General features: G+C 40.3%; 17 protein-coding genes across 40 annotated transcripts; 11 read left to right on the forward strand and 6 right to left on the reverse strand.

The window, feature by feature from the left end:
• The first annotated feature begins 365 nt into the window (after nucleotides 1–365).
• On the forward strand, nucleotides 366–157122 carry slc8a1b (solute carrier family 8 member 1b). 2 transcript variants are annotated; one of them, XM_061745620.1, is made up of 11 exons: nucleotides 366–860; nucleotides 15384–16307; nucleotides 19028–19192; nucleotides 20041–20831; nucleotides 104886–104992; nucleotides 120838–120989; nucleotides 126198–126297; nucleotides 143256–143441; nucleotides 143641–143730; nucleotides 149581–149684; nucleotides 149882–157122. In XM_061745620.1, the coding sequence occupies exons 2-11, from the start codon at nucleotides 15432–15434 to the stop codon at nucleotides 150152–150154; spliced, it is 2844 nt and encodes a 947-aa protein (XP_061601604.1). In that variant the 5' UTR covers nucleotides 366–860; nucleotides 15384–15431; the 3' UTR covers nucleotides 150155–157122. The 2 variants fall into 2 exon arrangements, with proteins under 2 accessions (XP_061601604.1, XP_061601602.1); XM_061745618.1 differs by lacking the exon at nucleotides 104886–104992 and adding an exon at nucleotides 105332–105441.
• Nucleotides 157123–162425: 5303 nt separating this feature from the next.
• Nucleotides 162426–164096, forward strand: LOC133463558 (serine/threonine-protein kinase pim-2-like). Its single transcript, XM_061745153.1, has 7 exons — nucleotides 162426–162693; nucleotides 162822–162916; nucleotides 162992–163039; nucleotides 163151–163372; nucleotides 163474–163651; nucleotides 163731–163904; nucleotides 163996–164096. Exons 1-7 carry the CDS (start codon nucleotides 162426–162428, stop codon nucleotides 164094–164096), a joined length of 1086 nt encoding a protein of 361 aa, XP_061601137.1.
• A 23233-nt stretch (nucleotides 164097–187329) lies between these two features.
• On the reverse strand, nucleotides 187330–192092 carry LOC133463473 (uncharacterized). Its single transcript, XM_061745028.1, has 7 exons — nucleotides 192025–192092; nucleotides 191642–191884; nucleotides 191056–191250; nucleotides 189800–189969; nucleotides 189513–189662; nucleotides 188084–188247; nucleotides 187330–187995 (listed from the first exon to the last, which is right to left on the reverse strand). Exons 2-7 carry the CDS (start codon nucleotides 191825–191827, stop codon nucleotides 187562–187564), a joined length of 1299 nt encoding a protein of 432 aa, XP_061601012.1. The 5' UTR covers nucleotides 191828–191884; nucleotides 192025–192092; the 3' UTR covers nucleotides 187330–187561.
• A 10596-nt stretch (nucleotides 192093–202688) lies between these two features.
• On the forward strand, nucleotides 202689–209439 carry thumpd2 (THUMP domain containing 2). Its single transcript, XM_061744901.1, has 11 exons — nucleotides 202689–202875; nucleotides 205364–205502; nucleotides 205669–206193; nucleotides 206302–206360; nucleotides 206568–206645; nucleotides 206819–206871; nucleotides 207251–207338; nucleotides 207623–207694; nucleotides 208058–208172; nucleotides 208475–208595; nucleotides 208755–209439. Exons 1-11 carry the CDS (start codon nucleotides 202765–202767, stop codon nucleotides 209077–209079), a joined length of 1686 nt encoding a protein of 561 aa, XP_061600885.1. The 5' UTR covers nucleotides 202689–202764; the 3' UTR covers nucleotides 209080–209439.
• Nucleotides 209440–212145: 2706 nt separating this feature from the next.
• Nucleotides 212146–265363, forward strand: LOC133463936 (mitogen-activated protein kinase kinase kinase kinase 3-like). 13 transcript variants are annotated; one of them, XM_061745744.1, is made up of 36 exons: nucleotides 212146–212369; nucleotides 233717–233774; nucleotides 234113–234203; nucleotides 234401–234465; nucleotides 234625–234680; nucleotides 235683–235730; nucleotides 235900–235942; nucleotides 236066–236138; nucleotides 236353–236484; nucleotides 236861–236923; nucleotides 237082–237163; nucleotides 238858–238974; nucleotides 240901–240979; nucleotides 241076–241134; nucleotides 242926–242988; nucleotides 243610–243633; nucleotides 245021–245073; nucleotides 246003–246041; nucleotides 249331–249405; nucleotides 251276–251327; nucleotides 251431–251794; nucleotides 255037–255146; nucleotides 255314–255355; nucleotides 255448–255532; nucleotides 255912–255991; nucleotides 256173–256233; nucleotides 256452–256569; nucleotides 256733–256791; nucleotides 256947–257050; nucleotides 258758–258929; nucleotides 259024–259092; nucleotides 259222–259314; nucleotides 259437–259507; nucleotides 260408–260463; nucleotides 260589–260642; nucleotides 261329–265363. In XM_061745744.1, the coding sequence occupies exons 1-36, from the start codon at nucleotides 212271–212273 to the stop codon at nucleotides 261414–261416; spliced, it is 2997 nt and encodes a 998-aa protein (XP_061601728.1). In that variant the 5' UTR covers nucleotides 212146–212270; the 3' UTR covers nucleotides 261417–265363. The 13 variants fall into 13 exon arrangements, with proteins under 13 accessions (XP_061601728.1, XP_061601729.1, XP_061601737.1 ...); XM_061745745.1 differs by having other exon boundaries at nucleotides 255317–255355; XM_061745753.1 differs by having other exon boundaries at nucleotides 251431–251629.
• Nucleotides 265364–265639: 276 nt separating this feature from the next.
• On the reverse strand, nucleotides 265640–290533 carry arhgef33 (Rho guanine nucleotide exchange factor (GEF) 33). Of its 3 annotated transcripts, none has more exons than XM_061744930.1 (19): nucleotides 290365–290533; nucleotides 289675–289774; nucleotides 285419–285657; nucleotides 278959–279002; nucleotides 277106–277264; nucleotides 276566–276687; nucleotides 276311–276453; nucleotides 276104–276226; nucleotides 274273–274399; nucleotides 273520–273652; nucleotides 271737–271844; nucleotides 271526–271618; nucleotides 270705–270853; nucleotides 270512–270601; nucleotides 270172–270350; nucleotides 268718–269178; nucleotides 267364–267576; nucleotides 267065–267207; nucleotides 265640–266971 (listed from the first exon to the last, which is right to left on the reverse strand). In XM_061744930.1, exons 3-19 carry the CDS (start codon nucleotides 285456–285458, stop codon nucleotides 266845–266847), a joined length of 2454 nt encoding a protein of 817 aa, XP_061600914.1. In that variant the 5' UTR covers nucleotides 285459–285657; nucleotides 289675–289774; nucleotides 290365–290533; the 3' UTR covers nucleotides 265640–266844. The 3 variants fall into 3 exon arrangements, with proteins under 3 accessions (XP_061600914.1, XP_061600916.1, XP_061600913.1); XM_061744932.1 differs by having other exon boundaries at nucleotides 267065–267204; nucleotides 270512–270604; XM_061744929.1 differs by having other exon boundaries at nucleotides 270512–270604.
• On the forward strand, nucleotides 290398–298003 carry slc17a5 (solute carrier family 17 member 5). The gene is made up of 11 exons (XM_061744933.1): nucleotides 290398–290596; nucleotides 291706–291902; nucleotides 292466–292699; nucleotides 293008–293095; nucleotides 293335–293421; nucleotides 293608–293726; nucleotides 294581–294742; nucleotides 294944–295076; nucleotides 295163–295310; nucleotides 295559–295649; nucleotides 296415–298003. The coding sequence occupies exons 1-11, from the start codon at nucleotides 290512–290514 to the stop codon at nucleotides 296547–296549; spliced, it is 1479 nt and encodes a 492-aa protein (XP_061600917.1). The 5' UTR covers nucleotides 290398–290511; the 3' UTR covers nucleotides 296550–298003.
• Nucleotides 298004–298419: 416 nt separating this feature from the next.
• On the forward strand, nucleotides 298420–303330 carry LOC133463965 (elongation factor 1-alpha 1). 2 transcript variants are annotated; one of them, XM_061745807.1, is made up of 8 exons: nucleotides 298420–298725; nucleotides 299857–300043; nucleotides 300238–300417; nucleotides 300635–300931; nucleotides 301144–301294; nucleotides 301697–301953; nucleotides 302230–302464; nucleotides 302552–303330. In XM_061745807.1, exons 2-8 carry the CDS (start codon nucleotides 299900–299902, stop codon nucleotides 302674–302676), a joined length of 1389 nt encoding a protein of 462 aa, XP_061601791.1. In that variant the 5' UTR covers nucleotides 298420–298725; nucleotides 299857–299899; the 3' UTR covers nucleotides 302677–303330. The 2 variants fall into 2 exon arrangements, with proteins under 2 accessions (XP_061601791.1, XP_061601793.1); XM_061745809.1 differs by having other exon boundaries at nucleotides 298420–298690.
• Nucleotides 303331–303640: 310 nt separating this feature from the next.
• cgasa (cyclic GMP-AMP synthase a) lies at nucleotides 303641–307908 on the forward strand. Its single transcript, XM_061745389.1, has 5 exons — nucleotides 303641–304444; nucleotides 304569–304794; nucleotides 306056–306313; nucleotides 306614–306713; nucleotides 307264–307908. Exons 1-5 carry the CDS (start codon nucleotides 303650–303652, stop codon nucleotides 307610–307612), a joined length of 1728 nt encoding a protein of 575 aa, XP_061601373.1. The 5' UTR covers nucleotides 303641–303649; the 3' UTR covers nucleotides 307613–307908.
• A 975-nt stretch (nucleotides 307909–308883) lies between these two features.
• ddx43 (DEAD (Asp-Glu-Ala-Asp) box polypeptide 43) lies at nucleotides 308884–322870 on the reverse strand. Its single transcript, XM_061745154.1, has 16 exons — nucleotides 322546–322870; nucleotides 320770–320825; nucleotides 320095–320212; nucleotides 318634–318759; nucleotides 318066–318147; nucleotides 316267–316426; nucleotides 313483–313601; nucleotides 313250–313360; nucleotides 313033–313174; nucleotides 312710–312810; nucleotides 311954–312041; nucleotides 311644–311771; nucleotides 311386–311495; nucleotides 311109–311247; nucleotides 309371–309458; nucleotides 308884–309039 (listed from the first exon to the last, which is right to left on the reverse strand). The coding sequence occupies exons 1-16, from the start codon at nucleotides 322868–322870 to the stop codon at nucleotides 308884–308886; spliced, it is 2049 nt and encodes a 682-aa protein (XP_061601138.1).
• Nucleotides 322871–324759: 1889 nt separating this feature from the next.
• On the reverse strand, nucleotides 324760–446447 carry kcnq5a (potassium voltage-gated channel, KQT-like subfamily, member 5a). 7 transcript variants are annotated; one of them, XM_061744568.1, is made up of 17 exons: nucleotides 445949–446447; nucleotides 358330–358420; nucleotides 356083–356209; nucleotides 355276–355451; nucleotides 353448–353573; nucleotides 351342–351452; nucleotides 351145–351240; nucleotides 347498–347592; nucleotides 346586–346612; nucleotides 344055–344108; nucleotides 341985–342226; nucleotides 338463–338571; nucleotides 333904–334035; nucleotides 333428–333544; nucleotides 330363–330476; nucleotides 329037–329163; nucleotides 324760–328111 (listed from the first exon to the last, which is right to left on the reverse strand). In XM_061744568.1, exons 1-17 carry the CDS (start codon nucleotides 446230–446232, stop codon nucleotides 327065–327067), a joined length of 3075 nt encoding a protein of 1024 aa, XP_061600552.1. In that variant the 5' UTR covers nucleotides 446233–446447; the 3' UTR covers nucleotides 324760–327064. The 7 variants fall into 7 exon arrangements, with proteins under 7 accessions (XP_061600552.1, XP_061600553.1, XP_061600555.1 ...); XM_061744569.1 differs by lacking the exons at nucleotides 344055–344108; nucleotides 347498–347592 and adding an exon at nucleotides 347858–347946; XM_061744571.1 differs by lacking the exons at nucleotides 330363–330476; nucleotides 344055–344108.
• A 7126-nt stretch (nucleotides 446448–453573) lies between these two features.
• Nucleotides 453574–460921, forward strand: cnrip1b (cannabinoid receptor interacting protein 1b). Its single transcript, XM_061744907.1, has 3 exons — nucleotides 453574–453855; nucleotides 456184–456328; nucleotides 459445–460921. Exons 1-3 carry the CDS (start codon nucleotides 453677–453679, stop codon nucleotides 459607–459609), a joined length of 489 nt encoding a protein of 162 aa, XP_061600891.1. The 5' UTR covers nucleotides 453574–453676; the 3' UTR covers nucleotides 459610–460921.
• Nucleotides 460922–461835: 914 nt separating this feature from the next.
• On the forward strand, nucleotides 461836–495046 carry LOC133463362 (calcineurin subunit B type 1). Its single transcript, XM_061744865.1, has 6 exons — nucleotides 461836–462033; nucleotides 478651–478690; nucleotides 489720–489896; nucleotides 490963–491022; nucleotides 491259–491443; nucleotides 492681–495046. The coding sequence occupies exons 1-6, from the start codon at nucleotides 462031–462033 to the stop codon at nucleotides 492726–492728; spliced, it is 513 nt and encodes a 170-aa protein (XP_061600849.1). The 5' UTR covers nucleotides 461836–462030; the 3' UTR covers nucleotides 492729–495046.
• Nucleotides 495047–495852: 806 nt separating this feature from the next.
• On the reverse strand, nucleotides 495853–498759 carry pno1 (partner of NOB1 homolog). The gene is made up of 7 exons (XM_061744856.1): nucleotides 498473–498759; nucleotides 497233–497379; nucleotides 497056–497139; nucleotides 496705–496765; nucleotides 496478–496595; nucleotides 496255–496325; nucleotides 495853–496136 (listed from the first exon to the last, which is right to left on the reverse strand). The coding sequence occupies exons 1-7, from the start codon at nucleotides 498668–498670 to the stop codon at nucleotides 496069–496071; spliced, it is 747 nt and encodes a 248-aa protein (XP_061600840.1). The 5' UTR covers nucleotides 498671–498759; the 3' UTR covers nucleotides 495853–496068.
• Nucleotides 498760–499007: 248 nt separating this feature from the next.
• dnaaf10 (dynein axonemal assembly factor 10) lies at nucleotides 499008–505018 on the forward strand. 2 transcript variants are annotated; one of them, XR_009784382.1, is made up of 9 exons: nucleotides 499008–499274; nucleotides 500458–500558; nucleotides 500732–500862; nucleotides 500985–501086; nucleotides 501449–501564; nucleotides 502082–502216; nucleotides 503055–503152; nucleotides 503240–503524; nucleotides 504847–505018. XR_009784382.1 is itself a non-coding variant. In XM_061745642.1 (8 exons), the coding sequence occupies exons 1-8, from the start codon at nucleotides 499017–499019 to the stop codon at nucleotides 503445–503447; spliced, it is 1149 nt and encodes a 382-aa protein (XP_061601626.1). In that variant the 5' UTR covers nucleotides 499008–499016; the 3' UTR covers nucleotides 503448–504587. The 2 variants fall into 2 exon arrangements, 1 of the variants encoding a protein (XP_061601626.1); XM_061745642.1 differs by lacking the exon at nucleotides 504847–505018 and having other exon boundaries at nucleotides 503240–504587.
• Nucleotides 501930–518137, reverse strand: LOC133463560 (uncharacterized). The gene is made up of 17 exons (XM_061745155.1): nucleotides 518007–518137; nucleotides 517234–517400; nucleotides 516442–516527; nucleotides 514912–515026; nucleotides 513315–513490; nucleotides 512624–512845; nucleotides 512149–512351; nucleotides 510948–511070; nucleotides 509346–509483; nucleotides 508950–509199; nucleotides 507694–507895; nucleotides 507371–507614; nucleotides 506878–507005; nucleotides 505456–505610; nucleotides 504843–505065; nucleotides 504162–504309; nucleotides 501930–502624 (listed from the first exon to the last, which is right to left on the reverse strand). Exons 1-16 carry the CDS (start codon nucleotides 518135–518137, stop codon nucleotides 504170–504172), a joined length of 2703 nt encoding a protein of 900 aa, XP_061601139.1. The 3' UTR covers nucleotides 501930–502624; nucleotides 504162–504169.
• Nucleotides 518138–520296: 2159 nt separating this feature from the next.
• c1d (C1D nuclear receptor corepressor) lies at nucleotides 520297–524687 on the forward strand. The gene is made up of 5 exons (XM_061744761.1): nucleotides 520297–520350; nucleotides 520604–520745; nucleotides 522625–522691; nucleotides 522931–522986; nucleotides 523074–524687. The coding sequence occupies exons 2-5, from the start codon at nucleotides 520608–520610 to the stop codon at nucleotides 523278–523280; spliced, it is 468 nt and encodes a 155-aa protein (XP_061600745.1). The 5' UTR covers nucleotides 520297–520350; nucleotides 520604–520607; the 3' UTR covers nucleotides 523281–524687.
• Nucleotides 524688–576716: the final 52029 nt, after the last annotated feature.

The raw sequence follows: 576716 nt of genomic DNA on the forward strand, positions 1-576716 counted from the left end.
GCCTTGGATTCACATAAATACTGCTTGTTAAGGAAAAAATACACAATGTCTTGTTTTTTGAACAAATGCAGATAAGTTCAAAACTAGATGTATTCATGTAAAGCACCAAACTTCATTTTTAATTGTTAATATCACAGATTCAAATATGTTATATTTACATGCGCTTATATGTATTGTTTTCAGTGCAGTGAAGGGACATGGTGGACATGAGGGTGTGATGGTCGAGGGTCTCATGCGCCGAGACGAGGAGAGACGCGCTCCGGCAGCAGGGAGGGGGGGGGGGGGGGGGGGGCTGGGGGGACGCAGGGCTGAGGAGGGGGGGATCCTCGGTCGGTGTGTGAGGGGAACAGAAGGAGAGACCTGCACACACTCGCGGACGCTCTCTCACTCGCTCGCTCTCTCTTGCGCTTGCACGGAGCGAGGGGGGAACCGGGCAGGAAGAATGAGGAAGAGGTCGCCGCGCTGCGCGCCTCGTCTCAGCTAGTGCGGGTCTGCTGATGAAGCAGCGCTCCCGGTCATCCGATCATACAGGTCACCCAGGTCGCGCTGCGTGGAAAGCAGGAGTCGGCAAGCAGCAGAGCGTAACAGCAACAAATAAAAAACTGCCTGTGCATGGGAATCTGGACTTCTCTTCCCTCCTTTTGTGCGTCTCGGTCGGTGGATACGCCGTCTTGGCTGGCGTATAAGACCTCCCTGCGTCTCCATTGCCATTCCCTTCACTACTGGCTTACCTCTACTACCACTCCTCCTATTACTCCTACTTGCTCTCCGACTTGCTGCTATTACAAGAAGAATAGTGCCGATTTTCACTACAGACTCATCTCCGGATTGAGCACACTCGCACGATTAAAAAAAAAAAGGTAGGACATTCTGCTGTTGCACTGCTTTTAATCATATTTATGATTGGGTGATATAGCTTATGTTTCAGGGCATTGTGTCTGGTGCAAGCAAGTTGTTTCTGTTGGAGAGGTGAATGGGGTGCATGCAGAGGGATTGCCTCCTCTCCGGCCCGGGGGGGGGACATGTGGAAGCACCCTGCAGAGGGATTGCCTCCTCTGTGGAAGCACCATGCATGCGTCCGATGGTCTGGATGTGGAGACTATCCTCGCCCTCCGCGCTGCCACACTGCGCTTTTCATCCTCCGTGATTTGAAGACGCACAAAGAGTTGATCATTTATGAATCAGTGGCCAGGAGGTGTTAATCACTTTTTTTTTTGTTTTGTTATAAGAAGCAACCAGCGTAGACACGAGGCTGCTTCTTTTCTTTATAGGATTTTTTTTTTACGCCCGTCGCCACCCTCCATTCCTCCCCATTCACTTCTCCAATCCTCGCATGTTTAAATCCTGCCGCCTGCCTCATCTATTTATAGCGGAGTGATGGTTAAGGATTCAGAACACGTCTGGAGAACCACGCTCTTACCTTTTTCTTTTTTTTATTTGCATTCATTGTGGAAGTTGGGAGACAAATATGCGCAGTGGCCCGGATACATTTTCCTTTGAGTTAACCCATGGCAGGCTCCGATGCGCATAGAGAGGCATGTGCGCAATTGTGCAGGCCCTCCATCCTTTGCGCCAAACTATACAGCTGAGTTGATGGGTTGCCTCAGGAACGTCAGTGCAGAGCAGGTTTGGGTTGATATGATCAACTCCGTGCTGGAGTTTGAATGAGTTTCAAAACTGGAAACTGTTAAGTCGGATTTTTGTCTCAGAATATGAAACCATGGGTACAAAGCCTCACTTATTTCCAAATAATGAAGCAAATGGAGCAGTAGCAGTGCTTCACACACACCGGTTCACAGTGCCTGTAAACCTGGTACGCACAGCAGTAGATGAAGCAGGCAGGGGCTTTTCATTTTCCTGATATGGCACTACAAACACTTTATCTTATGAGAAGTCATTGGCACATGAAGCAGGTTCCATCCAGGCTTTTCATGCAGTTCTCTTCTGGCTGACTTCATTCAGGGTTTTATGAGCATGACGCAGAAGTGGAGAATATTCACTGTGGAGTATGAAATATTCATTTATGACAATGATGAAAATGAAGCGCAGCCAGTGGTCTTTACTGCTTTATTTACCCTCCAGCAGTGAGGCTTTTGATGAAATTTAAGATCTGATGGTGGAGTGGTGATGCTTCATTTCAGGCATGGCAGTGAGATGGATTTGAATTAGTACCTGATTAGTAAGTGCATGTTTTATTTTTTTTAAACTGGACTCATTCCAAATATGAGTTCAGATTTAAGTGCCTTGTCATTTGCTCTATATCAAGCTTTAGTTTACCCTGTCTGTAACCTAGTTAAGGATGTAATCCACAAGAAGAAGCACAACTTTCTCTGGGTGTGCAACCACTGCAGTGCAACAACTGCTGGGTCAGTGTTAGAAATGCATTACATTTACATTACATAAGAAGAGATGAGAGGAGGCTGAGCATCCTTGTCGGATGGTGAACAGTGTTTATACAGTATACTCTTACTAATTTGGTTATAAGACAAATAAATTACAAATGCAAATTTGAGTTTTTGTCTCCCTTGCTGCACTTCAGGATGCTTCAAGGAGTATTTCTTTCCATCGTAACATAGGCCGTCTGACATCTGTTAGGCTGGGCATCAGCTTATAGGGTGTTGGTGGTTTTAGGTCGAGTGGCCCCCTCCCACTCCCAACAAAAAGAGGAAAAAATGCAAATACTATGTTCCCACACGCTAGAGTTCTGCGTCTTCAGATGAGAGACCCTATTTGTTACAGTTTACAGTAAACACCATCCTCTGATAACGAAGACGGTGCAGGTTCCTAAAACAAGGTCGAGCAGAAATGAAAAAAAAAAAAAACTGCAAAGTGGGTATGACCATGAACCAGATTAACTTTTTTCCCACCTTAAATACACAGTACTGTCAAGGTCTTAGGCAGCCCAAGTCTTGTTGTTTTTATGAAATATATCAACTTGCATCCATATTTATTTTTTAGTCTTTTTATAAAGATATAAATGGGAAATACAGTAATTTTAGTCAGATTAATAATTTTTTTAGTTACTTTTAATCAGTCATTGAAATAAAACATATATTAAACTCAACATTACATGTACACAATAAAAAAATATTTTTTACAACAAAATGACTCAAGTCAATATTCAGTGTAACAAGCACAGATTTAGCCCTTTAAAGAAACTACCTCATGCAAATGTTTGCAACACTTTTATCTATTTGGTGTCTTAAAGAGGTGGAAAATAAGCATTATTTGCATTAAAACATGCATGCACTTTTTATACATTTTTTATAAATCATCATGATTAGGGGTTTATAAGAAATTTTCACAGTACTGCATATTTAAATATTTGTAAGTTACAGTGATGAGAGAAGCAAAATGAGTGATGTTCATTGCCTTGTGACTGGAAAACGTCACATGTCTTATTCTGAGATACTGTGGCTACTTAGGTAGAAGGCTCATCGGGGGATAATTGATTCAAATTCAGAGGCAGAGTTCTTAGATGAGGGGGGGGGGAAATCAATGAGTATTGGTGAGTTCACTGCAAACTCATCATCCCTTGTATTGAACTCTTTGTGACAGTTAACATGCCCGCACGTCATAAATGGCCACTGAAATAAAATCTATATGTATACATTGTATACAGCTGGGTTATATGGACTTTCAATGGGACAAAATCAGCCCTTTTTGTCTCGGTAAAAGAATTGTGAACAAATGAAGTAATCACTGTGAACATCTGCAGCCTTTAGTGACCAGTATGATTACTGCAGGACCAGTTTTCTGGCAGAAATGCTAGATTTTCTCATAGCACCAAAACACTCTGCCCTCTTTCACCAGCAAGGAGGAAATCTGTACGTGTCAAGTGTCTTATCCCTGATAAACAGAATTGGTGGTAATTTATCCCTCATGTAAGGGAGAACAGTGTTTACAGAAAATATGGGTGAGTTCTGCCCAATGGCAGGTTTCTGTGTGATAGAAACCATCCATGAGAAAACCCACTGAGTTTTTATGATAATAGACTCTCCACCTTGGTATGGAGGCAGGGAAAATTACCATTATTCAGGCACTTTTTTTGTGTTGTGTGTTCCACAAGAACTAAAAAAGGCCTTAAAAAACCGGATTGATGATTACATTATATCCCCCCATATTGTTAATATTACATAATAAATACAATGTCCTCAATTAAAATGACATTTTAGTCCTTAATGAACAATAACCACCCAGTTTCAAGAATAAATGCTACTTTAATGGTGCTAGAAATGACAGACATGCTGGCATCATCTGCTACGGATACATAGAAGTATAATCATCTGATGCTGTGTTCTCCATTTTGAAGGTTTGTGAGAATGTTCAGGGTTTCAAATGGATGTATTTTACTCTAAACCAAGATTGTGTCTTTATTTAGTTGCCTGAACATGACCAAATTGTAATAATGGTAGTCAACGAAAGTACTGCTGAACATACTGGAATTAAGGTGTAAAATACAAAGTTAATGCGTAGCGATCCCTGGGCAATCTGTATATGCAAATTCTGCTCGGATGAACAAAATTTGGGGTGAAAAAACAAACAAAATTGAAAGTCAGAAAATGCCTTATACTGTATAGGGGCCTTTTTAAATAACTTGAGCCCGACCTCTGGTCTTGACGTATTTAATTAACCTTGTACTCATGCACAGAGCATTTGAGGGAAAAGTAAGATGTAATTGAGAAATGTTTAAGCTATAGGTATGTGTGGTTTTGCTTAAGCCCTTTCTCACAGGTGCATGTTAGAAGTATCAACAACATTTTCAGTTTACTTGGAAAGGGGTGACGTCAGGCATTGTTCCAACTGGATTATGGCAGAAGAATTGCTCCTATCAGAAGTGAAGAGGTTCAACTTTTCAGGTGCTGATGACGATCAAATCATGTCTACACAGTCGAGTGCTAGTGAAGTTAAAACCCTGGACCTATTGAGTGTTGCGAGCTTTTTCCTGCACCCCGGGTTAAAAGCATCCTCCATAAACTTGCAGCGTGTTGGAGTTTTTCAGTTCATCTTTGAGACCAAACTGCTTCATCTTTTAATGATCGTAGGTAAACAGGACAAGCGCTCATGTGGTTTAGGTAAAGAGCCATATAAATGTGGGAACTCTCATTAACAACTGTGTATGCAAATATATACGGCTAAGGGAAGAGTTTCTGCCTCTGGTCAGCTCTGCCTTCAAATGACTAGACAGCTGTCGAGAAGTGATTTGACTTTTCTGCTCTTATCGATTTTTCTTTCTATTTTTTTGCTCATCATTGTCTTCTCATGTTATTGTCCGTCTTGTCAGGTTCTGGGTAGAGGCGTGCAGCTGGTGTCAATAGAGTGGTAAGAAATGCTTACAGCATGTGTATTAGTTGTCCAGTTTAATAAGTCCCTTTTCTCCATGTGTAATAATATGAGAAGACATCAATGTTTGAGGAATGGCTGCTGAGTAGATCCAGGCTAAAAGGGCTCCAAACCACTTTAGTGACAGTAAATGTGGATCATTAATCTTTGTTTGTTTGTAGGGGCCATTGGTGTGTCCCTGTGGGCATTCTCTTCTTTTTTTACTCAATTTTTTTTTTTAAAAGGTGAGGTTTTATTGTATTAGCCCTGTATTTTCTCTTATTCTAAATTTGTATTGATTTTTCAGCATTTACATTTCTCTCCCTTAGTTTTTCTCCACTTCGTCCTGTTTTATTTCCGGTACCCCCAAATTTAGATATTTCATTGTCCTTGTGCCATTTGCAAGAAATGTTTTTCAGGTAGGCTGCAAATCAGCCCAGCAGGCTGAGACATTTCTTATTGCTTTGCAACACATCGGAAATGTTCACAGAAATGCTGCTTGCAGTGTTGGTAATTTTCAAGCAGCGTTCATTGGTTCAGTTGAACATCAGAGGTGTATGCAGAAAACAAGTTCATGTTTTGTGTGCTGCTGTAGTCTCATTTCTCTCTCCCTGTTTGCTGTTTGTTCTCATCAGTGGTGATTTTTTGACACGTTAGGGTTCTGCCTTCGGAGGTTTCTGAAGAATTACGGTGCTGCAGCTGAGAGGAAGTGGCATTGCAGGACATGATTTTTAGTTTCAACTGTATGTGATGTGAATTTAGTTTGGGAATTTGATTCATTGGTCTCCTGTCAACCCCCCATATTTAATCTGGATGGACTTTTCTTTTATATCTTCCTTTTGAAATGGAACCAAATTTCTGAGCTCACAATGCCTGTAAACTGTAGTTGGTCTTCTGAAAACTAATGTTTCAATTACAAAATTTTAAAATTCCAGCTACTGTTCAGCGACAACCCTTGTTTGTGCCAGCAGCATTAGTATAACCACCCACCCTTTGAATTTAGTGCTGATACCTCTGAAGGAATTCATTTTTCTGCAGTTGATCATTATTGTACCGTATGATGGTTGGTTTATCCAAAGTTACTGTATGCCACAAGCAGAGGTGGACAGAGTACTCGACCCCAGTACTTGAGTAAGAGTACAAATACTACTGGTCAAAATTTACTCCGTTACAAGTAAAAGTAGCTCAGTCAAAATATTACTCGAGTAAGAGTAGAAAAGTACTTGCTTTTAAAGGTACTTAAGTATCCAAAAGTAAATGCTTTTAAATTTACTTTACGTAAAAGTAAGAGTAAGAGTAAATTTCTTATTTTCCACATCAGTAAATTAATATATTTTTTCTAAATTAATTTAAGGATCTTTTAACTCTTGTTTCTGAGAATTAACTCTTTGAAACCAGCTGCACTGATGTGCTGCTTTTAGAACCACAATGTTAAATAAAACCTGCAGAAACACCAAAAACAAATCAAATGAATGAAATTAGTTTATTAACAATCATGAACTGAAACCAAATGAACCTGCACCATCCAACTAAGTCTGGATCCCCCTCAAAGACCACTGCTTTACAAAAAACTACATCTCTGCTTTCAATAACTCAATGTTGAAGTCACTTAACTTTACAGGAAGGACATGTACCAGTGCAATATAGCAATATAGAGCATAGACATAGGATTTTAGGGAAGAAGAAAAAAGAGCAGACCTGAAAGTAACAAGTACTTTCCAGCCTTCCTAGAAATTTACTCGAGTAAAAGTAAAAATATTTGTCTTGGAAATGTATTCAAGTAAGAGTAATAAGTACCAAAGAAATCCAATACTCAAGTAAAGTACAAATCCTCTGGATATGTACTTAAGTACAGTACTCAAGTAAATTTACTCCGTTACTGTCCACCACTGGCCACAAGTAATCTGCTAAACTGCGATGCAACAAAAAAACATGTAAACAAGTTAAATCGAGGATTTCTGTGTGGAGAAAGTGAATTTCAAGCAATTCAAGGAAAAGAAGGATGTTAAACACCAAGGATTGGGAATTTTTTGTATTTATTTATTGTATTTATTTGGATCTGTGGTGTGACATGCAGGCTTTAAGATTTCTTCATGGTTTGAATTTTGAAATCTAGATATTTGTGGTTGTTTTCGATTTAACACATTTGCAATCCAGCTTAATGCAGTAGCACAACAGCTGTAAAAAAAAATACCTGGATGCTGTAAGTTCAATATGATCAATCAATTACTTAGCAAAAGGTTGAGACAATACAAATAAACAGCTAGCCGCTAGTACACTGAGCTGATGTTATTGCAATTATGTACAAGGCCTCTTTAAGTACTCGGAAGTGTTGCACATAACACAAAAATAGTAAAGCTATTAAATGCTTTTGCCTTTGCGATGCAGTCAAGAGCCCCTTTTACGTTCACTGATTCCCCATTTTTGTTACCCTAATTTAGCGTGTCGCCTGTTTTTTTTAACATTAACTGACACAGGGATTAGATGTCCCTGTGTCCCCCCCCCTCCACACACACACATACACACACACAAACAGGCCTCTGAGGATGCACTTAAAACACAGATCTGATGTTGTAAAAAGATTGATGCTGGATGGCAAGCCGGTCCGCAAACTTCTCAGCCTGTGAGTCGAAGACGCTATGATCCAGTAAATTACAGCAGCCGTAAAAGATGGTTCACTGATGGAGCAACTGGCTACTAAATTGACAGCCCGAAGTTTTGCAAGAAACAAAACTCAGGTCATTAACAAATTAAAGAGCTTAAAAGAGAAGTTCTATGCGGTCAAGGACCACAGCGGCAGGAGTGGAAGAGGAAGACTGAACTGGCCATATTTCAATTTGTGCTGCATCTGCCAGCTCTTCCGATGTGGGGGAAGCCAGCCAAACACAGTGGCTGGCATGTTACTCAATAGCACTCTATAATGCCTCCTGACTCTTCCCTCCCCTCAACTCAGTTTTTAATACAGGGCCAATAACATTGCTTGCAGGTACACTGTCTAGTTTATGTTAAAATGTTAAATAGGCGTTCTTCGTCCAGCGAAAGTAACGGGATCTAATCTAAAAACCCCTCGAGCCTGATGAGACAATTGATGATTCAGCAGGAAATGCCGAACACTTGTAATGGTGGACTGGCTGGTTGAACTGGACAAACCTGCTATTATCAACCTCCAGCTAACTTGTTTTTTTTTACCCAAATACAACCACGTTTGAGTGACGAGTGACGAGTCAGCAGTTCCACCTTTTTTGTCATGCCTTCCAGTTTCATCCATTTACTTTTTCTATTCATCATATTAGATGCGTCAGTAGCATAAAAAAGTGAGCAGATTCTGATTTCCATTAAGATTTTTACAGAAGAAAAGAGCAATAAAGCATGAATTTGTTCTTTAAATGTTTTCATGAGTGTTTATGTACTTTTTAGCTTTTTGCAACCTCTTAAAATGTAGAATTTATACATGCACATTGAATGAAGCATCAAGAAGCAACACTTTTCACCAGGTCAATAAAGAACATCTGGTACATGTAAATGTATGAAAAACATACAAGTTGCATTTTATTTGATTGTGACTAGGGGTGGGTATTACCAATGACCTCACGATACACATCACAATACTTGAGTCACCTTACGATATTGCGATATCCAAATTTTGCGATATATTGCAATGTAATACATAATTCACTGAAAACTGTAAAAGGCATTGTGCATCTTAAAATCCCATTTGCACGTACATCACAATATAGTGATAATTCATGGAACAAACTGAGTCAAAACAATGAAATTCAAATTATCCATGCAGTTTTTATGTAACTATACAAGCCAAAGTTACAACATATTTGCATATATTTTTCCAACCCGTCTGAAACATGATTTATTATTTGAACAAAAAAAGAATGAAGAAAATAAATTGATATTCAAATTTATATTATCAATATCGAATTGGCCGGGAAAGTATTGCGATATATTGCCATATCGATATTTTTGCCAACCCCTAATTATGACGTCTGTTATAACTTTTAAAGACTTTTATGTCACATTTTGTATCTTATAATTTAGTTTATGTAATTGCCTTTAATAATTTACTTTTCTTTTTCTTTTTAAACAGTGTTCAATAAAGCTCAGCACATCCTGCCAGAGGTCTGAGCTCTTCCCAGAAGCTTTGGATAAATATAGACACAACTTTAAAGGCCAATATTACAATATATACTGCTTCCTGAGAATAAATCTGTGATCATTTGTAACAAAACATGCAGCAGTTTATTGGCTGGTGATCAGAATTGGACAATTTATTTATTTTTTGTTGTTGGACCTGATTGGTACTGGCCAATATTTGTTGCAGATACTGCTTTACAGCCTTTAAGGCAAAAAAAACCCCAAACTTGTAGAGTAACAATAACCAAAGAGACAACTAACTTACCCCAACACTTACCATCAGCATAGAGCCATTAGAGCATAAAAATTAAGAGCTCAAGGTTACTGAATAGGAGTATTTATTGAAGGAGTTCTAGGATATCCTGCTCTATACATCAGATTATAGATCCTTGACATTTCTTGTTTCTCACATCTCAGTGCTTACGTGCACTAAATAAATAATTGTGCATATGTGGATATTTTTGAACAGGATTTACTTGGTAAAATGAGACAAATAAAACCTTCAACATTGCCAGCAGAGGCGTATTTATCCTCAGTTCACTTAGATCAGAGGTGTAGTGCCTGGCTACTCCCCCCCCAGGAATGACAAAAGATGCTGTTATACTTTAAAATACTAAAGTTCTGCTTATCACAATCATCATTATCTGTGAGTAAAACCACATACAGTTGGATTGGCTGAATTTACGGGTGTCTTGCAAGCAGATGTTAGTCCAGGTTTTTGTGTGGGATGTTACTTCCACATGGATGGCACAGCTTTAAGGCGATTGTGTGTGTGTATGCACGCTGCTTCCTAAGAAAATGTATGCAGTAATAGATTCTCCCATCCAACTCCCTCCCCCACTTCAGCATGGACCCTCCTCCTGTTTCTAATTGGCTGTACACTGTAAATACTCATTCGTAAGTAAAAAAAAAAAGGAAGCCTTATTTCAAGAAAAATAGTCCTACTTTGTGTCTAGAGGCTAGACAGTTTTGCTAGTTTTAAGATTTCTTGTCAATTTTCTTTTTTACCTGGCAGTTATTTTTGCTTACTATAGACAGTTTGAATATATTTGGAAATATTAGGCTTATTTTCAGAGGGAGGCTGTTTTTGCAGTGCAGCAGTGTCTATTATGATTTTGAGGAAATGCTGCCACCGCTCTTAATTTACAGAACCAGCAGTGTGTATGAAGACCGTTGTGTACTTTTACACACAGCCTGTCATAATGTGTAAATATTGAATCCTAAACAGATCAGCCACCTAATTCTTCCTACTTTTAGTGTTATTTTATAGATTGAATTTTATAGATTTTGTGTGTTATTTTATGCTAATTACAATAACAGGGCAAATAAGTGCCTGCCATATAAAATGCTGTAACATTGTGCAGCATAATAGGACAGGTAAAACGATAAAATGTGCTGCAATGAGATGCACCATGATTTGGGATGCTACAATGATGCTGTTTCTTCAGACCAGGCTGCCACTGACATTAAAAATACCAGAAAGTGTACTAAAAATGACTCTATTGCAGAAACAGCTGCAAAGGGGATTCTGTGTAACCATAACTGTTGAAAAAGTACTTAACTGACCAAATCAGTCACTTAGAAATGCTACATGAAGCCTTGTGAGAGGAAGCTGGGCAGCAGTAGAAGCCTAGGAACTATTGTCCTTCCTTAAATGGAAGGAAAATGTGTCGTTGTGTGACCCATTCACGTAATAAACACACTCACTCACTCACACATATATATATGAGTGAGTATACATATATATACTGTGGCGTACTTAACGTTCATGCATGGATTCTGCTTTCATTCAGCTTTCAAATGGCATTAGTAACCAACTGCTTCTGAGCCTTGGAGCTTTTGATGTTTTAAAAAAAGAGAAAAATGCAAGTCTTGCTTTCCAGGAGGATTTAAGAGCTTAACGTATCGGGATTCTTGTGGTCGGAAAGTACTGATATAAGTATTGATGCCTGGTAAATTGTGCTGCGTCTGCATGTAAGGGTGTGAACAGTTAATTACTGGAGAACGTATAGTATGAGGATGTCTTTCTTTAGGGTCTTGGATCCTGTTCAAGCCTTGAAAGCATTACTGCTTGTGTGTATGCTGTACTGCTCAAGTTCTGCATTTAGGGGAAGTTTATTCCTTCGTAACTTTCAATTGACACAAGAGGGTGAGTCTGACTGTGTTGGTCAGAGTAAAGCCGCAGTAATGCCAGTCTGCATCTGCTTTGTTCAGGTGGTCATGGTTTTGTTTTGTTTTTTAAATTTGAAACTCATGATTCATTGGTGTGTGTAAGTTAGGGCTGCACGATTCTGGACAGAATGAGAATCACGATTTTTTTGCTTAGAATTGAGATCACGATTCTCTCACGATTTTTTTCCAATATAAAATTTATTTCACTTATTACTTTAACTTTGCAACAGCTGAACAAAAATATAATAACAATAAACATCTCTTGTCTTCTTTACACAAACCTTTGAATAATTTAAACAATAATAACAATTTTGAACAATATTTGTTCCTCCCTGAGTTGAACACCCTTTCAGAAAGGGGACTTGTAACAGATCCTGTAGTTCTGAGGCAACAAATTATTCCTCTGGCTGCTTTTTGCTGTAACAGCTGACATTGAACATAAAAACAATAAACATCTCTCTTGTCTTTAAATAATTTTAACAATAACCATTTTAACAATATTTATGTGCAATATGTGTCAGGTGATGAGAAAGGTAGATGTTTCTCCAAATGTAATCCACAATCATTAACAAAATATAACAAACATGACAACATGATAGTTGACCATGACAGGACTACAACAACCTAGAACATAGGCCTAGTCCTTTTTTATGCAGCCATCTTTAAAATTTTTTTTTTTTTTTTTTTTTTTTAAATCGTCGTCATTTGGAAATGAGATCGCGTTCAAGCATGAATCGAGATCGCGATTTTTTAACGATTAATCGTGCAGCCCTAGTGTAAGTTGAAAACATGTTGAAATGAAAAACGTTAATTTAAAAAAAAACTAAACAAATACCGGTAGCAATCCTAAAGAGGTGCAGTAAGAGCTCTGATATCGTCCATCCGTCCATCCATCCATCCATCCATCCATCCATCCATCCATCCATCCATCCATCCATCCATCCATCCATCCATCCATCCATCCATCCATCCATCCATCCATCCATCCATCCATCCATTCATCCATTTTCTGCCGCTTATCCGTTTCCGGGTCGTGGGGGCAGCAGTCTCAACAGAGATGCCCAGACTTCCTTCACCCCAGACACTTCCTCCAGCTCTTCCGAGGGGAGTCCGAGGCGTTCCCAGGCCAGCCGAGAGACATAGGTTCTCCAGCGTGTCCTGGGTCTTCCCCGGGGTCTCCTCCCGGAGGGACATGCCTGGAACACCTCCCTAGGGAGGGGGGACATGCCTGGAACTCCTCCCTAGGGAGTGCGTCCAGGAGGATCCAGTACAGATGCCCAAGCCACCTCAGCTGACTCTTCTCAATGTGAAGGAGCAGCGGCTCGACTCCGAGCTCTTCCCGGGTGACCGAACTCCTCACCCTATCTCTAAGGGAGTGTCCAGCCACCCTGCGGAGGAAACTAATCTCGGCCGCTTGTATCCGCGATCTTGTCCTTTCGGTCACTACCCAAAGTTCATGACCATAGGTGAGGGTAGGTGCGTAGATTGACCGGTAAATCGAGAGCTTCGCCTTTCGACTCAGCTCTTTCTTCACCACCACGGTCCGGTACACCGACCGCATAACTGAGAACCGTGGCCTTGGTTTTGGAGGTGATGATTCTCATCCCTGCCACGTCGCACTTGGCCTCAAACCGCCCCAGCACATGCTGAAGGTCCCGGTCCGATGAAGCCAACAGGACAACATCAGCCGCAAAAAGCAGAGATGAAATCCTGAGGTTCCCAAACCGGATCCCCTCCGGCCCCTGGCTACACCTGGGAGGGCGCCTGGTGGCCGGGTCTTTGCCCGTGGGACCCGGCCGGGCTCAGCCCGAAATGGCGACGTGGGCCCGCCTTCCCGTAGGCCCACCACCCACAAGAAGGACCGTGATAAGCTGGTGCCATGTGGGCTGGGTAGCAGTCGTGGCAGGGTGCCCCGACGACCCAATCCCTGAACCAAAACCCTCTCAGTAGGGACATGGAATGTCACCTCGCTGTAGGGGAAGGAGCCGGAGCTTGTGCGTGAGGTTGAGAGGTACTGTCTAGAGATAGTCGGGCTCACCTCCACACATAGCTTGGGCTCTGGAACACCAGCTCCTTCTGATAGCGTATTAATTAATATTGATTTATTTTAGGTTAATTTCTTAGGCTTTCTTTTTGTCAGTGACACAGTGGGATACATGTCAACGAGCTTGATCAATTACAAGGTTCATATGACTTCATTGTGAGGCAATGCCCACACACCATGACTGTTTGGACCACCACTATTAAATAAATGGTCAGTGGTAAAGTGGTAAATGGTAAATTACTTATAAGGTGTATATGTTATGTTGAACTGGTGACGTATGCAACCATAGATCCCACGCCTGATCCTTCACCACATTGCATATGTCATCAAAAGCAGTACCTATCCATATAGTGAGACAAATGTAGATTGAAAGCCTTCATTATTTTGGGATTCTGTATACCAAGAGTCTACAATAGATGTGTGATAACTAGCTCCTGGATAAATCTAACAGGTTTTGTATGTTTTTATTGGCTATATGTTACTATAAGGGCTGACCGATATCAAGAAAACATTTGATATGTGATATCATAGTTGAAAATTATGACAGTATGACTTGCAATATTAACAACCAATACTTAAGGGTATGGTGTTTACCTTTCTGCTGTCCAGCTAAAATTTACCTTTGGCGGTAAATAATAAACCCTGTGACAACAATGCTCTTTATGTAAATTAGATCTAAATTAGCATCTCCGACTGTACTGTACCACCTGATTGGGGTTTTGGTCTGAATATTGATATTTGGTTTGAATGCAAGACATCATGTATTGCAATTTTTTGTTTTTTTCTATATTAATATTGAGAATGTCAATTTGTGACATACTGTATTGTGCAGCTTGTGTTACAATTAATGACACAGGCTCATTTATCAGTAGAGTCTTATCCTGTATGATGGAGGGGAAAAAATACATTTGAAGGTAATGAAACCGAAGAGTGAATTCTGACGAGACTTATAAAGGATTGATTTGCTGTTGGGAGACTGAAATATGCACTCACCGGCCACTTTTAACAGGTCAGTGTTGGTGGATAGATGTTAAGAAGGCTGTTGGGAGGAAATGCCTCTCCTGGTTGTGTAACATTAGAGGAGCATGAATTGTTGCTTCAGAACTGAGGCAGGAAGACTGCTCATCGGAAATTGTTATTGCTTAGTTTCAGAGCTAAGGGTTGTCTTTGGTGTGGTTATTTGAACTTGCAGCCTCCACACAGCTATGCAAACATCCTACCTGAAACATATGTTTTTATTTTTTGTGGTGTTGTATTTCCATGGTCTTTCATGTCTCCAGGTGTGCTGAGCTATTGTAAGAGTTGTGTTGTGTTCTGATTAAACTTGGTACTCGTGAACTTGTGGATCTGACAGCAGTAGGCCTGACCTTTCTTTTTTTTTCTTTTTTTTTTTTTTACCTTGTCTGCACACATATTAATGATTGATACCATGACGGTAGAAACCAAAGGTAAATATATGTGCATTATTACTATATTTAATATATATACATATATATACGCATACATAGGTCGGCCTGACCTTTCTGAGCATTCAGTGTTTGTTTACCTGAAGTTGAACAAATGCAGAAACCATGTTGCCAAGGGACAGTTTTATGTTACAAGAGCACCTCTAAGTGAAGACAAAATTGGAAAAACAAAACCCAAACTTTTTTTTAATTTGGTTTTTGATTAATCTGAATTCTCTCTTTCTTCTCTAAAGGTTGAACGTCCTCATCAATCGTGAGCTCGGATCCCTGATCTGGTCAACATGGGCTGCTGGGGCCACTCCTCCCTCCTGTCCCCTGCCCTGAGGCTAATAGTCGTTACAGTGATCCTCCTCATCGAACTCCACCCTTCACTGGCTGGCGCTCCCCCTGAGCCCAACTTGGGTGACTCTGTTTCTGCAGTGTCCAAAAACAAAACTGAATGCAGCAAACCTGAACAGTGTGAAAAGGGGGTGCTCTTACCTATATGGGAACCCCGAAATCCATCCTTCGGTGACAAGGTCGCGCGGGCAACCGTGTACTTCGTGGCTCTGGTCTACATGTTCCTGGGCGTGTCGATTATCGCAGACCGTTTCATGGCATCAATAGAGGTCATCACGTCACAAGAGAAAGAGATCACTATCAAGAAGCCCAATGGAGAAACCACCACGACTACTGTCCGGATCTGGAACGAGACGGTCTCCAATCTCACCCTGATGGCTCTGGGCTCCTCTGCTCCTGAAATCCTTCTGTCCGTCATCGAAGTCATCGGTCATGGGTTTGAAGCTGGCTCTCTGGGCCCCTCCACTATTGTGGGTTCTGCAGCGTTCAACATGTTTGTCATCATTGGGCTCTGTGTGTATGTGGTGCCTGATGGCGAGGTCAGGAGAGTCAAGCACCTCCGCGTCTTCTTTGTCACGGCCACCTGGAGTATCTTCGCCTACATTTGGCTCTACCTGATCCTGTCGGTGATCTCTCCTGGAGTCGTGCAGGTGTGGGAGGGCCTCCTCACGTTCTTCTTCTTTCCCGTCTGCGTCCTGTTCGCCTGGGTGGCTGACCGCCGCTTGCTGTTTTACAAGTACGTCTACAAGCGCTACCGCACTGGCAAGCAGCGTGGGATGATCATTGAGACCGAGGGTGACCGTCCACTTCCTTCCAAGGTGAGATCATAGAAGATGTTAATTTCACGCAGTTCTAAACTCTTTCTACAGTAATAAACATCAGAGATGTTTTTTATTATAGATTTGGTATTACATTCTTGCATTCTCTTGCATTTATAAAAATAGGAAAAATCTAATCTTAATCACTTGGAATCTACGCAAGTAAGAAAAGGTAGAGACTGGGCTAATTTTAAAAAGTTGACTGCACTTTTTCAACATTTAATTTAATATACATTATACTAAACTCATTATCTTTAAGATTGCAACACAATCCAAAACAAATTGTGAAAATAAAACTTCTATTATTTATAATCATGTCATAATGCTCCATTCCCTCCCAACACTTAGAAGAAAAAACATGTCATTTCGAAATTCTCCACATTTTCTCTCTTGGACCATGCTCGCCCAGTGTCTGTGGCATCTTCTTTTTCATTCTTTTTATCATGTGCAGAATGTGATTTTTGCATTGTCTTGAAAAATGCAAGAGTGTCCCTGAAAATCATGTTGTCCTAAAGGGAGAAATTATTTCTTTCATTTGTGAATCATTTTTTCCAAGAGACAGCACTGTACTATGATGGAGCCTGGCTTTGGCAGTTGGTGCAATTTGGTGCAACTTTTTTTTGACCAACCTACTAGTCAGCAAGTATTTGTCATGCCCTCCATGTGGCCTAAAGTAATTTTGCTGTGAAATGACGGTTGTATATTGTAACTCATGCATTGTAACTTCATGGCTGATGTTTAAGTAGACGTCATCAAAGGGGCCACTGAAAAGCTGCAGGACATCCAGCGTCTGGTGCTGCTGCTTGTCTGCTCTCTCCCCATTTCCCCTCATCCGTTTTATAAGTTAAATCATGGTGACTCTCAAAGGCTTAAATCAAGGCAACTGGACTTCTTTTACTCCCTTTACTCTCAACTGATGAAATCTTCAGGATAGAAGGTGAGTTGTCTAAAGAAGTCCACATGCCTTGTTGCCCTGAGATTCACCTGTGCTTCTCCTTTTAATGCTGCACATTTAAAATCCAGGAAGGGATATATGGTGACAAACTTAGTTCATGAAAAATCTTGAGTTCATACTGTTGACAATGAATTCAAAATTTTAAGAAAAAGGGGAAAAAGGATTTCAGTTTAATTAGCATTTCTCAAATAATGTTAATGCTATTATATATACGATATATATAATAATATTTTCTGAATTACGAATGTAAGTAAAAAAACAAAACAAAAAACCCTGTTTTTAATGTTATGTGAAAGATGCTTTCTTTTTGAAAGCTTACTCAAACATCTCACCGCATCTCACACCGCATGTCACTCATCTCTTGCCGTGCTGGGATGTGTCAGTACAGAGTCTCCTCTGATTTTCCTTCCCTGACAGCCAGCCAATAAAAGTAAATGAAGCTGGGTTCATTTAAATAAATGGTGGAAAAGTGAAGGTGCTCTATGTAGGCTGAACTGAGTTCACGAGTAATGCTTATAATTTATAACAATTATCGGCATTACTGAATGGAATTATGTCAAAGTTAAAGGAGCTTGAGGCTCCTTTTAAGAAATGAGACTCTCTAGCGCCACCCTTCACCATGACGGCCGTTGGGGGTACTGCAGCCAACAGTGAAGCCGGCACGGGAGAACGGGGAGAACGCACATGCAGCGTCATGTGACGTCACATCCACAGGACAGCGCGGGAAATTCGGGAACCGAATTGCAGCACATTTTGCAGCACACAGCCTGTTCAAGGCAAAGGAGAGATACACTAGAGGGCTCATTCTTTTGAGTTTGGAACGCTTCATCTGACATTATTACTAGAAAACTTAAAATGTATACAGATTTTTTTCATAAATCTTGCCACAATCCGGCCTCAAGCTCCTTTAAGTGACGCTCTCAAACATGTGACTGTAAACACAAACTTTTGAAGTAATTTCGCCTTTTAATTTCCTGTTTTTCATGTTATCTGATGTTTTGTGTAATGATGCAGTGCACTGCTTTCATCCAATTAACATTATCATCATTATTGCACGGTTTGTTTGTTCCCCTCTTGTTATGGGGCCTCGTTGTCTCTTCTTCTCCAAATTTAGAAACTGCTCATGTTATAGTTGGGCTGTTTTAATTCAAAAAACAAACAAACACAATAGAACAAAAAACAAGTTTATGAGCACTTTAATTTTGGGTTATCATGAAGAGAAATCTTTGAATTAAATCCAACATTAGTCCTGAAGTAAGAGCTGCATTATAGCCATTTTTCTCAGAGAGCCCAATGCCATTTAATTAATAAATCCTTTTCAGATAAAAAGATGTAAATGAAGAGCCGGAGCAGCCTTTACTATGACAGCTACAAATATCCATATTGCGCATTCTTTCATTAGAATCAGATTATGTAGTCTATCTATTTTTGGAAACTTAAAAGCAGAAGATGATGCAAGAACACGCCCACTTTTACCTAAATTTAATTGAATCCTCTCAAACTACATCTTCGGCTATAGACAACATGATCTTGTTGCAATATTCTCATTACAAACACAATTTTTAACCATTTCACTCAATTTCAGTACAATAGTCTACGATTGAGGGTATTATATGGCACTTTAATATCAATTCATTGTTTTGAATATTCAATACAAAAGCTATTATTTTAGATGTCAGTGATGTCACACACATGTATTACACAGTTAAAATGGTTGTTTCTCAATTGCTTTAACTTATTTGCTTTTTTTTTAATCATTTTTAAGGTGGACATTGAAATGGATGGAAAGATGTTGAACTCTCATGGTGTTGACTTCCTGGATGGTCCACTTGGCTTGGATCTAGATGAGAAGGATCTGGATGAAGAGGAAACCCGTAGAGACATGGCCAAGATCCTGAAGGAGCTCAAACAGAAACACCCTGACAAGGAGGTTAGTAGCAAACTCAAAATGGTAGTGTGTTACTGCTCCCTCTGTTGGGTCTGTCTCCTCCGCATTGTTGTCTTCATGGTAGGGGGCTTAAATATTTCTTCAGGTGGACATATTTCTTTTAAGTTTCAACTATCCAGTTTCATCTCTGGTACTTGCAATCCTGCAATTATTTCAGAATAATCACAAGAAAAGGCTCCTCCTGTAAAAGCAACACTATAATCTCTTGGCCACTGGACTGTGTGTGCATTTTAGTGCAGAAATTGTGGGCACATAACATCAATTTATGTGCCACTTGTGGTTCAGAATCACAAGTTTTCAACCCTTTAACAACACTGATTTTAAATTGTATTCTGTCTTTTAATCCAGCGACCTATCGGCTCTTGTTTATAAAACAGTTACTTGTGAAGTACTGTAAAAAACACAAATGCATTAGTTTGTTTGTTGGCTCAGACAAAGAAACGGCATCCACTGAGCCATGATTGGCCATCTTTCCCTCACAACCATAAGTGCATTTCTTTGCAGACATCTTGACGACAAAAGCAATTTGTTTAGTAAGAATTACTAGGGGAACCACCATGATAGAAAACACATTTTTGCTGTGCAGCTGTAAACCTCCACTTTTAAAACCGTTGAAGGTCTTGCTCCTATAGATGTTCACTTCCCGGATATTACGACCATATAAGGAATGTTTACCCTCTAAGATGTCTCAGAGCCAACATAAGAAAAAGAAACTTGTGTGTGAAGAGTTGGGGCACCTTGAAAACAGATTATTTTACACATAGGAATACTTCATCATACCTACTGTAGTTCAGCCAAGTGTATCTTATCTTTTTTCTTTTTCATACCAGGTGGAACAACTTATTGAGCTTGCCAACTACCAAGTCTTGAGCCAGCAGCAGAAGAGTCGAGCTTTCTATCGCTGCCAGGCCACACGGTTGATGACGGGCGCCGGCAACATCCTGAAGAAACATGCTGCAGATCAGGCACGAAAAGCAGTCAGCATGCATGAAGTTCGCTCTGACGCTGGCGACAACGATCCCATCTCCAAGATCTTTTTTGAGCCTGGCTCTTACCAGTGTCTTGAGAACTGTGGCACAGTGGCTGTGAATGTGGTGCGGCGAGGCGGCGACCTGGGCAAGACGGTTTCCGTGGAGTACCGGACAGAAGATGGCACTGCCAACGCCGGCTCCGACTACGAGTTCACAGAGGGCGTCGTGGTGTTCAAGCCCGGCGAGAGTCTGAAGGAGATCCGTGTGGGCATCATTGATGACGACATCTTTGAAGAAGATGAAAACTTCCTTATTCACATCTCTAATGTCAAGGTGTTGACATCAGAAGGGGAGGAGCAAGAGGAAGCCGAATCTGCGAATCACATGGACTCCGTAGCTTGTCTCGGCTTGCCGTCCACAGCGACCGTGACCATTTTCGATGATGACCATGCCGGTATCTTTACGTTTGAGGAGCCAGTTTGCCATGTCAGCGAGAGCGTTGGCATCATGGAGGTGAAGGTGCTGAGAACATCTGGGGCTCGCGGTGTGGTCATGCTGCCATACAAGACAATGGAGGGAACGGCACGTGGCGGCGGAGAGGACTTTGAAGACACTCATGGCGTCCTTGAGTTTCAAAACGATGAAATCTTGTGAGTACCTCTCTTCAGTTTTTGTGTATTTGAATGATGCAGTCTTAACCGACACATATGCATAGATTTGTCAGCTTTATTGTCATTGTTTTAAGTTTTTTTAGAGCTGTTTTCAAGTTTTTCTCAGTTTAATGTTGTAAAATGTACGGCAGATGTTGTGAGAAGACAAATGTGTTGGTGTGATGGGGTGGTCACAAGGAGCGGTGTGGTGGACTGCTCAATCAACAGTCAAAGTCAACAATCCTGTTTCAGCTTTTTACCTTCTCTTTTTTTCTCCTTCAGTTCTTTTTCTCCTGATCTATGTTCATCAATCTGTACATTCCAGTTATTTGTGATTTTTGTCATGCTGCTGTTTATTCCTCTGGGTTTTCATTGATTTACACCTTCGGCCTTCATGCAAACTCAGCACAATCGTTTGATCACAGGAGCTAGTGTATTGGGGAACCTGAGCTGTCGGTCGGATGGGTGATCATTTCAGTTGTAAGTAAATTGAATGCCAAGATATGGAAACAGAATGACAAGTGCTGAATTTTCTTTGAGTACAGGGTGTAATGGAAAACGGGGAGTTGCTGGAAGCTGTTCAAGAATTTAAACGGCAGGGGATCAGGGAAATGTTAGGAAAGACCGTCTGTTTAGACAACTTAATTTGGACGCACAAAAGCTTTTTAAAAGAGAGATGTAGTTGCCCTTTTAGCAGAACGGAAACTGTGTGAGAACATCTTAAGCCGCCACTGAAAGCCAGCGAGAGGCTTTTTGTTGTCTCTTGTAGGTGAAAAGGGCTTGGAACTTAATTTAGGTCCCTGCTGTGAAATGATGTAGCCTGAATTCAAAGTTGCTCATACTTATCTCTTGGTTACTAATGGTGAGGGTAATGATTGCTATTTGACCACATTTCAGTAGGCCTTTTTCATTAGTGGTGGTGTTTCCCAGAGGTAGCACTTATACCCTTCATCCTACCTAGTCAGCTCCAGCTGTTAGCCTGATGTTTGGACAGTGTGTATAAAGTGTCACTATTCTTGCCACTGCTTCAAATGTTGACTTTCAGATGAATGTAGGTATAGATTTACGTGTTACTGTTACCATACTAGAACAGTAATAGGTTTGTAATGTGTTACTCAATCAGGCTTTAAGCTCATAGCCATGTGTAGTATCTGAGGTATTCATTTTATTTATTTTATTAGTTGTCGGATAGATTTGTTCTTTTTTCCGTACAAGCTGTGTTCACCTCTGAAGCAGCTGAAATGCTTTGAACCTGGATTTGTGTGCACTTGCTCACACAGTCTTCCTGTGGTGATGCTCTCACAATGAGAGGAATTGTTATTACCAAAAACCCTCAGTGAGGTGGAGGCATTTGGCTTTGAGCAGGTTTGTTATCTGGGAACTCCTTAACAAGGTGGGGTACAAGTTTCTCTTGTACCTTCTCTCTCTCTCTCGTTTTCCCTCTTGAATATAGTGGGTGTTTCACAAATGACCTCCAATTACTGTTTTTGCTGTGAAGTGTTCTTGTTGTGCCGTGTAGGTTTGCTGAGCTTGTAGTTTCAGCAAGAATACACTAAACTTCAAAGCATTTACCCCTTTGTCGTCTTATTGCTTAGGCCCCATGCTTGTTTGCAAAAGATGCAGGCAACTCTGGGCCACTTGACTCATTAAAATTCTCAGAAAGCGGGATTCATATAGATTTGTTCATTTCATTTGACTCCCTTGCAAGTGTGGAGAAGCTGTCCAATTGGGTAGTGAGTTTATTTGCCTTATCAGAAATTCGTCAATTTGATATTAAACATAACAAAGCGTACCAGGAGCATTTTTCTAGAGGTCTGAAGCAGGAAAGTAAACGTCAAGTGCTAACAGACCCCTAAAGACTTGAAACACATCTGCAGGGCAAGCATGTAGTTCAGCTTGTGGCATATTGCATATTTTCCGTGGCCTACAGTTCTTACAGTTGGGACTAAGTGGGTTTTAATAACACTTTGTCCAAATCGAATGATGGATTGTCCTTCTAGCTATAACGGTTAATGTGGTTATGCTTGTGAGTGCATGTGTTTCTTTGAGAAAGGCCCACTTGTGGCGACAATCTTGCCTGCAGTTAAATACATTTCAGTCACGACAGCACAAGTCAAGATGGGCCATTTAGTTTATTCAGAAAACAAAAGATTCTTACACAATGTCCTTGAATTACTTGAATAATGACTGTACATGCAGATCATATCATTCCTCAGGTTAGCTTTTGCATCAGCAGTCCCCTAATGGTTGATTATAAAATAAAACAATCTGGGAACATATCAGCTTTTGTCTGCAGACTTTCCCTCTGGGGGCAACCGCCAATGTTCTGTGGCTGCCATGCAGCCACATAATGGATATCTGTGGTAAGGCCACATATTAGTGCAGATACGTTTTTATAAAACCAATTTGTTGTCACACAATAGCCTGTAATTTTGAGATTGTTTTTAGCCGCTGTGTTTCGCCTCATGCACTCCAGATGAACCGTTGTATTTGCATGAAACCAAAGAGAACTAAAGCCTGATTTGTCATCACTTCAGCTGCCAACAAGATCAGAAACCAGATGGCTCGTGGTACCGGAACGCGTTGCTCTTTAACAGATTCTTCATATAGATATGCAAATGTTCATTTACAGAGATGCCAATAGACTGCATTGACATGAAGTCACATCATGTGTAATCACTTTTACAGCATTCAGTCCTTGGTGTCCTGATCTGCTCACAAGCCTTTCACACATTTAGACTTAACTCCTCTAATAAGACATGACATTGGCCTAGTACATATCTATTGCTGATGACACATAGGATTTGCTCATTTCTGCCAAAATTACAACTGTTTGTGTTTTTTTCCTTTGAAAACTTGAGATCATGTAAACATGCATGACCATGTTCATCAAGTTATGCAGAGGACTATGCTCTAAGTTTCAATTCTTTGAATAAAAAGATAAAGATGTTGATTTTTGATATTTTGGATAATTCTTGTCCCTGTGCAAGATAACATACCACAGCATTTCCATTTGTTTATTTTCCATACTTGCCTCATCATTGTCAGTGAAATGATTAGCATGGAGCTCTTCCTAGCTGTCATTTTGGGCGGGAGGTGGTATAAAACCCAGCCCGGTCCCCAGTCCATCCTCTGGCAGCATAACAATTCATGTCACCCCCTTTACCCTTTATAGATAACTTGCTTCTGAGCTGCTAAACAGCTGTGCTTTCTGCTGAATAAAGTGAAACTAGACATCCTTTAAAACAGTCCTCTAGTTTTGAGGGATATTTTGTTTTCATCTCATGTCTTCAGATATGTAAAATAACACATCTTCAGAGGTGTACAGTTGGTACACATGAAACGTGTGCTTTGCCCTCCGGATAAAACTCCACACCTGTGAGATAAAAATAACTGCTGTTGAAATGGAACCGGAAACCTGGTCATGTTTTTGTAAAGTGCAGAAAATGAACAAAACATTATTAGTGCGTACGTATTAAAGAGTATGCTTATAATTTAAAGCTGTCATTGCTGATTTTGCAAAGCTTGGGCTCTCATGGACTCTTTACATTTAGAATTTTTATCATGTATGTTTACTCCTAGAAATATGAACAGAAGTATCAGTATTTCACTGCTTTTCTGAAGCAGGAAAAATTTAACTGATTAAATGGTTTGTCTGATCAATTTAAGACATTATTGGGCAAATTTAATAACTGTATATTGTCATGAGCTAATTATTGCTTCCCACTAATTAATTAATGGAGCTGTTGCTCACTTGTTGTGTTTGCCTGAATGCTTGTTGTTCAAACATTTGAAACGGTTGCCACTGCAGCAGCATGCAAAACCTATTTACCGACATAAAAACTAAAATGTTAAATTTCCAGATATTAACCACTAATCACCCGGCAACCGTTAGGGCTGAAGATAGTTCAGAGTAAAAAAAAAAAAAGAGTCCAAAGCTCTCGTTCACTAAAAGCATTTACAACATACCTGATAAGACTTCAAATATGGATGCTTTTTTTTTCTTCAGTAAAGGAGTGGGAGAGAATAATACGATGAAAGATTTGTGTGAATGGAGGTGGAGATGGGATGAGTGTGCAGCTTCAGACAGAATCTAAGAACAAAAAATAAATCTAGTCACTGAAAAGTTTTATATATTTTCATTTTGTTTACTTACTTTCTCAACTCTTATTTTCTCCCCTTATGCTATGCTGTCGTAGAAAGCCCCTTCGCCGTGTGTTTCTACGAAGACTTGTCTGGCACACTGATAACTACTTTTTGTCTTGTTGGACTTGGACTGCATGGCGCTGCAAAACCATGTTTAGAAGTGGATATTGTACATTTTCAGTCTAAAAGGAGCCGTACTATGTCAATATTTCAAAAGCTGATTGTTTCCTGAGGTCTTTTATGAAATGTCTGGTTTATTCAAAGTACCACAGATGTAGTACAACTGCTCCCTTTTCAACCATGTCTTCACAGCTTTGTTCACAGCAGCTGGTGTTGGGGGGATATGCAGTCAGCCTCTTAACTTAAGTTCATGTTCTTTTTCTGCAAAGCTGTGTCTCTTTATGAATAGGTCTTGCAACTTTGTTTGCTTTGTCTCAGGTGCAGCAGATGAAGCTTGATGTTGAGCGGGGTGGAGAGATTTCTGATCTGGATTTGTGATGTCACAAGTTCGGTGCAAATCTGAGTATGCAACATCTTCAGTCCCATGCAAAGTGACACAGTTGTGCTATGTTCCTTTTGGAAGTAACTTAAAACAGGTCGCCTTTAAATTAACAAGAGTCAAAAATAAATCGTGCCCAGCAGCAGCATTGCAACAACTAAATAGTAAATTCAATTCTATTAGAGCCTAATATTTTCTTTTTTCTTTTTCTTCCGTGGCTGTTGCGCCACCTTGATTTGCCAGCTCCTTCTGCCCAGAACTTCATGTTTCTACTTCCAGTTAAGCTCCACTACTACAAACTAGTTGAATCTGTTTTGTACTTCTATCCAGAGCACCTAATATCCCCTTAAGTGGCTCTATTTTTGTTATGGGCGGTCCAGATGGAATTAGAAGACCACTTACTACAAAATGGGCCAGCAATTCAATCCTTTTTTCCTTTTTTTTTTCCCCCCCCAAGCTGTTTAGTTGGAACGCTGTCTCTAGACGGTGAGAGGACGGCCAAGTGGACTATTCACTGGATGAAATGATCTGGCTGGATGTCAAACACAAAAAGGAAAGTGAACAGATATTAGTATTAGCTATGGATGAAGCAGCTCTTTAAGAAGAAAGTAGATATATTAAGGGTCAAAGTCAACCAATCAGCAAAGTGGATGTTGGCTACAAGATAAATAGATAGATAGATAGATAGATAGATAGATAGATAGATAGATAGATAGATAGATAGATAGATAGATAGATAGATAGATAGATAGATAGATAGATAGATAGATAGATAGATAGATAGATAGATAGATAGATAGATAGATAGATAGATAGATAGATAGATAGACACATGCATGTATTTGGATGTGTATCTGTGTGGAAGCTGGCACACATGTAGAAGCTGATGTAATCCACATCCTGCATACTCTATTCTTCACATGCACTTAGTCAGTTTTTGACCCCGTGAGGTAGTAAATATGCACAAGCCCACACCAAATTTGCAATTTCCACAAACACGCAGCAAGTGGAGAAACATGGTACAGTTGAGGATCAAATTAGGCTCACTCCTACACACAAACACACACATACACACTTGTACGTGCCTGTGTACCGCAAGCAGACTGGGACTTCACACTCCAGTAACCAGCACAGATTGGCTGTTCAAGATGTTTGCGTATAGCAGCTATAGGGAGTGCAGGATTTTTCCGTTTTTGAGCACTCTTTAATATCAATTCATGCTCTGTTTCAGCGCTCAGTTATATGGCAGCAACTGCCTGATAGATTCAGAGTTTGTTACTGATCACCTGCTACTCAATACCAGGATTATGATCATAACTTAAGAGGAGGTTGAGGAGATGGCCATCACTGGGGCGGGCAGGCTTAACATAATGGTTTCATGTTGGGATAATAATAGACAACTTTAATCTCTGTGGAAGGCCTTCTCACTACTGTACTTAGTTTGTTTTTTAAATCTAAAGTGACAGGAGGTGGGAGGAAAAAAATAACCTGACAAAGCAATTTAAACCAAGCTCCCATTCACACCTCCAAACTGTTCACCAGTCGCCGCATGAACCGGGGTGTGAATGTTGGATTGTCTGTTTAAAGGTGGAAATACTGTCAGATGCAGGCTCTCCATTTCTGAAGCTGGAGAGGCTCGGTCTCAGCGGACGCATTCATGAAAAGAAAAAGTCAGTGGAAGAATTAAAGAGAGGCTTTAAAAATGTACACAGTGGGTGGAAAAACACTTTCAGCGTGAGATCAAAGCGTTACCAACTTTCCCCTGACTCTTTGAACCGACTAATTCTAACTAGTGTGGCGTAATTTCTTTTCAAACACTGATAACAATAACGTACACTCACAGAATCAAGTGAATCCCTTTTGTCAAAACACACCTGAACACTCCGGTACACACTCGGATTAGCATTTAGTGGTAATGAGGCTTGAGGTTTGTAGGTCACATACACACTCCCAGACACACGGTACCTCTGTGTGACAGCGCTATCACTCCGAAAAAACGCTGAATTAATTAGAAGAGGAGAATAACAAGTGTAGTGGGAGAGTTACATCTTTTTTTTTGTTCTAATTAAAAGGTTGAGCTTTAGTCCTTGTTTGTGTAGCGCTCTGATTTCTATTTGTTTTGGTAAATTTTGCGGCGCAGAAGAACGAGGCCGACCGTAAGACAATATCTGCTCCAAGTGCAGCCGCACAAACCCACGCAGGCCGGGCTTTATGAGGTGTGAAGGTTGTGTTCTCATGTTACACAGAACATTGTAATAGCACCTCTCTTGGCAGGAGACCTGCACCTGTTACTGAGAGAGTGTGTGTGCGAGGGTGACGGAGGCCACGGGAGCAACTGTTTTCCTGCCGAAATGACTCGAACAGTCAGTTGGCTGAAACAGATCAGCTCTCACTCCGATGACTGAATAATTTCCTTGGTTGTGTCTCGTAACGTTTTGGTCAGAATGAAATCGGTGTAACAAGATACTAATGGAGAGGGACCGTGGTGAGAGCCATGTGAACAACCAGAAGGTATGTTGAAGTCGTGGTGCCAAGTGGAAAAAAGAGAGTCTTGATTGATGTTCAGTCTCTGCGTTTTCTCACTCCAATAAGGGAAAAAGAAAAGTTTTCATATCCTACAAGCAATCACTCTTCTCATTTCTTTCTGAATGACAGCACAATCATAAGACAAACTCAGAAGCAGGTGTTGTACATCGCTAAGTTGTTGCCAGCTTATTGCTCAGAGGAACGCAAAAAATGTAAAATAAGAACACATTTCTCTGCATACTCTTAGTCCCACGGTGTGATTGTTACATGAGTTTGGGAGGAAAAAGCCAAAGTATAAATAAAGAAAAGTTGGGGGGGGGGTCAATGGGAAAGAGAAGGGAAGGGGCAGGTCAGCAGACTGACAAATGAGCCCTAACCAGCTGCCTCCACAAAACACCATCACCTTGGCAACCGCTGGGATGGAGGGAGAGAGTCGCTCAGGAAGCAACACACAAGGATACAGTGGGAACGAGTGATGAAAGACAAAAGTGAGGAGGAAAAGAAAAAGGTGGCATGGGTTAAAGAGATGCAGAGGAAGAGACTGAGAAAGCAGATGGGAGGCTAAATTCTCTTTATAATGAAATAAGGTCGCTTATTGCTGCTGAACAAGCGTCAAAAGCACTGTTTCAAGAGAGGAAAAGTGATGAGTCTGACAATTTTTTGCATATTTTATTTGGTATTCTCCAAAGTTTTATCAAAGAAGCCGTTTCTGAGTAAAATTCAATAGCACTGGTTCTGATTTACTGGAGCAAAATGATTACTCTGCCTTCCCTCTGACTTGTTCATTAAACCCTCTGGCCAAGACAACGCTGATACATTTCAGTAACTGATTGTGTAATTTTTCAGTCACAAGTTTGCCTTCTAGTCAAGTCAGCCGCCCCGTTAAAAGGCCACACACAGGACTCTCGGGCTCTGAACATGCAAGAGGCCGAGCTCGAGGGTTTTTCCTTCTCTTTTTCCCCCCTCTGTTCTTTGGCCGGAGGTACAGTATATTGTTAGTACAGTGTGTCTTGAGATCCTTGTCGGAAATTTCATTTTTCTTTTTCTTTTTCCATTCACATTTTGCACAAATATTCATACAAACAGGATCAAGTAAGTCAAATTTGGTTATCGAAAGTCAAGTTATACTGACTTATAATGCACATTTTAGTTGTTCATTTCTCATAAATGTATTTTTTTTGCACTTTACGTGCAAATTGAGACACTCCAGCTTCACTGTGACTTAGCATGCTTTTCAAAAATCACTCTTCTGGCTTTACGGCTGAGTATCACCTCTTACATCCTAAATCAATCCAGTTTTTAATCTACAGGGCCTGAATTCAGTGCAGTATCAAATGTAATATTTATTCTAATTTCCAAGTGTGGCTTGGATCTGAAATGGAACAGAACAGCTCTCACAGCCACATGGTAAATATAGGTGAAATATAAACATCGAGTGAGTGTGTTGAGTTTTTGATTGTATTTAAATGCAAAGTGTGTTGAAAGTTATGTCTTCCATCTGCTCTTTTACCGTTTGCCCACTCTGGTTCTCCCTGAATTAGACTGGAGCCAAACCTTCCACAACTGGAAGAGCTGCAACATGCTCTAAAATTTGGAGCACGCCTATACTCTGACCTTTATGGTATATTAGACTTAAAATGAGGTCTTCTTATCAGTGCCTGCAGCAAGAAGGGGCTGCACTGCAGCACACAATTCCACAAGGAAGATTTAAATTCAGGCTGCACAATATATGATGCATCGTCATTGCTTAAGACATTGGACTTGGACTGCAGTAAAGTGTAATCCATTATATATGTGCCTTGCATTGAGGCTCTGAATGTTAAAATATTTCAGCATTCTGACTACCTGTACATCTAATATTCAGATACCAATCACTAGAGCACTCAGTTTAAATACATTTTGTAGGTTGTTTCCTGGTCCAAGATCAATGCAAGTAAGAAAAGGTATGCAAAGGTATATTTTGATTTAATTTATCATTTTTTTTCCTCAATTTGTTGGTTGAGCACTTTTTACTGATACCCTAATGGTGTGGTGCCCTCACATCTCCTATCTTAAAAAAGGAAAAGTTTTAAGAGACATTACGGGGTTCTGAAAGGATCAAGAGACTGTATTGTGGTGCAGATAAGTTGATTCATTGCCAGAATAACAGCTGTTTCCAGGTACTTTTTTTTCTTTTCCCATAAAAGCATGTTTTAGAAAAAAAAGAAAAGATTATTTCATTTTTCCCCCCAGTGTCTGGAGAGTGTTTTCTTTCTTTGATATATAGTGGCACTGAAATAGACATTAACACCATATATTGAAGAATTTTCCACATCACAAGCCATTATTGCAACATTCACCAATGATAGATCACATGTGTTCCCACAGCTTTAGTTTAAATGAGGAAAAAAAAGAAATGTGTGAATGAGTCACCAAATGTACTTGGTCTGCTCGTTGATGAATCTCGGTGGTCTGCACAGGTAACGTCTGCATGGAGAAAATGCTGCTCTGCTCGATGAAAGGATCCAGCCTGGGATTATATGAATCAATATTGCATCGTTCACTTCAAGATTAATGTGACTGAGAAAAGACAGCCCAGCTTCTGTGGGCGGGGGTGTTCTTTGAAGCATCATCAATGTTTGACGCATCTCCTACCTGCATGGCACCAGTGCTATCAGAATATTTGCCAAACATGGATCGATTTTGCATCTTCTATTGAATTCCTTCCAAGTCTTTAATTTCTGTATTTTCATTTTGGACAAATATGTCCACCGTGACTAAACTAGTCCGTGGAGGCATTGATTCTCCGGAGGGTAATCTGACTCAAACCATGGCTCGTTCTCACCGAGCTTCCCAGACGGGAAGGTCGGATTGATGAAAACCAGTCTGGTAGTATAAATCTCTGATGGGCTTTTAAAATGGGACAAAAGACAGATGGGCGAGCGTTACTTCTCACACACACATGCATGTGAGTGCTAATTTTAAAAAGACTTTAAGGAGGTCATCCTTAATGAAGTGTCTCCTTGTGCAGTTTAGTAAGGGGACCCTTGTTACAAGGAGCAAACTTGAAAGATTATGCTGTGGCTTTACACCACCAGACTCTTATTTGCTGTTAGACGTATTTACATAGTTGAAAGTAATTTGTAAAGGCAGAATGAGTCAGACATAAACATGTGTGTATCTGTTAGCTTATCAAAGGTAGTGCTCTAATAAGAGTTCTGATGTGTTTCCTGCCCTGCTTGGCCCGGGTGGTTTTGATAGATGACTAAAGGGAGGCTAGTGCCATTATGCTGATGGTAATAAGTACAGTAATACATCTGGTTAGCTGGATCTGTGATGTTGGATCTAAATTTGGCTGAGTTATCTTCCACGTTTGCCACAAAGTCTCGATGGCAGCCAAATGTGTGTTTATACCAAACTGACGGGTAAAGTGAAACAGGTCTTTGTTGTTTATGCTCTGTATTATTTCAGTTGTATGTGTTTAGCTTTTTGTCTGCTACTTGAAATGTGTTGCTTTTTCAGGCGCCGTCACACTCATGTTTAGTTTGTTTAAAGCTCGGTGCTTGACTCTTGTTTGGACTTGTTATATTTGTACTATTGTTCTATCCGTTTACATCAGCTGGTGAGATTACTGAACTCGCATAGGCCAAAGTTAGTTTAGCTGCATTTTTGGTCAGAACTGGGATGGAAGAACGCTTGAAGACAGCGAGACGATGCTTCCTAAAAGTAGGAAAATATTCTTCAAATGCAACTGAGGCTGACATTTTAACATGAAAGAGTCTTTTATGTTGCTTTAAGGTGCTGTAAGTAATATTGGCAGCACCGAGGTGATCAAGGAGCCACAAAGCCGAGGTCTTCAGCATGTCGCCTTCGTTTTTAACAACCAAAGTGAACTGTAACATAACTGTGTGTGATGTTCACAGCCGCCAGTAAATGAGAGCGCTGTCTGTCTGTGGCCAGGCGGAGATTGTTTTATATTTTATTTCCACATTTAAATGGTCCAATAAAAGTTAATACATGCTTACAAATGTATGGTTCTGCCCAAAACTGAAAACTGGATGTCCTCCCAACAAACAATTATAAGGAAATCTGAATATTTGCATCCAGCCCTGATTTTATTGGACATGATTTGCCACATAAATGCAACCGAATGGTTGAGCCAACTGGGAAAATGTTGACTTTTGCATAACAGAGACCTCAAATAAACCAAAAACGTGTGAGGGAATTCCCAATAAATTTGACTGGAGTTTGCCAGCAGTATTTTATTCAAATTTGGTTAAATTTCTATTTAATAAACAACAGCTAACAATGGATTATAACACATAATCTAATTGTGAGAAATACCCTGGGGTCGTTAAAAGCGGGCGGATGTGTATCAGGTGTGGCTGAAGTCTTAGTTTTAACAAATAAATAGACTTTGTATAAAACTGTACACAGTGCAGCTGAGAGGAAAACAAATCTTAGTTTTTTTTTGTCTTTGCAAACTTGGAACCCCATTTCCTGTGGACAAACTGGGACGTGTCTGAGTAAATCCACACATGTTTCTGATTATCTCATTAACACATGCAGGATTCTCTGCCTTGACTCCTGTTTAGTTTTTTTTCTCCTCAGAATGCCTTTCTATTAGCACACCGTTGCTGTGGGTAACCGCAGCCGTGGCTGGGGCAGTATGCGGTCAAACACTGGCAGTACTAGTAAAAGCTCAGACTATTTCATGCTCGGATGGGCCTCTCTATTGCTCTCTTTTTGTCTGCCACTTATTGTGCTGCGCAGAGAGGGGGAGTGAAGTGTGAAGAGCAAAGGAGAGCGAGAACTCAAATCAATGGATGCAAAGGAGAATTTCACTAATAAAAGAAAAGGCAGTGACAAAATGAATGGAGGTGTAAAAAAAAGAAAGAGAGGGAAGTAAGAGACTAAAGTGAAAAAAGGAGGCCACAGAGAGTAAAACAAATATTTCAAGGCAACTAGGGGGAAAAAAAATGTTCTTTTTTTTGCTTTGAGAAAAAACGTTTTTCCTTTTGGCTTTAATTTTAATCTGTCTTTAGCATCTATCTAATCAGATATATTACGATGCAATTATTTATGAGCTAATCAAATTACACCTGAAGGTAACTGCTCTAATGCTAGAAATCCATCGATTGATTGGGTGGTGAGTGCAATGCCAATATCAGTGCTGATGCTGAGATTTCCATCCTGATGAGCCTTGTAAAACCGCCTTTTCAGAAAGTCCAACATAACTCATGGAAACACAAAAACCACAAGCTTAATGTTATGAAGCTAACAAAGAAGCTAAGAAGCTAAAAATAAAGATAGTAGAGTAGTGAATGTGTATATGAGTATTGGTGTGTAGTTGGATGTGAATGTCTATCTGGATGTGAATTTACAACTGTAAAATTTAGCATTAAAAATAATATACAGTAAGATTGCTTTTTTCATTAATTTATATATATATATATATATATATATATATATATATATATATATATATATATATATATATATATATATATATATATATATATATATATATGTTATGTTGGAGAGGCTGCTGAAGCCAAAGCACGTGAATCCTGGGTGTTTGGAGAAAATAAAGTGGTGTGTATATGTGTATATGTATGTGTGTGTTGTTGGTCTTTTTGTTTTTGTTTTTGTTTTTTTTATAAATTCACAAGACTCAGAACATCGGATGGATATAAAGTGAATACGTTTTACTTCTTCCTACCCCTTTTCAGACAAGTTAGGCAGGATTTGTGTGTTACTGTATGTATATTGCTATGCGTGTGCATGTATATAGGCATGTATATATAGACAGATTTATTCTATAGATTTATTTATTTGTGTACATCCAGTCAAAATAGATTCATTTATTTATATAGATTTGTTACAAGGGGTTCTTTATGTTCAAAATGTGTGTGTATGCATTAGTGTATATGTGTATCTATTTATAAAAGATACATAAATTCATACTAGTGTTAATGTTGTTGCGCTCTATACGACGGTTTTGACATGTTTGAAATGAATCAATAAATGAAATGAAAAGAACCCTAAAGGGATACTTTAATTTTAAATGATCAATTTCACTTTCACATGAAGGAATATTTGATCATTTTCTTTAAGCTAGTATTGAGTCGCTCTGGCGGCCTCTGGTCCCTACTATCAATCAAAACTCACCCAGAGTAACTTTGGACTTCCATCCTAGACGGTTGCCGCTACAACTTTGTATTGCTTGACAGCACTCTGTCACACATCGTTGGTCATTAATGGCTCTAAGATGAGGTTAGCTCACAGAGCTACAGCTCACATGTCGGAGGCAACAAAGACGCATAGGAAAGCAAAGAATTTAAAATAAAACTGACCCTCTGAGCTAAAAATGAATAAAGCTGTGTCATTTTAACTCTATTGTTACGATAGAACCATATGATAGATTTCAACAACCTCATGGTACCTAGAGGGTGAATTACAACCATCTTGGCTTCCATGTTTCATAACAACAATTGTGTGATTGATATTTTGAACTGTCAATCAGTGAGCCCAGTGAAATAACTTTGATTTTTAACCCCTTTTTACGTCATTATGCTCTTTTCACTCGTTGTGATAAATGTAGCTGTGAGCTTCCAGTGAGATCCAGCAGCACTAATGCGTCTGCTGCAATGTAATCCCACATGATAAACGATGGAGTGGACTACTTGGCTGGAATTCTACTTTGGCTGACTTTGTATACATTACCCATCTTTGTCTTTGAAGGCTGTCATGTCCTGTGTGTGGTTTGAGTATATAAGTGGTCCTGATGTCACTGGTTGAGAGCGGTCTTTTGTCTTTCGCCTCCCGCTCATGCTTGCTCTGTGACCATTTTCTGTTAACAACATGTAAACATAGCCAGCATAGTTTTGGTCAGATGGCAACAAGAGGGAAATTTATCCAAAAAAGGATTCAACTAAGTTTAACCATGTAGATGTAAGGAGCGCAGGCTGAGCCACTTGGTATCTTTTACAGACTGTTAGTGGAGAAATTTTGACAAATTTCAAAATCATAGCAAGATAGGCTAGAATCAAGATTGAAAATGGATAATAAGATATGGAACAATCCTTAGGGCGCTAAATTTGCTCAAAATTCAAAGGGCAAGTTCAGCATTTTAAGTTTTGACTGGTATAAAGTGGGCATGTATTTATGTTGATGGTATAACATTTGTTTTCAGGATATATTTGTAGCAAATTATGGAACTATTTTGTTTAAGAAAAAACTCACATGAAGCCAGCAATATCATACTTATTAGATCAGTCAACATTAAATATAGTCAACAACACATCTTTTATTGTATATTACTGTGCACTTGGAAGATAACATTGAACATTTAAATGGTTTGCGATTCAGGTGGATTATAACTTCTGTCTGTTGATAAACTGCAGCTTGAGCTGAGATAACCAAATAGAAATGACTGATTTGTGGTGCTTGGTAGCTCATATGCCTGCAGTGGATTTGATGTAAGGGAGTGTCTTGGCTGGAGATTATAGCTGCAATATCTGATAGCAGGCGCACTGTGGATACTCATGCATGCACACACAGTCACAATCCCTGCTCCCCGGATAGCTGCAGTGCTTGCTGCAGAGAGAAAATACCCTGAACATGCCTCCTGGTCAAGTACAGTGCTGGACACATCACGCACGCTTGCTGCAGCAACTGCAGCAAAGAGCTAATCTAGATCCTCTCTCGCTGTAGTTTTCAAAGCTGGGAATGCACGATATCCGCATGCTCTCTTGTGGAAACAGGCTGATAAGGAAAATCCAGGCTCTGATCTGTAATAGATTCACCTATTTAATCCGTTTTGGTTGTGTGGGGTGTGTGTTGGGGGGAGTGGGGGGTGGATTTGGAGTTTGGAGAAAGCTTGCAGATTTTTTTCAAAGCCGCAGGGAAGCAAAATCTTTTTTTCTTTTTTTTTTTCCTCCTCTTATGTTACCGTTTTAAGCTTTTATGCTCAGGTTTACAATGAAAACATGGCATTATTTCCAGAAGGTCTTGAAGATGTCCGTTTGAATAAAAACACCAGCTGTTGTGGTTTGGCAGGAGCGTTGTTGTTCATCAGTCTTGGATTACAGGTTTGATAAGTAATATTCTTCATGGTGTTAAAGCCTTGTTATACCTTGAGATGAATTTTCCATGTAATCTTTGATGACTAGATGTCCCAGTTTGCCAGAGACGGTGTCTGGATTTAGTGCTCAGTCACTGCCTTGGACATAAATATACACAATCATGCAATTTCCTTTTTCCCTTCTTTGGCGGCGCCCAAAGATTTTTCCAGTCACTCATAAAAATCCAAAACTTTAACACATGATCTAACAGAAAACAGTCCTTAGAAGTTTTTGACCTATGTGGTCTTCAAATTTAACAATTTTTTTTCTTTGCAAAAATTAGATGTCCAGTATTACTGTATACTTTTGTCATTATAATATTAGCTATCCTTTAACATGAACATCCATGTGTAATGTCATTGGACATGCAAATAGTCACAAGTCCGTGGCATGATGCTGTGCACCACAGCGTGAAGGCAGTGGGAGCGTGATTAAGTGGAGTGTCATCGCCTTCGAGGTCAGCAGTGCCTGTACTTATTATCCATTGATTGTCAAGGCTGATAACTTTGCTTTCTGATGACAAAGGAATCCCATAAAAGCAGTGTACCGACTCTGTAGTAGCTGATAAAGGATGGTTGTTGGCGCCACTATTGAAGCAATGCTTACAAATGTTGCAGGGTTCCTAAAATGTTGCGCTTGTATAGATAATGGATGGTAATGGAGCAAACATCCCTCACATCCTGGCCTGTTGTCTTTTTCTCACAATTACATTTAGTCTGCCACAAGTTGGGTTTCTCCTAACCAGAGCTTTGGTTTGAGCTGCGGTTTCGGATCTAGTGCACTGCACCAGTGTTAATTATGTAATTGTGTGGAAGGAGTCAAAGCAGCCAAACAAATAGGTAGATATGTGCCAGAATGTCAGGAAACTTCAGCTGGACTCTATACCCACCGGTCAGAACACCAGCTTCCCTCTCCACCAACTTCCTGCTTGTCTGGAAGCTGACATATGCCTTGATGTGTGGGTGTTCTTTTTTATGTTAATAAAACAAGATGACATCTCTCTGATCTGCTAATGGGTCATCTCTATGTAGTTGGCAGTGTGCATAGCTGATGATCCTTCTGCATCCCTTTTTTCCTACAAAACTTGTTCGGCCACCAAGCGAGAACATCAGATATAGTAATGTTAAAAGTACATTAAACTGGAAATAATTTTGGAAATTGTTGAAAAGGGACTCTATTTTTTGGAGTGCAGAAGTGTTGATGATTGTGATTGAGAATATGACCGCTGTTTATCATTTGTAAAGAAACGTCTTGTGTCTTTGAACTACGCTTCTGTTCTGCAGTTTGAGTCGCGTAGTTGAAGCTGGGTGTTAGAAGCTCATCTGCAAGATTTGGGGAACAGAGACAATTTAATTTTGCCTGAAAGCACTCGTGGAAATTTGTGGCTTTGCATGCCTTTTTATATTATAGAAAAGGGTTGAAATATTTACTAATGCATCTGTTAGCATCCCATGATGACAAAGAACAAATGCTGGGGCTGGGTTGTGGAATGCCCTTGCTAGTTTATTCCTGTCCTATAAAACACAATAGGTTATTTGGCAAGGTTCAACTATGGCTTTTCATTGTCACCAAACTGGTTCTTTCCAAGTTGCATCACTGACGACCTTTAATGAAAACTTCTCCTGCGGCACAGTTGGAATTATCATGTGACTTTGAACAGAAGGTTGGCTGTTTATGTAGCTGCAGTGCTTTTTACTTGGCTACGATTGTGCCTAAAAGAAGAAGCAGCACCAACTGTTGGTGGCTGAACCACAAAGAAAGAAAATGCAAGGATCTGCTGATAGATGGCCAGTCGAGTAATTCTCTTTCAGTTTGGTGAACTCCAAGGTTGTATTCCGCATCCTTCCTCTCGCTGTACCACAGACTTCAAGGAATAAGTGTCATTTGTTTCAGATGTGCATTTGCATGGTAGCAAAAGCTGTAGGATGGATCTCAAGAGGCACAATGCGTGTGTGAGTCAGGTGAGTAAAGTGGCTTACTGGAGCCTCTACCCCCGGATGATATGAACACATCTGTGAGGACATGGATGGAAAGGAAGCTGTTGTACTGTACTGTAGCTCTGTGGTTGTTATTGGCACTTTCTTAGTCTCATTGAAATCTTTGCAATTTCTGAAAAATTTTAAGTAACCATTAAATTATTCCATTATTTCTTCTCCCGTAAATCTCAGTGCAGCCAACTGTGGCTTTTTTGCTGCAAGTTCTTTCTCATGTGTGTTTTTATGCATTGAATTCAGGTTCCTCACTGTTGCCCTTTAGCTGGGTCTTCAAATTGCAGAGAGAACTTGACTATAAAACCAATCTTTCTTGCTCGACCACCACATACTTCCCACAGCCTTTGCTCCTCTGTTGCCAAACATCTTGTCTGCCACTCAGCACCAAACACATGATCTGATGCAGCAGAGCAATCTCTGTCACTGTCCACTCTGTCCAAAAACATCTCTTTCAATGTATTTGAGACTGATAAGACTAGACCAGGTTCAAATCCCTCCTAAAATCCTTGTAAAATAGCTTTCATGTTAAGTGTCTAATGTCACATGTCATTTTTTTTAAGCTCACTGGATGAATACCAAAATGCATAAAACATGTCATTGTTCAGAGGGAGTGAATATCGCAGCCTGCTAGATTTGAAATCTTTCACAAAGACTTGATAGAAGTCTGTGTGGCTGTCTGTGTCAGTATAAAGTGTAAAGCGTAAAGTATAAAGTGTACATACATCGTGTGTCTGTGAGTACTAGAGCACCAGATAAAGTATACATCACTCTTGATGTCATCTGCGGTCCTGTGGGACCTGATCCCTGTGGCTTCCCCGTGATTCCAGGAATCAAAGTGCAATGTGGGAATTCTATCTTTGCAATTTCTTGCCTTCAGTGGGAGAAATTCATCGGATAGTTTTGTTGCATGCATGTTAGTGAGATTTGCCTTCATTTTCTCATGTCACGGAGTTGTCAGTTACCCTTGTGCGGTCGCTGCAGGAGCTGAGCCAAAGTCTTAGGATCACAGTTTATCATTCAGACAGCGCTTCATTTGTCGCCTTAAATGTGGATGTTCAAGTACGACTGTCTTCCAGAGTGAAATTAGATGGTATTAGGATGGCTCTGTAGTTCTGGGTCGCAGTTTGACAGACTGACATTTGACAAATCATTTGACTGGAGCAGAAGGTTGTTGGATAATTGGTGGTCCCAGGGTGGTTTGGCTCAGTATGAATATTAAAGGTGTCACAACCATAGTGGTGCTGTAGAATTAAGTTAACCTCTAGAAACGACTTCTGACTATATAATCTTGACACAAATGTTTTTAGTTTTGAAGTAAAATACATCATCACTGGAGACATTTCTCTCAATAATGGGATATTTTCAATAGAGGTAGCTTTTTTTGTTATTCATCCATTTATGTGTTCATAATGATTCTCGTTATTCCTTGTTTCCTATCCTCACTGCTCCCTCTGTTGAAGAGAAGGCTGACACTTGTTAGGACTGATTTGCAGGTATTCACTAAAGTCAGTGGTAATTGATATAGAGCTCAGTGATTGGCTGGGGGCAGCTTACTTGATTAAAAAGGACAAGGTTACGGGGAGTTTGAGTATAAATTATCCACATGAAAGAGAAGCTGCCAACCCTTTCTTTTTCCTTGTCAGGGTGGAAAAACCTGGTAATGGCAATAAAACCCTTACCAAACCTCTCCATGGAAATGTTGTCTACTAAAATTCTTTTTGCATAAGCTCCTCTTGGGTCAAAAACACCAACTTATTACATAATCATGGGAAACTATTGGATAATATGTTCAGAGTAAAACACTGAATGAACATAATGAGGAGTATAACTTGTGTTTACTGCCAGTACTGAAAATCTCCCTTAATATCTCCCTCTGAAAGTAATGATATAATAAAATCAAACCCAAAATGGAGAGTGAAGTGGTCAGAAGAGCAACGGACAAGTTTCAGGAGGCAGCTGGAAAACAAGTTGAATATTGTGAGGTGGAGAGGGAGCGGAAAAATAAATTCCCTCGCCCATTTATCAGCAATGGCAGCGTGCCCATATGTTTGAGGACTGGACTATCCTGCAGAGCCCCGGTGGCCCTGCTGCCTGTCTCCGTGGTGACAAGCATCTCCTGGCTGAGCCATGATTGGGTGAACGGACTGACAGTGTGGAAAGGGACTGAAGATGTGTGTAGCACAATTTATGACTTGACATATTAACTGTGAGAAATACACTCATGCATACTTCATGTGGTTTCTCCTTTTCATACAAGGACACACACATAAAATGTTTTACACCAAACGTTTTATAAGTTTGAAACATGACTGTAGTGGAAAGTGTTGATGTTATTCATGTGGAGTGGAAAGAAGCCAACCGTTGCAAGGGTGTAATTTGTGTATTAATGGTGCATGTTATATACTTGATGTACTTGCGAATACCAAACTGGCAGAGCAGCGGGCCTCGAAGTTGTATAAGGACTTTTTGCCTAAGTGTGGTGTATAGTACTGGGCAATGTTTGTGCGGTTTCCTGTTGTTAGATGCAGTATTTACTGACCCTGTGTGAGGTACAGACGTCCCCTGCCTAAAAGAGCTGCCTTCTGAAAAGGCATGGAAACAAGATCATCTGTAAACTAATACAATGGCACTCGTTTTGATTTCCAAAGGAGGAAGGTGTGACGCAGCATGAGAATTTTTTGGAACCTATATATTTGGAGTTGAAAGCTATTGTTGTTGTTGGATTGTGATTTCCCACTATTTTCAATTGTTTTGTTTTTTGTTTTGCTTTGTAAATAACGTCAATTTCCCGTCAGGAATTGTGATTATTTTTTAATTTGAAGGATAAAGTGCTCTCAAAGTATGATTTTATATTCTGACTGGAAAGCTTTCTTGACTTCTTGTTGACCTTTCTTTTAGATGTTATTTTTCGCAGTCAGGAGTTGAAAAAGCCAGGCCTCCAGTTTGTAATTAAACACATCGGCTGAAGTGCACCAGCAGTTCTGGGATTACTGTCAAATGTTGGTCATTATCAAGTTTGTGACTGGTGTTTCACCCACTTCACCCCAGTTTGGTTACTTTTCTGCCATGTGCCATTTTTACATCCCGGGTCAGTACAGCCTTTGATTGGTGACAATTTTGTGCCCGAAAGAGAGATAAATATCAACTGAAAGAGGCTGAAAGTTGCTCAGAGCTGTAGGACTGATCTCAAATAAAGCACACACTACCTAAGAAGGGCGTGAATTAAGTCACCCGCTCTGAACAAAGTCTCAACCACTTGGCTGATGTTGGGGGGGGGGGGGGTAATGGGTCTTCTTTAAACTTCACCAGGCAAATAGTTTTTACAAAGTCAGGCCATCTCTGAATGTGGGATAGCAGCTGATCCTGTTTCTAATGTAGCACACTTACTCCCATGACGCCGTGGAGAAGGAGAGAGGAAGCGGGACGGAGGCCTCCAGCTCTTATTCATTGTTCCTCTCTCATAGCGTGTCCTTCTGCGCCACACTTTTACCCTCATTTCAACTTCTTCTTTGGAATGTTTCCATCCTTTCCTCACTTAGCTCTGTTCATGTGATGTCTTTGAACTTTCGTCTCCCTTTCTCTCCGATTTAGTGCCTGTTTGGCTGTAATCCTCACTGACACCTGAATACGGGCAGATTTAATTTTTGAACTAAATAAATTACGTTGTTAGGACATTGTCCAAAGACCAATTATTAAATTAGTCTTGACCACTAGCAATTTTCCGTAACACATCACTCGCATCTGCCAAAGCCGTGAAGTAAACTGCTTGCATAAAAACAATCCTTTTTCGATGACTGTGCAATTGTAGTTAATTTTAATGTAGCTTAAACGATTATCCATATATTTATATGAAGTAATCAAGAATGCTTTTTAATGCTGAAAGGAAATATTCCCCAAAGTAATGACATACCCCCTCTCAAGTCTCTTCCAAACTATTGTTTTTGAGTCTTCTTTCAACTGTTTTTAACTTTAACATTTAACGTACTCAATGAGGCCTAAGGATCTGAATGTAGCTTGCTGTTCTTCTTCTTCTTTTTGTATGGTGTGACCTTGGGGGCAACTTAGCTGGGATATCTACTCCTGGGAAGCTTGGCAACTGTTTTGAATGCTTTCCACTTGTGAATAATCTTTCTTGCTGTAGCAAATTGAACTCCAGATGGTTTGGAAATGGGTTTTATAACTCTTTCCCAATTGATGTGCAGCAAGTATTTTCTCTAAGACCATTGCTGCTGTCTTTCCTCTTAACATTGAAATAGCACATGCAAGAATACTTTAGATGAGGAGGGGAAAAAGGCAAAATATCTGCTTTTACAGAGGTCTGTACACTTAGGGCCTGATTTACTAAAGTGCCAGCTGATCTACTAACAGCGTGCAAAGAGGACTGCGCCTCTCAAATGAGCAAAATAGCACACGCTGTTCATTTAGTACTTTTGCCCTGATGAATAATCAATATGGGGCGTACGCGGCAGAAAGCGCTAAATACTGGGAGGGGAAAATGCAAATAGGTCCATTTACCACACGCAATGAGATTTACCAAGCCTAAAAGTTTTTGCGGGGATTGTGATTGCGTCTGTATTTAATACATTCGAAAAGAAGGTGCTAATCTGCCCAGCATTACGCAGGGATTCTTGTTGGTGCCTGATTTGAGGACTGGGGTGGGGATGGCTCAACTTGTGGTGAGGATTCTCCACATGCAAAAGGAGAAATATTTTATTTGAATGTTAAATCGAGTATTATTCAGCAAAAGGTTGCCACAGGAGGCACATTCATTTTTTTATTATTATTATTTGTGATAATAAATAAATCACGTGTTTTCATGGAGAAATAGTGTTTCTTATTGTGCGCCTAACTTGTTCTGCAGTTGTCATACCCCGGTGTTGTGCCGTATTCAGCACCCCTGCCGTGAAAAGCACCCCCTCGTCTGACAAAAATTATATTCTCATTCCGTGTCACGTTCTGTTTAGCGTCCAGTTTTGTGTTAATGATTCATGTTTAAATGCGCTCATGGATTCCACAATAGTCATACTTTGCCACAATCACAGTCACAGATAACAAAAATCGGGTAAATGGTTATTGATGTCATCAATTAATAGCCTGCTTACTGTGTTGTCTTCCATAATATTTGTAAATATATATAATATCAACTCCTAAGTATGTGTTTATGTGAGTGTGTATATATAAATATATTGAAGTGTCAGTGTGTTGTTTTTTTTCTTGGTCTACTTATCATTGAATATACGAGGGGGTGCTTTTCACGGCAGGGGTGCTGAATGCGGCACACAATTTGCCTCTTCCACTAATATCTCTAACTCCAACTTGTCAAATTTCATTTTGCGCTCGCAAACCGTAAGACACGCAACACCTCATTTAAATACTGCGGTTTGCACCTGTTATCAATTGCGCACGCAATCTTAGTTGATCACCCGCAAAACACACAACAACAGCACGTGCAAACTTTTTCAGTGCACACGCAATTTAGTACTCTTTATTTAGGATCTTAGTAAATCGGGCCCTTAGTGATGATCATTTTATCAAGGGCTGATGTTGAGAAGCATTTCATTGCAACTCGTTCTCTTAAATCCTATGAACACAGTAAGGGGGTACTTAGTATTACCCAGATTACAATTATTTATTCATTTATTACTTTTGTCCTTTCGTCTTGGTGTAAACGTTATGTTCATCTGAGCTTGTTCTTGCCTGATGCTAAATCCCACGATGATCAGATTGTTTTTGTTAAACACAAAAGCCAAAGCATTAAAAGAGGGGGCACTTCCCTTTGCACATGTGTGATGGAGTGCGAACGTGTAGTTTTTACTTAGCAATGTGGTTGTTAGCGGTATTTCTTTTCTTTAAAAAAGTTTATGTTGGATTAATGCCCCATTTACACGTAGCAAAAACAGTGGTGTTTTCATGTGTTTTGGCGTCACATTATGCGACAGAAACGTCACCAGCATCATGTGTGCGACCTGTGTTTACAATTTGTTTGGCCACGTGTCATTTGTTGATGTTTTTTTCCAGGATTCCGATTGGCTAGCATGACTTTATGCTTCTCGTTACACTGCCACCTGTTTGGCTCATAGCACCCCTTAACAGCGTATTTATGCGGGTTTGTGTAAATGATGGTATTTTTCAAAACGTAGAAGGGGAAATATCCATTTTGTAAATACCCGGTTATGTGTAAACGTGGCCTGTCTTATTTATACATACAGGGCTCACTCAATTGAACAGCGTGTGGATATCACTCTGGGGTGCACCTATGGGAGAACCTCAGCCCTACTGCCTCATCCTCCACTCACCCCAGTCCGGTGCTAAGTGGTAAGGGCATGAGGTGAAATGGGGTTGTGCCTACTCTTGCAGGGTTCAGAGTTGTTTACTGAAATGAGTTGCAGCTGTGGGATAAACAAAAATATGATCTTATTCAATCCACTGTATGATTGAAGTAATTGCTGTCTAACAGCATGTGGAAATAGTAGGATATTAGATGCAAAGAACACAGTTATAAAGTCAGGAAATGCATGTCAAATTAAAACTGAGTGGGCTGATATTACTGATATTCAAGCTCACACTTTTTACTTTTTTATCCTCGGACATTTTATTTCCCTCTGTCAGCTGGACTTCTGTCCCGCGTGGGTCAGTGTAGGCGGTTTGTGGGAGTCATTTTTACATGTTGATGTTTTTATGTTCAGCCTTTGAATTTTGCTCAAATTTAATTCTCAACCAACCAGCCTGAAGCAGTTGGAATTGTTGGCTCCAGTCGGCGAGCAGGTGGGAGTAAATGACAATCAATACAAACCACTGCATCAACAAAAGATAAAACAACCGGCATGTTTATTAAAAGAAGTGAATGAAGGAGAGGAAGAATAAGTGGCTGAGGACAGACTTGTGAAAAGCCTGCTGACAATATACAGCAATGGAAAATGGAAATGGAAAATACATTCTTACTAAATTTAGTGCTTGGAGAGTTTAGAAGCCTGTTTTTCATGCAAATATATTAGCTGAAGTGCATGTTCATATTCTGTAAGCAAGATTTTTCCCCGAAGGTTTTTTATCGTCCAACATTTTCCCCATATATTCAGCAGTCACTTGCAGCTCAGTCGGTTGTTGATATGCTAACAGGCCAAACATGTGATAGCCAGGGAGTAGGTAATGTCTGGCTGAAAATTGTTGACATATCAGCAATAATGTGGACGCGCAGCACTGATTGGCTACGAGCTGGCGTTCTGTGTCTGCTCTCTGTCTCTCAGAGAACAAACAGGCCCATGCAGACACTAGCCATGCCCCGCTGTTGAGACACAGATCTGTGCGTGTGCTGCATCCTCTGCTGTTTGGCAAGTCTCATTAATGGTATCTAAAGTGCATCGGATATTTTGTTTTTTCCTTTGACACATTTGGACTAAAGACATTAATATGTTGAGTCTGTTTGCGTCCCTCTGTCACGTTATGTCACTTGCAAGCCTTTAAAACAAATCTGCATTACTCTTCCTGCCTACTCTTTTAGTGTAAAAATCAAACTTATGACCATCCCACATGCACACACTGTACTGCCAGCCTCTTCCTCTTTTAAAGGTCATGGGCTGTGGTACTTCATACTAATCAAATAATTATTGAAATGTGCTCTAGAATCATGTTTGTACCTTTTACTGTACATGTATTCATTAGTCTGAGATCAGGCATTGGGCATGCGCTTTTTAGTATGATGTATTGCGTGGGTTTTTTTTGTAAACTTGCATCAAAGCTCCAGAGCAGAAACTAGTATTCATGCCAGTTTAAAGGCAACACAAGTTTTTTTTGTTTTTTTTCCCCTGTATGTGCATATAAAGTAATAACTCAGTTAGATCCCATTCACTGCTCAAAACTCTGCAGGTGTCTGAATGTGCTGCTGCCAATCAATCGAAGAAGAGGTATGTTGAAGAAAACGCTTGTCTTTTCCATGGGGCTACATCCAGCTTGCTAGTCTGAGGCTGAACCAGTAGTGCAGAAAATTACAGTTCAACTGGCTCTAAAAACGTGTCGATCTCCTCTTAGCCTGGTTAGAAAAACTGTTTCTGGTCTCCATAGCTACATCTTACATCCATACCTACTGTACAGGAGCTGGACTTTTATGTGCAACTTCTGGAAAAATGATATAAAACCACAAATCTATGTATGATTAGAAGCATGGTCTTTTGATTGACTGCTGGCATAACCAATGAGTAGCTGTCATCACTTTTGCTACTTAGCACTTAGAGCTGCATTGTCTTGACCTCTGAGCTGTGACTGAAGGCATAATGTAGCATATTGATTTTGATTTTAAAGATAATATGGCTTGTCGTGCTGTCATGTACTATGAGACCTCTGCTCTTGATTTTGGGTTGGCCTGAGGGGTTGAAACAGCATCGCTTAAGTTTGGAGGCTCCTTGCCAGGGCAGACCAGAGGATATGAGTACGACTATCTCTATCTCATCAGCCTCTACCTTTTGCAGCAGCAAAGTCCAGTCAAGTGGCTTTTGCCTCATATCATTTCAGGACACTTCTAAGTGGATGTCTTCTGGGACCGGCTGTCACTTGCCCTGCGAAGGTAGGCTTGCCCAACCCCCAGGCAACTGCAACAGGCCTAAGCCCGCAGGCAACAGGGCCAGCAACAGCTGGCATTCTACTAGTCTTTGTTTCGTTCTGGCAACTCTCTTTTCAGATGTCGTTTCGCAGCACATAAAATGAGGATAACTGGACAAATTTGATTAGAATCAGCGTAAAGTAATATGTATTAGTGTCATACATTTGCATAATCTAAGCCAGACAAGTTAACTTGCAGTGAACTAAGTGGAAAGCAAGGTGGATATGTCACAAGTGGTTTCTGGGCCTGCTCTTTATTTCCATTTGTAGGGGTGGTTGTTTTAACTGGCCATCCTCATCAACTGATGGTTGGTATAGTTTGTCCATAAAGTCACTAGATTGGATGCTTGGGGCTTTTAAAAATTTGAGATGACAAAGTTATCTGTCCACGAGAACAAGTCTGCAGCACACTGGGTTTGCAAACACGGACAGACAGAGGGCGGGGCCACACTGTGAGTGACAGGGAAGATACAAACACCACAAAGCTGGGGATCAATTCGCCAACCGTACAGCTGAAGGACGACCAGCTAGGGTTCCAGTTTACAGTTTAAACCCAAACCAACACACCTCCAAATGTGATTGATTTTGTTTGCACAAAAAATATACAGTAAGACTTGTAATTCGGGTCCCTCAGAGCATTTGTGTGCATGCCAAGGCTGCAGTCAAGCTCTGTACCCTCTGAATTATTGAGTTTTATCCTTACAGGATGTGCACATTCATGCGTTTCATACGTCACACTCTAACACTAAAAATACATTGCACACAAACAATGAGTGCCACATTTGGCACGCTTGTTCCCATTGGACCACTTCTGGCTCCACGTTTTATTTAGCTGCACACATGTGCGAGTACATTGTACTCTACAAAAACATGCTTTTTCAGAAATGATTGGGTAAGCAAATGAAAAAGAAGTGGAAAGAAAGACCAAACAGAGAAATCCTGTTTCCATTGCTTCACACTGAGGGAAGGAGAGGAAGCCATAAGGAGGATGGCAAAGTGACAAATGTCTGGCCATAAAATGAAGCCAAAAGGAGACGGGTCTAAAGAGGGAGGGATGTAGGAAGAGTGGGAGAGAGAGAGGAAGAACAGAATAGGGAGTTGAAGCTGTGATTACTGGAGTCTGAAATCATTTCTCCCAGTTGACTCTGTTGGACTTGGCCTTTCCTGCATCTCTGGAAACTCCAAATGACATCAGTTACTTCATTACATGTGTGTACATATGTGTGTGTTTGTGTCTACTTTGAGAGCACTGATACATGCATTATCATGCAATATGTTTTAAATGTTTTTATTTAGATTAAAATGTCAAGTATTTACAGCTTTAGAGAGCTCATTGTGTGAATTTGTGCACAGGTGTGCTGTTCAGTTAAGGCTTCCTCGGCGTTATATCATAAAAATGTATTGTGGATCAATAGAAACCGCTGACCCTCTGGGGTCGGGGGAGAAAGCGAGGATGAAAACGGGGTTGGTGGTAACTGCTGATGTGAGACGAGACACTGCACAGTTCAATGAGCTGATCCCGGACCAGCTGCTGCAAGGCTGTCCAGCCTCTGTGGAACTTAATGCAGCTCTGTCAGTGCAGCTGGGTGGTTATTGGTGACCGTTGGTGTACGAAAATGAATCAGGGTATGTGTGCAAGGAATACTTTAATGATACTTTAATGATAATTTGATAAAAGATGAGCAGCCAGCCCTTGAAAAGCACCTTTAGCCATGGCTAGGTTCCATAACGTTTGAGTGTACAGTTTGTGATTCTTTTAATCACATCTGGCTGTAGTGTTATTCACTGAGCACAGATAATGGACCGTTTCATTTTAGTCTTATTGACGAAGGTAGTTTGGTCGTCTTAAAATGCCAGAGAAGCTTCACGGAAAAAAAGATGCTCTATCATAAAACCAACTTCATCTATCCATCCATTGACTTCCACTTACTCAGAATCGGTAAGTGAGGATAAAAACCTAAGCAGAGAGGTCCAGATCTTCCTCTGCATGACCACCTAAGCCAGTGAAATACAGAGGCATTCCCAGACTAGCCAAGAAGTATAATGTCCCTAGCATGTCCTGGGTTTTCCCGGGGGACCCCTCCCGACTGGACATGCCCAAAACCCTTTCCTGTGGAAAGAACCCATGGGAAATCCTCGCCAGGTGTCCAAACCACCTCAACCTCCCGATGTGCAGGAGCAGCCACTTTACTTCCACCTCCTCCCAGATGACTGAACTTCTCACCCTATGTCTAAAGGAGAGTCATCCCGACAGAGAAAATGTATTCATCACCATGTATTGAGCCCACCCTTCACAGGAGGGGCGATGAGTCTGGTGCAGTGTGTCATGGGTGGCAGCCTGAGGCGTTGTCCTTGGCGTGCTGATCCTCGGCTTCCATAACTAGCTCCGGGGACATGGAATGTCACTTCTCTTGAAAGGAACCTTTGAGTGTGTAAATCAGGCTGACATATAATCTCAAATGTCTGAGAGGGATTAGTCGTTCACCATCTTAGTACTTGCTGATTATGCTAACTTGCTAATTAACTGGTGTAACTGCAAACGCAGGGAATTTCTAGTAAAGCTGTACTTTCACATCAGTTCGCTTTTTATTCCAGCAAACTGCACCACTCTGGATGGTGGAATATTTCCGTTCTTTCCTCCTCCTCCTCTTCTTTTTGCTCATTCTCTCTGCTTCCTCTATTCTGTTTCCATCCACTATCCTCCCCTCACTCGCCCGTGCATTCAATCAACCCCCTTTGTGTTTCACTTGCATCTGGTGTGGATTGATGTCTCAGTAAACAGAGAGGGCTACACTTTCCTCTGCTTCCATTACTGTCAATGACAAAAGATGGTCATAAAACACACCCGTACTCCCATAGGGCCACATACCACAAGCTCATGCAAATATTTAATCAGTAAAACAAATGATTATTGCTCTAACTTGCCACAAAAAAACATAACAGTCTTTACTGAGCGCTGGTTCCTTGTGTGTGCTTGGGTGTATGTGTGTGTGTGGGGGTGTGTGTGTGTTTTAGTATTTGCATGCAAGTAGTTTCCACTGTACCAGCTCTATTTTAAGCCAAGTGAAGAAAAGATGCTGAAGAAAAAACACGAGTGATACAACTGTATCGAATGACAGGAGAGAAACGAGGAGGAGGTGGAGTAGAAATTAAGTCATAATTGCTCTGCCATGAGAACGCGGAGAGCGTATTGGTAATGTAAATCCCATGTCTTAGATTGTGTTGGATCATCTTTAATTGCCACCTCACTCCCCTTTTTGCTCTGCCTTTTCTACCCTGCTTTCCCTCTACGTCTCTGGGGACTCTGTCGCAGGAATGTTTCCATTCCCAGGCGTTCAAAAAAAGACCAAGTTGCAGGGGTCACTCTGTCTCTGTATATGCGTGTGTCTGTCTCCCTGCATGAGTGAGAGCCGGACTGAGAACGGCTTGTGTGTGTGTGTGCGCGAGTGGCATTGATCAGGTCTCTACTCCATCATTGGTTATCGGAGACGGCAGCAGACCCTGCGCACCGCTTCACATTACTCAGTGTCCACACAGAAATACACACACACACTGCCTATATATCCTCTGTGGTCCATCGGCAGATAATGTATTCAAATTAAAGCCACACGATTAAAAGTTTGGAGATTTTTATATTGAAAGAGAGCTCATTTTTAAGCCAACCCATCCAAATCCACCAGCCACTCTAATACAGTATAACAATCTTTTATCCTACATCCTATATATATGCTTTGCCTCTGCTAAGAGGGGTGGATAATGTTATGAAATGGTTCTGCAAAGCAGTACCTTAATTTAATGTCTTAACTAATACATGCACATTGGAATAGATGATTATTCTAAAGTATTTATTTAAGCATATGCACGTTACCTATCAGGCCATGGAATCAAAAATCACTCCACACATCTTCACTGCATCTTTAGTTTTATAATTCTGCCAAATGTTTCACATCTCCACATTTGTTCCACATGTCAATCATGCGCATTGTTGAGCCTTTCAATTCCCCTGGAGATATGAAGTGGGTCTGAAGGGGAAATCAATGCCGGGCAGCTGCATCATTCTTCTGCATTCCCCTCTAGTGATTACCACATCAAGAGCAACACTCAGTGTGCTGTTTCTCACTGACCAGAGAAAGAAATCAAACCAAACTTGGGCATAACTCTGCAGAACCATGCCCATTGTGTAAAGGTGAACCATCTCAAGAGGCTAAGACCCCGTCCACACGTAGCCGGATATCTGCGGATATCTGCTAAACCGGAGATATTTTCCTACGTTTTGACCTGTCATCCACACGAAAACGCAAATAAACGAAGGTTTAAAAAAACTCCGGGCAAAGTGAAGATTTTTGAAAACTAAGTTTATGTAGATGCGTGTTGACACACACAACCGGAGTTTTGCGTTTTCGAACGTCACATTATGCGCCAAAACAACAACAAATCTGCTCTGACGTGCGCCTTTTGTTCACTACAGAACTACAGATGATCCACCATCTGTTCTCTATTTATTAAATAAATGGTCTCTGCTCTTGACCATCACTTACTGCGTTACACCGACACAGAGGCTACGCCGTAGGGTACGCGGCGATGCGCACCCTACGGCGTAGGGACCGCGGAGCCCCCGCGGAGCCCCCGCGGAGCCCCCGCGGAGCCCCCGCGGAGCCCCCGGAGCCGCGGAGGTGCAGCTTCCCCGGGAGCCGCAGATGATCTACAGGTTAGAATGCTTATGAATGTGGTCGAAAACGCAGATCTTCGGTTATGTGTGGAAGGGGTTTTTTTTTAAAACGATGTAACGTGGATGCAAATTTTTTTATAAACGGAGGGGGGAAATATTCGTTTTTAAAAATACCCGGCTACGTGTGGACGGGGTCTAAATGTTGGGCGTTATTCGTGTTTTTTTTCATGGTCGGATGTCACCAAATGTAGCAAGAACTTCTGTTTTGATACGACAGGCAGGCAAAGTGTCTTTTTAACGATGGCTACAAGAGGAGAGTCAACCTTTTTAGAGGTTCTTTGGAGAAAGCTTTTGACTGGATGGGAGCAGCAGGGGGTTGTCCTGCTCTCTGAAGGCAGCAGGAGGTTCTCATCTTTAGTTGCCACTATTAAGACAGCAGGTGGTTCTCATTTCTAATATAATATCATATCATATCATATCTCAACATATGGAAACAACAAGGGGTACTTACGCTTGATAGAGTACATGCAGACGGAAGACAGTCTGACTTAACGGATCTGTGGATAAACCAGAGGCTCAACTGTTCATCGGATTTTAAGGAAAACAGTGGCGCTTAAGAAGAGTCTGTGGAAAGAGAAGGATGTTTTAACATTGAAGCACAGCCTTTGAAGATGAGGAGAGATTCTAATGTTCGGTGTCCTTTCCAGAAATAGGATTACATTGCAGAGTTTGAGGAAACATAATACCAGAAGCTGAAGCTACTACTTTTTTAAGAGCCCCTTTGGAGACAGTTACTCCTCGCCGGTGAAGCACAAGAAGAGATCGTTCTTGTTTCATAAATTGACATGAAGCAGCAGGAGGTTGAAGCTTTTACAGGAACAGCAGGATGTTGCCTCTTTGTGTGATTGCGGGAGGTTCTGTCTTGCACTAGGCTCTTTTGAGACTGCAAAGAGCAGTGCAAATTACTTTGTATCTACCCTCAGATGTTACTGTAGCAATTTAAGCAAACGTGATGTTTATGCATTGGTTAAGTTCATAACTGCAGCATTTGAAGATGGAACCACACAACCAGTTTGGGCCGGTTTATTGTGGTCATATGAGACCAGCTGAGTGTTTAATGCTGAGGGGTATATTCATTCAGACATATGGGGATCATGAGGAGAAAGCAGGGTCTTATGGTGAGCAGACTCCATGGAGACACGAGGTTTTAGTAGACTGTCCATATGGTTCATACGGGTCTTCAGAGACTTTATGAGTTTCTAATATCGAGTCTATGGAGACAGTAGAAGGTTCTGCTCTTCAGTAAACCTGACTTGTGCTTTAATGAGTTCATGTCCCGGGACATCAGAACTCGGTTCTCACGTCGGCGCTGATTTACCGTATGAAAGAGGGTTACTATGAGTTTTGCCTCATTATAATGCAGTCAGCGGGTCCTTGCTGGTCTCTCAGGTGGCTTTAATAGGAATTAGAGAGACACTTCCATTAAATACAAGAGTTCACGGGCTAACATTAAATACACATTATCTACAGTTGCTTTGTGTCTCTCGTTCTTCTTTAGTCATGCAGGTCATTTTAATTTGTGCGAGAATACATTAAAGAACACTTGCACAGTTTTACTTCATGGAAATACTTATAAAATATCTAAGAGCCTTGAATGAAACATAATCCAAGTATTTCCAAGCTGTAATAATGAAATATCAACATTGGTGATTGTTTCCTCCTTCAGACATGCTAAATGTTTGACATTTCAGAATGAAAACGGGTAATAGATGTGTATTCAGTTGGTCTTTCAGTTTGGCTTTCATCTGACTTGGTCAAACAAGTCACGAATACAGGCATTGGGTTTGTATTTATTATTCTACCAGCAGTCCCTAGTGTTTTAGAAGTGTCTTGTATCAGAGGCTGAATGTCAAGTGGCCCTCTAATGAACTTTAAGCCTGTCGTCTGCTGAGAAGCAGCATGGTACAACATCTGTCAAAACACCCACTCTCACACATGCAGCAGTCACACGGAGAGTTGGAAAGAGCAGGGCAACAGGTGTGTTTTCTGTGGTAGTTATTGAAATCCACCGTTCTTTTACAAAGTTATCCTCTCTCCCTCCTGATTCGCACGTTTGTGCCCTTTTCCATTTCTTTTAATGTGAACGTTTTATTTCCCTTTATCCCCAAAATTATTTTGCACTTGGTCCTCCCTCTTCAAGTGTAAATGCTGCCTAAACGGCCTGCGACGTTTAACCAGTCCAACTTTTTATGTAAGAATGCCAGTATTACAGCAGAAACGACCGTGTTTGTTTATACTGTGTGGGACACTAGTAACTTTCTCTTTAAAAACTACAAAAGGCACTTGCTAAAACTATGTTGTTTCAGGAAGGACTGCTTTGAGAGACAGTTGCATGGTTGTCCACAATAGTCCTCGCACCAGCCGATCACTTCAGTTACGACGTTTATGGCGTTTATATTATTGTACTGACAGCAGGATTGCCAAAATGTCTTCACTCTTGATCCCTCAGTCACTTTTAAGTCTTGTCATTGACGCGCAGATCAATGGCAGGTTGTTCCACTATGACGTGACCGCAAGAATTGTTGGTTTGGAGGGTGTTTTTCGTTCTTCAGTGGTAGTGTCAGATTAGTGGAAATGCTCCTTGCCTCATATGTCTAGGTCACAGATTTTCTCAAAGAATGAGCAGTCTTCCCATTTGTAATTCCCTCAGGTTATTCCCGTTGACGATCCCAGCGGGATTCTAGTTAATATGGGGGCAGTTCTCTCTTTCCCAGTGGATCCCGACCTGCTTCCATTCCCCACTTCCACTGTCCTGGTTCAGCCACATAATAATAGCATGCAATGATGTCTGTGGGTGTGGGTGACATCCGTGACATCCTTTTTAATTCGAGCAGCTGTTTTGAACTGGGAATTTTTTTTTTTATGTCATCAGGCAATATTCTGTATGATTTACTACTTTTTCATAGCTGGAAAACTAAAAAAACATAATTCAAAACAGTTGTTTTTTTCATTTTTTTTTTTTTTTTTTAGGTTTATATCCTTAAGCCTGTTTGGCTTGTGACATTTTTAGGGAAAATAGCCAGTAAAACACTTCCTGTTTCTAGCTTAAAAGCTTTTTGGCTGCTGAATATGAATATTTGATGTAATAGTCTTGTCTTTAATAACATGTCTTTAATAACACCTAGTTTGGTGATTAACATTCCTCTGCAAAACAGTGGATCTTGTTAGTCACATGCCAATAGCCTCATAACTGACTGAAGATCTGCGCTGTCACTTTAAAAGCGCATTTTCCATAACAGCTGGTAGGAATTCCTCAGGGACGTAATGGTTTACTGTGGGTGTGTATATGTGTGTGTAAGAGAGAATTCATTTCATATTAGTGTGTATGCCTGATGCAATAGGTGTGTTATCAACAAGGGACTAGGCATCACGGTTGCACACAGACACACACTCCGTTTCCTGCAGGCCTGAATCTTGAGAGCACGGTTTGTGTATCAGGAGGGGCTAAGAAAGCAGCGCACACTCGAGCACATGCACACAAACACCCTCCAGGTTCCTTAATGTGTTATGGATTTGACCTCAAATATGCTAATTCTCAGGGTTTGGTGGGTGTTTACTAGAGATGCACACAGTTTCAACGACTGCAATGCAGAGACGGATCTTAATCAGGAAGTGTGTTGGTGAGCTGCTGTTCAAAAGTGTGGTGTTGTGTGTGTGTGTGTGTGTGTGTGTGTGTGTGTGTGTGTGCGTGCGTGCGTGCGTGCGTGCGTGCGTGCGCGTGTGCGTGTGCGTGTGCGTGTGCGTGTGCGTGTGCGTGTGCGTGTGTGTGTGTGTGTGCACATTCCCAAGTCTTTTTTTTTTTTAACCAACAGGGATAGTTTTTTTTCCTAAAGACAAAAAACCGGAAGTGTAGACTACAATCTCTGCCCTACATAGAAAATATCAGCGTAAACACACATACTCGTGACATTTACTGCAGTTTGCACTTTAATGTGACTTCAAAGCTAGTGACTAGCAAGACTGGTCCCTCTCTTGTTCCTTAACAAAAGTGTCCGGCCGACTATACTTGGGTCTGCCCTGTTAAACAAAATGAAAACAAAGAAAACAAAATAAATTGCCACGTAGTAGTCTAATTTCCTCATCAGTGACTTGTTTAAGGTTTATTTTACACAACAGTTTAGGTCATTCCCAAAAGTACCCTGCACATCTTCTTTGCATATTAGTTTTGATCGAGTTAAATGGAAAACCTATTTATATGTTTAATTTAAGAATAATCCACATTATTCATCTCCAGGGCTTCCATTTGCCTCCTGCAGTGACTCCATCTTTAAGCATTAAGTGATAATGACAATTAGCTACATTGAATTACTTGCGAACTTTCCTTAATCACGCTACAAAACAATTTGCCTTCAACAGTTAAACACTCATTTGGTTCAACCTGTATTTATAAAGACTTAATTAAGCAAGTACAAAGAGAGGTTATAAGTAGACAATGCACTTTGATGCGCGGCAAGACCGCGCAATTTAATTTTCCACATATTCTTTGTTCACACAGTTGGTGGACAAATGAAATCGTCCATGTACAGTACAGCATGCTACTTGATGAAAAAGATCAAGATTTCCGAGGAGTGAAATTAATACCAGCTGTTGCAGAATGAAAAAAATATTTTCACTTAAAGAGGGGAGGAATATGTGGAGAGACTGAAAGGATGAACAATCCAACCGGGTGGAGTCTCGTGGGGACCTTTTCAGTGTCTGTTATCGGCCTTTAGCCCAAATATTGTTACATGAGTGATTCCAAGTTCTCAGTGACTTTTCAGAACATCATGACTGACTTCCACCGCTCTTTTTTCAGTCAAGTAAGCAAACTGTTTCCTTCCCTTCTCTTTTAACCTTCTCCTTTTCTGTCATTGACTCTATGATCCAGCAACCCTAAAAGTTTAAGCCACGGCCTCTTTTTAATGTCATCTTTCTCTCACTCGCTCTCTCTCTCTTTGTAAAAGTGTTTCTCACTCTCAAGCAGCATTTTCTCTGAGATATACCGGGGTCATAACAATGCCGGAGGGCCCCTGTCATCTACACGTGGGCACGTTTGAAATATGAACTGGAAACACACACAGACACTTCTGCAGGGTGTATCAGCTTACCCCTGAACTATGGCAGGTGTGGGTTTGTGTGTCTCTCCTACTTACCATCAGTCCTGACAGCCATTGTGATTAGTGTTCTGTTTTAGCTCTTCATTTTCTCTTCATTCTCTCCCCGCATGTGCAAAGACGCTCATTGTATTGTATGCATGTGGGACACTTTTGATCGGCCAAAGGCAGAAGATCTCTTTTGTATATTTGCTCATGAGGTGACAATGAACACGTAAGCATCGGCTGGTTGTGTTGGGAAACTTTGCAGTCGTGAGCCGTTAACATGCTCCACTGTGTGCAGTTACAAAGTGGAGTTAATAAGCATCCGTCCTCTTTGGCTGTTGTGCTTTGTCCCTACAGAGGAGCATGTTTTATCAAAGCTTAATGAGGAGTGCTTGGTTGTATATTGCAATCCAAGTTCAAGCTAACATGAGTAGGGGCCCTGGATAGCTCAGTAGGTTTAGTGGGAGCACTGTATACAGAGGCTATTGCCCCAGTGCAGGCGCCTGGGGCGAGAGAGGCCGATAGAGCCACCAAAAAATAAACTGTTTAAGGACATTAAAGTAAAGCTCCCTGTGGTCTTGTTGTGCAAACAAGCCCGAGATCCAATCTTCTGGCACTTACAGTTGGTCTAATGTTTACATACGGGCATATAAGTGGATGTTGGTGAGCTTTGTTTGGTTGTGGAGTTTAACCAATTCCAAACCAAGTCCAGTGAGAAAGAAATGAATGAAGATTTGGTCAGATTTTTGTCTGAAAAATAGCCATGCATGCATGGAACCAAGAAAATGTGTGTGTGTGTGTAATGTGAGGTGATGATTTAGACGTAGGTCAGTGGACCAGCTGTCTTGTATGCCTTTTGTGTGAGGAGTGCTTGGCATGTTTGCAAACATATGTCATTTCCCCAAAGTAAAAGTTAACGGACCATAGCTGCAGCAAAGTAATTGGTGTAATTGAGTAGCTTCCCTGAGTGTGTGTGTGTGTGTGTGTGTGTGTGTGTGTGTGTGTGTGTGTGTGTGTGTGTGTGTGTGTGTGTGTGTGTGTGTGTGTGTGTGTGTGTGTGTGTGTGTGTGTGTGTGTGTGCGTGTGCGTGTGTGTGTGCTTATATGGATGTGAAATTTGTGCATGGACATAAATAACCATGTTTGAACTGAGAGCATGATTGTGTAGACTGCAAGACGAACCAAAACACACATGCACTGATGTAAGAGGCCCACAGTTTCCACTCACTGATCCTTGACACACTCATTAGCTTCTCACTGCCTTTGTAGTCTGATTTTGTGTGTGTGTGTGTGTGTGTGTGTGTGTGTGCACGCGCGTGTGTGCGTGTTGTAACCAAAAAATCCTGCATCAGACTTGCCAAGACCACTTCAGACAAATGAGTAATCATCACTGAAATGACAAACTCCATTTCCCTTTTGTTTTCCCAACAGAAACTGAAATCTGCGATTTGTCGTATGATGATGGATGAAATGAATCCAAATGTATTTTTCAGGCTTTTAGAGAACAGCTTGAATTTATTTAGAATGTTAGAAAAATAGGCACCTTGTGTTACACCAACCTTCCTTTTAATTGGACTTTTAGTAGTTAGTAAATATTGCAGATTAACATCAGAGAAGTCTTCTTTGTTCTTATGGAAGACGAGATTGGAGGTGCTTAACTGCGCTCACTGCATGATTCTTCTCTTCACCCATACATCATCAGTGGAAGACGGATCTGAACTTCAGAACAGTTGAAAAATGAGCAAAATGCGGTTTGTTTGTCCTGCAGACCCTTCAAGATAAACATATTGCCTCAGTGGTAGCCTGTTTCTCCAAAAGTCTTACGGTCCCTGTGATGTTGCTTCCATGTGGTCGCCCAAACCACGGGAACCGATGCACCTTCATACCATCACAAGTTTCTGTCCATCTCAGATGATTTCCTGCTCACAGAACTCAGGTTTCTGATAATATACCGGAGCTGATACATAGCTTCCTCTTTGCTTAATGAGGTTTCAGGTTGCATTTCAGGATGTAGCATTGGCTATATTGATCCCAGTGACAAGATATTTTCATATGCAGAGGGCTCAAAGGTTGTGTGCATCCAGTAGAGATTTCTCAAATAACTTTCAGACATAACACCCACCCTAGGAGCTAGTTCAGGTAGATTTCTTCAACTGCTTTTTCTACTCGTTCCTGTGGTTTATTCCTATAATGGGTCTTTTTAAGGAGCGAGGGCTATTCGCCTCTCACACGCCTGCTGATGTCTCTCACCCCACAAGCTCGCAGCCGCTTCCAAATCCCACCTCCTCCCCACTTTCACCCGTAGGCCATGATTCTGCGGTGAGGGATTAAGTTACGTTCATGACCCGCGGTTTACCCTGAAAGTGAGGTTAGTTAAATCGGAGGCTAGACACCAAAATTCAAATATTTTATTATTAAAGCCTTTTGAAGTCTTCATCACATATCTGAATTTACTATCCAACTTTTCGAGAGCAAAAGTCTGTACCAGCACGTCTCAAGATGTTGGGTTTTTTGTTGTTGTTTAACATGGTTACAAAGGTCATTAGAGCTTGAATTAATGAACGTAAGGCTCAAATTTGGTAGAGAAGCTTCGCAGAAGTCATTTCAGATAGATTAATTAAACCTGTAGGGTAGAAAAAATATAAATATCACTTGAATGGGAAAACACATTCCTAATAAGTTGCTGGTCAGTTTTCACAATAAATCAAGATGTTGACGGACACACATATAGAGAGTATAGGAAAATTATTATTTACATATGTGTGCACATTCGATTTAACTTGTTCATATTTATTTAAAAAAATTGTCAAAGATCTGTCATTCATGCTGATATTCATTTGCTCGTCCTCCTCTGCATGTTTTATTGGCTGCACATTAAGTCATTGGAATGAATTTGTTCCCTCACTAATCTATGAACCCTAAATTGTCTTTGCATAATAAATGTGCATCATTAGTGTGTCCCCTGAAACCACATACAGGCTGCTCGCTCACACATATTGAGCCATTAACACTGGACCTGCAAGAAAGGGCTCCTATTAGAGGAAAATATTGTGATAGAGATATCTTAAGAAGGCACATTACATTCATAAATAACCTTTGCCCTGCAGGGTCATGTGTTGTGACTGACTTCTACTGGAAAAGGAGGAAGGGGTGTGTTGGTAAGGGTCAGGGTGTCCTGTGGATGATCATTAAAACTTGGAGAAGCCTGGAGCCTGTCTGAGGACCAGATGGGTCCGGCAGGCTGCGTCGGATAAAAGCACTGAGTTTTTCAGCTCAACAAACATCTTTCAGTGACACTTTCAATTCATTTTCATTATTTACATTGTTGCTCCAGTCTTCCTGTTTGCTTCCCTGTACCAGAGAAACTACTCGAGTAGCTTTACTGAAATGACTCTTGAGTCAGATATACTTGTGTAGATTTTAGCCATTTGGAACCAGACTTTGGTCTCCAGGTTTGCTCTTACTGTGGATAAAAATGTCACATTCATGGTCCAGTTTTCTGAAAACCCCCAGCCATCGTTGAAGTATCCCGCAGGCCGTTTAATAGTCATCACCATAGTTTATTGGGCATTTCTCCCACCCTGTTGGAGCTGAAATGAAAGTGGAAAAAAAAAATCACATCAATGCCTCAAGTGATCCCTGTGACATTGCAAGGCAACTGGAAAGGAAACCAGCAAATCATTGCTCCAGGCCAAGGAATAGTAGCTTCTCATTTTCACAAGCTTTTCCACATCCATGAAGTGGATGGGGCGCAGAAAAGGGAAGGTAGAAAAAAAAAAGTTGCGGGTTGAGGGAGGGTGGGTATATTTACAGTTTGCCCTCTGGCAGTTTGAGATCCTTATCAGTTGGACATGTAGCATTGATAACTGTCAGCCAGGCGGGCGGCGGGCGGGCAGGCCAGAGCAGAGGGTTGGAGACTAACGATGGACTGGCCGTGGTCTGACATCTTCCATAAACAATGGCTGAAGGAGGAAATCCCAGCTAAGATTTGATTTTGCTAACGTGTGACAGTACAGGTCCCTCCACACAGCCTCTGCCGTCATCTTTTATTCATCTGCCACTCTGCAAATGTATATTTCATAGCCACTGCCGTGTGTGCGTGTGTGTGTGTGTGTGGGGCAGTGGGTTCATCACACTTTGTCTTTATTATAAAAGTCCAAATGTAATGTGATGAAGTGGCATTTAATCTTGACTCAGTCCCCCTCCTACCAATTTAACGTTTCAAATGATGTCTACCATACAAGAAAGTTATGTTACACATTTACAGCATTAATGATGTGTTTGTGTGTGTTGGGAGTGAAGCTAATGATCATGAAGCAGCGCTAATTACTTAAGTTGAATGATTTAATTTAGTGACCAATAACTGCAGTTGACGGGAGCCAATTAACTAATTAATCTGTTTATTTCAAGAGGTTAAAAGCTACATTTGGAAAGCAGAGCACTTGGATAAGTGGACAGAACTTTTTGATTGCCAGGTAAAATATTTAATGGCTTATGTGTTTTGAGTGCCTACTTCCTGAATCACACGATAAGTAATTAGTTGATTGACATGACAGCTTTTATTTTAAACCAGTCTGACGGAGATGAGACGGGTTCTTGGTAGGGCTGTTCGATTTTGCCCAAAAATAAAATCTCGATCTTTTTCTCTCAAAATCCGATTTTCGATTACGATTACGATTATTTTGTGAATTGACAAAAGGCAAAGAAATGATTTCAAATATGCTGTTTTATTATTGAACATTTGCCCCATTGGGCTTTAAGTGCAAACTTTGCTCTTATTAAACCAAAAATGAATGAATAAAGTGCAAAACTCTGTAAAATGAGTTGAAAAAAAGTTTAAAAAAATATAATAAAATATAAAGTTTTATCTCTGAAAAAAAAAATTAGCAAATCAGCACTTGCAAACATACAGTAAGTTATATTTCCAAGTAAATAAAACAAGACATTTTCTAATTAAACTAAACTGGGTCTTTGCATGCTAAATAATAATGCAACCCATGAAGGAGGTAGAGGTGTGTAATGGGGCACTTGTCGCAGGTATTGAGAGGTATTTCCATCAATCATTAATATGGTATCAATCATTAATATGTGTGCAGACAAGGTAAAGAAAAAAAATAAAAAATAAAAAATAAAAAATAAAAAAAAAAGTGAAAAATCGATTTTACGATTTTCATGTTTTAACATCGTTCTAATTACATAATCGCGATTACGATTTAAAATCGATTAATCGAACAGCCCTAGTTCTTGATTAACCTTTCTTCAACCAGAGACCGTAATGGGTAGACTCAGATCGCCAGAAAGAGTTGATGCATTCAAAGAGGGACCAATCAGCTAAAACTTCATATAAACTCTTGCCATTATTTTGACCTTGACTTGTTGTAATGCTCTCTGATTCTTTGAAATAGACACATCCATCTTCAAAATGTGCTACCCTTTCTGGCTGTAAGTGATGGATGGCACAGAAGGATCTGTGGGATCTGTGGTGGGTGTAATCAATGTTTCACAGTCTTTTCCTGGACCGTTGTTTGTGAGGAAAAATGAGATCATCTAAAGAGTAAAGTCATTTATTATCCCTTTACTGTCTTTTATGTCGTCCGCTCATTTTCTCTTTTGTGGTTACCTCAATCTTTGGAATAATAATTCCCTTGCTGGTGTCTGTTCTCAGTTTTGGATGCCATCAGATGTAGAAAAATGCCAAAAAAAAAAACTTAAGTGCTCGAAGCTCAGACAGTCGTAAAACACCAGGGGAATTTTGGGAAGCAAACCAGCTGCATTTGTTTATTAGAATGATTTGTGGTGCTTTGATTATTCAAACTGCCAACAATACAATAAGTACTGCTTTGTTCTCATTACCTGCAGTAGATTTATGACTAATGTGTTTCCCCCCCATTTCCATTCTGGGACTATATTTTTGGTGATTCAGTTTTGTTGTTAAAGTCTTGAAAAAAAAGTGAAACAGGGGGACACTCTGTTGAGATTTATCAGTTAATAGTTTTGGTATTCACCCGTCGAGGCTCTTATTTTGCCTTCATCTCTAAAACAAGCTGTTAGAGATGAGTGATTCCCCTGCAGCGGTCCTGAAGATGGTCTCTTCCACTCATCTGTGCGTGTGTTGTAACCGTTATTCTCTCCAACAACTTCATCATCATTGATCCCTCTGTGATCTGTTCTCCCCCTTTGCTCTTCTTTCTCCTTTCCTCTTATTTTTTTTGCATCTCAGATATTTGAAGTTTTATGAATTCATTTCACCACGTTTCTCCCTTCTTGCTCCTGCAGATGATGGTTCATTTATCCACTGTCATTTTTGCTTCTTTTTTCTATCATTGCTTCAGTCTTTCATATTTCTTGTTGCCTGGGAGCATCTTTGTCTTTTTCCCATTGTTCCTTGGCCTGTCTGCTTAGTTTACTCGTATTTCTCTTTCTCTCTGTCTTCTGTCATTTCTTATTTCCCTCCTCTCTGTCCTTCAGACCCTGCTGCCTGTTTCCTTTATTTAATCAGTCTTTAATCTTTTGTTCTGTCATCCGCAGGCTTGTCCTTCCCGTCTTCCCCTCAACTACATCGTATAGCCTTTAATAATGCATTTTTTGCAGTATTTCATTAATGTCTTTCTGTCATTCCATATACTTTCCTTTAAGCCTTCCCTTTTTTTCATTCTTAGCTGTAATTTTCATCATCTTCTTTTCATCTTACTCTCCTCCATGCACTCAACTTCCTCCTCGTCACTTCTCTGATGCCACTGTCTCCACTCCCCCCTGTCTTCTTCCGGTCTCTCTTTGATGCTCATCTGTCACTTCAGCCTTTTCTGTTTCAGATTCAGAGCTTTACCTCGCTCTTTCCCTACTTGTTTGTCATTCTGTTGGCTCCTGCCGCCTCTCTCTATTCCATCCCTTTTTCCGTCCCACCCATCTGCTTTTGGAAAATCCTCATCTTCTCATCCATCTCCCTTTATTATCTCACCCAACACACTTCTTCCATGCTGATCAAAGATTGGATGAACGAGGGATGAAAGATCAGTTGAATCATTTGGCGTAAGATTTAGCTGCTACTGGATTACAGTATGTTGTCCAACAATTTATTGTGGGCGTGTTTTTGCATGCACATGTGCATCACTCATGTTTCATGGTATAGGGTAAATGAAGATGGACTTCCAAATAAAGCACAAATACAGAGACATGGTTGACTTTTAACATATTTCATTTATATGAGGTAGGGCTGTTCGATTTTGCCCAAAAATAAAATCTCGATTTTTTTCTCTCAAAATCCGATTTTTGATTACGATTACGATTATTTTGTGAATTCACAAAAGGCAAAGAAATGATTTCAAATATGCTGTTTTTTTATTGAACATTTGCCACATTGGGCTTTAAGTGCAAACTTTGCTCTTATTAAACCAAAAATGAATGAATAAAGTGGAAAACTGTAAAATAAGTTGAAAAAAAGTTTTAAAAAATATAATAAAATATAAAGTTTTATCTCTGAAAAAAAAAATTAGCAAATCAGCACGTGCAAACATACAGTAAGTTATATTTCCAAGTAAATAAAACAAGACATTTTCTAATTAAACTAAACTGGGTCTTTGCATGCTAAATAATAATGCAACCCATGAAGGAGGTAGAGGTGTGTAATGTCAGTCATTACATTTGCTGTTCACATTTGCAAGTTTTTTGCAAGGAACACGAGCCGGTCTACCCGGTGGCATGTTACAACGCCCCCTCCTACACTAAAGAGCCTCTCCGATGGGGCACTTGTCGCAGATATTGAGAGGTATTTCCATCAATCATTAATATGGTATCAATCATTAATATGTGTGCAGACAAGGTTAAAAAAAAAAAAAATAAATAAATTAAAAATCGATTTTACGATTTTCACGTTTTAACATCGTTCTAATTACATAATCGTGATTACGATTTAAAATCGATTAATCGAACAGCCCTAATATGAGGTAAAAAAAACAAAGATCTGCATTTTTGGAGACATAACGATGTCTTTTTGTTCCACTGCATGAGCACCCTAATATTCCAGTCAGAACAGACTGAAAGTTATTTTTATTCGGATTCAAGGATTCAAGGAAACTTTACTCTTCATCTATCATTACGTACCCATCCATTAATGGTCTTGATGTGATTAACAGCCATCTACAGAATTAGGGAAATATTGCTTCTCTGTGAGGTCAAGAACTTTTCCACATCAGTTCTTCCTTTTTAGATGGTCATCCACTGTTTAAATTTGTTTAGAAGGTGTGGAGTGGAATATTAAAACAAATGTCTTCCTGTGTCTAAACACTTTTTCTTGACCTCAATGGAAAACGTGAAGTCAAGGAAAAATGTGAAGTAGTGTTCAGAGGGATGAGAGGAAGAGACAGACTCCACATCCACGAAGCAGCAATGTCAATCTGCGGAGGTGAAACTACAGCAGTTTCAAAGATGGATTGAAAAAGCACTCTGGCTACTTCAACTTATGTTTTAAGTAGGCTGTATAAACCTGGACACCCTGGTTAAAGTATAATTTAAACCCCAAGACAGATGATTTAAAACTATAAAATGTGGAACGTAAAAGCCAATAAAGTTAGTCATTTTGGCTGCCGGTTGTTGCTCACAGTCACCTCCCTTCCAGATAGTATGACTGTATGGAAAGTGAGTCTTACATGTATTATGCAGTTGATGAATGACATTATTAGGGCCCGAGCACTTGCAGTGCGAAGGCCCTATTGTAATTGCAGGAATTCTTCTTCTTCTTCTTCTTCTTATTGTTCTGACAAAAGGAAGGCCTTTTTGCCCCCCTAAACGTGCCCAAAAAGTCACCAAATTTTGCATGCAAGTCAGGCCTGGCGAAAATTTTTATATTTAAGGGTTTGCATTAATGGGCGTGGTAAAATGGCTCAACAGCGCCCCCTTGAAAACTTTGTGCCTCAAGCCCCACAATGCGGTTTGTCGTACATGCACGAAAATCGGTACACACCTGTATCATGGGGCAACTTAAAGAAAAGTCTCTGGGCGTCATGTCGAGAAACCGAACAGGAAGTCGGCCATTTCGAATTAATCGTGTCACTTTGGCGCAATTTATGCCATTCCTTCGGCAGTTAATACGGCCCGAACCATAACGTGCCCCCAAGTGTGTTATACATCAAAATGTGCGTCTTCATCCTGCGACAACACGCATTACTTTTCTCTTTCAAAAGCGTTACCGTGGCGACGCTAGACGCCAAAAAGCGCGCCCACCCTTCATCTGGTTGGTTCAGACCGAAAAAACTTTGCGCCTCAAGCCCCAGAATACGGTGTGACGTACATGAACGAAAATCGGTACACACCTGTATCATGTCGCAACTTAAAGAAAAGTCTCTTGGCGCCATGGCCGAAACCGAACAGGAAGTCGGCCATTTTGAACATTCTGAATTAATCACGTAATTTTGGAGCAATATATGCCATTCCTTCGAGAATTAATACGGCCCGAACCGTATCGTGAACCCAGATGTGTTATATGTACAAATGTGCGTCTCCATCCTGCGACTACACGCATTACTTTTCTCTTTCAAAAGTGTTACCGTGGCGACGCTAGACGCCAAAAAGCGTGCCCCCCCTTCATCTGATTGGTCCATATTTGATAGTTCCCCAAAAGGCACCAAAATTGGCATGCAAGCCAGGCCTGGCGATAAATTTGATATTTCATGGTTTGCATTAATGGGCGTGGCAAAATGGCTCAACAGCGCCCCCCGGAAAACTTTGTGCCTCAAGCCCTACAATACGGTTTGACGTACATGCACGAAAATCGCTACACACCTGTATCATGGCACAACTTAAAGAAAAGTCTCTTGGAGCCATGGCCGAAACCGAACAGGAAGTCGGCCATTTTGAAATCTGATTGGTCCATATTTGATAGTTCTCCAAAAGTCACCAAATTTGGCATGCAAGACAGACTTGGCGATAAATTTGATATTTCATGGTTTGCATTAATGGGCGTGGCCTAACGGCTCAACAGCGCCCCCTAGAATACTATTCTCTGCCATAACTTTTGAATGGTTTGACATAAAGAGTCGTGGGTGGTGTCATGGGACTCGGTATTGAGTCCTTTACCATAATTGGTGAAAATTAACCCCGCCCCTTCTTCCGATTGGTTGTCCCTATTTCCTGCTATAACATTTGAATGTTTTGACATAGAGAGTCGTAGGTGGTGTCATGGGACTCGGTATTGAGTCCTTTACCATAATTGGTGAAAATTAACCCCGCCCCTTCTTCTGATTGGTTGTCCCGATTTTCTGCTGTAACTTTTGAATGGTTTGACATAGAGAGTCATGGGTGGTGTCATCAGATTCTGTATGGAGTCCTTGGCCTTCATTGGCCTGAATTAGCCCCGCCCCTTCTTCTGATTGGTTGTCCCTTTTTCTGCTATATCTTTTGAATGGTTTGACATAGGAAGTCGTGGGTGGTGTCGTTTCTGATATGCTTATGGGGGGGGCGGTGGCCGTGAGTGCGAGGGCCCGTTCATCGCTGCTTGCAGCTTTAATTTCCTTTAATTTCTTAAAGTACGATCGTTCTCTCCTTCTATGTTGAAGAGCATGTCAGCAAAACAAAACCCTTTGTCGGCTTGAGTTATGTAATTTAGGTGATCTCATAAAAGTGCTGTGTGGCTGGTGGTGTTGACTCAATGCTGATTGGATATGCTCTAGGAAGGAGTTGTCTTTTCTCATTCATCACCATTATCACAGTGTACGCAAACACTGAATAAAAATGCAGCAACCATCTCACCTCCTCAAGCGTTGATCAAGTCATTTCACTTAATTTTTCTTTCCTCCTCTTCTTCTTTGCCACCACCTTTTTCTTTTTTTTATTGGTTATCGGCCAAAAGCAAAAATAATCCACAACCAACACCGTTAAGGAGTGATAGTTTCCCGAGTTAGTAAATCCTACGGGGTCCATTACTATAATTGAGACACAACGACTGAAAGGACTGAGTATGTAGTCAGCCTCCATTTTTCTAGGCTTAACCTCACCACCCTACTAATGGAAACCCAACTTATAAAAGATGATGCAAAACAGTGAAGTACAATGTAAATGGTGTACTTGGGAGAACCCACAATATCCTACTCACAATATCTGTACTATTGAAAATGACCATTTCAGGGAAAGCATATTCGTGGGTTGAATCTTCTCATAGAGCTTCCTTTAGTGTGCCATGGTGAGGCCGATGGTTTTTCTTGTTATTACCGCTATGCAGATGATACCCAACTGTATCTGTCATGTTTGCCTAACGACTCCACAGACTCAGCTCAAATCTCAGCTTGTCTCTATGACATTTCCTAATAGATGAAGGAACACCAGCATGACTGCTTAGTTGAAGCCATTGTTCCAGCAGGATGCGGATGAGAGGATCTTATACTCATAAGATGGTGTGTGTCAATTTAAAACTTAAGTAAAATCTTAAAATCAATTAAAAGTTGGACAGGGGCCCAGTAGAGGGATGCCACACCTAGTTGTGCGATCACACCTTTCATACCAGCTAGAAGATGAACTGTTCTGAACTATTTCACATGACATAGAAGACTGATCTAAACTGACACACAGTGCAATGCAGTACTCTGGTCGAGAGGTGAGAAAAAACATCAACATCAACAGCTCTTGCAGCTCTTTGCAGGGGGAGATAAGGTTTGACGTTGGCAATCACTCCAAGTTGGAAAACGCTTCATTTGACAACTGCACAGATGTGCTTATCCAACTTAAAAGAGCTGTCAAAAGTCACACCCAGATTTTTGACAACATATCAACAGCATGGAGCCAAAGGGCTAAGAGTGCCAGTTACACACAACATACATAATTTTCTTGTGGAAAAAAAACCCTTTTTTGACATTGCACCGTGACATCTTGCCCTTAATGGTCCTGAGTGGGGACACCAGTGAAATCTGTTCCTGTTGCAGCGTTACCAAGGAAAACAAGTGGGACATAAAAGGATAAAATAAAGTATTGCCCTTGAAAAATATTGGTCAGTCCAACTTCCGTTTTTAAAGCCATATTTTATTATTGCAGTAAAGGCATTAATGTCCAGCCTAAGGAAGCTGCACTCTTCACTGCTGCTTCCTTCTAACAATTTGAATCCACAAAATGAATTTCTTTCTGCTGTCATCTGCAGGATTGTTCAAAGTGTTCCACTCCTTCCTCCCCCTCTCTATCGCACACTCTCCTTTCGTCTTCTTTCCATATCTTTTTCCATGCCAGGAGTAGGCGGACGCCGTCGGACGTGAGAAGTGAGAGTGCGAGTGAGTGCCGGTTACTATAGCAACCCCGTTCTAATTGGCCAATGGCCTAGCAGGATGATTGGCAGCTGTTGTCAGTGAAGCCTGTTCATGCAGACTGGCTTCACTGACAGATGGGTCCTTCACATTTGAGGAGAAGAGGAACGAGGAGGATTTATTTTTCTCCATTTCCAGTTTGGGCCTTCAGATGTATTTTCTTGGGAGACTGAAGCACTTGTTGAGTGGCTGAGCAGTTTACCACTTGGTGGATGTATGTATGGCCAAGATGTTTGTGTTGAAGCCATTTACTCTACATGTGAGTTTGTAGATGATAAAAATATCTCCTGCACACAAAAAAGGCATCTGTAAATCTGAAAAAAAAACAAAACAAAACACAGTCACACACATACACAGACACACATTTTTACATTCAAGTAGCCCAAAGGAACAGCGGAAAACGGCCCATTTCATCTAATGGGAGCGAAGAAGTAAATATTATGTCCTGGTCATAAAATCCACTGAAAGATGAGATTTGGGGTGGATGAATTGGCCGGCAAAAGATCAAACTTTTGTGTGAGACTACCGTTTTTCAGTACTCAGCAGTACAGCAGTGGAGCAGCAGAAAGATGGGACTTCAAAATTGCAGGAAACGAATAAATTCTGAACTATGTTTTCATTTGCGTAGTGTCTTAGGTGCATCCAAGTTTTTTATCCAGTTATTATTTTATTATTATGTATTACTTGTATTCTAAAGGGCGCTTTTACAGGAGGATTTGTTCATATCTCCTCAAATCCTTAAGATGGAGAGCATTTGTTTTTCCGTTGTCCAACAGGTTTTAAGAGGTGCAACAGCACAGCGTTGTACTATAATCGCCATAGTTTTGCATCATCATTGAAACATGAAAGTCACAGAAGGATTTTCAGATTTTCTACATTAATACAGCTGTCATGACTTGAATAACCTGTCAAGAGGCCTAAAATAACCCCACACCATCCTGGAGCCTTGCTAATAAAACTTTAGATCAGTGCCCCCCAGTTCTGGTCCTTGAGGTCCACTGTCATCTGTGTTTTGGAAGTTCTCCTGTTCTATCACACTTCATTCAATGGAATGGATCATTCATATACTTGGGCAAACCCTGATGGCAGGGTGATGGAGATCCATTCACTTGAATCAAGTTTGTTAGACTAAGAATCCTTTACAACATTCAGGGCAGCTGTCCTTGAGGACTGGAATTGGGGAACCCTCATTAGATACTGTCTTTTTTTTACTTTTGTCATTTCTTGCCAAAGTGATGTTCAGTCACCACATATGTTAACTGGAGATCCTCGACCCATATTTGCACGTCAAGGACTCAGCCTTTCATTATTAAAAAAAAACTGATAACTCATTAACCTGTTGTCTCCAACCATGTATAGCCCCACACTCACCAGAACTGAGTGTACCCAACCTACCGAGGTAATATGTCCGACCTCAAGAGGGTTTTGGACAGCATTGACAAATTATTCATCTAATTTTCTAGAGTGAAATGACAAATGGTGTACATCACTTGTAACAGACATTTGTGTTTTGTGTGTGTTGATGTCCACTTGACGTGCAATTGAGAACCATTCATTTTTTACTGTTGGACAGCTTATCCTGGCATGTACGTGCTGTTTTGTGAGGTGGGAACTGGAGAATTGATTGATGGATGACTATGCCGCTAACTGAGCTGACGTGCTTCCTTCATTGTTCCCATTGCAGTCGCCTTGTTTTTTTCCATCCTTAACAGATGCTGTTGATGAAAACTGATGCGCTTACTCGCGTCAAGTCAAAGTGGCCATTTCAGTTGTGGACGTAGAGCGTGTTTTGTTGTAGGAAGTCTCAACACCGCTCTTTTCATGTATGGAATTGTTAAAGTGAGGATGGTGATCTTTTTTCCTGAGCTTTTCAGCTGGCTAGCGGAGTCCACACTCACGCACGCCAACGGAAATATGATTTTTCCAGCCAAGGAAGAGCAGACAGAGCCGATAAAAAAGATGTTTTCCCTCTTCATCACTCTTATTTCTCCATCTCTTCCTCTGACTCAGTGTTTTTTCTTTCTTCACCACACACACACACTCACACAGACACATGCTTTCTCTCGTTTGCTATTTCTCCCACACACACTCATGCTCTGTAGGTCTCATTGTTTAGAGAACCCGGGTAAACCAGCTGCATATTTTCCATTACTTCAGGCCTGCTGCAGAACAACCTGCCACACAAGTTTGCACACACATTATACACACATGTACTGTGACTGTGTGTGTGTGTGTGTGTGTGTGTGTGTGTGTGTGTGTGTGTGTGTGTGTGTGTGTGTGTGTGTGTGTGTGTGTGTGTGTGTGTGTGTGTGTGTGTGTGTGTGTGTGTGTGTGTGTGTGTGTTTGTGTGCGCACTCATTCAGGGTCACAGTAAATGGTCCGAATCAGCATCATGAGATCCCAGACTGGTTGACATTCCTGCAGTGTACTAGTCATTGTCAGTGCAACTGCACAATTGTGTTTTTGTGATGCAGCATCACAGGAAGTTGAAATAGTGAAGCTTTACTTTGGCTTGAGTTAGAGGAAGAAAAGTCATGTTTAACTGTTTAGTTTATCAGAATATCTAAAAATGTGAAGGAATAGACAGCTTAACTTCTCCTTAAGTTGCATTTGAATATGACTTCTTTATTTCAAAGTTAATAATTACCCACGCGTCTGATTCTACTACTACCTTTCATGCATAACAGCCCTGCAAGAGTTATAAAAAATCGTTATGAGGATGCGAATCTTCCACAACCGTGTTGCGTTTTTCCTGCTGCACATTTTCTGGAGTTGGCTGTACGAGCCTTGGCTCGACCAGCGTTTTAAAAGTGTCCAGGAGACGGCTCGCCCACTTCTCTCCTCTCAAAAGGTGTACCTGGTCTGTTGTTGACATGGTCCATCTGCACAGAGTAGAGGAAGCAGAAAGAGGTCGGACGAATGCTGTGGAGAGGCCAACATCATTTTGAAACAAAGCAGCAAAGCGTATGCCCTTTCTGAGCACTTTGAGCAAGTGCTACATTGTGGGTTTTTCATGGCCCATTTTGCTGCAAGGATATTCATGTATATGTAGTAAATGTGGCGACACAGTAAATAACTGCTTCATACAAAAGTGAATGTGTATAAATGCATTCAATACAATTTGGACTCTTAAGACGTCCAAACATCCTGTTACGATTTAGATAAAAGTCATATAAGTGTATCGGTGTGAGCTGAGTGAAGAGCAACACACTCAACAGACCTCTGCTGAGGATTCTTTTCTACACGGCAGTCTTTTTAGATAGGAATAATTACTTCCTCTATGAATCGCTGATTTTCAAAATTAAGAACACTAAGTGGAATATGCTCTTGATTTGAAACGAACTACTCAGCTATGTCAGACAAAACAGCTCAGAGGATTTTCACCGAAGTTACCTCCCCTCTCACGTACACCAAACATCCACAGTGATGCTGTCCATTGATTTTCATTGGGATGAGATCAAGCATTGGCAAAGTGAACTGTATAGGTTCCTGGAATCGTTGTGGCAGCGTTGCCTCAGTCGGACGATTGCAGCAAGATGTGAGGTAGGTTGGAAATGAAGAGCTGAAGTTGGATTATTTTATCCTGATATGGGTCTGTAATGTCGCACTGTCCAAATCTGAACCCCTCACAAGAACATTTTTAAACTTACAACAAACCCTGTCAAGAATGTGCTGAGGTTTTGTGTGTATATAGCTCTGTGTGTATGTGTTTATACATACAGTACAGATAGCATAGATAGATAGATAGAAATCTGACACATAATGTAGTGAAAAGCCAAAGCAAAGTTACTATTGTAACATGCAGATTACTTTAATGCACAGAACTGCACTTACAGTAAAAAAAAAAAAAAAAAATGAACACATGACATTTTTTTAATCAACGTGACATGCAAAGTGAAAAGCACTGATGGGAGCCACGGGCGTGTGAACTGGGACACGCATCTCATTCCTGCAGTGTTTTGTTGTGATGTTTAAGGATCTTGTATCTGGCTGTTTCTCCGTTCTGCTTCCCTTTTGATGTGGAACTGGTGCAACACCACATCAGGGAGCATTAATATTATATCATCCCATTCGCACACACTTGCCTGTGAGGAGATTTAGTTGCACGCACACACGTGCTGCGAGCTGAGGCTGCAGCATCGCTTCACTGCAGCAAAGTCTCTGCTGCGCATGACTTTGTCCATCCCGTTTATCATTAGAATTAGGCTAATTGAAAGAGTTGCACTATGACGTAACGACAGAGACTTTAAGCATGGTTTTCATTGTTTTGTGTGTGGATGCGTGTGTGTTTGTGTGTATGTGCATGTGTGTGTGTGTGAATATGTATGCATGCTATTTAGCTGCAGTTTACAGTTTTTGAAGGCTGCTCTCATTTCAGCCACAAAGTTGAGCTCTGTGTGTGTGTGTTTGCTCTAGTAATGCTGTTTTACAGTACAATGATCCTACACAACGTCAATCACTCACAAAGCTTTCAATGAAATCAGCAGCACGTTTTTCTTTTTTTTTTCCATCATTCAGCTCCTCGTCTTTGACTTCCTCTTGTTTTAATGCTCTTGCGTTCTGCCTTTTTCTTCTCTCCATTTGCTTTCATTTTTCCCTCCATCTGTATGAATGATTGAAGAGGCTGGTTTGGGCTCATTAAAGTCAGAGTTGGGCAGGATGAATAGATGGTTTGCTACTCCTTGTTAATTCCACGAGTTAAATGAGATTATTTGTTTTCCACTGTGTCCCCATCATAAATTGAATTGAGGACAAAATGACTCAGTGGAAGTAATGCAGGCGTGTGTGTGTGTGTGTGTGTGTGTGTGTGTGTGTGTGTGTGCGTGTGTGTGCATGTGTGCGTGTGGGGTGTGTGTGTGCATGAACTCAAGTGAACAAAGGGGTTGAATAGGGAATCCCTCATAAAAGCCAACCGCATGTGAAGCTTATCTTCCTCTCGCCTCTATAGATTGCGTGTATGTGCGATAGTAATATGTTAAGAGCTTCCATTTGAGAGTGAGACACACTTACTGTACATACAAAAGCACACAAGTTCCCATGTTTAGTTTTACCATGACAGATGTTGATAGTTGCTGTAACTTACTGCATTCCTCTGCTCTCACATGCATTACCTTTTTAACTTTTTATGACTTTTTATAAACAGTCGTTTATAGGAGGAAAATCTTTCAGGACACATTCTTTTTTTCTATTTACAGCACACTAAGTCTATGTTTCTATATCTGTGCCTAAAGTTTAGCTGAAAGATCTTAGTAATCGTCGTCATTCAGTTTTTCCATTTGGGTGTCACCACAGAAGATCACTCCTTGCACCTGTTTCCTTGGTTAGCAGAGTTATTTAATAAATAAAGTTGGTTAAACTAAGATACCAAAGCTGCTTTTTGTTTTTCAAATGCTTATTGAACTATTCAGTCAAGGATTTATTAAACATACTGGATTTGTTGCTTGTAGATGATTACTGCAAGTACATTCTTTTTAACCAGGTACTCACTGCTCTATGTTGGACAGAATTGCTCACATTAAGTGGTTTTAAATACGTATTTGTGTTTAAGCCTCAGGACTCTTTCCGTGTCCAACCCTATAGCTGTGATTGAGGTTTGCAAGTTTGTCGACATAATCAACATAAAACATAATTTCAACATGGTTGAGTTTTGAAAAATCTTTGACAGAATTTTTCATATTGAGGCACCACGGAAAGGTTAAACAAAATGGTCTTTATTTACCGCTCAGAGGTTATTGTAATACAGTACAGGAAGCGCAGGGGGCAGTATAGCTTGCTTGAAGTATGCTGACGAATATGAAGAGGAATGCAAATGAAGGAGCAAAGGAACTGTCACCACACGGCGGATGTCTCGCTGCTTTGCACCGGCACTTGTGATGCCTTGGAAACCACCGAGGGCTCGCTGATAGCTGAAGAAAGCTGACGCAGTTCCCAACTACGTCAGCTTTCTTCTGCTCATATCCTCCACGGGCGGTGCTCGGGACATGATGGAAATAGTTGTTGAGTAGTCAAACAGTTGTATTAATCAACTACCAAAAGCTGCATTAGTTGCAGCTTGATAAGCACTAACATTTCTGGGCATGACAGTTCATTGGGGTCATTAACAGGTCAAGTTTGCCCCGTGATAAAGATCGGGGGGGGAAACAGACTTTTGATGTCGTTGGTTCAGAAACCATTTTATGGATCTTTTTTAACCAAATGATGCCCTCTTTCAGTCATGATTGATTTAAGGGTTTTTTTTTCTGGGGATATATGCGTTTCTTTGAAAACGAGACCGATCCTGCATATAAAAGACGGTGTCTCATAAAATAAACTTGACAGATGTACAATTGAAAAATTGTCATCTTTTACCTGCAACATTTAAACAGTTCTTCCAAACATTGAAGAAGACGTCAAGTAGCTTGGGTGCTGTAGTAAGCGTGTTGAAGCTCGGTGGCAGGTGCATTGTAAAGGAAGCTTCAGTGCTGCAGCTTCAGAACTCCCCTCCATGGGAGACCTGCGCCAGATCTGCTAAGACAGAATGGGGTTAAAGTTTTCCTTTAGGATACTTGGAACGAAAGCTGTAGGAGAAAAAAAATGGTTGCAAGCAGAATTTAATATGAGCATGGAGTCTGGCATGAACACAGGAGTGTGCAAATATTTAAATATGTTCACAGGCAAAGCCCCTGTTAGCATATTCATAATGACAATGAGCAGATAGCATGGATGGATGATTCCAAAGATAACTATCTTAACAAAAGCACACATTCAAACAACATGCTGAGGGAAGGAAAGAAAATAATCTGTATTCCAAACATCTCAGGGTGTTGGCAGTATAGGTGAAAATGTTTAGTTTATCTTATATGAATGTGAATTAAAATGCAAATTATACCCATCAGCATCTCCGCGGTGCCTCTGCCAGCAGGTCCCAGTGGTATAGAGTGCTAATAACCACTTTATTGCTGTCCGGTTTCTAATTTCAGGGGGGGGGGCACTAACAAGAATATTACATACTGATATGGAATTAATTGTTATTCCACTAAATCCTTAAAATACAAACACTCACTGCTAAAAATGTGAGCAAAACTGGATTCAAGCTGGTTTCTGTAACTGGGTTAGATAGTGAGATTCTTAGTCTGAATGCCTCTGTCTTTTATGAGATATTTCATCTTTAGTTTTTGTTTCGTTTAGTTTTTTACCTCGAACCGCTTGTTTTGCTGTGACTCCTACCCATCTCACTCCTAGCCAACCCTGATTTTTAAAAGTCAGCCCAGTTGCATCTTTTGCTCCCTCTCGTCCTTCCATGCCTCTCACTACATCATATTTTGTCTCGATTGCTTCAAAGATTTTACTTTTCCTCGACCATCTGTCCCCAGAAAACCTGGGTCATTGAGACTTCTGGCAAGGCACCGACTTTAATCTGCATATCTCTGCTCCTTTTCAGGATTAAAGGAATAAATGTGAATGTAATATATATTATAATGTGCCTACATTATTTTTAGTAACTTCAGAAAAGCATAGAAATGTAAAAATGTTGCATAAAAACAAGTTACCGCACCAGTGACGTAAACAAAATGATAATAAAATCGTAAAATGAGTCTGAGCAATCTCAAAATAGTTCTTTCGCTTCAATGACCTGCTGAGAAGAAAAATGAAGACAGACAACCAGAGAAGGATGGCAGCCAGAAAATGCAAGAAATCAAGTCGGTTTGGTTGTAAACGGCGTTGTGATCTAAGCACAACTGAATTCTCTCAATCTTTGATTCTCAGTCGGGAAAATAAAAATAAAAGCTCAGCCCATCGCTGGAGGAGCTGTTTTATTACCACAGACATTTGAGATCGTTAAGTAATTCGTCACAATCTCTCTGGAAATATTCCTAAGCACAAGATAATGTGTATTAACTTCAGACTGAAACAAACCATTAAAATTAAAGTAGCTTACTTCCTTTCTTGAACATTTTCAGTGATGTGACACCAAGAAACATTAAAATAATCAGAGGGAAACCAAATATTTCTGCAGTGACTCCGAATCATAATAAAGAGACTTGGCGTTGAAATTGAAATCAGTCAGTAAACATAAAATGACATAGAACTTTTACAGAATTACCTCAGACATAGGAAATTACTTCTGAGATGCATAAAAAATATAGTGACACCCAAAACGAGCACTGTAGGGAGGACAACCGCTAACAAATACAACACAACAGAGTTGCAACAGAAACATTTACCCACATTTATTAAAAACAGATGAAACACAAAGACTGATTTTAAACTACATGCAAAATAAAAATAATAAAAACATAATTGCTCGTTCACACAAGCAGCAGGAGGTCATCAACATCATAAAAATGTTCCTAACTGTTTAATTTCCAGAGGAGTAATTTACACAGAAATCAATGGAGAATTAGCGGTGCCCTGGACTTCATGCAGGCTCCCTGTTGGAACTCAAATCTCTGAAACACACGTTTCTTGCCTCAGTGAATAAATCTGAGTCTATTAACAAGCTTCTTGATGATCAGAAGTCCTGAGAAATATTGTCAGAAGGGAATGATGATTGAGATGCACAATTCAGTTCAGCCATATAAAGCATAAATTGGAAAAATATGAAAAACCTGGAGTAAAACATTCTGTAGAAGCTCAATGCATCATATAGCAAGAAGAGTGACAACATAACGAAACATTTAATCACATCAGATGGCAAGCTGAGCAGAATGATTGTGGTTCACCTGGTAATAAGGTGCCACTCATCCATTAGTCATGTTGGAAGACCCGTCCTGTGTTTGTGGAGCAGATGTTCACAACGGTTGAATTAGCGGTCTGCATTTAGCAAATGAGACACCCAAGATGATTCCTGAAACTATTCCAAGTATTTTTTAAATGGTTCAAACATGCAAAGAAGTGGTGAAGCATTTTTTTATGATGAAATGTGGTTGATTTGCATTTAAAAAAAAAGAAGAGACTTGGATGATGATTGGAAAAATGTTATTGGGCTGGGGAAAAAAAATAGTTCATGGTAATGTTTAATGGCAAAGTATGGGAATATTAACCTAAAAAATGAAGGCAGCTGACCCCCCTCCTCCCCCTTTTTTTCCTCCCTTGGTTGTGCGTACAACACGGTTCTGGACATTTGCCATTTCACTGTGTCATTCAGACAGTGACAACAAAGGCATCTTATCACATTCCAAGACGGTAATGCCAAGATTCATCAGGCTCACATTATGGGAGCAGTTCAGGGAACATGAAGGCTCATGTTCACACAAAGGCCAACAATGACCTCAGACTTGAGCTTGCTTTAGCATTTGCTGGAAGAAAAGACTTCACACTCTCCCTTCATCAGGACGAGAACTTGTAAAATGAAGGCAACTAAAATGACCTTGCGTTAAATTTCAAACAACTCGGATGAACACTCATGCCAGCTTTGTTAATCTTTACGGGCATTTTTTTTTCTGATCCTCAATAAACCCGATGTGTGTTAACACAAAATAAGGCTGCACATTATTGTCAAGTTCACTCTCACAGATTTCATCATGTTTCAAGAATGCAGGTTTTATTAAGGATGAAATTTTCTTTGCTTCTTTTTCTATCTTGGTCTTTACACTTGACTGTGTGCCTCCTTTGCTTCAGGCAACTTGAGACCCAAGTCTAAATGTCACCGAAAGCAGAGGCTATCGTCCTTGCTGTGGTGTAAACACTGGCTGCTGTTTATCAAAGGTCAAACCCAGCTGGGGTCACAGTAGAAAATAGTCAGTCTTGCTGCTTTTATAACCCCAGCAGTTCTTCCAGAAGTCACCGTTCAGATGTTATGAGCGTCCAGAGGAGTGTTATACTTTTCTACTACCACTGAACAGAGTAGAAGGATTGTGTCTTTCTGCTCTTATAATGATAACACATTTTATTTAAAGGCACCTTTCAATGTATCCAAGGTCACCATACAAGAAAGATGCAATAACAGTAAAAAAGGACTGTATGACAAAAATAATAAAATAGAGACAATAAAGGACAAAAAAGTAAGCGATGTGGGAGAGAGTTCCAGAGGCGAGGGGCAGCTAGAGAGTCTGAAGCCCGTGGTTGACCAGAAGAGCATAAGGAACTGTGGGCTGGATGGAGGACGATGACCTCCGAGATGTGTGTTGATGTATAAGAGTTCAGGCAGGTAGAGGAGGCAAAGCCAACAATGGTCTCGAACATACAGTAAGTACATTTGATGGGAAGCCAGTGAAGCGGCTGCCAGGACAGGAGTGATGCAACTGATGGAGGCTGTTCTTGTGATTTACTACAGGAATCCCAATGGTCATTATCACAATGTTCTTGTGGTAATGTGAGTCTTCGAGTAGTTCATGTTTGCTGATGGATTTTAGAGGAAGACCAGGGAGGATGGAGTTACGGTAGCTGAGACGAGAGGCACCTTCAGCATGAACCAAAATGGCAACATTCGTAGGTGGATGCAACGGTCGAAGATGGTTGCCTTTTCAAAGGTGAAAATAAGCAGCGGGTGACGTCATTGATATTGTTTAAATGAGAGGTACCATCAAGGATGACACTCAGCCTCTTGGCTTACAGTATTGGGGAGGAGTAACGATTGCATTGTCGATTGTGATGGAAAAGCTGTTAAAGTTTAAGAGTATGAAGAACCAATGAGTTGGACCCTAGCTGGATGTCATCAGAATAACAGCGAAGGTTGAAGTTTAATTTATGGAAGATATGACCAAAAGGAAGTAGACAAAATTACATTCACATCAGTGTTTCATGTTCTTCTTGTGCCTGTGTGGGTTTTCTGTGGGTATCCCTCCTCAATGTTTTATTCAGTGTGAGGGAGTGTGGTTGTTTGACCCGTTTACGTGGCTCTGTGATGTTCTGGCTACCTGTCCAGGGTTGTATTCAGCCTTTCACTAAATGACAGCTGGGATAAACTTGAGCAGACCTCTGAGACTGAACATGATAAAGCAGAAACACGAAGTAAATAAGTAAGGCAAAATAATACCAAAGGCACATTTTCATTTCAAATAAAGCTCTTCAAGAAGTTTCGATTTCTCTGAAACTTTAGTGATGCATCTTATATTCACTGTGTCTGTGGGGGTGTATGTGGCCTGTAATAGATTATAATTTTCAAGGTCCTGAGAGAGACTGTGGCCATTTCGGTCCCGAATGACGGTTACTTTTAGAGGCTAAAGAAATTCAATAGGCCTTTGGAGGTAAAGTGTGTGTGTGTGTGTAGGTTTTTTATGATCCGGTAAGTCCAGACTGGAGGTCATCGATTCCTCCCTAGTAAAATCTCTGCAGCCCTGGGTCACATGATACAGCATTGATTGTCAGAGTATCTGGTTTATCCTGCAGCTGGCTGGACCTCACCACCAGTGTTCAGTTCTGTTGAGGTTTCTTGCCTGATGTTAACATTCAAGGTCTAATGGTACCCTGCTGTATGAGTACAAGAAAAATCGACCTCCTACTGACATTCCATTTTTGTAAAATGGGAAGCTTTTTATTCAGTGGCTTTATGGCTGTTGAAGTGTGCTTGGTTTAACCATGTCAAAACAACCTTTACGCATTGTAAAATGTACTCCCTTTTCATTATTAAAAGAATAATAAATGCTTTTTAAAAAGAACTTGTGGCACAATATGGAAATATTCATGTCATAACATTTTTATTTAGCTCGCTTACTATAAAGAGCCTGAATGAAAACTGCCTCGTCGTGGAAAAGCTGTTCTATCTGTATCCTTCCTCTCACTCTGGTGCAAATCAGCATGTTTGTTGTGCAATATTTTGGTGTCCTGCCATATTTCGATCTTGGTTGTGGCCACAACTGCACTGTAAAGTGGAGTGTCTGCTGTTGGGGTGCAGTGAGTTCGATCTGTTTTCCCAGCTGAAGCGGTATCTCGGTGACTTCCTGTGGGCCATATTGGGAGGACAAGTGCAGTAGCAGGTGTGGCAGGGCTGATCCAGTGCAGTCCTGGTCCCAATAATGTTCATGTCTTGCTTGGTTTGCTGCACTGGTCGGCTCAGTGTGCCTGTCTTCCACAGCATTGTCTTCTCAACCTATCTTTATAACACTAAAGCACTATATTTAAGAGTACAAATCCACCTTTTTATGTTTTTTTTCCCCTCAGCCTTTTTTTTTTGGCCCGTCCAGCAAGATCACTGTTAGGAAAATTATATTTCGATTTCTACATCAATTCCAGCTAGACGTAATAAGGATGAAGTGATTCTTTGCAGCTTTATAATGCATGAAGGCCATTACCCCATACTGAAGGCTTCTCCTTTATTCTAGTGACTCTGTATAGCCATCTGAAGGCGGCAGGTATCTGTAGACCCTAACTGGAGTGGTGATGTGTGCAACAATTATACTTAGCCGACCCATTTGTTACATTTTTGTACAATAAGCACCGGACTGTTACAAAATAGCAAACTTGAGGCTTTTGTGCACGTAAAACTCGTTGGTATGACTGATTATTCTTCTACTGCAGTGTAGTTCAGCGGGCGTTTTGAACCCTGCTGCACTGAAAATGGTTTACACAGTCTTATGCGAAATCATAAATCAGTGGAAACCTCGCTAATAACTCCCTCAGGAATATCAACTCGTGGCAAAAACCTTGGGTAACCCTGGCAACGGTTGCCACTCGTTTTCTTCTTAACATGATCACGCGTGCAGCCCGGGGAGCTCTGCATCTTCAATTACAGTACAGGTAAATGTCTCTCTGTGATGAGATACAATGGCGGTTCCACATTCCACCTATAAATGTTTATAATGGCTGTAAATAAGAAATAAACTGGGTGTCACAATAAATTTTTGAATCATTACTGGGAACACTTTCTTGTCAAACTCTGAAGATTAAACCTGATGACTTGTTGGTCCAAGCTGCCAGCTATGATTTTTTTATGTGTTCATGGTTAAATCATTAACTTAGTGCTATTGTGCACAGAATATGATCACTGTAAGAGCATAAACATGTGTCGAATCCAATAAAGCATAAAAAGACACATTTAACATTCACCAAAACGGTTTTAGGTATATTGCCTGATCCCAAATGGCCCGTCAGTGAAACAAAATCTCATTCCTAACGTGTTACAGTACATGCTGATGCTTGGTCAAGAGCAGTTCTTGTCCATTTTCAACGTACATCAAACTGCTCTGCAGCCGCATAGCTATTGTTCAGCCATAACTAATGTCCCCTCTATGCCGGCAGTAAGCATCGTTCTTTACTACCGAGGTTATCAACAAGGACCGTCCTAAGAAATCTGAGACGACGGGTTAACTCACCTGACAGCCATGCAGGGGCTTTTGGTGCAACTCCTCTGCTTTTCACTTCCATCAATTCATTGATTTGTCTTTTGATTTTTCTCTGCTGTATTGCAGGACCACATTACAAAGAGAAAAGTTCTTAAGATTAATAACTGCATGCGTAGACGACCATGCAAGTGAGATTTCTTTGTTCTGAGACGTTGATGCTATTGCTGCCTTGAAAATAGTGCCTTTTTTGCCTCCCATTTCTCAGCTTGACTGTACATTTGCATTCCCAATATCCTGAAGAAAAAGAAGACACTCACAATTTGGGATAAGCTTTAACCCATAAAAATGTTGGTAAATTCAAAATATGTGTTTTACACACATTTTGAATTTAACTGTGCAGCCAATTAGTGGCGTTACTGCATTGTTAGTTTTCAAGCCCCCTCAGTGTCTGGAAGGTCTGGGAATGGAGACGAATGTTGAGCGTTCCCCCCCTCAGGGAATCCATCTGCTCTTTTCAGCCTACAACTTCTATGAAAGAACTGTAATGTTTTGTTTTTTTATTTTTTCATTTCATTATGACTCTTGTCTGCGCTTGAACACATTCATTTGTGTATTAACTTTGGCATTAACTTGCATGAAGTTACTACTAACTGAAAAACTCGCAGAGGGATATGTGTGGAAAATGTCTCATGTACTGACCATTTCAGATTTGCAGAGTATTGTTGCATCACCGACCCAGGTCAGAGTTAAACAATTAAGTTTCTTCATCTTTATCTGCTCTCAGCTTCACTTTATGGTTCATTTGCACCTCTGGATAGCACAAATCTGTAACACCAGTTTCAAAAGATACAGAGAAAGTACTTGTACACACCCATGCAGAGTGAAAAATGCAATTACTACTGCATAAGGTACATAAATGGTTGCATATAATGGTTCTTATGGAAATTTACCATCTAGCATATAAATCCAACATTATTTTAATTTTGCAGTTCCACCAAAAAAAACATTTGAGGTCTTTAATTTGATTCAGTCTCTATGGAAATACCATGATAAAACACCACAAACATAAAGATGTTTGTGTGGTGGAACAGTTCTTTATCTTTATAATAATGGAATTTCTAGCATAATCTGCATTTATATTATCAGCAGTTTTGCTGTGGGCACAGAAATGATATAAAATAAATCATTTTAGTACTCCAAGGTTTACTATTCACGGTAGTTTAAAAATAGGAAGATCTCAAGTTCACAATATGCCTATTTAAATTCTTTGAATATGAAAGAATAAACACAAAAGAGAAAATGGCAGATTTGCGTTCTCACATCATCTGCTCTGTCATAACCGTCACACAACGATGATGGCTATACAAAAATAAAACATGCAAGGCCTTTTGTACGGGGTCGTATGTACCTGTCTTGAGTTTGTCCGAGTAGAAACAAAATACAATCCTAAGAGGGCGTGAGTGATGTTCAGTTTTCAGTGATTTCAGGTTTGGACGCAGGTGTTTTGAATCATCTCACAGCAGGGGTGTTTTTTGGCAAAATGAATACAATCAAGAAAGGTAGTAGGAGTTATGTGTATTTGAATCTTTTTGGAAAAGAGAAGCTGCCAAGTCACGAGTTGTTTAGCTTACAGGCTGCATCGAAAACTCTGGATTTCAGTTCCTGCGCTTTAGTGTTATACAATAATGTACATGAAGGTTGCATAATTACAGTGAACTGTAGCAGCACACATTTGTCAAATCAAATTGACACCTTGGTTCATTCATTTGATTTATTCATAAGTAAGATTTGGGGGTTTTTTTGTATTCGAGTGACCTAACACGTACTGTACAGCTTTCAGTACTCAGATTTTGGACGTATCGAGTATGACGAGGTCCATGTCATCTCGTAGGTGATTAGTGAGGCTATATGAAGGAGATAGGATGACACAGTTTATACTGCATGTTACTTCTACCCTCAGTAAAGTGTGAGAGAGTCAGTCGGGGTAACTGGTGGGGCGCAGGGGAGTCTGGGAACTCTCTGCCAGGTAGGTTTGTGCGCTGATTGACAGGTGTCCAGGGAGATCAGGGATGAAACCGCTGCTTTGTCACAACATGCGCTCATCATTGTCAAAGCAGTGATGTCTCGAAGAATAAAGCGCACAGAGTGTCTAGAGGTGTATTAACAAATTAACTCCGTGCTGTTGGCTGAGAAATGCCCAGGATGCGGCTGTGTGAATCATCGCATAAAATCAACTACCAGCTCGTTGTGATTGGTTTGGTACACTCAATACCAGTAGAAATCATTGTAAATGAGAGAATTCACAAAAGGAAAGAAAAGATTTGTGTAAAAAAAAGAAATTAGGCGCCAATTTTGACTTAATCTCCAAAGATATTGCTTTGTCTGTGACTCAAACGTGAACAGTGGAAATGCAATTTTTTTAAATTTTTTAAACCAGATGCATTTTATTTTCGATTAGAGTCAACGAACTTAACTGGAAGGAAATGTAAATGTTGAATTACTTTTTATCTATGTACTGACATTGTCTATCGGATGGACCTCGGACCGTCTCCGGATTAGCTGGAGGAGGTTGCTGGAAAGGAGGAGGTCTGGCTCTTTTGGCTCAGGGCCCACAGCTGAACTCAGATAAGCAGAGATGGATGGATGGATGGATGGATGGATGGATGGATGGATGGATGGATGGATGGATGGATGGATGGATGGATGGATGGATGGATGGATGGATGGATGGATGGATGGATGGATGGATGGATGGATGGATGGATGGATGGATGGATGGATGGATGGATGGATGGATGGATGGATGGATGGATGGATGGATGGATGGATGGATGGATGGACTCATCACAGCTACTACTTGTCATAATTTAAGAAGAAAAGTTAAGTTAATTAGTTCTACCATCCTGACATTTCCAGTGTTACACTCTCCGTGATAGGGATTATGTTCCTTTCAATTTCTATCATTTGTCTTCCACCTTTATTGTATATGGACATTCAATAACATTGAATCATTGGTGTGATTTGTGTGCCATCTGTGACACACTAACTGATGAATGTGTGTGCTGTCCGAGGCGCTGCTACACTCAATCCTGCCTCCAGGAAAACATCAGTAGCGGACTGGGGTCAATTATGTGTGTGTTCTTCTGTGTGTGGGGGGCAAGTGCCAAGTTCTGTCTGTCAAAGAGGCTTATGCCGACACGCTGAACATCTTGAGCAAAATATTTGGTTTCAGTGCCTCCATTGGGTCAAAGTTTGATCCTTCTCTGCACTCGACTTCTGAATTATTATAAATGAGATCAGTTCCCACCTAAAGAAAGATTAATAAAAGTTTTCTGCAACGATTGTTTATGTGTTGCTTTGACATGAGGTTTTGTCAGTCCACATAGAGAAAATGAAACTGAACAGTGAGATGAAATGGGGGATTAGAGGTGCGGCAGAGAGGGAAAGAGGCTTTTGGATTGAGCCATCGAAATGTAATGAAAGGTCCAGTTATTTTTCAGTTTAGAATTAGATGAGAGTTGTGTCTGTAAATTGCATTCTTCATCTCAAAATATTGAGTTCACTCTGCAATTATCATTACGGTGAGAATTGCTGAGCAGATAGCTGGATTGTTTCCGGGTCCAGTTTTCCATTAGGTCTCAGTTGGGTTTGAATGCAAATGCGATACATTAGCTGCAGTTGTTAATTACCTTTTACAGTTGGCTGCGAGGCCTTATTTATACATCACAGCTAGTTTTTCCATGCCCTCCTTTTCCATGGCTATGCAGTACGGGGAAAGTATCTGCATGCTACAAGAAATGGAGGGACTGAGCCTGTGGCCTATTTGTATTCTGCACAGCAAGGTATTTCACGCTATGGAAGCAAAGCTGGTGGGTAACTGATAACAAGCTTTGATTTCTTAAGTTGCCAAGCAGAGCGTTGATTCTGAGATGTGCATCTTGCTGTCATCTGTTTGATCATTCTAGTTGATCGTGGCATCATATCTGAATTAAATAAAGGTAAAGGGTCATCTGCCAAATGTTTCAACTTGACTTTGTGCTACCTGCTGTCAACGTTGCTTTTTTACTTTTAAACGATCGGCTTGAATTACTTATCCATATTGGCTGATAAGCTTTGGATTACTCAATCTGCTGAATAGCTCATCTTCCCTTGTCTCCCCTTGGATCTATGACTTTAGATCAGCACTAAACAGGTTATGGCTTTTTAGTAATGGCCAACTATTGCCATCTCTTCATCAGTTTCTTTCATATTAAATCCTGAGGGTCACAAGAGGTGACTTACATTGAATTCCCAATTACAATCCCAATTCCAAAAAGGTTGGGAGACGTGTAAACTGTGAATATAAACAGAACGCAGTGATTAGCAAATCTCAAACCCATATGTTATTTATAAAAAAAACATAATGTTATTTTGAACCTCGTCTTACTTCAAAGATAATCTGCCTCTCTGAGATGATCTTTTCATACCTGGTCATGACACTGACCTGATCCTAGTTAACATAAGTCGTAACACAATGTTCCTCCACGTTCCTCCATGTTCCTTTTCAGTATTATGCAGCCTTTTTTTGACTCAATTCAAATGGTTTTGATAGATGTTGCTGCCATAGAATTCAAAATAAGCAAACATTTCAAAAAAAGTAAAATGTCACTTTCAACTTTCTAAGTGATTTCGTAAATCAAGTATGAGATTACCATGTCACTGCATTCAAGTTTTATTTAAACTTTGCACAAACTCCCAGATTATTGAAAATGTTTTTATTTTACCCGTCCCTAGTTGTATATTTTGCCTGTGATCCTAAGTATTTAAAATTATTACTATGGTGTCTCTGGATTACAGGAATTTGAAAGACGTTCTGCTGATTAAACTTTTATTTTCTTCACATTAGAGAGCATAAGATTTATTTTTTTGTGTGCGTCCCAAGAAGTATTGTGCTCAACATTGTGTTAAAACAGCGGGGTGTGATCGGTTGACCCTTCCCTGGAGCCAGGTCACTCACACGCTCCCTCAGGGGCATTTTTGACATACTAACCTCCACTCACCTCAGCATCAATCTCCCAATCTGCTCTTGTCACTGCACCGATCACTCACTGGTTCATGTCCAACTGTCACACAGTTTTCCATGTTGCCGTTTCCTGAGAGGACATAGCAATTGTAAAACCATAACACAGTTAGCAGAATTTGCAATGATGCTACAGTAATAAAAAAAAAAAAACATTTATTTACTGCTGTCATTTTGTATTTTTGCAACCTCATCGATCATTTTTCTGATTATTTGTTTATATATGTTATTGATAGTGATCGATAAATGTGCACAAGCTTTTCAAATAGCATGTGTGTAGGTCATTTGTCTGTTGCCATGTCTTGATGGTGAACGTGTATGTATTTATGGTTCTACCAAGTGCCTGGCATGTCATCTGTATCAGATATCTTCTCTGCTTCACATAAGATGTGTGTGTGTGTGTGTGTTCTTGTTTTTATCATCTTCTGAGGACCCTTTTGAAAACACTGACTTTGTAGAGGCCAGTAGTCCAGTCCTTATGAGGCAGAATGGTGTGATTTCTGGGTCCTGGGTAGGGTAAGGAGTCCGGCGTGACCAGACATTTGGCTGATAATGGGGCTTGCAGGCTATCCGGCACCAATGGAAGTTAATGCAAAGTCCTAATAAGGTCAGCCAGCTTGTGTATGAATAAAATATAAGAGACATGTGGAGAAAACTGAAAAAGATTACATAAATAAATGAACCTAGTCCAACTTGGGGGCATCCTTGACACTATTTTCAAGACACGTAAGGTCAAGACTTGTTTGGGCTTTGTTGACGTGGATGTGGGGTGTGTGACTCAACGCTGGCTGGTCAGCTATGGGCTAAGAGATACTTTTCACCCTTCTGAAAGGTTCAAAGGAGCCGAAAACTTTCAACAACATTTGTCATACCCTGAAGACATTCCTGACTGTAAAACTATCTGATGCACGGACCAAGATTAGCCTGGTGTTACTGGAACCAAAGACAGAGATAGCAAATGCTAATAAGAAGAAAAAAATGCACAAAACCAAAAAAAACAGCTCTTATCCGTCTAGAATCGACCATTTTAGCACTTGTGGGTTTCTTTCTGACATCAGCACGGATCTGTCTGTGAATCCTTGGTCTAAATGGGCCTGAAGATATCCCATCTGCTTTTATTGGGTGATATTGATCAATTTATCTGGCCACTTACACCACAGATTTCAACCATGTTTGGCTAAAAAAGATGACAACAAAAGAACGCTGTAGAAGGAATAAGTGAAAGAGTGTTTATCTTTCTTGAGTGTCCACTCTATGCCCTGAACTTTGGGTTGTCATGCGGACGGTTGTGTACATTTATCCGTGTATACATAACCTTATAAGGAGAGGTCAATACCTCATTTGTGTTACTGTAATCGTCATATATGGGCATCTTCTTTTATTTTACGAGTTGGATCGCTGGATATATTTGTGCTGGGTATGACATCTTGGAATATTGAGGCTCCTCTTTGCTTTCAGATGTTGAGCCTGGACGTTTCTGTATATAGCTACACATAAATTCATAAACTGACATGACATAAAATTTCCTTTTTGGAAAAAATGTAATTGTGACCATCCAGCTGGTTGGAATATACGATTCCTCTTCCACTGGGATGGACACCTGACCTGAAACGTCGGTCAGAGCGGATCTAAATTATTCTTGATCTAATCAAGAGAGGGAAATGGAAACCACAGTTGTTGCTCCCTTTCATTCCCTTATCATTTTGCTCTCCGTGTCCCTTCCTTTATCCTCTTTCTAAATATCCTGTCCAGCCTCGGGGCATCTGTAGGCTAAGTCATTTAAGAGAAACTGGCAGCAGAGCCCTTCCCCAGCCTCGGAAACCGCCTCATGCTGGCCACATGCTACCATGACAACAGTTCGACCTATCTTTGTTTCCAGCGGAGTGTAAAGGAGAGCAGCAAACTGGCTATAACTGACTGAACTCATGGCTTTTAATTAAATAGTGGCCTGTAAATCCAGATGGATTCACTTTGGCGTTAATGATAAAGTGAGGAGAAAAGGAGGAATGGGGTGAGAGACTTCAGAAAAACTGAGTTGTAAGAAGCTAAAATCACAAGTGATTACTGAAGATGCATTAAGAGAGATGATTTCTTCTCATTTATTGTTTGCATACTTTCAACAGTCGAATGATGCAAAAGATATATTTAGCTCTTCCCAAGAGAAAACAATCAATTGACACAGAGAAAAACGAACCGTCCGAACCGAGGGGGAAAGAATAGAAAGTACATTGGGTATTGTAACTGAATCAGGCCAAAAATCCTTGTGAAGTAAACTCAAAATAGAAGCACAGAGCTGGTGAAGAGGAGAGGTGAATGGGCCTCCTCACTTCATGCCAGTACAATCTCAAAGAAAACTGGAGGGGGAAATAAGAGATTCAGAGTTGTAAGTGGCACAGAGAGACGGGCTGCCGGTGCCAACTGGAACAGTGTGCCACTGCTACACGTAACGTGACAACAGGAAGACGTGGAGTACGGGGGAGAGGGAGAGGTGCATCTCTGAGGAAATGTCAACAAAAGGAATGGGGGTTAAAAAAAACTTGGTTCTTTTCAACCTTCGGAAGTTTGTAAAGGAAAGAGGCAAAGAGCAAGCGTCCGACAGAGACTGAGGCTCATTGTACAGCTTCCAGCCCTCTGAATAGCCCTGCCATTTGCTTTTCCCATGCTGCCTTTTTGTGCAGTCAGACTTGGCCCTGGCAAACACTTCCAACTGCTGTTTCCTGGTAGCAAATTAGAGCTCAATGCTGCACGTTTTTTTAGTCTTTTATTACAAAACTGTTTCTTTTAGGAAGGAAACGCTAACAATTTCCGGTGTAATGGAAACACCCATTTTTCATTTAATCATCTGTAACTCGGCCAACTTTGAGGTAAACTTTTTCCTTTTATATAAACGCGGACACTTGATTTGCACTTCAAGGTTAAAAGTAGTCCATAACAGTCAAAAGACCCGGAAATAGCTGGGCTGGGGGGGTTGGTTGGTGGGTGGGTGGGGTTCAAGGCACTGCAATCCCAGTCCAGTCAGTCGCTAAATTAAGTGGGTGACATGGACATGAAATTATTTTTTTATTTTTTTATTTAACCTTTATTTAACCAGGAAAATCCCATTGAGATTAAAAACCTCTTTTCCAAGGGAGACCTGGCCAAGATAGGCAGCAGCAATTACAACACATAGTTATAAATGACGGAAAACACCAACAGATAAAATACAATTAAAATTAAATTAAAAAGCAAGCAAATCACAAAAAACAGGTACGAGTCGGCCTCAAGTTAAATGAAATGAATCCAGCACTCCTGATTATAAGCATACCGCCTGGCCAGAATGCATTGACTACAGCACATTTTAATGTTGCATGTATTTCCACCTAAATCTGCATCGATTTTTCCACCAGGGTCTTGTATTGATGATGTGAGAGACTGATGTTTTGAGTCTTTTCCACCACATCCCGGAGATTCTCTGTGAGGTTTAGGTCCCAACTCTGACTGGTCTGTGAAATATCTTGCGCTCCCTGCAACGCTCTTTAGCATAATAAATCTCAGTAATGTCATCTTGGTAATGCCAGTGCCATCAGGGAAGAAAAAAACATATTGATAGGAAAAACCAGCAATCTCGGATCATGATGGGACCCCCACATGTTTGCACAGAAGCAACTAGACATGATGGGTGCACACCGCAAAAACAGACCCTCCAGAAATAAGCTTGATACCCCATAAATCTGGTCAAAAGGGTCTAATTTTAAGAAAAATTTATTTGACATTGAGTTGAAAAAAAAAGTTCTTCACGAGAAATAGAAAAGTAGCAAAATAGTCCAAAATATTATTTTACTTTTGTTGAAACAAGGTTTTTTTTCTTTTACTTTGTTGTTTGTTTGCAGTGCATCATCTAATTTGCTGCTGCTCTTATCTGGATACAGCCATCACTCTGTAACAGAGTAAATCTCTAAGCTTATACCCAAGGACACACTCTTTTTTTTCCATTGCTTCAGTGAAAACATTATGTTCTTTTTATTAATCTTTCTGATAAGTGCTTTTCTTTACGGCCTGAGTCATTATTAGGAAGCTTTTAGCGGCTTCCTTAGTTAAGTCCAAGCAATGACTTTTTGGTGCCAGGCGCCGTATATACGTTTAAATTGCCCCTCCAGTTGGCAGGATGCAGTTTTGTACTCCATGGTAACTCCTTGTAACCCTGGTTTTATCAGCTAACAGCTTTTACTGTCAACACTGCATCAAACCATATTTCCTTGTGTACACATAAAAGCTTGCGGAGTAGAGCATCAAATTGAGCTTGTAATCAAAGTTAAAATGTAGACAGCTAGAAAACATCACAGGCTTAGAGGGGAAATGGGGGTAAAGTGAGTGAAACGATGATTGAAGAGTGGTTTCTGAGTGTTTTGGATGTTTGAGGTCAGTGAGGTGAGAGCTACCTGCCTCTGCAGCCACTCTGCAGTAGCTCACCTGGGGAGGTTTTCAAAACTGGAAACCTTGGGTTTGGCTCTGAAAACTATTGATTTATTAAAAGAAAAAGAAAAAACAAAACTACAAAATATAAAGAGAAACACTACCTTTATTTGAGATAATAATATTGTGTGGTGTGTTTGGATTACATTTGATTAGAGTAACATCTGACATGTAAAGCAGCATGCAAAAGCTTTTAGCTTTGAGCAAGAAAAAGCTGAGTTTCAAAGTCAGATAAAAATCTAAATCCTGACATCAGTTCTTTATGTAGCAGATGAGGGTTTGGTGCTTCCATCTCCAGATTATAAGGCTGGAAAAAGTTAGTCTTCTGGAGGTAATTTGTCATGGCTTTTTCAAACACGTTCAGGATCATTTGTCTTGTTGTAGAAGTCATCCTCGTCAGATTTTTGACGGGTTATCCACTCCAAGCATTTGGGGTATTAATCTAAATCCCTCTCCCATGGAAATGTTATTTATACCATTTACTGAAGTCCAAAACTTGTCAGAAGCACCACTGAGCTGTATTCTCTGCAGCCAAAGCGGTCTTTAGCCTAAGGAGTTGGTTTCCAAAACAAATCAGACTTGTTTAGAGAGTCACTTGCAACCTTGAGACGCTACAATTTCTGGTGAGGATGGAGAGCTGCTTAGACGAATTTGTGGTTCTTCATGTTTGGTGTTGGGTATAAGATGTGAATTTACCATCACTGACTTGACAAAAACTCAAATCTGACAGTGGTATCCATGGTGTTTTAAAATTATACTTAAAAAACACATTGTTTTAAGATTTAAAGGAATACGTCATCTTATTCTTAATGCCTATTTTCATTTGTGCTCTTGTCTTTTCCTCTGTGTGGGTCTCCTCAGTGCTCTTTGTGCATGTCTTTTTTGAAGTACAGGAAGTGTCTGTTTTTGTGAAGCAAAATGCTAAACATTACAGTAATGTAGGTGGTTAACATAAGAGAAGGGATAGGGTTTAAAATAAGATCTGAAAAGAAAATCGTGGTGGGAGATCCGTTTGGATACTGGTGAATGAGATGCGGATTTAGAAGGTGGGTTTAAGAAATAAAAGGAAGTGTGTGGTGCTGGTTCGTACATGTACACATCAAATTTGATATGTTGAAAAACAGTGAATCCTGGGAATCAAGGTACATACATGGGTTTAATGTGCTTGACTATAAAAAGATTTAGTGAACAAGTTCCCGAGTGATTACCGCGTGAAACAGAAGTCGTTCAAACCTTCTCTGGCTGTGTTGGCTGGGTTTTTATTTATGTAATCATGATTTTCATCCTCAGTGACACTGTGATGTGGAGGTGTCATTGAATAAGAAACGGCTGAGGCCTCATCTGTAACTGTTTTTAACTTAATATGTACTTCCTGTTTTTAAACATGCATCTCAAATTTAGATCGCTGTGGATGAAAAACTGAACCAAAGGAAATCCTCGAAAGTTTCAACATTATTTTCTTTTGAATTGACTTGAGATCTTAGAATATATAATAATAAACACAAAGAATAAATTAGGAATTATTTGGTCTTGTGGACAAGATTGAAGCATGAAGAGTCACATCCGACGTATTACACTATAAAACCTAAATTTGAATCCGTTTCCTGTATAAAACTCTTCTTCAAGTCCACGTCACTTTGGGAAACAGAGTTTTGAAAAGATGTTCGACACATGCAGAACAAGCTTGTGTCATCCTGGTGGATCTGGAAACACTCTGCAAGTAAATTTTCTTTAAACAAAACAAAAAACGTTACACTTTAACAACCAAGTAAACAGTTGCTCATCACTTAGGAATGTTTTCATCTTCAGTTTGTATGACATCTTCCACAGCAGAGACGGTCCTTGTACTTTCTTCTGACCTGCGCTTTCTGTCCCCTCCAGCATAGACGGAAATAGGAACTAATTGACAATGGTTTCTGAGAAGAAAACTAGTAGAAGATGTAGAAAAAAAATGGGGAAAAAAACCTATTTGGACTTAAATTTAGATCAAACCAGTAGCGAGACAGTTTGTAAAATATAAAACATCAGGGATTCAACTCACATTACCTTACAATTGAAATATTTGAGACTGCTGTGTATGGAGAGGAAAATTGAATGAGGAGAAGAAACAATGTGCTTCAGTGGTCCAATGATGCTTTATCAACGATGTTCCTGATTAAGAGGGCAACAGTCATTTCAGGATGAAAAAAAAGGAATTTATAGTTAACAGGGTTGTACAACTTCAAACAATTAGGTTTGCAATTATTACCAGCAATGACTCTTGGTTTAGAGTGAAAAACAGCATCTGAGCCCGGAGGTTGCAAATAAAAAGGTACAAAAATACGGCTGTAATTTCAGAAGGGGAATGTCTTTCTGCAGTACAAGGCAGAGGATTATTGTCTTATCGTTCTTAGTTTTGTCACAAGCACATTATAGCGATGACAAGACTATCAAATAAGTCTGGGTCTGAATGTCATTGATAATTAATTCATAGGTATTTAATTCAGTTTGCGAATCAGCAAAGCTTTAAGACCAAGACTATATATTTTTGGGGGTATTTTAAGTCTTGTTTAATGCTGTCAGGGCAAGGTTTCACTGGCAGAGTTTTGGCCCATGGCTGAAACTCTGCCGTGGCTAATAGGTTTCTTCTCCCACTTAACCCCGTGTCACCCTCCATACGCCCTGCTCCCATCACGCACGTTAGATCTCATATACAATCTGGACATGATGGAGCGCTGCAGCTCATTTTCCAACATATCCTGATTAGCATTCATATCCTCTCTTGCTCTTTTTCCGCACACACACACACACACAAACACGCTTCCTCTCTCCTCCACTCTCATTATGTAGGGTTTTTTCATGCATATAGAACATGATACATGTGCTATATTTATACATCTTGTTATGTGGCCTGACCATCTGTCACTCCTCCTCCTCCGTCTCTTATTTACTGACCTGTTTTTGTCTCCTTGGTGCTCGATACAGTTGTAGTTTGCAGTTCTTGTGCATGTGTGTGCATGTCAGCTTGTCTAGTACTTTTTAAGATGCTGAGCTCAGCACACTTTCGCTTAATCCTGACTGGAATAAGTAAAGAAAAAAGACTGAACTGAACTTGTTTCCATCCCTCCAGCGGGCATTACCTCAAGCAGAACAACTTTCCAAACTCTCACTGTAACAGTAAACCAGCTTTTACGCCCTTAAATACAATAATTTATCGTATTTATTTCTGGGCACTTGCTTTTTTTTGTCTCCAAAAGTGAGGCAAGCTCCCACAGTGGGGGCTATGCAAACAGATTTTCATCCTCACAACAAACATTTGTATCAACACACACAAAACATACACACATTTGTTTTTTCAATCAGATTTACAAGCTCCTCAGAGACATTTCCTGTGTAAAGCAGTGCGTGTTTGTGAGGGAGTCCCACGGATTTTCCAAACTCCTTATTAGGTTAACCCGATATAAGACTACTGCGGAGAGGAATGAAAGGGGTGGGGGGGTGAGAGAGCCTGACATAATGTGAAGAGAGCCAAAGAGAGGATAGGGAAACTCCCTGTGATGATAGAAAATGTTTTAAATAACACAGAGGAAGATCTGACGCAAATGCAAACACTAACGTTTAGACACTCCCCCACACACGCTCCCACACACTCAATTACACTGCGTGGTTACACACAAATTGTGGCTGCTGTTCATGGCTTTATCAACTGTTTTCTACAATCCTGTCCAATAAAAATGACCATTGCTATAAACGGGATTTTTACAGTTCTATTTAGAATCAGACTGATAAAATGGCTGTGAAAAAGTCACGGTAGGTCCTTGCCAAACTTCTGGCACAGGAGAGAAAGTTTTACAGCTGTTTCAAAGGAGACGACTTATGATGGGAGTCTTTCTAGACTGCGTGAGTCCAGGTGCACACAGCTTGTTTAAGGTCTAACGTTTCTTTAGTCCATGTTCCAGACTGCAAGAATGTCGTTGTTTTGTGACTCCTTTTGGGCAAAGCCTAAAAATAAAAAGTTGGATAACGGCATTACAATCTATTGTGTTGACAAAGTAGCCACTGGCAGCGGTGCGCTAACAAGCGAGCGTGATTTTGCACCACTTGGAAAACCACATTGTCCCACGGGAGGTGTTGTGTCTCACTCTGAAGTTGACCCATGACCCGTCTTTTAATAAGCTGACCCCTTTTGGCCAAAAGTGGCGTTACCACATAAAGTGGCTTTAAACACGCCTTCTCTGCATTCAAATGTGACACCGCAGCATCGATCGAGACGCGTTAGCGGTGAAAATGTGCTGCTGGCCTTTATTAGCCCAGGATCACTATTACACCGTCTTCCAAAGATTTAAATGAATCTCATAGTCAGACTGCGCCAGTTAAAATAAACTGAAAACCCACTCTACTTAATAGCTTCGCCTGAAGCACTTGGCCTACAAATTCCTCAAATGGGACAGGGCCAATAATTGAATTATAAATATAAAACTGAAGACAATGACACAACATTTAATGAACTAATAAAGACTCTATTAATGTATAACGTTTTCTTTCTGCAAGAACAGCTACCAGACGGTGAGTGTTTGAGGAATTGGAAGCTTGAATCAATGAAAGGGCAGCAAAAGGAGCATCTTACTCATGAAATATAATATACATTTATAAATATGAACTGTGATCCATGTGCAGCCAAGAGCAGCCTTCACACAGGTGTGTGTGTGCATGTGCGTGTGTGTGTGTATGTGTTGTTTCCATTAGCCTTAGTGAAGTCAAGATGATGTGTATTAATGAGCAGGCTGGATCTTATTAGCGGAGGCCTGGCTGAGTGCTGCCTTCCTATTGTTGCGGTTTCCCACAGTGGGCAGCATCATTATCAGCTTTGTGTTTATAAAAAAAAAAAACTGCATAATGGTCCACACAAACACCCACTTAATGCTCTCTTGTGTAAAGCTGTGTCATGCAAAAAATCACACGCGGCTGCTGCGATCACATTTACGTAATTCAAAGCTGCATTTCTGTTGTCCGGGTATTGTTCAGAGGCTTAGTTTACACACATCCCGGCATCTGCGCTGACACTTTCATCCATCCACACAGGAACACAGGAACACAGGTACACAGGTGTATGCACCCCCTACTTTTGTTTGGTTGGTGACAGGCATCCGCCCACCAGCAATCTGTTCCGCACAATCAACTAGTTGAGACTGAAAGGTCGGACATTTACGCAAATGCACAACTCCCACTGGTCCAAATGGTTTGGAAACAAGATGTGCCTGCATGTGTTCATGCAGATGTACGTGAATAAGTGCATGTACATATTTGTGTTTAGACTGTAAACACATGTTTTACTGTTGAAATATCATTTTTGACTTCCTTTTGAGGGAATATTTGCTTGCTTTCAGGAAACACCGTCTAGCTCTTGCGGTCTTTCGTCACTGCTGTCACCAAAAAGCAGCCAAAGTAACGTTTCCACTTGAGACAACTGCGTAATTTATGGCACTGTCACACATCAACAACGATGAAAGTAAATCACAAAACCACGGTCCACATCACGGTAGAGATAACCAACGTGGTCATGGGTTAGTTAAACCTTTGCAGAGCACAAAACGAGAGTCACCAAATCTCAAACAGTGTTTGTAGAAGTGACTTAACCTCCACACCTGAAACCTGCTCGGCTATAGATTGCAAGAGTTCCTTTGTGCTGCTTTAAATGTCACTTTCAGGAGCCTTGTAAAATGTTAGAATTTGAGTCACTGCAACATTCTCTAAAGGAAAGAAATGTTCAAGTTAGTGATGTTGACTACTACACTACTTCCACACACACGAACCAGCAAAGCAACATTTCCCCTTTCAAACATTAAAAAAAGGGTTGATTCCCAAACTCAAATTTTCCAGTCTGGATGCATCTCTAAGGAAGGTTGCTCAGGAAAGGGGAGAAACTGCTGCCTTTTGGCTCTACAACTTCCTGTGGGCTAGTGTGTGTGTGTGTGTGTGTGTGTGTGTGTGTGTGTGTGTGTGTGTGTGTGTGTGTGTGTGTGTGTGTGTGTGTGTGTGTGTGTGTGTGTGTGTGAGCAGGGGAAAGTGCTATTCTAGTGTGATATGCGCCACGAAACGGCCTCTCTTATGGAGCTTTTCCACTAGTACCTACTCACCGCGCTTCTACTCGCCACGCCCCCGTTTTGAACTTTTCCACTAGGGGTCGAATCGGGTGGAGGCGTGCCAAGTAGATACTTTTTCTGTATCTGTTCTGCCGAGGTTCTAAGCGGCTGAGTCGGCCCTAGATCTGACGTCATCACAATACACGTCACCGATTGGTCGGGGCCGAGGGACGTTTGAATCAGGAAGCAGGAGTCAGCACAAAAATGAAGGTTTATTCATCAGTTTTTCATTTTCAGAAGCTCCTTTATAAGACACAATTTTGATCAGATAGGTTTAAGAATATATATTTGTAAATATCCATATTTTTAAACAGTTTTCCCCTGATTTATCTAGTATTTCTCTGCTCCATAGTATGTACAATGTACAAGGTCTCATTTGTTTAAACTGCAGCACGAAACCGCTCAACACCTTTTTGGTATCATCTTTGCCGTCCTGCGTGGATACTGATCATTGAACAGCAGAAATAATTTACTCTGAAATTAATCATCTAAGCTGTGGACTCTTAATATATCTGGTGATATCTAGTGTGAAAATACGTGGTGTCTGTTTCAGAAGCACCGTGGACAAAAACCTTGAAAATCACTTATTTTCTTTGGAAAATGGTACAAAATTGAACTTAAATCAACTCAATTAACCTCAAAGACAAGTGAAAGTGTGGGGATAATAGATCTTGGTGCCCTCAGGTCTCCCCCCTACTAAAGTGCATCTCAACCATGGTTTGAATGACTCGGCCTGGTATTCCTACTCATCGCCGAAGCTTTTTTTAATTCAAGCCTTCTGTGAAATGTTTTGTACTGTAAACCCTGAATTAAATCCTTTTGTATGAAAGATCAGTGAGAGAAAAGGCAAATGAACAGATGCCTGTGATGAAGAAGCACAAAAATCCAGATGTGCCACAGGTGTCCAGACACTCATTTTATGCTTCTTTCTTTTTTAGCAAAGTCAGATGTAGGAAATGTGTGTGGAAGGATGGATATATAGTTGTGTGTACAAGTGCTTGAGGGTTAGGGTTTCCTGCAGTCAAAATTCCTTTGGTGTGCTCATGTGTGGGTGTAAACGCACACTAGTGTGAAAAATTTGTGAACGCTGCCATGCAAGTGTGACACCAGCCTCTGCTTGAGTGTCATAGACTTGAAAGTCCTTTTTTTTTCGCACTAATGAATCATAAAATTTGATTTAGTGCTCATCCAGGTCACAGTAATCAAAAAACACTGTGATGGCAATTATAACTTCTTGAGTCATTTTTGAACATTAAACATTCACAGAGACGGAGGTGAAACTAAGTGAACCCACGGACGACTTCAGTGGAAGCTCATTGGTATCACTAGTTTTTTCACATCTGGAATGCAGTTGATGAAATGAGTTTGGAGTTTTGATATAGAGCTACTTGGAACGGCCCCTTTTTTGTAAGAGCCATCTGCTGATCTGCATAAGGCTGGAAAGGACATCCATCATTCCACAGGTAGACAAATGCTGTATAAATGGAGACAGTTTAGTCCTGTGACTACTTTCCTAGTGGGCATCCAGCCAAGATGAGTCATAAAGCGCAGCGCGGCATCCTCAATGAGGTAAAGAAGAGCCCAGAAGTAACAGAAAAGCTTGAAGACATCACTGGAACAGGAAAACATAATTTCTTTGTCTACCATACATAAGTTGTTGAACAGACAAGATGGCCTTGGCAGAACATCGCAGAGGACGGCTGTGTTATCCAAAAGGGGAAAATAAATGCCTGAAGTTTGCCAAAAAGTATATTGGCAATCCACATCACTACTGTGAAATGTTTTATAGACTGTGGAAACCAGAGTTGAACTGACACGGGGTAAGACTCAGCAGTATAGGCACTGCACATGGCACAAAGGGGTTTCAGAAGAAGAAACTATGCCGTTTGGAGTTGTCCTGTAAGAAGCCCAAACATTTACTCCATAGGTACGTTCACATTAACAGGGCTCTGGGGTAAAACTTTGGAGGTTGGAAGTGTGACACGCTGACCACTTCCTCTCTGCTTTTATCTATTGTGTCATTAGTGTCGGCCAGATCTAGTAAACATTCACCAACTTAGCAAACTGACAGTCAGTACGTTTACATGCTTTTAGAGAAAGTCGAATTGTTGCCTTAATCCGATGATATTGAATTTTTAAAAGCCATGTATACACCTCATTTGGGGCTGAACTGAAGCTCTTGAGATCGAGTGCCAGATAATGTCTTCTAATTCGAGTTATTCCGGCATGTATACACAACCCACGCTTAGCCGAGCTACTGACCCGAAACTCCCCCTTCCTGAAGTGACGACACAGCGAAAGCCAGAATATCAACACAGTAGGAGAAGAAGACAAACAACAATATAGGAACCGGAAGAACGCCAACGCAAAAGTGCGTGTGGCGCCGCCTAGCATTGCAGAGTCGAACGCACCTCACTCAATAATCGATTATCTTCTTGCACATGTATAATTGGAATTTCTATGAACCTCCAGTTTAATCCTTAGCTAGATTGTTGCCAATAGCTTGATTTAGATGTGCATGTAACCACACTGAGAGTGTGCCAAATGATGGAGGTATTACACTACATTTGCTCATTTCTTTGCCAACTTCAATACAATTTAAGAGAAAGACAAAGGAGGAGGGACTAGTAGGACAAGATAGCCATCGACTACCCTAACCCCGCTATCTGAGCTGAACTCGGGTTGTAAAGAGAAATAGTCCAATATTTTCTAACATTTTGTGGGTACAATCCAGAGGAAAAGGTGGTCCGTCCATCTGTCAGCTCAGAGGGCTCAGTTACTTTTTCTCCTTGACCACTTTTCGATTTTTAATGGTTATGTTCAATAAAGGAGCATTCATTCATAATTGTGTGTAATTGTAGCACATGTGTTTGTCTTTTGTCTGACTAAGATGAAGCTCAAATCTTCTTTTATGGCCAATGAATGCAGAAGACCAATATATTCCAACTGGTTCACACACATTGTGGTGTTTTTTCACACTTCTTTCATGTAGAATCAGTCGATTAACACACGATCAAATACAGATGCACAGAAAAGGCACCACTTACTGCAATCCAAAGACGGCAGCATCAATCTCTTGCACGATATTACACACTCATTTCCAGTATAACAGATACAAATCTGCGTACTTTGTGTACAGCATGTGTCCAGGCTCTGAAACACACTTGTCAGAATAGACACACACACACACACACAACACTGCTTTTGAAGCGATCCACCCGTGTTGGTTACCCAAACAAAGTGTCGCCACTGGCAACAAGATAGTGACGTACGGCCTGAATGTTTGTCAGACAGCGGTGGGTGTGGGAGTGTGTGTGTGTGTGTGCCTGCATGTGTGTGTGTGTGTGTGTGTGTGTGTGTGTGTGTGTGTGTGTGTGTGTGTGTGTGTGTGTGTGTGTGTGTGTGTGTGTGCCTGCATGTGTGTGTGTGTTCAGGGTGCAGAACAAGATAAATCCAGTCCATTATGGATGAATTATTTCTGCACTGATGCACTGTCTGGTTATGCTGGTTCCACTGTACAAACATGAAAGAATGTATGAGTGTGCGTTTCCCACCAGATCGGTCATCGGTGAGGTTTTTTTTGTTTTTGGTGTCGTCATTTTTTCTAACCTTGAGGGCAAAAGATGAGGTCACCCGATCTGTGCAAAAGCACAAAAATTGCCAGTTCAAACTCGTGCGAAGTTGAATCGTCTCTTCTCAATGTGAGTCGTTTAAGTTTATCCAGTTTAAAATGAGCCGCCGCCCCCTCCTCTGGAAATGTTTGACAAAAGCACCAATAATCTAACACAAAAACATCTCTTCTGTGTCTGCTTTAACTGAAACGGTTATGTCTTTGAGAGATCCATCCATGTGGGGCTACAGTTCCTCCGGGTTCCTCTGCTATTCGGGTTCAAACCTCTTTGTTTTGTACAGATGTGTCTTGTCTGTAAATCGCTAAAAAAAGACCATCAAACTTGCACTCTGCCAGCAGTTGTTTTTATCTGAAGTGGATGCAGTAGGAGTCATTTTCCCAGAGGGAATTTAAACATAGTATGAGCATTCATCGGTCTGTTATGTACTGTACTCACAGGCTCCACCCTGAGGCAGGGGAGAGTTTATCTCCATCACCAAACTAACGTCTCACATTTGCATGTACGTGTTGGTGTTTCAGTGAGTTATTTAACTGATATATCTTATTGTGTTTGCACAGTGCAGTTGATGGACCAAATCATGGGTGCTTTGATTTGACAGTGTCTGTTTTTGACTTGTCATTTAAAATGATTCTACCAAAGTATTTCCTTGTGATTATGATGTTTTGAAACTCTGTAACTTATATCTGACTGATTGCAGCAATGCAGATTGTTTCTGAAGACATGTTTGCACGCATTTCTGCACGGAGAGGTTGATGGTATATAAACGGCCACTTTGAGGGCGTCGATTTGAATGTAATGGTGCTAATGCAGTGCTGGAGGACAGTTTAACACGGGCTGGAACCCTGTCATCAACGATGATGCTTATGTAAGGTGTTCGCGTGTATGTGTCGGCTCATTTCCTGCCCTCCAGGCTGGATTATGAATATTCTTTCTCTCTTTGTTATTGCTTGTAGGGAATTTGGGTGAGAAATGTTGTTTTTGTTGGGTTTTTTTTAAATCCAGACTGGAAACAAGATAAACACACATTTCCACAGGCAGTCATTCACACACACATACACAATACGTATGCACCACGTTCTCGCTTCATAGCCCCGTGACCTGAAAGATGAACTGCTCTGCCAAATATTACTGAGGCCAACAGCCACAATAAATACACGCTGACACACACACTCCATACTCCGGGGCTCTTGGTCAACACTTTCTGCTGCATCTATCAGTGTATTGATGGAAACCTTCGTAAAGGAATGAATGTCTTGTCGTTGATAGAAGGACGCAGATAAGGTGTAGATAAGGTGTAGATGAGGGGCAGCAGCAGGACATGGATATGTGTCGCTGGTGCCATGTACGGTAACACGTTTTTGTGTGAGGGCTGAAACTGAATAGAGGCACTGATTTCAGTTGCATCAAAGAAGACTGACATTCAAAGATGATTATGTTGCCTGTATTGACCAGTTTTGTTTGGCTTTGAGTTGTTAATTGAAGGCGTTGACGGCAGCAGATGACATCTCTTTTTTGTTTTTTAAACTCTGTCTCTCCTCATCTGATATTGCAACCTTTAATTTCCTTTTTGTAAAAAAAAAAAAACGCATTTCTTGAATTGGCTTTGTTAAAGGGGACCTATTATGAAAAATATGTTTCTTCTTGCTTTAACATATATAAAGTGGTCTCCCCTCAGCCTGCCAACTCAGAGAAGGAGGAAAGCAACCAAATTCTGCAGTGTCTGTACAGCCGCCCGGATGAGCCATCCAGTGTGATGTGGCTTGCAGCCGTTCAGATTCTGCGCATTTTCGTTACGTAACCAAAATGCAAACCACGCCCACAACTATAAAACCGTGTAACTGCATGCGAGCGTCCGACTATCGCGTCGCACTGCGTGACATCGGACGCTCTCTGTCCATCTCCCTCCAGCAGCTGCCACTTTATTGAGGTTTTTGTAGTGAAATGAGGAGGAATCATAGAGATAACTTCTCATTTCAACTAACTGCATCAGCCGTTCCCCATCCATGACTGTTTCCTACAGCGCTTTCAACCGGCTTTACGCGAGCGACAGGAAGAAAATAGAAGCAGGTCGTCCGACAAATGTTCAGCTCAAAACGGCGCGCTGCACTGCACTGCGTCGCTTGCGGCCAGTTAGGACAGTCCAATAGAAAAATAAAGCAATGGAATTGATTTTGTCGCTGGCACTCGCTCGCATCGCATGCAGTTATGACACGGCGCCGGCCGGAGCTTCCGCCATTTTTTCGTAGCGGTGTATCGCATCATCGCGTCAGGCAGCCAATCAGCACAGAGCCTCATTATCATAGCCCCGCCCACTCAGAATCCCGCATAGATAATGAGGTTAGAGAATGGGATGATAAAGACATGGCTCAGAGGCTGAATTTCTAATTTATTTAGCAAAAACAATCAAAAGCTTGTTTTTAAGACATTTAAGGCCTGTTTAAAATAGGGATTAGATGCCATAATAGGTCCCCTTTAATACTGAATTGTTCTAGTTTCCCACAGGTATCGAGATGGAAAAAAAGCATTATATTTTGCGTTATGAATTTGACAATGCCTGAGATGATACACCAGTCACCCACAGAGTAAACACCACCTGCCTAGTATTTGATACTCTTGAGACCACTGAGTTGCTGTGTGGACGCGGGACCTCTGTGAATGACCTCTCTGGGTCTGGCGGTAGGACGTCTGCAGACGCCAGCGGCTCTTTTAAGTTGTGGGATGGTTCCTCCATGGACCAAGCCAGTTCTGGCACATCCCGCGGACGCACGCTCAGATTGGAATCTGGGCCATTTAGATCCCCGGCAAGCATCCCAGACTGTTTGTTGTGTTTTTCTAGCCAATCCGGATTAGTTTTCCCTTTGATTGGTGAGAGAGGCCAGCGCCATCTGTGTGTTTCTCGCTCCGTAACAAATGGATAGAAGACACAAACGTGCCAAATCTGGGCTACGTTTGGCACTTGGAGCTACACCTCTGGCAGTCGCCTCTGGCTCAAACCTCTTTGGCTATCTGGGCATGTTTTGATGAGAGGCAGAACGGTCTATTTTTACTTGGTAATCTGCACTCTACACGTCGCGCGTTAGTGGATTTCATGCTGTGGCTGATGGATGTGTTACTAAATATTAATATTTTCTGAAATATCGAAATCGTATTGACATCCTGCTGGAGGATCATATTTGATTAACTGCAAGAGATTCATCTTGGTCTTTTTTTGTTTGCTTGCTTACTAAATTGCTAAGAGATGAAGAACTTTGCCACGCTTCAAGTGGTCTTCAACTTTCAATTTTCTCTTTAAAATGAGCCTGTTATTGAGCTGGAGCGTAACATTGAACTGAGCCTTGATTAGGCTGCAAGCTGGCTGCACGGCGGCTTTATCGGATCAATCTTGTCACACTGATGTGAGCGGCTCTGAGAAAGAAAATCATCAAAGATTAATCTGACATCAGAGGTGCAAAGATATAACAATTTTAGAGGGAAACCTGTCTCAAACGCAATTTTTCTGGTGGGTGCTTGTGGGAAATGCTCTTTATTCTGTTTCCTCTTTGCTTTCCGGTTTCCAGCCTGTCCTGTCCTCACTGTTCTGCCTTTTCTTCTTCCCTTTTTCCTCTTGTCTTTCCTCCCTCCCCGTTCCTCCCTCCCTTCAGTAAAACCATCAAGGTGAAAGTAATTGACGACGAGGAGTACGAGAAGAACAAAACCTTCTATGTAGAGATTGGAGAGCCTCGCCTGGTGGAGAGCAATGATACCAAAGGTCAGGAGGAGGGTGAGCCTCGTCACCCCGTGAATGTTGACCCTTGACCCCCGAGTGTCCGCCACACTGCAGAGGCTGCATGTTCTCCACACACGGAGGCACACAGGAGGAGATTTTCTGTACATATTCTCCTCCTGATGTTTTCTGACAGTGAACATGCAGCCAGCTGTGGATCACCTCATCTCACCGCATCCACTACTCCACTTGTGTGTGTGTGTGGTGTTTTTTGTTGCTGTTGTTGTTTTTGGTTGTATACTTTTGCCTTGCTGTTTTACCATGCATGCATTCACTGCCTCCATGTGTGTATGTGTGTGTACATGTGTATGTTGTCCCATGCAGGAAGTCCATAATCGTTAGGATCTTAGACCGGGAGGAGTACAATAAGCAATCCTCCTTCTACCTTCTGCTCGAAACCCCCCAGTGGAGACGCAGCGGGAAGGAAGAGACAGGTGTGACAGCCAATCAGCACTGAGAATGCACTTCATAAGGTTTCAGGGAATCATGAGTGATCAAATTCCCAGTGCTTTTTTGATTTTCATTCATTCATTCATTCATTCCACATCACATTATACACTGCTCATTAGAAATCTTCAAGCAGTGCTTAATGAAAGGAATTCAAATTATATACGTGAGTAATGTTTATTTTATGACTCATGACGGTAATGCCTAAATCAGTGCAGGATGTCATTAAGTCTTGGTGTTTACAATCAATTTGCCAAATTATCAGATTACTATTATGTGGGTTGTTCCATCTTAAAAGATTGCCAGTTAATTACTTATTACTCACAATCTGTTCATGCATAAATTGATCAGAAGTTTATTCAAGTGGATTTCTATTTTAGAACATTGTTTCAGACCAACATACACTTCCTAGGACTAAAAAACTAGATTGTAACATGCAGTTGTAAATCCACTATAATTTTGTTCATTTGCTTTGTTTGTTTTTGTATCCCTCCAAGCAAATGTTAAATAACTTGTGACCAGCGAAAACACACCACTCATATTCTTACAATGAAAGACGATTTATTTCCCCTTCCAAATCTGGTCAAACAGGTTCGGTTTGTTTTAGTCTAAGGGGGGGTTACTCCATATTTAAAAAATATTGCAACTATAATAAGATTCTAATATAGAGATTAGGAATATAAATACATGAGTAGTTAAATAAACTTTTATGTAAGTAAAATCCAGCTGAAATTATTTCATATCAGTTCATCAAGTGTGTTTGAAAGAACTGTGAACTTAAACAGAACTGCGTAAAAGACGCTGAGGACATGTCACTACCGACATCCAGCCACGGCTGAGCTGTCTTAGATCTTCAGGACCATCTCATGCTGCAGGATGCCCAGTGCATCTACATGGTCTGCAAATAGCCAGAAACAGTTCAGGACATGTTAATTACTGCACTACGGCTGGTGTTAAGTTGTGAAGCCCTTTTTTAAAACTGCCTCCTTTAGAGTTATCACCTTTTTAATTATACAAAACCTTATAACCTAAAACATTTTCTTTTGAAAGGAATCAAAGCGTGAGTTGAAGAGCTCTGTTATTTTTAAAATAAACCAGTTTAAGATGTTTTAGCATGTGTCAAGACATCAATTATATTATAAAATGGGGGCAGGGGGCTTGTCATGTCTCCACCACTGACAAATGCAAACCTACACCTGGAACTAGCATTCTTTAACTAAAATATATTAGTAAAGTAAACACATTCAATCACAACCTGATAGTTAATAGCGCGCAACATGACTTCATGATGTATCCTGCATTTATTCATGTGTTAAGTAACCCTGAGTCATAATGTAATCATTAAGTAAATGTTTTGCACCCTCATTATTGCTACTGATTTTCCTTCCCAATTTTTTTATGTACCTAATTTGAGCTGGTTTTGTTGTGCACACGGTATTGTGTTCACAGGGGAGAAGTGACAAAATGAGAACATAGTTGTTGTTCCACTGCAGTGAAGTTCACATGAAATTAATGGATGTGCCTCCAGCTGTAAAAATTACAGCTAATTGTGGGTGAGGAAATGGAGGGGAAATGGTGTTTTCCTCTCAGTTTGGATTGGCAGTATTGTTCGAAAGTGGGGATATTTTGCCTGGATTTACAACTGCATTATCTCACACAAGAACAAAAAATGATGTTGCTGGTAATTAATTCAATATGAATTAATCTCATGTAACATGTAAATGTTGACAGATGGTCTGTTTTTGTTTCTCCAAACAGCTGTGCACGCTAAATGTAATCAATTCAATCTTAGACTTGAAAAAAAAGCATCAAGTTTAATTAATGAAAGGCTGACACAACACGTTATTCATGCAATATTTGTTTTTTTTTTTGTGAGAGAGGTCTGAAATAGTTGTTAAAACTTGCTGATTAATTTTCAGTTTGTTCAGTAATCAGTTGACAAAATGTTACGAGAGCCTGCGACCGCTTAGAAATGTAACCAAGATAAAATAATAGGAATCACATAAAAAAAAAAAAAAAAACATGCACAGTTCTGTCAGATGTTGCATCTGGACATGATCTGAATACCATCTACAAAAATCTAAATTTGAACAAGTCAAAAGAAAATCTTCAAATTGGTCATCAGCTGATGAACTGTATAGGGCAGCTAAGTATTTGTTTTTGGTGTTTTTGTATATTATCCTATTTTTGTTAATATATCTTACATAAAACATTTGCGTCAGCCTGAATGATAAATTGTACTTTTCCATTCAGACAAACAAATATTGTGGTTTGGAGTCAAATTCCTCCTACATTCGTGTAATCAGAGCTAAACCTCCAAACTGTGACAGCTTGGGAGGGCTCCTCTCTCACCAGCAGGAGCTTTTTCTCGAAAGTCACAAAGAAAGTCTTTAGCAACAGAAAATAACTGCAATGATGGCACTTATGAAACCCTAAAGAGCTGTAAAACTTCCATATTGATTACTTGACATGAGGGGTGGAACGATTAGTCGACGTTCCAAGGAATTTAATTGTTGATTATTATTGGCCAAAAAACAAAAAAACAGAGTGTAGAAATGTAAACAGAGTGAGGCATCATCTTCTTTCTTATCTCTGTTGAGAATTGCATATGCGCAGTAACGTTTACATGTTCTGATGTGTTTTTGATGCATTTTTAATTCACACACCATTTAAAGAACGTAATGCAAAATTTAAAACCTGACAGCTAAATAAGAGCTTCATAATAAATATGACATTCATAATCTGATTAGCATTCAAATGATTTATGCTTGTTCATGAACCCACAAGCCCGTGGAACAATGGCTGCCAGGGTCACACACAATGATTTGATGGTGTTTGGATGAATACGGTCTTTGCCACAACTGTTTTTAATTAACATGAAGATCACTTAATTCATTATCTGTTACTGGGATAAAAAAAAAAGTTTCAGGTACTATACAAAGAAACAAAAATGCTTCTGAAAAAGTTCCCCTACCCAACCTTGAACTGATTTTGTTTGCCAACTCACTAATTGGCTCATACAGATGATGAAAGAGTAGGCTACTCTCATCTGCTTTTAAACTGATCCAGAAAAAAGAACTTTACAGTTGGCAAGGAAATAAAAACTCTTTACAGACTACAGTACAACTAACAAAATCAAAGCAGCAGTTGCACTTAAACCATATTTTTATTTAACGGAACACAGATTTTCTCCCTCACGCTCACTCATGTTGTAACAGGCCTGTTGATCAGGGACTCATGTCCAACACACGAGTGATGCTGCTTCTCCCTTTTTGACTCCTCAGTTATCCTTTTTTTCCTCTTTCCTCTTCTGCTTTTCTTCAGGGCTTTGTACGAGTGGGAATCACATGTCCCCTCCTTCCCCCTTTTCCACACTTTTCTGTTTCCCCACCTCATCCGCTCAAGTGCTTTTTCTTACCCTCAGATTTGTTCTGTGCTGGTGTTTGAAAATTTCACAGCTCCCTTCCCATCCTGTACAACTGGATTATAAATTATTGGGACAAAAAAAAAATACACAGGTAATGCCCAGGAGGGTGTTCATGGCAGGTTTGCACATCATATGAATAACATCCATAGGCAGCAAGCTTCCTTTTTTTTAAGTACTAAGTTTATTCTATCCGACAGGAGGAGGGTGGGAAAATCATGTCTAATAAAGACCTACGATTCAGAAATAACAAAGTCAGATTGGAAACACCATCCAAAACCAAAGCTCTAGTGCTGTGTAAGATAAATAGTTTTTGATCAATTTACAATATGCAAGGAGAACAAATACAAGAAAAGTCTATCAGTATTTGGTGTGACCCCCCCCCCCCCCTTTGCCTTCAATGTGGCACCACTTATTCTTGGTACATTTACAGACAGTTGTATTTTGAGGAGTGTTTCTATGTTCCCACAGCTCTGATAACCTATAGCATGATACCCAAATTAAGTCCCTAAAACTTAGTTGAATTAGCAGCCATGTGAGCAAACAGTGGACCAATCAGCATCAAGGGATGTGGGAAATGTGTGAACAGAGAGCAGTGCAAGCTTAAGGCAGTGAGAACAAAGTGATGATCCCAGGTTTTGTAGGAAGATACTGAAGTGCAAGATTCAAAATTATACCAAATAGGTGTTAGTGACCATCAACTTCACACAGTATGGCAAGACTGAGCACAGCAACATCTAATTATACTACAATCCCCAGGCAAAGAATTCAAAGCAGATGGTGTTGTTGAAATGTGCTGTTCAGGTTATTTTAAAGAAGCACCAAGAAGTGGAAAACACTGACAACCTTAGACACAATGGTCAATCAAGGACATCTGGCCAGAAGTGGCCCCAAAAAGCCATACCTCCGATGTAGAAACCAATTCAAACAGCTCAAGTATGCATGAAAGCATAGGACGTGAAGTGCTGGGGGAAATAAAGGCAGAAGCAGGTGTTCTGGGCTGATGAGTTAAATATTGAAAGATTTGGCTGCGTATCAGAAGGCAGTTAGGTCACCAGGGGACTGCAGAGTGCTACGATAATGATAATGTCTGCAAGCATCATAAAGCTACTGTAGGTGCAGCTTCCTGGCTGCAGTTGGGGGTTTGGTCCAGATGAATGGTGTCCTCAATGCTGATGATTTTAGCCAGATGTTTATCTTACAATACCGGCACCATACAATATCATTAGGGACGTATCTGATTGGCCCCAAATTTGCTGAAGTCCAAACCACCTCAAACATCCAGGTGGTGTCATTAGGTGCTATTCATAGCATTAAATGTGATGATCGCAAGTAAAAGAGTCCAAAGAGCATAATATCTTATGATCATTTTTCACCTTTCCAACACCTAAAAATAGTACAAAATTGTATTAACTTCAGCAAAATAAGGAGTTTACTTCAATGAAAATTAAAGTTATTTTATGCAAATCAATCCACGGATGAAAAACATGCTAATGACTTAAATGCAAATCAGTCCATCTCTGTTTTCAGGTTTCTGTGTAAAAGATCTTTTATGCCATTAAACTCACTTTAGCTCTTCTGGGTACACTCATTAAAAGGGGCTTTGACTCTCCCTCTCTCTCACAGACACACACACACACACACACACACACACACACACACACACACACACACACACACACACACACACACACACACACACACACACACACGATAGTGCTGTCAGTGTGTTAATGCTAGTGTGTGTTTACCAGCCATCAACAGTGGTTATAGTGATCAAAGACAAAGGCAGGATATCACATTATCCCCGTCAGGAGATCAAACACACCTCCGGGACACATGGAGACTGACACACACAATATAAGGTCTGAAATTAGTTAGTGTGTTTAATGAGTGTGTTTTATGAACTGATGTGGCGGTTAAGGACGCATGCATTGATCTTTATAGTCTTTATGGTCTTGACCCATTTCTGTTTGTATGTGTCGATGTTCACGTGTGTAAGCGCACGCACGCACACACACACACACACACACACACATACACACACACACACACACACACAGTTTTTCTCGTCTCTTGTGTGCGTCTGTTTCTGGTTAAGGGGAAGAAGTTTAAATATTTCCTCTGTGTTTGTCATATCATTTTATCCATTTATTTTATATTATATATATATATATATATATATATATATAAAACCTGAATGTTTAGAAAACTTGAAAATCTCTGAAGATCGTTAATTCAAAGCTTTAGAAGAAATATGAAATCAAAAGCATGTGAGAGGTTAAACCTTCACTGTGAATGACTTTGTCCTGATGTTGTTCTGTATGTTTTTTTCCTGAACAACACATGCACTACTCCAAACGAGAAAGCTAAAAGCACACTTGTGATATCGGGTGCAAATGGATTCAATCACAGATTATGATGCTTAAATGCATTTGACATTTTAGACATTAAAAACACTAAATATCAATATTAATGCCCAGATCGGTTTTGAGATCTTAAGGAATTTAAATTGTCCTATATATAATGTTATAATAAAAAGTTTCAGTGTCATTTTTTTAAACAATGTCAGTTTATGCAAAACAGCATTTACTGAATTAGATATAGCATATTTAAACATAAATTATAATGATACTTGTAATATAAGGACACATGCTTTAGTGTAAGTAATCTACATATATTTATATGAACAAAGAAACTTGATCACTAACATTAATGTCCTTACAAAAGGTGAAACCAGGTCATTTCAAGACGGTTTATTGGCTTTACTGTGGTAAATTCCAACATTTGACTCTTCGGTTGGGGTTTTCCTGTGGTTCAGGATCACACAGTTAACGAGTGAGGATACAACATTAAGTAATAGGAATGAAGACAGTGTTTTGGACTGTCCCCTGCTGTCCATCCCAGAGAGATCTGTAAACAGTTTTCTCTACGACTGCAAAAATAGATGTAGTGAAGCTGGAGAACACGAGCGAGGATGCAGCAGGTCTTCTGTGACTTCCTGGTTCCACCAGTGCGTTCTAGTTGCTAAATGAGCACGATGTCTTGGCAGAAACCTTTTTTCTTTTTCTCTCTTTGCAAAAACAAAACAGGTTTTGCACTAAAAGCAAACATATTGAGGACTTTAGGTATCTGTGGCCCAGAACTGAAGTTTGTATATAATACAGCTACAAGCAGAGGCGTCACAATAAAAATTTGCAATAGTTTTTTTTTTTTTTTAATGCTTTAGCATATCCTCACATTATAGTTGGGTTTAGATGTTTTACACTGTCCTTCCAGATTAAGTAACATTTCAGTTGTAATTATAAATTCCAGCATTGCCCTGTAAATTACCAGGAATCACAAGCTGATCACCAAGTTCCATTTATTTGCGTTACGCAACTATTGAAAAACAGCTCACAGTGATTACTGAGGCTGTTCCCGTGGTAAATTAAGTTCTCTCGCACAGAGAGCACTGCCAAGAGACTCCTGAATGTAAAATTGATTTTCCTCAATGCATTTTGGCACTTAAGTCCGACATCACATTTAAAATAATCTTTTAAGCGTCCCGCCCCAGAGACAGCAGATGAAAACATGGCTGTGTTCACTTTCCAAGGAGGAGGATCACTATCACTAAATAAATGTTTAGATATTAATAAGGTTTCTCTACGACAAAAATAAAACCCTTACACTCTCTGAGCTGTGTTTGTAAGACGGAAAGAATGAATGTGTTGCTTAAGCACCACTTGCTAGAGTGCAAAGTTGGAAAATGGAAAGGTTGTCACAGAAAATAAAACACATGTAGGTAAAAGGTTGAAAGCAGCACTCAGTGGGCAGTTGAGGTTTATTTTCGTACTTATATATGATCAATTCATAGTGAGCAGGTCAGGTCGCCTTTAAAACTGCGTACCAACCATTTGTCCACCAAATACTAAAGTAACAAAATCAGTGGGCCTCCACGTCCTCTCCCAGCATGGGACTGGAGCGCAGCTTATTCCTACAGTTTCTGTTACCTCTTTCATGTTGTTCATGTTCAACAGGAGACATTTGTTCCCAAACCATCCCACAAAGTGGTCCACCAGTTCTCTGTACACAGCCCCCTTCCCACCACTCATGCAGCATCAACACCAGGGGAATCTTAGTATTTCTGGAGATGACAGTTGCTCATTTATTCAAGTTTGAATAAAGGTAAAGTTGCTTCTCCATTGATTATAACATTCTTTCTTCCTATTTCCGCTCCAGTTAGCTGCATCAGCTTTCAGTCAGGAGGCAAGAACGGTTGGTTTGTGCAGGTGAATCCTGGTTATCTGAAGGAGTTTGTGGTCATCCCGTTAAAACCTGGCCCGACTTGAGGCTCTGGAAGTTTCATGTTTTGAAGTGTCCTCGGGACAGCAGGAGGCAGAAGAGTTCAGTACAGTCTGTGAAGCTTGTCAGTCCTGCGGGAGGGAGAAAATGCAGTGTCAGTGGAAAACAAAAAAACCCAGCTGAAAACACACGTGCCCAGCAGAGGGTGGTGACCCCGTGTCCTGAAACACTCTCACACAGCGCCAAATATACATGCTCACCCTCTGTAAACCTAAGTATAAACCCCTTTTTCCTCTTCCTTTTACTTCGGCCCCATGTGTTTACAAAGTCAACTTTAGAGGGCAAAAGAATGAGTCCCCATAATGTGAAGTATAACTTTTAAAACTAAAGGCTTAAGGGTTTATGGTTAACGGTGGAGAAAACCTCCGGAAAACAAACGTCTCCAGTTAAATTAAATGTAACAGGGTGCGTGTGTGTCTCTGTTGCTCACTTATGCAATAGTACAGAACATCTTAATCAACCCGAGCATTGAATTAAATAGTGTCAAAACAACATGAAATAATTGGAGACATGATCCTGTTCATGGTGCGTGTTTGTGTCTGAGTTCACAGCATCGCCACATATTTAGTTTGATCATTAGTATGTACAAGCTAATATGCATATTAACAAATATGGAGTTACTGCGAAACAGTGTCATTTGCTTTCAACATTAATGAGACCGAACAAAAAAAAAAATGCAAGTGGCTGCAGTGTAAATGACTGCACCGTGAAAGTCTATTAAATCACAAGTCAGCGGTGAAAAAGCATGGCTGAAACAATAGACACCAATAGATAATTCCTGCCGTGTCTTTGAGCAGCTGCGAGTTAGAGCCGTCAGTTCTGGTTGTTGTTAGCAACGAAATGCTCAGCCTTGAAGCTCAGAGCATCACTCGGGGTTTGTTTACGCACTTCTCCCTCTGAAATGGACAGCCAGTTGTGAGATGTAATTATCACCGTCGGCTCTTGGCCATTTGGCATCTAAAAAAACACCCGACACGCAGCATTGTGTTTATGAACTATAGAATAAAAAGCTTTCCACACAGGGGACTCTGATGCATCTTCAGCCCCTCTTCCTCTAACCCATACTCTATTCCCTTTGTCTATTCCTTCTACAATCCTGTAACTGCTTTCTTGAGTCTTTTTTTTTAAAGGAAGTCATACAGTAATTGTTGGGTGGGAAGAGAAAAAAAAAACCTTTTTTCTGCCCATCTCCCACAGTCTTCCTTTATTCACCCCTTTCTTCTTTTTTTCTCCTTACACCCTCACCCTTGTTCTTTTTACAACCATATTTGCCTTTTATACATCTGCTTCCACATCATCTCTTTGTTATCCGTCCCTCAAACAGCTCCTCCAATGACTGGACTTGTTTACCTATCTTCTCCTCATACCTGTTTAACTTTTTTCTTTGCATCCTCTTTCAATTTGCTGTCCATCATGTTTCTTTTCAAGTACATTGTCCTCGTCCCCTTTTTTTTCATCTTTCTCTCCGTTCCGTCAACACTCTTGTCCTTGTCCATGGACAGACTAGTCAGAGTTGTGCAATCTGTCAACTCTTATTGTCTCGTTTCCACTCTGCCTTAATTTGTAGGACTCTGGAAAGGTGTGACAGTGGAAGAGCATATTCTTCTTCCTTCTCCTCCTTGTCCTTTACATGTCCTTCACTGCACTCTTTAATCCTGTCAAAGACTGTCTTCTCTCATCTCCTCCTTGTCATTTTCCTCTTACTGTCTGTCTATTTCCTCCTTGACACAGTGCACAAGTTCCCCTCCCTTCTCTTCCATCATCTTCCACTGCCTGCTCTGTGAACTCACCACATGTAAAAAATCCCCTTCTCTTCTGTCACTTATACTTTTTTCCTTCCTCCGTATTCTGTCCTGCGCCCGTAGAACCTCTTCAGTCCATGTTCTTCTTCATTCCTCTTCCTGTCCTCTTCCATCACTTCTGTTGAACAGCAGACTCCATCAAAGCATGACAAGGTGTGAAGTTTCACATACCCAGAGAACACATGTCACTGAGGGATGTTTAATCCTGGCAAATAAAGAAAGGCTGCCCTACACTCGGCAGCTACGTGAGGTTTAGAGACAGCAAACTTTAGATAAAGTTACGTTGAAAACTTCATTGTTTTCACTGTAGCTTACCTGTTTAACAAAAAATAAGAATAGAGTTGTTTGTTTTGTTTGTTTTAATTGTTTGTGCAATGCTAAGTAACCCCTTATTACTTGCAAAGGATTTAATTTCCAGCCAGGTTCATTTTATTTTACAATCTTTCAATTAGGTTTTTAGATATTCACATATGCACGGCTCTCTAACGGTCACCTGACTTTATTTGGATTGGGTAGAGGTCTGGACTTTGATTTGACCTAAAACAGTAACTCTTATGTTTTTCAGCCTTTCTGAAGTAGACCTGCTGGTTTGCCTGTCACATTTAAAATAAGCTAGTATCAAAAGGTGTTCAAGGTTTACTGCAAAGTGGCCATTTCCTGTGGCTGCAGCATGTCCTCAAAACTCCTTTTCTTCACACAGGGTATAAGGTCTTTTTGCTGTAACGCTGTATGGTTATTATCACCAAACATGGCACTGGGTGTTAGAGGTTCAGTAAGACATGTTGGGAAAAACTGCATGGTTTGACCATGCAAGTTGCATGGTCTGACCCTGGTAAACTTATGAATCTTTTGTCACTGTAAAATCCTGGATTTGTTTGGAAATGGTTTCATAACTCTTTCCAGATGTGGCTTATCTATAGACAACTGCTCATGTCTTTCCCTTTTGGCATTGTGTTAACATACACCTCCCAATCAGTTTACTTCAGACCAATAAACTACAAGAATGGTCTGCTTTTATAGTGTTCTGCGAGTCACCCCAGGATCAGTTTAAGGGCTGATGATTAGCAGCAGCTGGCTGCTACTCTTAAATCCTATGAAAGTAATAAGGGGCACTTTGTGTTGCCCTCATAATCTTAGTTTTGTTCAATAAGATTTGGGTTTTTTTCTTCAAGCATAGGATTAAAAGGAGTGCACACATTTTGCACATGGCTGTATTTTATTTTATTTTTTAATCTGAAAATTATAAACCTTAAAAAGTAGACCACTTTTTATCTTGCAAGGTTTGGCTCTTTAGACTGAAAACATTCAAAATCAAGTGGGTGAAAACTGGTACACGATCATTTAAATGTTTGGAAAATGGTTTATTTTCACAGAGTCTCTCTGGAAGGTGACTGAGGTGGTTTGGCACGGTTTCACACGTACTAAGAACCAGGAATAGGGGGGGTAAAAATCAATAAAATAAGAACTTAGATCAATCAATCAGTGCCTCCTAACCCAATCTCTCCATGAAGTCATTTTAAAAACAGCCCTGTTCAGGTAGTTTGAAGATAAAATCAGTGGCTAATTTAGTCAGCATTGCGGTATTTCCAACAGACACTTTCAGACCAAAATTAGTGACACCTATTAAAGTCTGCCAAAAGTGCAGAAACAAAAATGACAAATGACAATAGGAGGAAAGATGGCTGTTTCATAAAAGGTTCAACAATAATGTAACATAAAAGAACAGCACGAAGCAAAACGGACGAGGAATGTAAACACAAATCGCAGGGGGACTGATAACGGATAATGACATGAGGGTCAAGTTAACAAGGTAATGAAAAAAGAGGTGGAAGCCACAAAAACAGTAAATAATCTTGACATGATAAAAGAAACCTTTGAACATGAAACATGAACCAGACCAAGATTGGAGACATAAACAACTGGAAGAAGAGGAGATCCAAGGAAACATGAGGAATGAGATCAGACGAAATTAAAACAATGCCAAAATCCTGACACACTTTTGTTGGAATCGACATTAAAGACTGGGTTTATTGGCTCGACTTGTTTCCCCCGCAAAGCTGATAAATCTAAGTATTTTTAAACTTATTCTAACCCAAAACTATGACTGTGAACAGAGTGAGAACTGTCTCTTATATTTTTGTAATATTTTCTGAATGATTCAGTGACTCAAACTTCAGATTGACGACCATTATGTTTTTTGTCCATTTGGGAGGAATCAATATGAAATATGAATATCATTCAAGGTGGTGGGTGGCAAGATGGATTCAAAATATTTTTTTAAGTATTTAGTGCTGTCTTTTTAAAGGAGGTGGCAGTAATGATACTGCATTTGTTGGGCAGGCGAAGCCCAAACAAATATCACCAACATGGACTTCTTTACTACTTTGGAAACACCAGCCTTAATTAGATAGCTGCATTACTGATGCTGATAATTGAATAAGTAATGTGCTCATTATTGATTTTTCTCTGTATTCTGACAGCCTTTTTAAAAACTTAACTAAATTAAGGCCAAGGGGAAATAGGAAATAAACAACAGAATAAAATAATGAAATAAGTGACTTAAATTTTCAGAGGCAGAGACAAAGGATGGGCTAGAAAGAGTTATGTAACAAAATGCAAATCTCCTATGATACCACAGAGATTATACCCTCATCACGTATCACATCTTATTTAAAGATACAATACACGAGTAATAAAATAAACTTTAAACCGGATCAACTAAAAGTAAAAGTAGAAAAATGTACCCATGTTGAAAGCAAATTTAGCAACGTTTTGATGCTGAATTCCCAGTACATTCAGAGATAATAGCAATGTCTGTTTCTGCTCTGGCTCTAGAGACTTTACATTGATATTTAAAGGAGGAGAGGAAAAATGCATGCAATAATGGAAATCCAAATGATGAACGGTCCAGACAGCAGCTTTGACAGGAAGCAGCAACGTTCATCCTCTGTCAGGAACACAGACGCACAGTCGGAGCGCAGCTAACAAGGATACAGCAGGTCATCTTCGCCCCACATCAGGGGTTTAGGGTAGCCTATTAAATGAGTTCATTAAATCAGAATTACACGGTGTGTAACTGTGTGTTTGCGCATGTCTGTGAATCATGTAAGTTCAAGCTAACCGGAGAACTTTCTATTGTCTCTTTGTAAAGAGAGGACGTTGGCAAACGCGGGTCGAACCTCCGCTGTGTCGCTCCACCAAGTGAGAATGAGGAGGAAGATAAGAAGTACTTTAAAACCTGAGCACATTACAATTAGTTCGCTCAATTTGCACTATTCTTGCCAGTCTTTTAAGGAAAATGACATTTAATTTTCTTTTGTATGCAAGTGCCAAAGATAATGAATTTTTTTTAATATCAAAGGCGGTAATAATAGTTTTTGAACAGCTCGACTCCGCAGGTCATCCCATAGTTACACTTATGGCTTCTTGTGGCTAAAGTAATGAGGACTGGAGCACCTTAGGAACAAGGGTTGGCGTCCAGCCGGATGGTCGGCGGTTCGGTCCCCAGACTCTCCAAGTGCTGAACTGTTCTTGTAAAGCTTTTTGTAGAAGCTCGATAGGATTAAAAAGGTTTTATAGAAGTTCAGACCAATTACCATGAACGCCCGTGCCACTGGACCAAAAGAAAAAGAACAAAACGGCAGCTCCCACTAACACCTGGTCTTCAGTGGGAAACACTGAAGTTGGCATCAATTCAAAACATCAATTTTTATCGATTCCATCCCCAATCAGCACTGGATAAAACCTGACACGCTGATTTCTCCAGTACTTGAAGCTGGAAGAGTAAATGCAGTTCTGAAATAAGTTTCAGAAACATGCAATGCAGCTGAATGTCACAGTGGAAGGCTGGCAGCAAAACTCCCGTCAACAACAATAAGCGAGTCATGCTTGTGGTGCAGGGCAGCCTGTAGCGCAACAGAATGCCAACGCGTTCTGTTATAGTAACACTTGCTCCTTGAAGGATGACCCCGGCCTGCTGAGGCTGGGAGGGTAGAGGCTCCACGAGGGCGAGGCTAGGGGGGTTTCTGGCCGTGCAAAAGTAGGCTTTCTTTTTCTGAGTTAACTCAAGTTTAAAAAAAGGTGCATAAAAAGGGTCAAACACTGTTTTGCCGCATAAGACCACAGGGTGCGGTCAAACGGATACAGATGTAACAGATTCATTCATTCATCTTTTTACTTTTAGGGAAATGCATTTATGTTAATTTTTTTCTCTCCCGCTGGATATATTAATCAAAGAGTTATGCATATTTTGAAGTTTTTGAAGGTAAACCGTAAAAATGTTGAATCAGCGAAATATGACAAGGCTATTGGTTTTTCAAAGAAATGTTTTATGTTTATGTAAGGTTGACATTTTTGTGTGTTGATGTGCTGAGAAGAAGCCTTTTTTCCAAAAAAGAAAAAAGACAGCAAAGATTTCTTCACAATCGAACAACTAAAGTCTTTTTAGTTTTGTACTTGAAAAATGATGCCAATGTGCACTGTTGGATACTCAAAGATATCCACGTCTTTCATACTAAACCAAGGTTTGTGCATTCTTCTCCCAACGTTTCTGGTTAGTAAATTATGAAAGTAAGTTCAGATTTGCTCTAAATTATTGTAAACATTATTGGTGATCTTCTGGTATAACACACGTAATACACAGAGTGATATACTCTGCTTTCAGAAACAATGACCTTAAAAAGAAATGTACACGTGGTCGCTCTCTTTGCATCGTCATCATGTTACCTTGTTGCTCCAGAAATGGCATATCAAACACTGGCCCAAGACAGGCCATTAAAGGTTCAACATATATGAGGGAGGATCATTTCAGTTATATTTGCAATTTAAACCACTAAATCTCCATGCATCCTCAACAATGTGCATTTAACTGGGCATTAATGCAACTTTTATTTGTTTTACCTGCTTTGTAGTCATACAGAGGCCAGCTAAACAAATCCCTAACATCTCAAGGATTTTGTATGAGCTGCAGTCAACTAATTAGCCTTTCATTACAGAGCGCCGCATAGAGATGTGAATTAGGGGTGAAAAGAAATGAGAGGCTCTTGATTTTATTTTGCTTGTTTTACTTTAAACTCTACATGAACAAGGACAGCCACAGATGGTGCCTCTTGTTTATGAGATGGTACAGATTTTTATTTTAAATGCTCTGGGAATAAATGTGCACGGCTATTTGTGAAGACCCTCAGTGCTCTGCACTGTGATGGAAACCAGTCTCATAGATGACCAGTTCCCCTATGGAAAATGTGATCACAGCCATTCCCTATGCTCCCTAAACATTCTGATCCCAGCAGGGGCTTCTGGCTCTACAGCAGAGCTCAATTACTGAAACAGAACATAAGGGTGGGGGGAAGGCAAAAGTGGGGGCTGCTGTCAGTGACGGAGCAAGAAAAGGTTAATGAGACGTGTTTTCCATTCCATAAAATGACTTGAAATACTGAGGACTGCAAAGCTTGTTAAATAAGTTGTAACCGCAGACACATCTAGATGTTAATTTAACACAAAAACTGGCTCTGTGCATGAATATTATGAATCACTCAGATGGGATCTGTTCACATATTTAACACAGTTGAGTCCTTAAAAACTGACAGGTTCAGTTTGGCTGCTGTTAATGTCGTTATTTCAAGCACGCTTCAGATATTCACAGACACGTGGCATTTAACACAAAAAAAATGCAATAAAAAACTATGAACATCTTTCTAGTTATTCTTCCTCACTGAACACTTTGAAGATTTTCCTGATGTGTGCACAACTAAGATGTGACCTGCTACATACTCACTCCGCGACTGTTTGTTGCCATCTTGTGATCTTTTCAGAGGAAAAAGAGGAAAAAAAGGAAGTGGAGGAGGAAGAGGAGCCGCTGACAGAAAAAGATGAAGAGGACCGACGCATAGCAGAAATGGGCCGTCCCATGCTGGGCGATCATGTTAAGTTGGAGGTCATTATCGAGGAATCGTACGAGTTCAAGGTAAGGCACCTTGTGTGTCCTCTGTGTGGTTAGATAGGGAGGTGCAAGCCTAATGTTTGACTGAACTCGCTTATATTTGTACAGCACACCCGTTCCATCCAACTGTCTTGATACAATCAGCGTTTTGAGGCCACTTTCTGATAAATTTACTTTGATCCTCCAAACCATCCCAGCAGACAAAAATCCCATTAGGATTGAAGCAACGCTTTCTTTTTTAATTTGTGAAATTCCTCATGAAATCATGTAATTCAAATTGTAATGTCGTCCTTGTGTTTGATATAACTGCCACCAAATCAATCGACCTGGCACATTGAAGACGTCGTCTTTGGTTCAAAGTATTGAATAATTGCAGAAATGATATGATTCGGAATGATAAGATGTTTTAACACAAAACTAATCAAGAGATGCTTCCAGTACATCAGAAAAGGCCATTAATCATTACTCTGCTGTATCAATCTCTTAAAGTAATGTTCAGGAAAAGCTTTCCAAAGAACTGAAGCGCTCTGAATGGTTGGAGTAATTAATCATTTTGAAGTATCGGATACGGTCAGAAATGGCAGCATCTGCTGGCCACATTGGTGCAATGTCTGTAAATCTGAGAGATGTGAAAGCAGTCGTGCTGCCTCTGCTTCCGGACATCTGCAACAAAAAGATTTTTTCAAGGCTGCTACATACTATTGATACCAGATTTATTGACACGTGTCTCTGGCAGTGAATACGCATAACTGATGCTGGGGGTGGATCAATGTGACTAATCAGTTGCAATTTTCTAGGTTGATCTGATTCGGGTTTATTTTCCCTCCTGAAGGTTCTACCTGCCAACTCAGACTTGCTAAGAATTACAATGAACTGAATAGAAAATCATGTATGTACTAATTGAAGGGGGGGCTGCAGGAAGTTTCAAGGTCTCGTCTTTCTCTGTCTTGGAAATAAAGTGACCCAGGTCACTGATGGGAGATATTTGTTACAAAATATCTCTTATCAGAGAACAGGATTGCGATTATATTATATATATTGATCTCAGAATAGCAGAATGGCAGATGTTGTATGTTTACCAAAGATTGAACTTAAAGTGCTGTATTTGTACTATTGCGAATGAAAACAGGTGCATCAAATAACTAGAAGCTCAGCAGTCAAATGTAACACGGACGCAGACGTTCAAATGTCTTAAAAGACTTGTTTCCACTCTGGGGCCGATTTCAGCCGCATGTATGGGTGAAACGTAGAATAAAACGTGCTGGTACCACGTGAGAAAACAATCTCCTGCTCAGTGTTGGGTATATTTGGATTAGGTGATGTTATCACATTTCTGAAACCTCAGTCCTTGACTTCAGAACATGTCTGATCATCCATCTGATCTTTTATTTTTAAAACTGCTGATACCAATCAAAGGTGGCAAATTCTGCAGGCTGTGTGCTCTGCTTCCCTTAATTTTAACCTCGTACCCCGCGTTAGTTGAGAGACAGGTATGTGCAGCAGGGTGATGCTGTGTTGGATTATTTATGGACCCATTTCTTCAAGGCTTTTTAATGTTTTACAGGTCATACAGATTACTAGTGTGGATATTCAGGTTTCACTGTAAAAAAAAACCTGACTTGCCCTGCTAAAGACTATCACCTTTGTTGCACTACATCCGGGGAAAATGTGATCCTGTTTACAATTTTTCCCCTCTAGTTATTTATTCTATTAAAACAGAAATGACAGCAGTATCCAAAATGCTCAGCCATAGGGGGCACGGTGGCGCAGCAGGTAGTGCAGCCGTCTCACAGCTAGAAGGTCCTGGGTTCGATTCCCGCCGGGGACGCTGTGGGCGCTGAAGTGCGTGTTAGTTCCCCCATGACTTCAGTGCCCACACCATGGGTGGGGTTGGCGAAAGGATCTTTCTGTGTGGAGTTTGTATGTTCTCCCCGTGTTCCCTTGGGTAGCTAGTGTGAGCTACCCTCACAAAAACATGCACACAGTCCTGGGCTATACATGCCCCCTCTGGCCAACCGGGGCGCCAGATGGGGTGGGGAGGATCTGGCCGGAATAACGTGATCCTTCCACGCGCTACGTCCGGTCAGAGAATCCTCATCCTGTCTGGTGAAAAGAAGCGGTCCGTCACTCCTCAGGATAAGAAGGAGACCTGAGCCCAGTGTAGGGCCCTCCCTAGGTTGGCAGAGGAGAGCAATGCCCAGGACTGTTACTTAGGTATGAGCACTGGGTGATGAAATGGGTAAAAAATCAGGGATAAAAAAATATTTAAAAAAAAAAAAAAAAAAAAATGCTCAGCCAATGCAACACTTCTCTGATTCAGCTGTTTGCTTTGTTCTGCGCTGAAATCTCAAATGTGTTGCACAGAATACACATATGCTCACATAAACTGCACAAAGACACCTCCCACATGTGCTGTGCAGTGTCAAACCTTTCTTATGCATGCAGGAAGTAATTGCATAATGTGTATGAGTCGTTTCCTTGCTATCCTTCTCCCACGCTGACTCTTAAGACAAATTTAAATGTAATCACCATTCAAGGTCCATATTGTGTGCGTCCGTGTGCACTAATGCATGTACTTTGCCGCCGTCCACCTACATACTCACTCTAGACAGACAATAGCTCCTAGTAATAGCGAGCCACTTGACAGGATACCATACTTTGTCAAGTGCTTCAGTGCATGAAATTATGCTTTTGTTGTGCTTCTGTGTGGAACTGGATCCTATAGTTATCTGAAGTACTCCCCGTTGTTAAACACTGGAGTGCAATAGTGTTTGACCCTAAAAGTTTAAAAAGGGAAAAGAAATAAAAGTTGGAGCTATGGAAAGTTTTTCCTTGGGGGAATTAAGATTTCCATTTGAGTGTAAGACTTTTTTTTTGTGACGGATAAGTGTGCCCAAGACGAAACGTATCATAAAAACAGGATGCGGCACCGTCGCTATCTTACAAAAACAAGATAATCGTGTATTCAGGGAAATTAAAATCTTAGTGCTGATCTTGGTCTCGGTCGAGATGCAGCTGTTTATGGTAACAGATGTGAGGGAAAACAAGCTGTAATTATTATATCCAGGTTAAATCTAGCTTTACTTTGCATTGAAGTTTTCACATAACATTTTCATAATTACAGGGCTAATATTTACTCCTAATGAAGACCTGTATGTCTGTCGTGTAAACGGTCTTTTCTCTTACCTCTGGGGCTCATAGCACCTCGGATGAGTGACAGAGACCTAAAGACACAGGCTGTATCCCCACTAATAAACAAAACCAGTCTGCGTACCCCTCGATGTTTCAGCTACACATCAAGATCTTCACACCATGCGTCCTGGTCATACATGCACAAGTAAAAAATAAGTGGGCTGAAAACTCCACCAGAAATGACCTTCATTCCAGATTGTCATAACAGCTTTTCCCTTACACGTGTAGGCAGTTGTGGTGTTATTAAATCCAGACTTTGACTGCCTCGCGGCTGATATCAAGCACGACATCTGCAGCACTTGCTGTCTCACCTCTATATAGTTGTTTATGCAGTTGTTACAACACATCTGTGTCTTACCCTCTGGTGATGGCCACATGATGTAGGTTTGGTGAATCGTGGAAAGATGTGCAGTGACCCAAAAGAGCAAATCATGAACTGAATCTGTGCAACTGTATCATCACTTCCAAATATTTGCTTTTGCCCATCCATATTACACCGCAAACTCAAACTGATTCTGCAGTGGAGCAGGTTTTTGTTTGTTTTGTTTAGTTAGTTTTTTTTACATTTTCAAGTTTCAATTTGCCAGAGTAATGTGGATGTCAAATGTCACGGTAGGCATTTATGAAATGGCTCAGAGAAGCAAGAAGAAGAGCAAACAACATGAAAAAGCTACATGAAGTTAAATAAACTCTCCGCATGCAGAAGGTAATGTGAAGCTGTTTATGTGCGAGTCCACAGCAGCAGTGAGGAACTATTTACATCCCTAAGCTCCATTCAACACAATAAGCATCCCACTTTCTCTCTGAAGTGCAGATTAAAGGGAGAGCAATCTGCTCTGTTCCACTTATTAGATGTGCGCGTGTGTGTGCATACGAGACTGTATGTGTGTTATCTTAATCTGAGTTACTTTCCTTTGAATAAACATGTAATTTGAATTTGAATAATTCTATTCTCAGTGCCAGTTATTATAACCTTAATCGGTCTGCTAAGGAAGATGGTGTTTTAAGTTCTTGCAGAGATCCAAACCTTTCAAGTCATACCAAATATCACAGCCTGATTGCTGTTAGGGGTTTATCTTAATTTTTTACTCAGCACAAATTACCTTAGTTCAGTCCGCTGGAAAACATTGACTACTGTCACCAACGATTCATAAAGTTTGAATGTTTTCTATGAAGGTATTTATGGCCACAAATTGTGCAAATACAAGTGACTGCAGGGGGGCTGGACTCTCCCTCAGAGACGCGGTGAGAATGTCAGTTATCCAGGAAGGGAATCTGAGTTGAGCGGCTTCTCTTCCACATCAAAGCTGCCAGCTGAGGTGGTTTGAGCATCTGGTTAGGATTCCTCCCCGGACCACTCCCCGGGGAGATGTTTCGGACATGTCCGACTAAAGAAGGCCCTGAAGCCAAAACTGGACAAGGTGGAAAGATTTTGTCTCTCGGCTGGCCAGGAATTAGCTTAGTATCCTTGCAGAGAACTGGTGGAGGTGGCTGGGGAGAGGGAGGTCGGGGCTGCTGCTCCTGTGGCTCAAATCTGGGTGAGCGGAAGATGATAGAGGGATAAATAACACAAAATAAATATAGCCATCTGTAACTCTGTCCAGCTCGCTGCTTTAATGGACAGTGCAACAGCCGGAGACATTTAAAAAACCTTTTGGCAAATAAAAACATCAAAGACTGAGCTGTGAAATGGGATAAAGATCAAAGTTAAACTGAGTTACATGAGAGTTCAAAAGTGCCATTCATTCGACATTATTTCTCCCAGATCCACTACTTTTTCTCTGCAGCATAGCAACACTGCTGTGCATCATTTCATACAACGGACAGCAGCAGCAGCTTCATTTTTTGCTGCTTCTTCATCTTTATCTCAGAAGACGTAATGACCTGTCTTGTTATTTGCATGGCTCTGAGGGGGGAATCAGGAAGACTGCTTGTGGGCACCTTCAGGAATGCCACCTGGCGGAAGGAGATAAAAAATGTGTCTTCTGCTGCTGTGATTGCTCATTTAACAGACTGATTACCTGTTCCTTCCTTTGCCAGAACACAGTGGACAAGCTCATAAAGAAAACCAACCTGGCCCTGCTGGTAGGAACCAACAGCTGGAGAGACCAGTTCATAGAAGCCATCACCGTCAGCGCAGGTAAGGCTAATGCACAGATGGGTCATTATGTATAATCATTCAAAGTCCCTGTATTCGCCTCTTGACTCAAACTAGAGGCAATAATTGTCGTTATATGAAGGGGTGCATGTGTGTGTGTCTGACTCATTTGTTCCTTTCAGTATGAACTGCTGCAGTTCCATAGTTTGGATTGTTTAGTTGTGGCGCCTTTGCCTCCATGCATCATTATACTGTCAAATATCACAAACCTCATGCAGAATTAAATAAAGTAGAGTGTTTGCATGAGTGTGTCTTTGTGTGTGTGTGGGTGTGTTAGCTTGACACTGCATGATGTACCTTTTGATTGTTTGGGCAGGCAAACACTGGCCAGATGGGAGATCACGTTGAGAGTTGTGGGAGTAACATTGTGTACTTTAGACCCCACAAAGGCAGGAGGGAAAGAATCTGTGTGTATTTGTTTATGTGTGTTTTGGGGGACCGCAGAGGCTAAAGAGAGATGTTTTGTGGAGATAACCAGAATATGGTGGTTTACTTCTCAGCTGGATGTCAACCTGGCTGGATTATTATCTCTGCCATGAAAAATCAATGATGGTCAGTTATTCCTAATCTAAGCAGGTTGAATGTCAACAAACACTCATTCATTTCTGTTTGTGTCGGGTAGAGATGGGCGGTATGGACTAAAGAATTTATCACGATAATTTTTGGCATTTATCCCGATAACGATAAAAATGACGATGAAAAAAAATACCAATTCAACTCCACCTTTGTAACTGTAAATCCATCTCGCTCTCAGATCCGCCATGTTTGTTACACAAAAACGTCATCAATGAGAATTTATCCTTCTTTCTTTCTTTCTTTCTTTCTTTCTTTCTTTCTTTCTTTCTTTCTTTCTTTCTTTCTTTCTTTCTTTCTTTCTTTCTTTCTTTCTTTCTTTCTTTCTTTCTCCTTCCTCCATCTTCCTTCCTCCATCTTCCTTCCTTCCTTCCTTCCTTCCTTCCTTCCTTCCTTCCTTCCTTCCTTCCTTCCTTCCTTCCTTCCTTCCTTCCTTCATCTTCCTTCCTTCCTCCATCTTCCTTCCTTCCTTCCTTCCTTCCTTCCTTCCTTCCTTCCTTCCTTCCTTCCTTCCCTCCTTCACGTACGTTGTGCATTGATTTAACACAGAACCATAAATCAGCTTTACACAAAAACATCATCAACAGGAATTTTTTTGACGGTATATCGTGAACGGTAAAATATCACCCATTCCTAGTGAAGGGAGTCTAGACTCCAATGTAAAGAAAGCTGCCAGTGGCAACATGGTTGTTCTTTTAGAGTCCTAGTTTGTTCAGCCTAGAGGCCAGAATGGACGTCTGCTCCCTGATTTAATCCTGTGGATTTTCATGGCCTTTTTTTCTATTTGAATATTGACATTGTGCAGCCTATAGCTGAATTTCACATAAGGACAAAAATAAAAGCATGTCCTGATGTTGTTCCTAAAAGACGGGAATACATAGAACTAATGTCACGTCACTGTCAAAGTCTGCTCTAAGCTGAGAGGATGTTAATGTCACATGAAGATGGAGAAAGAGAGCAGCACAGAAATGTAACGCAAATAGGAGCTGACAGAGAGAAAGAGCAGGCGTGCGGTGCAAGGATGCCTTCGAGAAATATGCACAGTGTGGCAAAGAAAACAATATGATGCACCGACTGAAAGGATGTGTGAAGATAAACTATGAGCACGCTATCAAGAGAGAAACAAGACTTCAAGCATACTTTTGCAAGAAATTAAGAGGTTCCAGAGCGAGAAAGAGAAGCTCAGAGGAAAGTGTGAAATGAGAAAGATGTAGTTCACTTTTTCCTTTTTTTTTACCCAAATGTTGAAGAATCGTCTAAGCTACAATTAGAAGCAGCTTATTTTAGTGTTTTGTTTCACCTTGAATTATTTAACAGATGAAACAAATCCACCTACTTTCAAGGTAGGTAGCACCAACTCTATTAAATCTCATTAAATCTACAAAAAAACAAAAGTCCAATAGTTTCACCCAAGTAAGTGTTCCAGATGAATGAATGAAAACAGGTGCAACAGCACTAAGAGATAACCTTACACGTTACAATAGTAAAAAGAAGATTTTTGTTTTAAAGCATAGCTTAAATACATTTTAAAATGTTAAATCTTGACATTTTTTTTCAAAAGTAAAAAAAAAAACATGAAAAATATACAATAACCAGCTCATGAGGGAAAAACCTATCCTGTCATTTTTGTTTAAAATAAATACCCACATGAGTGTGATATGAACAATTAGTCTGTAGTTGAGTTGTTGCCGACCTTAATGCTGTAGTGATTTCTAAGTGTCTAGACACAAAATCCAAAAGCAAAATGCCTTGAAAATAAAGAATTACCCCAAAAAATGGAGGGAAAAGAAGCAGGCAAAAACAGGAGTCCATGTTGGCCACCAAACTGGAAGAAACTGTTTATGGGATTAAAACAGGATTTACGAAACAGAAAAGCCAAACATGAGCCATCATTAATACATGAGAAAACACGCTTACAGTGGGGATAAAGAGATGCAGCGTGGACTGATTAGGTGACAGTTATATGGAGTGATGAATCACAGATCTGCATTAGGCGAGGTGGTTATGCAAGAGCTTGTTTGGTCCAATGAGGGACACAAAGATGGTTACATGAAGAAAATCCACTTGGACAGATCCTGGCTATTTCAGTCTTTAGAGGGAACATAATATGGCCTTCTTTTGAAAATAGACATCATTTTGCTGAGGTATGAGGGAAATCCCTGTGACATATGGATGTGGTATTTCTGCGTAGCTCCGTTCATAACGGCTGGTTTTAGAGGGTGGAGTCAGCTCATGAATAACTGTAATCTGATTTAAGTCACAGCTCCCTTCAAATCTGAACTGCTTAATGACTGACTCATCTTCAGTCTTAGATGGTTTTTGGTTTGTTTTTTTTGTTTTTTTTTCATCTGTTTGTTTTTTTTCCATAGATTTTAGACAATAAGCAAAAATAAATCTGGAAAAGAAAAAGAAAACCTAAAATCTTAACTCTTTGATGTTTGTTGTTGAATTAAGTTACTTGGCATTTGCTGGAATTTTACATTTTCACCCCTGCACCAAGTCTCTAGCTTGGTTTATAGGCCCTTGTGCTCCCTCTGGAGTGGCAATGGTTCGTAATGCTGCTTTTACTGTAATTGAAAGCGTGAGTGTATGCCGCTTCTGATCTCCTCATGGGCAGACAATTTATTCCTGGTAATTTATCTATTTCAAGAAACCCTGTAATGTATTGCCCATGAAACTGAAATGTTTACTTCAATGACCATGAGAGAGAAGCAAACTATCACATTTAACAACTTTTGCTGTTTAAAAAGAATACAAATAGTCACATTACAATTACTGGTTAAATTAAAAATAAAATAAAATCCAGTTGCTTCAGTGGTCGTCCAATTTGCTTCTCCTCCATTGTTCAGAAAGCGTGTGTGTGTGAGTTACATTATCTCGCATGTCAGGGTTTGTGTGTGCGAGTGTTTTACTTTAGACAGCCCTTGTTGGCCAGCTGAAGCCGCTAATGAAAAAGCATGTCTTTGCTGGCTTATCTGGAATTGAGCTGTCTAGGCTTGCAAAGAGCCTTGTGGGTTTGTTTCACTGAAAATTGAGGCGAGTTTTCCCACAAGAAAGGGCTTTTACGAGGCTCTCTTGCACACATACAGTACAGCACAATGATGTTGTATTGACAGTTTTTGAATGTGCCGGAGTTTGCCTCTACCAGTCTTTGGGGTAACTAACCCACGCCCGCCGATAGTGGGGGACAAACGGGTCTGTTGTCCCGGGCCCATGGAACTGGGGAAAAAAAAAAAAAAATGTATTCTTATTAAATTATGGAATCATTTTTCAAAATGTTTCAAAATATGCCTATTTGTGGAAAAAATATGTAGTATTTGAGTTACATAAAAGCTTGTTATTTGTTTTCTTCCTAATTGTCCTTGTGGTCAAGAACCCCCAACACAAAAATGGTTTGGCCGCTGATCAAAATTTGATGTTATCATTTAATTCAACCATTAGAATGGTCAAAATGTCCGGTCAGCACAAGTCCGGTGCTCAGAAAAGAAGAGAAAAGAGAAGAAGAAAATAGAGTCCTCAGAGATTCTCTACACAGATATTTTAAAAAGGGTGGTGACGGTGAAGCTGGAATTAATAAAGTCAGCGTAGAACAAGGTAAGAATCATAGCAGCCAATGTTTACCAACCTTGTAACTTAACCTAACTGGCTAGCTCTAATGTTAACGTCCATTAGCTTGTATAAAAACCTGATGAGCAGAGGGAGAGGAGAGGAAGAGGGAGAAGGAGAGATCCGGGCGCAGGGGGGCCCATCTTAGATTATTTTGTCCGGGGCCCAGGCAAGACTGTCAGCTGGCCTGAACTAACCCACATACAAACGCATCCATGCACACGCACAAACAAGATTCACATCTAAACAACAGGGGGATTTCTGTATTTCAGGGACTTTAAACTACTTGGATTGTGTGAATTGAGATCATTTTGAGTTAAAGAGCTGATTGGATGTTTGTAGATGAAAGAAAGTTGACATCCAGCTGTGAAACAGCCCACAGGAGCAGGGGAGGAAGTAACCGAGCAAGAGGAAGCCACAAGAATCGATGAGCTGCATCAAGCTCATGCTGAGATGTATTGATGAATTTATTTCTATTTACACTTTGACAGTATATCATAGTTTGCATCCTACCTGCTTTAATGGAGACCAGCAGGTCTTCTCCGCTTGGTTCTCGAGGACATCTCACCCCTCATCTGAACGGCTTTCAAAGTAATTTTAACAGGTTAGGAGTTTCAGACTCATAACCACGGTAACAGGTATGTTATATGTGAGGGTAAGCCTGACCCTGACATGTTAAATGTGCAGAACAAATGTGTGGAGGGAGGGATGTGCTGGAAAGTGAGACTCAGACATCAGCTGCATCTCCAGTCATTATCACCTCTTTCTAACCGGATTTTACTTTAGTGCACCTCCACTCATTTACGCCCAGCAGTGTCGAAACGGTCATAACATTGTTTCCTCTTCAGGCTCGACTGTTGCCAACTTGTGTAGCAGCAAATGGCTTTAACAGACTCCCATTTTCCTAAAAGAAACTGTGTATTAAAACAATCAATATAAGAGGGATTGAAGAGGGAAAGGGAAACTGGTATATCTTGTCATCTCATCTTCTATATCATTTCATGTCCTATGTCATATAAAAGTCTGCCCTGAACGATCCCATCACAGGTGGACAGCCTTTACAGGTGTAAAAGAGCCACTCAAACCAAATTAGGAGGTGGCCACATTCTTTTAGCAGTATAAATGCTCCTGGACCACATTGAAGGCCCGCATACATAACTGATATTTCCTGTATGAACTTTCTGACTGCAGAAGAGGCAAAAAGTGCTACATTTGTTAGCATTTCTGGGTAAAACTATGCCTAAAACCATACCGACAAACCAGAAAGGAAGAAAAACTAGGTCTGGGAAGCACCACTCGGGAGCGGGGATGGAACCCCGGAAGTGCAGCTACTTTTTTCAAGATAATTAGCAGTTTCAGATAGCTAAAAAAGTTCAAACTAGTGGTGAAGAGCACACCAGTAAAGACACACACTTGACACACTCAAATGGCTGGATTCTGCTGAAAACTTTCATTAAAACTGTCCTAATGTAGATTATAGCAAAGATAGCGGTGCTGTCAATGACTTCAGGTGGTTAAGATTGTGCTGTTTTCAGCACTTAAGTAGCACACGTGGGAGAGGGGTCAAAGATTAATTACTTCTCCTGTGGTATAAAAACATAAATCCGTGATGGAGGCATGGGAAGAAAATGAGGTGGCTTGACTGAGGCACAACGGCTGGCCAGGTCACCCCTCCTGGGTTCAGATCTGGATGGGAGGATGAATTAATCATGCATTATATTTACATAGAGACGTGGGATGTTAAGGCGAAATGAACTGAAACCTAAGGTGAAGGAAGAAAAAATACACCAAAATCTAAAATGTATTTTCTTAATTTGTCTCAAAATATGACATTTACGTAACTCAACCGCAAGGAAAAGACGAGTAGAGAAAAGCAAGAGCGAAGCAAAGAAAGGAATATGTTTTTTCTTTTAAAGCTCTTGACTGATAATGGATAGAAGACATTTCTAATGCCCTTTTCTCACAAGTTAACACAATGCACTGAGATGCACAACGGCTTCTTAAACCATGTTTTAACACCTTTTCATGGCAGCCGGTTTGAAGGTGTTGGCCAGTCGACCCTATACCCCGCTCTTCTTCTGACATTGATGTTACATCTCTGCACCACTTCTGAGCCACAGCAAAGGCCGACTGATGTTAAACGGATGATTCATATTTGATCTGAATCTGTGATGCCACAGATATTTTCAAACCTCACCAACCCCCCCAAAAAACTGGCAGGGTTGTTTTATGTTGGAATTTTTGAACTGTTAGTTACTTGAGGCTATGTTTTTAGAAAATTGCAGCTGGAAGAAAATAAGCAAAATCAACTCCAACAACTGGAGTGCAACAAGAGGAAGTAGGTAAGGGAAGAAAAGACAATTTTTTAACAAAATATGATGATGATCAGCTAATTAATCCAAGATGGAGACCAACAACATCTTCAGATGAAAAAAATATTCTCTCTATAAACAAATTAGTAATGTCACTTTTGATTTTGAAAAACAAACAATTCGATATTTACAGTCTGTGATCATTACAGATAATGCTTAAAAAATAAAATAAACGTTATGATCCAGCAGCAGTGCTCTAAAGAAAATAATTGCCAGCTTTACATATGGCATTTCCTGTTGAGCTGCTGTTTCCGTGCCCTGAAGAGTTGTTGGATACATAATGGAGCACAAATATTTTAGGCAGATACTAATTAACAATAGGGCATTATTTCAAGTGTGTTTAAGAGGACCAACGAATCTGCTGGCTCACTTTCAAGCGTGCAACAGTCGTCAAGAGTCACCAGAGACAAGCGGCGCAGCATTGAGTGTCCAACCTCATCTGACTGCCTTCTATTCAGGACGTTCCAACTTCAGCAGATCCCTCGTTACAAGCTTGAAATGTCATTATCCATTCGAGGGACCCATGTGCACTTTCATGAAATGTTTGCTTGAGCATGTAGAGTTGTAAATAAAAAAGGAACTAGCACTTCATGCCCTTAGACAAATGACAACATTAATTTTGTGGGGCACAGAGCTTGAAGTCATGGCATCAGTGCATCCACAGTCGTCTGCAAATGTAGACATGCTGGATTTGGATCAATCTTGCAGACGCATAGTGCTAGTTCATGGGTTTGAACAAGTCCAGTGCAGCTGTCACTGATGCAGGGTTTAATACATGAAGTGATAAGCTTTGTCTAATCTTATCCATCTTTTTCTGTGTCTTACTCTCTTACTATTCCGCCCCGCATTTTTCTTATCACCCCTTAAAGATATTAAAGGGAACTGAAGATTAATCCTTTTAAAGAGGCCTCAAATATGCTTTCATCTTGACCGAAGACTTAAGACATCTTATTGTCTCTTTCATCTTCGGGTATGAAATGTAAAATCTAAATCTCCGGCTCTTATTTTGTATGAAACTCTGGGTAAGAAAGCAGATTAGACAGTAGGCGACAGAGTCTTTTTCTCATGATGGCAGGCCATCAAAGACCTGACCTCGAGGTCGATGCTTCATAGCATCAGTTTAGAACTTACGTGCAGATTTGTGCACAAACAAGCGCACAAAATGCTTATGGGACCATGACCTTCATCTCAAAGCAAGCATCCTACATTTAACGAGCCTTTAAAGCTCCCAGAAAATGTCATCGTGCCGAATTTAGTGCATGTGCACAGCGAGCAGTGGCTAATGGAGAGTTCCTGAGATAAGCTCACAAGAGAGACAGGAAGAGATTGAGTGCATTCATCATTGTGCACAGGCAGTATGTGACAGCTGTCCAAATTAGATGGTAGCTTGAGAGCTGAACCCTGGACGTATTTGTTGTCATTTACACGTTGGCTTCTGTTTTACTCAAATATGCCGTTTCCCTCCGTTTGATAAATGAGCTCTGTCTTTTCATATTTGCAACGTGAAGGATAAGGCCCGCTGTTGAAAGAGGCAGTGGTGGCAACGGTCATTATTCTCATTCAGTCCTCTCTTCCCATGAATCAACCAGACTTTAGGAGACTATAGAGAAAAGCTTCATTGATCTGCACTAAAATACCTTCTTATAAGTTAGCGTATGATTTTAGGCATCAGCATCACCCGAATCATTGTAGTTTTGCCTCAACACAAAGCCTTTTCTTTTTAAAACAACTCCTCTGTCCATCTAATTGTCCTGCCATTCAAGAAAAATATGCAGATATCATTGACAGTGATGATTTGTAAAATGAATTAAATCTTTAAATCATTCATTTTCACAGGTGGTCCCTTCTTTAGACAATGTAGATAAAAACTCAGAGCCAGACGTTTAACATCTGGAGTGCAGCGGTCCTCCTTCATTCGCATGTCCAAAATTATATAAGCGGTTGTAACCGGTTTGCACTACAAACAGTCCTACCCCACATCTGTTGATCTTTCTGTAATCTATTATCTGCAAGTATCACCCAAAATCCGCAAAGAGGGATGCTGGAATCCAGAATATGTTCCCCCAGCCAAGTCTAAAAAATCACAACCCCCCTCTTTCTCCTGTCAGTGCTAAAAGCTCATCCATCCGACCTCCAAGGCATCGCACATGCCACACACTTATCCAGAGAAAAAAGAGAGAGAAAAAAGAATCCAAACAGCCTTTCTTCTGCCCTTCATTTTTCTCCTCCTCTACATGCTGTCATCTCATTTTTAACTCATTTGCATTTCAGGTCTTTTTCTGATTACGAGGTGCTCTTTAGGGAGCTCACTTTGCTCCCTCCACATGCAAACAACTCTCCATTGTAATGGATACTGATCTTAACAAATTGTAAAAAGTGCCAGAATTAGCTGTAGAAATCCTCCAGGCAGAACAGCATTCAGGTCAGCGTGAAAAGATGTTAGTTTGAACTGAGAGGGAGAAATAATTTGGCAGAGTAACTGCAACAGACAGCGACCTGAGCTGCATGAAAACAGACTTGAGAATTGTCACTTGATGGTACAGTACGTGGCTGTGAAACTTGCACAGTAGCAGTTCTCATGGTGAAGTTAGTGCAGTGATTCTAGTGATTTGGCCTAATGTCAGTGTCTCATGAGCAACTCTCAGACTGTTAAAGGTTCACTGAAATGTCAGGATTGTTTTTGTTCTGCTGTGGAGGATCATACAGGTTGGTCCGAGAAAAATCTGAAATATCCACGGCTTCTCGATGCATCAAAACACTTCAAGTCGTATCACTAACACTGTATTAAGTTTAATTTTACAGTAGTAAATCAGTCAGTGTTACGATCACGGCTGTGAATAGGAAGGATCCCCCGTAACAGGATGTATATCAGCAAACCTGTGGAAGCCTCTGCCAGAAGGCACTTAATTTTTTAACCACAGTGTCGTTAAGATTATGTGCAGCGTTGTCCCAATCATCTTGTGTTGCGTTTTATGTAACTGTCTTCTTTTCACAATCAGCCGAGGGGTTGCAGAGCAGTTCCCAGCAAAGTTGTAGCCTTCTCGCTCACTTTCTGTGAGTCACTGGCTCTGCTGCTGCTGCCCCAACACATGACTGCAGATGAAAACTGCACTCTGATGCAACATAATGTGTCATAATTTTGTATAAGTATTATGGAAGGTGACATTTTCAGTCTTTCACTGACTACAAGTGACTTTGTGGCACTTAAAAGTACTTATGAGCTCCAGCTTTGCTCAGCAGTGAGGAAAACGTGACATCTTGGTGGACATGACATTTTTCTTTTTGTTCAATGCAACTATGGAACATACTGTATATTGATCCGTAAGAGTTATTGTGTTGCATCTACTTTATACTGCTTGTAGACAATGATCCAATTAGTTTTTTCTTGTTTGAACATACATTCAAAAAAAACAATGGTAATTGTGACAGAGAGGATTTACTGTAGCACTGCAAGGACTCACCCAAGATATTCTATTGGCAGGCTGCTGATGTGCTGTGCCTAAAGAGTTGACACACTGTGCAACTTCTACCCACCAATCAGCCATTCACAACCCTTTTCTCACAATTGTTTTGTTTAGATGAAAGCAGTAATCCTCGTCTGCTATGTACCAAGGTTTTAGTTTTCTGATTTAGATATTGTACTTCTGTCCCTCCAACTCTTTTTGGAAAATCCAAAAGAAATTCCCTAAATAACGCTTTGTGCAAGAGCCATAAATTGGAAAGCAGCTTGTTCTCTGAGCAACAATGGCTCAGGGTGCAGGAACAATGTTTTGAGGTGAAGCAGAGGGACCACTTTGAATGCGGGAGCAGTGTTTTGAGAGAGAATTGTAGCCTATCTGAATGCTAACACAAGCCATCAAGTAAGAAATATTACTGTCCAAAAGCCACCTTGCAAGATATTTATTTGGTTATTTGAAATAAGATTTGCTTTGTAATGCGCTTTAATAGACCGTGAAGACAGACTGAAAGGCACGAGCTCAAACAAAGAGACATCAGTCGGGGTAAAAAAAAAAAATCAATGGAAAGGAAATCAAGGGGAAATAAGGGATTGTTAGAACAAAGAATGAGGGGGGAAAGTGGAAGACGGTAAAAGATTGATGTGCAACCATTCCACACTCCACTGCTCTTTAATTACTAAGTCCACACGATGTCGTTCAATCACCCTCTCCTCTGTGTAGGTGAGTTATTTATGGCGCCCTGTCTGTGCGTTTTCACCCAAGGGAAATGTAGGTAATGTGGCATTTTGGGAGAAACCTTGAGAGGAAAAATGCAGAGAAAGGCCATTTGTAGTTGTATACAGCACCCTGTGATCAGTGGAATGAAATGTGCCATTTGTCGATGACAAATGATGATGATGACTGGGCGACTCGCTAAATGACTGATTACTTAATTGATTCGTCATTTGTCGACTTTTGTGGCTTGTCAGAAGAGGCCGATTGACTCATTCACTTATAGACCGAGCGGCGGCGCCTCAAAAGGTTTGACAGTATGCAAAGAAAAGAAATTCAATTGCACTTTCATGGATGGAGGGAGTTCTTTCTGGAGGAAATGAAAGTGTGGTTCATCAAAGGTTTTCTGCCGTACAGTCAGGTTGATGATTTTGTGCTCCGAGGGAAAGACTTGGCCCTGTTTTACTGCCGTGTGTCTGCTCGGAGCTCTCCAGTGACTCTGATGCCTGCCAGCCTGACTCTGCGTGTGTTTCAGTGTGTGTCCTGCACAGACGAGATGACGGGTCCAGTGGAACATGAATATAAACATGAGCGTGTCTGCGTGAATTGTGACAGACACCACATACACCTAATTAGTCACACAGCTGTGATACTGTAAAGCAGCTGAAGACGGTATGTGTTTGTTCAAAGAAATAGGAAACTAGATTAAGTTTATTCGGGGGGTTTTTAAGGGGGAAAAAAAGGCTTTGAAGCTTCCGGACATATCTTCAGATATACAGTGAGCTTTATTAAGAGACAAAGGTGGCTTTCAAAATGTGACATCTGTTTGTTTTTGACAAGCAGAGGGAGTTTTTTATCGTCACGCGACTGACATATTCAGCCTCAAAGAGTCATTAATGAGAAGCGCACCAGTTGTGGGAATGCGTTTGAAGACGCAAGGACAAATGTCAGGCTGTGTTTTAGACCGTGACTGTGTGAGAGAAATCTCCCGCAAAGCACCCGGTGTAAGATCAGCTCGCCTCGGGATTGGGACTCTGATCTCGTCTCACTTCAGTGTGGATGTTTTTGGTGTTTGCATGTGCCGAGTATTCATCTGTCATTCATGTCCTTCTGGACACATGGAAACTGGTGGCAGAGATGTTTGGAGCCTAACATCAATTGTCTTGCTTCTTTTTTTTCTCCTTTGATGCGCAATCAAGAAACAAGTTACAGTGGAACAGAATATTAGAAGTATAATATTATACACAAGGATTATATGGCTAGATTTGAAAAAAAAGGGTAAAACATTTTAACTGTCTTTTATAAAATTGAGTATTGACAATGAATCAAAGAAAAATAAAGGAAGAAATGAAGGGACAACTACTTACAAAGCTGTTTCTTGATCTGAAATGTTCTAAATGCTTTATATTTGGTTGTCTTGGAAACCAGTCCAGGAAGAACTGAAGCCCAACATTTTTAAGCATTTAAAGGAGCCGTCTGTAAGAAATGACCAAAACTGGTACTGCAGTCACTTTCAAAATATTGTTGAGCGGCATGTACCCTCCCCCTCCTCCCCCCAACCAGAGGTTGCCAGGTTTTTCATCCAACACGTTCGTAGCGGCTGCTGCGATAATTAGAGCCGAGCTGGCAACCCGGATGCCGATACAATACTGACTTGGTGATTGGGAGATAGGTGGAGGGTGGAGCTTCAGAAACAATACTGACTTGGTGATTGGGAGATAGGTGGAGGGTGGAGCATCAGAAACAATACTGACTTGGTGATTGGGAGATAGGTGGAGGGTGGAGCTTCAGAAACAATACTGACTTGGTGATTGGGAGATAGGTGGAGGGTGGAGCTTCAGAAACAATACTGACTTGGTGATTGGGAGATAGGTGGAGGGTGGAGCTTCAGGCCAAAACAAAAAATGACAACATAAACATCAGTTGAGGGCTGCAACTCCTCTTTTTAAACTGGAATATCCTGGCTTGAGTGCTGTTGTCAGTGACATAAGTATTTGAAATGAACATGATTTTTAAATGTCTGTTGACATATCGGGGTCATTTTATGATTCATTTTATTATTGCTCTTACATACAGCTCCTTTAATATATGGGGTTTTAGAATTTATGGATGATGTTTTTGATGGTTTAGATCCCAAAGACTCCACCTCTGGTCCCAGCTGCTTTCCTCCCAACATGCACATGCATGTACAGCAGCGTGCAGTTTAGAAACGGATGAGTGCAGGACCTACAAACCGTCAGGCATATGCGCTTTTCCAACATGGTTCCAACGAAGGGAATGTTGTTGGAGCGTTAGCATCATGCATCTGCTTTCAAAGACTTGCACGGTTTGATTACGTAAACCAAAGTGAGGTGGAAAATCACGATGGATCAAAGTACAAATGCTTTTATTACTGTTCTAATCACAATAATAAGTAGAGCGTGTAAAGTAAACTAATGAACTTTAAACAAATAGCAAAAATAAACAGTGGTGCTGTTACAGACGGCGGTGGAGCTCAAGTAAACAAGGTGAACAGACACAGTGGAGGCAGTTTGGTGCTTTACACAAACATGCACCGTGCAGAAAAGCAGGGGAAAGCTATCTCATTGCCTCTTTTTGTTAAATTACAGCTATGTGAAGCACCAATGGTAGAAAAAGGATAAACAGACAGAGGAAGTTTACCCCAGATATACAGAGCCCAACATGGCTACCAATATAGTGGATTTCTCAACAAGTTTCAGAGTGAGATGGGCAGAAGGAGCATATCTGACAAAATCAGCATTCAGCTTGGGTTGTAATTCAAGGCTAAAACCTGTGCAGTATCATATAAACCGCCCTTATTTTATTTTCCCTGGCCTCTTTCACCGGGATGTGATTGAAAGGTCATTATCTGAGGTGTTGTCTGCACAAAAGCTTGTTTGGCCGTATTAATTTCGAGCCCCGGTGTGCACTTGTGGGAGTTTGTACAAACTGGTGTTCTGTGAAGGATTCTCGCCGCTCTCGTGAGCACAGACCATATCACTTTAAGAGCTACAGGCAGACACGCTCACGGACACACTCCTCGGTTGGCCAGCAGCCTGTAGAGAAGAGCTGCAGTCCATCATCTGTCAGACCTGCGAGAACACGGCTCGGAGAGCAGCGAGAGATAAGACCAGTCTAACACCTCTGAAAAGCATGAAAGGAAGTAATATGTGATGCAGATGTGACATTACTGTATGGAAAAATAGCTGGTTTATTATTGTTTTCCCTGTTTTTATCTATCTATGTTATTTTTTTTAATGGCTTTCCTTATTTTCCCTGTATATAAAATGCCCAAAACTTCTGCTACCATATATGCGTTCTGGGTCTTTGATGGACTATGTTCTCCCAGTGTTACAGTACGATGGATGCATGGAGGGACAGAAAATGAAAAGAAAGAGATGAAATGGAGGCCTAGGCTGTAATAAAAGGGCACATATAAGCATTAACAGAAGCTGAAAGGAAATGAGAGATGGCTCCATTCATCCATGACAGACTGTGTGGGAGGGAAGGAGAGCTCCTGACGGTAGAAAGTGACATAACTCAGGTAGAGGGACATGTTTTATAATTCATTACCGAATGTATCTGTGCTTTCTCCTAATCCTTACCTTGAATGAGTCGTGCTCTGCACTGACCTTCTGCTGGCCATTTCTTATTTCATTAATGATTTCAACAATTTATTTCTAATTAGGCTAAACATTCATTTATGCCCAATCTTTTTATCATTATTATTAATTAGTGCTAATTCATGGTCCTTTTCTCTTCACACAGACTGACTTAATTTGTGAACAGCTTTCTGTAATGTTCCTTCAGTCGCGGTTCAGGAAGAGGAGAAAACTCAAAGTAAAAGCCTAAAATCACGCTTAATTGTCTAAAACGTTCCTCAAAGAACTCAACTCACTTTCAAGAGTGGTTTCAATGAAAATAATTAAACATCATTAATATTTTGACCCACAAAATGAAATTCACGTATAGCTAAAATAAAATAATGCATCTCAATATTGTTTCCATTGAATCAGAACCTCATCCAGTGGGGGGGCCCGCCCTCGGGCCATTTGACCTAATTTACATAACTAGGTCATTTACACAGTTCATATGTTAAGTGAGATACTCATGCGATATACCTTTGGAAAGCTAAGACTCTTGTGATTCCATTCATATAAACCATTTCAGGATATAATTAAAGCAGCTGGTACATATCGACACCACAAACAAACAAACAAAGATTTGTGCAAATGATGCAACTCACCTATTCATCTTTATAGAAATCATATGTTGAAAAATATTCCCACAAAAACGGTCTTGTTACATTCAGGAAGGTTCAGTATATCCAATCCAGTACAGTATTTAGTCCAAAATACATAATTATAACTGTAAATATCCACAAACTGCCGCTGCATCATTAGAAATTAGCCGCTCCATTTACCACATTTCCAAATTTAATTCACTGTAATTCTTGTTTTCGGGGCTTTCCTATAGAAATTCTTTTCTCAAGATGGAGTCGGGGTCGTGTCCTATTGATTGACACCGATTTGGACGAATCAGACCATTCCTCTGGCCCTCCACAGCCATCAACAGCCAATGACCGTCTGTGTTGGAAATAGGCTCATGCCCCCCTTTTGTCATGAAAAAAATGAGCCAATTGCAGCCAATCATGCTGATGACAGGCACATTCTATAGCCAATGAGATCCTGAACACAACGACGTATGACACCACGGGGTCTCTATAAAAACCCGCAGCCTGAGCGCTGAGCGCAGTCTGAAAACTTTCAGTGAGCAAAACTGAGCGTCTCCCAATGGCCATTTTTGGAAACGCCTAGACATAGTCTGACAAAAACAAGTGTAAAATACTCATTTTCTGTGCTATTTTTATCAAATTTGATGTTGCACTAGATAAGGCTTCAAGCTTTGGTCCCATTGTGTTTTCCAGCTAATAAGTAACAGATTCACTCATCTGCAGACATCTGATTTCAAAAATAATTTCCGGCTGAAATAAAAACCTTCTATTTCAGTGTGTTCAAAGTTAGATTATTCAATTATAGTAGCAGTTACAGTGATTCTGACAGTTGGAGAAAAAACTTCAGAGTGTTACCTTTCAAAAGAGACCAGAACCATCCATGTACTTTAAACGGTTCAAGAATAGCTTTCAATTTACTTTAGGTACGCCTTGGATAGGCGTTTTTGGCAACTTTTACAAGAGTGGGAAGAAGAAAATAGCATGTTAGTGTAAACAAGGAGGGCAGTTTTAAGGCTCAAATACTGTCATGTGTTGTCAGTGTTTTTGTTTGGCTTGATTGGGTGTTAAATGCTTCACCAGCTTTCTGAATGATCATATTCTCTTCTTATATGATCATTGATGGTGAGTGAGTTGGTGAGTGAGTGGCACAAGGGAGATGTCTGGGAAATGGTGGCTGTCTGTGGGATTCGCCCAGTCAGCATGTTTCACTGAAGCTGAAAGTCGTCTTGTTTTATTCATTCAAGTCATTAATAAATCTAGCAGATAACTGTGTGTGCGTGTGGATGTGTGTGTGTTTTCTTGACTGGGAAAAGTCATATTTGAGATTGGTGTTTCAGCTGCTTCCTCATTTCATCCGACAGTCAGCATCCACACTCTGAGAGCCACACACAAACCCTACCAGCAGGGGGTTGGCTGTAGTTCATGTCCCGAGGAAGTGGTTCATCTCCATTACTGACATCTCACACACACTCGCACACAGAGAGCCGTCCTGCAAGTAGGTCAGAAATCATCTGTCTGAGTACACCAGTTTTGAAAGTCTTTTGTGGCAATAATTGGATTGCATTCTCTGAATTTCCCTCACTATAAACCTAAACGGTTCCATCTCGTTGACTGGAACCAATCTTTTGCACTTAATTTGATGGATTAAAAGTAGGATCCATCACTGTTTTTACAACAATTGGGGTCGATCTCAATATGACAATGATTTGCAGCGAGCTGCTTTCAGAGACGCCTCATGTATTTTTAATGACAGAATAAAAAGCAGTGATTTTTCAGCTCATCTATGCACAGCAGACTTCATACCACTTACCTTTTCTTTGCGATTCCCCGCAGAGAGAGAGATATCTAATGAATAATTTTTTCATAAATGTGGTTTAATACCAGAGCTTTCCTCGAGGACGTGATTATGGGCGAGAACTTGCCGGGAGAAACCTGGTCACAGAGCTCAGCTGCTTCCCTCACTGAACCTTTCCTTCTTAATCCCAGGCGAGGACGACGACGACGATGAGTGCGGGGAGGAAAAACTGCCGTCGTGCTTTGACTACGTCATGCACTTCCTCACTGTCTTCTGGAAGGTTCTGTTTGCCTTCGTTCCCCCCACTGACTACTGGAGCGGCTGGGCCTGCTTTGTCGTGTCCATCTGCATGATCGGACTGCTCACTGCCGTCATTGGTAAGCTTTTCAACATAAGAGATGCCTTTTTTCCCCTTTTTGTAGAATAAATTAGTATTTGAATTTTAAAATATAATACAATTATCTCTTTATTGTCTGACAATGAACAGTGTTCAACACGTATGAAGGTTTTCTGATTTGTTAAAACTTATAAAATACTGCGATTGTGTATTGTGATTATTATTTTGTATCATCACAGGGGACCTGGCCTCTCATTTTGGCTGCACAGTGGGCTTGAAAGACTCGGTCACAGCAGTTGTATTTGTTGCGTTGGGAACATCAGTGCCAGGTGAGCATGTGTGAGCACAATGCGTGTCCTGCATCTAATAAAAGGTGTATCTTAAGCTTTGTAGTGAAACATCTTTCTGTGACTAACTGCGCAGTAAGCGTGTTCTGCTTGCTTCATAAGCCGCTTACAAACAGCATTTTGATGGGACAGGTCTTTTTTCTGATATTCAGACTTATTTAATTCTTTTACCCTCTTTTACAGGGTTATGTCATCTAGTTCAACATCCTTAACCCCGTCTGTATTTACTGTCCCCCATGTGTCCTCTGTGTCCCTGCCCCCCATCCTCTGTACTGTGCACAAGCATGGACTTCCTCACTGTCTGCAAAAGGCTTTCTACTAAGTGCAATTTTGCAACTTTATGATAACGTGAGGATATCTAGTTCATTTTTATTTATATAGTTTCTATTACAACATGAGTTTTCTCTAGGTGCTTTCCAGAGACCATGACTCCCGAGCAATTATTACATAAACATAAACAATGGCAGGTAAAAACTCCCCTAGTGGGAGAAAAACCTTATATTACTCATATAACCTTATATTGAGGTTGAAATGCAGACATATTGCTCCCAAGTTGAAGAAATACACCAACAGGAGCCGAGTAAGTAATGCAGGCTTTAGTCTATATTTAGTCTTTTTTGCTATTTCTTCCACCATTAAAATGAGTGATAGCAACATGCGTTTTAATTCCAGGTCATACGTAAACAAATAATTTAAAAAAATGAAGTTCTTTTTACTTTTTATGGGTTATGTTTAATGTAATTGCTATGAATGGGTCCTCGGTAATTATGAGTTACGAGATAATGATGGTAGCTCTCGGTTACTATTTAACATTTGCGTGGGTTAAACATTCAAGAAGCCGAACATAAAACCTGAAATTAACTGAGATGAAAAATAACAGACCACTCATAATTTCCTGAATATGATCCACCCAGTAGTTTCCTTTCTCTTTACCGGTTTTTGTGTGAAAGTGCTTACTCAACAAAGCAGAGAATTGGAGGATGAATCATCCTCATCATCCTCACAACCTTCCCTCTGCATGTACGCAAACTCAAATAACACCCAAAAACCTCAAACCTGAAAACATTCACATATATTACTGTTCAGCAGAAGGACGGGGCACAAACACACTCACCTGCAGCATGTGAGAAAGATTTTTCCCATTAATGCAAATGTGCATACGTGCATGCATGCTTGTACTCTGGGTGTAATGTTTTATTAGCATAGGTCTATCCGTCACGTCAGGCTCATGGGGGGCTCGCTCTACCCCCATTTAGGGAGCTTAGGAATAAGCATATTACGTTGAATATTATTTACACACATATTTATACATACAAAATTGCACATACACACTCACAAAGATTTAGAAATGTACAAACATGCCAGCAGCTGCATGTATGGACAAATACAGCTGCTTGGTATGAAACGCAAAAGTGCACAGAGTGTGTAGACGTGCCGAATGGAAAGAAAATGCTTCAGCCACTCTGAGCCTCTCAGCCTTATTAGCAAAACCTCCCTGGGTTTACTCACATACACACACACACACACTCTCACACACGCACCCACGCAAAGAAACCGAGCTGCAATACACAGGCTGTTACAGTTAATGAAACTCATCCTGTGCTGCGGTTCCATCATGATTAACCTCGTTTATCACAGTTAGCCCGGCTAACACACACGCTCACCGAGAGGGAGACACAAAGAAAGCAGCAAAAGCAAATTAAAAACCTGGGAAACTTAATTTTATGTTTGCAGTTTGGGAATTCAGCTAAACCATGTAATATTTTCAGCTTGTGGCTGTGCGTTATATTTAAAGGATGCTATTTATCATTTTCTGTTGGCCTCAGAAATTTATTCAGAACATGTAAACACAGAAAAACAAGTTGCAAGAGGAAGATTTAGTACTAAAGCACTGTATACAGGAACGTCTTTGGACCTGGCAGCAAATAAATATATATTATTATAACAGTCTATTTGGTGCAGGAGCTTACACTCAAGGGATATGTCATGAAAAAGAAACGTCCCACACCCATGAATAATAATCATACATCGGGTTGTGAAATAGGACCCATTATGACCTAAAGTGTTAGAAAAATTCTTCTCAGATATGAGGGTTTTCAGGGGAAAATAAATAATGATTATATTTATAGTAATAGTAATCAAAATGTGAAATAAAAGTATATTAATCACCCCAGGTTTATGGTAATTATCTTTTTTTCCCTATCATTTGCAGCCCTAGATAATGTAATCATTATCTGCACTGACAAATGTAAATAAACCAAAATAGGAACATAAGAACTCTCAACTTCTCTCCCCCTCATAACCCTGGGATTAGCATCACAGTTTCTGCGTTCAGTTCGATCCCTAACAAGATTTCCCATTATCGATGTGGCAAATTTCTTATCAGATATTCATGGTCACCGCAAGATTAACCCCAATGTTTTTCGTAGAAATCCCCAGGTTCAGCATTAGATGCTCCCCGTTGCGTCCTTTCATTTTAAGATGCAATTGGGAAGAGAGGAGAAGAAATGAGGGGAAGGAGAAGGATGAGACCGCAGAGACAGTGGCTGATTGACACAGGAAGAGGAAAAGGGCAGGAAGCTCTCTCGGGAGACGTATACTGTCACAGAAGGAGCTGAGGGAAGAGTGAAACCGCTTTTACGCAGGCAGATTTTGAACATACAAGCACCCACACACTCTCCCACTCAGTCAGACTCACAAGCACTCCGACAGCAAGCGGAGCACAAACATGCAGGCCTTAGCCAGCTGGTGGATGCACAGCGTCAGATTGGACCCAGGTGGCATCGTTCATATTCACAAACACAGTGTGCACGTGGGTACTTTATACAGAATCCTGCACACACGTAAGCTTACGGGCAAGAGTCGGAGCCTTGACACACGCGTACACACTCAGCTGAGCAGGAACCCCTAAAGCTTTACACTGTATAGGGAGCTGTACCAGTGCTGAACTCTTTTATTACTCCATTGTACCATTATCCACTCACTTCTCCTTCTATTTCACTCTCTTCAGTCCTCCTCCCACAAAGCCCCTCACCTTTTTGTATCACTGTTTTTGTTTCCTTTCATTCCATCTGGGAGATTACAAACGAGATGACATCACCTGCAAAGAGAGGTGGCCAGCAAATAAATGCTGGAAAGAGAGTGCTGACCATTTGGCCACCTATTCACCGACGAGTCTATTGTTAAGACTTGGCAGGGTCTTCATCGCTTCTGTCTGTGTTAGTGAGCGTCCCTTAGGAGCTGCTGTAGTCTGGGGAAACAAAAAACTGGGGTCATTTTGGGGACAGAGCAGCACAATTCTGTTTGGTAGCCTGTCCAGGATTCATTTGTCTGAGAACAGAGATTCAGCCTCGTAAATTATTGATCTTGGACCCAAGTCCTGCCAAGCTGGCTGCCAGGAAATGATCACTGGAGCAGGATTAAAGCATGTGGTTTCTAGCTTAACATTCCCTGTCGAAATGGGGGAATGCTCCTGGTCAAATCAATAATCTCAGTGATGTAAAGGCTGGATAGGGGACTGGCTTTGCACCTGCAATCACCTGCAGTTTTTAGATACATGTCAATTGCATGGGTGAGTAATGTGGTTTTGACCTGAAAGCATTTAATCAACTATTGACTATCAGTGTGCAGAGAGAATTTCAGGTATAGAGGGTATGCATTGACGTCACTTCCCCGCTGGACCACGCCCCCTTACTCACACTGAGTGGCAAAAACAGCTGCAACTAGTGGAGAAACTGTGGAGAAGACGGGATAACAGCCGATTATCAGCGTAAATTAAAGGCAGTTGGACTTGACAGTGACCCGTACAGTTTCCCGAAGAACCAGTGGTCCACGTACATTAATAATTGGCCACAAATCGAGTTTTCTGATATTTATGTACTTCATTCCTACGCCGGGGAAATACACAATCAAAGCTTGAAGGCATATAAAAGTCTTGACGCTTGGTCCTACTTCAAGGCAGGATTTGTTGGCGAAATTAAAGTGATGAGGACACCGAACTTTATGAATTTTATGTACCCAAAAATTACCTGATATAAAATGGGAACCGCAAATCCACGTTTCGGTGCCTGGAATCCAGTTGTTTCTGCGAATTGCAGCGATTCATTTGTCTCTCTTAAGCTTATTTTTCAGCAGTCTGTAAAACAATAACTCAGATTTCTTGCTAAATCTATGAGTGCAGTCGATTGCACAACAGCTCTTTCCCATTGTAGATGTTTTTGAGTTGCTCAAACTGAAAGTTTACGCTGCCACTCAGTATTTCTGCCACTCAGTCTTTCTGCCACTCAGTGGGCGTAACCCGCTGTGAAGTCGCATCTGTGACGTCATGGGCATTCCCTCTATAGCAACAAAAAAGAAAATGCTTCAGAAAAATTTGATCTGCTACCAACTGTAAAGTGTGACTGGAAATATGCAGCTGGACAGCCTCTTCTACCAAGGTGGTGGGCAGAGGGGATGGAGAGTTGAGGATTTGCTCTGTGACATGATTCCCAAGTGGCAGAAACATAGAGAATGAAGTCCCAAGTTACCCGTAAAACAGATGGTTCTTTTATTCACGTCTCGATGCTCTGATGTGACAAGTGCAGACCTTTTCAATCAGCGTTACAAGGATCAGAAGTTTTATATCAGGGGAACACTGGTACTGCAACTGGACCCTCACCCCTCAACACATCAGAGCATTATGACAGGGATCACAAGTTTTTAATCCCGAGAGCACGATGCACTTCCAATTGTGAATTTCAAGAATTCAAAAGTGTGGGGTTTTCATGAAATAGGCTGTAGAACCAATAATGGCCTCTGGTGGTGTTCTAAAAGCCAAGGGGAAATATACATGACACGAGTCAGGCAAAGTTTAGGACAAAACATCTTGACTGCTCTATTGTTGTTTTGTTCTTTGTATTAAAACATAATCAAGTAGAAAGTTTCTGGATGATCAAGCCTGTCATCAGTGAGGCTGAAATTATCAGGATAACTTGAAACAGATGATGTTTTGAGTTATTTCCAACCCATGATAAGATTGGTTTAAAAAAAACACCTAACACCAATATTGATATGCTTCCTGTTCATATTATGGCTGAATAAATATGCTTACATGTTTAGTACCTTGTTAATATTCATTTAAAAGCACTTTTTTAATTTGATGGTGACTTGGACCAGGTTTAATCGTGACTTTGTGTAGCCTTTGCTTTCTCAGTGATGGTATCAGAACGGGAAAGCCTGTTTCTCCTTGTTATCTGTAAGAGTAATGTAAGATTTCAGCCCAGGCTTAATTAGACTTGATAGCAGCACTCGAAACAAGGTCAGAGTTTCACACAACACAAAATGTAGTTCTCTCTCTCATTTAATGTGGTTCTTCTGGGAAAATCAGTTTCAGATCAGACTAGCGGGGCAGACATCCCTTTTGAAGTTAGCTCTGGTCCTTGAACATGTTCTAGTTTCAGGACTGCTGAAACCTTAGCTACATCCTGTACACTAGCCAACATTTCCAAACGTTTGAAGGAAAACCACTGCAAAAGGTAAATTGTCCCTCTAATGGTTGATATGTTGTGATACGTGTTGCCCAAACCCACTTAGAGATGCAATAAACACTGACCTTCTGATTAGAAGATGAAAACTCCACCAACTGAGTCACAATCAAGGATATGTTCACAAGAGAAAGAGTGTCACATCCAGCCTAAGCATCGGTGCATCCGCTTGTTTCAACATGAATCAAAAATATTTTGTTGTGGAAAAAAATTCAACTAAAAAGACCAACAATATTGAAACTGACTTTAAACAGCTGGATGAAGTTCTGTGTTCTGGTATCTTTCTCAAACCTGATCTCTCTCCATCCAGATACGTTTGCCAGCAAAGTGGCTGCTATTCAGGATCAGTATGCCGACGCGTCCATCGGTAATGTGACGGGCTCCAATGCCGTCAATGTTTTCCTGGGCATCGGGGTGAGTCCAGCTCCTTTAATCAATATTTAAATGACCGACAATACAGTGGTGTTTGCCATCACGCTGCAGGAGTAATTGTCTTGCTTACCCTGAAAGAGCATCGTTGTATAATTCTGCATGACTGAACGTATGAGTGTTGCTGTCAATGGTGGCCATCGTGTTTTGTTATTAAATTTGATTCTGCTGATGCTTGACAGGTGGCGTGGTCCATCGCCGCCATCTATCGCCAGAGCAAGGGGGAAGTATTCAGGGTGGATCCCGGCAAGCTGGCTTTCTCCGTCACGCTCTTCACCATATTTGCCTTTATCGCCGTCGGCACGCTGATGTACCGACGGCGACCAGACATCGGTGGAGAGCTGGGCGGGCCGCGGACTGCGAAGGTCCTGACCACCATGCTGTTCGTCAGCCTGTGGCTCCTCTACATCCTGTTCTCCTCACTGGAGGCCTACTGCCACATCACAGGCTTTTAAGATGGCGGGAAATGACGAAGGGAAGGGTGTGAAAGAAGAAAAGTCAAGAAGGAAAAAAAAAATCGGGGGAAGGTGGATGAATGGCTGATTGTAGAAATTAAGGTTGTCTCATTGATCCTTCACTCCCTCCCTTTCCGAAATACATTGAATGAAGAATGGACAGAAATACAACTTGAAGGACCTGAAGACGCACTAAAGGATCTAAAAACAGAATGGAAGGAGGCACGGATGCATGGAAGGACGACAATAAACCTGAGAATTGTTGCAGCTAGAAAAAAATCACTCTGAAGATTGGTATTTGATGGGTAAAGGAAAATAAAGGAATTCATTTTTTGCCTCACACTACAAATCCAGACCTATCAAAAGCTGTCTTAAACCAGCTCATGTTTTAAACACGTAAAACAAATCCCTAAAGTTGTAAACACATACATATATATAGTAGTTAACACTCTGTTTCACCGCCGGTTCAACCACACAGAAATCAAGACCATGCTTGTAACAAGGAGCGGGAGATTTAAGCAGAGCGTTGGCGCTCCAAGCTGTTGGTGTGTGAATTAGTTAACACCAGTCACCTGAAGCCTCCCACCAGTTGGAATAATGCATATTCTGTGTCCAGCTACGAAACTGTCAGTATGTGTGCATGCACCAGACGATACTGAAAACACGATCAGACGAAAAGGGATTCATAGCCACAACTGTAAAATGACAACAAACTGTGTGTGTGCTGGTGTGTGGCGGCGTGTTTCTGTGCTTGTGTGTTGTGGGGACGATGGTCAAGTACTGTGAAAAACAAAAAAGAAAAAAACGCCTTTGTTTTTGCTGTTGCTGCGTGAGACTAAACGCGTATTGGAGATCTTCTCAACTCTTTATCTCCCAGCTTGTAGAAATGCTGAGTTGGACTCTTTTAACGGAGGGGCATGTTCAGCGAGGCGAAAAAAGGGTTTCGACATCCCTGTGGTCAAACGTGTAAATACAAAGAGCTGAACGTACATAGCGGCTCCACTGATTTCTTTCTGAATGTCTCGGTTATGCCATGCGCTCCTGAACGAGCCTTTCGTTCCGTTGCTTTAAACTGTAGATGTAAATGATTTAAGGTCTTATTTTAATCAAGAAGGGAATAGTGTGCTTTTACCTTTAAGGCCATGTCTGAGAAGGCAAACTGGCCACTCTACCGTTTAAAACTGTTAGAAAAACTAATCATTGCATTGATATCGAAATTAGTCTTGTGTGCATTTGTTTCATGTAACTGTGGAATTATCGTATGTAACCCTGATTTTCCATCACTGAGGTGGCCACTGCTATCTTTGAGTAACACCACTGCAGTTCCCTTTGACAAATGTAGATACCTGCCTCTGTGAAATTTGATAGACATTCTGCCATCACCTCATTTAAAGGCCGCTCGGTTGGCTCAACAGCTTCAGTTGGCACCCGTGTGTGTCCCCGGCTCCCTTCCCCGGCTGGTCAGTGGACCAATCCAAAATCCTTAAGGGCTTTGTAACAAACAACCACTAATTCCCAACCCTGACCCTCGGTCTATAATTCTACACATAGATTAGTCATTAGGGACCTGTATAATGAAGGCATACATTGTTAAATCTCATTCCTAAACCTCTTAGATAATAGGGCTTTGCTTTGTAATGGAATAAAAAAAATAGATTAGGTAATAGCTACATTTCTGCTTCATATTGCAACACCAAGTATCCACAATGGCCTAAAAATTGATCAAAACAACTTGCTGACCTAAAGTACTTGGCTGGAGCCTTTCCTTGCAGGAGCTTTTCCAAGTCTGATTAAAAACTGCCTACAAATACAACTTAGCTCCATTTGAAAAAATAAAAACCATCCATGCATGATCTTATCCAGGCCCCCTCCTCTGATAAATGTCCAAAATACTCTTCAGCCTGGATCCTGACAGCCCTGCTCCCAATAGAAGCACTTAACGTCTAACTTTTTTATTTTTTTTCAAAACCTAGTCTTGAATAAAGAATCATAATGTAGTCTGTGTAATTTAGTCCGTCATGTCGAAAATAAGAATGACCAGCCATTATTCAGTCTTAACTTCAAAGCCATCAAGATTAAAGAAGAGCTGACGCGCAGACGTCTGCTGTTGGTACAGGAGTCGGCTCACACGCGTATAGGTGTAAATAACATTGTACAGGCATGGGCGTCTAACGGTGGGTCCATCTTATCTCAACCATCTGACAAGCTCACAGAGGTTTGATGAAAGTGGGTTAATAACAGAAACATATTGAGAGATCCTATCTGAATCATGCGATTGTGAGAATAACACTCACTTGCAGCAGCTGTGAGCCCTGGACCAAAGAAGTGAGATGAGCTTCAAAGTCATTCTCTCAATGGACAACCAGGCAGCTCAGTAGGAATAATAGTTTCAAAACATGCAATATTATTAGGTCAAAAGTGCTCCACTGAATATTGTGTTTTTTAGAACTGTTTATTATAAGTGCATAAGTTCAAGGAAATAAAAGTCATTTTGGTTTCAGTAAGCAGCAGTAATGTAAGTTGAATGCAAACAGAGCCCTCATGTGTTCAGGAACATAATTCCCCCACACTTCTGATACAAGACCAAGTCAAATATATCATAATTTCTCTTCTCAGTGGATCTCAGTGCTCTTCTCACGAAACTTTGAGCCCGAATTCAACCACAGGGGAACCAACTGCAGTATTTTACAAATATTCGGCAGTTACTGAAAGGAAGTTTAAAGAGCACCAGGTGTGTCGTCTCTGCACATCAGTGACCAAACAGGCTCACGTAAAAGCTTACTTTAGTTTAGCAAACTGTACAACACTAAATTGTCCAATGAGATGTTGAATTAACTACAATTGTCTGCCAAAATGGAAAAGTGGCAAAACAGAAAATGGAGGCCAAAAGCATGCAAGTCTTCAAGCCTACTGACCATGAGGCAAGTCTAGACTTCAGACTGTTAACTATCCTATTGGATCCACTTCAAAAAGAAAAAAGAGAACTATAAGTTCATGTAAGCGCTGAACAGCAGTGCTGTACGCAACAGAATTGGATAGAATTTTGCTGCCTAATAATTAAAAAAAAAAATCAAATGTTATATACTAAATATTTTAACTGTCATGTGTAAAGTTAGTAGTCTGAACTAGATGTACTCTACTGTAAACCTGGCTGTAATCTTGTCATAGACCGCTTCTAACACCGATAAGAGTAGAAACTAAGGAACCAGAGTAGAAACGACATCACAATGAAAATTCGGTACTTGATGCAGCAGAAGCTCAACAACAAGGATCACTGCTCTGATAAGTGCTTTACTGCTGCACTCACTTGTTGTGTTGCTGCTGGTGCACAAACAACATGGCCGATTAAGTTGTTTATCTAGAGCTTTAGAAAAGCTCTAATGAAAGTAATCTTTTGACAGTTAAACAACAATAAAATAGTCAGATGCTACATTACTTGCATTTTCCACACTGTAAAATGAACCGCTCGACATTAGAATAGCTGTTCTCATGAGAAAGCCTTGGAGTGGCAGTTTACCCCTGTTTTGCCAAAGGGAAATCTTTCTAACAGAAACGTATTATGTGTTCCAGACTATTAAGGGTTTTCCTACCGATGAACCTTTCTTAAAACGCCAAATATTCATATTTCATTACCAATCTAAAAGAACGACACAGAAAAAAGCCCTAATGCTTTTTTTAATCTAACCATAATTTGAATTTGTATTTGTCTCTTCACTGGCATGGATCTGGAGGTTTATACACTGTAAAAATAGGGGCAAAAATTATGCTAGCTTGTGAAAAAAAAAAGAAAAAGAAAAAAAAAACTTTATGATAACTGCATCACTTTTTGAGTAAATTCAACAGGCAATAAATTATCCTAACTGTTGCTAAATCTTGTTGGGTTTACTAAAAAAATGTGCCTGCTAAAAGTTGTTAGAGTAAACGTTCGAGTGAGAAGGAATGAAATGCTTGCAGTAATGTTACCGTTTGAGTCAGTTAGTTGCTCAGTTTTACCAGAAGCAAACTTTTTTTTTTTTTTTTTTAATGAAAGGTTACCTCCTTCGCTTCACCGCCATCGTTCCGCTGACTCTCTGCAAATTTACCATGACTGATCATCTAGTCTGACAAGAAGCTAAATGGCAGATTGTTCACAGGCGGCTGTCCTGAGGGTTTGAACCGAGGTGGTTAAGCTAAACGGTGGCCAACTAAATGTTTACTGCAAACCCAACTTGCAAAGAAACCTTTAATTAGCTAACCATTTAGCTTCCTGCCTTAGTTTGGACCTTAGTGAGGAGCCCAATGGTGTTTTTCCATTACATGTTATGAGACAGCACAGCTCGATGAGGGTAGCATGCATTTTGTTTGCCGTTACACTTTGTATAGTCTTTGGTGCCACATCAACTTTCTGGGACATAAACAACGGAGATTGACTGTAAAGTTTTTGGTGTGTGATTAAGAAGCCAACCTGTCTCAGGATGAAAGCAGCTTATGTGTATATATACATATGTATATGTATATATACATATATATATTTATATATATATATATATATTTATAAGCATATATATATTAAGTAGTAGGTCTCACATTTGACACCTACTACTTAAAACTGCAGCCACCAAGAGCACTCCTGTTTGTTCAAACATGTTGCAAAAGGATAGGCTAACCCGGCGAGTATGCCAAGACGATTCTTTATCCAGCAAAAGTTATATCACTGATGCGTTAGGTCAAACCAAACAAAAAAAGAGCTGTCATGTAGTGGAAAAACAATGTGAGGTTATCGAGGCAACTGCTTTCCCCAAGATTCACCAAGAAGCAGAAAAACGAGCTGTACATTGCTTTGTGAGGAAGCTGAGAGGCTTTCAAAATGAGATTGCAAAAAGGATTGCACTGGTTCTTGTGGCTTCTATGAAAAAGCTATGACGTTTTATTAACAAAGTTGCTTCTGATGTAAATTTGTTTAGTTTTTTTTATTCTGATTTACACAGTAAAAAAAAGAAAAAAGGGAAAAAAGGAAATTAATATTAATCGAGTGGTGTTGAATTGGATATGAACCTTTAATGATGTTGCTTCTTATGTAAAAGTGGACACGTCTGTGTTGCATTACTCACTCCTTGACAGACTGAGGAATAAACGCAACACTAGACAAACAAATAAGGGTAAACGAGACAAAAACCTCTGCTGGTACATGTTAAGTGAAAATGTGCTGCCGTGGAAAGAAAAAAAAACTTACCAGAGCTATTCTTTACCCTTAAACTAACATTTAACAAGTACAATGTAAAAGGATGCTAACAAAGAGAAGATGGAGGAAAAGGAATGCGAGGAGGAGGAGATAATTTAAAAAAAAAGAATTAAAAAAAAATCGAACTTACAGCCATACTTTGATTTCTGGGTCAGAGACATGAAATGGAGTCCTCCTGCCCAGCATGTGTATTGTTATGGTGTCTTATCTGTCCCTCTGTCTTTTCACCCGCTCTCTTTCTGAGTTTCTTCTCCTGCCAAAGTAACCAAAACAGGCAGTGATCCTTTTTCCTGTACTTTCTACCCAGTCCCCTTTTTACCCTCCGTCTCTCTCTCTCTATGCCATGTTTTCCATATTTTTGGAATGTCAATGTGCTACTTGTTGACACTGTGCATGAATGATAACATGTCTGTATATAGTTATAGAGAATTGTATCCCATTCCCATGATGTTGACAAGAAAAAAAAAAGGTTTGAATGTTGTACAGATTCAGGTATTCAGTTAATCTTTTCTTCTGTTTGGTTACATTTTGTGTGTAGAGCTTAACGAGATTTTTAATTTAAACAAAGCTGCGAAGCATCTTGTTTTGAAGTAATTGCACATTACTGATTAATTTTCTTTTTTGTCGTTAAAAAAGGCAATATCTGCTGTTATTGAATGAGAGATGAGATCTTAAAGGAGTTATGTATCTTAAATGAATAATCTATATGGGAGTTGCATGGGCTATTTGTACAAAAAAAAGACACTGCTTGCTACTTCTAATACCGTGGCTGTATTCTCTGATGGAGGATGAGGAATACTGTATGTATATCTAAAGGTTATTTTGTCATTAAAGAAATAATATTGTGTATATACTGTACAGTGTTGTCAGTGAGGTGGACTATATAGCCATCACGCTAACCATAGAGAAATAATTCTACATATTTATTTAAAGGAAACACTCACTACACTCAAGAATGACATATATTGCCTTTTTGGAGAAGTTTAAAACTAGTCTGTTTATCTCTGCCTTGCTTCTCTTCTCCTTCATTCACTTTCTACTTCTCCAGTTGGTTTATTTTATCTCTTAATCCTCCCATATCGTCCAGTGCTTATATTCATCCGCTGAAGGGGCGTTTCTGCAAGAGTTTGTCAGCCTTTCCAGTTCTTTCAAACAGAAACCCTGTATCCACCCATTTTCTGTCTAGCAGGTCAATTTCTATAGTTACACACAGTATATTTGCATGTGTCCTCATCAAACTCTCTAGGGATCATTTGTCTGTATTTAAGTCCCCATCTGCTTGAATCTGAACCTTCTGTCATTTTTCTTAGTTGGTAAATCCCTCTTTTCATCTTTTATTTAAATCCTTTCTTCTCTCCAATACATCTTTCTCAACTTCTGCACTCCTTAACCCGCATTTTCTTTCTCAGCTCTAACAGGGTGTAGTGGGTAATTTTGTTATTAATGATTTGGTGCATTTTAAAAAACCTTTTTTTTTAATGGAACAATAACTACAACCGTTATGTTTGTGATAATGATTTCTGCTCTATGCTTTGACTTTTTAAATTATTTGTGGCTGCTTTTCTCCATCGGCATGTATGGCTCAATATTTTGTTTTTCTCTTTTTCTTTTCTTTTGTTGTTGAACACCAACTGGTAGGCAGAAAGTTGTTATATGTGTGTCGCCACTAACTGTGACTGCTCTCCATGGTACATGGTACTTCTGATAAAACCAGTAAAATAAAGTTTGGAATACCCTGTTTCAGAGACCCTGTGTGTCCATTGCCTCTCTGCTGTGTGTATGTGTGTGTGTGTGTGTGCGTGCGTGCGTGCGTGCGTGCGTGCGTGCGTGCGTGCGTGCGTGCGTGCGTGCGTGCGTGCGTGCGTGCGTGCGTGCGTGCGTGCGTGCGTGCGTGCGTGCGTGCGTGCATGCGTGTGTTCAATCCAATCTTTATTGCAGATGGAATCTTCATTATTATGCACATTATTACACACACACAGAAAATAAAGCTGCCAAACACATCTGTGTTTGTACATTCGAAGGCCCTGGATTACTAACACTGAAAACACTCATCCAGATAGGTTAGTCCATTAAAAACTTTTAAAAATGGATGATGAATTGAAAAATGACTTACAATTTTGAAAATATGATTTTTTTTCTTAACACGCTTTCAGAATTGATAGTGCTGTCCTTGCATTGTCATCAGAAAGAGTAAGGTTACTTAATAATCCCTTTTTGCTGCAACTATGTGCTGACGTTAACAGCTGCAGGCTTTATTCTTGACCACATAATGTTATCCGGATAAGCGGTGGAAAATGGATGGATGGACATAATGTTATGGACTCATTACGTACAAGATGGATATTATAAAATGTCTAAAGGGATAACACAAATGCTTTAACTTTCTTAGACATAACTCCTTGCACAAAAGCAGCAGCAATAAGTACCGGTAATTAAAGCTGCAAGCAGCGATGAACGGGCCCTCGCACCCTTGTGCAATTTCAGGCGTGCTGCAGTGGAAGCGCTTGTATGACTTGCATGTAGATTCTTCAGGCCTGGACATTTAGCAGATGACACCACCCACGACTCTCTATATCAAACCATTCAAAAGTTATTGCAGAAAATCGGAACTATCATATATCGACCAATCAGAAGAAGGGGCGGGGCTAATTTGCAGCAATTATGTTCAAGGACTCAAAACCGCAGTCCGATGACACCACCCACGACTCTTTATGTCAAACCATTCAAAAGTTATGGCAGAAAATAGGATCTATCACATATCGACCAATCAGAAAAAAGGGGCGGGGCTAATTCATGCCAATGAAGGTCAAGTACTCAAAACCCAGTCCGATGACAACACCCACGACTCTTTATGTCATTCAAAAGTTATGGCAGAAAGTAGGAACTCTCAAATATGGCCACCCCAGATGAAGTGGGAGCGCGCTTTTTGGCATCTATCGTCGCCACGGTAACGCTTTTGACTGAGAAAAGTAATGCGAGTCGTCGCAGGATAGAGACGCACATTTTGATGTATAACACACCGCGGTGCATGTACGTCAAACCGTATGCAAACCATGCAAACCATTAAATATCACATTTTTGCCAGGCCTGGCTTGCGTGCAAGATTTGGTGACTTTTGGGGCACATTTAGAGGGGCTAAAAGGCCATCATTTTCATCAGAAAAATAAAAACGAGAAAAAAATTTTTTCTACAGATACAATAGGGCCCGAGCACTGACAGTGCGAAGGCCCTATTGTATCTTTTGGAATTTTCCTTTTTGTTTCTTTATTAGTTTTGGGCGTGGTTTGCATTTTGGTTACATAAAATGCGCAGAATCTGAACGCTCGTAGAAGCCACATCAGACTGGATGGCTCATCCGGGGGGCTGTACAAACACTTCAGAATTTGGTTGTGTTGCAAAAAGGGGAGACCACTTTATATATGTTAAAGCAAGAAAAAATGTGTTTTTCATAATAGGTAGAATAGGTAAGAAGAGCGGCGCCACATAAGTTTTTATCAGTGGTCTGTTATAAAGGTTGCATCTCTGGCGGTATGGGGTGCATTAATGCCTGTGGATGAGGCAGCGTACATATTCTACGTCATCATATAAAGCTCATTATGGTCACACAAGTCAATGAAAAAAAAGATTATCCAGACGTGTCAAATTAAAGGCACTATAATTTATTTATCTCTCCGTCTGTCCAATCACCTCTTTGTCTAACTACCTGCTTTAACTGACATACATGATGATAAGCATTACTTCATTTATTTAAGGTCTTGCACAGGTTACATCTATCTGCCAGTAAGTTAGCCAAACTCTACCCTGGCTTCAACCCAACTTGCATCAGATGCAGGCAGGACCCAGCTACCCTTAGTCACATGTTTTGGTTTTGCCCAAAGTTAGATCTATTTTGGGAAAATATATTCGATACATTTTCATATATGTGTAATAAAATCATCAGTCCCAACCCATTGACTTCATTATTTGGGGTCTTCCCTCAGGAGACGCTAATATCTCGGCACCAGGCGGAAGCTGTAGCATTCTCAACTCTACTTGGACGACGTCTGATACTTCTTAACTGGAAAAAGCCCACACTTCCCTCTCATAAGCGTTGGGTGGAAGACGTGATGTCTCACCTCAAACTGGAGTACACTGCCCGGGGCGATACACACAGATATTATAAAGTTTGGCAGCCATTTATATCTTATTTTGAAGAGAAATTTTTGACATAGTGTAGCCACCCGATCCCCCCCACCCCCTTTATTTATATGTGTGTATATGTACTTGTATGTTATGTATATGTATGTATCCATTGTATCTGTTTTTTTATGTAGGGCTGTGGTTTTATTTTCATGATTTTGCATTTATTTTGACTTATTTTATTTGTATGGGGTACCAAGTTCGAATGTAAATACAATTGGAAAATCAATAAACATATTTGAATGATAAAAAATATATATGTATGTGGAAATATGTGTAAATATACATATATGGACAGTAAAAAGTGTATATATTTGTGCTTTAATGCGTGTACAAATATCTATGAGTAAGAATGTTTGTAATGAATAAGATTGTACGCGGTGAATATAAATTCACATCGTAAATAATGTACACATTTATATATAGATGAATACAGGAACTCAGGGTAAATAGTGTTCATATACAGTGACATTGAACTGCACACGGCAATAATAACTCAGGGATCTGCTACTTTATACTCAGGTTTACCACAATATATATTTATACTGTGTAAAATTATTATTATTAATTTTTGTAACTTCAAAATATGTCAAGATATTTTGATGTCTAATAACGAGGGCCAAGACTGCTGCTACCAAAGAAAAGTGTCTCTTGCATTTATGGTTGTATGTTTAAGCATGTCTGTTACTTTATACTGCCATCATGTTCGAAATAAACATCTTTGAAATGAATTGAATGTGCAACTAGTAAGTAATCAAAGTTCTTTGGCTGACGGCTGGAGGCTGACTCCAATAACGTGTCAATATTCACTGATTCACATGTTAAAAATGTCCAACTTTACAACAGAGATGAACATATTTTCAGTCTGGTTCAAAAAATAGTTTTGGTCTCCACAGATAGATTTCATCTCCATGACATTTGAGAGGTTTGCTGTCTGTTAACTTTGCTGTGTTTCATTTTAAAATGCAAATGTTCCAAATAAAACCATTTTTAGATATGATACTGCTACAGGTTGGGGGGGGGGGGGGGTGACGGCATCAATGGTTGTCATGATCATAACCAAACCAATCCCAACGAACCCCCCAATGAAGTCCTTTACTTAAAAGACTTGATAGGTTGTGTGAAAATACATCAAGTGGGACAAAAGAGATGTCTTAAATCTGAAGGGTTGTGACGATGCTTCGTTGTTGTGAAGGATTCAGTGTTTGACAGAAAATGAAGCAAAATCATCATTATTTTTTCCCCTTCTGGGAAGTTTGTTTCAAAAACTAAAATGTTTCTACCACCAGTGTGCAGCAGGTGATGTTGGAATGATTTCTCTTTGTTGTTGTTGTCCCTTGTGATGTCATAGAACTAAATTGCATCACAGTGGAATCAAAGTTCCAAAACCAATGGTTCTGTGAACCAACATTTACATTCGACCTGAACTTCTGGATACCAGCAGTAACGTTTGAATGTGCATTATTCCTGTTCAATTTGATCATGAATAACTTGGTTTTTGAGTCGTTCGACGTCCGTTATCCTCCAACCTCTGAGAGAGATTCAGGTGACACATCTGCTGCTTTTCATGCAAAAACCTTCTTGTTGACTCTATGTTAGTCTGTATTGGTGTATATGTCTCAACTTAACTAGAAAATATGAGTAAAACAAATATTTATACATATATTTTTACTTTAAACTAAAGATTTTCAGGTTTTTAATCATCAAATTGTCTTTGTTATTCTGTGGGAAACATGTTTTTTCTCTTTTATGTCCAGAAACACACTTTGTTAAAACTCACTGAACGCTGCTGAAAACAAATTACATATATTTGTGTTTATACTGTGTTACCTGCTGTAAAACAAGAGTTTAAGACTCAGAACAGGTAAAAATGACTTAATTATGGGTAGTTTTAGCTGGTTGATGCTGATGTGTGCTGCATCAGAATAGGTAGTGAATCAAAACTTAGAGAAAAGTGTTGAAACCAAAGTCAAAAACCAGTAGCGGTGTATTGCATTGTGGGGCATGTTATTAAAGGTACACAGGTAGATAATTTAGTAGAAGTATCAAACATCTAAATACTTCTTATATTCTTCAGACTGTGTAACTGTTCATAAACGGTGTATTATGTATTACATTTTGGTGAATCAGTTCACACTAGTAGTTTACTTTTTTTTCCGTAAACAAAGGATTTACAGTTTTTTAATCATCAAATTGTCTTTGTTATTCTGTGGGAAATGTGTTTTTTTCTCTTTTATATCAAGAAACACACTTTGTTAAAACTCACTGAACGCTGCTGAAATCAAATTACATATATTTGTGTTTATACTGTGTTACTTGCTGTTAAACAAGAGTTTAAGACTCAGAACAGGTAAAAATGACTTATTTCTCAGGCGGTTTTAGCAGGTTGATGCTGATGTGAGGTCACAGGTCGGCTGTGTGCTGCGTCAGAGTCGGTAGTGAATCAAAACGTAGAGAAAAGTGTTGAAATCAAAGTAAAAAAAAACTGTTGATAGACTTATATTCACATTTTGTTTACATAAAAAGCTCATTGCCGATATGCTGTTTACTTACCAGTACATGTACTCACAGGTTTTTGGGGGTTTTTTGTTGATTTTTTTTCGGAAAATTAATTTAAATACATTTAAAATGAACATTTCACTGCCAAACCATTTTGACGTTATTATAAACATAGTTATTCATATTGAGCCAAGAACTTAACACATCAAGTTAATGATAATTGCATGTAACTGTAATAATGCAGAACCTTAAAAAAAGAGATACATCAAATATTAACTCTGATGTCAGAACTGCAGGTTTTACTACATGCATCCAAGTTAATATCAGCTTTTTTACCTGGTTTCAGAGGGAGGTGGCAGCACCAAACCAATCATGGTCCTCCGGGAGGATGACAGGGTTCCTGCCACTAAGAGGAAGGCCAGCAGGCCTCCAGAGGCCCCTGGAAAGAGGTCCAGGGATGCAGGTGAACCCGCTGCTGTCTCAGCAGAGACCGTCAGGGAGAGGAAGAGGGAGAGCTGTACCGAGCAGCTGTCGACCACAGAGACCCCTGGTAGCTGTGATGTCCAGCCAAGCTCCAGCAACCCCTCAACCCCCCGACAGGACAACGGGGACACCTACACGTCAACCACAGAGAGCAGAGGTACTCATGGTGGTCTGAAGATACATGAAGGAACTTTTACTGTCATGTTTAGCTCACCACCTATCCATCTATAGACATGGAGGGGTTCTTCTCTCTTGTAGTAAATGTGTCTGTATTTGTGTCTGCAGCACGTTTTGAAAGAAAGTACCTTCAGCTTCAGATTCTCGGGGAAGGAGGCTACGGATCAGTTTATTCTGGGAGAAGAAGAGCTGATAATTTCCCAGTAGGTATCACACCTCTGTTCTCAAGCCTCATGAGTACCGACTCTATCTGACACACTGCTGACTCTGACCTGCAGGTGGCCATCAAACACATCCCTAAAGGGAAGGTGGAGACTCGACCAGTGGTGAGCAGTCTGATCCTCAGTTTTGTTCTCCCGTTACGTTGTTGACGATCAAGAAGTCACACATATGAAACTGCATCTACTTCATCATCTGTTTTGTTCCTCACATTTCAGTTCCACCTTGGGAAGGTGCTCCAGGTCCCGCTGGAGGTGCTGCTCATGATGAAAGCGGCAGGCCGACCGGCTTCAGCGGGGAAATCTGCAGTCGTGTCGTTCTTGGACTGGTATGACCTGGAGCAGGAGGTTCTCCTGGTCATGGAGAGACCAGTTCCCTCCGTGGACCTGTTCACCTACATCCTGAACAACGATGGTCCCCTGGAGGAGGACACGGCTCTGGTACTGAAGCTGGGTGGAAACCTGCTTTGTTGAAGCTTCCACAGAGACAGGAACCAGCTCCTCCTGCATCTCTTTAACCCACATGTATCTCCGTGTTTCAGAGCATCATGAAGCAGCTGGTGGATGCAGTCCTGCACATGCACTCCAACGGAGTCTTCCATCGAGACATCAAGTCAGAGAACATCCTCATACAGACCGGCTCCGACGGTCTTCGTGTGAGGATCATAGACTTCGGATGTGGGTGCATCTTGACTGACGGAGCTTACCGCAAGTTTTCCGGTACATCTGACTCCCGTTCTCCGTTCCTCTGCTGATCTTCGTGTCTGGTCCTTAACTTGTCCTTCCTCCTGGCTTGTAGGAACCCCTGACTACGCGCCTCCAGAGTTTTACCTGTGTGGGAGCTACGAGGCCGGCCCCACCACAGTCTGGCAGTTAGGTGTTCTGCTCTACGAAATGCTGGATGGACTTCCCCAGTTTACCACCACCGAGTTCATCTGCGACAGCATTAGATTCAGCAGTGAGCTGTCGCGCGGTGAGAGAAGGCTGTTTTTGTGACGATCCAAATCTCCTAGAAGTAAGTGAGAGTATTTCCTGATCCGTAATGTTTGTGGCCTCTCTTCCAGGCTGCCTGGACCTACTGAACCTGTGTTTGGCTGTGGACCCTTCGGAGCGGGCCACCCTGGAGCAGCTGCAGCAGCACCCCTGCATAAGACACTCAGCCTGATTCACCTCCCCTGAGCTGTGGACTCAACACACTTTTTACTGTACATATACTGTTCTTTTTACAGTCTATTTTATTTTGTACTATTCTATTGTATTTATACTTATTCTACTTTTCTACTTTATTTCTACTTAATCTGTTTTTGAAGGAAAACACCACTCCGTACTGCCTTTAATTTCGTTGAGTCTTGTATAATGACAATAAAAGTCTGAATCTTAATCTGAATCTGTCTCTGATATTTCCAAACTAGTTTTCATACTAGTACTCCATCTCCAGTTATGAAACTGGCTATTTAAGTATTTTTATTGTGTGATTTGTATTTTTATTTATTTTTATTTTATTTATATAGCGTCTAATACAACAGATGTTGTCTCACTGATTTGTGTCACTGACTGCATAATTATGAATATATTTCCGTTTCAACAATCGCCCCTCACTGCTTATTTCTAAAGAATCTGTTTATCCAACATAGTCTATGAAAAAACTGTTTTTTTTTGGGTGCTGTCATGGCTGCAAAAACACCATTTAGCTACCAATAAATGAGGAAGAGGACCACTGCACCAGTCATATAACGAGAAAGCACTGAACAGAAGTCATACTAGCTTCCTGAAACTAAAAACTGCACAAAAAAACAAGTCAACACCTGGCTAACTTCGCTTCCTACACTTTAGTCTCCATTAGCATCTGTTAGCAGTGATGCTAACAGACAAAGATCAGCTGGTCGACTAAGATTACTAAGTTAACAACAGTTGGAGCTGTAAAAATGTTTATTTTCACTCTAAAGCTGAACATTTGGAAAATTGTCTCACTTTTGGAGTCTCCAGTTGTCAGCGGAGCAACAAAACCTTGAAGTTAGATGGTTGGCACTTCAGCGATTACCTAGAGGTCAAGGCAATTCTGGTCAGTTCAGAAGGATGCAGCTTTAATTTCCCTTACAGTTGAATTAAAGAAGCGTTTGATGTCAAATTTGCAAAAATAAGATCTTTTTAAATTAGCATATTTTCCGCACCTCCAAAATCATCAGTCAGCCCTATAATCAGGTGCGCCTTATATAATAATTTTGTTGTGCTAACTGACCTCAAACCAATTTTATGTGGTCAAAAATCTGTCAAAATTATTTTGTGCGACTTTAGTAGCAACTTTAGTAGCGACTTTAGTAGCGACTTTAGTAGCGACTTTAGTAGCGACTTTAGTAGCGACTTTAGTAACGAATTTAGTAGCGACTTTAGTAGCAACTTTAGTAGCGACGAAGTCACTCCGCTTGATTGACCCCAGCTGACACAGGGACGTTTTATTAAAGTCGGTCCTTGGTTGGATACGGGTTGCAACGTCAGGCAACGTTAGATAACTAACTATGTAGCGCTGGCAAGCAACCATCATTCAACATATAGTCAATGTTACTATAATCAGACATTAAGCCAACGTTAGGTTTTTAGAGTAATCCCAATTTTTAAATCTATATCCTAATCTAGTTATAATCAAATGTTGGAATACAACATTGTTCCAGTCTCACACTAACTTCAGGTGTCTGCTATCACTGGCAACAATCAGAGAACAGGACGTAGTATGATGCTTACCTCCGCCACTTTTTATTTCTTGAAGATAAATGATTTAAAATGTGAATTACTAACTTGTGAATGAGCACCCCCAAATCTGGTAGCAGATGGAAAAGAGAGCTTTTTGAATCATACAAAGCAAAGATACATTACATGCGCAACAAACCAAACGAAAGAAAAAAAAACTTTCCACTATTTTTATCAAAACAAAAAAAAAAACAATTCCAATGCCAGGCTGCTAAATAAGCATGTCATAAAAACACAAGAATGTGATAAGGCCCAAAGTTTTATGGTGTATGTCACGAACACTAAACTATTGGAAGTTAAATCATCTTAACATCAAATGAAGATGTTTTTTTAGGTGAGAGTGAGTGTTATGACTGTGGTCATATTTTGTAATATGTTTGTTGTGTGTATGTGTGCCCTGTTTTCTTGTGTTAATTGAATATGCAAATAGGTGTGTTCCACAGCCGTGCGGTCATTGGTGGGAAGGTTCCATGCGGTGATTGGATGAAACCGACATCACCTGATATATAAGGAGCCAAGAATACGGCCTCCAGAGGGCAGCAAGCGGGCTGCAGACTCTCATCCTCCTCCTGTCCCAACCGGCCACACCTTTTGCTTAGAACTTTGGAATCCGTTTTTAAATTAGTTACTTGTGAGTAGTAAGGGTGGGCTGCCAGTTTTGTTAACCTTGTTCTCTCCTGTTTATTTTAGTTAGGGAGGTAAGCCTTGTCATTTGTTTTCTTTTGTTTGACAGGTCAGTTACCTACTCCTAAAACAGGACCCTTTTGTTTGTTGTTTTGGCCTGTGTCCACCCTGAAGCCTAGTAACTCAGTCTGTTTACTTTCCGAGAAAGTTATGTTTTACTTTTGTGTAAATAAATCACTTCCTTTTGTAGTGAAACCAAATCTTGTTTGTGGCTACTTGGGACTTGGGACTTGGGGAAGATGGGGCCTTATCATGTTGTGTCCTAGGCAGCCCTAGACTGGGGCATAACAGTGAGGTCAAATTTAGATGGTGGTTCTGGTAAGACAAATGACTCCTATGCTTACTTTAAAGAACTTTTCTAAAGTTGTACTAATTCAGGACTTCAGACTCACATTATGCTTAATTACTTGTCTGCATTCATACTTTCCAAACAGCAGTGTGATGCACAACTAAGGCATGTGGGTCCCAGTTTGGTTGGATGGCATGAAAAAGGCTTAAGTTTCCAAGTAATCAATGTGTCTCACTGTGACATGTGCTGCAGTCATTGATACACAAGAGCATGTGTGTGTTACATAAGTCCTTTTGCTCACATTACAGAGACTCGACTCCCCTTGCGTGCATGAATTCATAATGTGGTATGAAGGAACATTTTGTTTTTTTACACCATTTATGTCATGCTCTTTTGGAAAAGTAAGAAGATTTTGGTCAGTCCCGACTTTTCCCACCGCTTCAAAGTGCTGTTGGAGCAGAAAAACTTTGTTCGATGGTTTTTGGTCAGGGTCAGACTCGGGGCCATTTCTCACCAAATGTCACAAATATCTCCGAGCACTTTGAAAGACATTTATTTAACGGATTACTCTGCACGGTGTCTGCTGAGGAAGCACGTAGCTCAGCAACTTTGCAACGGGGCACAAAGTTCATCTATGTCTAACCACAGCTCTTTGTGACACATATTTGAATAGTCATCGCGAACAACGCAGTCCTGGTGGCAAAAATGAAGGAAAAACTGATGCCATGTGTTTTGGGGGGATTGGGGGGGCGTAAGTGCAGCCCTATGGCATAAGTGAAAGAAGCAGCTGTTGAGAGGGCCACTATGTCCTTTGGGAGGGGGGGGCAAGAGCGCTTGAAACATTAAGAAGTCTTGATTTTAAAATAAAAAACAAACGTACCTTTGATTGATGTAAATGAAAATTATGATGAAGACAAATATTCAATTTTATACCATTTCATGTTGGTATACAAACTACTGGTGGAGGTATTCTCAACACACAACCAACAAGAGACATCCAGAAATCTGTTAGTTTAAGTCATGTCTCAAAAACAGATTCATCCCACTGGAGCAGAGGACAAAAAAACAACACAGAGACAAAGGCAGTGCTGTTCATGGCTGTATTTATTAAGTGAACTTCTCTATGTGCCAACCAAATTTCAATTTATATTGTGGTTTAAGGCCAACTGACAGTACCTGGTATGTAGCTGCGCGAACCTCCAAGGCGTGAACCATACTTACAATTTTATGTCTGATTTCACATTTGTAAATAGTGTTAATACTTGTTTGCTACTTACAGAAGAAGAGTTGCTGGGTAGTTCAAGTCAGTGTATTGTAAATGTTGTGTAAACACAATGTCTCCGTTCACTCCTTTGCTGCTGTCCCTGAAATCCATCTCCCTCGAAGAGTAGATTGTAAGGAGTCTATGCAGCCTCTGTACTCCTGTTTGAAGGACATCAAGACTTGGTTGGAACTAAACTTTCTACATCACAATAATAAAGCAGAAGTCATTGTGTTGGACGTTTAAGTGACTTTGCTCTGTCTCCTGAAATTTTGCTCCACCGTTAAAAGCCCTTGAGGTTACGTTTAAGTTTGACAGACGGATCAGTTCTGTAGTGAAAGGGCTGAAACTCAGGCGTATGTTGTTAAAAAAAAAGTTTGTTTATTTCTCACAATATGCACAATTTAAATGGTTCTTATGCGTGCTGAATACAGTATTATAAGTAAACAGTATAGAATATGCAATGATGTTTCTTATTTTTCCCAGAATTCCCATACTCCGTAACATCTTTGTTCTGATCTGGTATATGTGGTCTGCAACATAGGCTGCATACAAACCCGTAGCTCACCGCCTGCCAACAACTAACTGACATGCTTGAAGTTTTGAAGGCTTCATCTTTTTTTTTGCTCTGTACTCCAGCAGCTTTGCACTCGATACAGCGGAGAGCACAGCTCACTGTGTGTGTGTGTGTGTGTGTGTGTGTGTGTGTGTGTGTCCGATTCAATCTTTATTGCAGATGAAATCTTAATTATTATGCAAATTCCTATTAGGGTTTGCATTCTCATTCAGTAGAAGTAAATAGGAATTGCAGCCAGCTCTGTCTATAGTCTTCTCTTCTACGCCTACACTCAAACGCCCGTCCGCGCAAACATATATTTTCATTTATATGGTCAGACTGTTGATGACTAAAATGGCATTTATCTGAATAGCCCGCATGTCATTAACTGTCATCTGACTTATTCTGTCATTGTGTCAGAGACAGAAGCAACAGCTGCATCAGCGCTGATTAATACTGTCTGTTTTTATGTATTGTCTCCATTTGCTTTGCTGCTGTTTTTTCCTCCCTGAAGATATTTACCAGCCTCTTTGTGTCTGAGGAATTTCTGAGTAATTGAATTATTAAATCATATTTACAAAGATGTTCCTTTAGACAAATTGACTAATTATGTACGCTACAGTATCGTGACAGATTAAACTAGGCAGATCAGAGTACAACTAAATCAAACTTTTCAAACTTAAGAGACAGCTTTTGTTTTGAGTAGAACCTTGTTGGCGGAAAAAACAATTCAGTCCCAATATCCATATGTTTTGGGGGAAAGGTTAAGAGGCTTGTTAAGAGCTGTTGGGATTTAAATTTACGACACAGATTGAATACATTTTGACATGTCACAGTGGAAAAAGCACAAGAGTAAATATTTGTTTTGGCCAATAACTGTAACTGTTGAAATTCCTGCCCTGGACTGGCGACCTGTCCAGGGTGCCACCTCCCTCTAGCCTGAAAATAGCTGGGATAGGCTCCAGCAGACCCCTGTGATCCTGCAAAGGATAAAGCAGGTATAGATGATGGATGGATGGATGTTGAAATTCATATTTAAGAATTTAAGAGTATTTGAATGACTAGGTTCATGACATAATAAATAGTTAAAAGGAGAAATTGATTGTTCATAGATGAAAGTTAAAAAGGTTCAAATTCATTAGCCAGCAATGAGGTTATGTTCCTCTTGAGTGACATAACCTGGATAAAAAACCTGTTAATTCAAAATGCCATTTCAAATGTTTAACATTTGTTTTGTAAGATATTCTGTTAAAGTGCCTTAAGTAGGTCTATAAGAATGAGGAAAAGAGATGACTGGACTTATTTAAAAATTTCCCGATGCTCCCTGCCATGCGCTCTTTTGATGAATAAATGCGCTGTTGTAACTGATGAATACACACGTAATTGATGCAAACGCTCCACAAGGTATTTTAATGATTTAGTTTAAAATTTAGTGATATTTCTGTAGAGGGTAGTGGAGGAACAGCCAATAACATTTGCAGGAACTTATTGAAATGGGTTAATCTAGGTTTTCATCATGCTGCATCACCAGGGATCTCTATTCTTTACACTGGCACTATGCTGCTGTGTAAGGACAGCTTCCATCTTTCCTGTGAGCTTTAACCACAAGGACCCGGCTTTGGTTTGGCTAGCTTTACTTATCCTAACTTATTAGTCTAATCAATATCACTTAATATTTATTCTGATCATATCTGTCCAAACATCCCCATGTCAAATGCCAAAATGAGTGCTGCCACATTTGAACGAGCTCCACTGGGACCCACCATCAGTCCCAGCGGACTGCCGGTACTTCTCATTTTTATTCTGTCAGCACACGTTTTAAATGTCGTTGGCTAGTGGTTAGTCAACTTGCAAGGGTCCTGTAATGATCTGATTTGAGATTCTCTTGACCAAATGATCCAGTGGTTGCAAAAGGTAGAAGCCAGTGAGTAAGACACCGTCCAGCTGGTGTTCACTGGTTAACCCTGGCTAGCAACGTTCAAGCAGCTTTCAGGCGGTAAATGTGTTTATTATGGGCATGCCAAGTAGTGGCATGACCATATTGCAATCGTCCAGAATGGCCCAAAAGGCAATGTTGCTAGCATTTTGCTAACAAGCTAAAGTCGCAAAAGTCCCACTGCGCACCAGCGGGTGTACAGCATGACCCCGCTCGGATGTGGAAAAAAAAAATCCCCAAAAACTAAAACACGGCCGGAAAAACGAGGAAAAACATGAAAATGAAGGCGATATATTAGTATCTAGAAAAGGTTTCCCTTTTCTTATTCTTATTCCGCACTTTTTTTCGTCCGTTAATGCGGCCCGAACCGGAACGTGCACCCATGCATGGCATACATCATTGGATGCGTCTCCATCATGCCTCGATGGGCATTACTTTTCTCCGTAATAGGGGTTACCGTGGCAACGCTAGTTCCCAAAAAGCAAAAAAAAAGGCGAAAATTCAGACGCTTATTGCTCGGCCGAACTTTATCGTAGAGACATCGTTCAAACTTTCAAACACCCGGCCCGATTGTCCCTAACCGACCGTACAACCTTATTATGCCAAGTATTACAGTTTTTGTGATATTGAACTTTCATTTTTTTTTTTTTTTCCGTTTGACTTTGGACGCTTGTTGCTAGGCAACAGGTTATCGTAGAGACATCGTACAAATGTTTCCCGACTTGGCACGCTGTGGACTTCAACATACTCAAATTTCATGAAGCTGGGATTTAAGGAAATTTTATGTCAAAATCCAGGCCACATGGCCCCATTCATTCGGATGGAGTTTTTTACCATGGTGAAAAAAAAACCTATCCGTTAACATAGCCTGAACCGGAACATGCACCCATACATGGCATACATCGTTGGATGCGTCTCCATCGTTCCTCGATGGGCATTACTTTTCTCAGTAAAAAGTGTTACCGTGGCAACGCTAGACGCCAAAAAGCAAAAAAAAAGGCGAAAATTTGGACGCTTATTGCTTGGCCGAACTTTATCGTAGAGACATTGTTGAAACTTTCAAACACTCGGCCCAATTGGCACTAACGGACCCTACAACCTCATTATGCTAATTACTACAGTTTTCGCAATATTGACCTTTCATCTTTTTTTTAATTTCTGTTTGAATTTGGACGCTTGTTGCTAGGCAACAGGTTATCGTAGAGACATCGTACAAATGTCCCCTGACTCGGCACGCTGTGGACTTCAACATACTCAAATTTCATGAAGCTGGGATTTAAGGAAATTTTATGTCAAAATCCAGGCCAAATGGCCCCATTCATTCGGATGGGGTTTTTTACCATGGTGAAAAAAAGACCTATCCGTTAATGTAGGCTGAACCCGAACGGGCACCCATGCATGGCATACATCGTTGGATGCGTCTCCATCTTGCCTCGATGGGCATTACTTTTCTCAGTAATAGGGGTTACCGTGGCAACGCTAGTTGCCAAAAAGCAAAAAAAAAGGAAAAAATTCAGACGCTTATTGCTCGGCCGAACTTTGTCGTAGAGACATCGTTCAAACTTTCAAACACTCGGCCCGATTGGCACTTTTCTCAGTCAAAAGCGTTGCCGTGGGGACGCTGGATGCCAAAAAGCGCACCCCTTTAATAACTATAGGGAACACAGGAATGAATGCAATACAACCATAAACACCTCAAACTGACATAGAACCACCCCGAACACAACCACTACAGCCCCAAACCAAAGCAGCGAGAGGGGACGAATGGGCAGTGGGGCATGCCCATATCAAAATTTCCAGAAATGTTCTAGTTTTGACTGCAGTTGGTTGTTTGAACCTGGTGAAAGGAAATTGACTCACGTTTGGAATCAGCTCCCACTGGTCAGTCAAGGAACTGTAACTTTTCTTACCTCTGTTTTGGACTGCTTTGGCCTTGAAAACCAGATGTTGCTCTTTGGGTGTGTTAGGAACAGATTACCAGGGGATGGTTTCAAAACATTTGGGGCTTTTCTTTCAAACATTCTTGGATGCAGGAGAACGACTTCATCTTACAAGGTATTTAACAGTTATGTGTTTTTTGCTCTGCTTGTCATATAATGTAAGCACTTTGATAATTACATTTCAAAGTTTCACAGGGCTCAATAGGTAAAAGTGTTCTTGAGAAGCTTTACGCTTACACTTTACAACCTGATACACTTTATACCTGTGATACTGAAGGTTAACAGATACAGACACTGGATGTTAAGATTTTTGCAACTATGTAATTCCATGGCCTCATATGTGTAAGTCACTGACAACGCCAGTGTTGATGAAGAGGACATTCATCATGCATATAAATTTCTGGATGAATGTAATTACAGTATGTCTGTATAGTGAAAAGAGAAAGTCTTGTGAAATGGGTTAACTGCAACGGGTATGGAGTGAACCCAATTGCAGCAAAATTTAACCAGTTTCTCTCATTTAAACAGTCTTTATTTGGCAGGTTTATAGCAGGTCAGAGGATGGTCAGAGCAGATAACTGGATCCAGAGCTTGAATACGTTCCAGAGGATGTTTAGCTGGAAAGGAGAAGCTGGTCGTTGGGTCTCTTGGTGGAGCAGGAACCGACCAAGTGCCAACCAGCCACAGTCAGACAAGGAACAGAAAGCAGGCAGGCAGACAGACAGAAGGGATGGTCAGGGGCAAGTCAGGTCTATACCAGGTAAACACTCTGGGAACAAGTGCTGGGAAGGCATGGGAGTGAAGACAATCTGGCAGTGAGTCTGTGAACCAGAGAGGCTTAAATCCATGCTTCATGCAGATGAGTTCACCTGAGTGCAGAGGTGAACAGCGTTGGCTGCTGCGGTGGGTGTGGCAGGGCCGCAGAGCAATGGATTAACTGGGTGAGGGTGTAGGAGGGCTGAGGTTGGTGGACTTGCTTCCAGATTGACGGCATTCTGGGAGCCCAGGGGAAAGTGCAGTCCCTCCGGCTGTGCTTCACCCCCACGCCCCAGGCCAAGGAAAAAAAACTTTCCTTTAATGTTTAAGTGTAGGTATTGGGTCTCTTTAGTCTCAATTGAAAACACATATAAAAACCCAATCAAGACAACAGACAGATTTTCAGATTTTCATCACAATTATGACAGTTGGTCAGCAACCACCATGGTGAGCCGCTATTATGTTGATGCATTGAGATCTATGAATGTTCATGGTGTCAAAACAAACACATTTATAGATCATTTCAGTAACACAGTTACTGCAAATAGTTGTTTGTTTTGTTTAACGATGCGTCACCCGTTTTAGTTCCACGCCAACTTCAATGGTTGTACAGGAGACATACCACTGGTTGGTACCTTGAGAGTTCCCTCAAAAAGAAATGTTAAAGCAGTTGAATGCATTTTTTATGAAGAGTCAACTTTCTTTATAAAATTATTTATGACTATTATTTGGGTTTGATGTAAACTGGACACAGGAAAGTCGCTGACGATGCTAAAGCACTATTCCCGGCTGACCAACCACTTCCAACTCACTTCCAGTGAAAGAAATTAGCAAAATATAAGCCAGAAGTTTACTGTCTTCTTAGAGCTGACTAATAGGTGGGATGTGTTCATTTCCTTTCCTCCTGGTTCACTACTATGATGAATCATGCCCATTCTCTGTGTGCAGAGTGATGGATTCTTCCCATTATTATTAAAATTCTTCCAATTTGGAGAAGTTCTTATTCTCTTTTATCATAAACAAGTGTCTCAGATTTTACTATTTGAAGTGAGGGGCTTTGAATTAGTGAATATGTATGAGTGGATTGGCAAATAGGACTTTTTTAAGTGTTTGTTTTGTGCAGCTACTTGTGTCCATGCGTTTACCATAGCTCTCCTCATTACCCCCCTGTTGCTGCTGCATCTGTCTAAAATCTCATTATGTTGTCACTCTTGCTTTCAAGACAGCTTCTGGTCTGTTGCACTTCCTAATGTCTACTTTATATTTATTTTAGGGTTTTTTTCAGCCGTGTTTTTAACACTGCAACAGACTATGAGGCAATAATTTCCGTTCTGGGGTAGTTCAAAGACTATATGACTGAAGGGTATCTGAAACTGTGTAGGATTTAGATGCAAATGCAGAGTAAGAATCTGCCTATCAATGCTCATTAAACCTGCAACCATATGGTAAACTTAAAGCTCTGTATTTGAGTCCCTTCATGCTGTGCACAAACAAGTTTGTAGAATTTCTTGAAATTATCATTTTTACGCTGATAATAGCAAAATATTCAATGCTCAATAGCCAAGAGATTCTGTTCGCTGAAGCAAAGATGCAACGCAACTTACTTACTTAGTTACTTAGTGTATGTTTTAAATATTTAAACCTTTACAGCCTCTGTTAAAATTTTCACACACAAGCACTTACATATGTAGTGAGCATATGTAGCATTTCCCCAGTAACACTGAGGGGACGCTGTTGCAAAGTTTGTCACGTTACAATATTTCAGCTACAGGCTTGCCAAAGTATTACAGCTTTGGTTTTAAAATTACTGTCACAGTTTCACAGTGTAGGATAGGTTTTTTTTTACTGTTTAACTCACTCCCCTGTTTTTCCAGATCCTGCCACCCTAATCAGCCAGAGATCCACTCATTCCCTTCACCTGTGCTTCCCCACCCAGCTCCACACCTGGTTTCCCTCATCAGCAGTTCCCCTCATATACCGGCCCATTTCCACCTTCTAGTTTGCCAGATTGTCGTGTGTTTTTGCCTCGCTTTCCAGCCTTCCTGATTTCTGTCCTGTTCCTGCCTGCCTGCCTGCCTGTAACCCTGCATGACTCCCGGTTTTTGATTTTTGCCTGCCCCCTTGGACTTGTTTGCCTGATCTGCCTGTCTACCCGGTTTTGACCCCTGCCTGCCTTGGACCCGAATAAAGCCTCTTGGACTCTGATTCTGCCTGGTGTTGTGCATGTGGGTTCTCTGTCCTGTCTGAGCCGTGACAGTACAATCTGGCCAAAGACTGAACCCAGCCAACATGGACCTACCACGTAAGGAAGAGGATTTGTGGGATTTTTTTTATGGGGACCAAGTGGCGTTCTACCACCGTACGGTGAAGGGGACGGGGACATGCCCCAAGTTCCGGCCTGTTGCTGTTCCCGAGGTGGTCCCAGACCCACCCCAGTCCCTTCCCCCTTTCTGGGGAACACTCTGGGTGGGCCCAGGAGCCTGCAGGCTCAGGGGAGGCAACGACGAAGGCGTCAGCCCCAGCCCCAGCTTGCTCCAGCTCCAGCTCCTGTCTGCTCCTGTTCCGGCTCCCCGCATCCTGTCTGCTCCTGTTCCGGCTCCCCGCATCCTGTCTGCTCCTGTTCCGGCTCCCCGCATCCTGTCTGCTCCTGTTCCGGCTCCCCGCATCCTGTCTGCTCCTGTTCCGGCTCCCCGCATCCTGTCTGCTCCTGTTCCGGCTCCCCGCATCCTGTCTGCTCCTGTTCCGGCTCCCCGCATCCTGTCTGCCCCGGTTCCGGCTCCCCGCATCCTGTCTGCCCCGGTTCCTGAGGCGGTCCCGCCGCCAGTCTCGGTTCCTGAGGCGATCCTGGATGGGCCTGCCAAGCCCCCAGACCGACCCCCTGACCAGCCTGCCAAGCCCCAAGACCGACCCCCTGACCAGCCTGTTACGCCCCAAGGGCGACCCCCCGAACTGCCTCACCGGTCTGCCCGGCACCGAGGACGGCCCCTGGAGCTTTGGCCGTTTGTTGGCCGGGGCCCTCCTCCGGACCCCCTGGGACATCTGGAATCTGTCCCTTGAGGGGGGGGTTCTGTCATGGTTTCCCAGTGTAGTTTTTTATTTTAACTCACTCCCCTGTCTTTCCAGATCCTGCCACCCTAATCAGCCAGAAATCCACTCATTCCCTTCACCTGTGCTTCCCCACCCAGCTCCACACCTGGTTTCCCTCATCAGCAGTTCCCCTCATATACCGGCCCATTTCCACCTTCTTGTTTGCCAGATTGTCGTGTGTTTTTGCCTCGCTTTCCAGCCTTCATATCCTGTTCTGTTTCTGCCTGCCTGTCTTTGACCCTGCCTGATTTTTGGTTTATGGATTTTTGCCTGTCCGTTTTTGGTTTTGTTTGCCTGATCTGCCTGACTACCCGGTTTGACCCTTGCCTGCCTTTTGACAAAGATTAAAGCCTCTTGGACTCTGATCCTGCCTGGTGTTGTGCATTTGGGTTCTCTGTCCTGTCTGAGCCGTGACAATTACAATATTTTTTGTTTTATTTTTAGAAATGTAGAACTGATCACACTTTTGAAGAAAAAAAAGGTGTCTGTATGAAAAAGTATGAATTATATTGGTGAGATTGATTTATAGTTAAGATGAGGGTTTAGCTCTAGTTACTACAGGATCCTGGTTTAAGGTAAATCAGCTTGAGTCCGTCAGTGCGGTCACATGCACATCTAAATCAAGCTGTTGGCAACAATCTAGCTAAGGATTAAACTGGAGTTTCAGAGAAATCTGAGTATACATGCACGAGTAGACAATCGATCATTGAGTGAGGTGCATTCAACTCTGCGATGCTACAGTAGGTGCAGCCACACGCACTTTTGCATTGGCATTCTTCTGGTTCCTTTTTTTTTTTTATTTTTCTTCTCTGGCTGTGTTGATATTCTGGCTTTCGCGGTGTCGTCACTTCCGGAAGGGGGACTCCAGGGTCACTAGTTCAGCTAAGTGTGGGTTGCGTATGCACGCCGGAATAACTCTGATTAGGACACATTATCTGACACTAATAGCTCAATCTCAAGAGCTTCAGTTTGGTTCGACCACAGAACGGCTAATGCATACAAGGCTGTTTAAAATTTTATATCGGTATAATTAAGGCAACAATTCAACTTTCTGTTAGTGCTTATAAACGTACTAAGTGTTATGTCCTCTGAAGTGATGGAATCAGGACTTCATGAGTGTCTTTGAAGCCACCTTTGAGCAGGTGTTTCACACACATGAAATAGATTGTAATTAAATGTCAGGCAAATACCAAAGCATGAACTCTTCCCCATGATCCGGTGTGGGTATGTGTGTGAGTGTAAGTAACTCAACATGCATATTTCATAATCCTGGGACTTTCTGCGTGCCTGTGTGCTCTTGGCCTTTGGTTACATAAGTTAAAACCTTTCTTCAGATTATTAAATGTTGCAGAGGTTCAGGAAGATGTGGAGAAAACATGGAGGGCATGCAGACATGAGGCAACAAGAAAGTAGATATACTCTCACCACTTAGTAGATGCACCTGGTTTACATATACACACACATATACCTGGTTCATAAAACCCCTTTAAAGCCAGAGGCATCAAAAATAGCCAGAACATTTCATTTGTTTTAGAACTGAGATATTTATAATAAACCTTTCAACAAAATCCCCAAAAGATTTTATTTATTTTTTTAGTCATTTTGTCAATTGCATTTTTTTTCACAACTTATACATTGGGCATTTGTGTTAACTTTTCTTTTCTCACAAACATTGAGCTCCAAAAGCAAATTTGGTTGTTGCCATTTTGAAGCAGAGAGCATTTCTGGGAGCTGTTGCTGATCATGTCCATCTCTGTATGACCAGGATGTATTCACATTCTTGCAACTAATTCCAGCAGGATAATAATAATAAAAGCTCAAATCATCTCAAAACAGTTTCTTAAACATAACAATGAGTGCACTGTACTCTAATGACCTCCACATTCCCTGGATCCCAGTCCAGAAGAACATCTTTGCAATGTGGTGGAATGATAAATTCACATCACCGCGTGCAGCCGACCTTTCTGCAGCAACTGTTTGATGCTGTCAGTCAATATGGACCAAAATCCCTAAGAAATGTTTCCATTACCTTGATGAATCTATGCTATAAAGAATTAAGGCAATTTAGTGTCAAAGGGTTTTGTGTGTCTGTGATGTTTTGGCAACTCCATCTACTAATTCTCCAGTGTCTGAGAATCTGAGGCATTAATGACCACACAAACGGTTCTTGCCCACTGCTGGCAATAACAGACCTTTAATAAAAACATTGTTCACTGTGATTGATTATGTATCTCAGGCAAGTTCCAAGTCAGTGAATGTTAATTTTCCCTTAGTGAAATGAGTTGAATCCAATGGCTGGCTTGAAGGTTGAAAATCAATCTTAGACTCTCTGTGACTATGCAATAATGTAAAGTGTATGCAATTTGGGATTAATGGGCTAAAATATGCACAACCACTGTTGCAGTGCTTTAACAAGTCCTTTTAAATTCTTTAAGCTGTACGAATACTTTTTTCTTTTTCTTTATAATGATGATTGACAAAGGTGACAGTGCTGTGTGTTAGATGGCCCACATAGTGATGTACTCAGGGACTCATTGTCAGTCATTGCTTTGTCTTATTCATATACTTATCCTTTTTCTGCCAGGCATTCCAGGAGTACTGTAGGTATAACCAGAACTACAGGAAAACAGTCAAAGCAACAAGAAACTGCAAAGTTCCTACATGATTTCTGAAATGTAGCCAATGTACTACATGATCCTGGTCACTATGTCTGGAAATCACTTAGATATAGGTCTGTGTGCACCACACTGGGCAATCTGTATGTTGCCCAAACTCAATTAACCCCTAAAGTGGGGTTCAGTGGGCTAGTGTGAATGCTTTATTGCATGCTCAAACACAGTACAGTTTTACAAAATTATAGACAATAGAGACTCATGATTTTCATGACGTGTAATATGTTGTCCTTTTTTTTGGATTATGTCTTGCATAATTCAGAGTAATTTGAGTGCAGGTCAGAGGTGGAATTGGGATGGAGGTTGTCAGCTGGTCCGAGTGGCTGAAGCGAAAAACCAAAAATGAGGAGACCCAGACGAAATCTTCAGCAAAGGAATTTCTTTTTGTATTTATTTTGTTTGCAGCACCTCAAACATAACATGCAACCTCTAGCCCCTCTCCTCCACCAAATGAGCTCTATATACACACACAAACACACACGCACTGTAATGGTCCCTAATACCTGGCCCAAACCATTCTGCCTTCACACCTGCCTAAAAAAAATATATCTCATAAATCTATACATAAATATACACATAAAAGCCCATACAAATATGATATAAATACCATAAATATATACACACAAGCTATTAACTACCCCTCTGTCTACCTCGCACTTGGTGCCTCCCGCTAACAGGTAGGAACTGATAAATAAGCGCTGCCCCCTGGGGAACTGTCTTGTTTGGACACCCTGAAAGGAGGAGAAGCGACAGTTGTAAGTGTATGCTTCCACACAACAACAATATTTCACATCCATGTCGGCCATTCATTAAACACTACAATTTTCTGTTCACAGGGGATCATCGAGGGTAACGTTCATGCTCAAATTAATCAATAAACAATTTAACGTATTTGCGTCTTTATTAACTGTACCCGTTCCTGTGTGGTTCACAGTCATTTACTCCATATCAGATCGTAACGAAGGCCTGCTGTTCAATAGTGCCAGGGCACAGCATGGTACAAATTGGCATTGTCAGTACACCCTGAAACGGCAGTTGTTGCTGACAATAATTAAAACATTAACCCTGGGGAACCCAACAACCCTTTTTCTTCTTTGATAAATTATGAACTATGCCTTAAATGATTGCTTTAGGTTAACTGACTACCAGAAAAAAATGTATATATATATATATATATATATATATATATATATATATATATATATATATATATATATATATATATATATATATATATATATATATATATGCATAACTCCCTAATCCAGGATCAAATTTGACCCATTGTGTTAAACAGGTATCATTTCAAAGAATCAAAATGATACAAATTATTAAGGCAAATGTTTTTTTTTGGGGGGGGGGGGGGGGTCAACAGTCCAACACAAAACCACGTTTACAGTAACATTTGTTTCTAACTACATCTTTTGCATGTTAGGCAATATTTAGAAGATTCACCGTCATCACTTTTAAGTGGTTGAAAAAAATTGATCAGAATCACTACCACTACCATCAGGGTCAAAGTCAACGTCGTCATAGAGTAAAAACCTTGCCATGTTTCTGGATCAGCCTCACCATTCAGAACAGGTGTTTTCGACCGACCGTCTACCTGCAGAGGAGCTGGTTTAGTGATTGGTGCTGAAGTTCCGTGTGCTGAAAAGCGAGTGGCCATGCTCACTGAAAAGATATGGTATTTACTTTTGTCTCTGGCACTGTACTATTTATACCATTGTATATACTATGTATATTATATGTATATATATATATATATATATATATATATATATATATATATATATATATATATAATCATACACTTGTTGTTATTGTTGCATTTTATTCTACAAATGAATTTATCTTGAGGCTTTAGCCAAATACAGAACTGTCACTATTCTCCATATACAAAATGACTCCAAACCCCAAAGGGTCATTTTTGACACGTTGTTTTTTGATGTATCTTAGTTTGGTTAACTTGTCTTAAAAGATAATATAAAAAGTACTTCTACATGTTCTGCAGGCTAATCCTATAGGTTAACAAAATATACATTTGAGAAGATGATTTTCTAGGACAAAGTCGACAGGTCAAAAATTCCCCATGTGCTTAGCCACCTTGTCTCTCCTGCTCTGGCTTGAATATATTCAATATTTGTCCGAGGTCAAGTGGCACTATGGGCTTTTGAGTTAATTTCTTTTTTTTATCGGCAAAAAGTGGTGGTCAAATTTGACCATGGGTTCTCAAGGAATGGGTTCTCAAGGGTTAAAAAAAAAGAATGGACTCATGTTTAACTCCATTATTCTCAGACTGTATCCTATTTTTCTTACCTTTACAATGAATCTGATTCAGTCTGTCAATCTCCTGTCCCTTCTTTTTCATCTGACATTGTTTTTCCTTCCACAGGTCTCTTTCACTCCCTTCCTTTCACCCTCCACTGCTCTGTCACTTTCTCCCTCTCTCCATGTTTTTCTTGCATCACCTGCTTGTCTTCCTCCTTTTTGCTTGGCAGAAGTTGATCATCAAGTCCCACACTCTGACTTGCAGACACCCACACACACACTTGAGAGAAGGTTACTGTGTGTCAGTGTCTGTTCTCCAGTGAGTGATTGTGGGTGACTGGATGATCTTCTGTGGCAATTCTCTGTTGCCGCGGTGATGCTTTCTCATCAACAAAATGTTACATCAACCACCGACACAAACACTGACTTACATCCCTATTTAGGGCTAGAGAGGGGAGATTAGCAGGATCTTGATGTGCTCACAGTTACACGGACCCTCATATTTATAATCCCGGACATAAAAGCGTCACCTGGATGCAACCAGACAAAAATGCAAGCCTAATTTGAATTTCCAGTGTGCAGCATCTAAGTTTTGCCCATCTTGTCACTGGGATTTATGTCCATTCCCCAACGCTCTAGTTTCATAAATCTGAGTCGTACCACAGGTTCTCAATTGATTTGAAGTCTGTACTTCAACTGAACCTTGTGTTCTCAAAGTCTGACACAGTAAGCTGCTCTCAGGTGAAGTTTAAAGATGTATTTTTTTCCATTTTGGGATGGATTTCTGGATGTCTTTATGATTTTGTTTTGTTTTGTGCTGTTCTTTTCCATGCCCACGTAGTTTAATCTGGATAGATGTGAATTAAACTAAATACATAAATGGTCTGTTGAAGTAAACTTCCGATGTGTGCGTACTTCCAGTTTACAGGGAATGTAACTGCTGATTTTGCACTGGCTGCAACACCGATATCACATTAAGTTTGTAGCTGAGCTGGGGATTAAACTCCAGACATTTGTTGTTATTTAGGAAGTATCCTGCCGTACAAGTTTTTTAGTTTCCTAAATCTATCAGTCACTTCATTTTTATAGCAGCCACTTTTATGAGCATGATGTGACTGCATTTGATAATGTAAAAAATGCTGTAATAATTAAGCAACAATTGTTAAGCCAAATTACATGTTTTATTTTAATTATCTATTCATAAAATGTGTTTTAATTTATTTGCAATTCCATGCATAACATCCCTTTTTCACAACTGCTTGGGCATTTCTAAACAGTATAGACATCTTCTCCATCTGTGGCCACTGATCAGAGACATTTTTCAATATGGGCGAAGTGGGGAAGTGCTCAGAGAGCACTGTGCATCAGTGCACACAGGCTGTGAGGAAGGAAAAGAAAAAGCTCTATAATTTTCTCTAACCACTTTTACAGACAGCTGCTTATTTTCTTGAGAAGTTGCAGTAATGGGCGCCCCCAAACGCAAGCGCACTGGGAAAAGGTGAAGAAATGAGAAAAAAAAATGAAAAAGAAGCAGATATATTTCAACGGTATTGTGACTGCAAAGTCTGTGAAATGCAAATGTTTGTCAGAACAAGATCAACCCGAAATCCGTTCAGTTGTTCATTCAGAGGTTTGACTAAAATCAACTGCCCCTTTTTTTATAATGAAAGAACCTTCATAAAAACAAGTTCTGTGAAATAACGGAATAAGAAATTGCTTGCCAACACATGAATTGCTAAATGAGGCGAAAATAGTATGCTCAGATTGACACTAAATGAAGGGTTATTTGGGAGCCTTCAAAAGGAGCCAGAAGGGTCTAATTTTCCAAAAGAGGCGGACCTGGATCTCAGACCACCGTTGCAATTGAAGTCAATCACACCACAAATTGTTTCCAACTAAAGTCCATTTCATTCATATGCAGTATGTCTGGTTCTATAATTTCAGGTGAATAACACAGTCTTCATGTTGGACTGATCCAGGACCACCACTGTGTGCCATCATACGTTCCAAGATGTGTTTTTATGGCAGCTGTAACCCCTGGACAATCTTTTTTCTTTTCACACCTTCATTTTTTTTAATAAATTATATATATACTATAATCACCTTTGCATTTAATTACCACAAGGACAACATTTCATGCATACCATTTTTCAATTCTTTCTCCAAACTAGACAATAAAACACTTGTGAATTCTGTCACATGAAAACACCTGAGACCCAGAAATGCACAGTCTTCCAGCCCTCCTGTCCTGACATTCACGCAGTCTAACACTCACTTCCCACGCTGCTCACCCATCTCCTTCGCCACACACCACAACTCTGAGAAAGCATCCTTTCAACCTTTCTAACTGAGAGGCACTTAAGAAAAATGCAATCTCTCTGGTGAACGTCACTCAAAACGTTCCCTTTGAGAGCCGGCACCTGCTTCTTGCAGGTGGAGAACAAGTTGGTGTGCTTGTGACCTTTCAACAGGAGTTTGGTGAAAAGAAGCAATTTTAATCCCAGAAAACCTTCGAAGGCACCAAAATGCTTTTATCACACAATTCATGTCCAAAAAGATGAACGTAATTCTAAAACATTAAATTCTTATTTATTTAAAACTGTACAGATGGGAAGCAGAGTTTTACATTTTCAGGCTATATGAGTCAGCTGCTAAATTGTGTTTGAAATGCTGTAGCCTTCACCACTTTAAAGGTTGACATTAACATATCTATTTGAAGATGCTTATATTCAACCCAAAGATTTGTTTTCAATTTTTATTCATAACGTATTGTTTTTTATCCATCTTTGTATCTTTAAAGGATAACACATATTTATACGATACTTTTAACAGCATCCATCTGTATGACCTTCAATATATTTATTTGTTTGCATATATTTCAGCACAAGGATAGGCTACATCACATTGTGTCTGCTGGTTGTTGTTAAAGGCTGTTGGCGTAACTGTAGCTTTTAAGAGTTCACTCGGACATGATAAGATGCCAGAATCTCACAAGCATGGGGCCCAGGCTTGTATTCAGTTGTTTTTAACTGCATTTGGACAGCACTTTCAGGTAGGAATGTTTCTAATACTTGAGTGATTCATGTCATTTAAGTACTTTCAAAAACTTTTGAATTTTACTGTATGTCAAAACATGTCAAAATGCTTCTATGATGTATTCCTGGGGAGGTTTTTGGGAGTAAAACCTGTAAAAGGCCCCAGAGAAGATCCAGGATGGAAATTTTATCACTCAACTGCCCTGGAAACATCTCGGTATTCACCCAGAGGAGCTGGAAGAAGTGGCTGCAGAGAGAGGGATCTGGTATTCTCTACATGGCTGCTGCCTCCATGACCCGAGCATGGATAAGCTGATTTTAATAGCTGTGTATGAATAAAAGAACAGTTTTTACTCCGAGTCTCTTTGTGCCGTTACTGTATGCTCACACAGAAGCATTGGAAGCGTCTTGTGTCCATTCGCTTTGAATGGGGTGCTGCTTGATGTCACCTCATTCAACCAGACAAGCATCGGTTTCAAACAGTCTCTGTCTCTGGTCTCTCTCAAAGTTTGGGAAATGTTCAACTTTTGACGATTCAACTCTTGCATCGGCCAATCGAATAGCGGCTACACAGCACGTACTTGTGGGAGAAACATTTTCAAGGTACCGGTAAGCAACTCACGGGTGGAATGAAAAGGAAGACCTTTGATCAGTTGTTTAAAGTATGACAAAGGTACGTCAAAAGCACCATCTGCTGCTGAGTGAACGTACCATTAGAGCCTCATATGGTTCATCGAGTCCAATTTCTTGTTTAGAGGGCAGCTAAGCGTAATCAATTCACTTAATTTCAAATAATGAAATATTTGTCATCACAGGTCGAAATCGGCTGTGTCAGTTCCTTTAATGTGAGTGAGGGAAACAACCACATCCATGCTGCTCTTGCCACCTAAGACTGCCCGATTTAAAATGTAACTTGAAATAAATGTATACGACCCAGCACAATCCCTTAAAAAAAAGAAAAGTGAAACATAAAATAAACTAAGCTTTACAAAATGCTGAGAAAGAATCATATTTGGTGCAGTTGTAGTAGCAGAGGTCAACACTATGAAGGCATTGCAAGTTGTTCCACATAACAGTTGTATCTGCAGCCTGGGTCACGCCATGGTATGTCATGTGCTCTCTTTGCAAAACCAAGTACCCTTAAAACAATGTTTGGCACTGTGGTCCATTTTCACTTCTTATTTACTGCTCTGCATGCTGATGACACATCCTACATCCCGCAGCATCAGGTCGTGGCCTGTGACACAAGGGGGTAACAGTCAGGGCACATCAGTCTTGACTTCTTACCCAAGATTAAGAAGTTCCAAGTCACACAGTGTCAGATATAAATATTTTATAAGACTGAAAACATTGTGCAGTATGCAGAAGCCTTAAGACCACTTCATTCAACTTAAAGTGTGCTTTGCTGCCAGGGGCTGTCACTTAAACTGTCTTGCTTCCCCCATGTGGTCATACATGGTGTCATTACAAAGGATGGTTTTAATAATACCTGAAGGAAAGTTGTCATTTTTGCAGTTGCACAATAGTGTTTAGTTGACTACTACCACTGATCAGTGGATGCTGAAATATACCAGATACTTTTAATAAATACAAGGGAGAAATGGGAATATTGATTCACTGTTTTATGTTGAAACAGACCAATTAATCTGTGCAGATGCTGGTGACAGATTTACCTACTGTGAGAAAACAAAATAAGTTAGGCACGTGAGATGTAATAGATCTAGTAAATAACCTCACAAAGGGCTTTGTTTATCCATGATCTGTGGGAACTCTTTTCAAATCTCACTTGTTAAACTGTCATGAACTGAGGAGGCTCTGACACTTGGTTGGTCAGTTTCACAATACAACTGTGCTCCTGCAAAATAATGAACGAATCCAGAGCTGATTTAATTTAATATCATCATACATAATGACAGTTGCACACCTATCTGGAGGTCGAGATGAATGATTTGTTTAAACACCAGACTAATGTACTAATCCAATCTGTTACCATGGCAATAATACAATGAACTGAACCCACAAGCTCTTTTTCTTTAAATGCCACACAGGCATAATTTGAGTTTTGTAAAATCACCAGAAAATGTTGGGTTCAGCTGGTTTCATCATGGACATTTTCATTTTAGGACTGTTGAAGGCCACCTACCCAACACCATAGAAGAAAAATTGCTAATCTCTTACTTACCCCTCCATGTGCTACAATGCACTACATTTAAGAATAAATACTATTCAGAGATGTGAAATCAAACATAATCTGGCCAGTATGGTTCACGCAGCTACGTCCTTGTTAACGATCATTTCCCCAAGTCTTGTAAACACTAGTTGGCATCAGAAACCACAATATAATCCTAGATAGTCCAGCACATGGGGAGGTTCAATGAATAAATACTGAACAGCCGTCAACAGATTCCTTAATCTTGCTGCTTTTTTTCTCTTCTCAAGAGGGACATACACTTTGACTTATGACGTAAGAGCGCTGTGTGAAAGAGGCAGCAGCCCGCTGCAGGATTTTATTGAATCAGTATTCTGTGCCAAACATCAAAGGGGTATAAAAGCAGATTTTTGTGTGTATTATCATTTGTATTTATATCATATAATTGTACTTTTTGTAATTAGGGCCCGAGCACTTACAGTGCGAAGGCCCTATTGTATCTGTAGGAGTTCTCGTTCTTTCTCGCATTACTTTTCTCAGTCAAAAGCGTTACCGTGGCGACGATAGATGCCAAAAAGCGCGACCCCCTTCATCTGATTGGTCCATATTTGATATTTCCTACTTTCTGCCATAACTTTTGAATGGTTTGACATAAAGACTCGTGGGTGGTGTCATTGGACTCGGTTTTGAGTACTTGACCTTCATTGGCTTGAATTAGCCCCGCTCCTTCTTCTGATTGGTCAATATTTGATAATCCCTATTTTCTGCTATAACTTTTGAATGGTATGGCATACAGAGTCATGGGTGGAGTCATCTGACTTAGTTTTGAGTCCTTGATCTTTATGGGTGAAAATTAAACATGCAAGGACCCGTTCATCGCTGCTTGCAGCTTTAATTATTTTTTTATTTATTTTTTTTTTTTTAAATCAAGACAGTTTAACGTTTCAGGCTCGTACGGATGTCATATTCTTTAACATGAAAACCCAGAATATGAAACAAATAATGAGAGCAACCATATAAGCCTTCAATGGAATACTTTTTTATTTCAATTAAGGTCAAAAATTAGATAAGTGTTGTCCACGTAAGCATCGTAGCCTCAACTTTCAGTTCTGGCGGCCGCTGCTCAAGGTACATTGCTACTGTATGTGAACAAATAAGTTAAAACTTTTTATCTCTGAATAAATTACCAAAAGAAAAGGTGCAAAAACTAGCTTTTCAAAACTAGCTTTTTTTTTCAAAAGCTAGTTTTTTATTTCTCTTCAGTGGAGGACTGATATCTTGCATTTTCATGATTTTCCTCCGTCTGCGTCTCAACGATACTCAGCTTCAAACTTGCATCCGTTTGACCGGATCCCGCCGTCTCTTCTCCTCTCGTTTCCGTCGTGTCCGCTCCTTGCTCTTCATGTCTTCCCTCTGCTGTGTCTGAGTGATCCACTCCTCCTCTTTGTTCAGTGATACCTCTCACATCCATCTTGTTTTTACACCCCAGTTTGTTTCTCTCTATTCCCAGTTTCTCCCCGGCCTCGATGAAACAGTTTTCCAGCTCTGCCACGGGCCCCTTATCAGAGAACAGCTGGCCCAGGTACGCCTGAGTGTACTGATCCGAGGTAATGAGGTCCAGGCTGACTGGGGGGGACACTGCTTTAGGGGCGTTATCAGCTCCAGAAACATGTCTTCTTCTCTCTGTCATGTGTAGATGAGTTCAGTTTAAATATAACTGAGAAACAGAGACAGGAAAAACAGTTTGACACGTAACAACAACAAAGTCTACCTATCTCTGCCTCCATGTGGGAGAGAGGGATTGTCACGCTCTTTCCTGTGTCTCTGTCTGTCACCGTGAGTCCCGTCATGGTGCCTTCCTCACTGGACGGGTCAGAATTTCCCAGGATACTCCCACGGCATTTCACAACACACACTGTATCAGACTTATAGCGCCTACAATGTGGAGATTGATGAGAACAAATTGGAATGAGGAAAAAAGAATGGAAAACATGAATCAGAAATTAATTTAATCACTCAAAAAATGTAACTTTGTGAATGCATCCTGGAGAGATACTTAAGCACTCAACTCGTTTCAATAAATTCTTATTCTTGAATTCAGAAACTGCTTTAGGACAAAACCGGACTGTCGCATTGTGTTTTTTCCTCCCGAATTGTCCAAGTTTAACGTTGCTATCCGACATGTTCTCAAAATGTCATCCATAAAGCACATATACAATCAATCTTGCACTGACATTATATCCATTACCATCAAAAAGCACACTTTTGCAGATTTAAGTGACTTTCTTTCATTCTTTTGTTGCATTCACATCAAATTAAAATGACTTAATTTTACAATTACAACCTAACATCTGTATTTAGCTCAGGTCATTCACGTTGGATATGCAAAGTCCTTGTTTTACTATGATTTACAGATATTGATCCCTGAAAGTGATGTAATTCCATTTCACTAAACCTTCTATGCAACAAAATCTTTAATATTGAGTTAAAAAGCCTCTAATGAGTCACTCAACACTTGGATTTCAGTGATTCCGGGTAACATTTTGACAAGTTACAAAATTGGAAAACGGGCTATCGGGCTGTGCGTTTAAGTTGCCATGGTAACAGAAAACGTAATGGCTTTGGTTGAAGCTTAAAGGTTTTGCGCCGTTAGAGAGGCTTTGAGCTTGATGAAGGATACAAGTTTCTTACTGCGTGATGCAGCCACACGTGTCATCATCTCATTGTTTTTCTTTATGTTTATCCATCAAAAATAGCACATCATTATGCTACATGGGGGGGCTCTAGCCTTATGTGGTAATATAATAGCACACCATATGCTGCATCTGCCATAATTACGCTGGGAAACAGGCAGAGAATAGGAAGAGAAGACTATTAAGAAAAAGATTTGTGCCTGCCCTGTACATCATCAAATTACTGAGATGTGCATTCACAAGGGCTTAAACTTACTGTATCACATGACCTCGGTGTTTTCTGAAACAGGCTAGGTCATTTTTGGAGTTTTTACTTTACAGATCACAGAAATGGTGCATTCACACTGGATTGAAATCACAGATGTCCTCTGTAATTATTACAAATCACCACGGGCCCCCAGATCATTTTAATCCAATGTGAATCGAGCATTTCTGTATGATGTGCTAAACTAAGGCTTTCCATCTCCTCTGTGAACAATTGTTAGATTGGTGCAAGTCCAGTTTTACCTGTAGGCAGCTAGGATCTGCGTAAGATCTTCCTTGTACTGCTGCAGAGCTGCTTTTGCAGAGAACGGCTCAGCCTTGTCCTCAAGATGAGACAGATGAAACAACATCTGCACGTGAAAAATGGCTCCGCTGGCCCAGTGTCTCAGAGACCTGGACAAGCCCACGGTGAAAGCTTTGATTAACGCCTAAGGACCACTGCATTGTCTGTATCAAAACATGTTGTCATTTTGCCTTTTAAAGCAACATTACTGTACATCCACTGCCCATCGCCTCCAATGTCCTCTCACCTGGACTCACAGTCTCCCCCAAGAAGACAGATCTTCAGCTGGGTGAGGATGAGGCTGAACTGGGCCTCAAGTCTTGAGAAGTCCTGGATGAGCCTGTTCTTATCGCTCAGGTTAATCCTGCAGCGCTTCAAGTACTCCTCCATCACCTCCTGAAGCTCCCAGACTCTTTGCTAAAGGTGGAAATTCAATTATGGACAGTGAAATAAAAAAATTAACAACACTGATTCATTGGAACATTTTAGTTGACTACATAAGGTAACATACTTTTTTTTGCTTCATACAGTCATTATCATGCATGGATTTCAGTGCCATAAACTTGCAACAGCTGTTCCTGGAGCTTAATTGTAAAATATATTGTTAAATGTATGGTCAAACTCAGAAATGGCCACGGTTAAATCCCATTCTGAATGTATTCTTTAACACCTTGCACCAAGCAATTACTTCCTCATGCCTCTGATTGTGAGTTCGACCTAGTGTGTTCATGAAACTAATGCAAAGTTTACCACTAACTGCTTTGCTTCCCAAACTGTGACATCTGTATAATACCAGCACGTAAAAATACTTATATCAAGGACAGGCTCTGCACCTAAAACTTACCGTGTCATATTAAAGTTTTGAAACTAACTACTTATACTGTTTGTTTGGTTTTTAGTTGAATCAGTCAAAACAAATCTGTTTATAAAGGAGACCGTGGAAGAGGTCTTCTAAGTCCCTGCATTTGGATGTCAACTAACAAGTGTGTGTAGTATTTTAGTGGACTTATTTTATTCAGATTATCAGCATCATATTTTATAAACTACAGGAGTCACAGTGAGATAGTTTGTCCTGAATTTTAAATGAATTTTGACCCTGGCCGTTTAGGGTAGTAAGGACGTAACACCAGCTGACTTTAAATCTCTCTGCAGCACAACATAGGACCACCGTTATGGAGACCAGAACAAATATAGTACCACAGTTATCTAACATCTGTCCCTCTTCATCTAGCACAGCTCATATAATCTATACGCAAATCTAGATGATTAAACTCGCACACTCAAAGCAAAAAAGGTGCATCAAATCTAAGAAAGTGAACTCATTAGGTGAAAGCTTTTGCGCATAAAATCAAATGAAGGTTTACTGCTATTTTTATGATTAACACAATTGAAGGGATTGAATAGTTGTAAATGCATTAGTAAAAAAATACACAAGAACATATTTTTTCAATATTTCTGCAAGCAGAAACATTATTTCCCTCATTACTTCGTGTCAGCCTTCACCTGGCATGACGATGAACCCGCTGACCGCCCTTTCACTCCTGATGACTGTTTGGATGATGTGTAGGCCAAATCCATCACCATAGTGACCACTAATCCCACCAGACCTGCCAGGCGCGGCTCATCCGAGAAGGATGACAGTCGACCAATCAGATCCTTCAGGTAGGAAGGCGCACGACTCCCAATGTTTCTCTGCAACTAAGCAAAAACAGACAAACCGAGTCTTAAGTACTAACACAAGTATATTGTGAATTGTGATATTTTTCTCAGTAAATATGAAACTGTTGAAAGAGGAGAATGTTTTCTGTTGTTTTTTTTAACAGCAGCTTTTAACAGCATTTTTTCATAATCATATTGGTCCCTATTGGTTCATAGAAATGATTTACAGCCTCTTTACAATCCCCAGCAGGGCTCCATTTTTAATACAGAGTGGTGTTTCATTTTCAAGGCAAAGGCATCTTCCCACTACTCCTTTTAATCTCCATCTGCTCTTCAAGATTGAGTGGATTTAAAGGTGATCAATGAACATTTCACCCACTCCATCCGTCCCAGAGGGAGAACTTGATGTTTCCAATCAACTCTTGTTAACCTGCTGCAGTTGCTGCTGGAGGCGGCCCTGGGAGACCATGCTCTCTTCATGACTGGCCAGGATCAGAGGATGGACCACTCTGAGGTCAGGCACCGCATCACCTTCCACCATGGCATCGTAAAGGATGGAGCCAATCACAGCCTTCACTTGAGAAACGTCCTCTTCTGAAGAGAACAGCTGGCCCATGATGAGATCAGTGTTGGTGTGGTGACAGGGCAGTAAATGTTTAATTTATGGCAGAATCTAAGGAAGGAAAACAGATTCACAGCAGATATTTAACACAGAAATGTGAATATCTGCATAGCAGACGACACAAATATTTCTCTCTAACTGATAACCATCTACAGAACGTTAAAAGCTGCTAAAACGGCCCCAAAATATACCTCCAACACGTTTCACACAGCGGCAGCAAGTCACTTGTCATCTTGTTATTCCGTGTCCTGGCTCCGCCTCTTCCGGGTACTGACCCCGCCTCTTCCGGACACTGACCCCGCCCCTTCCGCCTCCTGACTCCGCCCCCCAGCTGCAGCAGCTGCATGTTCAATGTTCAACCAGAGACGTTCAATAAACTGTATAGAGTATCTTTGGTTCAACGCTTCAACAATTTCGCTGAAGTATTAGCACGATTAACATTTTTGTTTTTAAAGATCAACTTACATATACGGCTGCAGTTATATTCGTCAGACGGAGTGGTTTTGTTTTGTTTTGGTAAAGACGTTCACTATCCATCTCAACATAGTGGCTCCATACGTTTGAGCTGTAAAGCCGCACCGCCCCCTTGTGGCAGTGACCCAGAACTGCAGCTATCCCTGACCAAGAGCCGCAATCTGCAAAGACTGAGTGGATATCTCTGAAAGGCTTTTATTCCTTGCTTGTTATCGCTCGATACATGAAGAATTGACTCCTCTGAGAATAATCATTTTGCACTTTATCTCATAGATCTCCAGTCTTAAAGTGAGTGCATCATAATGAAACTAGGGTCCTCGGGAATCACAGAGATAGTTGCAACTGTAGCATCCCCGACTGATGACGGTTGACTCTCTAACTGATGGTTCATAGATGTTTTTATTCCTTCAATATAAAATCACCTCAAACACACCGTAAGAGCTATAAAGGAATAAAATACAACAAAGTTACTCTTACTATATACATACATTGTTTCATTCAACTCAAATAGAGGCCGACACAGCAGCTCGCTGGGTCGGCAAACCCGTTAACTGACAGTAAATAAATGAAAGTAACCATGACAACCAAACTTAATATATACATAAATACTGTATAAAATGTACAAATAAAACAAACCTTGTGCCCCTTATCAGCCAGGTGCTTTTTGTGTCGGTTAGGCACACTTTAGCACTCCCGACACTAGTTTAGTCTTGTAGAAAATGTTTTAACAGCTGTTAAACTTTACCGTTAAATATGCGCTGAAGTTCTCGGCGAGACGCCTTCAAAATAAAAGCACTAAATATTCGTCTTAATAAAAAACAAAAATAAAAGCCTGGCTCCAAACAACGCCAATGAGCAAAACAAACACAAAAACATATTTACAGAAATGATCATATTAAAGGTCATTTACACTCCCACCAAATCATTACTGGTTTTCATCCCTGTATCATCATACTTGATGTAAAGCATGAATGATTTCAAAACCACGTGACCTTTAATTTTAGTGACTGATTAAAAAATGTCCATTAACTAATTATACTACAAAAGATATGGTTGCGGAGTGAACTGCTGCCTCATAAAAGAATGTCCGTAGAGAGGCATCGTCCAGCCTGCCTGATGAGGATGAGAGAGTAGAACGAAGAACATTCTTCACCGTTCGGATCTGTCTCTCCCATACGCCTCCAGCATGGCTAGCACGTGGAGCGTTCATGCTAAAGTCACATTGTTTCTCAGCCAAAAACGTAGTCAGACGATCAGCATCCACTTGCTTGAGAGCTTCATTCAGTTCGTTTTTAGCTCCAACGAAGTTCATTCCTTGGTCACATTTTATGTCTCGTACTGCTCCTCTTATAGCAATGAAACAACGAAGTCCATTTATGAAGGCATCTGTTGACATGTCGTCTAACATTTCAATGTGAATAGCTCGACAGCAAAGGCAGGTAAAAAGCAGTCCGTATCTCTTTTGTACCTTACGTACTTGTTTGGTGAAAAACGGGCTGAAACAGTCCATTCCACAATAGGAGAAAGGTGGTGATGGATCCACACGTTCAGACGGCAAATCCGCCATTCGCTGTTCCTCTGTGAGCCTTCTGAGTTTTCGACATGTAACACATTGATGTAGATGCGTTGCCACAGCTCTGTTGATTCCTAGAATCCAAAATCCGTTTGATCTGATCTCATTAATAGTTGAGCCTTTTCCTTGATCTTTGACCTTCTCGTGACAGTGAGCAATTATTGCTTTGGTGATGGGATGACTCTTTGGTATAATTACCGGATGCTTCAGTGAGGTAGGGAGCGATGCATTTTTTAGTCTTCCTCCCACCTTGAGGAGTCCATCTTGATCAATGTAGGCATCCAACCTAAACAGTTTACTCTGAGAGGGAAGTTGAGTTACCTTACTGAGCAACTTTATCTCTTCTGGATACGCGTGTCTCTGTAAGTCTCTTATGATGATGCAGCGCGCGTCTTCTCGTTCTTGCATGGTGCTGTGGTCTGTCGACTTATCATTCCTGACCCGACGAATGAGACGAGCGACTGCCTGAGTTGCCTTTGACCATGAAGAAAACTTTGACAGGCGGTCTGAGAGACTTGACTGTTCCCGTGTCTTTGTGTTTAGAGCCTGAATCCTCTTGACTTCAGGATCTCCAATCCGTATTTCTGCGCTAACATCCGTAGCTGGAGGTATCTCTTTCTTTAACACATCCAGGAAGCGGATGTCATCATGAGACACAGTCTTTCCGTCCTTATTAGCATCCTTAAAGTCAGACTCGAGAACCCTGAGTGCTTCAGCTGTGGTCACCGGAGGAAGCTCTCTGACAGAAGCTCTGTGGCACATGTTGGTGATGCTTGGTGAGTTTTGGTGAGGTGATGAACAGCCTACAATAGTCCACCCCAAATCCGTCTGAACTGCATATGGTTCACTATCTCCTCCAAGAATTACCTGCCGTGGTGCCAGTGCCCTTGAGCAATTGTAGCCGATCAGCAGACCGACTTCACATTCCAACTGTGGTGGGATTTCATCTGCTATTTTGATGAGATGATTCCAGTTCCGTGCCGTGTCACAGGTAGGAATGTGTGTTCGATTCACTGGTATACAGTTCTTGGTGTAAGCAGGGGGGAGATCAATGTGGATAGCGGAGCTGTAACCTCTCACTCTTAAACCTGACACTCTTTGACTATGCATTAATGTATCCTTTCCTGTCATGGTCGTTAGTTTCAGTCTTACAGGATGTGTTTCAGTCTGTAAACTATTGCTGACTTCTTGGTCAATGAAGACTGTATCGCTTTGGGTATCAAGCAGCGCATAAACAAGTCTTTCTGTACCTGGATTGCTGACAGAAGAAACCCACACTGGCGTTATCATTGAAGTGTTGGTAGATGGCTCCTTCGTTGTCACACCGAGAGCCAATGTGGTTGCTGTTTCCTCTGTGGTACTTTGATTTGAGACTGACGTGGGCTTGGCTTTGGTGTAGGTGTCATCATGGAGAAGCGTAGGATGTCTTGCTTTACATTTGTCACATGAATGTCTATTGCGGCAGTCTTTGGCATTATGGCCCATCCTCAGGCAGCCATAACAAAGTTTCTTTTCTCTCACATATTTCCGTCGTTCCTCCAGAGCTTTGCCTTTAAATTCAGGACAGTGATGAAGTTGATGTTTATCGTCTTGACAAAACACACATGGTGGCTTTAAACTTGTTTTCAACTGTCCTTGTGTTTCAGTGTCTGTAACAGTCTGTGTATGATAAACACTGGATTTACATTTATTTTCCTTCAGATGACGTGATGAGTTAGCCTCTGATGAGTGGAGAGCATGGAATGAAGTAATAGGATTACATGCAATTTCTGCCTCATTTACAATGAAGAAGACAAACTCCTGGAAACTGGGAAACTCCTGATCTTCTCTCATGACTTGAGTGACTTTGCGGTTCCACTGTGATGCTGCCCAATCTGGTAGCTTTTGAACCAATTTCTGGTTTTCTTCACAATCGTTCAAAATGTTCAGACCTTTAACATAAGGCATGGCTTCCATACATGAGTGTAAGAAATCAGCAAATGCTCTGAGTCCCTCAGCATCTCTGGGTTGGATCTTTGGCCAGTTTGCTAGTTTTTTCCTGAATGCTTTTTGTACAACAAACGGCTGACCGTACCTGTGGTTGAGACGGTTCCATCCATCTTTATAGGCTTCATCATCATTTCTAAAAAATATGCCATCAAGTGTCTTTCGAGCTGGACCTGCTACATATTTCTTCAAATAATGCAATTTGTCAGCTGATGCAATGTTCCTTTTGTCTATGAGGGATGTGAAGGAAGCCTTCCACTCAATGAACTGAATAGGATCACCAGTAAATACTGACGGTTCTGGCATTGGGAGCCTGTTCAGAGCTATGCTATCTTGGACTGCTTGAGCCAGATAACTTACATCTGTCCTTGCAGGTGCAGCTGTTACTGTGATGTCAGTGGGCTGCTGTATGAGAGCTGAAGGAGGAGGATACACATACTGATGTTGTCTTGTTTTCATCTGATCAGCAGAATTAACATTTGCCTCCTGTATTACTTCCTGATCATAAGTTGTGAACCTTGCTCGTGCAGCTTTAATGTCCTTTTCTGCCTTTATTCTTTCCAACTCACGTTTTTGAGCCTCAAGTTCCTTTCTTTGTTGCTCCTCTAAGAGTTGAATCTTTTCTTTTTGTTTCTCCTCTTTTAGTAACACTTCATACTCTGCTTCCTTTGCTGCTAATTCTGCTGCAGCATCTGCTCTTTTTGCTACTATGACAGAGTATTGACTGGAACCTTTACTTGAGTGTTGACTTGGAGGTGCAGCTGTGGATCCATAGATGGAGTGAGCATAGTCTCTGTTAAGAAGCTCATTAAGACGTTGCCTTACTGCTTCACTATCAAATTCTCCATCTATGCCTGATATCCTTTCAAAGGCAATTTTAACAATGTCCCTTGTCACTGCCTCACAGGCATCAATACGACGTCTTGTCTCATTAGATGGAGTGAGGTGAGCTCTGATTTCTATGTACAGGTTTATAACACAGTTTTTCTCTTCTTCAAGTGTGTCTATAAGATTTGCAATGTCACTTTCAGGAATGTCTGACTTTAACTTTTCTCTAGCCTTACGTGCCTGAACTTTCCATTGTTCATACACGTGGGTCAACCTTTTTTCCTTTTTGTGAGCCTCCTCCTCATGATATGCAAGCATCTTTTCCGTGGGAATCCGTAAGCGACCAGAGCGACGAAGATCCTCCTCTGCAGTATCCTTATCCTTTATCTGTTCAGAGTCTCTGTCGTCTAGAGGCGTCTTTGCTGATGCTTCCATGTTGTGAAGAGGTACCACAATCCTTGACCATCACATCAGGTCCCTCTGCAGTTTTCCTTGGTCAGCAACGTGATGTGAGGGATGAGGTGAAGCTCTTACTGTAGCATCCCCGACTGATGACGGTTGACTCTCTAACTGATGGTTCATAGATGTTTTTATTCCTTCAATATAAAATCACCTCAAACACACCGTAAGAGCTATAAAGGAATAAAATACAACAAAGTTACTCTTACTATATACATACATTGTTTCATTCAACTCAAATAGAGGCCGACACAGCAGCTCGCTGGGTCGGCAAACCCGTTAACTGACAGTAAATAAATGAAAGTAACCATGACAACCAAACTTAATATATACATAAATACTGTATAAAATGTACAAATAAAACAAACCTTGTGCCCCTTATCAGCCAGGTGCTTTTTGTGTCGGTTAGGCACACTTTAGCACTCCCGACACTAGTTTAGTCTTGTAGAAAATGTTTTAACAGCTGTTAAACTTTACCGTTAAATATGCGCTGAAGTTCTCGGCGAGACGCCTTCAAAATAAAAGCACTAAATATTCGTCTTAATAAAAAACAAAAATAAAAGCCTGGCTCCAAACAACGCCAATGAGCAAAACAAACACAAAAACATATTTACAGAAATGATCATATTAAAGGTCATTTACAGCAACAGCTCTTTAAGGGTGCGTTGAACATTGAAAAAATAGGCCAAGGGCTTTGAGCTTTTTTATTTAGCTAAATGGAACAATGGCCATGATGTTGATTTTTTTTTTTTTTTTTTACTTGATAAAATATGGGGCGAGGGGATTTGGGATTTTATGCTGTGTGAGAGCTGTTCTTTGTTAAATGGGACAAGGGCTCGCACACTGTCAGGTCAGAATCTTGTGTTTATAACAGCTGTATCTAAATGAGATTATCCACACTGCATTGCAGGATATATATCAAGTTCATGTGAACATCTTAGCCATTTAAGTAATTTATGCACCGTCTCTTCAATTGTGTGATGTCATTTTGCACTAGCAGCATGTGCCACATTAAAATGGGATGTCAGCCATGCCTGCCAGGCATTATTAAGTTTTATCATGCAGCACTGCAGAACAGCAGTTTGTGGAAAGACTTCAAAGTTAAAAAAAAAAAACTAAAAGAGAGAGCAAGAGAGGTGTTCATGTTGCAAAGTTTGATTTAAGTTCATACAGCCACTCGTCGCACCCTGACTAAATCATTTAAGAACAATAAAGCGATACATAAGCGATAGTTCATCTAGCACTGGTCACAGTTTTGTTTTTGTTTTCATTGCTTGAAAGTTGTAATTTTTTTTCTTTATTTGTATTGCTTGGGAAGTCATGGGTGGAAAATATTATCAGATTTTAGAAACAAGCGCCTGATGGTGATTGTTTTTAGTAATAACAAATACCAGCATGTAAATATCCAACACGGAACATCTTCTCAGAACTCTTCATAATTTTTTCCATCACGTGCGATGCCCTCACCAACACTGGGAAAGGTGTCTGGATTAAGTGTAGCACACTCACAGACATCTTTGACTCAGGTGGCACCCAGCCTGCCAGCTGGAGCAGCAGAACTGAAGGTTGTTGCCACTAAAGGTGTGATCGACCCAAAAAGACATGCGGCATGAAGTAACTGAAGTGAGCTCGGACCTCAGGTTATTACTTCACTCAGCTCACTTCAGGCCTGGGCTCTGGTGGAGAATATCAAACCATGTAACCATACAGCCAAGTCTGATTGCTTATCATTGCTTGTGTGTGACCTTTAAATTGTCTGTTTTCGGTGGTACATGAAAATAAAAGCAATTCTGAAATCTTGTTTCAATGAATAATAATTGTTTTCTGTGTGCCTTTTTTTAAATCAACACCCTGCATGGCAGTTACAGCTTATTTGTTTACAAATGTCATGCCAAACAATTACAATCAATTTCACGAAGATGATTTAATGCCTAAATCATTTTTAACACATTTCAAGCATTGGCTTCAAACCCTTCCTCTTTCCATCCATATTCCTCTGCCTCCTGTTTTCTTTCCATCCTCTTGCTCCTCCCCATTTCTCCTGCTATTGTTGACTTTGATAGCTTCTGTCAGTTTGCTGCACTGTTTACTGGTGAAGCTCTGTTTCTGCAGGAATGTGTGCGTGTGTGTCTCTCTGTGGCTCTGCCTGGACCTGATGGCACGCTCGAGACTCCTCCGGGGGTGATAAATATTTAAATGTGCCGTACCGCGGACTCCAACATCAGCACTCAGAAACAAGCATGAGCGTGCACACATGCATGAGTAAGTGTAGAAAATTCTGCGGCTCTTGTTAAAGGTCTAATTTCCATCTGATAATGATGTCATGATGGGAGGCATAGGAAGTAGAGAGAAAGGCTGGGAGCAGAGAATGAAGAAACGCAAGAAAGGGATGGAAGATGAAGGAAAAGTTAAAATGATCAAGGACAGGAGTTGGAGGATGCTGACAGATCTCAACCCTCCATAAATACACACACATGTGCCACACACAAGCCATGGACTCCACAAGAGGTTTCCTGGGTTATTCACAACCAAGATGTAGAAACAGATCCTGTAACCAGGGAGTGCCTCCCCGTGTTAGACCTACAGACTGAGACTTGAGGGAGATCCACCGGTGACATCAGTATGTTGAACCCCACTGCTGTGTTTATTAAATCATTTCTGAGGTTTTGTGAGGTGCTTTGGGCACTTTATGCTGTAGAAAGTACAATGCAATGCTGAAATGCCTTTTATACAATGGGGGGGGGGGGGGGGGGGGGGTCCATGGTTCATGATCTGGAATGAAGTGATGCAGGGGTTTGCATTAGATTGACATCAACGTGAATGCTCTATCAGCGCATAAATGCACTGACTGAATTTAAGATGACGGCTGAATTATTGAACTCCTGTCTGACATTTATCCATTATTGATCAAGTACTCTCAATTTGCTTTAAATCCTATGTGAACATTCGGTACTTCTGGCTGATGAGTTTTTAAAGCTTTTTCAATACGACGATCTGAATATTATCAAGAAATGAATTTCTGAATAATTTTACAGACAATTTAATCAAGAACTTGACTTAAATCCACTGAATAAAAGTGGTCATTTACTCAGCTTTCTTGTCAAAAACTGAATTCTTTGTTTATTTGTACTTTATTTAAATGATTTATGTCACATAACTGAACTGTGGGTTTGTTTTGTAAAGACATTACTCAACCGCTTCTGTCGTGCTGAGGTGTGTATTTATGCAGACGTGGAACTCTGTCCTATTAATCTATATTTCTTGAAATTTTAGCAAAACTCTTTTTATAACTCTTAATTTCAAAACTTCAATGTATACTTTGCATCACACTGCACTAATCAAGAAATATGATCACATTAGAAAACTAACTATAACTATATAATACCAAAGTAAATTTGGAATGATCCAAGTGTGACTTAAATACAATATGATGACACATTTTCTGCATGATGTTCACTGAATCAGACGTAAAAATGCTTCAGCTGCACTGATCATAGTGGTGTAAATCTTGACAAACCTGTACTCCATAAGTCAGTGGGTTAAAACCAACTCTGATGCAAGGTTGCATCAATTAAAAATAATGCCTGTACTTGAAATCATATAAAAATGTTCTCTTATCGTAATTCTTTGCATAGATGGTAGCAGTTCCTAGCAGCCTGTAAAAGATTGATCATTTTGTGGGACAAGGCATTAAATAATATTAATAATAATAATAATAATAATAATAATAATAATAATAATAATAATAATAATAATAATAATAATAATAATAATAATAATAATAATAATAATAATAATAATAATAAAACATACGTTTTATATAGAGCTTTTCTATGTACCCAAAGATGCTTATAGATGGTTGACAAAAGGTTAAATATGTTTGGGGTCATTAAAATGCTTGAGAGAAAAGAAGAGATTAAAAAGAAAATGCATGACAAGGATGGGAGAGGGAAAAAAGAGAGGGAGAGAGAGAGAGAGAGAGAGAGAGAGAGAGAGAGAGAAAGAGAGAAAGAGAAAGAGAGAGAGATAAGAAAGCAATTAAGGGTAGGTGTCCAAACATGTTGGATGGAAGATGTTATCAGCAGATAAAAAGAACAGGATTGCATGGAAACATTTAATTCTACTGCAGGATTTATTTTCTTTCCTGCTTTCAGTGAACACCTGTTCAGGACTACCTCCAGCTTATTGTGTCTGTCAAAACCGAAGCAAAGCAACAAATTTACACGGGCATGCGTTTAAACATTTATAGCCAAAATTGGATGTGTTTAAGTGAATGTCTTCCCTTTTGCAAGGAGGAATTGTCTAATGACATTTAGTCGCGTCAAGTTTTATTATGAAATGAATTCTTGTTTTAATGGCACTTGTGTTTTGTGTTGCATAAAAAATTCAATTATGAGAAAGAAAACTGATATGAACCAGTCTGGGTACAGAGCACATTATTACTTTCACGCTGTCTGACTTCAGAAAAAACCCACCGCCACAAAACCTCCAGACTCAGAGACAGTCACTTCCCCCAAGCTGTTGCTCTGAACGCTGCCGCCAGAGTCCTTACAAACACAAGGAAACTGGGCCATATTACACCGGTCATGAAATCACTACACTGGCTTCCAGTGAGTCAAAGGATAGAGTTTAAAATCTTCCTGCTGGTCTACAAAGACCTGAATGGTCTTGGACCAAAATACATGCTGGATCTGTTAGTTCCCTATGAAGCTCCCAGACCCCTGAGGTTCATCTGGATCTGGTTTGTTGTGTGTCCCAAGAACCAGAACCAAGCAAGGTGAGGCAGCGTTCAGTTATTCTGCTCCTCACCGGTGGAACAAACTTCCTGTAGACCTGAGGTCTGCTCCAACTAAACCAGGCCTAAAAACATGACTGTTTACTGAAGCGTACTCCTAAATTAAATACTTACCTGCTGTACTCTATTGCCCTTAGTTTTCAACAACTTGTGCTTTTTATTATTTTACATTCTTTTCTCATAATGTTATCAAATTTGTATTTGTTATTTACTGTTTAATTGTGTCTTGACGCTTTTAATGTCGATGTAAAGCACTTTGAATTACCTTGTGTTGAATTGTGCTATATAAATAAACTTGCCTTGCCTTGCCTTGATGAACTCTCAGCACTCATAGAGTCTCAGAGTAATCAATCACTGTGCAATAATAATAATAACCACAATCAAAATGCTGTAACAATGCACCTCTCAATAACAATGTCTAACTCATACTGCTGCACCCTTCACTTAAAAAAAATGTAAATATGTTATTAAGAGCTGTCATTTGTCTATTTCCTGTACAGTGAGCGATAATAACCGAGTCAAATTCCGTCTTGTTTGACCTGACTTGGCCACTTAACCTGATTGTGATTCTGATTCTGACACGTGTGTTGGTGTCATGGGTGTAATATATTATTATATTATATTAATAATTAATTGGTGTGTTTAGCTCTGCTCTCTGAGCTCTACCGCCCCCTGCTGGCCACAGACGCGCCAACCTCGGTGACGTACTTCCGTTTCCGGTGTAAACAAGCCAACATGGCGGTTTTCGTGGTCAAATTAGTGAGGTAGACAACTTTCAGAGGCATTTATGAGCGGCTTTTGACATTTCACACGATAATGGCTTCCCCTGGAAGTGAAGGGAGCCTGGTCCGCTACTTCTGCACCGCTGGTAAAGGGATGGAGCCGTTTCTGATTGACGAGGTGAAGAGGAAGCTCGCTGCTGAAGACGTGAGTGTTGGCGGCAGAAACATGAACTAAAACAACATTAGAATTAAAACTAAATACAAAATATATGCACAAAATAAAAGTATTAGAGACATGTCAGTGAAGGGGCGACACGCTCTCTGTAATTTAATAATGATTGGCCGGACGTGTGTTTACCATCATGCTTGTGCACAACTGAAAAGCTTGTGTGTCAGTGTTTTGCTAAACCACAAATACTGTTGCGCCTAAAGTGGATAATTGATGTTTAAATTAAGGTAGCATTTTAAAAGTAATATATGAATGTAGTCTTTCCTTGGAAGGGTTTGAGGACCATGCAGTTAGTTACAATGTGGAAAGTAAACAAGTCGAGAGTCATAAACAGCCAACAAATAAGGAAACATGAAAACAAAACACTTGAGAAACATGTTTCTTCACCTTAACCAGTTATTGGCCAAAGCAAGAAAGTGTTGTTCGAAGAAGATGGAGCTTTTGCATGGTTTAGATCCATATGAGATCCCAGATAGTGTGCCCTTAATCCCACCTGCTGCCTGGAGTCACATCTGAAGTTTATACATGGATGAGTGGAGGACTTAAATTTAACAACTGTTAAACATGTCATATCACATAACCAGAACAAAAAAATGAGCAGACAGAATGTTCAGAATAAAATATGTAGCTACTGACATGGCAGATTTCCCATGAGTTTAATGTGCATATGATCCCAAATATTATCTTAATGTTTTTTCTTTTTTTTTGTTGTAGTAGTAAGTGCATTAATGTAGTAAATACTTTTTCCAAAGCAACTTACAAGTAGTGAATAAATAAGACGCAGGGTATTAGTATACTGTTGGGGCCACGTTGAGCAATATTTGCTGCTTCTTACCCTATAGTGGTGATTCATATTGTTTCAAGATTGCTGTGTAATATCTACTTACAAATATTGCAAAGTAGCTATTTAACTTACAAAAACCCAGATTAGCTCTGTTACAAGTTAGATGAAACGATTGTCTCTGTCGGACTGGAGGAGAAAAGCAGACTGATTGTTACAAAAAGAAGTAATTAAAAAACTGGGTTGTCTTCTGATGTTTGAGATAGTTGTGCTTAAAGAAACACATGAGCCCCCTTTGCTTAACATCAAAATAGTCTCATATGTAGTGAATGGCTGCTTAAAATAATGCATATATCATAATAATATAATATTGCAGAGAGGGAAGTTCAGTTGGAATAAAAGAAGCATCAGGACATCCATGACTCTCCAGCAAACTCCGGGACTGGGGCCAGAAAACTGGTTGTTCATTGGCCTACCGGTTTAAATAAAGTTTATTATTATTTTGATTAGGACTGTGTTCTCATAAATTTATGTTACCACCAGTCTAGTACTTGCTCATCAATGGCAGCTGGTTGTCTGACTGCGTCTGCAGCTTAATGTGGCAAATTTTTATGAACAACATTCTGGTGTGAAAAAGGGCAGCAAAGAAGCCGTCTATCTTCATTAACAACATCCATAACAGCCTGAAATTCTGCACGAAATACAAACATTGGATAACACAAGACTGGTGCACAGTTATTTTCCCTGAAGCACCCTTCCAGCTACTTGGGAATAATGTTAAAACAATTGCCTGCAAAAGCAAAGGTAAATGCTACCAGTATCGTGCCAACAGCGAAACATCCTAAAACCATCTATGTTTAAAGTTGATTTTCCTTTAAAGAAATGGGTACACTCAACGATGTAACTAAAATGCTGCAATGAATAAAGAACAGTATCAAAATATCTTCCAAGTGCAACTTCCACCAACAATCCAGAAGTAGTAAAGTCATGATCCGTGCATCTTCCTGCATGATGGTGCACCAGGTCACAAGGCAAAAGTGATGAAGTGGCTCAGAGATTATAGTGTTGAAGTTTTGGATAAATGGTCAGGGAACTCATCAGGTCTTTATTTTTCTAGCAAGTAGACCGCCAGAAAAATTTGTATTTTGGATCAACTCAGGGCATTAATACAACAAGAGTCAAGATTTGGCCCATAAAATTAATATCCAAATGCTAGAGTGATTAACAGAAGTTTTGCAGAAGGTTGGATCAACAACATAGATATTAACTCTTTGAATAATCTAATGTTTTTGCCAAAAAAAAGCATTTCAAAATTATGAAATGCTTATAAAGGTTGTTCAGTATACTATGGAAACATGAACAAGTTTGATCTAAGAATAATTAAGTTGTAAAGTAGACACCTCTAACCTACGGACAGAGGGATCAAACTAATGTGGCCTCAGTGTCAAAAGGTATTTTGATAATATATTTTTATCATGTTGGTAAAGTTTTCCATATTATGCAACAATTAGGTGGGCTGGCCTGAATTATGTGTTTAGTTTAAAAGATGAAATCCTACTCTTTCACATCAGACCAGTGTTTCCCAAGTGAAAAATCAATCAGAATCAGAGCCTGATTCATGAAGCTTGCAGCCAACGCAATAATCAATGAGTCCGTAAATATAAAACTGTTTTTTGTATACAGGTGTGTCACATCCCTGGTAAAGTGTTGTTCAGCTCTTCTGCAACAATCGACAGAGTAATTGGCCTGAAGTCTGCAGAGCGGCTCTTCATTTTGTTGAAGCAACACTCACCTTTTAAATTTTCAGCCCAAACCAGCCAAGGTACCAATACAACACAAAAACACATACTGTATAACCTTGATTACCGGTAATACATTGGTATGTGTTGTATGTATCCCTTCAGCATTACTGAAAGAAAAGTGTGACAAAGTCATTAGATGGTCACCAGTTTTTTAACATTAACATGTGTCATCTGGAATATTTCTAGCAAAAGCAGCTTCTATGCTGCAATCCAGATTGTTGGAGGACAGGAATCAGTGGAGCAGTGCTGTAATGACATGGAGCCGCCTGCAGGGGGAGATGGCTGCCACCACGAATACCACTATCCAACATCCAAGTAGTCCCCTAGGAGCGACAGGGAGGAGTGAAGCGGGTGAAAAGTGCCTGGTAGAGTCGAGAAAACGTCCATGTGAGCACAAGGAGGAGGAGAGTCGGGACTACACAGTAAAAAATCAACAACAAAATGGAATAAAGGCACATGGAAAGAAAATGAAGATGGATGTTGAGGATGCAACTTTCGACTTAAGTGGTGAGAGAAATGGAGAGAAAGTGGACCCAACTATCGACAGGAGGAGAGAAAAAGATGCAGACGCAGGGATGGATGTGGAGTTAAGCAACTACAGAAGTGACACAAATGTGCAACGGACAAGTGGATCAGTTTCTGAACTGACAACACTGGAGCATAATGTGGAAAGTAGCAGCAGGACAGCTGCTTCAGAAAGTATGGAAACTGGTAAGATGATATATCATTGTTTATCTAACAAAGACAACAAGAAAAAAAAAATGATTCCACCAAAATCCGACAGAAACAGAATTCCTTTTTTTCTTTCTTTAATACCAGTGTCCTTCAGGATTAGCTGCAAATGCAGTGGATCACTGTCCAGATGCTTCACTACACAGGTAAAAGAAAAAACCTTGAAAACTGTGAAAGTGCTTATCTCTAATTATCTCTTTTAAGCCTATTTACATTACACAACATGTGTTATGTTTAATCATTTTTACCATCTAAAACAATGTACTAAAATGGGCATCTATATTTAGTGAAGGTGATATTTGCATAAATGGGTAAGACCTCTGATGTGTGTTTGCATATTGTGTCTAATACAGGAAGTCAGCAAAATGATGGCAGCAGGTCTGAGCAGACTGCTGGGCTGGAAGGCTGATCTGAAGAACCCACTTCTTGAGGTAAAAGTTGTACATAAAAATGTTTTTTATTGTATTGATTTATGTTCGATGAAGTGTCTGACTTGCATTTTAATATCCTGTACTTCTCTTTTATAGTTGTGCAGAGAATCTCTGCTTCATTTTTTGTCATTTTGAATCCAGTTTTATCATTTGTTGTTGGTTCTTTTCTGAAGGTAAATGTCCACTTGAGTGACGACTACTGCCTCCTGGGGATTCCACTGACCAGGTAGTTGGTGAAGACACCTTTTTCACATTTCAGAATTTCTACCATCTTCCTGTCAGGTCAAGATGTATATCAAGTCAAAGGATAAATCAGTGCTACCGCAACTAGTGCTGATATTCTTAAAGCTGTTGAATGCCAATGTTTTCTCTGCTAAAAGCTCAAAATTTTATATTTCACATTGCTTTGTGCATTCACAGTATTGAGGGACCCTCACCAACAGAGAAACAATGTGTCTCCAAATACTTAAATGCTGAAGATTAAAATGTCATGAATGTTGCGTTTTTAGGTGATAGTTTGACTAAGAACTGTTTCACATTGCAGCTTTTAAAAGATTTGAAAAGCAGTAATACAGTAAGTGATGATTCATTTCACTTTCATTTAGGTTGCCTTTGGCGAACCGCAGCTATATTCAAACCACAGGACTGAGGTCTACAGTTGCCTGGGCCATGGCCTCACTCGCTCAGATACAGGTGGGAACACACTGTATATGCCTTGATCTTCTGATTGTCATAACTAAAACCATGATTTTGTTTAAGCAGGCAAGAAGGTACCAAATAATGCAAACCAGGTGTCGTCATTTAACGTGACCAGGCTGAAGGTTTTAACAGAATGTCTGCAGTGCATGACTTGGACAGCTTAGGAATTTACATGCACATAGTTTAATTAATAGTTATATTGTGCTGCGTTGCAGTCACAGTCAAACTAAATCAAATTTCCTATCTGAGTGTGCTGTTTACTGTCTCCTGTTTCCCAGCCAGGCTTCTGTGTAGTTGATCCCATGTGTGGGGTGGGAACCATCTTAATCGAAGCTGCGGAGGAACACAAGGTCAGCCCACAAATGTATGAGTCTTCAGATACATTTCTTTCCTGTGCAAAATGTCTGAAAAGTGTTTAGAGCCTGGAACTGAAAAAGCAAACATAAAACATAGTCAGATTGGCCACTAGTTGTCTGTTTAACATGTATCTGTTAATGCAAGTACAGTCGTTCAGATAAGCCACAATGCACTCTAACTGCATCACTTCTTTCAAACACTTATTACCCATCATGCATATTATTATTTTACATTTCAGTTTACAGACTAAATGAAGTAAGGTTTTTTTTTTCCAGAAATGCATTAAGGTCAATATATAGCGTGTACGTTTTGAGCACTATTATAACAGGGTTTACCGCTGTCACTGGGACCCTCAGGACACCTGTTTCCTGGGTCTGGACATTGATGATGGACAGCTACAAAGGGCCACTGAAAACATAGCATTTGCACGGCGAGGAACCAGAATACAGCTCCTGAAAGCCTCTTGTATGGGTAAGAAACCTGCACAAAAGGGTCACCTGAATAAACAACATGTTGGCGTTAAATACTTAACTACACTTGCAGGAACCTTGTCTCCCTGCTGGAAACATAAATGTGTAACATGTTGCACTTGTATTAAGTCTTTAAGCAGTTGAACCGTGTATCAAGTAGAATATTTCCTTTTATTTAACCTTTTTACTATGTATGTTTTAGAAAATACATTCTTAGATGTGTGTGTGTATCCAAGACTGCGTGTTGTCGTTGTTTTGGAGAAGGTCGCATGTTAAGTGACATCTTTGCTTTGTTTGGTTCAGAGCTGCCTCTGCCCAGCAGCAGCGTCGAGGCTGTGGTCTGTGACCTGCCATTTGGCAGGAAGTTTGGAACCAAGATAAACATGGCTGCCAACCTACCAGCCATCCTCAGTGAAATGGAGAGGTCTGGGGTTTTTTTGTTTTTATTTTTCTTCTGATTTTGATTGTGTTTGTCTACTGTGAAAAATCCTTGGACTGAGAGTGGTGTTACACATCAGAAAAAGCTTCTTAGGAACAAAAAGACTTGAGACTACAACTAATTAAAGACATGTTTGTGTTCCAGAGTCCTCTGTATCGGTGGTACACTTGTGGTCCTCCTGAGTCCTCAGTTGTCCTGTCACCTGAAAAAACTCCTGATACAAAACCACAGTGGATCAACATCTGACCAGGGAGTTGGACGTCAGGCCGTGAAACCAAACCGCTCACATTCTGACGTGCCGTCAGAGCAGCAGGCCGTCAACGTCTGCCCAGAGGTCGAGTTCTCTCCCGCTGAGCTTCAAAACAGCCCGCCGGCCCGTCTGACTTCCCTGAAGCATCAAATGACTGTCAGACTCGGCTTAGGAGCAATCGATGGACTTCTACATAAATATGTCAAAACACACATTTGACCCACGTGGAAATAATTTTTTAGAGTAATTAACTTGATTTACCTGTCATGGGTTATTTTGAAATGTTATAGTTCACCATATGCTCTCTGTAACTGAGAGGTTTTTAAATTGTGAAGTTTATAAGCAAGTGTATGCATTCTGAGTTGTATGAGGTATAAAAGTGTTGAGTAAAACTATTGTTCCAGGATGTTTTTTCTCTTGTTCCTGTGAAAATGTACAATAAAATTCTATTTTTCTTTTCCTATTTTCCTCTAATGGCTGAGTAAGTTCCTGCTATTTCCGGGAGTACAATGTGTTCAAACTTCAGTAAATAGTGTTTCTTGGATATACTTTTGGGTTATATAAATACTGTGGCAATAAAGGAATGTGAACTCTTTGAAATGTTCTGATTTTCTACACTAATGTACCATAAAATGTGTGATTTTGACCCATATCTCAATGACAAAAATAGACAAGCACAATGTTGTGTCTTTATTGAACATCCATTAAAAAATCAAACAGCTAATGGAAAAATGAAGTGAAACCCTGGAGTTAGTAGCTGGTTGAGTTTCCTTTGATGGTGCTTTTGGTAGCTCTTTACAGAATAGTTTGGTCTCACATACTTGTAAGCCATGTGGTGTGGATGGCTCTCGTGAGGCTCTTCCAGTGTCGCTGGGATGAGGTTATGGTCTTGGCGCTGACTGGACCACTTGAAAGATGGGTTTCCTTTCCTGAAGCTGTTCTGTGGTGGATTTGCTTGGATGATTAGAGTCATTGTTCTACTGCGTCACCAAACTTCTAAGCGTCAGCTGGTGCACAGCCGATCTGATATCATCTTCTAGGATATTTTGGTAAGCTTTGGAAATCATTTTCCTTGTGGAAAATGGTCCAGGCCCTGAGGCAGCGAAGCAAGCCTAAATCAGCACCCTTCGCTGCTCTTCAGCTGCTTCCTCTTCTGTGTTCTGCCTTGGACGCCCTGCCTGTTCACTGACTTATCTAAGGTAGATTACCGAACATTAATGCCATCTTTCCCTCATTTAAGATTCTGGAGTCACCTTGGCTGGGTGTCCACTTTCAGGAAGAGCAGCCACAGTGTCACAGCATATTAAAGTATCTGTGTTTACAGACAATTAGTCAACCTTTTAATTTAGTAATTACTCTATGGTTTCACTTATTTTTTTCTAGCACAGCAAATGTTTAATGGGTCTGGTCAATAAAGACACCAGGCATTTTTGTGTGTTATCAGCTTAAGCATATTGTGTTTATCTTATATGGACACTTAAATCAAGATCAGATCACATTGTGCTAAAAGGAAAATACAGGAAAATAGTCCCAATACCGTAGAGCCATGGTCCACTTTTGCAGAGTTTCTGAAAATCGCCTTACAATATGTTTCTCATTTACCCATTCAAATGCACTCATATGTTATTTATACATGCACTATGTAGGTTATGTGGTGTTTTGTTTCTTCAGTTACACCTCAGCCATCTGGTTGGAGGGCAGTCACTGAACCACAGCCAACCTGTAACACTGTCTTCAAATGTTGCACATTGCAATGTTAGATAAAGATAAGGTGTAAATGATTTGAAATACAACTAAACAACATATTTTAATGACTGTAGTACAAAAAGAACAGATACATCTGAGAAATACTTTTTTTTTTAAATGTGTGCTATTTTTCTCTTCTTTTCCTCATTTCCTCATCACATGGCAGCTGATTCATGACCGTGTGGGCAGACATTATGAGACATTATTTACATTATTTAACATGAAATATGAAAAATATGAATATTAATATGAAAAAAAACTGAAGCAAGGTAATGACAAATGTTTCCTTGAGATTAAAAAAAGAGTTCCAACAGTACTAACTTTTTACAATAGAAATTCAGTGCTGTCGATGAAATAACAGCTGGCTGTCTTAGGAACATAAACTAGCATTGAAAGGTGAATGATCCGTTCATTTGACAGTAAATAACAGATGCAGGCTGATAACAGGCTAAGTGGTCCTTCTGTTCTTCAGTGAGGGTATGGCATCCATTATTTTCAAAACAGAAATCCATATTTTCATTTGATAAACCAAATAAGGGTTTGCCACTTCATTCCATCTTAAATGATTCTGGGAAAAAGCAAAAGCAGCATAGTTTCAAGATGTTTCCTCTTTGTTTTCTCCATTTTGTTTTCTTAAGATTTTAAGAGTTGTTTTGTGACCCCATGCAGTGATTTCTGCACCATTTGTAAATTTTAAGTGCAGTCTAAGGTCTGAGGGATTGATTTTCAGACTTGGGTTTAAAAATATATGACTGATAAAATCCCTTACTGACCAGTTGTTAATTGACTTGATTGTGTAATTGTGACATGATTTAGGGATTTTTTTATTTTGAATATTTGAATTTTGTTTTCCCTGTCTCTGATATTGTGAAATGTCTCTGGCATTAAATTCAAAATAAGCATCAATTCTGCCTGTTGAACACACACACACACACACACACACACACACACACACACACACACACACACACACACACACACACACACACACACACACACACACACACACACACACACACACACACACACACACACACGTGTGATTGGAATCAGTTAATTGCTGAATTTGACCCTTTGTTAACACAAATAAAAATGTCACTAGATGACAGCTGAATTTGTTTTGGTGCTTGGACTTTTGTTCAGTCTGCAGCTGGTCCCATCAGCTGAGGTACAATATTACCATCTGCCACTATTTAACCCTTTTTTTTACACTGAGAGACTGGTAAACACCCTGAAAGCTTAGTGTGTTCATTTGTTTTATTGCTTGCATAGCTGTTAATTTTAAACTTTTGTTACAAGCAGATTAGGAAATTTTAGTTTTATTGTTACTGTATGGTAACCTTTTATGGAATTATGAAAAAAATTGATTGTTAATGCATTTTAATTTCTAATATGTATTTATATGGTATAACACATTTCGTGTGTATTATAGTTAAATAATCACAACTGTAAAAATTGTAAATTGTTCAATTTCACGCCCTCGTCTTCCACATACGCCATGATATCCATTGCGCATGCCCAATGCGCATTGGAAGCCATGTTGGATATACAGTGGATTGTGGCTGGGATTTTTTGACGCCGTATGTTTTTCTTAAAATATCCGTTTTCATATATCGTTGGGGTTCATCAACCGCGCGCGATCGGCGCCGTAACAGGCAGTGGAAATGATGAACTCCAGTGTCGACCTGTCCCGGAGGAATCCGCAGGAGGATTTCGAGCTGATCCAGCGGATAGGAAGTGGCACATACGGAGATGTGTACAAGGTAAAGCTGCAGTGAGGAGCTCAGGCAGGTCCATTATCGGACGCAGCGTCGCTGGAGCTCTAAGAGCCGTATCTATGTCTCCTTTCTCCTACTGATATTGATGCAGGTTAAAACTAATTGTGGAGTGATGATTAAATAATTGCTGATGTAAAGTTATGAGCCCGCTTTCGTTCAGTTTCCAGTAAGTGCTGGACGGATCACCAGGGATGTTTCCTCTCTGTTGTTATTGTGGCTCTCATGCGCGGCCGTCCAGTGACAGGGAACACCTATAGATGGACCTCACGGACGTGGCTTTAAGCTGTGAAATCACTCTAGATCTGATAAATCAACACAGCAGTTCATAGTGGATGTTTTTGCACTGCTTGTCTGGTGCGACGTTTAGTAGCTGAAGGCTGATTTATGGTTCTGCGTTAAATCGACGCAGAACCTACGGCGTAAGTTACGCGGCGACGCGCTCCGTAAGTTGCGCGTTACGCCGACGATTAAACGCGGAACCATAAATCATGCTTTACTGTCCGGCAACGGGCGCAGCGGTCCTGGTAGCATGGAGAAGCTAACCAGGCGCTCGGGAACATTTTGGGAAAAAAATGTCAACAACCACTGATTTATTACGTATAAAAGGACAAAGGCAGAAACAAAAATGACTTATTAATAATGTTAAAGCTGATGCTGTGGGCCAGGCTGTGCCTAAAGTGGCCGGTGTGTCCCTGTCCCTGCTGAGACTGACAGCTGCCCGCAGAGCCGTGCAGGACCTGCTGCAGCTGCAGCTGTACACCCATCCAGGGGGACTAGTCCCGGGGATTAGGAGATGTGCATTCATTCATTTGTGTTCATATACCCTATCAGATGTAAGAAAACAAACAAACAAAACAACAACAACGTGGTTATAAATCAGCCTTTAGTGGTTAACTTTAGTCCGTGAGTGTGAAGGCCCGCGCCGGGAGCAGACACCCCGGGATCCGGACCGGAGGCAGTTCCTGAGCAGCAGCAGCAGCTCCAACAGACAGGCTTTACTACATGTCACAAACAATAATAATAAAAAAAAAAACTGAAGTCATAATCATATAACACCTTTTTTGTAAGTGACAGTGGCGCAAAAAGGTAAGGAGGGGGACGATTCCCATTATCAAACAAACCGTGGGGGGCAGCACTGCAGGACATGAAAACAAATGACATCATGCAGATTGTCCCTCAAGGATACCGAATGCACACCATGTTGGATAAAGAATACCAAAACAATAACATATTTTCAAACTCATATAAGACAGAAGCTGCGATGAAATATATTCAGCAGTTTTTATGATTTCTGAGATAAGTGTGATCTGTCAGCCTTCTTGGTTGATTTGTATGCCAGTTCTGTATAATTTAAGTAAGGTTATGCATGACAAACATCCACAGGCCTCTACAGTTTGGTTTGTATGCACTCTCGTGGAATTTAATTTCACTAGTGTGCTAGGGAGAGGCCTTCAGCACACTGGAGATTCATTAGAGACTTTAATAGGACTTGATGATGTTTGGGTAGCCTCCTGGCTCTTTGTGGACAGTGACAGGAGGCCTTAAGATGACAAATGTGACATATTTCCAGTCTTTTTGAACACATAGCTGCCCTAAATTCCTCACCATATGACTAATGCGTCATCGTTTTGAGCTTGTTTTCCATATTGTATCGCTCTGATGCGCTGCAGCTAGTGTTTCTAATTTAGTTTCAGTATCTTGCCTTGTTGGAGAGTGATAGGTCCAGCAGATTATCTTCAGCAGGCCGGCAGCTGAGAGCCAAGAGGCCTGCCAGACCTGTCACAAAGAGTGCACAGCAGATTAATATGCACTGTCATTGCTTTTAAAACTAATTTAAAGGCTGAAAGTCACTCAGGTCTAAGAAAATATATGGCAAGTTTAATAAGGAATATTTGGGAATATCTTGTTAGTTTTAGGTGCTCATCCATTGATTTGTCTAATATGAAGAAGAGAGAATATAACTATTATGTGGCACATGCTCGAGTTTGTATTAATAGCAAGCGTTTGCAGAAGATCATTGGTCAAACCTGAAATGGCTGGATTACAGGACATGCACCAAAGCACCAGGTCGTTTGGTTAAACCTCATGTATGTCTATATTTGGTTGTACCACTCTGTGAAATAGTGTGGCTTGGATAGGAATGTTTGAGCAGGAAACAAAGCATGAACTCTGCTAAATTGTTTTTCTCCTGTTCTGTTGCTCTGTTTTTGTTGTAAGTGTAAGAAACTGAGGAGTTGGTTTGGCTAGTATGAGGGCAGGCCTTCTGACCACCAGGTCACAGGTTTGATCCGCCAAAGAATTTGCCTTCGAGTTAATAGGGTACGTCTGAATCCTTCAACAGTGCCAGATTTTTGTCAAGCTGAACTGATAGAGTGGTTATATCAACTACTACGGATACAGAGAGTAATATTCATGAACAATTACATTGTTGGAGATCCACAATTATCCATTTAAGTTAAGACAAACGTATTTCTTTCCCTGACATTCTTGAGACTGCTGAGTTACAATTTAGGGTTCTGAAGTTTATCATTTTGCTTTTAAGATTAGGGGCATCTCTTGCAAATTTACATAAAAAAATGCAAAAATGAGGATGGAAAAAGTTTTTAAATGTGGGAAATTTGAAAGGCGAGATTTAAAGGATACATACTGTATCATCTTTTTTTGCTTTCTGAGGTATTAATGAAATGTTTGACATATTTTTGTCAAATATCAGACACATAGTACAAAACTTCCTTTTTTATATATATATTTTTTTATGGCTCTGATCATTGCTGATGTTTTTAGGGGGTGGAGTCAGATACTCTGCTGCAATTCACTGTTCTCGTCCAAGAAGTCTTCCATGTTTGATAACGGTCACACAGCTTTCCGCTGCAGACTTCTGAAGTTTTGCGAATGTTGTATGTTGTGATATTTGGGTGCAGATAAAGCTGGATAAGCTGGATGATTTTACTCTGATTTTACTCATATGTGTGTTGTCTGATTTGTACATGACATATTTTCAGATGTAGGCAGCCCCATAAAAGTGACAGGGTTGTTTTTATGTCAGTTTTTGATTTGGTAATCATTTGGCTCACTATAATAGATGCAGTAATGCATGGAATGATTCATTTATTTCATAATATTTAAGTTCACTTTAGTCTTCCTTTTAATTCATTCTACATTTCCATCAGAACGGTTAAATTTCATTATTTGCACCAGTCCACAAGCGTACCCTGGGTTGTTCCGCGGCCATCCGTGTGCAGCTCTAAAGCCATTTAACATGCGGGCTGAGTGTGTCGACTATGCATCGATCTCCGATTCCAGTAAATACTTACCAGGCAGAAAAAGAAGATGGGCTACAGTACAAGGCAAGATAGATGGATTAGCGAGGTTGATGAAGTCTACAGTCAGGATTTATAATAACACCAAGATGGCTCTTTTTAGCCTGGTTAGGTCACCATGGTAACTTGTGCTGAATTTCAGAGATTCTTTTTATGATCATATCCCAGATCAAATAATGTTGAAACAGCATTCAGATATCATCAGACGGTATTGAATGTTGCTCACATTGTAGTAAAATTTTAAATTTTTGGTAGATGTTGAGTAAATGTTGAATTACTGACAGAAATCATAGATGGTGAGTCTGATGTCAAAGGGAAGTCGATGTTATTGTTTTAGGTTTTCAAATTTAATGTTTGCAATTTTACATTAAACCATTAAACTGCACACAGCATGGCTAGGTTCACCAGTCTCTCTGGTGTTTGGTGCTTTAAATTGAGGATAAAAAAAGAGTGTCTGACACTGATGAGCTTGGATTTCTCTTAAATTGATACATATGGCAGATTGAACAGCATTGTTATTTTAACTGAGTGGAGCAGACATGTGTGTGGGCTCCTATTTTGCATTCCCACATTATCATTTAGACTGCCTGAATATACAACATCAATAATGGCAAGTATAAACTTGATCTATTGGTCCAAAGTCACAAAGACCTACTCTTGAGAATGATTGTGAAATAGCTGCAGGAACTCATGCTGCAGAAGACTTAAAACAGGCCAAGTATTTACCAACACCCAGGATGATTTGTGAGGTATTACATTTGATCATGTGCTCAAAGTTACATCATGGTGGCACGGATAAGGAAGTAGAAACTGGGGATGGGTATAAGTGGATGACCAAAACATTTCAATAGCAAATTTGAAAAATTTACCAATCATTCAATCAAATTTAATTCAATAAAATTTATATTTATGTAGCCTCGATAACAAAGGGGTCACAGTTGACCCTGATTCCTGAGCGATTATTACACAAACTATGGCAAGTAAAAAACTCTCCTAGCGGGAGAAAAGCCTTTTTAAGAGGAAAGAATCCTAGAGCAGGACCTGGCTCATAAGAGTAGGGTAGGAAAAGGGAGATCAGAAAGAGAGAATGGGGCACAGATATATTGTCAAAGGTACAAAATATAAAATATGTATTAAATATCCATGAGCAGGAGAAGTAAGAGTTCTATGTACATATTACTGATAGATGGTTAGTTGGTGCACTACAGATACGACTATATAAACAGATGGAGGTAAACACTGGGATGCTCAGATGGTGGGACTACAGATCAGGATGCAGCTCCTGAAGCTCTGGCCTGCAAACATGTACATTAGAGAAAATGACGGGGCAGAGCAGCACAACAATCTACAAGAACAATGGAGAACAATTATGGTTATGAGATACTTATAATCAATAACTGTGGATTGAGCTGAAGAAAGGCAAGAGGAAATAAAAGGAGAACAAAAGGGGTGATGGGCACCGCTCAGTGGATCATGTTGGTGTCCCTTTGCAGCGTAGGTCTATAGCAGCACCTACAATGAAGCTATGAGCCTGCTCTAGTTTTGTCCTGTAGCTGCAGCTACGACTACTGGCCCTAACACACTAGAGTTTACACTAACTATAGGCTTTACTGGACAGAAACATTTTTAGTTTGGTTTTATAGGTGGAGGTGGTGTCAGCCTCTTTAACCCAATTTGGAAGTTGATTCCATAGTAATGGTGCCTGATATTGATTATGATTATTATTATTACCGAGGCAGTATTCATGACCTTAATATGACCATGTGAGGGCTACTAATGTGTATTCATTTTTAAAATGGTTTGAGTCTAAATTAATCTATAGCTATCTTACAAAAATATTTGAAAGAACAGTGTTTGGATATGCTGTAAGTGAAATTAATAACTCACATTAAATTGAACCTTTTCTCGACACAGCAAGTGTCAAAGGCACAGCAAGGCTATGCCTTTGATGGTGCATGTCTGGTGATAAAAGCAACAAATATGAAGGCCTTTGGTAGTTCTTACATCCGTGATAACTGGCTTTCTCTGTATACTTCACATAGTGTGTTTTCACACTGACTTTATTTAGGTCAGCCCAGAGCAACTCTGGGGGTGAATATGGTTCACTTGAGTCGGTCTGAACACAGCAACAGTGCTCCAGTGCGCCAAAGTGGCCGTGCCGGGACCTCTTTGATGATGTAGTCTCAGTATGGCTATCAGCGACTTACAGGCGGTTTCCACATGTTTGAGCTTAAAAGGCTTCTATTGGCATTTGGGTGGTCCTTTGGCGGTTGCCACGTAAACAACCATGGCAAAGAAAGTAACGATAACATTTGCAGACAAACAACTCTCAGCCACAGCTACTTATATGTAGAAAAAAAACCAACCTAATCTGGCTAAAACACGTAGTTTTTGTCGCCATGCTTTTCAGTTTTTTGCATTAGACTGGTTGTCATGGAAACATGATACTCTGCAAACACTGATATTCACTAATTACAGCACAGACCGTTGACACGTGGTTTGTGATGCAGCATTTGGGCTGGGGAGAAAACAACACCTGTGAACATGAACCGGACTAAATGAAAACAAATACATTGTAATCTGGTGCGCAGCAACACACCTGAAAACAACCGTAGTAAGTTAGTTAGTAGTTAGTCTCCAAGTATGAAAACACTGATATCCTTAACTGTTGTTATTAGAGTGACAGTGACATTTTCTTCTGGCCAAACCTTGCTGTGCGTTTGCAGCACAGCTGCGCTGCCATGGTCCAGGAATGCAGGAATCCTGACTTCCTCCAAGCGTGTGTGTGTGTGTATGTGTGTTTGAGTGTGGGTGTGTATAATATGTGTGTGTTCATCCCCTATTGTTTGGCAATGGTCGGACAGAGGAAGACAGTGGAGCTAAGGGCTGCAGTGTAACGCACACACACACAAAACCAGATGATCATCACACACGTACCCACTTATACACAGATGGCTGCGGAGTCACAGTCGAAGCTGCTGGTCCGCAGCCATCCTGTTTTTGTCACTGTTCCTCCACTTGTTGGCTCTATGATGGTGTAAAAAAAAAAACCTTGAAGTAAAGCAGGCTTCCTCAGATTCTTAGTCCCCATCCTGGCAGAAGCTGTTTGTGCCACTACTGCAGTGATTTACTAATAACCTGCAAGGCGGCACAATATTAATGTCAATATTAAAGACACAGACTTGTGGTAGGAGACAAAAATTGTCAATATGATTTTAGATAACTGTGTTTTAGAGCTCTGCAGTTAATCCCATTTTAAATATGATTCCACTGATCACAAAAAATCATTTTATTAAGGAAAAACATACTTTGCCACATATTTTGTCTTGTGCTCTGAATGACATGCACACTTCAGGCATATCATTCAGAGACTGTGCTTGGTCGTGGATGAGTAATTCCCAAGTAATATCGAGGTCATACTGGTGTTTCAGGGCAGAAACATTTAAGGGATTATTTGAGGAGTTTGACCTGAATCATTGTCAAGTGTTATTTATTAAGTTTTCAGTTGAAATGTCCATGTTTTTATAATGAAACCTGCTTTAAATGTCAGTGGATAATCATTTTGAATTATTGTGATTTCAATCCTGAACAAAATAAGTGTGATTATGATTACACACCCGCACCCCCCATTACTAAGCAGCCCTGCTATAATTATAGTAGTTCTATGGAATCTCTATTGTTTTTATTTCTATGGAATCATAAAAATGCAGAATTAAGCCAACACATACAGTGTGTGAGATTTTTCTTAACTGTACTTATGATTATTTACCGATCTTTTCTTATCAGATTCCAATGTAAAATTTCTGATTTAAAAAGTCTCTTTTCACTGAGGTTGTTGTTCCTCCTCTTCTGATTTGATATTATACCTAAATGGGCTACAGCTATTTGTTATTTGACAGCTGGGATACTCAGGCAATGATTCCATCAATTAATTGAGTAATTAGGTAGAAATACTTTTGCCTTGTTTAAGAGTGTGTGCAAAAGAAGAAAGATGTGTCTTCTTAAATAATCAACAACTTTGAAGAGTAAATATAAGATATTTACTAGCAACCACTTCATAAGCTCTAAAGTATTCTTTTAATACGTTTGTATTTTAATAAATAATGGGACCAGGTGCTTCCATTAAGGCTTGACAAATCTGAAAAAGAAGAGAAAGCATAAACTGTGTCAAAACAACGGAAGAAGTTTGAGCTAAAATACATACAGCAACTTGGAGTGTTAATAAATAACACCCCATGCCAAGTGGGCCCCATAGACAGTTCAATGAGTAAATTGTTATAGTAATACATATAACATTTTGGAGTCATGTGAAAGTTTATTTTGTGACTTAGTCAAGCTGTATCATCCCGTCGGAACAGCTATATAAGGATAGTTTAGCAGCTTTGTCAGGCAGGGTTTTGGGATGCACATTGTAGATACATTTTTTTTGTTTTATTTTTTTAATCCTCAGAGGTACCAGCAACAGTAGGCCAGAAACCTATAGAGCAAATTTTCTCTTCATTATATGAAGCCCCCCCCCCCTTCCTAGATATGTGTTTTTATTTGTTGTAAAAGGAGGAGATACATTTCTATCCCCTCTTATCAAACTCTGAGACTGACAGAAATATGCTAATTTGTTTTCTTTGGCTTTCTTCTTGCCTAGATTTTTGCTTTCTCCTTTGCTCCATAAAAGCGTGTTGTTTTACACTAACAATTGTCCTGGCCAAATATGGTGACTGGCAAATAATATAATCAAATGAGTTAAAGAAAGTTTGTATGCACAGAATTTATTACATTTCCATAAAATGGTTTGCATTTGTCTAGCTTTCGACCTTTGTAATCTGTAACAGCCACCCCAAATGCAACTCAAGTAAAGCACAGCATGTATTAAAACATCAAAAAAATAACAGGTGCATTCATTTTAAAGATAAAGATGTACTTTATTGATCCCAGGACTGGGACATTATTGTGCAACAGCACCATAACATACAGAAACAAAAAGAAAGCTCCAGCTCAACATAAAACGTCAATAAGTAGAAAAGTAATATTTAAAAATGTTTATACATATTTAAATCTATACATACATAATGGTAAGTGTGCAGCAGAAATTATAAATAATAAGAAATGTGCAAATGTTAAATGTAATCCAAAGAAATTTGTTTGAATAATACAGGTTGCAACAATTTTAGGGTTTAAATATATTATTAGGGTCTAATACTTTGTCCAATATCCCAAATTTTAGACAACCAGCTAGTACATCAACAACAGGATATGTACCATGTCCACCGAAAACTGGTTTAAACACCTTGATCAGTTTCATCCCATTAACAGCAAAGACCTGGAGGACGTCTTGCATCAACTGAACTCCTCTTGCTGTTTACACATCATGCAAACAGGTTTTTTCAAAAAGGTCTCAAAGATTTTGGACTCAGACCTGTTACTGATTGTGAACTTGTCTTTAATGTCAGGTGTCTTCCAGAGCCGCTGAAAACAGCTGTAATTAAGCCTCAGCTAAAAAAGGGCAATCTTGACGAGACTCAAATGAACAACTACAGACCGATCTCACATCTTCCATTTTTAAGTAAGATCATCGAAAAAAACGGGTTTTCAACAGCTAAATTACTTTTTTTTTCTAACACAAAACTACTATGTTGGCTTTTAGTCAGGTTTTAGAAAGCACCACAGCACTAAAGTCTGAGATATACTTGCTGTTGGTGCTTGCGTTCGTGTCCGTTTGCGTCCATTCGAGTGCACCACCAACTGCAACGTCGCTCGCGTAGTACGCAAGGAGAGCGCGTTGTACCGGCGGCGACCGATAGGGGGCAGTAAGCAGAGCAACAGTTGGAAAAGTGATTCAATATTTAGTAGTAGAGGTAGTAGCAGTAGCAGATTAGAACAACAAACAAGTTAACATGACAATATTGGAGGATCTAGGACAGGGCTTTTCAATTCCGGTCCTTGGGCCTCCCTGTCCTGCATGTTTTAGAGGTTTCCCTGCATCAACACACCTGATTCTAATGGTCCTCATTAGTTTGTCATCGAGGTCTGTACAACTCTGTTGATGACACAGCTCCTTGTATCATGGTGTGCTGAAAGCAGGGTAGCATCTAAAACAAGCAAGACAGGGGGGCCTGAGGACCGGAATTGAAAACCCCTGATCTAGGAGATTATAACATTGCTTTGGTTGCGATCTCGGCAAAGGAAATGGCGCCAGCGATCTCCGCTTCATCACTTGTGGCCAGCTGGTATCTGACCAGGACCAGCGCCACTCGCGGGCAGAGCCAGAACTGCAGGTCGCGAACGCGTTCAATGTCTTTTTGAGAACGTGCACGTCGACGCGTCAAATGAACGCAGGATACGCATGGCGGCCATGATGCGTACGCGGTCTGAACTGCAAGTATATCTCAGGCATAAGACTGTTCTGACCAAAGTGTTAAATGACATATGCTTGAATACAGAGAGTGGAAAAATGTTGTTAGTTTTACTCAATCTGCTTAATCAATTATCAATTTGATACAGTTGACCACAATATAAAATCCTCAAACCACTGGAGAACTGGGCAGGTCTTTCCAAAACTGTAGTAAACTGGTTCAAAACATGCTTAGAGAACAGGAAGTACTTTGTGTCCATATGTAACTTTACATCTGAGCAGACAAGAATCACATGTGGTGTTCGACATGGTTCTATCCTGGGACCTCTTCTGTTTAACATCTACATGCTCCCACTGGGACAGATTATAAAGAACAACTACCATGACTATGCAGATACGTAGTTACATATTACAATGTCCCCAGGAGACTGAGGCCCTGTACAGACTCTTGCTAAATGCATTGAGGATGTTAATGACTGGATGTACCATAACTTTCTCCAGCTACCAGCTTCCAGGTAATCAAAAATAAAACTGAGCTAATTGTCTTTAGGATTTATTACAAGTCACCACAGAGCTTCAATCTATAAACGTAAAAACCACCAGCCAGGCAAGAAATCTGCGTGTAGTGATCGACTCAGACCTAAATTTGGAAAAATGCATTTGGACAATAACAAAGTCAACCTACTATCACCATAGCAATGTCAAAGATAAAAGATCTGATGGTCGTTTCAGTTTATATTATCATCCCTTATATTATCAGCAAAATATTTGTGTTACAATTCACTACCGATAATGATTGTATTGAACCCAAATCTATCCTTACTCATGAGAAAATGTTGAAATCGGCGTGTTAGTCAAAACTGTTTCAAATATTCAAATAAATGCTCAATGATGTAAAAACATCTTGAGCCAGGGTGTAACCAGATATCTAAAGTACAGTTAAACCATGTTAAGAAGGTTTAACAATATATAAATCAGTTTGTTTTTGTTCCTTTTACCAAGACTGAATGAGTAATAAAATGACAGCAAGATTAATCTGTGGTTTGCCCTTATTGCACCCTCTGCTGTGCAGACAGGTGCTGAGATGACGCCTCTCTGGATGGTTCAAACAAAAACAACTAATGTTGCGACAGGTGAAGGAGTCAGTGGGCCTTCCCCCACTAACACACACACACACACACACACACACACACACACACACACACACACACACACACACACACACACACACACACACATACACAGTAGCCTACCGGTATTTACAATACTGCGTTGATGCATTTGAGCCGGAAAACCACTCCTCAGCTGTTTAACTTCTCTGAATTAGAAGAGCAGTTGCTGCCTATTATCAGGGCATATTTATTGTCTGTTAACAAATTCACTCTTTACTTTACCAAGGCTTTTTTCCCCAGGGTTATATATGAAAGTGAAGACATGAAGATCCTTACCTATAGAAGTAACTAAAATTATGCCAAGTTGTAAATGTATGGGTATATCACAATGAGGATTAATAGAAGTACAGCTCTCAACATTTAGCTTTTGAGTAGATTTGTTGTTGCTTCTCATTTTTCTCGGAAGCTGAATGACGTCCTCTTCAGTGGACAGGCAACATCTGTGTTTTGGTGTTTGCTAATTAAGCTGCAATCATCTTGCAGTTATTTGGCATGATAAGTTTTATTTCAAATGTGCAAATAGTTGGATAATAAAAGGATTTCTTTACACACAATAAACATTTGTGGCCAGATGTCAAATATGTTCTCAAATATTTACAGAAAAGTTTGGAAATGCATGACTGGGAAAACATCCACTTTGCAATAACCGTTGGGTAGTCTGGCACTGAAGCAAGTGTTTAACCCTGATTGTGTGTTTAATTCTCCCTGACAGTAATATCTCACTAAAGAGACCTCATTACTAAGCAAATTAAAAGGAATGACTGTATATTCCCACTTACTGTTTATGTGGCAGCAGTGTGTGAAGTGTGTGCCATGGGACCTCATTGGGCAGTGCTAAATGTTGCTGTCACCGGTGTCGAGGGAGAATCGCTCATCTTCAAAGTAAAAGTTTGAATCATTGCTTAGTATTGTGATTATCTAGCGCTGATTCGATGTAGTTGTTTTTTTTTCCAAAGTTGTTTTATTTAAGAGTTTTACCTTCAGCAGTGCCCTTCAGTTGTTTTAAGAAAGACGAACATCGATTCTGAATGCTGGGTGAGACAACTCTTCTGTGTTTATTTCCAGGATAGTAAATACAAAGTCATATTGTTCATTTGAAGTAGACCTGAGAGGTTTTGGATTAGTCTGTTAGTGTTTTCACACCTTGTTGTTTTTTCTGTTGTTCTTTTTTTTTGCTTGAGTGAGTGTGTATTTTGTTGAAAGACACGTGTGCAAATTTAACACATTTTTCGCCTCACCTGTTCGCTCCCTGGGGCCATGCAGTAATAAAGGCTGAGCTGCGTAGTCGATGAGACTGAGCTCTGTGAGAATATAACGTGCAGCACTTCTCTGCACCCTCACAATTCGGCAAGCCAGATACAATCCGTTCAGTCCTGCTCTTTTTAAAATAAGCTCTCATACCCTCAATTTTCTCAAAGATTTGGTCAGTCAATGCACTTTTCTTTTTTTAGTCCTATTCCAATTTTCCGATAACTATGATCGCCACATACAACTATATAGTCAAATAGACGCTAATGCAAAATGTTTTGGGACAAAAAAAAAAAAGGAAAGCATGTAGGGTGTAATAAACGCATAGTGTTAGGTGTCTGTCAAATTCAGCATTCATCATCTTTTGTTTTGGTGTGTAACCTAATGGGTTATCTGAAAAAACCTCAGTGCTAGTATGCTGAAAAGGGCATTAATCGCATCTATCGTGATGAGTGGTTGGTTGATTCCCTTTATGTGTATGTATATATGGACAAAGAAGGAAGTCCAGTTCAAAGAACCTTCTGACGGTTAAACAGCTCTATGTCTGTTTATTAGAGGGTAAGGAGTATAAACCTTTGTTAGGGACTAAAACAAAAGGAGTTTGAGTTAGAACGGTGCACGTGGTAACTAATGTTAACAAAGGGAACAATGGACTATTTTACACTCCTGACAAGACTCAAAATTGTTACACCACTTGAATGATTGTGTGGATAGGGTCCTTACAGACAAACCAAGGCAATCTTAACTTTGTATTGTGTACAAAAATTGTGTAAAAATCACTGTTTGTACATAAACATCCATCTGTTCAGGTTGTCATAAGTCTGTACAATTTGACTACTGATTTCTTACAAAGTGCTGTCAGTAGGAGAGTTGATGTCTTTTGTGTCTTTTGTTTCTAACAACATGTGGCAATTTTGTCATGAATGTGCAAGTACTGGCCCAGTTCTATGGAAGCAGAAGCTAAAAACCAAGATCTATTGGTACCATCACTTGTCAGGACCAATCAGATGAAAATTGCAATGCATCTCTTCTCGTGCAAAAAAAAAGACGCTTTTGCTCGGAAATTTTAATATATGCAGTTGTCAGCTCTTAGGAGACCGCTATCGAGTGACATCATTGGCTTTCTTTGAAAAAGAGACATAAACGCTGGGCTTACTGGATAATAAAATGGGCAAATTGAATAATACTTTATTCATCTCTAAAAGGATTATGTTATGTTGTTGCAGTATAAAAAAGTAAAAATTAAAATAAACATCAGTTGAAAAACTGTTGAGGAGTAGGGAATACAGCAAAGCCTGGCAGGAACCTCGAGAAATCATCATGAATCTGTGTATGTGTGTGTGTGTGTGTGTGTTGTGTTTTTGTAGCTTTGGGAAGTAACATAGGTTAACCATCCCTCTTTTTCAATGTTTCATCAATTTTTATTCCCAGGGATCATGTGATGTTCGAAGTGACAAACTGGCTAAAACCTCTGCTTTCTTGGGTGTAAATTTTCTTTAAGTCAGAAACGTGACATGATTTAATGGCTAGGTTCTGTTAAAGTTCAGAGGAGTGTGACGATTATTGGATGGGCACCTTTAATCTTGTTGAGAAATCTTGTCAGAGGAAATAAATGGCTTACTGCTGTTGTAGCTCATGCCTCAGGCCAGACTTTAAACTGCCACTTTTCCAACGCAGCTGCTCTGTGGAGTTCAGTAGCAGATTCCAGAGAACTCTTTAAAAAAAAAAAAAAAAAAAAAAACATTACTAGGGAGCCATTATGTTGACATTAGTGCCGGATGTATTTGGAGATATTCATAAATGAGTAGAAGTGAAACTCAGGCGAGCAGGAAAAGGTAAAAGCAACCAACGCCTTTAACACATAAACCCAGAGAGCGTCCTGCACCTTTCACACATGGCCCGTTGGATAATAACCACGCATTTGCATTCCCAACCGCAGCTCTTCTGGATAATGTCTCGAGAATTTCATGGCTGCAGTGCAAATGACAAAATGGCTAAAGAAGTTTACATGTGAGCCAAGCTGACTCACGGCAGCTAAAGGGGATATCTCTATCCTGAACTGACCTCAGACTTTATGAAAGTTAGACCATCAGAGAGTCACCGGCCAAGAGTTAACTTCTCACGTCTCCTGTCTCACAAGATTCATTTTAAATAGCACAACTGCTGAACCCCTAGTGATCCGGGCAGATGGTACATGAGTCTATGATATATACTCAATATGAATGTTTCGCAATATCAAGCAATTGCAGCTGCTAAAAGTTCATACAACAAAATTATCAACTTCTTTACTGTTACAAAACGCTTAGGCCTACAAGGACTGAGATGGACATAAAAAACAGGTATAAACCTGAGAAAACTTCTCTTGGGTTTTTAAAGGGAAATTAAATAAGCAGAAAGAAGAGACATTTGTATATCGATGTAAACTGCAGACTGGCTGCAGGGCTTTTTGGCCAAAACCCAGATATAGGTATATTAGAAGTAAATGTGTTGTATATAAGAAATAAACTAAACCTCCTGGTGTACACATGTGTGGACATCACACTTTACATGTTGTTGTATGTGTCATAATATTTAAGTACTTTACAGGGGCCCAAAGCAACACAAAAACATATTACACCCGATCTTAGGAAGTTAAAAAAAAATTAATGATTTCCTTTTACATTTTAACCCTATAATGCTGAATTTATCAATTTTCTACATGGATTCCTTATTCTCCCGTACCACTCCCAGAATCAAATAGAAAATAGAATTTTATACAGTAAAATAAATAAATGGATGAATACACATATTAATCAAATACACAAATTAAAAAAAATAAGGCCCACAATTCTAATATTAAAAAAAAAGGGATTTTCTGTGTATTATTTCATATGTCGGGCATTAAAGGATTAAAGATAAACTTTGTCACTATACTGGCATCCCTCACAAAAAAACCTCAATTTGCTCTAAATGTTCCAAAGAATCAAAAGCTAATATTTTATTTTTGTTCTTTTTTTTTTTTTTTTAAATATTTTTATCCCCGATTCCCTCAGGTCTCAGGTCTCAGGTCTCCTCCTTAACCTGAGGAGTGAGCAGCAGCATCTTTTCACTAGACACGGTGGGGTTTCTCTGGCCGGACGTAGCACGTGGAAGGATCACGTTATTCCGGCCAGATCCTCACCCCATCTGGCACCCCGGCTGGCCAGAGGGGGCATGTATAGCCCAGGACTGTTGCATGTTTTTGTGAGGGTAGCTCACATTGCTACCCAAGGGAACACGGGGAGAACATGCAAACTCCACACAGAAAGGCCCTTTCACCAACCCCACCCAGGGTGTGGGCACTGAAGTCTTGGGGGAACTTGACACGCACTCAGCGCCCACAGCATCCCCGGCGGGTATCGAACCCAGGACCTTCTTGCTGTGAGACGGATTTATTCTTTGTGTGACAGGAATATTTCTTATATGCAATTCTTTGTTTTGAAAGGAGTTTCAGGAGACACTTTTTTTCAGCTGCTCTGTGTCACCATCTCTGAATTTAATCATGTTTTCATCAGCCTGCTGGTCAGGCTCTTACGCTGTACTTGTGATCATCATTCACGCAACATTGTAACTGGTTTAACTAATATGACAGAAGTTTTTGGAGGTTTAGTTTCTATTTTAGCTGTTTAGACACATCTAAAATGAAACTGTATCATGTGGGTTCATTAATTGATTATGAATTTATATATTTATTTATTTGAATCATTATTTGTCCTCTCAGTGTTCCCACAATGAAAAGCACAGCATGGATTGATAGCTTGGACTGATTCATAACATGACATTACAGTCAGTACGTTTACATGCACAACAGAAAGTCGAATTGTTGCCTTAATCCGACCGATATCGAATTTTTAAAAGCCATGTAGACGCTGTAGTCAAACCGAACTGAAGATCTTGAGATCGAGCTCCAGATAATGCATCCTAATTCGAGTTATTTTGGCATGTATACGCATACCACGCTGAACCGAGCTACTGACTGCCCTGGGACTCCCACTTCTGGAAGTGATGAGTCGCGTGAGCGGTAATAATGCTGGATTCACACTGAAAGCGTCAAAAAACGCCTGCATCGCGCTGCTTGGTAGATTCACACTAAAGCTGCATGCACTGTCGACGCCTGCAGTGGGCGGGGCTAGTGCTGCGCTGCAGAACTGGAGGGAACAAAGTGCATATACCCTACATATATCTATATATAGCGTGCACATCTTCAGTTTCCTATTTCACCATGGATCACACTTTGGGAAGCCTTCTTTATATTTTAGCATTATTTCCGCATGGATAAGAGTTTGATGCTCCTTAACAAGTTTGGTCCACGGATCAACATCAACCATCGGTGAGCCGTTGGTCCCGGGGAAGCTGCAGTCTGTCTGCGGTGAACACTGACACACCGGTTCGTAGCGGATTTAGTCATATTGTTTAAACTGTGTTTTCTTAGCAAATGAATGGCAACCGGACGCCTATGACGCCCGTGGCGCTTTCAGTGTGAATCCAGGGTAACAGTCACGGCATCACAACAACACTGTAACAGAAGAAGAAAAGGGAGACTTTCTGTGCATCTTACCATGATCAGGCCTAGTATGTACAAAACCTACAGAGCTGCACCACCAGCGTCCATTTTTTTCGCATGTTGTCCTCCTTCGCGCTTGTTTACTAATTGTACTGGGAAAATGCCAACGTGAAAGTGAGTGTGTCGCCACCTAGCATCGCGAAGTTGAACGCACCTCACTCAATTACGGATTGTCTGCTTGCGCATGTACAGTGGGGCAAAAAGTATTTAGTCAGCCACCAATTGTGCAAGTTCTCCCAAGATAAGAGAGGCCTGCAATTTTCATCATAGGTACACTTCAACTATGAGAGACAGAATGGGGGGAAAGAATCCAGGAAATCACATTGTAGGATTTTTACTGAATTAATTGGTAAAATAAGTATTTGGTCACCTACAAACAAGCTAGATTTTTGGCTTTCACAGTCCTGTAACTTCTTCTTTAAGAGGTTCCTCTGTCCTCCACTCGTTACCTGTATTAATGGCATCTATTTTAACTCGTTATTAGTTTAAAAGTCAGCTGTTCACAACCTCAAACAGTCACACTCCAAACTCCACTATGGCCAAGACCAAATAGCTGTCAAAGGAGGTGAGAAACAACATTGTAGACCTGAACCAGGCTGGGAAGACTGAATCTGCAATAGATAAGCAGCTTGTTGTGAAGAAATCAACTGTGGGAGCAAATATTAGAAAATGAAAGGCATACAAGACCAATGATAATCTCCCTCCATCTGGGGCTCCACGCAAGATCTCACCCCGTGAGGTAAAAATGATACAAGAACAGTGAGTAAAGATCCCAGAACCACACGGGGGACCTAGTGAATGACCTGCAGAGAGCTGGGACCAAAGTAACAAAGGAACCATCAGTAACACACTACGCCACCAGGGACTCAAATCCTGCAGTGCCAGACGTTCCCCTGCTGAAGCCAGTACATGTCCAGGCCCATCTGAAGTTTGCTAGAGAGGATTTGGATGATGCAGAAGAGGATTGGGAGAATGTTATATGGTCATATTAAACCAAAATAGAACTTTTTGGTAGAGTTACATCCAAAGAACACCAAACCTACTGTGAAGCATGGGGGTGGAAACATCATGCTTTGGGGATGTTTTTCTTCAAAGGGACCAGGACGACTGATCCGTGTAAGAGAAAGAATGAATGGGGCCATGTATCGTGAGATTTTGATTGAAAACCATCTTCCATCAGCAAGGTCATTGAAGATGAAACGTGGCTGGGTCTTTCAGCATTACAATGATCCCAAACACACCACCCGGGCAACGAAGGAGTGGCTTCGTAAGAAACATTTCAAGGTCCTGTTGTGGACTAGCCAGTCTCCAGATCTCAACCCCATAGAAAATCTTTGGAGGGAGTTGAAAGTCCGTGTTGCCCAGCGACAGCCCCAAAACATCACTGCTCTAGAGAGATCTGCATGGAGGAATGGGCCAAAATACCAGCAACAGTGTGTGAAAATCTTGTGAAGACTTACAGAAAACGTTTGACCTCTGTCATTGCCAACAAAGGGTATATAACAAAGTATTAAGATTAACTTTTATTATTGACCAAATACTTATTTTCCACTATAATTTGCAAATACATTCTTTAAAAATCACACAATGTGATTTTCTGGATTTTTTTTTTTTCAATATGTCTCTCATAGTTGAGATATACATGTGATGAAAATTACAGGCCTCTCTTATCTTTTAAGTCGGAAAACTTGCACAACTGGTTTCTTTCTTTTTTGCCCCACTGTATACTTGGATTTCTCTGAACTTCCAGTTTCATCCTTAGCTAGATTATTGCCAATGGCTTGATTTAGATGTGCATGTAACTGCACTGACTAAAGGCTGAGTTATGGTTCTGCATCAAAACAATGCCATGCCTACGGCGTAGGGTACGCGTCGACGCGTACCCTACGCCGTCGCTGACGCCGTCACTGAACTAGCGGTCGCGGTTTGACGCGATTTGACGCAGAACCATAATTCAGGTTTAAAGCCTGAATTATGGTTCTGTGTCAAAACGACGCCGTGCCTACGCCGTCACCGTGACGCCGTTGTGAACCCTTCGGACTTCTCCGTCACTACATTTCGCCGCGGTGCAGTACCCCCCGCGACCGCTAAGTCGCAATCTTTTCCTGAATGGTTTTCCGGTCACAGGGATTCAAAGAGATAAGGACAACTATTATGCAAAAAACCAAAACCAAAAAATAAATAAATAAATCACACATACACGAAGAAAAGAGCGCTGAAAGTTCACGACTGCGTTTGTCTGCGTTTGGTCTCTCTGTCTGCGTTTGGTCTGCGTCGCCTCGACGCGTAGTTACAATTTTTGGGAGGTGTGCGTCAGTGACAGCGTGGGCTACGCCGTAGGGTACGCGTAGGCACGGCGTTGTTTTGACGCAGAACCAAACTCAGCCGTGGAAGCTGTGTGTGTGTTTTGTTTGTGTTTTTCTGATGTGTCACACAGGAAAACTAATTAGATTATATTGATTGATTGTGCTTTCTGGTACAAGTCTGAGTTTGTTTAATTGCAAATGTATGCGATTGTTTGCCCCTGGGCCGTCAGATTTTGAAGGGCCCACATTCTGGGCCCTTCAGTTAGACTAAATGGCATTCTACATTAAAAATAAAACAAAAAAGAGAAAGACGGAAAAAGTCAGTGGCACTGACTTGAGTGAGTGAGTCATCTCTGGTCTGTCTGCTGACTGAGGCCACACTGTCTCTGCTCTCCACGCTGCTTGTGTCTGTTCTTTTTCTTTGCATCTCTTTGTCTCTCACCCCCTCCCACCACTTTTGTTCGGTGTGTGTCATTCCTTCTCTCCTTCTGTTCCTCTTCTTCTCTTGATTTTATACTTTCTCTGCTTTGATAATGCTGTTATTTCTTCTCATGAAGTTCTGTTCTTATCTGGGTACATCCTGATGTGATATATCAAAATGTAAACAAGTCTTAAGGGGACAGAGGTTTGGGGGCGGTTTACTCTCCAGTATGATTTGGAAACTTCCTAAAGTTACCAAATACAAGAAAAATGTGGATGCAACTAGGATCATAGGGCATAGGAGGTGTTTCCATCTATCTGGTGCAGCAGAAGTCTTGGACGCCTTACCCACAGCCTGCACAGCCTGCACATGCTGGAAATGTTGATTTCATCAGTTCATGTCTCGTTCTATCTCTCTCTCTCTCATACGCAATCACACTCACATACTTGACCTGAAAGAGGCAACCAGTTCGTGTATCCTCTGAAAGAACAATCTTTTATTCATGTACTTCATATATAATTCCTCTCCTGCCCCACCAGCACTGCTGCTAAAAATAAACAGACAGTAGTTCAGTATTTATAGAAAGATCCTCCTCTGTGTGCTGCAGTCCTTCCACTTTCTGAGTAATTCCAGCTTTTCAAGAAAAGGAAAAACCAGCTCAAATTCCTGTTGAAGGCCATACATTCCTTTACCACCACACACGCCCCAGCGGAAGTTTAAATGTCTGTTTTAATGTGATGTGAAGGAGTGATGTATCTCTCAAATCTCTGTGAAGGCATGCGTTCGTTCTAGTCAATCCTAGCAATGCCGGGAATTTGATTCAGTTTAATTCAGCTAAGTTCAGTTCAAGCATTTCTGAATACCAAGAAGGAAAATTATTTATCCATCCAATTTCCAATACCCATCAGTTCATTTCGCGTATCATGAGCTCATCTCAACCACAGTGGCGAAAAAGGCGGCGGGCATCCTGGACAGGCTAGACAATGTTACATAACTATAAAGGCAGAAGAAGTGCAAAATGAATGCAAATAAAAGAAAAATGTCATAATGGGGAAAAATTAGTACAGAGAGCAGCGTTTCCAACAGAATTGGATAAAACAGGAGCTTTAATATTTGCTGTAAATGTTGCTGCCTTTTTCTGGCAATGGTGTGGGGAGGATGACTGTGTAACTCACGCATTCCTCCTGTACATGATCTGGTGTTCTTTATTCATAAAATGTATATGACATGAAAATGTCTGTTTCTGCAGCCAAATATATTTGTTGATACACCAGGGGCTCTTACTGACTTACTAAGTTTGTGTAGGAAATCCTGCTGATGCTGGTGAAAGATAGCGGAGGTGGCAAGTGATGCTGTTTTTAAATGTTTTTCGATTCTTGTTGCTCCTCCACTTTTCACCTCACAGGCCGTGCATGTTTCATTTCTCTCTATATATATATATAAATGGCTAGTCAGAGGTCAGAGCCAATCACAGGCCAAGCATTTGGTGAATCAAACATGTTTATTTCTGAAGAGTACAGATTTACCAGACAGTACAAAATTGCACAGGTCATACAAGTTGCATTATGGTCTCAGAACTTTTACTTTTTTTTTCAATGTCTTTAAAGTATCAGTTTAATTCTTCCTATCATTCCTATGGTTACTTTTTCATGACTTCATTGCAGTTGTATGAGTTGCACTGCAGTCTTTTCTGAGTGCTCTGCACCACTGCTCTCTCCAGACTAAATGACGGAAAATATATTTCAGCATCCCCCAATTATCAGTTTGTGATGAGATTACAGTTCCCGACCACATTAATGAGGTGATCCTATCGTAAACAAATGTACATTGTAGATTTTGTATCTTCTAACTGAGCCAGCTTTCACCTGGATGTTGCGTTAACAGCTGTGTGCTTCAGTAATCAGTAACTCAGTTTCTCTGTCCTTGTTCTACAGGCTCGTAATGTAAACACTGGAGAGTTGGCTGCTATCAAAGTCATCAAACTGGAACCGGGTGAGTTACGTCATCCTTCTGTTTATTTATAATTTTGTTAATATAGCTTACTCTCTGTCTTTTTATCAATACCTCTTCGAATTTTCTTCTGACTTCCTTCATTCTTCTCTTTTTCCATTTGCAGTTCTCAGAAATCTTTTTTTCCCTTTTTTTTTTTAAAATCCATCATTGGACTTTTTTTTTTCCAAACATCTATCCGCTACACTCTCCTATCCTCTCTGCCTTTCAGCAGTCATTGCTGGTTTTCCATTATTTTTAACAACTACGTTAAAAGAGTAAATCAGAGCAAGTACATTTAGTTAACTGTTAAATGCTGTGTTTTTATGTGTTGACTGTAGGTGAGGACTTTGCCGTCGTTCAGCAGGAGATCATAATGATGAAGGACTGTAAACACTCCAACATCGTAGCCTATTTTGGCAGTTATCTCCGGTAAGAGTTTGAATATAAGTGTGTATGTGATATTTAGTCACAGCCCTGACTGAGATCTCTATATTGTTTTAATCAAAGTGTGGTATTTTAGTATGTGGAAAAAAGAAGAGGTGACGTGGAAAGGACAAAAAGGAGACATAATTAACCTGGTTGTGATTATTCATTCGGTAAACTCACACAGAGTTCTCTTTGTTCAGGAGAGATAAGTTGTGGATCAGTATGGAGTACTGTGGGGGAGGTTCTCTGCAAGATATCTATCATGGTAAAAGCACACGAAACCAACTTACGCACCCACTCTGATCGTAGCGGAACTATAAAAATATGAATGTATATCTGTCTCAAACTACCTTCTGGATCTCTTGTGTTTTTTTATTTCATTCATTTTTGTCTCCTGCCTCTCTTCCTTGTTCTTTTCTTCCAGTAACTGGACCTTTGTCAGAGTCACAGATAGCCTACATGTCACGGGAGACCCTGCAGGTAGAGTCAAGGTTTTATTAACAGACTGTGAAGTGTAAATGCGTTCTTAATTGTAGTCCTAGAGGTTGGTTCTATGTTTAGTTGAAACACCTAGGAAGTTGTACCGGTATATATCCTATTGTTATAATTTGACTGTATGACTAAAGTAATTTTTTTCCACTTCAACTTGGATCTTAAATATTTCTTACATTTCGTTTGTAACATACTAAATACAGATTAAAGCTCCTCCGTGCCCGTGTGTGAAGCTTGTCTTCACTGGTCTCCTCCTCACAAGACATGATCCAGTCATCTGAAACTGAAATAACACCCTACTTATATTCTTAGGATTTATGTATCAGGACATAATAATAGTAAAAAAAACACAACCTCTGGTCTTTTCCCAGACTTAAAATGAAGTAGATATTTGAGTGGCAACACGTGATTGCCATTTAACTTATTTTTATGAGTGCTTGAAGGATTATTTTGTTTTTTCCGCTCAAAGCAGCAGGTTGCATAAACCAAATTAGACCGTTGTTTTGTCCGGACTTGTTCTCTTGCAACGCTGCTTTCTTTGTGCACACATTGGGAAGGAGAAATCTCAGTTCATCCCAAAATATCCTAAAATGTTTTAAATCATATTATCTCAGACAGGCTTCTATTGTTAGTTTTATTTAGCTTTGGAAAGAAAAAAGAGTTTTGGCTGTTTTTCTTTTTGTCTCATGCAGCACAAATTTGTTGATGGCTGTCCTTTAAAATTACTTTTCTACCAAACTTTAAAAGTCACATCAGCTTACCAACGTATACATGTTTTAAAATGATCACATAAATAAATGATAAGAAATGCAACAAAATGAAATTAATAGAAAACTGCAGTGTTAATAGTTTACAATTGATGAGTTTATCACTTAAAACATTTGATTTTCATTTAGACAGTAAAGGTTCTGCAGAAAGACGCTTTTTTTTTTCTTTCAAATGTTTACTTTCCTGTGAGAATCTTCACCTTCTGTGTAATTGTGTTCACAGGGTTTATACTACCTACACAATAAAGGAAAAATGCACAGAGACATTAAGGTGAGTGTAGAGAAAAGTGCTCAAACGTATGTGATCAGTCGACTTAAATTGTTTAATTGATTACTGTGAGAAGGATAATTAAAATATAATTAAGATAAATAATTAAAATTGACTCGAAGTCTAAATTCTTGTGTTTGTTGCTACTTTGTGGCATTTTTGTCTCCATCAGGGTGCCAACATCCTCCTGACAGATAATGGATATGTCAAATTAGGTGAGAGCAACAAATGAAGCAGTACCGTTCCTCCTTCAAAAGATTGAACCTTAACAGCCCCGTGTGCTGAATTGAATTTTGTTTTCTTCCATCCTTCACGTATTCTCCCTTTCCTCTCCTTAGCTGATTTTGGTGTATCGGCTCAGATCACGGCAACTCTTGCTAAAAGGAAATCATTCATTGGAACACCGTACTGGTGAGTTATTTCTCTGCATCAGTCCACTTAATTCCTCTTATCTGTTCTATTCTGTTCTACAACCACAGTAAAGTGGTTTTGATTAGGACATGTACAAAAATGTAAAAAGTTCTCTGGATTGTTCTGTCATGCAGGATCAGAATTAGTTAAACCAGGAATGTGTAGTTCTGTATCCTTTCCTTCCTTTCACTCAACATCTGTTTGTCTCTGTCAGGATGGCTCCAGAGGTGGCAGCAGTGGAGAGGAAAGGTGGCTACAACCAGCTGTGTGACATCTGGGCAGTGGGCATCACTGCCATAGAGCTGGCAGAGCTGCAGCCACCCATGTTTGACCTGCACCCCATGAGGTACAGTCTTTGTGTGTGGTTCTATTTAATGCTGGAGCTTGCAATCTTTTGTAGTGGATTGTTGCAGAATTTATGTTAAATTAATGTAAAACAATGTTACAAAGTGATAAGAATGAAAGAAATATTGTTTAACTAAATTCTGTTCATATAAATATAAAAACATTTTTTTTTTCCAATTTGACTACGCCATTATTCTGGTGTGCCCAAATATCAGTTTGCACTACACTAAATGTTGTTTTTTGTTTGTTTTTTGTTTTGTTTAAAAGCACATTGACATCAATATATGAAATACAAGAGGATCTTTCACAAGTATCTCATTTATTTAAATATTATAGATCTGATACACAATCCTTGTGTCCTTCCATTTCCTCCTCAGGGCTCTGTTCTTAATGACGAAAAGCAACTTCCAGCCTCCCAAATTGAAAGACAAACTCAAGTGGTGAGGCAACACCCACTTCCACAATTTCTGTCTTGCTCATGTTTATTATAAATGTAATTCCCCACTGTTCAACTTACCCAATGTGTATCACAGCTGCTTCAGGGCTATTAGAAAGTCAAAGAAGTAACCCCTCTCTGTTCTTCCATGTCTTCAAACAGGACAAATAATTTCCACCACTTTGTCAAATTATCTCTGACCAAGAACCCAAAGAAGAGGCCCACAGCTGAGAAAATGCTGCAGGTGAACATGAAAAACATTTATCATTCAACAAGACATTTATACTTGGCTGCTAACAAGCTATCCTGTTATGAATAGAAGTAAAACTGAATCCCAGAAATAAATCTTGTGCCATTGATTAGTCTTTATGAGAAGGACAAGTCAAAATGCATAAATTGTGGGATTAACACAAAATATTGTATGGAAATACAAGAATGTAAATATGTATAACCTGGAAGGGAAGCCTTGTTAGATTGTATATTTCTTTAAATGTTCTATCAGACCTTAACATGTCATGATAATTTTAAATTATCTTGTTTTTAATGTTTTGATTTTGTGTACAGTGAAATGTCTGATTGTATCACTTTAGCTCCAAAAAAAAAAAAAAAATACTGCAATTTAAGAATAAGGGCAAGCAGGATTTACAGATCCATTTTCTATACCGTATTAATCCTGTACAGCAGGGGTGTCGGACTCCAGTCCTCGAGGGCTGCAATCCTGCATGTTTTAGATGTCTCCTTGCATCAACACACCTGATTCAAATTAATGGTCGTCACCAGCTTGTCATCAAGGTCTGGACAGCGCTGTTGGTGACACAGCTACTTTTATCACGGTGTGCTGAAAGCAGGGAAGCATCTGAAACATGCAGGAATGCGGCCCTCGAGGACTGGAGTCCGACACCCCTGCTCTACAGGGTCACGGGGGTCTGCTGGAGCCCATCCCAGTTCATTGCAGGCGAGAGGCAGGGGGTCACCCTGGACAGGTCGCCAGTCTATCACAGGGCCACATATACAGACAGACAACTGTGCACAATCACAAGCAGGAAGTAACTGCAAACTAGCTTAAAATCTCGAAGAAGTAGATCTGTTGATAAAAAGGAATCTTTTCTTTACCGATGACAGATGCCTGGCATATTTCTTGTTACAGCATGTCATACAAGGTATTAAGGTATTGGGGTTCCTAGGGACGAGACAGGATGGGAAGGAATCATAAATTCCTCCCACGTAGCAAAATAATAACAAACCTGAGGGCAAGTGGAGGAGAGGCGGCTAGGGAAGCGTTATCTGCGTAACATGACTGACATATTGTCCCCACATCAGCAAGATTTATACGCCGTCAGGCAGGTGTAATTTTCAAAACGAGGATGGATGAACATGAGTATTTATTTGGTCGGGTTTTGCTTCTTGCAAAGCCCGGTTTATTTCTGTGGCCAGTTGTTCAAACAATGGTCCATCCTTTGTGGTTCCCGACATCGGCTGCTTTATGGCGTCCTCGGCTCCTTGGGCCAAGTAGCTCCCGGATCCCTTTGTCTCGCCGGTTACTCCTCCTGGAAATAAAAGAAAAAGAAAAAAACAAACAGGCTATATGAGAGATACAACTGGACGTGACGTCCTGCTGTTGTTACTCTCGTCAGCTGTTTCCTTATTTTATTTTGGAAAAAAAAAAACCCTCCCCTGATGGATTGTAGTCTGGCTATGTGATAAACAGATCCCTCCCACGACCCGCCACCACTTAGTTCTGTTTACATTAGTCATGTGATTAAGTGCACCCTTGGAGGTGAGTTATTTGCGGGGCCAGCTCAACACATCACTCCATGTCAGTCATTGTGAAAAGGACAGGCGACACACTAGATCCGCGTGTTAAACACGGCGCATCCGCCAAAGTAAAAGATCATTCAAATCCATACTTAGATTGACTCCCTCTCTTCTGTCTTCCAGCATCCATTTGTGTCCCAGCCTCTCAGCAGGACGCTGGCAATCGAACTGCTGGACAAATCCAACAACCCCGACCACAGCACATACAACGACTTCGACGACGACGACCCTGAACCCGAGGTAACCTTTGACCTTCTCAGGATTTAGATGTAAAAAAAACAAGAGTCCTCATGTTTACAAGCAGTTTTTCCTTCTTTTCTCTCTCCTTGAATTGTGCCCTCACTTGGTCTCTCATTTGATTTCTTGTCCATCCAGCAACATTCACATCTCCTCTCATTCCCCTCATGCCCTCCTTTCCCTACCACTTGTGACTTATGTGTCTGCTCCCTATCCCTGTGTGTATCTGGGTATATCCTCTCCTTTTTCCTTCCTCCCCTATTTTTCTTTTGGTCTTCTAATCTCCACCTCCCCACTCCCCGCCTCCTCTTCAGTTTAAGTACAGAGGTCATTTCCTCCCCATAAGCCCCGGTGCTCGACGTGCACCACGATTTGCAGCACGTAGGAAGGTACTTGTGGCGGCTGCAGTGACATCATTCTAACACAAACCATCCTTCCATTTGCATGTGTTTTTATACAGACTTTTTTCACTCACTTTAAAAAGGACTGCAGAACTGAATGAATAGGGACTAGATATTTACTGGTGTTGTCACGGCAGCGCGCACTGATGCGTTACATACAGGCAGTTAATGAGCTACAATAGCAGTTTATTTGTTCAGTATAACAGTGAGCATTATGAGTTGATGAAGATTTTTTGTCATTAGAAGAGCTGCACTAGTGTTGTAGATCTCTTTAACATTTCACTGAAATTTCTTTTGATATTAGAAGTCATGAGGTTGATGAAAAAGTATTATGATTTTGGAAGACCATGCCTTTCACCTTTACATTTTATTGTTTTGACTAGTTTGATTTCATTTATGATTGGAAACAGCACATAACTGACCATGACGACATCAGTAAGATTATTTGGCAGCCACCATGGCTAGACCATAAAGGATCAATATGTGACATCACTAAGGATGAGTTCACAGCGGACGCCTTTCAAACTGTCCTCATATCTGTGATCTTCGGTGATTAAAATGGATCACGATTTTGAAAAGTCGTCAAGTGTGTAACCATCCTAAGGAATAGCTTGATTCATGGCAGTTCTGTAGGAGCATCAGAGATGACGGAGAAACGTCTGGGTTCGTGACGGTGGCTTCCAAAGCGTCACATGGTTGCACCTCCTAGAATGATCCATCAGAACTACAGATCAAACTTATCTCTGGTCATTGTTGCTTATTTTGTAGCATTTCTAACTTAAGCTCAGTGTTGAAGTTTAGAGAAATATTGAAGATCATTAAAGTAAACCCCCCCCAAACTTCACATTAGTTTGTTTTACTTGCCACGGTGACAGATTGAAACTTTGACGCTCCATTTGCTGGTTTTGGAAATAAATTAACATCGTAGAAGATGCATGTAGAAAAGGGTGGCAAGCTCCCAGATAATAAAGTTATGAAAGTCATCTTCAGCTGTCTTTACTACTACAGTTACTAACCATGGCTTAAGTGTTAGAAGGATTGATTTATTATTGGAGAACCTTGTAATTGGGTAACATGCAGAATGGGTTTTGACAGCTCCAGTCCTTTACAAGCATGGTGTGACATTTCTGTTTTATTGTTTTTCTACAAAAAGTTATTGTCAAGAAACCTCATGTTCAAAAAAAGTTTTTTCTTTTTTCTTAATTGGCCCTGTAATGTTGTGTGCAGCTGTAAGTAAAGAGTTTATATTCCAGGAGTTTTGTTTTTCCACACAATGGGCAAACATTGCCGCTGTTGCCAGGAAAGGTTTGTGTTTTCCTTCTGAATGTGTTGCCATGTTTGGGTCATCTTGTTGCAGTGTGTGGTTTGCTGTCTTGCTGCATCATCAAATCCTGTCCCACAGGAAATAGCAGAGAGATTAACCGTTTTTTGTTTTTTTTTGTTGTTTCTTTTTTTTTTTTGTTTAAAACTGTTTTGATCTTTGAATAGCCATTTGATTCTCACTATGTCTCTTTGTATCGCCCCATAGTCTCCGGTCTCTGTTCCTCACCGCATCCGTTCCACCAGCAGGAGCACAAGAGAAGGAAAGACGCTCTCCGAGATTAACTGTGAGTCACCATCGTCCACATTTGCAAAGTCTGTCATCTCACTCTGTGTACATCTCCCCACCTCATGCTTCTGCCTTTCTCTTTCTCCGGTCTCAGTTGGTCAGGTTAAGTTTGATCCTCCTATGAGAAAGGAAACGGAGCCTCATCATGAGCCGGTGAGTTTGTAGGTCTGCCTTTTACGTTGGTGTGAATGAGGTTGTGTGTGGTTGTGACTTCACGAGTAACGGCATGACTGATCCTCAGCTAATCACAACAAACATCCTGATCAGGTCACGCTGTCATCAGTCTGCTCGGCACCAAGCGGCATGCCTTTCCACATGGTCACTTTGGCTGGTAAAATGTTCCAAAGTAGAAGGATTTTTGGAAGTTTTACATAAAAACAAATAATACTACCCAAATAAAAAAATGTAATAATTTGTCGCCACATTATTCACAAACGGTTTTACTGTAGCTCAGCATAAATAAATGCTTCCACATATACATGGCTCCATTCTCCATCACCACAATATACAACAGCCCTAATTCTGGCAGATGAGTTTAGTGTCAGCCAAGCTTCATTAGTCATATCTGCAGCTCTGCTGAGCTGAGAGGACATCCTGTATGCTGATACTGGCTGCAGCCCATTAACGTCTCAAACAAAGGGAAGCAAAAGGAGAAGAAAGAAAATGCAATAGAGGGTGTCTGTGAAAGCCTCATTTCCACAAAAGACCTTTTAGGAAAATGTCTCAGTGTATTTATTGTTAGTTTGGAGTTTATTTCCCTAAGTAAAGGACTTTTGCAAACTGTATTATACAGCTAGCAGATTAGAGGAGAGTGATGCATGAGATGCACAGCCAGTTTGTAGCTTCATCCCCTCAGTTTACATTCAGCAGTTTGGTGAGCCGTAGTAGCTTTGCATATTCACTTTTCATTTTTATTTCCATTTCAAAACTAAAGTTGATACTTTACTTTTGGGAATCCCTTTCAGAGTTTTAGAAAGATGTGGGGGAATGGTGCAGGGTTCGTGCTCAGTAACAACGTGTTGGTCCTCCAGATCCTCACCTCCTCCCACTTTTATTTGTCTGTCTAATGCACGTCCTCCACTGTTCCCTCTCCTCTGGCTGATAGAATCCACCTCAACTCAAATCACAGTCTCTACTTTCCTCTCTCCTTTGCTCCTTTTCACTCATAAATTTGTATTAACATTTTCAAACCATTTTCACCAGTTTGACCAGGTCAAATTTCATTCATCATAACCCATCTCGTATACTTCAGTTTCCATTCCCTGATTAAAACCAATTAAAACTGCATGTGCCCTTTCTGTGTAGCTCTCATCTCTTTGGGATCCTTTCATTCTGTGGAGCTATTGATAACAAAACACTGTTACTGTTTTTTTTTTTTTTATTGTTGCAAACTATTAACCACACAGTTTGTAAAGACAGAATGATTTGCAGCATCTATCCCCTTTGCTAGATTAAAAAAAAGACCAAGACAGCACAAGGCCTGGAGAAATTATCAGTGTATAGTATGTCGATGCTTTGTCCTTGTGCAATCGTGACCGAAAATCAAACACACCCATACTTGCCACCAGTCATCTCATTTGGTCTCTCCGGGAAGTTATGCACAGTTCAATTCATTTATTGTTTTCTAAGATCACGCCTATGACACCGAAGTGCAGTTTCTTAATAATGTACATTTCTTCTTTGTTTTTTTTATGATTTCTAACCTCTGTTTTTATGAATGTATTCCCATCTCCCATGCATTCCTTCATGCCCTCAGTTTAATATTCTTCTATCATACTTTTCTTTCCTGCTGATCCATTAACTGCTAAGCCTATTTTTAGACCTGATCCATTTTTCATGCATCACCTTCTGTCCTGTCTCCCTACCTCGTTCCCTCCCTGTTCCCACCATCAGTCCAGGTTAATGTATTAACTGAGGTGTCTCTCGCTCTGTCTTGCTGACCAGTGTGATTCTGAGCCCTATCTGGACTGTGTTGAGGAGCTCTACTATACCGCGAGATCTAATCTGGTAGTACTCCCTCTGTCTCTCTCTCTCTCGCTCTCTCTTATTTGACCTTTCTGTCTATCTACCCACATGTTTGCAATTTTTTCTTTTTCCCTTCAGTTTTCATCTTTTTCACATCTTTTTGAGCAAATTTAGACCTGATATTCATTCAGAATCTGTTGCTAAACAACAAGTCCTTGCTCACCTCTTGGCTCTGGCCTTCAGAGCGCTTGTCGTCTCCGTCATTCGTTCTGTTGTCCAGCACTGATTCTTTCAGCTGCACAGTGTTCAACATGTGCTGCCACTCTCACAGTGTCGGTCTCTGCTGGTCTGTCCATTTCCTGCTGTCCATTTTATTCTTCTTTTTCCAACTTTTGCCTCACTAACTGGTGTTATAGTTGTCATTGTGAAGAGTCTGTTAGTGATGTTGTCGTTTCTATGTGTACATGCACTGCTCACAAATTTACACTCACACAAAAGAAGTGAAATTCAGTCGTTCTTATTGAGCTGCAGACCCAAAGGCTGGAAGTGGCCCACTGCAGACCTTTCTGCTCTCAGCAGCCCTCATACGTTCATTTCACCTTTTGAGTGTTTGCTGTTCTGTGTGTGATGCTTGTTTAACTTATATTTAATGTCTTTCTCCAGACTGCCTGCCTTTTTCCCTCAAAAGTAATGTTTTCTAACCTTTCCTAACTAATTACATATTTTTCTTTATTTGTATTTTCCTGTCCGTTGTTGATACGTGTTTTTCTTGCTGCATGCCTCTTGTTTTGTCATTATCTTGTCAAATATTTTCTATGCTGTTCTCACATTGGGATTTTATGCATAGATGCAAAATCAGGTTTTCAGTCATATCAATCATAAAAGCTCTAAAAGTGGAGTGTCTGATCAGGATGGTTTTAAATTGGCTGCAGGATTATAAAACTAAATAACCACAGAGTTGTGGTTGTTTAGTAACCAAACTGCTATTGCTCATTGCGTTCATTTGCAAATGTTTTAACTTTTTCAAAAGGAATTAAATAAATATGTTATGGCCATGCTATTGTTTATCAAAGCCAAATTAGCTGAAATGTGATTCATTTGAATATGCCATGAATTTTCGCCCTTTTTCTTGGGAAATACGTTTTAACCACATCCTCATCTAAAAGTTCTTCCACGGAAAATTAATAACAACCGCTGTCCACAAAGAAGTCATGACGGGTCATAATTCAGTATTGCTTAGTGAGGATTTGGAAAAGCCAAAATGATCAGAGACCACTTATTGAAAACTTAATTTTGTGCTATGCAAGTTTAGCAGATATTTTCTAAATAAAATGAATGAAAAGGCTGAATGACCACAGACATCTACATACAGGATTTATCTGACAAAAGTCCAAATTGATTTGCCCCCATTATTTGACAGGTTTGTTAAAGTTATACGTGTGTGGGAGGTGTCACCCTCTAAACTTGATGACAACCAATCAGCACCGTCAGTTCAGGCTAAACAGCTGTCAGGGACGGTTCTGAGAAGCCACTTCACACCTGCTGTTTGGCTGCAGCTCCAAGTTCGCACTAGCGCCTGCTGTTATACGGCCTCTACAAGTCCCCAGCAATCACTCCTCCAATCTGCATGACAGTTAACATTCAAATTAACATTCATGATCAAAATCACAGTTTAAACCTGCTTTCTGTAAGATCTCTAAAATGTCATTTTGATTTATGAAAGAACTTTGTTCCACGAATAATGTATGCTATTTGAAATGTCAAAAACTTTTAAATCTGAGTGTCACAAACTTCTCAGAAGGCCGATGTAAAACCTAATTATCTCAAAATGGCTTTTGGGATGCTTTAATTGCAGTTTTTCCAGCATGCTCTCACGTTTGCTGCCTCTGCTGTAATTTGGCAGTTGAAGAGGGCTTCATTGGTTGGCATCGGTCTAAACATGCTTCACTGCTGCACTGGGGCAAAACCTACAGACTTATTCATGTCCATCAAGAAATAAAACACAGCACATTGGTCAGTGAGCTACATATGAAGTTCTGTAACACAGTATTAACGTGATTTGTTTATTTTTCAGGATTTGCAGCTGGAATATGGACAGGACTCTCCAAGTCTGCTGGGAGGAAACAAGTAAGTTTTGCCACCTTTTTTTTTTTTTTGGTCTCTATTATTGTCTTTTTCTTTTTCTGTCGTTGTTTCCTGACATCCATATTCAGAGGTTGTAGGCAAACGTTGGGGTGGATTTGATGCTGTAGGTATATTCACAGTAGGGCTGTTCGATTTTGCCCAAAAATAAAATCTCGATTTTTTTCTCTCAAAATCCGATTTACGATTACGATTATTTTGTGAATTGACAAAAGGCAAAGAAATTATTTCAAATATGCTGTTTTTTTATTGAACATTTGCCCCATTGGGCTTTAAGTGCAAACCTTGCTCTTATTAAACCAAAAATGAATGAATAAAGTGCAAAACTCTGTAAAATAAGTTGAAAAAAAGTTTTAAAAGATATAATAAAATATAAAGTTTTATCTCTGAAAAAAAAAAAATCAGCAAATCAGCACTTGCAAACATACAGTAGGTTATATTTCCAATTAAATAAAACAAGACATTTTCTAATTAAACTAAACTGGGTCTTTGCATGCTAAATAATAATGCAACCCATGAAGGAGGTAGAGGTGTGTAATGGGGCACTTGTCACAGGTATTGAGAGGTATTTCCATCAATCATTAATATGTGTGCAGACAAGGTTTTAAAAAAAAAAAAAAAAAAAGTGAAAAATCGATTTTACGATTTTCATGTTTTAACATTGTTCTAATTACATAATCGCGATTACGATTTAAAATCGATTAATCGAACAGCCCTAATTCACAGTCGCAATTTTTGTTACATTTCTGAGGCCTTTGTTTCGTGCAGCTTCACAAATGTGCTGCGGAAGCACTTCAGCAAGGAATAAGGAAGGTTTCATCCATAGCAAACAGCTCAGGTGTATTTTTTTTTTCTTTTATTCATACTGATCACGCTCTATAATTCACACTTGTTTCTACTTGTTAAACAAACAGGAGCCTTCTCAAATCTGTGGAGGAGGAACTTCAGCAGAGGTAAGTCAGACATCTTTCACGTCAAACTGCCCGACTTTTCCTTGAACTGCTGGTGTTCTAACCGCACTCACCCATCAGCCAATCATCATTTAACAGCAGGACTAATCAGGCCGGTCACATGCACTTAATGCTGCTGTAATGACTTCAGGCTGCCACAGCTGTCAGCATTTTGGGTTCTGCTGGCTTTTATTTTCCTTCTGCTTCAGCTTGCTTTACGCTTTGATGTCAACAGGAGAAGGCTGTGCTTCATAGAAGCTTCCTGCCGGGAGCATGGCATATACACACACAAACACACACACATACACACACACACACACATGCACACACGCTCATGTCCCCTGTGCATTCACTTTTGTGCACACAGATGTTTACCCAAAGATATGATGGATTTCTTTGTAATAATTACGCTGGGCAGTCTATAGAGAAATTCCTATTTGCTCAAAAGATGATTGCTGTCTATGTGCTTTTCAATTTCCTGAGGTAATCGCCTATGAAAAATGTGTTTTGCTGTCTGAAGATCAGAGTTATGACATCAGTAGGCAAAGGGTACACAGTTGCACAATTTCTCCCGAGATTTTAGAAGTTTAGAAGTATTGTGCCCACAAGAGAAATGGTTATAAAGGTTTCTGAAGCCTGTTTCACACATGGGTTGTGATATAAAAATGCACTGGAGATCCCCTCTTCGTTCTGCCTCCACTCTCTGGCCGTGCATTAGCAGTGATCCCATGACGGCGCAATGTTCCCTTCCCAGTGTGCGCTTTCACAAAGCACTACGGCATTCTCAGTTAGTTTTAAGCCCCTAATGTCTCCGGTCACTGACTGCTTCATTAAGTCAGTGCCGAACGCATGACAGTAAAAGTACATTTTCTGCCAGGTTGTCCCTGGAAGACGTGCCAGTGCTGGCCTGGTTTTCCCCCTTGCAGCTGGTGTTTAGTATGCTACTGCGGGTGCAGGAGAGGGATGCTGGCCGGTTTCAGCAGGAGGAAGGTTGCTATGAACAACAACAGGGTTGGGATCGTGGCTAGTATCCCAAGTAGAGATGCAAAGTTCATTATACAGTCAGTCTTGGTGGTCTCTGCCTCTCTGACCACTGTGGTCGTGACCCATTGTACGTATGGACAGATTGATTGCATTCTCTGCCCCTGGTAGACCTTTCCGCAATGCCAACTCACACAGCACTTATTTTGCCCCTGGTACGACTCTTGTTACTGCCTACCAAGGCGGTACAGGTGCAGAACCACATGGTATGCAGTTCCAGCTCCTGCATCTTTCACAGTGCAGTTAGGCAGAGTAAAGGTGCAACAACCCGTCTCTGTGAAGGAAACTTTTTGTTCGGTTCCACTCTTAAAATGTTTTTTAGATTGTGTTGCTGTCTGCTTTTAACTTTTTATCTCCTTTGGTGAGCAGTCTTTGAGATTTTTACTTGCTTATACAGTTTTTAAAATGTGCTTTTTGTAGTTTGCTATGCATTGAACTGTATTCAGTTCAGTTCAAAACAACTTCATTAATCCCTGAAGGGAAATATATTCAGTTATTTTGTATAGTCTAGTACTGTATGGTATTGCCTTTAAGGTGATTGTTACTATGCAGTCATCCTTCCAAGTTTGCCAGTTAATTATTACCCGTGAGGGTATTCCAGTGCTGGGTCACGGCGAGTGCTTCATTTTAAAAAAAGGCCACCACAAAAGGCCACCACAAAAAAATCACCTTAGAAATGACTCATTGTAAGGAAAACTGTTTCCACGGTAGACTTTAACACAAGCTCTCGAGAAAAGAGCGACATCAAGAGCTATGGTTTACATCATTTTGAATAATGATGCAGCACCTTTCACACTACATGACTTTAAACCCAGTCAGCCATCCCCCTTGTTTGACAACTGTCTGACCAACTCAGACGCAGATGGCCAGCAAATGTCTTGCATGCTAGATAGCTCGAGTTATGTAGTGTGTAATCTCCAGTCACCAACTAGTCACACAGTCTGAACACTTTTCTGTGTTGTTGTTTAGGGATTCAGAAAATTCCTGTCAGTGAATACTTCCTTGTCCTCTACAGAAACTGGTAGCCACTATTTCTGTCTTCTACTGTGTTCATGAACAACATTCCCAACAATGTGTATAATTACTGGGAAATTATTTAACATGGAAAATGTTGCATTGGCCCCAAACGCTTTAGTCATTCGTCTGATGCCCTTAATGTGCCCTGCTGTTTGAAAGCACACACTGGGACGGTGCTTGGGAAACCCGTTGGCCGGCCTGGGAGAGAACGAGGGGATCTATACAGGGATATTCAACCTTTTGTGTCCACCAGGAGTTGTTTGTCTTTAATGCAGTGAGGGGGTACTGATATTTAACACTTTCACTCCAGTCAAACCAACAGTTAGTGCTGTTGCGTAATAAAGACATTTCTGTTTAAAAGAGAAGAATATAGCCTGCTAGTGATAGATACACTATTTGTAGTTTAAACTTGTAGAAGTTTCGGATTTGGTTCTCTCTGCAGCTGAGATCTTCCCGTTTATACAGGACTGTCTCAGAAAATTAGAATATTAGGATTTTCTGTAATGCAATTACAAAAACAAAAATGTCATACATTCTGGATTAATTACAAATCAACTGAAATATTGCAAGCCTTTTATTATTTTAATATTGCTGATCATGGCTTACAGTTTGAGAAAACTCAAATATCCTATCTCAAAAAATTTGAATATTATGGGGATCTTAATCTTAAACTGTAAACCATAATCAGCAATATTAAAATAATAAAAGGCTTGCAATATTTCAATTGATTTGTAATGAATCCAGAATGTATGACATTTTTGTTTTTTTTAATTGCATTACAGAAAATAAAGAACTTCATCACAATATTCTAATTTTCTGAGACAGTCCTATATATTGCAGTTAATCTATTCTAGTTTAATTGATAAGAGGTTACATTTACAGTATGGTGAATTGTTAGCAGGACTCTTCTCCAATCAATGTCTAGTTTCATAATTAGAGTTGAGTGTGGAAGTGTTGGGGTTTGGAAATAATTCCCTGGTTATCTGGAGCTTGTTCAGTCCTTTCAGATGTGCCCTGGGCTTAGATGTTAGAGGTAGTTTGTGAAAAAAGCTATACTCAGATCTCCCTCCCCCCTTCTCCCCCTACCTCCGTCCTCTTTCCTCCTCCTCTTGTTTTCCTGTCCTATCTCCTTTGCTTGCTTCTCTCCCCCCTCTTCATTTCTCCCTCCTTTCTTCTCCCCGCCCGAAACAATCTTTTCTCTCCCTCACCTGTCTTTCCAAACTCCCTCTCCCAGGGGCCATGTGGCACACTTAGGGGATGATGAGGATGAGGATGATGATGGTGCAGATGATGATGAAACTCACACTCAGTAAGTCCCCTCTCAGTCTTAGAAACTGGAAGCCTCTCCATCCTTGTCTCTGCATCTTTGATACTTTCCTCACACGCCCTCCGTGGTTTCGAAGCTGAAAGAGGGAGAAGACAAGGACGAAGGCTTCCTGTCTTTGCCACAGTTTCATCCACGCATCTCTGTGCAGCACACCCCACCATCATGCCACACATGCCACTTGTGTTTGTGTGTGTGTGTGTGTGTTTTTTTTGACCGCCTGTGTGTTTTCCATGCTGTTAACTGCTGTCTGGTGTTATGTTTTAAAAAGCTACTTCAAGTCAAAACTCACAAAGAGGCTGAAAATACTTCTCTCAACTTGTTTTTGTGAATGTCTCTGAAGTAGATGGTGGTTTATTGGACGAGAGATAGCTTTACCCTTGGGAAATAAGGGCATTAAAAATAGTAAATTGTATTAAACCCAGCTGTAATACAAATGCTGCCATTTAGTAGCACTTTTTTCCCCCGCTGAGAGAAAGGTGAGGCATCAATTCAGGCTCAAACTTCCTCATATAATGGCTCCTCATTACTTTATTAATTTGCCATTGTTTTATTTTTCTTCCTCTGCATTTCCATGCCTCCTTGCTCTGTGTGTGTGCGCACGTGTACATGCTCAGGCTACCGTCTGTCATCTCCTGCCTCGAGAGTATAAAGCTGCAGATCTGGCACCCAGCCTCCTCAATTATTGTGTAAAAGCCAAATGTCTGTGGTGGGCCGGAGCCGTCCTGCCAGACAGATATTTTCCACCCGTCAGAAAGGCCGTTTGTACTTTCGCACTGTTGGATTTTGTCTTGTCATAGAACACACTAAAAAAATGAAGGTAAATCTGCAACCTCACTTCTGAAGAAGTTGAAAAAAATCAACTTCTATAGCTGCTGTACCAATAAGTATCTTCCTCGTACCGGTTGCCTGTGTGTGTGTTCATCTATCAACTAAATCACTGTGACGTTGTGTTATTTTCATTGTAATTAGCTCCCAACTCCTGTCGGTGTTGATCTGTGTCTCATGTGTGTCCTTCATTATCTTGTAGACAAGTGGCCAAATTATTATTAGGATATATAAACAAAAAAAAGAAAAATAAATATATATGCTTAGTTTCGCATCAGGGATAAGTTGTTTAAAATCTAACACTGTATTTTTGCCTCTTTAAAAAAAAAAAAAATGAAAGGCAAAAAATGTAATGAGTTTGTGTTTAATAACTTATTACGAAGTGAAACATTAATCAGTACTTTAGCACTGACAGTCTTTTACCTTTTTACTTTGCCAAAAAAAAGCATCCAACTGGATTCAACAGAGTATAAGAGCAGATACTGAAAAAAACAGCAGTTAACAAATAAGCTGTATGTTTTTTATCAGGACTTTGTACACATTAAATAGACTAAGTTTGTTGACACATGGCATGTTTTATTATTATTTAATTTATGTTATTAGTTTTATTATAATATTATTATAATATATTTATTAACATCATTTTCAGAGGCTTTTGCATACATGCAACTTCTTAAAGTTTAATACATAAGTATTTCAGCCTCATTGTGTGTTAAATATGGGAATTAAGGCAGCTGTCTTTTGTCTGTCTTAATGTGAAATGATAATGTCAGGCTATGGTTAAACCTGTCATTATGATGTTTGTTTTTATGTTGTCTTTTTTGGTCTTGTTTTTTATACATTTCAGATATTTGGGAAATATTTGTCATATTTTTTTGTCTAATTTGACCAAAACAAAATGCTAAAAGATGCCTCAATACCAATATGTTTGTAAATATGTGTTTATTACAGTGAAGCTTTCTTTTCATTAAACAACAGTTGTTAATCTTTTCCTTTGTCTCTAAATGTCCATCTTCTCATTCTTCAGTAAATCGAGCACTATCATGAGGCCTAAGGTTCCTCCCCCCCTCCCTCCCAAGGTACGACCGACTGAACGCATCTCTGCCGCCATAAAAGTTTGAAATCCCGAACGACTTTGTTCCTCAGAATATGACGTTTGTCCCCGTCTTTATTCCCCTCCAGCCCAAGTCCATCTGCTCGTCCCCAATGCAGCCGCAACTAAAGCAAGACGACAGCCAATCGCACAGCGAGGATGACGGTGGCGGAGGCGGGACCATCAAGCGCTGTCCGGTCCCAGAGGTGCCGAGCCCGGCGAAGCCCTCCAATGTCCCCCCAAGGCCTCCACCTCCGAAGCTGCCGCCCCACCGGCGCAGTAGCCTAGGTAACGACAGCCCGAACCGCAAAGACGTGGAAAACTCTGCCCCAGAGGATGATGGGAGCTTTAGGCATTTCTGGGAGTGGCTCCACACGCCTCACACAGAGGAGGAGCTGGAGGAGGCGTGGGAGGTGCTGAAGGAGGTGAAAGAGGAGCAGGAACAGGAAGAGAGTAAGAGCAGCTCATTGGTAGCTGGGTAGTGTCCGCAGACCCTGTTGTCTCCTTCAATTGTGTGGTTTTTCCATCAGTCGACCCTTCTAGTCTGATCAATTTATTTGTTCCATTAGTCCATTTACAATCATGCTTTTTACTTTTTCTGCTTAAATTCCTTCTGTTCACCAGCTCCTGCTAGATATGATCATCTCTTGTAAAGTTTGATTGGCTGTTTAACCCAATCAATCTCCAGCTGTTTACCTTTTCCCCCTCATTTCTCAACTGCTTATTTGTAAAAACCAGTCCACAGCAAATGCCATCTCAGAGATTATAAACCAGTTATACACCGATTAAGTACGGCCTCGTTCAGTATATTTGTTTAACTGGAATTTGAAGATCAAATCTTCACTTCATTCCAGTCCTTCATCCTTTGTCCGTGTGGGACGGACCAAGTCCGGAAGAAACCTCCTGCAGAAGCAGCCTCGGGGAGGGCGGCCATCTGCCGCGACAGGGCGGAGAAATAAGCACAAAGGCACGAGGCCAGCGATACCTGCGATGAAGAAAGGACGAGGGAAAAAGACAAAGCCTGTGACGTATACAGGGCAGAGCAAAGAGAGAGGCCCAATGCATCATGGGAGGTCCCCAGACACTCCAGGCTGACAGCAGTTTACCTGCAGGGAGGGCTCAGTGTCACCTAGAATATAAGCTTCATCAGAAAGAAAAAGTTTAAATTCTGATCATTGAGGTAGAAAGGGTTTCTTCTTACCTTATTAATCAGCAATATGAAGAAAATCCAATGCAATCCAAATTAATTTATATTAGTCCAAGTTTGATACATTAGATGTGTCAAATATTTTTCCCTCTTTACTGCTCATCCTCTGCTTTGGATCTTCCTGGCTCACAGTGTAAAACTTGCACACAGAGAAGCTGCTTTTGTGGGCGGCTGTGTCCCCGTGTGTGATTAAGGCAGTTTTCTTTGGTCTGTCTTGGTGTGAAGTTATTAGAAAAGAAAGATTAGATTCTTCTGAGCCTTATGAGCTGGTCACCGATCACTGAACATGGTCCCATTCTGGTCACCCACCAGGTGAACAGTACAGCCCTAGTTAGTTACAGGAAGACAGAATAACTGAATGGCAAAGAGTCCAGGAAAACCCCTTGAGTCTTCATCATACTGTCACCAGATGAGGATATCTGCCAACTCAATCTTTCTAATGAACAAGGCCATGGATTATATGATTAAATGGTTCTTGCCAGAGTAGTAAAGTAAATATTCATCCTCGTTGATATGTTCTCGTACAGTTGAAATCAAAATTATTCAACTCCTCACTGCAAATTAGGTTTATTGGCAAAATGGAAGCTGTTTTGGATAAACACATCAAATAAGAACAATAAATAGCTCAACACAACTAATATTACAAGTGGTTTCTCTGAATTCTACACAAAACACCACTTTTAATGACCACTGCAGTCCCAGAATTATTCAACCCCTTCATGACCAGCATCTTTAGTACTTAGTACTTTAGTAGAGCACCTTTTTGCTGTAACGACCTGCTGCAACCGTGATGCCAAACACCAGCTCCTGGCAGCGTTCCTGGGGAATAAACCATTCCGCATGGGCAAAGGCCTCCAGTTCACTAATGTTCTTGGGTTTGCGTGCTGCAACCGCCTTTTTCAAATCCCACCAGAGATTTTCATGGGGGTTTAAGTCAGGTGACTGTGATGGCCACTCTAATATCTTCCAGGACTTCTTCTGAAACCAGATGATGGACTTTGGGGGATGCTTGGGATCATGGTCCTGTTGGAAGGTCCAATGATGCCCAAGCTTCAGCTTTCTCAGAGAGGGCATGGCATTTTCTCTCAGGATTTCTGATACTTGACTGAATCCATTGTGCCCTCCACACGCTGCCAGAGGAAACAAAGCAGCATATGCTTCATTTTATTCTCCTCCAGACTCACCGCTGATCCATCGACCAGAAAAGTTCAAATTTAGTTTTATCGCTCCACAGAATAGAATCCCCAAATCTATTTGGCTTCTTTATATAGCTTTTAGCAAATTGGAGCCGATTCTACTTATGCGTTTGGGTCAGTAGTGGAGTACGTCTTTGAATTTGGACATGGAGCCCTTAACCATTTAGTGCACGCCTTATTGTGGAAACTGGAACCTCGGTGCCTGCTGCCTCCACGTCTTGTTGGAGGTCTTTTGCAGTCAGTCGAGGGGTTTTGACCACCTGCCTATCTCAAGCAAACCTAATGCAACTAATGCAGACCTTTATTGGTTGCATCAGGTGTGCTTGAGACCACATCTGATTTGCAAATGTTTTTTTTCTCTTAATAGGGATGTTATTTAGGGGGGTTGAATAATTTTGAGACTGCAGTGGTGATTAGAAGTGGTAGTTGTGTTGAATTTAGAGAAACCACTTGTTATATTAGTTAATATTAGCAATTGAATGTGTTCTTATTTGATTTGTTTAATGCAAACAGCTTCTAGTTCATACATAGTTCATACTTCTAGTTTATAAATGTAGTTTGCAGTGGGGGGTAGAAGAATATTTTGAACTGGTATTTACACAGGCTGCACATTTTCTGAGTTTTTCTTACACTAAAATTAGATTATTCGGATCGACTAATCAGGAGAAAATCAACTTATTCGCGGGCCTGTGGGTGTCTCGGTACCACATTCTCGTGAGAGGGCAAAATAAAGGCCCCTCATTGAAGGGAAATAAAAATATGTGATGGAAAAAAACAACAGCCTTGGTTATTATCAATTTTAACATTTACTCAGTAGTCCAACAGCCACTACTCGTGAGGTTTTAAAACCCATCCACAGTGCTGACTAAACCACCTAAACCAGACATCATTATCATTTCATACCATCAGTACAGCGTGTAACATCATTTTGTGTACGTAGCGGTTCTTTTGTTGACCAGTGTCTAGCAGATAGTGTTCCCTCTGTTCCTCACGACTATATCTGAACCCCTGTATCCTTCCTGCTGGCCTGCTCCCTCCCTCCTTCCCTAATCTCTGCTCCCAGTATTTCTTTCTTTATTTTTTTGCTGTATAAAGCCTATCACTACTGTCAATAGAATAAATTGTTCTCTTTTGTATTAACAATGCCAGTGAGAATGTGTGATTGTGAGCTTTGTTTGTAGATACACCTGGACGTGTGCATTGTGCACATGCCAACTCTTACTGTCCTTAAAGCACTTGCTCTCCGCTGCTGTTACAGAGACGCACTGAGCCGTGTGTGTGTTGTGTTCCAGGTAACGGCCTGAACGCCTCTCACAACGGTGAGAGGGACAGTCCGGCAGAGAGGCAGTCCACCATGCCCCCTAGTGTCCCCATACGGAAAGACAAGAAGGATGTTGTTCCGGTGAGCAAACGGGACTGTTTCCTTGTATATACAACTACATGTTTCTTATCTTGAAATGAATAATTACGTTTTTGTTTTGAAAGGAAAATAATTCAAAAAAGGCAACTGTATTTTCTCTGAATGTTGTGTTAACGCTGGTTTATAACGTATGGTTTGGTTTGCCTCAGAAGCCTATCAGCAATGGTCTGCCACCAACCCCCAAAGTCCACGTGAGTCCTGCTCTCTTTCTGTGTCTCCTGTCTTAAATGTTTAAAATGTTAAGAGCATTAAAATCTTTTTTTTTTTGTGTGTGTGTTTGTAGATGGGTGCATGTTTCTCCAAGGTGTTCAACGGCTGTCCACTAAAGGTCCACTGTGCCACTTCGTGGATCAATCCTGACACCAGAGGTAAGGACAACATGTCCACTCACAGGGAACAAATACGCCGTTGGTTAGGAATCAAACCATCGTATCTTTGTGGTTTAAAAACAAAAAACTTTAAATTTGGATATTGATTCGATTTGGATATTGTGTAGATATAATAATAATAATAATAATAATAATAATAATAATAATAATAGCAATAATGTAAATCCATAGTGTTATAAAGGGATAGGAACTAGGAAAATGTGTACACTTCTTCCTACTCCTTTTTTTTTCGAACATATGTTAATATGAAGATGTAAATGTTTATCTTTTTATTATTATTTTTACTTTCATTTTATATACATGTTCGAAATAAAAATTCATTCATTCATTCAAAAATTGTAAAACGTTTGCGTTTCAGATCAATATTTAATATTTGGAGCTGAAGAGGGAATCTACACGTTAAATCTCAATGAGCTGCATGAGACAACAATGGAACAGGTGAGACCCGACATGAACATAGGGTTGATCAGGTTGCGTGTGAGGATGATGGTCCCAGCGTGTGTCCTGGAATAACTAGAAGAAACCTGTTCAGACTGGGACAGTTAAGCTTGAATAGCTGTCACAACATGATACTCTGGTCGCAGAAATGTCTTAATTTGTGTTCTGTGTCTCCCTGCAGCTCTTTCCCAGGCGGTGTACGTGGCTCTATGTCATGAACAACTGTCTTCTCTCCATATCGGGTGAGTTACCTGCAAGGTGAAACAGTTTTGAGGTTAACAACAGTGTTGACGTTTGTTTTTTGTGCAATCCAAAGTCTGTGATTGGTTTCAATGATCACCACCTTGATTTCACTTGCTTTAAATGTCATGACAGGTGCAAGAGTCTGTATTACCTTTTACTATTGCTAAATTTATCTTCTCTTCTGTCCTTTGTCGTTCTGTTTTACGATCTATTGCAGGAAAAGCCTCCCAGCTGTATTCCCATAACCTGAGTGGTCTCTTTGAACAAGCCCGACAGTTGCAGAAGTTACCAGTAGCCATTCCCACACACAAGCTGCCTGATAAGATTATTCCAAGGTAACAACCAGGAGGTCAAAGCTGTCAATTATTTGTGAACTGACGTTTAATACTACAACTCTGTTGACCGATCTTTACTGTAGAGAATCTGTAGATTGAGAAACCTGGGAAAGGTTACATCATCTTCATCTCCTCACTGATTTCATTTCTGGTCTGGTTGTAGGAAGTTTGCTGTGTCCAATAAAATTCCAGACACTAAAGGGTGCCAAAAGTGCTGCGTAGGTGAGTTTCTGTGAAAGGATGTGTAGTCGGCTTTTCTGACTTTTGGTGAAAATCAAATTAACTTTATTGCTGAACTATTGAACATCTGACAGTGAAAAGAGCAGCAAAAACGGGCCTTTGTGATGGTCTCTGTTAAACCTTGTTGTTTCCTCCAGTCCGTAACCCGTACACGGGCCATAAATACCTGTGTGGAGCCTTCCAGTCTAGTGTCATGCTGTTGGAGTGGGTGGAGTCCATGCAGAGGTTCATGCTCATCAAGGTTAGTCTGGCTCGCATCAAAGCTCCTCATCCGTGTTTGACAATGTAGAATAAAACAAAGACCATCAAGCACCCCACTATGTTTTTCATTACACTGGTTAATATAGTAAAGGGGGATTTTTTTTTTGTGAGGTTGCCATGCTAACATCAAATCACCCCAGAGCGTCAGTACAACGGGCCCAGCAGCGTGTCGTTTGAGAATCCAAACCTTTTGTTTGTATGCCTTGAAATATTCCTTTGAACTTGCAGCCAAGTTTGTCTACATCCTCCAGGCCTGAAGTTCAGAGGTGCAACACTCGTGATTTCTTTGATAATTATTATGCACCAACGTCTGCAAAATGAGAATGAATTTCCTCCCAAAATATAATCACACGCCAAATATGTAAATACGAGGGCAAAAACGAGACCGGATCGTTTCATCTACACAGGAACTGCCAGTGTGATATTTTTCTCAACTTTAAAAACTATGCTCTTGTTTAAACATGCTTTTTTTTTTTGCATTATGTGTTATGAATCTTTCCTTTTATATATCTATCTGAAATGGGATGCAAAGTATAACGTTTTAATTGACAACACATCAATACAATTCAATTTTATTTACAAAGCGTCTCTTACAACACAAGTTGTCTCTAGGCGTTTCCAGAGACTCAACATGTCTGCCGAGCAATTAATACATAAACGGTGGCAAGAAAAACTCCCATTTAGGAGGGAAGATAACCTTGAGCAGGACCTGTATCATAAGGGGGGAGCAGGAAAAGATCATAAAGAGAGAATAGAGGCACAGATATATTGCCAAAGGTACAAAATACAAGATATAGTAGTATTAAATATCCATGAGCTGAAGTACTAAGAATTCTGTGTACATGTTACTGATACATGGTTAGTTGGTGCACTACAGAGACGACTATATAAACAGATGGAGGTAAACACTGGGATGGTCAGGACTACAGATCAGGATGTCTATACAGACAGATGGAAGCTAGCCGTGAGGAGGTCCGAGGGTGGGACTGCAGGTCTGCATGCAGCTCCTGAAATTCTGGTCTGCAAACATGCAAAAGGAGAGAAAAGGAGGGGGGACAGACCAGCACAAAAAAATACAAGCTGAAGAAAGTAAAGAGAAGGAGAGGAAAAAAAAATGGAGCAAAAGGGGTGAGGGGCACCGCTCAGTGTTGGTCATGTCGCTCATGTTGGAGTCCCCCTGCAGTGTAGCTCTATAGCAGCGTATCTAAGATGAAACTACAGTCTGGTCCTGTAGCTGCAACTATGACTACTGGCCCTAACACACTAGAGTTTACACTAACTAGAGGTTAACTAAACAGAAACATTTTAAAGGTGGATGTGGTGTCAGCCTCCTTAACCCAAACTGGCAGAAGGCCCATCCTCCAAATGTACAGTACATGTGGATACTCTACGAGTAAACCTGCACTCTGACAGCTCTATTAGGAACATAGGTCTTGCAAATATTGCAGATCTAGGTTGCTTTGGACTTTATACGCAAGTAATAAAATGTTGAATTGGATTCTGAGTTTTACAGGGGGCCAATGGAGGGAGGCAGTTATTTATACAGTATATGTGCTCTTTATGTCATTACTTTAATGACCTTAAAAGCAAACAAGAACAAGACCAGGTGGAAACTAACACGGAATAAACTAAATGTTTAATCAGGATAACTGTAAGTTTTGTTTTTTTCTCATCATTCCCTTTACAGAACATCGACTTCCCGTTGCCATGTCCGTTGGAGGTGTTTGAGATGCTGGTGGTGCCGGAGCACACCTACCCCCTGATCTGTGTGGCGGTCAGCAAAGGAACCGAACTTAACCAGGTGGTCCGGTTTGGCACCGTTAACCCCAACACTACCTCCTCCTGGTTCACAGAAGCAGGTTTGGACACTATTATTGAAATCCAACAGCATGCGACGTAGCCCGTACTGGTGGATGTTGAAATAATACTGTGCACTCAACTTCCTCCCGACAGACACACCACAGACCTGCGTCATCCACGTCACACAGCTGGAGAGAGATACTATCCTTGTCTGCCTTGACAGTGAGAAACTCATTTTCGCTCATTCTGCATTGTTTTTATTTCATTTCAGCTCAAAATGGTAAAGTTGTCATTTCCTCTTTCATTAAAACTTTTCTCAGCTGCTTCCACTTGCCTTCTTCTATTTTGCAGGGTGTATAAAGATAGTGAACCTCCAGGGACGCTTGAAATCCAGCCGCAAGTTGTCAGCAGAGCTCACCTTCAACTTCCAGATAGAGGCCATAGGTAAAACATTATTCATGAGTAAAATATTGAAACCTTGGGTCTAAAGTGGATTCACACAATAAAGTGAAAAAAAGACAATAATCAGTGTTTTGTTTTTGTGTCTCTTCACTTTATTTTTGCAGTTTGCCTCCAAGATAGCGTACTGGCTTTCTGGCGGCATGGCATGCAGGGGCGGAGTTTCAAGACCAATGAGGTTAGATTGCTACTGGGTGGCACATGTAGTGTATTTTTCCCTTCTTAAAATTAAAAAAGAAAATCACTGTGGATGTGACATTTAGACATCAAGCCGTTGAGGCAGAATCTAAAGCTGGTATTTAGAATGGAAGTGAATACCTTCAGTATACTTATGTACATTCTTCTATACCTGCATGTACAGGACTGTCTCAGAAAATTAGAATATTGTGATTTTCTGTAATGAAATTAAAAAAACAAAAATGTCATACATTCTGGAATGGATTCATTACAAATCAACTGGAATATTGCGAGCCTTTTATTATTTTAATATTGCTGATCATGGCTTACAGATGGCTTACTTAAGAAAACTCAAATATCCTATCTCAAAAAATTAGAATATTCTGGGAATCTTAATCTTAAAATGTAAGCCATAATCAGCAATATTAAAATAATAAAAGGCTTGCAATATTTCAGTTGATTTGTAATGAATCCAGAATGTATGACATTTTTTTTTTTTTTTTAATTGCATTACAGAAAATATAGAACTTTATCACAATATTCTAATTTTCTGAGACAGTCCTGTATATAGTGGCACTGCACAAGGTCACATTTATTATTTGGCAATTTAAAAAGTAAGATGGAAAGTAGTTAGTCCCAGATTCTGAGTTCATACAAATCTTTTTAAATAAACCTGACTAGACATTAGCTGGAATGCGGTGCAGCATCATCTGAAAAGCCAAAATGATAATTTCATACTAACACAGCACACTGTTGTCCAGTTATGAGATTTCAAGTCATCGTGTAAATGCTGCCGTGTTTTGTGGTGAATCTGAAGCTCGAATGTGAAAGAGTGTGACCTGGACGTCATCAGTTGTCCTGCTTCAGCCTTCTGGGTCTCTTATTTCTTCTTTTTGATCAGATCACGCAGGAGATCTCTGACAGCACGCGCATCTTCAGACTACTGGGATCAGACAGGTGAGAAACTCCCGAAACACTGACATTTCCCTCACTTCATACCCATCGTCCACACACACACATTCATACTGGAACACACTCAAACACACTTGGTTAACGTCCTCTCTGATGTTTTGTCGCTGAAGACGTGCGGACACTAGACACCCAGAGGCCGGGGACAATGGCCTCGCTCTGACCAGGTAGAATCACTGCTCGCTGGCCGCAGCCGGCCTGAAACTCCGCCTCTTTCTGTCGGGAATCTTGAGGTCTGCTTCGCTCCGGATGTTCTTGATCAGGAACAGTTCATCTGAGAGCAACTGATCACACGTGGGGAAATTGTTCAAATATTGGGGTCATTTTTGTCTGTAAAACAATGAGATTATAGATATCAAAATCATCTCAATCTGTTCTGCTCGTTCATAGTCTTTTGATAGTAATCCATCAACAGGATGAACATGTTAGGACTTGAAAGCAGTTGAATAACAAAAAAAATAGGAACCGCCTCTGAGCAGAAGAGATGATTTTGGTGTCTGTTTCCTCATTACTGGGCCCCCAAGTCTCTTCCAGTGATGATGTCTCGTTTTATGAATCTTTGGGTCTTTTCCAGTTTTTTTCTCAGTGTCAAAAATATACTTGGTGGTGTTGAAGCAGGTAATCTGTCTGTGCTGCCTTTCTCCTCAATAACAGGGCTTTTGAAGGCTTGGACTAAACTCTCTGGGGGGGTGCTGATTATCTGCAAATGTTTATACTTTATTTATTGTAACGTGATTCTGTCTTGACTTTCAGAAAATCAGGTGGTGTTGATTTATTTTTTTCTTGGGATTTCAAACGTGATTTTTTGTTGTTAACTGAGCTGAGTCATTGTGTGTGTGTGTCTGTGTTGCAGGGTGGTGGTGCTGGAGAGCCGGCCTACAGACAACCCAACGGCCAACAGCAACCTCTACATCCTGGCGGGTCATGAAAACAGCTACTGAAACTCTCACACACACACCCCCCCTACACACACACACACACACACACACACGCGTAACTACAGTCTCTGAGCACCTCATGGCTATTACAGATGAGCGAGTAAGCAGCTGGAAGACACATTCATCCCAACCCCACCGCTTTTAGCCCACCCAGTCTTCACCTCCTCGTTCGTGGGTGCACATGTGGATTTGCAAAGCTGTTTAAGCTCCACCAGAGGTAATACGTGCACCGGCATTGGTGCCAGGGGGTCATGGACGAGTTTCTGGCAGGTTAAGGGTCTGAACTGCTGGTCCGAGGCCAGTTTTGCTTGATGTAACTGGGAAAACTCTTATCTGAGACCTGAAACCGTTCCTGATAGCATCCCACCTTTCCCTTCAGACTGCATACTGGAAGAAAAGAAAACACAACCAGCAAGGCAAACCAGTCAACACTCCCGCTACTACTAGTTCTACACGTACTACTACTGCTGCTTTAACTAAAACGCGACATGCACAGTAAAAACCCGCCCTTTCTCCCCTTCCTCTCCCATTCTTTTTTTAACTATCCTTTTATTTATGATGTAACTTTAAGAACCAGGATGGCTTCGCTGATATATTTGTTGCTTATTTTTAAAAAGGAAAAAGGATTTAAAAAAAAAAACAAGTGAAACCAGACTAAAAAGCTTCGCCACTTTCGCTAGCATTGAATTCCAGTACCCGTCACTACACCACACAAGTGCTTAATCGACCTCTCTATTTAATTGTTGTAAATATAAATGTAGTATTTTTGTCCGACAAGAGACAAACGCTAAAAGAAAAAAAAGAAGAAAAAAAAAAAGCCGTCTGGTCGTGTAGATAAGTGTGTGAATAGTTTCTCTGTAAACCCTGGAGACAAACGGAAGCAGAAGCAGACGTGGAGGAGTCGGAGGACGGTGAATTCACTGTCAGCGTTGAGGCTCAGGTCTCCTCAGGTGGACAGCTTTAGTAAAACTGACATTACCTTCTCCCCGCCACGTGTAACGACTCCCACTGAGCAAACACAGGAGGAGACGCCGCTTGGTCGTTTTCATTCTGCACGCATCGCCGTCATCACTTCCTGCTCGTTTGCACCATCGCAGCTGCTGTCAGGGCAGCACACATCTGTTCATTTCTTTGTTCCTCTTCATTTGACATCACCCTTGTAGGTCTTTTTTTTTATGCTTTTCATTTATGTTTTTTAAATCAGAAATACTTGTTCCTTCATGCTTTTTTTTATTTGTATTGAACCACTGGTGTTAAATTTGCACAGAGAACAATGTATTTCATAAACAAATGTGATGTCATTATAATATATGACCTGGTGTGTGTGCACAGTGTGTGAGCGTGGGTGTGTGTGCGTTTAGGCGTAGCGTCCGCACATCCGGCCTATAACAAGTAACACTCCTGTTTCAGGATGAAGCCAAAACAAACGTGAATCTGCACAGAGATCATTTAAATTGATCGATATACATTTGCCCCTCGTTGTTCTAGCGGTACCTTTTAAGTAAAGGTGTAAATGCAACTTCTGTTTCACTAAATAGGGAAATATTAAATTGGAAATGCTTTGAATCATGGGAGAAAACTCTAGGAAGTACAATTAACGCTGTGAATTTTTTTAAATTCTTTAAAAAGAGAGACATACTCTCATCAGATTTTAGCAGATAAAACATGTTTTAAAAAAAAAATTGACACTACATCTAACATGTTCAAAGCAGAGTTGAAGCTTTTTAACTAAATATTTTCGTGCAACCCTTCCCACCCGCAGTTTATACTTTTTGTTTTAATAATTTTAGTTTAGTTGTGAGGTTTTTTTTTTTGTTTTTATTTTTTTAAGACCAATATCTGTCAAAACGATCAAACTACATTTATGTAAATACACACCGTGGTGCGTGTAGGTGCGCGTGTGGCAGTACACTACCAGTCTTTACAAGCTGTGACTCAAGTTGCTAATAAAACACTAGTTTAGCTGAAAAAGCTCCCAGGTTGTACGTTTTGCCTTTTAGCTGTCTCGCTTTCCAAAAATGTCTTTCTGCGTCCAAACTCTTTATAAATGTGCGCACATTAGTTAAAGTTACGTGAAAGAAAACGAAGTCAAACGAAGCACACCCGTCACTTCCTTAGAGCGCCGCTGTCACGTGACTGCAGGCGTCCGTAGATACAGGCACGAGTGCTAGTTCAGCATGTGGGAACCAAATTAGGGGAAAGTACAGACGCACTGAAGGCCAAATATTGTGCTTCTGCTGCCATTTAGTGGTTGTTTCTTTCCTCCATCGGTGTTTCTAGCAGCCAGCCAAAATCCATCCAACATGTACTTATTATTTACTAACGAGGCTACCTTTAAAGTCAATTCTAAATGTCCCCATGGATAAACGTATGGTTGTTAAAAAGACACCGTCGGAGAGCTGGTGGATTTAAAAACAGCAGCAATCTTGTCTAATGTGACGTGTAGTTTCCTCCCGCTGAAGCTGACAGGGCGGCGTGTCACGGTACTTCTCCTCCGGGCTGCTTTCCTGGGATTGACTTGCTTATAAAAGGGACCTCGAGCATCGCGCCGTTACAGCAAACAGTTTTATCCTGCATGTTTTGTGCCCACTTTCTTTAAAACGAGTAAACATGGACTGTACAAAAACTGACATCACACGTAGAGAGAAGATGAAGGCCCAACGTGCTGAACTCTTGAGTTTACGTATAAGTGAAGCACTTGAGACCTCAGCGACCTCGATGATGGAGAACCTGCACAGACGCTTAAAGCTCTCGACGTCAGCTACCTGAAATGTTTCATTTATTCTTGTATAAATCAAAAGCAAACGCTTAAATGCCTTCAGTACAGCTTCGAAATGCCAGTTAAGTTCAACATGTGCTTCCTGCCAACACTCAGTAAAGGGTTTTGTCAAGTTTCAGCGACGCGACTATTTATGTCCAGTTTGTCCATTATCATTAATATAAGCCAAATTATTCATTTCTCGTGTTTAGACTAATTTCATTTGACGTCTTCGCCCCCCTGACACTCAACATTAGGTCGTCGTGTATGTATGTGAAATATCAACATTCCTTTAAGTATATGTCCAATTTTACTTTTTTTTGTTAAATATAAATCCTAAAGTATATTATTAAAACTTCTTACTGTACCTGCTCCAAACACTAAAATATTTGTCTTTTCAGTGTATTTAAAAGGAAAGCCAACAGGCATTACAAACCGAATCCAAATCGACTGCGATTTTTCATTTAAAATAATTTTCCAATTGTGGTTGTTTCTTTTTTTTTTTTTTTTTTTCTAATTTGCTTCAAATTTATTTTGATGTTTCATTTTAGAAATCCTCGTAGCCACACATCTTACCACGTGGATAATGTTTGTCCACAGTGTAGTCGACTCAAACATTGAATTATGGGAAAACTGTCTATTTAGCATAATAACAATGTTTATGTGGGATTAAATGATGCCGTCTTTTAAATTTTGCCATCTTAAACGCAGCCTCAGTAACCCTGAATGCAGGCATCGACCCGGCACTCCTGTATGGGTTTAGTTGAAATCTTATTAAAATAAAATTCTGTGTTGTATAAAATCAACTGAACCTGGATCAGATATGGGGTAGAATACGTTGCTTTCGTCCGGCAGGTGTGTGGTTCTTGGATTGCCTACCTGGCATGACATCGTTGTCTTGGGATTTCCTGTTCCAAACATCGTCTGTCTGGTGTGATCAGCAGATCGATGTGTAAGAACTTAGTTATTTGCCGAAGCGGTTTGATCCAGGTCACCTACTGATCTTTTACCAGTGCTCTGTCGCTTGTTGCATCACCTTTGTCTTGTTTTCATAATGCAATGCAAACGTTATGAAATGTAAATAGTGTAAAATAAAAATGGGTTTGTTTTACATACTGTATAATTGCCTATATTTTGTTTCAGAAGTGTAACAGATTTATGAGATGACAGGTTAACACATTAAAAAGAAGGAATTGAAGTGTTTGCTGTCTTGTGGTCATTTAAATCTCTAATTGGGTACATGAGTAAACCTGTCTTTACAAGTCTGAAGCATTTCTGATGCATCGACTGAAGTTCTGCCTTTTCTTACAGAAACAAAACAGGTCTGATGCCAAAAGACGGCTCGAGATAAATACTCATGGGATCCTGAAACCAGAACGTCAACTGATGCAAAGTTTTACAGACAAGCAGAGTTCAGTTTATTTGTTTATCTATGTTATTTATTTATTCTTGCATATAACCCTTGTGCATTTGTGTCCATGGGACCAGCAGTTCTCATCATTTTCAGCATGTGACCTCTTTAAAAGGGTAGTTTTCAGTGTGGTCTATAAAATGAAGAAGCCAGTTATTGTCGGCTTGTTAGCCCATAATAACATTAGTCTTCAGCATGCAGTTAGAGGGCTGTTAGCGGTGATGTGTAATCCAAGGACTAGAGACTGAAAAAAATCTCATAAAAACAGAATACCGGTGCAGTGATTTGAAGATCTCATAAACCTGTGTTGTTGTTTTTTTTTTTTTACCTCTTTCCAGAAAAGAACAGAAAACATTTAAAATGTTTAAAATGGGTAAATGTACCATTTTAGTAAAAAAAAAAAAAAGAATAATCAATAATGTATTTTGCTGTTCTGCACCCCGTGTGAAAAGCACAAATTGCATGAATACATGTTAATGGCATGTAAAAATGTAACATTCTGTAACAGCAAAGTATTAATGTAACCCTTTGTTCCGGATGTGCTGCAGCTCTAGTGGGATTACAAAACACCGTCAGTAGAAATAAACGCCCCCATGTGGCCAACAGCGGTATTACATAGTCTTTTTTGAGGGGGTTTTCTAAGATGAGGGGATAAAAAAAAAATCAACCAGCTGATTCACTGAACAAGCACTGTGTGAACCTTTTAATGACCTTATTCCTCAACACAATAACTAAGTGCATTGCATAAAAAAAGGTTAAACAGTTTTAAATAAGATGCTTAAACATACAAATGTATTTTATAATTGCTCAATATATGTTTTCCTGAGTATATGCAACAATATAGTTTTGGTTAAAGCTTAAGAAATTAAGTTTACTAATAAAAAAAACTAATAGAAAGCTTTATAGAAGTGCTCCATTTTTTTATTTCATAGCTAGAGTGCAAAAACAGTATAAGCTCCTTAACACTAGGCAGGAAGGAGCAGCAACGTATTACTTGTTGGGAAAACTAAATATGTATAATAACATTATTTACAACTATGGGACATCTAATGCACAGTTGCCCCCATTTTCTTAGGCAAATTAAAGTTAGTGTAATTGAGAATGTGTGAAAATAACGGATAATTAAGTGCTTTCCCCCAGTGGAGGTCAGGGGCAGGACTTTGTCTTTCAAGTAAAAATCATATTTACAATTTGAAATGTTCAGAGGCAAAGATCAAAAGGTAAAGGACATGCTTATACAACATTTATACAGCGGCGTGGATTCATACTGCGGTGCCACGGGTCATCTCTGAATGGAGCAGTTTGGGGTTTTTCCCCGCTGTCTCGTGTTCCACGTTGTTTTGAGTTTCAGGCATTTTATCTCCTTTCTCCTTCTTCTCATCACCAGTCCTGTTTGACAATAAACAAAGAAAGATTACTGATTAATCAGCGGCAGAGCGGGACAATGCTCCAGCGGCTGCCACTAATGATGACCATGTTTACTTCTTTTTGAAGAGCTTCTTGAAGGAGCTCCTGAAGCCGCCCTTGTCCTTGCGGCTCCTCTCACTCAGGGGGGTGTGGTGGTTCTCCTCCATCCCGCCCCTCCACTTTGGTTCATCCCCCCACGACTGCATGCCAGAGTCCTGCTGGGTTTGAACACAAGGCTCCATTTACTCTTTTGCAATTTTAACTCTTCAGAACAGACGGAGAAGGACGAAATGGAAGATCAAGAGCACTTCATACATTTAAATGTTAATGGTTTAATAACTAGACATGAATTTGAATCTTTTTCTGAAACCCACGATGCTGAGCAGGCCGTGAAGATCGGGGCTCTGTTTGTCAGTGTTCCCCAGGGGGCTGTGGACCTTATGTGACGGGGTGGAGCATCCTCGGCTGCCCCTGCTGCCCTGGCGCTCCAGCTTGGCGTGGCTGCCCAGTCCTCCCCTTTGGAGGGGGTCCGACAGAGGCCCCCCATCCAGACCGCTCACCGTCTCCATCTGCAGCCCGTTCAGGGACTGAAACCCAGAGAAGACACTAAATCAGTACTGACAAGGATCTGAGAACATCTGCATGCATCTGTCTGCTACTAAGGCCCAATACTACCACTACCCCTAGTTTTCAGCCCTACCCCTAAATTTTGCGCATTCCCGTGAGGGTAGTGGTGTCCCAATTCCTCTTTCCACCTAGGGGTAGTGAAGAAAACAAGTGTAGTAGCTATGAATCTGTCCCTACGGATCGAGGGATTTCGGATGCTCACTAGCTCACCTAGGGCCAGAAAAATTTCCCAGAATGCTTTTCGTCGTCATTTGCAGACTGAATAAAAAAAAAAAACATGGCGGACATTTCTTATTTTTTAGTGAATAAAATCAATATTTTGAGTTAGTTTCTGCATAAAAATGTGTTTTGATTACATTTCTAGCGAGAAATATATATTTTACTTTCATAATATTCACTCAGTGAATGTACATAATCACTCGTTTGCCCGTTGTTGCGAAGTCTTTTTCAAACCTCGCCAGAATAAAGGCTGATTTATGGTTCCGCGTTGGACCAACGCAGAGCCTACGGCGTAACCTACTCCATAGGCTACGCCGTAGGCTCTGTGTCGATTTAACGCGGACATAAATCAGCTCCGGAGCCGGCAGGCAGAAATCTCGAAATTTTCGGAGCAAATTTCTTAACAGGCGTAGCTACAACTGTTAGATTTCATCTATTAAACCAACATTTATCTTCCTAAATGATTTATTTCAGCCAGTGGTAATTCTCAACAGAGCTGCAGGTTTCTTCCCCGGGACGACGGCGCAGGGCGATCACGTCTGTACTCAAATTTCTTAACAGGCGTTATTTGGATAAACTGAGTCCAGGTTGGGGATCTTAACGGTTACTTTTACGCCTGAAAAAATATTAAAACTTAATAAAGTGGCATATTAACAGTGGTACAGCTGAAATTAAAACAGCTTTTGGCTCTCAGTTTCCTGATTTTAGGGGTGGTGCTGAAAGTAGGAGTAGGGGGAGTATTGGGACAGGGCCCTGGGAAGATTTCAAGTGCCCTAAAATCTGTCCTTCTTTTTTAGGGGTAGTGGTAGAAAGTAGGGCTATTGAAAGAAAGAAAGAAAGAAAGAAAGTAGGGGGAGTATTGGGATTGGCCCTAACACTCACCTTGCTCTTGCGCTGGCTGGCCTGGAGAGGCCGGTGCAGATTACGGCGAGTCATTACGGCTTCATCTGGAGACACGCAGCCTCGGCTGGGCGGTTTACCGTAGCCGTTCCCTTGGCCTCCACCGTTACCGAACACGTCACGGGTTGTGGGAATCGTTGTTGCGATTGCATGATGCGATGCCGAGGGGGCCTTGGGGCACTTGACGAAGGCGATGTCAATAGACGAGTCGGAAGAGGCAGAGGAGCAGTGGTCGAACAGGGACGTGTCATGAAGGGACCCTCCGTCCTCGTCGTAGAGGCTCTCCATCCCCGGGGGGTCCGGGGGGAGCAGGAACTCCACCAGGGCGTCGGCCAGAGCCGAGCCCGGCTGGCCCTGACGGAACTCCACTGCCCTGGAGGGCAGGTGGTGCTGGCATCGCAGGGACCCGTCCGACATCTCCGTCTCCGGGATGCTGCCGAGACCTGAAGGCCAAAAGATGATGAACATGGGGGAGTGATGAGACAAATGAACTGTCACATCTGAGTCGCAAGAAACGGGCCGACCACAGGGACGACGTGGGTGTGATACCTGGGTTTCTTAGTACCTGATCTTATTTCACAGAGCCAATGCAGCTTATAACCTGCTTTTCCTCAAGCAGAACTAGGCTGGGCATTGGTTAAAACAACCAAATAACCAGCAATTAACTAAGCAGGGTCTTCAGTTGAAGTCATCATATGAGCAGCAGAGATTCAATTCAAAAACTCACAGAGACTCAGAAACTGTTTGGAAGCTCCGGTGAGTGAGCAGGTTCCCCCCAGCATGCAGCTCTACTGTCACCCCTCCCAGACCGATGGGCAGCAACAATCGCCTCTCTAACACAAATGTGTAAATCTCTCCTCTTTGGCTTTCATTGTGTTTTTTTTATATTGCACCATTTCACAAAAGAAGTCATGTCTGCATTCTGCACGGAGAAAGTGAAGCTCAAATTCAAATCCAAGAAATTACTGTTTCAATCAGAATTATAATCCAATTTGTAAACTTCATCAATCAATTTACATTTTATTTGCAGCAATTGGATGCAACATATCCTTTAATTTCTCATGAAAGAAGTATGAGTCTGCTTCATAGCTCACATGACTGCATTTTAATTTAAATTTTGTAAAATAATGACACGGTGTAATCATATGCTGTTCATCTGAGGTTATAGTTCCCTCCTTCAAGGTCCATACAAGCAGATGATTTGAAAATGGTTGTTTTTTGTTTGTTTTCTTTTGTAAAATCCCACATTGTTGAGAATATTTGTGCCTCCAGCATGTTATTGATTTCTTGTCAGGTTTGACTTTCAGTAATAACAAAAGTGGTCTCTCATACGTTGTTTGGTAGCCGTCAATCCCTTACAGCTTCCTATCGATGCTCAAAGTACGTACAGTACAGATCATCTGCTACAATAAATAAAAACTGCTGCGTCCACAGACCTATTTGCTTTTGATTCCTGGAGTCCAGATCGGAGCTGAAGAACTGCGACTGGGACGGCCACTCGGTGTCGTAACAGTGACCGTCGGGGTCTTGATCCCGATCCCAGTCCTGGAAACGGTGAGACTGGATCTGCTCCAGAAGACACTGCTTCCTGCGCCTCACCATGTTGGCATGTTCCCTACGGTGAGTAAGAGGTGGGAAGAGTTTGAAGGGTGAACGATCAGAGTTTAACCTGTAAGGGCTGGGAGGTCACAGTGATTTACTCTCTAATTGAGAAATGGGAGTTAAGTAAAAAACATATGGACAGAGCTGAAAATGAATAGCCGAGTAAATACTTACAGCATTGCATTGCTGCCGGGGTATGGCGAGCCAATGTTGTTGGTTTGAATCCCGCTTTCCACCGTCTTTAACAGCTGTTTCATGGTGGACCTGCTGGCGGTAAACACACTGCATCATTGTGAGGAGTAAATATCTACGTGAAGGGGTTGAGCTGGATGTATCCTCAGAATGAGTGTAACGCGGTGATCCTGACCTCTTCACCTCCTTCCGGTTGAGCAGCAGCAGCTCCTGGTTGTGCTGGAGGAGGTGGTGGTACTGAGCAGTGAAGGACCTGAACTGCTGGATGCAGACCAGCAGCAGGTAGTAGTCTGGATGGTCTGCATCCGTCTGCCGGAGGAGTCCCTGCACACAAACACAGTACGGCTCGAAAACAGCTGGAAGATGGATTAAGCATCTGTCTTTTTATCTTCTTGGGATTATATATCAAGCTTTCTGGGCATTTTGAAAGATTATTCTACATTAGTTTGGACGTCGTGTTGCTTTTAAGGGATTTCTGCTACTAATTCTGCCACTTTTGAACATCTGTCACAACCAGTCACTATGGAAACGGTAAAGTTCTTTTCAAGTGGGAGTAGGTGATTGGGCTTTCCAAAGTCCAAGTGATGCAAAAAGGATGAAGAGAAGGACCAAACAGAGCGGGAGAAGGACATCATTAGCAAACTAAATGATCTTGGTGTCCATTTTATAACCGGCATATCAGGGATGATGTTTAACGCAGCTGCAGGACAATATCCCAACTCCAACGCCTTGCTGAAAAGATTTTAGACAAAACCAGGCAGAAAGAGACGGCAGATAAAGCAGCAAGCTGAAGGAGGAGGGACTGCAGTGCCTGTTAACAACAGATGTGTGGAAATGTTATTGAGAAGGAGCATCTACGCAGCAGTCATATGCTTGAGTATAAGTGTTTTTTGTTTGAAATATTAAAAAAAAAATATATCTTTTTGAAAAAGGATTAAAACCAAGAAACAACTCATGACTTAGTTTGAGTTGCTGGTTGATCAGCGACGGTCTCACCTGCAGCAGCAGCAGGTACTCTGGGATCCTCTGGACCGGCTGCAGCAGCAGGGTGTGCAGGGAGGGCTTGGACTCATCACCCATGATGTCACTCTGGAGCAAATCAGAGCACAAGTTAACACAAGTTAGTGTGGCTGTTGGAAGCCTTAACAACATCTGAGAAAATCCCAGTGGGATATCTGACATGTTCTATTCTGTACTAAACAGTCACCTCCACAAAGGCAGCAGCCTTCATGGAGCTGGAAGCAAGCATGGTGACGGCCGACACGCAGTCTGGGAGCTCCTTCAGGTACGACACGTAGAAGTCCAGGAAATCACTCTGAAAGGAAATAGAGAGGTAGATTTTTTTCTGTCTGCATGTGTTTTCATGTCTCCACTTTTTCTCCCGAAGTGGGAGGCTTTTAGTCTGGAGGGTTATTCTTCTGGAACCAGTGAACGGATAGAAGTGCATGTGGACAAATTTAAACAAGTTTTCTGCTGACCAACACACAGCAGGGTTTTTAATATGCAAGGACGCCGGATAAAATCCAGTTTAATATAGAAGGTAAGGATCTACAGATTACTTACCTTTTATTTAATTTAAATTACTACATATTAGTTGTTTAACAGCTGAAATGTTACCAATTATTTTGGAAGAAAAAAGGTATCATAAGACACTGTTAACTTGCACATCTGCAAACGGGTAAAGCTAAGCGTTTCTTTGTTTTTAAATAATGCATGCTGTAATCTAGATGTTTTTCAGAGAAGACTTTGTATAATATTTTAAGTTAATTCAACAGTATGGCTTCGTAGTCAAAGAATCCTGTTGCTAAAATCCCCCATCTGCAGGACACAACCTTCACTAAGGAAACTTCCAACTGCTGAGCAGCTGAAATCAGAATCAAGTAAGAACGAGGAAAGATGTTTTTTCTTTTGCTAAAACAGTTTAGGTGATAAAATAGTGTTGCAAATTTTTAAGAATTTGCTGCTGGCATTAATTTCAAAATATGCATTTTGCAAAGAACAATATTTAATGTTTGAAGAATCTTTTTTTCTTTTTATTCATTGTTTTTATTTACTTACGTCAAATTTCCTTGCCTACTTAGAGCTTCTCACACAAATCCTTTAGCTTTGATAAAGAAAAACTCAATTTTTAGGGTTTTTATGCTTTTGGTTCTCTGGAACCTTCAGAGATTTTTATACTTAAAACCATTTATTTTGTTGAAAAATAATAAATCTCATTCTTCTGACCAGCCAATGAAGCAGGATAGGTCTGCACACAGGCCTTCCTAGAAATAATCTTTTTACTGACCAAAGTAAAGAAAAATCACACATCAACAATGACCAGTAAAAAAAGTCTGAGCTCCGTCAAACGTTGGTGAGTTTAATTTTATCGACGAGCCTTGTCTGTCCTTTTTGCCATCAATTATCTTGTACAGTAGGAACAAGAATCGCTCCTTTGTTTGTACTATATCTGTATTCCAGCTTTCCACATGGTTCAACTGGAATTTGACATTTCATTTAATGCTCAAAATGATTCAAATTCATTATAAAGGTCTGAATATTTTGACCCTTTTATCCCAAAAACCCCAAACCCGCACTGGGTGTTGAATTGTTGAAAGATTCTGATTTACAAGTGCAAAAAAGTATTTAATTCACAGACGACAAAGCATGATGAGCGCAAGCAACCATGCGAAGAAGACTGACATTATAACTTTCAAACATGTTTCGAGTTGATCTGCTTGTTTATAATGCAGAACTTATAAAACTGTGAGTTTTTGTGTCGGCGGTGTTGAGAATACAAAAGAGTCTGCATCAAGATATGAACATGCGTTTGTAGATGTGATAAATGGAAAAGATGGGTCACGAGTCGTGAATGTACTTTTTCTGCCTTATTGGTGCATAACATGATTTGCTTTGATGAGGCATAAGTGTAATTCAGAACAATCATCTTTAAAGAGGACCTGTTGATGAGCCTAAAGCGTAAGAAGTACAGAAGCTTATTCTGCTCTTACTTCTTTGCTGGTGAGTCTCATGAATACATCTCCCATGATGCCTTTCCACTGACACTTGAGCACGCGTTCCTGCAGCGTGTGGAGGAGCTCGAGGTGCTGCTGGATCAGGAACCTCAAAGAGCTGGGAAACGGACTGGAAACGAGACACATGGAGCACATGATACCTGTTAATAATTTTCTTTTTGATACGTGTAGCTTAACTTCGGCAAAGATGCAGGTGGGAAAACAAGAATGCATCCCTTTTTTCAACCTTCAAAAGTGACTGATAAACAGCAGCAGCCCCAAACATATCTTTCACTGATCCCATCAGGTTCAGAGAGTTGGACTGAGTTCAGCCGAGCGTCGGCTCATTGGGAGCACGTGTGCTGAAGCGCAGCAGTGATTACATTAACAAGCTGTGTAGAGTCCTTTTTTAAAAGACCATTTTCTCTGACTGGCTAGTGTTTATTACCTGCTTTATTTAATTTATCCATTTCCTGTTGTCCCCTCGCTGTAAGCCTGAAATTAGATGAGGAGCTAGCTGGGGAATACATTCTTTTGAGTGCTGGTGCCTGTTTGCGTCAGATAGGACTGGGCTTGTCCGGGTCTTCCTTACCTAAAGGTTGTGAGTTTGTCCTCTTAAAAGTGTGTCAAGGTTTAACCCGACCTTTCATACAAAGGGAAGGCTCTGGCTATCCACATGTTTTCAATACTTTTCCTTTTTTTTATTTATTTTTTTGTGATATCCATGCAACTAATACAGATGTGAGTTACCGTTTGTCCTTGGGGCTGAGAGCTTCTGATCCATTGAAGGAGATGTTGGCCTTTAGTAGCAGAGACAGATGGGACACGTAGACTCTCTCCGACTCCAGAAGCTCCAGGGCCGCTCTCTGTCTCTTATCTGCACGAGCACAAGAAGCACATTTTGCAGGAGTTTAACGTCTACATGGTGCGAGCAGCCCCGCCTGGTGTAACTGGCTGATTTGCAGCAGTTAAATCTCCTGTAATGAAGCAGAAGATCCTGGAAAACCATCAGGTGGCTAAGTTGGGAGAGCAGTGCTTCCCCAGCACTGTCTATCATAGGGGTGCTGTTGTCATTCGCAGGGATGATACTCACCCTCTTAACCAAGAATATAAGCTTCTTCCCTCTGGCCTTTGCATAACTGTTCTGCCAGCTACAAAAAAAATTGGTTTACATTTTCCTTTGTGCCTCTCTCCATTAAGGCTTTGAACGCTGCAGAGAAGAGGAGGTAATTGTTGCTCTGTGGTTTAGAACTCTGTCCATGCTGCCACCTGTGTTGTTGAAATTTATTTAAAATGATTTATGCTGATTGGTAGTCTCCCTTTTTATTGTTTCTCCCTCCTTGTGTTCTGTGGGCTGTGAGCTTAGTGCATCTGATGTAGTTTTTCTCTGCTCGCATCATGTATGTTTTTATGTCTGAACGTGGCTGCATGAAGAATGTGTGCAGATGAATGTGTGCTGAATGTTTATATCTGCTGCAAACCTAATCGCCCAAATCAATAAAGTGAAGTGAAGTGACCTGGACTGAGGATGTCAGCAGATGTTGAAAGGATGTTTCAACCTCCCCCTCAGCTCTGGTCCTGAGCTGGGGGTAGAGACCACCAGAATAGATCATAGGGCTGAAGTGGGTTTCTTTGATGGACTCTCCCTTAGAGATGGGGAGAGAGGTTCAGTCATTCAGGAAGGACTCGGAGGCAGTGGGGGATTTAAAAATGTAGGGCCCAAGGCAAAGGCAGGCATGGGGCCCTCTGAAATGAAAACTTCTCATTTCTCATTTTCCCCCTCTTTTCAGCGCCGCTGGGGGAGCTTCTTTTCATCTTTGTGTTGTGTTGTGTTTTCTCTTCTTGATTACAGTACTCTCCTCTTCCTCTTTCACCACTTTGCGCCATTTTTTTTCGTTTTGCCACAGTTTTCTTGGATCCGTTCTGCACATGAGCGGTAAAATGGACTGATCCAATGTACTGGAGACTGAAGCGGGTCCCCGAAACACACATAATACCATACGCATTCTGCTGGCCTTTTAGCAAGAGGATTTTAATCATAAATATAACTAATATAACCACCTAGTTTTGCCTAATGGTAAGTTTCCCCTGCTCGGAGGAATCCTCCACATCGAGCAGAGACAGTTGAGGTGGTCCAGGCGAAGGTGGGAAGTGTTGGGTGCGTCCAATCCAGGACATACTGGACGGATAAATCTCTGAGCAGGTCAGCTCAGAGATTTATCCGGGATTTATCCGGGGAATGTCTTGGTATTTCCCTGGAGAAGTTAGAGGAGGTGACTGATCACAGGGTGGTTTAGGCGTCTTTGCTTAGGCTGCTTGTCCCCGTGATTTCAGCTCTGATGGATGGATGGATGGATGGATGGATGGCTGTCTTTTAAGTAGAATACATTACAATCATTTGTGTTATCAATTTATGCACATTGTTTTGTCTTTTGTGTGTTTGAATGAAAATGTAATCATTTTAAGTATTTCCTAAAACCAGTTAATTCCAGAGGGGTTAGATACATTTTCTTTCTTACTGCTGGATTATTTAACCTTGGCTCTGACAGGGTGGTACCTGAAGTTGTGGTGTCTTTCTTACCGGTTTCAGTCTGACTGTCGGGGATGTCCGTCTCCTCTCTGCCGTTGCTCCTCTCCGCCCACACGGGGGATTGGGAGGCGCAGCTTCTCTGCTGCGGCTGAGCCTCCTGGTCCGAGGCGGAGGCTGCAACACACACACGTGACCCACACCGTGCTGCACCTGCAGGCCTCTCGTTTGTGTAACCGTGACGCCAACGCAGACACTTACTTTGCGTGGACGTGGTGCTCCTCTGTGTTGACCCGCTGTGTGGCAGAGAGGGAAACAGGTCCTGGAAAACACTGAGCTCAGACTGGCTGGAGGCGCACATGCTCTCGTTCCCCGGCGGCACTTCGGCCCTGGAGCTCTTTCGGCTGTTGGGCCGATCAGAACAGGTGAAGAGAGAAACAAAGTGTCATGTTTGTTGCTCACTGCATTTCTTTTGGGAGATCAGACTGAATCTGGACCCTGGTTGTCGTAACCTACCTGCGAGGAAGAGAGATGATATCTTTGCTGTTTTCTGACTGCAGCAGCTCCACCTTCTTCTGCAGCTCCTTCTGTCTGCTGGACACGTCTTTAATGTGGAACAACGCCACGTTTAGCTCCTCCTGCAAGCAGATTAGATCAAGTAATGACATCAGACTCATTTCTGCAGAGCGTTTAGGCCGTGTTGTTAGTGACACCAGGTCCCATTTGGAGGGAAAATGTTCACATTTTATCCCAAAGATAAACTTTTCATAGTTTCCTGGTGAACTTGATTAATAAAACTGAAGGCAGAATGAAATAAAGTTTGATTATAAGTCATAAGAGGTCATGTCTGAGAATGTTACGCACAAATGAAGCTACATGGAAGTCACAGATGCCTGTCAGTGTGTAATCTACTACAGTGTCGGTCTTCCGGTTGAATAAATTAAATTAGTTTAGTAACTCCAGAGTTGCAGTCAGATGTTTTAGATTATGTTATAGAGGCCGCTGTGCTGAACCAAGAATAGGCTCTGTGCGAGTGCCTTTGTGCGTTTCCAGCACCTTGAATGTGTTGAGCGAGTTCTTGAGGCTCATTATCTTTTCATCCACGTCGGTCTGATGGGTCTGGAGCTTCTCCTCCAGGCTGTGGTCGGCCTGACGCAGCTCGCTCAGCTCCGTCAGAGCCATCTGCAGCCCCCTGCGCAGCTCCTGCAGCAGCTCCTGCAGCCGCAGCACACACACACACACACACACACACACACACACACACACACGGGTTGATACAACAAATGTTTTCAGGGGGCGGTTCATGCAATCCACTCAAAAGTAAAAGACACATAGGAAGCTCTGTGTGCAGAGGTATTTGTACTGTAATTGTGTTGGTATTTAATGTTTTTTCTTGTGAAAAAGAGTCCATTTATTTGGAAATGATGACTCCTGGAGTTTTGTAAAACAAGCATTGTCCTTGCAATGTAATAATTTATTTATTTACTCAAATGTATTTGTCTATTGCAACTTATTTTTCTCTGATTTTCATCTTCTACAGTGACCCTGGTAAAAAAGGAAAAAAATGTTCCTAATCTTTGAAAAATGTCATTATATTAGTTTGCTTTATAGATAGATTTCCTAACGTTTTCTGAAATTACGCTTTTTGTTTTTCATATTTTATTTTTCATGTGAGGCATATCTGTGTCCTTTTTCATAATTAACATAAAACAAGTGTTGTAACATCTAGATCTTCTCAGACTTTGTTAAAGCTTTTTGTCATTAACAGCGTTCCTCCATTTCTGTTTATTATTCTATAAGAGGTGGAGTTTTTCTCCACCTTCCTTTTCTCTCAGCATTTCCATTCTTAGATTTCTCATGTATTGCTGATTGAATTTATTTAGCAGGGATAACTGAATCAGCTCATGGGAACATTACATGGGTTGAGCAGCTCTCTCTCATCCTATCTTTGCATCTCTGTGTTGCTCTTCCTCTCAGTCATGTGAAAGGCATCAGGCAGGAGGCTCAATGGAGCATCTGTCTCATTTCCCCCCTCCTCTACGCTTCTTCTGATAGATGGCAGCCCGTACCACTTCTTAACACCTGCAGGCTGCAGATCTCAAACATCTCTGTGATGTGTTTCATTTTCCTCACTATTTTATTTGTATCTGTGGAGAGTCAAACTCCCACCACGATGTGTCCTGAATGGGTAGACAGAGCTGCCGTTTCAGTGCTAAAAAGGTTAAAAGTTGTTGAGAACGTGATGTCCACAGTAAAGGTTACTTTTGAAACCCTTCGTGGCAGAAGTGACTCGTTGTGAAATATTTAACTCAAATAGATATTTTTCAGCATAAACACCTCGACTTGAAGAGCGTGTATGGTTTTCCGAGCTGTTCGCTTGGGCTCCTATTTTGATTTTTGTCATCAACAGGGTCTAAATATATCGTTTTCAAAAGTATGCATCTTCATTTTTGGTGAGAAAACTAAAAAAATTGCATCCCAGTTTGAAGTCGACCTTCACTTTAGTTCATTAAGTGCAGAATGTGTTGCCAAACTAGTTTAAAAGATTATTTCTGACCAGACAGGCGTCAGGTTAACCATCAACTCTTCTGTGGCGTATGACCTCAGTGTCTGGACACACAGACGATCACATCGGATGTGGTCCAGACACTGAGGTAAATGTTTTACAGTGTCCAGGGCTGGATCAGTTATTGCAGGAACTTGTAGAAATCATACAAAGCTTTGCTTGTGCAGATCTTTATATTTGAGCATGAAAATCAGAGGGAGGGCGTGACTGAAAACAGTAACTTTTTGTGATTTTTATTTCACTGTTGACTTTGACAAACCTGTCACCTACATCTGACTCTCCTGTCACTCAGCCATCATTGGGTATAAAACAAATGATTTATGTAGGTAAAGTGTTTGATTACCTGAGCAGTCTCCAGGGTTGTCTCTTCTACTGTTCCTTTAGTATCTGAAAATAAACAAATGAATAAATAAATATATCTATAAGGCAAGAATAAAAGTATGCAAAAATGTTTAAATAAAATAAAAACATGGCATGGAGAAGGTGTAGTTGTATGGCATGTTTTCATCATTGATAATTTTATGATGAGGGGATTTTTGTGCCACTAAGACCCTTATTGATGTCACAAGACAAATCACTGTTTAACGACTTAATACATACTAATCTAATTATACTTATTGTCATATCATAGTCTTTTTTAATTCTCATGTCGCGTGGGCTTTTATTTTGCATGCTTTTCTTTTTTTTTTTGCTGCAGCCACGAAATCTGAGACTTGAAGCACTTCGGTGTAATACCACTGTTGGCCAGCAGGGGCTCCCTCACCGACAAGAAGCAGAAAGCAGCACTCACTGGTTCGTTTGGCAAAGATAATAAAACAGTTCACCCTTCCAGACACCAAAAACAAAAAAGAACAACGTTTTGAAATGGTTTAAATGAAGGTGAAGGCCACATAGTGCGTGGTAATACAGGACTAGAGCACCTGCAGTTGTTGCTGCCAAGTTTATCTTAAAAAAAATCGGTTTGGAGAGGGAAGGAGGGAAGTAAAGTTTAGTAAATAGTTTATTTATATAGCACCTTTCACAGACAAGGGGATGCCACAAGGTGCTTCACAAAGAATAAACACAGTAGAATACATGAAAAAATACAATAAAAAGCAGAAGATACAGATACAAATCTCCTGGAGTAAAAGTACATCAAATGGTCTTAAACAACCCTCTCATTACTGATGTTTAAAAGGGAAGGACTGCTGACCAAGTGGATGCAGTGTGCACCGGTTCAAGTCACAAATCCATGAAAACTCACAAACAATATTGCAAAGACTGTTTAAGAGCTAAATGCTGGTGGCGTACTCTGATTCACACACTTTCAAATCTACTTGCCGTGTGACTAAATGTGTAAAACGTTGAATTATTTATAATAAAAGCTTTCCTCATATTTTCTGCCTTATTCTAATTCATCTAATTGACTTCCAAATACATCATGTAGACAAACACTTTTAACTAACATGTTTAAACAATCAAATAAGTAATATTTAAGTTGTTAATAAAAGTAGATGCGAAATTTTGTGTTTGTAATTTAACTATAAACACATAAAATGGATATAAATTTAGTTATGATGCAAATTAGTGATAACAGGTATAAATGATTAAAAAAAAGGTTTGTACACTTTTCCCATCTCAGGTATGTGGATTACTTTATTGATGCAAGAAAATTATTTTCTGTACTTGAAGCTATGATCATAACTAGACTATTATACATTATTAGAAAGAGTTTTATAAACACAAGCAAGAAACGGGAATAAAAACCAGTTAGAAACACGTCACTGCTTCTCCGCAGTTTAACTCTGTCCTCTCAGTAAGGAGCGTGTAACTTGAGCTTACTCATGGAATTCAGTTGAGGCACTGGTGAACATTGCACTTTCAACATTTGTACACAGACAGGCCCGTGCAGTTTGGGAGTTTGCAGCGTTGCCATCCACTTTCACTTGCCAGTGACCCCCAGCGTCTGAGCGGACTTCCCGTGCTGGGATGGCCTTGGCTGGACCTCCAAGTCTTTTCTTCTCAAACTCCCTTTCAACATCCAATGAAGGCCGTCCCCTTTTCTCCTTCGACAGATCCCTGCCGTGCATGCAGAGTACCTGTGCAATAGATGCTCTGAAAGTAAGCAAGTTCTTCTGCTTCTTTCTTGGAACAACGAATGACTCACAACAAGCCGAAACAGCAACCAGCTGCTGACAATGATCATATCCACAACGTGAACAAATAACCCGTGGTGGTACTTTTTTTGATCTGATGTGAATCCAGTAATATGCCATCAGTGCTTCAAGGGAATGAATGCCACTGATGAACTTATTGTACAGGCTGATGATGTTTGGACATACCACACGCTTTCCTTTTCAATTTTCTATCCCATCTCCCTATCGTGGAAACAGGCCGGGCACTGGTGAAGGTGCTGGCAACAACCACCCCTCTGTTGTCAAACCATTTAACGGCTCATGCTTCCACCCAACAGCCCGTTGCTCTTCAAATGCCCCTCTTCTTCATCTCTGTGTCTGCACTGAGAATGCATTTTGCTGCGCGGTCCCAAGGGCTGGTATCCTCTAATTTGCAAGATGGAGGAAAACCATTTGTCAAAGTATAGACATTACCACAAATAACTTGTGCAAGCTTAAGAGCAAGGTTACCGCGTGTTAATGCACAAGGCCTTTTGTGTCACAAAGCATGACCAAAGTATAGAAACGTTTTGCACACCGGTTCTGCAGAAAGGTGCGTCGGAGGAGGAAAGCCGCAGCCGATTTAAAAAAAGAAAACTCCCGCACACCTTGGTGTGGCGGCGCCTGATTGGACCACATAGGCCTACCAGCCTATAATAGACAAGCTGTGGTTCTGATCTGTTTGATGCTTTGAGAAAGGTCGATGACCGAAACGTTGGCCCAATAAATACTGTAGTTTGGTGAGAAGAACATGTGTCACAAAGCATGAAAAGTTTATATCCCCATTTCTATAGCTTCTTTGGCGTGTATTGCTTCATGCCCGATCTGCCTTTGAATGGCACCATTTGCTGATCGGCGCACAAGATTTGCTCTTGAGGGACAGCCTGATATTTGGGAAAGGAGTGAATCAATCGCTAACTGGATTAGCAGTACTCGACACGCACTTCTCCCTCAGTGGGGACACTTATTTTTGTTGTCAGCAGTACACTTAGCACACACATGCAGGGGAGGTTGTAAAAAGACTGAAAAGTCAGAATAAAAAATATATAAAAAATACATATAAAATATGTATAATGACAGAATATGAACAGTATATACAGTTGGTTGAAAGAAGAAACGGTGCAGAAAAAGCAGTTGGAGTGTTGTGAGTTAGACTGGCAGATATTGCACATCTTATATTATTGCACATCTTATTGTCATACGCTACCAAGCTTACAGAATCAATCAGCAGTTTGTACTGGCCCGGCATCAGCTAAAAGCAGCAGTAATTTTTGATTTCACCAATGACTCAACATGGGAAATGAGATACTAGCTCTGCAGCTTTTTCGACAACGATCGCCTGAAGGAGTCGGTAGTCATCGTGAACATTGATTGATATACGGTGGGTGTGTTCCCACCGACTCCCCAGGTAACCCAATATGAAGAGAAAGAGGCTTCAAAACAGCTCTTCAAAAACCAAAGCGTCACCCATGTGATGCTTCATCCATTCTTTCCAACAGTCTATGGGTTAAGGTAGTAAAAAAACGAGTAGGTTTTCTTAATACATTAATCGGCACTGAAGCAGTTTGATGCAAATTCGTGACAATCGGCGTCAAGAGGCTAAATGCTTTACTAGATCACACCGTCACACAAGACCGAAAGACCTTTTAGTCTGAAAGGAAGTTTTGACAGGCAGTATCATAGACAAAACACTATACTCTTCGTCTGATTGCACAGTTTAGGTATCATTCATGGTTCGGGAAAAGCAGAATGATATATAAATGATGGCTGGTCAGTGTCTGCATGTGATGAAATAATTTGCAGCGAGGCTCATGACAAACATTTTATGCCTCTGTAGTCAGACTAGGACAGTAGAAGTTTGCTTCAGCTGTCATGTGAAAGCGCTGCACACGCCAGCAGAGAGAATGTTTTATGTGTTTTCAAACTACACTCAGGAACAAAATGTATTTTTTGTTTTGTTTTTACTTAATATCTCATTTTGGCCTTTTCTGTCAATCTTTGTGCTACTTAGTTCATTGTCTACATTAAGACTCTTATTTGTTGCACGAAAAGAAGCTCCATGAATGAAACACTTTATATATGTATTTATTTGTTGAATTAAACAACTTTGTGTGTCATTGACATCATTGGATATTTTTATTTAATTATATTTTATTTATTTATTTATTTATTTTTTCATGAAGTCCATTGGGAGACAGTTGCACGGTTGTAATAAAACACAATGCTTCTGTTTGTTGTGGAAATGTCACAGCAAAGTTCGAGGCTGCTGTCTAAACTGCAGAGGGTCAACTCAAACAGGCATTTTACATATATTATCATGCATAATTGACAGGCCCTCTCCAGCTCAATGGACTGTGTAATTCCCAAAGCCTGAAAGAAGGGATAAACAGTGTCCAGGACTGATGTTTTCTGTCTACAGGAACAAACAGTGTGTCAAACTTTCTCTGAAAAAGATAAGGCTGAATGTTTAAATTTACTGTCAGCTGGAGAAAGCTGTCATACCATACATCTGTGATGAAATGTAGCAAACAAAGACAAATAATGGCTCTAGTGGACATGTATTATACTTTCCATTTGATGATTTTGTTTAAATGAAGCATCCATAGTTGTTTTGTGGCAAAGTGGACTGGGAAACTTTGCAAATAACCTGCTGTTGAGGAACCCACCTCTCCAGGAATGATTTGGACTCCCAGGTGCCTCCCACAGGCAAAAACAAAGCCTGGCTAGGCGGGTGACGGCTTTGCACATTCTTGCTCTGTCCTGTTGTAGGAGGAGGAGCAGCTCCGGGAACCAAATACTCAATCCTCAGCTCTCCACGTTTAGACCCAACTTGACCTTCACTCAGGTGCTGTTGGGCCCATAGGCATAAGCTTAGGGGGCCTATATTTTGCATATTTTGCAGTCTTTTTTGTGTTGTGATTGTGCTACAAGAGGAAATATAATGTGTGTAGACTGCCATCAGAGTTGGTCTCGAACTTTATCTAAAAAGTGCATACAGTAATCATTACAAGTGAGAGAACCAAAAGGATCAAGGTAAAATTATATCTTAATGTAGATGAAAAGTATAATTCTTAACATCCTCATCCACATTTATCTGTTTCAACTAAACTTCCTGTTTCAGGCTTGTGGGAAAAAAAAGGTTTCAAGATGGTCAGACTGATGACCTGTCATTGGGGTCCTAATATGGTGCAAGCTGGAAAACATTTACAGTGAATACAATGAATAAACCCCCTAAAAAGGGATTTCTGGTCATTTTAACTGCATATTTAGAAGTCTGTAATTTTTCATAACAAATGTGAGGGAAGCTGGTTTACTGCTCCTCCGAGACAGACGTCAACGTGTTGAAAAGTACAAGTTGTTTTGGTTCAAGCAGGAGAATAAAACCATGTACTTAATTTGTGAATTTGTAACTCTTTTTCAAGAGTTATAAATTCACAAATGCTCCTATATTGGTAGAACGATATGTTGGGAGGCCTTTATAGCATTTTTAGTAACATAAGGAAGGTTCTGTTCATCTCAGTTAACGCACACTTCTCTTGTCCCTCTTCTTCATATGCTGACTGCTCTTCCCCCTTAGGATAGATCTTACACCATTTTCTTTCCCTCTTCCAGCGACGGTATTGGAACTGTACCATAATTGGCTTTTAACAATAAGTTTCACCTTTGCTTTTCTCCCTTTAATCAATCAACAGTGAAAGGGACCACCAGAAATAGGCCCAAAAGAGTCATTTGCGTGATGTAAATCACAAATCATACAACATTACTGTCAAGGATTTAAACATTTTTATGAGATGGTAAATGAAGTCAAAACTACCAAGAAGAGACACAAAATTACCAAAACCAAGGCACAACGCAAGAAAATGAGCTGCAGATCAGAGATTTTAAATGGCCACAAATGCGAACACACCGATGGAAGGCTTCTATGAGGTACGGATGAGTTCGGTTGAGTCGAGCCCTCTCACATGCATTTGCCCACGGGCTTATTATTTTCATAATCTGATTGTTACATTCATCGTACTGTGAAGCATGATGTCTAGCCCTGAAATGACATTTAAGACCTTATTGTGTTTGATACACAATGTAGGGGGGAAAACCCCACCAGACCCCAGGGTGTATTTGTTACTTTTTTACAAACAACAATCATCAGCAAACATTAAGTTGTCTTAAGTTGACAAAAGGTGTATTGTCTTTTACCCTTTTGGATCTAAAATTAAAAAAAGAGAAGTAAAACAGACTTTTGGGAACGCTGAAAAATACACGTTAGTTTAATGTAGTGATGGTCACAAAATTGTACTTTTTGAACTACAATAGAAATATTACACTGAATGTATCTTTTGAAAAAACTAGACATGTGACATGTATGTCAACTTATATATTGTTGAAAAACTATTTTCTTCGGCATGCATTATAACATTATTGATGTTCGATACCTCAATCAGCTATAACGTTTTATGTTGTTTTTTTCTTTTTTTGTTGCAATTATTAGAAATGTTTAAAGAAAGAAGTAATTACAGCTTTGGCCATTATTATATATTTGTTTAAATATTGCCAAAATTAGAATGACAACCAAGTTAGAAATTAATCAATTGTAAGACACAAAAAACATGAGTCTACAAAAGTCCAGGTGATGTTTTTTCACACCTGTTTTACCTTCTGGCATTTCCTCTTTTTCTGTTTCTTCATTCTCCATGTTTGAGTAGTCCTGTTCCGTCTCTCCCAGCGCGACCCGCACGGCTCTGAAGGCCTGGTTCAGTCCAAAAACGACTTCAGTCCGCTCCTCAGCGGTGTTCCTCTCCTCTGAAGGAGCCTATCTTCTACTGCGATCACTGTTTCTCCCATCCAAAGCATGTGAGTCCTGTGATTTCCCTTGTGCACAAAAAGCTCCTTGTCTTCAGAGGAGTGGAAGGACAGAGGGTAAAGATCAGCAGTGGAGAGAGAGACATTTGTTCATCATACGGTCACATTCTGCAGTTAAGTCATTAGATTTACGGAGGCGTTGCTGCTTGTTAATGAGGAGGATATACACCGCTGCGTAGACATGGAAGAAGCAGTGATGCAGAGGTGTTGTGTACCTGCAGAAAACATGAGCTGATAGGTTTGTTTGTAGTGTGTAATCCTGCTCCTCCACGCCCTTGCCAGGTCAGTTAATTTAATCTTCCCAAGTTACAGTTAAACCTCCTGTAATCGTCCAATAAAGCTTTGGATTAAATCCTCTCCTGAGGACAATATCTGGCTTCCAAAGTAGTTATGGCTGAAAAATGAGAATATTGTGATATTACTGGTTTCAGATTGAAGCTTTAGAGTCACTTCTCCCAGAAGAAATCTAGATGCCTTACAACCTAAAAACAGCAAAAGTTGGGACCACATGGAAGAAATGAATTAACAATTTAAATTACAAATATAATGTTTTTTTTTTCCTCATCAGGTTAATTTCATTCGTTAATATATACGGATGTTTGCATTTCAGGTATGAAATGCATTCTTGAAAAAAAGAGACTTTTAACCAGCATTTTCTCTCACATCCTTTGAAAGTTGGGTTGTGAGGATGCCAAGTGATTAAATAAAGTTGTCAAAACTACAGGATTGTCATTGCATTTGTCTTTTATTTCAGCATTTCTCACACATTCTCCATGGAGGTCGGGTCAGGACTGCAGGCCAGCTGATCCAGTACTCATACCCTCATCTTCCTCAGTCATGCAATCAGGCTTTGTAAAGGGTTCAGAATGTGGTTTGGAATAAGCTTGTAAAATGCATTCATGTCCCTGGAAAAGACTGCCTCGACTGTCTAAATCTTGGTGTACTTTTCTGCATCACAAAAGTGTTGGATAACCTTTCCCAAGGTCGTTGATACAACCCAGCCCAATCGTAGAGTCTGGCTGATCTTTGATCCATATCACACGGCATTTCCATTTCATTCAAAGAAGATCTGAAACACTGATTTGACTGACGTCAGTGAACATGTTTGCTGCGTGACGGCCCTTCCCAGGTGGCTCTGAGTCCAAAGACGTCACCCCTGACTCTGGGCAGAGGTCACATTTGTTCTAGCGGTTCAACTTATTCTGATTTCTTGTAGAAATGTTCAGAGAACTAGCAGAGTATAATGGTTTACTCATGATCAGTTCTTCAAAAGTTTCACTCTGGACTCGAGATTCGACGAAACGGTTTCTTGCCCCATGGCTGACGCATCACCCAGCTGATGCATTTTTGTCACACACAGTCTTTCTGCTCGTCTGTCTTGCATCACATTTACGGGACTTGTCCCTTTGATTTCTCTGTCCTCTTCAGAGGGGTTGAGTGAATAAAGCCTGGAGACAAACGGCTCAGCTGCTCCTCATCCCAACAACAAACCTGTATTTGAAGGTTACATAATTCCCACACATCATCTGATTGCGTGGTTACATGTGAGTTTGTGGAAGGAAAATGTGCTGTTTATTCCTCTCTGTACAAAAACAAAACTCATCTTATTCCCCAGTAATTGAGTTCAGAGGAAATGCACTCCTAACGATGTGCCTAGTGGAGCTGAAAAATCAATTTGTTTAAAGTTTAGCTGATAATTTCCTGTGTGAAAGGATCATTTAAATGTGTGAACGTCAGAAGGGCTGGCACAGTCTGTGACTTTTCAGTGAAGTCAATTAATTCTACATACTCTTTATATCAAATCGCTTCAGCTTTAATGAAGTTTGAGTATTCACCAAAATAAATGTCTATACTTTTTTTTTTTTTCAGTCAGAAATAAAAAGCTGAAAATATTTAAAACATAACACTCCCGTTTCCGCTGTGAAGGTCCCCACTTGGATTAACCGCTACGAAAGACATGATTTTCTTTTTCTTTCTTCCATGTGCAAACTGTTCATATGAAGCACATTTGTTTTTTCAAGCATGAATTTATAGAAGAAAGTCTAAAATCTTTTGTCAATCGCTTTTAATAAAAGATCTGTTGTGTTCTCGTTCTTACTAATACAATTATGGGCCGGGAACAGAAGAGTCACGATGGAAGGAAAGTTACAAATATTTCCATTAGTCACGTCTGACAATCAAGCTTCAATTATATGAACAAAACTGAGCAGCTGCTCGCAGGCCTCTAAACAAGCCATAACACAATAGTTTTGCTATCTATACGTTTTCTTCTCAGTATCTACTGCTTAAGCAAAATGCAAACAGCTATGATTAAAATGACTGGAAGGATCTTTAACTAATTTCCTGGTCTAGACTGACATTCTGCAATGGCAATGGCCAGGTTATGATGCGTTCTATCTGTATGCATTTTTTGGATTCCATGGGTCATTTCATGCCATTTAGACTTGAGGAATTCCCGCTTGTCCACACCATAACCCTTTACCAGGGAAATATACCATGTTTGGCAACTTTAGTAGCCCAAATGAAAGTTACAAGGCAAAGAAAGGTCTTTAATATTCTCCAATAACCCTCTAGCGTCCAATTTTCTAAGGGGACCTATTATGGCATCTAATACCTATTTTAAACAGGCCTTGAATGTCTTAAAAACAAGCTTTTGATTGTTCTTGCTAAATAAATTAGAAATTCAGCCTCTAAACCATGTTTTTATCTTCCCATTCTCTAACCTCCTTCTCCATGTGGGATTCTGAGTGGGCGGGGAGGCTATGATAATGAGGCTCTGTGCTGATTGGCTGCCTGAATGACGCGATACACCGCTACGAAAAACTGGTGGAAGCCCCGGCCGGCAGAGTTACACCGTGTCATAACTGCATGCGATGCGAGCGTCAGCGACAAAATCAATCCCATTGCTTTATTTTCTATTGGACTGTCCTAACTGGCCGCAGCAACGCTGCGCAGCACGACGTGGCGCGCCGTTTTGAGCTGCCTGAACATTTGTCCTGCCCTGCTTCTATTTTCTTCCTGTCGCTCGCGTTGAAAGCCGGTTGAAAGCGCTGTAGGAAACGGTCATGGATGAGGAACAGCTGATCCAGTTAGTTGAAATGAGAAGTTATCTCTATGATTCCTCCTCATTTCACTACAAAGACCTCAATTAAATGGCAGCTGGCTGGAGGGAGATGGACAGAGAGCGTCCGATGTCACGCAGTGCGACGCAATAGTCGGACGCTCGCATGCAGTTAGACGGTTTTATAGTTGTGGGAGTGGTTTGCATTTTGGTTACGTATGAAAGGGAGCAGAATCTGAACGGCTCGTAGAAGCCACATCACACTGGACGGCTCATCCGGGCGGCTGTACAGACACTGCAGAATTTGGTTGCTTTCCTCCTTCTCTGAGTTGGCAGGCTGAGGGGAGACCACTTTATATATGTTAAAGCAAGAAAAAACATGTTTTTCATAATAGGTCCCCTTTAAATTGCAAGTATTTCATAAACTTCCCTAAAAAGGGGTATTTTCCATATCATCTAGTCTAGTGCCATAAAATGACACAGGAAATGTTATAATCCACAGATTTTATCCTCAAAATATGTCTGAGGTGGCATGATGTACAATCCTGCTGGCTTTTCTAGATTTATGCTCAATGCAGCTTAGTCTGGATAAGTATTAAAAAAGACAGCAGTTTTATTTATACATGGCCCAAAATAAATAAGTAAAAAACATGTCAAGAAACTTAACAATTAAGATATCCTGATATTTCATTTCAGAATTCGCTTGAATGAATCATTGACATTATTTTTTCAAGGATGCCTCCCTGGCCCAGATGAAGCAAAGTAGGCCCATATCATAATATCATCACCACTTTGTTTCACCAACAGGAAAAAGTCCTCAAGCTGGTGTGTATGACAAGCATTATTCCTGGATAACAAGCCGCTGAGAACCTTTTGTCATTGCTGAAGTAGAGAGCACTTTGACATACTGCCTAACAGCTTGGTATGTCAGCTGCACAGAGACAGTTTGAGTCATAAATACATCCAAAAAAAATAACTGGACTCACACCTCTGTCTTTGGACAGCATCCTCAGGACTACGGTCTCTGCAGAGCCACCACCTTCCTGAATGATGCACACGCTTGTCAACATCTTTCTTCATGCTCTCATCTGGATGGTAGACAGCAACAGAAATGTGAACCTCTAGACCAGTGTTTCCCAACCTCGGTCCTCAAGGCCCACTGTCCTGCATGTTTTAGATATTACCCTGCTTCAGCACACCGTGATACAAGTGGCTGTGTCATCAACAGAACTGTGCAGACCTTGATGACAAGCTAATTAGGACCAAATTAGAATCAGGTGTGATGATGAGGGGAAACATCTAAAACATGCAGGACAGTGGGCCTTGAGGACTGAGGTTGGGAAACACTGCTCTAGACTTAAGAACATCTTCTTTTTTAATTTTATTTTATAGACATTTTTTTTTTGTACTTTACACTCAAATTCTTTTTAATTTCTCAATGTCAATAAAGTTTTTGAATCTGGATGGAGGTATGGTATAAATAATAAAACTTACACTTCCATACTACCAAGCTATGTTTTAAATTAAGGATTTGCAGTTTGCATTTCCAATGATTAAGTCACATGAATCTAGTTTTCTGCAGAAAATATAATTTATATGTAGCGCGGGATTTGCTCAACTATCGCCCCATTAACAAGTTTACGATGTTTGTTTATCTTCTGCAGAAAGATACACTTACTTCCGGTCAGCTGACACTGGTCACGTGACGGGTCTGCTTCACGCTGCGGTCAGCTGACCGGGGAGCCGGTGACGTCAGCCGAGTCTCTCCCCGTTTCTCCTGTTTGAGATGATTTAGTCTTCTGCTTTTAACTGTCGGCTGCAAAAAATGGAGCGGTACGGGTCTGATGGTGACGGGGACGGACAGGAAACACCGCTCCTGCGCCAAGAAAATGAAAACAAGGTCCAGAGAGGTGAGAAAAAACCACCACCTCTCGAGCTAACTGGCTAACACTGCAGGCGCTGATCGTTTCTCCTAACATCTGTTCCCGAGAAGCCTCTCTTTCTCTCTTTTTCTATATTAACTGACTTAAACTTCATTTATCTTTAACTTTTTATTCAAGGAGGATACACTTCTGCACAATGAAAGGCGCGAACACGAGCAACCATCAACATTTTAATTAAAACAAGCATCAAATTTACAATCTGCACATCAGATGTGGTTGTTATTGCTAGATTTCACACTCAGATGATCATATTATTTCCTCCACTTTGTTTCTAGCGTTAGCCTTTTATTATGAACCTCGGTCACGGGTTCAGGGCTTCTTTCCTGCTCTTCACACAACACAAGTTTACCTGCAGCATGTAAATGCCTGCATGATGACAGTGCAGCTTTAGAAACCATGCAAAGGCAGGACAGGAAGGTTGTTGCCATAGATTTTATAGTCACTGTTTACTAGAGAACATATACGTTTAAATAATAAGTTTAAAATGTCTATTTACATAACTTTGTCATTTTGGTGAGTAAAGGAGAGGAGGAGCTGGTTTCCACTGTAAGAGTAGTGATATCTGTTTTTTTATACCTCATGCAAAGTAAGTAGAGTATCTAACTGTGAAATTTTATGTGTGCAAGTAGAGAACTAAAATTACAGTTTCAAATTTGCTTAAAAAACTATGGTAATCTAATTCAGAATACATATTTGAACTATATAACCAAAAATAATGAACTGGTATTTTCATTGTAAAGGTTTCTTTACCATACACTTATGCTTCTCATAATTAACATGAATTACTCTTTAATGACACGTCAATGTTTAAATGTAGGAAGGAGATTAGGTTTTAGCTAAATTCATTGTTTTTATTGATCCTTCTACTTCAGTTTCATCTAGCAAGATCAGTTTAGAGCAGCAATGTCTATATCTAACTCTACATTTAAGGCCAAATGTTGTTTTTTTGTTTTTTTAAATAAAAAGTGACAAATGTAACATGTTAAATGCCTTTTTTTATCTGCAGAAAATCCCCATAAACAACACACATGCAGTAACATTCATCAGCCATCTCTGACTCATGTTCCTTCCCGCAGCCCCGGTATGTTGTTCCTCGCGCTACGGCCTGGCGCTGCTCTCCTGCTTTGGCTTTTTTGTCGTCTACTCCCTGAGAGTGAACCTGAGCGTGGCCATGGTGGACATGCTCAACAGCACACACCAGTCCAGTGCCAACCACAGCAGCTCGGTGTGCCCGGCTCATCCCAGCCCTGCACGACCCAAACACAACCACACGGTGAGCAAGAATGCAACCTCAGCTCTGCAAGACCATGTGGTCGTTCACCTCACTGTCAGCTTGAGTGGAAGTATTGACGTGTATTGTCCATCTGAAAAATAGACATTTTAGTAAGGGGTACAGGATTAGACGATGACTGTCAGCTGCCTCATTTTAAAAAGTTCACAAATGACAATTAATTATTAAATATTTTGATGGTTTTGGTTTATTTTTCAGTTGTGTGGTTCTAAGTGTGGATAACAAAGATGTTTCTTTTTTCTTCCTCGCATTTATTTCATAGAATTGTTTCATTGCTGTTACTGATCGCTTCCTATAAATGGTTTATTGCTTGTATTTTATGAGTCCTGATGTTCACATAGTGGCCTGTTTCGGGCCAACCAGCATCTGTTGCCTAGCACCTTAGGAATCCTAAACTGACTTTACTGCTTTAGTGTTCTATCTTGGTTTCCTTCACAAGGAAAAACAAACCAAATGTCCCCATATTATGTAAATAAAGACACTCCAGCTGATATAATTCAGTTGCCAGTTTGTCCCTTGAACTTTTCTAACCCTTTGTTTCACAGGCCAATGTGTATGACTGGGACTCTGGGACTCAGGGCTGGATCCTTGGCTCCTTTTTCTTCGGCTACATCCTGACTCAGGTCCCTGGGGGTTACCTGGCTGGACGCTTTGGACCCAAGTGGCTGATGGGCTTTGGAATCCTGGGAACTGTAGTTTTTACGCTGCTCACGCCTGTGGCTGCTGATCTGGGTGCGAGCTATCTCATTGCTGTGAGAGTCCTGGAGGGGGTCGGAGAGGTATGTCCTCAGCCTGTTTTGTTCCCACATCAAGACCGGAAGTCACTGTTATTTGTTCCACAATCACGATCTATCGTGGTTTCCCTAACTAAAATGGCACTGCCAAAAAAAACAAAACAACCTCTGTTGGAAGATCAAAATGCATATGTGGTCTTCAGGTTTTGCCAAATTTGGTATTAGCCATGTATATGCAGACAAAAAAAATGATGCAAAAAAAATGATGCTGTCAAATGTGTGTGTATTGTTTGTACAGATAGATAAAACAGTCAATGTAGCCTTCTCATGTTGTAAGTGTTGTTTGTTTTCAGGGTGTCACGTTTCCTGCAATGTACACCATGTGGGCCGCGTGGGCCCCTCCACTGGAGAGGAGCCGACTACTCACCATTTCATATATTGGTAAGAGCTAAACGTTAAAAACGTTAAAAACAAGATAACACAAACCTGTAAAACATCTTTTTCTTTTGATCACTTGATAAAGATATAATTTTTATGAAAATATTTATAGGCGTTGCTGTCTGAACAATCAACTTTAATGTATTTCTGGTGTTCCATGTCATGTCATTATTTTCTGATACCTAAGCTAAGATGACTTAAAGAACAGATAACCAGACCAGTATTTGTTTTGTCCTCTCCAGGAGCCCAACTGGGGACGGTTATATCGCTTCCTCTGTCTGGTGAAATCTGCTTCTACTTGGACTGGACCTACGTTTTCTACATATTCGGTAATACATTTGAGGTGCCAGTCGGGGAGAAAATGTCTTTTGAATAATAATCTGAGTGGTCATTTCTAATTCAGAAAGAAAGCCACATGGGTGCTGACTGTGTGCAATCTTGGACATAGAGCACTGTCAATACATATAATTCACCAGAGATACTTTATGGTAAATTGAGCTCATCTGTCTGTCCAGGTGCTGTTGGCTTGGTGTGGTTCATCTTGTGGGCTCTTCTCGTCTTTGACAGTCCGAACACTCATCCACGGATATCAGAACGAGAGAAACTTTATATCAACAATTCGCTCAAAAATGAGGTGTCACAGTCCTGATTCTCTTGTGCAGACATACATGTAGAGCTGTCAACATGTTGAGGTTGAGCCTGAGTGAGTGCAGGTATTTCTGCTCCAGTGCAGTTATCTGACTCTAATATTACACAACATCAAAGTATTACAGAAGTGTATTTTCTTATCTTTCTCAGCTTGTTGTTTAGTGAAATCCCCCACAGTGAGTCTGCATTTGATTACACCGCTAAGCAGCTGTCGTTAGAAGTGAGATTGTTGATAACGACAGGAAATGTCATGCAGCACATTTGTGTAAAACTGCAGCAGCCCGAAAGCTTCCCAGAAGCATGTCTGGAAGCCCTTTATCCAGAAATAACTTGTGAGATAATAGATTAAATTAACTCTAATAACTTATTTTTTTGACTTCCAAAACCTCCAGTATATTGCAGTCAGTGTGATCAAATTAGAAGTGGTTTAAATCTCAAAAACAAGCACGCAGCTAAAACTTTGAAAACTAACTTTTTGCCAGCAGGTGGAGGCAAAGATAACATAACTCAACCAGTGTCATGTGTCAGAGAAGATGAATGTGAAGGAGCTTTATTGATTAGAAAATCTAAACTTATTTCCTTAATCAGCCACGTTTTATTTTCCATCAGCATTGCATTCAAGATAGACGTCAAACACTTGTTAGCGATCATAACATACGCCGTCAGGTTGCAACAACACAACAGACAAATGGTGACGCTGCTGTGGCATCGATATATATAATCCTTAATTGTCCTGGAGACAAGGACGTCTCACCCTAATAAGAGCCTCTTCTCCACTTTGTCCTAATGAACTTCTCCCTTGTTACTTCTACTTCCCCCTTCTGCTTCACGTGCTGCCAGCTCTCCACCTCAGCAGGCTACATCCCCTGGAGAGCCATCGTGACGTCTAGGCCGCTCTTTGCCATCGTTGTAGCTCACTTCTCGTATAACTGGACCTTCTACACACTGCTTACTCTTCTGCCAACCTACATGAATGACATTCTAGGATTTAGCATTCAGGAGGTGAGAAGGGACTTTAATACTTCTATGATTACGTTAATATAATGATTGTAGTGTAAAAGTGTTTCGTTTTTAAGTCCAGGAAATCACAATGTTTACACATTTTAGAAAATGTTTTCTTGAATATGTTGTAGCAATAATCATTAAAAGACTAAATAATGTCTTCATTATGAAGTGAATAAACTCATCTCCTGTCCGCAACAGAACGGCATGCTGTCGGCGCTGCCGTATTTGGGCTGTGCTGTGTTTGCTGTCGTGAGCGGTCAAATTGCTGATTATTTGCGAGAAACCTGCCTCTACCGAACTGTCACTGTCAGGAAGTCGTTCTCTCTCATCGGTGAGGAAGTAGGAGAGGCTCCTTTCACATCCACGACACACCGCACCGTCTGTCTCTGATGACGTTTCCCTCGTCTGTTTCTGTAGGAATGATCGGACCAGCAGTGTTCCTGGTGGCTGCGGGTTACACAGGCTGTAATTACACCTTAGCTGTGACCTTCCTCACCCTGTCCTCTGCTCTGGGTGGAGTTTCAGCCTCTGGCTTCAACATCAACCATCTTGATATTGCTCCTTCGTAAGAATGATGTCTTTCAGTTGCTGATGTTCAGCTGGAAATCTTGTCTTTTCTCAGTCTTGAAAGAGTCTAAGTAAATGAGGCTAAAGTTATTAACCAATTGATCATTTAAACTGAGTCATCTTACCTTTATCGATTTTAGAATTGGAGAGCATTTTGTTTTTCTATATTATTATAGCAGCACTTACTGAAAACAATCAGTTTAAGCAAGTTAACCTCTCATGATCTTCATGCATTTATCTCCGCAGGTATGCTGGTATTCTGCTGGGAATCACCAACACATTTGCTACCATTCCTGGCATGGTGGGACCAGTCATCGCAAGAGCTCTTACTAAAAATGTAAGAAATATACACTCACACTAGTTAAACAATACTGACCTCACATCATGACTCCACCTCTAAAAGGTAACTCAATCCAGCCTGCCTGCTGTTAAAATGAATGTTAAGGTTTTGTAGAAGGTGATGTTGCCCACATAAAGAGATGTCTCTCTCAACCTGTCCACACAGACCCCGTCTTTACTTCCTTGTCTTGTACGTTTATTTGCTAGAAGATTAACGTGTTAATATTTGGTCACTAGAGGGCGCCCGCTTAGTGTTTTTCTGGACTTATTTACTTCACATTAACCTGTTGCACATTTCTCTACAGTCATGGCAGCATAAAAACTTAATATGCAGTTTGAATGTAATTTACAACATCTGAACATATAGATATATTTTTATTTGTTGATGTCCAGGAATAGTGTATAGAATAACTTTTTCTCCTTTGAGGCGTAAATCCTCACTGTTATTTACTTCATCATTAAATTACTAGATGTTATAATTCAGACTATGAAGAAGAAAAAATGGTATAACCAGCACATTACAAGTTTATATTAATTTGTTTATTCACAAACCAAAACCCTTGGATAAGATTTGAAGCCTGATGTGTAAAGCAGCAGACACGACTTTCCCTTACAAAAAAAATCAAGTTCAGATTTAAATGATTAGGTCTCCAAATATTAAACCACTCAAGTGTCTGATTGGATATATTTGAACACATTTTCATATCAAAGGTTATTTTTTTGTAATTGACCTTAATGTAATTCTGTTTTTGTCATTGTCCAGAACACCATAGAAGAATGGCAGATCGTCTTCTACATCGCCGCGGGGATCAACCTGTTTGGGGCGATAATCTACACTGCGTTTGGGCGAGGGACGGTGCAGCCGTGGGCCGTCCACACGTCCTACTCTTCCAGTTAGTGTCTCTACCCCGGACTCACGTAACGTTTAATCTCAGCAAAAGGTGCATTCCAGCTGTGCTGATGTTTCTCACAGCACGGCCAACTCAAAGTGAGTGATGTACAGTTTAAGCTTTGGTGTCAAACTGACACGGCAACTACAATGAAGGGATGCTGCAGCCTGACGTCCTGAAACTACAGCGTAGCTGTGATGCAGACGCGTAAATCAAGCTCAACGGCCACGATGTCTTCAGGGATGTTAATTATTAGGTTGGCTGAAAGTTGAGATATTATGAATTTAATCAAAATGCAGTCTCTTCTTACAAGATGATGTTCTCTGAAGGATAAAGGAAAAAAAAAAGAGACAATTAAGCAGAAAATGCACAAGTCTGTTCCCCAAGAAATATTAAGGGGCTGGCGATGTGAAACCAAGCACAGACTTCTTACTAAAATGTATTGGGTTATACAGCTGCAGGATAATATGTTCCGTTTCAACAACAATGGTCAGTTAGGGTGAGGATTATACCCAAATTATTTTATATCACCTGAGCTTGTGTATACAGTAGTAATTAAGCTATGGAAGATTTGTTTTATTGAATGTAAACATTTTTAAGTTCACCCCCCCCCATATCTGCACACAGTAAGTCATTCTTAAATATTTTTTCATCATGAGCAAACATTTATGTTAATCAGAAGGATTTAGGCCTTTTTTCACTTGTGTGTTGCTTTGCAGCCCATATCTAAAAATCCTAAACAATTCAAACACACGTCTGTGTTTTCAGCCTGAACCGTGACCACAAATGCTCATCAGAAAGATGCCTTTAAGTGAAACTTGATTATTCTAAATTGTGTTTCATGTGTTTTATAAATTGATTTTTGAGGAAAAAACTTTACCTGTAATTGTGTTGTGGCATTTAAAGATATTTGGTTCCAGGGACCATTTATTTTGGGTAGCAGCATTAAACTCATGCACATTGTACACAAGTTCCAATAATACCAGCTACAACTATCTTTAATCATTTAATGAAAAACTACAGATGTTCCAGGTAGACTCAGATTATTGGTCATCTGTCTTTTCTCAGGTATTGTCTGCCAGATTTGGATGAAAATGTCTTTACAGATTTGTCACATGGCAGTGCATGTCCTCAAGTTTAAATGTTATTTTTATTTTATTTGCAGAAATGGCACCATCGTTGTAGCTGCATGTGTCATGCACTTGTGCCTTATTAGATAAAGGGAATTAGACAATCCAGCATTACAAACCCATTCTGCTCACACTATAGGGAATTAATAACAGCTTTTTATTTCACTTTTTTATTTTACAATAGTGTACGCACATCTTAAAAGGGACTTTTCTATGACTATACTGTACTAAAAAGGGATATTGTAAATGTACATAATGGAAACATGTTCTAATCACTGTAACATATTACATGTGTATCATATATATGTTTATAAAATCAAGAGCAAACGTGATGTGTTGGGTTGTCATTCCTTGAGAGAGATGCCATCTGAGCTTTCCATTATTGGAAGGCCAAGATAAGATAAAGACACTTTCACTTTTTGTTGGGAAAAAGTTTGTTTTTGTGGTACTTTTTTTTTTTTGTCACACCATTTCTCCTGCCTGGATCTCTAAAGATTGTTTTTGTTTTGGTGAACCCTGAGACAGCAGTGACGTCCTACACATTTTAGTAACCACATCACTTAAACTGGCTCCTCCGCGGCCTCAGACACGCGCACCTCGGGGCTTAATTTAATCCACTAAAGCCTGAATTATGGTTCCGCGTTAAATCGACGCAGAGCCTACGGCGTAGGGTACGCGGCGACGCGCACAGTACGATGTAAGGCTCTGCGTTGGTGTAACGCGGAACCATAAATCAGCCTTATGGAGCGTCTGGAGAGGTGCGCGCTGCACCTGCTGCAGTTTACGCATCTCGTTTCTCCAGATCAAAAACACTCCGTTCCTTCTCATTTTACGGGGTTTAAAGTTTGTAATGAGCGCATAGACTAGTGTGGAGTCCTGGAGCAGCGAGCAGCCCGTCCACGGCCACCACCGTCGGCTGTGATGCTGCGCAGCGACGGGTGCGCGCAATTACGCAACCCTCCCCGTCCAGACCTCTAACCGGATCAGCTCCAGCAGACCCGACACCGGCCAGCTCGCAGGTACGACGCACTCCAGCAAAGCCTGCACGGAGGAGGTGTGTTCGGCTGTAATTCCGGGGGGGGAACCTCGTGCTCGGGGTTTGTTGGTGTTGTTGGAGCGGGAGTGTTGTGATGCAGGATCAGGCCAGACGGCGGGGAGTTAATGCGCATCCAGGCGGCGGAACGCAGGCAGAGGACGGAACATGGCGGAGGCTTGACATTTAGACATTAATCTTGCATGGAAGCTCTATGTTTAGGTTTTATCTCCCGGTAACTCTTCAGTTTGATCATGTTTACAGAGCGAGGCGCACTGCGGCAGCAGCTGTGACGTTACTAGTTAGGGAAGAGTTAAACATGTAACATGTCTCCTGGCGCACACAACACCTGAACAACATCCTGCAGGGATGCACATGCATGCCTGCCGCTGCACCTCCTGCACACTACAGTCATGCACATGTTTAGTAGAAACGAGTTTATTCCCAAACTTTACAGTACATGTGCGCATCATCGTGTAAAATGATCACCAGCAGAAAAACAACAACAAACATCCTCGATGACGTAGAGCGCGCTGCTCCGCATTAACCTGCGTGCAGAGCACTGCGGTGTCTGACAAATGGCTGCTACACCAGCCCAGGGTCCAACCTGACAAAATGGAGGATTGTGGCTCCGAGCAGAGCTGGACCGAGTCTGTGCATGATGTGTTGACGCTGGGGGAGCGTGCACGAGGCTGGGCTGGATGAGAGAGGAGAGAGGGCTGTGGATGGATGGATGGATGGATGGATGGATGGATGGAGGCTCTGAGGGGGCACTGTTTTCTGACCGTTTCTGGATCATCGATACCATCTCGGTCTGAAATAAACACTGATAATCAGGAGACTATTAGAAAGCTGTTAAACTCTGTGCCAATCAAGCCCAACATGTGTTTAACTAATAAACTCTGTAAAACTGTCTCCTTCATGGAGCACTCATGTCCCACCTGCAGCAGTTTATTTTATTTTAAAATCCCACTTGGCTGCAGTCTCTCTCCAGAACTTCTGCCTCCATGATCTTAAACAAGAGCTGTAGTCTAGCAAATATTTCATTGCTCATATATATATGAATATTTCCAGACCATAACTAGTGCACAGACGTGTTTCTTTTCATACGCTGCACACGCCATCTGTTTACTGACTGTAACTTAACCCCAGCTTTAGCAGACGGTCTCCCCACTCCAGCTGAACTCCAGTCATCATGGGAAAGGAGAAGCTCCACATCAACATAGTTGTGATCGGCCACGTGGACTCTGGTAAGTCCACGACGACGGGCCACCTCATCTACAAGTGTGGCGGCATCGACAAGAGAACCATCGAGAAGTTTGAGAAGGAAGCTGCGGAGGTAAGGAGCTGCAGAGCCTGCTTGAGTGGCATGATGGATCCAAACCTGTCTGTCCTTAAAAATCTAAAGCCCCGAGGCTCAGGATTTAAAATCATACTGAATGAGTGAAAATGAAAGATGAATTGCAGTGCCTTCAGGGCAGTGTAAGCCACTCGGCAGGAATGGGAAACTTCATGGAAAATCTCGTTTTTCAGATGGGCAAGGGCTCCTTCAAGTACGCCTGGGTGCTGGACAAGCTGAAGGCGGAGAGGGAGCGGGGCATCACCATCGACATCTCCCTGTGGAAGTTTGAGACCAGCAAATACTATGTAACCATCATAGATGCCCCAGGCCACAGGGACTTCATCAAGAACATGATCACTGGGACCTCCCAGGTCTGTAACAAGACAACTCGCAGCCATTTTTAGTCAGTTATAGCTTAGACTTCCACATTGTAGTCACTGTTTTCTCCAAAGTGTCTCTAAAGAACTTGTGGAAGCCAAGACCAAAATTGCAATTAACCTTAAAGACAGGAGTTTATCATCCTGACAAACATTAACTCCCAATCCTAGGTGAACAACTGCAGTGCTCATGCTTCATTTGTGTGTCCAGGCCGACTGCGCCGTGCTCATCGTGGCAGCAGGAGTAGGAGAGTTCGAGGCCGGTATTTCTAAGAACGGGCAGACCCGCGAGCACGCCCTCCTGGCCTACACTCTCGGAGTCAAGCAGCTCATCGTTGGCATCAACAAGATGGACTCCACCGAGCCAAACTACAGCCAGAAGCGCTATGAAGAGATCGTGAAGGAAGTGAGCACCTACATCAAGAAGATTGGCTACAATCCCGACACCGTCGCCTTTGTTCCCATTTCAGGTTGGAACGGAGACAACATGCTCGAGCCGAGCCCCAATGTGAGTCGCAAGAACAACAATGTTGCTTTAACTACCGACTAACACGCACTCAGCCGAGACATTTGAGCCGCACCAGAGTTGAGGCACTCCAGCTCAGATTAACCCTCTGATAAAACTGCTAGTTTAACTAAAACAGACCAACTTTTTTTTTAAATGAACATTTCTGCTACTGTAAAATCAAAAAAGATTCTTTGATATTCTCAATGTTTCAGATGACATGGTTCAAGGGGTGGAAGATCAATAGGAAGGAGGGCAATGCGTCGGGGACCACACTGCTGGAGGCTCTAGACGCCATCCAGCCGCCGACCCGTCCAACAGACAAGCCTCTGCGTCTCCCCCTGCAGGACGTCTACAAGATTGGAGGCATGTAGTGCTTCTAAGATTAAGATAGAATAGTATAGACTTTATTGATCTCCCAGAGGAGAAATTCAATTGTGCAGCAGCAAAACACACACGCTCAACGGTTTATACAAATACACATGAAAGTAAGACAAGGTATAACAAATTTTAAATAAAAATAACCAATAAATAGCTAAATAATAAAAAAGAGCAATATGAAATGTAGAAAAATGAGCAATGTACAAGAGAAAATAGTAAACCCAAAAAAAAACGTATATTTACATGTGCAAAAAATACGTGAGGTATTTAGCGGGCGAAGGTTATTGCACAATACAACTGGTGCATTGTGGGGATTTTGTACCATCTAATAACCTGGTTTTCTACCAAAAAAAGCTGATGCTTGAGTGGTGATGTCCCCTCCTCCAGGTATTGGAACTGTACCTGTGGGCCGTGTGGAGACGGGCATCCTGAAGCCCGGCATGGTGGTGACCTTTGCTCCCGTCAACGTGACCACTGAAGTGAAATCTGTGGAGATGCATCACGAGGCCCTGACCGAGGCTCTTCCTGGTGACAACGTGGGCTTCAACGTTAAGAATGTGTCCGTGAAGGACATCCGCCGGGGCAACGTGGCTGGAGACAGTAAGAATGACCCACCGCAGGAAGCTGCCAACTTCACTGCTCAGGTAGGTTCTGGATAAAACCATCTATACACACGAAATATGCACATGATCAAACCAGCAACCCTTCATCTTATAAAAGAACTAATCATAGACTCAAAGAATGTCATCGTGAAGCATCGGGTAGTCAAAAAGAAATGTCACTCTCAGAACTAGGTCATATTACTAGTTTATCTAAAAAAAGACTGAAAAATGTGTCAAAATATTGCAATTCCTGCTGAGTAAACTGACAGTAAAGCAGAAAGTACGTTCTCCTAATAGACCCTGCACTCGTCTTTGTAGGTGATCATCCTCAACCACCCGGGCCAGATCAGTGCTGGCTACGCCCCCGTGCTCGACTGCCACACTGCTCACATTGCCTGCAAGTTTGCGGAGCTCAAGGAGAAGATTGACCGCCGCTCTGGCAAGAAGCTGGAGGACAACCCCAAGTCTCTTAAATCTGGAGACGCCGCCATCGTAGACATGATTCCTGGAAAACCCATGTGTGTGGAGAGCTTCTCCGAGTACCCGCCGCTGGGTAAGTTCACGTGCAGGATTTGTTAAGTTTTACCTCTGATCCGGCGACATCCCATCATGCAACTCCTTCAATTACTTCCCTTCACAGGCCGCTTTGCAGTGCGCGACATGCGTCAGACTGTGGCAGTGGGCGTGATAAAGGCTGTGGAGAAGAAAGTGTCCACCACTGGTAAAATTACCAAGTCTGCTCAGAAGGCCCAGAGGAACAAATGAATGTTGTATTGCTCTGCCGACCGCAAGGTCTCCCACGGCAGGACATCGGTCATCCAACTCCATCCCACAATTGGCTGCTTCAACGTAATTATTAAGGACTGGTTAATCATCACAATGCATCGCAAAAGCATTCGAAGGAAAGAGAAAGATGTTCGACTTTGGTCTTTGAAGACACGCTCTTAACTCCATTTCCGCAGTTAGATTAACATTATGTACAATGTGATATCATAAAGATGGTTTCAGATGTGGACTATTGATTTGATTTGCAGCAATACCTTTGTGATCTTGAGACACTGAACAAACAGATATATTGTAATCCCGTCATCTCTAGCTCTCTAGACTGCTGGTCCTGGTCTCGTTACATGTTGTCCTGCTTCTCGTGTTTGCAACTATACGGTGCTCTCTAGGAGCCCATGACAGTGAGTTGAACCTGTGTTTTAAAGTAGTTGATTAGTTTGTGTTTAAGCTTTAAAAATACATTTTAAAAACTTGGAAAATTTTAAAAAGGACTACCTGATGATTCTTATAGCACTTTGATTGGCATTTTGCTAACTTTGCACTTTCACCGGAGGAGATTCAATTGGCATAAGCTACTGCACCTTATTGTAAGATGGCATTTGCCTCTTTGCAACATTAAACATATTTCAACCAAAATGTCTACGGTTTGTGTTTGTGATGAAAATAGTGACCCGTCAGAGAATCCTTGCACTACACTTCTTTATCCACAAGATGTCGCTCCTGGCAAAGGAATAAAATACCTCTTCTAAGTCGTTAAATAAATTACACAAAGCTATGCCAACATATTTTATCAGCCCAAGTCTTTCATCTTCCCTGTGAATACTAATCTGTCATAACAATTTCACCTGGACTAGCTCGTGGGCATTCTGCCAAAACTGCGAGGGCGTGTAACAGGAAGTACACATGAGTATAACTCCCACAGAACAGTTAAGTTTCATTCTTTCATTTTATCATCATGACTGGCAGAGGAAGACCACGCAAGGAGAAGAGTCCTGACTCTAAGCTCAGCAAGAGCAGAACTAGACCTCAACAAACTAAAACATCTCCACCGAGACGGGCAGCTCGTACAGAGAAGGAAACTAAAACCACAAACGGACCAAAGAAACAGGATCCACAAAAGCCAGACCACACTGAAGAGAAGCCATCCGCCCAAAAGACGAGAAAGGGAAAAACCACAAACCACTTCATGGAAGAGACCAATGTGCAGTGTAGGACACCTAGAGACAGCCCGGCGCCGAAAACCAGTTCGACTCAAAGATCTGCACTGGAGACTAAGGCGACACGATCCAGCACACCCAAGGAGAAGAGTTCTCAGAAGACAAAAGAAAAGGAATCCACTTGCCAGGCCACATTTCAGAAAGAGCCTGCAAAGAAGCTGGTGACTCAGCCACGAACACCTCAGGGCCCTGCAGAAACATACGGCGTTAGAGCCAAAGCAAACGGTTGTCTTTCAGATGAGATTACAGCAAAGCAGACAAAAACACTAAAAGACATTAGAAGGGTTTCCGTCCACGAAAAGGCCACAAATGCGTTGACCAAGATGAAGCAAGTTTCATTCGAGGAAAAAGTAGATACGACCCTCCACATGACCCTGAAGAACTTGAAGATTAAGAAGAAGGACATATCCTGTGCATCTGAAGTCGTGAATGAAATCCAACGTCATGTAATAAAACACTTGAAACAAAATACGATTTGTTTTAAAGATGTAGAAGAACCACTACGCACAGGAAGTTATTATGAAAATCTGAAGGTAAGTGTCTCTCGTCTACGAGTTTGTCAGCATGTTAAGTGGTGAACATGTCGTCCATGGTGCATGGAGACAATCCAACACTCCCCCACCGACAAGCATGTCACGCTGTGATGATGTGTTTCAGATTTCTAATCCTGATGAATTCGACGTCATGCTGCCCATCCCGGTTGACCGAGTCAACATTGAACCATTTGGAAGCGACGGAGCTTTTTACAGTGTGGGCTTAAAACGTGGCAAGAGCTCTTTGCAGAAATTTGAGGAGGAATTTGAGGACAACAGCATTTTATCTGCCACTAAAATGCTCGAAGAGTTCAGGAAGGAAGTGAAGGAATGTCTCAAGGAATGTAAAGGTAAGAACTTAGCTGTGTCCGTACAATGACCATATTTATTAAACTTGGAATTTTACTAAAAATTTGAACAGGAAAGCCCCATTAAAGTTGACAATGTTTGTATTGCAGTTAAAATATACACTCATCGGCCACTTTAGTAGGTACACCTGTCCAACTGTTCGATAACGCAAATTTCTTATCAGCATCACATGGCAGCAACTCGGTGCATTTAGGCATGTAGACGTGGTCAAGATGATCTGCTGCAGTTCAGAGTATCAGAATGGGAAAGAAAGGTGATTTAAGTGACTTTGGTACAACAACCATGCCACGTTCAGACGGGCTGGTCTGGAGTATTTCAGGAACTCCTGATTTACTGGGATTTTCACCCACAACCATCTCTAGGGTTTACAGAGAGTGGCCGAAAAGAGAAAATATCTCGTGAGCATCAGTTCTGTGGGCGCAAAGGCCTTGTTGATGCCAGAGGTCAGAGGAGAATGGCCAGACTGGATGGAGCTGATAGAAAGGCAACATTAACTCAAATAATTATTAATTACAACCGAGGTATGCAGAAGAGCATCTCTGAACCACAACAGGTCGAACCTTGAGGTGGACGGGCTACAGCAGCAGAAAACCACACCGGGTGCTACTCCTGTCAGTTAAGAACAGGAAACTGAGGCTAAATTCACACAGACTCACCAAAACTGGACAACAGAAGATTAGAAAAATGTCTGGTCTGATGAGTCGATTTCTGCTGTGACATTCAGATGGTCGGGTCAGAATTTGGCGTCAACAACATGAAAGCATGGATCCATCCTGCCTCGTATCAGCGGTTCAGGCTGGTGGGGGTGGTGTGATGGTGTGGGGGATATTTTCCTGACACACTTTGGGTCCATTAGTAGCAACTGAGCATCGTGTCAACGGCACAGCCTACCTGAGTGTTGTTGCTGACCACGTCCATCCCTTTATGAGCACAATGTGCCAATCTTCTGATGGCTACTACTATCCAGCAGGATAACAACCCATGTCATAAAGAATCATCCGAGACTCATCTCAATCTAATAAAGCACCTTGGGGATGTGGTGGAACGGGAGATTCGCATCATGGATGTGCAGCCGACAAATCTGCAGTAACTGCGTGATGCTACCTTGTTGAGTCTCTGCCACGAAGGATTAAGGTAGTTCTGAAGGCAAAAAGGGGCCCCAACCCGGTACTAACAAGGTGTACCTAATAAAGTGGCCAGTGATCATACATTATTTACATTAATTTTTTCTTTCCTCTTTAGAATGGACAATGACAAAAAAGAAAAGAGGCTGTCCAGCAGTAACCCTAACAACAACAGTTCAAGCAGTTCCCATTTCCCTGGATCTTGTCCTCTGTCTCGGGGTTAAATCGAGCTGGCCATCTTTCACTAAAGATGGGCTTAAAATTGAGCACTGGCTTGGAAGTAAAGTAAAACAGGAGTACAAGCGAAAGTCATATTATTTTGTCCCCAAATATGAGGGCAGGGGAACAGCAGAAAATGATGGGATCCCTGCCAAAGGTAAGTCTAGCATCACTCATCCAAATAAAGCTACATGTGCACTGACAAAAGAGTTTGCACAAACTTCTGAACATAAACCTAATAAGTGATTAAGAAAAAAAAAATATTATAAAGCGAAATTAGTCTGGCCAGGTACGGTTTCAACAAACATGAAATGTGAAGTTGTGTGTGTAAGTGTCGCCAGTTATTTACATTGTATAGCTGACTAGTTTGTGTCAGGCTCCAACCTGAAGTCTCCATGTTTAAAAATTATTTAATTGGAGCAACAAGCATCATCGTGCTCTCTCCTCTATGAAACAGATGTTTGGCGTATTTCATTCTCTCACATTGAGAAAGCCATTATAAAAAACCATGGATCGGAGAAGACCTGCTGTGAAAAAGCCGGTACAAGCTGCTGCAGGTCAGATTTGAACAAAACTCTGCAAGTAGAATATAGCATTCATAATACAGGACTGTCTCAGAAAATTTGAATATTGTGATTTTCTGTAATGCAATTACAAAAACAAAAAACGCCATACATTCTGGATTCATTACAAATCAACTGAAATATTGCAAGCCTTTTATTTTAATATTGCTGATCATGGCTTACAGCTTAAGAAAACTCAAATATCCTTTCTCAAAAAATTAGAATATTCTGGGAATGATAATCTTAAACTGTAAGCCATGATCAGCAATATTAAAATAAAAAAAGGCTTGCAATATTTCAGTTGAATTTTAATGAATCCAGAATGTATGACATTTTTGTTTTTGTTTTAAATTGCATTACAGAAAATAAAGAACAGTGATGGGTTTAAGTCAACAAGGTCAAGCTGTGTATGTATATATGTATGCTTTGTTGTCACTTAATTTTACTCACCACTCCCAAGTCTCCTGTCCCCTCATTTGAGATCTAAATCAATCTTCCAAGTTCATTTGCCTGAAACTCCTCTATAATAACCCGTTTCACGCAGGAAGGACTGTTTGAAGCTGGTTAAGCATCTTTTGCACCTGCTGAAGGAAAAGAACCCTTCATTCGACAAGTTCTGCTCCTACCACGCCAAGACCACGCTCCTCACCTCCTGCTGCTCCAGAACCAGCGACACAGATTGGAAGGCCTCAGACTTGAGTCCCTGCTTTCAGCTGCTCCTGGACGACTTCTGCAAACACCTGAGAAACGGCCAACTGTGCAACTTCTTCATCCCCAGTCAGAACCTGCTCTCCGGCCCTGGTGCCAAGATGTGTGGAAATCTGGCCGACTGCATCAAGGAGCAGTGTGAAAAAGGCTTTCCTATATTTCAGCAAGAACTTAAAATGTATTAAGTGCCTTGTTTGAAGTTATTCTAGTCCAGCATATTCTGAAATGTCATTCATGTGGGAAAATGTGGAGCTAAACCAATGATTATCTTGAGAATAATCAAAATTATATTAATAAGTGTTTTTTGTGGTTTAAATAAAACGGCAGGAGGATATCGACTTCTTTTTAATAAATCTTGAAGGGGCACCTTACCTGGTGCTGAGGCGATAAACAGCCACGCAAACTAGGAGGGAAGATGCAGCACACAACTAATCAAATCTGCCAAGTAAAATTAGAAATACGTATCAATTCAGATAATAGTTCCTGCTTGAATCAGCTCACGCATTCCTGAAGGCTAAATCATTAACACTGGTAAAACTGGTCGTCTCAGTGTCAACTGGAACCCACATGTTTTCAATATGTTAGTGTGGTAAAACAAAACAAAAATTAAAAAAATACAAGGTACAGCACAATGCCTGGCAAGAATGTGAAAATTTTATTTGTTATAAGACAGTTTAACAAAAAATAAATTATTTGACAAATAGTACCATAACAGCAATCCTTTACAGAAGTACAGACAGACTTTTGCATGCATCCGTTTTAACACTACACACCAGCAGACATCAGCTGCTTTTTAGGGGGCTGTTTAACACACCAAGCACAAGAACCTTCGTTTGTGTTCTTTGTCATTTCCTCATATTTCTACTGTTAAAACCTGTAAACTCAGCAGATGAACTAACCATTGCGCTGCAGGCAGATTTGACTCGGATGCAAGACTTTTTTTTTTTTAACACAATGGATCATGTTTAAACCTTCCTCAAATTACCAGGGAAAAAACAAATAAAAATATATGGACACTGGGTTTCATGTCTCTTTAAAATTAAATATATATACGCAAACTTCTTTCTGCCCTAATCAAGATATAATATATATATTGCGTGTAACATTAACAAGGTCAATGAGTTTCACCAAGAAAATATATAAAAGCCTAAACCAGATAACAAGGTGTAACTGATAACCAAACGATAATTGATTATCAAAAAAAGAAAATGTTCAAAACTAAAATTGAAATGAATGCAAACAGGCAGTTTAACATCTCTCCACCCTGTTAGAAAAAAAAAAAAAGATTTAAAAAGTTACAATAATTCATTCATAATAATACATCGGCATATCAGACAAAGTAATTCTGTTATGGTCCATTAAGACTTGTATTACTTTTGTAAACCCAATTAGGACACATAAGTGTGTACTTACATAGAAAGTCCAAAAGTGGAAATTTACAATTTCCTTTGTGGCTTCAATACATGCCACCTCTTCCTCTATGGCCATCTCTTTTTCCCCATCCTCCTCTTCCACCTCGTCCCCCTTCAGATCCCCTTGGATTGGACATCTCCCTCTCCCTTTTGTGTTTTTCATATCGTTCTGCCATCAACACCAACTCCTCAGGCACGTCCTGCAAGATGCTTGACTTAAATGTGGTTTGCTATACAAATAAAATTTAAATTCTGAACAATTTAAATAACCTAAATACATTTGGCTTGATAATCTATTAAAAACAACTTTCACATTGTAATATATGATGTAATCAAATATTAGGAACATTTCTTTTGTCTTTAAGCAAACCATTTTGTTATTGTATTGCTGTGCTATTTGTTTAAAAGTGTAATAAAATCTTATTCACCAGCCTGCTGTGCAATAAGAATACACACTCATTTTCCAATATTTTCATATTTAACCTCTGTCATAAATGAAATTATATTTCAACACATGACGTGCTTGCCAACCTGCCCTGCTCGCTCCAAGATGTGAATCAGCTCTGGAGCCATCCTCCAGTTATCTCTTGTTACCAAGGTAACAGAAGCGCCTGATCTCCTGGAATGATTATGTATCAGCATCAAATTACAAAACATACAGCCTTCAACTTTACATGTACAATTATATGAAAAGTCATACACCTTCTGTTCTAGGTGTGATTACATAAGATATAAAGAGGAAAAAACTCCAGATAAATGTAACCTCAGTTAGCCAACAGATGATGTATTACACTGTAATTATTTATCAAACTAAGCCAAAGTGAACAAAGCGGTATGTTCAATTAAGTACACTTTATTGATTATGTGAATTAAAAAAAATACTTCTACACTAAGGCTCTGCATCTTGGCCAAGCTTTGTATCAGTAACTCATTTCAAAAGGTGTATTTGGTTATTTGTTGTTTAAAGTTATTCTATGCAGTCTTCCTAGAGCTAGCAAGATTTGAAAGTGGCGCTTCCTCTAAGCCCCGCCCCCCCCACCCCCACCCACGAGCGCTCCGTCCAAAGCCACGCCCCCGAAAACACGAACGCGCATAGGATTATTAAACATTTTGGACAGCACATTTACAGCAAAACTACCCCATGTCTCATTCACCTGTAAGCGAGGCCGGTTTTAGGGGGGGCTGTGCCCACCCAAACGTGCCCACCGGCGTCTCCATCCCGGGGAGCGTCGATGAACGGCACGGCAGCGCGCTGCGGTGCTGCAGGCTCTAAAGCCGCAGCTACGCCATAGGGTACGGCGTCTACGCCGTACCCTACGGCGTAGCTGCGGCAACAAGCCGCAACAAACCGCAGCGCGCTGCAGTGCCGTTCACCGGCGCTCTCCGCTTTCGCCGTGAGACGCTTATATCCCCACGGACCCCATACAGCTTCCGAGCCGGAGCGGCTGCGGCTTTTCACGGCTGCGGCTGTTCACGTGTCCCCGCGGGCTGCTGCAGGAGCTGCTGGGCAGAGAGGAGCAGCAGCAGCAGCAGCAGCAGCAGCCTAACGGCTCCCGCTCCCCGGTCACACACAGCGGAGACCGAGCTGCTCTGGAAATAACTAGATAATATCTATAATATACTGGGGTCCGTGGCAGAAGGGAGGGAGGGAGGGGGTTACACTGGGACACTGAGCCCAGGAAGACCCGTGCGATGTGGACACGGGGCGGCTGGAAGCGAGTGCGCGCATGGGACAGGGCGGGGGGACGTGGTTTAAAATGAAGACATCTGATTGGTTCTTTCCCTTCCTGGACCTGGACCAATCCGTATCATTCGGACCGAATGGGGCGGGCTTAGAGGTGCCATTTTCAAAATGCTGGCTAGCTCAGGGAGGATCAAGGAGAATACCTTTAACAGCTATTTTTGCTATAACTGACATGTCAAACCACACACACACGCTTCTCTACTACAATAAGAAAACTTCCCAAAAGCAGTGATCGTCAACTTTGTTTGGTCTAACGGTCACAAATGAAAACCAACCAGCAGATCATACAGAGGTGCAAATGAAGCTCAGAGACTCATCACACACACACGCACACGCAGGAAATAGTTTCACTATCAAGCATTTTCAAGCACTTTAACCAAAGTTCAAGTACTTTTCAAATCTTGAATTCAATAAAATTAAATTTAAGGATTTCAAAACACCAGTATGAACCCTGTATGTCCTTACGTGTAAAACCTTTGAACAAAACAAGAAAATCTTAACAGCCCTAAGCAGACACACACTTACCCAGCTCGGCCTGTGCGGCCCACACGGTGAACGTACTCCTCTATGTTCCGTGGGAAGTCAAAATTGAAAACATGCGTTATATCATGAACATCCAATCCACGAGATGCCAAATCTGTGGCGACCAAGATGCGAACTCGACCTGAAAACAGGTAGAGCGCCCCCATTATGGCATTTGATCTTGGAATCTATAATTATGGTAACATGAAGGCAATATAAAAAGGGCACCATCCAAACACAAAACCTATTTCACAGCACATGCTCTTTTCTTATTACATACTTTCTTTAAAGTCTTTTAGAGCCTCTTCACGATCACACTGTTCACGGTCACCATGGAGACTCTGCACAGCCAGGCCTTGCAGGCACATGTCACTTGACAGGTCATCAGCCCTGATTTTGTATTCCAAAAGGAAGACAAGAATCACAGAGGAAACAATGTCGGAGTGTCTTATGACGACTAGTATTTACCAGTAACTTGACGTCACAGCTAAAAACATGTCCTCTCCTGTTTAAACGCAGTGATTAACTTTCTACTCACATAAGCTTCTTCCCAACGAAGATGATGACTTTATCATGCTTTTGCATGTTTCTGATGAATTCATAGACAAAGGACTTTTTATCCTCCTCTTGAAGTATCACCACCGTTTGCTGAACTGTGTTAACTGCCTGAGAGACAAAGACAGGAAAAGTAGATGGACTGCTTTGGTGCAGTATTTCTATAACCCAAATTGATCCAGTTATACTTATTCATGTATTCCAAATGAAAGCTCATTGCCCCTGATTTTTATTTAAATACAAGAGAATAAACAAGTAGCTGAACATTACCGAGTTGATTCATCCCCACTTACTGCCAAGTCCAGGGTTCCAACATAGACCATCATGGGATTTTTGAGGTAGGATTTTGACAATCGCCTCACACCAGGGGGCCAGGTAGCACTGAAACATGGGTAACAGATACAGGAACTTAATTTCTACTAATACACATTTAAAACTTTGAGAAAATCTGAAACAACTGAACAACACTTTTGGTGCACTGAAGAAAAATGACAGTGTAAAAGTTTTGAATCTTGACTTCCTCTATGGCTTTTCTACTGAAAACAAAAAATGCAAATCCATTTATTATAGATTACATGCAGGGTTTTTTTTTTTTTTTTTTTTTTTTTTTTTTTTATAAGAGAGTACATTCATGATATCCTCAGTTTGTCAAAACTAACCATGCTGCGTCTCTCAGACTAATATCTCTCAGAATATTCAGGCAGAGGTCACGATCCTCATGAATTCAGACGTGTGATTCTTAGAGAGACTGAATAACTGACAGGCGGCATTGGTAAAACATTTCATATTGCTGTAATTAGTATGCTTTAGCATACCAATTATATTCACTACACAAAGTTATTCAAGTTTCCAGTGACTCAAATTATTAACGAAGAGTAATACTGGACGGTTTTCGTGCTCAAAGATGACAATTTATGTACTTCCTGGGGGTTGGGTGTGTGCCAGTGGTCTCATTGCTTTCATGTACATTTTTTAAATTGTATAATTTAAATGTTGGTATTAAAGAAACACTGTTAAAATGAATCAAATCAAGATACAACTGCTACTACCTGGTCATGACAGTCTGTTTGTCCGGACGGATATCCAGAAGAATCTTCATAATTTGGGGTTCAAAACCCATATCGAGCATACGGTCAGCCTCGTCCAGCACCTTCGCCAACAAAGTAAAATAAATTGTGCTTTCCAGCAAAAAAGACACCATATACAAAAGCCTTTTTCTAAACCTTTCAGTGCAACAATTTCATAACTTTTAGATTAGTAATAAAGATGATGTTGGAGTGAAATTTCTTTAAAATAAAAAAAAAAAAGGTGAAAAAGAAACCACTGCTTTATTTACACACAGAATTGACATAAAATAATTCAAAGTGCTGACCAAGTATGTGATGGAACGAAGGTTGATAAGCTCATTCATCTGTAGATCATTTAGTCTCCCTGGTGTAGCAATCACGATGTCAACACCGGTCTTTACCAGGTTTATTTGTTTTCGTCTATCGCCACCCCCATAGATGCAGATACTGAGAGAGGATGCAGGATAGTCATGATCTTGTGACATTGGATGTAATTTGAGCTTATTCTTAGTCATTTACTACCTTTTGAATCCCTTATAACAGTATTTGTTGCATTCCGTTTCGATCTGCAGAGCCAGCTCTCTGGTAGGTGTCAGGACCAACATGCCTGGTCCACCCTGCTCAGCTCTAGGTCTGTTAATGAGAAAAGGACAAAACGAAAAAGAGCTTTGGAGACAGTTATTTAAGATGGCTACTTTTAAAAAGCACTAAGAAAATAATACCACACACACACACAAAACATGTCCTCTACTCACATAGGCTGTCCATCCATATGGATGAACCCTGGAAGAAGATAGGCCAGTGTCTTCCCAGTTCCTGTCTGAGCAATCGCTATCAAGTCTTCTCCACTGAGTAACACTGGCCAAGCCTGAGACTGGAAGGAATGATCAAAAACACTTGTACATTTATATCCACTGTATGCAATAGCACAACTGGGACAAGATCAATTTACCACTTCATTAGCCAAGCTCATTTTATTTTTACTACTTCATTTCAGCCTGGTTCATTTGCCCAAAGATTCAATAAAAAAAGAAGAGCGTTTGTTTTCATAAGTATACCCAGAATAACCCAGCAAGAATAGTGCATTTTTAAAATGGGTTGTGAATGAATATATTAAAAATAAACATTCAGAAGTCTTTAAGTCTGGGCATAAGAACCATGACTTTGAGACTCAAAAACAACAACCATCCACAACTTCACAATTTTCTGTGGTCTTGATAAAATATTTCTGATATTCTTTTGTCAAAGGTGCTATAGAAAGATAACTACATATATCTTTTTCAACCTTGAATCTAAACCAATCAACCATGACATTATCCACACTGTCAGTAAACTGGGCAAACCAGCATCCAAGCACTTGTATGTTATTTTGGTATTTTCCACCTACCTAAATATTCAGCAAACCATTTACATATTCCAACATGGCATCATTTAAATACCTGTGGCCTGTAGCTGTCCCCAGTAGTCAGCAGTTAACCCCCCATTAGTAATTTTGTTAGCAAAGAACACAACAAAGAAAATTAGCTGTTCAATTTAGTCTCAACTCCACAGTTACCAAACTGATGGGACCTGACAGTATCTGTGGAAAGCAATCCAGAGACCGCACTCCACAGGGCCAAAAGGATCCATTCTTGTGTATAAATCTTTTCATGGCAAGTGGTTTGATGGAAAGACCATTAAACTGTACTTGATCCCTCTCATCCGCAGATCGAACAAGTAATACTCTGAGCTTGGGCTGGTCAATCTGACCTCAAAACACCAGATATTTTAATTCTAAAATGGATTCTAAAAAAAAAAAACAAAAAAAAACAAACCCAAATGAATAATTCTTCATGGGATTCTGTGAGAAAATTATCCACTGTTGCCATCAAGTGCAGTACACAGTGACTGCCACATGCTTCCACTCATTTAAAATGCTGGAATAAGTAAGTTATGCTGTCATCTTTAGCTGCATGTACTACAGAAAAACTGAGACAACTGAAGAGACTGCCTCCTCGGGGGGAGAACACTTTGAGGGAACAAATTACTTTTAACACCATATGCTGCAAAATTCATCCGTGGCTGGGTCAAGAGAACTCCCTTGCAAAATAAGGTGGAAAACTATTTATAGTCATCTTAATCAATTAAATTGATTATTGAACAACACATTTCAGTCTGGATTTCGGCCACACCACAGCACTGAAACTGTACTCAGTCTTAAATGATATTCATCTGAATAAGGATGCCTGACTAAGATGTCAAGAGGAGGGACAAACCAAATAACTCCAAGTGTTTTCTTGCATATTTCTAATCTGCCCCCCCAAAAAAATAGAAAAAAAAAATGATGCTTTAAGTTATCCACAAGTTGAAACCTTTACCTAACGGATAGAAGCAAATTTCCTTTAACAACAGATTTGGAGGCTACTGAAGCAAGTTACTGGATACCTACAGTATGCAGGGGTTACTGGAAACAGGATGTGATTAAACTGAGGATTTGGAGGAGTTAGATGTTTGTTCTAACTGTCACTGAATTATGTGGAAATGGCTGTGCAGCCATCCGAAAACACATGCTGGGAATGTTAGTTTTAAAATCTCTTACAGTGAAATGAAAGTAAAACGTAAGGGGATCATATTGCAGTTTCATTTCCTCAGGCAGTATACTAGTTTAAGTTTTGCAATTTCCCATCTAAATGAGTGTACTCAGAAAAACTATTGACAGCAAGAGCAAAGCCATTATCCAAAAACCCTACCTGAAACATGTTTGAACACAGGGACATCTGTGCTCCAACATGCAATTACAGCTCTGCATGTTTTTTATACATCAACAGTGTAGGATGAAAATGAACAACTCTTCATTACCACCCCTCTTGTGATGAAACCATCAGAAAAAAAGGTGAATTACACTTACAGCAACTTCAGATAATCAAAAATACGTAGTGAAATTTAGAATACATACTATAAAATGGAAAGTCAAGCAATCGTTCCATAATATTTTACCACTACTGATTCAATACAAATAACCCTCCCGAAAAAAAGAAAGAAAAGTTGAAATGTTACTAAATGTAGAGGTACTGTGTCCAAAGAATATATAGTATACATGTTTAATCCAGTTCCCACCTTATTTCATGCATTTTAATTTCTGATTTTCTGTAGAGATTGTAATTATAGACAACACAAGAGAGAAAGAAAGTTTCGCATCAAAGATGCAACTGTGAAGGGTATTTCATGATATCTGTAGATCACGGGAAATGCCCAAAGCAACAATCAATATAAAAGGTCACTAGATCTACATCTATCTTTGCAGGATCTAACCAAAGGCAGCAGACTTTTGGTCTACATATGATACAATTGATTTTGTCTTCTCAGTACAAAGGAACAGGCAACTACTTTACTACTGTAGGTTTGCCCATATGCACATTTAATCGAAAGGTATTTCACAGGTTCAAACGTTAGCTTCATACGACTATTCAAACTAAGATTTCTAAGCCCCATTAATTGCTTAGTAGTAAAGCTTGTAGGAGAAAAAAACAAAAACAAAGCAAAACTCCTCATGTTTATACCTGGATGGGGGTTGGTTTGACGAAGCCAACACGGTCTATATTTTCCATGATCTCTGGATAAGCCTTGAAGGCCTCCAGAAATGTACGACAGGGATTAGGAATTTGCCGCTTCTCCTCGCCCTCCAGAAGGTCATCCACAAAGATATTGTTATTCTCTTTCCTGTGTAAAAACATTTAAAAAAAAAGGTTTTGAAACACCAGATGGTTGAACTTTGTGAAAGGGTACATTGCACTGAAAATGTGGTTTAGAATTGGCAAAAGACAGACATCCTGTTAGACAGCATGTACAAAACCATGTTTATTTTAAACAAAGAATTATAAATAGTGAATAAAGACTTCAGACTGCGAAAACAGTCATGGGGTAGCCCATGTCTTCTTTTAAGTGGCAGACAGTTTGCACGCACAGGAATCTATGTACAGGTCCATCTGTTATTTCCATCACGCCAGCTTATGAAATTGTCATTGTGCTTAATGTTTTACACTACTGCAGAAATGGTTAATATTACAAGGGCGATATCCAGTTGACTAGTATTGGTCAAATGTGACTAGTAACAAGGATTCAGTATAGTTCATTTATTGAAATGTTGGAGTTCACATTTGACTTTCCATTTCTTCCTCACTAATGCAGTTGCTTGATCTTTTAGGGAAGCCAATAGAAAATTAAATAAAGAGAGCCTGATATAAAGAGGGTATGTAAAATAAAAGTGTCTGAAATACGTAAACATTGCATTACAAAATAAGTCTCACTAAAAAAAAAATACCATTATGAAATAAAAGTGTATAAATTAATACCAATATGAATTTGCCATGAAATAAGCCATTTAAAAAACATTTTAATTGTTATTTTTGTAATTGTTAATCATCTATTGAATTTTTACTAATTTATTTATTTAAATTTGAATTAAACGGCATTCCATAGTACTATGTATATGGCACTACATACAAATGTTTAAGATGTTCTATGTTTATATGGAACTTGAATAGTTTAATGTTACGGTGCTCATCTGTAACCGGGTCACAGGGGCAGCAGAGCTCTTAGTAGAGATGTCCAGACTTCCCTCACCCCAGACCCCGAGACGTTCGCAGGCCAGAGAGACAGTCTCTCCAGCGCGCCCTGGGTCTTCCCCGGGGTCGATAAGTACACATGGGCCATTATGTGTTGATTGAAGAGCTTCCAGTAGAAACTCTGGAGTAAGAGGCTGCTCTCATGGGTCCAGTTGGGCCTGGAAAGGCTCTTAGTAATACAGCCCATGGCTAAGGGCCTAGTGTAATAGTTTGATATGATTCCTGAGGCTGCTTTTTTACTTTTTGCAAACAGTTTGTTAGTTTTTTAGTAAACCAACTTTCACAATCTACAACTACACAACTTGTGGCCAAAATAAAACAAATCTTCACCTGGTGCTGGATACCAAGCCACCTGCTTACACCACTATTAAATCATAATGTCACCCTAATTAGTGAGAGCACACACTTGGGAGGCCCCACTGGGGAGTTCTGTAAACACTGAATGTACAGCTGCAGAGGAGAGACTAGAATAAAAAAGGGGATCTCCAATGCAATATCATTGTGAAAATGGGCTCTGTCACTTTCTGGAAAGCCTACTCAGGAGCATAAACAAATTTCTTGTTATAATTGGTGGCAGGACTGTGCTTAAAACTTGAAAACTTCTGGTCTTAAAGATACCCTCAATAGAATCGACCACACAGAGGCAACCCTCTTCTGCACCAGCAACTCAATACTGAAGTGTAGTCATTTGAGAGAAAGAAAGAAAGAAAAAAAAAAAAGGCACTAAGAATTACCTCCACTCACTGACTTCCTCAGGTTTACACATGGCCACACACTTTTCCTCAATGTAGAACTTCTTCTTCAGGGGTGGGAGGTCTGAGGGGAGTTGGAAACAACAGACCTAGTTTCAACCTACGTTCCTGTTTTTAAAACACATTTTGTACAGAGGCATTTCTTGAAAAATGTATTGACAGGAAAGTTGAAAATTGTTACACAGTGTAACAACTACACAAAAGGCCCACCCATTACACTGACAGCAAAGAATACTGTTACACTTGAAGTAACTACACTGTAAATGTGTTTTTCATTTTTGTAATTAAGGAGGTTGTCGGTTGTTTCATTGCAACATCTAATTTATTGCAGTATACTTATTTGTTCAAAAAAGATTGGCGAGGTGTAAATTAAACTGCAATGAGTTTAAAAATGAAGTGTGGGTGCCTGGTAGGAGGGTGTGTATGCCTGGGGGGCACCAGAAAAGGTTTGGTAACCACTGGTTTAAATTAAGTTATATACTTCCACAGTAGCTTCTGAACTAATGTGACTAACAATTGTGAACTGAAAATGCATGTGAAGAGCATTCACCTTTCCATTTCATCTCCTCATACTTTCCCTTATTTTGCCGGATTTCGTCCCAGTTGATGGATGGACGAACTGGAACATCTCTTGCAGCTTGTAGTTGTGCGGAAGACCAGGCAGAGCCACTATTTGCTTTCCTATCAGCTCTCCCCGCGTAGACCTCTCTTTCATTGGGTTGTCCGTAAAAATTCTCTTTACCAGCACCTGAATCAGAGTCAAAATTCTGTTTCAGTTGCAAAAGCAGTACAGTAAACTAGTCAAGCATCAGCAAGGACCAAAGTTGATTATTTGTACACAAGGTGTCTTTTGTTTTTTTTTAATTGCTTGTTCTTTGTAATTCTTTTCCATTGTGTGGTGGTGGTGGTTGTTGTCATCATTGGTGTTCAATTTCATTGATCAGAAATATAGACTGACCAGTCCCTTTTGAAGTGATAGAAACTTGCTCGCCAGTCAGAGGAGTGAAGGGTAAATTTGGTCCCACTCGTCTAGTTTAATTTGTTAGGCCTCAGATACAGACTTAGGTATGGGCAGCCTGGACATCACCTTGATTGGACAACATGAACGTCCATAAATAAGATGCTGTCACACCCAGAAGAGAAGAATGGTGAGCAGGGGGTGATTTATAAAAATCTACCGTAAAATGCAAAACCAACAAATTCAATTAAAGATAGATCTGTTCTAATCTGTTTTAAGACAATTTTCAAAAACAAAAAAACAGATCCAATCTCTGCATCTCAGCTTAGTGCCAGGGGAGAGCTTGACCCATCACCAAAATCATGTACTGGGTTTGTCCTGCATAGAGAAGTTTGAAATGGTCACCTCGTCCAATTTCATCCTGCCTCGTTCATCTGAGAGAAAAACAGTGTTTTCTTTATGCAAGGAACAAGTATAAACTAAGTGTATTTTACGTTTGAAATGCACTTGTGGCTTTCCACCACAGCAAAAAGGTAAGGGCAACATACCGTAATCCACGTATCAGGCAAAGCAACCAAGAGAAGAATTATGTGGAAGTGTAGCCTATAAATACATCTGATGGAGTAGCTGGTAGGTCCCAACTTTGAGACCTCTTGAAGCGGATTAAATGTGTCCAATTTCATTATTACAAAACACACAAAAAAACGCTTCCCTGAATTAAAGTTGCATCCTGTCTTTTTTTTTCCTCTCTTTTTTCCCCCTCTTAAACAGCCATGTCTAAAATGACAGACTTTTTAAAAAGCAATTTAGCAAAGCAGGTTTGAGATGGTAAAAAAGTGCAGGGAGTAGAACAATCCAATATGGGGGAATGTTAAATTGTATTAATATAAATAACGATTCAGTTATCAGGAATTTAAGTACATAATGGTTACAGAGATTCCAGAGAATAAAAAAATAAAATATCGTCATTATTTATTGATGCCATTAATATGCATATTTTACTGCTTCACTTTTGCTGTAGAAAAAGATTTACAAAACTCAAAGATTACATACCGCTGCTATATTGAGAGCCGCCACCTGCCACTAAGTCCTCAATCATTTCCTTGGCCGTTTGCCGAGCTGTAACGGACCCAGAGATGATCACCTCTCCTTCATAGTCCCCCTTATTTATCTAAGAAAATAAATACAAGCAGTGAGGGCAAGAATATATAATTTTTTTAGGTGAGACGAGGCTGAAGGGCCAGTCTGCTGCATTTTCGAGCAGTTATACAAAGATTGGTCAAATGTAGATTAAGTCTTAGAAGGTAAAAAATATACATACAACACATTTTGCAAATCTTTTACTGTATTTCTTAAGATGAAAAAGAGGGAAATGTCTCTGCTTTTTTGAAAGTCAGACCCTATTAGACCAGGTCCAGCTAAAAAAAAAAACTATGAATTACTCAAACTTGCTTTAAATTAACTTTTAGCTTTTGGATGCGACCTGATCAATCGAACGAACGAAAAGATATGTCCCTGTTTTGCATTTTCACAGATTGAACATAGTTTTTTCACAAATTGCAAACACTGTTTTACTCTATTCCTTACCAGGTTAGTGAGTTTAATCCGAGTGTGAGAAGTTTGGTTCAACTCCAAACACCAAATATCCAAAATGCTGCCTAACATTTGCAAACACCAGCAATACATTTCAATACTCCAGCACTAATTTGAACCACTGAGTCAACTTGCCTTGATTTTCGCACCGCTGCTCTCCTCAAGTTCACGGATTTTGGCTCCCCCACGACCTTCAAACAGAAAAATTTAAAATCTGACCATGATAACGCCAAATTGCTGCATAGAAAGTGGAAATGTAAAAAGTCATTTCGCTGCGGTTCTCCTACATATTTTTCCAGAGCAACATGAAACAGGCTGAGGACATTTAACTGAATACTTTTCACACCTGTCAAGTCTCCCATTTTATTTTGGCCGGGAAACTACCGTATTTTACCTCTCTTTCCCCCCGCCCTCCCCTATTAGTATTTTCCCGTTTTATATTATAATAATTTTGAAACGGCTGACTGAATTGCCACTAACATCGCGAGAACTACCACCTGCTGTAGCCTGGGTCTCAGTTCTCGCGAGGTTAGTGGCGACTACGGGAACAAACTCCGAACAACAAATCATAGATGGACGTAACCATAGACGCCCCATCGAGTGTCCCTGCCCGCTGCTGCGATACGTCAACAACGCCGCCGTATTGGATGTGGCAAGACTGCGCGGTAAAGTAAAACAAGTAAATTGACTTATTTTCATAAAGCGCCTTTCTACAAAGAAATGTACGTTTTACGTCTCATTTATTCATTCACACATGCACTAATATACTTGGGAAACAGTTAGGCACCAAATATAATATATTTAATTTCTGAGATGGCAAAAATAAGAACTTTATTGAGCCCACATAGGAGTAATTCATGTTATATCAGCTACAGAGAACAAGGTAGTGCCGAAAAACAATATATACCCCCCCTCACAAAAAAAAAATAGTGAAACATATTTTCTCATCAATAAAACAAATTTTAAATTTTGTTTCTTGAAAAATTTTAAATATTTATATGTAAATTATGCTTTGTTGATGAGAAAATATGTTTCTTTATTTTTGTGAGTGGATATATATTGTTTTTTCGGCACTACCTTGTTCTCTATAGCTGATATAACATGAATTGGGCCTACTCCTATGTGGGATCAATAAAGTTCTTATTTTTGCCATCTGAGAAAACTAAATATATTATATTTTTCTAACTGTTTCCCAAGTATATTAGTGCGTGTGTGAATGAATAAATGAGACGTAAAACCTAAATTTCTTTGTAGAAAGGCGCTTTATGAAAATAAATCCATTTACTTGTATTAGTTTACAGCGCAGTCTTGCCACATCCAATATGGCGGCGACGTTGACGTATCGCAGCAGCTCCATGGGGCGTCTACGTTTATATGTCTATGGATGTAACGAGAGAAAACATTTCTGCCAAAAAAGCCAAAACTTCGTGTAAATATCTCTAAAAATGGAAAACCGAATTTACTTTCCTAAAGAGGAGCAGGATGGGGCTCGGTTGCCCGTTCTGAAAGGTGTGTAACTAAGATTTTAGTGTCTCACGGGGGAAGGACCGATGTCAGTCAGTGGATACCAGAGAGCCACATGTTTGAAAATGACAAATTAAAAGAAAATATAAATGTTTCATTTGAAGACAGTGTATATAAACTGAAAATATTTAAAAGAAATAAATGTGCTTTAATTCCCCTTTGTGTTTTCATTTAGGCTCTATTATAGGAATTACATACATGGGAGTGTTCACTGCCTTTCAGTGTCGGCCTATCAGGCTGTGAGCTATGAACTCATAATTGTAGTTTGCAAGTGGGTGACAGGTAGTTATTTTAGATTTATATTAAACCTGTCTTTAAACGGAGCTCAGTTGGGCTGGCCCTTATTTTTAAATCCCAAACTTGACATGTATTTTAGATAACCCCTACCTATAATCCTCCCGATAAAGGCCTGTTCTATGGTGATGGAGAGGTCCTGGTCGTGCTGCTGCGGGGCAGCGCGGCTCCTGGCCGGGTCTCCGTGACCGCCGTCTCCTCGCCGGCTCCTGAACTCCAGCCCGCGGCCGGAACTCCCGCCTCGCCCGGGGGCTCCAGCCGAGCCTCCAGCCGAGCCTCCTCGTCTCCCATCCGAATACACATTTTGTTTGTAGCTGTCGCGGCTCGGTGACTTTGTTCGTGTCGGAGCCGAGTTTGAAGCAGGTTTTTGCAGGGAAGCGCCGCGGTCGTCGTACTCAGATTCCTCCCAGTCGGACATCTTCCACGGCCGACCACGTGCTGGCCGGGCTTTAACTGTCAATCAAGAGCAGCCGCCTCACTTCCTGTCCGCGGCCACTCCTCCGACCACGAGAAAAAAAAAAGCTCTGTTTTTCTGAATTAACGATATAACATTTTAATTTAAAAAAAAATCTGCTCTGTTTTTCTGAATTACAGAGTAAATTATCTCAGAATTCCGAGAAAAGTTTTAATGAAAAAAATAATTCTGCTGTTTTTCTGAATTAACCAGATTCCTCACAATTTGCAAGATCATTCACTTGAGAGCTGGATTTCATGGAAGCAAATATGTTCCTGTCCAGTTTAATCCAGGTTTATTTTGCTTTTGGTTTGAAACATTGGGAGATACTCTTGTCTTTAAGTTATATATTATATTTTATCTCTGCTCTCCACGCTGTAGGCTACAGTCTATTGCCAAAAACCACTTACTTTATCACTCCTTGTAATTTATAGTAGGCTATGTTTTTTGTTTTGTTTTTGTCTTTGTTTTTTGTCTTTGCTTCTTGTCTAGATAACTCTGTTACTTGTCCAATATATCCATTCTTTTTCAATGTTTGAATCCAAATTACTAGTTTTGTTTTGTATAAAACCTCCTGAGTTGAGGTTCATAAAAGGGTAGGCATAATAAGCCTTCGCTTCAGCCTATACCTTTTCGGTGCCATTTAAAATATTGGACTATTTTTATGTTGTATTATGTTGTATCCAAATGGACCGAAATAAAACAAAAAAAAAACAAATATAGATGGTATTGTTATTGGTTTATCGACTTTGCGCCTCAGGCACCTCAGGACTTTGCGGTTGTTCAGACGACGAAAACATTTTTTTTCATTAAAACCTTTCTCGGAATTCTGAGATAATTATCTCGTTAATTCAGAATAAACAGAGCAAATTTTTTTTAATTAAAAATGTATCTCGTTAATTCAGAAAAACAGAGCAGATTTCTTTTTTTATTAAAATTTTTTCTCATTAATTCAGAAAAACAGAGCAGATTTTTTTTTCTCAAGTGAATGCAATACGCTTCCATAGTTTTTAAAGTGTGAGTTGTTCAAAACGTGTTTTAAAATATCTACGATGTGTACAATACCTTTCACATTTCTTATATTTTAAATCCTGAGTTTCGAAAATGCAACATGCAATGATGACAGGCAAAAAAAACTAATAAGAATAAAAAAAAGACCCACAACCAAAGGTTTTCTTAATACATACTTTATTAATGAATAATAACATTATTTTTGCATTTCTCATCCAGAGAACAATATGTGCATTTAATAAATTAAATTTCAAAGTAATGTTACCATTTGAAGCTTTAAGGCTAATGTATAATAAATTACCATTCAAGCAGTATAGAAATGATGTTATAAACCATCCAGGCCAAAAAGTATGTAGGTTAAAACTACATGACTTAATGAAACTGGATGCCCAATCCAAAATGAGCAGTTTGACTTCAGTTCAGTATGAAATACCCTGAAGGCAAAGTAGGCCTTCGAGGCTCCATGATGACAAAATAAAGTTATGCAAGAAAGGCACCCTTAAGCGATTTACAGATTTGCAAACGTTTGCATGTTTCATGGGGGATGGAGTCCTCTTATTTCCCATCTAAGGGCTTTTAAATGTATTAATATGTAGCAATCAATAACCATAACAAATTGATTTAAGCATTAGCCTATAGTACCAAGTCACATTTTCAGGCTCCAAACACTTCAGAAACAATTCTGCTTTTGTGATGAAAATCATCAATAAGAACCACTTCTGCATGGGTACTAATATATATATATATATATATATATATATATATATATATATATATATATATATATATATATATATATATATATATATATATATATATATATATATATATATATATATCGTATATAAATATAAAGGTTAGTTTGCTAAGACAACACATTTACTCATCTGGGAATAAAGCTCAAGAGATCTCAACCCAGTAACATAATAAGACTGCCATGACTGAGCACAAAATGTATCAAAATGGCAACTAAAATATGGTATATATAATGACCAACATGGTTTTGTGAAAATGGAAACAATGTCAACTGAGACAACCACAATTCTTAAAAAGCTCACCAGTGAAAACATGACTTCTGTTTATTGATGAAATTCACTACTTTGGTACAAAAATCTCAAACTGTTAAATACCGTTGAGTGTAAGACGGAGGTGAGTCATGACAAAAAAAGCAAACAAAAAAAAAGTGTGTAAAAATTATAAAGGGCAACTGAAAAGGTAAGGAAGGCAAATGTAAACCACATTTTGTCTCAGTAACAGATGAGATTCTTTTGTTCCTTTTCCGAAACTGTCTGTGGTTGCTGCTCTCGATATAGGCGTCAGCTGAAGGATGGGAAAGGACATGCCACTAAAAATACTATTGCAGATTTTGCATTGAGAGTTTGTTCTCTCATATTTAATTATTTGTATATATTCAACTGTTTGGGCACATTTGAATGAAGTAACAACATGCATGCTGGATTAAGAACAACACATTCTGCCCTGTAATGCCCCATGTCACTTCTTATTGTAAGAAAATGCTTTGAAAAAGGCAAAAATAAAAAGTTTGCCCTTTAAATGTTGAACTTTTGGCATAAAAGTTGCGTTATCCACATATTTGGCTATACAGGTTTTAAATACCAAATCAGGCCAAATTAGAAGAAAACAATACTCATATAAGCAGACTTTCTAATACTTTTGTTAAAAGCCTGGAGGAAAACATTACAACACACAGAAAGACGTACACGCCACCAGCAACTATGTCTCTGCTCTTGTCTTCAAGTTTGAAAACAGCTTCAACATCATGCAGCATCTCATGCTTGGCCGGAAAGGCCCACTTGAATAACCTAAATGTAATTCAGCATTGAAACCATTAGGCTACTGTCCAACCAAGTGGGAAGTGGTCCAGTGCCTAAGTAATAGCTGGTAGTCAGTTTTTACAATCATGTTTCTGTTCCAAATGAATCAACAATTTTCAATGAGATAAAATTAAGCAACCATATAAACATTAATATTTCAGCAAGTGGTAGAAAAATTAATGAAATTAGATTTCTGTCATCTAAATTCGGCTATGGGTTTGTTGAATTTTGTCTTTTTACAAGTAAGAATTTCCCATATTTCCAGGTTTTACTCATTTTTCTCCTTTTCATTTGTTTTTTGGAAACCATCCATGCAGCGATAGGGACAAAAGCATAAGTAGACTTCATTTATATCAGCTTAGACAAACACTGACTAAGCAGAATGAATGCCCCTCCTTCCTCCAAAAAAGTTTGAACAGAAGCATACCGTATGTATATATATTAAAAAATGTCAGTCTCAGCTTTTATTTTTATTTTATTTTTGTCAAGTTCTCTCTCTGAGAGATTTGTGGTTTCAATTAATGTGTTAATGTGTTTTTGTGTGTGTTCGCATGTACATGTGTTCACTTATTTCATCACATGGTTTGGTTAGAAGAGAAACATTTATTTATATTTAAAGAGAGAGATTTATTAGTAAATTTCAATTACAAGATACATTTTATTTTGTTTTTACCTAACTGCTGTAAAGAAAAGTTTGATTCCTTCTTCTGCAGATGAGTCCAAATTTAGTTTCTAGAGCTCCCTTAGCTTCAGTCTGCAAATGTACAAGTGCTGAAAAAATACTTTAAAAGGGAAGTTAATTCTGCTCCTAGTCGTTCTTATAACATAGCAAATGATTGATTTTGCATCTGCACTTACTGTCTTATCCAAATTTTAGAAAGCACAACTGTCCTTACTTTGTCTCCAATTTAAATAAAACTACTTAAAATCAACATTCTATGTTCATATTTCATTATATTGACCATAAAAATATCAATCAAATTGCCTTTTCATTAAGAAAGCTACTTCTCCTATTTGTGCAATGTTTTCATATTTTGTGTAACATGAACACAGCCACTTGCATTCAGATTTGTACATTCTTTTACTGCACAGGTTAAAGTAATTTAGGCAACCCATAAAAAAGTGTTTAGTGTAATAAAATCTGTATGCAACTGGATGTATTCATTTAAAAGAAAATATGAAACCACTGTTTGTTCACATACAAAGTAAATAATTGTATAATTTTGAACATAATCTATGTAGTGCCTCCTATAAATATTTTAAAAAGCGGCTTCAACCACTATACATTTTGTGTGTTTGTCACTGTGTGTGCTTATACCCGCTGTATGTGTGAGGATTGACTGAGAAACTCTGAGCTCTCCTTTGGTTGAGGTACAGCCTCCTCTGCAGTTTGTAAAATGTCTGAAGGGCTGATGTCATCTTCCTGGGACAGGAAGTTGAAATGTTCTTCTTCTTGATCCAGCTTGCACTCACTAATGAAAAAGTCAGTTCCATCCCAGTTGCTTAGGTGATCATCGCCACCTTCACTGCCGTTGCTGCTGCTGCTGTTGTTGAGCGCAAAGGACAGACCAGGGGCACGGTTGGTTAAAGGCTGGCTGAGATTGTGCACAGAGAGGGATTTCCCAAGACTGCCTCCCCAGTCTGAAGGCCCCGCCTCTGGGCTGGATGAGAGGAGCAAGGGGTTGACCTCGAGGCTCAAATGCCTCCTCCAGACTCCCTCGGATTTCAAGTCTGTCTTCCTTCGCAGTCGCACCCTTTCTTGTACAAAGTCTGTCTCACTGTCTTCTTCTTGGTCATCATCGACACTGCATCTCACGACGACAGAGGGGCCGATACTGCCTTCATCAGCAGCTCCCTCGTCCGTCATGTCATCGGAGATAGGGTCGGTGGGGCATCGGAGGTGAGAAGGGTGCACCATGGGAGGGAGCTGGAGGGTGAACGTCCCCGTTGAAGGAGGCGGGGGTGGCAGATCAGGGAAATGTGCCTTTTTGGAAGGGGTCACCAGGGTTGGGTAGGGGCTGTCTGGGGGCAGTAGGGGGGAAGGGGAGAGTGAGGCTGTGGATGGGGGGTAAGATGGCGGTGCCGAGTCCGGAGGGCCATCATCATCAGCCGGTGCCAAAATGAGCCGCAAGCCTCTGGGGTTGGCATTAAGGGAACGGTGCATGCCACTGCCGTTGTCTCCCCGGCCTCTGACGGGATCGCCTCCCTGGGGGGAGGCCTGGTAGTCCGAGTTGTGGTGCTGGTGGTTGTCCAGCTCAAACAGGGGCAGGGAGGCGAGGGTGAGTGCCGAAGGACCTTTCTGTAAGACCTGGCGGTAAACATCCAGTAAGGAGTCCAACTTCGACTCAATGGAAGTCACCTGGTCATAAGAGAAAACGGCAAACAAGTGAGATCAGGGAGAAAAACAAAAATGAGGTAGTTGATTACATTTATCAACTTCTATTTTCAACCAAAGAGTTTTGAATCATAAGTACTGACACACAATTTAAATTATCTCCTGGCCAGAGGTGTCAAAAGTATTCACATTCATTACTCGGGTAGAAGTATAGATACTAGAGTTTAAAAATACTCCTGTAGAAGTTGAAGTATCAACTGAAGTTTTTTATTCAAGTAAAAGTAAAAAAGTACTGGTTTCAAAACTACTTAAAGTATAAAAGTAAAAGTAATGTAAGGGGGAAAAAAGCCATTAAGGACAAAAGCCATTGAAAATGAATACATCTTAGTATAATGCAAATATATTAAAGAACCATATATGTGTACTATTGAGCATTAACATGTGTTTCAGAGAGCAGAAGATATGATGACTAGTTGCCTATAAGTATTGCAAAAAGTCAAACTTCAGAGGCATGTTATCATTTATCCTAACCTTTATTGGAATGTACATCCAAGTTTAGTTGCAGGAATCTGAGGGAACGGATGTAAGAACAAAACTGGACAAGAACATCTGAAACAACCACAACCAAATTCACTCTATCCGGATGGAGCAATTTAACTGGATAGTTTTTTTTTAAAGGCCGAAATGAAATAGAGTAACGAGGCTGTTTTTAAAATGTAAGGAGTAAAAACTACAGATAATTGCGTGAAAATGTAAGGAGTAAAAGTAAAAAGTCGTCTGAAAAATAATTACTCCAGTGAAGTATAGAAAACCAAAATTTCTACTTAAGTAAGGTAACAAAGTATTTGTACTTCGTTACTTGACACCTCTGCTCCTGGCAGATGTACCACTGAGTAGTAAAATATTTAAAAAGAATATATATTTCATTGTTCTCATTTTGGACACACACCTGCCTCTCCACCTTGCACACACGCCCCAGCATGCTCATGCTGTCCATCGAGTCTCCATCTGGGTGCAGTTTGTCCCTCGGTTTCTTTTCCACAGGAATCTGCCCCTTTCCCAGAATCTGATCCACCCTGACATGTGCACACATACCAAGGTATTACATTAGAAAAATAATGATCGGATACAAGCAATATTTCAGGTTATCCCAAGTCAGGCAACAAACCTAAAGCAACAGTAGGATGTTAAGATTAGCGTTAGTAAAACAACACACGCACACAATTTCAGCGTTGCACTACCTTTTACTGTCTGGTTGACAAATACAGCAATTACAGCGCATGAAAAAGGCAGATACTGAGGTTAACAGCTTTTTTCCCGTTGTTGTTTAATTATTCCAATTATTTCCTTTGTATTTGAATAGTTGATAACAGGAGATGAAGGCATTTTTTCTCATGTTTGACATAATTTGAAAAACACTTTTCTGTGCTGCATTCATGTTACCAGAGAATCAAGCTGGTCCTCTGAATGTCAGTGATCTAATCAGGGGACTTTTTGGTCCTTGCGCACTAATAATGAGGGATTAGTGAAGTTAATTAGCAAACTTTGACTTGCATAAACACTACAAATTTGTTTGCTTTGGCCTCACACATGTATGAAGTCCAGACGGCCTTTAAACAGCAACAACTGCACGTAAGTTAGTAAGATTCACAATGTTCACCCCCTCTGATGAAAGGACAGTGATGATGTGGTAAATTACAGACTGGACCAAATGTTGTACGAAGCAGATGTCTGGGTTTGTACACATGTAACATTAACATGTATACACTTGTGTCAGTCACGGTTCACGCAAACATTACTATGTGGGTGGAGTTAACGCTATAAAATGAGTGTCGGAAATGATATTTAATAACAGGACAATCAAATTAACAGGAGTTTGTTTTTTTGGCCAAGGTTAATGACGTATTTCAAACTTTTTATGAATTCTCATCCTGCACCAGAATTTAATGGATTATTCCATTAAATTGTTGGCAAAGTTCCAACCAAGTGTAATGAAATTTCTCTCTGCAGGTTAGAATAATCACATTAACAAATAAGCTCTTTTACTTGGTGGAAAAATATTTGTCATGCAGTTGGTAAAAGCATCTAGTGCTCCATGGATATTCTAGTTTAAACTCCAACCATATGTTTCTGTAGGGATAAAAAAAGGGATAAAAGTGTTATGCAAGTCAAAATCCAAAAGCACTCCTTTTGTCTGCATGGTAAACAAACTGCTTCATTATATTAACTCAATGGACACTACTCTACTCAGAACTCAAAAAGGTATAAATGCAACCCCGCGCCAGAGAGCTTCCTCCTGTTGTTGCTGTAATAATAGTGCAGGGCGGGAGAGGACATGTTCCTGGGTCGGCTACTTAGGTTGGGACCAGATCCTGCTGTACTGGAATGTCTGGAGAAATGAGAAAGTGCCAGTCAGATACGCCGTACATCTTTCACGCTCTCACTGAAGAACACATGAACAAATCAGTCACTGGAAGTAAAAACACAACCTTACAGATACACACAGAAAGGAATAGAATATTGATAGTTTTCCTTTTAAACTTAGGGGGGGGTCATAATTGTGATTTAAATGGTTTAAATAAGCCATAAATAACTGAAGCAAGCCATAATCTTTACTGTACTTTATGTTGCTTATATTCTACGCTGAGAACAAAACTGTCAAGTTAGTTTCCATAAAAATGATGGATAGAACATAAATCTAACTTTTAGTATTAGCCCCAAGGAAACACAGTTCAGTAGATGTACAGACAGGTGACACATTTAAAATTAGTGGAACACATTTATGTCAAATATTATGTTTATTTTCTTAATTTCAAGATATCTACCGATAATTTGCCAAACAAGGCTAAAACGTAGTTTTGTAGGTATTCTAAATGGTATTTTAGACGTGACCGTTGATTGTAAATGACTCATTTGGCGCTATACACCAACATTGTGGGGGGTTCAGGGTCAGCCCACTAGAGCTGACTAAAGCAGATACCTACTGCATGTTTTGGAGGTGTTGGGTGGTTTTCCTCCACTGGTTGTGGGTTTTTTGTCTAAATACTATTTGATGAGCAAAAAAAACACCAGCAGTTTGGCACGAGATTATCAGGAAATTTGAGCCAAACCGAAACTACACACACGTGTACCGGATAGTGCAGGTGCTGGGTGGAAACATAAACCACAACAAAGAGAAAACACATCCCCAACCATGTCTCCAGCAGTGTTCTTTACTGTGCAATAAACAAAACTAGTCACTCTGTGACATGTTGATTTTTTGTTAAACTTAAACCCATAAGGACCTATAGTGACTCAATATCCTGGTGTAGTCGGGTGACACCATGTGAGTTTCCATGACAACATTTCCACAATGATGCTGTGCCTGATTGGCACATGTGCCACAGCTACATTTAGAAAGCTTGTTTTTTCCTTTTGTTTTTATCAATAAAGGTAAGCTTCCACCAATTTACCAATGCTGATACTTTAACAACATGTCCTTTGTTGTATTTAACTCTTTCTGACCTAATTTCTTGAAGAAACCGATATAAAACAAGTTAAGAAAATATTGCTCTAAAATACATGTGCCATGGGGCCCTTAAACATATAATAGCCATGGGAAATGTTATGTGGCACCACACCCAAACATGAACCTCAGGCAAGAAAATACAGCTGTCAAAGAAAAATTCAGTTTCTTTCATTTTGAAACCTTGAGCGCACATTCAAAGGACAGAGCAATAAATGTGACGTAGGAATGAAATTGCTTCAAATCCTCCCACTTGGCCTTGGCACAACTGCCAAATGTGGTTATTGCATGTAAGAACAGACAACAGTGGTTACAAAATGTTTTATTTCCGGTCTTCTCTGCACTATTGCTCAAGTTAACTAAGTAGGGCCTTCAATGTTTTACTATAGCTACAGTTGCTTGTTGAGACCTTTAATATGAGAAAATATTGTGTTTGCCATTGTGATACTGGTTTTGTAGAAATTGTTAACAATAACCAGCAATGTTACACTTTTTATATAAAGCCTATGGAAATGAAAATAAAAGGGCAGATCCATGTTACTAAACAAAAAAGAAAGAAAGAAAAACCATGTGGTCCAGTTGATCTGTGTCATACCTACAGCCCCAAAGTGATTTACACTACAGTCACCCATTCAGTTGTCAGCGGAGCTGCCATGCAACAGCGCTGGTCTGACAACCGGGAGAAACTGCGGGTTAAGTGTTTTAACCAAACACACTTTGGTAGATGCAGGAGGAACTAGGGCTTGGACCAATGACCTTCCGGTTCATGGGTAAACGCTCTGCCAACTGAGCAACCTTGTCTATAATTTTCCTTCAAGGAGAAACAGTATAGGTCTGGGCTCCTGTAAGTTCAAGGAAAACCACAATGTGGCTCCCAACCCACGATCTACCACACGTCACTCTAGAAGTATTTGCAACCCTACCAGAGGCCTGAAATGCCATTCTTTGGATGGCAGATTCACATAATATGTTATCCAGTAAAACCTCTTGCTTTGAAATGCACCGCTGCCAAAAAGGAAATCAATTTCCTTTTCGGGGATTAATAAAGTATTTTGAACTGAATTGAATTGAAGTGAACAGCTTTATATTGCTTTCTATTACTCCTACCCCTAAAGCAACATGGAAATAAGATGGCACGTCAGCCTCAGATAACCATTAATGCCTTCATCAAAGAGGTCAAAGGTGCACGTTTTTGCCATTAATCTGTCACCTGTCTGCACATCGCACTCAACAGTTCTGTGTGTATCTACAGCTTTTACCACCAAACACACTTCACATCAACATTCAGACAGAGAAAACAAGCACAAGCGAAATTTCCAGGAGTACAAAAAACTGACATCCCCTGAAATATTGCCACTTGTCACTCAATATTGCAAAACATCAGCCTGCAGTCAATACCAAGAGCCAGAAAGGAAAATGATTAGCACTGTGAAAAGTTCAACGAATGTTACAGCTCCAATTTCTAACTGCACTATAGTGCCCCCTGGTGAATTACCAGCTTTACTTGTTATTTAATTGAATACAGATGTAAATATTGCTGAAATTAAAGTGAATAATTTAAGCTCCAGTGACGGCCTAGCTCTTGCTATCTCTGCAGACATGTTCTCTACAGGATGGAATCAGGCTTTTGAGTTCAGTAGCCTGTCTGAAAATAAATTAGATTTAAAGCAAATCATCAGTATTGAATGCACAGAATATGGTGTTAAGAGAACTGCCATATTTGGAGTTGGTAAAAGGGCTTTCTGTGAGTGCATGCTCTTTGGCCCAGGTTTGGTAGGTTAGAAGTGTTAATGAGAGAGGAGCAGTCAAGAGCTGGGGGTCAGGGCAGGTCTAACCCTGGTGCATACTGTTTCCTCCGGGCCTGGCTGTAATATAAATGCAGAGAAGGAGAGGAAAAGGTCTTGACACGGCTGCTCAACGGCCTCGGAGGGGGACCCACTACAGTGTCTAGTCTGGGAGAGAGAGGACACACACATGTACATACATACTGCACACAGTGGATAAGGAAGATGAGCTAGCAACTCAATCAAGGTATGGAAACAAACTTTTACAGTATAGATGGATTTTTGATTATGTCACGTATACCGGCAGCGCTAATAGGAATTGCAACATCTGTAACGACATCCACCTACAGAAATTCCTGGTACACACAATATAAAAACTTTGTGTCAATAACATTAAGACACCTCAATAAAAATGGTTCTGAAGAACTTGAAATTTGTGGGACCACAAAGATTTTGTAATTGCTCCTATAAACGTGTGATGAATCTGTGTGTGAATGAGTTTATGTGCAAACCCAGTCTGTACTAACCTGGTCTGAAGGCTCTTGATGCGACAGAGCATGTCCAGATGTCCTGCAGAGTACTGCTCAATCACGTCCTTCACATCATACGGACGCAAAGTCTCCTTGAACTTCTTCTTAGCTACGTGAAATTTCATGATCCTACAGACATACAGACGAATACAAAAACATAAAAGAGGATATAAGACATGAGGGAAGTGAAATAGCTGAGATAAGGTTGTAATTACCACAGCCAACCACTAGATGGCAGCAGAATCTTTGAGCTCGCCTCCGAGAGGATGTATTGCAGAAAACCAAAAAAAAAAAGGAAAGTTTCTATTCGGCAATGTCTCCTTGCTTGCGTGTCAAAATTCATAATAACAAAAATCATTGACTTTAAAACTAAAGAGTGATTTTCTACCTGCCTCTATTTGGTAAAGTGAGCCACTGCTGAGGGAATAATATTTATACAGATAAAGCGATCTATGTTCTTGGTTCATTTAGATTCCCGGGTGGCCTCAGCATGTTTGCAGTTGCCTGTTTTTTTCATTGTCTAAATGAAAACAACAGTGACAGATGACCCTCTGTAATAACAGTCCCAACAGGGGAAGGGTTGTCCGGCTCTCAACCCGACACCCTGAGAAAGCTCTGGGCTTCTGCTCCCCATGGAGGCCTGCAGGGTGGGCAAGGCCAGCCAGGGCTGGATGGTAATAGTACAGTGTGTGCGTAGGTGTATCTTATGTCTTCAAAAGTCAAAGATGGGACACAGGGGTCCTCATGCACTTCAGTTCAAAAGAGAGGCAAATATAAGTCTTTTCAATTGTTAAACTTATGTTAAACTTTGATACAATTCTGAACAAATGAAATAATGACAACCTGGTTCTCGTTGTTAAATAATCATGTAAGAGAAACTATTCCAGGACAAACGTTTTTTCGTTTATTGTCAATAAATAAAAGAAATTACTTGGTCCAGCATTTTGATAAACATTTCTGATATTTACAAATAGTAAAAAGGCCATTGCTCTAAAAAAGTAGTCGGGGCAAAGACGAGAACATTTTGACCAAACAGACAGGTCTATTTAGAGTCGCAACAATAAATAAATTAAATAAAATAACAAAAAAAATCAACATCAGGGGGTTGCAGCCCACTTCATAGTGAGGTTATACAGTTCAATATTCTGTAAAGTACCCGATGTTGGGTGTGTGAAGAATATTCCCATTCGTTTCCCAACTTTGGTCATGTCAGAGGTAAATAATGGAATCAAGGTAGATAGTGGCTACAAATTAGGGTCAAAAACTCAAAAAATTCAAGGATAAAACGTAAAGCACGCAAACTCCGATAGGAAAGGATTCAAAGGATCAGCAAACTATTTTAACTTAGCAAACACTTTTAAAGTAATGGAACTCTATTACTAAACTAAACGTTACCCAGATGACTGCACAGATAACTACAGTTCACCAATGCAAAATTTAAAGTTGCTCTTCACAGCAATATCACTTATGACCACAAGAAGGCACATAGCTCTGCTGTAGTGTACATACACTGTAAAAACAACAATGAAGGAAGCATTAGTCTTATGACCCATTGGTTTCTGAGGAGCAGTTTTGATGCCTCTTTCTGTTGAGCCGTGTGCAGCCATGTTGCCCAGGAAGCTGATCCATCGTAGGTCAATCAAAGTTAACAGTGGCTACCAGCACCTTCAGCCAATCCCTGCGTAACGAGCTACAGAGCAGCTGGAAGTTGTTTACAGCATAATATTCCGTTTCACTTGTTGATTTGATGGAAAAATCAAAAATTACTGCCACGTGTGGCTGACGCTGGGTTAACAATGCAAACGGCTGATCGCTTCAGTAAGCTTTGTAGCATGATGACAGGTGAGGATGAGCTAGATATTGGCTTCGCCGACTGTCAGTCAATCCTATTAGAAATATATGTATTGCTTTATATAAATTCTCCTGGCGTGGTACAAATGCATTCACCTCCTTCAGATATGTCATGGATGTGAAATCAAGTGATTGAGACCAAAACAGTTTTTTTGAACCAGACTGTAATATATTTAATTCTGCTCTGAAGTTGGACATTTTAATATGGTAGTCAATGGAGATTGACTCCAGCAGCAAGTCAGGGAACTGCAGCGAATCTTAGTTCCACATGGGATTCAACCTGGGAAGTTAGAAGTTTGGTGCTGTGTTAGAATTTATTCACCAAAGTATGTGTTTGGACCATAACCATAGACTTTCTTGTGTAATGCTGTCTCCGTGTGGTCAAAGGTGGTATCGCTACATGGAGCGTTTATTTGTTTTTAAATGTGGAGTAAACAGCCTAGATGGAGTCTGACAGTTGTAAACAGTAAAGTTGGTCATAACTGAAAAGTAATGGAGTGAAATCTTTGAATGTTATTAGTCTTCTGCATATAGATAGCCCTCATCTCTTTTCTTTCTGTTCATCCCCTTTCCTTTGAGGAAAAAAAAGAATAGTTCACCCTGACACTTGTTCAACAGAAAGTGACATCAACTCATAAGAGGCATTGAATAATTAGAGAAATTAAGTCATCCTGCATAAGTGGTAGTGAAATTGTTCATGTAGGAGTTGAATCTTGACTGCAAACACACTTAACATAAATATTGCCATCTATGTTTTGAAGTGTTGAACACCGTGATGTAGTTCGTCTTACGTGTGGTCTTAAGTCACTTTTCATACAATTTCAGTGCGCATATTGCGGAAAATGGGTCCAATTAAGAAAGTTGCTGGGACGTAATATTGGGTTTGACTCACAGATGATAAAATAAGGGAGGGTAGATTGAAATGGTCCGGACACATGAAGAGGAGGGATTCCCAGTACATTGGTAGAAGAATGCTGGAGCTGCCAGGCAGGTGAAAACGGGGGTGACCAAAGAGGAGATTTCCAGATGTGGTCATTGAGGACATGCAGATGATTGGTGGGACAGAGGTGGAAACCTCTGTCCCTTCAACCCAGTAGACCAGGACATCCTGCACTGCTCTATGGACCAGTTGTGAGGCTCATGGGCCTCACAACTTTAAACCTCAAGCACCACTTTCAGTGCACCACCTGGATTTCTGCATTTTACAATATGAGGAAAGAATTCAAGTAGATAATAGCTTTGACCACACCACTTACATAAAGAGCACATATATGGCTCCGGAGAGGCTGCCACAGATGATCACGTTTAAACTGTCCGTCAGACACGTACGCATGCTGGACAGAGGTAACCATGGACACCCGACTAGCTGCACATAAAGGCGTGTACTGACACCTTTCCATCACAGCAAGTACAGTAATAATGCTTGTATCAATTTATTCAGCAATGCTTGTATCAATTTATTTGATCCCTGTGGGATCAAACCTTGTTCCCCAGCTGCTACAGAACCACAGTTGTCCTTTCTTGGACCGCTCTTTGTATAAAAATAGGTTTGTATTTTAAGTTTAATGTTTATTTTTTTTTGGTTTATTTGCTGTTCTTTTGTAAAACATGGTTGTAATGGAAGTTTCAAATTAACAGTTAATCAGTGAAAAATATATAGAAGAAGCAGTGAAGTGAGAGAATTATTTGGCGCCAGTTGGATAAACACTTGCTCGCAGGGTGCCGGTGCCAGTGTAAGAGAGCCGAGACACACACACCCACACACACACGCTACACACAACTCCTTCAAATCCCCCTCAGGTAAACCTTTAAACCCAGTAGTGGATCATATAGATAAAGTAAAAAGCTTTGGGAACAAAAAGCAGTACCCCAGGAATGCAAACATCACTTAATGTCACATGAATTAAAGTCTGTTTTTCCTCATCTGCTGTGAATAAAAAAAAAATTGTTCATATTGAACGTGATATTATTTATTGATTCATCGTCTTAAAGCTGTTAGTGTAGAAGTGATTTCCTTCAACAGTTGTGATTACTTTGAAGTCCTAAGTGTGATTTGAATTGATTTCCAATTGAAAAAGGTGGAGGGCCAAATGGTTAGCTAAAAGCCTGATATAAGTTTGAAGATTACACAACACAAAACATGTTTTGCAATGAGTATCAGTCATTTCAGAATCGGAGCAGTTCCATCCGAACACCAACTTACTGCTACTATACTTTCCACTTTCACTCCAGAAAGAAGGCTGTATCACCACAGGTTGTCAAGGAAAAACCTCAATAAATAACCAATTCTGGACAAGACTATCCTGTTAATGCTGTATGTTAAGATAAGTGAGTGCTGGTGACTTTTTGTATTCACTAAAAAGACAGCAGGGTTTCAGCCTCGTCTGTTTTTAATTTAGAAAAAGGTGAATTATTTCTAAAAATGAGAAACAGCAAGTGACGGCAAAAAACCTGGGAAAGTCAGAGCACACAATGCTTTGATAGATGCAGAGAATGAATAATAAACTGGTTGTTAGGTGCAATGTTTTGTGAAGTGAAAACTGAAGCGGTGACTTTTCCCCCGTCTGTGAATTTAACACCCGTGTTCCCACACTTTCACATAATGGACAAGAAGCTCCAGTTAGTTCTTGAGAAGTGAACGATCAGGTCCCCGAGGATGTTCCTGGACACATGCATTGACTAGTTTCGCAGCGGCGGCGGCTCACCTGACAGCCCTGATGACAGCTTTGAGCGGCGCCGACAGATCCTCCACTGTAACATCACAATGGCAGCCTCTCTCATCAAAGGAATCCTCCGTGGCCATGCCTGCGTCCACTGAGACAGACAGAGCGTTGATTCATCAATAAACGTGGGCCCGTGGAAAATCGTTTCCAGTCTCAAAACTCATAAAACACTTTCTTCAGAGCAGATTTATCAACAGGTTGAATTATCTGGAATTACAGACTGGGTCTCCAAGAATGTTTTAATGTGATAATATTTTGGCTGTTAAGAGGGGAAAATTTATGTTTTTGCGTGGATGGGGTCGTTAGAAATTCTGGGCAACTTTTTGCCTGCACAGCCGCAAGTAAGCGGTGTGGGAAACAGACTAATTTACAAAGAGGAGGTGAAGGTACAATGACTGTCGATGGAGGCATAATGCATGTGAAAAGTTTAAAAATCAGTTCATAAGAATTAAACAAGGAGATAATAGATGAAAAAGAGCTGCTATTAACAGATGAGTATGTTAACTGCTTTCTCCTGGGAAGGAGTTATTGGGAGCTGTGGGTGAAAATACCTGGGCAGCACAAATGTTCAACATACTTAGTTCACAATAAATTCATGCTTCCTTCAAAGACCAAACAGAAAGAGGGCTGGAGCTGAACTCTCAAGTCTGGGCTTCATGAAAACATATGACTTAAGATTATTTCAGGAAATTCAGACCCATTCATATCCATTGCGATAAAAAATGAAATAGATTTAAAACATTAATCGTCCTGAGTACAGCAAGGGCGCAAAGAGAGAATTGATACTGTAAAAAACCTAAACGACTTCAATGACAAGTCATACAACTGAACATTTGTCTACGGAGACATGATTTCAATGACATTCACTTCTTTGTAAGCTAAAAATGATGGCGCCAGATCAGGCAGATGATCATCTTTTTTTGCTTGTTTTTTCACCCATTTCAATTACTCCATCTCTTTCATTTTAGAGGTAAAAGGTACGTGTCTCTTACAGTTTAAATTCAAAAGATTATTTCACCTCAGTTTTGTCTGAATATTTATGTGATATTAACTAAACTATCTGACTGAGACTTTCACACCTAAAGCATAGTCTGAAAACAGTACAAGTAGTGCTTGAAAACAGGTTTCTTAGAAAACCTGAAGGTTTTCTAAGAAACTAAGGCATCATTCACTTAAACCTGTATCTTTTATCCCCTGAAGCAACTATAAATGGAAAGATGTTAGAAGCAGGAAAACAGGTATAAAAAGGTCTTCAAATTCAAGAATACTTTATTTATCCCCTGAGGAAAACTGCTTTTTAGACACACATATGATCCAGTCTTACTGGCTTAACTCAGTAACAGTTAATTTTCTCCACTTTTAATAGTACTGTTATCTCTGACCAAACATCTGTGAGGAATTATTTCATAAATCGCAAACACATGAAATAATAACGGGTTTTTGTTATCTGGAAATGCTCACAAAAATATACTATAACAATATACTATGGTTAAACTGTCAATGTTATAAATAAGAAGTTAAGGGAAAGGAAGGGAACTGTGGGGAATAATAAATTAAAACCTTCAGAATATACTTGACTTGGATTGAAATAAGCGCAAATCAGATGCTTCATAAATGTGCGAAGGAGCAGTGTGAACCGGAACCGTGCTCAGAAGAATACCTGCATGCTCATCACAGAGGCCAGTGTCTCAGGTATGCAAGCTATGCACTCAACTATGCAAGTCATTTTGGAAACAAGTGATGTGAACAAAGACTAAGCTATTTGGCACCACAGGCATGCTTTGAGAAAAAAAAGGAGCAGCATTAATTCAAAAAAAAGACACGAGACACAAGCTTGGAGATGGATTATTCTAAATTTGGTCCAATTAGCAATTTTAGAGGCAAATATCATGCAGTCAATCAAGAGCGCGGACACTGATCTAGAGGATACTCTAGAAGAAATCCATGTTGAATTTGCAGGGATAATGATTCCAGTTTTGCACATGATATAATTGTTAGGTTTACTTTTATTTTTTTTTTAATAAGTCTATAACAAGTACTGGGAGTTGCAAAAAAAAAAGCAGAATGCCAAACTGAACCATGCTCAAAGAAAAATTGAACCAATTTCTACCCCATTACATCAGGAAAAAACAAACAAACAAACAAACACACAGACTCCTGCGTTATCCAATTCCGTGTCCAAAGATCTTTAGTCAAAGTACCAAATTGAAGTTTGCTCATTCTGCACGGACTCATGTGCAATAACATGCATGCACGCTCAGACAGCTGCAACAACAAAGAGCAGTGATTACAAAACACTAAATAACTCCATTCTCTGATAAGATCATCCTTGCAAAGCTATAGGTTTTTTTTGTCAATAATAGTTGTTTACTACTATATAAATGGCCTCTATTAGTTCATGAAAGAAAACGCAAATCTATTATAGCTTGAGGGGGATGACTTTAACTTCTCTTTCAGCTCAAAAAAACTAATTCTGTCATTTCTGAAGGGATGCCCGTACCTTCGCACGCAGTTCGCTCCAGCTCTTCATTGACTGCATATCTAAATCATTTTAGATACCTATCTGAATCATTTTAGATTTATTTCCTGTGATTTCATAGATTAATGGTTCAGTGAAAGGCTACATCCCCTTGATGCAAGATGCCACGTATAAAAAGACTTTTGTTCTTTTAAGCAGCGCAATGTAACTTTCAGCTTTTGTTGAGTTTGGCGGCTCCTTTGGACAAAAGCTGTAGTGCTTTACCAGAAAGAACACTACGTTTCCCATGAGCACCAGCGCGTACTGCCGGAAAGATCCTGTCCCCGTCGCGTGCATTTGTTTTGATAATGAGAGAAGAAGAGACGGACTTTCAAAACTACTTTTCTGTTTTCAGCGGTCGTTTGCAGGATGGATAGCGAAGAGGTAATGTCTCTATTTTTGGCTAAGCAATATAATATGACGATGTTGAAAATCACTAAGTTCAACTTGTTTTTATTAGTGAAGTCATCCCCGCCCCCCTGTCCAGTTTCAGCGAGATAATGCGCCAAACTACAAACGTTTTTTAGAGGGACTTCGTCATAAATTAGTAGTCAAACATACTTACTGACAAAATTAAAAAAAAACGTTATAACCTGTGAATAACTGAATGCCTCCTCCGATAAAACTATTATTTTCTTCGTTTTTTTCCCTGCTTCGGCCATTATACCAGCTTCTGCTGAGCTCTGCGACTACGAATCGGGAAGGAGGGGGAAGTGACGTATGCCGTAAAGCAGTCAAAGTCGTAACGATTTGTAGTTTTTTAGTGTGGCAGGGTTCCTACCATGCTCCTCAAAGTTACATAGTGCCAGTGAAGGTGATACAGACCCCCAGACCATGACAGAGGTTCATTAAACCTGTTGGAAGTTGATGTACCATCACAATGACTCTGTAAATATTATATTAAGGTGGAAAAGTTACATAGTGCTGCTTTAAAAGGTAAATTGACAACATTTGCGGTGGTTGTTGCTGTTCAACGACAAGCTCACCATCTGGAGCAGCAGGGCGAGACTGGCTCTTCAGCCTCAGCGACGGCCTAAAGCGGGTTCGGTCGTTGAAGCTCCAGCTCTTCTGCACCTTGGCGGGGCTCCCGCCCATCAATTCGCTGTTGCCCACCACCTCGTTGCCAGGGGAACAGCGCTGGCGGTCACCGATGGTCGTCTGCCTACTCTTCACGCTCTGACCTCGAGGACTCGCCATCCGGACGCGCTCCTTAAAGCTCAACTTCTGACTGAGGGGGAGGAAGGAACAGAAAGAGAGAAGGGGGTGGAAAATGACGGACGGGGAGAGAAGGGAAATACATGGATGAATGGGAAGGATTTGAGATCAGAGTGAAGGAAAAAAAAAGGATGATAAAAGTGGTGAAAAAATGAGTTAAGCATGGAGGTGACAGGGAAAGAGTGTGTGGGGTTCAGAGAAACACAAGAAAAAAAGAAAAAAAAAAGGGATGCTGTCAACAAGTATTTCCCCTCAGATAGTGAGAAGAGTTCAGAGCACAGATAAAGGGCAGTGTTCTGTCTTTTCCTTTAGACCAAACACCATCCATCCAGCTGACATGCCCAAAACACTAGAACGGTGCCAGACTGCCTGCCAAGCCACCCAAACAAACCCTCGGAGCTCGATCCCGAGCTGCTGCAATGCAATCCCCACCTGTTCAACTGATAATCTATTCAGGTGCTCCTGCTCCAAAACACACCGTATGAGATTTTTAAAGCTGATATATGAAGCATGGTCTTATTAATGTGTCTACATTAAACAAATGATACCATTAGGGAAAGGGACCTTATCAAAATCTCAGCATGGTGTTTCATTACTTTTTTTTTTCCAGGAAAACCGTTACTGTGTAATAAAAGCTTTTTCCTTCAGAGACTCTATCAGACCAATTTTGCTAATGAAAATAAGTATGTAAATATGTTGACAATTTAATAAAAAGGAATTATTATTATTATTATTATTGTTGTTATTTTACCATTCAGTATAGATGTTTGTAATGGATTGGTGGGGATGCAGACCATTCTCCAACATTAAGGTTTATTTGCTGAATAAACCATCATGCAATGAGGCAGTCCAATGACAGGGACAGATGCACAGTTCAAACACATTTCCATGCTCCAAAATAATCATATTCAGGCATTTCCTTACCTGAATTTCAGTGATTTAATTAATGAGAAAACTGTTTCATGTTTTCTTGCATCCACAAATGTTTGAACCTGTGCAATATATTTCTTACTTTCCAACAGTGTAGAAACAACATATTACTACACTTTTTTTCTCAAATGCTGTACTTAATGAGAAATATAATTCTGACTCTGTTTTGTTATGCACACTGTCATCAAAAGCAAAAGGAAAAAAAAAGAAAAGGAAAAATTGCACAAAGCCTTAAATACAGGTAATGGAGTCAAATGGGCCAAAGAAGCATTTGGTTTGTTACTATTCGTATCCAGTTCAATGGGTGAAAATGAAAGACGTGCAGTGGAGATGCAAGGACCATGCGGTGCATTGAGTAAACCCAGTCTGTATGCTGAAAGATGCTTGAATATTGCAATTAACGTTGTAGAATAATTTAAGGTAATAATCCAGCTCCATGAATTGCTCTATCTATATCTTTTTAGTGAGCAGACATGATATTATTCCAATATTCTGGAAAAGAAAATGAGTGAAGTGAAAGACATTCATGTGGCTGGACTCTGGACAGTTTTTGCAGGACAGAAAATTTATAAAATAAAGGGGAATTTAGAAACATGAATTATAAAGGGATAATTGAAAGTAGTGTTCCATGATGTCTGTCATGATTTAACCTTTAAAATGTTATCTTTAAAAACCAAGCCATACCTTACATTCACTTTTTGACGGAATTCCCCTTTAATTTTTAACACACACACACACAAGGTATTGTTTGCATTCAACAGGCAGCAGGCAGCATTAGTCTTTCATGGGATGAAAGGAATCAGAGTGGGAGGTAAAATGAAGTTGTTTTTCTTTGTTTTCCTACATGCTATTAGTCATTCTTGCAAGATACTGGGCTAAGGGAAGGGCAGAAATGATGCTACTGTAAGTACCTCCTAAATTTCAGAGCATTCTTTCTGAAGAGTCTCCCATTAGTTAGACCCTTACTAGAGCGAAGGAGGGAGAGATGGGCAGAGGAGAGGAAAGGAGAAGAAAGGGGTCAGAGGGGATGGAGATTAAAAGAGGGGGAGTTGAGCAGAAGACAAATCCTCCGCTGTCAATACGGATTCACAATCAACACTCACAGAAGGGCAGGGGGACACATATCAGGGAGCGGCAGGTGGACCAGGTGGAGGGTTATGTCAGTAAGGTCAGAGCACTGCTTTCACTTTGGGATCCAAAACTAATACATGAAGTCAATTCATGATAACGGCTATTTTCTGTAACATTTCCAACCAAACTCAGATTGTAGCTGCTACATTTTGCTCTGTGATGTAACTTTTAAATCATGCAGGGCAGCGATGAAACTAAAAAAACAACAACAAATACTGTATTTTAAACACACTGAAGGCTCGCCGTATATATGGCAAGACGTTTGTAAAACAAAAAGCTGAAAAAAAAAAAAAAGCATCTGTATTCGCTTTGAGTTTGGTTTATTTTAGATTAAATGTGACATGTTTGCTTAATTTGGTCTTAAAACTATTATTTGAAACCCTGTTATGGCATAAACAGCAGATACTTTGTCTCATTTCCCCACAATGAGGCTTTCAGTTACAGTTCCCAACACATTTCTCTGAGATGGCACTCAGAATCAAAGTAACCCAAGAGACCGAGGAATTTTATGAATTAAATATCCTTCTGGTCACACAATAATTAGTCACTTGACTTCTTTCTCTTTCAGCGTGTCACATCACAGAGATTGAATTGGAGTTTAAAATGCCACAAGGCACAAACACACACAACATAATTCCATTAGCCTTTATTTCATGTTGCCGCTCGCAGTCGATATCCAGCTCACTTAAACACAGCTTGAAGTCCGCTGCGGCACTTTGTGGTGCGCCTAATGTTTACTACTGCTGGTGTTTACAAGTCTGCTTAAACGAAAATCACCAGGCGTTTACCACGGCACCTACCGCCGCCAAGCACCCGAGAGTTGTCAGTCTGTAAAACCGCTAATAACACCGGGTTTTACGTGCTCCCTCGGTGAAACCGGGGAGAGAAAAAAAAAAAGTGTGTCCTAAAGGCGTGTGTAATTATGATTTAACAAGTGTAAATTGGACTTGGCTGCTACACACGTTTCTAAGAAGCGAACACATAATTAAACTAGGCTTTTTAAACAGGAGGATTTCGGGGGAATAAACATTGTTGTGGAAGCGACAAAGCCTAATTAAATACAATTTTGTTTAAGGATGAGAAGCAAATTTGTTTGTGCGTTTGGCCGACAGTATAAAGCTATCTTTTATATATGTATATGTGTTGCTGTCTTAAGTTTAAATGCCTAGGAAGCTGCTGGCTCAACATAAGGGCTCCAAATGTTGACAAAGAAGTGCTGCACTATAAAAACTATACTAGCATAATTAAACTCGCAAATCTCTCTGACTTCTTTCCCTCTCTCTGAAATCCCCTGTCTCCCCTCCCTTTCCTCTTTTTCAACTTGGGTCTGTCTCTCCAGGACTTGTGTTTGATAAGTTATATAAATACCATCCCAATGGAAAAAGTGCGTCATGGTACAGACATGGTACAGGCTCCTGCCTTTGAAGGCATGTGAATAAGCATATGCGTGCACGCACGCACGCACACATAGACACACACAGCAAGGACTGAGACGCCTATCAACCCTTTTCTGCATATGAGTCAAGTGCAGCAAAAGAAACAGTAGTTAAGAGGAACGGAGAGAATCGGAGATAATGGCGTAAAAAAATAAAGTTGAAAAACAAATGAAGAAACATCAAAAATATGTAACTTTACTTTACGTGTGGAACAATCGGCGTCTATGCTTCAAAAACAACTGTCTTCGTCCCTGTGCTTCATATCTAACTTCTAACAATGCACATGTATCTCCTGACCTTTTTTATGCATGACACAAGTAAAAAGAAAATCATCATTCTGGCACGTCTGGTTTCCCTTTTTCAAGGCGATTCAGTGTTGCGATTGCTCAACGACTCACTCTTAGTTCATGAATGCACCAGTTACCCTTTCTACTTAGTGTATAATACAATTACGACAGGGGAAACAAAGCAGTTAACTCATAAAAATAAGAAAAGGTTTCCGTTTAAGATTTCAAAACAGTCCCATGACTGCCAACATTTTCGACCTGACTCAATCAATCAATAAACAAACCAAACTAAAACTCCCCGCATGTGTCCGGTATCATGATGGAAAAAGGCAAATTTCCATCGTCTCCTCAGCCATTCTACTAAAAGTGTAGCCAAAAAATAAATGAAAAATAATCAATTACACTGTGAATCTGTATTTCTAGCGAGGGGAAAAAAAATAAAGATAAATTGACTCGACAAACCATAAAAACAAATGAAACCTGAAAAAAAGGCTCGCTATAGCTTAACATGAGGTACACGGTTATATCGCGTGGAAAGTGCTGTGTGCGTTTGTGTCTTTGGACATATGAGCTGAGAGTCATACAAACCTGTAAGTAGTCTCGCCCTGCTCTTTCCTTCAGTGGTTAGTGGGATAAAGAGGAAGAGACAAAGGGAGAGAAAATCAGTATTCAAGCTGATTAAAATAGCTACATACAGACATTTCCACTAATGGACATCAGGCATCAAACCAAAATGCAGGAAGAACTTCATTTCCGAGGCGTTACATATTTCCAGGCACATGCACACTGTAGCCATGCACACAAAGACTAAGCATTGGCTCTGAGACAGACACACATATCTGAAAGATAAGGATCTAAATCAGGTGTTTTATTTGCATATAACTTTGATTTGTTTACACTTGTGAGCATAAAGATGCTCACGCTGACTTTCTATCTGGTACAACGCCGTAATTACATGGATCTTATTTTAATCAGCTAATAAATTAAAGCCAGAGATTACTGGAATAATTACGAAGCCAAATGAGCCGCCGTCTGCTTTTTGTAAATGATGCACAGTTGGCTCCATCAAACAAATTCTTCGCCCGCCTGTATCGTAGGAAGCTTATTTGCATGTGAGCATTTTCAAAACCAAATATTTCCCGACTTTAAATCAACTGCCATTAAAAGAATACCAAATTAATCTCTCATGTACCAATCTTGTGGACATTCAGTCTTGGATTATCATCAATAGTAATATTGGCAAAACGCATGTGCAAATGAGTGACACTATTTGAATGTGAAAGGGGTGTTAAAAGTTATGCATGCTAAACCAACCTGATTGAGGAAAAACGGTTAAGACAGGTAAAATCACTAAGATGCGTCATAACAATGAGTCTTACTTGGGAAATAAAGCAGAAACGACATCAATGGAGACAAAGACACACCAGCAGAAGAACAAGAGATGAGAAGAAAGGCAGCGCAGCAGCGGCCACGTTTGTAAGTCTGTAAGTTGTTACCTACTTTGCAGGGCTGCAGGTATGCAACGCCTTCAAATGAGGCTTCCAGGTAGCAATGGAAACCGAGTTCTCATCAGCAGCATAACTACGCCAGACACACTACGTGCAGAGTCGACAGGATAAATAATGTAATGATAAATGAAACCATTAATGAGGTGTGGGAGAGAAAAAAAAAGGGGGCGGGGAGGGGGGAGGGGTATGAATGTATAAGTTGAATAGGAAGTGAGAGAAGGATGGTGAGGAGGAGGGGGGAAAAAGAAAAACCTGATTAGTTTTTTTGGGTAGTGTAGATGCGCTGCGGTAGAGGGGGTTGACAGAGGGAGGTGGGGTGGTGATGATGGTGCTGGTGAAGGGGGATACATGCCTGAAGGGGGGGAGGGCGCTTTGGTAGTGGTGCCAGGTGGCTCTGAGGTACGGTCGAGCACCGTCGGTGGAGTACAGACGCCAAGCCGCCTGGGTGGAGGAGGGAGCAGAGATGGACAGAACACACAGACACACACACACACACAGGTTTATGTGTACACACGAACGACACAGAAGGGTGACTGCACAGACACGGTGTGGAAAAGGAAATTCAAGTGAATATGTGGCATACAACAAACAATGAAGCCGTGTTGTAACCGCCTGGCAGCCATAAATAAAGCAACATTGATCAGAAGAGTAATTTGTGTTTCGAATTAAGTGCTTCTGTTCATGTGACATAATGCAAGGGGAACGGAACATCTATGGCCATATTTCTTCTGGTTTTGCATGTAACACATACGTACCATATTTTCCGCACTATAAGGCGCACCTAAAAGCCTTTAATTTTCTCAAAAACCGACAGTGCGCCTTATATATGATCATTACGGTAATTTCTGTAACTGTAGTCAGGGGGATTGTGGGTAATGTAGTTGATGTCGCCGAAGTAATGGCGCTAAAAACGGCAGGAATTGTCACAGACGTTCAAGAGCACAGCAGCGACGCTGACTCGCATAATGGCGACTTTGACGAGACGGAGCAAAGCTGGTTTTTATTTTGTTAATAAAGTTTGACATACGGTACTTTTCTTCTTGCTTTTTTTTTTTTTTTTTTTTTTTTTTTGCATTTGCTGTACGATTTTGTAGAATTTCCTGTAGCGCAGCTCCATCAGGTAGATATGTAACAAAACCCCAGCCACTATAGTACGGTATTTTACCATATATTTAGTGCGCCTTATATATGGAAAACGTTTTAAAATACGTCATTCATTGAAGGTGCACCTTATAATGCGGTGTGCCATATAGTGCGGAAAATACGGTAGTCATCATGCAAAATTAAGCAACTGTCAGACAAACTATGAAGAAAAACCCTCTGCAGCTGATCCTCACCTCTGTGGTTAACTCCCCCCTCCTCCAGATGTGTATGGACGAATTATCTGTGATCTGTAGTAGCTACCACTCATGGGTCTGTTGGTTTTTTATTTTTTAATGTCATATATCATATCACACAAATCTTAAAAGCAAAATGGAGACATGGTGTACAATTTGGGTTTAAAAGTGAGACTTATCAAAAAAAGACAACACGTGATAAGCCTGAGTTTCTTTTTACTTGAATCTGACTGAACCCCTTGATGGTGCCAGGTCCGGTTACAAGACTTATAACACGACTGGATAGCTCAGACACTTAACAGGAACAGGCTGAAAATTAACACCGGCTACCTGCCAAAGACTGGTCAGTTTTGGTTGCTGCTTTTTGTCCGGCTCAATAGGCCACTTCAAAGTTATGTGAAGATCCGCGCTTGTTCAAAACACGGCACTTAGGAAAAATTATTATCCCAGTAGCAGTTTTTTCTTTTTCTTTTTTTCAAACTGACCAGCTGCTTAGGCCTGAGCACAGTGGTAATTTCTGGACCTGCATACACACAGATGCACGGAAGAGTGATCTTTAGCAGGGAGATATGTGGGAAATGAGGGAGTGAATAACAGGCAAAATGACACGTTCAACAAAACTGCTTCCAAGTTTCCTTTACCTGTTGAGGAAAATATTATGAGTTTGACAGATAATAGACAATGACCAGGGTATTGATAATGTACAAAAAAATTACACGGGAAGTTATCAAAAACTTAATGGGGTATTTAGATTAGCAGGACCAGCTGGGCTCTAATAATAATAAGAAAGACACACTACCGCTTTAATTTTAATGAATTATACAAATATTTATTCAAGAAAAAATATCTAATTTCGAATTTCAAACTCAGATGTGAAAACGTAGTGACACCTGGCAAGGTTATTTCAACTTTCTCCACTTAATGTAAACCATTTATCTAAAAGGGAAGAAAAGTGAACCTACTCATACCAGGTTTGTGCAGTGAATACACACCTATCCATCATTATAGAGTAAATCAGCTGGATGTTGCCTTTAGCAGCTCAAAGTATTTTATGTATTTCAGCCTACTTTCCCCAGATGTTTTCCTTTAATTCAAAACATGATGTAAAAGCACATATCATGTGTAATTGAACTTATAGCCGTATCGTTTAATTTACTGCCTCTCTGCGTGAAGGTTATTGTTTCCTCATTTTATTTCACTGTATATTTGCTTATGTAATTTGCTTTATAAGTTAATCTGAAATTGCTTGATTGCTTCATCAAATTACTGAACCGCTGGATTATGGGATATTGCAGACGGAGAATGCTGCTTTCTTTGTTGCTGCATTTATACATGTGTTTGGAAAGACACAAGATTTGTCATTACACCTAAAAAACCCTTTATTATGGTGCAAATTGAATCTGTGACAGATAATTTGGGTAACCGTTTAAATTTTGTGTTATTTCCACTTACTTATATACCATTTTGTTAATAGTGCTTTGACTTAAACTTTGACTACTCGTGCCACTAAGTTCAGGAGGTTTGTAACCTGTTGTGCTTCACAGATGGTTTACCAAATGTTGTCCTATCATACTGACATTCATGCCACTTCAACATAACTGATGAAGATGACGGAAAAATCTTGGCCTGAGCATTAAAGCTTGGGTGACGATGTGCAGTGGAACATTTGAATAAGTAAGGCCAGGGTCATTAATAAGGCAGAAAAAGTAGACACAGATCAGAAAAACACTCTCAGAGACCCTATTTGAGTCACACATGCATGCGAAAAAGAAAGAAAGGAAAAAAAAAGTAAAGAAATAGGAACACACACAGACACAACAATGTAGTAATGTACATAGTCCACAGCAGATATTTATCGCTCATTACAAAGCAATGCAGCTGGTCCTGTCTATTACAATGAATGACGGTCCGGGGGAGCGTCTGCCCAGGGAATGATTGCCATGGAAACGGCTCATAAATCCCAACAATGTGTGTTGCTGTTGGACCTGAGACACGACAGCGTGCCTCACAACCATCCGTCACCGTCAGCAATACACCCTGACGGCCCAGAGAGGGCCAAAGACACTTAAATCCTCAGGTTAAGTAAATTCCTAAATAAATACTTTTACAGAATATTATTCAGAGTGAATGCTTTTATGTAGACACAAACACAGACACTGGAAGGCTTTGAGAGTCAAAGCAGATGTGGTCCTCATAGAAATACATGAACATTTGCTCATAAGTCATATGAATCCCCAGCGCCTGCTGCTACAAAAGAAAGAAATTCAGTAGATGCGAAGCGCGCTGGCCTGTGTGTTCCTACCTGGATGAGGCTGGCAGCCGGGTTCCTGCGTTTCTCAAAGTGCTTCTGTCGATGCTGCTCCTGCACCTTCAGGGCAAAGCCTGACCCCAGAATGCCCTGCATGTGACAAAAAGACGGCAAATTAACTGACTTTTATGAGTATTATAATTATGAGAAGTCTAAAGAGCAAATGTGAATTGTGCAGATGTTTTGCTTACAGCTGGCAGGGCAAAGAAGGAGATCCCCAGTAGAGCGAAACCGGCAGACAACAACCGCCCCGTCCATGTCTGTGGGGTCTTGTCACCGTAGCCAATAGTTGTAAGAGTGATCTGAGGGTCAGAGGTCCTCAGTAAGTTATTGTAGCTTCAACAGGCAACAGATTTATTCTGTGATCGGTTTGGGGGGAAACACAGTAAAGCCCTTTTCAGACATATGTAACATTAATGGTTTCATCAATCTGTAGAAGCAAAGGCATTCAGTCGTTCAGGCGTGGGTTTATAGTACAAGTCAGAGCATGCAATCTTGTCCTAATGGTTCATATTACCCTGAGAAATGCGCTGCTCTTGTGTAAAAGATAGCAGACGTGGGCTGTGCATCTCCTGCAACTGGAGAACGTAATCACAGGCATCTAAGGATTTGTAAGCATGCAGATTCTCCTCCGTAGAGCCACTGGACATCTAAACTGGTACCAGCCATTGTCCCAGTTCTCTAGCATGTGAAAAGCTTTAACATAGTCTTAGCGTAAGCATTTGTGCTTATTGAGCCTTATAAAACGAATAATACGACGATGCTGCTGATGCCTTCAAACGCACAAACAACATCACAAACCATGTATTAAAATCTGAAATCTGAAATAGCACCTGAGAACATAATGGTATTAAAATGGGTTTTTACGGTCTCGTTTGACCTATTTTCTCCTCTCAAGTGTTTAATGGCGCCGATAGTAATACCCACAGTTATTAGGAGTTTGAGAACAAAATGATCTCTCTTCTAAACTGGGGACACTTTTTATCCAAAACATGGCAGAAAAAAATTCTGTTGTTTTTTCCCCATTTTATTTGTCTGAAATGGCATTGAAAAAAAAGCTCAGTAGAAGAAGAAATTAGCAGTGAAAAAGAGTGTGACAAGGATGCTGCTGATTACCTTGAAAACAAAGTAGAGAATCGAGTGAGTCTTTTTTTTTTTTTTAAAGATGTTGTTTTAATCTTATTCCCACAGAACATAACTCCACTTCCTGCAAACCCAGAATGCCTTTTCCTGAGCATAAAATAGGTCTGAAAAACTGCCGTCCATAAATTTAAGACATTTTCCGAACAGCTGATAGACATTTATGTCCCACAAATTGCTCGACTAAAGCTATCAAGTGCTCAATCACCCAGTACCACTGAAAGGTCATTCAAGTGCTGGTTATTGCTCTTTACAAGCCAAACAAAGAAGTCACTATCTGGGTGACTTCGTGGCCCCAGCAAACCAGTCACCTTTCGTCACTATTGCAAGATTTAATTACTTTTCTAACACATACATCAAAAGCATTCAAGACATGAGTTTAGGACATTTGCCTATCTGAGAGTGAAAAGATTAATATAACAGCAACATCTGTTAAATAAGTGTCAATACGATACGTGATGTCAGTAGGGATATTTGATTTTTAAAAACACAGAGTGAAAGATGCACCAATTTAAAAGGAAAACATACAAATTAATGTTTTTGACCACTAAGGAAACTTGCAATTTTCTCTTTGACAATGTTCCTGAAAAAACTTGCATGCAGTAAAACAGCTTATATAAAAGTATTAATTGTCAACCAGAAAGGAAGATGCTCTCAGGTCTCAGAGCCTGGAAATAGACTGTTATACCCACACACCCCCACCGGCCAGTTTCACCTGGAAGCAGGAGAAAATTGAATTTATTGATTGGACCAGTTTTTGTCTTGTCTGTTTCCACATTTTCAAGGGAGTATGTAGGAAGAAACAGATCAGTACAGCCACCCGAGTGTGACTTTCAGAATCACTCTTATTGGTTTTTGCCTTCCTCAGTGTCATTTAGGTCACGCCACAACAGGAAATGCATCAGTGCTGTAGATTAAAGCAGCATGACTCCAATCATAAAAGTGTTTTTGATTTTGCCCTGGGGGTTAAAGTGGGAAATGCTTGGTTCATAAAACAAAGGTTTAACGATTCTAGAACGTGGGAGTCAATGAAATGTGCCGTGGATGCAGAAATGTCTAAAAATCGGAGACTCAGGTGTCACAAGCTCTGCCGTCTGACTCACGGAGTTGAGAAACTGGGTACTGTATCTGGTCGCGTGTGTTATGTATGTGCTCACCGTGCCCCACCACAAAGCATCAGCGTAGGTGTCAAACTCGTCGTTGAATTCTTTTTCCACCAAATACACCAGGAAGGAGGAGAAAATAAGAACCAAGAACCCGATATACCAAGCAGTCACCAGCTCCTGCAAGCACAAACACAGCGACTCGAGATGCTTCGTACAAATGTGGAAAGTAAAAGCAGCTGTACCTCGTGAGAAGTATCCTTGGACAAGATGCTGAAACCTACTTCAACCTTCCGACCTCCTCACTTGCAAATCACCCATGGATAAATACATAAATAAATAAATAAATATAAAAAAATCTTGCAAAGAAATAATATATAGGGGATAAATATCTCATAACACATGGATAGGAAATTGTGGAAAAGTGGCCTTGACAGCAGCTTTCACTTACTTGCTAATTTGCCCCCCAAAAAATTACATTAATGTAATCTACTCAACATTTTTTTTACTCCACCATTCCCTTTATTGCAGCTGAAACACATAATTGCTCTGGAGGCAGCTGTGGACCAGTTAGCAGAGTCAGTGGTCCTCCAAGCCCTGTGAAATTGTTCTCGGGCAAAATGCTGAACTTTACATCAACTCCCCCCCTCAACTAGGAATGCAGCCAACTTATTTTCTTCCAGATGAACGTCTTAACCTCCGCTTAATCATTACCTAAAAACAGGGAATGTAGCTGATTAAATTTACTCAAATACTCCGTTTTGCTCCAGACGTCTTCATTCAGATGACGCTGCAGTAATGCTGCACTTCTTTTGAAAAATATATTTAGTAATTTAATTCTGGCCCCAGAAGCTAGTTTTCATGCCCATGAAAACTGTATAGGGGGTGAGCTTTTCTGTGTACCTCACCAGTTTTATATTAAACCATAAATTAATGCATATTTTAAGTGTGTTTTCTTTCTTTTTTTGATTGACATCTGCACTTGGTTAGCTGTCATCTACTTGGTACTTATTTTTAGCAAACTTGACTTTTGGTGTGTGAATAAAGCCTTAACAGAACAAAATCCTCCTTATTTTATAGACAGTATGGCTTGTTGTACAGTTAATTGTACTAAAAATCTGCTGCGACTGGCTCTGGGTCGGCATGGAAGATGCTGGGCAGCCGGCAGGAACTACTTTCGCTCCCGCCAAAGACTACTGGCCAGAGCTAAGCAGAGGACAGCCGACTGGACGGCCTGTAGCTCATCAGGACCAGCTCCTGCAGCTGAACCACCTCTATCCTAGGATCTATCATAGGATGTAGCCTGGGGGCGCCGCTTACACATTGGCGTGGATGCTTCTAGGTTCAGTAAATGCTCTTTATTGCTTATTTCAGTTCATAATTGTAAGAGAGAGTTTTGAAGAGTGACAATAGTAGTGATAATCCTAGTTGCTTAAGAGAATGGCCAGAATATGGCCACTATACACTATAGTGACTAATTTCCCAAGTCTGTGTAACGTACCAAACAATACATCTACATTTTTGATAAACATTTCACCATGATTTTTAGCCCTGTGTTTAAAGGAAAAACAACAAAACTTATCAATAAATGAAATTCCCCTAAATATCCGGCCCTAAAGCCGACTAAAAATCAGAATCAACTCTTCACCAAGTTTGTGCAAAAAAAAATAGGAATTTGACTCGGTAGACTTTGTGTCTCAAGTTTCAATAAAAGGAATCAAATATAAAAAAAAGACATAAAGCCATGGAAATCAAAAAATATGCAGACTATATACAAGACGGAACTAATATTTACAGTCATGAAGATATTGCTCAACTATTGGACAACTGAAAGTTCAGCGGAGCGATGGCCTGAGAGAAGAGAGGATGGTAAATGTCTTACCTTACTATGTGCATAAACTACGGATCCCAGCAGTTTCCAGGTCCCTCCCCTGCGGTCCATGCGCACCATGCGCAGGATCTGAAGGAAACGCAGGCTACGCAGCGCAGAAGTGGCAAACACGTTACCTTGACTACCAGCTGAAACCACAGCAACTGAGGTTATCAGTACGATGATATCTGGGGAGCCAAAGAGTTAAAATTAAAGGTCATGGGTTCCACAGTAAAAGCAGCAGGAACTGTGGTTGACTCACCTACTTGCTCTACTCAACAAGCCACTCATCCATCTCCTTTTAAAACACCTATCGATCGACTCCAGGCTTATTTTTTTGTCTCTAATTGCCTTTCTTTTATCCAGCCATCAACAATCTTAAAATAAGACTCTTTTGCTTGTATTTAACAGCACGGTGCTGTCGCCGTTGCTAATGTGACGAAGGAAGTGTGGTTAACCACACTCCTTTAAAAGGCTGTCTGCAACATTGTTTCTATGAAGGTAAACATTCTGAAAGATAAATTACAGCTAACAAGTGAGGATTTAGTGCCTGAAATACTGACAGTCAAGAGGGTGACATGACGTTAGAGAAATAGTAGCCCCAGATATAACAGAGCAATTATAATAAATGTGTTTTGCTTTTGTTATGTTTGCATTTTCTTCTCGTAAATGGTCTCAGCAATAATTTCTTTAGTGTTAACAAGGTCGGTTTTACTCGGACAGGTCCATTACATTTTTCCATTACAGTCATAATAAGACTGATCATGAAAGACATCCTTGTGTAATGTGGACGTGCATTTTTACAAAACAGGTATATACCTATGACACAGAAGGGTTTCCTGGCAAAGCGGAGGCGTCCCTGCCAGCCTCGGTAGCGGCAGCAGCAGCCGGCACTCCATATCCTGATGATGTACTCCAGGCCAAACACTACAATCATCACAAACTCCTGCAGGGCACACATACACACAAGCACATCAGTTTAAGTGCTGCAAATGCACAGTAGGTGTTGAGATTGATGTGGAGAAGAAAAAAAAAACATACTGCGCCATTATTGTATTTGGAAAAAAAACCCGAAAACTATCGTTTTTTAAACTAAAGGTGTGATCGGTCCTGTTGGGAAAAGGACGGCTGTAATTAATAACCGTAATAACGGCCGAATTCCTTTTTTGCGTTTCCTGCTATGAGAGTTAAGGTGCTTGTACTTGGAAAGGCAACAGTTTGACAGCTGTAAGCTAAAAAGCGTCCGATTCTCTGCTGCTGTGCAGTGATTTAACCATGCATTAAAAGTTTTGTACCTACAGTGAGTGCTGTCGGATTTTGATTTTTTGACATGTTTTTTGTACTGGCACCCAGTGACACACTTTTGGTCTTTTTGAGTGAGCACGCCAAGTCCGCCAATTACTGAACAGTTTGACTTGACATAGCAGGAAAATCATGAGTGGAATATCATCTTCATTAACAATGGCCTCAGCTCTAACGTTTTAATCAGAACCTGCAGAATAACGTTTGTGACCTGCCCAAATATCTGCTCAGAGACATGTTTTAGTGTCGTCATGTGACGTGATTAAGCAGCACGTGACGGTCATGTAATATGATTGTCTGACACCTGTGATCCCGTTTAAAAAGCTGAACTTTTTAAAAACTCTCCACTGCAAGAAATAACAACAAACTAGAGCAAAACATCACAAATTCAGTTCAACATTGCCACACTGCATGTTACCTCAGAGTGCAGGTGCAAATACAGTTTAACCTGGAACAATTATGTTGGACTTCTTTTACCTTCTCCTGCTGTCAGCGTTCACGGAGAGCTAAGCTACTACCACATCATCCCTTGCTCAAAAGCAAGCAAAATAAAACAAACAAATGAATATAAAAAGGAATAATAAAGCATGCGCTCCACACTTCCCACTTGTTTAACTGAAAAAATGTCTGCTTGAATCAAATGTGAGAAGAACTAAAATTAAACCAGAAAATTACGTTAATTTCAACCAGCATGTAGCGTGTTTTCACATCTCATTATAAGTCTGGATAGGTTCAATCTGCATTTCCAATAAGGGGTGAAAGTAGATTTGATTTCCAAAAGCCTGATTGTGAGTTTTGGAGATGTTGAAGTTAGTTTCAAATTGGATATTCTACCTGTTCTGTTTGGATCTGTGCAGCATTTTCTTATAAAATTGCTTCCAAACCCGTTGATCCAGTGACGCTAAACTTAAGTCAAAGTTGTAGCATTAAAAGAGAAAAATACGACACAGCACTGTATACTGAATTTGAGGTTCTCTTCTATTTGAGATTATGATTATTTTTATATTAATTAACTGAGCCCGCTGAGTCTGGATCTGGAGTCCCAGGATGCAGGTTCAAGTGCCCGGGATGGCAACCAAAGTGAACCAATTTGAGCCCTGAGCAAGAACCTTAACCCTAATTAGTCCTAGTTAAAAGCAGTGGACTCATTTCAGTGTTATTTATAAGATTATTTACATTAAAAAAAATCCAACATGAATTTGAACGTGTAATTCAAGTTGGGAGGAGCTGCTTACTGTACTTCTCTTCCCCAGTATTGCAGTTGTCCAAACTGTGTCCATGAAAGGATATTTTTGGAAATGCACTTCTGAGAAACTTTTACCCCTTGAGCATCAATCAGACTCAGACTCAAACTGTCTTTTATGCATATCCCTAACCACATAAAATCTTCAGAGATTACTACATCCCTTAATCACCCTAACATGAACCCTGAGAGTTTAACTCCCAAACTCTGCCGTGAATGTCTGCATATCCAAGGTGCAAAACTTAACTTGGTCCAACAAACAACAAACTAACTGTAAGTGTTAAAAACATTAGACACAGCGAGCTAGAAGGAGGAATTTCTCAGTTCAAGAATTGACAAACAAATGAAATTTTAGCCATGTATCTTGGATACATTCATTCCTATGCATCTTGTGATATAACCTGATATATTATGAGCTACATGATCACACTCTCAGCGGTAAACGTCGATTTAATGAACTCATTTGTTTGAAAAAGTGGTTTGTGCTTGCATTTTTGTGTTTAATTAAGTGTCCATACTACCAGGATGAGCAAGCAGTGCGAGGAGAACTCCGTATGAGCAGGGATGGTGGAAAACACAGAGAGAACCAGACATCCAAACACCAGGATGAACCTGTGGAAACATAATATGTGCACACACACAAATCAAACGAGTAATAAATAACATTTGTACACTAAATAACAGGTTTTAGCTCGTGTGTATGTGCAGGGATACACATGTAAACAGAACATTTTTCCTCAAGCCGGCTGTTTTTATTTATCAAAATATAAACTGTTGAAAGCAGTACTATTATCAAGCAAAGCACTCTTAAAAGCTTTACTAATCTTTTTTTCATTACTGTTACTGTAGCGGTTCACAAACTGGAGAATGTGAAAGGAGGTTATTCTTATCACCACCAGCAACAGCAGCAGAACAAGCAGCTTACACACTGCTGCCTCTACCGATAGTCTGGACTGGACGCAGTTCTCTGTTACGGGCTTGAAACTCACATCAGAGAGGGATCAGAGTGTCAATTAAACTGTGACAATTAAGTCGCGGGTCAACTTTCTCTACAGGGTATTAAAACAATAATACCCTGGGGAGTTGTGAACAGTGAACTGAACTCTTACAATATCTTGGCTGTGAAGTGTTATGTCCAGGTTTTGCACTTGGTGGAAAATCATATTCATCGTGTTAGGTCCACAAAAAAAAACACAAAAAAACATTTGTTGTCAGAATGATGACAATGTAGAGCAGAAAGTAAGGCAGACCAGAGTAGCATTGCTCCAGTGGCAGCATTTTGCATGCGCTCTAGTCGTGTTGTGACTTTCTTTGCATATATTCGAGAATCTCCACTGAGTTTTCTTTTTGTGACTAAAAATTAAAAAAAAACTGCTTTGGATACTGCTTAAAGGATTTCTGCTGGTTGTTTTGGCACTCCTGAACATCTGTTACAACAAGCAACCACCACACCAGGAAAACGATTGACATGTGGAAACAGCTGAATGAGTTTTTCAAAGACAAAATAATCCAAAAAACAAATTCTACAATTTCCGATGGGTTTTAGAGGAGATGCTGCAGAAGTAGGGCAGGATAAATGAAGAGCAACAAGGACGAACCTTAAACCACACACGATAAATCAAGCTGGCAGGAAATTAGACCCCGGAGCGACATAGTGAATTTGCTCTATTACCAAAATAAAATGCCAAAAGCCGGATCCAACTCGTACATCTACTCTAATTTAATCCACGGAGGCCGTGAGTAAACAATTCAGAGGCTTTCAGAAGAGATCGACCATGTACGAGGAGATGAGGAGAGGTTCAATTCAAGAGTTGAAAAGCACAATTTATCAGACACCCCTAATCCTTTGTAATATACGCAACAGCAGAAAGGACAAGACAGAAGAGAAATGCTTCCCTAAACTAGCGTATAACGAAACCTTCAGGGAAACTTCTAATCACACAAGTCCACCCAAAAGGACAGAGCTCAGGAATGGCTTCTGAAATACTCCTGGTGGGATCTGACGTCCCGGTGAGGTCGAAGCAAAATCCTCACGCAGCCGGGGCGTTGACACTTGGGCTCCCGGTGGGACCCAGCTGTTGATGCTTGTGGAGAATGTGAGATCACTTGCACGTGGAACAGAAGAGCTCCGAGTGTTGATGAAGACACCGCAGCAATGGTGGGACTTAAGTAACACATTTTCTACCTCTCAACCTCCTGCATCCGGCTGCCTAAAGTGCAGCCAGGGACATTAAACAGAGAGTGAATGGAGGCGGGATCCCGGCGCTTGTTAACAACAGACGGTGTTATCGTGGAAGACGAGCCACTGTGAAGGAGCATCTCTGCAGACCAGATATCGAATTGTTGGCTGTAAGCAAAGCTGTAAATCACATCACAAGCTCGGCTGCTTCCAAGCCACAAATAAAACAGACATTTTTATACAAGCCTCTCTCTCTTTTACACTTCTTGTATTCTTTTTTATGACTAAATTGAATATTCCTTTTTATTTTATCTCCATGTATTTAATCTTATTAGTGCTGCACTAATTAAAACTACTGATGGATAACCTTACATGATCAACAGAAATGTTAAACTGGAATAGGAAGTTTGAAGCCAATAAGCCAGGATAAACGTCCATAAGATATATTTCTTCAATAACAACATACAGAAATGTCATCAACCCTCTGTTTTAGGCCCATACAACAAAAGTCCTCTTCATTGTCTGTCCGCTGCAACCGAGAAAATGCAGTTCTATCAGCGTCACATGGTATCTTGGTTAATGAGCAAAATACAAATTAAAATTCATACGGACCTTCCAGGCAACATATGCACTGGCTAACAGTCCCAGCATGCCAGTTTTCAGAAGATCTGACTGATTGTTTGTTTCTTTTTCAAATGCCATCTGTCTTTATTATATTTATGGATTCATTTTTCTGAGCATTTATTTCTGGGCTCCAGTCCTCTTTCTCTCTAGTTTTCATAACTCTGCCATTATCATGTCTTTCAAGTTCATTATTGACCAGGCCCATATTCCTCACTTCTATTATACATCTCCCTCCTCTTCCTTTCTTGCATCAGATCACCTTAATCACCTGTTCTCTAATCATCATTCAGTACGTCATCTCCTGGCTCTCCTGTATGATTTATCATTTCATTCGTGAATAATTTATTCTTTAATATATTTCATATATGACCATTGCATGTGCATATGGTCATATTACAAGAGAGGAAGACTGATGGGGTCAACTTCCAGCTCACATCTGCATCTGATACGACTCCTCTTCCAATATCCCTTCACTGTGACCAGATAAGTGGCGTAGGAGTAGATATGCAAACAATATCCAGTGGCAGTCGGGAGGTTTGTGTGTATATGTGCAGCCAAAGCTCCTGAGGATGAATAGCTGATATAAACTACATCCCTATACTTGTAATTCAGTTACTGGTGAATGTTCAGTAGAAATCCACAGATAAAGTGAGGAGGTGGAGCTGGTGTTGACACAGTTTTTTATCCCCCGACAGGTCAATAATGAATGATCAAGCATATATTATGTTGTTTTTGTTGATATGAAGAGAGATTGTTCCTCAGAAAATACAGCGGGGCGTTTTTTTCTCTATCATATATACCATACTCAAGGACAGATGAGCGCTTCAGGGACAATGTGAGGTTCAGAGTTTTGTTGGAGGACACTTTGAGAACGTGTACTAAGGGATTCAGTGATAAACCTTCTGATTGGTGCACACACTGTGGTGTGTTCAAGGGCCATTTTCTATTTTATTTCTGTCATCATCGCTCGGATGCAGAAATCATTCACTCGACACCGCTCCGAAAGCTCTCCAAGCGTGGGCTTGCTCTCATAATGCAAAATGTATTTATTGTAATTCTTAATCCTCTTCACTGTTTGGACAGCACAAGGACTAAGAATACCTTGTTTAGATGGTACCGTTCTTAGTGCGTATGTGGATCCTGAAAAACACCAATGGCGTTAACATTTGTCGAGAAATGCTTCTGGGTTTGAAATTAACTACCATTTTGAAAAGACCAGAAGAGGCATCGTTTGAATGTACAATGTGATAAATATTGTATAAACCCTCTCTTGCCATGAAATGAAAGGTTTTGTGGCTTTAAGATGAGTGGCTGATTTCATTTTATCAATTTTAATGTTTATTTTTACTGATATCTCACGGTGAAATGTCAACATTCACTGGTAATGAATAGTAGACATGATTTATGTGACATCTGTCCATCAAGTTTAACTGAATACCTTCAAAAAATGATATTAAGATTATACATGAAAACATGATGATACAAAAAAAAAGCTGTTTTCTTTCAGTGGTGGCAACAACACATGCAGAAGCCATTCTGTAATACATTTGAAACTACATTCACTATCAGATCATTTCTCCTTTTATCTTCTTTAAGGGTGATGGATACATATATCCCTTTTTAGATCAGATTAGATTTTCCTGGACCTTTTGATGGGCAGGTATTGGATCTGGATTGGTCACAGGGCAAATATTGTTCTGAAATGTTGATGGGAAAGACTGACATCACAGCCTTCTGAGTTGACTGTGTAATTAAGAACAGCAGGACATGATTTCCTGAGTTGTGAGATGTTGTGAGCACAATTCCACATCAGTGACTATCTACAAATCCAACCAACGTATTGTCAGTATCATTGTGTACCTTTAGGAACGTTGTGTTGTGTGTTCTCCATCCTTTTCACCTCTTGCTGGACAACAACTGTTGATGAAATTATTCGGTGTCTCCAGACAGAGGTGATGAATGAGAAGCTATTTAATGAACGGATCCAGATGACACATAGTCAATAGTCTATTTATATACATCAGCTCTCAGATGATTCAGCCACTTTATTAGCTAGTGAAAGCGACGGCCTTATTTCCACATAATGGGTGTGTGGAGACATGTATGTTCGCTGTATACATCTGGAAAAAGCTTCATTAGATCACACACAAAATCATCAATCCCTGGGGTTCTTAATGCCATGTATGATTAACTACCAGTCCCAACATTTCAAAGACTTCGCCCTGCTCATATATGAAATTCAACTTGATCAAAAAAAAGATGAGTCATTTAGTGAGAAGAACCCTGAGACACAACCCTTTCTGCAGCCATTGATCCGCCACTAAACTGCTGACGCAGGTGTAAACGTTGATAGTCTTGATATACTTCGGACTCCACTGGTCCTTCATCAGGTCCCACAGAAATGAGTTAAATAAGCGCAGCTTCCTTACACCATTTAATTGAATTAATTGAATTGAATCCATCAATTCACATTGTTGTGCGCAAACCATGCATTTTTCAGTTTTAGTTTTATGTCATTATTGTTTTAAGATTTTAAGATAAACGTGGTAGAAGACGTTGCAGAAAGATGCGTTGCCCGGTGCTGAAATGTGGACTGGCTGCACGAGGACAGTAAGCCACCTATAGAAAGGAATACTGTTCTACTAACTTAGTTATTGAGTACCCTGAACCTTTTTTTGTTTTTGTTAGAAAGTGTTTTCCCAGCTTAAACTATGCTACCATGCGTTTTGCATATACTCTAAAAAACAGCTACCACAGTTTAAATATTATCTCAGGTGTGTTTTGTCAGACTAAGACTGATGTCAGGGGCCACTGACAAGCTGCAGGAGTGAGAGAGTGTCTGCTCCAGGGTATTATGCAGAGACATACTACCACTGACTCCTTCCTGATGAATAAGCCCTGGGACCAGCAGAGAAACCCATATACAGCAAAAGTCTGCACTCCTCTGCAAACTTGCAAAGATGCCTGAAAAGCCTGAGGAGTGAGAGGTGAGTGTGTGAGTAATAGGATCCCTTGAGATTTGCAGCCTGGGCTCAAAAAGCGTCATAACAAGTATCTTAAAATGGAAACATAACATGCAGAACTACAAGTAGCGGCATGACGTCTCAGTTAAAAAGATAAATGCTGTTCCCTGATGAAACATGGACAAAGGGTTATCTTGACCTTAAGCTTTCTAACTTGTACTTTTTTTCCTCAAGAAACACATATCTTGTGTTGTGTGGATAACTTCCTACCAAGGAAAAGAATCGCATCACACTGTCAAGGGGGGGAAGAAAATAGAAATCATTATCCACCAGGAAGAAGACCACAAGAAAAAAGATCCTGTTCCACACTTTATAATGACAAGAATGAAAAGGTGTGACAGGAAGAATCCAGGGAAAACGGGAAACAATAAGGTTCCTTATATAATGTAAGCAGCAAAACATCACATTTAAGGAGTCTTGTTTACACTGACATAAACAAATACACACACTGCTTTCTACAAACTGCAACGCGACACGAGAGGGATAAATATTTGGCTTTGCTATTTCATGTGTATAATAAATCGTCTATCTGCAGAAATCAGACAGACTTGCAGCAGAAAAAGTGTGAGGATGTGTGACTGTAAATCTACTAATTTAAAAGGCTCACAAGGCTTATGCAATTAAGTTCATTGTAAAAGCCTGCGGCATAAACTTGATAATAAAGCTTGCATAAAAGCGCACTGAAAGGCTGTCCGTGATCTTTTATTTTCCAATGACCATTTCAGAAAGATTCAAAAAAAGGCCAAGGTTTTCAACACAATACAAATCGTACTAAAACCCATTTCCTTTTTATTCCCCTTTCTCTGTGATAACTATGCATGCATTTGCAATGAAAAGAGAAGGTTTGGGGTCCAAACAGGCAAAGATGGATATAGAGAAACAGGAGAATCAAGAATGTCAGGGAGGGTGGTCCCTTTCAGACAAGTAGAGTTAGTGTGAGTACAGCCACATAATGTCAAAGTGAAAAAAAAAAGGAACGGTGAAAAATACAAAGGAAGTTGCACAGACTGCAGCAGAAGAGGACTCCACAGCGTTTTACAGAGAAGATACTGAACCCTGCTACTCTAAATGATGGAACATTGCGGGAGTGAACTCAGCAGGCTCTCCTGGATGAAAGAAGCAGAGCCATCACAGGCAGCGATGGGAAGATAAAGACTGAGCTTAGCTATAAATAACGTTTTTCTCAAGGAAAGGCCTGGTAGATGGGTGCATCATAGATAAAACAAGAGAGCGAGAGATACAGGACAAGATTAAGAAAGAGATGACAAGCTGAAATAACTGACTGAGCACAGCCAGCCTTTTCTAGCTTTTCTTTCACTGAATCATATTCTTCTCTTTAGAATCATATCAGCAGTGACAGCACCCCCTCTTTTGATTTTCAAACTGGTCTGCTGTGGCTCTGTGTGAGTGCTTTTAATTCTGCAAAAGCAGTCTATATGTTAAACCCTGTGCTTATCCAGGAAAGTGAAGTTTCTTACCTGATTATGGTATATGGTTTTATTTCTAATGAACTAATGGACCAAACAAAAAGCACACCAAGGGATATGTGTGCAAATTTCAGGTCAAGTCTACATTTAATAATCCTTGCTTAAGTGTTCAAATGTCAGTCGTAGGAGGAGAAATTTGTCCCATTTAAGGAAGTGGCTTGAAGCTCCATCTGCACATGCCTCCATTCATTGTTAGCAACCTGTTTCACTGACAGCTAGTATATAACTTTTTTATATCCTGAAAGCACATGTGGGCAGGGAATATAAAAGCTGCCTGTGTGATCAGTTTCACCTTCTTGAATAGATGGCTAAGCTTCTTTGAAGTGAGGTTGCATGAAAGCACTTGCTGTTAGTGGATTGCCTACAACAGATTTGCATTTGGAGTACCAGCACAGAAAATCATGTTCTTTTCTGCTTTGAACAAGGTCAGCGGAAAAATATATCCAATGTACAGTACATCATTTTATATGTAATATATTATATTCCAAATATTTGTCAGATTCAAAGCTCGACATAGGATAAAAACATTTTAGTTTCTGAATCGCAGCTTTTTTCACTTCCTGAAAGACTGTTCCTTTCTTTTAATGCTGTCATCTATTATTACCTGGTTCCAAGCTTGAAAACAGTTGTCTGCATTACATCCTAACTAAAGCAGTTGTATTGAGCAAAACTCAGTCTCTGTGAACGAAGGTTGAATCAAGTCAGGAATCAATTAGTAACTTGATGCGTTGTGGAAGTCTGTAGAAACTGACACTTGTTACATCTGGGTGACTGGACAAGGCATCCATCTAGCAGTCAACTTATCATTATTATGAGTGCTTTCACATCTACAAAGTCAGCTCAAAATGAACTCCAGTTTTCCTTCCTGCAGGAAGTTGTTTTCTTGTCTGGTGTGAACACTGTGGGGCTGATTTGTGAAATCTTCGTAAATCTGTGGATAGATTTGCATATAAATCTTCTCTTTAGTAAAGAAATATTCACAAACTCAAAATTTGAACGTATTTTCATGAGCAGGTTACTGCTCATTAATTAAGAAATTTAAAAAAATCAGACATGGCAATATAGATAATTCTCACTAAAGTGAAGCAAAAAGGGAAAAAAAATATAATTCTGGTGTTAGTGGGCTATGGGAATGACGGGGAATGGCAAGGCACGGCCCTGGAAAGGTGACTTATTGCAGCTAATTACGTCTTTTGTCCACGATGCATTCAAGAGTTGCAGCAAAAATTATTTGCTATCGAGCTGGATGCAAAACAACCCATTCCTCTGTCTCAGCAAAACATTCTGCTGCTGGCAACTGCATCGTCTCTATAATTGGAGATACTTGATCAGAAATCATGCCTGATGAAGACAGCAATATGCCTCGGCAGGAGTCAACAACACAGTCCGAATGTAAGCGTATACTTGTGATATTATTGTGTTGTATCTTTGTGCACTGTGGCAGCCAGGGGATGTGTTGCTTTCACAGAGTTCAAGAGGGATGCATTAATGTCCTTCCTTATATGTTAAAGTTTGGTTGCCAAAAAACGTTGGCAACCAAACCCCCGTAGCTCCAATAAATTATCTGCAGACAACAAAAGCAACTTTAAGAAAACTGATTTATTCACATCAGCCTTTTTTTAAATTTCAGTTTCTATTTTCCTGCAAGGTTGATTTTTGCAGTATTTTGCCTTTATACACCTGTCACATCACTGTGTATCATTTTATCTTAAAAATTAAGATTATCTGAAATATACTATTAAGACACTTGTTTTGTAATTAATCTGCATATTCAATGTAACAGAAATAAAATAATCCCCATCTTGGTATATATATATATATATATATATATATATATATATATATATATATATATATATATATATATATATATATATATATATATATATATATATGTATGTATGTACACACAGAAATATCAGCTACATATATGAGCAAAGACAGACTGAAAGGACACGTACGGCAGTGACACTCCAGTAATTAAGCAGCTGGAAAAGCAGCTGTTTGTTCTCCAGAAGGCATGTGACTGCAGCGAGGAGAGACAGAGGGACTTCGTAAGGTTTGGGAGAGGGGCACAGTGAGGAAGAAAGAGCCGGAGAGGAGCCAATTTTCCATGATGTGGGTTGCGCCGAAGACGGGTGATGGGTGGGAGAAGAATCGGAAAGCTCTCAGCGTGTGTGTGCGCTCGCGTATGCGTGTCCTTACTAACTAGACACAGACTGACATATTGCTGGATGAAGCCAACAGCTAACAGGGTTCATAAAAATACTGGCTCACAGACACAGACACACACCATACATCAGATTCCTATCAGCGCCCATCTCAGCACTTACACCGGTCCAAGACTCCTGTTCAGCGTTCTGTGCAGCAGATGTCAGAGATGGATAGAGAAGAAGTTTATGCACAGTTTGAATTTGCTATAATTTATATGATCAGTTAATTTTGAGGTCGGATTCAGCCAAAAAAAACCATGACGTACAAAAATCAGCAAATGCCGGACTTGTAAAAGCGCTCTGTACAAGTCAGAGGAAAGGCAGTGGGGCATAGAAGGGCATCCTTTGGTCTTGCTCTTCTAATTAAATCCAATATCACATAAACAGTTCCATTTGAATCAAAGGGGCCAAGCTAAGGTCATCAGAGGCAGGGCTCTGCAGTTTCTGCATACTTAAAGGCCTGATGTTAGCTGTTTTATGGCAAACTCTGATGGATTTATAAGTTCAGCAGATACACATTCCTCCTCCTCATTGTGGTGACAACTCTGCCATTTCCTACTAAGCTTTGCCAGAGCTACATCCGGATCAGTATACAGCAGATCAAAGATGGGTCACCTGCCAGGCTCTGCTTGGTTCGTTTCCTCTGTGACAAGCCATGACACCCGTTTTAATAGGTCAGTGTCTTGCAAGAAGTATATAAATGAATTCTCTCAGGCTGTGAAACTGACACTTTAGTGGTGATCCTCTCTATATAGGGGTCTCCGCTCCATTCTTCTCTCTTTCTGTCTCTATGCAGCTGACTCTCAATGGAAAATGTGTAGTAGGCTCATTTTTCCCAATCGACGTTGTTAAACCTGGTTTTTATTAGAGCTGTATCAATGCAACATTATACCAACCTAAAAGCATTTGCTTATGGATACTTAAGCTAAACCATGTGTTTTTTTTATTATTTCAAACTCTAACCATGTATATTCCAATATCCAACTCTTGCCATGTATTTTTCATAAACTCTAAAGCCGGCCATACACTGTGCGATTATCGGCTCGTCTTGAGCCGATTTTCCAGTCGTGCGACTATTTTTTGGATCGGGCCGGATTTCGACCCAATCGTTGCTCTTACCTAGTGCAGTATATGTGGGGTAACGATGAGATATTAACACCTCGCGACAAGCTCCCGATCACAAATCGTGTGCTCGCAAGAAGATAAAACGTGTTTGAAATCCTGGTCGTGCTACGACCCGATTTGCCTCATCCTTTCACAGAGAGCATGCGCAATCTCTGATGTCACGTCAAAAACTATTATTTGTAGTTTAAAGTGTTGCAAATTCACATTACAAATCATGTTTTAATAGCAGAAAAAAAGACCACATTTCCCACGTCTGCCCAGCCAATTCCTTGTCCAATCACGACGTTGTTTAATCTTTTTTCATTTATCGCCACGCAGAATGGCACAAATTGCTAAAGGCTGATTAATGGTTCTGCGTTACACCATTTTAGTGTACGGTGCGCGTCGCTGCGTACCCTACGCCGTAGGGTCTGCGTTGGTGTAACGCGGAACCATAAATCAGCCTTTAGTGTGCGCTCTGTGCTGTTCTGAACACTTCTCTATTGTGCTCATTTTGCTGGGACGCTGGGTCCCTCCGCCGAGACACAACTTTTGCGGTATGCGTTCATTGTTGGGTCTAAAAATGATGCGCAGTGCCCACCCAATCTGAAATGGTACAGATATTTTGTGATTCTTTTTATATATATAAAAAAAATAAATTATAAAAAAAATAAAGGATCCCCATAACCTTTGATCAGGTGGGCAGGACGCACGTTTGGGTGGGCACAGCTCACCCCTGCCCCAAAACCGGCCTCGAGTTCCAGTACACAGAGGTCCGACGTGAGGATTATGATCGTATGGTGTGAGCAGACGGGTCACATCCGAGCATCGGGTCGTACAGTGGGAGACCATAAATCGTGGGCTGTGAACTTTTGAACTCAGCGATCTAGTCGTGCAGTGTGAGAGGGGGTTGTCTCAAACGATTTAAAATATCTCACAGTGTATGCCTAGCTTAACCTTTCCGACAGTCAATGCGGCTACATGCACATCAACATCAAGCTATTGACAACAATCTAGCTAAGGATTAACTGGAGTTTCAGAGAAATCTGAGTTTACATTCACGAGAAGACAATCGATTATTGAGTGAGGTGCGTTCGACTCTGTGATGCTAGGTGGCGCCACACGCACTTTTGCATTGGCGTTCTTCCGGTTCCTTCTTTGTTGTTTGTCTTCTTCTTCTTCTCCTAGTGTGTTGATATTCTGGCTTTTGCCGTGTCATCGCTTCCGGAAGGGGGAGTCCCTTGGCAGTCACTAGCTCGGCTAAACGTGGCACTAATAGCTCGATCTGAAGAGCTTCAGTTCTGTTCCACTACAGCCCGGCTAAGGTTTACACATGACTTTTAAAAATTCGATATCGGTCGGATTAAGGCAACAATTAGCCTTTCTGTTAGTGGATGTAAACGTACTGAGTGATTTAGATAAGTAAGACATCCCTAGACAAAGTTGGGAGGGATGGGGTTATCCTCTAGTCTAACACCACCTTCCAGTCCCTTATTAGAAGTATCTTTGAACAATTGTTGTTCAGTGTCAGTTACAGCTTCACATAATGTAAATGGTACAATATGGAAATATATTTTATGTCCACAGTATATTTTCATCCTTGAAAATATAGAAATGTTACAATGAATATGTGTGACCATTTTGTGTAAAACAACAGCGGTAGGTGTGGAGTGTGGACTCTTTCAAGATCTCCTAGCCTTTATTGTGCAAGTTTGAGTTGTGGCCACAACGTGGAGGAAGGCTGTTGCTCCATGAATTTGTGTTTTTGTTGCTCGTCAGACCTCGTGTGTCCCGCCCTCTTTGTTTGTCCTTTCTCTCACCTTCTGTCCCTTTCAGCGGGTAACTCTGCCTCAGCAGCTGCATGTTTCTGATTGTGGCTTCAAGCTGGCCAACATGATCAATGTTGCTTTTGTTATTGCTCCCTCACTATTTTGTGTCCTTTTGCTGTCTGGAGATTTTTGCCAAATTCTTCCTCAAAGGGAATTACCGAGACTCTGAAGTATTGCAAAATGTCTGCTTGTCGTTATTTGGCGTTATATGAATACAAGTGAATGGGATTGCGAAAATTCAGACATTATTTGATTTTTGTCCTGGGTTTAACTAAATAATGTAAACAGTTACAGGATGACTGGGTCAAGGATTAGCCCCTTGAGCCTTTCATCAACATCTGTTTCATCTGAACATCCTGGCTTCTGTAGGCAAACATGCAAGAAAAGAAGTGAAAACCACCGTCTTGCAGAGATACACAGTGGAAGTACATGAACAGCTAACAAGTAAACAGAAGGGAAAAAAATCCGGCTGCTGTGTTGCTTGGGAACCGTGGAGCTGTGGATGAGAACAGTGAAGCCGCCCTGTTGAATTGCTGTAGAGGAGTCAGCTCATTAGGCCAACAGAGCAGCTCCGTCAGCTCAGGAGCTCAACTGGAGAGAGGCTGACTCAGCCCCGCTAATGTTGGTGTAAGTGTGTCATTGTATAACAAATATATAATGCATATATGCTGCTATCACTTTGAGCCATGAGTGTGTGCATAAATAGTTTGCATATGGTGTTACTGTACACTCAAAGTGTGTCACTGCATGTTATCGGCCCACACGACTCCATCTGTTCGGCTGCCTCTTGCCCTCTGGCTACTTAAGTTGCATCTTCTGAACAAGAGGGCAAAACAGGGACGCATTTATTCATCTATTATTTTTAATATTCTGCAGCTCTAGCGGGCTTTATTGACAGATGTGAGATGAGGGAAGACACGCAGCAAAAGGCCACAGACAGAGACTCAAAGCTGGCTTCACATGGACTTCAGCCTTCATCTGCAGGACACCCACACAACCAGGTGAGTGTAACTGCATGCCAAGGATGTGTCCTTAAAAAGATATATTATCATCCGCTTCTTTGATTTTGTCTTGTATTTTTTACTTTTCCTCTGAAGGCCAGTGTCTCCAAAGGTTACGAGGATGTGAAGGCTTAGACAAGATGGGGTGTCAATATGAAAAGGTTTTACTAATGCTAAAATCAATACTAGTCCTGACTCATGCCAAAAAAAAAACTAAAACAAAGCACACTTGCTTTATGTAAACCAGGGACTGCACCAGTAGAGAATATACCTGCTTTTAAACATCTCCACCATGGCTGCTGTTTACTCTAATCTCAAACTGATTTTAGTAATTATTAATGCAAGCCTAGATGAAAACAGACAACATCTGTATTATCAACGGAAACATGTGGAATACACACTTTTTCTTTTGTAAATGGAGAGTAGGTGTTACCGAATGGAAATATTTTACAACCAATCCGAGCTGATGAAGTGTTTTGGAGCCAGAAGTATTGAGACAGAGAATAATAACTACTACAAACACGTGCCGCATCAAAGAAGCTGCTTTAATAAGGAAGAAAGAGGGTACAAAGGAAAGATTGAGGAAAGACTTGAGAGGAATGAGAGCCAGAAGGCAAAGAAAAAGCAGAGGAAAGGTATTTTCCTTCATTTCCAGTCTGGTGGAAATGGGACGCAGTCAGCCTGCAGGCAAGAAAGAATACCAGCTATAACTCCTCTGACTGTATCTTTTTTTTCGTTATCCTGAATGGAGGAGGACACCCAGAGAGGTTAAAGTAAGGAATAAGCATTGAAACAACACTATAAACACTATTACTATTAACATTATTACTTTTTCTCCAAAAAATATTTTCAATCAAGACTTTCCACAGTACAGCAACAGTATCTTCTTTTAATTTGGCTCTATTTTCATTTTATTTTATTAGCATATTGACTGTATATTTTCCAAATGATAATTTCAACTTTCTATTCTGGGTATAGCATTTGTTATAAAAAGAGCAAATTTATTTTTATTTTCTTTAATTTGCAAGCATGTAGTAAGAACTGAATGAGCCACCTGGAAGTAACAACGATAAAACAAAATAAAAAACGTAAAGATCTGATACATCTCAACTGAACTGACAGTTTTGATTAGTTTGCAGTGAGAATGCCAATTTTTTTGAGTCATCCTTTTTATTTTTTAACCACTTATAGCCCAGTGTTGCTCCAATGGTTGTCAGTCTGGTACAGATTGAATATGAAGAAATTAGAACTATGAAGAAATGAAGAAGTTAGAGCTAAAAAAAGAAAGAAAAAAAAGGGGGTGGGGCGTGGTCAGGGAACGCATTTTTATTTTGGGAATTAAATAGAAGGGAATATTTTCCCCCACTATAAAAACAATTATATCCGTTGCAATGATTGATAAACATAAGTAAAATGTTTTATTAGTCCTTTACCATATTAACCATATTATTTTGGCTTCCACTGCTGTATCTTATATTACATTTAGTGCTTATGGTGCAAAGGTAAGTTTTCAGTATGAATGTTTTACATTCATTTGTAACATCTAACAAGCCTAATTTTCATTGGCTTATCATGTCTTGGTTTATTGCACATAAGACGTGGGGTAAATTGGACCAGAACAACGGTTCTCAGAACAGATCAAAGGAAAGGGAACCTCAGCTTCTTAGATTAAAATGAAATTATTCACTGCATAATTGTTTTCCAAATGTCCAGACAAAAAAGAGCTGACCTGGAAGATGTATTAGGAGGAGAGATGGTGCTTTAGTGACCATTAGTGGCATGTGTAGCAAACAAAACAGGGATGGTGTGCAAAAACGTCTGACTGTGCATGCTGGACTCTCTGTGGACTCTATAAATCTGTGCTGGTATTGGCTGGCCAGTGAACTACAGACTGGCAGGTTCTGCTGACTGCATGACTGTGGTCTGGATAGAGTCACTGCTGTTGACACTTGGAGGTAATTTACAGTCCCATAGTTAGAAATGCACTATAAAACTGCACAAATTGAGAGAGCATTTTGTAAAATCTGCGTGTACATGCAGAAAAAACTGTGACACAGAAGGCACAATGCTTCTGATAAGCTTGAACAAAATTGACCAGTCCGAAAAAAGGCCAAAAGGAAAATACTAAACAACCTAAACGTGCCTTGTCATTAAGGCTGATGCAACAAGGTCTAAAAGTAATGATTTGTAACATTGCCATGGTGACCAAGACAAAGCAGAAGATATATGACAGATAAATTGGAGTACAAAAGTATCATGTGAAAATGCGAGCGGCCAGAGCCAGCATTTTAACAAGCAGCAGAAATGCAGACATTCCAACATGGAAGAAAAGATGGAATTCTGGGAATGTTCTAATCAGCCAAGCTGATGGCCTCCAGATAAGACGGATAATCAGTGATGGGGACAAATGGCTGTTTACTGATGGAGGGAGATGGGAGAAACGTGTGCCCAAATGACATCCATTGAAACAGATCAAAAGCTTTGGCAGGGACCCCTCAGACTGCTGTTTGATGTCTGATTGGTGGGGAAATTGTGGGCAATCTAACGTGTGTGTCTGTTTGTGTATAACGTGTGCAACATATCTGTTTATGATTGAGGGCGGGTATCTGTGTGATGGGTGCAGTGCGTCTGTGTCGCGAGCATGCGTGTGTAAAACGCATGTGCATGCACTGCATAACGTGCTACATCTGTTTCCATCTCGTCTCCACGTGTGGTACACCACAGGGCCAGCTGTCTCATCTGCACATGAACATATAACATCCCCCAATACTGACTTGATTTACCTCTTATTATCGTTATTATACTAATATTAGTACAAAATCTCATCCGTTTAATTTTCCCTTGAATTGAGCTTTTTAACATCCATTGCTTTTTATATTCCTGAGGACACGCTGCATCTCCAACATCAACCACTGTGAGGCTTACTGAAGCGAAGCAAATGGTTAGTTAGCAATTACTGTAGCACTAAGGGTCTGTCAAGCCAACAGCATGTGTGTAACTAGCAGGATTAAACACCTAAACTCTACTAATAAAGACACTGATTCAAGACAGACTGGCATCTTTAGCACTTGAGCTTCTGATTGAAAGATTCTTCATGCCCTGAATGGGATGTTACAGACAACAGACGAAACATCTGAGCTCTGTTGTCTGTAAACATAACATTTGCACAAGTAACAGCTTGCCAAGCAAGACGGAACATTGAATAGGAGCCTAAAATGAAAATGGTAGAAACTGTAGCTATGCTTGTCTAAGAAAGATTCTAGCACCAAATACATACTGTAGAAGGCCATTGAAACACTGATGACGAAGACAAGAGCCTCTCCTCAGGATAATGATGTAACTTTAGCCCCTTTTACAGCCCTCGTTGATAATACGGACGGGGTTTGCTGATGTGCAGGACACACTTACTCAGGAGAGCTATTGTATTGCAAATATCACAGTAAACCTGGTAATAAATGATGGCTAAAGATTCACAGCTGACTTTGTACACAATGATTGCAACATGTATAGCTTTTATAACTACTGTCAGTGTTATTTCATTTTTTGCAGGTAGGATACAATTTCCTTTATTATTTGCGAACTTGTTATGCCACTAAATTTGTTTTGTGTGGTTTTTTTTTCATTAATATTTAAGAAATAACATTGCAACTTGAGACTTGACATAAGACTTAGACTGACGTGGTCCAATTATAACCTCATATGAATTAAAAAAATTAATAAAAGATTTTAAACAAGGGGTTAGCACTGTTGCCTGCCTGCATGTTCTCCCTGTGCTTGCATGGGTTCCCTCCGGCTTCCTCTCACAGTCCAAAAACATGCATACTAGGTAAATTGAGGATTCTAAATTGCCCGTAAGTGTGAGTGTGAGTTTGTCTGATTGTATATATGTGGCCCTGTGATAGACTGGCGACCTGTCCAGGGTGTAACCCCTGCCTTTCGCCTGATATTAGCTGGGATAGACTCCAGCAGACCCCCGTGACCCTGCAAAGGATAAAGCGGGTATAGAAAATGGATGGATGGATTTAAAAAAAGCAGTTCTTCAATATCATTGTTTACTACTGTTTTGACACTAGACATAGTTTAGAAAACCGATGCTTCATGATAGGTATCGCTGCAGTTTGCTACAGGTTGCATATAGCACATGACAAGAAGATTTGCATGAATAATGATGTGTTAATAATCCATCTGGATTATCTGTGAAAGTTGTATCTTGAAAAACAAACTGAAATCATGGTTGCTGGTCTTATCAGCAAGACTGCAAACCTGCAAACGATCTGCGAACATAGCAGCTGCCTGATTTCATTGTCCATCAGGAAGTTTCACTTTAGACTGATCGCTAAAAGGCAGGTTGTCTCGTCCACAGACCACTGCTGCTTTGCTGCATCCATACCAATTTGTCGCTTATTTGAAACAGTCGCTGTCTTACAGTTGCCGTTGGTCTCAACAACTCCACCCCCCGTAAGCGGTTCTTTCCTATAGCCAAGAAAAGAGTTGGTGCTACCTTGGAACCGGTTTTTCTGGCTATAGCCAGTTCTTTGTCTGTGGAAACAGAAAACCCAGTTCCAAACTGAGCACCAGCCCAGAACCAGCCCTGGAACCGGTTTGGTGGAGAAGGGGTATGGGTGAGCTGCATGCACTGCAGAGGATAAAAGTAAAGCAACCGACTTGTATGTTTCCTGACAGCTAACCAGAGCAGTACACCAATTCTGTATTTGGGTACTAATCAAGCTTGTTTTCAAAGTTCACTCTCCTAAGGACGAGGGAACATGTGGTTATTTTGCAGTTTTAACAGCAGCTTACTTAATGACATCAATTTGATAATTTTCTTAACTCCACATACCCTAGACAGCACAAAGGGCATTTTTCATTTTTTTAGCTGAGAGTTTTCTTGAAGGTTAAGCTGCTTTCATGACCCTAATATTTACTCTTGCCCTCACCAAACACCAGAACAGGTTCTTTGTTACTCCGAAAAAATTGGATCAAAGCTTTAAGTTTAGGCTTATCCTGGTAAATTAACCCCATGTTTAAAGTTATGAAGCACATACTTACGGCAAAATTGCTTTCCATTGCTGTGCAGATGATACTCAGGTCTATGTAGCCTTGAAAGAAGAGAAAGCCTCCTCTTAATGAGAGCGTCTTGAGGAACTTAAAGCTTTGATGGCTCTGAACCTCTTCATTTTTTTACAAAACGACAAAGAGTTATTGGACCTTGTGTCACAAATCCTTATTCTCACATGGATATAGGCGCCCTAGCACGGTATGGAAGGTCTACTGTCATAAATCTGGGTTTTAAAATGGATAAGGATTGTGTACTGGACACTCAGATCAGTGCAGTGGTGAAATCTAGCCTTGTCCACCAAGACAATTGACGAAAGGATCATTTCAAAACAGAGTTTCATGCTTTTATTGCAACTTTGCTGGGTTATTGTAATTCTTTGTTTATTGGTGTTAGCTAGTCCTCACTAGTTTTGTCTTCAGCTGGTGCAAAATGCTGCTGCACGTCTTAACTGGAACAAAGAAGAGGCCGCACATTACTCCTGTTTTATCCTCACGGCACTGGCGTGCCTGTCCATTTCAGAGGTCATTTTAAAATCCTTTCATTATAAGGTCATGCCCCACCCTGCCTGTCAGAGCTGCAGCACTTGCACTTCCCTTCCCCGTCGCTCAGATCATCAGACCAGCTGCTTCTGGGTGTATCAACAACACACCGGAGGCTCAGAAGGAAAGGGTGTTTGCCACTGTGGTTCACAAATTATGGAATTTTCTGCAGTAAAGATAGATGTTAGACAGCCTTGTTCATGTTCATTTTAATCAGCTTTTAAGACTTACTTCTTCTCCTTGACTTTTGACCCTGTGTGATATGTTGAATTTGAAAAAAATCTTTTTATTTTGATTTAATTTAGTTTTATTTGTGTTCTAAAGTGCAAAAAAATTGGCCTGGCTTGGATAGGCTAGCCACTGCTTATGCGGTCATGCAAACTTTTTTCTCATTTGTTTCTTTTATTTTGTAGTTGATTTAGCTTTGCACTTCTGCCCGACCCTAATGTGCTACACCTGTGCAATGGTCTCACCTGTAGGCGTGTTTCCACTAGCGAGTAAACCTGCCAGACAGAAACCCTAACCCTCTCTTTGGCCCCTTCAGCTAACACGTTTCCACTACACTGTAGCGCCACACAAGAACCTTTGAATCAGGCAGCTGCAGCTGATCCAGAACGCTGCCACCATAGTATCTTACAAACACCAGGAAACTGGACCACATTACACCGGTCATGAAATCACTACACTGGCTTCCAGTGAGTCAAAGGATAGAGTTTAAAATCTTACTGCTGGTCTACAAAGACCTGAATGGTCTTGGACCAAAATACATGGTTGATCTGTTAGTTCCTATGAAGCTCCCAGACCCCTGAGGTTCATCTGGATCTGGTTTGTTGTGGTTCCCAAGAACCAGAACCAAGCAAGGTGAGGCAGTTCAGTTATTCTGCTCCTCACCGGTGGAACAAACTTCCTGTAGACCTGAGGTCTGCTCCAACTGTAGATCCTTTAAATCAGCCCTAAAAACATTACTGTTTACTGAAACGTACTCTTAAATTAAATACTTACCTGCTGTACTCTACTGCCCTTACTTTTTTACAACTTGTGCTTTTTATTATTTTGCCTCTTTTCTTATCATTTTATTTTAATTTAATTGTGTCTTGCTGCTTTTAATGTTGATGTAAAGCACTTGGAATTCCGTTGTGTTGAATTGTGCTATACAAATAAACTTGCCCTGCCTTTGACTGAAAAAATAGCACCACCGACCACCAGGTGGCGGTAATGCTCACTTTTTTTGCAGTTGGCAACCAGCCAGCAGAAAAATGAGAAGAATAAAGCCGCAAACAACGGATCCTACTTTCTGTTCTTTTTAAACATACACCGCGGTCGTAGTGACTGAGATAAAAAGAACATCCCCGCCGGAACTCTATATTGGTGTAATATGACAACAAGACCTGAATCGACTCATCGGTCCATCCATTGTTTTTTTTCATGTAATCTCTAACTGCATCAAATGTACTCGTAGCAAAATGTATCTGGTCCGATTTTTGGCCCCCTAAAGCCGAGGACACACCAACCCGATGTCGCCCGCTGTCGGCCGACTGCTGTGTTGCCTCGCGTCGCCTGTGTCGGGCTGGGTCGGGCTCAAAAAGAAGCACTTGGACACACCGCAAAGACGACACCCAACAGCCAACTAGCACGTACGTTCTGCGCAGTCTGCGTTTCAATTTGCTGCGATGTTTTCGGAGAAGAGCCGCCGGTCCGGGGCGCAGCAGCAGCTCACGTACAGACGTGATCGCCAGGTCAACCTGCCGTCATCCCCGGGAGAAACCTGCAGCTCTGTGGAGAATTACCGCTGGCTGAAATAAATCATTTAGGAGATAAATGTTGGTTTAATACACAGGTGTCAAACTGAATCCCAGAAGGGCCGGTGTCCTGCATGTTTTAGATGTTTCACTGCTTTAACACACCTGATTCTAATTAATCATCGTCACCAGCTTGTCATCAAAGTCTGGATAGTTGTGTTGATGACACAGTCACTTGTATCATGGTGCAATGAAGCAGGGAAACATCTAAAACCTGCAGGGACACCGGCCCTCGAGGACTGGAGTCCGACACCCCTGCTTTAATAGGTGAAATCTAACAATTGTAGCTAAAATTTCGGGATTTCTGCCTGCCTGCCGGCTCGGGAGCTTATTTATGGTTCCGTGTTAAATCGACGCAGATCTGAACAGCCAATCACAGAGTGAGCTGTTTGACCGACGGCCGCCGATTCGACATGTCGAATCGGCTGAAAAGCTGCCGACGGGCGGCCGACCAGTCGCGACGTGCGGCGTCATCGACGGCCTGACGGCCGACTGTCGGCTTGGTGTGTCAGGGCCTTTAAGGTTCCTGAAGGCCACGTTACAGGGCTGTTCCTGGTAATGGAAATGCACGCACACGGCCCGGTCCCAAAAAATCTACCCAGAACTCCTGCTAGTGGAAACGCGCCTTGTGTGGTGTGTACCTATGTACTACTCACATCCTTCCCTCCATGAGTTGCCAGTACATCTCGCTCCTTATTGACAGCTCACCAGCCCTTTTCTGTCCTAGTGCTTCTCTATTCGATTATGTGTCTGCTGATTCTTGTATTACTCTTCCTGGATAACTACTGATCCCTAACCTTTCAATTTTGGATCGTCTTGCCTGGATTACTTCTGATTACTGGAATAAACTGCTTGAACTTTTACTTGCTTGTTGATGACAGCCCTGAAGTGTTGACTGATGACATCTCACAAGAACACAAGTCTAGACAAGAACACAAACTGACAAATGCCTTTTTTTCCAGAAATCAAGACTGACAGCAGCCGTAACCCCAATGCCCTTTAAAGTAGGTATCTGTGTAACTATTAGACTATTTTCTTTGATGGTGTCAGAGATGCAGCCTGGGCGCTTTCACCCAGGCCTTGTGTTTATCACTTTTTGTTGCTTGTGATGTGACCTAAACCTTCCATGCTGCGTGTAAAAAGGAAACATGAGAGCATAAATGAAGCAGCCCAACTGTGATGAAAGCTTTTGGGCTTACTGATTGCATTGCACTATCATAGCTGGTGTCTAAACACTCTCTCTTGAAACATTTGCACATAAACACATGCAGTGTTCATGTACACCTCTCCCACTCGGTCCTGCAGACCTTTGTCACTGCCCAAACAATATTCCAGCTGATTACATGCCAATTCCCATCAAGAACAGTTGGTGATGCTCCTCTTTACCCTAATTAGCATTAACCACAATGTGCTGCAATGCATTCAGTATGCAACTATCAGTCTCCTGAATAATTCCTATCTCATTTGAACTTGTACTCCCTAAATTTTAACTAATTCATTATTTAAAGCTTTATCTGTCCTTCTCTTTTCTTTGTTTCATTGCTTCCCTCTTTTGTCTATTTTTTTTCCGTCTGTTATGATTTCCACATTGACAGATTTGTCTGCCTTGCGACCACCAACACTTCAAGGAAACTTTAAAGCAAGCAGACCAAATAGCTGACAGACATTGTTGGAATTGACTTTCTTGGAGTAATCTACATCGTCTACACCGCAGCAACATGTAGGAAAAAAAAGAAACTAAAGAAGTCAGTGCATTTAAGTGAAACTGAATGAGAAACAGTCTCAGTTATGATCAATAACAGAACACATAAATGGTTGTTCTCTATCCAACCATTTAAGAAAAAGAGAATATTTTGTTGACAAATCAATATCAATCAGTGAGCTGTCAGAAATGATCATGTTCTGCATCTCATGTGAAGTGGTGAAGAGTTTTGTAGAGCATCTTGCAGTGCCATGCATGCACCTTTTGAAAGATCATGAAAGATCTTACAGGTGGTGTTTTTTACAGGCATGTGGTTTTTACAGTTTGAACAATGGATCTTTGTGGTACCATGTGTTGATGATGGGTTTAAAGAAGGGTTGCCCTACAGGGGTTGTAGTTTATTTTGACCTATGCCCAGTCGAAGTCCTTGGGCAAAGACCCCAGTCCCTGGCTCTCGTGACGAACTTCTTCCTCCAGGCCTGGCTCTGGAGTGAGCTAACTGGCTTTTTGAATTCAACATAAGGGTCTCTAAATCCTGCTTTGTCCAGCCGCTCACCTAAAATTTACTTCGGAAGATTGTAACAGGACAAACTGCCCTTGACAACATTGCTCCTGCGGTCACCAGGGCAATCTTAGCCCTCCATCATAATATGGTTCTAATTCATAGATGCACTGTTACCTTGCATTTGAAATCTACTAGGAGCAAGAAAGATGCTGACACCTTCTAGGTAGCTCCCAGGGGAAGGTTATATCTCTAAACTACTTGGTGTGTGCTACCCCCCCAACACCTCTCCCCCAGTGGCATCTTTACCCTGAAAAGTCCAGTGAGGCACAACAGACTGTAAAGTTCTAGGTAGCAGCTCACTTTTCTGTGGTATCATGTACAACCTAAATTTGCTCAGTACTAAATGCAGGTTTTCCAACACATGTAAATGATCGTGGCACACCGCCATGCCCGCCACGCCCTTTAACAATATATATATACACACACACACGCACAAATATTTGAAACAGAATTGTCTTTGGATGAGAATAGGTCTTCATATAACTACATATGTAATAATGAGAGATTCTGTTACACTTACTTCAAGGCAGCATATTGCTCCATAGCAACATCTGGTGGGGCCTGGCCCCAAATGCAGAGACACCAGTGCCCCCCCCCCCCCCCCTCCTAATTCCCTGGAAGAACTGTAAATGACTGATGGATGACAAAGTTTATAACTGCATCTTTAATTCAGGCATAAAAATGCAGATGCAAAGATATGAGACAATATATCACGAGGTGATCACTTTAACCTTTACATGGTGAAAATTAAAACACAAACAGACCGTGTAATTCATATCCGCAACTGCAGTCGTTTTGTCCCGGAGACTTCAGTCGTTGAAGTTTTGCAAAAACACACACAGACACTGCACAGAAGGAACCCGACTCCACAATAGCGTGTCTGATTTAAGCTGTGGCTTGCTGTCGCACGTTGTTGAGACAACAGCCAGTGTATCTGTGTGTGTGTGTGTATCTCTGTGTGTGTGTGTGTGTGTGTGTGTGTGTGTGTGTGTGTGTGTGTGTGTGTGTGTGTGTGTGTGTGTGTGTGTGTGTGTGTGTGTGTGTGTGTGTGTGTGTGTGTTCAAGACCGCTAGCTATTTCCTGAGCTGTCTGTTGTGATAGCAAGCACAGCTGCTTTTCTCTGTGTTTCCATATAAAAGAACAACTTACATTTGTGTGGCACGACAAGCAATGCATTTACTCTCAGACGGTAAGGGGTGATGTGCTGCACTAATGCACACTTGTGTAATCAATAACTACACAGATATGATATTATATGATTGTCAGTTAGAAAATGTATCACAGTTGAATGGTGGTTTGCTTCCACTTCTTTCATTAATCATTTAGTAATACTGTTGGATGACACAAAATACCAAATGTAATCTTATGGTGACAAAAGTAGAACTAATAAAACTTCTGTGCTATTTGAGTCTTCAGGCATCTATTGGGTTTCATTTAAGTCTGCTTGTGCATGATTGTTGGTTTTCCACTCATACATGAGGCTGTGTTGTGTCATCATCAGGGGGCAATATAGGCCATAGTGGGCTTAATAAAAAGAGAAGAAGTAACTTCTCAGACTGTATACAACAGTACTTACGCATTCTGATTTGGCCAAAATGTACAACAGAGTACACAAAAGGCAAGGCAACTGAACAATCTGCAGTGTCCTATGAAAGCCCTACTTTTGGGAAATTTTCCAACCTGGGACTGACCAATCTACTTAGTTTTGCTGTATCCCATAATGCAATGTGTCACACAGCAAAGACCGGCTCCAGCAGTCATGTCACTGACTTCTGGTTGTGCTGTAGCATACTTGCATTTGAAACCACCCAAGAGCAATTTACTAAGAAATGTCCTATACAGAGAGTAGAGTATGCAGTTTAAAAAATGGCCAACTGACCAAAACCATAACACTGATTATGTGCTTATTTTATTGCACGAAGAGCTTTTCTGTGGAGATATCAGAAAATACTCTGGCTTTCTCCCCCAATGCTCCAACTTCTTCCAGCTAGGAGTGCTTACTTACTCTTCAGACAAGTCAAACATTGTTGTAAACTGTGCGTTGCAGACCGAGAACTCTAGCAGAGAACTGGCTAATCTCCCACCAACTATCTCTTGGAGAAATGAAATAGTGGACCATCCTAACTACTACAGTAAGGCCAGATAATTGGGTACATGGCAGGAGGAAGGACAGAGCAGGCTGAGGCCAGCCATCTCCTCACTGCTGCCCTTTTAGCTGCGCATGCTGTGCTCCAACTCCCCAAGAATCCATTGAACCAATACTGGGTGGAACCTACCTCGTGCAAGCAAAGCACCAGTGCAGGATCATCTCTGGGAAGTTCTTCCACTGTGACAAACTTGGAAACCATATCTCAAACGTTCTGGTATGCCCAAAAGAGCAAGGTCCTCGGTGGGAATGAACTCTGGGAGGCAAAGCATTCAAACCTTTGCAGCATTTGACTTATTGAAACCTAGCACAAGACCCATCTCTTGAGAAATGCTTTTAATCTTTAATAATGTTTGACTCTGTTATTTTATTCTACTTATATTTCTGTTACTATTTACATTTAATTTAGTGATGCACCGAAATGAAAATTTGTTGCCGAAACCGAAACCGAAAATAATAATAAACACTTGGCCGAATACCGAACAATACCGAACATGGTTCTTCGCAGTTTTTCATTTATTTTGCCAATTTTTTCACCATTGCATAAATCAAATACATTTGATTTAGGCATGCTTTTCAAAGAAAAAAATCTTTTACAAAATTACAAGGTAGAAAATATTTATTGAACATAAAAAACTGAACATTTTTTAATTTCCCAGCATTATGTTGTTTTGGTTCCACCTCCTGGTGAATGGTAAAATTCTTGGTAGGTAAAATTCTTATGTGGTTACTTTTTGGTTGGCCAACGATTTATGTTTGTGGTGCGCAACCGGGAGCGGCCAGTCTATTTCCTTACATTACAACGCTGTTATTAATTGTTCGTTTTTTTTCCCACTTATTCCACCGAACACCGAAAGTGTTTTCTTTTGCCATTTTCAGCCGAACAATTTCGGTTACCAAACAATCGGTGCGTCACTAATTTAATTATACACATTTATTAGGATTGTTAGGCGTCTCAGCATATTTAAAACCTTGATGTAAATAAAAAGTATTATTCTTAGTAATATTAGGCAGTGCTGGTGAGACAGATTTCTTTAGTTATCCCAGACTCCTGTTACCTGGTACCTTGTACCTTTGGCCAGTCCTCTTTGATCAGTTGATTCTGGAACAGAAGATAACTTTTAACTTCATGTTCATTGGTTTGACATCCCTACTAAATTATGAGACTTCCTGATCGCTGCTATTGCTCTGGATCTACTTTCCTTCTAACTCTGATTTTGTCCAATAACCACCATTGGACAAAATATGAAAAATCATATTAAAGTAATTGCCTCCCTCGACTTGCCTTTAGACCTGGTTCAGCCAGCATAATCCATTAAGTACCTAATTAATTAAATGGCTGGAGTACATTTTGCTACTTTTCATGCCTGCATTCTGCTATACCCCCCAGTTCAACCCTCTAAACATCACGGCCTACCCCATGTTCCTGAATGTCTAAACATCACGGCCTACCCCATGTTCCTGAATGTTACCATGATATCGCTGAGGTGTTTAGCAAACAACAGGCCCTCTCCCTGCTACCTTGTAGCCCTGTGATTACACCATTAACCTCCTTCCCATTGTGCCTTTACCACCAATATATCTATAAGGGGTGTAACGATACACTAATCTCACGATACGGTACGATACACGATATTGAGGTCACGATAAAGATACGATACGATATTATAGCAGTATTTTTTAACAACCTTGAATGAGGAACATATGACTGGAAAAAATTGTCTTTTATTTGAAAGACACAAAATACGTTTGCCCTATTGTTACAGTTTGTAATGCTTTATAACTGTTTAAGTTTTAAAGAGAAAGCCAGGCCAACCATTTTCCACAAACTGAACTAAAAGTAAATGTCAGGTTTGCATTATGCATCTTCAGTTTCATACAAGTAAAAATATTTTGCCACAAACTGAATAGTTTCTCTCATGTATGACTTGACTTTTTTCTTTTCCAGAAATTTAACAACTAAATTTGAATAAATAAATAAAAGTAAATACATAAACTATGAAAAGTCCCAAACTCAAAATGCAACATGACTGTTATTTAGCTTCTCCCAGAGCTAAGAGCTTCAGCCACATGCTCCCACCCTGAGGCCGTAAGGTGAACCCCGTTATCGTTTCATCCCGCTCACACCTTTGGTGATTACACAATCTTTACATCATAAAAAATATTGATTCTTGCTCACCTTATAAGTAAAACCCTGCAAGAGTCCCGTGATCGGGACCGCAAAACTGTACTAGTTTCTTCTGAGCGGAGGAAGATTTTCGTCCGCGGGTCGAGGAGCGGTCGGCACGTGATCCTGCTGCACCAATAGGATGCGTGTTACTAGTCAACACAATATATTAATATTAATAACCCAATATCGCGCTACAGTTTGTCACCTCCACGACACGTATCATGACGTTTTTGTATCGCGAAATTTCGTGGCACGATATATTGTTACATCCCTAATATCTATATAGTATACTCTGTTTCACACAGAGATGTAGGGATGGAAATTGTTAAGAATTTACCGATTCCAGTGCCATTATCGATATCGCTTATCGATTCGGTTCCTTGTCGATTCTCATCCAGATACAGTACAAATAAAGTACAAATTACTTTGGTTACATTAACATTTTGATTTCAAGTATGCACCAATATTTTGCACTCAACTTCATCTAAATAAAAGCGGGCTTAAGCTGAAAAACAGGAAACTTTTCAAATGAACATTGTGACATAAATAGAATCGCAATGATCAACTTTTGGACTTTAACAGTTTTTATACAGAAAATGTTTCAGAGTGTTGGAGGTATCTCCCCCCTTTGATGTGATCAAAGCTCTGAACCTGTTGCAACCAAGCGCCAACCATCTCAGCTGGATTATGGTTCTGCGTTAAATCGACGCCGAGCGTGCGGCGCAGGTTGCGCCACATGAGCACCCCACAGCACACGCCGTGCCTGACGCACACCTCCCAAAAATTGTAACTACGTGTCAAGAGGTCGCAGACCCAACGGAGACCGAGAGGGCTGTGATTGGTTTGCTTGGTAGCGAAGCATTTCCGGTTCCGGTTCGTGAAGCAGTCGTGAACTTTCAGTGCTCTTTTCTTCGTGTGTGTGTGATTTTTTTTGTTTTTGTTTTTTGCACAATAGTTGTCCTTATCTCTTTGATTCACTGTGACTGAAAAAGTTGGATAAACCATTCAGGAATAGAACGCACCCCCCTAGCGCTCGCGGGGGGTACTGCACCGCGGCGAAATGGAGTGACAGAGAAGTCCGAAGGACTCACGACGGCGTCACGGCAGCGGCGTAGGCTCTGCGTTGGTGTAGCGCAGAACCATAATCCAGGCTTCACTCCTGCGCTGATGCTCATGCAGGACTAAATTCTGTTGCAGTTCCTTGACTGACCGATAGAGGGCAGAAGCGAGTCAATCTCCATTTACCTCCATGTTAAAATGTCCCACTTTAAAGCAGAAATAATCATATTTACAGCCTATGATGCATTAACCTTATTTTTAATATGATTGTTTGGCAGTCGGCTCAGCCAATTGCGGACCGTTACCACTTCCATATCTGTAATCGTTGAGCTACCGCCCTTCGCAAACAACTATCCGTTTGTACAGACCCAGCGTCAGGTAAACGGGACAGTCATTTTTTACTTCACTGCCGAGCCTATATATCAAACGGTGTATCCCTCTGTAAAAGTCTGAGGGCAGATTTGCTGATATTTTGGTGGGGTTCGGCTGAAGGAGCTGGGAGCAAAGCTAACTATGATTGATGTGCAGAGGGCGGGTTCCCGGGGGCTTGCTGAGTGACATGGCTGCGCTCTGTACGAGGGAAAACGGGCTTCAAAACTGGTCTCCAGAAACCAATGCGTCACGTTCGCCAATGCTTTTTCCATTGTTATATACAGTCTGTGGTTGCACCTGCCCCTAGTATTGTCCTTTTTTGTGAAATATAACCAAACGTTGGTACATGGTACCTCCACGCCATATTGGAAACATTCTGAGCCAAAATATAAAGCGTGTACATGACATCATCAGGCAAATGGGTCAGACGTTGGGAGAACTGCTAACAGAATCGTTAGGCAGACGGGTTAACGATTCCACGGAATCAAACCACTGGAAACTACTCGATTCTCATCCCTACAGAGAGGGAGTCCATGGAGTAACACGTCAAAGTCTTTTGCCTCCTAAATAATCCAACATTTTCCTCACTACTCAGTGCCAGGTTTTTCCTTGTGTACAGAAAGGATGGATCAATATCACAGTCAAAAAAGAAATATGCCCTACCAGTCATTTCTTCAAGCCTTATATTTAAAAAAAAAGGGGCACGAGTGGAAAAACTGCCTTCTGTATGCCTTTGGGCCATTTTGAATACTTTGTACAGCTTCTCAGCCTGACCAGTGCCCCTGCAGTTTTTTGGACCCTTATCAATGTTGCATTGAGAAACTTTATGAGATGTTTTATCTTTGTTTATTCAGACGATATTCTAATCTACACGTAAAACCAGTCTGAACATATTATAGTGTGTGCGCCAAGTACTCAATGATGTTCTTACAGAACAAGCTCTATGTGAAGGCAGAAAAATGTGAATTCCATACCATCCAAGGGTTTGTGAGGAAGGACAGGTCAAGATCTGAGATCCTGACAAAATGAAGACTGACACTTGAGGCTCATGTCTGCTATACACATTTAATTATATAGCATGTTTCAAAAACCTAAGTTGACAAAAGTGCTTCACTGCACAGTGCTTTATCAAACATGTATCTGAAACTATCCATCCATCCATCCATCTTCTTCCGCTTATCCATTCCCGGGTCGCGGGGGCAGCAGCCTCAGCAGAGATGCCCAGACTTCTTTCCCCCCAGACACTTCCTCCAGCTCTTCCGAGGGGAGTCAGAGACATTCCCAGGCCAGCCGAGAGACATAGTCTCTCCAGCGTGTCCTGGGTCTTCCCCGGGGTCTCCTCCCCGGAGGGACATGCCTGGAACACCTCCCTAGGGAGGAGGGACATGCCTGGAACACCTCCCTAGGGAGGAGGGACATGCCTGGAACACCTCCCTAGGGAGGAGGGACATGCCTGGAACACCTCCCTAGGGAGGCGTCCAGGAGGATCCGGTACAGATGCCCAAGCCACCTCAGCTGACTCCTCTCAATGTGAAGGAGCAGCGGCTCGACTCTGCGCTCCTCCCGGGTGACCGAACTCCTCACCCTATCTCTAAGGGAGCGTCCAGCCACCCTGCGGAGGAAACTCATCTCGGCCGCTTGTATCCGCGATCTTGTCCTTTCGGTCACTACCCAAAGTTCATGACCATAGGTGAGGGTAGGTGCGTAAATTGACCGGTAAATCGAGAGCTTCGCCTTTCGACTTAGCTCAGCTATCTGAAACTATAATAAACCTAATAGCCTTACTACCTACCAACTTTTTTTCCTGCAAGATATCATTCACAAGCTCAACTTTAGCTAAACTAGCCTCCGAAAACCAAACTCTCACAACAAATCTTTCCTGGCAGTTCATAATTGAGGTGGATGCCTCCGAACCAGTGGTGGGGAAGTACTTTCCCAGTTATCGGAGTCAGATGAAGGATTATACAACAGGGCCTTCTGCTGTCACATGGGACATCAAATCCTCCATCCATGAGATATGATGATCTCAACATCATGCAGGTGAAGGCCAACCTAATCTATTATTTGTGTCTGAATATGTGTGCTACACAGACCTCAGTGGATACACACTTCCCGCTTTACTCATCATCCTGGCATTACTTGAACACTGTTCCTTTTGAAAAGTATTTCTGGTGCCCCACTTTTGGAGATTGTAGCAGCATCCTTAGACTGTGCCTAAGGCAAGGCATCTCATCGCCCTCCAGAAGGCCTCCTACAACCTAAGCCCTCGCCTGACAGCTAGCCACTGGTCCCAAATTCCTGTGGACTTCATCACGGGCCTCATTTGTCATTTCAACTATTTTCCGAGGCTTTGCACCTCTCCTCAAATGTCCATCAGCCGCAGAAAAATAATCCACATCTTTCATTTACATGGAATACCACTGGACATCATCTCTGAAAGAGGACTACATTTCCCTGCCCTTCCTGTCTGTCTTGTGCGTGATTGAATGTTCCTGATAAGGTGTGTGGTGAGAAGCCAGCAGCTGACACACCTGAGCAGCATTACCGTTTGTCAAAGACTGCATTTAACCACCAGCTCCTCATTCAAACCTTGCCGGTTTGTCTTTGTTTATACTGCAGTACAGAGGTCTGGCCAGCTTCTGGTAAATTGGTGGATTCCCTTGTTGCCTTGCTGTGAAATTACTTCCTCTTTTTCTTTGACCTGCAGGTTGAGCCGTCCTGTTCCACCCTGACACCTGCAAAAACCAGTCAGAGAGTTTCTCTCCTGACTTATGGCCTGTGTTTTGTTTTGTCTTTTGAGCCCCAGTTGGCTTGAGTTTGTTTTTTTCGTAGATTTTTTTTTCCTGGCTTATGCCTCGTGACCAAATTTCCCAGCATTTTGGCTGTGTTCTTAGTTTCTTTATGAGTTTGGAGTAAACTGTTTCCCCTTTAGCGACTTGCACCTGATTCTGCACACGTTTTCCATTAAACAGACATAAATAGGATCAACATTTGAATATTATCAGGCAAACTGTAAACAGAGTAAAAGTACTTGAATAACAGATAGTGGAATAAATGACTGAATTGATGTTGGCATCTTAAGTCAGTTAATAAAATACACATCTTTTATATACCAAATTGAATTAGATTACATTGTTGATACTCATTCTTTTCAGCAATTCATTCATTGAATATGTGATGTAGGAATAGTTTGAACTTATGACCTAGACCTACGTGGGAGTGCAGTGTATTATTTTCGGTTTACCACGATGATATCCATTAAAGGAGGAACACACACCCTGCATCAGAACATGGTCAAGGCTGATTCTTGGCTCTTTCAGCTAGACAACAACCCAACTCAAAAACACTCAAAGAGGAAAATGGGGAATGTAAACTTTCCATCAATGAGTCCTGACCTCAGTCTCAATGAAAACCTTTAGAGAGATCTGAAAACTGCCAGAGCAAAGAGGACTCTTTCAAGCTTTTAACAATGATTGGAGACTGGCGGAAAATACCAGTGGGGGGGTGGGGGTTGTGTTTACAGGCTCTCGTTTCTAATGCATCACAACTTTCTTTTTCATATTTCTCTTCAACAAATGACTTTCAACTGACTGTATTTTTTTACTTTCCTTTTTTTTAGCTTTCCTTTTTTAGACATCCCGTTTAGTAAATTGAAAGTTAATCCTCCGCCACATTAGCTCCATGCCAGAATCTATAACTGTGCAAAAAACAAAACCATTACTAACTTTTCAATATGAGACACGTTTGGCCTAAATAACTTTATTAATAGCAGAAGTTGGACCATTAAAAACTTCTCTGAAACTGACAAATGGACCAACAGACAGAGAGGAAAAGAGGCTGCATTTATGCGTGTGAGAGTATAAGTCACAGAAAAGTGAGAGCAGCTCAGTGTGTGTTTCCATGTTGGATATCCATTTGTGCGCGGTGCAGATTTACTGTGTGTGTGTGTGTGTTTGTGTATGTGAGTGTGAGTAACAGTGGTTAAATCTTCTGTTGGAGTGTGTAAAGAGATTTTCCATCCATTATGTGGCTGCCCTCCCAGACACACAAACACGCACTCTTGAAGGCGCAAGGAAAGTCACTTTGAGCTCCAACAACTTATAACTCAACTCACTAACTGTATCATAATTGTGTAATCCTTTGAAAGATGGGTGTTCTTGTTCTGTGCATGAAAGGCCAAAATAAAAAAAAAAACAACACAAAAGCAGTAAAAGGTACTCACCTACTCATCGACCCGCATGGAACATGGGAAACAGCAGTGAAGAGAAAAAGAAAACAGGAAAAATCAATTAGTGAACAATGCAGTAGTCTTTTCTTTTCTCTAAATGGTTAATGCTGCAACTTTAAGTTGTACACAGTTAAAAGTTTAATACTTAGGTGCACTGTAAAAGTGATTTTTATGCAAACAGACAGATATTTTTCACCCTTCAGACTTTATATTGAAGGCCATATGCCTGCTGCTACTCTTGTTTCAGTTCCTCCCCCTAAATTATATATTAGTTCAACATGTTTTCATAAGACTTTTCACGAAATAATATAAAACCTGACATAAAACCCAAGCTATGTGAATCTGGTTCACTTCACCGCAAACTGCAAATCTGTCCCACTGTACCAATTACTACCATAAGCAAACCAAAATATGTAACACAGTTTAATTGTCACAAACTATTAGACTAGATTCACACTCCCAGCCAAAATCTGATTTTCAGCATATCCGATCACAATTTGATCTAGCTTTCTGACTGTAGCCATTTTATTTGGGGAGTAATCAGATCCAATCTGTGTCCTTGCAGACATTCCTTAATCTAAATACCAGCTTTGCCACTGTCACATATGTTTACATGGATTCAAGGTGCAAATTTTCTACAAGCTGCAAGAATGCACCATTCTTCTGTGTAATAATTTATTTCAGGCAGCTGTCTCCTCTGGTATGTTGGTATTGCATGATCCAGGCAGGTAGCTGTTCCCTACAGAACAGCTAAAGGAAGCCATACCCATTCACTTTGTGAAAAATCTCTTGTCAAATGTGTCTGAAATCCCCCTTTCCATCTGCACCACTACAGACTATACTGAACCAATCGCAGCGCTACGAAACAAAGCTACAGGAGTGGCCAAGAGCTACAAGTCAAAACAATGGAGACATTGGCGGGATTTTCTAATATTACCTTGGATCAACAAGTTTTTACTGCAAATCTGACGAAAGAAATTTATCGGCATTGCTTCCACACCTCATGCCATTTTGGAGGTCTTGTTGATAGTAGCCTGCATGTCGCTCTGCCTACATCACATGCTTTGTTTAACTGTTTGGCTGCATGCCTGTTCGATGGTGTGTAGAAGCAGTTCCTTCTGAATCCATGAAAGTTAAAGTCATATCCAGAGGAATCAGACAATGTTTTTTGTATAAAAGAGGAAAAGACTGGGCAGGCTAATGCTACAGTAGGTAATGGAAGAATCCCCCGCTACTTCCATCACTCTAGTAGACGTAGTCGCCGTTTGCGTCGTGTAGTGAATGACACAGAAGGCCATTAAAAATCCTATTTGAGTGGCCAGAAACCATTTGAAACCACTTCCAGCATGGGTTGAATCTGAATTTGGGGGTAAAAAATGCATGTCACATGCTTTTTAGCTGTTCTGACCACCAAAAAAACAGACAAAAATAAAAAAATCTATTACGATGCAATCTGAATTGATCAATCTACAATCCGGGCTGGTGTGAAAATAGCCTTACTCCTTCCATCTTGACCGCCATTCATGAATTTCAGAATCACAGAACTGTTTTAATTCACACCATGACACAAACATTTTGTGACATGTTAATTGTTGATAGAGTTCAGATTAAAATGGTTCACCACATTTTCTGTACCACAAAATGATTATTTGATTTAAAAGTCCTCTCATTTTCCAAACCTAACTTATTTATCTCACCATCACCTTACTCAACCTCTAAAGAACATTTAATAATTTGCTTTCACATTTTTTTATGGTTTTTATTAATGGTTCCACTTGAGGCACAAGTTTCAAGCTAAACAAATGTTCAGACACTGTACAGTCTAAATAAATCTCTTCACTCTGTGTGAACTCGTGTTCTGGATCTGGACTTCAGCTCTGTGTCTGAAATTTATAAATGTATGAATTAGAGCTTATTTTACTGTTCGAGTCATTTCAAGTCTCTCTGGAGAAGAATGCCAATAAATTCCTGAAATGGAAAGTAAATATAATCAGTTTCCCTGGAGGTGACTAATCCACACAGTAAATGTTTAATCATGGCAGTATGATGGGACTGTGTACAGCCCGCAGCCTTGTTGCGGAAAGAGCAGTACGTAATGGAATATCAAGAGGTCTCGTGTCTGGCCTACTACTGTAGCTGTGTTTCATCTCTTGCTAAAGCGCACGCACTCACACAAACACACACAAACACAGTAGTGGTGTCTGGGAGCTGCCTGTGGTCTGGACAGAATCACAGGCTGCGGTCAACACTGCACTGCCTGGGTTATACACAATTTACACTTGTCCTCAAACACACACACATGCACGCGGCGACATGCAAGTGAAGACTGTGGCCATATAACGGGATGTGTACGTCGGTTAACAGTTTTTCAGTGGCAAGTAAAAACACTGGCTCATTTACGTAATGCAAAAAAATCAGTCTCCAGCGAGCCAGAAATAAACGTAAATGTTGGAGATGCAATGGGTTGATATGCAAATGATTCATACAATTTAAAGCAAAGTATTTGAAATTACTGCCATTTTGCATAAAATCATAGAACTTTACAAAGCAGTGGTGAAATTTAAAAAGGGGCATAATATAATGTAAATGTGAAGTGAAAAGTGATATTGAAAAAGCTCATTCTAGATCACTATTGTGACCTGCAGATGCAACCCTGTGATCTCAACCATGTGAACAAAAAAGAACACCTTCTTTCATCTTTATCGTTTTCTCTCTCAGAACTTAAAAAAATATTTGGTCCTTTAACAGCTGTGAAAATTACGTTATAGTTTTCTTTATATCATCAGTGTTGCATCATTGTGGGGGACTTTTGGTCCACTTTTCTTTGCAGCGTTGCAGCAGTTCATTGAGGATTTCTTAAGGTGTCAGGCATTTTAACTGGACTGAGGACTGGACTTTACCTCTCGGTCTTTACACTTTGATCATTTGTCTTTTTGAACCCATTTTGTCGTAGATTTGTTAATGTCTTCTGAATCATTGTCCTGTTGTATTATCACATTTCTGCCAAGCGTTGGCCTTCAGACAGATGACTTCAAATGTGATTTTTCAAAATAGTTTGGTGTACGGAAGAGTTCATGATGGATTCATTGACCAAGTTGACTCCTCCGTCACCATGCTTGACACTTTGAATCATATGTTTGTGCTAGTAAGCTGCGCTTGATATTCAACGAACACAGCACTGTTCCAAACACCTCTGCCTTTGGTCTCCAAAAGATTTGGAATATTTAATTATTTAATTGGCATAGACTAGCCTTTGTAGTTGCAATTTGATTGGCTAACACTTGATTGTTGACACCTGAAAAGAAGAACTTTTCTCAACTTCTGACATGATCTGTGCTTCCACCGTGACATAAAGGACCCACAAATAATTTCAGCCAGCAATATCAGCAGCATCAATATTAGCAACCACTACTAGTCGATACTATTTGGAGCCAATCAGACAAGAATTGTCAGATTCCGATCAAATCACCAGACAATCAACTGGTGCACCTCGACTTAGAACCCAAAGTAACTCTGGACTCCAAATCTGGTCGTCTTTTGCATATCGCTTTACAACACATAACAAGGCCGAAACTAGCTCACAGAGCTACAGAGGACATGGCAGAGGCAAGAAAGAAACTCAAGAAAGCAATGACTAAAGAGGAATGAGAAAAGCCAGACACCAAAAACAGTACATTTTCTTTTGAAAATTAACTTAAAAGTCGATGCCTATGGCAATCTTTTGAGCTAAAACTTGTTACTTTGCGTCGTGACACTGTACTTTTATGTAACAACATTCCATCTGCACTTATCTAAAAAACAAGAGCAAGCGCAAGAATCTTATCCATTCAAATTAATAAATAGACTTTTTTTGATAGTTTCACAAAAAGGCTTACAAATTTGTTGTGTATGACACGAAGGAAATACTTTTAATGTCTCAAGGTAACCTTAAAGTTTCAGTCTATGTGCAGAAATGAAACTTTCTCATCGCTTGATCAGAAAAAAACTAAATTAAAATCCTGCTTTTTGCAAGGAAGTAATATTGAGAGATTTGTGTAAAACCCACGTATGTGATGGTTCATATCTACAATATGACAAATACAGCCGCTCAGGACCAGTATCTGTAATAAAATCTGTTTGCTTAGTGCTTCCTCAGTGATCAGAGCATATTTTATGTGTTTGACGGGGAAAAATATGTTGTTAGACTGCATGAACTACATGAGTGGCGCTGTTCATCTGACAAGCAGATCACAGAGGCTCATTTGATTTGAAAGGTCTTTTTTATCAGTGCTCACAAATGTCAGACTATATTAAAAAAACACTCCCTGCAGCCTTTTGTGTGGCTTTCTGCACTCCTGTGTGAGTATTGTGTTATGAAAATGTCATAAACACCTGCTTGTATAAATGTCTGTGGGCTATTTTGCCTCTAAAGCAGCATCCCAACAGCTGCTCAGGAAATACGGCTGCAGAGTATCAGTCTCTTCCCACTTAGTGAATATAACAGGAAGGGTGTGGTTGTGTAAAGGATACACCTTCCTTTTTTAGCTGCCCCACATTTGCCCCACTTCTTCCACATGCAAATACACACAAACGTGGAAGTGATGACCAGACAATCTCATGTTGCCTTTAACCCTTGAACTTTCATCTCCACACCGGCACAGCGTAAATGCTAGTTTCTCCCAAGGCATCTGGAACATATTTCCCAGCTTAACCACCCTTTATGGCAGAGCTATCACCAGGAATATACATGGACATCTATGGAGCTCCAACTCCCCCACTTCTCTGCATTTAAGAGCCTCCGAATGGGAGGCCCCACTCAGGGGAGGAGACGACCAGGCTGTGCCCTCGCAGACGCACTCATCCAAGGGTTCACTAACTGGGGTCAAGCATTCATGACCAAAAAGGGTGAAAAGTTGGGCAACCCACCAGGGACGAATATCACACAGACAGGTTTTGGGGTTTTCTCTACGCAGGTGTTCAGAGTCTGATGCAAAAAGCAGTGGGTTTGCAAAGTGGCGGGCGAGATGAGTTCCTCGCTTGAATCTTAATTATCTTTCATGGAGGAAATTAAAGAGTTTAATGCCCTCAAATAGCTGACTTTTGGAAAAAACTTTAGAGTTGTTAACAAGGTGCTAACCAGATTTATTCAAGTAAAATTGGATACAAAGAGAAACTGCATCCATCTGCAAAACCACAGTTTTTTGTAGTCGTGTCGAAATGCCTGTTAGAATACAGTGAAGCATTTTTAAGGCACTTATAAAGCGCTGTAAACACCATCGGTCTTTGGTAATTGATGCTACAGGAAAATTAACATACGCTGAAACAGGCAGGCGTAAAACAGCTTCAGTCTATGTGATGAATACACGTAATAAGGGTAAAGGGTGCAGCAGTTCTCAGAGGAATTTGGTTTCTAAGGTATGTTCAGTTACCATCTACTGACATTTGTAACTGCATTTGTTTTAAATAAAAAGACTACTTTTAGAAATACTATCACATGCTTTCAAATGCTTTTTGATTCTCATTAACAACTACATGAATAAATGGTAATGTTTTCCACCCCCTGAACCACAGATGCATAAAAACGGGCTGAAGAGAAATTGTATCACATTGGTGGCGATTTGTAAACAACAGAAGGAGAAATTGTTTTAGCTTCTCTTTCTCAAACCTTCAAAGCTTTATCTTCATCACTTTCTAACTTGGATGATAGATAAGAGCCAGCATTCCGGTTTGCAAAAAAAAAAAAAAAATAGCAATGTGACTAAGTGGTAAGAAAGACTTTTATGCCATTTAGATATAAGCATAAAACAAATTAAATCGTGTTGAATCCACATAGTGTCCACACAGTGTCTTTGAACCTCTTACTCCAGCCAGCAATGACACATTGAGAACTTAAATAATGGCTTAAAATCACCCCAATTATTACAGTAATTTCATAACATGTTGCACCACATTCAAATAGGCAGATGCTTTAAAAAAAATGTGTTTAGAATTAGATATAATCCTTCCCATCCAGTGGTCATCATATCATACAGCTATTCATGCCAAGTATACAAATGACAATTATCAAAATTAGAAAATGACACAAGATGTTTTATAACTTCTAAAAAAGTCTAAAATCAACCACTCAGAGCAATCGGGCGTAACTGTGGGTTTCTGCGCAGCTAAATGGATCACTCTTAGAAAAACTCCCACAGTCACACTGCAGCAGGTCTGTTTCCACACAACCTGCAAGGATAGAAAGGGCTGTGGTTTCAAGCCCTGTCTCGCTTCTATTTTCAGTCTTTTTCTGACTCCATTTCTGGTTGCGGCCTCTGAACTTTTAATAACCCTCCCCGGCAAGTGAAGCACTAAATGCAAAGCTTTGTCTTGTCAACAGACTGTTTAGACAGTTTTTGCAAAATGAACTCATTACACTTTAATGCTTGAAGTGAAGGGGAAACAGGGAGTCTAGCACAGAAAAGCAGCGTGTTCTGCAATCAGTTATTCACGTGGGAATAAACTGACTAATGTTTCCTCCTCATACTCTGTCACATACTGTTCCGACCTTTCCATTTAAATTGTAGAGACTGTTTTTTCTTTTTTTTTGTTGTTTTTAAATGTGTAGTACCCACACAGCCACCCTGTGTTAGTTACTTGGGGGTAGGATGGTGGTTGCTTGGGTTGGGTTTAGTTACAGGTGGATACCACGAAGGTGCGCCTAAGTTTCAACCAGTCTTAACACAATCATATCCTAATTAAAATAAATGAGACCCAGATATCATGTAACATTTGGCCAAAACTTAAGTAAAGGCCTTTTTTATTAATTTACATAAATGTGTTAAATTAAATCTATTTTTAAATAAACTCCCAAAATGTAACAATTATTCTTTTTGTTTAGTTGAATTCCTTTTCTTTACAGAAACTACATAATTTTATTTCTTTACTCTCCATCCATCCTCCACCGCTTACCGGGTCTCGGGGGCAGCAGCCTCAACAGAGACGCCCGGACTTCCCTCACCCTATACACTTCCTCCAGCTCTTCCGAGGGGAGTCCGAGACATTCCCAGCCGAGAGACAGTCTCTCCAGCGTGTCCTGGGTCTTCCCCGGGGTCTCCTCCCGGAGGGACATGCCTGGAACACCTCCTTAGGGAGGAGGGACATGCCTGGAACACCTCCCTAGGGAGGAGGGACATGCCTGGAACACCTCCCTAGGGAGGAGGGACATGCCTGGAACACCTCCCTAGGGAGGATCCAGGAGGATCCGGTACAGATGTCCAGTCACCTCAGCTGACTCCTCTCAATGTGAAGGAGCAGCGGCTCGACTCCGAGCTCCTCCCGGGTGACCGAACTCCCCACCCTATCTCTAAGGGAGCGTCCAGCCACCCTGCAGAGAAATCTCATCTCGGCCGCTTGTATCCGCGATCTTGTCCTTTCGGTCACTACTCAAAGTTCATGACCATAGGTGAGGGTAGGTGCGTAGATTGACCGGTAAATCGAGAGCTTCGCCTTTCGACTCAACTCCTTCTTCACCACGACGGTCCGGTACATCGACGGCATAACTGCGGACGCTGCACCGATCCGTCTTTCAATCTCACGCTCCATCGTTCCCCCGAGATACTTGAACTCCTCCACCTGAGGCTCCACCCACCCGGAGAAGGCACGCCTGTCACGGGGTGGGGCAGGACCCAAATGCAACACAACTCTCAGATAGCAGTAACAGTAATCTTTATTTATACTCAAAGCAGGTAAACAGCCAAACAGGCTCCTCTCGTGGCCAGGAAAAGAAGGCAGTAGCGTTTACCGGGGCAGAGACAAGAAGAGAAGATCAGAGGCAAGCTGAGTCGGTACCGGGAAGTCATTCCACAGGTGAATGCTGGAAGGTCAGACATGAAGCTAAGACAATCTGGCAGTGAGAGAATGAACTGGAGCTGCTTATAAAGTCGCTGGGGAATTAGATGCAGCTGGGAGCACCAGGTGTGGCTGATTGGGCTGATTGGGAGGTGTGGCCTGAAGGTGAGTGAGTGGAATTTTCCACCACAGCATGAGAACAGCAGAGTGGAGTGTGACAATGCCACCCTTTCCTGGTCGAGAACCATGGCCTTGGTTTTGGAGCTGCTGATTCTCATCCCTGCCGCGTTGCACCCGGCCTCAAACCGCCCCAGCACATGCTGAAGGTCCTGATTCGATGAAGCCAACAGGACAATATCATCTGCAAAAAGCAGAGATGAAGTCCTGTGGTTCCCAAACCGAATCCCCTCCGGCTCCTGGCTACGCCTAGAAATCCAGTCCATAAAATGTTTTTCTTTACTCTATTCACAACAAATCCCTTTTAAATTACATTAAAACATGTGATACAAGTACCTGTGTCATCAACAGAGTTGTGCAGACCTTGGTACACAAGCTAATGAGGACCATTAATTAGAATCAGGTGTGTTGATGCAGGGAAACTTTTAAAACGTGCAGGACAGGGGCCCACGAGGACCAGGATTGAGAAACACTGCATTGATCAAATATAAGCCTTGACTCTGGCAGAATTTAAATTTTACATGGGCAATTGTGTGTAAACTTAAAGCCTACAGGACGTACTGCATCACCAAAACTGATGAAGCTATGAATATCTGTTGGGGGGGGTTGTAACAAATACAAAATCAGCCAATGAGGAGTTCAGATATTTCAGAGGATAAATGTCAAGTGAGGCTTGTTAGCTGTGCTAAAATTCACCCTCTGGGGGCCAAAAAAGCTTGTCAGATACACGACATCTGGTGTATTTGTAGACTGTTTTGATGTCCAACGCAATTCATTGCTGACAGTTTGGTATTTTCTGGGAGATCACTGGCAGATAAAACAACATGAGGCCCAAGTGGCATTTCAACCCCTTGGTACAGTAAAATACACACATCCACAACTACATAAATATCCTCATTTAATATCCCCTTCTCAACACGCTCCTGCACAGTGGGCCTCGGTATCAAGTCGGGATTAAATTATGGCTGCAGAGATGCTCAGATCCTGACTTTTCAAATAAGTCGGAGGGATATGAGTCACAGGCTAATACGGAAGTGTGACTCATTTTATGAGACTGCTGATATCATGGGTTTCACTGAGACGGAAGCTGGAGCTGTTTTGCCATCACAGAAAAAGCTTCTGTTCTTTCTGACCTGCAGTGCCACGGCTTATTAAATGGTGCCAGTGGAGGAAATTCCACTGGAGAGCAAACTAATCTGTCTTCTTTAGAGAAACATGCTGAACAACACCACTGAGCCGTTAGAACGTCACTAGTAGAGTAACAACTCAATAGAGATGGTGGCACAGTGAGAGTGATAAATAAACCACTTTAAGAGGAGTGCGGACTTATAAGGAACCCAGATAGCGTGTACTTTTGTAGGTTCAATATCATTTGAGTGTAAATTATAAGGTCTACCTTAGTTTAAATAGTTTAGATTAGATTCACAGCCTAAATATGTTACGTCTCTGCCAATTCATCACTATATAATATGCATAATTAAATTCTTGCTGCAGAGAGGTCAAACATGCCAGCCCTCTAATTAGACCAATGCTGAGCAGAAACTACCATTTAAACTTGTAGATTCTATCATTAATTGCAGTAACAACTAAAGGTCACTTACAAATGGTGTATATTAATCTTAATGTATATCAAATGAAGCCAAGGTGTACTGTACAGTCCTGGTGGTCTAAACTGATCACGTATACCATCACCAAGGCAACCAAACAAAATGGAAATGCTTTTTGAAAAACTACATAGTAACTGTAAATGGTTTTATTTCATCCCAAACTGAGATCATTCTCTAAGTCTGAGCTGGTGAAGTAAACCCTAAATAAACAACTAAAAAAGACAAAATTACACAAGAAGTTTTCTATCCTTTAACAATTAGTAAGTAATTTTTAACCCAATAATCCTAGATTTATCACATTATGCATGCATTTTTGAGACTTTTTTGTTTTATACAATAAAAAAAAAAAAAATGACCCAATATATTCATAACAATACAAACGTTTTATATTAAGAAACTATTAAAGACAAACTTGCGGGTAACCAAAAGATTTTATGCATATTATTTCATGTGTGAGACTGTGCAGGGTGAAGTATCTGAAAGAAAACTCTTAGGAGTACTGAAACAACAAGAACCTGAATCAAAAAAAATCTTTCAAAAAAACGTGTGTACGTAGTTCTAGGATGGTCGATCAAGAACCCTCAGTTTGATAGCAGCCTCTTGTTTTCAGTTTTTATTTCCATTCTGTCCTACTTCACATTTTGTAAAACTAATTTTGGCTCAGGAATGAATCCTACTTGCTTAAGGATAGGAGAAAAACTTCTTGCTGGAAATAACGCACAATTTTACAAGACCAAGTTCTGTAAAAACTTGTTCACAAACCAGCAATTGATTAGCGTCCATAAATCCATTATCTATACACTCTTCTTCCTATTAGTGGCAACTGGGGTCTGCTGGAGCTTACACCAGCTCTCTGAGTGGAACGAATAAAAACAAAGGTTTCAGCTTAAAGTGTCTTCCTCCAAAAGTGATTTATAATCTCTCCGCTCGGAAAAAACACTAAAGCCGGGCATACACTGTGCGATTATCGGCTCGTTTTGAGCCGATTTTCCAGTCGTGCGACTATTTTTTGGATCGGGACGGATTTTGACCCAATCGTTGCTCGTGCCTCGTGCAGTATACGTAGGGTAACGACGAGAGACTAACACCTCACGACGAGCTCCCGATCACGAACCGTGTGCTCGCAAGAAAATCAAACGTGTTTGAAATCCTGGTCGCTCCTCGTGAAGGAATCGCACAGTTGAAGCAGCTACGACCCGATTTGCCTCATCCTTTCGCAGAGAGCATGCGCAATCTCTGATGTCACGTCAAAAACTATTATTTGTAGTTTAAGTGTTGCAAATTCACATTACAAATCACCAGAGGTGGAAAAAGTAAAAGTACAAATTTTCTGCTTGAAAATTACTTAAGTAAAAGTAAAAAGTACCCATTAAGAAAATTACTTAAGTAAAAGTATAAAAGTACCTCAAATTAAATATAATAAAGTACCAAAAGTACATGGTGTAAAATGTACTTAAGTACAAAAGTAAAAAGTAAAAAGTACAAAGTACAAAGTACAAAATTCAAAGTACAAAATTATTTTCAAAAGGATTGCAAAGAAATGAAGAATCCAAGAATTTGCTTACAACTCTAAATAATGGTGATATTATTCTGACCCCTTTAGCGTTTGTTTCCATTAACCCATTTTAATTTCGTCGGCTGAGCGTCGGCTGCCGCTCAAGGCTGATTTATGGTTCCGCGTTACACCAACGCAGAGCCTACGGCGTAGGGTACGCGGCGACACGCACCGTACGGTGCGCTTCGCCGCGTACCCTACGCCGTACCTTTACGGCGTAGGCTCTGCGTCGATTTAACGCGGACCGATAATTCAGGCTTCAGTCTTCATCGGTACTCGACGCGACGGCGGTTCCTCCGGCCTTTCCGGCCCGCCTCTGCGGCGCAACTCTCCCGGGGGCTGCGGCTCCTTCTCGGGGAGGCCGAGTCTCCCGAGGTGTCTCGCATGGATCTATAATATTAACGGTATTAAAGGTATCTCGTCACGGACCCGCCGCCGGGCAATCACGGGCAATTCACTCGCCCCCCTTCCTTCCCGTCCGCCTTATGGTCCCGCGTTAAATCGACGCAGAGCCTACGGCGTAAGGTACGCGGCGATGCGCGCCGTACGGTGTGCGTCGCCGCGTACCCTACGCCGTAGCTCTGCGCCGGTGTAACGCGGAACCATAAATTAGCCCCCGCTGTGCTGTTCTCATGGCTTTAATTTGTAGCGAGTAACGACGTGTCCAATTTTAAATATAGCGGATTAAAAGTACGATTTTTTCCTTGAAAATGTAACGAAGTAAAAGTAAAAGTACAGAAAAATGAAAGTATCAATAAAAGTACAAATTCTCAAAAATCTTACTTAAGTACAATAACGAAGTACTTGTACTTCGTTACTTTACACCACTGCAAATCACGCGTACCCTACGCCGTAGGGTCTGCGTTGGTGTAACGCGGAACCATAAATGAGCCTTTAGTGTGCGCTCTGTGCTGTTCTGAACACAAAGAAGTGTTCATTTTGCTGGGACGTCGGGTCCCTCGGCCGAGACAACTTTTGCGGTATGCGTTCATTGTGTCTATAAATGATGCGCAGTGCCGACCCAATCAGAAACGGTACAGATATTTTGGTATTTTTTTTATATATATAAAAAATAAAATTATAAAAAAATAAAGGAACCCCATAACCTTTGATCAGGTGGGCAGGACGCACGTTTGCCCCAAAACCGGCCTCGAGTTCCAGTACACAGAGGTCCGACGGGAGGAGTATGATCGTATAGTGTATAGACGGGTCGCATAAGAGCATCGGGTCGTACAGTGTGAGACCATAAATCGTGGGCTCTGAACTTTTGAACTCCGCAATCTAGTCGTGCAGTGTGAGATGGGGCTGTCTCAAACGATTTAAAATATCGCACAGTGTATGCCCAGCTTAAAGCAATGAAATACTGTCATACTCTGTTGAAACTTCATGTCAGACTACTCATAGCTATAGCAAAAATGATGAATTAGCCCTTTAACCCACTAGTGCCCTGGTCACTGCTCTATCTATAGAGATTCACTGAATATGACGTGAATATGCTACAAGTTATACATGGGAAACATGGTCAATTATATATGTTAGCACTTATACAATTAGTCCACCAGCAGTGATTGTGGGTAGCCTAATAATTATCCCCCCATTTCCCCCCAATTGCTGTGATCTAGAAGCTATGAATAACTCTCTGGATGACACACAGTGACAGATTCATGGCAGCAGCTGTTATAATGCTTCAGTGACTGAGTCATACAGATATATTAAGACATAACAGCAAATGTAAACACATATCTTGAATGCACAGTCTTAAGGATTGACCAAAGGTAGAATTGCAAGTAGAGAAACACAAACAAGGTATTTCACTCCAATGCAATATATCCAAAGTCTTATGCAAAAGAAAACACTCTTTTGTGCAAAAATAATTCATTCATTTTGAGGTCTACACTCATTACAAAACCTTGATTCTTTCCTTTTTGTGTTTTGGACCATTGTCCTTTTGCATGACCCAATTTAAGCCAAGCTTTAGTTAGTTTTGGATTTGACTCTAGTAAAGAAGGGAATCTGTTTCAGTTTGCTCATGTGTACGTCTGCAAACCTAAACTATCCTGGTAGTGTGTTTGTGTAGACCAGTTTTTTTATAGAAAGGAAGTGTTTTCTCTACAAGCCATACTTGTTCAGTCTATTTTCTAATTGCTCTCTCACCAACTAATATCTACAGTATCATGCTGGGTCCTGTGGAGTAGGAAATGTTGCTCTTGTTTTAATTTCCTCTGAGCATTACACGACTTGAACTTCCGGTGACCTTGCTTGGAAATCCAATCTTGGTAAGAAGATAACTGTCTTAAATGTTGTGCACTTGTGCAACAATTTTTCTTACCACAGAATTATTTAAACAACTCAGCTTGAAAGTGGTGTCAAAAAGCAAGGAATGCAAAGGCAGAAGGAAAAAATAAATAAATAAACACATTCTGAAACATAGGAATAGGAGACTCAGAAGCTCACACATCTGTATGAACATCAAATTGTTTGGAAATTGATTTTTAAGCCTTCCCAGACTGATGATCAACAACAATTGCTTCTCTAAAATCATTGCTGATGTCTTTTCCTCATAGCATTGTGTTATCACAAATCTGAATGCCCTGTAGCTCTCACTCTGAGATGTATTTGTTATTCTAAGGCCTTGTAAGAATCAGAATTTAATTTTTTTAATTTAATTATTGTCATTATTACTATTTCCTAATAAGTAAAACCGTAGATTATAAAACAGAAGACGCATTATCTTTTTCATTCAACTGTATCAACTGCCATTAAGTGAAATACACAAAATGTAAATGTTAAAATGCTAAATGTGCACACTTGCAAACACACCAGAAAATATCTTCTGCTATCCATTCATGAACACAATCGTTCTTTTAAATGAGGATTAAACACAAGATGCATCACCATTAATAACAATTTCAGTATATAATTCCTCGATGTGGGAAACAAAAAAAGATCGAATGATAAAATCGTTAGGCCGCTCTTCCCTTTTAGGTCCAGCTTGCCTCCCTCTGCCTCCTCCTCATCCATCAACCTGTTAACTGATAGCGCTAATAACCAAAAGTGAAGAAACCCCTGCACTCTTTTCACCAGAAATCAATACTATTTTCCACATTGTGACAAAGAATACATCTTTGTTTCTCCACATACTGATTTTAAAGCATCATTAAATGAAAGTTGGGAGAACCTCAATCACAATTGGCCTCACTATTTTCCTTTAACCTTTTTAAAAGTCTGAAGCGGATAAAATAATTTCTTTCTTCATTTACTTATTTTACACTCTGTGTCAAATATTTATGGTCACACGTTGGGGACGATGTGACACCTTTTTCAAGACGTGTTTGTCAAATTTATTCAAATTCAGCTGCAGCTACACAGCAATATTTACTCGGCTATCTCTAATTATTAATAACATTTTCAATAAAAACAAAGGCAATTAACCCTGTACTGATAGGAGGTATTTTTGGCAAAAAAAATGTATTTAAAGTCTGTCTTGTTTTCCTGTAAGAGTCTAACTTTGAATATAACAGCCAGCAGATCAGATCAAGTTACACATGCATACTGTGCATGTTGGCTGACAGGCTTTTGGAATCAGTTTTCAAAGCTGAGACAAACAACTGGATAGTCTGTCCTGAAGGCGGCATGCTTGGGTAAAATGATCACTGGGTTCCATCAAGCCTCCTTTTAGCATCGCTTTGTAGGTTTTTATAAGCATCCTATTCTTGCTTGATAAAGCCCCTCAGCTGTTCAACAGTCTTTTCTCATATTTTTTTTTCAACAACAGGATCTGTAGCAGTCTCCCTCTGCCACCCGTGCTGTTGTGCTCTTTGACTACATAGGACCTATTTCTGACGCTCTTTAGTTTGTTAATGACCTGAGTTTTGTTTTTTGCGAAGCCACAGCCTGTCGGTTTAGTAGCTAGTTGCAGATTACAGTTCTGTAATACATGTATGTATGTTGACTTATGGTGTCCACGTCTGCGAGGACGAGGAAGTTGCACAGATCCTCAGCTTGTCATCAACAAATCCCACCTATGACCCACCACTTCATGTCAGTTCTGTTTACATTAGTCCTGACCTGTGACTAGGTGAACCCTCAGAGGTGAGTTATTGGCTGGGTGATATTGACACACCACCCCGTGTCAGTTAATGTTGAAAGGATAGGTGACCTGTATCTTGTATCCTGTAAGATACTGTATCTTGAGCTGCTGAGCAGCTCTCTATCTTAGCTACAGCCAATATTTTTATCTTAATCCCGGAGACTGGCTGTGATACTTGTCCCCGACATCCCTCCTTCCTCTTAACCCACTTTCCCTCTTCATGACTCTCAGCTATTGCTTTGCTGTTCAGACCATACAACTCACTATCTTCTCAGTGAGATTCCGGGAGTCACTGAGCTGTTCACACTATGACAAATGAACGACAAAAGGTCACACCATACACAATCTGGCGCCCAACTGGTCTCCAAACCATGTTTTATGAACTAAAAAGGATTAAGCAACCTGTTTACACACTCAAATTAGGGCTGGGTGATATGACCTCAAATCAATATCACAATAGTTTTACCTTGATAACGATAAATGCATGATAATGAATAACTTAGGGCTGGGCGATTTTGGACAAAAATAAAATCCCGATTTTTTTCTCTGAAAACCCGATTTTCGCTTTGGTAAAACTACAAAAGACAATGGAATAAATTGTTTCAAATATTTTATCTTTATTTTTAAAGAAAAATAGCAAACAAATTTCCCTATTGGGAATGAAGTGCAATTGAAAGATACTGTAAATCCTCCTTGAGTTTAGTAAAGTGACAACATTTACAATTTTCATGACCAAACAAAGATGACTAGACGGGCTCTGTCTGTAATGCAGCCAGCTGCAAAAAAGGAAAATCGATTGTCCAATTTTCCTTTTTTTAACATCGATTGTGATTAATAAATCCAATTTAGATTTAAAATCGGTTAATCGCACAGCCCTAAAATAACTTGAAAACTTGAAAATATATATATTTTTGAAGGAATTAGGACATGCAGGCTCACGGATCATCAGTGCTACAGCTTTGTAGATTGTGATGACTTTTCTTGTCTTGTCACGAGTAGCTTCCATCACCTCCTTTATTATACCAGTGGAGTATATGATTACTGGCATGCCATCCGTGTTGATAGCTCAGACTTTGTTTCCATTCAGCAAGCTCGTCGGGATCTGCCTCACTCTTTATAGACATTTGGGTTTACATATATGCTCATAAGGTTTAGCTCTCTTCATCCCCTTGTGCTTAAAAGCTTCCAACGGCACAACCAAACTCAGCCCATTCACAGGCATTAATCCTGTCTCAAGCTTGGATTTCAGCACCTTCTGTAACTCGTTTCCATTCACATGTATGAACAACACAATACCGCCACTGTAACTTACTGTAAAAAATCATCAAGACTCTGAGCAACAGTTTGGTTTGTCTGAAGTTCTGCAACACTCTAGTAGAATACATTTACAAGCCTATGGGACTTTTAAGACACATCAGCCCAATGTTTTTTTTTTCCACTGTTAAAAACCGAGGGGGAAAAAAAGTGAGAATCAGAAGAGAATTAAAAAAAAATGGATGAAAAGCCTCAGATGGAAACAGCGGCTCGTTAATGTACGGACTGTCGCCTGGAGCTTCTGATGTCTGTATACAAAATGCAATAAAAGAGCCAGATAACACATCTTTCTCACTTCCTCCATCTCAGATACATTTACAGGTATAGATGGCTCTCTCATGAATGATCTCTCGTGAATGGTAATACGCACACTTTTGCAGACAGTGTACTGATTGATAGCCAGTTGATTCATGTAGTCCAGATGAAAATGGTTGGTGAAGAGAATCCCACAGAGCCCAACTATTTGTAGACTCCACATCACTTAGTTCTCTGCCTTACATTTGCATTATTAAAAAGGGAGTTAAGCAACTGGAGACATAAAATATGCATATCATCATTAGGAAGGACCAGCGAAGTCTGCAGAGATTGGGGCGGAAGACGGGGGAGGGGAATAAAAGAGAGCATCGCCAAGGCAGCACTCACAGGTATGTCTACAGCTTTTGTTCATTTTTATCCAACAGTTGAAATGCCTCTTAGTGGAACAGCCCACCAGGAAAAGAACAAAACAAGCAACAATCCTAGCCGATGACAGCTCAGTGATTCGTCATCATCATGTAAAACTCAACTGTGACTGGATTTCATCCAGATGTGCAATATGTATGTAAAACAGTCTTCTGTTTAAATTCAATTTGTCCATTAAGCTGTGACACACAAGCCGTTATTGGCTTTTATGATACTGAACAATGAGAAAAAATGTTGTTTTTTTTCTTGGTTTTTAAAACTAGGAAACAAAGTGGCTTGATGACGTGTTGGAGTTGTTATAGTATTACATGTGAGTGGCACGTACTCTAGCGTTATTTACTCTCTTCCTTTCCTATTTCACCCCTGATAAACTGGCATGCTTTGATATGTGAAAACTGAGCCAAACAGGACTCATTTCTACTGTGGGGAAATAAAAAGATGAAACACCATAATTATGATGGCCGTTTCAAAATAAAAGCCTCATTATGGTTGACACATGGAAATAAGTAGCAGCAGGAAATGCTCCATAAGCAGTCATTTCACACGCAAAATATTGCTCCAATGTAGCAGCATAAAAGTAATGGTAAATCTATTTTCTAGTCATGCAAAGCGTTACGTGTTTGAAATCAAAACAGAGAAATAATGTATTATTTATTATCTATGTGGGATTTTTCCTCCTCCTCGCACACATGCATCAGCCTATACTGACCAGCCACTAGTTGTTCAGCTAACCGTCACAGTGACGGAGCCCAGGCTGCATTGACATTTGTAAAAGCACAACCAGTACAGGTCAGCCGCATTGTAAGTCAGATAAACTGCATATGAGGACACTAAATTAACAAACACAAATGCCTGGAGATGACAGTAGGCTTTAAATATCTGCTGCATCAGTGCTGTGAATAGATCACTGTATTTTTATTGCCTACTCACTGAACAACAAAAGGTGCAGTTAAGTCAAACTAAAAATGCTTAAATTGCAGACAATTAAGTTGTTTACTCAATGTTTATAATGTGTAAATAAAAGCAGAGGATGTGAAGTGTCCACATTGCTCAAGTCTATTCTACTCTTGTAAGGCTTTTTGATAAAACTGTTGATAAATGAAATATAAAGTTTAGTTAACACACGTCTACTTACGAGGCTAAATGCATTATTTCCATATAAAAACATGCATTACGCCGCCAACGTATGGAAAGGCTTTTCTCTACGGATTGATATTAAACTTAAAGGGGGCATTTTTATGCTCATTTTCAGACATCAAATTTATATCTCTGGTACTTGTAGAACAGCTCAGCTCCCAGCGTAACCACAAAAGCCTGTAATTACTTCAGAATGACAGACAGAATTACAAGAGCCGTTAATACGTGTGTCTTCTTGTGCTGTTGTGGACTCGTTAAATGTCATCAATTGCAGCTTAAGTATCGTTCCTGTTCAAATTCTGCATGTGTCCAGCTACGGTCAAAATCCCCCAATGTCTCCTCAACCCATCCCATTTCATTTTCACCAAACTTCAAACTCTTGTCCTCCAAAGTACATTTTTCCCTGAGCTGAACTATTACATATATAACTCCACAGTTTAGCATCCGTCATTATTTCCTTAAGCTGATTGAAATAAAAAGAGAAACAAAATAGAAGTGATGAGTGATTTGCTGTCAGTCACTGGAATTCAATATTGCTATTTTAAGGTCCATTCAGCAATTAATAAAGACTTAATGTCTTCATTTGTTTCCAAAAGAGCGTTGCAGCAAGGTTCCATCCAGAGGAAGCAGCTTTTGTTTGTTATAAGCCTTGAAAGGTGGAAGATGTCTCAAAAACATTCATGAACTTTGGTGTCTTGCTATTTAACCTGCAAACTAGTTTTCCTGTAACGGTACTCGATGCAAAATGTAAAATTATTCAATAATGGATGTGATTTAGTGGCATAAAGGTTAAGTTGCTTGCATACACAGAAGTAAAACTTTAATTTATTTTATTTTATTTTCAAATCCAGCCCAGTCTGCTAATAAACAGCTAAAATGGTTTAATCACTGTTTGGCATGTGTTTGCTCCTCTGTGGAACAATGAGAAAACTAAACGAGCATCCATGCAGCTTGCATTGTCACAAAATAAATACTGTCTCTGCACGTGTGTGGGACTGAATAAAATGTGATTGTTATCAGGGAATACAGATTCACTACATCAGAAAGTGCATGTTTAATTCTGAGCAGATCGTGAGGCTACAAGGCAGAACAGTCGCAGGTGTGAAATATGTAATTAACATTTAAACATACAAGAGCTCAGAGTCTCTGGTGGAGATTAAGGAAGGTTTCTGTTTCTCTCTCACACACACACACACACACACACACACACACACACACACACACACACACACACACACACACACACACACACACACACACAGATATGCGGTTGTCAGACTGTACATTTGAGAATCTGCTCATGCTTTGTCTCCAAAACGACATTAACCATAATCCCCAGCACTTCTTTTAATCAACTACCACGGCTCTGAGGTCAAAAACATGACTATATTGAACAAACCGAGAAGCCAAAAAGAAAATAAAACTTAAAAACTCTCCCCATCTACAGTGCAGTAAAAGATCAAATAAATGTAATACTTGTAAATCACTGGGAATTTCAACCCTTGTCACTTCATTCCACCTTATTGTTTCTCATTTATAATGAAAAAATAACCTTCATTTCTGTGGCATCTTTAATAAAATCTGGTGATCATTTTGACAGTGTTATGCACCCCAGATATTATTGGAATGACGAGTGGCTACCTTGTCTTTCTTTGCTTTGTCTTTTTCTCCTTCTTAACATTTTGTTGTTCGCCTTTTTCTATTTTATTATAAGTTTTACATCCACCATCTATTTCACGTGTTGAACTCCAGTCCCCATGGCCACGGTCCTGTATGCTTTAGATGTTTGTTTGCTTCACACACTCACACATGATTCCAATAAATTGATCATCATCAGCTCGTCATCACAGTCTGTAAAAGTGTGTTAATGACGCAGTCGTTTATGTCAGGGTGTGTTGCAGCAGGGAAGCACGCAGGACAGCGGCCCTGGAGGACGGGAGGTGGACACCCCTGACCTATACGGACTGACATCCAAACACTAGGAATGGGCGATATTTAAGAATTTGTCATCTCGCGGTAAAAACGATAAATACCCGTTGATGACATTTTTGTCTAAAGCTGATTTATGGTTCTGCATTAAATCCACGCACAACGTATGTGAAGGAAGGAAGGAAGGAAGGAAGGAAGGAAGGAAGGAAGGAAGGAAGGAAGGAAGGAAGGAAGGAAGGAAGGAAGGAAGGAAGGAAGGAAGGAAGGAAGGAAGGAAGGAGCCTGAAAGAAAGAAAGAAAGAAAGAAAGAAAGAAAGAAAGAAAGAAAGAAAGAAAGAAAGAAAGAAAGAAAGAAAGAAAGATATGAGCAAGAAAGAAAGAAAGAAGGAAAGAAAGAAAGAAAGAAAGAAAGAAAGAAAGAAAGATATGAGCAAGAAAGAAAGAAAGAAAGAAAGAAAGAAAGAAAGAAAGAAAGAAAGAAAGAAAGAAAGAAAGAAAGAAAGAAAGAAAGAAAGATATGAGCAAGAAAGAAAGAAAGAAAGAAAGAAAGAAAGAAAGAAAGAAAGAAAGAAAGAAAGAAAGAAAGAAAGAAAGAAAGAACGATAAATTCCCATTGATGACATTTAGTAGTATTTAGTATCTTTTAGAGCAGTGTTTTGGCTCCAAAGACTGAATGTGGTGATAGATTTATAGTTACAAAGATGGAGTTGAATTGGTATTTTTTCTATCGTCATTCTTATCGTTATCGGGATAATGCCAGAAATTATCGTGATACATTTTTTAGTCCATACCGCCCATCCCTACCAAACACACATTCTGATGTTTTTGAGGATGCACTACTTTATGACAGTCCGTTTCAGACAGAAGACAGAGACTTGACAAAACAACCCTGCAACACCTGGAGGGCAGGAAGTGTAGCACAATAAGCAGAGCATTTAGCAGGAACAAATCAAAAAACAATAAAAACATGGTCAGCCCTGTCTGTACGTCTGCACATCCCGCACATCTGTTGCTGTGGTTACGCTGGTGACCTCATGGATTATGCTGCATGTTCTATATATGAACAAAGAAGACATGGAGGCTAAAGAAACATTTTTTCCTACTGAGGCAAGGAAACCAAGCTTCACGAGTTAAGAAATGACCACTACAACTCAAAGAAACAACCACCCACCCAAAAAAACTTCTCACACGAGGATTTGAACCACAGTCTGGCTCCTTCAAGATGTTTTAAGCTTCAAGTACAGTACTCCAGTCTGGCATCACGAAACAACAACAAATTCAAAAGCAGAACATTTCCTTTTGATTTTCTTAGTGTGTTTTGTGTGTGTGTGCTTTTGAAATGCTGCATTTTTACTTACTGGTATAGATCTGCACAGATATTGGTGCAGCACTTTGAGGTCTTACTAATAATTTCAATGACAAAGGAACTGAGTGAGTAGGAAGTCTAATCCCTGCTGCTCCTACAGAGCTACAAACTAACCCCCCCCCCCCCAATAGTGTAGAAATGTATCGCATTAAATATGTTTGGAAAAACTTATGACATGACATGTAAGAAACTCATGTATAATAAAATAACATTAAAACATGATAAAACCCAAACACAGAAGTGTTTCTGTGCTCAAACACGATCTAATGTAAGTTATAATGGGAGTGCCACAAAAAAGATTACATCTCTAATAAATGAATTAAAATAAACTCAGATAAATAAAAGCATACATACATGCAGAACACAAATGACAAATCATAAAACAATAAAAGTATTTTAATTTATTTCTCTACCTTTTTTTTCATCCTCAGATCCTCTGACTTTGAAAACCATGTGTTTTAGTGAATCCCTCTTGGTTTGACCCTTACCTGAGGACCACATTTCCTTACAAGACCCTACCACGGACAGTTACCCTGGCATTATTTGGGTAGGCGACAGTTTCCACGACAATAAGGTGATGACTCAAGGACTGAGCTGGAGTTGTTCACAGCCAGGTGTAAAGCAATGGAGATGAGCATCAGCATCTCCAAATCTGAGGCCACGTTTACACATAGCCGGGTATTTACAAAAACGGATATTTCCCCCTCTACGTTTTGAAAAATACCATCATTTACACGAACCCGCATAAATACACTGTTAAGGGGCGCTATGAGCAGCCAAACCTACAGGGGGCAGTGTAACGAGAAGCATAAAGTCATGCTAGCCAATCAGAATCCTGGAAAAAAACGTCCAAAAAATCGTCCAAGACTTCCAAGAGTCTTTCGTTTGGAGTGACAGAGAAGTGGAGTGTCTTTTACTTGTGACTTTAGACTATAAAACAGGTAAAATACAAGAAAATATTGACGGTGGCCAAACTAATTGTAAACACAGGTCGCAAACATGACGCTGGTGACGTTTCTGTCACATAATGTGACGTTCTGAAGCCTAAATGTCCGTTTCCCTCTGTTTTTAAAAATCTCCACTTTGGCCGGAGTTTTCAGAAATTATCGTTTTTGGTGACTTTGAGCTTCGTTTTCGTGTAAACGAACTGCCAAAATGCATGAAAACACTACCGTTTTTGCTACGTGTAAACGGGGCCTGAGACCAGAGTTCTGAGCCAGGAAAGATTCAGGATGAGGCACTGCCTCAGGTGGAGGAGCTCAATTATCTCAGGATTTTGTTCACATGTAGGAATGGGGCAGAAGACTGCTTAATGGATGGGATAATCTCACCTATGGTCGTGAACAGTGACAGAAGATCGACATAGTGGATGCAAGCGGCTGAACTCTCCCTTAAAGATACTGTAGGGTGAGATGTTCTGTCACTCAGGACCGAGTTGGGATGCTACTGGCCCCTGTTAGGATTCCTCGTGGACGCCTCTCTGAGGACGTGCTCCAGTCATATCAAACTTAACCCATTGGAGAGTTTACAGCTGTTGGCTGGTTTAAGAATTCCTTAATGTTCACCTGGATGACGATCTGGAGGACACGGACAGATTTCTTTATAATGAACTCCAATTATTTACCCCTACTTTTTATTGCTGAAAGTGGTCAACAACCTGTTGAATTATGATTTGTAATTGCTCTTTCATGCAGTACTTTTCAATTATTTCTCCTTCTTCTCACCAGACTAGTGTTTTATTGGGCCAACGTTTCAGTCATCGACCTTTCTCAAGGCCTTGAGAAACGTTGATGACCGAAACGTTGGCCCAATAAAACACTAGTCTGGTGTGAAGAAGGTGTGCGGGAGTTTTCTTTTTAAATTGGCTGCAGCTTTCCTCCTCCGACGCACCTTTCTGCATATCCGGTGTGCAAAAAGTGTTCTACTTTCAATTATTTCTCCTTAAAAGTGTGCTTATTTGTGTCTCTTCACAACACGGTATTGTACTTGTTTAGATTATCTGAAAAATTATTGGTCATTGGGTTATGAACCAACCAATATGAAATGATGTGCATTTTTCCAAAAGGAGAAAAATAACACAATCTTTTTAATTGCTGTTAAGTATTCGATAGTAAGCATTTCCTCTGCTGTAAACTCGCCAGCTGCTTTCTAAACCCCAGCAGGGGACGGCTTTTATCCCGTCACCATTTTCTCCCATCAATCAGGCGGCACAACCTGAGGTCATATTTGGCCAGCCAGCTCAGCCAGGGCACACAGATCAGCAGATTTCCAGTAAGAAATCATTTTCTCAGAAGTAATTTCATATCTAATTGTCTTTATTGACTCAACAGCTCTGAACTGGGAGCCTCTATCACTGGCTTACTGAGCAAAGAGATCAGGCATAAAGAAGTGAAGATGAGGATGGCTACGTGGACTTTTTGACTAAACGGTATCTGGATGTTATGTTTTTAAATGCTGCTTGTCAGTTTAAACTCTTTGGACTCTGCTGCATCTACAGGAGAAGCAGGTTAAGTCTCAATCACTTTTTCAGCAAACTTGAAGTGTACACACACAGACACACAAGCTTGTGTATTGATCTATTCCTTCTTCCTGTTTTGAATCACACAAACACTGGTCTCACTCAGCAGCCCAAGTGGTAATCGATCAGATTCTCCCTCCCAGATTAAGAGAAAGCTGTGCGACTCCACAGACAGTCTAAGGAGCGGAGATGAGGTGCTCCCATTTGGGAGAGAAAGAGATAAGAAGAGGAAGTGCTAATCTTTGAGACAAGAAACACACTCAGGCACCAGCCACCTGTGCAGTCATACAGACTCTGAGGAGGCACTAATGAACCCGGCGTGTAATTACACCGCAGAGCAGTCGCAACAGAGGATGTCTCACCATCCCAGTAATTAATGGTCATGAAAAGGAGGCTATCATAACTCTGAGGCAGTATATCCTTCTTCTTTTTTTTTTTAAATGAACCATGTTTTGAACTCGTTTCAGCATCGGAAATGAACATTTGTGCATGAGCAAATTGTGGTTGCTACATCATGGACATATAATTTAAATGTCAGTTATGGGGACAAACACACCACCTACATAAAAGATGGCTCTATATGATTTCCTTTCCATGCTAGAGAAGATTTCGTGACATTATCCAAAACAAACTGGTTTTGCTGTGGACACTTTCAGATACAGAATGCCTCAAGTTCAACTTGAAAAGAAGTACAACAGCAGATACATCTGAGGTCTAACAGCCTCATTTGCAGCTGCCATCTGCATTTATATCCGTCAGCTGACCAGCACATGTGCACCACAGTTGATGCTGCGTCGCCCAGAAAGTGACACAAGGGTCGCATGAAATCAGATTTGTCATCCCGCGTTGTGTTTTTGAAAGACTGAGTCAGTTAATAGTTAGGAAGGTAAATAAATTATCAAAATAAAACAATAAATGACTAAAACGAATGTGATATTTACATTTATTTTTACTTTTATTTAACCGCTGACAGTTTACACCCCAGCTACTTAAAATGTATTTGTATACCTTATTCGTATGCTTAATTTGATTTGATTACTTAATCAACTCATACTTAATTTAATTTGCTGACATTTTTATTCTGTAATAAATAAAGCTGAATAGGAGCAATTTCTAGCAACAATTTGGGAAAAAACAAGACAAATAATATAATAATTTTAAACATATAGACAACTTACTGTTTACACAGATTGGTACAAAAACCATGAGCATCAGAGTATGATGAAGTGCCGCTGACAGGCTGTCAGCTAATATGTGCAAAGAAATCATCAAAATCTACAAAACAATGATTCCTAAGGATTTGGCCTTTTTAAGAACTGTATTTATCTTTTTGAGTTTGTATTTCCATTTTTGCATACCAATTTAATGATTCAAGGAATCTGGAGCAGTTTTACTGCGTAAAGAACAAAGCTGTCATTGATCAACAGTTGATATAATCTTGCCCATTGGCGTCGTTGATCTCTGTGGACCCAGAGGATTCTGGGATGGACCAACACAACAGGAATGTTTATTGTTGTCAGATAAATTAGTATTCCAGATCCTTTTTTTTACGGGAATGGGCACTGACAATTTTGACCCTGTAGTCTTTGATACCTAATGTTTTCAAGGGGGACACAAAAGTTTTATCACGCAGTAGTTGTGTTACTCATTAATGCCAGAATGTGTTGTGAGGAGAAATGACAGCTTTATAAGGTGGTAGAAATTTAATTGGTTGAGCATTCTGAAACATATTCAAGAAGGAATATTTAAATGGTTGGATGTATTTTTATATAAAAATAAAAAATAATTTCTTTAGACAAAACATGTCTGTTAACTATTTTTTTTGTATTTTGTGGGAATGAAATAAAACACTTTTCACAATTATTTTCCATTTGAGTTGTAAAGAAAAAGTGAAGTGCTGCCAAAAAACCTAAAAACTTTAGTTATGGGTCACACTTCAGAATCATGTCATGTATTTCAGTGGGAGGTTTTCTCGCGCCTACAAAACTTTTGGAGCAGTTTGTGGACGGAGCACATGTCATGACAACACCATTCTGGAAAAAGCAGAGCAAGTCGTGAGTTGATTTATAAGGCAAGTTAAGATCTTCCTGTAACCAATCATATTAACGTACAATTGACCCAATAGAAGCAAAATATGCAATAAATTCTTTTTTAATTACATCTAAATGAAATGTCATGCTATTTCTTTCTTTTGACTTAACAATATGAAGGTTTAAGAAAAAGTAAGGTTAAGGAAATTTAAGTAATAGTAATAGTATTAGTTTGAATAACAGAAAAAAACAGGTCCTTTGTTTCTTTCTCAAAGAAAAAAGTTTGCTTTCACTGTGTGATCGTTTTATTGCTGTATTGCTGTGAATTAATACATTTGGTCAAAAAAATAAAGCCGGCCTGTACGATTTTCATCTTTTTTCCAAGCAAAACACTAAAATCAGGATTTGAGCTCTAAGTCAACATTAGACTGTAAATAACTCCTCTTTTTCAACCTTACAGAGACGCTTCATCATACACACAGTCATGCACAAAAGTTAGCATAACTTGTTTTAATCCTTTGTTTTGTTTGTGTTAAAAATTAACCTGATTATCTTGGGTCTTGGCAAACAAAGGCAACATTTTTCACTGTACAATTATTTATTGAAGAGAAATGAAGCCATAAAATGATATTAAAAAAGGAAAAGGAAAAGGCTACAGGATATAGGAAGATTAGTTGCAGCCCGGTGCTACTGATAGTCAGCCCTTGATGAAATGTTCATCTGCAGGTCTTCACACAGAAAAGCACAGGTTTTGGCAGTTTGGTGTAAAGGATTCAGGTCTTTTATTTCAAAATAAAAGCCTCATTATGGTTGACAAATGGAAATAAGTAGCAGCAGGAAATGCTCCATAAGCAGTCATTTCACACGCAAAATATTGCTCCAATGTAGCCGCATAAAAGTAATGGTAAATCTATTTTCTAGTCATACAAAGCGTTACATGTTTGAAATTAAAACAGTTGTAGTCTGTGTCAGGCTTTATAAACACAGTGCCAAGAGGAAAGGACATAGTGAATGAACTTAGAGGAGCATGCTTTGCTGTAGATCATTCCGATAACAGTCATAAAACCATTTCCATGCAATATGACGCACATTGTTCTGCTGTTTTTAAGGAGCGGGGCTTCCCATCAAATAAAAAAGAAAAGTATAATCTCAGACTCCACAGGCTTCAATATGTTAAATGTTAAACTGCATGACAGCACAATTCTGGGTCACAAAACAGGACGGTGATCCTAAACACACCAGCACTCCTGTCGTCTGTGCTCGCAACGATCCAAAACCCATATATTTTTATTATGTTATTTACAAACTTTTGCACATGAATATATTACATCAGAAATGTCAAATGAGCTCGGCTGCTAGAATCAGGATACTGAAGGAGGAAAACTGACAGTTTGTAGATTGTAATGTAAAAGTGTAGTTTGAGCAACAGCATTGTAAATCACACGAAAAGTGTGTTCTGGCGTTTACTGGTTAGATGTTACGATATCCTTTAGGTGAGGGATGTGTTGTGGTTGGTGGTTCAACTGTAGGACAAGGTAGTGCTGTTAGAAAAGTGTGATATCGTCACAATAAATCCTCTAACCCCCCACCCATCTTCCCTTTCCATCCTTGACACCATCCATATGGACGTTTTGATGTCCTCCACTCATATACTTCCAATTAGAGAATAAGATTACAGGCCAGCTGTATTATTTAGCTTTGAAGTATTCACCCCTTTTCTTGATTATGAACAATAAAAGTGATTCATAATGGAAAAAGCATTACAACTTCACACGCCCATAGAAACCAGCTCAGTCTCACACACACGGTGGCTGCCAGACGTGCCGGGTTAAAAGGCTGTTTCTTGGCCAGCAAACATTGTTTTGTAGCAATCATTACAAGATCAATTGAATAAAAAAATGCTTTACTTAATTCTTATTAATGCTTCCCGACACTATTCTCATTGTTCTGCTCGTAGTCTCTGTGGGACAAAAGACCCTATAAAAAAAAAGAGCCACACAAGTAAACCACCTCCCACCGTGTCACAAACATCTCACACACAGTTTGTCTGCACTGAGCCTTGCCATTGTATGGGGCGGACATCTGTGTCACTGTTGTGGTTACAGTTATGGTGAAACCTCCTCCAATGACCTCTCATAAATAATATGAGCATGACCTCTGAAATGCAGATTGCATGTTGTCAGTGTGAGTGTCGTAAACATTGTGTTCCTCCACCACAAACCAGAATTTGTTACAACACCAGTCTTTCTGAGGCTGTTTGGGATTTAATGAACATGTGAAGCACTTCAGTGCTACCTTGTGATGGGATCCATGTCATTTACACGATGGAAAATATGTTACGTTAACACGCCTCGTGCTTTCACACCAATGCCAATGGGCTAAGAAAACAAGACAAATGGAAAGTGAATATGGTATAGTGGATTCCCCAATTTCAGCACCCTTTATGCAGTATATGATAAACCACACACTTTTAATACTTCATTTCAACTAGGGCTGTGCGATTAATCGATTTTAAATCTAAATCGGATTTATTAATCAAGACGATGTTAAAAAAAGGAAAATCGGAAAATCGATTTTCCTTTTTTGCAGCTGACTGCATTACAGACAGAGCTCGTCTAGTCATCTTTGTTTGGTCAAGAAAATTTTAAATGTTGTCACTTTACTAAACTCAAGGAGGATTTACAGTATCTTTCAATTGCACTTCATTCCCAATAGGGAAATTTGTTTGCTATTTTTCTTTAAAAATAAAGATAAAATATTTGAAACTATTTATTCCATTGTCTTTTGTAGTTTTACCAAAAAAGTCGAAATCGAAACTCGAATATCGGGTTTTCAGAGAAAAAAAATCGGGATTTTATTTTTGTCCAAAATCGCCCAGCACTAATTTCAACTGCACCTGTCCAGTCCGAGTAACACGAGTTCATTGACAGAGTCCTCATCAGATATTCCGTATACAGAGACACTCGCGCTGATGTAGCCGGCCCAGGTACGACATCTCCTCTCGCTCTGCTTTCAATAAATGCCATAGAGACTGTCAAATAAAGAATCATTGTGTTGCTAGACCTTGTAACAACCAAAAAGATAAGATACTGACACTCCAAAGAGTTATTGATTGAATGAAAGAGTTAAAAAAACAGATTCTTTGACAGCACATGGAGTAGTGAGTGATGCAGGAATACTCTGCTCTTAGAGCCTTCAGTCTATTTTGGAAAGATGTCATGAATATGAATATAATCATGAATATAATTTTCAGGTTTTATGACAATTCTATTGAATTATTCTTCTCAGAAATTAATATTTACAAAAAATGTTCAAGCAGTCCTGTCTTAAACGACGTCAAAGTGTGATCAGGAGCGCGTGATTCAAACAAATTTACGATATCCCTCAGGCAGCAGTGGCTCCATCTCGATACACAGCCCACACATCATGTCAAACGCTTAAATCTCTCTGGGTTTTAGAGTAGAATTAAATGAGAAGTTTGATTATAAAGTCATCTCCAACGCTGCAGCTTACCAGTATGAAAGTGTGGTGTAGACAGAGAATTGAGGTAAGTTGAGAATAATGTTAGAAAAAGAGAAGGAAAGCAATGGAAGTGAAGTGATGGAATAGCAGGAACTGGAAAAAAGATGGGTGGCAGCAAATGGTCTGCATAAACTACGGTGGCCGCTGCTCACTATAAAAACAGTGAACTCATGAGCCCTGAAATGATGATTTGGACGGGCCATATCTGCTGACCGAAGCCGAGCCAGAACTGCTGTGTTTAGCGTCTGATCCAATATTTTTAATGTGGCTGAGTCTGCTCTCAATACACCATTTCCCTCAGAAACCTCTGGCCATAACTCATCCACTGGCCTCTCCCTGAAACACGCTGGCTTCTCCTCCACTTCTCCTCTCTTTACTTAACAAGGCCACGAGACAGAAAGTGGAGAAAACATTTGTAATTTGGCATGTCACTCCGGAGAAGTTGCACACTTTGGTTTCCATGCCTTTGTGTGCTCGTGGTTTTGCGAGTATGGAAAATCTATTGTGGCTGCAAGTTAAAGATGAGCTCATTTTAGACCAGATAGCTTTGTTTCTTTGAATGGGAGCGCAGAGTTCAGTATTGAACTCACTGTGACCTCCTGTGGGTGGTCTCATTGCATTTATGTGCATTTTTCAACTTATGCACTCGTATACAGTCGACTTTGAAGGTGAGCGGCATGTGAGTGTCCCTGAACTCACCACTTGTTTTCTCCAATGTTTCCGGAGGTCTGAAGAAGTTGTGCCCGTAGTACATTAGATATAAGAGCCTCTTATCTGGCCAGGCTAGTTGAATAAACCACCTATACAAAACTGCACATAAGTGAAGGCTTCATTTTCCAAAGAGGACATAACAACATCAGGTTTTGCATCTGCAGTTCAGGGCCAAGAACAGCAACTCCTCTTCAAAAACCCAAAGCAAATCCAAATAAACATAAATTATCTAAGTATATTAGACCTCTTTCTAGAGCTCTGTCCATCTGTTGCTGCTCATGTTGTCATTTAGTTATGCAGTCATGGTAGTCGTGGTTAAAGATTTAACTGTTGTGGTTTCATGTTTATCTTCCCTTTTTTAATGGAGTGCTGTTCTTCTTCTTCTTCTTGCTCTATTTTTTATTCCTATTATGTCCTGGAAATAAACGTCTACTAAAAATCAACCAAATGATGTCATTATATTAAAACCCAACTGTTTTGACACCATGTTAAACACATATACTAAATTTAACCACATATCCGTCTGGAAAGCCTTTGCAATGCCACATTGTCCCTAAGAAATGATATGAATCATTGTAGTGTTCAATCTACCTTCCTACATTCAAATTAAGAAAGGTTGAGGAGGAAGATGTTGGGCCTGCTGAGAGGAGCATGCAGGAGGTATTGAAAGCTGCTCAGACGGACCATTTACAAGCTCTGTGATCGACCAGGGGAGCCAATCGGTGAATTGCTCGTCTGCACTCGATTGCTCTGCAAGATACGCTGCCTGCGAAGGAACACATGACTGAGGATATTCTGCCTCTATTCATTGTCTAGAGTGTTTTTGTTACATAGTATGTCTTTATAGAGTAAAATTGAAGCATTACCTTTTTTTAAAACTGCTGTTTTTATTGCTGTGTTGCAAGCATGAGGGATGACAATCATCAAATGTTAAAGTCGGAAAAATCCGATTTTAAACTTGAGATTAGATATATGGAAAGATTCTATCTGAAACCCAGCCATTCAATTTCCAACAGAGCTTTTAATACCAAGCCATTTTCTGAACTTTCCTAAAACCAAACTAAATAGTGAATGAAAAGAAAAGTGAATTTTAAAAAGAAATGAGGTCTAGAAGTCTTAAAAAAAGAAAGTAAATCCACTTAATGGGGCAGCATATAAACTTGAGCCTTCTGGGTAGTTATGCACATAATTAAACCACAACATCTATCAGCCCCAGTCTCTTTGTGACACTTCACAAAACTACACACTGAATATGGTGCAATGCTGTGCAACCAGCAAGTTGTCTTATCCCAATTGGATTAGAAAAAATATAATTTCACCAACAGGGAGCACACACACACACAAAAGATGGCAGGGTTACGCTTCCAGATTAAACCATATCCCTATCAAAGATTGGGTTTGATGTGATTAAAGGAGGATTAATTCAATATACACAACAGTAACCGAGGCAAAAATGAAACCGGTGGGAATCATGGAGAGGGTTTCTGCCTCTACCTTAAATAAATGAACGTTTCTTTCCAGAAACGTCTCCAATTCCTGAGTCCGTATTTTGTTCGCATGATCGTACGTCATTTCACCTCATGAGGTGAGACGCTTGCTGTCAGGCTTCGTCTCAAACACTTGTTGACCAAACGAATCTCGAGCCAAAATAAATAAAGCCTCGAGGGCCATCTTGTGTGAAAAAGAAAGTTTTAGGTGAAACCGAACAAAGTCAGGACGTCAGGGGTTTTCTCACGTTTCAGCACTAATATTTCTCCACCACATCACAAAATAGCAGAGTTGATTCGAGCTGGGAAGTGAAGGGTGTCGTCTTTAGCCTTTGGTCGCCTCATGCAGAATTAGATGGAGCTGACATTTAGCAAGTGCACAAAACAGGCTTGCAAATATCCTCCATCTCTGCTCTCACGCTGCCCCCTCTTACACTCTCAGTCACTCTAACAGGATGCGGGCACGCATGGGCATTTGTCCACTTCGTTAGAAACGTACCGTCTTGGTGAAGGGAAGCATTTTGTACTTTATTTGTAGTAATTGTATTGATCGAACCCAACGATTTACCCAAACTGTCTTGTCTTATGAAAGCAAAATGCACGGAGTTGTCTCTGGGTGGAGCACACGTTGGCAGGTAGTTACAGTGAAGACAAATCCAGAGTCACTTTTTTTTTTAAAACCTCACAAAACTGGTTTGGGTAAAACCCTGATTTGTATGCTTCTATTCTGTGTTAGTTAGGAAGCAATAGCAACTATCCCTACTAGTTAGAAAAAGGCGTCCATCCATCCATCCATCCATCCATCCATCCATCCATCCATCCATCCATCCATCCATCCATCCATCCATCCATCCATCCATCCATCCATCCATCCATCAACCCACCACTTGGTTTGGTCATGCCTGAAAGGTGTCCAGGATCCCAACGAGATGCCCAAACAAGAGGCAAGAAGAACTGATATATATGATGTATGTTTCATTTGCCAATATGGATAACCCAAAACCAGAAAAGAAAATGTTTATGTTTAAATGAAAAGAGTTAAACTGAGAAAAAAAGAAAGAAATAATGTTCAAAAGCTGAAGAATGTAGGATGTGCCCCCCCTCCCCAAACTACTTTTTCTTTTCTCTCATGAAGAGTCAAATACTCTGCAGTAAAACTGTAAAACTGAAGCTGTCACCAACTCAAGAAAAATAATACTTCATTTTGAGTACGTAGTTTTCAGTCTCCAATTTCTGAAAAGATGCAACTCCAAACAAAACATTTTAGGTCCTTGAATAAACTTTGCTTCCATAACATGTTTTGTTTTACATAAAATTTTAATATCAAGCTTGAAAGCACATTGCACTGTGTGAAAGAAAACAGTGGTAGATAGGAGCAGATGAACATATTGATTTATAGTCAACAGTTTGAAATGCATCTGAACAGTTTCTGCGTTTACTTTTTTTCTTGTTCATTTGACTCAGATGTTGACAAAAATCAAGCACTTAGGTGCCTCATCTGAGTCAATGTAGGCAGACCTATGGAAGAGAAAGATATGGACACCACCATTATTTATTCCATGAAATGATTTGCACAATGAACTGTTCCTAGTGATGCTGTGGGTACCTGCCTGTCAATGAGACTGCAGCAGCTCAGACATGTGTTGGGTTCAAAGCGATAAATATGTGTTAACTGGTCTAAGCAAGTCACATTGTGCTGCAAAAATTTACGGGGTTGGGGGGGCATTCAAACATGACACCGACACGTTCGGTTCCCACCAGTGTAATGGGAAGCAGCCCACGTCTCAAAGGGAGCTACGTCTGCATCTGTTTTGAATAATGTCACATATGTCACATGTATGCACTCACACCCACTCATCTGGATCTCCTGTAGCTTAATAAAACATTAAAAGGCGCGGCCTCTCTGTTTCACCATCACACAGCGAGTGAAAAGGTGCGATGTTATTCAAACAGCCAGCTGTCTTTGTTGTGTCAGGCTGCTTGCTCTGTTGGCCGCAGGCCTAAAAGGAGGCTTACTTAAAGAAAACAGACACTCACTCTACATTAGACTCTCATCAATGAACTGGGCATGCTGCCTGCAACCTCACACACACTCATAATTAGCCTTCTATACTTTTAAGGGACACTCATTGACATCAATCATCACCAAGACACCCACCCTTGTCTGAACAATCGAAACCAAATGATTAAGCACGACCCAAATCTAAACCTTCAACCATTCCAACCGTAACCCTGAAATAAAGTCTACACCCAGAAGTGGCTGTTTGGAAGTACAAAAATGCTATGAATAGAGGGATTTTTCAACAATGCAAACACAGACAGGCATGCACATACCTACACACATACTGGACAGGTCAAAGAAAGTCTCACACACATGCACACATGTTCAGATCTCTTCTCTTTTTTTAAGCTTTTCCCCTCCTCATACCTTTGAACATCCACTTGTATGCAGACAAAGCAATGAGAAAAAGACTGAGGACTTATCACGCTGCGCAATATGAGATGCTCAATCCTACTTGGTAAGGGTTAGGAAAATGTATGATTTGGGCCAGCCTTGTGTTTCCTGGAGAAAAACAAAATCAGATCTGCTCCGAATACATGAAAACAGAAGTAGCTTTATCCCTGCTGCCCGTGGCGGGACCCCTCACCTGATAACCAAGCGGGCTGGCCTGGTGAGCGTAAGTGGAAGAGGCAACATTTCTTATTATCATACAGTCAGTTTAGTGTAGGTTCACCACTTGCTGTGGTGTAAAAAAAACTCTTCTGAACAGTCACGCTGAAAGGGGAGATATAGATGCAGGAAAAATGGTCATCATGGCACACAGGAACTCCAAGAGGACATTCGCAGCACTACACTTGGGTTGTACTCATGATGGAAGGAGCAGTCCCAAGTAAAAGAGAGAAAAGGTACACTTCTTCAATTTAGTAGGCTATATGTAAGTGAAAATTACAGAAAGAGTCTGGTCAGAAGAGACTAAAACAATGTGAATAGTGTCAGAGAGAGGTTTCCACAATCTGGTAAACACTTCTGTAAAACTGCCATCATTAGTCTCCGTCCCACTACTTCGCTCCGCTACTTAACCCTTGTGTGTCCAATTGACCCTTTGTCAAGCCCCGGGGGCAGCGTTGCTAGGACAAAACTGTCATCTCTCCCCTCCACTTTCATTGTAAAAACAGGGTTTTACGTCACTTTATTTCTAATTACTGGACCAAAGGGAATCAACAGCAACTAGATATAAATATAAAGGTACTGTGTAGTGAGTTTAGCTGATGGCACGGTGGAAGGCCGTCCACATAGCATTATCCGAAGCAGACATTCTGAAATGTATTCCTGTGATTCTCTCTGGGTAACGGGTGTCACTTTTACAAGTGCCCGTAACACACCGCTTAACCAGTTTAAGATAAATAAAAAACATGTTTGCGGTTGTAGCTAAGAGTCGTAGCCTGCTGCGGAGCTGACTTTGTAACGGAAGTACGGTTCCGATTTCTGCCAGTTTGGGGATTAAAATTCGCTGCACCCTCACTACACTGTGTTTTTTTTTTTAATCCAGTAAATTTGGATACAAGGCAAGTAAAAACTATGCTTTTTCCATTGATGTGAACCAGAGAGACGGCTGTTTTGTCCAACCGGATATTCTGACCCGATGTAGCAACAGAGAATGATTTTTCTGATTGGTCAGTCAGGGACCAATCAGAAGGCTAACAAAGAGTCAATTGGAAATGAACATAGTGAGACCAAGACGCTAATCTGATGCAACCAAGAAGTCAGTTTAGTTCACACTTACTTGACTGACCACTAAAGACTGTTTCCAAAAACATGTCAATCCACTGTGCATTGACCCCAATGTTAAAATATCCAATTTTGCTGTAGAAATTTTAAAAAAAAGTTTCTCACAAAACATGTGAGAATTATGGGCTTGGTCTTTTGATTGGCAGCTGGCACAGCCAATGGCTAGCTGTCATCAGTTTAGCTACTTGGATGTTATTAAAAACCTATGGTTAATTGTACTAATAGACTGATTTTACCAGCTGTGGGTCGGCCTGGAAACAAGAGCAGATGTAGCTTAGCTGAGCAGCAGGTAGATTGTGCTACCTGTTCCTTGGCTAAACATAGTGATGTCACCACCAGATTGATATTTAAAAGGTCCGGCAGCAGACGCCCACCAGGAGCTCAGTGGCAGCTCCATGTCTGCCGGCTTCTTCAGCCACAAGACCCTTCAATGCGGAGATCCAATGGGACCCACAGCCACTCGGTTGTGCTTAAACTCTTTTATTGCCTTATGTTACTTTTTTGTGGTTATTTCCCAATTGTGTATTGATTCTTTATTCCTCATCTTTCTGCATTCATTGGTAATAATTGCTTGGGGGTCATGTTCTGGGTCTCTGGAAAGCGCCTAGAGACAACTTCTGTTGTAATAGAAGCTATATAAATAAAATGTAATTGAATTGAATTGAATTGAAACTCTATAGTTTGTCTTTAGGCCGCTGCGGTATAAAGACGGTGCATGACTTTCTCAAATTTAATAAAAAGCCAATAGCCCAAGAAAGAAATAGCATCACCCCTCCGCTCACAGCAGTCGATAATGAAGTGTTTGTATTTGTTTAAAAGCTTGGTAAACAAATAGAACCAGATGATGGACAGTGCTAAAGCTGCTGAGGGGAACACTACTCAAGGAGGACATGGTCTGGCTGCTAATAGCTTTTAATAAAAAATGCTTCAGTCACTTGCACATATGCCAAAGATTCTTCACTGAGAGCACTTCAAAAGGGCAGGCATGGACTGTTTCCTCAACAACAAAAGAAACATCTTTAAAGGGCAATAAAGAAATTTGATTCACAACAGACTCGGCATCAGAGAGAATGGAAAGTGTGGGTGTGGTAATTTTAATCTTTAAATGAAAATTAGGTCAGAATGTTGTGAAAACAGTCAACTGATTGGTTTTTTGTTTAGCAGCTGCTTTTAAAACATACTGTATCTTCTGTCTACGCCCAATGCAAACAGCAAGTTTAAGATGTACTACAAATGACAGATTGTACAAGACTTCTGTAGAGGGAAGCTCTTGCTGTTTCCATCTCCATCAGACAGACGGTAATGAGTTCACACCATCAGCAAAGCCAGTTCGCACGCCTACCCGCATCAGCGCCGAGTCCTCCAGGAAAGTAGGAGAGAGGGAATGAAATGGAGCATAAACAATTCAAACTTTATTTTGACCTAATTACACTGCTGTTCTCTTGTACACCTTTTTAATGTCTAATATTATATGACATTTTCTTAACTCCAACATGGGTGGCAGGATGCATTTTTTGTACGTACTGAATGTGAACTGAAAGAAACAGGGATGTAACCAAAGCATAGTCTCATCTTTAATGTTACTTTTAACAGATCAACCACAAAATAAAGAGAGCCTCAGTTGGAACCGTTCAGTACACTTATGCACCCTAAAGACAGAAATTAAGCCATTTTTTAAAAGTCTCTAAAGGAATTCTTTTTCTGTAATTAACCTGGCTATATTTACACAAACACAGTCACAGGATTTGAAATGTAAATATCCGAAGTACAGCAATTACTGCGTATATTTCCTTTACAGTGTGTGCACAATTTTGCATTGCCTTGATGAACCATGCATGAATATCTCTGAATTATTACTATAAGCAGCTGATGCTTTTAACATTTTTAATGTTATATCAATACTGCAATCACAGAAGTATAAAATGACCTGTACATCCCCATACCAGCACAGACTCCATAATCCTACTTGACTGATCTGGAGCATGTAGTGTTCGTTTCTACCTATGTTCTGGTATTCTGGTATATCTAACCACTGTTGTGATGGCATCGTCCCAGATGCCTCTGAGTCCAGAGACGTCGATATCCAACTGGATAAGGTTAACATAAGGGTTCTATTTGTACTGTGGTTGTAAGTGGCAATAAGCATAGCTCTGTTTTACAAATGTATCCCAAAGTAATATTGATGAATGCCGGTTCTTGATGCACTGCCATGTCAGGGATCTTTAAACATGGCTGGGCAGCTTATACTTACATCCCCTTACGCATCTTTCATTCATTTTTCTCATGTAAATGTTCACAAACTAGATGTCCTTTGCACATATTTGCTCCTGAAAGCCTAATCTGTTGTTTGATAAGGCTTTAAATTCACCTGTTTAAATAAATATGAAAATGTGGAACTGTAGTTGAACACATTTTTTGAATGTCCTGAAATGCATGGGTGTAATGTTTGTTAACAAATTAAACTGTGTTTAAACATATCTTGTATTGCACCACAATGGAAACACAGAATCTGGCCACTACATATCAAGTGTGTGGAGAGAGTCTCAGACTTCTGGTTCCTGGGAGTTAACGTCAGCGATGAACTGACCTGGGGACTGAACACTGCAGAGCTGGGGAAGAAGGCCCAGAAGAGACTCTACTTCCTGAGGGTTCTCAGGATGGACAACATCTCAGAGAAAGGTCTGGTGTCCTGTAGAGAGTGTCCTGACGTGTCTGTGCTTGGTTCTCCAGCTGCTCCCGCTGCCTCAAGAGCGCTGCAAGGATCCATCAAGACCCCTCACATCCTGGACATGGACCGTTTGAACGTCTGCCATCAGGCAGACGCTTCAAATCCATAAAGTCAAAGACAAATAGACTAAGAACAGTTTCTACCCTAATAAAGATTTCTGATTCTGATTCTGAGAAAGCATCTGTGGATAGCGTGACAATTTTTGGTGAAGTGAAAACACTGACCTATAATGCATAAGATTTACAGCGTTGTCTCCCTTAGACACATTCCCCCGTTGATCTGGCGAACATAACTTCATATCAACATCTATGTAGGGGTTTTATGATAGTTGCCATTATTTTGTCACATTAGACTGATGAGCCAAACAACTATTGATCTGGTTACCGTCATCTTTTTCCATGAGAGCATCCAGTATTCCTAATTTAATTCTGGCTCATCTCCCATCCCATAAAACCTGTTTAACCAAGCTATCATACCTCTTAAAGATGGAGAGTAGCGTCATTACCATATAACTGAATTGCAGAGATAATATGATGATTTTTTTATAATGTCATTTCCCGCCCAAGGTAAGATCATCCTACTGAATTTGTTTCAATTCCAGGCCAGTCATTTTAAATGAGAAAATCTTTTCTTAAATGCACTGCAGCCCTGAAACATTTACCAGAGAACACAAATGTCCTTGTTATTTTCCAGCCAGTGCCATTGCACAATTTTGCAAAGATCAATATGTCAAATAACATGCAAACGTACAGTAGCTAATCTTCTGGAGCATTTACAGCCACTGAGCATGTGTGCTTGCTGGTTTAAAAGTCGCAGTTTCATCCTCTCTAAAGCTGCTTTTATGTTACTTTCTGCTCACTCGTCTACACTGTGGATACAATCAGATGCATGTGATATTGATAATAACACAAAAATAGTCATCATGGAGCCTGATCCACCGTTTTTAATGACGTGTGAAGGAAACACGTCCACACACGTCTGGACGGATTGGATCCCTCGACTTTCACAGAGAGCACACATTCAGGAGAAACTCTCCAGATCTGAGGTACGTGTCCGAACAGCAACTGCAGAAAAAGTCCAAACAAAACTATCCACAAGTTGCCCTGAGCATCGCTGGGGTTTATGTCTGAAAAGCACATAAAGACTGTGACGGAGTAATTTAGGACCTTTCCAATAATCCACACAATATCTGGTATTTGGGAATTAAAGTATAATTAAATTAACTTTCTTGGAATATTTGACATATTTTCATACATTTCTATATCAGTTTTCTACATCTTTATAAATAATGATTTGTTTAATATCTTTAGTTGTAGAGCTTCTGGTCTGGACTAAACCGAACTTTAGTGTTGTAGACATTTAAACTGCATATAGGCTCGAATTTGAGAGTCTGTTTTCCTCCACTGAGGGTTGGAAATTAAAATTTTTTGTTTTCCTGCCACAGTGTAGGTGGATTTTAGAGTCTAGTTTTGCCACTGTGATATAAATGCATGTAAAAAGAAATGGTCTAATATTCAACACAACAGTTGAGCAGAATCAGACGTTTTATTCATCCGTCGGGGGCAAAACGGGGTAAACCCTCCTGTCCCCTTTGTCCGGGGACCCTGAAACAAATCCTTTGCAGCTGTCCAAAAGCCCTCAGAGATGGGTGCCATCACTGGCACCTCCACCTGGTGCTTAAGGCAGTTCCTGACAGCACAAACACTGGCACCACCACAAAACAAGGGCCACAATGTTCCTGGGAGCTGGAAAGAAGCCACGAGCGCATACCCAGAGAAATTCCCGGCCTCCTCACCACCACCACTGACTGGAAATTGAAATTCCACCTTATAAAAGGCTTTTTCAGCTTCAAAAGGAGATGGCAGCTACAGACACATCTTCTGGAGCAGATCAGCCACATTTGATTGAACAGTTGTCTCCAGAGATTGAAGATTTATTTTTCATAAAGCCTGTTTGATTAGAGTGTGTACTGAGGCAGGATGTGACGTCAGCATGGAGACTACAGTATTTCACAATCTAGACTTAGTTAGACTTAGACATATACGTCATACTTTGCAAATAAAAGATTTGAAACCTTTGGTAAAAAGGTAAAAAGATGGTCCCTGGACCGCTTAGTGGGTAGAGTGGGCACCATTTGCAGAGGCTATTGCCCTCGTGCAGGCAGCGCTGGTTCAAATCCTGGCCTGTTGCTCTTTCCTGCATGCTTTCCCCCTCTCTCTATCCTGTCCACCTACTTTGAATAAAGGCCAGTAGTGCCTCAATTCACCTTTCAAAAAAGCCTTTTCAGCCTCCTCCTGGTAAGCTTTTTCAAAACATTTAAGCAAGAAGGCAGTGAAGGGGGTTTATTGACACTGAGGTGAAAATGAACAGACCAAAAAAAAAAATAATGCCTGTGATTTACATAAAAGCTGTTTGGATGTTCTGATGCATGAGGCAGATGGGCTCTTATTCTCAGCTTAGAAATGTCATGGAGATTTTGGTCAAAATGTCACTCCATTTCACGTTACGCAATGTGATTAATTTTTATTTATCTGTCTATACCGTACTTTTATTCTTTAGTAAACAATGATATTGTTGAAATCTGCATTACTATTATTTTCATATGACTAGATGGGGAGCACCTTTTCATTTCTCTGAGTCCTACTTAGACCTTATCGCTTTTGTTGCTGCATGATTCTGATTTATAACCTTAATTAATCGTACCGAATAAAACACGCCGTGTGGTTGCTGCAATTTATGTTTTAAATCAGTTCTTCTCTCAAGTTTTCTCAAAAAAATTTAAGAAGATGAAAAAGCTAAATTTTTCTCGCTTCTGGTGATGCCGTCAGTCATTGATTTGATGCACGTGTTTTAGACGAGTGTGTGATTGTACATCCGGTATTATAGTGCAATGTGTGAAGAAGGTAAATTCCTACAGGTATTTCATGCATCAACCCTCCCCCGTCTGTATTCATTCACTTCATTTTCATCTTCTTGTTCCGTCCACGCCTTAATTTCTTGCTCTCCCCAGGCCTCCTAACACTTCTCCATGTTCAATTATTAGGCTGGAGTAACAAATGATGAATCCCTCAACATAAGAAAACATGACCGGTGAAGCAGGCACCTGTTCCTACAGCCCCCCCAAACCTGCCAGCGTGGGCAGGCTGGTGCTGTTCTGCCTGAATCAGTGTGTCGCCAAGGAAAAATGTGAATGACTACCCAAATAAATTATTCACAGTATGTGTTGGGCAGAGCTGGATTTGCCACAATTTAGTGTGTGCGTCAGGATGTGTTCATCAGGATTGTAGAGTGAACTTTCAGCCCAACCTCATAAAATATTAACACATTGGACCGATGTGGAGCTACACCACCGTATATAGCTCATAATTCTTATATACGGGCATCTAAGGAATTTGCAGGGGCGCAGAGGAAAAATGAGAGTATGTGTAGAGGGAGAGTAGTAAAATTTTACCCAGTATGAGGAGAGAAATATGCATCCACTGCTTCAGAGGAGTTTTACATTAAAGAAATGGTGAAGTTTTCATACATACACTGATTTGCTGTTTTAACAAACTAAATAAGACCGATAGTGTTATGGTCTGCGGATGTAAAACAGTCTCAAAGCAAAACATAATCTACTGAGTTACAAGCGCAATAATGATTTTTGTGCACGCAGACATAAAAACTGGCTTTTTAGTGAGTAACAGGCAAAACAGCATCAAGATTGATCTGACACCAGAGTCATCATACAACACATCCAAGCTGGCCTTCTGTGTGAACCAGTGCGTATTGTGTTTCACGCCTCACAGCAGTTTTAATCCCCCTTAACTTCGACATTTACTTGCTCTTTTGTTAAGTTTAGGCACCTAAAAATATGGGTCAAAGGCCAGAAGTGCCCATTGAACCACCTACCGGTACGTTCAGTACTCCTTACATGAAAACAGCAGACAAGAATGAATAAACTCATTTTGTTACGAATGCTGCTAGTTTACCTGACAACAGCAAAGACAGCTGTCTTTTGTTTCAGTCGGACTAAACATGTTTGCTGCGAGTTCTGGCGCATTAATACAGCTGTTTTAAAGTTAGAACCAGGTTTGAAATCATCCATCCATTTTCTATACCCGCTTTATCCTTTGCAGGGTCACGGGGGTCTGCTGGATCCTATCCCAGCTCATCACAGGTGAGAGGCAGGAGTTACACCCTGGAACGGTCTCCAGTCTATAGCAAGGCCACATATAGAGACAAACAACCAGACACACTCACACTCAAACCTACGAGCAATTTATAATCCTCAGTTAACCTACTACGCATGTTTTGGACTGTGGGAGGAAGCCAGAGTAACCAGAGGGAACCCACGCAAGCACAGGGAGAACATGCAAACTCCACACAGAAAGACCCCTGCCGGGCCAGGGAGTCGAACCGGGGACCTTCTCGCTGTGAGGCAACAGTGCTAACCACCAAGCCCGGTTTGAAATCAATGTTGACTAAAATATTTAGATTTTGACCATGTTTGTGGTGAATTTTCGTTCAATTGACATTTCCTACATATGTAAAGCCAAGACAGGTTTTGGTGGGTGTACTGGGTACTCAACCAACTGAGTGGTCACCCCACATGTACATGCTGAAGCTGGTCCAGGTCCAAAGTCACTAGCGGTGCCACCTTTCAGAAATAGAAATAAGGGACGCCCTGATTTCAGCAGCGCAGGAGCCAAAAAAAAAGCCCCAAAACTTCTAAACTGAATAAAAATGTGTTTATTTTATATGAAAAAACTAAATGCTTTGATTTAAAGTTTAAAGTGCTTTAATAGCATTGAACTTGCATGACTGTACAGACAGACAACCATACTAGCAACTGAACTAGCCTCCTATGCTACGTATGTCCACATCAGCCCAGATATATAATATAGCCTACAGGTGAAGAATATGGTGTAAAAGTTAATTTATTTCAATAATTCAACTAGAATATGGTGTAAAATGTAATTTATTTCAATAATTCAACTAGAATATGGTGTAAAAGTTAATGAAAATACGGTACAAATCGTGTCCCGTATTAGTTCAATACGGGACGCAACATTTTTTTCTCAAATAAAGGACAATTCCGTATTTTACGGGACGGTTGCAACCCTAAAAGTCACACCTGTGTCTCTCTGATATCAACTAAAGGCTACTAATGTCCACAAAAAAAGACGTCTGTTGGCCAGTGAACCGAAAAGAAGAAAAATCCCTAAAACAATATTCTTACTTCATTTCCAGGGCAAATGCTTTTAAAAATGAATCACGTTTTCAGAAACTGACGACAAGATCTAAGTGCTGTCACACAAACTCACAAGAGAGACTGAGCTTTCTTCTGATGGTGGTGAACCAGGATCATAGATGTGGCTCCTAACTGAATCCATGATTTAATTAATGTTTAATCTGTGGCCCTTTGACTTTACTTTAACTATACTGGGCTTCAATTACAAAAATAAATGCCACCTGGGTGCTTTTGTCCTCAATGCTTGGAAAAGTGCTTTTTACTTATTTTTTTTTGCACGACAACCAGGCCTATTCCAAAGTAAGGTCACCGCGTGTTCATGGGCCAATATGCCTTCTCTAAAAGAGCACTGTTTGAGGCCCGCTCCTGTGAACACAGCTGACAGGGCAACGTTGACGGTGTGCGCAGCAGGGCGGGGAGGCCGGTGTGATGCACACCCGCCACGGTGCACCCTGTGTGGGCAGGGAGGCCGACAAGCTCAGCCTGTCTCCATCCATCAGCACTGCAGTCTGCCCTGCAATGTGGCACCTCCCCTGATGGATGAGAGGGCTGCCGGGTGACTAACGAGCAGATACCACACGCCGCCGTGGACTTACACACACGCACAGAACTAACGCGAAAGAGCAAGACCTCTTGTGTAATCTTTCATGGCCGTACACCGGGGGAAACCTTTGCAACAGTCTGTGCTGAGGAGGAAATCTGATGTCTCTCTCCCCTTAATCTCTGTAGCGTGTACATGTATACACACACACACACACACGCACCGCTACAGCACACGCACTTCCTACACAACCTGCTCAAATGTCACAGTAAACTTCACGACAGCATTCCCCACAAATCTCGCACCTTTTCACCAACGAGCTCCAAGTGGTGAAGAAGATTTGTTGCCTAATGAAACTAACATCAAAGTCTGAACGCTCATCAAATCTCGGTTGCAGGCTAATCAGCATCTTTTCCCTCACACATATCGGACTGAGACACCCTCCATATGTTCTGGATGAGATGGAAGTGAACCCTCATGGAGATAACGTGATGTCGGAGGACTGCAGTGAAATGAAAAGAACTGATAAGTTGAAGGTTAAAGCTACGGAGAACTACACCAATTGGCTTACATTCTGGGAGAGAAAATGGATTTTCTGATGAGCCGCTGCGCATTTGAAATGACTGCTCATGTATTAATCACCAGCTGGAGTCAGATATTACTACGTCCCTTCTTCCAGCCGATATGCTGAGCTTCAGTTATCAGCAGTTCACCGGCAGGAAATCTGAGCATCAAACACCTACGAGGCACACCGATAACCATTGAATATTAGCTATACCAATTGGGAAATTAATCTTTGAGGGTGGGGTTTTAGGCAGATGACGGATCAAACAAACATTTAGAAAGTCATCTTTCCCTGCAACTGCGTAAGCATTACAGCAGCAAAGACGGAGACTCACTAGACTGATCCGGTGGAAGTGTCCTGTTCTCCACGTGACGTCTGAAGGCTACCCTGAGCTACAAACACAGATGCACCCCGCTCATTTACATAATAGTCCATGTGGTCTACAAGGAGTGGTAAAAAATAATGAGCAAACAAGCAGATGTTATGTTAGTCAGGAGTCACTAATTCAAGGACGCATGCCCAGCTGGTTTCTCCTCAAAGCACACACCAAATAAGCACGAAACGGATCGGTTAAAACGTTGAATGCAAGCTTTTTGGTTTTGATCAAAAGAAGACTGTATGTTGAGCATAATGTGATAAACTCCTTCACGAGTGCCTTAGCGGTGTATGAGCAGATTCATTTTCTGAGGAAGTTCAGACCCTTCAGTGTGAGCAGTAAAGATGCTGAAGGTCTTCTGAAATATCAGACTTCTCTTTTGAAGAGGAAAACATTTTCAATATGGAAACAGTGCCTTGATGCAATGACGATGACATCATTTCTTTTTCTTCTTCTGTGCACTGTGCTTTTGAATAAGTAACATTTTGACCCGTCTTCTTCTGTCTGGACAGGATGTGTGCAAGCTCCGCTTTTGTCTTCGACTCAAACCAGGATACGCAACCAGATGTTGCCTCTTCTGCAGAACACATTAAAACCCTCTGTCTCCTTGTTTTTCTGCAAAGAAAATGAATTTGTTGTCTCATCTTCACCTCTCGCTGTGTGAGTTTATTTTATTTTATTATTATTATTAACTTGTTTTCATCTTCTCCTGCTTCCTCTTCGTTCCTTCTTCCAACCGAGACAACAATGTGCCAACCGGTGACACAGACTCACAAATCCACGGTGTCTGTCCTGTGTTACATTGTCCAGTGAGGACATAATACAAACACATACACATCTTTAATAGTGCCAACTCTGTGCCGTAACACATAATGACAGTATTTATACACACAGACACGCATCTCTTTCTCTTCATCCTATCTAATGGGTCCCTTGCATTTTCCAGCATTTTCCATTGGGTGCTTTCCAACAGCCCCCTGCCTACCTGGAAGTAATTCTGAGCCTAAACACAGACTCTTTTATGCACTCAGGTGTCTCAAATGTTGCCATGTTCTCAGGAAACAAAGTGCAGTCTCTTTACGATCGCTTTGATGTTGAAGGCATCTTACATTTCTTTCCTTTTTTTTTTTTAAATCAGTGCACCTGCAAATTCAGTAATGTGATAGTAGCAACTCTGGCTACAGAGGCCTTTTTCTTTGAGCTTTAATAAACTCATTCACATTTCCTCTCTCGAAATTGACTTGAAAGAGCAAACTTACTACTCGACATGAAAACAAACACTGAATCCAGGAAAACTTCTGAACCGTTTTCTTTTTAATATCATATGTGACATCCCTGATGTTGTAAGCGACCACAAATTCAGAGATAATGGACCAATGACAAAAACGCATCAGGATATTAGTCCCTGAACAGATATTGGGTTTTTTTTCTGAGAGGCATTCACTTCCTCCAGGATGTCGACCTAATATGGATATAAGTGGTTTTGTTAATGGACTGTACAGAAATGCAACACAGCAGAAACTCGAGATGAAATTACTGCCAGCGGATAAAAATTTGTCAAATTTACTAGACAATCAGTGATATAAAAGGAAAAACTGGCTTCTAATGTAAAAAACTCAGACATATGTGAACAAACCCTTCTAGCTCAACTTCAACTCAAAACACTGTGATATACAGTATGGAAAAATACAATAAAGACCACAAACACATTCAAAAGTCAAGACAAATGTAAGAAAATAAAGAAGAGGCCATAAAAACAATATCACATGAATAAATGTATGAAGGGATTTTTCAAGAAGCACATTTTTAAGCATGGTCTTATAAACAGCTGCTGGCACGATGAAGGAGCCTGAAAACTCAAAGCTCTTGCTCACATTCTGGGGTCGGACACTGTGGGGCTGCTCAGTAAATCTGCAGTCTGTGTGTGAAGTGTTCTTGTACGTTGATACAGAACAATGATTTATTTAAAAGTGGCCTACTTGGAGCTCGGCCATTCATGGCTTTAAAAATTCAGAAGGAGAATTGTACAAATGTTTATTAAGATCTCATAAGGTGACAGCTTCTCTCTCACTGCTGACAGCTCTTCAGTCTCCCACTGTCATTCCATCCTCATATCAACAGCATCACCCGGTCTGCTTACTTCCACCTTCGCAACATAAACCGAGTCCCCCCCCTCCCTCACAGTCCACACTGCCTCTATCCTTGTCCACTGTCTTATCACCTCCCGCATCGATTACTGCAACTCTCTCCTCTTTGGTCTCCCCCTGAAGTCCCTCCACCAGCTCCAACTGGTCCATAACTCTGTTGCCCGGATCATAACAAGAACCCCGTTATTCCCTCACATCACCCCCATCCTGCAGCAGCTCCACTGGCTCCCAGTCTGCCAAAGATTTCATTACAAACTCCTTCTTTTCACCTTCAAGGCCATCCTTAGCCTCGCCCCACTATTTGTCTGACCTCCTCCAGATCGACACTCCAGCCCGCTCCCTCAGATCCTGCTCATCCACCTCCCTGCCCCCCCGCCCGCCTCAGCACCACCAGCAGCAGAGCTTTCAGTCGCTCTGCTTCCAAACTCTGCAGCTCTTTACCACCTGACATCCAAGATATTGACTCTCTTGCTCCATCTTAAAATCCAGACTCAAAACTCACCTGTTTCAGATTACAGATTTCTTTGCTATATACTGATTTTATTCATGTTGTTTTATGCTTGTTGTAAAGTGTCCTTGGGTTTCATGAAAGGCCCTTATAAATAAAATGTATTATTATTATTATTATTATTATTATTATTATTATTATTATTATTATTATTATTATTATTATTATTATTATTATATTATTATTATTATTATTATTACAAGTATTATTATATCAAAAAATATTATATTGTAATATTATTACAACGTATTTTAAACTGGACGGGTAAAAAACATGGAGAAGCTGGGAAGTCACTCAATACTCTGGCAGCAACATTTTGGATCAGCTGAAGCATTTTTGAAGTATTGTTTGGACATGGAGCTGAAAAAGACAATGCAATAATTCAACCTTGATATTATAAATACATGGATTTTTTTCCTTCATCAGACTGGGAACGGTTGCTCCTGATCTTTTATGAATAACACAGATGAGAGTGGCTCCAAAGTTCCTCACAGTATCGCTGGAAGCAAAGGTAATACCATCAAACACAAGTAAACCAGTAGATAATTAATCTTAGGTTGTTTTCTTTTGTTGTTTGTTTATTGTTTTATTTGGAACAAAAAAAAAATTCCGTTCCAAAAAGGGGAAACTTGCGGGTCATCCCTACTTTTTGTCATGGTGCAGTGTTATTGTGCTTGGGTTTTGAGTTTGTTGTTCTTTTTTCACACAGGGTTCTTTAGTCTTGGTATTGCTTGTGACCCATTTCCCTTTTTTAACTTCAAAGTCTGTCCTTGTGTTTAGTTATTGTTTGACTTCCTGTGATGCCATGTCCCTGATTGTTTGCACCTGTGTTTCGTCAGCCCTGTGAGTATAACTTGTCTTGTCTTTCCCTTCCTCCCTGCTGGTCCATCTGTTTTCTGACCTTTGTCTTTTGCTCCTGTCTGATTGCCCATTTTGCATTCGTAAAGGTCATCTTTTGGATTTCCTTTGTTTTCTGTTAGAGGGTATTTTGTACTCATTTACTGAATTCCCATCTGAGCAACGTTTTTTGTTTAATGAGTGAGTGTGTCCTCTCCACTCACCATGTTACACTTTTACTGAGACAGGACTGTAGTTGTTGTAACAGATGGGCTTCGTAGATTAATAGAGCCACGTCTTTTCGGCATGACAATTAACAATGGAAACGAATTACATGATGTCTGATATTTCCTAAAGGAAGCTTATACTGTTTAGAGTAAACAAGATTGTGCCAAGTCAAGACCCTTGTGGAACACCATGTAAAACTCTAATGTGTAGAGGGCGCCCCATTCATATGCACAAACAGATATTGGTGAGGTAAATATGACTTTAACTAATACATTGATCCCAAGTCTTTGTACTGAAATCTTTTGGTCAAGAGGTGTAAAATGCAGCACTGAGATTGATCCGCATCTATACAGAAAGAAACCCTTCTTTAGAGGTAATAAGGAAGTCATTTGTTTCTTAACTGAACCAGGTTCAGTACCATAACGTACTAAATCTGGACTGTGATGCTTTAAGCAAACTGTTATTCTGCAAATGTGCAGTTTTTTTTTCAAAGACTACCAAAATAAATGGAAAGTTACAGTCAGATCTGTAATTGACTAAGACATCAGGATCAAGACTTTTTTTTAACAATAGCTAGTTTAAAAAGAGTGTGATATGTAACCAGCAGATAATGATAGATTAATCTGGTCAAATATAGAGTTAATAAGGGTTAGAACATCTTCAAATTGTTGAGTTTTAGCAGACACGATGTTCCACAAGACAATTACGGACATTAACTCAGACACATCAATAGCCCCTTGTACATTTATGAATACCCCGCGTTTAACGCGCAGATCTAACGTGTCATGTGCCCCTTTACCATTGACGGACGCGGGGTGGCGTGTCGAGCTGCCCTGCGAATAACTCTCCTCCAAGGGTCTTAACCGCCGGTCATGTCTAATGTAAACAAAAGCAATATTAGCGGGATCCAATCTAAAGACGCCTAGTGAAAGTTAAAATTGTATAAATTTTGAATTTACAACAGGGCATGATGTTCAGCATTATCTCAACCCATTACAGGGGTCATCGGAGTTAAATCAATTTAAGTGCAACATTTTTTTTCTTTGATTAATATAATTTTATCTGCAAAAAAAAAAATCCATCAAATCATTGTTGCTGAGCCAGGAGGGAATACTGTGATCAACAGCGCTGTAACTCAGATTGCTGCACTCAGTGACATTATCAAATTGTACTTTGCATTTGGATCTGGCAAAAAGAAAATATGCTTGACTGTGGTTCAAAAATTACAATATCATTGGTATCTGGACCTTTAGAAAACACTCCTGTGACTGATGCAGCAATGTTTCAAACCGTTTCATGTCTGTTTGCATGTGAAGACCTAGTCCTGGGATAGCTTCTGACAGTTTGAGTAACAAATTGATGAGTGACTCTCCTTACCTCAAACAACAAGTCTTTATGCATTTCTCAAAAAATGTGTGAGTTGATTTAGCCAGAAATTCCAAATTTCTGTTGAGACAATCACAGACAGGGGGAAGATTTGTGCTCACGCTCATGCTTTCTCAGGAGGGAAGGGAAGGGAGGTATCTCTTTTGTTGATGTTTGTTGAAATACACAGACGTTATGTTATCCATCAATCTAGTTGTTTTCGACTCAGCATTTATCAAATGTTTGGTAGACTAAAACCACAAAAAGACCTATAGTGGAGACAGAAAACAAGACGATTTAATGCAAGCAGCCAGTGTTGAATTTGGATTTGTTTTTTTAAATGAGCATCTACAATTGCCATTTAACATTACTGTATAAAAACTGTAGCTCCTTTCCAATTCTTGTCCGCATAAGAGAGTTTTATGTACCCTTATAGATGACTATGAATGTAGGTTAGTGATCTGCAAATGTTATCAAGCTAGTTAAGGAGGCCCAGTATAAACACGCCAACCAACACTTATAGGCAGCTGCAGAGAGTCACAATTAAGACAGCACAAGTCTAACTAAACACACAGTGAGTCCTCTATTCTGAATGCTTCGTGACATTAGAGGTGCTATTCCCTTCTGCACAAATCTGAGAGGATAAATGTACAGAGGTTGATCATTAAAGCGAGGTGTGTATCCACGTGGCGATGCATCAAACAGGGTTGATGTTCTCCCTGTCAATAGACCAGAACGCCCCGGGATTCAATGGCTGATTCACTCATATCCTGCGTGACTCAAACTATTTCTCATAAACACACGCACACACACAGATTCATTTCTGTAAGTCATTCTCAGCCTGCACGGTGAAAACACTTTTCTTGACAGAGACAAAACAAAGATTCTTCTTCACACAAAACAACATCAAACATAGTTGAACAGTTTAAAAATTTGGTGAAACAATCTCTTCCACATACACACACACACACACACAAGTACACATTCACAGAAAAGAATCATCAACTAAGTTTCGCTGACTGTGGCTGGAACCCATTTTGGCAAACGTGATTAGCCCAACACACGCCATCTCATTAAGAGATTGATTCTTAATGCCAGCAGTGTTTCAGTGTGGGAGCATTATTTGGCAGAAAGTGAGCCCAGATGCTTATCAGTGTCTTGATTCATACTGCAGCCCATCAGCAGATAGCAGGAATTCCTTTAATATACATTTCTTAAACCACACAGACACACTCGCACCCACACACACACACACACCCACACACACACACACACACACTGGTGAGCCTGATATTCAGAGTGGATGTACGCAGAAACAAACACGCTGCAGCATCTGTTTCAATGTAGACGTTCACTAATTAAAGGATCAAAGGACATTTTTATAAATCATGTGCTTTGTGTCGTTTGTGTTTGTTCATCGCTCACCATGTGTGAATGTATTTGTGAGCAGCATATGTGTGAAGCCACGGGACTGAGTTTGTGCAGCTACACTACAAAGCTACAAGCGGAGAGAACGTTCGGCTGTGATTTGGCTAAAGATGCATCCATTGAATGTAGATGTTTAGGGTTTTGTTTTTTTTAATCTTCCATTATTACTTATGTATCTGTGCTCACAGTAGAGCCAAACTGTTACATTATATGTCACATTCATCATGATGGAGAACATAGAGATAGTTTAGATTTACAACCTCAGTACATCAGAAATATTCTTGCTGCTTTACATTAAAATAATTTAACCAATTCAGCGGAATCTAGTTAGTAAGTTAGTCAAGTTTATATTTGAATTGTAAAAAGATTTTTCTACTATTTCGAAACAACAGCACACAGCAACAAGTGGAACATTTTAGCGGAAATCAATTTTTATTTATTTTTTACCCATGTAGTGTATCTAATCAATGCCTGTCCAAGTGTTTGTAAACTTTATGGTGATATATACTGGAGACTGATCCAGTTTATGAATTTGTTTTTGATTGATTTATTGAATAAGACAAGAAGATGTAGATTTTTCCCTCTCTTCTGATTGGTGGGCATTTTTGGCAACAGAAACATATCTGAAGTGTTGCTGTAGGTTTTTTGGAGTGGTGGACGTGTCCACCCAAACATGAAAAACCAATAACTGTGAATCCAATGCTTCAGCACGCATGTTGCAAATATGCTCAGTTGTTTTAGATTAATTAAAACTGCCTTTTCTTAAGTTAATACAGTAAAATCTCCAAGCAATTCTGTAATTTTGCTTTGTCAGGGGTTATTCTTTGAGATTTCTTGGTCAATTAACATATTCATGCTTTCTGGTACTTTGCCCACAAAGTGAGAGATTGTTTTTCCAAATCTCTTTTTAATCAAACTTAAATTGTTTGATTGTTTAACATACACAGCTGATCCGAGCCGGTCTAAGTGTGGGAGGCTGCGGTTGTGAGCAGATGTAACGACTTAACCCTTGCGACCTCAGCTGTCCTGCAGGAGCAAATAAAACGTCAGCATCCGGCTTCGCAGCCCCTCCTCTGACAGCTCCACTTCCTTCTCACAGCGCTGCTTTTCCGACTGGACTCGGGTCCGAACGCGACTTTCCTGTGTTATATATTGTTTAGGTTGCGTGCACAGGTTACATACTGTAGTAGAGTAAAGTAAAAATCAAAATACAGGGTGTTTATTGAGTGATAATGACCACAGCTGTTCAGAGCCCACTCTTGCATGTTAACACCAGCTGCCAGGGTGAAAATCTGCAGCATGGTCTCATATACAAGTGCAATTGTGGGAACAAAGAAAGTAAACTCCATTCATGTGGAAAAGTCTTCAGCCTCACTGGAATCTTTTAGAAAGTATGATGAAAATCAGCGTTTGCTGTGAAAGAGAAGAGCCTTGACTTATATATGGGTAAATGCCATTCATAATGTGTGTGAGGAAGACAAGCATCCTCGATAACAATAAGCATCAATATAAAAAAAAAGGAAGATCCTCATTAACCCTGACAGATGAAAGCTGAGAAAATAAGCAGGATGTTTTCTTCTCTCTTTTTCCCTTGAAAGGAGAATTGAATCAGAAATGTTCACATCAGAAAAAAAAAAAACACAAACTGTGGTCAGTGAACAACTGGTTTGAATTATGGATCTTGAAAACCGTTTCCTGCTAGAGCCACTCTGCATCTAGAAAGGTGATGAAACACTGAAGATCATGCAGTTGGTTGACATACACACACACTTTTCAGTTGACAGTCTGGTGGCCTTGTATAAAAACAGTTTGGGAAGTGCTGGTGTGATGCAAACAATAGAAGTGGTATCTCAGTTTTTGAAGTTTGGTTTAATCTTTTTGTCTGACATAAGCTGTCAATTAAAATGTTATGACATCAGGCAAATGTCAAAGTCCCTATATTAGGATTTTATAATGCAGGGGGGAAAGAAGCAAGGTTAGTATATTATCTTTGTTCTTCCGTGTATGTTTATGTGATGTTCTTGTGGGTGGAGGGTGATTGAATTAGACAGGGAAACACATCAGGCCACTTCCATGATGTGTGTGCAGCCTAACCAAAGCTGGTCATTATGGTCAGGTGAACACTAAAATCGGTTGACATACTTTCTTAAGCTTCAACTTCCAGAAATGTTGAATGCTGAAATTGATAATAAAGTGGTTGTATCTTTATCTATGTGATATATTAAGTGTAAAGCCTGAATTATGGTTCCGCGTTAAATCGACGCAGAGCCTACGCCGTAGGGTTGCCGCCAGAGTCCTTACAAACACCAGGAAACTGGACCATATCACACCGGTCATGAAATCACTACACCGGCTTCCAGTGAGTCAAAACATAGAGTTTAAAACCCTAGTGCTGGTCTACAAAGACCTGAATGGTCTTGGACCAAAATACATGCTGGACCTGTTAGTTCCCTATGAAGCTCCCAGACCCCTGAGGTTCATCTGGATCTGGTTTGTTGTGGTTCCCAAGAACCAGAACCAAGCAAGGTGAGGCAGCGTTCAGTTATTCTGCTCCTCACCGGTGGAACAAACTTCCTGTAGACCTGAGGTCTGCTCCAATTGTCAGCTCCTTTAAATCAGGCCTAAAAACATTACTGTTTACTGAACCGCACTCCTAAATTAAATACTTACCTGCTGTACTCTACTGCCCTTATTTTGTAACAACTTGTGCTTTTTATTATTTTACTTCTTTTCTTATAATTTTATTTCATTCATTTGGTTTTTAAGCGTAATGAGATATTTATGAAAACATTTATTTATGAGATGTGTACCTGTGGTACTCTACTGCCCTTAGTTTTCAGCAACTTGTGCTTTTTATTATTTTACTTTCTTTTTTCATAATTTTATTTCATTTTATTTGTTATTTACTGTCTAATTGTGTCTTGCAGCTTTTAATGTCGATGTAAAGCACTTTGAATTACCTTGTGTTGAATTGTGCTATATAAATAAACTTGCCTTGCCTAACCCAAACTGGTCATTATGGTCAGGTGAACACTAAATTGGTTGACATACTTTCTTATGCTCCAACTTCCAGAAATGTTGAATGCTGAAATTGATAATAAAGTGGTTGTATCTATATCTATGTGATACATTAAAGTGTAAAGCCTGAATTATGGTTCCGCGTTAAATCGACGCAGAACCCTCGCCGTAGGGTTACGGCGTAGGGTACGCGGCGACGCGCACCGTAGTCTCTGCGTTGGTGTAACGCGGGACCATAAATCAGCCTTAAGCCTACGGCGTAGGGTTACGCGGCGGCGCGCACCGTACGCCGTATGCTCTGCGTTGGTGTAACGCGGGACCACAAATCATCCTTTTTAAGTACTCACACAAACGCGTGGTAGATGAAAGCCCACTCCCTGGGTCTCTCCAGCACGTTGTACAGGTAGTTCTGGAGGCGGCGGTAGCGCGCGTTGCGGCGGCCGCTCTGCGCGCTGTAGGTGAGCGGCTTCCCCAGCAGGCTGAGCCGGGCTCCCTGCTTCCTCTCCGCTCCCGCCGCACCTGCGGACTCCACATCCTTCATGGGGTAGTCCTGCTGCCGGTCCCCGGTGCTGGAGGTGTTGAGCCAGAGCCCGGAGCCGCCGCTGTCTTCGCCGGTGTGACTTCTCGGCATGGTGGTGGCATCACCAGGCGCGCTCCTTATGGAAACACCGGCACACACGCATGTAGCCAAGCGCTCTTTCCCCCGGAGAGTGGGGCTTGTTCGCTCACACTTTCACTATAATGAACCAAAAGACCTGTGTCAATGATTTTAAAGTCTCTAATCAATTACTCATAGTGTCAGTAGATGGCCATTGGAAACCGATTCAGAGTCCGAGCTGATGGGCATTTTGGCCAAATGCGCGAAGCTGGAGAGAGTGAGTTGGGTTATGAAGGAGTGGGTCCATGGAGATATTTCTAGGGGGGGAGGGTTCTCTCCCACCCACCCACACTCTATTTCTTCCCCAGCTCACTCTCATTCGCCGTCTGGATTCTTGCTGTCAAAGTGCGCAGCACCCTATACCGGTGTCGTGCCAAAAAGTGATTTCCTGCCAGAATCTGATTTCTCCCCTGAAAATGGGTCTTTTTACCTGCTAAAAATTGATTGAAGGCCAAATACAGTTAATGAAAGGTTGTTTCTACCTAAATATGATTTGATCTCATTCTTGAGCTTCATTATGTAAAACACTAGATTGCTTTTAACTATTTTGAAGGACCATTACAACACAAAATAGGCATTTTCACCTGCCAAAAATTGATTGAAGGCCAAATACAGTTAATGAAAAGTTGTTTCTGCCTAAATATGACTTGATCTCATTCTTCAGCTTCATAATCTGAAAATCTGACGTTTCAGCGCTCCCGCGGTCAGAAATAAGAAAAAATCAGATTCTGGCAGGCAATCACTTTTTGGCATGACACCGGCAGTTGCATTTTACGCGTGAAGATGGAAATGAAGGGCGCGTCGGTGCCAGCGGTCTGACGATTGATTCATAGACTGGGTGTTCTTGACATGCACAACTGCAGCAGTGGCTGTATCTATAATACTCAATTAGGCTTAGGAAGGGTAAGTAAATGAACGCCAAAAGGCATAATTAATGTCCCGATGACGCAGATTTTACCCAGTGCCTCCAACTCGTGATCGTTGTTCTGAGCCCATGTGATGAAATAAATCAAATAGCCCAAATATTTCAACTGCCACTCTTACAATACTGCTCCTGGGAAGAGAAGAGTCTCATGTGGCGAATCAGCTTTGGACTTCAACATAAAGTTGCTCCGTTTGTCTCATCACTCCCAACTCTTCTATAAAGACACATAAATATCTCACTGTGCCTGTTTGAAACGTCCATCATTAAATGGTGTGACTGAACATTTCTTCAGCATTACTTCTTGTCGTGGGATGTAAGCTTCAGAGTCATGTGCAGCGGAGATAGTTGGTAATTAGTTGTCAACTTGATCTCCAACTGTTTCCGCCCGAAACCGAACACGCGCTCACATACTGGCAACAGCTGCATCCACGCGCACCGGCCGGCCACGTGACCCTCTTCCATATATCCTTCCCTCTTTTGTTCAGAACAAATAATAGTCTTGGTAGTAGATGAGAAGCACCGCACTACATTCATCACACTGAACTTCCTCTACAAAAACACTTTCGCTACAATTTTGGCGACTGAAATGATTTGTTGCTGCAATGATCCAAGCCTGACCTCTGCCGGCCAGTCGTCGCCATTACAGGTGTTGGCCACGCCGAATTCAAAACACTGAAAAGTTCTGTTTTTCATTAGACTACATTATATTCTTCTCTGGTGATCGTGAAAAAAACTGACCTGAAAGGAAAATAAAGATGCCTTTAGGTTATGTTTAGGCACTTTTCTTATTTACTTTGTGGGCTTTGTCCAAGCTGACTCTGAAACTGTGTTGTCATAAAACCGTGAGGTTAGCCTGCATGGCCAAAGTATGTTCTCTTATTTCAAAACTGTAATAAAGCCATCATTATTGTTGTTTTTGATAGCTGTATTTTATTTTAACCTAATTTTCCACAATAAATCTGTCTGTGGAGATTTGAATGAGGTTTATAGTTGTGAGACACTTAATACCCAGTCTTTTAATTATTTGTTACATAATAAAGAAAATACCTGATCATTGTTGGTCATAGAATTAGGCAAAGACAACTTCAGATGAACGACAACATCTAACTTTTTTCACTTGCCATTACTTGTTTCGCAAAAAAGCAAAAATCATGGGGAATACTAAGCACCCATTCAGCAACTGGTAGATCCTCATTTAACAGAAATGTTGAACTGGTCATTTCCTGTTTGATTTTATCAGCCTCTCACATTGTTGTGGAGGAATTTTGGTCCATTTGTCTTTACAACACAGCTGTGGTTAAGTTTTGTGGGCATTAGTTAATGCAAAGCCATCTTAAGATCTTGCCATGGGTGTAACTTTGGTTTGAAAAGTGTACAGAACAGAGAGTCGGGTCCTCTGACAGAGAAAAAAAGTTACTTAATGTCCTACATTTCTACAAACTTTGGGAATAGTGACATAAAATCAACAAAATAAATAAGCTGGACATATTCATATAGCTGCCACAAATATATTTAGGAGAAATAGCTGTCTGTCATTTTGTATTATTAACCCTATACTGCGGGATGTATCATATTTCATACGTAGATTTCTGAGACTTTTGTACCACCTCATAATCAAAATAAGGACAAAAAGTTTTATAAAAACCCAAAAATTCTTTAAAAAAATGAAACAGCTAAATAAACTAATTAAAAATATTGATAAGAAAAATAATGATTAATAAATTGTTATAAATTACAAAATTGGAAGTGTTTTTTATTCCAATATATAATTAACCCTTTATAAACAAAGATTTATTTTTTTATTTATTACAAAGTGGAAATTACACCTGTGGATCTTGCAGCAGATTTCAATTCTGTTTAGGTTATAGACTCAATGACGGCAAGATGTCCAGAACCTGCAGACCAACCCCAAATCTTCACCTCTCCTCCACTGTGCTTAACATTTTGTATGAGTTCTTTCAACTTAAATGCCGTGTTTAATTTTCTTCATACATGTAGCTGGGTAATAGGTTTCTAATAACCTTGTTTTACGCTGGGTTCACAGAGAAGCCTTGTGTCCGATGCTTCTGGTCAACACTCATGGCATGGGATTGTCTATGCTTTGCGTGGGCCATCTGTCAACCACCATTTTTGGTGCATTCTGTTCCTCAGAAGTATATGGCGATATGGCATGAAGCTGAATTTTTCCTCCATTGTCCTCCAGTGTGTGTTCAAAATGACTGCATCAGTACGATTTCATTGGCTTGGCTCTCGCTGTGTAGCCACAAATTGTTTGGGTGACTTGTGTTAAAGCGGGAAACATTGAAATTCATCCAACTTCTGACGGAGGCAACACAACCCACGCAACCCACATTTCATTACAGCAATGGATGATGCCACCCAATTTAAAGTCTGTGGAGATGAACTCACATAACAGAGACAATGCCACTGTGTTAATCCAGTGTTAGACTTATGTCAGGCGTAGGTTTCCCCGCTTGGCATTGTTGTTAACACATGACTGAATGTTTCAGACCAGCAAACTGCTAAAATACTTTCTTTTATAGAGGTCTGCGCACCCGTTAATGATCAGTTCATGAAATGGTGATGATTAGTAGCACTTGACTGCAATATACCCTCTTAAATCATACGGAAACTTTAAGGGGGTACCAGAGCCGGCTCAAGCCCTTCTGGTGGCCCAAGGCCAGATCATGGTATGGCCCCCACTCACCCCTCCCTGTGCTCACACCACCCAAACATGAGTGAACAATAGCCTTATGATAGTTTAATAGATTTTATTGTGGAAACACACCCTAAATATTACAAAATAAAAATAGAATTAAATGAAATAACTAAAACAGCGTTCCTGTTCAGGTCTTATGCAAGTATTTAGAAAGTCCTGATAACTCTCACAAAATGAATCAAAAAATGTGTTATGTTCTCATTTTATTGTTCTACTTTAACCATGATAATAGAAATATAAAACACATCTTGTAATTATAGATACTGTTTTTAGAAGCTTGAAGATACCACTTCCGTCTTTTGTCTTTAGTGTGAAAATATTCCATAAAGAAAAATGGGCTCTGTGTGTAAATTACAATACACCTTGTTTTCTGTTGCTATTGAGGTTTAGAAATGTTTCAAGATTTGACCATTTTACTGAGATAGCAAAGAAATAGACTTTTATCGCTGCATGTGTGGACAAATCGACATCAATATTTCAGATGAGGAGTTGCATGTGTACCTGATGTGAATATTTGATAGAACTACACCCAAAATGTGTCTACATTTGTCCATATTGACATTAGAAAGATGACTGCTGCTGAAACATGCAAGCACTGAAGTCTCCTACCCTCCGCTAGCTCATCTGTGCTGCTGCTGGTTACCTGACTTAGCTCTATTCAAACATGCAGTTCATCTATTATTATACTACTGCATTAGGTCCATCGTGTCGTTCTATATCATGTAAAAATAATAGTAATTAAAGCTGCAAGCAGCCATGAACAGGCCCTCGCACCCTTGTGCACGTTCAGGCTGCATTGGAAGCCCTTGTATGACTTGCATGTAGATTCTTCAGGCCTGGACATTTAGAATAGAATAGAATAGGATAGAATAGAATAGAATAAAATACTTTATTGTCAGTGTACCTGGGTACAGTGAGATTGAAAGCAGCATCACCTCTCCAGTGCAAGACAAATAAGAAACAATAGTGCAAACAATAAGAAATATAACAATATAAGAGATATAAATAATATAAAAATATATAAAAAAGGTTAAGGTGCTTTTGAATAATGAAGACCTGAGATTCTATTTACAGATGAAAGTATATACACATGTAGTGGAATATTGCACAGAGTCCGGGAGAAGTATTGCACTGTAAAAACAGTAACAAAGACATTCACATGTTCAGGGCGATGACAGGGCGATGGCGTTAGTGGATGACACCACCCACGACTCTCTATATCAAACCATTCAAAAGTTACGGCAGAAAGTAGGAACTATCAGATATCGACCAATCAGAAGAAGGGCTAATTCATGCCAATGAAGGTCAAGGACTCAAAACCGAGTCCGATGACACAACCCACGAGTCTTTATGTCAAACCATTCTGGCTTGCGTGCAAAATTTGGTGACTTTTGGGGCACGTTTAGGGGGGCAAAAAGGCCTGCATTCCGTCGGAAAAATAAAAATAAAAAATACGAGAAAAAAGATTTCCTACAGATACAATAGGGCCTTCGCACTGTAAGTGCTCGGTATCTAATAAGGACGACATACAGCGCAGTGATATCAGAGACCACAAATAATAGGCTAAACTTGCATTATTGAGCAGCAGCCTCTGTAAATGTTCTCTCAGTGCTTGTGTCCAGAACTGATTAAGAGGAGATGTTTTACTTTTACTGTATAGCAGCAAAATATGTAGCTGTAGCAGACAGACTTGATGTGTCCAAAATAACATAAATTATCTAGTTTATTATGAATTATTAAACTAAAATAGACTTAACTGCAGTTATAAAATTACACAGTTTCTACAGTTGCATTATTAGGCAACTTACTGTCACAGTCTGCTCATCACCTGTCTCTGCTCCACTCTACCTGATAGCCAGGCCAACTCTCCACACCTGAGACAGCCCTGGCTGCATTTAAGCTTACTCCTGTCTCTGCTTTAGTGCCAGGTTGTTCTTGTGTTATGCCTGACTTTCCAGCGGTTTTCCCTGGACTGGTCACCTGTCCCCGACCTGCGTGCCTCGTCCCTGCCCTGGATAGGACCTCAGCCTTCTGTCTTCAACCACGAGTTTCTCCTATTCCCTCCTGGTTACACACCTGCTCTGTGGCTAGACAGCTCACCACTGGACCTGTCTGCCAGCTAGATAATCCATCTGTTGTTGGCTTTGCCTTCAGTCAGCGACACCAGATGATCTTGCAGAAGATCACGCTGAGCCAAGACTTTTCACCCTGCCACTGTATAAACTGTTAAAGACTGCAGTGAATAATAAAGGTCTTTACCGACTGATATCCCGTCTGCCTGTGCTGCATTTGTGTCCTCACCATACCCATGACACTTACAATTTACTCCAACTTAGCTGGCCTCTAATGTCAGACAGAATGAAATATCTTTATGGGACTTATTTTCCACCTCCTAAATGTATCTTCTTTTTGAAAGCGGTGAGAACTTGGACGACCTTTCCATGATAACAATATTGATATGTTATCAGTACCGGTACCTGAGGTGAACAGCGATAACTTGTCACGTATTGCTCTCCGCAATGCATGGTGCAGGTTCAGAGTCACATCAATAGAATAATGTGCTACAGAGGGGAGGTGATATTTATTTATTCATTCTTTGAAGGCTTGGACTGGAGTAGCGCCCCTTCCAGCAGGTGAAGCCCTAAGGGACCATCTATATTAGTATTAAAAGACTGGGTGCTAACCTTGGCCCAAGGCTGTACTTACAGACTGTTCTCAGTGTTCTGTCCTTATTCTCTTAAAGCTTCTTTGAGTATTTAAAGTAACAACACTGATTCATTTAAGGACAGGCAGCAGGTAATGTTTACCTTGCGAGGGGTTCAGGAGAGGGGGAGGGATGGGGCACGTCAGGAGATCTGTGATCTGTAAATCTGTGATATTAAAAATGTGTTGCTTTACATGAATACATCTAGTTTTGAATTTAATCTGCATTTGTTCAAAAAACAAGACATTGTGCATTTTTTCCTTAACAAGCAGTATTTATGTAATCCCAGGCAATCTTTTCATTTACACACAAACAACAAGCAATGATCTTGTTGTATTTACCTTTCCTTTAACAATTTTAATCTATTGGGCAGATTGACCAACGTTTAGATGAAACATGCGTTATTTGTTTAAGTAGAACACCACAGTAAAACATATCTTGCTTGATCTACTTTAAAAAAATTAAGGCAACTTTTTCAAATGAGATTTTTATGTAGATCAAGAAATAAACTACTTAATTTTTAGTATGTACAAAATTAATTTGCAAGTAAAGTCAACTTAATTTCTGCAAGGAAATTCAACTTAATTTTGATAAATAAAGTAAACTGAACACAATTAAATTGACTGTAGCCTACTTGCAAAATGTATTATTTACATGCAAAAAATTAAGTAGTTTAAACAAAAACTAGTCTTTCTTGATCTACATAATAATCTCATGCAAAAAATTGAATAATTTTTTTAAGTAGATCAAGCACAATATTTGTATGAGTGTACGGTGGGTGGAGAGAACTGGTGAATGAGAGGGATGGAGAGATTCTCCGAGAGAGAGAGACAGAGAGAGAGAGCATAGTCGGGGATTAGAGCTCTGCTGCAGGTTGGACGGGATTAAGGTTGATTTATGGTTCCGCGTTACACCAACGCAGAGCCTACGCCGTACCCTACGTCGTAGGCCCTGCGTCGATTTACAGAGCGCAGGAGAGCGTCGCTCTGTGCGCGTCTCTCTGTGACCGGAGGGCTCCTTGACGCGCATCTGGCATTCGTCCCCGGAGTTACACTAGCTATATGGAAACATGTCCGACGTTCCCCAGGTCGTCAAAATCGGGATTTCATTGAAGATGCTCCCCAACAACACGGCGGTGTACTTCAAATCGGACGGGGCCCGGTTCGGACAAACCCGCACCATCAAACTGCTCACCGGGTCCAAGTACAAGATCGAGGTGGTCGTTAAACCCGGAGCTGTCCAGGCCACGTAGGTAGACCACGGATACTCTCATTTATCTATTCGCTTTCAATGAGGAACCTCTGAAAAGTAGGCTGAGTGTATTTAACGTTCTTTCCTGTTGTTGTGATGCAACGACAGGAAATACAGTGCCATTAGTCGGATTGTATTTTACTATGCTCTGTTTACAAAATGTTTGGAGATATTAGTTGTTTTTTTCCCCTCTCAAAATATTATATAAAATATTGTGTTTGTGTTTTTACCTTTAGCAAAAACACAAGGAGCAGTAAGAGCAGTATTTCTTGATGGTTAACTGTAGGACCAAAGATGAGACTAACGCATTGACCTTTGCAGATTTGCTGCAGAGGACAGGAACAGACTTTCGTGCTCCATTCGTGTGTTGTTGTAATTTAGGTCTTAAAACAACCTCTACATAACAATTTTATTTATTTTATAAAATTAAAATCCAGAAAGACATTTTATTTCTGCTACTATTATGTGGAAATGTGTGTCTTGAACTGGAGGGGCGCATTTTAAGGGCCATTCGTATAGGTTTATATTGACTTTTCGTACAGCACGTGAAGGCAGCATTAAACCTCTATTGGCTGCACGTCAAATCCTCAGATTAGGAATCCAGCCTTTACACGTCGTCACTGCTCTCTTGCGATTTGCTTACAATTTACGATTATGTAATAATGCAGTTGTACTGCCATCTGCAAACGAGGGATTGTATTAGATATGTGACTGTCACGCCTGTACGGCAGTCTGACGTAAATCTAGGCCACGGAGGGGGATGATGCACTACTGAAGTGAAGATGAGGGAATACAACACAGCTCAAGCTTCTTTTGATCAACTGGTTGTTGTACACATGCAGATGCATTTGCTTGTACCCATAAAATAAAATAAAAATAAACCTACCATGGTCACTGGAATATTTTGAAACTGAATAATGAAATAATAAATAATAAGTTACTGAAAAGTGACAAATGAAAATCAGACATTGCTTTTGAATAGAATAATAAAAAAAAAAGAAAAACAACTAATGAAGCAGGCCTTAACAAATTAGCCTGTACCCTGAAAGACTGAAAATAATTTGGTCACAGTGACATGTTTAACGGAGCTGTGTCCTCTATTGAGTACCATGGGTGTCTTCAGTCTTGCAATCAGTCAGTGTGACTGGTTAAAGGGTGAAAAAGTTATCACTTTGCCTTTGGATATCACGGTGTTCACCACACTGAACATGGACCAGAGAGCGCTAAAGAAAGAGCCGTCTGAGGGGATCAGAAACAAAATTCTAGACAGGCATGTTAAAGGTCAAGGCTAGAAGACCATCTCCAAGCAGGAAAGTTGAAGATAAGTTGACCAGATATATTATATGAATGGTAATCAAAGAGCCCAGATCAACTTTAAAAGAGGTTTGAGGTCAACTCCAAAGTCAAGGTTGCACCATCCATCCGTGTTTCAGTCAAAGTGGACTTAGTGGAAGACAACCGAGGAGGAAAGCAAATCCTGAAAAAATCCAACCTGGAATGTGTCAAAATGCATATTGACGAGCCACAAAGCTTGTGGAAGACTGTCCTTTGGATAGATGAGACAAAACTGGAGCTTTTTGCCAAATCACACCAGCCCTATATTCATGTTTCTCTGCTGCGTCTGGTACAGGGTGTCCTGAATCTGTGCAGGTACAATGAAATCCCAAGGCTCACAAGGAATTCTGGAGTGAAATGTGCTGCTCAGAATCAGAAAGTATAGTCAGTTGCAGGTCACGGGTCCTCCAACAGGATAATGACCCACAACACACAACAACAAACATCCAAGAATAACTCAGAACAAAACATCAGGACATCTGACGTGTCCTTCTGTGAGCTCTGATCTAAATCCTATTGAACATCTGTGGAAATATCTGAAACATGGACCCCGTCAAGCCTGAGGCAGCTGGAGCAGTTTGATTATGAGAAATAAGTCACAATATCTGCCTACAGGTGCAAAAGTCGTATTGGGATTTACAGAAATCCCGTGTTTGCAGTGATTGCCTCAGAAGGTTCTGCAACAAAATACTAATTGGGTCATTGCTCTCATTATTTTTGTCCAAACCAGTTTTTTCTCTTAAAAAAAAAATGATTTGGTTGAACCACCATTTGAAAGCCATGTCTGATTTTCATTGGTCATTCTTCATTAAATTATGTTTATGATTACTTCTGATATTTCAGTGACCATTTTTGTTTTTCCTTCTTTAATGGGAGGGTACCAACACATTTATCAGTGTCTTTCTGTCTGGAGAAGCAGTCTTGACTTTATTTTTGGAGGTGAATGCTGTTTGTTGAGCTAAGTGTGGTTTGTTGGGTGCCTGCCTGCAGGTCAATGAGTGTGGGTGCAGTGACCTTTCCCTTGGAGCAGCAATCTAAAGATCCTCAGTCTGCCGTCTACACCGGCCTGTATGATACAGAAGGAGTAGGACACACGAAGAGTGGAGAAAGGCAACCCGTTCAAATCAACATACAGGTACGGACACACTGTAACACACTACTGTTACCCTGTGCCAGGTGCACGGAAAAGTAAAGCATTTAGAAAATACTTTTATTGCCAGGAATTACCTCTATCATAACCGTAATAATCGTTTAGTTTAGTGGAAAACTTAATGATAGTGAAAAAGATTATGTTTTTCTGTAATTGTGAACTTTTGTTTGATCTGACCTTTTTTACCTGTCTAACTAAGCAACAGTGAACAACACTGCAGATGAGTTTAATTAAATAAAGGGTAGAAAAATATTTCAGGCAACGACAGTACTCTCACTTTGCCTTTGTAACATCAATTCATTTACTAATTCATACAGAAAGGACATAAATAGTAGGTTTACACTATTTTACAGTACCCAACAATAAGGTACTATTGATTTTTAATGGTAATGAAATATTTATTTTGTGTTACATTCTTTATAAAGTCCCAAAAAGATAGAAAAATTTAAATCAAGACCATTATTTGGAGTAAGAAATCAGAAGATAACAATCCCCTGAAAGGCCACTGTGTGTGTCATCTTCAGAGTTGGTACTGAGGCCTGGGGGTTTACATATCAGTTTATCCTGATACCAGTCCCATGCTGTTGTTGAATCAGTTGACTGTATACCTCACCATGTGGTCGAGACTAAACACGATAGGCATGACTTCAACATTATTTTCTTCCTCGCACTAAACAATAATTTCTTTAAGAAAAACCCCTATATTTAAAAAAATAACACAGCAATAAATGTGACAAACTGTTGTTTATTTGCTTCAAAAAATAAACACATTTTCACCAAAATTCAAAATGAATAAATGTTATATTTCAAATAAAACACATTTGTTTTTAAAAAGCAGCACAAAGATGGAGAGTTCAAGGTGCTTTAACAACGTTGTCCACAGTTACTCCAGTTACTCTCTAGCTTGGTCGCTGTCCTGTTTCCTCCTCCATGACTTGTTTCCGTCTCTGACACGACGTCTGGTGCAGCTCTGTGACCCAGTTTCATCACTGTTGACGTGTGACTCAGAGCAAGCTTATTGCAAATGATACACAGTTGTTGCAAGACATGACCAAGCAAGAATTTGAAGTTACTTTGGATAGTTTTTGCTGATAGCAGGGACAGAAGACCACAACAGCCGCACAACACTTACTAAAATACTCTTTAAATTGAAAATGAAACTGATATTTGAACATGAATAAAATCATTTGTGTGGCTGCAAATGAATGAAATAACATTTCAGGGCTGAAATTAAACATAAACAAAAGTGACATCTATAAATATGTCAGTCATCGATCAGCAACAAATATAAAGTAAATGTATCATGTCATGGATTGATTTAATTTTTGGATAACCAATCAACAAGTTTTGTGACCGTTACCCAATCCTAATATTGATTGGTTTATCCTTAAAGTACGTTTTTCAAAAATCCGAGTTTCTCAGCTAAAATGCTTACTTCTTGATAATTTACTTCCCTCAGATTGTTTTAAATGTAGAATCCTGTGTGGCAATGGGGTCTGTTATCAACCCAGAAACCAGCTACACTTACACCATCACTAGTTTATCAGGGTCAGGAGGTTCTGCTTTATGCTCGTACATGACACCTGTCATTTGTCAGCTGACATTATTAACAGTATTATGTTCTTATAAATACTCTTTCTCATACCCTTCTCGCCCACCATGTCCCTGACAGGAGACCTGATCTATATTTATGATATTCTTACAGTAGTTTACATGTGATGCTGCTGAACACAACAGCATATAAATGTGTTCAACCAGTCATTTAGAGCTGTAACATGACGTATATGCACGGACGGAGGATTAACAGTGTAGGAAAATCATACATATAAAGGCAGTAAATCAAATCAAAGTGCAGATGGAAACCCGATTAAAAAATAAAAGCATAAATGAAGCACACTAAGGCAATAAACATAACAAAACCAAGACTTGGCTAACCAAAACAGTATATCTCCATAAAGTATGACAAAAAAACTGACAGATCATGACAGAGAGATTATTGATCTGTAAACGTGAAATGTGTTAGCAATTAAAAATATAAATGCAATATTCCCCATCTCATCCTTCTATCGCAGTCTTTGGGTTGAGATTTTGATTTATGTTATTCTTGCTCTGATTTGTGTTTTTCTCTTAATTAAATTGCCCAACATCTGCTTCTTGTTATCCCTTGTGAGTGTCTGTCACCCCTTCCTTCATGGTCTCCTGCATCCGTGTCCACCCACTGACACTTTCAATCACTCTGTGTGTGTTTCTGAAATCTTCACTCCATCATTTGTGGGGCAAAGGCTGAATGTCAGTCTCAGCAGATGTGTTCACGTTACCATGGTTACAATCGTGCCAGTGTTTCCATGGATACTTTATTTATTTTTTCCCCCCTGCAACCTCATAAGTACATGTGTTTCCAAGGATACAGTTTCACAGGAGTGGCTGGGTGATGGATGTCTCAGCTGTTAGAGCTTGTCATTAAAGTGACTGATTCAGACTATTTAAGCTTGGCAGTTTCCTCTTCACATCAGCAAACAGTTAAAATGTCTATGACTAATCGTTACTAATGTGAAACACCCCAAATGCATCCGATATGACATGCGCACTGTCTGTGATTAAGCATCGGCCTCGAATTCGGTTCCCAGAGTTCACTGAGCAAAAATAGTAGCAGCTCGCAGCACTGCACAGATGCTTGGAGGAAGGGAATGTTGCAGTATCTGATCTGAAAACATCTGATGTAAAAGAATTTAAATTCATATGAAGGTGGTTTTAAAAAAAAAATCATATAAACTGCAGTCTGTGCCTACATACTCCGTGTTTCTGTGAGTGTCTGTGTGAGTGCACCCCCTCCGTGTAGTCGCACCCTGCAGCCTGTGGTGTGTCTCTTTGCATATTTGTGTGTGTGTCCATCTGTCGTCTTAGCTTTACCTTCACATTCTTTTACACATAGGTTCAAATCTGGGTTGACATGAGTTTCTGAGGGTGTGTGTGTGTGTGTGTGTGTGTTCCCATCTGTTCACACTTTATATTTTATCATCCTTTCTTCATGCCAGGTCATTGAAACATGCTCTATTTACATGTTCATGTGTGCACAACTGCACGTGGGTTTCTGCTCTCAGTTCACAGAGGCAGGAATGTTCGAGACGGTGTGGCAAGTGAAGTACTACAACTACAATAAGAGGGACCACTGCCAGTGGGGGAACAGCTTCAACAGCATCGAGTATGAATGCAAACCCAACGACACGCGTACGCTCATGTGGGTCAACAAGGAGATGTTTATCTGATGGCCGTGGATGGACAAGTCAATATGATTTAACTTTTCTCCGTCCACTCTTTGAAAAGAAAACACACACTTTTCCACTTCTGTGCTGTAAAAGATGGCATCTGTTCCTCTGTCAGTGTGCTACAAGTGCAGTGATGTTGTGAATCTTTACGTGGGGTTTTGTGTGTTTACAGTGTTAATCATACAAATTTAACCTGTTGGGATAATTATGTGTTTGAAGAATTTGGAATATTTGAGATTAGGAGATAAATATCTTCTTTTCCCTCAGGGTCTGGTAATCTTCAAGTGTGGTTAGACTTGTGCGTATATACTGTAGCTGTGTAAAAATGCCTGGGTTTACATTAACTGTGGTACCAATGTGGCTTGTCTACATGTATATATTTTGAGAGTGTGTCTAGATGCAGGAATATTTATTTCAAAGTCTTTTTTGTACATTTTGTGTCACTTCTGAGAATAAGATAAAGCAAAATGTACCATGTTAAAATTTACCAAAACCAGTAGAATGAAGAATTTTCCATTTTTTATTCTAAACACTGTCTTTGAGGTTTAAATCAAACTGTCGATGAGTAAGGTATTTTCCATATGGTCTTCTTTAGTGACTTGCCATGCCATCTTAAGGTGCTAATAATTAAAAATGTTGGGTTAAAAGATCAGGGCTAAATATCATCTATAATTTTATAATTTTTAACTATAATATAATTTTGCAGTGACATTGGGGCGAAGCTTTTCCAAATCAGTGCCTCTAAAGCATTCAATTATCTAAAATGTTATTGTCAAGTTTTCAACCACCACGCACACCTTTAATGATGAAGGGAAAAAAAAAAAGATTTTGGAATGAAATCCTTTTTTGTTTTATTATTTTGTGGTAATATTTTGAACATTGTCAGTGGTTGTGGTAGGAAGTGGGGATTTGTGCCCCCGTCTACAACATGTTTGTCCTCTCTGCCTCCTCTGAAGGACCTATGTATGTCTGTGTTTGATGAGAAGAAATCACTAATGTGAAACATCCCTCAGCTTTAATTGTTGATGACATAGCCAATGACTGTTTTTTCTAATTTTTGTGATGAATTGTTAATTTATTTAAGTTCCTTTCTATTCTCTATTATTTCATTTGGATAAATTGTTCTTTAAAGTTCAATAAATAAAAAAAAACTATTTTTCTACAGATATTTTAAACCTTTGTAAATTGTGTACATTTTGATAGTACAAAAAAAATACATTGATTTACACCCTGAATTGACCTATGCAAGAATAGAAAGCAACATAAATGACATTGAAATATATAGTTATAGCTATAACATTTTCAATTAAAACGGACATTCCTTTTTTGAAAGTCTTATTTGTTGAATATGTTGTTATTAAAATAAAAAAATGTTTTTTTCCGTGGCAGTAGTCCGTTTTTCATTCTTATATTTGCAATATTACCCTAAAAAGTTACACATTTTTATTTGTCCTTTGTTTTTGTTTCTTTCTGAAAACTTGATCATTTGGGAAAAAAGAACAATCAGGATTTGTATTTTATATGTGAATCAATGAGATGCTGTTTATAGTAATTCAATAAAAATCAATCACCATCAGTAGTAGCCTATAGGATAAATACTATTTTTTATATATATAAAATTTAGCAATATTAAAATAATAAAAGGCTTGCAATATTTTAGTTGATTTGTAATGAATCCAGAATTTATGACATTTTTGTTTTTTTTAATTGCATTACAGAAAATAAAGAACTTTATCACAATATTCTAATTTTCTGAGACAGGCCTGTATATGTATATGAGCCTATAGGAGATATATATATATATATATATATATATATATATATATATATATATAGAGAGAGAGAGAGAGAGAGAGAGAGAGAGAGAGAGAGAGAGAGAGAGAGAGAGAGAGAGAGAGAGAGAGAGAGAGAGAGAGATAGATCAGAAGCACCTCTGTGTTTCCAGCGTGGTTTGTATTAGGGAACACTGGACATCCATCGGGGTGGCCCGACCATGACCATGAGGTTGACATCTCCCTGCAATTACCACTCTCAGACCACAAGAGGGAGCCCGCACTCAAACGTGCTCGCTTGTCGGAGCGTTATTTACCATTAGTTCCCGGATGTAGGGTCCTGGCGCACCCTCCCCGCCCCCAGTCTCCTCGCGTCTCCGCCCCTCCGGCGCCGCCCGCCTGTCAAAGCGAGCCTCCCCCCCCGCCAGCTGTCCCCGCCCCGCTGTAGTCCCGCTCCCTCCGCCACTGCAGTGCAAGCCTCGCAGCGGAGAGAGTCTGAAGCTGGGGGTTTCTGCCAGGACCGGACCAACACCAGCACCGCCACCGACACATCCGCGTTATTATCACACCCCTCCACACAGCTCGGCGGCCCGCTGCTGTTGCACCTCTTCCGTTCACGTCGCCTGGATTTCATCATCCGACCCGCACGATGGTGAGTAAGCGCGCCTGGCCGCCGCGGCTCGTCCCGCTGTAAACACAGCAGCGGCAGGCAGGCCCGGCCGGGCCGACACGGTGGAACCAAGGGGGCATTTTGACAGCTTGTTTTTTACAACGGTGGCTGTTTCGTGTCGAGCTGACGGTCGACGGCCGTCGAGCCGAGGTTTGGGGAGGGAGGAAGCGCTTTTCTCCCCCGCCTTGGCTCCGGCGCAGCAGCCTGCAGCCTGTGGCCCAGATATGCCTCACACTCGCTTAAGGCTGATTCATGGTCCCGCGTTAGCCCGACGCAGAGCCTACGGCGTACGGTGCGCGTCGCCGCGTACCCTACGCCGTAGGCTCTGCGTCGATTCAACGCGGGACCATATTTCAGCCGTTACAGCCCTCGCTTCTATTAGGAACAAAGCCCGTGCAAACTAGTTTTAGCGACAGAAATACACGCTTACTGGAGCTTGTGTTTTAATTGTGGCATATTTTACACACCAGGCAGGGATATGTAATGACTGCTCATGTTACGTCTCTGCCTCTCAATCGCTCCGCATAATACGTGTTACGACATTTATTTATATATTTAGGTGGCATTAGACGGTGTTGGCGGCTGCAACATTATTTCGTTTGAATCGATTAGCTTCAATGAAGGAAATCGAGGTTATGTTTGTGTATTGCGGCTGTGTAGTGGGCTGCCATAGCAGGCCATAGGATTGCCACACACACACACACACACACACACGCACACATGCACATACTCTTGCGTGCTCTGTTACGAGCTGCCATCCCTCGAGCTGCCAATAGGCAAGGCCATTTTTCTGTATAAACACGTTTTTAAACCGTAATCAAATAGATGAGCACAAGAACGACCAGACCATAATGATAGGAAATGGATAGTGGTCATAATGGACAGATATTAGATTGTTCAATCACCTTTGGTCTTTAAGTGGATGTGTGGGATGTGAGCAATGATTGGTCAGCAGATCTAATCAATTCCCACAAGTGGTCAGGACCTGACCATAGAGAAGGATCCAGGCCTGGATCCATATCCATGTTCAACGCCATGGGTAATTTTAGGTTTTATCCTCTTGTCAGGAAGCAATTGCGATGCAAGGACAGGTAGGCTTGATGCTGAAAAATTTGGGTCTCAGGCCCTTGCAATCCAATTGTGTACAAAAGTCCACCACACGCACTTTAATCCAATTTTATGAGCAAATTTTGGTTGACTTCTGCATTGCACCCAATGAATTGCTACTGCCAAGTGTATATGATCTGCAGTCTAGAGATCTCTGGCATCCGTCAAAGCAGTTCTGATTAGGCCTGCGTAATATTAGGAAAACCTGCAACATGCTATATCGTAGTTGAATATTGGGAAGGTGATATAACTTGTGAAATCCAAACAAATATTACGTTTTTGGAGTCAATGTCTGTTTTGCTGCTTAAATTGAACCCTGACTTTTTTCCTTTTATTGCCTCCGTCACAATGCTCCACAACACGCCATATAAGTCAGCATCTAAATTTGCATCTCAGACGGTGAGGTTGACATTTAGAGTGTAAAAGCATGGCATTTGGGAAATATTAGACCACCATTTACTGTGATTTTGTGTTATATTGATATTATATGTGTTCATACTGCAATGACAATAAATTATCAATATATTATATTATAGACTGATTTATATTAATTTCTAATGTGTGAGCAGGAAAATTGACACATTTCATACACATTTCATACCTATCACGAGGCTGTTGCCAGAGGCTTACCCCCATCAGTACAGTACATGAAAAATTTTACATTTGGAAGGAAAATGGGAAGCAATTATTTGGTTATTCACAACCTGTGGTTGAGCACAGTTGCCAAAAAGCTTGACTTGAGGAGGAGAAATGGCTAATTATTTTTGATAGGAGAGAAGTCCCTGCAGGGACAGAGAATGAGATGCTAATAGCTGTGTAGTTTTGCAGCATGGGACCTTTGCATATTTTTTTTTTTAAACGTTGGTTTTGAAACTTTATGTTGGGGTATAGCATCTTCACGCTGCTCCTGACGCAGCACACTCAGCAAAAATTTGCATGCCCACTCGGGTGTTGTTTTTCTGTCTGTGCAAGCTGGAGATAATAGATAACTCCCACTTTTGCAGAGTCAGTTGACCCAGGATTCATTGCCAATTTTGACCTTTTTCTTTGAATATAAATTCTTATTTTTTTCTTTTTTTTTTCTTTATTTCCTTGCGATATAAAAGATGTTAAATTTAAGATGAAAATGAGATGATCGCATTTGCAGCAGTAACATACTTGAAGTATAGTATAACCTTTTTCATATTTTAGATTCAAAAGCTTTTATTGAACTAGTTATGCCAGTTTAACAAGAAAAACGCAGACTAGAGAAAAACGTATAAAATGAAATAACTAAAGTCTAAACCCAATTTGTATTTCCTGGGTTGATGAAAGAATTGTTCATTGCTTGCTGAATTGTTTTTTCTTTTTTTTTTAATAGTTGGCTGCCAAAGTTAGAAAAGCCAGGCACAAATTTCTTTCAATAGTTAGGTTTTTTGAATGAGCGTTATTGTCGTAACACTCGGTATCTCGTCCTGCGAAACTTCTCCTCAAAACAGACAACCTCATCGTTGAAGAGGATGGACACAAACAACTTTAGTCTTTGACAAATTATTGCATTTGCTTGTACAGCTGTTGAGAAAATGGTCAGAAGATGAATGCAGCATATGATTATTCAGAGACAAAGCCCTTATGTAATCCATAATGATTAAGTAGTGTTATAGCACAGCTACATAATATTAATGAGGACAAAAACAGCTGGAAACTAGATTTTGATTGCTTTTGATTGAACGGCTATGTCACATCCAGCGTTTTATCACAGATGGCGATCCATCAATGGCTGATCCAAAGCCTGATTTGTCATTATCTGTCAAATCAGCAGCATTGTAATACAGATTCTCTTCATTGAGGTGAAAGCCTCCCCTCCGCAGAACCTCTTCATTACCTGATGTGCACTTCCAAATATGCATTATAATGTTTTATAATGCATCAACGCAACGCAGGGCTGTGATTGGTCTGCTATGCCACATCATTTCTGGTACTTCACTTTTCTGCTTTGTCCCTAATTCAAAGGGCGTACAGACAAACTCCTTGCATGGCATCTCTTTCATTTACAATATAAGATTTACAATAAAAGCATTTGCACTTCGAAATTCAACAAGGCCTTCTCTCATAAAAAATGGAAAGTAAACACTCAGCCAAACGAGTTTCACCTGAATTCACGAAAGGTCCTCCGAAACTTGACATCCCCATAGCATTTTGGTGATGAATTTTTGCAGCACTTTATCGCACATATACCTCAATGAAGAACATCAAAATATAAATGGAGGCCGTCAAGGCATAATTTCCTCGGCACTGAGTTGGAGAAGTATAAATCAGGCTTAATGCAACACATGTTTGGCGACGTTGGTCATGGCGCAGACAAGAGACTTCTGAAGACCTCAGAAAATGAGATATTGATGCTAATCAGGAGGAAAAGTCTAGAGTCCACCAATACACAGTCAGACAGGCAAAAAACTAAAATGTATAATAATCTGAGAGGTCAAAGAGGAACAAAGGTTGACAGTGACCCAATTTAAAATCTGTCACATTGGCAAATGTGATTGTTCACCATTTTCGCCTCAAACTTGTACCATTCAGAAGTGTGTCATTTTTGTCAGGAAATAAATCAGCGTGTCATTGTGTTCTCAGTGTTTATAATAAGGGGAAGTGAAAACCTGATCATGATGATTTATTCTGAAATTAAAAAAATTGTAAAGAGATCACAAACTCATAAATGATTGCGTCATGGTCTCAATTCTTCATCAATGCAAAAACAAAAGAAAAAAAGATCTTAAGTATCCATTATATTGGTATTGACTAAAGAAAAAGGAGGATTGGTTTGGCTTTAATCTAGGTACAAACACAGTTGTCATAAGAAAAAAAATATTTTATATAATAGTGCCTACAGTAATGTGTAGTTTGCATTCTGTGCGCTCACTTGCCCTCCCGGAAGTACCTGATTTTTACTGAATGAACTCTTTAACAAACCTGTATGACTACCTTTTTGGTATAAACACCTCTTAGTTGTATAACAATTAAGAAGTTATGCAAATGGATGGCATGTTAGGAACTGAGGACATGACAGTCCTACATACAGAGCGTCAACTTATGGCACATCAAAGTGTATTCTTTTCAGCTCCAAGGGGAGATTGGGGGCTGGGCATGTAGTGGAGTGATCTGATGCTAAAGGGACCATATGCTGCCTAGCAATCAAGCGCCACCCACATACGGATCTAGCTGTAGCTAATGTAAAAGAGATAAAAGCCACAACCAACCACCAGCACAAGTGATGATCAACATGATGTGATCCACACTGCACTTCCAGCCGGCCCACTCAATCTGTTTCCTCCTCACTCGTATCTCTGCAATCAATCTTCAGCTTGCATTGGAGCCAGCAGTCACCATCTCAGGCCAAATTCTAGTTAGTTTTATCAGTAAATATCTGAATAATTCAACTAGCATTCAAATAGCATGTTAACAGTAGATTTCCTTTTTTAATGGCAAGCTACAATTTAAAAAAAAAAAAAAAAAAAAAAAAAAAAAAAAAACACACACACAACACCTCAGGCTTTGTTTTAGTATTTATGGGATCTGGCCCTCTGCATGATTAACCTCTTGAAACAATATCAGTGGTAGTAACAGAACACACAACATGATAGTATTAACTGATAATTAAACCCCAAAGCATCTTATTTGGATTAAAATCATTAGTCATAACTTCAAACTTTATCTACTGTTGCTGATTTGAACTGATGACAGTTTATACAGAAAATATACAGACTGTACATAGAAAAACTTTCATTTATTGTGGAGGAATGTCCACTCTGCCTCCATCAACGTGGATGAACAACATCACCAACTCTCCAACAGTGTCATATTCCGACTTCTGCAATTACCCTATTGAATTTCCAGGTGGTGTTTTTAGACACTATCCTTCCAGAGAAGCATCATTCCTCCATCTTTCCATGCTATCCTTCCAATAAAGGTGGCACAATTTAAATCTCTGGTTTAAAAATAAGAAATAAAGGGTAGAGATTGATTTGCGACTAATGAATAGTTAAATCTTAGTAATTCAGGTGAGGTAGTCAAAGAAGAAAATTCACCGTCTTCCTTTTTCAGGAAGAGCCCCCGTGATTCAGTAGCTACTACTACTAGAGATGCACCGATCAGGATTTTGAGGGCAGATCAACAATAACCGATCTCCAAAATCAGTATCTGCCGATACCGATATTGCCGATCACCGATCACAGCGTGAAATCCATAAATTTGTCAATAGTGTTGTCTCATGTACTCAACACTGAAATTGTATTATTAGGTATAAAAATTAGGAGATGAGAAAGTGTTTTATTTCAGGCTGAGGCAATATGCAATATTTCACACTCTAGAGACTCTTACAGACGATTTAGACCCGGCTTACAAAGAGTAAGTGTAGCTTACTAGCTTAAGCTTCCTGTGGTAATAATTATTTTCATGTGCTCCAACACAGACAACAGCAGGCATGTCACTCTCTAAAAGTTGTAAACTATAAACCTTATTTTTCCTGTGGAGAGAGGAATTCAATCTTGAAATAAAAATTAATTATGAATTATTAAGCTTTGTGAAAGCTTTAGCGATAGCATCTGCCACGTGTGAGGAAAATCTTGTGAGTGAAGCTCAACTCTTCACACTAGAACTCCAAATGTCACTTGTGAAGCCGACTGACACGACTGTCGTCCTGCGTAAGGGTTTGGACTGTATATAGTTTGTTATAACTCCGGCAGGCATTCATCAGTGAAATATTTACGACGCGGCAGCGCGTACCGGTATCCAAGCAGCTAACGAAGCGTTTAAACCCGATGTCTTCTACAACAGAAAGCGGCTGATGAGCAAAGCATATGAATTCATTACCTTACGATGTAGTTCTTTATTTTTCTTGCTGTCGTTTATAGGTCTCTGTTACGTTCAGCGGAGTTAGCGGCGTTGCTCCTGTTTCACTGCCTTAGCGGTAGCCAACTTTGGCAATTCAATATACTCCTTTGTGGGGAAAAACGTTCAAATATCTTATCACCTTCGTTGTGTTGAAATTCTTTTGTAACATTCCTCCTTGGGGTATCTCCTTTGGACACACCTTGCTAACTGCAAATTTGTTGTCCTATTCAGACATTGTAAAACTCCCGTAACAGCGATGCCATTTTCAGTGTTGATGCTTTGTAGAGACTGTCACGCCCCCTTAGGAGACCTCTGTCTGAGATGTGGGAACGCACGTGCGGACGGCGGTTTGTGTTGTAAACGTCATCTGATCGGCACGCTTTGAACTATTATTTTCCGATCAAAACCGATAGGGGCATTATCGGGTCGATGCCGATCGATCGGTACATCTCTTACTACTACTGTCATTTAGCAGATGCTTTTATCCAAAGCGACTTACATTTGAGAGAACAAACACACCAGCACAGCAACAATTTTAAATTGGGATAGTATTCATTAGCACTCTGTGTTCGAGTACTCCAATTAGAGCATAGCCATTAATTGAAGAAGCACTACATTCTCGTCAGCTATGATACATACTTTACACAAAAAAAACAGTTAGGTCTTCTCTGTTCATCACCAGCTGGTGCCATGATATGAAGGGGGAAGCTAGTTGAAGTCAGCTAATTAATGAGCTACTGTATATCCTCTGCTTATATAACAAGACTACTGTGTTTATTTCACCCATGCATGCATTCATGCATGCATGCATACATTTTAAGACTGTCAACTTAACTTGCACAAACAACGATGAGTGGTGCTCCAGTGGATGTGCATTCACATTGGAGGTATTACTATTGCAGCCACTCTTTAAAAATACATTAATCCGGTTGGATGGCTTTCCTCTTCCAAACTATGTCTCTTTGGGTAATTGTTGATAACTGAAACATTGTCATATTGCTGACTTTTTCTTAGTCAGGAGAAAAGTGCTGGTGGTTCCCTTCCCTTGGCCACCATGGTGGGATGGGTTGTGTGCCTCTATACCGTGAAAAACTTAAAGGAATCGGAGAACTCATTAATTTGATGAGACATGGATAGCTCATACTGAAGAAACGGTATGATTATTATCTTTTTTTTTTTAAAGTGGGTTGAAACTGCAACTGCAACTTTTTCAAATCGCAATATACTGTGATACCAGTACCTAGCTCGTACCTCATCCATCCATCTTACCATGGGTAGTTCTTAGTATCTGTATGACAATAAATCTTATGAGTAGTCAGCACTATGTGAAATATTGTGTTGTATGAAACTCCTGATTGGGTTTTGCTGTAATTTTCTATCAGAACATGCATGAAATGGAGACTTGTGCTCTGTGCTGCCATTATTCTGCCCTGAATGCTTGTTCTCGTGTAAATGCTGTATAGTTTTATCACCACTGGGTTAATTCATAAGAAGATTTATGCATTGTTAGTTTACATAGAATTATGAGGCCTTTAAACCCTTTGTAGACGAGCCCAATCCAGGGATAGAAATGGCTGAAAGGATTAGCTCTGCTGGAGTACCTTCAGGAAGCCCAGATTTTGGTAATTATTTTCATATTTGCCCTTGACTTCTGAATCTGGTTTAGATCCTTGACACACACACACACACATCCACACAAAGAGCAGACCTATTGATATGTAAAACAAGTATAAATGGAAGCTAGCCAACCCCGGCAACGTTCTGAAACAAAATTAAAAAGTGAACTTTGAATAACAGGGTAACTACCCAAATGTCTGCACAAAGAGTCAGGCGAGCGTTATCTTGCAGGACATTTTCTTTGTTTTAACATTTTAACTGTTTAATGCATCTGCTTCTTGGTCTGGGTTCTGCTTACTGAAGTTGGCTAAAACATGTAAGAGGGAAATCTATTTCTAGACCAGTCTACAGCTCAGCTCTGTGCTGTGACTCTGGAGAGTTGAATATGTTTCTCATAAAGCTCTGCTGTATGGTAAGTTGGATACTCGCAGACACATTTGTGTGGAGGAGGGGTGCAGTTTGAATAAATTGACTTGTGCATGTATCTAGACGTTCTTTTCTGACAAAAAAAATAATGCCAGTTGCGTTTCATAGAAAAGCAATGACAGCACGCCAAGTCACAAACAGATGTATAAAAAAGATTTTTTGTGCATGTACACACACCTGCACTAGTGACCCTTGTCTTCAGGTGACCTTTCTACAATTTATTGTAATAAGTGGTCATTTTTATGCCCCACAAACCATGTTGCCATTACTAATAGAATAGTACAACATTTAAATATCGCACAGAAAAACCCGTAGCAGAAATGACTGAGAATTCGAACAAACTGTCAAATTTCACAAAACCTTTTTACCCTTCCATTAGATGGTTTTTCAGACGTGTCGATAGTCCAGATAAGAATAAAAGTGTTATGGAAACCCTTGTTTTGCATTTGCTTGTTTTCCGGCATCACAGGATGTGACATAGTTGGTCAATCCAACGCCGTCAATATCTGTTATCAGCTGTTTTTGCCCCCATTACATGGTGTAGTTGTGCTATACAGTAATACTACTTAATCATTATGCATCACAGCATTACATGACAGTTTTGTCTTTGAATAATCATTTAGTGATCGTCTGCTACAGTCATCTTCTGTTAACCACTTTCGCAACCGCAGTAGCGGCAATCACAATTATTTATGCAAAACTAAAGATGTTTTTTTTTCATATTCTTCAAAATATTTTTTTTTTTTCAGTTTGATTTGAAAATAAGTCTCGCTGGACAAGATGCAGATGGACGGGGAGATAACTAGGAGATGTGTTCATACAAGGAAAAACAACATTCAATTGAAACACTGACCCCCCCCACCACAGTGTTACCTTCGTCGCAATTTCAGATTCGGTGCTTTTGTTTTGCAAAAAAGTGTAATGGAAATCCTCCTACTTATTCTCAGACTGTCAGTTTATATGTCCCCTTCCTCACTCTCCATTTATCTGTCCTTTTTGAAACAAGGTCTAAGAATCCAATTTGTAACTTGTACATCTGCTGTTGGCACATCTTATATCATCCTCAATTCACAGCATTAACTTCTTAGGAGATACTTGATAATTTCAAGCCACTCATCAACATTTTGCTCGTTTTCAGTTGTCATTATCTTCCAATAATACAACAAGTACAACTGCCCATTTATAATTGTACCCATAAAATGAACCGCCCAGAATGACTTGTGTCCAGTGACATATTCCTCACAATTGTCATTGATACAGCTCATTACATTGTTCACAAATCTCATGCAAATTTTTGCCTCAACCTAAAATGCATTTATTCCCTAAATTTCAATAGCCCAACATGTCCAGCTTTGAACGGAGAATTGGCAAAGGGTAGAATAGTTTCATGTTGGTTTGTTTTTTACGGTAACTGGAAAGGTTTTCCTGCTTTTATTTACAGGCCCTTGTATGTTAATGAGACTTCAATAGTGTTCTTACTCAGGACACTGACAAATCTTGAATCAATTTTTAAATTAACTGCATAAATTAGTTTTTATTTAAAAAGGAACCAAAACGAAAAAATACTGGAAATGTTAAATTCACTAGTTACTTTACAATTGTGGGTCAAACATTGCCAAATTGTGCAAATGGCACTGAAGTGGCAGGCATGTCCTGCTGCAATGCAGCTGAGCTGTTGGCACAGTGACGATGGAGAGACAGTCAGTCCTGCTATTATAAGCTGTTGCAGTGGTGTCAGGTGAAAAATAATGATTGTTTTGTGGGCGATCATCAGGTCTCCATCAGAGTGGGCAGTCAGTCAACTGTGTGCCCAGTGACAACAGTTAACCCTGTAACTTTGCTGCTGTGATATACACAGAGCCACAAGTTAAGCATGCATCAAAGACATAAAATGTTAAAAATTAAAGTCACGTAAAGAGAAGTTCTAAGGTTTCTTATTGCTTACCTAATATATATATTTTTAATGTCACTAGGTTTGTTCATTTTAGAGACAAGGAGACAAAAGCGCTGAAGAGTCCTCCAAATCTGCAGCCGCGTACTGTCCTCTTCAGTCTTTCACGTTATGAGTTCTGCTGGTCTATAATTAGCTGGCTTTCTGGGTTGGCCTCACCGCTGCTACTGAACCAGCCACTTTGCAAGACTCTTCATTATGCGTTTTGTGTGCTGTGGTCTAATTGATTTTGAATGAAGCATGCATTATTGATAAGCAAACATGAGTCCTCCGCTTCCTGCTCCCACTTTTCTCTATGCATGCCAGATACTTTTTCACTAAGTGCACCGCCCTTTCTTTGTTTTGTATTCTTGTAACCGTCCCATCTGTTATGCACCGTTGGCGTCTTAATTGGCAGATCAACAAGCGCTGCATGAAGTGGTTTGTTACAAAGAGGTGTGGCGAGAGTTATTCCTGACCCCAAGATGACCACAGAAGCAACCTAAGGCCTTAGTTGATAAACCTGTAATCCCAAAACCAAATCTGCTTTGCCCTAAGTCTGTTTACCTTCAGAGACCCTGCAACTAGCACTCAAACAAGCGTGAATATCAGGGATCATTTGAAAGCTAAATCTGTTAAAAATTGTACAAAATATTTGTACAAAAGTCATTGTTGGTGTTGTGCTTGTTCATTATTGTGATCATTTTATTTTAGTGTTGTATTTCTGGAGTCCATACTGTTTAGTAAACAAAAGTTGAGCTTGATGAAACATTAATGAATAATCACTTAAATTGATACCATTCAGTCACTCGTTTCACATTAGGGGAACTATCTCACAGTGAATGTGTAAAAGATGATAGCAGTGGGTGGAAGTGACTGAAAATTATCACTTTACCACATGTTAAAAATTAAAAGATAAAACATGGGCCTGAAGCCTTTGTCTAGCTGCTTTACAAAACTGACCCAAAAACGGATGGATTTTGCTGCTAAATTAATTATGAGGTCATTTTTCAACAGATACTAGCTGCAGTGTGTCTAAAGTGTTACCATTTTACCCAACACTGCTTGCTTTTTTCAAAGGTGGTTTGAAATTCATGTATCGTGTACAAATATTGGTAAAGAGTGGAGGTGTGGCTGTACGGTGAGTGAAGAGAAATGCTTACAAGGGTGCAGCTTTGCATTGGTGAAGCCATTACAAGCCGTTACACTTTTTGACAAAACAAAACCGACAATTCTGACATTGAGACAAGGCAGCGGATAATCATTCAATTGTCCATTCATTAAGAAAAAGCAGTTATGTAATGCAGTGATGCATAATGACTGTTATAGCACAACTTCATCTTATAAATGGGGCCAAAAACACCTGGTAACTAGCTGGTGACTTCACCGACTACGTCACATCCAGTGATGCTGGAGACGAGCAAATGCAAAAAAAAAAAAAATGTTTCTTTCACACTTTTGTTAAACCAGATTGTTTACATTTCTACCACATGACGACGGCGTGAAAAACGTTTTGACATTTTACAGGTTTTTTATTTTTAAATTCGAGGAGTTTCCTGTTCAGTTTTTTAACAGGTTTTGCGCAATTCTATTAGTAATGGAAATGCAACCTATATTGATAGGAATGGTATTATGAGTTTTTTGTGTTATGTTGTGGATATCATTATAAATCAAAAGGTTAATCTGCTCAGCTTCAGGGTCCAGAGTTGGCAAAAGCTGGTGTTTTTCTGTGTAGACATGCTGCTCTGATTCGGAGTGCATAGATCTGTAAAGCGGAGTAAACAAATTTAAGTTGCCATGTTAGGATGGATAAAGTATGACATTGCCACCATTACTGAGCTACGCAGGTAATGAGACACCTGACCCTAGTAATATCAAAACTCTGTGCCAATGCATTGAGGTGCACTGAATTCAATCCCTTAAATTGGTGAGGTGGAGTCACTCTTAATTTATTTCAGAAAGGAAAATCGTGCACTTGTCGACCACTGATCGCTACAGGAGTGGCTGACCCTGCTCTGCTGATAGGGTGTCAAATGCTAAGGCGCTCTACAGGCTAATCCTGTGTCACGTCTTTCTCCTCGCTGCTCTTAAAATACCACAACTTCTGTGTTGCAAGTGTGTGGCTGCACGGCAGCACAGCGATAAGCCAATAGATCACATAACTGGAGCTAGCTTTGTGTTAGGGTGTTAGCAAAATAAGTTATTTTTCTGATATTTGGACAAGTTGAACCTTCAGATTATTACTAATTACTACTGTCATTTAGCAGACGCTTTTATCCAAAGCGATTTACATCTTATTACTATTACTTTTTTGTGTCTGGCTTTTTTTTAAATAAAAGGATTACAATAGAAGAATACGGCTACAGTGTTACCGTAGTATTGTTTGCTGCCAGTTGTGTAAAAAAAATCCTCCCAAATCCACACAATAATTTCTATTCGGTATCATAAGGAATTATAGTTTCATAAACACTGGTTGTGATGTGAAAATAATACACAGGATATTTTTCATCTCGCGTTGTTGATGTGCAGCTGCAGTCATTAGACTGAAGACTGCATGTCATCCATCTCCGGTCTGTCCAATCTCAGTTCGGCATTCCTTGCTGTAGCTGCTGGACAACTGTAGTCGATTGCTTGTTGGCCTCGGGCATCCCTGCTGTAAGATCCCCCTCTACCCCCCACCCCTCTGCAGCAGGGACTACTCATTGGCTCCAGTGTGCGCATTCACCCTCAGTGCCAGTGATCAGACTGAAGCTCAGTGGGCACTGCAGTGTTGGATGAGCTGGTCTGTGGATGCGAGTGCTGAATGGGAGCAGTGCCATGTCTCAGGATGGCATTGTCCGTGTTGAGATTCTTTGTTCTCGAAGATTTATTGCAGTGCAGCCTGTATATGTGACTTGACAAAAGACTGCAAACATTAAACTCAGGGGTTTCAACATTATTTTTTTGAATTTTACATAAACTGGTTTACCCAACATCAAATAATTATGGAAGTTGTTCAGTCATACTCTTGAATACTTGTAATAGTATACTAATATTTTAAATTTTTTTGTAAAAAAAAAAACAAAAAAAAAACAAACAACAAAACAATAAAAAAGCATGCAAAAATCACAATATTTACATCGACTAATGTACAATACTTTATATAGTAGGGCTGGGTATTGTGAAGAACCTCACGATTCGATTTCGATTCTTTAGGTTTCGATTTCGATTCGCTATTGATTTAAATGCTTCGATATCGATTCAGTATGACGTAGAAATACACAAATACCTGTTGGCAATTTTTCATTATTTTTATTTTCATGCCTATAACACGTGGCATGTTACTTCACATAGAAATGAACTGAGCAATTAAACTTAGCAGCACCATAATGGCTCAGTGCATTTGTACGGAAGCATATTGCATTCACTGCTCTGTTTTTCTGAATTAACGAGATAATTATCCTGGAGAAAAGTTGCAATGTCCAGCAGATCAGAATGGGCTTTCCGTCTGAACAAACGCAAAGTCCTGAGGTGCCTGCGCAAAGTCAACAAACTAATAACAATACCATCTATATAACTTAAAGACAAGACTATCTCCCAATGTTTCAAACAAAATAAAACTGGATTAAACTGGACAGGCGGAACATGTTTTCTTCCATGACATCGAGCTCTCAAGTGAATGACAGCTTCTTGCAAGTTGTGAGGTATCTGGTTAATTCAGAAAAACAGAGCGGATTTATGTATTCATTAAAATGTTTCTCAGAATTCAGAGATAATTGACTCGTTAATTCAGAAAAACAGAGCAAATTTTTTTTTTTTATTAAAACTTTTCTCGGAATTCTGACAATTATCTCGTTAATTCAGAAAAACAGAGCAGATTTTTTTTCTCAAATGAATGCAATACGCTTCAGTTAGGGCTGGGCGATTTTTGGACAAAAATAAAATCCCGATTTTTTTTTTTTTTTTTTTTTTTTTTTTTTTTTCTCTGAAAACCCGATTTTCGATTTTTTTGGTAAAACTACAAAAAACAATGGAATAAATTGTTTCAAATATTTTATCTTTATTATTAAAGAAAAATAGCAAACAAATGTCCCTATTGGGAATGAAGTGCAATTGAAAGATACTGTAAATCCTCCTTGAATTTAGTAAAGTGACAACATTTACAATTTTCTTGACCAAACAAAGATGACTAGACGAGCTCTGTCTGTAATGCAGCCAGCTGCAAAAAAGGAAAATCGATTTTCCGATTTTCCTTTTTTTTTCCGATTGTGATTAATAAATCCGATTTAGATTTAAAATCGATTAATCGCACAGCCCTAGCTTCAGTACATTTGTACTTTAGTACAAAAGTTCCAAAAAAAAAAAACACACATGACAGTTCTGTGTCAACATGATCCGCAGGTTTGTCGTGTTGCTGTTGTATTTTAGTTCTGCCTGGCACAACTTAAGCTGCTTTCACATATTGCGCGGTTTGCGCCGCGCCCACCGCCGGGTAGGGCGCAGAGTCGGCCAAGATGTCGTTACAGCGCGGCACGGTGAAATTAAAAAATGTTCAATTCGGGCAGGCAGGTGCGGCGCACCGCCGAGCTCTGCTGCGGAGCGGTCCGCACATACACAATGAATGGGAAAGCCGGCGGCGGTCTGCGTTTTGCGCTCTATGTGAAAGGGGCTTTACACAACACCCTACTTTTGTCAGTTTCTCGTGTTCCTTCTTTAAATGGGAATTCAAAATGAGTCCAAACGTCTGATCTGAAAGATTTTCCGCTTGCCATCGTCGTTGTTTGGTCGCGTGCAGCCACCGTCCACAAAACGCGACTCAAAAGAAAATGTTTGCGCACAGCGCCCCCCACTGGCCAGGAGCTGAATCGATTCAGAGGCTTTGCTTAATCAATATTGAATCAGGGAGGGGATAATTGTGATGCATCGATTTTTCTGTATTTTTACCCACCCCTAATATATAGTATGTAATTTGTCTGCATGAAGTATTTGGCTGGTGGCGGTACAACTTTACTTGAGGTTGTGTTTACACGCCCATGACCCGTGGAATGAATGTCCAATTTCTTAACATTGAGTGTGTTTTTACTCTAAGCATGGCTTTGTGAAATTTTAATCAAAAACTTTGAAAGCAAACATCTCAAAAGCCAAGTGATATATTATGTGTTTGGTTTCAGTAATGCTCGTACTTGGTGGATTTTGTTGCCTAGACATTGGTACATTTCACTTTAACCGTTTAAGATCCAGTTCATTGTTCTGATTTAAACAATACATTTCCAGTCTTTTGCTGTCTTACTTGGTTGGTTTCTCAGTTTTTGTCCCAGCTAAATGGCTATGTAGCCTTAATAAAACTATGCATCATTGAGGTATTCAGATATTGTGCAATTTGAAAATGTATTGTTTGTACCGCAGTTCACTTGGCCGTAGGTGTCTTCCCAGAAAATTAGAGCATTCCTTGAGCAGAGAAAAGGCTTTAAATCAAAAATAAAATGGGGATCAAGTCATTGAAAAGTTTAGTAATCATATATTCTTAGTGTAAAAACCAATTTTAATGTCACTCAAACACTAAATCTAGTTAAGCTAAGGTTGGTTACACTTTTATGAAAATAACCCTGATGTATTTTCTGTTATCTCTACTTGAGACAGAAAGAAACCAACCAATCAGGACCAGGAGGAGTCTGACTACCATACCTGCTCTATGTGCTTTCCTTTGTCATCTGGACAAACCACAAACATCAAATACATTTAGATTTCACAGAAAATAAAATGTGTAACTGTTTACATTCAGTATTAAGTTCTATTTCATTAACAAAGCAAAACAAAAAAAACTTTAATCCCTGCACCACAAGCGCCAACCATCTTACTTCTGCCTTGGCCCGCATGAGCAATTAAGTTTCGTTGCAGTTCCCCGACTGACCGCTAAAGCCTGGATTATAGTTCTGCACTACACCAACGCAGGGCACACGCCGTCGCTGTGACGCCGTCGTGAACCCTTCGGACTTCTGTCACTCCATTTCTCCACGGTGCAATACCCCCCGCGAGCGCTAGGGGGGGTGCATTCTTTTCCTGAAGAGATAAGGACAAACTATTGTGCAAAAAACCGAACCGGAAATGCGTTGCTACCAAGCAAACCAATCACAGCCCTCTCGGTCTGCGTTGGGTCTGCCGCGACGCGTAGTTACAATTTTTGGGAGGTGCACGCCGTGGGGTGCGTGTCGCGGGAGCAACCTGCGGCGCACGCTTGGCGTCAATTTAACGCAGAACCATAATCCAGGCTTAATGGCTGGCTCCAAATGCGAGTCAATCTCCATTATTAAATGGTATATTCTGCCGGCAGCTCTGCCAGCAGCTCTGCACATATTTCGGCAGGGTTCAGACTAAAGCTAACTTTGATTGATAGGCGGTGGGCGTGTTGCTGTCAGCCTGTCAACATGGCTGCCCCTCGTACGAGCAAAAATGTGATTTCAAAACCGATCTTCAGAAACCAATGGGTCATATGACCGAATGCTTCGTCCATAGTTATATATGGCCTCAGCTGCTTCAGTGCTCTTTTTGGAGGTGTATATTTGTAAATATGTGACATGCATCAAATGTAATTAAGGTGTTTTTCTGTTTGACATCTGCAGTGATAACGTTTCTTAAAATTAATTGATATTTCTGCTTTCCTTCATTTATAGGGAAATGAAGCCAGTTACCCCCTGGAAATGTGCTCACATTGTAAGTAACTTCAGTCTTTTTAATCTAATTATTTTAGGTTTTATTGTCTTATTTTTTTATCTTTTCTGATTTTATTTTTATTGTATTTCTTGCCAAGCATTTTATGCATTCAGATGTATATTTTTCAGGGATTGACATGAGTAGTTGTTTAGCAGGACTTGCCAGCAACCCAAAGCCCACTGATTTGTTTATTGCTATTGTTTTTTTTCTTTTAATCAAATTTCCATCCATTAACTTCCACGTATCCGAGTTGGGGTCGCGGGGACAGCAGAGAGGCTCAGGCCTCCCTCCCTCCCTGGCCACCTCCTCCAGCTCCTCTGAGGGAATACTGAGGTATTCCCAGGCCAGCTGAGAGACTTAATCTCTCCAGGGTGTCCTGGTTCTTCCCCAGGGCCTTCTCCCAGTTGGGCATGCCTTAAACACCTCCCGTCTGGGGAGCATCCTCACCACAAGCCAGAACCACTTCAACTGGCTCCTCTCAATGTGGAGGAGCAGTGACTCTATTTTGAGTCCCTCCCGGATAACTGAACTCCTCACCCTATCTCTAAGGGAGACGGGCTCTCCCTTATGAAGGAAACTCCTCTCAGCTGCTCGTTCTTTCGGTCACTACCCACAGCCCGTGACCGTAGGTGAAGGAGGGAATGTAGACTGGGCGAGTCCTGGGCGAGGAACATGTGGCTCTTTGCTGTTTAATATCCATAATAGGTCAGCAATTACGCTTAGCGTGGCCCATCCCCTCAGGACCAGTCAGCCTTGGGACGACCCTTCCAGTTGCAATGGCCCACAACCCCATAGCTCCTCCTCTGTCGCCTCAACGGAATAAACCAGCGCTCATCTTGGCAACGCATGATGTCATTCCATTTAAACAGTGCAGGATGCTTCCAATGCTGCTTTGTGTGCATATATTAAGTTATGTTTTTGTGAAGATATTTTTGAATCAGTCCTGTGTTCTCGCTCATGTTCACATGTATTTGTCTTTGAGTTGCTGAGGATCTGACTTGCATTTCTTTTTTGCTGGTATCCGTCGTCTTTGCTGCCTGATGATACGTGAGCACAATATCAGCTCCATGTTGCTGTAGTTGTCAGAGATGCAGATTTCTCACCAGTTCTGTCAAATGGCTCATTTTGTACTTGAAGGCTGTTAAGAACCAGGTTAAAATGGGTCCGCTGCCGCATGCGTTTAATGAGCGCTGAGACTGTGTCTGATCCCTCTGTAGTGTAGGTGGGCTTTGGGGACCATGTCCATGTTTAGATTAGTCTCATCCTTCATCCACCGTTAGTAATTTTTACATCAAGTCTTTGAAAATTGCTGCTGATATTGTTGCTACTGCGGTTTTGAAGCACATGTAGGAGGCAGAGGCAGGCAAATTTCTCAGAGGAAATGGATTTAGATACGTTCCTGTGAAGATTTCAGTAATATATGTTGGAACCTAAGTTGGTGCAACAACAGACTTTATACGATTTTATTCTTAAAATATAATCCAAGTATCTCATTTCGGCTAAATGACCCAGCCAACACACTCAGAAATGACAGCATATGTTAAGTGACATGTCTTGTTAAAGGAGCAAAGACACGCTGTGGCTTCTCCGTTCTTATATTGTTCTACTTTAACATCATGGGGAACTGAACCTCGGCCTGGCATCGTTCCATCCTTGGGATTATGTCACTAAAGACAGGGGAGGTTAGTTTTTAAGATCCCAGTCTGAAGTGATCTAATCAAGGATCTCTGTATTCAGTCCTGTGTTTTTTTAAGGTCTTCATTCCACTTCTGTGTCCAGTTGTCTCTCTGCTTGGTTTGTCCTGTTCAGTATTGAATGTTTTTTGTCTTAACCCTTTCTCCTTAACTGCCCTATGTCCTACTTTCTTTTTCTTTTTATAGGCACCATATAAGCATGAAAGAAATTATTTGGAGAAGAAATTGAGCTATCAAAATATTTAGTTCAATAAATATTGACAGTTTCTGGTTTCAATCAAATTAGTCCATTAAGGCAAAAATGATTTACGAGACTAAGAGCGTTACAGGTACTTTTTAGCGTGTGAATTTGACAGTTTAGATACTGGAATGATGTCCTTGTCATGTATTACGGAGGAACTTTTTTCAATTCCAGAAATAAACATTACTCCTACTTCTAGCTGTAACTCTGCGTTTCTCTAGATCTTGTTCTTTCTTTGGCCGTATTCCTCTGTCTCTGTTACCCTCAGTCGACAGAGCAGCTGTTGGGTTCGTCAAGTGCTTGGACAGGCGAGCACTGGCTGGGAAGAAATGGGCTCCAACATGCTGATCTCAGAAATTCATCCAGCTGGACGAGGACGTTTTCTAAATGTGTTGCCTTTTTATATGATTTAATTGTGAAATAAGGGCAGGCTAGGGGATGAATCTTTAAAGGGATTCACCCTTTTGCCAATGCGGTATCTCGTTGCTGGTGGCTTTATTGAGCTTAGATCGGGCAAAATCTTAATGGCCTGCTTGTAACGGCATGCACATTTAGACACACAAACCAGACTGAGTCTGTGTCTGAGCTCCACACTCGCATGCCCTTTTGCAGTACACACTTTTGCTAAAGAGCATGCACATGCGTGCTCTGTTCCTCCACTCTTGCCACCCCAACACAAAGCCAACAGCAAGCCTGAAAGCATTGCAGCTCTGTGTGTGGCTGCCCAAAATAATCAACGAGCGGCTTGCTGGAGTTTCTTGTTGCTAGGGGTTTCCCTGAGGGCGGGAGCCAGAGCCTCTGTTGGTGGGGTGGCGGTGGGGGGGGGGTTGGGGGTTTTCTGATGACGGCACAGCTATAAATAAACGGACATCAATGTGCTGCCCTGCTTTTGTCCTCAGTTTGGTTCATGCAGGCAAGCTGTACATTATCAGAGCCACCAGACTAATCAGCCTAATGCACAGAGTGGTGGAGTTCTCCTCTGTCGTACACGCGGCTGTAAAGCCTCGTCTTACCTGTGGTCTAAATGAGATCAGGCTCAGGGAGTGTCAACAATAAGGTGTGCATCTCTTTATTTACTGCGAGAAAGTGCTTGGTTTTTTAAATCTAGTTTCTGTTTTTTACCCAAATGTTTCAGCTGACACTGTACACGCAAGTTTTAACTTCTTGTTCTTTAATGAATCATCCTGTCATTCATTAATTGCATGAACGTAAACATAATTATGTGAATTTAGGACTGTCTTGAAAATAGATTCTTGTTTTTTCCACGGCTAAAGGGCTGTTTTGGGGTTGCCCGCTTCTTTTGTGGGTGTTGGGTCCCCACAAGGCAACTTTTGACTGTTTTTTAAAGGTGGAAAAAAAAATCAGAAGTACCAACTCTAGTTAGTTCGGAAGGCCATGGAAACCTGCTGTTTGGGATTTGATGCTGAATGGTTAAACTTTGAGCAAAAGTCAGCTTAGAAAAACCAGCAATCCAGAAAAACGATGTGTAAAACAGCAGACAGTTTCTTAAACATTTTCGTCAGTAAAATTTGTCAGCTTACACAGCTCCAAACTGTCATCTTTGCTTTTTTAATGTTGGCCTTTTATTCTAATAGATCCACATGGCATTCATAATTTGTTTGTCATGACACCTGTAAGAACCTGAATTGCAATAGAAACAAAATCTGAAAGTATAACTCTTTGTAATGATGTGATGGAAGTTTAGTCCTAAAGATGGGATTTATTTTTTTATTTTTTTAAAAAAGGAAGAAATGGAAGCTTGTACTGAGAAAAACTGGCAGTCAAATTTTTTAGAGGGATTGTAAAAGTTAAGTAAAAAGTGTTTCTAAGGCTTTTTGTCATATATGAAGTGAAATGGGTTGTAAGGAACAAGACAATGGTTGTTTCATCCACTAGGAATCCCATATTGGTGACTATAACTTGAATTTCTTATGTTATTTCTGTAGTATTATCCAGTATGGATACTGCACCCACACTTAGGGCGATACAGCAAAAATATATCATGATTATTATTATTTATTTATTTATTTTTAAATCACGATTTAGATTTTATTGCAATCTTAAATTAAAAAAAGAAAAACAAACTATTGGAAAAGTATTTACGGCTGGGCAGCTCCTACTGCGGGTCAGCTACTTTAACTAGGTGTTTTGAACCCCTCATTTTTGTACCATATCCTTTGATAACGGTAACGGCCTCTGTTACCTCTTTACATCGTTCGGTTGGCTAATCATATGGAGTGCCTTTGTCAAATGTCTTATCTGTGTTGGTCTCACGCTACCTGCTGCCTGCGGTACCAGCGGGCCTCTCACTGTTTGGCTCTCAGCTTGGGGTGCTTCCTCTTCAGGGGATTAAACAGATTCGTCGTGTTACCACATGACGTGCGAACAGTTTCAGTGCACACTTTGCAAATCACATTTACTTTAGCTCGATCACTTGCAGAAAATCCAAACCAATTCCATATAATTGAGGTGGAATGTTTTTAGCGACCAACTCCGTTTGGCCTTCAGCCATCGCTCTCCATGCGCTACCGCTACACAAACAGGGAGGCGGGTAGGAAAGCGTGTAACTGCCCGTCATTTGCTATGATTGGTTGGTCAGGTTGACGACGTCAAGACATCTGGTGAGTCAGTGCATCAGCATAGAACTGCGATCCATAGAATGTGTCCTATGCAATCCCACAATCTCCGCAGTTTGAAAGGTCGTCTTCATGTTGTGCTCCTCCACGATCTAATATCGTCATATCGCCCACCCCACCCACACTTAATGACGAGAACCTCGTTATTCCATTAAGAATTGTCATCCATCAAACTCGCGCATGTACAATCTTCTCATGTGTATTTTCCCCTCATGCCTTAGCTTGTGTGCTTGGAGAGCTTTATACGGCAGGGTTTAGACTGTAGTTTTCAGAAAAGCACCAGCTGATTTTTTTTTTTTGCTCCCTCCTCCCCTGCTGTTCAGGTTTGCTGTGTTAATGGAGTCACATGTCTCCATTAATGTCCAGGGTGAGAGCTAAGCATGCTTAAGAGGACACAATCATTAATGACATTTTGGGAACATTGCGTTTTTATAATTAAACAAGAATGGGGAGGGGAAAACAGCTTTTCTGTGAACACAGCTGCACTGCTTTCTGATGGTTGGCTGGAGCTAGCAGGCTGGTTTCACAGGCTTTAACAGAACAGGTGGTTGCAGGCCAATATAATAAAAAAAATACTGGTGATGAACTTTCTGATTCTTCATGCAAAACTTAGCCTTTCCTGCTATAGGTCAAATGAACTTAGATTTCCAGATGACTTCATCTGCAGGAATTTGAAGCCCGCCAACTGGCTCGGTTGCTTTAAAACATCAAAACCAATGCAGAACAAGCTACTGTATGCAGCACCGCAGGCCATGTTTTATCAGATTGGCTCCTGTGTGCACTCAGGGGCGGGTGACATCTACATATGTATGCGTTTTCATGCATTCACCTCCTGAAAAATGGTTGAGTTGTTCCTCTGTGTGTGTGTGTGTGTATGTGGGCTACTTTGGGGGGCTAATGGATTCCAGTTGCCTAGTAACACTTGCGGGTGCATACAGCGTTTATAAAGATGTGTGTGCGCTCTGTGGTGGAGTACTTGAGATCATCATAATCATCTCATGGTTACATCGGGCGTCCCTCAGAGCTGCTCATTAGCACGGTGACTTTGCATATCTCTGAATGCTGTACTACTCATTGAATTTTAATTTTTTGGGGAAAGATTTCTTATAAAATCTGTTAAATTAAACCCTGGATATTGGTACGTTTGAGGATATCATTTTTTATTACAAAAAAAAGTGTAAAAATACATTTGCTGAATCAAACTGCACTCAAAGTTTCAGTGCATTAAAGAATCTTTGCTCAAGAACATCATAATACATCATACTTCACATCCTGTAAAACCAGCTGCACGGGACGGAGGTTTAAGCATCTGAGTTTGCACCATTGCCCACATCAAGCCAGTTTGCTGCCAAAGGCTCAAGCATACAATTTGTGGCTTAATGCTGTTGTTAAAAACACACCACCGTCATCCTCCTCATCTGTAAGTGGAGGAATTGTAGAAGGCCAGAGAGCTACAGCGGCAGGATCCATTTTGAAGGTCACATCTGTTTATAGTATTTTCCTCAGTATTTTTCTGTAAAAGCATTGGTAATGTGTGAAACTAAGCTAAAAATACAACATATTAACTCTATTATCTTATATCAAACACAGCCTGTTTTTCTATGATTGTTTGTACAGGTGTTGTTGAGGGGCGACAAAAACAACAAAACAGAAAATGCCATGCCTTTCTTCCTCACACAAAGCTGTCCTGTAAATTCAGTTAGTTCTAGTTTTGTTTATTTCCTTCTTGTTGGATGTAAACCATGACTCTTTTCGTGTAATTTCAGTTTTTTGTTGTTTTTTAAAAGGATTTTGGCTGCAATAAAGGGGGAGGGAAGTCTGCACTTGTAAAGCTACTTAATGATTGAGGAATTTGGGCACACACACTGAAGAGTTGCATAATCCCATGAGATAAGGGTTGTAAAATCAAATCGCATGAATTTATTGGCCACTTAAACAATGATGTAATTCTACAATCTGTTCTTCTTGACTATTGCGGTTTTCAGAAAGGTCTCCATGTCATAGTTGGACTAACTGCTGTAGTAAATGTGCCATAAGTGTTGTTTGGGTCAGCTGGGTGCCATGCTGGGCTGTAATACTGGCAGTTATGTGACTTGTTAGTTGGAGACTGAGAAGGGGGCTCAAACTGTGAGAAGGCTGTTATGTTTTTTTTTTTTTTTTTTTATCAGCATAACAGAAAGTTTAGTATAGTGAATGCTATCAAATTTGCACTATTGAGCACCTTCCTGCACAAATTAGAATATTAGTGAACGTGTGCAGACTTTTCTGGGATTGGTCAAACATGGGGCTCATGGGCTTAGATTGAATCCTGGCATATAACATTCAAAGATTGACATGATAAAGGAAAAAAGCTCCACAACTAAGGATAACTGGCTTAGTTGGGAACAGTGCTGCATACTGCATACAATCATCTCTCCCTTATTTACCCTTGGAAAAACAGGCGCACAATACCATCGTGTCGCCGCCGGTGTATCCGAAGTCAAAAACAGTTTTCTAAGCTGACTTTAATAAACCTGATTCTGATACTGATAATTTAACTGATTAAGAGACACATTTTCACTTAACCAACAAAAATATGTTGTCTTTGCAACTTCTAATGCTATGGGTTGACCTACTTTTGTTTCATTGTGATTAAGTTGGGATTCAAGTGGGTCTCGTTTCTATTTCCTTCCAAAAATTTTGTGAAAAGTAAGACTAAACTTCAGGTGGAGCTCCTCATAGATAAGTGAACAGGTTATTCCACCTCTCCCTGAAAAGGGCATTCTGCCGTTAGCTGAGGATTGCCCCTGTAATTAAAGTTAATGGTGAACAGAGTGAGAGGGTAGCCCTGAGGTGCACGCTGCTGTTGGTTTTTATTGCCCTGCACAGAATGTGGGCAGGGCCACAACCACAGGATGAGGCTGAATCAGAGATAAACAGTGTTCTCATACGTGCACTTAAATGCTGACAAAGGCGTGTTTATCTGTGCAACAAGCTTTCTTGAACAATGGCTGCACCGTGCTTCACCCGCCATCGGTAGTATTGATGTCCCGCGTACAGGCTCGGCTGGTGTCGTCTGCTGTGAGCAGGAAACGGGAGGCTGCTGATAAAGTGCTTTGTGTTACAGGACAGCAGCGTGCTCGGCTCTGATAACTCAAGCCTGGTGGACACGGACACCCTGTGGTGTACATACCTCTCAGATTTTGAATCTGTTTGCTTGCATGGACGTTTCTAGAAATCTGGAAACCTCTTCTTTTAATTGGGAAAACTATATGTGCAAATGTTATGGAAAATGGATACACAATGACAGATGGTGATTGGATGCAGAAGCGTACTGTTTGCTATAAATGCATAGGGCGAAAGTCGGCAGGTTTTTAAAAAGCACACAGCTGTAGTTTACCAGTATCTAAATGTTAAAACATGTACAAATGCACAGCAAAGCTCGAACTTCCTAAGTATTTCATTAATTCTCCTGTTAAATGTCACTAGTGACCTTGCTGCAGTGGGTACTTTCCCTCGTTAGTGGTTGCTCCTAGTTTTTGGCTAAATGGATGTATTGTGGTTTAGGGCTGGGTATCGATTCAAATGTTAAGAATCGATTCGATTCCGATTCTTAATATTCAGAATCGATTATCATGATTCGATCCGATTCGATATTGATTTGGTTAGTGTGATTTAATATGTTTTTTGAACTGTTGCCTGAATTATATGACTGTAAAATAACTAGTGAAATAATAATTTCACAATAATTATTGTGAAATAACTAAGAAATAAATAACTCAAACAGGCCTTTCAATATCCATTTGAAGTGCAAAAAAGAAAAATTGCAACAGTTCATGCAGTAAACAAATCATTTTAGCTTATATAATTTATTCTGTCACCACGCACACATATTGCCATGAAGCACCTGGCATTTTTCAGAAGTGAAGAACTACTGGGATTAAAGTTCACCTGGCGAAAGTGATGAGAAAAAAAAAAATCGATGTTTAGACATAAGAATCGATTTTTAGGAATTAATATGAGAATCGATTTAGAATCGGAAAATCAATTTTTTTCAACACAGGCCTATTGTGGTTAGTGGATCCACGACTTGGAGCAGTCAGCTTGTTGTATTTCACTGGACAGGCGAATAGGCATAATCTCCTTCTTTTTCCTTTTTCTCTCTTTTTGTTTTTAATTCCACCTCCCAACCAAAATATAATGCTCCTGTCGGTTTTGTGCACCCGATGCACCTCCAGTAATTGTATCGTACCATGCTACTTCTTTTACTATTGGACATGGAAAGAAAAAAGAAGCATGACGTCATGTTTAAAATTCTTAGAGCCTGTACGTGTAGCCGTGTGGGATTAGCAGAAACTACCAGGAATTATGTGCAAGAGGTTTCTATGCGGTTGCAAAAAAAAACATTTTTAAAGACTGTCACAGTAGCAAAAGCATACGTAAACGATGCCAATACTGTCAGAAATATTCTAGTGTCCATTTGCTTTTACTAATGAAGATATTCAGTAATTTTTGTACAATTTTGAGGTAATTCTAACTTACAAATAAGTCTGTAAGTGCAACTGAGTTGCACAATCAACTTTCTCCGACAGCTTGATTCTTTGTTTCCTTTCCTAAAGGCTGATCATTTAACAACCACGGGGAGAGTCTGTCACTGTGGTTGCAGCCATCCCAACTTTCTCCTTCTCGGCCCGTCTTCCTCACCCTCCCTCATTCCTCCGCTCCTCCTCCACCACACTTGCACTCGGATTACTCATGGAGCTGATGTAGCACAGCACGGTTGAGTGCTGAAACCCAGAACACCACCCACAACCACCGCTCTCCCTCTCTTTCTTGCATCATGTAATAAGAAGCAGAATGTTTGCATAACAGTTGTTTCAACTTTAAATCCCGGTCTTGTTTGCTTCAGTGGAATGAGGACTTTGTGATAATAAGAAAATATTGTATTAGTGTGATAACAGGACCTGCCTTATACAGTAGATGTAATGGTGGGGGGGGGGGGGGGGGGCTAATGTTTCTCCCTGATGTCCGGCTGTACAAGCCAGAGCATACAGTTCATTATTAGACTCACACATTCTGGGAATTTTCAAAGTTGAAAACTTTCCTTTGGCATTAATGGAAATAAATGGGAATTATCAGGATAATATGGGATTAATCTGATGGGATTGGAATGAACTGGATATTTGGGAAATTGAAAGTTAGTCTGAGTTAAAGATATTTATACAATGACTTTAAAAGAACAACCTCATGAACTGGAAATGCATTTGCTCCGTTGCACCTTCAAACCAGTGACCTGTCGTGTTCTTCATGGAAGCATATTCCTTATTGACGGCCAGGAGATTGAAGTTTATTTATTCTCATTTCACATCTGCCTTTCACTTGGCAGCTCAGTTTTTTTTATCTCACCTAAGCTCTCTCTTTACCGCTCCGTTCTGTGAAGTCACCATTCCTCAGTTCAGTTTTCAGCCTTATCGCTGGTCGTCACCCAGCTGAACTGGATTTCCTTGTGAAGGTCAACAAACCTGATCAGAACTGGTTCAGAGTTCTATCGCTCATAAACGTGTCACAATGCATGAAGATTAATAACTGTGCCATTTAGGACCCCAGATTAAAGCATGTAAGGTAATACTCTGTGGTTGGCCAGTGTGATCACCTGACTGTAGGTAAATGAGGTTATAGTAATTAAAAACTGGCCTTGTTGCGTTTGGATTACTCCTTTGCTACTGGCGAGAGAGCTGAAGCGTTTTGTGATGGCAGGGGAACAAAAGATCCAAATGCCTTCTGAGAAAAACGGATCAGTCAAGACAGGCTGTAAGTTTACTAAAGTTGTATTTGCTTGTATGTCTTCTGTTTCCTTTTGAGTTCCCCCCTCATCCCTGTCCACTGCTTTGTTTTTTTTAATTTGGATCCATAGCAGTGTCATCAGCATTGTCACGTTTGGTTTCCTGTCTTATTTTCAGTTCAGCAAGTGGATCTTTTTTTTCACCGTTTTTGCTCTTATTGCAGATCTAGCTGGAGAAGCACAAAACACTGTATAGTGTGTTTTTTTATTTTTAGTGTGGGTTTGTGGTTTGGAGGAGTCGGCTCAAGTGTGTCAGCCAGAAATGTTCTTATTGACCTAGTTGCAAGTGTTGGCCTCTCAGATTTACGACCACGGTTCATGCAGGTGTTTGCAGAGACATTTATATCTGTATACATGTCCTGTGCCTTCGTTAATCTTTTCCTTCCAATGTAAATACGCTTTACATTGCTGCAGGGGAGCAATGCACCGTACACTATCCTTGTTTGTTTGTTTATTTTCCTAAACTCTCATGTCCTTGTGTAGCATTAGAGGGCTGCCAGGCTCATGTTCATCCACCCACAACACACAATTTTTGCAATCATGAAATTCAAGAAGATGGAGAGAAACATCAGCTGAATGTTCACACACAAAAATCTCATCCAGATCTTTTCCTTCTGTGTCTTTTCTCTTTGTCCAGTCGATGCTGATGAGATTAAGAGGCTAGGGAAGAGGTTTAAGAAACTCGACCTAGATAACTCTGGCTCGCTCAGCGTGGAGGAGTTCATGTCCTTGCCGGAGCTGCAACAGAACCCGCTGGTGCAAAGGGTTATCGACATATTCGACACGGATGGGAACGGAGAAGTGGACTTTAAAGGTATGCAGTAAACGTTTGACAGGGTGTAGAATTACCGGTACATGATTCAGCTGCTGTATTCTGGTCTGTCATTTTGTTTGGAAAACTTTAGACTACAACAATACTGGTCACGGTGCTCATGCAAAGCTTTAGAGTTCATGTTATTCCTGAATTACTGCTCTCATGTTCACAGCAGCGTCATGTCTAATCCTCACGTCATAACTAGAGCTGGGGATCCATTCAAATGTCAAGAATCGATTCGATTCCGATTCTTAAGATTCAGAATCGATTATCACCATTTGATTGGATCCGATTCGATATTGATTTGGGTTAGTGTTGCCTGGATTATATGACTGTAAAATATATATTGAAATAATAATTTCACAATAATTATTGTGAAATAAATAACTCAAATAGGCATTTCAATATCCATTTAAAGTGCAAAAAAAGAAAGAAATTGCAACAGCTCAAGCAGTAAACAAATTATTTTAGCTTGTCTGATTTATTCTGTCACCAGACACACAGCTTGCCATGAAGCACCCGGCATTTTTCAGGTATTTTATGACAAACCGTGTCCGATAACAGAGAAACCAAACAAGCTATAGTAAATATAGATAATATGAACGTCATTGAACTAATATAACATTTAGAAATTTAAGCTGAAATGTCCAGCATTTTCTCTAAAGAAAAGTTTAGTTCAGGAGTTTCCAAAACTACTGGGATTAAAGTTCACCAGGCAAAAATGTAATGATGAGAAAAAAAAATATCGATCTTTAGACATACACATCGATTTTTAGGAATTAATATGAGAATCGATTTTTTTCAACACAGGCCTAGTCATAACATTTAGTCATTTTATGCAAGTTTAGTGTGACTGGTGCAGAAAACCCTCTGTTGCGTAGATGCTGACGTCTTTGAAAGACAGATCTGTGTTCACAAATAAATGATTCAATTTGGGGAAGAAAAAAATAAATCTGATCCCACTGTCTTGGTTTGATGTTTTTTTTATTTAATGTCAAGTCTGATTTAAAAACAAAAAAAAAACAGTCGAAGGCTTGTTCAGCTGACCTCTGTATCTTCTTCTCAGAGTTTATCGAGGGAGTCTCACAATTCAGCGTCAAGGGAGACAAAGAACAGAAGCTGCGATGTAAGTGAAGCTGCATGCTCATTAACACTACCTGTCCGAAGGTAAATGTGCTGCTTCCAGGTCTCGCGCCTCCCTGAGCAGAGCTGCTTGTTCTGCTGCTTTTGGACTAAAAGCAGACAGAGCTTTGTCTCCCATGTACCGCTCCTCCACCCCTTAAATCACTACCCTACTGTGTAGCTCGGTCGGTGTCTCCGGACAACTGATTCACACTTGTCCTTTTTCCATTTGCACCACAGTCGCCTTCAGGATCTATGACATGGACAAGGACGGCTACATCTCCAACGGCGAACTCTTCCAGGTCCTGAAGATGATGGTTGGCAACAACCTGAAGGACACGCAGCTCCAGCAGATTGTGGACAAAACCATAATAAATGCAGACAAGGACGGGGACGGCAGGATATCCTTTGAAGAGTTCTGTGCAGTAAGTCGGAGCCGTCTGGGGGGAATTATGGGGAGCATTTCTGCTGATGCGGCTTGTTTTTTGTGTTTTCTTTGGTAGGGCAAAGAGCTTTGGTGCAATATAGATGGCGAGCACGTGGCATTCAAGGTCTAGTTCAAGCTCAAGGAGGCAAAGATAATTATTCGAACAGGATGGCTGTTCTCCTTTTCACGCGTCCTCTCCACCAAGTCGTCTCCTGTTAGGTCCCACAGGAACCAGCTTTGCTCTAAGACATTTTCTGGCTCCATTACTGACTCTGACAGACATCGGAGCGTTTGACAGCTGGATCTCCAGAGCCTTGAACTAAAATGGCTCTCCGTGGGCCTTTGGGAGATTGTTTTCAGGACGACGCAGGAGAAGCTGCGTACTTCAAGCTTCGAGGAACGCTGCTCCAGTCTAAGGACTGTTATGCCAAAGAGTGTAAAAATAAAAAGACGGTGATTATAAATAGATTTTGTTTGAAGATGGGTATTTAAAGAACATAGTATTTACACCTCCAAGATCTCAGCCCTTCCCTACTAGAATATGTGCTGCCTCACACGTTCATGTCTGAACACACACACAACCAGGATACTTTTAGCTTTTTACTAAAATACAGTATATTCAGATGTTAAATTTAGATCCTCCACTTTTATTCCAGATACATTTGTGTCCAAACTAGGGGGAGAGTCTAGGAGTCGCAGCCAGAATTGTGTTTGTAGTTCAGTTTTCCACTCGTTTATCCAGGTTGCTTTCACAGTAGGTTTTTGGCGATTGTCCATCTCTACTTTGAAGTGTCGTCCAATCAGCTTGTTGTATTTGACTGAATCTGAGCAGAGTATCCGCTTCTGTCTTATCACCAGTAAACACTCGTGACCCGGTGCCATTGGATGCCACGCAGGCTCGCGCAATCACACCGTCTCCACGTGTTTCATAGATGTATATTTGGATCATGAGCTGTTCCAAAGCTGTCTTTCAGGTTCAGGTTGACCAGAGTTTCATAATTTCCTCAAAAATGCTGCTCTGCAAGGTTTTCTGTCAGCCGATCTGACCTTTCTAGTCTCCAGGCTTTGCACTTTGTCATGAACCCGAGGGAATCCTCTCCGTAGCAGAGACTCGATGCACCCTTGTGCATCTTAGATGTTTAGGGAGACAGTTTTATATTTCTTGACTTCATGGTTTGTAGAAGCAGCCAACTGATGACTGGATGTTTTTTTTTCCCCCTCGCTCTCTCCACCAGGTGGTCGGTGGTCTCGATATACACAAAAAGATGGTGGTGGACGTGTGAGCGCTCTCTGCTTGCTGAATCCCCCTCCTTGCCCTCGACACTCGCGTTCTCCACCATCTCTGAAGATCTGCTCAAGACGTCCGGCAAAATGCGCTGTGTGTAAATCAATGGAAGTATTCTCTCTCTTTTATCTTTCTGTGAAGCCACTCTTTTTTTTTTTTTTTTTTTTCTTTCAAAAAACCACAGGCCTCATGAAGCCAACTTTGAAGTGTTATTGAACTGTAAGTCCTCAACAACCCGGTCGTAGCACTTTAAGAGACTGACGGACATCCATTTGTCATTTGCAAGAGCATCTCCAGTTTTGGATGAGAGGGGAGGAAGGGGAGGAAGAGGGGGGGCAACGTGAAGAGGGTGGTTGGCTTGTTCATATTTCATCCCTTTTTTTTCTTTTTTTTAAATTTTTGATATTTATTTTTTGTTTTTGTCTTTTATAAAGAAGAAAAAAATAGTATATCTATGGTTGTCTTGTAAGGGGAAGTGTGTGATGTGTTTAACACTTGACTTGCGGTTCCTCTAGAAAGTAGGGTATGAAGTGCCAACCAGAACATATCCAGAAACCCGTCCAAGTTATTACCCGTTGTCATCGCAGTCTTGCACACCGGACGAACCAGCGTGCGACACTTCCAACCTCACGGCTCCGTGTCATTAGATGCAAAACAAAAATTTCAAATTTTCTCTTTTCAGTTTTCACTCGCGCGCAGTTTTCAATGAACCAGTTAAGCTTCCAGTCACTCTGCAAACCTGCTCTCATCTTTATTTTTTTTTTTGTAATAAGATTGCTAATTTTATTTAAAAATTTTGAATGTGTTTATATTGTTGGAAATCGTTTCCAGTCATGAAATTATAGGTAGTTTAATGCCAAGAAAATGTCTTTCCAAATAAAAAAAAAGGAAGGAAAAAAAAAAAGGAAATGTGGCTGCAAACTGATAACATGGTTTACTTTTGAAGACGCATTTTACATCCAACAGTGTGCATCCATAGGACAATCTTTAATGAAAATAGTGGCTCTGAACTCCGAAGCGAGCGTTTTGAGACTCTTATTTAATGTTAACGTACTGGCTGGATGAACTTGGCCAAGAACGAAGAGAGTGGATCACGGTAAGGTCAGGTGCTGTTTGTGCAAGGATAAAGCAATTTAAGAGACTTATCTGCAGGCAGCATTTTTTTTAACAAATATGTGTATATTAGGTAATCAATGTGTGCTCATCTTATCTAACTGCAAGAGGAGGTTTTGCCTCAGCTTAACGTAACGCCCTTCTGAATATGTCTCAGTGCAGCACAGGACGGGTCGCAGTTTTCTCCAGCGCAACACAAACACTTAAGATCTTAACATGTTAGCATGATCTGTGCACAGTGGGGTCGACTGTACATTGTAGTCTTTAGTAGTTTTTTTTTTTTTTTTGGTTTTGTTTTATTTGGAACATGTACATTTCAAAAGTTGGCTTCCTCTCCCTCTTTTTATTTTATTTTTATTTTTTTTTCTGTCACAACCACCTCATTTGCTTCCCTACACACCTGCCAACACCAACAGGCAGGAAAAAACTATTCAACAAAAAAAAAAAGTCATTTCTAAGAGTAAAATGCTTTGTACTGTAGACGGACAGATTTTTCTTTTTGCTTTGGAGGCCAACTGCTGGTTTGAACGGGAGTTTTGGGTCCGACCCAGAGTGCTCTGTTGTCCCCATCCCGAAGCTCTGCACGGCTTGGGCCTCCCTGTGCTTGCATGACATGGAAGTATATTTTATTTTTTTTGTTGTGCATGTAGATCAATTTTTTGAAATAATCCTCTTGTTTACACATGGATGGTGATGTTAATATATTTAAGAATTTAACGGTATACAATATGGATGTTGCCAAACTTTGGTAAATGTACACATATTATGAGAGGTAATCCAAATGAACTGAACTACATGTAACTTTTTGTATTTTACCCGGATCAGCGAGATGCTTCGATTCCAGTAAAAGTTGCATATCTGATCCTGTCTCAAACTGCCACACACTGTACTCAGCTTAAAGGGGAATTTTTGTTTTCTTTCTTTCTTTTGTATATAAGTATTTGTTAAATGCAGTTCTGGCTCTCTGTTCTCTGTATAGTTCAGACCGCGCTTTAGTTTGTAAGTGCTACTTTTCTCTGAGGGACTTGGGTTCTTCTTAGTTTGTGTGGGGATATCTGAAAAGATTTAAGTTTGAGAACCTTTTTTTTTTTCTTTTCTTTTTTTTCTGCATGCTGCATCTTATGCTGTGGGACTGTTGGAAACTTGATACTGTATGAAAATGAAATAAAATTTAAATAAACTTTGAAATGTTGAAAGTAAAAAGATTGTCTTTTCCTTTTTTTTAAAGAAAAAAACAAACGAAGTTTTGGCTGACGCATCAAATAGAAAAATACGATAAAGTTGCCAATTTTATTTTTTATGTCAACATAATTTAAATTCAGTCATAAGTGTTGTCTGACGCATCAACAGGTTCCCAGTTCAGGAATCAGGTTTCACTGAAAATGTTTATTTTTCCTGTATACTTACTGTTCAAGATTCTTGATGTACAAATTAAACAATCACAAAAAACTTCTCAATTAAGATGCAGCATCTTTTGGCAACCTATTGAAAAGGGTGTTATTTTAAATGTGGTGAGGGCCAGTACCTGGCATGCATGCAGTAAAGGACACCTGAGCTGTTGGATGTGAAAACTTATTTACTTACTTTCAACCCAAAATGTGGGTGTTTTAGAAACGTAGAATTTCCTACTTCATAAATCTGTATAATAAAAACCTTTCAATTACAAAATACACGATATCTGAGAAATAATTGCCTCCAATAAATGACTTGACCATAAAATACTGGTAGTTGGGTTTAGCAAAAAGGACATGATTGTATGATTTGGCCCACAAATTATAAACATCTGGACTTTAAAGTCGAATGAAGCAGTGTGTTTTGAAGTGTTTCAGCTCGTCATGTCTGCGTGCAAGCGGTTGCTGCTGGCTGAACCAGCAGTGAAGGGATGAGATCGTTTTCCTTCACCTCAAAATACTTAAGATTTTTCTCACAAATTTGCAAGTTTATATAATCAATGTAATCTTTTTTTCCATCGCCCCACCCAGCATTTTTACTCTCAACTGGCCCAATAATACTGCAATACTGCATTTATTGCACACAAATCAAATTTTTTTAATATTTATTTACAAAAATTCATTGTTTCAGTCACCCAGATTATTTCATGCATTATAACTTTATTCCTCATGTTTGACATCAGCTTAGGAGATGTGAGCTGTCTGTTCAAAGCCCAGCAGTCTTGTCTCCTCGCCAGCCACGGAGGAGAAATGAACATCTCAGCCAATGAGACATCAGAATCTCTCTGCGGTCCGACTGGCCACCACTCTGATGTTGCCGTAGACCTTTGAAGGTGGACTTCCTGTGGAGTCAAAAGGGGTTTAAAGGTCACTTCTTAGAACGGCCGGTGTATTCAAAGCGCTCTGCTGCAAATATCACATCAACTAGCTGATCCGATATAAAAAGAAAGTCCTTCCTACCTAAGATTAAGTTACATATCGCCGTCCGGGCCATCTTGATATTCTGGAAAGAACCTAATAGGTGGACTTTTCTGCAGGAGGGAACATGGAACAGTGTTAACTATTGTAGGTTGGAGAAATAAAGGCCACCAAATACATGTGTTTGTAAAACATTATCAAAGAAAACAAATACTGTGACAGCGGTTAATTTAACAATTCAAGAGTTTGCCAGTTGGCTACTCACGTGTCTGCAAGCACAATGCGAGTCTTTGTCACATTTTCAATAGTGAATTTGGTTTTTCCTCCCTTCCCTGCTATTCTTCCGATAGCTCTGGATAAGTGGTCTCCCTTGAGAGGTTTCACTGCAAAAACAAGGTTTGACAGAGTTCAACTAACTGGAATTTCTGGAGGAGAGATTGCGACAATGCAGAAGGAGTTTCAGAGGGAAGTGCTTCTGTGGTTCAATCTCACCATCTGTGACATCAAAGCTTTCAAGGAAAAGCTCATCTAATCTGATGAGAGCCATGGCATCCTGGGAACAGGAAAGGTGATTGTTACATCACAAACAGAAAAGTGCAGCAAGGTTCGGCATCAAGAATCACATGCTGCGGCAGCTTCGACTCAAAGTTCTTAAAAAAAAAACATCGGAAGTAGCAAAAAGCCACCCAGCTCAGGGGTCACCTATCGTTTATTGTGGAAGATTATTTCCTCGTGGCAAATTAATTGTGAATGAAAAATGTTGACCAAAAATAATGGAAATACCTGATTAACATGCCACAGCAAAGATAATATCATGCAGTTTGCCAAAATTCATGTACTCACTTCAACCGCGAATCCAAGAACAAAAGCTCGAACAAAATCTGTTGCTTTTGTGAGTGAACTGATGTCCTGTGTTTCTTTGCATGTCTGAAAGAAACAAGATAGAACACTGAAAATAAACTGTCCATACCAGAGAAAAAAAGATAAGCAGATTTAAGTCAATATTGCTAAAGTGCTTACTTTGATTTCGACATTCCTGGTTTTGAGGTTGAATCTGACTTGAAGCTGTAGATTCTCTACAATGAGAGTGAAAATCTTCATCCAGTTTTCCTTAAGTGGGGTGTATCTGTGAGCAGGAACAGCAATTTTCCGCATCTCATCTGGTCCCTTAAACACACACGAGAGAATGTTTTGCTGTATGTCACTGAAAACAAGGGAACAGCTAACAAACAGCTGTGGATGGCATCACTAGCTTAGGGGAGTTTTTACCTGCCATTTTTTATGTAATAATTGCTCGGGGGGTCATATTCTGGCTCTCTGGAATAGACCTAAACACAACTTGTATTGTAACAGACGCTATATACCTAACATTTAATTGGATTGAACTAATCGTTGTACAGGTGGATTATTTCTTACATTACTCTGCAAAGTAACTAGTGAATCCAGTCACTCTGTATAATATGGTGGCTCAATACTATAGTTATAGTACTATGATTGAAGTAATGGAGAAATGAAAGAAGGCGGATGTAACCCTGGTAGAAACCCGTTTCCCGGGTGATGGGATCACAAGTGGATGGTGCTAAATACAGGTCAGAGTCCCTGCTGGTGCCAGTTCCTGCAGGTCTGCCCCCATTCTCTCCTCTGTTTCCCGTCAAGCTCCATGATCAAAGTCCACCGGCAGTCACAAAAGAAGTTCAAGCCACTGAAGGTGATGTTTATAAAAACATCAGTGGAGTCATTGATGCAAACGTGGGTTTGATCTCTTAATGGTTGACAGCTTGTCTGCCCCTTTTACTTTTGCTGCCACTGATCAAAGTGTAACGGCCACAAATCTGTCCGAACAATCAAGGGTTAATTAATTAATCCAGTATATCCACGACTGATACACCGTTTAAATTGTGCAGACACTGTGTTATGTAAGATACGTGATCAATTATCAAATACTTGGGATCAGATCACAAAACTGGTGCCTGAAGACGAGATAGCTGTATAATTGTCACTGGATCATCCAGTACGCATAATATCAACGGGTTTGAACAGTTTCGGACCGTAAATGTAAGAGGTTTGTCCTCCTTGTGTTACCAGAACAGTCTCAGCTGCTTTATTTAGGTGCAGTCACAAGACCGCAATGCGCAGGCGCAAACCAGTATGTGGTTTAAAGGGACAGTTTGGTAGTACCACCTTGGGGATTACGTTTAAATGTAGAATTACAGTATAACACTGCGATAATATACAGAGGACATGCTTGGCGCATAATTACCCGCAGTTTGTCGCCTGAAATGGGAGGAAACTCTGGCCGTTTGTGCGCCGCGGGCTCGCCCGTCTCCATGTCCACCCCGTCCTGCTCACGCTTTCGCTTCTGACTCCTCTTAGACTTCACTTTTACGAAAGACTCTGTGTCATTGTTGCTCTCCGTGGCCTCTCCAGCCTCCGGTGCTACAGTTTTATCAGCATCCATACCGAAAAAGCGTATTTAAAACCAGATTTTACAGTAAAAACTAAGGCAGACTTTAGCAGCGGAGCCACATGAACGAACTCGTGTGACGAAAGGACCCAAACAGCCCCGTGGTGGACGCCTGGAAAGGGAAAATGCTTATTTATTATACCATAATTTCTATATATATAAAAAATACATACTATTAATGCTTTATAATTTTATATTTGGATACAATAAACTATGTGTGTATCTCAAATATGCTTTATTTATTTAAAACGTGAATATTCAGTCAGGCATATGTTCGGCCACCTGCGGGCAGCTCCGTGTCTACGGAGCGGCTGCGACGTCATTTGTTTTGTCGCGCTGGATGGAACAACTTTCTCTTCATCTTTCTGATGAACTTCTGCCTTCTAAACTCAATATTTCAATTCCAGGAAACATGTCATCGCCGGTGTCCAAACCCCAGATCATTGCACACATCCAGAAGAGTTTGAACTACACGGTTTTTGACAGTAAATGGATCCCGTGCAGCGCCAAGTTCGTGTGTTTGGGGAACTTTCCCAGAGGAACCGGAGTCCTGCAGGTGTACGAGGTCCAGCACGGGGAGGCGACGCTCGTCAAGGAGGTGTCCGGCCGTCTCTGCTGCTGCACACCTTTGCTCTGAAAAGGCTAAACGAACCTCGCTTTTCCTCCAGCTAACTAGCCAGAGCTGTCTAGAGGGCACTGCTCACCCGTATCCATGGCAACAGGCACCAGAGATGCTCTGCACAACTTACACATCAGTTTTATTTGTTAAGGAAGCTTATTCATTCATGACCAGAGGTGTCAAAAGTATTCACATTCATTACTCAGGTAGAAGTATAGATACTAGAGTTTAAAAATACTCCTGTAGAAGTTGAAGTATCAACTCAAGTTTTTTACTCAAGTAAAACTATAAAAGTACTGGTTTCAAAACTACTTAAAGTATAAAAGTAAAAGTAATGTAAGGGGGAAAAAAGCCATTAAGGACAAAAGCCATTGAAAATGAATGTATCTTAGTATAATGCAAATATATTAAAGAACCATATATGTGTACTATTGAGCATTAACATGTGTTTCAGAGAGCAGGAGATATGATGACTAGTTGCCTATAAGTATTGTAATGGTGCAAAAAGTCAAACTTCAGAGGCATGTTATCATTTATCCTAACCTTTATTGGAATGTACATCCAAGTTTAGTTGCAGGAATCTGAGGGAACGGATGTAAGAACAAAACTGGACAAAAACATCTGAAACAACCACAACCAAATTCACTCTATCCGGATGGAGCAATTTAACTGGATAATTTTTTTTTAAAGGCCGAAATGAAATAGAGTAACGAGGCTGTTTTTAAAATGTAAGGAGTAAAAAGTACAGATAATTGTGTGAAAATGTAAGGAGTAAAAGTAAAATGTCGTCTGAAAAATAATTACTCCAGTGAAGTATTGATAACCAAAATTTATACTTAAGTAAGGTAACAAAGTATTTGTACTTCGTTATTTGACACCTCTGTTCATGACAACATACCATGTAGTGTTTGAGAATTACCAAAGAGCAAGAATAAGTTAAAAGTTAAAGCATGCATGAGAGCTTGACATGTGACATAAAGATACTTGAAATCAACACTTATTTGTGACTTCAAGGTCCATAAAAACATACAGACACATACAAACTGAAAGCTTGAGGATACGGTTTTTTTTTAGCAAAGAAATGATTCATAACTAAGTGCATGTTCCTCCTCCAAGGCTTACGGTGTCCTTGCATTTTGTGTCCCCCCATCTCATGTTTCAGGTAGAGAAACCTAAACCCTTCAAGTGTGGGACGTTTGGAGCCACTTCCCTTCAACAAAGACACATAGCAACCGGGGATTTTGATGGAAATCTCAGTATTTGGTACCTTAACATCTCATTTAATAACATATTATATAGAAATGTCAGAATTTGTATATGTTAGATGCACATTTCAGTTTAAACTTAATCACAATCCCGATGTTCTTTTATTTCTAACCAAAAGTTTTTTAAAAGTATTCTATGAGGTTATTTGCTGACTTAATTGTCCTCCACAGGGATCTTGAAGCACCTGAAGTGTCTGTGTTCACTGTAAAGGCCCACAAAGAGATTGTGAATGCGATCGATGGTGTTGGTGGCCTGGGAATTGGTGAAGGGGCTCCTGAGATCGTAACTGGGAGCAGAGATGGTAATAGCTTTAGAGTATGCTGTAGTTCTGTACTATCAAAACTTGTCATTGCATGCATATCCAGAAAATGGAGAACATGAATAAAAAAAATAAAATAAAACTAATGTTTTATTATTTAACAGGGACAGTGAAGGTCTGGGATCCCAGGCAGAAGGACTCTCCTGTGGCTAACATGGAGCCAGTGGAAGGAGAAACCAGGAGGGACTGCTGGACTGTTGCTTTTGGTATGTAAAATATTAATCACAGTTAAAGTTCATATATTCAGAAACATTTTAGAAATATTGCCTCTTTAACACCGACATACTTTAAGAGAGTAAGACAGTTATGATAAGGGATCTGCTTTCAAGGTGCATCACAGATGACTTTGACAAAGTGTTTTTTGTTTGTTTTATTTTAGGAAGCTAAAATCTGTATGTATATATATATATATATATATATATATATATATATATATATATATATATATATATATATATATATATACATATATATATATATATAATTTTATTTTTACTTATTTTATTTATATTATATATTTTTTATTTTTTTTAAATCAGAGAACTGACATATATATCTTAAATTTCAGGTCATGCCTTCAATGATCAGGACAGATGTGTGTGTGCTGGCTATGACAATGGCGACATCAAACTCTTTGACCTGCGAAACATGTCTCTGCGGTGGGAAACCAACATTAAAAATGGGGTAAGGGGAAAACTCCCGGTGTATTTTGTAAGGTTACTATTAAGGTTTTTCTGAACAGTGTCTTTAGTCATATAACCAGCGTTTCAGCACAGAAGGAAAATGACATCACATCTAATGGAAATTCAAACCAACATTAGCATTCAGTTAGTTCAACTGTACATAACTACTCTATTAAACATTGTTTTTACTTGGATTCATTAGATTTTGTACCAGAATATATGTATATCAATCATAATTTATAGGAAAGGAAGTGGTAAATGCTGAGACAAAGGTGATAGGTTGGACATAAAACAACACAGAAGTTTAATGTTTAATGAGTTTAATGTTCCAGTTAAATGCCACACAAACAGTACTGCACCCCTTTTATTGCAAGTGTCGATGTTCACCTGCCCTTGAAGGTAGTAATTAACAAGTCAGTTAAACACGTTCCTTTGTAGGAATGACAGTTTGTGGTGGAGCCATCCCATGGGATACATACCTAGTGACTGACTGTTTTTATTTCTTACGTCATGACCAGGTGTGCTGTGTGGAGTTTGACAGGAAAGACATCAACATGAACAAGTTGGTGGCCACGTCACTGGAGGGAAAATTCCATGTCTTTGACACGAGAACCCAGCACCCCTCCAAAGGCTTTGCCTCTGTCTCTGAAAAGGTAATTGACCCGGGAGCTCGACAGATGGTTGGCTTCTAATTCAGAGGAGCGTCAGAAAGTTATTATTGTTATTTCAATTCTTACAATTGTATGGTCAAACAGAAATATGAGTATGTTTTGTTTGAGCGTTTTCACAGCTGGAAGTGTTTGTCTGACGTTCTCTGTGGCTTTTTGTCGTTGGCCAAGAATGACACTGGGTCAGAGAGGAGAGAGATGTGTGGGTTTTTGTGGGGAAATCTTGGAAAAACACAGTTAAACCAGCATTAGTGAGCTTGCCAAATGTTTGCGAGGCTTGAGAGAACAGGAGTCTCGGTTGTCTAAATATTTATCCACTTCATCTGGGCGGTCAACAGTTGGTACATTAAAGTCTCCATCCATGAGTCATGAGGTTCCACCAGAAATTGTGATCTACAAAACACAGAAGACACAAATTATATGGATTTAGGACATTTTAAGTACAATCTTAAAGCTCTACATTAAAAATGTCTTTCACCACATCTACAATGGTCTCTTGTTAGTAGATTCGGAAAGGGGCATTTGATGTGTTCACGCTAGTTTTTAAGTAGGTTATACTGTGTTTTTAATTCTCTTTCCCATATCAGAATATTAATGTTTTATAAGCATATTATCTGATAAAAGGAAGGTGGAGCATTGGAGAAGTTTAGAGGTGGGTTAAGAAGTCTCATCACAAATATTTAACTGAATAACAAATATTCTGTCCATTACAAAACAGTGCCAATTTCTTATAAGAGTCAACACTTTAAGACCACATAATCTGACCTTTAGATGCATTCTGGGAAATAAGGAATAATAATACACCTCTTTTTTTTCATTTTAGGCTCATAAGTCAACCATTTGGCAGGTGAAACATTTGCCTCAGAACAGAGAGATCTTCATGACTGCAGGAGGAGCAGGAAACCTACATCTATGGAAATAGTAAGTCATTAAAGATACATTTGTAGGTAGCATTGTTGTATAGTAAGTTTATTTGTATATAAATAATGATTTTGATGGGATTTTCAGTGAGTATCCTGCTCAGAGAAGCAAGAAGGACTCTGATGGCGTGGACGTAGGCGTAGCTGGTTCAGTCAACCTCTTGCAGAACGTCACTTTGTCCACTCAGCCAATCGCCAGCCTCGACTGGAGCCCGGACAAACAGGGCCTGTGTGTGTGTTCAGGTTTTGACCAGTCTGTCCGTGTTCTCATCGTCACAAAACTCAACTTGGTGTGAATAACGAAGACTCACGGTCAAGATCTGTGCGGGCAAATATGAAATCAACCACATCTGCAAGAATGCACTGTGACGGTGTAAATACTGCCCTTTGTGATGCTGAATACTTCTTGTATTTGACAAAAGCAATTTCCACCTGTGAGTCTTGGCAAATGTCTGGATTTTGTACAACTGAACCTCATCTTCCCTCATCTTCCCAGAAACAATTAGATTCAAACGGAATGAGAAATTCTTGAGTTTAGTATTTATTAAAGGATAACCTTGAAATGTGATCATATTGTGCTCAGAAACGCTCTGTAGCACAGTTGTGTAATATTCTCATAAATCCTGTTACTGGGATGAAGAAATGAGCATACACCTGTTGGCTTGGGATAATTTGGGATCAAGTTTTTTTTTGTGTTTTTTTTTTAATGAATTACATGTCTTTGTCAGACAATGTTATGCGTTATGTGTTATTGAAGTTCTCTCTTTGGATTTTTAAGATTAAAAATGCTTTTGGAGAAAAATGAGTTACTTAGTGTCATCTGCCTAACATGATTTCAAATTTCCCCCAAGTGCGGGATGAATAAAGGAGCATCTTATCTATCTATGATTCACTCATAACATTGAGAGTTTGAACTCAAAAGAAGGATCTTTTAATGACAACAGCACAAGAGATGTCTTTGAAACAGAGTAATGTATCTGAGTTTCAAGTAAAGGCACGAGTGGGAATACCAAAGTTGTCAAATCCAGCATCTGAATTTGAAGAAGTCCTGTAGGTCTGGATCGTCCTCTTGTCTGTCATGGATTCTTGCATAGACGCTCTTCAGCAGCGCAGTGCTGCACTTTTCTTCCAAAATACCAATGTATTTCTCTATACAACCTGTGAACATGGCCAGAGATTAGTTAATCAAAATGTACAGTATCCGTTACGCAAATCTCCTTTTTCAAAGATCATATTCATTCGGCTTTTTCTATTTTTTTTTCAAAACCAATTCATTGGACTTAATTATTCTAATAATTGATCTCTGTTTTTTAAAGTTCTTTTCGTTCATGGATATACTGTTTGTGTAACTGTGTAATATGCCATTCATCTGGCAGCTGAGTGTGTTCTATGTCTAAATATATGAAACCTTTATTAAACTGCTTTTTTGAATTAAATTAAGCTTTGAATTTTCCAATATATCGTAAATGTGATGTTTGTTTAATTCTGTTCATTCAGGTTCAACAAGTTCTTGTCTGAAGAACATTATTTGTTTCATAAAAAATATGAAATTCCTTTCATGTTTCTTCTCTGGCTGTGGGCGACTCTTGTATTATACTAATACACTCGTATAAGCTTTAAAGATAATGTTACTTGTATTGATTAATTTGATCATGTCTGTGGTGTTTATGACAATCATAAATGGTAATCACTTAGGCCCATGACTTTGCCGTAAGCCACCAAGCTGGGGCCGAGCTGCGCGTGGTCGTATTGCTCTTGTGACATCAGTATGCGGATGATCTCTCCATTGATGAAGGCGTCGTCGTAGCTTTGCTCGGCCGGAGGCTTCTGAGGGAACCTGCAGTAAACGTCCAGCGCTGCCGGGGGATCGGAGCGCTCCAGCAGCTGAGCCAGCTCAGTGTACGCATCGTGGATCTGAACAAGTCAAGTGTTTATCGCAATTTATCTGGATTAAATCAATAATACACATCAGCAAACTGTTAATCTGTATTCATACTTAGTTCATGAAATTTCTGAGTCTTTCAAAATGCCAATACAATAGACCAGGCACTGATCAACAAATGTAAGGCGACAGACGTCCTCTAAGAAATATGTGAGCTAAAGTTCTCAACAGCCAGGATGTCAAATATTTTAGAAATGTATCCCCCAGAGTAGTATGTAAAGACTCCATGAGAATCCAAAACTTAAGACTGGAGTTAGTCACACCTGAGTGACACAGTTGTGTGGACATTTTATCTTCTTGAAGTTATTGTGAACTGCATAGCAAAAGTATTTACAGAACATGTGTGACAGATAGCAGCTGACCTCCGGCGCCATGGCCATGACCTCTCGGTAAAGCTGCTGTGCCTGGTCCTGGGTGTGTGTTGAGCGTGAGAGGGCCCGAGCGAGACCCAGCCGCGACACGTGAGACCTGCGGTTAACTGGACTGGACGTGCTGGCTCTGTGTGCTGCACCAGACTCTGATATGAAAATGAATACATAAACAGAGGCAAAGAGCTTCATAATGCTTCATCATAAATGATAGAATGAAAACAGCTGAACATTTTCATCTCATCGTTGATATGTTTGATCAGTTTCATTGTCATATACACAGTACTCGAGTTGTAAAAAAAAATCAGGGGGGATGGTGGATTTTATCATATGGGACAGATAATTTGTGCTGATTACAAATAATATAATATATTACAAATAATAGCAGTGACCAAAACACCTGCAGAAATACTGCAGGAATGACATAGCAGCAGTTAAATGCAGCCTTCTGTAAGCTTTAAATATTCACTGGGCTTACATCAAATACATCAAAACACAACAATAAAAAACAGTTTTCTGAACTTATCAATATGACTCTGTCCTTCACAGGATAAGTAAAATGGATCACTGCAAAAACTCAAAATCTTAACAAGAATATTTGTCTTATTTCTAGTTAAAATGTCTCATTTTAGTAAAAAAATCTCACACTTAAAACAAGACTCATCACTGGAAAAAAAATTCACCTGTTTCAAGTAGATTTTCAATTAAAATAAGTAGAAAATAATCTGCCAGTGGAACAAGATGTTTTTGCTTGTAATGAGAAGATAAATCTTGTCCCACTGGCAGATTTTTCCTACTTATTTCAAGTAAAAATTTACTTGAAACAGGGGAAAATGGTCAAATAAGTTATTTTTCTGGTGTTATTTTTCTGGTGTTATTTTTCTGGTGTTATTTTTCTGGTGATGACTCTAAATGTTGAAATAGCAGTAAAACCACATTCATTGATGAAATGACATAAGGGATGGAAAGGGGGGATGGCAGTTTTACAGGGGGGATGATTTTTACTGTTTTTATTTCAGGGGGGGCTGCCATCCCCCCTCATCCCCCCTCAACTCGAGTACTGCATATACCTGACAGTTAATGTACCTTAAAGAATGTGTGATCAGAAGTCCTCATCACTACTGTCAGGGTAAACTTTATGTTGGAGTATGCACAGTAAAGACATATTATTTAGAAAAAGAACATACTTGTATTGTAATTATTAAACCTCGATGTGTTTAAAGTGGTGCAATGTTTGTTTTGTTTTTTTATTTGTTTTCTTTATAACATTTTTCATGCCCCAGTAACAGCCTTCTGTCTGAACTTACACAGAGTAAAAGAAGCATGTCTTCTTTATCACCCAGATTCATTTCAGTTTGAAAAGATTCCTGAGAAGAAGAGTTTAATTTGTCTGTCAACGCGTTTGTCACGCCTTACCCTCCGCAGTTTCAGCAGTTTCAAGAGAACAGTCCTGTTTGGACTTGTTGGCAGGTAGCTTCGGTTTGGTCCCGCTGCTGGAAGGTTTAACTGATTTATCCGGCCTCGCAGCTGCTCCAGCTCTCCCTCTGCAGGGGAAAACAATATATAACTCAAACCCTCCAAAACTCATTACTAAATGGGAAAAACAAGTCTTTCGAGTGAATAAAGAGAAAGGTTTAAGCTGTGCTTGTGTTCAAAAATGGAAAACATCACATTTTTGTTAGCTGTAATGTTTAGTTACAGCAACACCAACTGTTATCTTCACTGGGATTGTTTTCTTTTGATGTGCATTCATAACTCTTTCTGCAGTTCTGCTCTGCTTTATGAGTTAGAAACAGTGTGGGCCTATAAAAAGTATGTGTCTAGAGAAAAACCTCCATGAACAGAAAATATCAAAGGCGTCCACAAACAAGCACATAACGTATCTCTGCAGGCTGGCAGCATGACTCACCTAACTGCAGGGGCTTTGGCTGGAGGCCGAGCAGCCTTCCCTGCCCTGACGGGGGCTGCAGTGGCAGGAGCCGGAGCTTTGGCCACGGCTACCTGCCCCCGACTAAGCCCTCCTCGGCCTGGCTTGGCTCCTCTTTTTGCCACACTGCTATCACGAAATTCCTTCACTGGGGCTTTTTCGGTGATGAGCTGTGGGGTATTTTTCTTGTTTTCCGCCTCCAGCTGGTCCTGCCACCACTTTTGCTCTATAAGCCAAGAGAATAATGTGAACGTGGAGACTATCAGCATTTCATCCTGTGCTAAAAGTGGAAAGTGGAAACTCACTGCTCAACTGTTCAGGTGGGTTTCCACTGAGAGGCTTCTCTTCCAGCTCGATGCTGGCCCGGAAGCTGAGGCAGGCACCGTCTCTGGCTTCATTTGACTTCTCTGAATTTGGGTTGTTGTCATATTGAGCCAGCTGGGCCAGGCCGAGGAGGCACAGGGCCTGGCTGTCCCTCGGAGCGGTCACTACGGCTAGTTGACATGTCTAAACAACAACGTTAGAGTAGAGAGAAGATACAAATCCAAGTTCTGTCACACCCAGGGTTGCCACCTTTCAGAAATAGAAATAAGGGACGCCCTGATTTCAGCAGCGCATGAGCCAAAAAAAAAAAGCCCCAAAACTTCTAAACTGAATAAAAATGTGTTTATTTTATATGAAAAAACTAAATGCTTTGATTTAAAGTTTAAAGTGCTTTAATAGCATTGAACTTTCATGACTGTACAGACAGACAACCATACTAGCAACTGAAATATCCTCCTATGCTACGTATGTCCACATCAGCCCAGATGTATAATATAGCCTACAGGTGAAGAATATGGTGTAAATGTTAATTTATTTCAATAATTCAACTACAATATGGTGTAAAAAATAATTTATTTCAATAATTCAACTAGAATATGGTGTAAAAGTTAATTTATTTCAATAATACAACTAGAATATGGTGTAAAAGTTAATTTATTTCAATAATTCAACTAGAATATGGTGTAAAAGTTAACTTATTTCAATAATTCAACTAGAATATGGTGTAAAAGTTAATTTATTTCAATAATTCAACTAGAATATGGTGTAAAAGTTAATTTATTTCAATAATTCAACTAGAATATGGTGTAAAGGTTCATTTATTTCAATAATTCAACTAGAATATGGTGTAAAAGTTAATGAAAATACGGTACAAATCGTGTCCCGTATTAGTTCAATACGGGACGCCACCTTTTTTTTTCAAATAAAGGACAATTCCGTATTTTACGGGACGGGTGGCAACCCTAGTCACACCAGACACTTGTGAACACTATGTTTTTCACTTCTTCCTTCTCCTTTTCAAACACAGCTGCTGCTACCAAAAAAGCCCAAACTGTTCCATTTGAATTCCTTGTTTAAGTCTGTTACTTTACACTGCTGTGATAAAGACTTTGAATTGAAACTTTGAATTGAGTAGAATATAAGCACACGTTTTTCAACTAGAAACACTGACTCATTTCTGTGTTACTATTCATTTAGTGAAGTGTGGTAAGAACAAGCCAGCAGTGCAGACTCTTACTCTCTCCTGCATGTCCAGCAGCTCCTGACAGGGAGGGATGGAGGTGACACGTATCAGAGCTGTGAGAGCCTGGCATCTCTTCGCCACCAGGCACTCCCTCCTACTGTCAGCCTTGGACTGATGTTGGCCCTGCTGGATCATCTTCTGCAGCAGGGTAAAGTGGGCATGCAGCAGCACCCACTCCAGCTGCCTGCTCACCTCACCACGACACACACTCTGACTCAGACTCTGGGCTGCCAGCACTGCTGCGCTAAAATGTTCCAGCACAGGGAGGAAAAAGATACTTTTAAAAAGGCTTGTATACACCTCAAAGTGGCTCATTCGGTTAAATTCTGAGGATTTCTTTGCTGTGTCACTGAATGACTCTCACCCAAATAGATCTTCTGTGTAACTTACATGTGATAAACCTGTTCAGCACTCATGGCCTTCTCTGTCAACGTGTTCCTCTCCTGCAGCTGAGCAAAGGAGAGAAGACCACGGAGGAACTGCACACTGAGGCTGGACAGAGGATCTGATGAATCCTCTTCCACTTGGCTGTAAATCGGGATGAAGAATTACAACACAGAACCAGCAGAAGAGATGACCCTGATGGACATACTGTACACGCGACATTCGCAGTTAGGATTTCTGTGCTCCACTATAGACGAATCCGGCGACCGGTTTGTGTGCGCCGCCATCTTGCGGCGGCGCCATTGCTGCGGTGGCAGGTGTCAATCTGCCACCGCAGCGCTGTTATTGTAACCTGACGCTCTACAGCATCATTATAGCTGGATTGATGATGTTAGACAGTGGCCTTCCATAAATAATGAAGGTATCTTAAATTAATGCTGATGTTAATTTATAAATAATGATTTGTTTGAGCGATAAGCAGGAAAGAATAGAGGAATAGGGAGATAAGGGAGTGTATGATTAAACACTGTAATATAGCTCTCTCCACCTCCTCTCCTTACGAGGCATGTCTGCACAATTAAATATTACCTGTGTATGTTTTGTTTAATTTTAGGTATCCAATAATATTTTATTGATCGCCTGGCGTCCGATGACGAAAAAAAACGCAATTACAGGTCTCTAATTGAAGGGCAGAACTATCTCAGCTCCGGATGATACAGAATACATACATACATAACCCCAATCTGCAGATAAAACTAGTTTGTTGAGGAAAAAATATTAACTCTATTTGTAGCTGCAGAAGAAAAAAATAATCTCACGAGGAAAACAAAAATATTGCTCATGTCTCGGAGCCTCTTCAGCATAAAAAAAAAGAAAAGAGAAGTAAGAGTAATAAAAAAGATGTACTGTATGTTGTACTATTATACTAATTTATTGAAACACATGGCGAGTCAAACATTTACCAAAGCAGCTGTCAAACACTAAACAAGGTAGTAAGACGTGGGTTGTGCAGAACTGCGGCAGTAAATCCTCATCGGAGCTCCACTAGTAGTGATTTCATATGGATCAAACCGTTAATAATCATTATTTTCTCCATATACCGCTCCCTGGCTTCCTTGTTTAAGGTATCCAGGTAAATTCCAGTTCCTTTCCAGCAGTTTAACATCTTTTTTTTGCGTTCCGTCTGTTCACTTGGTGAAACAGAAAAGTGGTTTTGACAGTCCGTCCCGTCTTCATTCACTATCAAAACAAATGCACGTGACGGGACAGGAGTTTTCCGATGATACAAATACATTAAGAGAGCCTGGCAGGGAGCGGAGTAATAGATCCATACGTATATATGTCTATGGGCTGGAGCGGAGGAGCGGAGCCGCCACCGCAGCGGCCCGCTCGACTTCCGGGTTTCGCCGGATTCGTCTATACTGGGTAGTGGAAAACGTGAGGCTAAATTCAGACTCTTTAAAAAAAGCTGATTGCGGATGACACTTCCCATCTTATGTCTCCTGCAGGCTCACACATCCTGTTACATTACTAATGTTGTTGTGCCCTCACACTTTATCTTTTTTGCTGAACGCACCTATCACCACACACACGCACGCGCACACACACCTCCTGCTGCAGCGCTGGCTGACAAAGTGCTCCAGTCCCTGATGTAAGAATAGTGCAGCCTCCTTCTCCGTGCCCTCAGAGATTTTCTGCTCCTGCTGCAGCGAAGCCAGGCCTGTAAAGAATCTGAGAAAATCAGAGTAACACAGATATAAAACAAAACTGGCTCAGAGTCTGATTCTTAGATATTTCGAGGTACTTGAGGAGCTGGTTTTAAGGCCCTCTTATGTTACCATGACACATATTTCCATATTTTGATCCCTTTTTACTTGGCTCTTATTTAGCTATACACGTTTTTTTAAAGTAGAAGAATACAATCATGATCTACTATCTCATTTTCACTGGTTGGCTTTGAAAAAATGCCCCCAGCTCTAAGGAAAATCAAGTTATTCTAGTAATTATTGTTAGTATCATTATTTAATTTAACTTTTTATTTATTCCGAACATGGAAATATGCAAACAGAAAAAACAAAAAAACAAACAAGTAAAATAACAACAACACAATCATCAACTAAAGCATATTCCATAACCAGAAAGGAGCAGGAAGAAGAAAATCTTATTATTATACCTGTCCCTCCCTCAAAACAAAATTGAACAATAATAACAGATAGTCTGCACGATTACAATTACTCAATTCACATCACAAAAGAAAGGAAAACAAAAAAATCAAGGATAGATTGTCCGTCTCCATACGCATATATTATAAATCTTAACTATTTCATCGATACGTTGCTATTTTTTTCTCTTTAAATTTTTTTAAAAACTGAAATATGTTTATACAGCCCTTTAAATCGTCATGTAATGAATTCCATAACTTAATTCTAACAACAGAAACACTCATCTGCTTTAAAGTTGTTCGGGCAAGTAGATGTTTAAAATTAAAATTTCTTCGACTATCTTCATTATTTGAACTGAAAGTAAACATATATTGTAAATTTTCTGGTAATGCTTTACATTTAGCTGTGTACCGGTACATGATTGTGAGTGTCTGTAACATAACCAAATCATTGAGTTTCAGTAATCTTGATTCAATAAATAATCTGTTGGTGTGTTCTCTGTAATGCGCATTGTAAATAACTCTAAGTGCTCTTTTCTGTAGTAAAAATAAAGGATTCATATTAGTTGAATATGTGTTGATATGTGTTTAATAGCAACTTAAAATGACTAGTTTGTCCTTGTTTCAGCAGTATTTCTGTGCACCAACCTGAGAGCAGGGTGCAGAGGGCGCAGTGCCAGGCCGCTCTGAAGGTGCTGCAGAGCCTCTCTGCTCCTCCCTTGGAGCAACAGAAGCCTTCCAACGTGAAGACTGAACTCCCAGCTGTCTGGACTCAAACCCCAGGCGTCCAGGTACTTCATTAGGGCTCGGTGGAGACAGCCTTCCTCATGCTGCATGACCGTGTTGCTACCCTGGAACAACATCAACACCATTACTCGGATGGGGAAGCTTCACTCCAGCAGTCATGACTCAGTGAATTCATGTACTATATTCATTGTAAAAAATATTTTTTTTTCATCAATTTCTACCCTATTTTTTTCTTTTCAAATGTTTGTTCAGTCTGTATTGATTTCAAAATTACATATATTAAATACTAAATCAGCAGTATTTCAAGATAAAGTAATTAAAGCACTACTGCTCACTAGAATCAGAGGAAACATACTGTGGAGAATGAAAGAATTACTTTGAAAGCTTTCTTGGAGAGCACCGTGTAGAGTGTCTGAATATAATCTGCTTTGCTGGACTGGCCCTGCTCTTTGAGATGCTGATACTCCTTATCCAAGGCTTGGAGCTGGCTCTCCACCGTGGGTGTGCCCACGAAACCGTGCAGTTTACAAACAGCAAGGATGTCATCTTGAAGTGCTGTTGTTTTGGCATCGCTTAACTCCTCTCTGTCCTTGTCAGCCTGGATATGAGGGAAGGACAGGTCATGGACCTCTGAACCTTTCCCATATTTAAGGAGCATTTTACCAACATTATGATTCAATAGTAACACTAAAATGTGTAAAATATTAACTATTCAGTAAAGAGAGATTACTCCTGCAACCAATTAGTAGAGAATGTTTCCCCTTTAAGCTCAAACTGAATACATCTCTAAAATTCTGCTCTTCATGACAAATTTATACTTGTACTACATAACAAACTGTATGATTTTCAGAGCATTTCAATTACTTGCGTGGGTGGGAGAATCCTTGAAAATGTGCAATAAACAGCAGTCTTTTCAAAGCCTTTAGGGCTATACATGCAAGGGACATTTCTAACAAGGAAACCACCTCAGAATGAGTATCAGCAGTATGTAAATAACATACATAAAAGATATCCTCATGCATGTTTGGCTGCAGACTTCCATCTGCGTGAAAGCAGCATGTCAGTACCTTCCTCTGGAGGCCATACATTTCTGTAGCATAGTGCTGCTCCTCCAGAACCAGACCCAGCAGAAAGTGGAGCCTGGGATCTTTGGACCTGACTCTGATAGCTGACGCATAATAAACAGCAGCCTGCTCCAGGCTCTGCAGAGGAGACTCTCCGTCCTCATCCTGCACCTGGCCCCCTATACGGCAATGTCAAAAATAAACAGTGAGGTCTACGGTGCTGTATGGACACATGAAACAACAACACCAGAGTAGTTGCATTTATCTGTGACAGAAATTCCACTAAAACTGAGTCAAACCGTTCATTGTTACTCTGAAAAACAAGAAGTGGATTCATTAAAAACCCTTCATAGTTAGGAGCACTTTTACATGATGTTATTTAATGGTTTAGGAATGAAACGTCATAACCTGTAGGTCAAATTTTCCAAAGAGTAATGCCCTTCTAATAAAAGAACAAAAACAAATAGTTATTCTCTTTTAATAGGATTTGCTTTCCTTCTGGATTGTAGTGAGAATCGTCAGAACCATCCAAGCATAAATGCTTCACAGTACACTGCAGAATGATGGATAAAACGATCTCCCATTAAGCCGCCTTCTCTTTTACTTACCAATGACTCAGTGGGCTTTTTGCAATGAAATATTCAGAGAGAGTAACTTCCCGTGTCAAGAGCACATTTATCAGTCAGGTCTGTCACGACTAGCGAACCAGATCAGCAGCTACTGAGCCTCTGAGATAAATTTAGCTATTTCCCTTTCTGATAACATTTGAAAAAAACAAAACAAAAAAACAACAACCATGCAGTGCTTTTAACTGATAAAGATGTTTCACAGGCATTACATATAAGCATCTGATGTATTCATTCATGCCCAAAAGCTCATTATTTAAAAAAAAAAAAAAAAAGTTTTATCACAATTTAGACCAAATCATGTGTTTTACAGAGCTCCAAACTATCAGATCAAACTAAGCAGCACTTTTGGATACTCATTTTGATCTGGAACAAAAAAAAAAAAACTTTGTCATATTTTAGGAAGTCTGTTTCTCTTGGTCTGGTGTTTCTTCTCGGTTCCACAGACTCTCATTCAGTCATCTGGGATCAGTCTCAAATGTCAGTCCTGTGAGTCACCGAACAATTAGCCAGGCACAAGTAGCTGAGAAAACATGAGCTGTAACTCGAGTGTCTGGCACATTAGACACAAGAAGACGTTTCAGAGGCAACTACAAACTCGTCCATTTTCATGTTTTTTTTAACAGCTACTGTTGAGCTGCTGTGCTGATGAAGAGCAAGAAAAAAAAAAATATCCCCATTTCAAGGGCACATGTATAAACTCAAGACAATTTAAATAGATACGCAAGCATTTTAAAAGGGATCACTTTAGTGAAGAAAGCATAATATATTTATGTTCACTTTGACTCTCATTCTGTTTTGCATCAATGTCCATAACTACAACAGTAATTATTAGTTAAGAGTTAGACTCTGGTGGTGAGAAGAGTCTGGGGAATGTATTGCAAGTTTAATTGACTTAATGAAGTTGCACGACTTTTGCCTTTGAGCTTTGACAAGTGACTTCTGAATCTATACTCTTAGTCTGGAAGATGTGCCTGGTTTTGGGAGGTGCTTCCTGTAGAGCTCCAGATGCTCCTTGGCCAAGAGACACAAGTTGTCCACATTTTCTTCTCCTGCTGTCATTTGCAATCTTTTCTCCCAGTTACGCATCTGTTGTAAACAAATAAAACAGGACAAGCAGTGCAATGTAAAGAAACAGCAGTAGCGTGACAGTAGGTGATGACTATGTAATTGCTCATTAAAACTTATGATTGCAGGTGGAAATAAAGAATGTAGTAAAGCTTAATCTTCTGAACAAGAAACATTGGTTAGGTCACATATGGTTTTGATAAAATCATTTACACTGAACATAAAAAAATATATATAAATATGCCTTCATCTCTTTTCCACACTTGAGTAGAATAAGCAATGTACGGGAATTTTTGCAAAGTTAGAGGTGCTTAGACAAAGACTTACTGGTTTATAACAAAATAGAGTTACTGACTCTCGATTCAGTCTTAAATATCTATGAATAACATGTAATATAAATGATTAAAAAACAGCAGTCAGTGAAAATAGAGGTCCAGGGTTTATCTTACATTCAATTACATTAGCAAACAATTTGGAGGTTAAAGTGGGGTTCTGCACTTTGCCCCATATTGCATCTACAGTATATCTGGATTGAAAAAGGTGGGAATTGAATGAGTAACCTCATGACTGAAAGTCAGTTTCTCTATGGCCTGGCCTGAAGTCGTTCCCATCCATTAAACACTGACAATTTGTAGATAAATACACAGCCAGTAAATCATCTTGAAGTTACAGTCTGTAACAACATCTTTAAATGTTACATTTTTGCCTGTTTATATCTCATGGGTAGATGAACCTAAATTCTGGATCTTAACAACTAAATATAGATTAAAAATGCAAAGTAATTTTTTTTACCTCACAAACATGTTTTGTCTCTATCTCCAAACATTTGGATGATGCAAAGTGTTCCTTATACCAATCTGTCTCTGTTACATCCTGAATCAAAAGACAAACAACTGTTAAAATAAATGTTTTGCAAAAGTCAAGTCATTAAGAGAAAGGACTGAAGTGTGTTTACCAGAGTCAATCAGCCAATTACAGCTCTCATTTGAAATCATATTTGATCACAATAATAACAATTTGAACGGAAAAAAGATGAACAACCTTCAGCTCTTTGTTTTCACAAGCCTGCACACAATTTCAATTCAATTCAATTTTATTTATATAGCGTCTAATACAACAGATGTTGTCTCTAGACGCTTTCCAGAGATCCAGAACATGAACATAAACATAAACATAAACCCCTGAGCAATTATTACATAAACAATGGCAGGTAAAAACTCCCATAGTGGGAGAAAAGCCTTAAGCCAAACAGTGGCAAGAAAAGACTCCCCTTACCCACAACCACATACATACACAATATAGTTTTACCATGGAGGTCAAACTGGCACTTAGTGATTGTGAAAGGAGGTCTGACTTGTAAATAAAGGATGAGCAGAGTCAAAGTCGATAGAAGTGATTCTGGCAGAGCTGAGAACCCCTTAATCTTTCATCCTGACCTTTGCATCCAGGCTCCCTGCGGGTTTGTGTGGACAGTCCAGAGAGTGTGGCCCGAGCTCAGTGAGCTCCATCACACTGTCACATCCTTTAAAAAAAAGAAAAAAAGAAACACAATCTAAAAAACAATAAACACATACATAAGAGGTGTACTACTCTAGTCTTATACTTCACTATGGTCAACTTTCAATAGTTTATCCAACATCTGTGGGGAATTATTTCCCTTTAACAATAGGCAGCTCTCCAAACTAACAACTAAACTAAACACTGGAAAGATGTGTTGATTATGTACAAACACAGATCTGACTAAGCAGGAAAATCTCTGCTGGATATAAAGGCTTTACATAAAATCCAGCTTTCATCCCATGGCAGCCAGTTATATGAAGTTTTACTTACAGTTACAATCCCCGTTTCATTACAGCAACATAATCTTTGTCTACAGTCCTATCCTGTTATATGATAGCAGGTAGGGTAGTAGATCAGGTAATCACCACTGGTGAGGCGTTAGGTAGAGGGCAGCAAGCATATTAACAGTCTTGTTATACAAGAATTTGTTATAGATAAAGCTACGCTGAGGGAAGAAATTATTTAATAGTTTTTAAAACAGCAAAGTTACAGTAATAACTTCTTTATTACCTGATGTCACATTCAAGTTCTTCAAAGGTGAGAAAGTTAGTGCCTTCATAAATGTACCATTTGCTCTTTGCTTGTTACACCTCCCACACTCAACTCAATAAATAAAGATGCTCCTCTTCAGGCAAATGTTTTTTAAAAGTTGGCGCTCTAAGCTTTACCTCGGTAATGAAAAAAACACTTGACAGGGGAGACTGACATCATCTTGTCAAGGCCCATTTCAGGAACCGTCCAGCTGTCTACCAGAGGACAGTTGCTGAGAGGGTCCACTTTTGATCTTCGTGCCAGCATCTCAATGTAAGGCCTGGAGAAGACGCTCTTTGGTTCACTGTAAGTCAGAAGGAAAACCCGCTTGATCTACATTTGCAGAACTTCAATACAGAAGGCAAATCGCAGTCTGGACAAATGAGACATGAGACAATTGAAAAATGTTTCAATACTAAATATTGTCTTCTGCCCATGAATTATATTTTCAGGGTCCACTTAGGTTTACATAACTTAATATGCACAAAGACATGTTGTTAAACACTGAAAGACGTATTTTATCCTCAACGTGAAAGACTGTTTCACCTCTTGCCTCTTTCAGGCCGCCCACTGAATTAACCAATTTGCTGTATACGGTCAAAAATTGTAAAGTGAAGGACAGCTGCTTAATCTTTGTCTGAGGTTTTGTCAAACAAGCCAGTAGTAAATCTTGGAGAAAGCAGCAAAAACACAATAAAAACAAACAGGTCCTTTTAATATGAATGAAATGGGGAAAATATAAATTACTAATAACTAAAATTATTCTGTATGACTCCGAGTAGCTAAATCAAGATATAATAAATAAAAATTACATATGATTTTTTTGCTTTGATTTGTGTTAAAAATATGTACTTTTATAATTATAATAACATCAATCACTTTTCTCACGAACTCTCCGTTAAGGTCTCACCTGCCGTGGATGGACACAGGCCTGTAAAAGGCACTGAGGGACACGGGGCATTCATAGTCCAGCTGCTGCTTCCCATCAGTGAAGGTCACCGGCATGGGAATCAGTTCTCGAGTCACCAACACCGTGTACATCTGAGTCAGACAGGCATTCCTTAATAATAAATACACTGGTGCAGCAACACAACAGAGCAGTATTAAACTTAAATGACCCAAACAAGACTACTGGAATTTATCTTATTTCACACCTCTCATTATTGATGCAAAGCAACTCAAAGAGTATGGAGCTTTAAACTATACATCTTACTACCTGTTATTAGGGATAATGGGGGAAAACTGCAGTGATATGGAAATAAAGCTATCTTAAATATGAATACATTTTATTGTGATATTTTTAAAAGAAAATACATGTAAGAGGTACATATGCATTCTTGAATGACCACATGAACTACCTACTGTACATCATTAAAACCGGTCACCTTTTAATGTTTAACAATACCTGAGAAGTACTGCCATCTGCTGAGCAGACTGAGACCTCCACCACAGTGTCTCCAACATTGAGTGGGACTGGATGTGAGCTGCTCTTCCCATTTACAGTAACCTGTATGAGTGTGTCCAGCACCTGGGGGAGTAGGGTCACTGCTGTGGAGTGAAAAGGAACAATACCTGCAGCAGGAATGTTGACAGTTAGCTGCAACAAAAACTGTCAATGCAAAACATGTAAGAAACACCAACATATATTTTTATTGTTTATAGTTCAATGCATTTTGAATGAAAAGAAATATTTAAAAAAAATCAAGAAGTGACATGCGTTTACATTGATGACATTTTTGAACACAGAAAGCAACATACAGGACTGTCTCAGAAAATTAGAATGTTGTGATAAAGTTCTTTATTTTATGTCATGCAATTAAAAAAACTAAAATTTCATACATTCTGGATTCATTACAAATCAACTGAAATATTGCAAGCCTTTTATTATTTTAATATAGCTGATTATGGTTTACAGTTTAAGATTAAGATTCCCACAATATTCTAATTTTTTGAGATAGGATATTTGAGTTTTCTTAAGCTGTAAGCCATGATCAGCAATATTAAAATAATAAAAGGCTTGCAATATTTCAGTTGATTTGTAATGAATCCAGAATATATGACATTTTTGTTTTTGTAATTGCATTACAGAAAATCACAATATTCTAATTTTCTGAGACAGTCCTGTATAATACAAAAGTGTGTACTCACTATTGTATTCGTAAACGTTGGTAGTAAATAGTGGCTGAAGTGGGATATCTCCATCCAAAGCCAGATCACTGAGCTCAGCAGTCTTTGCTGATAGTTTGGTGATTTCCACACTGTATTTCTTTATAGTGCCATCCTCAGCTACCACCTCAATTTCTACTACTTTGTTTAGTCCATCTTCCAGTTTAATAGTGCTGGAACGGTCACCAGAGAGCTGAAATACAATGAAAGCGTTTCAAATTAAAGTCAAAGACAAAAACAGTAAAGATCTTTCAGCATGCAGGACTGTTACTGTACTCACAACACTGTATGAAGCTCCACAGTCACTTGTAGTCGGGGAGAGAGTCACTTTGTCAACGCTGCTCTCCACTATCACTTTGTAGTGTGTAATATTTGGAGAGAAGGCTGGTTGGAGCTTCCCAGCAGAAATAGAGAGCTTCTCCAAATCACAGTTGTCCATGTTTCACAAGAGTGTCTGCAGTCCAAAGCTGAGCTGCTTTATAAGGCTCTTCTCCTTTTACCATGACGCTCCATGTTACCATGGAAACATCTGCCATCAGCTCCCCTGTAGATATTAGTTTGGACGTTTAATTGTAACACAGGATTAGCCTTTAGTTTTTACCTCTGATTGTTTTTATACAGTAGAATGGGTGTCAAAAAAAGAGAAAACGAATTAAAAAAATAAATAAACCCCACCTGGGCGTCAGCGAGACTGGAAAACTAAAATAATATAAAACACTAGACATTTGTTGTAAAATAAAATACAAAAAAACACCCAAAAATATATAAAAATAAATTGTAGTATTTACCGTATCTTTACTGTATTATATTTACTTTATATCGTTAACGTTAAAGGCTGATTTATGGTTCCGCGTTACACCTACGCAGAGCCTATGGCGTAGCCTACGCGGCGACGCGCACGTACATTGCGCGTACCGTGTACCCTACGTCGTAGGCTCTGCGTCGATTTAACGCGGAACCATAATGCAGGCTTAACGAGCGGCGGTGCTCTTCCCACCAGCAGGGGGCAGAAGACGGTAGAGCACACAGGGGGAAGAAACTCATACGTCACTTCCGATTAGCTCCTGCCTGTATCGTGGTCTAAACGGGTAAATATGTTCATTTTAATGTAATCGAATTACTTATGTTTATGAAGTTGTTTTGACTGTTGATTTACAATAAATGTAACAATTCAACAATGAGTAAAGAAATGACGCTAAAGGGAACGGTTGCAGCGTGTTGTTGCCTTATTTGACACTCAGCTGGCCGACGTTACACATGTGTATAGTTTTTATTCTTTTTCAACAAAAATAATAAGTTACCATGGAAATGTATTTGAGTTTATACCTAAATATTGTGCAGGAACATGGCAGCGGAAAGCATGGCTGAGGACTATCCCCAGGAGATCGACGAGCAGCTGAGCTCGTTCAGCTCGTCGCTGGGCTCAGTGCAGAGCATGGTGGAGAAGCTGGTGAACATGTCCAGGACCGACGCGCTGCAGAAGGTGCATGTCTCCTGGATCACTGCTTATACTCTTTATGATCAAATACAATGGGCAGATGTATATCCGTTTTAGGAGTAAAACTGTGGAAGTTTGAATTTATTCACAATACCATAATAATACAATCGAATTAAGTGGGTAGAGTGAATGGGTCCCCCAAGGAAGCTAGGAAAGCTTATAGGTGGGGGCCCATAGTTCATATAAGGGTAGTGGTACAGTCAATGGTATAAGCAGTTACCATCCGTAAAGAGATGGTGATGGATAAATGCATACGAAGTACACGCACACAAAAAAAAAAAACACTTAACATACATACTTAACATTACATACAGTCACACACATACATCCCAGCAGTCCATGAAGAAGCATTTTATATTAAATATAGGTTAATAAAAGATAATTTTTTTTGTTGTCTTTTAGACTTGGAACTGATTAGACAACGACCTTAAACTAGCAAACTCAATAAAAGCATACAAGATATTATTCAAAGCAAAGGTAATGGACACATATATAGAACACAATAATCAAACAAAAAAGAATGTACACATGCATGAGATGAAATGACAAACTAAATTGGTTTTGTCGGTTTCTTTAGCATCTTTTCACTTTCTGTTTTCAGAGCTATCATTATTATTATAACTATTACTATTACTATTATATTCTATTATGTTGAAAGGCTGGCAAGATAAGCTTTATGCTTCAAGCCCAGACCTTTTCGGTCAAAATAATCACAATGTTGACCAGGGAAAAACCTGTGGATGTTTGTTATCTTGTTTGTTGATTTTTATGCTTGTGTTTGACCGCAATAAGTATTAACTAACTAACTAAGTTTAAATACCTGATATCTACACTTAAGTGAAATCGGGTTAAAAACTGTCCATCCCATCACTAAAAGGTTATAATCGTGGTGATGAAGCTTTATTTTCAACTAAGTTATACGGTGTAAATCAAATATTCGAAATCACAATGCTCAGAGATCCCTTAAATGTTTGGAGTAAGCTAATAGAGGAAGAAATTAAAAGGAGAACCCACGAGTGTGTAAATAATGACCTCCAGATAATTTTCGCATGCTGTGTAGTTTTTAGAAAACCATTATCAGTGAGGCTGATATGGGAATGAGGCTGTAATTGTTGAGGGAGCTCATATGGTATTATGAGTCCAAATTAACCCAGTTCCAGACTGATTAGTAAAACAGGCACATTCAAAGATAACAATGCCATGATTCATCAGGCTCAGGTTGTGAAACAGCGGTTCAGGGAGGATAAGAAACTGCTTTCCCACATTGATCGACCACCAGACCTTAACTTGGTGATACTATCTTGGGTTTTGCTGGAGAAGACTTTGTGCAGCACAACAGCATCATCAATATAAGTACTTTGCAAAACACATAAATACTACTAATAATGAATGCAGCTCTGGACAGAAATAAATGCTGACATTGCATTACATAATCAGAACGGCGCCATAGAGAATGTGTGTTCTATTCAAACTATTAACAAACCATTAGTTCGAGGCTTTTCATCTCAGCCAAGCAAATAGTTTATTGCTTCAACTCTGAAAGGTATCAACATAACTTGGAGCTATTTTACATGTGGTATACATCATGTATACTGCTGCTTTGAAAAGCCACTTTTGACATGAAAATAATTTTGAATAAATTCAAATGAGAATTAATTTTGGAAGGTACTAGACATTGATGAATATTGATCCAGTCATCCCACTGTTTTTGTGCCATTAGCAGGAAACTATTTACTGTGATCTTCGTTTATCTGTCGTCAAGGCATTTTTTTTTCTTCAAAGAATAAAATAAAGCTTAGCTTTTGTCAATAATTGATATTAATCTGTTGTATTTAACTGACATCAATTGAAATTGTATTTCTAGCTGGATCCTTTGGATCAAGCCAAACTGGATCTGATGTCCGCCTACACCCTTAATTCATTATTCTGGAGTAAGATTTTTCATTTCTTCTTTTTTCTTTAATCTACTTGTCATTATGCTTATTTTACAAGTACAAACATAAGCCTATCATACATAAAACTTATTGAAAACCAACTTATAGAAAAGTTTTTCTGTGTTGTGTGGGTCCAAGCTACCTGCTCTGCTTCAGTTGGATATAGCCGACATGTATGTATGCATCTGTATTTTTATTGCATTGTGTGAACATATAATCTTTGTTTCTTTTCCCAGTGTACTTGGTGACGCAGGGAATAAACCCTAGAGAACATGGAATCAAACAGGAGCTGGTACGTTTTTTCCTCGATTCTTTTGTTTCGTCTATATGCATGTTAATGGTGTCCTTTGTAACTTACTCTGGAAACCATTGTCATTAGGAGCGAATAAGGACTCACATGAACAGAGTAAAGGAGATCAGTGACAAGAAGAAAGCTGCCCGTCTGGATAAGGGAGCAGCCGCACGCTTTGTTAGAAATGCTCTCTATCAACCGGAAGACAAAGATCCTAAGAAGAAAGGAGCACCGAAGAGAACGTCAGATACAGCACCCGAGTTAACACGTTCTAAGCATTCAAAACGGAGCTGAACTTCAGTCGGACCTGCGCGGTCCTGTGACATTACACTGTGCTCCTTGTTCAGGGGTGATGGACACTGAAGTAAATGTTTGGGTTTCAAGGCTTTTTCTAAGGCTGCTTGATGAACCATCACATATAAAAACAGCAGAAATAGAAAATTGTAACTTAACTAAACATGTTGTCTTGATGTTGATGTCAGCAGATGCTCTTGAATTTAAGAGATATGCTAAAATATTCTGCTACATTAGTCTTTTATAGAGTCTTTGCAATTTAAAGGTGATTCTATGAATCATGAGTTGGGTTTTGCCTTTTCATGTTTTTACACAAATGCCATATTTTAAATGCTGTATTGAGACACATTTTTTTTTCTTTTTTAAAGAATTGACAACAGTATAAAATACTTGACCGGACATCATGTTTGGGAATTTTACTTGTCTTTATTTTATTTTTCTTGTTGATATGATGGTATTTTATGTCAAGCAGCTTCCCAACTTGACTGAAGACATTTTGATTCCTCTCTCATGCCATCAGCGACTACTGGATGCTTTGAATGCACCAGAAGCATTGTTAATGTTAGTATTTTCAAAGTTTGCTCTGAGAAAAATGACAGTAAATAGTTACCATGTTTTTAATTTTATAATTATTACAAGAGAGGCAGTATTTCATCTTTTGGTATATAGAACCGGACTAGTTCACTCTGACAAATTTTAACATCTACAGCAACAGTCCAAACTTGACTTCTTGTTAATTAGTTAGAAATTATTGATTGGGCATCCCACTGCACATCATTTTAACCATCATGTATGCTGTTATATGTATTTCTTTAACATAATTGTGAGTATTGAGGGATGCTTTAACCTTTAAGTTGAGGCAACATCATTTCCATATTATTTCAATAATCTGGGTTCATCTTGTCAGTATTACTTTTGCAAAACTGAGCCAAAATGTAGAAGCAGTTTGTGATGAGTGATGTGCTTCCAGAGCTATTAAGATGCAGGCAGCAACGTAGTACACATACTGTTGAAAAATAAATGCTGGACGACTGCTTTCCCAGATTATTTTTTATGGTCTGATTTTAGACTTCATCTGATATGCGTTCAGATGCAGCAGAGTTCTCGCACAAGGTGATCGGGGGCAGTTGGAGGTGCAGCTTTGTGCCAAAGGCACTGAAATTAAACCATCACCTTTGCGATTTATGTGCACCCTGCTGCAGCGATATAAGCCAAATTATGTTAAATCATGTATCATAATTAATAGAAATCAAGTAAGGAATTGTTTGAGTTTAGATGATTCCATAAGCGGGTTAAACCTGTGACCTCTTGACCATAAGAGGCAGGCTGTGTTACCACCATGAACATTGCTGTAGCTGCAGCTATAATGAGACTTCCTATTAAAAGAAAAAAAAAACGCCATGTCACATTTGATAAAGACACTTCTATAGCTTCCTTTATGTAATTCCCTATGGACAGCCAAGATTTTAATCCTGATGTACCGCAAATCACTGGATCCCTCTAATCAAGCCCAGGAAACGGCAAGCCAGTGAGTTAGATTAGTAGGAATGTATCTTCTCATTCTTTTCATCATCTTTCCAACTCTCATCCTCCCTGCAGCAGCATCCAAAAATGACATTTGTTTAGCCAAACCTCCAGCCTTAATTCAGTAAAACTCTTTCCACCAAGTTGTTGTTTCTAGCTCTGTTCAAAGACATGTGTCAAACTTTGCCTGATGAACGGCTCCGTCTGCATATTGGAAAAATATGGATTTTTCCATCTCCCCCCACTCCCACTCAGTAATGTTCGCCTCTCCGTGCCCTCCTGCACACATGTGCTCAATATAAAGGAGTTAGGTCACCGTGCAAGCAAATTTGAACAAACAAACTTCCACGCTGAAACTGTGTGGCCTAACAAGCTCCAAACCCTGGTTTGTCCCGTGCTTGTTTATTTATGCTGTTTGTGAGCTCGCTTGTGGTGAGGAAGTTTATATTACACGGAGCGAAAGGCAATAGACCGAATGACCTCATGAGGCGATATGGAGGAGGCGCAGCATGCAGGCTACTCTGTCTCCTGAAAGGATAAGGTGTGTTGACAGCAGGCCGCATTAGCCTGCTCCCAACACCAAAATGATTCAACACATCACAAATTGGAGGATACGGGAAAAAAAACTAACTCAACACAGGAGATTATCTCACAGCTGGTTCGCAAACAACTCTGGAGCTTTTACATTTATTACCATCTTAATCAGCAATTGGACTTCAGTAGTTTTAGATGCTTATTTTCAGAGTTCATATTCTAAAGAGTCAAGTGTGACTTAATTACAAATTGAGTTGTTGTATGATATACATGCAGAAGGAATGAAGTCTTATGATCCACAAAAACGTTCACACATGCTGTGTGTCAATGTGTGTGTGTGTGTACACACCAGAGGTGGGTAGAGTAGCCAGAAATTGTACTCAAGTAAAAGTACTGTTACTTCAGAATAATATGACTCAAGTAAAAGTAAAAAGTATTCATCCAAATAATTACTTGAGTAAAAGTAAAAAATTACTTGGTGAAAAAACTACTCAAGTACTGAGTAACTGTTGAGTAACAAAAAAAATAAAACATAAAAAATAGCTTAAATTAAAATAATCTTAAAGTAAATTCAAGTACTTTAATACATAATACAATAATAACAGAATAAAAAAATAAATTAAGCACAAGTAGCACAAAATTTCCAGCCTTTGTACTTTTCTTTTTTAACCAGGCAGAACTAGAACAAGCCCATGAACTCATAGAAACTCTGTGTGTGTTTGAGTCTGTGTAAATGTGACAAAATATGCAAAAACAAAAATTTTTCCTAAAGAATCACCCAGTGATGTCATGAGATTGACGCGTACGTGGATTAAAGGGATAAAAGAAAAGTAACAGCTCAACGTAGCCTAATGTAGCGGAGTAAGAGTAACAGTTTCTTCTCCACAAATCTACTCAAGTAAAAGTAAAAAGTATAGTGATTCAAAACTACTCCTAAAAGTACAAGATTTCCCAAAACTTACTCAAGTAAATGTAACGGAGTAAATGTAACTCGTTACCCACCTCTGGTACACACACACACACACACACACACACACACACACACACACACACACACACACACACACACACACACACACACACACACACACACACACACACACACAGGAAACATGAAAGGTCCTTGCAGAAAGGCCTGGCCAGGACTCTAACCACCACACTGCTCTGGATACGTATAAAAGAAGAAACATTCAGCGTCATCTGGCTGCAGTTTCCAGCTGCACAAGCCTGAGTTGTATTACATCCACAGACTTTAAAACATTTTTTTTTTTGCAGCTTACATCACAGGGAAAGATGAAGCTTCATGGAAGGAACTGGCTGAAACATAAGTGGACCAGGCACCGCTTCATTCTGTCTGGGTTTCATAGTGTGTGCCACTTTAAATTCACCGGGGCCCTGCTGACAGAGCCGCAGATTAATCATAGTAACATTTTTGTTTTCTTTAGCTTCCACCTCCAAGGCTGACTCTGACTTCTCAAGATATCTCAAGAAAGTTAGACTCTTCTTGTGTTTCATCTTCTTAACTACTTAATTTCTGATAATGCTGGTCAATTAGTTGAAGTACAGCAACAATAAATGAACTCCAATACACTTTCACATTTGAATCAAACACTCACTAAGACGTATCAACATCAAAAAGCAAATCAGAACACCCTCTTTTCCTAAAGATGGCACAGCAGGCATTGTTAAGCACTTTTATGACATATTATTAATGTTGTATTGGTTCTATTTTTTTCTTTTAAAACCATCTCTGCTGGGTTTCTGCTCTGTGTTTCTTCTAAGTTCAGTCCTGAAGATTCCTTTGCAATTTTCTGGACTTTTTCCAGTATCTTCAAATCAAAGGACAAGTGCCTGGACAAGTTCATCAGCAAAAGAAAACAAAAAGCTCACATTCTCTTTTCAACACTACAGTACTTTACATTCCAGTGGGGTTCAACTTTGCATTTAGAAAGTGACACCATGCCAAAAAAATGTACTAAGAGAGGCCTTGAACCCTCCTCCCTAAACACATGACATCATCATCACACTTCATCGAGTTTCCATACCTTAGATTACCTTTCCCCTGCCCACATGTTTAATCTATAGAAGAGAGAGGAAAAATAAAAACAACACCGACACAAAGGCCGGCCTTCAATCTACCGAGGTTTAAATGAGCTATTTCTCTCTTTGTGAATACATTTTCTTGTTTTCTCAAAACAGATCAGTGCTGCTCCCTTTACCGTGACTGCAGAGCCAACATTTGAACATGTATAAACAGCTTTTAATGACCTTTTGACAAATAAAGTTTTGAAAATTAAACAGATTATTCATCTTTTTCCAGGCGCGACCCGTTTTTTTACGATGATGCCCCCGTGTTGCTGACTCTTTCCCATGTGAAGACCTCATCCATTACTGCGGCCTAGCTTTTACCTCCAGGCCACAGTAATAGATGAGGTCTACTAACCTTTTTTTTTTTTTTTCGTTAGAGCGCTACAAAACAGCCCATATGGCAGCAATATGAAGTCAGGGCTTTTCCCCTGAAAACAATGGCTTTCTGATGCACAAAGCCTGTGGATAACCATCCAGCCATCAAAGAGTTGTACGCTAAACCATCTCTGAATCCTTTGCACACAAGCACACGTGCACATACCTAAAATCTCCCACAGACACACATAGTGGGAGTTAGGCAGCTGCAAATACACTGTGAAAGCAGGAAAACACTCACTGCTACGCATGCTGAGAAAACGTACAAAGGCGCAGGGAAAATGGCTTACATGTGCATATATGTGCACTTGGAGTTGATTGGAGGTGTGTAATGGATTGGATCCCCCTCATAATTCCTCGGACAGGAATTTTCTTCTAGGTTCATATAGAGGCGGATGAGACCCCAGCTGTTTGGACATAAATTTTCAGAGGAATGCCTTAAGTCTGAGCGCTCAGCATAAGGAACATGACTGAAAATCCTTCTCCACATGACAAATGATCGCCCTCAGGACTTTTTCTTGTGTGTGCGTGATTTTTTTTGTTTGTGTGTGAAAGGGGCTTCTTGTCCAGACATGCACAGGGTCACCGCATATCTGTTTCTCTTGCTCATCTGCGATGGGTACAGACACAGACGACGTGTGAGCTGCATCTGCGTACCTTTGCAGGAGGAGCTGTGCTGAGGGTTTAAGACAGGGATGATATTGGTGTACGGGCGTGAGCGGGTCCCCTGTGCTTTGCTGCATATGGGAGACTCAACAGCTGGTGAAAAGAGACAAAGGCAGCTGGCCAGTGTCATATAAAAGTCAGACTCTCACTTTGCGCTGCATACGGTAGCTAACACTGGAATCATGTTGGCAGACAACGGTGCAGGTTTATAGGAATGTCTTGGATAAATCTGGCAACACATTAAACTCAGATTCCAGCATTTGATGTTGGGAATATTGTAAAGCAAGGATGTTATATTTTTTGCTTTTTTTATTTACTTACTTTGAGATTATTCACCCTGTTAGTGAGAAATATAAACATCAAAAATATAAAAAAGTATCAACTTATTACTTATTATCACTTATTACTTCTAACATATTTCAAGGTTAATTTATTGCATATTCGCCATAATAAAATAAGTATTTTGAACAATTATGACATGAACTTTTGACAAGAAAAGCAAAAGAAAAACGTCTTGGAGTCAAAGTTGAAATTAATTTAATGTATCTGTAGATTAATTCCCAAACTAAAATTACATTGAGGGAACATGTCAGCTTTGAGGGATAGGTTATAAATTAACAGCGGGTTAGTGCTTGACCTGACTCACAATTTCCTAGCACCAGGGAAATATTCACCTGCTTATCCAAATTGCAAATTGTGCTCTGGGCTTGTTGCAGTTTATGATGCCTCTGTGCGAACAAACTCCTTAAGCAGGAGTAGCACTCCTCGGTGTGCTTGATGTGGACTCCTATGCTGTCTTCACCACACAACTTGTTTCCTGTCTGCTGTGATAAAATAACGGGGTTTATGGTACATCAATAACCCCTCTCATCCGTTTTCCCTCGTACACTCAGAGCTGAAGTTTACGGCTAGTGTGGGGCGGAAGGCTGTGGGCCTGGATGTGAGTGCCTGGGGCTAACGGTAGTGTTGGGTACTGTAAAGTGATGAAGAACCTCCACTTTTACGATGATGTGAATGATGTAGCCTGAGAGACTAAAACAGCTTGTGAGAGCAGCGCTGTGTCCATACATGCAGTACATAACTGGACCAACAATGTGCTGGACGTATTATGTGCTGGGTTATGTCCATATCATTTTTAAGACTTCTTTTGCAATCTATTTAATGTTATACCAATTGATCTACAATAAACAATATTATCTGAACCCCTAAAAGCTGTAACAATTTAAAGAGCCATCAGTGTTAGCTGAAGTTGTGCTTAAAAACATTTACTTTATAGCTGTTTTATGGAAAGTGCACATATACTGTTCAGAGAAAACTGAACTGCTCAGATGAGTTGACATCACTAACACACAAACATTTAAAATTAAAAGTCTCACAATGTATAATAAAAACACATGTAAGTAGGGCAAATTTAGCGTCATACATAAACTTAGATTAGAGTGTAAATGTAAAACCTGAGGCAAAGATTAATCAGCAAAAGTATATATATATATATATATATGTATATATATATATATATATATATATATATATATATATATATATATATATATATATATATATATATATATATATATATATATATATATATATATATATATATATACCCCACCTATATAACATAAACAATATAAAAAAGACTTTACATCATAAAAAGAGAAAATAAATAATATGGCTTAATAAATACATTAATAAAGATACAAAAATATACATGAGTAAACTCTTAAAGAAAAATTAGGGATCTTTTTAGTTTCAACGTATAATACACACTTAATATTAATATTAAATATTAAATAATATATTTTCGGTATATTAACGGGGTTCTTCATTCAACCCTGTTTAAACCCCGATGTAAGGTTCCCCATGCGGCCACCAGGGGGCAGTCTAACACAGCAGTCCAAGCCCTTCCCTGCTTAGACTTGAGTGGCACGCTGAGGTTTACTTTTCCTCTTACCGCAGAGCAGATCAGAGAAGATTAGGCCTCACTTGGCCAGTAATCGCCCTTATCACACAAGAAAACGACAACAATGCTGGGAGTTTAATGATAGAAGTAATTGTTGTGGAAGTCTTGCGTTGTGCTGCGGTAGAGTGATGAATGACAACCGCAATGCACCGTGCTGCGAGGAGATTGCTGCTGCATGTTGTTATTTAAACCCATTTGTTATACTTGCAACTTCACCCTGGGGTTGTTTAGCTAAGGGGAAATGAATTGATTTCAAAGAAATTCTTTTCCCCCCACAATGAAAAAAAAAAAAAAAAAGATTTTACTGTTGATGAAGAAAAGAGACATTTTTGTGAGTTTTTGGGAAGGTAGACTAGATGTGTTCTCATGTGCTTTCCTATTTGCATGGTTTGGTTTTTACAAAGAGAAGCCAATATTTACATAACTTCTGTACTATTCTTAATGTGCACATTTTATCGGTGGTACAATTTTCTTGAAATAAAACAAAACAGGTGTTTTTTAAGTACTGGGCTTACATTATTTTGTATTAATTGGCTGCCTTCCACCTGTAAACATCTGTTCATCACTGCAAATATGCATTAAAAGTTTAATCAAAAAGAAATGTGTAGAACCTGGCTGTTGATAAAAGACTTGTGTGTGCGTGTGTGTGTGTGTGTTGCTACCTGTAAAAATCACCTCCCCAAAAATTCAATAGAAATCTGGATATCGTTGGCTCCATGTGCTGCAGGCGTACGGGCTAATCATGATCTAATACAGAACATCTTCATGCACGGATTGACATCAATGGGCTGATTTTTCTGCACTTGTGGTTATGTAGGCATGTCCACGAAATTGTGTGTTTACACATTGTGCTCTGTACTTTAATGTATTTACACTCAGATCATCTGTGCATGAAGGTACATTTATTTAGATGCTTCAGCATCTTTTGTAGAAGGTTTGCAATGCTTGATACGGGGACAGCTGCAGCCTAGACTGTCATTCTCCTGTGACTTTATGCCTCAGGCCTAAAGAGACAGATATGAAGGTGCACCGAGATATGCAACCTCATCTGATAAGGTAGGTGGTAAAAGGATCTACTCATGGATTCTCCAAACTAGCATGAAAAGACATCCTCCGAGTCTGATACACTGTCAAGAGGCTTTCAGGGTGATGAATGAAGGGGATGAGCTTCTTCTAATGTAAGGGAGACATACATTTTTCTGTGGCAGCAAGAACGAACTTAGGCGTGGTGGTTGAAGCCATTAAACAAAACACACACACAAAGACAATTCTTGTGCTTTGAAAAATCTTGCGTTTAACTTTATTTAAATTGACTGGTGAGAAACTTGGGGGAAACTTCCTGGAGTTTCAAGAGTAGGAAATGCCAGACCTAATGTCAGATGGCTGATCTGTCCTATTATGGCAAATCGAAGCTGAATGTATCATTAGCTAATCAAGGACTGGTTTCTCCTCCTCTCAAAACAGCAGACAGAGGGCAGCCTCTGTCCCTGGCACTCCAGCCTTCAAAGGCCCCCATTATACTTCAATGGAGGGTAAACAGTGGCTCCCAAAAATGATGGTCTCCAGAGTTTAAAGAAACATCATTCATCACTCCTGCCAGCCAGTGCAGGTGTGACCCCATTCCCACAGCCTTAGCTGCCGTGCTGGCCAGCGAGAAACCGTACTAGTGTACATTTGCATGCCTTTTATAAATAGAGTCTCAAATGAGGAACTTTCTCTTTCTCTGTTCTCACTCTGTTCCTTTAGACAGAAATCATTTCCTCCTCTATGTAACACATGTTGGTCATGGAATTTTTTTTCTTTCTTATTTTGCATGTACATTGAAATAATAAATAAATAATCAAACAACTAAATACATAAATACATACATGCCTTGATTCCAATTTTCTTGGCTTTTTTAAAATGTTGTCTTAATTTTCATTTTTGCTTGCTAATTGTTTAAGGTCTTAAAAGTATTTTTTTTAAATTGTTAACATGGTAAAACAACATCTTTAAATCGGGACGCTTTGATTATAATTAGCACAGTGTAGGAAACCCAATTTGATAGACTGCCAAAACTACCAACCAACATCATTAATTGGCAGTAATTATAGGCAAACAACAATTTAAATACACAACTTTATGTTATGCAGTTTTTTTTAGCAATCTTTATGAAAAAAAGTAGAAGACCTGTACTATTTCTTTTGATTTCAGTGAATTGTCTTTCTCGGCACTTGGTAAAAAAAAAAACTTGGTGCAAAAGAAAAAAAAGAATAAATAAATAAAAATCTCATGTAGATTTTGGGTTTTTGAGTTGTTGTAAAAACCCAACACTGGACTGCAAATATCTTTGAATTTGAATGGAAGCTTTAAGAAAATATATCTGTGAGGCTGTTTGCACCTGATGAAATAGACACTTATCCCACTAATTTAAGATGGCCCATTAACGTCATCACAGATTCTACAATGGTATTGAATGCTCAGCAATCAGCAAAATTATTTGACACCGGTTTGCACCAAAAGGTTTGCTAGATTTCGATGCCAAGCTGAGTAGAGACTCACCAAATCATAATACATCCAGATTCTTTGCCCATCACGTCAGTTGCCATAAGTCTGTGTTTTCCTCATTTTGAAGTCAGTTGAACTCAGTTTTTTGACAGAAAGTGCCATGGTAAACTAAAAGAGTAACTCTCTCCTCCTGACAGGAGAATCAGCACTCATTTATCTGCACTTACAATCTGTGGTAGATCAGTATGATTTTAGTGGGACCGTAAAAGTTCAATGGCTATTGTTTTTTTAAAATCCAAGTCTGATGGAACAGCTCTTTCTTTCGAGATATTGTTTTAGGCCATCATCCATATAACATGAATGAAGCCAATGGAGAAGCGCTTCAAATGTGCATCATCTCGGTTGACCACCAGGTGGCAGCACCTGTGTTTATAAAAAAAAAGTCACCCCTCTTATCTGATCATCTGATAGCTACTCGAGTCAGCATTTCGTCAATAAGTGTAGGATCTCGATTGCCACTTTAAAGCATTTCAAGCTATGATTCACAACACAAACACAATTATGTGAATTATAGACCAATTTGGAATAAAATAAACGATACAACAGTATACAGTTTGTGGTGCATGGCAACAGAGGGGATACCGAATTCAAGCCTTCAGAGTATAAATGCAAAAAAACCAATGGGCGACATAATGGTGGCACTGGTGGACCTGAAAACCCTGGTGGGGCCTTTCTGGGTGGAGTTTGCATGTTTCCCCTTGTTGCGTGGATTTCTCCAGGTATAGGACCCTCCCACACTTGGCCCATGGCCAACCTGCAGGCGGAGGTGGCTAGTGATGGAGGATGTGATTGGTGTCAGGTGCAAAAATAACATTCACGTGAATGTCAGGAAGCACGTTTTCCCAGCAGAATATTGTACTGTGAAAAGATGAGCGGTGTTTACCAACATTACCCGTCTATGGTCATAATGTCATGGCTGATTAGTGAATATTATACATATTCACGGACTTTTAAAGGTTAGTCCTCCCTTTTTTGAATATCAGCAGATGTGCAAATTTGCTCTTTTCTCATTTCATGAATGAGACCTAATTTTCTGTACAAAATAACAGAAAATAGGTGAAAAGTCTTTATTCAGTATGACCTCCCCCAGAACTGAAGAGAGATTTATCTTTTTTTTCTTTATTTAAGGATGTTTCCAATTACATAAAATAAACAATACAGCAGTATAAAGTTTAGGATAGGATAGGATAGGATAGGATAGGATAGGATAGGATAGGATAGGATGCGGAATTCAAGGCTTAAGTATAAAGTAAGTATTAAGTAAAGTATAAATGCAAAAAACCCAGTGGGTGACCTAATGGTGGCATTGCACATCTTTTTATTTATTTACTTCTTCGGTCTCTGGTCCAGGGGTTCTAAGGTTGTGTTTGATTTAGTTTTTATGGATTCATACCTGGGACTAGCTTTGTGCGGACTCGTACGGCTCGACTCAGCTCTACAGTAGCATCTAATGTTGGCACATGTGGCATTTACTAAAGCAATATTGTATTAGATGATGGCCATCATTTAGCCTTGAAAAACTGCTACTAAGTGTTGACCTCAATATGTAAACTAAAAGGGCATTTGCACTTTTTACTTTCAAAAATCAACAACAGTTCATATTTATTTGCCTAAGCCAACTAAATGGAAACTATTTCACAGCGGAGTTACTCATTCACCTTCGTAAGCCACATGTTTCCAGATGGTTCAAGGATTGTACTGGCGACTCCCAGTCACAGTGACTCTTTTGTAACATGTGAAACATGTGTATACTTGCCAGCTGACAACAGCTGCACTCCAAAATGTGCGACTGTCCTTATCTGTGGATGCATGCTTTATCAACCGCGTGTCCTCGGTTCAGTTTAATTAACGCAGGCCATGTGAGGAGAACCCATCGGGGTCAAGGTGATCGAGGCGGCCGAGCAGGTGGAAAATCAATGAGATTGGCTCCCACAGAGCATATCGACCACTGGTCAAACACAGGCCCTATTGATTGACATGTTTACAGTGGAAGTGTGTTTAACAGTGGAGCTCCTGTGCTGGACACACATTGGATGCAAAAGCTCTGCTTGGATGCGACATCTGTGCATACTCTCCAGGAAGGATTGGAAATTCCTACATTTCTGAGAAATTTGCCAATATGGCAAACTGGAATTAATTGAAAAGGGATAACAATGAAGGGGAATCTTTGGAGGGCTCTTTTATCTCATTATGAATGGAAGTATTCCCAGCCCCCACTGAGGCAAGTTCATTTGAATGGCGCATTTCAGCAACAAGGCAATTCAAGGTGCTTTACATGAAAAAAACAAAGCAAAACCAAACAAAACATGAAGAATAAAGAGAGAAAAGAGTTACAGTACAATGGTATAATAAAGAAAAGTTCAAGTCAATCAACACTCTTTTTGATCCCCTCCAGGATTCAAATGATCCAGAAAAGGAAAGCCCAGTGATGCGAAAATAGTGCCACTTTTCATCATTTTATTTTACTGTTGGGATCAAATAAGAGCTTCAGCAAAAAAAAAACAAAAAACAACAAAACAACACAAAATAGAGCAATAAAACAAACACCTGAACTCATCACACTGTCCTTCAGCGACGTGAGGGAGACAAGGAGCATAAAGTAGGACGGGTGAGCGAGGTGACGGCGGGAGATCAAGACAGAGAGAGACCAGTAGATAGACTGGGGAGTAGATTAAGTAGCCTTGAAAATACTAGTTTCCCTGCACATATATAAACCCCCTGTGAAAACACAAGCTAATTATTAAGAAAACAAAGACAGAACTGCAGCGACGTGCCAACGCACACAGATCCCCGGCAGAGTAATTGTGTGTAAGCTATTTGGGCTGAAAGGAGCACGATTCGGTGCTCTTCCTCGGCACAGCCAAGCAGAATGAACAACAGCTGTTCCCTGGGATGGGTTTTTCAAAACAAGCTCGAGGAATGATTCACTTTTTTCCCCTGTTTTTTTTTTCCTCTTTTCACTCTGATTCAATGCATCCTGATGATAGACAACAGTTAAAAGATACTTTTTTTTTTTTTGCATAGTTAGCGCTTTAAAACAAAACCTGCATGTGTATTGCTGGATGTCTAGCTCTTTTTATCGCACTAATGCTAAATAAACCAAAGGTCATTAACAAAGACACAAACAAAAGAACAGTCATTTTGCTATAAAGAGATGCCATCATCAACACTAACAGCCAACGCTCATAAGAGCTGGCTTCACAACAGCGGTATCACTGCCAGTGAGGCTCAGATATTGGACAGGGTGAGCAGGGGGTGAAAAATCTTCAGTGTTTTTGAAAAGGCCCTGAATGTTTCTGTATCGCTTTCTTTTATGCATTATTAAGTTATACAATCTAAGAGACGTTTTGTGTCCCCCCGGTGCTTACACAATCTTTGCACCATATTGAAAAAGATCTCTGTCCTACACAGCTGAGCACATTACTTCCAATCTCGCTTTGCATTTTAAGCATTGAGGGAAGTGTTGCTGGGAATTTGGTAATACTCAGCAGCGCAGTAGATGCCTTGGTGGAGAGCCATGTTTTGAATTGGTTCTGAGGCTGCAGCATTAACCTTAGCGCGATGCCAGGAGTGTAGTTCCATTTGATTTCTCATAGAGTCAAAACAAATGATGTCAGCTCATGAGAAATGGTGATAATGGCGAGTTAAAGAGTAATTGTTTTTATTATGTGACTGGGCTCATTTGAGTTAGTATGCAGCGGGCTGCTGGTGGTGAAATTCGTTTTGGCAGTTTGTGAAGTGCTCCTTTTTTAACTCCACATTTCTTGTCTTTATCTTTCCGTATGACACAGTTTGTGGCCAAACTATTGGCTGAAATCGCTTGTAAATTTTTAAACAACTTTGCATGACATCGATTGGTGATGACAATTTTAAAACAGTGTTGTGTGGCCACAGCTGTGATTGTTTGACTTTTTCTCTATTTTAAACACGCAGGTTAACTCCTCTCGGAGTATGGGACTCAACAAACAGCGGAAGAAAGCAGTGGTGGTAGATGTTGCAAACCCACACAACAACAACACCAAGACGAGGGAGCTTGAGACATGCGGAAAATACCCAGAGCTGAACAAGGAAGCAGAAAAAATGGGGAAAGTGAGGGCAGCAGTGGAGCCAGAATAACTGCAGCGCAAACTCAGAGAGGAGCTTCAGCAGATTCCAGGAATGACATCAAAGATCTGTATCCAGAAGAGGACAATCCTAGGAAGAAGCTGCATAGAAGCTGGTGGACCTGGAAACCCTGGTGGGGGATTTCTGGGGGGGGGGGGGGTTGCATGTCTCTCCTTGTTGCGTGGCTTCCTCCCACACTTGGCCCATGCTCAACCTGCAGGCGGAGGTGGCTACTGACGGATGATGTGATTGGTGTCAAGTGCAAAAATAACATTCACGTGAATGTCAGGAAGCACGTTTTCCCAGCAGAATACTGTACTGTGAAAAGATGAGCGGTGTTTACCAACATTACCCGTCTATGGTCATAATGTCATGGCTGATTAGTGAATATTATACATATTCAGGGACATTTAAAGGTTAGTCCTCCCTTTTTTGAATATCAGCAGATGTGCAAATTTGCTCTTTCCTCATTTCATGAATGAGACCTAATTTTCTGTACGAAATAACAGAAAATAAGTGAAAGTCATTATTCAGTATGACCTCCCCCAGAACTGAGAGAGATTTATCTCTTTTTTTTTTCTTTATTTAAGGAGACCGTCCCTTACAGATGTTTGCAATTACACCAATTAGGATTTAATTCGATGGCGGATTAAGATTTTCTGTTGGAAAATATATGTGGATGCTTTTCTAACAAGTTTATGGATGCCTATAGCTATGAACACATACACACACACACACTTTTAAAAACACTCGTGAAACTTATAGATACACGCAGACGCATTAGTTGTGTGCTGGTTATCACACCAACTGCTGCTGGCGATTAAAAGTGAAGCAACTATGAAACGCGTTTGTGTTCTCAGAGACGTACAATCTCCAAGCACACGCCAATCCTCCTAAACATGATCTGCTGCTTTAAGTCACATGCATGTCTTGAAATACTCAAGTTTGGTGTTGACACACGCCCAGAAAAATACACATTTCATTTATGCACGCATGTTCACATACCCGTAACCGCTTTTAAATGTGCACAGTTCCTAGCCTCATGCATCTCTGATTATATGTGCTATGGCAACAATTAGATATAATAGCCAAAGATAATAACTGCAATTTCTGTGCTTACGAGAGTGATTAAACGCTAGCAAAATATGCAGTGAATTGTGTTTTAAGTAGCATGTGGCCGTTTGTTTGTGTTTCCTTGGAGCATGTGTTTTTCTTATCATCTCAAGTGTCAGTCAAAAACACAAAGCCTGCCAGCTGCCTTCAGCTTTTTGCACAAATAAAAATAGTCCCGGGTAAGTATTTGCAAATCATGTGCAAAATCAAGAGCCGAAATGCACCAATGAACTTGGTTTGCAAAATCTTGATGTTTGAGCTGATTTAGTTTCCAGTCTATTCAAGCGCTTGAAATTATGCAATCTGATTTGCAATAAAATGCAACTGACAGAAAACTTGATCAAGGAAATCAAAACATAATCAAAACTAGCCTGTTTAAAGATTAGAAGCTTGTGAATGTAATTATTATAAAACTGGCGTGAAACACCAAAAAGAAAAGAACCACAATGGAATGAAATCATATTAAAAAAAAGTGGCATTTTTGACAAGAAACTCGTAGATTCTGACTATGAATATGTATAAAATTCCTCTGGACTCTGTGTTTATAACAGCTCACTTCTACAGCGTTTACTGCAAAATAACCACAATTTGATAAAAAATATGTGGCGATGTTTGATTTTTCCTACATTTATTTACGTCGCACATGTTCCAGTCCAGGGTTTGAATACCTGAACTGGGAATTTATTAAAGAATTGAAAAATCTGAAAAAACAAGAAAATCTGGAAGAAATAAAAAAATCACCTTATCTAAATCCATCATAAGATGAATTATTTCAAGTCCATTGTAGTCAGGTCTGACATGATACCTTGTGAGAGGTCACGGCTCTGGCAAAACATTTAAAAAATAAAAAATCTTCAAGGCCAGCAAAAAAGCAGAGAGGGTTAATGATTTATGGATGAGTGTGAGACCACCCAAAGACCGGGGCCTCTCACAGCTGCTTAATATGGGAGAACACACACATACACACACATTTACACATACTGATACTAATGTGTATTTGGAAACATGCACACACTAGTACAAACATACATGTAGTAGTAACAGTAGCAGCTTGAGAAGAGACTCTGCAACATCAGCCTCTTACAGCGTCCATCATGAGCTGCAGCAGGATGAGGAAGGACACAGACCTCCCCTAAAGGCAGATAATAGTCCTAAAACCAGAGAACTAAAAATATTGTATTATGGCAGAATAATAAAAAATGTAGTGTTGTTTCAGCGTTTAGGGCCACTTTCATGTCAATAACCAACCAAGGAACATAGAGTAACAGTATGCAACTGAGACATAGATTATTTATTAACCTACGCTTTTCCTGTCATTGAATGTCAAAATGTCCACATAATTCTTTAAAAGTCCTCCTTTTCAAATAATGATACAAGAAAGCAGCAGGAAGTCTCCACTGACCCGCTACTAATAGCTAGCTTGGCCAGCCATCCTAACTTTTTTTCCTCTTCGCTGCAAAGAATTAGACTGTTCCTCTCGATTTCATTTTGATTTCCAAAGATACTAACAAGTGCAGCAGAAACTGCCTTTTGGATGCCATTGGGTAAGCATACAACCAGGAAGTTAAACAAAGCATGTGATGTATGTAGACATGTATGACAGCCAGAAAAAACGGTGTGCCGTGGAGTTGGAATGCTGGAGAAAGACTGTTGTTGGTTTTGCGGTAAAAACGTTTCAGTCCAAGGTGTAACCAGCAGTTCTGTCTCAGTCTCGGTTGTTTTTGACTGGCTTTGTCTGGCAGGTTCTTGTATGAGTCATGACATAAAGGCCAGCCACGCCCCACTGCAATTAGTTTGGTGTATTCTACAACGGTGGATATGGCTGTGAATTGTAGGGGTACCAGACCATTTCATGACAGAGCATTTTTGTGAATTGATAGCTGACTAAGCTGGAAAAAAACCCATATATATAAAAAAAAACCCACATATATATATATATATATATATATATATATATATATATATATATATGATCAGGACTTAAGTTGGTTATATCATATCAAAAAGCTTCAGTTCAAACAGGAATTGGAAGCAGATGATCCGACTTACCTAAGAATACTAACCATAATGCACTGTAAAGTAGAAACCAGCTCACTAAAACCTTCTTGTCATAGGAAAGATAAAAACATCTTAAAAGCTTTAACAAGGCAGCATAAGCTCAGATACAGTTGTGCTCAGATTTCAGCATGGCATTACACATTAGAAGTACAAGAAGAGCTAAGTTTCTGATCACTGGACTGCATTGGAAACGATAGCTCTGCTGGATCATGAAATAAAAGGCTCATCTCTTTACTGTGGAATCCAATCGCTCATCCAGTGAAAGAATGCTCAGATAGTTCACCTGCTTCTTTTCATGCTGTTAGTTTCCTGTAGACAAGGGATCATATTTGCAGAGAGAGGGATGGGGATTAACTTTCCCCAAAGAAAAGACTGTGACCGGCAGTCTGGATGTCTCCTGAAACCGACTCATATTGGCTCCAGGCTCCTTTCCCATCCTCTTATCCTCTTCTTTTCAATATCACTTCCATCTTCTGGACTGCACTGAGGCAGAATGGTTAAAAAAAACATGTAACTGGAGTGATTTTGTGCCTGTGCAGGTGTGTGAGTGGAGCGTATGTGGCCTGGCTTTAGTGTGTGGGGGGCATTTTTACCCCACTGAACATGAGTTTCAACATCGCTGTACACATGTGTGTGCAGACTCTTGTGTGTCTGTGCGGTTCAGGTCAGGCTTCTTTGATCCTTTAATAGTGTGAAAGAGCTGTAATATCTGCCAGTGCTGTTCTGTGAAAGGTCACGGAGGAGGCGGCGGTGGAGGTGCAGGGAAGGGCCAGGCCCGTTGTTTCCTCTGGGCCAGACTTTCTTCTGCGCAGCTTGTCTACTTCTCTTTTACACCTCCACCAAGACTGGCGCGCCTCTTCGCCTTAGGTGGCACTCTATGGGTAACATTTCATTTTCTGCAATTTCACTATCATATCCCAATGTAAATGTCTTTTGTGATTTTTTTTAATGACAAGAACAGTCACATTTATCTGTTTGCTCCTACAAGGGCCAAAGAAAACATGCATACCCTTAGGGCCCGATTTAATAAGATCCTAAATAAAGAGTACTAAATTGCGTGTGCACTGAAAAAGTTTGCGCGTGCTGTTGTTGTGTGTTTTGCGGGTGATCAACTAAGATTGCGTGCGCAATTGATAACAGGTGCAAACAGCAGTATTTAAATGAGGTGTTGCGCGTCTTACGGTTTGCGAGCGCAAACTTTGCGCCATGGAGAGTCTGGATGGAAAGTAGGATATAGTCGCAAGCGCAAAATGAAATTTGACACGGTGGAGTTACAAATATTAGTGGAAGAGGCAAATAAACACATTCATGAACTACAGCAAAGACATTTAAACATTACCAAAAGAAACGCAATATCGGAGAAAATCTGCGATAGAATAAATGCAGTTATAAGACAAAAAGAACGGCAGATGAGGTTAAAGCAGAGTCGGCGGCAGAACAGATCTAATTGGGGGGCACATAATAACCAGCGATGTAAATGCTTAATATGAGTTTGCCATCAACGATCACAGCAAACCAGTTTCAATTACACAACATACTGCAAAATCTCTTTTTAATACACACACACACACAAGTGTATTGTGCACCCAAACTGCAAAAAAACAAAAAACAACGACGTACAGGCCACGTCTCTCCCTCCCTCCCTCCCTCGCCCTCTCCATCTCTCTCTCATACAACGCATACACATAAAAATGTGAACGGTGAATCTCCAAATTTAATTTGACGAAATTAGACAGACCCATGAAGTCTGTCACGAAGTCAATTAAATGCATGTCTCACCTTTAGAAGAGTTGCACATCTTAATTTTCCTATTTCACCATAGATCACACTTTGGGACGCCTTCTTTATATTTTAGCGTTATTTCGGCGTAGATAAGAGTGAGTTTGATGCTCCTTAACAAGTTTTGTCCGCGGATCAACATCAACCCAGCTCCCCCAACCCCTTGCTCCCTGATTGGCTGATTTATGGTTCCGCGTCACTCACACCAACGCAGAAACGACGGCGTAGGGTACGCGGCAACGCACACCGCACCGCGACCCTACGCCGTCGATTTAACGCAGAACCATAATTCTGTCTACGCTGATACTGACACACCGGGTTGGAGCGGATTTGGTCATGATGTTTAACCTGTGTTTTGTGATTAATAAGCACAGGTTTTAATTAAATGTAATTTACGAAGGATGATTTCACGTTCAATAAGATAAGTAATCAATAAAATACAAAGTTTGGCACAAAGGCTTGGCCTGCTTGTGGGCGAGTGGAGGGGGGCACAATAAGAGAAGGTGGCAAGATATAAGGCGAAGAACTAAAGAAAAAGTGGTCTTTAATAAAACTTGTGCAACCATTTTTAAAATAGCATGCAGCAGAATAAAGACTCTCTCTCTGCGTATTCTTTGATTTTGGATGTCGCCTCCTTGCCACAATAACAGCAGCAGCAGATTAGCACCTTCCTTTCGAACGTATTAAATACAGACGCAATCACAATACGCGCAATTACTTTCAGGCTTGGTAAATCTCATTGTGCGTGGTAAATGGACCAATTTGCATCTTCCCCTCCCAGTATTTAGCGATTTCTGCCGGGTACGCCCCATATTGATTATTCATCAGGGCAAAAGTACTAAATGGATTGCGTGTGCTATTTTGCGCATTTGAGAGACGCAGTCCTCTTTGCACGCTGTTAGTAGATCAGCTGGCACTTTGGTTTGCGGGTGCTGTCAAGTTTGCACACGTTTTTACACACGCAAACCTTTAGTAAATCAGGCCCTTAGTGTGAAAGTCTTTCTTTAATTTGTATTGTCCATAATCTTTTATGTTTTTTCGGTACTTTATCCATGAATACTGCCTGAAGAGTCAAAGGTACTTTGTGCAGAATACTATTTTATATCACACCTCAATTTAGTGTTACTTCTGCATAGATCTATTAATTGCATTTTACACATGTAGATCCTCAAGTTTTAGCATGCTGAAAGAGAGTTTAATCTAAAACATTACTGAAGTTACAAGGACAATGAGAAAGTGGGCCTAGCTGTTCACAGACTCTTACCGTGATAGATTAAACTCACATCTAGAAATATTAAAGGTCTAAAAACGATCCAAAGGGCCTCCCTGATCCAAGGGCCGGCACCACCTGTTGCTTATCAAACTGCCTTTGCACCCAGCTGGTTAGCGCTACGACCAATCAAGGTGGCCTATTCAGAGCAATGAAAACAAGTCAACTGGAGAGTGAGTTGTACAGAACAGTTTGATGGAGCGAGAAAGGCAGCAATAATGAAAATGAAATCCAACGGTTGTTAGTGTTTTTGGAAGCAGAAGTTTAGAATAATGGGTGTGCTCAAACACTCAACCAGCATCTTTCACATCAGGGGCCGTGTGTAACACAGCTGGATACAGCTAACGCTACAGATAATCACGTTCAGATTACTTTCTAAAGCTTACTTTATTGTTAGAACAAGTTTGCCAGATGCCTCCTACCATTTCTAAATGAGACGGGCTTCATCCACTACAATCCCAAAGAGATTGACATGGGAGACCTTGGTGGCCAATATGTCTCCCCATTTTGTCTGCAAAAACCCGGATTCAGGACCGCCAAATATCAGCTGGCGTTGGGCACTTTGAAGCTCAATCATGTCGTTGGCAACTTGCAGGGCTGAAAGTCCAGATTTCTTCACCTGCTTCATTTGGTCCTCCATCAAGGGATTTTTTGGGAGACAACAACCACCAGTGGGTTTTCATGAAGTCCCATTTAGCCACCAGTGGAGCTAACTGGTAAGTTACATTTTTGAAATAGCTTGTTGGCAAAACAGAAAATACTACCTTTCAAAGGAAGAGTTTAAGAGCCATCTTCTGTTTAATTTTCGAAGAAAAAGTCAGAATCTAATTATCGGTATCAAAACCAATTCAAACTGTTAATCCTCAGCTGTAGTCATCTACACTGCTTACATGGCGATAACGTCACTATTCTTTCATCATCCCTCTCAGAGACTCTCTCTACAAGGATAAACTGATTTGACTGGCTCCCCCTGACTTTTGAGCGTTGTTAATGAGCTCCAAGGGATGGAAGCTAGATGGCCCTGCAAAGCAAATTTAAAATTTCTAGCGGTATGTCTAGATTTCTAACTCTAACTCTCAATTATCTGACTATTTCTTAATCACTCAAGCTGACTAGATGATGGGACCACAATCAAATAAACTACTCATTCGGAGGGCTAATGCTTTTGTTGCTTTAAACTTTGCCGCTGGTCCTGATGGTTAAGTGGAACTACAAAGATTTACTTGAAGGAATTATTATAATTTTAATAATTATTAATATTATTAATATATATATATATATATATATATATATATATATATATATATATATATATATATATATATATATAAAATAAGAATAAAGTATATGAATGCTTGAGACAGAAGTTAAAATGTTATCTTTGGTTTCCAGAAATAATCTGCAATTTAAGCTGCAAGCAGCGATGAACGGGCCCTTGCACCCTTGTGCATGTTCAGGCATGCCGCAATGGAAGCTTGTATGACTTGTATGTAGATTCTTCAGGGCTGGACATTTAGCGGATGACACCACCCACGACTCTCTATATCAAACCATTCAAAAGTTATGGCAGAAAGTAGGAATTATCAGATATCGACCAATCATAAGAAGGGGCGGGGCTAATTCAGGCCAATGAAGGTCAAGTACTCAATACCGAGTCCGATGACACCACCCACGACTCTCTATGTCAAACCATTCAAAAGTTATGACAGAAAGTAGGAACTATCAAATATGGACCAATCATGCGCATTGTCGCCGGATCGAGACGCACATTTTGATGTATAACACACCTGGGTGCACGTTACGGTTCAGGCGAAGAAGCGGCCGAAGAAATGGCATAAATTGCGCCAAAATTACACGATTAATTCAAAATGGCCGACTTCCTGTTTCCGTGCATGTATGTCAAACCGTATTGTGGGGCTTGAGGCACAACGTTTTCTAGGGGGCGCTGTTGAGTCATTAGGCCACGCCCATTAATGCAAACCATGAAATATCAATTTTGCCAGGCTTTGCAAAATTTGGTGACTTTTGGGGCACGTTTAGGGGGGCAAAAAGGCCCTAATTTCGTCGGAAAAATAAAAACGAGAAAAATTAAAACGAGAGAAAACAAAAAAAAAAATTCCTACAGATACAATAGGGCCTTCGCACTGTAAGTGCTCGGGCCCTAATTAAGTCGAAAGTGACACATCTACTGTACCCTCTGATTGACAGTTTCCAATCAGGTGGTTACAAACTTTCCTTTTCAAGGTCACACAGTTTTCTGCTAGTTGTCTATGAACTAAGACACTTTCCATAACCTTTACAAATCTTTCTTTGCACTTTGAAAATTCCCACACACAAAGTTATAATTCAATTTGTTACAAATCTTGGCAGCCAGTATTTTGTGTTATCGTTCTTTTTTTTCAATGTTTTATTTCAGGAATTACAGAAGCACAATCTCACTTGAATGTGAACCATGGGAGCTTTTATTGATTTAATTCAAGCAAAATGTGTGGATAGTTCTGTTAACAAGCTGAGGAAGGAGGGGATTCAAAAACAGAACACCTGTAGAAATTGCAGTTTGAGAAGCCAAGAGACAATTTCTCTGTTGATCACGCAATGGCGTGTGTCGTTTATTTTTTATTCAAACTTTTTCTCATGGAGCTGTAGCTACTTTCCATGAAAAAATTTCAGCGTACTCGTTAAAGGAACAGCGTCGTAATAACAATAACCACACTATAAGTTGCAAGAGAACAAACTTCCCACCAGTGCAAATAATAACCACATGGTGAATTATGTCCAGATATTTCTGTGTCCACTACACACCTTCATCCAGAAGTAACATCAAAACTACACGTCCCTTTCAGGGCCAGATGATCTTCATCTGGATGTAAACTTAGTAGTTCTCTGACTTCTCCTGAAAAAAACACATTTAAACTGAAATGGCAGTTTAAAGCCGTCAGGCAAAAGTATTGAATCTGTGTCAGTGTTTCCCTCACATGAGAATAAATGACACATAAATTAATGACATCATGCAGGATAAATGTTGAATTTTCAAACATAACTGACATGTAATCAAAATTAATTAACTGTCATGGTGACAGTCAGTATACAGCATGATATTAGCATAATTACTTCAATATTTAATTACTTTAGAAGGCTGATCCAGTATGGATTTTGAAGCTTTACCAAAATTGAAGCTACTTGATATGAACGAATGGGCACTCAGCTGAATCTCAAAACCATATTTTATTTACAGAAGAACATATGAAACATATTCAATGTTTAAATTGAGGAAATTTGCCATATTTAAAAAAAATTTAAGGTAATTCTGAATTTTATGGCAGCAGCAGATCAAAAAAAGTTTGGGCAGGACATTGATGACCACTGTGTGGCTTCTTGCAATAGTCCATAAACATCTGGGAACGGAAGACACATAAACTTAGAAAGACTTTCTGATTGATATTGTCCCATTTTTGGCTAATGTAAGAGTTGGCATTTCAACAGTGTGGGTCCTTGTTGCCATATTTTTAGGGTCATGATGGACTGAAAAAAAAAAACAAAAACAATGCCAAACAAAAGGTTGTCCAGACACTGAGCTCCTAAATGATCCTTGTTACAGAATCATGTCTGTTTTTAATGTCGTGCCATCTGACTTTGCTTAGACATTTCTCCAGATTCTCTGAATCTTTGGATGACATTACTGTAGACATTTTTCAAGATAAGATATACAATATTTTTCCAATTTTACATTTTGAAATGGTTTGCAGACACTGTTGTTCATAGATTGGTGATGGTCATCTACCCATTTAGTTCGGATGCAAGGCTCAAATTCCTGCTAAGGGAGCCCACACAGAGTCTAATGACGAAAATTACGTTTTATAAAGAATCAACCAATCGATAATACTTTATTAATCCTTGAAGAGGAATTATGTTGCTGCTATGCTTTTTGTTTTCCCCCCTGGTGAACTTTCTCAAAATATTATACCACTCACATATGTTTGTCGTGCACAACAAGCATGAACAACAGTTAAGATTAAAAATATGTTAATGCCAACTAAAACACTATTGACATGCAAGTTCCTTTGAATCTGTTGTGCAAATGGCCTAGAACTATAATTAAGTTTAGAAAAACAGTTTTTGTTTGGAATTTTAAAAACAAAATCTTCATGTCCGTCATTTGAGCATAAGTTTGATTTATTTTGACATCACTGTTAGTTTTATGGTCTGGATAAACAGATGTGTTCTCATAGTATATTACAGTACAAATAGAAAACTACTCTGCAAAACCTTAAGCAAAACAGTGGCAAGAAAAACTCCCGTTTTAGAGGGAAGAAACCTGGATCAGGACCTGGATCATAAGGGAGGAACCTCCTTCGGTAGGTCAGCCAGGTAGAGTAAAAAAAGAGAGATCAGAAAGAGAGAATGAAGAACAGAGAGGAGAGCCACAGATATATTGTCAAAGGTACAAAAGACAAGATATTAGTATTAATTATGCATGAGCAGGGGAACTAAGATTTCTCTGTACATATTACTGATAGATGGTTAGTTGGTGCACTACAGAGACGACTATATAAACTGTATAATACTGTATGTGGATCTTGGGTGGCAGCAAACACCTCAGGGTGTCGGTCAGGACACTTGTTATGGTGCAGGTGAGTTGAATGATCACAGAGTCCAGGAATAAAGTTTCATCTCTTTATGAGGTCTGTGCTCTCATTACAACTCACATTTGGGTGTGTGTGGTTACTGAAACATAAACACACAATACTGGTTAATTAGAAAATAAGTAAAATATTAAACATAAACATACCCTGAGCTGGAAATATCTCTAACATCATAACTAAAAGTACAGCTCTAGATGAGTTATGAAATTAAAGCCAGCATTAATCAGCTTTCTCCGAATTAGCATTAAAATATGCAGTATATGTAAAATAAACGATATTACTGATAAAATAACATTCAGTAAGTCATTAGTAAACATAACTAAGGGTAAACAACATAACTTACAGCTCTATGGACGCACACACTGCAGAGAACATTCAGCCGACGTTTGCTTTGAGCTGATCACCATGTGCTCTGATCTGAACAACGTTGTGGTGCGTTCAAGGACCTGAAGACTGTGGGAATTTCCACGTGCAGCATAAACTTTAGTACAGCCGCCCCCAAATTTGGTGTACAAATTTGACATGGATGGATAGAGTCTCTATATTTTAATAGCATCATGAGGCAGAGCAGGTAGCCTGATAAGCCGCACCACTGGGCGAGTATAGGTCCGGTCCTTAACTTGAACGACTGCAGTCCTAACCCGACCATCAGACCCAGGTATGGCGGTTTTCACTGTTCCTACTTGCCAGAGAGCTCTAGGGGTTTGCTGATCAACGATGAGAACCACAGTCCCAACAGTGATGTTGTCCTTCTCGTTGTGCCATTTCTGCCGTACTTGTAAAGTGGGCAGGAAGTTTCGGATAAAGTGCTTCCAGAAATGGTCAGACAGGACTTGAGTGTGTCTCCATCTCTTGCGACTGAGCAGTTCTGATTCCGGGTAGACTATTTGTGGCAGAGAACAGTCTGGCCGCCCCATCAACAAAGAGTTGGGTGTGACGGGATCTGGATCTGCAATATCTGCGGAGACGTAGCCCAAAGGTCTGGAGTTGAGGATACTCTCTACCTCAAGCAAGACGGTCCTCAACACCTCCTCTGACACAGTTTGAGCTCCCAATGTGATACGCAGAGCTGCTTTCACAGATCGCACCTCTCGTTCCCAAGACCCACCAAAATGGGGAGCATTCGGAGGATTGAAACGGAAGCGGATCTGTTCTGCTGCCAGTTGTTCTCGGAGGCCTGGCTCCATGGCTTTGAACGCTTCATGCAGTTCTTTACTTCCACCCTTAAAGTTGGTGCCTTGATCCGATAAGAGCTCAAAGGGCTTTCCTTGACGAGCTATAAACCGTCTGAGCGACATCAGGAATGAATCAGTGTCCATGTTCACCACCAGATCGAGGTGGACTGCTCGAGTAGTAAGACACTTGAAAAGAATTCCCCACCTCTTCTCATTGCGTCGTCCTATTTTGATGTGCATAGGGCCGAAGCAGTCCATCCCGGTTGAGTAGAAGGCCGGTCGGAAGAGCCTCAGACTTGAGGGGGGCAGATCTGCCATCCTTGGGACCGCTGGTTGGCCTCTCCACTTCTTACACTCGGGACAGTGGTGTTGACATTTCCTCACTGCTTCTCTACCTCTCAGAATCCAATATTTCCTGCGGAGCTCGGCAAACACACGCTCAGCTCCAGGATGGTGCAACTGAGTATCACAGTGCTGGATTAAGAGCTTTGCGACTGGGTGAGAAGGGTCTAGAAGTATCGGATGCAGAACTTCAGGGCCCAGGCTATCACACCTGCGGAGTCTACCTCCTACTCTAATCAGGTCAGAAGACTTGTCATACTCGGGAGCGAGAGTGAGTAGTCGGCTACTGGATGGGATGGTCTTTCCTGATCTGAGTAATGCAAACTCTCCTGGAAAGCTCTCCTTCTGAGCATGTCTCAGCAAGGCAAGCTCAGCCTTTTGGAAGTCATCAGCAGCTGGACAATCTGTGACGGTGGCTGCCCCATGCAGAGACTGTGTGGTGGCTTTAAGGAGTTCCTGGTAAGTGCTGAACTGTAGGATGTCAGGTATTGCTGGACTAGTTGAATCTGTCAGCAGGCCGCAGAACGCTGTCTTCCTTAGCTCCTCAACTTCTGCTGGAGGTTCTCCCGCTGGTGCCTTCGGCCAGCAGTTGGCCTGCAGCTGAAGAAAAGGTGGCCCTCGACTCCATCGATTCTCTCCAGCAAGCTGGATCAGTGTCTTCCCTCTCGTGAGGTCATCGGCGGGATTGGTTCCTGAGTCGATGTAACGCCAGGATGCTGGATCAGAGAGCTCTTGTATCTCGGCGATTCTGGTTCCTACGAACACTTTATATCGGCATGAATCCGAATGGAGCCAGTTGAGTACTGTAGTTGAGTCAGTCCAGTACACCACCTCCTGGATGTCAACCGTGAGCTCTTTCTTCAAGACCGAAGCCAACTGTGCTCCTGTTAGGGCTCCGCACAGTTCCAGCCTGGGGATTGACAATTGCTTCTTGGGCGCCACTCTTGACCTGGCAGCCAAGAAGGCCACACAGATCTGTCCTTCACCTCTGTCGGTGCACAGATACGCTACGGACCCATATGCACGTTCAGAAGCATCACAGAACACATGAATACTCCGGATGCTGTTTCTGCAGTCCAAGCTGGGGTCGGTGTAGCATCTTGGCAGGGTTATTTGCGACAGCTGGGAGAGTTCTCGTTCCCACAGATGCCAGGCTTGGAGCAGATCTTCTGGTAGGTGGGGATCATCCCATCCCCGTTTCTTGTTCCAGAGTTGTTGCACAATGACTTTGGCTCTGGTCGTGTATGGGATAAGAAACCCAAGAGGGTCGTACTGCTGGGCGAGCAGTCGATAGATGTTGCGCATAGTCGGCTCTGGACTTTCACTTCGGTGATGCTTGTACCGAAGGGTATCAGACTTGCACTGCCATACGAGTCCTAGAGTGCGCTCTTGAGGGTCGGCTGACTCTTGGGAGAACCAGAGTACACTACTCTCCGACTGGGACTCTTCCGGTAAGTGGTTAATAACTGCAGGAACATTACTTGCCCATTGCCGCAGTTCGAATCCACCTTCCATGAGGAGAGACTGCAAACGGTTCACCAACTTCTTAGCTTGCACTTCTGAGGGGAGACTCTGCAAACAGTTGTCCACGTAAAAATTACGTTCCACACACAGTCGGGCATCCTCTTCCGGTTTGGTGTGCTTCTGGACATGGTACTGAAGTGCAAAGGTGGCACAGCAGGGGCTGCATGTAGTCCCAAAAGGGAGCACCTGCCATTTGTAGACAGTAGGTTCCTTGTCTACTTTCATGTCTCGCCACAGAAAGCAGAGGAAAGGTTTGTCTTCTTCCAGTAGACGGACCTGGTGGAACATCCCTTTCACATCACTACTGATAGCGACTGGGTGTTCCCTGAACCTGAGGAGTACTCCCAACAAGCTGGCTCCCAGTGTAGGCCCTGGCAGGAGGTGGTCATTCAAGCTCTGACCCCCAAAGGCGAAGGAACAATTGAAGACTATTCTGTATTTGCCGTTGTGTTGCACCATGTGGTGCGGAATGAACCACAAACGGTTGATCTTAGCAGTCTCTGCAGGTGATAAGGGTGTGACATAGCCAGCATCAAGAAGTTTGTGGATTTCCTTGGAGTAAGCCGCCGCTCTCTCTGGGTCTCTGGCTAGCCGCCTTTCTGTCCCACGTAGCTGAGCCAAGACGGCCTCCGGTGTGGCATGGAGTGGAGGGAGATTCTCCTTCCACAGTAACGGGGTGGCATAACGTCTTACTCCATCCACTGTAACTCTGGTTGTCTTTTCCTCAAGTCTTCTGACGGCCTCAGAATCTTGTCTGGACCTGGTAATGAGCCGCTCACTACGATATGGTAAGGTATCCATTTGCCATAGTTTCTCGACGTGACTGAAGAGCTCGGCATCTGGTGAGGCACAGGAAGTGAGAAGGCACTGCTGTGGTGTTAACCGGTGACGCAGGAATCTTGAGGGGCCCTGGAGAGTCCACCCAAGTCTGGTGCGTAGAGCTGCCGGTCCACCAGGTGGACCCAGACATACCGGCTCCACTGGAGTGACAAGATGTGGATTATCCGACCCAATGAGCAGTAGTGGCTGTGCATCCCTCATGTCCGGAAGTGGCAAGTTCCTGAGATGGCGGTACCTCTCCTGTAGAGCTCTTACTGGATAAGTATGGCGAGCAAGGCCAAGTTCCTTTGCGGTGAAGGCTCTGTGGATCTGAAAGAACTTGTCAGGCTGTGACGCAGGAGCTACAGAGAATGACACCGTCGCACCTTGGATGGTGCAAACCTCTTGCCGAACAGTGCGCAGTGCTAGGTCCTCAGGTTCCCCTTGAAGTCCCAAACGATCCGCCGCCTCACTTAACAGAATGGTACGCTCCGAACCATCATCTAATATAGCATAGGTCTCAATCACCTTGGTACCACTCTTGAGGATGACTCGACTCAACTTGAGTAGAACTTGGCTGCTGCTGGTTGGTCGATCCACATAAAGAGTCCCGGCGGTGGAACTTACCAAGCAGGTGCTTTCTTCCATCGTGCTGGGTTTGACAGGTGTTGGTGCATTTTGGCTGCTGTTGACTTCGTGAAGAACCTCAAGGTGCCGTCGTTCACACTGCTTACACTTAGCTTTGAGGTTACACTTAGCAGCTTGATGTTCACGGCCGCATCTCCAGCACCTTTTGTTGGACTTGATCCACTCTGTCTTCTTTTCCCTAGACAAGAGTTTGAAGTTACTGCACTGATTCAAGTAGTGCTGCACTGTGTCGCAGAACGGGCAGTACTTCTTTGGTTTCTCCTGTATGGCTATTGTGTCTTTCTCTAGTTTTCCTTTCTGTTCACTACCATGAAGAATGGTCGTAGTCTTACGAAGCTTGTACTCAGGACGCCTCTCCATTCGTTGAACTGGCTTCTCCCTGTCTGTCTGGTCACAGTACTGGTCTCCGATAACCTGAACACGCACCTCATACTCAAGCCACTCAGCTAGATCAATCAGCGTTGGTATAGGAGTGTGGATGGGATTCACAAATCGCTGGAAGTTGGCTCTTAAGTCATATGGCAACTTAGCTAAGAGCCGCGATACATGGGAGCCGCACCTCAACTCCGTCCGACCCTGTTCTCCCAACTGGTGCAACATACCGACTAGTGCGCGGACCTGGAGTGCGAACGTCTTGAATGCTCTGACGTCACCACTCCTGATGTTAGGTCCGTCCATCAATTTGGTGATCCTCGTCAAGGCCAGATGTTGAGGTTGACCATACATCTCAGTGAGTGCTCTCATGGTGTCACTAAATGGAAATGGACTATTGATGTAAGAATCAGCGATGAGCAGTGCTTCCTCACACTTGAGGTGGTCTGTTAATATCTGAAACTTGAACTGTTCTGAAGCCTCACGTGGGAGTATGTTGTCCAAAGCTAACTTCAATCTTGCAAACTCACGTGGGTCTTCATGCACCAGGTCAGGGATTGTTGGTTGAGGTCCACGATAAATCTCTGCCGGTGGGGGTCTGCGGAAAGAGGCTGGAGTCTGAGGCCACTCATTTGGTTGCAGACGATCAGATGGGTACCGACGAGGATCAGCAGGGTCGCGGTCATCCCCGGGCTTATACTGATATCCATAATCAGGACGGTAACGACTGTCAGGGCAGCTTTGGCGCTCAGGAGATGGATACTTGGAGTCTTGGCTGTAATAGTCATCATCATAGCGTGGTCTCAGACTAGGCAGTCGATAAGGTGTGGTATTTTGACTGTAGCTGATGTCATAGCGATCATTCACGTCATCCACCTGGGGATAACACCTGCTATGAGGCTGTTTGATGATAGCTCTTTGATGAGGGCGGTGACTATCCATGAACTGACTGGAAACAGCACCAGGTGTGGGACACGGGGTGCATTGTTCTTGATAGAGCGACTGCGACTGTCTCTCAGTGATGGAGGGTTGAGGTGGAGGCAGCTTCTTAACCGTTGTTGAGGGTTGGTGGAAGTCTTGAGATTGAGGGGATGACTCACCAGAAGCTGATGGTGATTGTGCTGCACCCTGACCATGCAACTTTATTCCCTGTAGACTGCAAAAGAGCTCTTCATACTGCTCATGCTCCCGGTCCGGTGGGAATGGAGACTCATCACTGACTGGCACCTGTGGGGCACTCTCATGCTGATGTGGGTCCTCGTGACCTCTGGGTGGCATCAGCGTTCTAGCATGTGCAGGTGTGGATGATGTCTTGTCCTCACGTGGTTTGGACCGTGACAGGGTGTGCTGTGGGGCTAGTACAGGAGAGTTAGCGATGACTTCTGTAAGGCGTTGCACATCTCGTCGCAGTTGGTCATGATCCTCTCTCATATCCTTAATGTACTGAAAAACATCAGATGAAGCATTCTGTCTAGGCTGCTCATCATATGTGAGGCGTTGCTTCGTGGGGTAACCCACCTCATATTCCTGAAGATATGAAGGTGGTTGGCTGCGTCTGCGCGGGCGATCAGGCTCTCTGCATAGATCTCTCCCTTCCATCCTGAAGTTATATGGCTGAAGTGGTTGCTCCGATCCGGCTCGAAGGACCAAAAATTGTATAATACTGTATGTGGATCTTGGGTGGCAGCAAACACCTCAGGGTGTCGGTCAGGACACTTGTTATGGTGCAGGTGAGTTGAATGATCACAGAGTCCAGGAATAAAGTTTCATCTCTTTATGAGGTCTGTGCTCTCATTACAACTCACATTTGGGTGTGTGTGGTTACTGAAACATAAACACACAATACTGGTTAATTAGAAAATAAGTAAAATATTAAACATAAACATACCCTGAGCTGGAAATATCTCTAACATCATAACTAAAAGTACAGCTCTAGATGAGTTATGAAATTAAAGCCAGCATTAATCAGCTTTCTCCGAATTAGCATTAAAATATGCAGTATATGTAAAATAAACGATATTACTGATAAAATAACATTCAGTAAGTCATTAGTAAACATAACTAAGGGTAAACAACATAACTTACAGCTCTATGGACGCACACACTGCAGAGAACATTCAGCCGACGTTTGCTTTGAGCTGATCACCATGTGCTCTGATCTGAACAACGTTGTGGTGCGTTCAAGGACCTGAAGACTGTGGGAATTTCCACGTGCAGCATAAACTTTAGTACATAAACAGATGGAGGTAAACACTGGGATGATCAGATGGTGGGACTGCAGGTCAGGATGCAGCTCCTGAAGCTCTGGCCTGCAAACATGTACATTAGAGAAAAGGAGGGGGCAGACCAGCACAACAAACTACAAGAACAATGGAGAACTATTATAAGATACTTATAATTAATAATTGTGGATTGAGAAGAAAGGAAAGAGAAGGAATATAGAAGAGAAGAAAAAAGAAGAGAAAAAGGGGTGATCGGCACCACTCAGTGGATCATGTTGGTGTCCCTCTGCAGCGTAGGTCAATAGCAGCATATCTACAACAAAGCTATGTTTAAGACGTGCTGTTCTAGTCTGGTCCTGTAGCTGCAACTATGATTACTAACACACTAGAGTTTACACTAACTATAGGCTTTACTAAACAGAAAGGTTTTAAGTTTGGTTTTCAAAGTGGAGGTGGTGTCAGCCTCATTAACGCAGATAGGAAGTTGGTTCCATAGTAATTGTGCCTGATAGCAGAAGGTCCGTCCTTCAGATCTACATTTGGATACCCTAGGAACTACCAGTAAACCTGCTCTCTGAGAATGTAGAGCTCTTTTAGGAACATAAGGTCAGATCATGCAAATGTCGCAGCGCTAGGCCATTTTGGACTTTATACGCAAGTAATAGAAAGTTGAACTGGATTCTAAATGTTATGGGGAGGCTAACACAGGAGAGAATGAATGAATGCATGAATCCCAAAGATCCCTATTGACACTCCTTTGCAGAAACATGTCCAGAATTGCACCATCAGTTATTAACAAGCACCACAATAGCTCGTACCCAAGTTCTGTCAGTGTGAGTTTTATCCATCTGTGTCATCCAAAATAAAGAGATGTTGAAGTTCGGAGCATGTTATTGCAGCCTTCTCTTGAAAAACATAATATTCACTCTGTGTCTTATCAGTGCAGCAAGCTCAGCCTTGTCAACAGATGGTGTAATCCTGGACGTGTGACTGTGAAGGAGCACCTCTGCACCCTAGTTGTTAAACTGCTGACTGCAGGTTGCTGTCTACAGGCACAGAGATTTCAAACACGCCAACTACTGACAGTTTCTCACCTCATCTTTATCATAGTTTACACTGCAACAATATAACTTACCTTTGGGGACTAATAAATTAGAATTAAATTTAACTCAACGGAGCAACTGCAACACTTGAGCAGCGGCATTGAATAATGACTAACTCTTCTTAGGGGTCTAATTTGAATTCTTAGGGGTCAGTTGTGCTTGAGTATCGCAGGTGCGCCCTAAAAGAGTCTTTAAATCCAGCGATGGATCCGAGACAGCCGCACACTGTAGAATGTTCTTCTGTATATTCTAATAAATTCTTGAGTTCAATCACATTCATGTCAATAACTGTAGAAAAATGTACAGTCTCTGTTGTTTTATATCAGAAAATACATTTTTCATGTGTTTATAGTTCTATGAACACACAGTACTGTAATTATTGGCTTCCATCTGGGAATTCATTATTTCTTGGGGCAGCTTCGTGGCCCTCCTTTGTTGCTTTTAACTCAAAAAGGAAAACCAAGAATACACGCATGCCCTCAGAAATCTGGCATGCAGCGATCTTACTCATAGTTCTTGTAATGATGAAAGTCTACTCCAAAACAAAGATAAACACACACATGTATACATTAAGTAAAAAAATGTGAAATGGGAAATGGGACAATTTGAGATAATAATACTGGAGAGTTTGATGTTGTGGGCATATATCATTATTATGCATATGTGTGCACAAGTTCAGTTGTTTAATATTCATCAGAGAGTGTCATTGCTTTTGGAGGAGTCCATATGGGGTAATTAGGGCAATAGTTTATATCTACATAAACAAGTGCCTCCTGGTGCAGAGGGACTCGGCTTTAATGTCAAACAGACAGGGACAGAGCGCATGTGTGTCTTTCTGCATGCTTGTCAGTCGGTGTCAGACGAATGTACGTGTTGTATGCTTGCACATGTGTGTTATTGTAATGTGAAACAGGCAATGTCAGAGCAAGCATTTGCATGTGTGTGTGTGTGCGTGCGTGTGTTCCTGTGTGTATGTGTGTTAGGGAGGAGGGGGGTTCCATGTTAAATTTGAAACAGACAGTGGCAATGCCTCAGTGGCACAGAGGGAAAGGCATGACCATCAAACTACCCCCTGGAGATCCTGGGAATCCATCCCCAGCCACCAGCTAGTGTGTGTTTGTGTGTGTGTGTGTGTGTGTGTGTGTGTGTGTGTGTGTGTGTGTGTGTGTGTGTGTGGTGTGTGTGTGTGTGTGTGTGTGTGTGTGTGTGTGTGTGTGTGTGTGTGTGTGTGTGTGTGTGTGTGTGTGTGTGTGTGTGTGTGTGTGTGTGTGCAAATGCAGCTGCAGGAAACATGAAAGGTCACTTGTTACTTAGGTGTTGGTGTTCTACCAGTTGGATTCAGGGGAACAAAACAAATAATTTTATTTGAAGTGAATACAGTAACATAGAAATACTCAAAAATGCATGCTTTTCACAATTCTTTCAACTACTATCTTACTATATTTTAGAGTTAGATTCTATCATTTTAAATTAATTTTCTGACAACAGGTACAATTCTTTTTTTTACAGTGTAAATTAGGCTAAAAGTAGTCCGTCAGTACCGTACAATTTGAACATTTATGACAGAGTGAACAGGAACTGCGAGGATTTGACAGCTGGAGCGTCAGACATCAGGAAGCGACACAACTACTATGATGACGGAGCTCCAGGCAGCATGGCTGAGCATTTCCACTGTGCAGCTGCATCGTACATGGTTTAAAAGGAAAATCAAGCTTAATCTACATATTGACACACCCTAGATTGGTTACAAAATCAGATACGAGCAAGGAGTTATGTTAAAGCATTTTAGGGTGGGGGACTCCCCGGACTGCTCTTCGATCTATCGCAGGGGCCCACAAATGACAAACGACATTAGAGAAAACCCATGGGTGCATGGAGAGAACTTACAAACGCCACACAGACAAGGCCAGGATGGAGTTCAAACCAGGAACCTACAAGCTCTGAGGGATCTTGGCCAACTTTACAGCTTTGTCTATGTTAAATATAATTTACTTGTTTATGTGAGTAGGGATGGGTGATATATCGAGTATATTCGATGTATCGCGGCTTCTACTCTGTGCGATGTACAAAATGACTATATTGTGAATATTCGAGTATACATTGTCACGCATTTGCTTTTAGCCGCGGGCATTAAATCACAGGCTTTTCTCACTGTCTCATCTCGTCTCTCCTTCTCAGAGACATAAAACAAGCGCCCCTAGTTAGATACGTCAGTCACGAGCATCGTCATACGCCCACAACCAGCAGCTGCTGTCGGCGTTGCTGTCCAGGACCGCCGTTGAGTCCCACCCCGCTTTAACTTAACCTAACTTTAACTTTCCCAAACTCGGCCTGTTTGCGCCGTGAGTTCATCCGTGCGGTTGCTACGCGCGATGGACTCTTTTAAAACCACACTGGGACGGTTTAGTAAAGACGGGAGGGGATTTCTTTTTTTTTTTAAAGATTTTTTTGGGCTCTAGTGGCCCTTTATTCAAGCTGCAGATATGAAAGGGGTAGAGAGAGAGATCGGGGATGACATGCAGCAAAGGTGCGCAGGCCGGGATTCAAACCTGCGACCGCTGCAAGAGGACTGTAGCCTCAGTATATGAGCCGCTGCTTAACCCACTGAGCCACCGAGCGGCCCAAGAGGGGATGTTTTCTAATTGCAGGCCGCTGATGCAGCTCCAACTATCAGCTCAGTGCGACACGTGTTGCTTAAATGTGGCCACATGAAATCAGGATGAAAAATTGCAGTCCCTACACCTACAATAGTCTTCATATAAAGGTGCTCTGCAGGGCCCTCCTGCTCAGAGCAGCTCATCCTGGTAAAACCGAGACCAGAACATGTTCTTAGCAGATGTTCTTCAGACGGGGAGTCAGAGAGATGCAACGTGCACTTTCTGTTTTGAAATGACAATTTTTATGTTTGTGCCACTCACTGCTTAGTAACTGTTTAATAAATACAGTTTTGGTAAATTTGACTTAGTTGTGATTTCACCCTTTTTGCATGAAAGTTTAAAATGAGCATATATTAATGCAGTATGAACAAGAATGTTCTAATGTAGACATATAGAATCATCATACTGGTGTGATTGTATGCATCAAAGTGTTAATTCAAGGCTAAGGCAAAATATCGAGATATATATTGTGTATCGTGACATGGCCTAAAAGTATCGAGATATTAATAAAAGGCCATATCGCCCAGCCCATATGTGAGTATTCTCATATTATTCATACATAATTTTATTCAGACACATGCTATTGTGAGTGTGCCTTTTTATGTATAAATCATATGTGTAATCCTGTTTTCTTTGCAAAAATCTGCTCCTCTGTTGAACTGTACTTGTGCACCAGTGGTGTGTACGCGTGTGTGTTTGTATCTGTGTGTGTCCTAAGAATGCGTTGACATTTACCTTTGGCGTTGCATCAACCAACACCTCCCAAGGCCTTGTAATCAGTTCCCACCCGCCTAGTGAAGCGCTGTATGAAAATTCCCTACCTTTCTAAGCTTGGGAAAACCACAGCAGCATTGCATATAAAACCAACCATCGGTTTCCAGAAATGCGTACACAAAAGACTGTCTCTCTTTGCATCATCAATCCAGACTGTGTGTTTTGTTTATAGCAAGCAACTTGACCACTACAAATTGGATTACAACTGGGAAGAGAAAAGAGGAGAGGATTGCTTGAATCCAGAAAATAAATCAGAGCAGAAGTGGAAAGGTTTGGGTTGTTTTTTTTACCCCAGGTTTTTATTTTGCAGTAAAAGTCAGCAGTAGAGTGAACTTGGGTTGAATGCATGTAGTTCCTCTATTTTATTATGTGTATTATGTTCTCTTTTCAAATGTGCTGCATCCAACTGCTTCATGCATTTACTATTATTTAATTAGCTTTCTAGACCCCCTCTTTTATTTTACTGCAAGTATAATATTATTGTGCAAACACAAACAAAATCACCAAAAGATTTACAGCATCCAATTGTACTTATGGCATTTTGGATCTTTAATTTTTAAAATTTTACTTTATCAAAGTTTCATTATCCATCTCATATTCAAAGAGTGGTTAAGCAATTAAAAGGTGTTATTTTAAAGAAATGTGCACCAGTATACAGTTTTTCTTTCTTTCTATTTATTATTATTTATTTTTATGTGTTTATTGCTTACTTGCATAACATTGATGTGTGATCTGCAGGAGAGTGAGAATTCAAATAATGACTTGTTCAAGTTGTTACAGTGGGATAAATGTAATAACTTTAACTCTTAACTCTTGTGCACAGTCGCACATTTGAAATATTCTGAAAGTGTGGAGGATGTTCTCTGCAGATCAGATCATTGTGGCAAGATAGTGCAGCAGTGGGTGAGTGGAGAATGTTTCTAAAGAAAAGAAAGCTGCCATGCACCTGTGGTATTGAAAAATCATTTTTGTATTTCTAAATGTTCATATAGGAGTGCAAATGAGTCAATGGTGTTATAGCTTGTTTTATTCACTTATACTAACTGTGACCACTATTTTTAAAGGTTTAACCCCCTGACCCAACCTTAAACCTGTATCTTCAACCTCGTAACCTGTAGGATTGACTATGGTCATTCTGAGTGCACCATGTGACTTGGTCAACAAATCTACAGAATGTTCCCACAACCTGATAATACAAGAGCACATGTGCTCGCTCACACCCTCAGGCATGCAAATGCATGAGCATGCAGCAGCAGAAAAGCACATGCAAATAGTGTGTATAATGAGCGCGCTCACCACACACTCTGCACATAAAAACATACAGTGAAAATATATATATTTATAGACACGTCCAGACTTTCTAGAGCAGTGCTGACGCACATTCACATCAGCATAACTTGGAGCGGCAGCAGTGAAACGAAGTTGCTACTGTACTCTGTTTCTGCTGGTACCAACCGCCACCCCGTCAAAAGTCAAACTTTTGGGATTTCATTATCTATAATACTTCTGCACTGAAAATGAGCTCTGAATGGGAACTTAGATTTCACTTAAGTTTCTCCATGTTGAAAATGCAACAGGATGATCTGCAACACTGCTTTCAGTTGCAGCAACCGTTTTTTCTTATTTACACTTTTTCTCCCTGAAAACATGATCTAAAAACAAATCTGATAGTAGCAGTCTAGGATTTTTCCTTTCATGGATAAGATGCAAAACCTTTTTCTTTGTCATCGTAACCTGAGATCATCGTCACTGGTCCTGTCTCTGGATATTTAGGCCTTAAACTGTTGCTTTGGCCCATACTGTATACATGTATGTTCTCACAGTATTTACTCTCCAGTGGCTTTATAAAATAGAAATGTTCAAGTATGACCTTTTTCACAGGAACTGAGAGCACATTTAACCACACAACTTCAGCTTCCGAAATGAAAATACTAAAGTTTTTGTTTGCTCCAGTTTTGAATAAATAACAACAGAATAAATATTAACCTTTAACCTGTTGATGAAGCTTTTGAGAACCCTTTACAATTACCTCAGAGTGCCTGAAAAAGACAACATCCCTTCCTCCAATCTAAATGTGAATATGCTCACATTATAGCATGAGAGTCTGGACTCTAAGTCCGTATTCTTTATTTAGCTGTAACTTGAATATGATTTGGCAGATGGCTGACATAAATGATGTCAGCACCCAAAAATGTCTTGACCTAACTAAATAATTGAAAGCAAGAGTTCAATAATAACAATAAAAAAAGAGTAAAAGCCCTATTTTTGTTCCACTCTGTTCCACTCTGCCTCTTGAATGTTATACTTCAGATGTCGTACTTCAGAAGAGTTACTTAAAACGCCAAATTCAAGACATGGCTGTCTAAGTTCTTCAGCACTCAGTGACACACATGGTACAAGGAACGTCGACCTCACACACTGTATGAAGTTTCACAATGGTAAACTGCACCATAAATTTTACTGACCGCTTTTCTCTTCATCTTTAAAACACTGTTTTGACTGTGCAAAACAATGGGTGAAACTCAAGCACCGCATAAGTCACATAAAACCGAAGAGCTGGTTTCTCAGCACTGCTGTTGTCTGTGTTACAGTTCCAAGTCTGACCAGAGCTGTGGCTCCAGTTTCAAGCTTTAGATACTTTTGCAGCAGTCAGAACTTTCATAGTCAGGGAAAGAATAAAAAAAAAGGGCGGGGGGGGGGGGGGGGGGGGGGGACTGAAAAACAGTCACATCCACAAGTATGTATCCAGACACAAAAGTGCACAAAGACATGTAAAAGCACAATAACACACAGCTGCATTCACTGTCTGCTTGCTTTCCAGAAAGTCAGAGCCATTTTCCGCGGACAATCCCTCACTGTTTCCTTCAGTCTCCTAATTGGCTTTACCCAAACCCAGCCCTTAGACTTGAGTCAGAAACAATTAAAAACTCCATTTATATTCCCGCAGTGAGCACATGGGCTCCCACGCTTGCTAAATGTACACATCGGGCCTCATCATCTGAGTGCGATTTTGAACTTCAGGCTGTTTTCTGTATTTATTTTGAATGTGGCCAAGCTTGAAAAGTTCGCCGACTGAACCGCAAAGAGTTCCTTTTTTGATCACGTAAATGTCCTGTGATACTTTTTAAATAAATGCCTTATTCAGAAACTATTAGCTTTCTGAGCTGCCTGTTTGAAGCTTCTGAGGCTTAAAAAGAGTAAGAAAACACATTTGTTTCAAGGGCCTGGTATTTCAAAAGGAGGCTCAACAGAGGACTAACCCTGCTTCACAAATAAACCGTCGTCATCCCACCGGGGGATTTCAAGCATGTGAACTAGCATTTTTTTAACACATGTAACAAATCCCAGAATATACAGTTTTTTGTTTTTTTTTTCTTAATCAAAGCCCAATAGTTTTGTGTGGTAATGTGTGAAGCAGTGGTCCATTTGAATGACAAGGTAGGCTCCAAAGAAAGACATCATTTGAATCAGGAAGATTAAAATTAAGCCGTCAACATTGAAGCAGTGGAAAAAAAAATCTGTCATTGCTTTGCTTTCCTGAGCCGGTGTTGACACTTTGTAAAGTACAGCGTAATGCACTCGTGCAACTGCTGGAGGTGGAGGTGATACCTGGTAAGCTTTTACGTAAATATAAATCATCGCCACGGTGGCAGTATCATCCCCATGGCAGAGGACTTTAACGCCTTCTCCTGAAGGACTGAATTACTGTAACGGCATTATCAAATCCAAAACATATCTGGACTACAGGTTTCTCTGTAAATCTGCAGATCACAGCTTATTCACTGATCACGTGTACAAAAGCATTTAACTGAAAATCAGTGTACATCCCTGTATCTGAGAGTAATAATATTCCCACACCCGGTGTGGTCACCTGGTTAAAAAAAAAGTCATAGAAAACAAAGTTATAATAGAGTAAAAGTTATCACTATAAATAAAGTAAAGGAAGCATGTGTGTGGCGGTGTGTGTGTCTATGATATATGAGGTGTTTGTGGAGATGATCCCTGCATGCCAGGGCCCACAGCAGGTGCAGGACAACTCTGGAGTGCCGCGTCCGGGTATGTGTTGGGTGGGTGGGAGGTATCCTCGCCCACCGTCTCAGCTTTCTCAACCTCTCCTCCCCTCTGATATAAATAAAGACACACAACTCACCATATAGCAGCAGGGATCCTCTGTGTAAAAAGAGACTTTTTTTTTGAGAGGGGCTTATGGGGCCGTACTTTGAGATTCTCGGTGGTTATTCAGGGACACAAGCATTAATAGTTAGGGTTATCTGTAAGAGTTGATGTTTAATGAAACATTGTGATTTTACTGAAAAGGACTTCTATGAGTGTTCAGTAAAGGGTTCAGTAAATCAAAAAGTACTTCGATACGCAGGTTTCAGATTTTGAGGTCCATTGTTACAGATTCTGAACTTTTCTATTAATATCAGTTGTGGTCCCAGAGCCACTGAAAACAGCTGTAAATAAGACACAAATGAACAATTACAGACCAATTTCAAATCTTCTATTTTTGAGTAAGATCATTTCCAAAGCTCAATAACTTTTTAAGACAAAAGATTTGCTAGGATGTCTTCCAGTCAGGTTTTGGACACAACATTGAGCGCTTGTTTAATGTTTAATGACATAAGTCTGAATACAGACGGTGGAAACATGTCAGTCTTAGTTTTACTGGATCTCAGTGCTGCATTTGATACAGTTGACCTAGAACTGGGACGGTCTTTCTGGAACTGCACTAAACTGGTTCAAACATACTTAGAGAACAGGAAGTACTTTGTGTCCAAAGGTATCTTTACATCTGAGTAGACAAGAATCACATGTGGAGTTCCCCAAGGTTCCATCTAGGGATATCTTCTGTTTAACATCTACTGTACATGCTCCCACTGGCACAGATTATATGGAACAACAAAATAAGTTACCAAAGCGATGCAGATGATGTCACCAGGAAACCAAGTACAGGCTCTTGGAAAAGGCATTGAGGAGATTAATGACTGGATGTGCCACAGGTTTCTCCAGTTAATTGAAAACAAAACTGAGGTACTTGTATTTGGAGCCAAAGAGAAAAGATTACAGGTCACCACAGAGCTTCAATCTATACACCTAAAAACCACCAACCAGACCAGAAATCTGGGAGTAGTGATGGACTCAGACCTAAATTTGGAAAATAACATTAAGGCAATAACAAAGTCAGCCTACTATCACCTCAATAACATATTCGAGGTTAAAAGATCTGATGTCTCAGCAGGACCTGGAGACACCAGCATTCATCTTTAGTAGCTTGATAATTGTAACAGCATCTTTACAGGTTTACCAAAAAAGAAAAAAGAAAAAAAACTGCAGCTCATCCAGAACTCTGCTGCCCAAATCCTCACTAAGACCAGAACGTGGACCACATCTGTCCAGCTGTGAGGTCTTTAACTGGCTGCCTGTCCGTCAGAGGATAGATTTTAAAGGGGACCTATTATGGCATCTAATGCCTATTTTAAACAGGCCTTGAATGTATTAAAAACAAGCTTTTGATTGTTTTTGCTAAATAAATTAGAAATTCAGTCTCTGAGCCATGTCTTAATCTTCCCATTCTCTAACCTCATTATCTATGCAGGATTCTGAGTGGGCGGGGCTATGATAATGAGGCTCTGTGGTGATTGGCTGCCCGAAGCGATGACGCAAATGACGCGATACACCGCTACGAAAAAATGGCGGAAGCTCCGGCCAGAGTTAGTTGTGGGCATGGTTTCACGCATCAGAGGCCAACCTATGTAAATCGCTCCTGTCATTTCGTAACAAAGGGAGCAGAATCTGAACGGCTCGTAGAAGCCACATCACACTGGATGGCTCATCCGGGCGGCTGTACAGATACTGCAGAATTTGGTTGCTTTTCTCCTTCTCTGAGTTGGCAGGCTGAGGGGAGACCACTTTATATATGTTAAAGCAAGAAAAAACGTGTTTTTCATAATAGGTCCCCTTTAAAGTTCTGATGCTGGTCTATAAAGCTGAATGGTCCAGGACCAGAATACATCAGTGCCCTCCTGACCCAGTATGAACCTTCCAAACCCATCTGCATTTGAATAAAGATCCAAATCTGTTACTTTTAAGCTTTGTTTCAAAACTTGAACATATTTTAATTACTGATAGTATCTATTGTTATTTTTTCTTTCTTTCTTTAAAAAAAATTGAAATCATGCTTTTTATTTATCTATTATTTTTTACTATGTGATGATGCTTTACTTTCTCCTTTAAGCACTTTAAATCACTTTGTTGTTGAATTATGCCATATATTGTGAACATAAAATGAATCATATGTTGGCCACACTGTGCACTGCTACACAAGGGAAAACTGAAGTACATTTAACATTTTCATCTGCTTCAGTTATCAGAGCCAGTCTCATGATAGAATCCATCAAGGCTTCGTTGGTCAACTGAACATAAAAGGCTCAAAGATTGTACAATGACCCTATTCTCCTCAGTCATATCCCTCTCTAAGTGTGGAGTGCTTTCGTTTGGCTGTGTGATTACATAACACATAAACTAAGTGATAGTGAATTCCTTCATAGAAATGTTAGATGTGTTCCAATGATGAGCTATGTTTTTTTATTCATATCATAGATACAATTATTTATTAAACTCTAAGATAACATGTCTTACCACTTTGTTCAGGGGGGCTCAGATCTGAAAATGTTTTATACACAAAATATTACAGGATACCATGACATCATATCCAGATCATATCCAGATCCAGATTAGATCAGAATTATCCAAGCTTCTCCTCTTCATCTCCACTTAATTATGCTGCATTTGCAGCTCCTTGGAAATTGGATGAGCAAAGCTTCGTGGCGTATCTCAAAAGAGATACACTCTTTGAACTCCTTAAGAAGAAGGAGAGTGGCGGATGAATGAGACCATAGGTTGTTAAACAGTATAAGAATGGGTCAGAAAAATGTACATGGTTAACACTAACACATGGTATCATATACTGTACTCATGAAACCTTATGTGTTGATTGAAGACAGTTTTGGGTATATTCAGTACAAATCTCAGACTGATTTTGTTGATGCTACACAACAACAAAAGAAGATATACTATTGTTATTGACTTTTATTGATATACTTTGTGACACTGTTATATGTGGACACATTTTCCTGTGCTAGCCCCATCACAGAGGCTATGATGTCTCCATGACTCATCACTCATCCTCTAGTTTTGTCCCTGTTGATAATAACATATTGGCTACTCAGCTGCATGACTTATGCATTAGTCATGTTTATTTTTGACTATTCAAGGCCAATAAAACAAATCATAAAAAAAGGGATCATGCCCTGCACCCTTCACCCTTAAAATGGTTTTATTTCCATCTTAACACTGAGAGTGGGCATGCTCCTACATGCAGCAAGTCTCTTGTGAAGGGCATCCATCTGTCATTTCCCCACCCAGCCTGCAGGAAAATGGCTCTGATGTGTCTGTGTCTTAACATGAACATATCAGAGTTACAGGGGATGCCTTAATAGAGTTTATCGTGCTGGTTACATCTCTCTGACAGAGTGAGCGTCCTTAATCATATTTAAAGTAAGGTCTCTGTTGTTGCTCTGATTCATGATGGTATGGAATAAATCTCGTTTTGCAGGGCAGCATCATCTGAAAAGAGCAGACTGACAGCAGCTGACTTAAAGACAATTTGTGATTTCAAAACCAATGTATGTACAAAGTGAGAGGGATGATTATGGCATAACCTCTAATAAGTACAGGCTTCTGTTTGTCTTCTTCAGTACAAATACATTTGTTCTCTCAGGGTACAGGATGATGCTAAAATGGCTTGCTTGAAAAAACAGACACAATATATCTAAGTGCATTAAATAAAAGACTTGGCTTTAAGTTACTGAAAAAACAATGCAAACTTCTTTATGAGCTAAGAAACTTTTAAAGAGATGAAGACATCCCCCTTTGGCTGTGGGAGTCCTGTTATGACGTGTTGAAGATTAGCAAAATCCCCTTTCCTCCAGTCTTCCATCGCACATTTATCTCCTGCCATCTTCATTCCTCTCGTCGACTCCTTCTTTTCGTCTCCCCTCTTCCTCCGGTACACCCTCCCCAGTCTCCCCTGGTAATGGGCTGCAGTGTATATCTGCACTTAGTCTTTCCTGTCCTGAGTGAATCATGGGGCAGAAGCCAAGGGTGAGCATTCAGGGAAGGTGGGAACACCAGCAAAGAGAGGGGAAACTCCATATATTAGGTTTCTGTGTTCTCAGCTCCAGATATGATGTAGTGTGTGTGAGCATGGGTGCACAGTGGGGCCTTTGAGTGTCCTGCACATTTATCACTTGGTGAGCTCAACGTGGAATGATGGGATGAAACTGTTCTGAAAGGGAGGATGAGACAAGAGGGTGATGCTGAGGGAGGTTCAAGAAGGAGATATCAACACCGCTTTTATGTAATTGGAAGACTATGATAAACTCATGAAGTACTCTCCACGTACACAACGCTTTTACCAAGAAATCCATCATTTTTTTGAATGACACATTTTCTCTGGTAGCACACGATTACATTTCACCGCAAAACAAAAAGAAATGAGTGAAAACAGTGAACAGAACAATCCATTAAAGTAAAGTTATTCTGATGAGTGAAAACGTGAAACACGATAAGCCTCAGAGCACCTTGAGAATGTCAGAAGATAATTATTTATCTTCCCTGCAGGGTGTCGGTTGTGTCTGTAGCGGCTCTGCGGTTGTCCTGGACCGCAGGACTTTGTCGGCTCTCTTCTGTCTCGGGCTTCGGCTTCTGTAACATGTTAAGCTCAGAGTTAGATGCAGCCGTGGATTTGTTAGACGGCTGTAAAATACTATCACGGTGGAGTGAGGACAGTGGTGAAAGCGCAGCATAGCTGCAGTTCATCGACTAACATCTTAACTCCCCTTTTTCATCCCTGTAAATCAGTCTGGTCAGGGACTTAAGTGCCTGACGCGGCCAAGGACACACCATTCAGACATTGCTGAAGAGCGTGTGTGAGTGTTGGGGCGTGGGGGGCTATAAAGACAGAGTTGTTCCATTGCACGTAATACCCTCGCTGAGCTTGCTCGCTGAGGTAGAGTGAAATATGAACTCTCTTGATTTACCAGTGGAACACTTGACTTTTTATGCTTGAACATCATCAACAACGTGGACACGTCCCATCACCTTTGGGAGTGCGCAAAAAGTACAACTGAGTCCATATAAATAAAGAAAGTGGCCTGTTGTTCCTCTTAGTTTTAGGAGACAGCTTTGGAGATCTTTGCAGAATACAAAGATATAATAAATGTTCTTTTTGTAAATCAATAAGGCTTTTATTAAACTTTGTTCCAATATCAATTACTATTTTACATCACGTTTTGCACCTTCAGGGACGTGTAATTCATCCACTTTAATCATGCTTATATACAGTCAAGTAATAAAGATCAGCTATGTAAAAGTATACCCTCTGTTGAGACTGCCAGATCTTAAAATCAGGGATGGGGAATAAACTAAGTATAACCTCTGACTCAAAGCTCGTAGAATAACCTTTAGCAGTATTCATTTTCTGCTTCATGTTTTAGTTTTTTGTGTGTTAATTTATGCGTACCTCTCTTGAGGTACCGACACACTTCATTCAGGTTGCGGTCAGGACTTGGACTGGACCGTTGCCGGGTCATACTCTGGTGTGACCCAGCGCCGTGCCCGACAGTTGTCACGAGGAGATGTGGTTGTTGATCAAATACCTAAACTTCGGGCCTTCTTTTCCGATGCACTTTTTCCAAAATAAGGTGTCCTGTCATGTTAGAAATAAGAGGTTTTCTTCTGTCATCCCTTTCAAACAAGTTATGCCAGTTCAAGGAGTCATTATTAGTCTTCTCCAAGAATAAAACTGGGATTAACTTGCTGAGACCTCCACCCCTGGGAAGATGGGCAGTCGCCTTGAATGTTTTTCATTTGTGAACAATCTTTCTCGCTGTAAAATGATGGATTTTCAATTGTTTGGAAGTGGGGCTAAAACCTTTAGTATGATGGGCAATGAATTTGACCTTTTAAAGATTATTATTGATATTTTCCTCGTTGGCATCACGTAACACAGAGCTTCAGACCAGCAAACACTCAAAATTTCAACTCTTATAGATGTGCCAAAAGGGCAATAAATTAGTTGGATTTGATTTGCATTAATCAGTCAAGCAGATAATTTACTTATTTACTTTTAATTAAAGAAGTGAAGGTAAAAGTCAAAATCCAAGAGCGGGACGGCCAGAAACCCCATTGAATCAAGGACCAAGGAATATACTGTGCATCAATTATCAACAGAAATTGAACACAGTTGTGCAAGGACAAAAAATCACCAATAAAACAGGAAACTGCAAAAACAAAAACAAAATTTCTGATGGCCTGAGTGGAATTGGAGCAAGTGATTTATTATAAAATGACGTCAAACAGTTGTCATTATCAAAGATAATTTCAAAGAAAGCATCCATTCATGCTAAGTTATAATGTGTGCTGCCAGTACGTCGTGTTGCATGAACGTGATTTGAAGCTGGTGAAACTTCACTTAAAGGTGACAATTTTTTTTTTTTGTTTCCCTTATATATATTTTTTTATTTCACCAATATCATTTGTATTTCTCATTGCCTCACAACAATTTGCTCAATGTATAATTCAGAATCCTTCATTACAACATTATTTCATAGTGAAAGCCTCCGGATATCTTTGTAATGAAGTCATTTAGAAGTTTTATCACCAAAAACGCTGATACACAACTCTTGTCTTTTTTACACTCCTTCTCTCTCTCAGATACATCACACTCCCTACGATAATGATTCATCCACCTCAGCTGTTTAAATATTGCTTGAGTATAAGGCACAGACCTTTTGGCACATCCAGCTCACAGTTATAAACAACAGAGGACTTTCTCTCTGTCAGCGAAATGTTTTATGGCAAAAGTCAAAATAACGACTTTGTCAAAGTGCTTCAATCAGTTTTCTGGGTCAAAGTGACACAGGTATTAGACTTGAGCTTGAGTCACAGGTTTAGAGGTTTAGAGCCCGAGCCAAGCACTTAGTCACCGTGAAGGTTTCTCCATTCATTTGTTGACGATATGAAAGAATAGAAACAATTTTCTTTATGCAATTCAACATCTCGGGTCATAACCTCCCAAAACAGCTAAGGCACTAAGAAAGGGCTTTTTTTGTGTCGACTAACTGTCTACATCACATTCTTCACATCTGAGGCTCAATAGTTTTAATCTAGAGTTTTTTGTAAGTGATGTTCTCACACGCTCATTTTCATTTGGCTGCCCGTCGTATGCAATTCCACCCGCTTCGCCTCTGACTTGTCCACCTCTGCGAAGGTTTTCGTTTTTCTCTGATTTAATGAAACTCACCGTATTCCTTTGCAAGTTCAAATGGACAGAAATCGTCTGAAGTGCCAAAATCTCTGTAACACCGAGCCCTTAATGAGCTCAGAGTTGCCGTTTTTCACCTCGCTCCCCAGTATTTTATTACCTGTAGAACATGTGAAATAATTGGTTAACTCTCACAGTTGGGGGGCGCTACGGCCTTTTCATCAAAGAAGTACGTGAGGTTGCATCACTTGATCGTGCCCTGCAGCCACATTGAGCCTCCGCCACTTTTTAAAGATGAGAACTGGTACAGGACATGTGAGTGCAGTTATGTAATACAGCCCCTATCATTTTTATTAGGTGGCAGTACACATGTCTTGTTGTGCTCCATTTACAGTGGTTTCTTTGTTGCTAGTTTGTATACAGGTTGAGGCCAACAATCAAACTTAACTCTCTCTCTAATATATATATATATATTTATATGTGTGTATATTGGCATAGTGTTATCTTGCTATCTTGCATTACAAAAGTGTTTGAAAACCCAAGGTTTTTATGAGCATCTGGGTGAGTATAATTGATTTTTGATGAGACATTAATACAACTGTTTTTAAAAATGTGGTCATAATGACTTTTATATTTTTGGATTCTTTTCAAATATTTTCTGGCATTTATTTTATATATATTTTACGAGTGTAGAAAAGTAGCACTGCCAACTCAAAAAGAGAAACCCAGAATACCAATCAGGTGGAGGCACTTGTGGATTAGTTACAATACCAAACTTTCCAAACAACATTGAAAAAGATCATCAGACTGAAACCAAAGGCCTTTTCAGTTAACTCAGAAAGCAATAAAATCCATGGTAATGAATTGTGTTTTCCAACTTTACTTTCTCTTGCAAAGGCACACAGCACCTTTATGAGGTAAAGACTCACTTTCTCTCCTTCATTTCCCAGATTAACTGGCCTGCATATTAAAGTCTTGGCTTGAAGTCAGTGACTCTGTAAAATAAATGAAATCAGCTAAATTGAGTTGGATTTGCAACATCTGTCCTCCGCTAAATGAGCGTATAAAAAGTCTGGAGTAAATTTTGCATTTCTACAAATTGTTTAGACCACTCTTTGAAATTAAAAGCTGGTATCTTGGAAATGCACTTGAAGAACATTCAACAAAAGCACTTGAACTGGAGCGTTGGTTATAAACAGTATAGCAGGACAGAGCTGCTCATATTTAGTGCAGAACAAAGATTTGCATTTTCAACATTTCTTGCAAACTGTAGCCTTGTGAAACCAGACTAATAAAATAATGGACAGAATTAGTTTTTGTTAAAATCAACACAAACAAATGATTGATGAATAAAATTAAGTTATTTCTAATTATTATGATGTTTTAAATACCATATTTAATACATAAAGTTTATATGGCAATTATCTTGCTGCAACAATGTTTATTTTTATTTTTCAATTGAATACGGCTGATTCTTTTTCCAGAAATACGTTGGATATGTTAGTGATGCATTGATCCAGAGATTGCCCTGTTGCAATATTCGCCGTCTTGTAATTGGGAGTCTTTAATATTTTGTGGTGTGAAAAAAAGAAATGAAAGGTGAAAAAAAGAAAAGACAGTAAACATTAGTTAATTGTTACAGGCTTGTTGATTTTCCCCTGACCAGGCAGCAAACTCGGGCTTTAAACCCTCTAGTGTGAAGGTGACCTACATTTATCAACCCCTAGTTGGGCTGCGGGGGTTTCCCCTCAGTCACCATGGTCTTTATGCAGTTTCATCCTGAAGAATGGACGACCTGTGAAGTGCTGATTTTGCCAATATGATGGGACTGCTCAAACAAACAGAAGTGCTGCTGCAGTAAATGAGGTGCTGAAAGCAGAAACCGAGCGTCTCCCTCTCACAGCCTTTCACAGCTGACACACTGGACTGGACTTCTCCGTCTGTTTCTCCATCCTGTGCTCAACCACGTTGCTGTTATGCTAAACTATTTGAATATCCATCCATCCATCCATCCATCCATCCATCCATCCATCCATCCATCCATCCATCCATCCATCCATCCATCCATCCATCCATCCATCCATGTATTCCTTTTCAGGTTTACACAGTCTGCTGGAGCTTGTCCCAGCTGTCTTCAGGTGTGTCATGGTTTCGTGTTAGAGTTTTGATTTCTTCTTCTGTTTTTCTTGGATTTCTTCATTTTGGAGTTGCTTTTTTTATTTTGACAGTCAATTTATTGTCTATCCTGATTGTTTGCAAATGGGTCTCAACAACAAATCTTAGGTTACTGGTAAAGATTTTGAATGAAAAAAGAGAGACGAGCCACAGATATTTTATTGGCTCAAGGATTTTTCCCTCGTTAGACCAGTTTTACACACTTTTCCTTCGAATCTCTAGAAATGATTTACTTTACATATTTTGTTTTCAGTCCATACTTCTTGTTGTGTGTCATCTTTGGCATCCAGGAATAGTTTATAATTTCATTGCAGTGCTTGTGATACAATAAATGTAACAGGAAACATCCATCCATCCATTCATTATCTATACCCGCTTTATCCTTTGCAGGGTCACGGGGGTCTGCTGGAGCCTATCCCAGCTATTTTCAGGTGAGAGGCAGAGGTTACACCCTGGACAGGTCACCAGTCCTTCGCAGGGCTAACAGGAAACATGAATGTCTCAAATTCCTGGTTCCTGCTGTTTGTTCCACATCAACCTAATTTAAAGATTTGCATGGAGCACTGTTATATGTGCCAAAGAGTAGTGGTTTCATTTAAATGAAATTAGTTTTTCATTGATTTTCTGCAGAGGATGATTTCAGTAAATCTGACATGATGCAACTATAAGCATTTAAAGCACTCAAAGCCTGACCCTGAAATCTGACCGTCCAAACAGCTGATCTTTGTGTATAAGTCTTTTGTGATGAATTACTCTAGATCCAGTGAGCCATTCAAAATATAGATGTATGAGTAAATTAATATGGATACATACTTTGAGTTGTAAATTCACAGATGATAATTTAAGAGAATGCACAGTAATCCGGTATTAATGCATTCAGTTCATGTTCATTACGGCACATTTTAAAACAACATCGTGAACTGTAAACTGAAATTTGGTCGCTGTCACTTCGATTCCAGGATTTGCTGAATTTATGCTGAAGAACTGTTGCCATGGTGCACCCACTGGCTTGCTCGTTCTTCTCCTAGCATGATCACACAACAGCTGGAAGTTGCAAAAATTGTTGGACATTTTAACAGTACTGGCAAATAGCTGCAAAATTACCAAAAATATTTCATATCTTTCATATCTGCAGTCTGCTTTAGGGAGTTTTATATCCAATTAGCTTGGGTTGGTTAAGAAGAAATCTGCTCCGTTTGGCTCGTCAGTGCAGTTAATTTAAGCAGTACTGAGATTGTCAGACATGGGTCACTGCTGATGTGCTCCCAGTGTGTTACAACAGAACACACTGCTCTTTTCCTTTCCATAATATTTTTAAAACCTAACTTTATGCAACTGGCAGTTGTTTTAATCATTCATATTTGCTTGAGTGGTTCTTTGAGATGTAACAAACTCTGACCCGTCTCTGAGCAGATCCAAAGTTTACCAAGACCTTCAAGTTCTAAAATAGAGAAGATGAATGTTTCCAGTGCTCTTGCATGAGTGTGAATACTGCCTGATTGAAACAAGGTGGCGTGCACTTGATTTAACCCCTGAAAGGCATGTGTGTCCAAATTCTCCTCTAGTTCGAGTAATCAGAGTCTGGCCTGTCATAATGGCCTCCAAAGCCAGTACAGCCTGAGAAATATGTGCCTTGACTGGCCTAATGACATCTTACACGTAATAAATGTACTCTTGGACACCATTTACCTCCAAAGGGAACTGTTCTGAGAAATTGACACAACTTTTACAAGGCCCAGAGCTGTTGCATTTCCCTAAAGCTCTCTCACCAGGGGTGAAAATTATACTCGCTTTAATGGGCAAACTCAGTGTGTATTGTCACATCGGTGTATAGCGTTTGTTCACCTTATATCAAATATTACCACCAGAGACTGTCCAGATCCAAATGATTGGGTTTTCTCAGCTCTTCTGTCCCTTGTAGATTGTCTTGACTTCTTTGGAGTTGGGTTGAGCGGGATGTAGGAGTTGGAAAGTATTGTTTTTAATGCACTCTGTAAAGCACCTTCTGCTTCATTAAGAAGTTTGAAAAGTGTTAGTTTGAGTAAAATCAAATTCATTTATTGAGTTACAAAGATAATGTTCAGTACAGAGTTTCTTTGAATGTAATTATTGGATTCCTGTCGCCTTTCCTTTATGTATTCATTCTGCGGTTTGCATTTAACCCCCAAAATTTCTGGAAGCTGAATCCATCGCTGGCATGAGAAGTACGAAAATGCATCTAACATTACTATCTGCTAAAGAATTGGGGAACTTATCGTATTTTCTGGACTATAAGCTGCACCTGCATATAAGCCACATCCGCTCTATTTAAAAAAAAAAAAAAAGATATGCAAGAAGCAGATATTTATGTTGTTAGATTAGATATTTACTACATGTATAGAACGATTTTAACAGTGTTTAACAGTTTAACAGTGTCTTTTAACACGGCAGCAACTTTGCTGATTAAAACGGGACAGAACCAAGAGAAAATAACCGGTATTTATTTATCTGTTTGAAATCTGCTTCTACCTACTTCTATCTACTAAAGAAGAAGTAGCATATTCTTCTTTGCATTTATTTTGTCTTAGTTTTGATTCTAATTCCGGTTAGAGCGCCCCGAGCGGTGGAAGAAAAATCCACAGAATAGCCGCACCTTTGTATAAGCTGCATGGTTGAAAACCTATGAAAAAAGTAGCGGCTTATAGTCCAGAAAATACGGTATTTTGTGACACAGTCTGCAAACAGCATGAAAGCACATATACCTGCCAGTAACACTGTTGCAGCGTGAACTAACTACGATGATGCTAGTGGCAAAGAGTGTGAAAACTACAGACAAAAGAGGAGAGGAAGAGTGAAAGTGACGGAGGGAAAGAAACGAGTGCAGAGGAAAATTGACCCCCCAAAAAGCTGCCATTGTGGATGATGGATTCCTCCCTAATCGAAACAGTTTGCCCAGTCGCCCAGCTGGGCTTCATGTGCTTTTGATTACTCTCCGCCATTTAGTTCCACAAAATTACATGCTGCCTAATGGCCTTTTAATGGTTATAGGTTTCTGTGCTCTTTAATGAGCCTGCACCAGTTGGTTGCTAATGCCCTATGGAAATTTGGCAAACGTCCAGTGTGGTTAAATATATTTCCCTCCAGTTTACAACTTTGTTGTGTGAAATGACAAACAAGGAGGCTGATGTGAGTTGTAGAAATGGACTTCCTGCTTCTCCTGTTGGCTTGTTTTGTTCTTCTCTGGATCAGCTCCATAATTGTGCTATTAGGCATTTGATTGTTCGCACGTTTATAATCCATGCAATTTTTCTAAGGTGATAATGTGGTAACTATTCTGTCTTTAGACTCATTTGAAACACACAAATCCCTTTTGCTTACACAAGAGCATGCTTAGACAAATCCAGCGATAAACAATGGACAAGGACACAGGAGCGCCAATCGGATCTTGTTTCCTGACTTTTGAGGAAAGTAGTTTAGTGGTGGCAGTCCTCCAGAATTGAACTGGACCTAGGGATCAAGGTTAGAGAGTTCACCCCCTGAACTGATCAACAACACAACCATAACTGATGTGACTGTGCAGTTTTATCTCTGCAGCACGTCTGTTTTTGTGTCCTCGTGCGTATGTACGTGGATCTAAATGTGTGTTTGTGCCT

This window comes from Cololabis saira, chromosome 17 (assembly GCF_033807715.1).
Source record: "Cololabis saira isolate AMF1-May2022 chromosome 17, fColSai1.1, whole genome shotgun sequence".
Classification (NCBI taxonomy): domain Eukaryota; kingdom Metazoa; phylum Chordata; class Actinopteri; order Beloniformes; family Belonidae; genus Cololabis; species Cololabis saira.

Coding starts and splice junctions, on each gene's coding strand:
- LOC133463558 (XM_061745153.1), top strand. CDS start 162,426: ATGGTCCTCCGGGAGGATGACAGGGTTCCTGCCACTAAGAGGAAGGCC. Junction 162,917..162,991: donor GAAGAGCTGATAATTTCCCA/GTAGGTATCACA, acceptor TCTGACCTGCAG/GTGGCCATCAAACACATCCC. Junction 163,373..163,473: donor TGGAGGAGGACACGGCTCTG/GTACTGAAGCTG, acceptor TCCGTGTTTCAG/AGCATCATGAAGCAGCTGGT.
- cnrip1b (XM_061744907.1), top strand. CDS start 453,677: ATGTCCGACGTTCCCCAGGTCGTCAAAATCGGGATTTCATTGAAGATG. Junction 453,856..456,183: donor CCCGGAGCTGTCCAGGCCAC/GTAGGTAGACCA, acceptor GCCTGCCTGCAG/GTCAATGAGTGTGGGTGCAG. Junction 456,329..459,444: donor CCGTTCAAATCAACATACAG/GTACGGACACAC, acceptor TTCTGCTCTCAG/TTCACAGAGGCAGGAATGTT.
- c1d (XM_061744761.1), top strand. CDS start 520,608: ATGGCAGCGGAAAGCATGGCTGAGGACTATCCCCAGGAGATCGACGAG. Junction 520,746..522,624: donor GGACCGACGCGCTGCAGAAG/GTGCATGTCTCC, acceptor TTGTATTTCTAG/CTGGATCCTTTGGATCAAGC. Junction 522,987..523,073: donor ATGGAATCAAACAGGAGCTG/GTACGTTTTTTC, acceptor CATTGTCATTAG/GAGCGAATAAGGACTCACAT.
- arhgef33 (XM_061744929.1), bottom strand. CDS start 285,458: ATGGAGAATGAAGAAACAGAAAAAGAGGAAATGCCAGAAG. Junction 271,619..271,736: donor AGGCTGCTGCCTTTGTGGAG/GTGACTGTTTAG, acceptor GATTTGCTCCAG/AGTGACATCATGGGTGATGA. Junction 269,179..270,171: donor CAGGAATCAAAAGCAAATAG/GTCTGTGGACGC, acceptor TTTGGCCTTCAG/GTCTCGGCAGCATCCCGGAG.
- kcnq5a (XM_061744568.1), bottom strand. CDS start 446,232: ATGCCGAGAAGTCACACCGGCGAAGACAGCGGCGGCTCCGGGCTCTGG. Junction 351,241..351,341: donor CCTTCTTTGCCCTGCCAGCT/GTAAGCAAAACA, acceptor TGTCACATGCAG/GGCATTCTGGGGTCAGGCTT. Junction 329,164..330,362: donor AGGAAGCTCTCTGGCGCGGG/GTTGCATTTATA, acceptor TGCACATGTCAG/GGTGGATCAGATTCTGGGAA.
- LOC133463362 (XM_061744865.1), top strand. Junction 491,023..491,258: donor CAAAGAACAGAAGCTGCGAT/GTAAGTGAAGCT, acceptor TTTGCACCACAG/TCGCCTTCAGGATCTATGAC. Junction 491,444..492,680: donor CCTTTGAAGAGTTCTGTGCA/GTAAGTCGGAGC, acceptor TCTCTCCACCAG/GTGGTCGGTGGTCTCGATAT.
- LOC133463965 (XM_061745807.1), top strand. CDS start 299,900: ATGGGAAAGGAGAAGCTCCACATCAACATAGTTGTGATCGGCCACGTG. Junction 301,295..301,696: donor GGACGTCTACAAGATTGGAG/GCATGTAGTGCT, acceptor CCCCTCCTCCAG/GTATTGGAACTGTACCTGTG. Junction 302,465..302,551: donor CTCCGAGTACCCGCCGCTGG/GTAAGTTCACGT, acceptor TTCCCTTCACAG/GCCGCTTTGCAGTGCGCGAC.
- slc17a5 (XM_061744933.1), top strand. CDS start 290,512: ATGGAGCGGTACGGGTCTGATGGTGACGGGGACGGACAGGAAACACCG. Junction 293,096..293,334: donor ACTCACCATTTCATATATTG/GTAAGAGCTAAA, acceptor TGTCCTCTCCAG/GAGCCCAACTGGGGACGGTT. Junction 295,311..295,558: donor CATCTTGATATTGCTCCTTC/GTAAGAATGATG, acceptor TTATCTCCGCAG/GTATGCTGGTATTCTGCTGG.
- dnaaf10 (XM_061745642.1), top strand. CDS start 499,017: ATGGAACAACTTTCTCTTCATCTTTCTGATGAACTTCTGCCTTCTAAA. Junction 500,559..500,731: donor GATGGAAATCTCAGTATTTG/GTACCTTAACAT, acceptor TGTCCTCCACAG/GGATCTTGAAGCACCTGAAG. Junction 502,217..503,054: donor TTGCCTCTGTCTCTGAAAAG/GTAATTGACCCG, acceptor TTTTCATTTTAG/GCTCATAAGTCAACCATTTG.
- LOC133463936 (XM_061745744.1), top strand. CDS start 212,271: ATGATGAACTCCAGTGTCGACCTGTCCCGGAGGAATCCGCAGGAGGAT. Junction 235,943..236,065: donor TAATGGATATGTCAAATTAG/GTGAGAGCAACA, acceptor TCCTCTCCTTAG/CTGATTTTGGTGTATCGGCT. Junction 237,164..238,857: donor CAGCTGAGAAAATGCTGCAG/GTGAACATGAAA, acceptor TCTGTCTTCCAG/CATCCATTTGTGTCCCAGCC.
- cgasa (XM_061745389.1), top strand. CDS start 303,650: ATGACTGGCAGAGGAAGACCACGCAAGGAGAAGAGTCCTGACTCTAAG. Junction 306,314..306,613: donor TGATGGGATCCCTGCCAAAG/GTAAGTCTAGCA, acceptor TCTATGAAACAG/ATGTTTGGCGTATTTCATTC. Junction 306,714..307,263: donor GCCGGTACAAGCTGCTGCAG/GTCAGATTTGAA, acceptor CGTTTCACGCAG/GAAGGACTGTTTGAAGCTGG.
- thumpd2 (XM_061744901.1), top strand. CDS start 202,765: ATGGCTTCCCCTGGAAGTGAAGGGAGCCTGGTCCGCTACTTCTGCACC. Junction 206,361..206,567: donor CCAGATGCTTCACTACACAG/GTAAAAGAAAAA, acceptor TGTCTAATACAG/GAAGTCAGCAAAATGATGGC. Junction 207,695..208,057: donor AAGCTGCGGAGGAACACAAG/GTCAGCCCACAA, acceptor TGGGACCCTCAG/GACACCTGTTTCCTGGGTCT.
- ddx43 (XM_061745154.1), bottom strand. CDS start 322,870: ATGTCCGACTGGGAGGAATCTGAGTACGACGACCGCGGCGCTTCCCTG. Junction 318,760..320,094: donor CGGCTCTCAATATAGCAGCG/GTATGTAATCTT, acceptor CTGATAGGAAAG/CAAATAGTGGCTCTGCCTGG. Junction 316,427..318,065: donor GAGGAAGTCAGTGAGTGGAG/GTAATTCTTAGT, acceptor GTTTTTACACAG/GAAAGAGAATAACAATATCT.
- LOC133463560 (XM_061745155.1), bottom strand. CDS start 518,137: ATGTACACGGTGTTGGTGACTCGAGAACTGATTCCCATGCCGGTGACC. Junction 515,027..516,441: donor CAGGGAGCCTGGATGCAAAG/GTCAGGATGAAA, acceptor TGTTTACAACAG/ATGCGTAACTGGGAGAAAAG. Junction 504,310..504,842: donor CGGCAAAGTCATGGGCCTAA/GTGATTACCATT, acceptor CCATGTTCACAG/GTTGTATAGAGAAATACATT.
- slc8a1b (XM_061745618.1), top strand. CDS start 15,432: ATGGGCTGCTGGGGCCACTCCTCCCTCCTGTCCCCTGCCCTGAGGCTA. Junction 120,990..126,197: donor AGGAATCGTACGAGTTCAAG/GTAAGGCACCTT, acceptor TTCCTTTGCCAG/AACACAGTGGACAAGCTCAT. Junction 143,442..143,640: donor ACTGCTCACTGCCGTCATTG/GTAAGCTTTTCA, acceptor GTATCATCACAG/GGGACCTGGCCTCTCATTTT.
- LOC133463473 (XM_061745028.1), bottom strand. CDS start 191,827: ATGGGCCAGCTGTTCTCTTCAGAAGAGGACGTTTCTCAAGTGAAGGCT. Junction 189,663..189,799: donor GGGGGAGACTGTGAGTCCAG/GTGAGAGGACAT, acceptor GGGCTTGTCCAG/GTCTCTGAGACACTGGGCCA. Junction 187,996..188,083: donor CCACATGGAGGCAGAGATAG/GTAGACTTTGTT, acceptor TACACATGACAG/AGAGAAGAAGACATGTTTCT.
- pno1 (XM_061744856.1), bottom strand. CDS start 498,670: ATGGATGCTGATAAAACTGTAGCACCGGAGGCTGGAGAGGCCACGGAG. Junction 496,596..496,704: donor AAGCTTTGATGTCACAGATG/GTGAGATTGAAC, acceptor TTGTTTTTGCAG/TGAAACCTCTCAAGGGAGAC. Junction 496,326..496,477: donor CGCATTGTGCTTGCAGACAC/GTGAGTAGCCAA, acceptor TCCCTCCTGCAG/AAAAGTCCACCTATTAGGTT.